Source organism: Bos indicus x Bos taurus, chromosome 15, assembly GCF_003369695.1.
Source record: "Bos indicus x Bos taurus breed Angus x Brahman F1 hybrid chromosome 15, Bos_hybrid_MaternalHap_v2.0, whole genome shotgun sequence".
NCBI lineage: Eukaryota > Metazoa > Chordata > Mammalia > Artiodactyla > Bovidae > Bos > Bos indicus x Bos taurus.
This window is the reverse complement of record NC_040090.1, coordinates 9,852,235-10,381,893: the sequence shown is the minus strand read 5'-3', so window position 1 is coordinate 10,381,893 and position 529,659 is coordinate 9,852,235. Positions and strand designations below refer to the sequence as shown.

The following is a 529,659-nucleotide window of genomic DNA, read 5'->3' as shown; positions in this document are numbered from 1 at the left end:
AAAAAATGGACAGAAGATGTAAACAACCAGCTCCCTGAAGAAGATACAGAGATGGCCAGTAGGCAGATGAGAAGAGGCTCACAATCACTATTCGAGAAACGCAAGTTAAAACTACAATGAGGTGTCACTTCACACTGGTCAGAACGGTCAGCATTACAAAGTTCACCAATAATAAATGAGAGGGTGTTGAGAAAAGGGACCCTCCTACAGTGTTGGTGGGAATGTAAATGGGTGCAGGCACTATGGAAGATAACATGGAGGTTCCTTAAAAAACTAAAAATCGAGTTACCCTATGATCCAGCAGTTCCACTCCTGGGCACGTATCCAGAGAAAACCATATTGGAAAGATATGTGTGCCCCAGTGTTCATGACAGCATTATTTACAATAGCCAAGACGTGGAAGCAATCTAACTGCCCATCAACAGATGAATGAATAAAGAAGATGCGGTACATATATAGAGTGGAATATTACTCAGCACCCCCCCAAAGACCAAAATAATGCCATTTTCAGCCACATGAATGGACGTAGAGATTATCATACTAAGTAAAGTTAGAGAAAGACAACATGTATCACTAATATATGGAATCTAAAAAAAAGGTACAAATGAACTTATTTTCAAAACAAACAGATTCAGAGACACAGGAAGCAAACTTATGGTTACCAAAGGGGAAAGACGGGGAAGGGATAAGTCAGGAGTTGGGATTAGTAGATAAATTAGGAGTTGGGATTAGTAGATATGAACTACTATATATAAAATAGATTAAAAAGTCCTACTATATAGAACAGGGAACTATATTCAATATCTTGTAGTAATGCATAATGGTAAAGAATCTGAAATAGTGTGTGTATATATATTCAGATATATATAAAATACATATATAGCTTATATATATATATGTCTCTCACGTGAATATGTATAAACCTGAATCACTTTGCTGTGCACCAGAAACAAATACAACATTGTAAATCAACTCTACTTCAATTTTTTTTTTAAAGACACATGGTCAGCTCATTTCCATACAAGTGATGAGTGACACCCAAGGGGTAATTGCTGTGCTTGCTATAGGTACGTGGCACCCCAGACACATGGACACCGCCTCTGAAAACAGTGGAATTAAGTGGGGAAAAGGGGAGATGGTGGCAGTGGCGTGACCCCGGGTGAGGCAGGCGGAAGCTCAGTGCACGGGGGGGAGACAAGTGTAGCTTCGAGTGCAAGCTGGAAGCGGGGGGGTGGGGGTGGGGGCGGTGGTCTTCATTTCTCCAGGGACAAAGCCCAAAGTTCCAGCCTCATCTCTCACACCGTCCCCTCCCACACTCTGTTCTCCCACCATTTAGGGTCACCTGTAGTGACCAGCACAGTCCTGGCATGTGATAAGTGTTCAGTACATGTTCAGGGAATGAAATATGAGTTGAAGAAAAAAAAAGTATGGAAAGGCAGGCAGGAGGTCTCTGCTTGGAGTGTCCAAACCGAGGTTCCTGCACCTGGAAGAGGCTACACCACCCCAGGAGGCTCAGATAGTGAATCCACCAGAGAGCACTACTTCTGGGTCTTCAACATTCAGGAGTAGACTTTGTGTCCACTAATTCTCTCAGTCCTGTCTCTCCAACTAGATCGTCCCTCCTTGAGGGCAGAGGCCATGTCTGACGTCTCACTCACAGTGCTGGACATCAACAGGCACTGAATCAAATGTCTGCTAGCGCGGCTGGACTTGCCTGTTTGCATCTCAGCGGAAAAGGGAAATATGGGATGAGATCCGGACCATTAGGAGAACCACAAAAGCTGAAGTTAGAAGCCCATCTCCCCTGTTGCTGGCTCATCCACTGCTCCAGAGACAAGCAGGCATGGACTTCAGGGTAGAGTCCCTGGATCCAGGAAAGGGGGATTATGTGCACAAAGCTGGCCCCACCAGACGCCCCTTTCTTCTTAACCAGGGCCCTTGGACAGTGAAACAGACTGGATTTCCTCTATCAGCCTATTAGCCAGATCAACAGTAGAGAGCCTGAGGCGTGTGTGTGTGTGTGTGAGTGTGTGTTGCAAGTACCATTGCAGAGAAGCAAGATATTTCCCTTAGATTGTTTTCCTAAAAAACCGTGGGATGCGACTGGAAAGCCCTCAGATCTCCGACAGCAGTAAGGAGAGGATCACGTCAATTGCACTGTCATTCATTCAGCATTTACAAGTATTTACTACATGCTGGGCGCCCCATCCAGGCCTGGAGACACAGACCTGTGACAGGAAAGAGAAGACACGTGGGACAGACAAGGTCAGCACGCCTGGAAGCAACCAGGGAACAGCTAAGAATGAAGTACTTGGGCGGCCAGTAAACACATGAAAGAAAAAAGGCTCAACTTGGCTCGTTTTTAGAGATTCAAGTCAAAACTACAATGAGGTCTTTTCTCACACCAGTCAGAATGGCCATCATCAAAAAATCTACAAACAATAAATGCTGGAGAGGATGTGGAGAAAACCCTCTTGCACTGTTGGAGGGAATGTAAATTAATACAGACGCTATGGAGAACAGTATGGAGATTCTTTAAAAAACGAGGAATAAACTACCATATTGACCAGCAATCCCACTACGCTTAGCACACGCCAAGAGTCTGGCTGGGCCTTCGTCTCAGTACGGGTCTGGGCTTGTACTCAGGTCATAGAAGCAGCCAGGCATGTTCAGAGAGGCTGAGCTCCCTGTGACAGGCCTCTGCAGAGATTTGGGGTTGGAGAGAATGGCCTAACAATGGAGGAGGTGAACCCTAGAAAAAAAACAGGAGTCTGCTCTGATCCCAAGTGTGTCTGGACACCCGACGCCCGTTTCTATTTCATACTATATGAAGGGACATCCCTGGTGGTAGAGTGGTTAAGACTAAGCTTCCAGTGCAGGGAGAACTGAGGTCCCACATGCTGCTCAGCATGGCTGAAATAAAGATTTAAAAAATCATACTGTATGAAGGATATAATTCATGTATTGCAGTAGCAATGCTTCTCACACAGGAGTTCATCTCCCCAGGGAAAATGTCCAGATTTTTTTTGAGGAAAGGTCATATATAGCGTAGAACTGGCCTCTCCAAACATCCAGTCAAGGCCGAGCACTGAGGAATTGATGCTTTTAAACTGTGGTGCTGGAGAAGACTCTTGAGAGTCCCTTGGACTGCAAGGAGAACAAACTAGTTGGTCCTCAAGGAAATCAACCCTGAATATTCATTGGAAGGACTGATGCTGAAACTCCAATACTTTGGCCACCTAATGCGAAGAGCCAACTCATTAGAAAAGACACCGATGCTGGGAAAGATTGAGGGCAGGAGGAAAAGGCGGCGACAGAGGATGAGATGGTTGGATGGCATCACCAACTCGATGGACATGAATCTGAGCAAACTCCGGGAGATGGTGAAGGACAAGGAAGCCTAGCGAGATGCTGACCATGGGGTCACAAAGAGTAGGACATGACTTAGAGACTGCTGCTGCTGCTAAGTCACTTCAGTCGTGTCTGACTCTGTGCGACCCCATAGACGGCAGCCCACCAGGGTCCTGTGTCCCTGGGATTCTCCAGGCAAGAACACTGGAGTGGGTTGCCATTTCCTTCTCCAATGCAGGCAAGTGAAAAGTGAAAGTGAAGTCTCTCAGTTGTGTCTGACCCTCAGCGACCCCATGGACTGCAGCCTTCCAGGCTCCTCTGTCCATGGGATTTTCCAGGTAAGAGTACTGGAGTGGGGTGCCATTGCCTTCTCCGGACTTAGAGACTGAACAATGACCAAATGCCCAGTCATGTTGGCCCATGGAACACACACACTGGAATCCCGCACCTCCAACACACAAGAAGGCAGGATATGATACTTCAAAACATGAACGTACTCAAAATCAAGACATTATTACACCAGGTGCCAGTGACGGGAGCGGCGCTGAGAACCCCTACAGGCCTGAGGAGCTGTGGTCTTGGGCCCCCTGCCAGGACAGGGCTTAGGCCTCAGGGACAGGGTTAATGGGGCTGGACTCTGTCTAAGGCCAGGAGCGGGGACCTGAGCCAGAGCCCCCCTCCACCAGGTAAAACTATTAGGATCTTGAGCCCCTAAGAAAACCATAGTTCAAAAGACACACGTACCCCAGAAATGGTATGAATGAACTTATTTACGAAATAGGGACAGACTCACGGACATAGAAAACAAATTCACAGTTACTGAAAGGAAAAGATGGGGGTGGGGGGGCATGCTAACTTCATACAATTGGCAGATGGGAACCCAGAGCTTCTCCACGAAGGCCTCTCCCAGAGTTCTGAGAACAGGTCCAGAGTCGTTCTCACCAGGCCTTCTCTCCACAGCCACGGGCCTTGGGGTGAGGCTAGTGAAAACCAGGGGACCCAGGGATAAGGGTCCAGGCCAACTTCTGCCCACTGCTCTCCAAATCCTGCAGGTGGCAGCTGGACACAAGGCTGAGCATCTGAGGACCAGATGAAGCGGGGACCACATGGCGTTCCAGACCCGGGGATGCTCACCATCAGCGCAGCTCCGAGTCCTGCCTGCGGAGGACGGTGGAACAACAGGGAGGTGGAGGCGCCCACAGACCCCGCTGTCCACAGCGGCAGCCGCGAGCCAGTCTGCCTACTGACATTAACATTTAAACTCATCAAAATGGGATAAAACTAAAGATTCAGTTCCCTCGGTTGCAGCAGTCACGTTTCAAGTGCTCAGCAGCCACATGGGGCTGCCGTACTGGACAGCGCAGATACGCGACGTCTCCGTCAGCAGAGTGTCCCATGTGGGGACCACCGCCCGGGACAGTGAGCTCCGACCTGCCCCAGGGGTATGAACACCCAGGCATCAGCCGAGTCTGCATCAACCCCAGAGAACGTCCATTCAGAAGGCTCCGAGAGTGGGTCCCTGGATCCAGACCCTTCCTCACCTCCTTCTCTTGTTCCTTTCCAGTTTTATGGAGATACAGTTGACATGCAGTCCTGTAAGAGTCTAAAGCGTTCCGCTTAATGACTTGACTTATATAGTTTGTGAAATGATGACCACAGTAAGCTTCATGAACATCCATCATCTCTTATATTGGGACGGCCAAGAAGTTCATTTGGGTTTATCATAACATCTGATGGAAAAACCTCAAACGAACTTTTTGCCAGCCTGATAGATACAAAAAGGAAAAAACGTTTTTGTTCTTTTTTTTTTCCTGTGATGAGACCTCTTAAAATTACTCTCTTAACAAGTTTCAAATACACCATGGAGCAGTGTTAACTGTAGCCATTAAGTTGTATATTCCATCCTCCGTACTTTTTAATCTTAAGACTGGAAGTTGGCACCTTTCAACTGCATTCATCCACTTCCTCCTCCCCTTCTTCTTCTTAGGAAATAATCATTACTTCTCATAGGCCCTGAGGCCTCAAGGAGCCTGGATGGTTTAGGCTCCTTCAGGCCTCAGGGCCTTTGAACCCACTGTCACCTCTCCCAAGGATGCCAGGATGCTCTGTCACATCTACATACCAAACGGTAAGCACCGTGCCGGGGCTGTTGGTACCTGCCCGTCCCCTGAGCACCGCATCAACATGCCCACAGCTGCCGCCCGGGGACTGTGCCAGCTGTGGTGGCCGTCTGGCCCTTCCACGCAGGCAGTGCTGGGGAGTTAACGCCCCAACAAATGGGGTGTTGGTGGACAGACACCTCTTGAATAAGATCCCTCTGAGAGCTATTCTACTCATGCTGCAGAGGCCCGAGTTTCGGCAGTCCCCAGGGGCAACTGGCCTGAAGAGACAGACGCCCCTTACCGGCTTTTCCCACCCCATTCGACTTCTCACTCCCCACTGGTGTTTCCTCGGATCACTTCCCGAATGACTGGAGTGACTGGGCAGGAGATGTAGTCATTCACAGAAAAAAGAAAGTCAAAGGTAAATTCAGGTTTGGGATTAAAGGTGAGGAGTTCTGTGTTGGCGAGTGACGGATTTAGAAATCTATCACCATCTGTCATTATCAATTTCTAAATCCAAGGGTGTATATAAATATATACACTCTTTTATATTCTTAAGAATATGTTACTTGCTGTAGCACTTTGAACATGATGGGTGGCAACCACATCCAAGGGGTGGTTGAAGCCTTGGCTGAGGCCGGGCGATGCTGGGATGACGTGAACAAAGCGAGGAGGAACAATGGCCACGGACAGCACCCTCAGGAACACCGGTAACTGCTCACCCCAGGCCCTCATCTGGAACGTGCTAGAACATCTCTCTCAGACTTACCCGGTGATCCAGTGGTTAAGAATCCACCTGCCAATGCGGGGGGCATGGGTTCGATCCCTAGTCTGGGAAGATTCCACATCCCACAGGCAACTAAGCCCATGCACCACAACTCCTGCGCCCACACACTCTAGAGAAGCCCACAGTCGGTGACAAGAGAAGCCACTGCAGTGAGAAGCCCTGGGCCGCAGCTAGAGAGAGCCCACACACAGTGATGAGTCAGAGCAGCCACAAATCAATCAATCAATCAATAAGCAGGCTTTAAGAAAATGCCTCTCTGTCCATGAAGACACACAGCCTCTGCTTCTGTGTCCCCTTCTCTGGGAAGCCTCTCGCCAAGCACAGCGATCTGGTGCAGCGGCCATCACGCTGCAGCCATAAGCTGCTCACTGTATGTCTCCCCTCCCCGCTAGGCCCCAGGTCCCAAGGTCAGGGCTGGTTCAATCATGTTTGAGTCCCTGGTGCTTGGTACAGTGTTCAGCAAAGGTTTGCAGGTGAATGAATGACTGAAGGAACCTGTTCTCCGAGGTTTGTGACATACTCTGCACTTCTTGTCTTTCTGGAAGGAGACTTTCCTGCCTGGGAGGATACTGCCTCTGGAAGGAGCCCTTTGGCCAGTGAAGTACCAGTGACCTATCTGAGGAATGTGGCCCCAACCTTACAGCCTAGCTTTCAAAGTCCTCAATGGGGAAGATCCATCCTTTTCTCCACTGCCTGTCAAAATCCTAGACTTTCTTCGAGATTCATATTTTTCCTGATCACCTCCTCCCAGTTATTCAGAAGTAACTGCTCTAATTCTGTTAATGTCTTATCTGATCTCTTTTGTGGTACTTTGATCATGTTCTACCTTTTCTGTATTTATTCAGTTCAGTTCAGTTCAGTCGCTCAGTCGTGTCCAACTCTTTGCAACCCCATGGTCTGTAGCACACCAGGCTTCCCTGTCCATCACCAACTCCTGAAGCTTACTCAAACTCATGTCCATTGAGTCAGTGACGCCATCCAACCATCTTATCCTCTGTCATCCCCTTCTCCTCCTGCCTTCCATCTTCCCCAGCTTTAGAGTCTTTTCTAAGGAGTCAGTTCTTCACATCAGGTGGCCAAAGGATTGGAGCTTCAACTTCAGCATCAGTCCTTCCAATGAATATTCAGGACTGATTTCCTTTAGGATTGGCTGGTTGGATCTCCTTGTAGTCCAAGGGACTCTCAAGAGTCTTCTCCAATTCCACAGTTCAAAAACATCAATTCTTCAGCACTCAGCTTTCTTTCTAGTCCAACTCTCACATCTATATATGACTACTGGAAAAACCATAGCTTTGACTATATGGACCTTTGTTGGCAAAATAATATCTCTGCTTTTTAATATGCTGTCTAGGTTGGTTATAGCTTTTCTTCCAAGGAGCAAGCATCTTTTAATGTCATGGCTGCAGTCACCATCTGCAGTGATTTTGGAGCCAAAAAAATAAAGTTTCTCACCGTTTACCCCATCTATTTGCCATGAAGTGACGGGACCAGATGCCATGATCTTAGTTTCTGAATGTTGAGTTTTAAGCCAAGTTTTTCACTCTCCTTTTTTACTTTCATCAAGAGGGTCTTTAGTTCTTCTTCAGTTCAGTTCAGTCACTCAGTCATGTCTGACACTCTGCGACCCCATGAATCGCAGCATGCCAGGCCTCCCTGTCCATCACCAACTCCCAGAGTTTACCCAAACTCATGTGCATCGAGTTGATGATGCCATCCAGCCATCTCATCCTCTGTCGACCCCTTCTCCTCCTGCCCCCAATCCCTCCCAGCATCAGGGTCTTGCTGAGTTCTTCTTCACTTTCTGCCATAAGGGTGGTGTAATCTGCATATCTGAGGCTATTGATATTTCTCCCAGCAATCTTGATTCCAGATTGTGCTTCATCCAGCCTGGCATTTTACATGATGTACTCTGCATATAAATTAAATAAGCAGGGTGATAATATACAGCCTTGATGTACTCCTTTCCAGATTTGGAACCAGTCTGTTGTTCCATGTCCAGTATTTATTATATATACTATTGTTATATTCTTAAGAATATTTTACTTGCTGTACCACTTTGAACATGATAGGTGGCAGATATTCAGGATTATTTACTGAATTCCAAATGAATTTCCTTTAAGATATCTAGCCAAGAGGAAATCTACAGAAATCTCTGATAAAAGGGCCTTTGTATCAGTCAGCTATCACTGCATAACAAGCTATCCCAAATTCAGTGGCCTGAAATAACACTTATTATTATACCTTACCTGTCTTTAGGTTGACTATGAGTAGGCTAATCAAGGCTGGGCTCAAATGGGGCTCAGGGGTCTTCTGACTTTACTGGGGTCACTTCTGTATCTAGAGGTTGGTTTGGGGATAGTCCTTTAGGCTGGGCTTGACTGGACAGCTTCACTGGGACACACGTCTCTCCATCCTCTTCCTAGGATCAGCTAGCCCCGAATATTCTCCTGGCAATGGCAGACGCACCAGGGAACAGGCCCAGTCATGGGAGCATGTTTGAATACCCTGCTTGTGCCACATCTGCCAAAATCCACTGTGCAGGGTGGGGGAATTAGAACTCACCCTCAGAATCACAGGGCAATGGGCACGGATATAAGGACTGAAAAACTGGGAGCATTAACACAATCTGCCAGGGTCTTCTTCCAAGTTTTGCTGCCAGGAAGCCGGGTAAACAGAACATGTGCTTTGCACTCTGTCCAACCCACAGCCTCAGAGGAAGTGTCACTTTGGGGTGAACTCAGTGCTACTTTGGGTGAGCTTTTAGGGTGTCACTTCCCCAGTAGCCCCTCTGTTATAACACACCCCACATGGTTCTATGGTTGGTTCTGAAACGGTTAAAGCTTAGAGCCCTTTTAAGGAGGTGGTGAATAAGGTCTCTCATACTTTCCTTGAGCCTTGTGCAACAATGTATCTTGCCCAAGAACTGGTCTTTCTTTAGGAGCTAATAATCACACAGCACAATGTCTTACTCATGCAAATACTTGACTTGTACCCCTAATTACACAGCAACAGTATCTCTCACTCAGAGATGGTTGCCCAAACCCATTCTCCCTGACTAATCTTAGGCCAAAGTTATCTCGGGATGTATGCCTTGGGAAAGAATCTGGTGGAACTCGAACAACCTTGAGGTATTCTTTTTATCTATTCTCAGCAGCCACTTGAGAAGTATATAAGGCCCTGCTTAGTGAGGGTGGGTACTCTTTCGACCCCCTCCTGATGTCTATGTCAGAAGTTTCCTCTGTCCTGTCAGTTGAAATAAGAATCTTTGCTGCCCGAAGCTCTGAGTGACTGAGACTGTGTCTTTGGTCCCAGAGTTAAATCTTCTCCTTCGGAGACCACAAACGCGACACCAAACACCATTCACTATAAGCTATCGGTTTTTGGGTGGGTCTCTCTCCTCCGTTACACTGGACGCCCCTGTCTTATTCAGCTAGAGTCCGGAGTGGATGCCCATAAACACCAATTTTTTTGTGTGGCTGTGCTGGGTCTTCACTGCCGCGTGTGAGCTTTCTCTAGTTGTGGTGAGTGGGGCCTACTCTCTAGTGGCGCGCAGGCGTCCCGTCGAGGCGGCGTCCCGTCGAGGCGGCGTCTCTTGGCACAGAGCTCAGGCTTTAGGCCCTGCAGGCCCAGTATTTACGCTGAGCAGGCTTAGTTGCCCTGAGGCAATGTCAAATCTTCCTGGATCGGGATAGAACCTGTGTCCCTGGACCTGGTAGGTGGATTCTTATCCACTGGGCCACCAGGAAAGTCCCCCCAAACTCCTCCTGAATGCTGAGTGAAGGACAGTACATTTCTGACCACCATGACCTCTCCCTCCCCTTTCTGCCTCTTTTTTGACCTTTTATCTTGTTTTCCAGGTATCGCTGGTTCATCTGTTGTGCTTAGAATTCACCATTAGAGTCACATGGTTGACTCTTTACTCGCAGAATATTCAAGGCAGTCACCTCAAAAGACTGCAGTTTTCTACACTCTTTCCCCACTCTGAATTCTGAAGGAAGTTTCCAGAACTCCCACAGTAAGCCTGTCATGTTCACCGGAATACTCCTCAGGGTGACAAATCTTTGCCTTGTTAAGGTGGATGGAATTTTTGGAAACAGCTGACAGTCATTTGGATCCAAAGCTGGTGACTAAGGTGGGTGATCAAGCTGGGTCACTCTGGGGACAGAAACGAGCTGTGGTCAGAGAGAGACGAGGCCCCGCGCTGTGCCCGTAGTTTTAAAGCTATTCCTGAGGACAGGTCCAAGGAGCCACAGCTGAAGAGAAAACAATCATCTGAGCACACCAGCCCCTCCCAAAGTGACTGTTGGGCAGGGGCCCCTATGCTACGGAGGAGAGGTTTTCATCCCACTTACTTTAGCTCTGGTTCTGGTTCTTTTAACTCCTTTGAGAATCTGATGAAAGCTCTAGACCTCCTTTCCAGACAAACGCCCATCTCATGAATAATTTCAGGAGGCCCATGGACCCCCGCCGAGGTGGAGCCAAGGACCCCAGTTAGAGCTTCTGTTTGGAATGCACAGGCTAACCAGTGCGAAGGCAGCAGAGAGCAACAGGGCTGCTTTCCTTCCTTCCTTCGTTTCTGCCCACACACCTCACCCTGAGCCCAGCCCCGGTCCTTGACGTAACAGATTCTCCAGAAAGGCCATGTGAGCTCCCGGTCCGCTCTCCTTCACTCCGAGATCGTCTCTGTGGACGAGGGCCCCTGTGGCCAGCTTGTCCCCTCAGCAGCTGTCAGGCGGACAGTGCCATCTGAGCGTGGTGAGCCTTCTCAGGGTGGCTGGGCTTCAGCCTCCGCGAGGTTCGTGCTTGGGAAGAAGCGGGAAGGAGCCTCGCTGCTCCAGTTAGACTCGGGGCGCCTTAGGGGTCAGGGCCAGGAATGTCCTTTACTTTGGGTGCTCGAGGGCCTCGACAGACCAGCTCCTGTGTCCTTGGCGCCCCTCCCTTCAGGCACCTGTCAGGATGCTCTGAACCGCCGCCAAGGGCGCAGGGGTGGGAAACGCCTGCCATGATGGCTGACGGCCACGAGAGGGAGCCATTTGTCCTGAAAGCCCAGGCGTCTGGCTGGAATCGTGACTCCCACCTTCACCCCCCGTCACCCCCCAACACCCACGCAGGCTCGCAGTCATGTTAGGTGCTGACGGCGGGCGGGGACAGAGCCTGGGGTGCAGGTGGCCGCCAGCTGAGACAGATTGTCCCCCAGCGACCTGCTTCTTACCCAGGCGGGTGCAATGGCCACAGCCACCCCCAAAGCCTCTGAGCTCTCAGACCTTTTATAAAGGTGCTCCCTCATCTAACTTTTTCTTTTCTTTATGGCAAAAGCAACCCACGTTCAAAGGGGAAAATGAGAAAATTCAGACATGCAAAGGACACCTTGTAACCAGTCTGGTCACAACAGGAGGGCGTTCTGCCTGGGACCCTCAGGAAGGTAACAAGAGTAGGGGAGACTCCCAGGGAGAAGGGGGGTGCCTTTGTGTCGAGGTGTATCTCAGCAGTGTGCTGAGAGACGGTGACACCTCCAGGGTTCCGAGCCACAGGTGCCCGGAGGAAGAAGTGTGTGGCCAGGGAGAGGAGGGAAGGAAGCTGGTCCCCACCGAGCAAGCCGTGCCCGCCCCATGCATGTATCACAGGCTCACAGGCGCTGGTTTACAGCGAGAGCAACTGAGAGCCGGATGGGCTCACTCCCTCTGGGTCATGCAACCAGTGAAGTACCCCCGATCTGAAGTCAGGATGTCTCGCTCCAGAAGCTGCCGCCGTCACTAACACTGATGCTGGGCCTTTCGGGGCAAGGGTCTGTCCTCAGGCTTGGAGAATGGGGCCCAGCTCCGCACGCCCCACACGCCCCACCTGCACCCACAGCATCGCCCACATCCCCAGAGTTGGCAGGACAGCCGCAAGCCGGGAGGGCCCCTCAGGCCATCGACGTCTGGTCCTGACTTCACTGCCCCTGCCCTAAACCTAGCTGTCAGGAGGCCTCAGAGTGGGGAGAGCTGGGTGTTCGGGCAAGGTCCTCTGGATGCCCACAGCTTGCTCAGCCAAGGGTCTCCCACGTGGCCTGGCAGAAACCGTTCTCTCTCGTCTCCGCGCTGAGGCTCTGCAGAATGGGTCCACAGAGACTCGACTCGTCTTCTCCGGAAATAAGCCCCTGCAGCCCTTCCTGGGGTGGGGGTGCGGGGGACAGGCTGCTCTGAGAACAGCCCCCACCGTGCCCTGCTCCCAACCTCCCTTTCTTAGGACACCTCCTCCCAGACTCAGCCTGGAGGCCCAGGGAGGCCTCCCCTGGTTGCCAGGGCAACCGCTCCATTGTTTTCTGCCGCAGGAGTGGAGCCTGCAGCCCCCCCCCCCCGCCCCCCCCCCAATCCAGTTCCTAGACCCCCACTCTCCCTACGGTTCTTGAGCTGGGGGAGCCCACAGGGCCCCATTCTACTCCTCCGGGCCTCTTTGTCACAGTAGGATGCTGAGGAGGGGGAGACAGGCGGACTGGTCACCATGCCAACATCACTTTGCCCACATCCCCGGAGGGCAGGGAGGGGCTGGGGCGGCCGCTCAGGCAGCCGTCTGGGGAGCAGTTTGTCTCTCCCTTGGGTCACCTGCCAAGCCCCGCCCCCCTCCCCGGCTGCCGGCCCAGCCACAGGCCTAAGCGTCCATGGCTGGAGGGGATTCCGCTGGCTCTCTGGTTTTCACCCAGTTTGCACCGTTTTCGCTCAGTGAAGCGCAGCTCGGAGCTCAGGCTTCACACCATCCTGAAGTTTCACCAGCAGAGGGGGCCTGGGCTATGGGAGAGGAGCCAGGCTGTGCCCCGGAGCTGGGGGCCATGGTTCCTCCTCCATTCACTCGTTCACCCACTCTCATTCATTCAACAACATAACCCCCGGGCTGACTCAGGACCACTTCAGGATTATTAAAACCACTTTACAGAAGGAGAACTCTTACTCCAAGAGGTAAATGGCCCAAAGTGCCCCAAATATTAAGTGTCGGAGGCAGGATTTAATCTCAGGTCTGGCTGCCTCTAGCATTGCCGTCTGTAAGTCAAGATAAGACTACATTCTCCCCACCAGTGACAGTATCTTGACCACCTCGGGCACCGTATGTAGATTGATTATTGACTAGAAAATAAAGTCACTACAAGGAGGTTAAGGGTGGGGTGTTTTGCACATCGTAGCTGCTTGATCAGTATGGAGTGCATGCGGGATGGACGGATGAACAGATGCATGTAGAGTATTAAAGGCAACTGTTCACGCACTCCTTCATTCATTCAGTGAATAAGCACTGAGGCCTTTGGTGTGCCAGGCATTGTGCTGGGCATGGTGGGCATGCGGAAACAATCCATCTCTGGTCCCAAGTCTGGGGAGAGCGGTGGACAGGTAACCCGCCCATGACAGTGCAGTGGCGTGAGAGCCACGGTGGGGGAGCCAGGCTGACCTCATGACATCGCTCATCTGAATCCCTGAGTCACAGACCCTCTGGGCTGCAACAGATCGTAAAATTCCTCTAGTTCCACTTTTCCGTTGTAGTCATTTCATGTACCTCCATCGCCATTTCTGCCATATCTACCCGGCACTCACTGTTAATATAATAATAGTGTTATTATATTATATAAATATCAGTCATATTTTTCTTTAAACTGACTCACTTATTAAGCTCTAAAATGATTACGTAAGGTGGAAACTTTATGTCACTGCCGAACGTGGAAGACCACGGAAAATCCACTCACGGTGAACAAAACAATGTGATTAAATTCAAGGGACATACAGTTGCTGCCAGTGGAGCCTGATTCTAAGACCCGCTCTCTTAAAAGGGAAATTCATAAGGGTCAGTGAGGGTGTTAGAAACATGGGCACCAAGTTGATTCTTCTCTTTGATTTCAAAAGGCTTAGAAGAGAATTATAACGGGAGGAACCTTCTTAGCAGGTGATTTAATGTTATTTAGGGGCTGGCAGGTGGGGAACCACCAAACTTCATATAAAGTGCTATGGGTTTGTGGCCACACTTGACAAGCATTGGTGGGTCCCGCCCATCCCTGCACCGGTTACTATGTCCCCATGGAGGGGCCACATGGATGAAAGGACAGGCTGGGGCTTCTGGATGACCTCCCTGTGAAGCCGCCTGGGGGCTCCACGATAGTATCCCCCTCTCTCCACCCCACCTGCCACCTCCAGATCAGCACCAACTGGTCTCCCCCTCAAGAGGGGTGCTCCAAAGGCAGAGAGCCACCCCTCCCCAGCCCTTCCTTTGTACAATGCTCAGCAGGGTTCCATCCACTGAAGTGATTCATGGGCCTCCTTCTGGATTCTGTAGGTGGTTGACTTTTGATTTTTCCTTCCAAGCATAAGAGGAAAAACAAACAGGCTAGATTTGTGCACAGAGGAAGGAGGATCTAAGTCTCCAAATCCTATCCCCTCCCTAAAACACACACACGACCCTGTTGCTAGTACCTGAGAGCCCACTGTTACTGCTTCATTTCTTCACATTTATAATACAAAGGTATTCGAGAAGCGAATTTGCTTATTGTGCACTCTGATCAATGTACATGAAATGTCCCGAACAGGCAGATCATAGAGACAGAAAGTAGATGAGGGGTTTCCCAGGGCCAGAAGTGATGGGGGCTTGGGGGGTGCTAAAGGATATGGGTGTTGAGGTGATTAAAATGTTCTATAATTGACTGTAGTGATGGTTGTACAACTTATATGTGAATATAGGAAAAATTAAAGTGTGAAATTTAGATTAGTGAATTGTATAGTACATGGCTGGTATCTTGATGAAGCTGTTATGGGGGTGGGGGGCGCAGGGAGAGAGAGAAAGAATGAGGAGGAGGAAGAGTGGAGGGGGTTCTTCAGGACCTGGTGATGGAAGGTAGCGCTCTCAGCGCTGTTCCCTCCTGTCCCCTTTTACTATCAGATCTAACCCGTCTCTCTACTGGCCCCATCAGTCCATCTTCTATTTCTTCTACTTGTCCCTGACTTAGTAATGATTAGAGCCAATATTAGCCAAGGGCTGACTATGTGCCTGGTGTTATCATCCTAAGCGATCTTCATTTAATCCCTCGCTGAGGTCACGTGCTCGCAGAGCACACTAGGCCCCCTTTTGCGCAGATTAGACGGACTGGGGTGTTTCTTGGTTTCCTAGAGCTACTTCCAGACCCCTCTCCCAGCATGTCCTCTTCACAAACCAGGGTCATCTGCTCATAGCGTCACCAGCACCTCACTTCCGCTGTGTTATCTACAGGATCTCCTCCCACCCCAACCTTCCCCCAGGATGTGCACGCCTGGCTCAGTCATGGGGTTCATCCCCACCCTGTTCTCACCTTCACTGATTTCCACAACCAGGCTGAGGACTTCTCAGCTTGCACCACCTCAGCTCAAGTTGATGCTTCATTCACGCTGCACTTGAGTCAGCAAGGCTGGGTGTGGACCTCACTCATAACCCTTCACAACTGCTCTGCCCCGAGTCTCACGCTCTGCACGCCCCTCTCTTATATGACGTCCTGGCCTTTCACGGCCTTCATCTCCCATCCACTCCATCTGAACTTGCGCTTCGGTTTCATGAGGTCTTCCATCCCCAGACTGTCCACCAGGGTCACTCCTTCACGTGAGCTCTTCTTCCAATTCAAAGTCCGTCCACAGCTGAGAACGTGCTCCTCCCATCACTTGCCATATTCTTTGCACCTTCCATCTCTCCCGTTCCATCACGCTGCTTTCTTAGCCTGCAAATATCTCTATTCTGAAGTCCTCCATGAATCCTGGTACCTCCTAACTCTTATTTCCTTCATCACCAAATGTCCTGCTGGAGTTCTGTCCTCACTCTCTCTTCACAGAGCAGCTCTGTTCTTATTTATCATGGAGGATCAGAAAATGAATTTTTAAAGATGTGGCTTTGACAGAACAAAGGGCAAAGACCAAGCGCAGTTTGATAGTCAGGAGGACCAGAAGGACTGCGAGGCGGGCTGATTGCTCTCTCCATCCAAGAGAGAACAAACAGAACAAGCAGCCCAGGGCCTTAAATCCATGGCTCAACAGTCAGAGAATCAAGGGCTCCCTATAACTGTCCTAAGAGAATATCTTATGAATGCCCTAAAATCATATCTTATCTGTCACAGCTAGTGAGTAGCCAAAAGCCAAATATAGGTTCTTATCCTGTAAGCTGCTGATTTACAAAATAGACAGGATTCACAGCTCACCGCATTTCTAAGGGGGAATTTTAGGGCAATGATTAGGGGCTTCCTGAGTAGCTCAAATGGTAAAGAGCCTGACCACAGTGTGGGAGACCTGGGTTCAATCCCTGAGTTGGGAAGATCCCCTGGAGAAGGGCATGGCTACCCACTCCAATATTCTGGCCTGGAGAATTCCATGGACAGAGGAGCCTGGTGGGCTACAGTACATGGACTTGCAAAGAGTCAGACACATCTAAGCAACTAACACACACATTAGGAAAGACCAGAGTCCCAAAATATTAGAATGGTGGTACTTAGGAGAGGCCAGTTAAATCTGAAGACCCTAGACCACGAAACTGCACCAGGCTTCTCTCACCAGCAGAAACAACCCCTCCAACCCTGCCTGGAGGAAACTGGTCTTACCTTATTTGATGATTTCATGAGTGTCCTCCACCCCAGAGCTTCACATGTCCCCAGATCCATGGCCAAAGGCAATCTCCATGTGACCAGGGAGCCAATTATAAAAGTGTGTCCAATAGCCACTTTGATGCTAAAATGCGCAAATTTATATATCAGTGAAGACCTGGAGAATATTCAGGTTCAAACCTGAATAGGAATAGGTTCAAACCATGCTATAGTTTAAAGGAGAGAATGTAGTTTTAAATCTGGCTGAATTTGTCAGTATGTATGTGTGGCTTACCAGAGATTCTGAAGCTGATGCACCAGCTCAAGGATCTGATCAAAGTTTTATTGTTACTTCAGTTGGCAAACTGAAGCCTGGACTCCGTGCTAGTCAAATGAAACTGACATGCCAAAAAGCTCCTGGGTGTAATGTAGGAGAAATCCAAAGAATTGGGGAACTGGGTCTGATGAAGTGGATTTCTCACTTCTGACTGGTCTATCCAAGCTTTAACTATAGATCTTCCTCAACTGACAAGGTGGTTGTGTAAACTCATGGTAATTTGACAGTATCATACATTGAAAATGCTTTTAAGACATCTGATCTACCACATGTCACAGCTGACCCTAGCCTATCTTACACACATGCAGAACACTTACGTTAGCCTACAACTGGGCAAAATCTTCTAATATAAAGTCTGTAATAAAGTGTTTAATATCTCATGTAATTTACTGAATGCGAAAGACAGAATGGTTCTAAGTGCTCCAATGGTTTACCTTCGTGATTATGTGGCTGACTGGGGGCTGTGGCTTGCTACCCATGCCCAGCATCACAAGAGAGTACCATATACATGTTGCTTGCCCAGAAATACAAAAAAAGCCAAACTCAGAATCAGAGATGCAATTTCTACTGAACACATACTGCCTTTTGCACCATCATAAAGAGGAAAAAACTGTTAACCATCAGAAGTCAGGGACTGCTTGTACATCCCCTGAGACAGACCAGAGGACTCCCCTTCCCCAAGGCATGAAGAAATTCCTTGAGGAGAACACTAGCTTCCTCTAAAAGTGCGGGAGCTGCAGTTCTCTACATGTTGGGGATGATGACGGGAGACACGGGCATTGAAATATGTTCCTGGGTATTAATGGGGATAATGAGATCCAGTACTGGCTCTGTAGTGACACTAAGTGACCACAGCAAGCTGGACAAAGAAGGGAGCAGGGCCAGAGTGACAGTGAGAATAGGGTTACTCATAGGGTTCTTCAGTGGTGGCTCAGTGAATACCAGGCCTCAGTGAATATCACGCATACCAGGGCTAGACCACATGGAGCACTGCATTAACATCCTGCTGGATCTACAGAATTAAAAAGCAAGCCAGAGCTCTGGAGATCAGAGACAAAGTCTCAGGACATCAGAGGGTCACAGGTTTTCACTAAATCCCCGCGCTTAAGTCAGGTGAATAGAGAAACTGTGTACTCTGTGCCGTATGACATTACCAATTCATTCCGTACATCTTCCCCCCAGCGTTTCCCCAAGGGAACTGTGGTTATTCAGTAGAGTGAGTGTAACACTGGGAAAAGAGGAAAAGATTTTTCAGGGGTTATTGCTGGCCCTGAGTTAATACTAATCCCAGGTCATTCGTTGAGTGGACATTAATGAAGGCCAGGAGATAAATGATTTTGGGGTCCAAATCTTTACATAGTGGCTCCATCCTGTGGTTGTTTCTCCAGGTCCTGGATGTATAGTTGGAATATATATACTCAGTGACAGGCAAAATCTCCTATGGGTTCTGCCTGACCTAAGGATTAAGGGCCATCATGAAAGGAAGGACCAAGTGATAATGCCCAGTGAGCCCCTCCTTAACTAAACAGAAAACAAAAACCAATGCCACGTTTCTAGGAGCATCACAGAGGTTAGTATCACTAAGAAGACCCGAAGAACACAGGACTGGTGACCCAGCGGTGTGCAGGAATCAGCTCATACAGCCCCATGAGAACTGTTATTATTTATTCATAGAAATTGTTATGAGATTGTCAACCTTACTTTGAAACTTCACTTTGGTAGCTTTAAAGTGGCCATGATGAGACTATTTAAACCATAAAATTGGCAAACACTAAAATCAGGACTTTTTTTTAATCCTTTCAGAGACAGTCTGCCAGCAAACTAGAGGTGATCCCCATCATATCCTTATTTAACCTACCTGTTTGGCTTTGACCGGATAGATCTTGGAATTGGAGAATTGTGGCAGATTATACAAGATCAGACTGTGATTTCAACTGCTGTTGCTGTTCTACACCTGGTCAGCTCACTGCACCACATCCACACAGCAGCTTCTGATGCCTACTGTGGTTGGATGGGTGATGAATGCACGGATGGATGATGGAAAGTGAATGCGTGTTACTCACAGCAGCTAAGATACACCCTAAACCTGATGATGACTGAATGACTAAACGCAATAAATATCATCATTCGGCCATAAAAAAGGAGGGAATCCTGGCATTTGGTGATATGGATAAACCTGCAGAGCATTACAGTGAAATAAGCCAGACACAGAAGGACAAATACTGGATAATCTCACTTATACGTGAAATTTGAAGTAGCCAAACTCATATATCAGAGAGTAGAAGGGCAGTTGCTCACATAGGTTTAGGGTGGAAAGAGTGAGGTGTTACTCAAGGTGTACAAAGCTTCAGCTGTGCACGATGAGTAAGTTCTAGAGATCTAATGTACAACGTGCAACATGGTAGCTACTGTTAACAATACATTATTTACTTGAGATATGGAAAGGAGAGAAAGGAAGGGAGGAAACAGCAACTCTGTAAAGTGATGGCTGTGATAATGAGCTTGATAGTGGTGACCATTTCACAATGCATCAGTTCAGTTCAGTTGCTCAGTCATGTCCGACTCTTTGCAATCCCATGAACCGCAGCACGCCAGGCCTCCCCGTCCATCACCAACTCCCAGAGTCCACCCAAACCCATGTCCATTGAGTCAGTGATGCCATCCAACCATCTCATCCTCTGTCTTCCCCTTCTCCTCCCGCCTTAAGTCTTTCCCAGCATCAGGGTCTTTTCAAATGAGTCAGTTCTTTGCATCAGGTGGCCAAAGTATTGGAATTTCAGCTTCAACATCAGTTCTTCCAATGAACACCCAGAACTGATCTCCTTTAGGATAGACTGGTTGGATCTCCTTGCAGTCCAAGGGACTCTCAAGAGTCTTCTCCAACACCATAGTTCAAAAGCATCAATTCTTCTGTGCTCAGCTTATATCAAAACATCAAGTTACAGGGACTTCCCTGGCAGTCCAGTGGTGAAGATGCCATGCTTCAACTCAGGGGGCAGAGTTCCATCCCTGGTTAGGGAGTTACCCTGCATGCCACAGGGCTCAGTCAAAAAAACATTGAATTATATGTCTTAAATATATATCATTCCTATTTGTCAATAATAGCTCAATAAAGCTGAAAAAAGAGAAAATTATGAATAAGACTAAGGAAATTGCTTCCAGTATCATATAGACAGATTAGCACACTGTCCAATGAGACTGAATTGACCTATAACCTGAATGGTTCATCATGTACTATTATTGAATGTACTGCACAATCTGTTCTCTTTGATGGACTGTAAACATGTTTGGTAAAGAATCTACCTGCCAAGGAGAAGACGCAGGTTCAATCCCTAGGTTGGGAAGATCCTCTGAAGAAGGAAATGGCAACCCACTCGAGTTTTCTTGCCTGGGAAATCCCATGGACAGAGGAGCCTTATGGGCTACAGTCCACGGGGTCACAAAAAAGTTGAACAGGACTTGGCGACTGAGCAACAACAGCAAAATACATTTGGATGATAAAGTCCTTTGCAATACTATACCAATGAAGATGCTTATGTCAGCTGTAAAATGAAAAAACAGTAACCCCTATGAATGTCCAGTCCACAAAATATAATAATCAAATGAAATCATATATGTGAAAGAACACTGTGAACTCAGTGCCTTACCTTAAAAGATAGAAGAGGCTCAACACTAGGTGGTTTTTATACCCAAGACTGAAGAGGAGAATCTTTCAGTCCAGTTCAATCTCTCAGTCGTGTCCAACTCTTTGCAACCCCATGCACTGCAGTATGCCAGGCTTCCCTGTCCATCACCAACTCCCTGGCAATTATTTATATTATTGAAGGATGAAATTCTACTGCTATTAATCAGCTTTATCAAATCTTTTAATTGTATATTAGGCTTACATCTGATTTTAGCTGAAATTAAAGATGGATGGATGGATGGCAGTTTGTATGAAGGGATAGTTAAATCAAGCAGGAGCATGCTACTGTTGTTGATTAGAATTTTAGTGTGGGGATGAAGTTATGTATCCCTGTATGGCAGAGAATGAAAAACCAAAAATTTCCCAAACTCCTTTATAGCTAGAGTTTAGATTTCAACTTAGGTTCTGCCAATAAGAAACACCTGATGAGACTTGAACTTGGACCCTTGGCCCTGTACCCAATGTTCATGATCTCTGCACGACAGCTAAGTGTTCCAAGGCTCAACAGCATGGGCTTTCAGACTCCCTAATTTCTCTTTTTTTTTTTTGGCTATGGTGCAGCATGCGGGATCTTAGTTCCCTGACCAGGGATCAAACCCATGCTCCCTGCAGTGAAAGCAGGAGTCTTAACCACTACACCACCAGGGAAGTCCCTCCCCAGCTTCTTGACTGTGATAGAAGGGGTAGGTCCCCTGGGAGATGAGTGATCAGAAGCCCTGGGTTCGTTCCTGGAATCTCAGTTTAGAGTTTCCAGTGATTTTTGTAAGCAGCCAATTGACTGCATTAAGTCCTTTTCCTCTTAAAATAGCTACAAAGGGTTGTTAACTGCAACTGAACTCTGACTAATACAGCCTTTTCAAGTTTTTCTTCCCCTCATCATTTCTACTATCTAGCCACCTTCCATCACACTCCCCAGAGATGAATCATCTCTCACATTTTAGGGGAAAAAATAGACAACATCATTGAGGAATTTCTCTAATTCCTGCTGATCCATCTAAGGTTTCTGGACCCACTACTACCTCCACTGCATCGTTCCTACACGGACAACCCAACCATCTTTGCTCTGGATCCCACCCTATTCATCTCTGGAAGTCTTCTCTTTCCTCGCTGCACATTTGACCTCTTCCTCCTGCTGTTCTGCTCATTCACTATCGAAACACCGTCAAATCTTTCTCGTAGAGAAAAAAAAAACCCAACTCCAAATTGTTTGTCCCCCTCTAGCTACAGTCTCTTTTTCTTCTTCCCTCCACTACCAAGCTTTCTAAGAGAATCACCCACACTTCCTCCCCTTTCAGTTCATTCCTCCGTCTACGCAACTTAACTTTTGCTGCATTCACTCCACTAAAATTGACCCACAGAAGGAGCCAGTGACCACCAAAGAGCCAATCCAAAGATTCCCTTTACTCCTTTTTCATTCTCAGTCTCCGAGGGGCATCTGATGGTGTTAACTCCCTCCTCCTGATGTTCACCAGACTTTCTCCAGGATCACCTAGCTGACCTTTCTCCATCTCATTTGGAGGCTTCTCATCTCACTTCTCTCATTGCCGGGAGAAATATCAATAACCTCAGATATGCAGATGACACCACCCTTATGGCAGAAAGTGAAGAACAAAACAGCCTCTTGATGAAAGTGAAAGAGGAGAGTGAAAAAGTTGGCTTAAAGCTCAACATTCAGAAAACGAAGATCATGGCATCCAGTCCCATCACTTCATGGCAAATAGATGGGGAAACAGTGGAAACAGTGTCAGACTTTATTTTTCTGGGCTCCAAAATCACTGCAGATGGTGACTACAGCCATGAAATTAAAAGACGCTTACTCCTTGGAAGGAAAGTTATGACCAACCTAGACAGCATATTAAAAAGCAGAGACATTACTTTGTCAGCAAAGGTCCATCTAGTCAAGGCTATGGTTTTTCCAGTAGTCATGTATGGATGTGAAAGTTGGACTATAAAGAAAGCTGAGTGCCAAAGAATTGATGCTTTTGAACTGCGGAGTTGGAGAAGACTCTTGAGAGTCCCTTGGACTGCAAGGAGATCCAACCAGTCTATCCTAAAGGAGATCAGTCCTGGGTGTTCATTAATAGGACTGATGTTGAAGCTGAAACTCCAATACTTGGCCACCTGATGCAAAGAGCTGACTCATTTGAAAAGACCCTGATGCTGGGCAAGATTGAGGGCAGGAGGAGAAGGGGATGACAGAGGATGAGATGGTTGGATGGCATCACCCACTCAATAGACATGGGTTTGGGTAAACTCTGGGAGCTGGTGATGGACAGGGAGGCCCAGCGTGCTGCGGTTCATGGGATCACAAAGAATCGGACACGACTGAGTGACTGAACTGAACATCTCACACGTGGAATGACCTTCTCCTCAAGGTTTAGTCCCTGAGCCCTACATTTTTTTTTCACTCTAAAGTTTCACTCTAGGGACTCCCCTGGTGGTCCAGTGCTCATGACTCCATGCTTTCACTGCAGCAGGGGGAGGGGTGGGGGGGTGCAAGTTCTATCCCTGGTTGGGGAACTAAGATCGCACATGCCAAGATATGCGAGCCAAAAAAATAGGTTCATCCTAGGTATCTTTGGGCTTCCCTGGTGGCTCAGATGGTAAAGAATCTTCCTGCAATGCGGGAGACCCAGGTTTGATCCCTGGGTCAGGAAGATCTGGAGAAGGGAATGGCAACCCACTCCAGTATTCTTGCCTGGAGAATCCCATGGACAGGGGAACCACAAAGAGTTGGACACGACTGAGCGACTCACACTTTAGGTACCTTCATCTAAGTCTATGACTTCAACAACTGAGAGCTCCCAGATACATATCTCAAACCTGGACCTCTTCCCTCACTTCCAGACTGTATTTACAGTAACTTTCTACTCTATATTTCCACCTGACTGCCCCCACAAGCATCTCAACACGTCCAAAGGAGATCTAAGGTTCCCCCAACATCCACTCTGCCTGCTGAAGTCCCTGTCTTGTAAATGCCCCTTTGTCTGCTCGGACACTCACACCAGATATCTAGCCCCAGATAAGCCCCACTCACTTATCTACATGACTAAGTTGTCACTAACAGACATCAACTCTCCCCCCAGGACTCTGCATAATGGTTTCTCCCCTCTGCATCCCTACTACTTTGGTCCAGCCCTCTGTTCTCTTTCTCTCTCATTCCTGGCTCCCCTCACAACCCCCTCAATCCATCCTTCCCACAAAAGCCAAATCTAATCATATCACTCTGTCCTTCAGTCTCCCAGATGATGTCCCACGCACACCCTGAAAACTGTCAAGTATACGTGTAAGTTCACTTTCCTTATCCTGGACCCAAGGCCCTTCATGATCTGGCATCTCTAATCTCATCTTCCTCCACTGACACTAAAGCCATACTCTTACACAAACCTGCTGCCCTCACTCACTCTATGGATTTCCCTCCACATGGAGCTCCCTTCCACTTCTTCTCCCCCTGGGCCACTCCTTTGTTATCCTTGGAGACTCAGGTCATGTCACCTCCTCCATGAAGCCTTCCCTGACCTCCTTGAGTAGCACTGACCATCCTGCTCTTTTTTCTTTTTCATTAATTCTTTGGCTGCACTGGCTCTTGCTGCATGCAGGCTTTCTCTACTTGCCGTGAGCAGAACTGTTCCTGGTGGTGGTGGGCTTCTCACTGTGGTGCCTTCTCTTGTTGCAGAGCACAGGCTCTAAGCATGTGGGCTTCAGCAGCTGTGGCGCACAGGCCCAGTTGCCCTCAGCATGTAGGATCTTCCCAGACCAGGGGTTGAACCCGTGTCCCCCACATTGGCAGGCAGATTCTTATCCACTGGACCACCAGGAAGTCCCCACCCTGCTCTTTGTGCTACCACCATGCTCTGTATTTGGAGAAGGAAATGGCAATACATTCCAGTATTCTTGCCTGGAAAATCCCATGGATGGAGGACCCTGGTAGGCTACAGTCCATGGGGTCGCAAAGAGTCGGACACGACTGAGCTACTTCACTTTCTTTATTTCTGTCTTTCTTTCACACTCTTTATTATTCTCTGCTTCCCTGTAATGTTACATTAAACTATATCATACAACAAGTGTGTTCTAGAGGTAAATATCAATATACTTGTCATAGCACTTATTAACCTGTGAAAGTGAAAGTCACGCGATCATGCCAATTCTTTGCAACCTCATGGACTGTAGCCCACCAGGCTCCTCTGTCCATGGGATTTCCCAGGCAAGATACTGTAATGGGTTGCCATTTCCTTCTCCAGGGGATCTTCTGACCTAGCGATCGAATCCAGGTCTCCTGCATAGCAGGCAGATTTTTCACCATCTGAGCCACCAGGGAAGCCCTGTGGTACATATTTTTACATATTTGAATTGTAACACAGACCAAGTGTACCTTTGGGGCCAAGACCCCTGTTAGCAGTGTACCTGGTACAGAGTAAGCATCTGGTGCCTGTTCAATAGATGAACTAGTAAGTTCTGCTTGAATTTCATTTGGTAGTTGTGATGGGTCCATTGTGTTTCCATAAACAGATATGTTGGAGTCCTAACCCCTAGTACTTGAGAATGTGACCTTATTTGGATGTTGAGTCTTTACAGACGTTATCAAGGAAAAGTGAGGTCATGGGGGTGGATCCTAATCGAGTAGGACTAATGTCCTTATAAAAAGGGGAAATGTGGACACGCAGACAGACAAGAATCGAGAAAAGACAACATGAAGACAGACAGGCAGATGATGGCTGTCTACATGCCGAGGAGAGAGGCCGAGGAAAGCTCCAGCCTCACAATCTCAGAGGGAACCAACTTTGCTGACACTCTGAGTTCAGACTTCTGGCCTCAAGAACTGTGAGATGATACACTTCTGTTGTTTAAGCTACCCAGTCTGTGGCACTTTGCTATGACAGCCCAAAGCAAGTACATACAGTAGGATTTCCTGTGCCTGTTAATCCACTTTCTTTCTCTGACTCTCTAGCCATAAGCTAGTAACGCTTGTCTTCTACGTGGAGTCTGAGAGATTTGTTTTTCTGCCATCTCTCCTATCTCTGTTACCCTGTCTCTCTCTCTCACACACTCACAAGCACACCTCAGATGATCACATGTCCTTCACTCCACAGAACTTCCCATTTTCCTCCAGACACTTCCATTTTACCAGCAAGTTCTTCCTTGCTGGTCAAGATTAGATCGCAGGTCACAGCTCCCCTTATTGCTTTCTTGTCTTTCTGAGAGTATCAGGTCAAGAATCTAATTCACCGCAATGTTCACGACAGAACAGGGCACCCGATGGTTGTGCCCATGAACCCAGTTCACTGCCTCCAACTCAGGCCTTCCTGGGCAAGAAAAGCATCACTACACCGTTAGCCAGACCAGCAGTCAGGAGCTCCCATAGCAACATCACTTGTTTCTCCTTGCATCCCCACCCGAGTCCCCCATGGTACCATCACCAGCTTTTATGACATCAAATCATGCCATTATCCCACTCAAAACTCTGTAATGTCTCCCCACTGCGTGTAAAGCTAAATCTCAACTTGCTCCAGAGGCCCCTCCCACATTCACTGAACACCTGTCAGACCCATCCAGCCTCAGATCTTTGAGCATGCCCTTCCCTCTGCTTACCATGCTCCTCACCCCCTCCCTTGCCCTTTGCTTGGCTAAGCTTAGTGTCATTTCCTCCAAGAAATTTTCTTTGAAGCTCCACCCAGTATCACCCTCCTATTAGCTGCTCTCAGAGAAAGGTATAGTTATCTTGCTCTAAGGATTTATCACAGTTCCTACCTATATATATTTATATCTGTGGCTACGTGATTAATCTCCTTCTTTCCCACTAGACTGAAAACACCATGAGAGCTGGATGTTTATTTTCTCCTAACTCCCCAGCCCCCACCGTAGGGCATGCCATACAGTAGATACTCAATAAATATTCACTTAAATAATTAAGCGAACCAAGTCTTCTCCTTAGCCCATTGCCATGGAGACTAAGTTATGTGGGTGAACAGAATCCCTACTGACATAGAATTCACATAAGCCTCATCCAACCAAGTGTTGGTGATGACACTGAGCTTACACTACTAACCTCATGTTACAGTTTCCACTGGTGTTATTATCAGATTATTGTATTAGGTGGGGTCCCAGCAGGAAGTGGCTGGCAATATCAGATGGGGTAAATGGGAGTTTAATAAAGGGGTTGGTTAAATCCCGTGGGTGCAGTAAGAGGAAAGCAGCAATGAATGGAGTTGGCAACAGTGGGGATTTGTTACCATTCCAAACTCTGGAGGCCCAAGGGGAAAGGCAGGTACTTGAATCTGGAGAGAGTTGCTGTTGCATGTTGCCACCTGACAGGAGCTGAGGTCTTTAGAGGAGGGATACAGCCAACACGCAGAGACCCTGCTGGGAGGGAGCCGGAAAATAAACAGCCCAACTTCACTTTCCTCCCATCTCCCAGTCTCCCGCTAAATAAGTAAGTAAGTGAAGTTGCTCAGTCGTGTTCGACTCTTTGTGACTCCATGGACTGTCGCCTACCAGCTCCTCCATCCATGGAATTTCCCAGGTAAGAGTACTGGAGTGGGTTGCCATTTCCTTCTCCAGGGGATCTCCCTGACCCAGGGATCAAACCCAGGTCTCCTGCACTTCAGGCAGAAGCTTTACATCTGAGCTACCAGGGTGGTTAGGTCTCCCGCTGGTTGATTTTTATTGAGAAGCCAGAGGGCCTGAGAACCCACTGACGCATCCATTAAGATAGGCTTTCAGGTCTCAGGCAGGGTGTTGAAGAGAGGAGAGGAGAAAGTCAAAATCTCCAGCCCAAATCAGAGACCACACAAACGTTGTTACTTAACTGAGAACATCTTTGTTTCTATTTTTCCACTGATTCCACTCTCATTTCCCACAATATCCAGTTTTTACTGCAGATGGATACTTTCCCCTCCCTCTTTCTCACAAAAATTCAGTTTAAGTGGCTTGGATTGGGTGGGAGATTTTTCCCGCCAACCACCATTGTCATGACCCTGTGTAGAGGGACTCTTGTCCTTGGTAGAAAGTCCACTTTTATAATGTTAAGTCTCCGTTCTGAAAACCCCGTTCTGATCTTTAACACTGGGTGACCATTTCCCACAGCTTGTTTTCTCTGTCAAGTGAACATAAGAAAGGGTGAGAGACAAATGTTATCCAGTCTTGCCCGTTGAGGTCCCACTTCACCTGCAATTCCTGCAGCTTCCCAGGGCTACCAAGTGACCAAGTTCCATTGAGAAGCAGCTATTCCCATTCCCCGGGCGTCTCCCTAGGGCCCAGAGTATGCAAGCCCACTCGATGCTTCCAGCTCAGGGATGTGGGCCAACACCATTCTTGCACTGGGGAGCAGGGCCCCCAGATATGTTCAGGCATCCTTTTCATTCCTGGGATCCCGGGACTCAATGGTGTGTCTCCACATCTCTGTCCCAGTATCTGGCTTCATGGTGCCACGCCCAGGCCACCTTACCCTCCTCTCTCCAGAGCTCTGTGCTCACTACCTTGTGCCTCAGACCAACAACTCTGTCGTGAAGCCTGCAGGCTATGAAAAATTCTGACTCCTATGGGTATCCGCTGAATATGACCTCCCTGAGTTTTAATATTTCCTTTTAGAAGTATCTTATAGACATCTAAGGGCTTCCCTGGTGGCTCAGATGGCAAAGAATCTGCCTGCGGTGCAGGAGACCCAGGTTTGATCCCTGGGTCGGGAAGATCCCCTGGAGAAGGAAATGGCGACCCACTCCAGTATTCTTGCCTGGAGAATTCCATGGACAGAGGTACCTGGCGGGCTACAGTCCACGGGGTCACAAAGATTCTGACACAACTGAGAGATGAACACAGACAGCTCTTAGCTGTCTTAAGTAATGCTCCCCACTCCCTTCCTTGTTTCTCGAACCCGATCGCCTCTTTCTTCTCCCCTCACTTTCAGAGAGATTGTGTCCTTCTCCATGCCCTTCCCCACAGGGTCAGCAGAGGGAAAGTCTACTGCAGAGTCTGTGGCGTCTCCTCACCTCCCAGCCCACACAGGCTCAGGCTGAGGACAACGTGTCCAGGAGGACCTCCCGTGGGGCGGTGGTCCCTGTCAGTAACAGCTGGTCTCACAGCTGACTGGTGGAGAATCGGCTCCAAAGCAGGAAGTCCCTTTGTCCAGGCTGAGGTCTGGGGGGCTTCAAGGGAACGTAGAGATGGGAGGGGGCCACATAATTGTGGTTGCCCTGCTTCTGATCTAAAACCAGGGACTCCCAATGACCCCAGCCTCCAGCCTGCTGTCTTCCTATCCATTTCACTGGGATGAATTCTTTTTTCTCCCCTTCCAAATATTTTCAGCATTAAAAAAATATATATAAAGCCAAATCCTGAAATCCTAACACAATAAAAAGCCAAGACAGGAGGAAAAATAACAAGGGATAAAAGCTCTCAGTCCCAGCCGCAGACAAGAACCCACTCTGACGTCCTTGGGCGCCTGGAGCGGTTAACCCTCTGCTGCCCGTGGGGAAGCCACTGGCTCCGTGCCTCCCTGCCTCCCTGCCTCCCCTCGGCCCCGCCCACTTCCAGCGGAGATCGGGGGTTGTTTGCCTTCCCTCCAGCTATAGATAGACAGAGTTAGTTCTCCGTCTTTTGCCAAATCCTACAGGAGCTCCTCTCCACCCTCCCCTGCTACTCGCACCCCCACCACCAAAGCTTTTGTCTCAGCGCCTCCTTCCTACACCAGACAGTCAAAGAAATTTCCCCGGTGAAACTGAACCATCTGCCTGACTGCTTTGAGGACACTCACTGCTTGTGAGTGCTTCTCACCATCACTTGCCTTCTTCCTCACACACCCTCTCCCCATGAGCAAGAGACAGGTACGCGCCTTCTGCAGCCCATCTTTGAGTCATTAGTGACAGCTTCTGTCGTCCTGTGGGCAGAAAGCAAGTGGACAAAGGACCCCAGAGGATTTAAGCCACACCCCTTGACCGCCTCTGACAGCCCCCCAACCCTACCCCAGCCCACCCCACCCCACGCCAGGCTCCTCCAAGGAGAACAGAGCAGGGAATCCTTTCAGAGCCACTCTTTTCTTAAGCAAATGCCAAGTCGACAGTACAGCTTACCTTTGGGAGAAGCGTTTTCACCACCCCATTAAAATTGCATTTGTCTCAATTTTTAAACAAAAAGGGATTTGGGTTGAGGTTCCCCAAACCCCAGGACAGCTTGGTGAAATAAGAGGGCCTGCCACCATGCAGGAGGCTAGAGAGATTCTCTGACAAAGTATGACTAGAAGGCATTCAGATCCGCCCTCCCCCTGCCCCATGCCAGAGGATCCCCCAGTGGGTCTCACATGCCAGGCTGGAACCAGTTGCTCAGGCATTACAGTGAACTGGGGTGAAGCTCCAATGAAGCTCACACCCGGACTGGACAGAACACTTGGGAAAGCAACCTCTCAGGCCCGAGGCTGCAGTTGTTAGGACTTAGGGCATGGATCAGCACCAGCTGGTTTGTTCAAGTCCCTTGTTGGGAGTGGGGTAGGGGTGTCTAAGAGATGGAGAGGGAGACTTAAGAGAGGAAGAAGTATTACAGACATTGGGAGCTTTTTTGAGAGCTTCTGTCAAAGTGCCAGCACAGAGGCTTCCCTGGTGGCTTGGTGGTAAAGAATCCACCTGCCAGTGCAGGAGACACGGGTTTCATCCCTGGACCAGGAAGATCCTACATGCCTCAGAGCAACTAAACCCATGCACCGCAACTATTATGCCTGTGCTCAAGAACCCGGGAGCAGCAGTTACCGAGCCCACGTGTCACAACTACCGAAACCCCTGCTCCCTAGAGTCTGTGCTCTGCAACAAGAGAAGCCACTTCAGTGAGAAGCCTGCACACCGAATCTTGAGAGTAGCCCCTCCTCGCAGCAACTAGAGAAAAGCCCATGAGGAACGAAGACCCAGCACAGCCAAAAATAAATAAATTATCAGGAAAAAAAATGTCAGCACAAAAAACATTCATTCACTCTTTTCAAACCATGTGGACTGCATCCTGGCCACTTGTCCTGAGGATGCAAATCTGTGATAACTCAGACACAACCCTTGTCTGCAGGAATGCTGTCTGGTGTCAATGACTCCACACCAAGGATCTAGTCTCCGGTTTCCAACATTAATTTCCTGCTCAGTTTCTACATCTGTAAAATGGATGTACCAAGTTCTTTATTACATTATGGAGCAGTGAGAAGAAGAGCTGAAAGTTTATTGTTCAATTTGAATTAAAATATAATGGGACCAGAAAGACCCAAAAGAACTGAAAGCAGAAACTCCAACAGATATTGTACCCCAAAGCTCACAGCAGCATTATTTACAATAACCAAGATGTGGAAGTAACCTGGAAGTAACATGGAAGTAAGTGTCCATGAACAGATGAGTGGATCAACAAAATGCATATGCATACAGTGGAATATTCTCTAGGCCACAGAAAGGAAGGAAATTCTGATACACGGTTTAACATGGATGAACCTTGAAAACATCATGCTAAATCAAATAAATCAGACACACAAGAAACAAATTTTGCATGATTCCTCATAAGACATCTATCTCTAGAATAGCAAATTCTTAGAAGCAGAATGGAGTGACTAGGGTATATGAGGGAGGAGGAAATGGGGAATTATTTTTTAATGGGTACAAGTATGTTTGTGGTGAAAAAGTTCTGGAAATGGACAGTGGTGATGGTTGTACAACATTCAGTTCAGTTTAGTTGCTCAGTCGTGTCCGACTCTTTGCGACCCCACGAATAGCAGCACGCCAGGCCTCCCTGTCCATCATCATCTCCTGGAGTTCACCCAAACTCATGTCCATCGAGTCGGTGATGCCATCCAGCCATCTCATCCTCTGTCGTCCCCTTCTCCTCCTGCCCCCAATCCCTCCCAGCATCAGGGTCTTTTCCAATGAGTCAACTCTTCGCATGAGGTGGCCAAAGTACTGGAGTTTCAGCTTTAGCATCAGTCCTTCCAAAGAACACCCGGGACTGAGCTCCTTTAGAATGGACTGGTTGGATCTCCTTGCAGTCCAAGGGACTCTCAAGAGTCTTCTCCAACACCACAGTTCAAAAGCATCAATTCTTCGGCGCTCAGCTTTCTTCACAGTCCAACTCTCACATCCATACATGACCGTTGGAAAAACCATAGCCTTGACTAGACGGACCTTTGTTGGCAAAGTAACGTCTCTGCTTTTCAATATACTATCTAGTTGGTCATAACTTTCCTTCCAAGGAGTAAGAGTCTTTTAATTTCACGGCTGCAGTCACCATCTGCAGTGATTTTGGAGCCACAAAAAATAAAGTCTGACACTGTTTCCACCGTTTCCCCATCTATTTGCCATGAAGTAATGGGACCAGATGCCATCAATGTTCTTAATGCTGATAAATTGTTAAAATATTAAACATAGTTAAAATAATCAATTTATGTATCTTTTACTACAAAATGTCAAATATGTACTTGTGATTATTGTGATTTATAGTAAGAAATAAATATTTGGTCTTCTAACACATAGCTCCTAAAACATTTGGAATTCCCTAAAAGAGAAGGCACTGGCACCCCACTCCAGTACTCTTGCCTGGAAAATCCCATGGACAGAGGAGTCTAGTAGGCTGCAGTCCATGGGGTCGCTAAGAGTCCGTATCACTTTCCCTTTTCCCTTTCATGCAATGGAGAAGGAAATGGCAACCCACTCCAGTGTTCTTGCCTGGAGCATCCCAGGGACGGAGGAGCCTGGTGGGCTGCCGTGTGTGGGGTCGCACAGAGTCGGACACGACTGAAGCAACTTAGCAGTAGCAGCAAAAGAGAATTAAAGGGGAAAGGACCATCTTTTGTTATTCATCACTAATCCCTATAAACCACACCTGAGTTTGTTAATGAGGTGGCTACTGGAAAACCCCTTAGGATGGCAGCTGGTTGCCAGGGGAACCAACGTTTTAGAGGGCTGGAACTTTCAGCCCCTGACCTGACCTCCAAGGAAAGGAGAAGGGCTGGAGGTTGAGTTAATCATCAATGGCCAATGATTTGATCAACCATGCCTAAGTAATGAAGGCTCCATACATAAGCGATAGTTTGGGGTCCTGGGTGCCTCCAGGTGGCAGAATATGTAGAAGTGCTGGGAGGGTGGTGGGCCAGGGGAACGGTGCGGCTATACCCCATAGGCCTTCAGGGCCTGCACTTGCCCAACCTCAAGTCCAAACAAAAAGCCTGGAGTCAGTGACAGAGACATCAATGATTTAATGGATGAGAGATCTTACGCATCTGAAGCAAGGTCCTGGAGCAACACCTCACTGTGCAGAGAGGCAGTTTTCACTCCTGGCCGGGAAGGAGGGTACGTAGGTTACCAGTTACAGGGGCAATAACATCACGTTGGCACATTCACTTGCCTCACCTTCAGAAAAACACGAATCAGCATTCAAACAACTAGGACCCTTTGATAAAGGTCAAAACCAGAAAAAGAGAACAGGACTTGCATTCGTGGACAAGGCACTCGCACACACCCAAGATAAAAGCCAACCTGATAACAAGACTCACTGTGATACCACACCAGGGACTTCGCTCTCTTGGTGGCCCCCATCCCTCAAGGACAGCCACCACAGGGCCCCACATACGAGGGGATGGCTACCCCGGGACCTTTCGGCCCCTGCAGCTTTCCATTCCCCATCCTTGTTTCCCAGCATCTCGGCGCTCTCGGGGGTTTCCTCGGTCTCCTGGCTGCTCCGCCAGTTGTTGGGCTGCACCCCACAGGTCTACAAGGCCTGGACTGCCCAGCTTCAAGACCAAAGAGCCCAGAGTCAGCAACAGAGATGTCAATGGGGGATCCTACCTGTCTGAAGAGATGTCCTGGAACAACACCCCACCGTGCGTGGAAAACATCTCTGGACAGGCCAGGTGAGCAGCCTTCACTCCCCAGAGGGAGGGGGAGGAAACCAGTTATAGGGCAAAGTGATGTCAGGTGGGCTCAATCTATGATGTCAGGTTAGAACAATCACTAGCTGGGGTGGGGGTGGGGCAAATATGTAGGAAGGTCAGTCATGTAAATAGGGTATAGGCGAAGCAGGCACTGGTTGGCAAGGGATGTACAGAGGGCAAGAGAACAGCCATCTTGGATGGCATGATCATACGGAAAGGCTTGGAAGCTCCACATCACCCCCCAACACACACACACACTTTGCCCTTTGCATCTCTTTGATCTGGCTGTTCCAAGCTATATCCTTTTATAATAAACCAATTATCTAGTAAGTAAGGGCTTCCCTGGTAGCTCACACAGTAAAGAATCTGCCTGTAATGCAGGAGACCAGGGAAGATCCCCTGGAGAAGGAAATGACAACCCACTCCACTATTCTTGCCTGGAGAATCCCACGGACAGAGGAGCCCGGCAGGCTACAGTTCATGGGGTCGCAGAGTCGGATACGACTGAGAGACTAACACACACACTCGTAAGGAAGCTGTTTTCCTGAACTCTGTGAGATGTTCTAACAAATGATCAGACACAAGGAAGGGTCATGGGAGCCTCTGATTTATAGCCAGAAGGTGAGAAGCACAGGTGACGACCTGGACTTGGTGACTGGCACCGAAGCGGGGAGCGGTCTTGCAGGACTGAGCCCTTAACCTGTGGGGCCTATGTTAACTACAGGCGGTTACTGTTTGTTATTGTTTGAATTGTAGGGCACCCAGCTGATGTCTGAAGAGTTGAAGAACTGCTTGGTGGGGAAAAACCCACACACTTCTGGTGTAAGAAGTATTCAGTGAACACTGAATAAAGAAAACAAGTGTTCTCCTTTCCATATTTAAAATAGGACCCATTGAAGGCCAGTTTAGCATGCTAGTATGAATCATAGGGCTGAGCAAGGAGAAGGTGTGCAGGGCACGCTTAATGGATGGTGCTGTGCCAGGGGGTCAGATTTGCATCCAGAACAAAGGCTTTCAGAATTCAGAGGGAGTTCACCTTGGATCAGGTCAGCTTAAAGGTGATCTCCTCCGATCTAGCCCACCCACGCACTGGGCAGACCTCCTCCAACACGTGTTGTAAATTCAAAAACACACAGGAGTCAGGTGCATCCCGTAAATGAGAGAGGAGGCCCTAGAAGAGGGCGTAAGGCATACCTACATATCTTAAGGGAGTAGCCACAGCTCTACTCCATTACTGATATCCAAGACTGTCGACTAAATGTTGCCAGATCTTCCAACTCTGCAAAAATCAAGCAAGCAAATAAGCTGAAAATCTAGATTTTTAAACAAAAAAATCTCCCAATCCATTGTGGACTCAGTGAAATTTAAAAAAAACCCAAAACATCATAGCCCAAACAATACACCTTGGTAGTTAAGATCCATCCAGCCCAACGTACTACCCATTTGAAAAGTCTGTTCTTTCAATTCTAGGAGAATTTCACGTACCATCTACCTGGATGGCTAGTCAGGATTTTCCTGAATACCTCTGATGACAGGGGAGCTCATTACTTAATTTAGTGGCCATCTCTAATTGTTAGGAAAATCTTTTTTTTTTTTTTGGCCCTGAAGCATGTGGGATCTTATCTCCCCGACCAGGGATTAAACCTGCAACCCCTGCATCGGAAGGTGGAGTCTTAACCACTGGACTGCCAGGGCAGTCCCAGGAAGATCTTAAATAGAAATTTACCTCCTTGCAACTTCCTCTCACTGTGTTCCTACAACCACCCATGTTCCCTCCCCACCTTAACCAAGAGCACAGCTACCCACCAGGGTCATCAGTACCAGTTCCCTCCAGAAACTAAATCTTACATCTCAAAATGAGGATAATAATAGCCAACATTTATTGAGCACATATACGCCGGACACTATTCTAAGCACTCTACGTGTATTAATTCTCTTATCCCTCAGGAGAACCCTGTGAGAGACACTATTACAAACACATTTTACAGACAGGGAAACTGGACAAATGATGCTAAATAACGTCCAAGTCACACAGCTAGTAAGTGGCAGAGCCACGATTGGAACACAGACAGCCTGACTCCAAAGGGGATGCTCTTAACACTGCAGCACTTGTACAGGGATGATCAAGCTCATTCAATAATTGTTGATGTGAAATTAAACAATACCAACTCTTTCTTCTGGAACATGAACATCATGAACAGGTCTCTATAACACCAGCATTAGAGATGGGTTACACGATATGCAAAGATGTGAAAGATGAGAAGGGAGAAATAATGGGCTTCAATCATGGAGAATCAAGTTAGACACAGTGCAGAACTTCCCGATGTGAGGGCTTTGCACCACTGGAATACAGAATGAAACGTTGTGCTTGCTTGCTTTCTTGGAGATCCATTTAAAAAGGAAAGGAAGGAAGAAAGGAGGGGACTAATGTTTCTGGATGGCTCTTCTGTCTGAAGCTATCCAGAAGCAAAGACAAGTTTTATCAAGAAATATGGCTTCTGAGAAACTTGCCGCCTTCCAGTTTCTCTTCCTCATGGGTTTCCCTATGGGAGGCAGAACAATGATCATCTGGGTATTTGAGCTTACTGTGGTCTCAGGCCCTGATGGATCCCGGACTGAGGACACTGGAAGCAAAGAGATCAAAGATTCACAGATCAAACCCCATATCCTAAAATATAACTACATGAGCCAAAAATTGACACAGTGTATGGTTATGCCAATCAAGATGGCTATTCTCTTGCTCTCTGAACATCCCCTGCTCAACCAGCCCCTGCTTCTCTCACCTGAGGATGCAATCCTCTTAATCATAGGTCTTAATTGGTCCATGGTAATTCACAAGCCCACCTGATGTCAATCCCCCTGTAAATGGTAGCCTCCTTCTCCCCAGGTAGGGAAGGCTGCTGCTGTGCCCTGCCCACTGTCCTGCACACATGCTGCAGTGTCGCTCCAGGAGCTTTCGTGAACGATCCCCCTGTCTAATAAACCACTGATGTCTTGGTCACTGTCTCTGGGCTCTTTCTTCCGTCTTGAGGTTGAGCAACCACAAGCTTGCAGGCCTGTGGGGTGCAGCCCACACACAGAACACCCAGAAGCAGAGTATCTTAGTGTGGGAAATGGCTGAAGAAACAACCTCTTCTCATCCAATCTCCCACTCACAGCAAGAATTCTTTCCACTATGGTCCAGGCAGATGGGCACTCACCTGTTGTGGAAGACACACACCCATCATAGCTCCTGGATCAGCCCTCACACCCTCGAAAACAGGTGAAGTGAATCACAGGTAGTTGGTGCAGGAAAATCTAGAGTCAGACTGAAGGCGAAGGCCTTGGGAAAGGGAAGTTAGGGAGACAAAAGAATATGATGTGGGAATTTCTCAGCAGGGACTTTTCATGCATGTCCATGTGAACATGAGACAATTTTGAATAATGCTAGATGGATGTAGTTTGGGAAATTTGGAGCAGCCCATTCTAATCCTATTGCTGAGCTCATTTTTTCCAACGCTGTGATAAACTGGATTATAGTTCTCTGCTCCACTGACGTTGGACTTGGCCTTCCCATTTGTTCTGGTGAAACGAACACGGGTAGAGTTAATAGCACACCAGTTCGGAGTCAAGGTTCTTAAAAGGCATGGGGTGGGGTGCTTCTGCCCCTCCCATGAGCTCCCGGCATTCACCATGAGAACACACCCTGAGTGACTCCTGTTTCCAGGTGGTGGCTTAGTCATTAAGTTGTGTCCAACTCTTGTGACCCCATGGACTATAGCCTGCCAGATTCCTCTGTCCATGGAATTCTCCAGGCAAGAATACTGGAGTAGGTTGCCATTCCTTTCTCCAGGGGATCTTTCCGACCCAGGGATCAAAGCCAGATCTCCTGCACTGCAGGCGAATACTTTACCACCTAAGCCACCAGGGAAGGCCTTGTTCCCAAGAAGATGAGAAAATAGACCAGACCTGAACGCAGGACACATCCTGGGGCCAAACTTGGTCAACCTGCAGCCTGAAGCAGAGATGACCCGTGTGTGTATGTGTTAGTTGCTCAGTCACGTCCGACTCTTGCAACCCCATGGTCTGTAGCCTGCCAGGCTCTGTCCATGGGATTTCCCAGGCAAGAATACTGGAGTGGGTTGTCATTTCCTTCTCCAGGGCATCTTCCCGACCCAGGGATTGAACACAGGTCTCCTGGATCCCAAACACTTCACAAGCCCGTGAGAGAGAAAAAAACTTAATGCTAAAGAGTGTAAGCCCCTGAGTTTAGGGATGGTTTGTCATACAGCATTATTGTAACAAGAGCTGACAGACACAGATGACTATTAGTGACCTGAGTATCTGCTGTTTTTGTCACCCACTATTATCCTCGTCACCATCTTTTCATGCCTCCTGTAAGCCATCTCCTCTCCATCTCTCAGTCCTGTGCTTTGAGTGGGGAAACTCACCCACAATACACACGCCTTTGGCCTTTTATCAGTGGAGCATCACAGTCCCCAAACCACAATTTGTTCAGGAAATACCGGTGCCACGATTGCTGGGAGAGGTACAGATGTTCTTTCCCACTGGACTTGTATCCAGGCAGGTGCAAGGTTGGAAAGTCTGGAGCCATCTTACAACTCGACTGAAGGAGCCTATATGAGAAAGGAGCCAGCCAAGGAGAAAGCAGAACCTATACATGGAGAAGGGCTTCCCAGGTGGCACTAGTAGTAAAGAACCCGCCTGCCAATGCAGGAGACATAAGAGACACGTTCTGTTCCTGGCTGGGGAAGATCCCCTGGAAGGCATGGCATCCCACTCTACTATTCTTGCTTGGAGAATCCCATGGACAGAGGAGCCTGGTGGGCTACAGTTCATATGGTTGTAGAGAGTCAGACACGACTGAAGTGATTTAGCACACACAGGGAGATAGAGTGAAACCAGATGTCTGCTTTAAGCCCATACATGAAGCCACAGCTGAGGGTGACTCTGCCCTATGGAGTTTCCAGTTAAAGGAACTAAAAAAAAAATCCTTTTTAGATTAAGCCAGCTAGGCTGAATTTTCAGTTACTTGCAACTGAAATATTCCTGACTGTTTAGAAGAGTTGCCTTCCAAGTAACCAACCCAGATACAAATCTCCCTTGGGTGACTCCGGTCCTCAGGAAAATACTGCTCTAGGGGATACAGGGGGCTGGGAAGCATCAGGCCATGAGCACTGCCCTTCAGGTATTTACGGCACCGGGAAGGAAGAGCAGAACCACTGCAAAAGGTTTAACTAACTGTTCTACACATCAATAACATGCATTTGCCACCTAGACATCTTGGTTTACCATTGTCCCTCTTTTAACACCTAAATCAGGATAGAAAATGAAAGAAATGAGTGGGAATGAGGCTTTTATTGACCAGGCTTACCAAGAGACACAGCAAGGGTGGCAGAGACTCGGGTGACTCTCAGAACCACCTAGAGACATCCCCTGAAACTCCTCCATGAACTAAGGCTGAACTCTTACAAGGCTTGACATCGCCACAGCCGCCCAGATCCATCACTATTCAGCCTTCAAGGCATCAGGGATCTCATGGCAATTTGCTGATTTGTTGTTGCTGTTGTTTTCTTTTACAGTACTTATAAAAGACTTCCCAAAGTACTTTTCCCAGTACTTAAAACAGAGTCTTTTAGGGTAAGCTGGGTCCATTTCCTCCGGGAAGACACATAACAACCAATCAGCACCCTTCCCCTTTGAAACAGGGCTGGAGGCGAGCCCCTAAAAAGAGATCCATACATGTGAAGGGACAGTGGAAGAAAGATTCCTCACCACACTACGCAGACTTAGGGGGCAAACTTGTTGGACCAGGCAGTTTCATGTCTCCATGACTGTGGCCAATGAGGTTCTCGCTACAGGAATACCCTCCCCTGCTTTGTCTGCTTACCTGCCCAATTTCTAATCTACTTTTGCAATCAGTCCAAGCATCACCACCTCCGGAAAGCCATGGTAGGTTGTATTTTTGGTCCATATATTTCCCACCCCTCCCAACTGGCCTGACCCTGTAGAAAGATTATACTTCCTGCTCTATTTATGGCCAACTTACCCATATGACTTGCTTTGGTCAGTGCGGCATGAGTGAGAGTGTTATATACTACTCCAGAGCAGAAGCCATTGCATGGCTCTGCCATCTCTCTTTTCTCTCTGCCAAAATCACTGCAGATGGGGACTGTAGCCATGAAGTTAAAAGGTGCTGGCTCCTTGTAAGCAGAGAAGGCAATGGCACCCCACTCCATTTGCCTGGAAAAATCCCATGGATGGAGGAGCCTGGTGGGCTGCAGTCCACAGGGTTGCTAAGAGTCAGGCACAACTGAGCGACTTCACTTTCACGCATTGGAGAAGGAAATGGCAACCCACTCCAGTGCTCTTGCCTGGAGAACCCCAGGGACGGGGGAGCCTGGTGGGCTACTGTCTGTGGGGTTGCACAGAGTCAGACACGACTGAAGCGACTTAGCAGCAGCAGCTCCTTGGAAGAAAAGCTATGACAAACCTAGACAGCATATTAAAAAGCAGAGACATTACTGACAAAGGTCCACCTAGTTAGAGCTATGGTTTTTCCAGTAGTTATGTATGGATGTGAGAGTTAAACTATAAAGAAAGCTGAGCACTGAAGAATTGATGCTTTTGAACTGTGGTGGTGGAGAAGACTCTTCAGAGTCCCTTGGACTGCAAAGAGATCCATCCAGTCCATCCTAAAGGAAATCAGTCCTGAATATTCATTGGAAGGACTGATGATGAAGTTGAAGCTCCAATACTTTGGCCACTTGATGGGAAGAACTGACTCATTGGAAAAGACCCTGATCCTGGGCAAGATTGAAGGGGGTAGGAGAAGGGGACGACAGAGGATGAGATGGTTGGATGGCATCATGGACTCAATGGAATGAGTTTGAGCAAGCTCTGGGAGTTGGTGATGGACAGGGAAGCCTGGCATGCTGCAGTCCATGGGGCTGCAAAGAGTCAGACACGACTGAGCGACTGAACTGAGAGCAGAAGCCATTGCATGGTTCTGCCATCTCTCTTTTCTCTCTGCCATTAAGACCAGCCAGACCCACGCAGGGACAGCACTTTTACCTTTGGTTCCAGAATGAAGGGAACATGAAGCAGAACCACAGGCGACCTCTGATGGACAGCCATGCAAATAAATAATACCTTGTTTGTTTTAAGCTACTTGAGTCACTGGAGTCATTTGTTACTGCAGCTCAATGTAGCCCAAGCTGACAGATACACTTCCCAGGGCAGATTTCAGCAACCGCATCCCCTATGTTATCATTGCATCTCATAAGCAATCCAGTTATATCAATTATTTCACTGTAATAAAATCATTTACTGTCTTCTTAATGGACACAAAACTCCTGACAGAGGCGGTGTCATTTTAACTAGGTTTCCCCAGTGCCTTGCACAAGGCGTGGAACACAGTAAGCCACCAAGAAACATGAGTAAATAAATGGTCAAAGGATCCTAAAGCTCCGTACTGCCCTTTCCTCTTCCAGGAATGAAGCCCTCTCCTGAGGCCTTTTGCATGTTTGCACATAAATCCCCGTTTTCAAGGTGATAGCAGGTAACAAAATTAAATCAAAGAACAAGCTGCAGCTGAACTGTACGAAACTACCATCCCGAGTAACAGGAATTCGGAGGAGCATGACCGGGAGGACAGAGGGCCTTCTGAAGGGCGTTCTCAAGTTTTTGATGTCCAAGGCAACCAGATTCAACAACCCCATCAGGCTGGAGCAGAGGAGGGCGCAGTGGATACTGAGCCTTCCACTCAGACTTCTCTTTGGGGGCTGATAGAGCTTGTCGGCAAGACAGTTTTCAAAAAACTATCCATGTCAAGTTCTTAGCAGCTATGGCTGGGACCTGGAATCTCAACCCCAGGCTTGCTGCCTCTCCTAGGAAACTTCAGCCTCAGGCAACTGCGACCTGGAAGAGAGAGCCCCGCGAAAGTCTTTTAGGGCAGCATCCAGAACAACCTCTGGCGAGGGGAGGGGCAAAAACACCTCCCACACAGTCCCGCCCTCTGAGTAAGCCCACGCCTTCCAGTACAGGGCATTCCCAACTGGGAGAGCACAGGGTCTGATTTCTGAGTATCTCTTGCTTTTCATAATATTTATTTCTCACCCTACTTGTGTATCCAACACACACCATCTTATCTCAGCTCCTGCGTCAGACGCACAGTAACCCAGAGGAGACAGACCTGGGCCAGGCCTTGCTGCCCAGTTACCAGGGGCAGAGAATGCGTCTTCTTGGGGGCTGAATGGAAGCAAACCACAATATCTACCCCGGGGGCGGACACGTGCTTGGGTGAAACGAGCTGGTGTTTAGGCTCCATCTCCTCCTGCGAAGCTCCTGTTTGTTTTTCCACTGCCCTGTTCGAAGCGGGGTGTACACCGAAGGCGCCCTGTGTACAGCCTGTCACCCTGCTCGCGTCCGTTGCCCGCACCCATACAGACTCTATAGGTGGGGGTCGGGAGAGGGGGCTCCCACAGGAAGAGATGGGAGATTTCAATGCTATTGAGGGCAAGCAGGTGCAGGGCGGAGTGTCCTGTAGGATGGCTGGGGACACGGCGGGTGCTGGGCGTGGGAATGACCTAGGGTAGGAGGGGGCAGGTAAGTGGGGTGCCTGGCAGTCGGGGAGGCCCGAGGGTGGCCAGCTCAAGGGGTTAAAGCTGGGAGCCAACCTTCCCGCCCCCGCCCCCAAGTGCACGCTGCGGAATTTTGCCAGCACGAAGCAGAGTCACGAGCTGAGCCAGAGCAGCGGAGCGGGCAGGACATCATCAGCGCCGGGAGAGCACGCGCGCGTGGGTGGATGGGGGGAAAGGGCTGGGAAGTGGGGGGGGGGGGGGTCCTCGCATCCGACTGCCTCCCTCGCCGCCACCAGCCCGCCCGCCGCTGTAATTCCGCATCCCAGCTTCTCCTCGCCCCAACCCTAGGGGGGGGCGGGAACCCTAGAGTGTCCGACAGACTCTGGGGGTACTGGAGGACGGGCTTGCCCAGAGGGAGGCCGTCGTTCAGCCCCGGGCGCCAGCCCTCCCCCCGCACCTCCTTCCTGGCCCATCCCCCTGCCTCCGCCGCCCCCGGCTCCTCGTCGCCTGGCGCCCGCTCCCCCGGCTCCGCCGCCCGCCCCCGCGCGGGAGCTCTCGGGGCGGAGGCGGCGCGCGCAGCGGCGCGGGGGTGGCGGCGCCGGGAGGGGCGGGCGCCGCGCTCCTACGCAAGCAGCCGCGAGAGGGGATCCTGGGCGCAGGCCCCGCCCCCTCACGTGCCCGCGGCGCAGCGCCGCATGCGGCCCGCGTGACCGGCTGGCTCCGCCCGGCCGCCCCCGCCGCAGCTCGGCGCCCACGCGTGGGAGGGAGGCCGCGGCGGCGGCGGCGGGGGCGGTCGGGCGGCGAGAAAGTCGCCTCCTGCAGCCGCACCCCTGCCCCCGGCCCCCGCACCCGCGCGCCCCTCTCCGTCCTGAAGCTGGAGGCCAGGGTTGCTGACCTGCCAGCTAGCCTGGATCTGGGGGAGGAGGGTGGAACTCTGTGAAAGGAGATCTCCCATCCCTACTCTCCAAACCCCTCAGTTTCAGGAGTAAGAGAGGGCAGAGTAGGGTGGTTCTTAGTGAAGAGATGGTTCCCCGATTTAAACCTAAGCTTGCCTTGGGAGGGGCAGGGAGATGAGGTTTTGAAATGAGCGGGCGTGCACTGCCCTGTTAGACCTCCATCACTGCGCCGACGCCGAGGCATCAGCGCATGGGTTGGTCTCGACCACCAGACTCCCGGCTCGGTTGCGTCAGGTGCCTTGGCATGCTGGATACAGTGCCTAGCATCGAGCTCAGTCCACAGGACAAGAGTCTGGTATCTTCTTCCTTCCTGGGCCGGTGACCTTGCTGACTCCCCGGGGCCCCATGCCCCTCCCAGAAGTGGCAGGGGAAGCATCTAGAGAGAACCAGGGAGCAGTGGAGGCCAAGGACAGGCTAAGCACCGACTCGAGTGTCCACAGCAACGGAGAAGGAGGCCCATCATCCGTGCCTTTCCTGTGTCCTTAAGTGACCCATGTTCCTGCCGGGTGTCAGGTGTTGAGAGAGTCCGCGCAGCCTTGTTGCCGTCTTGAAACTTTTGTCTTGCTGCTTGCTGGTTCCAAGGGCCGGTGAAACGGGGTGGGAGAGTGGCTCCGAGTGGAAGCCCCTCAAATAAGTACACAATCTCAGGGAAAAGCAGTGGATGATGTGGTCCAGAGCTTGGGAGCAAGATGCAGGAAGCCCTCAAGCGCCAGAGTGGGAGAGGGCCCTACATCTGACTCGGGTCTACTTCCGTTTCCCCGTAGAAAACCGTGGTTTGGTTTGTTCTCTTGAATGTGGATATTGTCTAGAGCAAGGGTAATTCCCCAGGATGGTTCTTTTATAGAAGGCAAAACCTAGGTGTGTCCAGTTCGTAGTGGTTTCGTTTCTGAATGCCCAGGGAATGGAAGACATTTGGAGACAAGAAGAGGGGTCCCCTTGGGCTATGTCTTTAGGTGTCAGTGTATCTGGACTACTGCCTTTCTACTCATGGCTCTTGAGAAGGCCCGTTGGCTCTCAGCACTCACTGTATTAGGTATGAGGGTGGTCTATAGAATTGAATGGCTACTGAGTGCCACGCAGTGTGGACAAAACAAAGGGGATGCCAGCTAATGTCCTTGATCGAAAGAAGTTTACATCTCATAGGGAAAGTCCTTCTTGAGATACATACGTAAGGAATGTGCCTATATGGAGTTAAGAACCAACATGAGTGCTGTAGACAAGTGCTTTGATAGAAGGGAGGGAACAATAGAGGCCAAGGAACCAGAGAAGAATGGGGGAGGTTTTGAATAAATGTTCAGGAGCTAGGCAAGGTGTCCTTGGTGCTGAGAACTACCTAAATAAAGGCAGGGAGGAAGGCATGATTGTGGGCAGCCCACTGGTCAGGTAGAAGGCTGGTCTGGCTGGAACAAAAGATTTAGGATTAAAGAAAGTTGAAGATGGCCTCAATGAATGAATCTACAGAGGCCCAAAGCAGAAACTTCCAGGTTCCCCTGCAGCCGCTAATTACCCAATAGACTCTAAAGCTCAGCTCTGATCCCATAAAACCCTCCTTAGGAACATGCTGTGACTCTCCATTGCTCAAACTCTCTCTTGGCACTGCAGGCTCTCTGTGATTTATCCCAAACATACCTGTTCAATCTTAACATCCTATTCCCCTATTTGCGGAGCATTGTAATCCACAGCTTGGAGAAGGAAATGACAACCTACTCCAGTATTCTTGCCTGGGGAATTCCATGGACGGAGGATCCTGGCGGGCTACAATTCACAGGCTCACATAGTCAGACACGACTGAGCAACGATCACTCACACTCACGCACATAATCCACAGAACTGCTGCTGGGCCCCAAGCATGCCTTCTGCTTTCTCTCTTTTGTGCCTTTACTCATCTGCTTTTCCCCTTCTTTGGAATGTCCTCTCCTCCCTCGCCATTTCTACCCACTCATCCTTGAAGACACAGCTCAAGTGCCAGCTCATCCCACAGCCAGATGTAATTTTCATCTGAGTTCCCACAACACAGTGTACTCTATCTTGGCACCTCCCGTTCTGCGGCGTATTATGCATATGGAGAGGCAGCAACTTTCAAATGAGGTACTGCTGGTCCAATCGCTTCTTGCCACTCTGTGAATGTCAAGTCTCATCCAAGCCACGGTCATCTCTTGTTTCAGTACCATGATAGCCTCCTGACCAGTCCCATGGCTTTCCCCTTGCCTTCTTCAGTCAGCTTTCTACACAGCAGCGAGTGTGATTTTTTAAAATGTAAACTGGTTCGTGTTACTCTTCTGCCTCAAACCCTGCAATGGCCTCCCATCACATTCAGATGTAACTCAAAATTAACATGGCCTTCAGGACCCTATGTCATCTGGACCCATCTGTCTTTCACAGGCTCATGATCTCTAGCTACCTTGGTCTTCCTATTTCTGGAATATTCCATTTCTGCTTCAGAACCTTTCTGAAGGTTCTGGTTGACCCCTCTTTTTTTTTTTCTTATTTATTTTTATTGAAGTATAGTTGTGTTACACTGTTGTTAATTCCTGTTTTCTAGCAAAGTGCTTCAGTGATACACTTCCTTCTTTAATATTCTGTTTCATTATGGTTTATCATAGAATTTTTTTTTAATTGGTAGATAATTGCTTTACAATGTTGTGTTAGTTTCTGGTATACAACAATGTGAATCAGCTATAAATATCCACTCCCTCTTGAGCGTCCCTCCCGAACTGCACCTTTCCTCTTTGGTCCCTCTTAATGAAGTGCATTTCTTTCGGAATGTACAGGGTTTGTGCTCAAATTTCATGTCTGTGGTCAAATACCTTCTTCTTAGAGGTTTTCCCTGACTACCCTATCTGAAACAGGCCTTCCTATCAGTCACTCTCCGTTTCCTTACTTTTTCTTTCTTTCTCTCTCTGTTTGTTTACTTACTTCTGGCTGTGCTGGGTCTTCATTGCTGTGCACAGGCTCTCTCTAGTTGCGGCAAGTGGGGGCTACTCTCCAGGTGCAGTGCACAGACGTCTCGTGGTGGTGGCTTCTCCTGTCGTGGAGCACCGGCTCTAGGACACGCCGGCTTCAGTAGGTGGGGGTCCTAGGCTTAGTTGCCCTGCAGGCATGTGGAATCTTCCCAGACTAAGGATCGAACCCATGTCCCCTGCATCGGCAGGCAGATTCTTAACCACTGGGCCTCCAGGGAAGCCCCCTCACCTTTTCTTAAGAGCCATTAGCACTGTCAGCACTATATTCTGCTGCTTTGGTTATTTATTCATTTATTGTGTGCTGCTGTCATGAGAAGATAAGCTTGGTGAGGTCAGGAACTTGTTCACTGATGCAGAATAGTGCTACCTAGCACATGGTAGGCGCTCGATTTGTTACATGAATAAATGAGTGGGTGAATCTTGTTACTCCGCTATCAGCTCCTTAAAGGGAAGCGCCATGTTTTATACACTTGGCTCCCTTTCCCCAACACCTGGTTTCTGTACATGTAGGTCCATTCAGATACCTGTTGTGGGAATTTCAGATTCTATAGAATATCTTTAACTGACTTTTTCTCTATTAATGTGACTTCACCTATTTAGAAAACATGAAGATATGGTCTCTACCTAGTCCGTCACCTTCAAGGAACATTCATCCCTGGAAGATAAACCCAATCAATGTCTCTCCATTGATGAGTTGGGACCTACATTGTGTGTGTGTGTGTGTGTGTGTGTGTGTGTGATGAAATAGAACAAAAGAAGGAATATCAGAGTGCGTCAAAAGTTGTAACGCTAGGCATTATCTTTTACCTTAGTGTGTGTTATCTTCAGGTCATGATATAAAATGGAAATCTTACTGTTGTCCAGGGACCCAAAACTTTGAAAGTACTAGATGCTCCATAGATGGTCATCTGTAGAATGCATGCTTATAGTCTGAATAGTTAATACCTAGGCCATGACTGTTGGCATAAGTCCTCTTGGTGGTCACCATTAGCCCTACCATTGAGCCTTTAGACTCCAGGACTGGGTCACCTCAGGCCAAACAACTAACAGGGAAGGAGTAAAGCCCACCCATCAGCAGCTGATTGGATTAAAGATTTACTGAGCGTGGTCCTGCCAGGGGAGCAAGACCCAGTTTTCCGCACAGCCAGTCCCTCCCATCAGGAAGCTTGCACAAGCCTCTTATCCTCATCCATCAGAGAGCAGACAGAAGAAGCAAGAGCTACAATCCCACAGCCTCCAGAATGAAAACCACAATCCCTGAAAGCTCACAAAAATGATCACATGGATCACAGCCTTGTGTAACTCAGTGAAGCTATGAGACACACCATGCAGGGCCACCCAAGACATATGGGTCATGGTAGAAAGTTCTGACAAAATGTGGTCCACTGGAGAAGGTAATGGCAAACTACTCCAGTATGCTTGCCTTGAGAACCCCAGGACAGTATGAGAAGGAAAAAAGGTATGACAATGGAAGATGAGTCCCCCGGATCAGTTCAGTCACAGTCATGTCCAACTCTTTGCAACCCCATGGACTGCAGCACACCAGGCTTCCCTGTCCATCTCCAACTCCAAGAGCTTGCTCAAACTTATGTCCATTGAGTTAGTGATGCCATCCCACATCTCATCCTCTGTTGTCCCCTTCTCCTCCTGCCTTCAATCTTTCCCAGCATCAGGGTCTTTTCCAGTGAGTCAGCTCTTTTCATCAGGTGGCCAAAGTATTGGAGTTTCTGCTTCAGCATCAGTCCTTCCAATGAATATTCAGGACTGATTTCCTTTAGGACGGACTGGTTTGATGTAGATGTCAAATGTGCTACTGGGGAAGAGTGGGGAAATAGCTCCAGAAAGAATGAAGGGACTGGGCCAAAGCAGAAATTACACTCAGTTGTGGATGTGTCTGGTGGTGAAAGTAAAGTCTGATGTTGTAAAGAGAAGTATTGCAAAAGAAGCTGGAATGTTAGGTCCATGAATCAAGGTAAATTGGATGTGGTCAAACAGGAGATGGCCAGAGTGAATATCAACATTTTAGGAATCAGTGAACTAAAATGACAGGAATGGGTGAATTTAATTCAGATGACCATTATATCTACTACTGTGGGCAAGAATCCCTTAGAAGAAATGGAGTAGGCCTCACAGTCAACAAAAGAGTTCAAAATGCAATACTTGGGTGCAGTCTCAAAAACAACAGAATGATCTCGGTTCATTTCCCAGGCAAACCATTCAACAACACAGTAATCCAAGTCTGTGCCCCAACCACAGCTGCTGAAGAAGATGAAGTTGAATGATTCTATGAAGACCTACAAGACTTTCTAGAACTAACACCAAAAGAAAAAAAAACAACTCCTTTCCATAATAGGGATTGGAACACAAAAGTAGGAAGACAGGAGATACCTGGAGTAATTGGCAAGCTTGGCCTTGGAGTACAAAACGAAGCAGGGCAAAGGCTAACAGTTTCCAAGAGAATGCACTGGTCATAGCAAACACCCTCTTCCAACAACACAAGAGATGACTCTACACATTGGACACCACCAGATGGTCAATACCAAAATCAGATTGATTATATTCTTTGCAGCCAAAGATGGAAAAGCTCTGTACAGTCAGCAAAAACAAGACCTGAAGCTGACTGTGGCTCAGATCATCAGCTCTTTATTGAAAAATTCAGGCTTAACTGGAAGAAAGTATGGAAAACCACTAGACTATTCAGTTCAGTTCAGTTCAGTCGCTCAGTCGTGTCCGACTCTTTGCGACCCCATGAATCGCAGCACGCCAGGCCTCCCTGTCCAACACCAACTCCCGGAGTTCACTCAGACTCACATCCATCAAGTCAGTGATGCCATCCAGCCATCTCGTCCTCTGTCGTCAAGCAATTAGATCTGATAGAGTGTTTGAAGAGCTATGGATGGAGGTTCGTACCACTGTACAGGAGATGGTGGCCAAACCACCCCCAAGAAAAAGAAATGTAAGAAGCCAAACTGGGTTGTCTGAGGAGGCCTTGCAAATGTCTGAGAAAATAAGAGGATTCTTTACCGCTGAGCCACTGGGGAAGCCCTGTAGAGATATCTAGTCTTTGCCATTCTATTGTTTTCCTTTATTTCTTTACATTGTTCATTTAAGAAGGCCTTCTTATCCTACCTTCCTGTTCTCTGGAACTCTCCATTCAGTTTGGTATATCTAAGTTATGACAAACCTAGACAGTGTTTTACTGACAAAAGTCCATATAGTCAAAGCTATGGTTTTTTCAGTAGTCATGTACAGATGTGAGAGTTGGGCCATAAAGAAGGCTGAGCGCCAAAGAATTGATACTTTTGAATTGTGGTGCTGGAGAAGACTCTTGGGAGTCCCTTGGACTGCAAGAAGATCAGACCAGCCAATCCTAAAGGAAATCAGCCCTGAGTATTCATTGAAAGGACTGATGCTGAAGCTGAAGCTCCACTACTTTGGCCACCTAATGCAAAGGGCCGACTCACTGGAAAAGATCCTGATGCTGGGGAAAATTGAGGGCAGGAAGAGAAGGGAGTGACAGAGGATGGGATGGTTGGATGATATCACTAACTCAATGGACACGAGTTTGAGCAAACTCTGGTGCTCAAATAGTATCAAATAGATAGTGAAGGGCAAGGAAGCCTGGAGTGCTGCAGCCCATGGGGTTGCAAATAGTTGGACACAAGTTAGTGACTGAAGGACAGCAACAACCAAAGACTTATTATGGGTTAACTCTGTGCCAGGCAGTGGGTTATACATTTTCACATATATTACCTTTAACAGTCCTTAAACAATTCTAAGAGCAGGGTACTGTTATCATTACTATTCCCATTTTACAGGGGAGGAAACTGAGGCTTAGAGGAATTAAGTAACTTGCCCATGATCACAAGGCAGCTAAACAGCTAAGCTAATGGTCCACTTCCAGAACCCTCCTTAACTGCTGTGCTGCAATATCTCCTGCAACATCTGTCCTTTAATGAACTTAACTGGAAAAGCTCACCTTGTTCTGTGTGCATAAAACAAACACTATTTACCCAGCATTCTGATGGGAGATGTTTTACAGTAGCCAACAGGAACCAATGAGGAACGTGGATCCAGGGACTTTTGTGCTGCAGAAGAGGAACACAGCCACAGACAACCCATAGCTTGGCCCAGAGGAAGATGGTGCTACCCTCCTGTCTTCAGACTTCCCTGGCAGGGTCCCCTCATTGGTTGAACCAGACATCCAGAGTTCATGGAGGTCAGCCTCCAGAAGCACAGAAGAGAATGAAGGAATTCCCAGGTGGCTCTGGAGGGGCAAATGGAGAATCCCCAGCTTCCCAACCTCGGTGTCCAGACCCACATGGATTCCCAGGGCCTGGGAATGCCAAGTCTTGGCTCCTGCAGGACTTGACAGCTCTCCACAACTCTCACCTCTTCCCAAAGGACAAGATCTGAATGGGCCAAGTGGGGCACTGTGAAAGCTTGGGCCACACTGCAAGCCCCTCCCTTGGCCCTCTCTTTGTCCACCAGGCTGCCAAGGGAGGAAAACCAGGCCAGGAAAAGAATTGGCCCCCCCTCATCCACCAAGACATCTGCACCTCTGCCAGCACTCTGGCATCTCGTCCATGATCTAATCATGGGCGAGGTCAGTAGGTCTTTATTTAGGCTGGGGATTCAACTGTTTGTATGGCAGATGGCTCAGAGGGTAAAGCATCTGCCTGCAACGCGGGAGACCTGGGTTCGATCCCTGGTTCAGGAAGACCCCCTGGAGAAGGAAATGGCAACCCACTCCAGTATTCAGGATTCTGAAGAATCCTATGGATGGAGGAGCCTGGTGGGCTACAGTCCACGGGGTCACAAAGACTTAGACACAACTGAGTGGCTTCACTTTCAATTTCTATGGCAGAAATCTGTTCTCTTCAAGGGGAAGGAAGCAGGGCCAACAGTGAGGATGTGTGTCTGCGCAAGAAGGGAGGGGTGGAATGCAGCCTTCTAAAAACATGTTTCTGCTGTGCACACTTGCTCAGCCTTTGCAGGCAAATGTGTGGCTGCAGCTGTGGCTAAAATATGAATGAATGTCGCTGTGTGCAGGCTCATGAATGGCTGTAGATTTCTGTGAATGAATGCATTTGTGATGAAGGGTGTCTGGGAGCCTTGCAAGCTGGGGTAGTGGTTTGCAGGTGCCTGGTTGGCTGGAAGCATCCACTGATCAGTGTCTTTACCACAGTCTACAGACTGCGCTGGGTTAGGGGCAGAGAGGAACACTGGATTTTCTCGTAGCATCTCCCTGTTGCTGCTGCTACTGTGGCAGCACATGCCATAGGCACTTGCCTTGCCCTCCATGAACTGTCAGAGAGGAAAGAGGGGGAAAGACAAGGAAAACCACGTGGTCAGTCTGTCATCAGTTGAAGGTTCCTCCAAACCCCAGAAACTGTCCTTAGATAAACTCTGGCCCTACTAGCCCTCAGGGCTTCTCCTGGGTCTGACAAGGGCCAGATGCACTCCACTCCCCTGACCTACTAGCCTGGCATAATAGAATTATGCATTTTCTGTCCTGGTCTGAAAATTTTGAGGGTGACAATATCTTACCTCTGTCTCTCTCTCCCTCTCTCAACTAGATTTCAGGGAGTGAAGGCAAGGGCCTCATTCTTTTAGGAAATAGTGATAAGCACAAATGATGAGGTGATGAGGCATGGGAAGCCTGACTTTGTGGGTGTATCCAAAAAATTAAAGGTCCTCTTAATTTTAAGTCTTAATTTCAATACATTATGGATGCTTGTCCTCCACCCAAGACCCCCCACAACCCTTGTCATCCAAATGCTTTCCAAGAGGGCCCCTGTACACAATGGGCCTAATTAGTCCCCTCATTAACAGTCTCAGCAGAGGCTAAAGACTGAATGGGTCAGAGGCACAAGTGCGAGGACAGAGGGTCAGAGGGAGAGAGTTGGGAAGCAAGAAATGTGGGCAATGGCCTCTATAAATTGCTTTCTCTGAAAATAGAGAAATCCAATATCCCCCCTCCCCAAAGTTTTGAGAGTGACACCTGTCACCCAACTTGCTTCTATGTGGGAGGCACTCTCTATGTTCCTGTATATAATTCATAGGTATGTAGAAAAATGTACGGTTGTAAAATAGTCCAGTTAAAAATGTACTGTGAACTATGTGAAGAGGGTGGTGGCTCCCCACCGACACACACACACAAAAGCAGATTTTTAATACATGCAGACTTTAATAACATAATCTAATTATCAGGTTGAATATTTAAGTCCCCCCAATTAAACTGAAACCTGTTTTGGTGGGCTGCTATGCCTTTTCTGCCAAGCAACCAGGAGAGGAAGGAAGATCCCAGAGCCTTTACTGTGTCTGCTAAGTGTGAATGTCCTGGTGCTTTGTGTTTGTATGAATGGGATGAATAGGGGTTGCATGTGCTGGTCACAGGCCACGTGAGACACGTGGGGTGGGAATTATATCTTTAAAAGATGAATTGGGAAAAAAAAAAAACGATAAAGTGTGAATGGCATACATCTTCCCAGGGCGCCCCCTCTTCTCTATTACCCACCACCACGATGAGTCGCAACCGTTTTTATTAAAATTAATTCCTGGCTTTGCAAATATCAATAGATCGATATCTGCACTGTGTTCCACCCTTCACCAGGACCACACTGCTAAAAGCAGAGAGCTGCAACACAAAAGATACCGCAGTCAGCTCAAGCAAGGGGTTATTTTTAGATCAGAAAAAAAGAGAGGAAAGAAAAAAAAGCAGTTCTGGGTTTTTGCAATCTAATTTGGTCCCTTTTCTTAAGGGGAAAAAAAATCCCATCAATGGCATTTTCCATACAATCTGATTTCTATTTGGCTCCTAGAAAAAGAAGAAGAGATCTGGGGCTGAAAATTCTGGAGTTTTATGGCTGATTCCAGCTAGTAGCCTTTCTTCACCAGGCTCCAACTGAATTAATTTGATACTATTTTTGAAAGTCAGTGTTTCTAAGGGAGACCTAATGACGCACTGACGTCAATGCAGGTCAATAGCACACACTGCTGGAACTGGGCGTGCTACACCGAGCCAGAGCTGGAGCCTTTTCAAACAGCCCCAACTCTGCAAATATCCCAGCTTTGCAGGGGAAACAAGCCAGGGTTTGGTAGGCGTTGAGACCCCCCACCACTCTTTCTGAACACCCTCAAAATCGATGCATCTTTTCCTGATGCAAAAAAAAAGGGGGGGGGGGGAAGAAAATCCAAACATATAATCAGACGCACTGCAGTGCAAAAAAAAAAAAATAGAGAAAAAAAGAAAAAAAATTAAAAATCATACCTGTCAAAGGAACCATATGTAATCCGCACACACACATTTACGCTCAAAATGCAATGCATATCATTAGGGTCTGTCTATATATAGCCCCCGAGTGTGTGTGCATCGGGACTTAGTCCCCAGACGAGGTTTTCAAACGTGGGTGATGAGTTCTTGCTCTGATCAGTTACTCAGGAGGTGCCTGAATGTGTGGGGGTGGGAGCGTGGGAGGGGGGCTGCCTCCTCTCTCTCCTCCCGCTCCCCCTCCTTTCTTCTCTCTCTCTCTCCCCCTCCCTCCTCGCTTACCTCGCCTCTCTCCCTCTATCTCTCCCTCATTTCCTTTCTTTCTCTTCTCCCTCTCTCCTCCAGTCCCCCCCCACCCTCTTTCTTACTCTCCCCTCCCTCTCTCCTCTCCTTCTCTCGCCCTCCCTCTCTCTTCTCCCTCTCCCTTCAAGTCTGGCACTGAACTCGAACTGTTTTGCTTTGCTCCGGGAAGAGTGCAGACACAGAACGTGAAATTCCGAGCTTTTTTTTTTTTTTTTTTTTTTTTGCGTGGTGCATTTAAAACGCTTCCTTATTTATATTACCCTCATTCCCTCACCTCTCCCACCCCCTCACCAGCCTTTCCAAATTTCCCTAGAAATCTCTATAAAGCGTGCGGAGGGGAAAACATTTGCACAAAAAGTGAAGGAGCTCGCCAAGGTAGGTTATACCATGCACTGTCTGTGTTTGGCTTTTGCAAAGTTTATGATGTCAGTTGGTGGATGTTTGGAGGAGTAGAGCTGTATGACTGGACATGATTACTGTCTGTTTCATTGAACAATTATGTTCCTACAAATCGACTAGACTTCTTGAGCAGGTTTTCCTGGGGTTGGGTGTGTGTGTGTGTGTGTGTGGTTTTTGCAGAGGCATGCCAGTTGGAAGACAGTTCTGTGGTGTCAAAGTGGGGAAGGGATGCTGTCTCCTCTCCCCCTTACCCTGATGTTTTGTGTGTGGGTGTGGGGGGGACGGCATGGAGAGGGATTCTGTAGTGGGAGTTTGTTCACTTTGTCATATTTGGGGTTGATTCTCATTCACTAAGTGTCTTCATTCTTGTCATTATTTTGCACATGCAATCTTAGTTCAGAAAAGGCTTCATGAAGTCAGAGCAAAGTGGGGGAGGGTGGGGAGATGGAGAGAGGGCACGGTGGTGGTGATAGTAGTAGTTACATTTCTTGCATAAAGAATTTAATCTATCATCCCATAATTTGGAGAAAAGCTACGTCTTTAGTGGGGGCCGGCAAAATAATTTTTTTAAAAAAATCCTGAATAGCAGGTAAAATGAAATTAAAGACAGAAAAACACCCCAAACCACCACGTTTCTATTGCAAGAGCAAAAACTGCTACAGCTCACAACCACCTGTAGAGGGAAATCTCTGTGCAGGATTTCTTAGGGCCGGTTGTGTGGAGGAAAACCGCCGGAAAAAAGCGCCTGGCAAACTTTGCAGCCTGAAGCCCGGAGAGGCTGAACTCCGCAGGGCGGAGGGTTAAACCGCGGGGGCGGCGGCGGCGGCGGCGGCGGCGGCGGAGGCTGGCGCGCGGCCAGGGCCTCTCATCGCCTGGGAAGCCGCGGCGCTGGCCTCCGGGCTCTGGGGGGGCTGGTGCTGGGATGGGCCCAGCTTGGAGTGGAGAAGGTAAATTAACGGGGCGCGGGCTTGCAGGGTGTGGGCAGTGGTGCCGCGGGGGGTGTGTTTTGGGGGGCGTCCCGTGAAGTGAGGAGCCGCGCCCTGCCCGGTGCCCTGCGGAGATGGGGGGTCAGAGGCCGGTGTGCCCCGCGGAGCCCTGGTTTCCCCGCGGCCGCACAAAGCAAGGTGGTGACCAACAAGTGTTATTCTTGAGAAGATTGATTCTGACAGAGACTTCAAGGGGTTCTCTAATCTGGGTAAATCCACCGGGGCTTCATTGTGTTGTGGCAATGAGAGTCCTTCTTTGTGAGGAGGGAGAGCTTGGGCAGGGGAAGTGGAGGGACAGACAGAGGGGACTTTTTGCACATCAGTCGTTTGACCTTGGGGGGCGGTGAGCAGAGTTCAGGTCCTCCAGAGGGCTGAAAAGGCCAAATGGGACCCCTTCTCCCACCCCCACGTCTTTCATCCTGAGCTTTAAGTTTAATGGGGAAAATTCAGCGCCTGGTGTTGGTCAGACCTCGTCAATGGGAATTCCATGTGTCTGAGAGCAGGGTTTTTTTGGTGGTGTGTTTTTTTTTTTTTTAATCTCTGGAAGCAGGCAGCACTCTGAGCACTAGTACTGTATTTTCCCCTGCAAATGATCTTCTAGGAAAGCTGAATCACCTCCTCTCTGATGAGCAGCCACTTCTGGGAGGTGGAACACAGGTCTCTTCTGAGGGGGGTGGGGGCGGGGAGTCCCCCCACTACAATCTTTAAATATAGACGTCGGGGTGCCATTTGAATGTCTGGTTAAAATGCACTGGGAAATATGGAAACAATAAAATGCAATGATTCTTTGGTAGGCTGGTGGTGGTCAAGACCACCCAGTGGGGGGTGGGGAAGGTGCTTCTAAAGAAGTGAGTTAGTGACTTTTTCCTCCTGGGGGTGCTGGCAGGCTTACCAGATTCTCATGAGAAGTGAATCTCTTTCAGCAGATGGGGTGGGGGACTGGGGAAGGTGCGCTTGGAAGTTAGAATCAGCAGTCCCCTTGCCACCTGTTGGCTAGCATAACCCAAAGGCGTAGAGATGAGGTGGGAGGTGAGATGGGGACACAGACTGGGCACTAAGCCTGCTGTGGGGAAGAAGCGCCAGGCAGCTAAAGGGAGCGAGTAGATGGCGACCCCGTCCTTCCGGACTCGCTGGTGCCGAGTAAAAAGAGGTCAGCGGGCCTGACATCCGCTCTCCACGTCACTCAAGGGCCTCGTTCATGAGACTGTCTCCTCGTTTTTTGGTCCAGGGGTGGAAGGGAAGAGTCTTTCACAGCCCCGGTTGCTCGTGTCACTCCTTTCAGAAGAAGTCGAAAACCCTCTGTTCTCGAAGTCAACAGGTGTTTGTCTTCCTGTGATATAAAGGGAGAGCAGAGTGGTTACAGGAGAAACTGGTCCTGGAAATAGAGCCATGTGTCCCCCCACCAGCCCCCACACCCACCCGGATAGCTCTCCACTCTCAGCGGTGGTCTCTTGAGGACCAAGGCCCAGAAGGACCACATTCACCCAAGCCTTAAAGGTGTTGTCAGTCAGGAGTCCTCCCCACCCCAACCCCGCCGCCAAGACCCATGTAAACCCACCTCTCTCAGGTTCTAAGAGGTGCCCGAGCCCACATCACACGCAAACACTTACGTGTGGTGTACGTGTACAACGTGTGTCAAGACCAACCACAACGCACCCAAGTGTGCATGCGTGTGTTTGTGCACGTGCAGAGTTGTCTCCACCCGTGAGCTCACGGACAGCATGGACTCTCTTCACCTCTGTCGCTGTGTGAAGACGCCAACGGAGAAATACCACTTCTGGTTTAGGGGTGGATCTGACGTCCCTGAGTATATGTGGTGAACCGGAATTTGCCTGGGGTTTCCTCATATTCATTCAGGAGTGTCAGTTCTCCCTGCGCACGACGTTGGAGACCACTGTTACTGCAAATGGATGCCCACCTGCTTAGGAGAAGAATCAAGTCCAAGTTTTCCGTTCATTGCCTTGAATTAGCCCTGGTGCTTTGCCTCTGTTTCTCATAAGAAAAATAAGGGTAGGAGCAGGGCCAGCGACATAACTCAAGGGGCCCAGTAAAAAAATGTAGGGCCCCTCGTTCAAATACGCAGGAAAAAAGTGTTATTAAAGGTACTAAAATATAAAGCTTTTTTCCTTAAGTCTCTCTCTTGTCATGTTTTTTATTTGCTAGTTTCATGTCATGCTAAATAAAAATAAAATTTTCATTAGCATGAATTTTACCATCCATCTTTATACTGTGCAATGCTAGTTTTAAATGAAAATATAGGAGCATTTAATTCATTTGCAGAATCACTGAAATCACACAACTTGTATCCCATAGGTCATACCTGCATATGTGCTTACTTATTACCAGCTCACTGGACACGTTGAACAAAACGAACTCAGCTGCTTTCATCTGACTTCTAATATGTGAATGTTCTACCAGCATCTCTGACTTCAGCTTCATGATGAGGAAGGAAGGAGTGGAAGGAGAAGCAACTGTGGACTGCTGTAGTGTCCGCTTTCTTTCCATGCCATCCTTTTCAGCATAGGTGGTTGGCAAATAGAGGAAAGGAACACGAGTAAGAAATGATAAAGTAGGGGTCCTTGGTCATTAGTATTTCATAGAACCCCAATGCCTTATTTCTACATTCAAGCAAGTTCTAGTTCCAACAGCAGGACCTCTTGATGTTGTCCATGCCCCCCCCTTCCTCATACACTCACCTTTGACTTACTTTGCATCTCACTGGGCTCCCACTGGAATTTTGTGCTCTTGGGGGAACTGCCAACCTCATGGGGGCAGCGAGGAATGGTGAACACATATATGGTGCGTGTCTTCCTACTCATGCATTCTCCTGCTGAGCACAGGGCCATGTGTGTCTACACAAGTTGCACACCCGTGAAGCCAGCCTAGGCAAGAAGTCACCCAGATCCTAGACTGGGAGCACTGTTGCTCATTTTCCCTCCTCAAGCAAATAATCCATCTGCAGCAAAAACAGCAACAACAAAAACAAAACTTCACTAGCCTCCATCTTTCCTCCATTGGGGTTTCCTCCTTCTCTAACCAAGTCTCACTCTGTGAAAAGCCCACCACTTGCTGGTGAGGGTGTCACAGCTTTGAAGACAGAATTCATCTGTTGATATCTCCCTAATTTTGCTGAAGCCTTGGGTTAGAGCCCAGGCCTTAGAAATGAAGCATCTATCCAAGTCCCACCCACCACTTTTGAGGTTGGCTCCATCAAGCAGATCTTCTGCCTGATATGTACTTAGTTTTCACCATCCACAATCAAATGAAAAAATACTTAGCTTTGCTTCATGAGACATTTTGCTATTATTTACTACTTGATCAATCATTATTTACCTCACCACTGCTCCAAAGTCTTCTCAGGGATCTCTTGGGCTAGTGTGACAGGTTCTCAGCAAAGACTTTGGTAATACATTCAATTGATGTTGACGTGGGAGAATTAGAGTTCAAGGCTCAAGGGGTCAAGAGGAAGAAAGACTAAATTCCTGATGGACTCTAGAAGCAAGGCAATTTTTCCTTCCTTCCATCATCAACTGCCTCCCTGCTTCTTTACCTTGAAGGAGCAAAGCTAGAGGGCACCTCAGAAATGTAGGGTGGACTAGAATGGAAATAGGATGGCATTAGAAATTCATCCAGCAAAGAGAACGAAGACACTACTGACCCTCCATCATTGGATCGGGGACTTTGAGACTTGAGTTTTTCAACCTTAATCTAGTTTTTCTTTTTTTTCCCTGGTCCTTCAGGTGACAACAGCACCCTTTTGTGAAATATTTAGCTTGGACTTAGCTACTGAGAATACCTAGAAAGAAGAAGAAAAGGAATTACTCTGATTTATTCTTTTATATAACCTTGACTAGGAGGCTGCTGCAGCTGCAGCCCAACTTAGTGAACTGGAAGACCAATCAATGAATAACAATTTGGTGTTTGTGAAAGAGCCTGGCACAGTGCTTAACCTGTGGTGGGTGCGTAATAAATGCGAACTGACTCTGAGTGCATCTGATTATTGTGACAGTATGTTATAGTGAAAGAGCCATGGATTTGGCATCAAACCACACAGATTCAAGAAATCGAGTGGATGTATGATCTTGAACAAATTATTTAGCTTCTTTGTGACCTGCTTACTTCACCTAAAAAGTGGGACTGTGTGCGTGCTCAGTCGCGTCCAGATGTCTGCATAGCTGTGGAGCCCACCAGGCTCCTCTGTCCGTGGAATTTCCAGGCAAGAATACTGGAGTGGGTTGCCATTTCCTTTTCCAGGGGATCTTCCTGACCCAGGGATAGAATCTGCTTCTCCTCCATTTGGCAGGTGGATTCTTTACCATTTCACCACCTGGGAAGCCCCCCAAAGTGGGAGTGTTCACATTATAGTGTCTAATGTATGGAGAATGAAAGGAGAAGTAGCTTATCTAAACACACTCTCTTCTACATACATGATACATGAATCTACACATATTGTGCACAGAAGATGTTAACATCTTTTTTTAAACCGTGCCTTCCCCTCTGTCTCACCTCACTCAACTGTAGAGGTAGACATAGAGCTCTGGTAGGCTAGACTCTCATAGTGTCCTGAGTATAACAGCAAACAGTTCAGGGTTTGCAGCCAAACAGACCTGGGTTCAAACATATCTTGGCACTTGTATTTCATTGATTATATGACTTTTCATAGGTTATTTAAACTTTCCAAGTTTTGGTTTCTTGACACTTTAGTTCAGTCGTTCATTTGTATCTGACTCTTTGTGACCCCATGGACTGCACAGCACACCAGGCCTCCCTGTCCATCACCAACTCCTGGAGCTCACTCAAACTCATGTCTGTTGATTCAGTGATGCCATCCAACCATCTCATCCTCTGTCATCCCCTTCTCCTCCTGCCTTCAGTCTTTCCCAGCATCAGGGTCTTTTCCTATGAGTCAGTTCTTTGCATCAGGTGGTCAAAGTATTGGAGTTTCAGCTTCAGCATCAGTCCTTCCAATGAATATTCAGGACCAGTTTCCTTTAGGATGGACTGATTGGATCTCCTTGCAGTCCAAGGGACTCCCAAGAGTCTTCTCCAACTCCACAGTTCAAAAGCATCAATTCTTCGGTGCTCAGCTTTCTTTATAGTCCAACTCTCACATCCATACATGACTACTGGAAAAACCATAGCCTTGACTAGACGGACCTTTGTTGGCAAAGTAATGTCTCTGCTTTTTAATACGCTGTCTAGGTTGGTCACGGCTTTTCTTCCAAGGAGCAAGCATCTTTTAATTTCATGGCTGCAGTCACCATCTGCAGTGATTTTGGAGCCCAAGAAAATAAAGTCTCTGTTTCCATTGTTTCCCCATCTATTTGCCATGAAGTGATGGGACCGAATGCGAGTAATAATAGTATTCACCACAAAGAGTTATTATAATTTATTGAGTTATTTGCAAAGGTTTTGGCACATGGCAAAGGATCTATTACTGTTATTTTTATTGTTATCTTTATTATTATACCTATGGCCACTGACGGGCCCACGGAAGCATCAGAAAAGTGACTTGGGTAGCATCTTCTCGTGGCCCAGTGTGGGATGGCATCTCCACCATGACTTCCTTTCCTGGGTAGATTCTTCCTGTTCTGAAGCCAGTGTAGTTGTTCTTAGACCTTTTCACATACATACTCAGGTATGCTTCTTGAGAGATGCTGGGTGAAATCTACCTTCCCTCTTCTTCCCCTACTGAAAGTCAAAGGAACTATTCTCATTGACCCTGCCAAGCAAGGGACAGGCCTGGGATCTTCCCTGGACCTTTTCCTTCAGTTCAAAGCCCATAAACCCTTTTCTCCCAGCTCCCAGTCCTAAAAGTGGAGGTGTCCAGGTAAGGAGAAAGGGTCTCCATCAATACTTAGCACAAGTCTGGACCTCAAGAGTCTGTGTGTAAGAAGATCATCTGCATTTGACTCACTGGAGCTGAGGGGCAAGACTCAAGTCTCCTCCTTTCCACTGGGCCAGATGTTCAGAGTTCTTGGACATCGTGAGAGTCCCTCAGTGATTCCTTGGGGGCAAGGATGACCATCTACTCCTCATCCAGGTCTTGATTTTCAATGACCTCATTCTCTAATAGAGAACAGAAGAAAGTTATAACTTACCCAGTCCCCATGGCCTCATCAACATCGTGGAGGGTCTGGTAGGCCATATATTTTGTTGTTTAGTTGCTCAGTTACGTCTGATTCTTTGGGATCCCATGGAATGCAGCACTCCAGGCTTCCCCATCCTTCACTATCACCTGGAGTTTGCTCAAATTCATGTCCATTGAGTTGGTGATGCCATCCCAACATCTCATCCTCTGCTGTCCCCTTCTCCTCCTGCCTTCAATCTTTCCCAGCATCAGGGTCTTTTCCAATGAGTTGGCTCTTCACATCAGATGGCCAAAGAATTGAAGCTTCAGCATCAGTCCTTCCAATGAATACTCAGGGTTGATTTCCTTTAAGATTGACTGGTTGTATCTCCTTGCTGTCCAAGGGACTCTCAAGAGTCTTCTCCAACACCACAGCTCAAAAGCATCAATTCTTCGGCACTCAGCCTTCTTTATGGTCCAACTCTCACATCCATACATGACTACTGGAAAAACCATATTCTAGGCTCAGCAGATTCAGAGATCTGGATCCTGCTTGCCACCATGGCACTCACAGTTCAAAAGGTGAAAGAGGCCTTTAGCAGCCCACATTCTCCTCTCAGTAAGACTTATGCCCACCCTGAGTTCTTATGAACTTATATAGCCCTTGCCTGACCAACAAGCCACCATAGGCTTCCTTTCCCTGTTGCAGACTTCTATGTCGTGTGTCCCACTATATCAGGAACCCTTTCATCAATGAGTTTATATGAGCATTTCAGTGGGTGTGGATGTATCAGCTGAAAAGAAAAAAGTGCATCTGTTAAGATCCAGGTTTTAGTTCCAAGGACTTGGTTATGCTTGGGGACAAGGCCAGGTTTTTATGGGCAGTTCATACTCTTAGAAGCCCACAGGCTGATTATGTTTGAGTTGTCAGGTTTGAGAATTATAGGCCTTATCCAGACCACCATACCTTCGGTATTAGGAACAACCAAGTCTGAGAAGGGAGTGGCTTTGCAGGGAGTGGCTTCACCTACCCTCACTCTGGGGCAGCAGTTAGGATCCCAATTCACTATGAGGGTGATTTGCTTCTACTTAGTTTTCTGTTTTGAATTCACTTAGATTTAGGAAACAAAAATGGTTCAGGGAGGTGAGGTAAGAGAAAAGGAAAGAGCAAATTAGCCACTATCCCTCCCTGAAAACATTTCTTTGACCACTTCCACCAATGCAAGAGAAGTTCTCTTGCTCTATGTTAGCCTACGGATGTCTGAGCTCTCAGACTCTTATAAGCTAACCACCCCCACCACCTGTGTATCTGGTGATCTGGATATTTGGGGACAGAAATCAATGAGTTCATTCCCTAACTTGGCCTGTGAAGTGAAGTCGCTCAGTCGTGTCCGACTCTTTGCAACCCCGTGAACTGTAGCCTACCAGGCTCCTCCGTCCATGGGATTTACCAGGCAAGAATACTGGAGTGGGTTGCCATTTCCTTCTCCAGGGGATCTTCCAGACCCAGGGATCGAACCTGGGTCTCCCTCATTGTAGACAGAGGCTAATACCATCTGAGCCACCAGGGAAGTCAACCTGGCCTGTGAGCTGGCGTAAACTGACTCTCCCTCCAGGCTCTAGTTCCTGACACAAGTTAGAAAAACATCTCCATTTCTTTTCTAGAATGCGGGGTCTTGAGTACTAGTAGCCTCCCTCAGCAGTAAGCACTGTATTCTCTTATCTGACCCCCCAGCCTTCAGACACCCCATGATCAGACAGCCTGACTAAACCAGGAGGCAGTTGGGTTCCCATCCAGTCTCTGCTGCCCTAACCTCGTGGACTTCATGATTCACGTAGCCTCTTTTGACCTCATCTCTAAAATGAAGGGTCAGGGTCCGCACACCCTATAATTTATGCAATCTTATGACTGTTGCTCAGAGAAAGTTAAATAATTCTTGCCCTTTTGGAGTCACTCCAGTATTCTTGCCTGGAGAATCCCATGGACAGAGGAGCTTGGCAGGCTACGGTTCATGGGGTTGCAAAGAATTGGCCACGACTGAAGCAACTTAGCATAGCGCAGGAGTTCCTAAGGTGTGTTAAAGCTACTGTTATCACAGTCTTCTTCTATGGTGCTGGATCGAGTGGTCAGGGGGTCCCCAGGCCTCAGACAACAGGTTTCTATGGGCCCATTAGTCCCTGTGCTATCTGGTCTTCCGCACACTGTCCACAGCAAATGCAACACCAGACTGAATATGGATCCCTTTTCATTTGAGACCTATGCATGCTCAGACCCTCCCCCACTGACCCTACTGGAGATCCTTCCATGAGAAGGAGAAAATCTAGCACGGGGCTCAGAGCATAAGCCAGACAGCCTGGATGAGAACCCCACCTACTTAAATAGCCCTGAGACCTTGGACAAGTTCAGTCACCTCCCTCTTTTCTCATCTGTAAGATAGGAATAATACTGGTAGCTGCCTCCCAGGGTTACTGTGAGTAAATGGAGCTATGTGAAGTGCTTAGGACACTGCCTGGTGTATATAGTGGTTTCCCTGGTGGCTCAGAGGGTAAAGCGTCTGCCTGCAATGCAGGAGACCTGGGTTCGATCCCTGAGTCAGGAAGATCCCCTGGAGAAGGCAATGGCAACCCACTCCAGTACTCTTGCCTGGATAATCCCATGGAGAGAGGAGCCTGGTAGGTTACAGTCCCAGGGGTCACAAAGGATCGGACATGACTGAGTGACGTCACTGGTGTATAACAGGTGCTTGGTTAATTCTTACTGGTATTATTAGTGTTTCCCCCATTCTTAAGGCATCTGTGTCCCTAATACCCCATCCCTTTAGGTCCCTTGGAAGACTTCCAGGCATTTGAAGGCAATTTCAGGGGAAACAAATATTCTGTAACCAATTTGGCCCTGGAAGGCTCCAAGCAGGATGCAGATGAAGCAAGTTGCAGCCCAATGAAGGCTGGCTCCTGCTGAGGAGTTGGTGCCTCTTGTTTAAGTGAACTGGGCCCCAAATCCCTAATCAGAATGAACTTGTCCTGTGCATGAGCTCCAGATATAATCAAAACATTAGTAATTCTCCTGTTATTTATAATCCAGACCAAAGTTTTCTTTTGATTTGTAACTGAACATATTTCAAACCAGTTGGAACAAATTTGCTTATACTGGTGGCCCAGAACAGCAAGTTATTCCATGAGTCAAAACGTTAGAGACGAGAACATGAGAAGACAAGGTAGGAGGGACTTGAGACAGACCTGAGCCTCCTGCCTGCCAGTGGTTCTCGGGCTCTTCAAGACAGTATCATTTTTTTTTTCTCTTATCATCAGAAACCCACCTTCTCACTGGACAGCTTCCCTCTGTTGACTTCAGGAGAGGAGGGTAGTAGTAACAGTCAAGCTCATGGGGTAATTGAAAGCAGGGCCTTTGTCATCTCGGATTGAAGAGAAGTGCCTCCTTTGATGTTAGCTATACAGCCTCTGTTTTCCCTACCTGGTCCAAACCTCTGTGTCAAAAGAGCCAACACTGAACCCTTAACCCTTTGCTGGGCAAACAGAGCCCAGCAAAGTTACAACTCAGGGTAGATGGAGTCATGGCTTGAGAGCTGCTGATATAAACCATTACCTACTTCTACCCCCGCTACAGATTATTCTTAATGGCAGGTCCCAAACAGTCTTTTCTTTTCTGGCATAAGGCTTAAATAATTCTACTCTTGAACTAGGTCTCCAGCTGTCAGTCTTCCAGCTCATCCCCAATTCTAAAAATCGAATGAAATTTCCAAAGATGTAATGAGTCCCATTTGTTCTCTGCAGTTTGGTCAGGTGTCAGATGGATTATCTTAGAGAGAGAAGAGGAAGGCAAGAGCTTCATTTTGGTGTAATTGTTTCCTCCCAAGACAGGGCACACTTACCCCATGGAAATGAGGCAATGCAACGAAAAGGAACATCAGATACTTCCATGGGGCCTGAGGGGAACTTGACAAGGTGTGTACCACGGCCCAGGCTGCCCTTACCCTTGGGAAAGTCCCTGATGCTGAAGGGAACTGTTGTCTGTTCTGGAGAATCCAGCTAGGGCTCAAAGAGGGGGTCACTCTGTATTTCAGAATATAGCTAACACACTAAAACAGCTCTTTGGCTCAGGGCAGGTGATTTCCCCTCTCCAAGCCCCAGCTTTACAACTGCAAAATGGACACTGTAAAGGTACTGTTTCACTAAGAATGGGATAATGTAGGCATACCTCTTAGCACAGCACCTGAGGCTTGTCAATATTCAGTAAATACCAGCTGTTGTTATTCTTGATAGTGAACCAGCAGGAGGAGGGAGAGGAGCACTCAGATGTTCTTAAGCTTCCTGAATGGCAAGTCTTCATCTTATTCTGGGTTCCTCCTGAGCTCTGCATCATTCTGTAAGTAGGTGAGGCACAGAGCCCCCTTGGGTACCCTTTAACAAAGGAGACCACTGCTGATCAAAACCACACTGAGCAAATGTTAATTGAAAGAAAGACTGGCAAGATCTCCCGCCATCTCTTGGGGCTCCTACTATTACATTGATTAACTATGAGCCAGAAAGTAAGTGTGGGGAATAAAGAAGTTTTTTCCCTTGATAGTGGGCCTCCTGGTTGACCTGAGGGGTCTGAGCAGAGAAGGAACTGTGGAAAATCTTGTCTCAGAGGCTCAGCAGAGTTCATCTTGCACCTCTTGGCAGCATTTTAGGTCTTTTATCTGAGAAGGTGTTCATGCCCATCACTGAGTTCTCAGGTGCCTGCATTTAAAGGCTCTTCAGCATAGGCAAGGACTGTTTCCTTCAGCCTGCTGCTTCAGAGCATCCAGGTTCCATGATTGCCTTATAACAGGCTTGTAATGAGGACTTCTGGGGCTTCCCAGGTGGCCCAGTGGTAGAGAATTGGCCTGCAGATGCTGGAGACACAGATTCTGTCCCTGAGTTGGGAAGATCCCATGGAGGAGGTAATGGCACCCTGCTCCAGTATCTTTGCCTAAGGAATCCCATAGACAGAGAAGCATGGTGGGCTACACAGCCCATGAGGTTGCAGAGTCGGACATGACTTAGGGCATGAGCAATAAGGTCTTTTAGGGACTGTGATCTTTTAGATTTGATAGACAAAGTGCCTGAAGAACTATGGATGGAGGGTCATAACACTGTACAGGAGGCAATGATCAAAACCATCCCCAAGAAAAAGAAATGAAAAAAGGCAAAATGGTTGCCTGATGAGGCCTTACAAATAGCTGAGAAAAGAAGACAAACAAAAGGTAAAGGAGAAAGGGAAAGATACATCCATCTGAATACACAGTTGCAAAGAATAGCAAGGACAGTTTAAGAAAGGCTTCCTAAGTGAACAATGAAAAGAAATACAGGAAAACAATAGAATGAGAAAGACTAGAGATCTCTTCAAGAAAATTAGAGATACCAAGGGAACATTTCATGCAAAGGTGGGCACATTAAAGAACAGAAACAGTATGGACCTAACAGAAGCAGAAGATATTAAGAAGACGTGGCAAGAATAAGCAGAAGAACTGTACAAAAAAGATCTTCATGACCCAGATAATGACGATGCTGTGATCACTCACCTAGAGCCAGACATCCTAGAGTGCGAAGTCAAGTGGGCCTTAGGAAGCATCACTATGAACAAAACTAGTGGAGGTGAAGGAATTCCAGTTGAGCTATTCCAAATCCTAAAAGATGATTTAGCACTTAGCTGTGAAAGTGCTGCACTCAATATGCCAGCAAATTTGGAAAACTCAGTAGCAGCCACAGGACTGGAAAAGATCAGTTTTCACTCCAATCCCAAAGAAGGGCAATGGCATAGAATGTTCAAACTATCGCACAATTGCACTCATCTCACATGCTAGCAAAGTAATGCTCAAAATTCTCCAAGGTAGGCTTCAACAGTACATAAACCGAGAACTTCCAGATGTTCAAGCTTGATTTAGAAAAGGCAGAGGAACCAGAGATCAAATTGCCAACATCCACTGGATTATAGAAAAACCAAAAGAATTCCAGAGAAACATCTACTCCTGCTTCATTAACTATGATGAAACCTTTGACGGTGTGGATCACAACAAACTGTGGAAAATTCTTTAAGAGATGAGAATACCAGACCACCTGACTTGCCTCCTGAGAAATCTGTATGCAGGTCAAGAAGCAACAGAACCAGACATGGAACAACGGACTGGTTCCAAATTGGGAAAGGAGTATGCTAAGGACGTATATTATCACCCTGCTTATTTAACTTATATTACATCATGCAAAATGCTGGGCTGGATGAAGCACAAGCTGGAATCAAGATTGCCGGGAAAAATATTAATAACCTCAGATATGCAAATAATACCACCCTTATGGCAGAAAGCAAAGAGGAACTGAAGAGCCTCTTGATGAAAGTGAAAGAGGAGAGTGAAAAAGCTGGTTTAAAATTCAACATTCAAAAAAGGCATCAGGTCCCATCACTTCATGGCAAATAGATGGGGAAACAATGAAATCAGTGAAAGACTTTATTTTCTTGGGCTCCAAAATCACTACAGATGGTGACTGCAGCCATGAAATTAAGACACTTGCTCCTTGGAAGAAAAGCTATGACAAACCTAGACAGCATATTAAAAACCAGAGACATTACTTTGCTGACAAACGCCTGCATAGTCAAAGCTGTGGTTTTTCCAGTAGTTATGAATGGATATGAGAGTTGAACCATAAAGAAGGCTGAGCACTGAAGAACTGATGCTTTTAAACTGTGGTTTTGGAGAAAACTCTTGAGAGTCCCTTGGATTGCAAGGAGATCAATCCAGTCAATCCTAAAGGAAATCAGTCCTAAATACTCATTGGAAGGACTGATGATAAAGCCGAAGCTCCAGTACTTTGGCCACCTGATGGAAAGAGCCGACTCATTGGAAAAGACCCTGATGCTGGGAAAGATTGAAGCCAGAAGGAGATGATGAAATGGTTGGATGGCATCACCAACTCAATGGACATGAATTTGAGCAAGCTCTGGGAGATGGTGAAGGACAGGGAAGCCTGGTGTGCTGCAGTCCATGGGGTCGCAAAAAGTTGGACATGAGTGAGTGACGGAACAATAACAAGGCACTGTGAATCTCGATCTTTGTAGGGAGAGGATGATTAGAAAACTAGAGAACATTCAAAATTCCACGGGCTGGAAAAGTGTTAGCTTCAAAAGTCTCACCCCACATCTTCTGGGATCAGCCCTAATAGGAACTTTCTATTCTGGGTAGCCCAGAGCCCAAACTTGGCATGGGACTCAAGCTGTCTCTGAAGTACAATAACCCCTCCCTGCCTACTCTGAAAACAGGACTGGGTCCAGGTCTTTTGATGAGGGCTCCAATTTTCTCTAAATAAAAGATTTCTGGTAGAGAAAAAGTTCCCGGCCTCTGAGCAGAGATTTGTTTTATAGAGAAATGAGGTAGACCGGGGAAGTTTTACTTGGGAGCTCCCTCTACTGGCTCTTTGGTAGAAATTCCATAGCAGTCATTTTGCCCTGCCCTGTGGGTAGCAATTTGAGGCATCAGAGCTTCTTGGTGCCTTGAACCAAGGAGAAAATAAGATATCCTGAGCCACCAAGGGGGATGAAATTCCAGAGGCTGGTTTCTTCTGCCTCCTTCATAATTTCATTTAACATTTACTGGGTGCCAACTCAATGCTAAGCATCTTACTTGCATGCTCTCATTAAATACCACAATTGCTTGAGGCAGCCAAGACCTGGGGAGATGTAAATAACTTGCTGGCATCACCAGAGACTAGCAGACCCCGCCCCTCCGTGACATTCATGGTTCTTAGAATTTCCCTGAGACAGAGCGAGAGAACTCAAGAGAAGCGAGGAGCAAGGGACAATGTGAAACTGGAAGTGAAGCTTGTTCTTATTACCTGATATGAATAGGTCATACCTGGTTCCAAGATTGTTCCATAAACTTCCTGGAGCTAGAGCATTCTGAGCCTGTTTTTCTGAAAAAAAGATTCAGTCCATAAGGCAATTACTTACATAGCAATGCTTGTCCAATCTGTGCTCTCTGAAGCTCAGATAGAAAAAAGAAGAACTGCCACAATGACTAAGAAGAATTTCCATGACAGAGGTGAGGCCTTTTAAAATTGTGGCGCATGTTCACACCTGTGTTTTTAAAAATAAAATCCTGTGAGGTAGGGCAGGTAGCAGTACGCACATTTTCTAATTTGGGAATTTCAGGTACCGAGTGCCGTGTTCTAGATTTCAACTGGGAGCAAATGGCACAGTCAAGACCAGAATCTTCACTCGCAGCTCAAGTTCTGACTTTCTGGTTGATATTAGTTGAAATCAAGGTTCTTGATCTGGCTTTTTAACTGCAGGTAATAAAGATCGTGAAACCACCTCCTTGATTTACACACAGATCCTGTCCTGAGTCACTTCTTTCCCTGTTTCAGGTTGGTTCATGATTGAGCTCCCTTGATACAGAGTCATTTGGGAATTTGGAATTACACAAGCCACTTACCTTTTTAAAGTTGGTCACTCACCAGCCCACATTTTCAAAGTATCTAGGTCCCTGGGAGAATCCCACATATTATTTCAACTTTCCTGTACCATGCAAAGGTGTAATCCTTTTCACTTCACGCAGAACCTTAAAGCATTTTTCCACATTGATTCTTCCTGGACATTTGAGATACGGGTAAGTCATAGGATGGGACTTCCCCAGTGGCTCAACAGGTAAAGAATCCACCTGCAGTGCAGGAGATGCAGGAGATGTGGGTTCAGTCCCTGGGTTGGGAAGATCCCCTGGAGGAGGAAACAACCTACTTCAGAATTCTTGCCTGAAAAATCCCATGGACAGACTATATGCAGGCTATAGTCCAAAGGATTGCAAAGAGTTGGACATTACGGGGCATGCACACAAGTCATAGGATCCCCATTCCTCTTTGGATTGAGTGATGCTTTCCAGTTTCACTTCTGTGTCTCTAAATCTACACAGTGGGACAGCAGTCACACCAGATATTACCTACTTGCCCTACCCCTGTCTCAAGACCTCCTTCTAGCTGCCCCTTTCCCAGTAGGCAGAGTGATGTCATAATGGGGTCAGAATGGTACCTGCTGATAATAACACAGCAGATGCAAGAGTAGGCTTACTGCAGCACCTCCTGAACAATTGGGCTGTCATTGTCTTAAACAGAGTGGTTGGGTTAAACATATTTGTCTATGATGTAACCTCCTGGCCCTCAGCTACCAGTGGAAGCAACTCTTTCTGGTTTGACCTGGTTGATATCACAAGCTCTGCTTTGCCAGAAATGTGACTTCTTGATGAACAGTTGGTCTAGATCTACCAGTTTGGAGTGAACTCATATTTGGCCACCTGCTGGTAAGGCTGAGCATCCCTTTACCTAACTGTAGCCGTGAACATCTGGCCCTCGTGCCTCTGCTATGTCCAGAGAAACCAAAATGATACCACTGAAGGAGAGGATGGGAGAACTTGGAACTGAGCGCTCACGAGGAGCTCTGAGTGATGGAATGTAGATTGCTGACACCCTTTCCCTTTCATTCTTGCTATTATAGGAGCGCCAGCGACCAAGAGGAGACCAGATGAGTTTTCAAAGCAGTCCTCAGACACCCAGGACACACCTCATCCTTTGCCTCGTGCTTTCCGCAATGTTGCTGCTCACATTCATCTTCCTCTTAACCCTCGCCATCATCACCCCTTCTTGATCACCATCCTTCCTCCATTCACTGTCTACCCAGCTCTTTCTCTGAGGTGCCCCTCCTGGGGCAGTGGCTTTGCTCTTTCTTTGGCAAGTTCCCCTCTGAGTTATATCCAGATGGCTGATAATAGTTTCCCTGTCTCCTCCTCCTGCCTCGTGCCAGAATCAGCCCAGTACTCAGCCCCCCAGGTCAGGGAAACCACAGCAAATCCTACCTCTTCCAAAATGAAGTTTCAAGACTCTCTGGCAGAGCAGTCTCACTCAATGAAGGTACCCCAGGTATCTGAGAGTGATGTAATTGAAACCAGATGGAGGCACCATCAATCCGTTAACCCTGGTCATATAGAGTGAAAGAGCTTACTTAGGACTGATTGAGAATATGGGGGGTAAGAAAGAAAGAGCCCCAGAATTGGACTGCCCCTAAATACAGGATGAAATCATCTCAATTTTTTTTCTTCAATTAAATTTACATTTCATTCTACCATATTGTGATGGCTTCACTCTAGACATTTTCATTTAAGATCCAAGGCTTTTCTTCATGGGTTTTGAGCCACAGGTTCCTGGATGGTGAGGTAAGTGACATTTGCCAGCACTGTCTAGGATGATTGGTAATGATCTCGGAAACCCAGGGCTCATGAGACAGGTCTGCCTGGTTAGGCTGTAAGATTTTGTCATTTATTGGTTTCTTTTGACCTGAATACCCCTTGGGGACTCCCCAGCCCTGACACAGACATTGGTCCAGCCTCACAATGTTAATCTAGACTCCACATAAAACAGACCCCCTCCACCCTGCCACCACGACCACCAGGATTAACCAAATCAGAATTTGTTGAGGTCAGAGTGCTCTCTCCCAATCACTACAAAAACTGTGGTTCTCAGTAAACCCGCTGTACTTAGAAAATATATTTTCTCTCCCCCAGTTTTATTTCCACTTCTAGGGGTAAGTTAAAAACCATTGGCAGATGCCAGATTTTCACATGTGAGCTGAACTATCTCCTCTCATGAAAAGATTCAGACTCAGCTCATTAACTCATAGCCTTGCCAATAAGTAAAAAAAAAAAAAAAAAAAAAAAACAGCCAATCCAGCGGATATGTTAGGCCTTTCTTCCACTGCTCCATGGCCTGTATTTATTAGACTAGGACTTAAAGAGATGCAAAGCCCATTTTTTACTGTTGGACTATCAGATATAGCAATCCAAGTCTCACAGAGCAGCAGCTAATTTCAAGACTGCTTTAATAATGATAAAAAGTTCAGCTAATTTGAATTCCATTAGATCATCCCCTCCCAATGAATTTGTGATTGAGGTCTCTCTGCCCTCAGAGGCAGACAACTGTCCATCAACGACAAGATCAAGGCCAAACTCACACAGCTATCTTGAAGCACTCCTCTTATTATTATTTATTTTCTCCCCATGATGATCCAAAGTTCCGATTCTTTTCTATGTAGCTTCTGCTAAACTAAAGCACGCTGGTGTCCTGAGTCCCACCCCACCCTACTGCTTCAGCCTCAGCCCCTAACATGTGCTTGCTCTGGCTTCCTTGTCTTTGCTTAGATCCTTACCATGAAGCCCACTCGAGACACTCCCGGGTGACCCTCTAGGTCCCAATTCTCCCAAATGTGCCTTTCATCTGGCAATGCATCGGAAAGCCTATCATCTGGTTCTCCATGCAGTTCAAGTGGCATAGGGTGGGGAAGAAGGCATTTGAAAGAGCTTGCTTCTCGATGATGGAGGTGTGCAAAGAGCAGATATTGTCTTAACTGTTCTGATATTGAACACTGTCATCGCTTTCAGGTGGATAGAGAGTTGAGACTTTTTTGAGTGCTGATGCCGACAAAAGGAAAGGGAGGGGGTGGAATTCTAGTTACTTTTCTTCAGCATGCAAGTGGTCCTTCAAAACATCTCCCTTAAACCTCCAAATATGCTGGCTTCTAAGAAGTGTTTTCCAAGACTGAATGTACCTCTTGATCAGGGTAAGTGATGAAACTTGTACTTAACAGAGGAAGGGGATGGTGGAATAGCTTGTATTATGCATGCTGTGGCTCATCTCCCCCACTGTGCTAATGGCTTGGCCTCTGAAGTTTTGATAATCAGGAAAAGGATCAGGGATGCCAGTTTCTAAAAGTGTAAAGGAGGACTAGTCAACCCAAATGCAGATTTGCTACTGTTCTCACCTTCAAAGAGCCTTCTAGGTAAACTGGACTGGGGAGTTCCTAACTCCTCCCTGGTACCACCCACAGGACTTCCTTAATGGAGGGGGCAACATGGTTGGCTGTAGCAGCCTGAATGGACAGAAAGTTCCCTGCATCTTCACTTCACACTGGCTGGCTTCAGACAGATCCCTTGAGTTTTGGATGAAGCTGAACCAGCTGGAACTTTCCGGTAGAGAGATTTGGAGAGGGAGGTCTCTTCTCATAGGCAGATAGCCTTGTGGCGAGGTAGGGAGAGGGAGGGAGTGGTGGTGTGCTATATTGGCTCAAGGGACTCTTAGGAGAAATAAATCAATTTCATTGTTCAGGTTACTGCTGAAAAAGTCCCAGATATCTCTAATTCCTAATGATGGAGCTAGAACTAGAACACAGAAAACTGGATATTGGAATCGAAGCAATATGATAGATGTGAGCATGAGTATGGGAACCGCACAAATATAAATATGATCAGATCCTTAGTTTTACAACTTCAAGCTCCAAGACTTTTGCACAAGTCACTTAAACTGCCTTCTCTCCATTTTCTTAGCTTTAAACTCTAGTCCACAGAATTTAGTCCAACTCTTTAGTCCATGGACTTCTCCAGGCCAGAATACTGGAGTGAGTAGCCGTTCCCTTCTCCAGGGGATCTTCCCTGAAGAACCAGGGTCTCCTACATTGCAGACGGTTGCTTTACCAGCTGAGCTACCAGGGAAACCCTTGAAAATAGAAAAAATAAGTAATATTTTGGGATTGATTTAGGTACAACCTAATGGGGTGGGCAACATCATTATAGTGATACCCATAAAACAGCCATAAGCATAAGATCATTTATGTAATAGCACCCAGCACAGTGTCTGGCACATAATAGGTTCTCAAAAACTGTTGGTTTATTCTCCCCCTACCCTGGCCCTTATTTAGGCCAAAATAGTTCTGCTCCCTGATGGAGATGTCTTTAGGCCAAGAGGAATCTCTTTCCTGGATTTCTTCCCTGATAGACTCCCCTTGGTTGATTTCCTAAGAGCTGGATTTTTTTTTTTTTTTTTTTTCCCTTCTTCCAAACCCAGTACTTTACCTACTGGCATTTTTCTTGGTGCTTGGAGAGCAGACAAGAGACACGGGTGGGACATTTCTGGGCTTCAGCGACCCTGAAAGAGAGAAGACTCAGTTCTTTCAAGGGCTTTGTGACAGCAGCCTACCCCACAGGCCCTCTGGAGCAGCATTAGGGGAAATGAGTCCTCTTCATGCTTGGGATGCCCAGGGATGGGTTGGCAGTGCAGAAGGCGGTTTTCATCTTGGACAGATTCCATGTCGGTCTATTAATTCTCTGGGTCCTTAGCTTGACTGCTCAGACAGGAATTGGGCACCACAGCCCTTAGCAAAGGATGGCAGGACAGCCTGGAAAGCCAAGGTCACCAGTTCCAGTCCAGGCGTGCACCAAAGGATCTGACTGTTGACGCATAGGGCAACCAGAGATGCTATCTGTGAAGGACTAACCTTCTGCAAATGTTTCTGCTGAGTTTCCTAGGTACCCCCAGCCCCTGGTGTAACCACTCAGCTTGATTAGAATAGCAAGACAGAGAAGAGAGGCATTCTCTTGTGGGGGGTGGGGGTTGTGAGGAGAAGCAAAGATACTGAGTCCATCAGACTGCCACAGGTCGTGTAATTTTGGTTGCTACTCTCAAAAGTTCTGAGCACACTTCTTCTATTTCCAACTCTGCCTTATTTGTTAGGGTTACATACGGGGTTTGCTGAAAGCTGTTAGGGGTGCCCAAAGTGATCTTGAATGAAGCTGCTTTGGCTTCAACATCAGATACAATAGCAGCCAACTACCACAGAAAGCCTAGAAACAGAAAGCAGCTCACGCAGTTCCAAAGTGTCTCTTCTCTATGTAGTTCGTGTAGTCTTAGAAATAGTGTGGTCACATGAGTTTATGCTTACACATAGCTCATCTCATAGCTCTAAAAACATAGACCTACTCTGTGCCTTTAAAAATATAATCAGCCTAACACTCCCATTAATCCAGTAAGACTTCCTTGAAACACACGATGGGGACGCTTTCTCTGTCCAATGGGCCACATCCAATGATCCCATGTGATAAGCCATTTTCAGTGCAAGAACCCAGGCGGACTCTGTCTCATTGATACTTCTTCTGGCTGCCTGCCTCCCCCACTGCAGCGGCATCCTCACATGCATACATACATGCATTCATGGAGCTAAAAATAAACAGCTGTTGATGGGCTGCCAGAGGGTGTCCTCCGTGCTGAGCAGGCGCCCTCTGCCTTCCTATAGTAGGCAAGGCTTAAGCCACAGACAGGAGTTGAGGGTCCAGGACAGGCTTAAGCTTAAACCAAAATCTCTGAGGCAAGTTACAAAGGCTCAGAGGGCCTGAAGAGGGAGAAGAGAGGGTATTAAAGATCACACTGATTAAAGGTCAGTCCCATGACCGCTCGCTGTCTCTCGGGCCTTGTGCCCCCAATCCTAGTGGTAACCTCTGGAAAATTGTTTATTGGCATAGGGGAAATCACTGACAGGGGATGTTGATAATTAAAGTTGATAAAGGAGACGGACCAGGCATCAGCATGATGTAAATAGCTTTCTGGTCCCCCGCCTCCTCTCCTCCCCTCCTCGGGGCATAAGTTATATGAGCTGGATCTGGGATCCTGTGTAGATTTGGGGAGGGTGATTTGTGTATGTAATTGTATTCCGATCTTCCAATCTGCAAGAATTCTTGCCACCTCCATCACATCCCCAATCAATAAACCCTCTGTCACGCTGAGGTGTGGCATGTCTTCTGCCAAAAACCTCAGATTCAGACACAACACACACTGAGACACACGCTCGCATGTGCGCACACGCATTCTTTATCACCCTCATGAAACAAGCTCCTTTCAAACTGGTTTAAAAATAGCACTAATCCATTCAGCTCATTTTTCAGGAGCATTATTTTAAGATGAAAAATAGAAGATCCCCTGGTCTTTGAGAGGGAGAAAGGCTAAAGCCTCGCCTAGTCTTAAAAAGTCCTGATAATGTTGCTAGAGACTAAGCCTTTGCAGTCTTTGTTCCATTTTCTCCTCCTCCCATTCAACAAAAGTTGTTTATCGGCTAATACCCTGCCATCTGGGTATTTATAGAGGTGGGTTTCCTTTTCAGGTGGTGGTGCCAGGGCAAAGCTACAGCAGCAAGCCCTTCCCTGTCCCTGGCCTCTCCGTCGGCTCTCCGCTCCCCCCGCCCCCCTGCAGTGACTGGAGGCCGGTGGATTTGTGAATCAGCTTTCTCCTCCCCTACACAGGGGAGCCCCTAAACGCTGCTGGCCATTTGCAAAAGGCTGTGTGTATGTGTGTTTAATTGCAGGTTTATTTGTTCCTGCTCTGGGAAGTCTGTCTGTCTGTAACTTGGATGACTGCTCTCTGGGAAGCTGTAGCTGGCTGATTCCGTGGGCGACCGAGCAGGATGCGTGGGCGCAGGAAACAGAAGAGGGAAAAGAAAGCGGGAGGGAGAGAAAGAGAACGCGAGAGAGAGCGGGAGCCTTAGAATCTGTTATTTGCGTCACTCGAGGAGCCGAGGCTATCTGCCCGACAAACACACAGAATTAATCCGAGTTATAGCCAGAGCTGTCTCCGCTACAGCGGTCAGCTGCGAAAGGGAGGGGAAAGGACGCTCGCTCCGCGTCTGTGCAGAACCGAGCTTGCCCTCGGCGGCGCAGGGCGTTTGGGGCGGGGGGCTGTCCTGCTGGGCAAGCCCTCGGGGCCCCGCACGCCCGGTGCACACCAGGTTGCAGCCTTCTCTGCAGCTGCCCAGCCCAAGCCTGGGGTGGCGCCCGCCTCGGTCGCCTTGCTTGTTCAGTGGCTGCACCGAACACAAAGCGTTGTCTCTGAGCAGAAGCCTCTTCTCGGCTGAACCAGACCCACCAAAGAGGAGAATCTGCACGTGACGTCAGTAGCTGATGACTGACGCAGGCTGGCAAAGAAGACTCAAGGCGGCTGCTCCGCGCTGCCTTCATGAGTCTATTTTCTCCAACCCCTTCGTAGTGAATTACTAGAACGCAAAACACACACACACACACACACACACAGCGCCTTCAAAGTATACATTTCCAAAGGCGGTGTGTTGCAAACACAGCGAGATTTTGCAAAGCATGGGTGGGAAACGTGGGAAGGGTATGGAGGGTGTTTTTTTTTTTTTTTTTTTTCCTTTCCTCATTTGGGAATCTCCAGCGTGGACCGCATTAGACTCTAGAGCTTTTTTTGGAAGCTCCTCTGGGGATGGGGTCTAAGCACCCCACCCCACCCCCATTTCCCAAGCAGTTCTGGTCAATGGAGACCTGCAGCTCTAAAAGAATACAACCACTCCAAAGCCTTCTGGTCGGGGAGACAGTGAGGAGCTTGCAACAGGCGGAGGCAGACGGGAGTTAACGGGAGGGAGGGAGAACACAAGCAATATTTGGGTGTTTTTCTGTTTTGAAAAAATCATCTGCAGTAATGTAAGGGAGTGTGGTGGTGCAGGGAAAAGTGGGGAGGGGGCGCTTAATTCACATCTAATGTTTTGGACGTAACGTTCCAGCGAAATGCCTTTGTGTGTGGAGGTTTTTTCAGTACTTGCTAAAAATAGCATCAGGGTTTGATCGTGTTCCAGAAATAGACCGAGGGCTGCACTGGGATAAAAAGCCAGCGCGGGTGGAAGAAAACCTGGACATCACCGCATTCCTCCCCCCGCCCCCAACTATGTCTGGAAATTAATTGTTGGATTTTTCCTCTCCTCTCTTCTGTCTCCCTCTCTCTCTCCACTTTCTCTTCCCACCCCTGTGTTTCTCTTTCTCTCTCTTAAGGAGTTCCCGTTTGGGTAAGTAATATTATGTCATGTGCATGCCGCAGACTGTGAGTATGAACTGAGGCTTACTTTGTGCATGCCCTGGGGTTCTTTTTTGGCTGCCTTTTCACCCCTTTTCTAAAGAGAAGGGTGGGACTGAGTAGGGGGTGAGGGGTATAGCTGTGTGTGTGCATAATGAATTTGGGGCTGCATGAAAAGGAACCGAAAGGGGGAATTCTTGCAGAGCCGGGAATCACCCTGACCAATCTCTGAATCAATAGCTGCAACTCTCTCTCTCTCTATGGGTCGGCGCTGTTGAGCCCGGTTCTCTCGACTGCCCCCCTCCCTTCCCCATTTTCTCTGTCTTAAAGGGTGTCCAGATACGACTTAATGGGCCATCTCTCCGCGAGATTAATGGAGACGATGCGATATAGATTAAAATTGCATGGTGGGGCTGGGAGGTAAATGAAGGAAAAATCCGCGTTCCTTTGACAAACTTCCCTGCTCGCTCCGGTCCGGGAGCTGGAGGACCGCGACCCTGGCGGATCCCGGCTGGCCCAGGGCGCGGTAGCTGTCCATGGAAGGCAGGTGCTGAAAATTCCTTGGTCCTTGGCGAGTTCAGCTCCGAGCGCCAGGGGGCGGGGTTGGCGCCAGTTGCCGATAGCCCCGCCCTGAATGCAGAAGAGGGATACGGAGAGGAGAGGGTTAAGGATGTTCAAAGAGGATAGTCGTGACTTCGGTGAGAGCTTTGGGGAAAAGGAGGGGTGAGTGGGAAGGCAAGGGAAAAAAATGTAAAGGAGGGGGTGCAAAGTGTTAGATTCGAGGATGAGCCAAGGCCCAGCGCTCCAGGAACCGCAAGCCGGTGGTTTACCGGCTTTCTCTGCAGAGGCCAGGCACTATCTGGGTCTCCATTCCCAGGCGCCCGCACCTTCCCGCCAGTGGGTTTGAAAGATTTCTCTCCAGTGATGGTCCCTTTCAAATAAGAGGCTATAGGGTTACTCTATTCGGACTCTCGTCGCTCCCACTTCATATCCCCCACGTTCCCACATTCTGCAGTTCTTGGGAGATGTGTAAAGATGTGTCTGTGCGTTATGGCATTTTTCTTACTATTCCCTTTCCTTCGCGTCCTAGTCATGGGAGCCCCAAATGAGTTGGTGGAATGAATGAATTAGAAGCCAAACCAAAGCACAGGAGTTGCTGGTGCGATGCGCAGAAAATCCAGGCTTGGGAACATCGCCCAGCGCCTTCAAGCCAAAAATGCCAAAGGGTTTCTGAAAAACCGGGTCTGAAGGAAACTAGGGAGGGAGGGGGTTCTTCTCCAAGTTCCCAAATGTTATTGGGGAGACCATCAACTCCCTGGGGTTATGGGGTTGACACAACGTGATATGCACTGCAGTCAACTCCAGTGACTTTAGTTAAACCTGGAGCCAGACAGGTGAAGAGGGAGGAAGGTTATCAGAGGCCAGAGTTGGGGGGGGGGGGGGCGGGTAGGAATAAACATCACTGGGGCACACAAAGACATCCTTGCTGATTAACTCCTCGGGGAGAAATAATAAAAATGCATCCTCAAATTGGCCCACAAGGGTGGGCTGTAGACAGTGGCTGGGGTGGGGGGGTGGTGGTGGTGAAGCTATCTTGTAAATCTGCAGTAAGCTTGTGTGCATGCAGGGATATTTTCTATACCTGTAATAATAATAAAGGGGAAAAAAAAAAAAAGGACAGTGAGGTAAGTATCTGTGAGGTCTGGCCTTCAACTGAAAGAGGAGAGCCCAGGTACTCCATCCTAACGCACTAACAGCCTATGGCTTCAGTGACCTCCCCCCCGCCACCCCCCAACTCAGGGCACCAGAGGCGCAGCCCTGGGGTGCGGGCTGGGGGTCGAGTTATTTTTACTTTAGAAGTAGTCTCTCTGGGAAGATTCCCTTGCTGAGACAGTGTTCGTCAACTCATAATAGTAACAAGGGCTGTTACTGATGTTGTGGAGAATAACGCAAATAACTTCAACCCACATTTCGTCTTGACAATTCAGCTCAAACCAAAGCCGCTCGCAGCCTCCCGGCCCACCCCTCGGCCTCCTCGTCACTCACCCGGACCCACTCGTTCCCTTTCCCAAGCCTCGCTCCTCTCAGCCCCACAAGTTGCGTGGTTATGTTTACAAATTCTACCACATTTGCAAAGGCAAGAGCTTGGGTGGGGGGGCGGCGCTAGGAGGGATGGCAGCGCAAAAAAACATATGCAACACGTGGAGCGGTGGCAAGGGGGGTCATTAAGGGGAAAGAGAGGACGCCCCATATCCTCATTTCCCCCCCCCCCGGACCCCTCTCCTCATCGCTTGGCACAATGCACAAGTTAACCCCCGAACTAGATCCTATTAAATAATTCAATGGTAGCTGTGTAATTTTGGTTGGAACCAGCACGGATTCCCAAGTCGTGACTGCAAAAAGTGAGTAATGCGCGCTGGCTGCGTCATGGCTCTAGTCACAGTTCATTCCGAACTGAGAAGGAATCGTGACTTCGCCTGGAGACGTCCCCTACAAGGGAGACGGGGAGCGGGGGGTGGGGGGGGACAAGCCGGTGTGGGGGGGTAAGGGAATGGAGGTGGGGGGGAAGACCTATCCAATGAAAACCGCTGCCAGGGGGACTTTTGAACTCCGCCGCTCGCTGTCTGGCTCTCCCCTCTCGGCCCGGTGCACCTCTCTCCACCCTCCCCCTCGCACCCTCCTGGCCGGCGCGCTTGCCAGCGCGCTCGCTCGCTCGCTCTCCCGCGACCCGACGAGTCCTCAACAAGTTGGAGGAAGGCAGGAACGCAGGGGTTAAGCTCGGAGAGCCGCAATTACCAAGATCGTGACCCTCCCACACAGTACAGTAACTTATATACTTACCTGGAAGAGCCCGCTCTACCGCCGGGCCAACACCCGTGGGGGGCGGGGAAGGGCGGGAGGGGAGCGGGCCGGTTGGAGAGGGGCTCCTCCAACGCTGGCTGCAGTGCGGACCGGACCGGCGCGCTCCAGGGACCTGGGGACCCAGGTAAGGAGAAGGGGTGACGGTGCACAGGTCGGCCGGCGGTCGGTCGGCTCAATGGTCGTCTGAGTAGAACTTTTTTCTTTTATTTCCCACCCCCCAGGGGGCCGTGCCGCCGCTGCAGCGGCTGTGGACTGTGGAGCCCCCTCTGGCGCGGCGGACGCGCCGACGCTCGGAGGGTGTGTGCGTGCGTCTGCCGGTCGCCGAGCCGAGGGGACGCCGTGGGAGGGTGGGAGGGTCGCGGAGCTGCCGGAGGGTGATGGATGGGCGGAGGGGGTGGGCCAACACAGACTTCGAGAAGGTCTAGCTGGATTTTCTCTGGGCAAGCTTAAGCCAGAGCTTGCGTGTGCGCCCGCGCCCGCCGGCACGTCGATTCCAGGGTGGCAAAGAACAAATATGGCAACTTTTCGCCCCAAGTTCTGGCGATGTTTTGCAACACCCCACTTAAGCTGAATCTTTCCTCCCCCAGGGGGACTACCCTCGGGGAGGGAGGTGGTCCAAACGTTCCTTTGCCCAAATCCTTCTTGGACTGTGATGGGGCGGGGTGGGTGGGGGGAGGGGAGGAAGACCAGACTGGGGAAGAGTGGCGCTGCCCTGGGGAGAAGGAGGGCCACCCCTCAAAGTTTGACTACGTTGGATGGTGGAGGGGGCCTAAAGGGAGAGAGGGAAGAGGGAAGGAGGGATAACGTAGGAAAGAGATCTCCCTCCTCCTTCCACCCTGGTCTCCCTTCCCCTCCCCTCTCCTTCCTCCAGCAGAGGGTGGAATCTCCCGACGTTGTGGGAGCCGGCGGTCGGAGAGGGGCTCGCCTCTTGTTGTTCCCCTCAACATTCTGCAGAATGGGTAGGGAGTGCGGGGCGGGGGCTGGAGGGTGGGCTGCAGCAATGAAAGGGCACCCGAGGCAAGTGGGACATTAGACACGGAACATCTAGACGGGTTTGGGGGGGGGGGGCGGCTAGGGTACGGAAGGAGGGACTTCACCCTGCCTATCGAGCCTCCAGAACTTTACGGGGAGTGGGGTTCAAGCCATCCTCCTTTTTTTTTTTTTTAAAGAAATAGGCTGACTACTGTGCAGTTTGGGTATATTTTCTGTTTATCTTGGCCTGTCATTTTACGTCTGAATCTCCTGGCTTAGGTCCTGTTGGGAGAGGTCGCTCTCTTGAACCCTGGCCCAATATCTCACGCCCTCGCCTGGGCTGGAATGGGGCAGGGGGGCTTGGCCAGATTTTTTGCAACAACAATATTTTAACGTGTTCCAGTCTGGGTTTTGTTAAATAATTAGAAATGGAAATATTTTTTTCCTCCCTCCCCCTTCTGGGAAAAAAAAAAAAGGAAATGTGAGCTCTCTCCTGATTGGTGGGTGACGATTTTAGTCCGCACCAATGAGCTGGCGGCCTCGTCTGTATTTATTTAGTGCTCTGGGGGAGTTTTTCTCTTTACGCAGCGCCTGTAGTCACGGCTGGAACCTCTGCTGGGGGACTAGGAGGGACAAGAGGGGGTTCAGGGGGAATCCGAACTGTACCTGTTCAGAGATCCGCGACCTTGCAGCCAGGGCTGGCGGAACCCTGAAAGGGAAAGAGGGTGACAGGACAGATAGGCGGAGAGGCTCAGGGTGCTGGGGTACCGGAGAGGGGGTGGAGGCTGGGCTCCGGGATCCCTGGTCCCCTCTGTGCTCCTCCTCTCGCCCTACACACACCTCGCTCGAGGCTGTTGCGGGCTGTGTTGGGGGATCGCGGACGGTGTGGAGAAATGGAGGGGTTGGGCGAGGGGTTCGAGGAGGGACGAGAGTCGGGCGGGCGGCGCGCGGGGTGGGAAGGCTGAGCCGCGTTGGAGCGCGCTGGGGAGACCCAGCCTGCTCGGCTCCGGGGTTCGGAGACATCCTGGGCTGAAGGCGGCGGCGGCGGACTGAAGAAGCCGGCAGACTCTGCCCTTCGCGAATCTTTTTGCGGTCTGGGCTTGCTGTACATAACTCAATAGCCGGAAGCCCTTACCCCAAAAAGCATTCGCGGAGGGCGCACTCGTCGAGAAGACGGCAGCCACCAGCGATCGCCGAAGTCCGCACCTTCCCGAAACGGCTTAGTCCGAGCCTTTCCCAGCCCTCTCCCCGTTTTCCACGGAAGAATCAGTCCTTTACCTCGCGTCCTTCCCGCGCTCCCTGAGGCTTTGGTCACCCGCCTGTCCTCCGCGCAGGTCCCCCACCCCCAACTTTTTAATCCACTTTGTATCACAGGGGGAATCGGAGCAGGCAGTGTGCGTAATGTTTTCTGAGAAGTGGGAAGAAGCTGAAATACAATAAAAGTTTACACAAGTTGTGTCTCCCCCCCCCCCACCAACAACCTCCGCCCACACCCCGAATAAGCCCATTCACCCACTGCAAAAAAAAAAAAAAAAAGGAATCTGGTCTTAGGGCCAAATCGGTACCTGGAATATGAATCAGTTGAGGACATTTTCTGGTTGTTTTTGACCCATATGATCCAACTCTGCAATATAGGGGTGGGGAAGCCCTTGAGGGAGAGGCGGGAAGCCCTCAGCATCCCCTTTCCTAGTGGGGGACCCCGAGGTGAGGTGAGCCGCGGTGAACTGGGCAGCTCCGAAAAAGAGGGAAAATACCCAGGCACCGCCCGCTCCCCGGAGTCCTTTCTTCCCCCCACACCTGCTTCCAACCTAATTTGAAGCGTTTTGCAGCCTCAGGTCCCCCCCTATCTCGCCTTGCTCAAAACTAAGTAACACAGAAAGGGATAAAACATGTGAAAACTGGGAAAAACCCCGCAGAGAAGGAGCATTTGAGAGATGTGGTTGCACCCGAGTCAGCAGCTCAGCAGTGGCAACAGCAGCGCAGTCCTGGCCTCTAAAGAGGTGCCCCGTCCTGGGAAACGAAGCAGAGCTGCAGGGTTGGGGATCAGCTCTGGGTACCCCCCTCCTCACCTCCCCTTCCACTGCTTGCAGTCGTGACCGCTTCGGTTACAAGTGGCAAAGATCAGGCCTTCACCATGCTCTGCGCCCCCCACGTTCTTCGTCAGCTAGAAACACTGCTAGACGCCCTTAGGGACTGAACCAGAAGGACACACAGACACACGGAGGCCCAGAGGGATGGACACGGCTAGAGGATGAGTCTAGGGATATAAGAGTCCGAGACCCGAGGGCTGCGAAGCTTCGCATTTTCGGGGAGGGCCTGAATTTCCCCCCTGCACCCCAATCACCATTCTCCCAGCAAACTAAACGCCCACCATCATTCCCTTCTCCCTGAGCCAAGCATCCAGAGTTTACCCTCTCCCGCAGGAGGAAAAAGGGCTCCAAAGTCCGAGAGTGCTGGACAGAGTCAATCTTTTCTAGCTCAGCCTGCGAGGAGGCACGGAAGGCGAGGACTCCAAACTCCAGGGATAAATCAGAGCCCCTCTCCACAGATAAAAGAGATTTTCTCTCTCCGGTTGCGTTTTCTGAAAGAGTAAAAGGGTCCCTAAGATCTGCAAAGGAGATGGAGCCAAAGCAAAAGCTCTGGGGGATTTCCTCCCTGCCTCTCACCTGGGGCCGTCTGTGGAGCGATAGCTTCGCGGAGGGAAGAGGCGCAAAAGCCAGGCTAGATTAAAAATAGCCTCACCCCGTGTCCCTTCAGCATCTCTTTTGTTTTTCTTTTTTTTTTGCTTCTTACCTTCCCCTTCTCTCCCCAGCCAGAAAGCCCTCCTCTCTCCAAAAACCGGAACCTCCACCAGGTTTTGGAGAGAGGTGACCTGAGCGAAGTGAACTCGCACAAAACCAGTAAGAGCCGCCTGAGGGAGGGCGGCTCGAGGCTCCCGCGCCCCTGGCCCCCTCACTCCTCCCACGAGGCGAGGTGTGGGGCCGGGGCGCGGGAGCCCACGAGCACCCGGCCGAAGCCGGCGTCGTGCGCGCCCGAGCGAGTCCTCGCCTCGCCTCGCCTCAGCCAGACAACTGTTGCTGCTTTGAAGAGCTACTGCGGCTGCAGCACAGCTGCTGGGGCGCCCGGCCGCACACCGGGGCTGGGGGTGCTCACTCCTGATCTGGGGCGGGGGGCTTGCGGAGTGTGGGGGGTCTCATTCCAGGTGGGATCAGCGGAAAGCACCCCCCTCCCTTCTCCCTTCACCAGGAGGAAAAATTGGTGGCTTCTTGTACATCTTTCCTTCCCTCCTAAGGGCGGCTGCTTCAACCTGAGGCCAGTGAGAGCTGTCTCTCCGCTTTCTCCCCACTTTGCCTTTGCTGAGAAAGGAGGGCAAAGTGGGGGGAGGACCTCTTTGAACCCTCAAACTGCTAACGCACACACCTTTTGGGGAAGAAAAAAAAAAGCCACGTCACCCAGTAAGCCAGGGGCCTGATGGAAACTTCCAGGCACTTGCATCTGACGCAAACTCTCGAGCCTTTATATTAGGGAGAAGGGGTAGTGGTTAGAGACCCTTCCTCACCCCAGTGTGCTTCTCCATGGGGGTGGGAAGTGTCCAGGGAGTCCCTGGGGACACTTGGTGCCCGGAGCCCATCAGCTAGCTTAGTTTTTGCCTATGTCAGAAAATCCAGACCAGACTGGTCTCTCGAGCTGAGGAAGGGGTGAAGACATCACGGAGCCCCCTCTCTATGACCTGCCCCCTGGTGGTTGGGTCAGGCTGGGGGTTCCACGTGCTCTCACCCTCAGGCCCAGTTTTGGTTGCTCTGTTCCTGTGGCTCCCCCCTGCCTCTCCTGCTCTATCCGTGGCTGGAGCCAAGTTTCCTCCCCTTGCCGGGCTCTTTTGCCCCTTCTGGCCTCTTTCCCAAGACCGGTGGTTGCTTTGAATCGCTTCCTTACCTGCCTTAGGCTGGAGGCAGAGGGAGGGACTGAGTCAAAGGCGCTGAGCACACTTGCTGCAGCCTCAGACCAGGACCCTCTCCTCTGCGTCAGGACTCTCAGCCTAGGGGCTGTGTGGGCATCTCTGGAAAGCTCTCCCCTTGCTTCAGCTCCCCTGCCTTGTAACTCTTGGCCCAGATGCACCCTTCTGCCCTTTTCCTTCCTTGTAGTCTTCCTACCCGATGATTTCCTATAAAATGTCCCAGCCCCCAAACTTTCCCATTCTCCTCCAGAGCCAGCAAAGTAACCTTGCCCATCTTTGGCCCTTTCAGGTAGTCAAACCTGCCCTGACACCTGGACGTCTGCATGAGGGGTGGTCACTGAAGGAGGAGTTGTCAGAGGCCATAGGAGCTAAAGAGTCTGTGCAGATGAGCTCTGGAGTCCCAGGTAAGTGCAAAGATACCCCAGCCCGCGGCCCCTTGGCCTGGGCAGTGTGTGTACACTCCCCACTTGGTGATGAGACACAAGGCAGCCAGGGATCCAGTGCTTGGGGATGGTCCTCAATGGCTTAGCATTTGGCAAAGAGAAGCATCCATCATACAGGTGAGGGGGGAGGCACAGTACCCCATGAAGCAGGCCCCTTTCCTGTCTCATCCCCTAGCAGGACCTGGACCTGGGTGTTTGGAAGCTCCCAAGCCTTAAGGATTCAGAGGTGCAGGGCTTCTTTAGTGGGGCCCAGAGTTGCCCCTCTGCCCCCATGTCCTGGGCTATGTCAGGCCTCTTAGGGGCCCAGGAGAGGTGTGGAGTTGAAGGGTAATTTGCTGCTGAGCTTAGTTTTTCTGAGGAAGCCAGTACATTGAGTTATGTCTACTTAACTGGCGTTCATCACAGGAAAGATAAGACGATTTTTAGGTTATTGATTTTTTTTGAGGGGTAAGGCATCAAACTCTAAACACATTTACTTTTACTATTAACCAGCAAAATCCTTTGCTACAGAGCTTTTGTTTAGCTGCTTTGCTGAGCTTCAGAGTCATACTGTGATTTGCATTGGGGAATTCAGTTCAAAGCTAGGCAGAAAATTTTGAAACTCCAGGGCTGTTAGATTTGTGAGGTAGGGAGAAACCGAGCTCCCTATCTTATCCTTGGCTGTTTTGTGAGCAAAATGTAGGAAGCTGCTAGAAATTCTATAGGAAACTTGAGGCTCATGGTAGAACAGAAGCACAGTTCATAGAAGACCTTCAGATCATTATACAACAGACCTATTTACTGAATTAATTAAATGACTGCTACATATATTTTGTGAAATGTTTACTTTTGAGAATGGAACTTTAACGATAAGCTGATTGACTAGAAACCCCTGTAATCCCACCCTGTAAAGTGAGAGCAAGATCTTCAAATCACTGGCTGAACCTAACTTCTCTTAAATTCCCCTTTTGAATATAAGTTTTCAGCATCTGTCTTAGAGCAATAGGGCTGTAGTTCATTCCAAGGGCTTAGCATATCCCCCTTTTCCCCCTTTAACTGATATTTCGGTTGCCTTGTAAGAAAACATCTAAGAAAATAATATAGGGGGTAAGATTTTCTTGCCTGAAGGGTAACCTCTTCTAAAAGCATCTGTTGATGGGTTAAATCTCAAGCTTAAATATATACGTAGCATGTGAAAGCTAGAAAGAGCTACAGATATACAGACCAATACCTTTATTTTATAAATCATGCAACAGGGGTTCAGAGAGATTAAGTGATTTTACCAAGGTCCCACAGCTGGGGCTCCAACCCAGGTTGTTTATTGTCTACTCTACTCTGGATTCTTCTGTCTTCACTCAGTAATTCTTAGCACTACTAAATAATATAGACAGTCCATAAACACAAATTGTAACAGATTCCCTTCCAAATGGCTTGCATTTAGGATGCCAGGGTTCAAAGAAAAGTTTACCTAAAGGTTCTTCTGCTAGCAGTTAGCATTCTGGGGGCATCACTGGGTTAGGCAAGGCTCTCCTCTCTTGCTTCTGACATAGCCTAGACCTCAGTGCCTCCATGTGGGCCTTGATCCGCTAAGGAAGTCATCAGCACAAGAAATTTGCTGTGTCACAGAATCCGAATACTGGTCTCTTCCAGAGTCTCTCTTAGCCTGAAGCAGTTCCACGAGGCCTAGGCCTCTCTCCCTTATTTCTTTCCTCTGGGTGGCAGCTTGAATCTTATCCTTCTTGCCTACTGGGCTTGACTGGGAGTTGTTAGGAGGGTAGTAAGGTCCAGATGAATTCTCCCAGGATTTCTTAATTACTCGACAAGCAAGGAAGGTCCACACAAGCAGCTTTCAGACCAAGCAGGGATTCATTTGATCCTTGTCCCTCGGATATCTTTTAGAGTGCTGCAGGTCACCTGTTCTAGGACACTGGCTTAGTCTGGTCAGTTTTAAGATTTACTGCCAATGCCTGGATCTAACTCAGCTTTGCATATTTCCATCAGTGACAGCCATTTTGATGCCATTATTAATCATGCCTTCAGCACGTAGGAAGAGTAGCCATGCTGTGTGTGCTGTGACCAATAAATTATCGTGGCGGCCTTTTTTTTCATAGACTCTCTGTGCTGACTGTTTCCTCACTTCTCTTTCCGGGTGTGCTCTTACTGGCAACTTCTAACTAGGAAATAAGATGCATTTCTCAGCTTAAAAGAAACAGATTGGAAGGAAGAAAAATGAAATGGAGTGAAAGATACAGTTAGGTTAAAAAACAAATCAAAGAGACTGGCAAACAGTGGAATGCATTAAAAGAGCTAGTTCTATCTGGTCCTGACTACTTGGGTTCATGACCCTGAAAAAGCTATTATATCCTTCCCAGGCTTCTACTCCTCCATCTCCAAAGTTGGGTCCTAGAGCTCAGATCCCTCTTTTCATTCATTCATTCAACACATGTTGAATGTTTATTGAGTCCTTACTATATATCAGGCCTTATTCTAGGCATTGGAGATATAAATAAATTATTCTCCCTTTGATAACCTAATGAAGGTATGGAGCATCTTCCTGGAAAAACAAAACAACAAAAGGAAAGAGAAAAAAGAAAAACACAGATATTTTACATAAAATTTCAAGGCGCTCATGACTTCCCTAGGCTTCACTAGGCCCTAATTAAACATTTTTCATCTAGTTAGTCTCAAAGTCCTATATTTTACAAAATTAAGGTTTGCAGCTTAGGTTGAATCATCAAATCTTGATTTGTAGCTGTTCTTTTTTTTTTTCTTACCTAGCAGCTCTGTGTTGTGTTTTTGGCCTCTCTTTTTTTGTAGAATAAATATTTGGAATTTAGTTAATACTGCAAAAGGCTAGAGTAAATGCTGAACAGAAAATCAGTAACTGAAAGGCAAAGCAGGCATGGAGGTGAGGGACAGAAGCAGATGAGAAGTTTTAATGGCCAAATCTAGCCCAGTCCTGCAGAATTTTGAAGTGACAATCCATCTTTCAGGCTAAATGTTCTTGGCAAAGTCTGGTGATTTGGCGGAGGGAACAGAGGTTGGTGTTGAAGCTGGACAGTGTAATGTCTCAACATAAGGGCTCATAGCAAAGATGGATTTTCTCTGGTGCTTTTGACCACCAGGGAAATTCAGAGATAGACAGGAGAGGGATTCCCTGAGAAGGAAAGGAACAGTCCATTGGTTGGATTATTATGTTGGTAAGACTGGCCCTGTTGGGATGATCCTGTTGGGTTGGTAGGTTGCCTTTTATGGCATAGCTGGGGGCTTTATGGCAGGCAGTGCTGCTGAGGTCTTCAGTAAAGGAGAAATTGGAAGTCTTTAAGACTCAAAGTGGACACGGAGAGGTCAGCATGCAAAGGTTTTGCCCCACTCCAAGTCTTCCAAAGTCTCTTTCTCGCCTGCTGGTAGCTCCCCAAAATTCTTTCCTGCAATGAGGAAGGCCTGGCTTTTTTCATTTAGGGTGAAGGATGTTTATAGACTTTAGTGTGATCAGCTACTGATGCAAGCTTTACGTTCAGGGTGAGCTGGATGCTCTTACTCAGCGCTCCCAGGGTAAATAGCCAGTGGAAAGCACTGCAGGGAGATGACCTTGGAAGTGGAAGGTCTGGATTAGGATCTGAATTTGTAAAGACTTCTGGTAGACTGTGGGAGGATCCGGTGAAGTGTGTGAGTTTCTACTTAAGCAAGAAAGTAACAGATTGCTTCTGCTGAGGCTCAAGAATAGAAAGATCCACCTAAAGGCAAATCAGTCCTTCTCATTTTCCCAATTACCTTATCTGTAAAATGGGAATAACAATAACAACCCTAAGATTCTGGTGAGAATTCAATCAGATTATGCATATAAAGAACTTCACTCAGTTCTCAATAAATGTTAATTGTTGTTATTATTATGTTTTTCCCCCTGCCTGACACATATAGCAATGGCATACAAGGCTTATATCATGGAATCTGCAGTCATAGGACCAGAGCTATTCCCTGAGTAACAGATAAAAGATAATCTTTTCTGAAAGCATCTGTCCATTTGCTCCATAGCCTGCCAGTGCCCAGGATTACCCGACTGGGAGTAAATCAGGAGGGCTGATAGAAAAATCTTTTTCTCTACTTGATGTATCCCTACCCAAAGATTATCTCTTTGTTGTTTCATTCCCCTTTAATTCCTTGCTTTCAAGTTCTTTTTAAAAATCTATTGAATTTAATCACAATTGTTTTTGCAAATCATTCCCTTTTTTACTTAAAAAAATTTTTTTTGATCAGAGGGGGAAAAATGACTCACTGAGAATACTTACCATTCACCTTTTATGTTTGGCTTATATCCAGTCCTAAATTTTCCGTTTAGGTGATTCCCACCGAGGAAAGAGTAAAGGAACAATAAAAGGGCAAGAACAGATAACACTATTTGCTATCATCAAGGATGCTTTCTCTTTCCTTTTCACATATATTTTCTCTTCGTTCCTTCCTTCCTCCAGCTTCACTTTTCACTGTCTTATAAATCTTTTTGTCTTCTCTTATCACCCCTCCCCACCTCAAAAAAATCTTTGCTCTCTTCTCTTTGATTCACTTAACTTGTTCTATCCGGCATTTCTTTCAAGTCTTAGCGGAAAGTTGCAGGGTGACGATAGGAAGCATCTGATGAGGTCTTCATGTTTTCTGGGGAATACTAGAAGAAAAGGGCTACTCTTTGTACTCCGGAACCTATAAAGCACATCTGAGGCCATTCCAAAAGATGTTTTTTGCCTTTGTTTGCTTTTTATGTATTTTATTTAATTTTCTTAGAAACAGGTGCCTTCTCCACAGGCCTTTCTGCATTTCCCCCACAGCCTACCATCAACTCTACTCGAAGACTTTTCTTCTCTTTTTAAAAAACCATACTAAAAACTCCAGGGACGTGTCAAACGCAAACTGCACAGTAGTCCTCGCCATCCCTTCTTTGCAGCCTTTCAAGGGGCGGCTAAAAGCAGCATAATTTGAGGAAGCAGTACAACTGCTTGGTCTAAGGCCACGGGCTTTGAGGCCAGTGAGATCTCGGTTTACTTGTCAGTTCTGTTCTTTTCAGCTGCGTGCACTAGACCAAGTTATCTCTCTGAGTCAGTTTCTTCATCTGTAAAATGGGGATATTCAAGTGCCTATTTCATAAAGTTGTTGGGAAGATGAAATGAGATATCAGTTAACACACAATCTGATACTTCAGGTGTGTAGTATGTATTCAACCAATACGCACTGCTAGCCTGGAGAATCCCAGGGACAGAGGAGCCTGGTGGGCTCCTGTCTATGGGGTTGCACAGAGTCGGACACGACTGACATGACTTAGCAGCAGCAGTGTTAAGACAGGTGCCTGCAGACCCAGGGTCTAAATAGAGTCCTGTACTGGTTGAAAGAGTTGAAATAGGAATAGGAAGCAGGTAACACCACCAGGAGTCATGAGGTGGGCGATGAGTCTAAAGTCAAGGAGTGCTGGGATCATCTTGAGATTTTCCAGATGTTGTGAATTGGGCGAGGAACTGGTCTGGAGCTGAACAAACAGTAATAGCCTCTCAGGACAGCTGTCATTCAAACTGCAATGATTTATACCACACTGACCTTTTAATATCTCCACAGGCAAATCAGACTGCCTTTGTAAAAAATTTTGACCCCCAGGGTTGACCCCTCTTTAAAGCCCAGATCTTAGATTGGTAGAAAAAAAAATCAACTAAAAAAATAGTTTCACTGTTTCAAAGTGGAGTTAAGTGATTTTTTTTTTTAAATTAAGGGGTCTCTTTTACCCTTTGAGTCTGTGACAAGAATACTTAATCAGAGATAAGAAAAAGAGCAGAAAACCCTCTTGCCAGAGGTGGGTGTGGTATGAACCAAAATCAAATTGTCTGAGAAGTTCTGTAATTCTTAGCGGATAAAGGGGCAGTAAGTAAATTGGCAGCCTATACATTGAGTTTGAAAAGGAAGGGTGAATTAGAGATAGCCCTCCAAACTTTATCCTCTCGACTTCTACCACTCTGAACCTCAACATCACATCTAATGAAATGATATTTAAGTAAAAGAGGAAAATTGTTTCCCCTCAGCAGTTTTCCTTTATGCCTCTCTTTTTAAATTTTAAATTATATGTAGGTAATGGAGCACAGAAGCAGTCATTTATAATAAAAATTTTTAAAGAAAGAAAAAAAATTTATTGATAGCTTCCTGAACTAAAATTTGCTCATTAAAATCTTAAAGAATTAAAATTAAAATACTAAGAAAATATTTTAGGCTGTAACACTAATTTAGTATTTTCATTTATTTACAGACTTATGAAATCCTCCAGTTCATAGCTATTTCCCCCTCAAGCTTGCCCTTCAGGAGCTTGTCCAGAAAAAAACCTGTTTCAGGTAGTTTTACATAAGAATTATTTGCATTTAAATATGAAACAGTCATGAAAACAGTTGCTGTCTCTTCAAATAATAAACAAATGGTATTTTAAAAATACAAGCTTATTACCTTTTTGAGGATTAGCTATTAGCTTTAGAATTTTTTTCAAAGTCATACTTTAGAATTCTGAGAGAAAGAAAAATATTTTTTTTCAAAGAAGGGAAAACTTTAAAGATAAACTGTAAAATTTTTTTAATCTTATGATTAAAAATCTTGCTTCTCAGTGAGCTACCTCTCAGCTTCTCTGAGATTTTAACATGAAATTTTGTTTATTTTATTTGTATAACATTAAAGATAGTTTATCCCAGTAAAGATCAGTATTTAACCAAAGCTCAAATATGTAAGAAGATATTTTATTTATGATTATAAAACATTAATTTTTCATGTGGCACAAAACAAATATAATTTCCACAGAGAGATGTGTGATATTCATTAATATGCTTATTTTAGGGAGGAGTGGCACTTTCTTCTACTATTCATAAATTTATTCCTTAATATAAAAATAAGATGTCTTTTTAGTTAATCTCTTTTTTAGTTAGAAATAGAATTTTTAGTCAAAATATTTTCCCAGATATAATTTTAAACTGACCACACTTTTTTTTTTTTTACTAACATATTTAGGAGTTTATGTTTTAGCACTAGGTCGATTTCATCTTTAATTTTTTTCTGATATGCTCACAGATTATAAAGTGTATAGATTTTAATATAACACATCAAAATAGGTTGTCTTATTTCTAATATTTATGCTTCTAGAAGGATTATATATGGCACTAAATAGGGGCTATGTATTTATTGCTGTTTTTGGCAAAAATATTTTTAATTTTTTTTAAAAAAATGTAATAAGGCTTTGTAATAAAGTAGTAGATTCTAGAAGTTGCTTGAGGAATCATATTATAGAATTAAATGAAATTTATGGAAATTTCCCAAAAGGATTGCAATTTAAAAAGCCAAATATCCTCCCCCAAAGTATAAAAACCTAGGTCATAGAATTGCTCCAAATTAAAAAAATTTTTTTTCAAAAATCTCACAGATCTTTCATTGTCTCTCATACCTTGCACCACAATCATCAACCTGTTGCAAATGTACTAAATCTGCCATAGAGAAGAGGAGACATGAGGTGATTAGAATGACAAAAAATGCCTCAAGTAGTCACTGACCTCTTCTCTCTGCCATTTTCTTGGGCTGACAGGCCCAACCTCAGAAACAGTTTTTCCATATACACAAATCTTTTTCCATTCTTCCTGTTGTCTGTTAATATGCAGTCCTACAGGGGAAAATACAGCTTATAGAGCTATCTTTTTTTTTTTAATGGAGGTTTTTTGATAGTCAGGAAGGTGATGCCTGTTAATTCTTTCTTTTCAAGGGGGTCAGAATTATGTTTTTGATGTCATGCACTCTTGGAGGTTAATTAACATTTACTGAAAGTAGGGGAAGGAGTCTGTGATCTTAAAAAGATCCCCAAAGAATGAGGTGAAAATCTGTCACTAGATTAGGAGCTGATTCGGAGAGGACAGGGTAAAGAGAGATACAGGGACCTTATCCCAGTGTCTTAGTTCAGGGGCACCATCAAAACCCTGAAACTGTATGCTCGACATCGGTCTACATGTTGTTAGTTTCATTATGGAGTTTTTTGTCTGTTGTGTACGCGCATGCGCACACATACACCTATATATCGTCTCACCAGCAGAGACGGTAGCTCATCTTCCTTACCCAGAAGGTAGAACTTAACCGCTTGTATCTTAAGGTAACCTAATGTTAGAACATAGTCTCATGCTGGCTTAGACTGACTGATATACTAGAAGATATGAATTCCTCTAAATTTCATTTAAAATTAAAGTAGATCCTGCACATGAATAAGCTAAATATTGACATTATTTTTGCCATAAGGTCGTCTTTTCATCAAATGTAAGTGGCCCTCAACTCTGAATTAAACCTTAGAGGTCTTTTGTCTCCTTAAAAAGACTGATGGAACTGTGTCTGACAATGCTAAATAAAAACATCTTTAAAGAAATAAAATTTTAGTCTCCAATCCGGAATATAGGGAAGTTCCAGCAATGATGTAGGAAAGGCACTCTTTAGAATGATTTAGCATTGGTATCATGTAACCCTCAAAATTACAGCTGTCAAATTTTTAAATCCTGTGACAGGAGAAGGAATGCTGGTTTTATTTTCTCTTTGTAAACTACCTTGAGATCCTTCGAAGGAAAACAATAGATAATAGAATTATAACCTTCAGTGTTGCTGTAACCATCATTATTTACTGATAATTTTGTTATTAAAAAATATTGTTCACGGACAAAAAAGGAAATAGTATGAATAGCAAAATAAAAGAAAAAGTAAAACATGAAGAAGGAAAGAGAAAACCTGAGCATAGGAAATTAAATGTGCTTAAACCTGCCTCTAGTTGAGGCAGGTTTAAGCACAGAATAAATACCAAATAAAACTCTTCTCTGTTCCCCTTTCTTTCTTCAGGAATGCACATACGTAAACCCAAAATTGATACGCAAGAAGCAGTTTTTAAATTGATATGTACAAGCTTATTTAAAAACTTCACTGCTATTAAATTTGCCATCGTATTTGGTAAATTTAGAAATCAGTGTTTTCTGAAAGAGATTTTTTTTTTTTCCAAACTAGAAACAGGATTGAAAGGAGAAAAGGTCAATTCATCCTTCACCCTGATAATTGGATTAAGGGCTTTCTGAGTCATAAAGATCGTTAACTTTTTAAAATCTTAATTACTCCATAATGACATAATTCTTCAAAAAGTAGCAATTACTTTTAAATATCCTGAATAAAAAAATAAAAATTTGGAGGAGGATTTTCTTTCAGGAAGAAAAAAAAAGGGGGGGCTAGCAAATTCTACAAAAACAAACAAAAAGTTTGAATCTATTTTATTAATATATTGAAAGTATAGATTTGGAGGGAAATGTTCTTTTGGGGGAATCTTCAGCAAAGGAAAAAAATACATATTTGATTTTAGGAAAGCCATTGCAGTGAGAAAAATATTTTTAAAAGGATATATATTAAAATATATGAAGAAACTGAGTCTTAAAAATAGTCTCTTGAAGTTTTGGCTCAAAATTTTAACTGATTTTCTTTTCTTCCTTTGTAAAAAATTTTTAAAAATTGTGTTGATTGAGCAATACTGATCTGAAAACTGTCCCCCTCCTTGTAGACTGGCTAAGTTTGGCCTCTAAGAGCTAATGGCTGTACTTAACTGAAGATCCCTGTTTTAAAAGAGCCCTTCTGCTTCTCCTATGTTTGCATTAAAAATATGTTTACCCTGTGAAGTACATTAGTCACTTTTCTTTTCCCTTTTTTTTTTGATGTTTTCTTTTCTCCAGAATTTTACATGCTGTTGCTCCACAGTCCCTCCAAAAAGTACCTAATCAAAACCCTCTTTTGTCTTCTTTTTTTTTTTTCTTTTTCTTATTTTATAAGTTTATTTTCCCCTGCAGTTCTAATACCTTTTACTTATAGCAAACTCATAGTCCTGATATACTAGAGCATTTTTATTGGTGCCACGGTGGCATTTCTATTTGAGGCCCAGTATTATGTGCCTTTGGTTAAAACAGTCTGGTGAAATATTGGCACAGCACACAGTAAACATTTGATAGAAACAAAGATGTGAGTCTGACCTTGACCCTAACAGCACCAAAGCCCCTGTTTATTCTTGGTTTTTTCTGACAGCAGAGGGAACAAAGGACGCCTTATATCCTTGGGGAGGCATATAGAGAACTGTAGTGGGCCCCTCCTAAACCAAACTGAGGGTTCTCAGGTTCATCTGTATATGCACACCCTTGGTATACAAGCTGCGTCTTTTCATCCAAACCTGTCTAAGGAGAGATTTAGTCCAGTCTAATTGATGGTTTTGAAAATAGCTGAATCCAGATCAACTGGTTATTAAACAGTGAATGGATATGCCTTCATTGACACTCTGACTAAAATTGATTGTTACATGTTCTCTCACTCCCTGCAGAAGTTGATGTAACCCTGTTGATTTACTGATTCATTTGGTCAGAAGAGATCCTTCTGCATGATCAGTTAGATGCTAAATGTAAATGAAGAGAACTTATTTGTTAATGGTAATCTTTGAGTTCTATAGGTCTGTGTATTTTTTAAAAGCCATTCTCAACTGTAAGATTAGTGGATTTAAAAATAATCTTCACTAGTTTCTTATGAACAACAACAAAAATGGTAACCCTTAGTAAAGAGTAACCAAGCAGTGTTTTTACGGTTTAGGTATTCACATAAATTGTAAATTTCTTGAAAGTAGACTTCCATGGATTAACAGCTTTTTACCTCCCCACTCAATGCATAGACACAAAACATTCTCAGAACACACACACACACACACTCACAGAGAAATCTATTGCCCTGTTTCCATAGTCTTCCATATTTTGTTGTACACAGGTGGCCTGAAGAGTTGGCCAATTCCCAAGTCATCTTGTGTATGTTCTTTCAACATAGAATCTTAGGAACTGATCAGTACCTCTGAGGTCATCCAGCCCAAATGCCCCATTTTACATAAGGCTTCGTTGGTGGCTCAGATGGTAGAGAATCCACCTGCATTGTGGGAGACCTAGGTTCAGTCCCTGGGTTGGGAAGATCCCCTGGAGAAGAGAATGGCAACCCACTCCAGTATTCTTGCCTGGAGAATCCCCATGAACATGGGGGCCTGGTGGGCTACAGTCCATGGGTCTTAGAGTCATGGAGAGTCGGACGCGACCGAGCAGCACAGCACAGCACACAGTGCAGGGCTCTGTCTTGTCTAAAGTTCACAGAAAATTAGTAGCTGGTCCAGAGTTAGAACCGTCTAGCTTGTTGAGGTCCGACTCTGGGCAGGATAGAGATATGATGCTGAGTTTCCTGGGTGGGGCCAAGAAAAAGAAGCAGAAAAAAGGACAGTGTTGTTTTCTGGCTAGGGCATTTTTCTAAGACAGAATTACCAAAGACTGAATATTTGGCACCCCTTCTCTATGCCGTCCAACTGAGTTGAACAGTCTAATTTTTTCGTTAAGTCTTCTAAAGGAGATGTATTTAAGTGACCTCCTGGTGAAGGTCAGAAATCAAACTATTACCCTTCTCTTTAATAGAATAATACAACACACATTTATGAACACCCGAAATGTATAAGCACTACCTGTTAGCAACAGAAGGATAAATTAGATGATGTCTGTGAAAGCACCTGGCAACCTTAGTAGATGTTCAATAAACGTTCATTCACTTATGACCCATAAGGACAGATGTAAATCAAGACAGATTCAAACAGCAACTAATAGAGGGCAAAATGAATTAAGTCTAACTAGAGGTCAGAACAAAGTGCCATGGCCCTGAAAGGAAGGAAGCCTAATTTTGATGGGGGTTCTGGGGGGTGAGGGACATGTGAGCTAAGCCTTGTATACTGAGTAGAATTTTGATACAAAGATGATGAATATAGGCATTCCTGGAGGTGGAACTTGATGATAAAGGTCTGGAATAGTGAATGCGAGGTGGATTCTGGGCTAATATACTGTGATTGGAGTACTGGATGATTGGTATGGTGAGGAGGAAAAGGAAACTATGAAGACAGGGGCCACGTTATAGAGGAAGCTGAATGTTGAGCCAATGACTTTGTACTGAGTTTTGAAGGCATTGCAGGATCACTGAAGGCTTTAGATGGGAGAGTTGATCTCTGATGATAATATTAGAGAGTGGTTCAAAGAGCAAGGAAAATGCAAATAAGTGACTCAATGTCATTCTGGTCATTAGGAAAGACCCGTGTTTTTTGTGTCCCTTTAAGGGAGGTCAAGATATTGTGACAGTACTCGATATAAACTTGAGTATTGCCTGGAGAATCCCAGGGACGGCGGGGCCTGGTGGGCTGCGTCTATGGGGTCGTACAGAGTTGGACACGACTGAAGCGACTTAGCAGTAGCAGCAGCAGCAGGGTGATACCACTTAGGTGATCACAGAGCCTGATGACCTGAGGAGCTATGTGGGTCTTAGTTGTCTTCCCTGTAGAACTCAGGGTACCTGGGGCCAGTGAGTGCCCTCCAACGAGCAGTCAAGTGATTGGATATCATGCTGCTGTGTATGCTGTGAATGAAGTATCCTTCCCGGGGTGGAAAAAGCCCATGACGTGGGTGAAAGGAAGGCCTCTGAATATGCAGTGCCTTCACCCAGAGTTCCATTATGGTGTCTTATATAGCTGGTCTCCTGGGTCACTTATGTTCCTTTTGAACTGTGTCTACAGATAAGGTAGTACCTCCTCTGGCAGGTGGGAAAGCCGAACCTACAGGTGTCCATGCATATGTCTTGCTCCAAGGATACTAGATGTAGGCCTTTCTGATAACAGCTGTTTTCTACTCCTGATGCTGAGCCTTTGTTTACTCGTGAATCCGTTTTTAAATTTAATTTAATTTATTTATTTTTGGCTGCACTGGGTGTTCAGTGCTTTCCGGGCTTTCTCTAGTTGCGGCGAGTGGGCACTCTTCTTCAAGGCGGTGCATGGACTTCTTGTGGCGGCCCCTCCTGTTTCGGAGCTCAGGGCTGTGGGTGCATGAGCTTCAGTAGTTACAGCATGTGGGCTCCGTAGTTGTGGTTCCCAGGCTCTAGAGCTTGGGCTCTGCAGTTGTGGTGCACAGGCTTAGTTGCTCCACTGGCCTGTGGGATCTTCCCAGACAAGGGATTGAACCTGTGTCCCCTGCATTGGCAGGAGGAATCTTACCCACTGCTCTACCAGGGAAGTACATGGATCCAATTCTTGACTTGGGGTCTTTCCCCCTCCAAACTTTATCTCGGTGAAACTTGATCTCCAAACTTGATTTTGCCTCCCTTGCATCCCCATTTCTGTCTGTGCCAGTCCATTGCCAGTAGGAAAGTGTCTATCCGTGGGATGCAGAGTGGGAAACAGATCCTCCTTTTATGTCACTCCACCCTGCAGCTCTTGTCCCTTCTTACTTTCCTGCCCTCTGTGCCTGCCTGGTTGCCCTTTCTGCTCCTAAGGGCCCACCTCACCGTTCGTCTTCCTCTCTTAGTCCTTTTGGCTTGAGTTGCTTTTCCTTCAGAATCGTTTCTCATGCATGCATCTCACATCTTTGCTCGAATGTCCCTGTCCTGTGCCTTCTGTGTCCGAGTGAGGTGTGATAAGTCAGACGAGGGAAATCCCTTCTGTGGGTGCAGAAAAGACTCGGTCAGACCTCAGGGTGCTGTAGATCAACAGGAGAGTAGGCCTGGTGTGTGTGTGTGTTTGTGGGTGTGTGTGTGTGTGTCTGTGTGTATGTGTCTGCATAAGTGGGACTGTCCTGCGGTGCGTGTACCCAACAGAGAAGTTATACTCGAGGGAATACCATACACTGGATGTTTAAACATCTGGGCCGGATTTCTTACATCATTTGCACGATATCATGGTTTAAGAATTAAGTGGAATCTTTTTTGTTAGTAAATACTGCATCTAATCTCATTTTATTTTTTATAATATTTATCATGCTATTTATCTAATCAACCATCTATCCACTGATTCTTTTATCTGGATAAAAATTATCTGGACTGATGTTCACCTGATGGCATTGTTGGTTATTTCTAGATGGTAGGCCTTGGTGTGGGGTTTCTTCACTTTTTTTTTTTTCACTTTCTTTTTGATGCTCTTTTGCACTGCTTAAATTCCTAATAGGAAATCAGAATACTGGAATGGAATGAACATTGGCTTATATTACAACAGCCTACGTGTCCCTTAGTACTTCATCTCATTCTGGTTTGGTTTTGTTTTTTGCATTTCATACCAGTGACTCATTTAATTTGTAACTGAAAATTTGCACCTTTTAATCTCCCTCACCTACTTCTCTTAACACCCTCTCCCACTCTGGCAACCACCTATTTGTTTTCTGTATCTATGACTCTGTTTCTGTTTTGTTATGTTTGTTCATTTGTTTTGATTTTTAGATTCCACAAATAAGAGAAATCGTACATTTTTTGTCCTTCTCTGTCTGACTTATTTCACTAAGAATAATACCCTCTAGGTCCGTCCATGTTGTCACAAAAGGCAAGATTTCATTTTTTAAAGGCTGAGTAATATTCCATTGTGTATATATATATATATATCTCACATCTTTATTCATTCATCTATTTATGGGCACTGAGGTTGGTTCCATATCTTGGGTTATTTTGAATATTGCTGCCATGAACATAGGGGTGCATATCTTTTCAAATTAGTGTTTTTGTTTTCTTTGGAAAAATACCCCGAAGTCGAATTGCTGAATCGTATGGTAGTTCTATTTTTAATTTTTGAGGACGTGCCATACTGTTTTTCACAGTGGCTGTACCATTTCACGTTTGTTCTCTTACCCTATAAAGAGGAGGAGATTTTAAAAAGCCCCAGCCAGCTCCCCAGATGCATTATTATAACTTTGTTTTTCTTTTTAAATAAAAATCACTATTGTTTTACTTTTCAAGGTACTTTATTCTTTTCAAAAAATTTGTGATTTTTAAATACTTTTTAGGCACATAAAATAGAACATAAAATAGAACTAATGGAAGGATAAATGAATGGATGGTGAGAGATAGTCAATATATTATTGATGAGATACAAAATGAGGTCATACTGCTATTTTGAAATAGAATGATTGTGTTTAACTTAAATTGAAAGAAGAAAAAAGAAATTGAAGGAATTACTAAACTTCAAATACACATTTATTTATCACAGGAAATATCATTTCTCAAAATATCCCTTCTAATTTTAAGAAGAGATTATGAAGTACCTTAAGAAGTTATAGCCTTTATTTTTCACCCTGAATGATTTGGTTTTAGGCAGTGTTGATTTATTCCCCTCATGCAAGCACACTCTTTTTTTCCCACCTCTTTCTCTCTCACTTTGATTTTTATTGTTGTATCACATTATTTTGCTATTGTTTTGGTTATGTTTTTATTATTTGTGCATTATCAGGATTCGTATCATTTCTATAGCCATAATTCATATCATAGCTACTGTCTAGTATGTGTACTTTTTATTAGACTTTTTACAACAGCTTCTCCACCCTCAAGTTCTTTATTTGGATTTATTTTATAATTGGCTGGGTTTTAGTGTAAACACTTTTTTTTTCCTTCTAAAACAACTTACTGGTACTCTTTCATTGAGTTCTTTTGTATATGTTGCCTATATGTTTGAATAAGCATACTATTCTTGGGTCACCCTTTATTTCTAAAAAGCTATGTAGTTATTCCTCTATTATCTTTTTGGCGTTGAATATTATTTCGGAGAAGGACGTTGGGTGATTATTTCTCATTGTCGGTAATTTACCTCGTCTGACTGAGTGTGTGGAAAGTGTTTTCTTTACCCTTGATGTTGTTTTGGCCTTGTGAATGTTACATTCCACATTTCTAGAACCCAGTGTGTGCTTTTCCATAGACAGTTTCAGTTCTACCTGACTTAATATTATTAACTGTAAGATCTTAGCAAGTTATTAATCTCTTTATGCCTCAGCTTATCGGTTGTTCAGTCGTTGTTCAGTCGCCCAGTCGTGTCCGACTCTTTGCGACCCCATGGACTGCAGCTCGCCAGGCCTCCCTGTCCATCACCAACTCCCAGAGTTCACTCAGACTCACGTCCATCGAGTCAGTGATGCCATCCAGCCATCTCATCCTCTGTCATCCCCTTCTCCTCTTGCCTTCAATCTTTCCCAGAATCACAGTCTTTTCTAATGAGTCCGTTCTTTGCATCAAATGGCCAAAGTATTCAGTTTCATCATCAGTCCTTCCAATGAATATTCAAGATTGATTTCCTTTAAGATTGACTGGTTTGGTCTCCCTGCAGTCCATTTACAACTTATCTGTAAATGTAAATAATTACATCTGCCTCTAAAATTGGTTGGGATGATTTTAGTTAATTTGTGTCAAGTGCATAGAATAGTGTCTGGCATATAATAAACTCTATTTTAAAGGCTACTATTTTTTTTAGGGAAATTTTCTTTTGTTGGGTCTTTCAGTACTTTTTCCCACTTTATGTTTTGAGTTTGATACTTTAAAGATACCTATTATTATTATGTTTATCTTCCATGTTTATTGGCTTCTCCCTAATCTGCTTTCTCTCTTTCACATACACTTAATTATTTCAACCTTTATTCTACAACTGTGATTTTTTTTCAGCTCTGTCTATTCTGTCCCTTTGGTATTTTTATTTATAATTTTTAAATGATATTGTTCTGGCGTCCATTTGTTTCCTCCAACCTGTTGTTTCTTTTTTCATCTCATTCTGTTTTTTTTTTAAATCATCTCTTGACCTCATGTTCTTATTCGGTTATTCTTTAGTTAAACACACTTGTAAAGAATTTCTCTCCTCTTTCTTGAGTTATATTTTCTAGGCTGGTTATTTATGTGTCTTTTGCATGCTGTGTATGGGGTCCCACAGTCGGACACGACTGAAGCGACTTAGCAGCAGCAGCAGCATGTGTGTGTGATATACAGACTTGTTTTAGTGCCATTTCATTTTTTAAAAATACTTGTTTATTATTTGGCTGCGTCGGGTCTTGGTTGGGGCATGCAGGGTCTTCTGTTGCGTCAGGATCCACCAGGGAAGTCCCCGTATTGATTTTTTATCTTGATCGTGCTTTAGCAGTTCTCTCTCTATTGGGTCTTCTCTCTTTACTCTTACAGTGTTAGTAGTGTCTTAACTATCATCTCACAGTATCATTTGTTTTTTTTTCTTAAGGTCTACACTTTAAGAGCTCTCCAGTTTTTCCTAAAGAGCAAGGGAACAGAGAGGATTCACCTGGGGCAGGCTTTGTTAGACAGCTTGGGCTCTGCTCTCCCTTTGAAGGTTCATTAGTTGTCCTGGACCAGCGTTCTCAGCACCTGGCTCCAGGTGGGAGGTGGATCTCCTTTTGCTGGATAGATAACTTCTGGCTTCAGATCCCTGCCCCACTCAGGACATGCCTGGAGCCTCCACTTCTGCAAGAGGCAGCCTCCTTGTCCACTTCCCCTGTTTCTCTCATTGCAATTGTTTCCCCTACTTCCCAGTGAAGAAGGAAGACGCTACCCTACTCCCAGTTTTCTTCTTACCAGGTTTGGAGTTTTAGTGAGAATTCTCATGATTGGTGTGACTTATTGTGAGAGCTTTTGAGAAGTCAGTATGCAGTTAGTGGCCATTCCATTCTGCTGCCCAGCTCCATCCCAAATCAGAACTGATTTCCTTAAAAATTTTTTTAATGTATTATGTATTTATTTGTTTTTGGCTTCGCTGGGTCTTTGTTGCTTCTTGAGGGCTTTCTCTAGCTGCGGCGAGTGGAGGTTACTCCCCAGTTGCCGTGCGGGAGCTTCTCCTTGCCGTGGCTTCTCTCGTGCAGCATGGGCTCTAGAGGGCATGGGCTTCAGAAGTTGTGGCGCTCAGGCTCAGCTGCCCCACAGCATGTGGAATCTTCCTGGACCGGGGATTGAACCTGTGTCCCCTGCATTGGCAGGCAGATTCTTAACCACTGGACCACCAGGGAAGTCCTGATTTCCTTTTCAGCTGCCACTTTTTGAGTCTTACTTCCAGCACCGGCTATGCCCCTTTCCTTGTTGCTACTGGAGAACTTTGTGGTCACTTGACTGGGTTCTAGGGAAGGGATATCTGTGAGGCAATTCTGTCCTCGTAACCAGGGTCATTCTCTACCTCATTCACTTCCATCTGTCTTGCTCTCGTCTCTCAGGAGTATTGAGGGGCTGATTGTAAAGTTAAAAAGAAGTTTTATGGAATTATATATACAAAGGTAATACATGCTCATTTCAACTAGTTCAATAATACAAAAATGTATAAATACTAAGTTCGTGTTTTCCTCCCAGCAAGTGCCCCGTTTCCATTTCTGTGAGATAACAGCTTGGATGTGGGAGGTCATGTCTTTAAAGACAAAAGAACCCTTTAGAGGTAAGGTGTAGTGCAAATTCATTGTACCAATAATATGCACACACAAATTTGGTCCTTTTGTAAAATTAGCTAATCTGGTGGGATATTCCCAATGTGGTCTTGGAAGGCAACTTGTGAAATGTAACCTCCATGAGAGCAGGGATTTGGGCTTCCCTGGTGGCTCAGCAGTAAGGAATCGCCTGCCAGTGCAGGAGACTTGGTTCGATCCCTGGGTCAGGAAGATCCCCGGGAGAAGGAAATGGCAACCAGCTCCAGTATCCTCGCCTGGGAAATCCCATGGACAGAGGAGCTTGGTGGGCTGTAGTCTATGGGGTCACAAAGATAAAAACACCACCAGCTGACACACACTGCTGACCCTCCATACTTACAGCAGCGTCTGGCACAAAGTAGCACTCATTTCATTTTTATCCAATAAATAAGCAAATGACTGAATAACGGTCCTCAGGTGTGTTTGTTTAGAAAGACACGTATGCCATTTGTCTTAGGCAGCTCAAGCTACTGTAACAAAATACCGCAGACTGAGTGGCTTAAATAGCATACATTTATTTCTCAGGATCCTGGAGACCAGAAGTCCAAAATCAAGGTCCTGGTAGCTTGGGTTCCGAGTGAGAGCGTTTCCTGGCTTGTAGACCGCCTGCTGCTTGCTGTGTATTCCCGTTGCCTTTCCTTAGCACGTCAGCACGTGTGTGTGGGGAGAGCAAATTCTGGTCTCTCTTTCTCTTCTTATAAGGGCATTAATCCCATTATGGGACTCCACTCTCATGACCTCCTTTAGATCGAATTACCTCCCCAAGGCTCCGCCTCCTAATTTCATCACACTAAGTGTTAGGGCTTCAACATATGAATTTTGGGAGAACACAGACATTCAGCCCATGATACTACACTCAAATGTAGTAGGTAAGGAGTGGAAAATATGACTGGCTGTAAGCTGTTTGAATTAAGGTCTGTCATCCGGCTGTATCATCCTGATTATTTTAACTGTGGTTCTGCACTAAAAGATGGATGGGAAGGAACATCGGAACGTGGGTTTTGAAAGTGAGTTGAGTCTGGGTCTGGGTTTTTCCCTGTTAAGTAAAAGGAATTATTTCCTCTCTGAGCTAACCTTAGGGTTCATTGTGTTCAGATACTCTTTTTAAAAAAAAAAAAAAATTCATTTGGAGGAGGAAATGGCAACCCACTCCAGTGTTCTTGCCGGGAGAATCCCAGGGACGGCGGGGCCTGGTGGGCTGCCATCTCTGGGGTTGCACAGAGTCGGACACGACTGAAGCGACTTAACAGCAGCAGCAGCACTGGGTCTTCGCTGCTGTGCACAGGCTTTCTATAGTTGCGTCGAGCAGGAGTTTCTCTCTAATTCTGGAGCTTCTTATTATGGCGGCTTCTCTTGCTGTGAAGCACAGGCTCTAGGGCACAAAGGCTTCAGTAGCTGTGGCACACAGCTTAGTTGCTCTGTGGCATGCGGGATCTTCCCGGACCAGGGATCAAACCCATGTCCCCTGCATTGTTAGGTGGATTCTTTACGACTGGATCACCAAGGAGGTTCTCCAATACTCTTGTAAATGGTCAGGATAAAAAGGAACCCTAGACAGATTGTTTTATTTCAAAGACAATATCTTCATCATCCAAGTCTCTAGAAAGTTGTTTGGCAGACACGCTGAGGCTGGGGCTGAGATTGTGGGAGGTTTGCTGTCCACCTGACACAGCAAAGCTCCAGGCATCAAGACTGGCGGAAGACTAGTTTGGTCCATTTAAGGAGGTTCCACTGCAACTGACTCCACACACACACACAAAAAGAATCCTCGATTTTCTTCTGAGGACTCTTTTTAAAGAATCTTTTCTGGATTCTTGGTCCAGAAGGACAGTAATATTGGAAGTATACTTTTGCTGTTAATCAGATTCCATACATCCTCTGCAAGGATGAACACACATCAGTAATGAGTGAAACGAATCTCGGTTTGGTGAACTTTGAAATCTTTTTGAGTGAAAAAAAAGTGTTATAAAATCTGTTTTTATTTTTATTAACTTTACTAAGGAAAAAACTTTAATGTAATTTTACTTTGTGTGTGTATGGTTTCCAAGTTTCTTGTCCTGTTAGGGTACTATATCTTTTTATCTCTTTTTAAAAATGTAAAAAAATTATGTTAACTTGGGGAAAAACATCATTCAGAGTAGAAGATTGGATACAGAAAGAGACATAATCTGTTGGGATTCATAAAGCACATTTTCGTTGGCCAGTTTGAAAAAAGATACTTGTAAGTGATAGGTTATAGAAATGAATTTGGAATAATTATTATTTAGAATTTGAAGTTCCATGGCTTAAGCCTTTTTTAAAAAGCTTGCTTTATATTTGTTTGTTTTGGTTTTTGGTGATTGAGTTTTTGTTTTGGGGATCACATAAATCTATGCCCTGATTATGCCATATTGTTTACACACACTGTATTTTAATGTGTTATTTCTAATTAAAAAAATCCTTCAAAGAATCAGACCAATATTTTTCCATATTTATTTTTAGCTCAGTGGTAAAGTTATATAAGAATTTAATCCAAATTTGTCTCTGAAAATGTAGACATAATCTGTTAATACAGAGTAAGACATATAACTGATGTACTAACCTGATAATTTTTGTAGCCAACATTTAAAAACTGTGATTCTGTTTGAATAATATTTGAAATAAATGAAATACCATGGAGCTTTTGTGTTTAAAAATCATTATTATATAACACAGGCTTAGTTTGAATTGTAATATCTCAACTATATGTTTCATTCTCATTAGTTCCCCCATATATCTTACCTTATAATATGACTATACATGAAAAAAATGTGTGATTTTTAAATAAACCAAAATTCTGAATATTGAATAACTTATGTCTATTCTTCCAAATTATTTAAAAATTTTTATATGGAAATAGATATTTATTTTGACCTAGACTGATACAATTTGGTGATGTGAGAAAGTTCCTGGGCAAAAAATCTTCAATTAAACTAGAGATCCTTTAGTCTGTAAGGAAGGGCAATGTTAAAAGAGCATTAATGGGTTTACGTGGGTGTGTGTGTGTGTTTAGTCGTTCAGTCGTGTCCAGCTCTTTGCAGCCCTTTGGACAGTAGCCCACAAGGCTCCTCCATCCATGGGATTTTCCCAGCAAGAATACTGGAGTGGGTTGCCATTTCCTTCTCCAGGGGATCTTCCAGACCCAGGGATGGAACCAACGTCTCTTGCATCTCTGCATTGTAGGCGGATTCTTTACCTCTGAGCCACTAGGAAGGCCCTTATAGGGATAAAGGCCCATTTTATTTAGATTTACTATTGTTGGAAGTTTTCCATCTTGTAAATGTAGAACTATCTGAAAATTGTGTACTGTCGCTTGGTTTTGTGATTTTTTTTTTAATGTGCTTTAATGTTTTATTGTTTATTGTTCAGTCGCTAAGTCATGTCTGACCCTTTGTGGTCCCAAGAGCTTTAATGTTAAAGTGCCACAAAAGTCATCTGAAGGCAGCTACTATTTAAAAAGATTAACAAATAGATATTTGTTGTTATTAAAATGTTGAAAAAAAAGAAAACTCAAAATAGGAAAAATAGTTAAAGCTAAGATTTCCATCACCACCTATTATCCACACCAAATACAGGATTCTCCTAATGGGTTAGTTCTCCTGTCATGGTTCCACAGACCCCGAGGTCTGGGATGGGTATCATCTCACACCACAAGGTGAATCTCAGCTTCCTATGTGGAATGTGGTTATGTGATCTTCCATCTACCTCTTAAATGTGATTTGAAAATTGCTTAAAGTTGGGAACTTTTAAATAACATCTTAGAAGCTATGATGTACTCTACAATGATAAATTGCAACTGCCCTTCCTCCATGTCAGCTGGCTGTTAGTTCTGTGTTAAGGCAAGATGGAAACTTGGGCTTCCTAGACTTAGATCCTCCATTTAGGGGTGATCTTTGCAAGAAGCTTCCAAGATTTGCTGTTGGGAGCTGCTGGGTATGGGAGATTCCCACAAAGGGCAAGAGTAATACTTGGCCAGGTTTTCTGTGGTCAGAATGAGCAGAATGTCTTATTCCAGAAAAGTAAATCTAGCTTTTGGACTGGATGGGTAAATAGCTATGTGAACACTGGCCTGGAATTCCTCACCCCATTTGCTGCTTCTGTCTTTGGTAGTCCATGGAATGAAAGTGGATTTGTTTTCTACACGTGCTGGAGCATGGTATGTCTCCTAAAGTCAACTCAGTTATTAAGTGTGTTGTCTTAGGCAGCTCACCAAACCTCTGTATTCATTTTGTCCTTTGTAAAATATGGAGCATAGTAATCGCTTATTTGTAGTACAAGAGTGGCTCTGAAACCTAATAAAATTAGAATATACTCAAGGGTATAAAGTACTATATGAGGGCTTCCCAGGTGGCTCAGTGGTGAAGAATGTGCCTGCCAAGCAGGAGATGTGAGTCCGATCCCTGGGTTGGGTAGATCCCCTAGAGAAGGAAATGGCAACCCACTCTAGTATTCTTGTCTGGAAAATTCCGTGGACAGACGAGCATGGCAGGCTACAGTCCATGGGGTCACAAAAGAGTGGGACATGACTTAGAGACTAAAAAATAACAACAACAATAATAAAACACTATATAGATATAGGATATTATTATCATAAGTAATAATTACAGACTTGCTGAAGAAATTGAGTGCCATAGTCCTTTGTGGTCTAAGTTATATGAAAGTTAACATATGTTCTTTGTAGACCACTTCAAAGTACACCAAAGAAATTATTCAGTCGTAAAGGGTTTTCTGTGGCATTGTGGATGCAGCCGATCTAATGGACAAGGAGCCCAGGACATCTAATCGAACTTGACTGGGAACATCTAGCAAAAGGGCCTAATGCTAGAACATTAGAGCCGGACAGAAGTAGAAAAGACCCGAGGAGGTCATTTCATCCCAGCCTCTAGCTCTGGTCAGGTCAATTCTTGAAACGTTCAAGGTAGAAAGACCTATTTTATTTTTCAGTTCAGTTCAGTTCAGTTGCTCAGTCGTGTCCGACTCTTTGCAACCCCATGAATCGCAGCACGCCAGGCCTCCCTGTCCATCACCAACTCCTGGAGTTCACTCAGACTCACGTCCATCGAGTCAGTGATGCCATCCAGCCATCTCATCCTCTGTCGTCCCCTTTTCCTCCTGCCTCCAATCCCTCCCAGCATCAGAGTCTTTTCCAATGAGTCAACTCTTCACAAGAGGTGGCCAAAGTACTGGAGTTTCAGCTTTAACATCATTCCTTCCAAAGAAATCCCGGGGCTGATCTCCTTTAGAATGGACTGGTTGGATCTCCTTGCAATCCAAGGGACTCTCAAGAGTCTTATCCAACACCATAGTTCAAAAGCATCAATTCTTCGGTGCTCAGTTTTCTTCACAGTCCAACTCTCACATCCATACATGACCACAGGAAAAAAACCATAGCCTTGACTAGACGGACCTTTGTTGGCAAAGTAACGTCTCTGCTTTTCAATATGCTATCTAGGTTGGTCATAACTTTCCTTCCAAGGAGTAAGCGTCTTTTAATTTCATGGCTGCAGTCACCATCTGCAGTGATTTTGGAGCCCAAAAAAATAAAGTCTGACACTGTTTCCACTGTTTCCCCATCATTTCCCATGAAGTGATGGGACCAGATGCCGTGATCTTCGTTTTCTGAATGTTGAGCTTTAAGCCAACCTTTTCACTCTCCTCTTTCACTTTAATATTCCCAAAAGGGAGTTCTCAGAGTCTCTAACTTAATCTTAGTGAAGTTCTTCCTGATGTCTGACTACACCCATTATTGTTACAACTCAAGCACATTTCTGTAGACTAGGTACTTTGAAGGTATAGAGGACAATATATCTGCATCCTGATGGAATCTAACTCTGGGCACATCACTTCCAAAGCCACCCATCTCAGATGTTCTCTGAGTGGCATGGCTGGCTGAGGCTGCCATGTATGGACATGGAGTCAGTTATCACCATGCAGTTATGGCTGGGTTTCACCAGGAGGACATGTGTTTCAACAAACAATAATCTTACCTCCTATCATAGGTCATTAGGGTTTATAAAACTCTCTCTCAAATATTAGTGCCTTTGGCTCTCCCAACAAACTCAGCTGTCACTGTGTCTGCTTTGAATATAAAGAAACTGATGCTTGAAGAGTTTGAATCAGATCTGTGTGTTTGCGGACTTCCCTGGTGGTAGAGTAGTTAAGAATCCACCTTGCAATTTAGGGATGTGGGTTCCATCCCTGGTCAAGGAACTAAGATCCCACGTGCCATGGAACAACTGAGCCCTCAATGAGCCCCAGCACTCTGGAGCCTGTGAGACAAAACTAAGACTTGATGCAGCCAAATCAATCAATAAAATCTTAAAAAAAAGAAAAAAATTTCTGTGTTCATCCAGTAACAAGGATGAGAAGGCAGGACTCAAACACGGGACTTTTGCCTCCAAGTGCAGAACAGTAATTTCTGGAGAATTTCCTCATGTCCCCAGTAATTCCGTAAACAAATTGGGATAACCAGTGCTCTAGGCAAGAGAGGGAGTAAAACTGGGATCACCTATGACTTCTAAATTGAGGCCAGGCAATTAGTGCTCATTCTTATAGGGATAACTCCCTTCAGGGAATTACATGCACCTACATAACAATAGAATGTCTTGGAAACAATGCTTTCCAGCCACTGCCTTGGGAGTCAATGCAGATAGTGCTGCATGAGCTTGGGCAAATTATTTAATGTCTCCAGAAGGTGTCCTGTATCCATAGACAGGGAATTGCAATAGTCCCTACATCAGATGATTGTGTGGACATTAAATAAATTACTGTATGGAAAGCATTTGGCTCAGATGGGAATATGTTCAGTGTGTAGTGTGTATTATCTTAGTTATTATTGTGTTGAGACATTTTGTTTCACTCTCAAAATGTCCTGGAAGTCATATTGCTTGCTTGTGTGAATCCTTGGCCAGGAGAGTTCAGGGAATCATAGAGAGAAGAGTGATGGGAGTACTGCCACCTATATACTTTGTGTGTGTGTACATGTGTGAGTCCTGTGTAGCATATCCTGGTACAATAGGTCTGAGAGCCACCAATTAAACTAGAAAAATTTCCGAGAAGGTAGATGTCACGGATCGTTTTCTAATAGTCAAGCATTTTATTCATGTCAAAGCCCTTTACGCTCTGATTCAGAGCCCATGTGATTTTATTTAACTCTAATATATATATATTTTAACAAGCACTTACTCATTATGGGCTTTCCTTGTGACCCAGCTGTAAAGAATCCACCTGCAATGCAGGAGACCTGGGTTCGATCCATGGGTTGGGAAGATCTCCTGGAGAAGGGAAAGGCTACCCACTCCAGTATTCTGGCCTAGAGAATCGCACAGACTGTATGGGGTCGCAAAGAGTCGGACATGACTGAGTGTTTCACTTCACTACTCATTATTTAACATGTGCCAGACCCTGGTTTAAGTGCCTTGCAAATAATAACATCTTTGATTGTCATGAGAAATATAGAAGGTAGTTCTATTAATATACCCACTTCCCAGCTGAGATAATTGAGGTGCAATCATATAAATGTAAATCCATCTATAAAATAATATAAAAAGCATAAAATAATTGAAGTTTATTTATTTGCATAGTACTACATACTTTCTTCGGAGAAGGCAATGGCACCCCACACCAGTACTCTTGCCTGGAAAATCCCATGGACGGAGGAGCCTGGTGGGCTGCAATCTATGGGGTTGCTAAGAGTCAGACACGACTTCACTTTCACTTTTCACTTTCCTGCATTGGAGAAGGAAATGGCAACCCACTCCAGTGTTCTTGCTTGGAGAATCCCAGGGATGGGGGAGCCTGGTGGGCTGCCGTCTATGGGGTCGCACAGAGTCGGACACGACTGAAGTGACTTAGCAGCAGTAGCAGCACATACTTTCTTGATGGCTTTCACGTGCATTTCTTTTACAAATGATTCTTAAGTTTTTTAAAGCCTTTTAAACATTTTATTTATTTCCTTATTTTTGGCTGGGCCAGGTATTCATTGCTGGGCATGGACCTTCTCTAGCCGTGGCAGGTGGGGGCTACTCTCGTTGCAGTGTGCAGGCTTCTCGCTGCAGTGGTTTCTCTTGCACAGGCTCTAAGTGTGTGGGCTCATTTGTGGTGCTTGGGTTTCATTGGCCTGCAGCGTGTGGAGTCTTCCCAGAGCAGGGATTGAACCTGTGAACCTTGCACTGGCAGGCAGATTCTTAACCACTGGACCTTCAGCGAAGTCCCTAGTGATTCTTAATTTTTGGTGATCCAATTTCCCAGCCCACTTCAGATTAGAAGCTGTGGGCTAGAAGTTGGAGGAAGGGTGGCATCGGTGGCAATAAGATGGAAAAGCTGATTTTGAGATAATAATTGATAGTGACAGGATGAAAAAAGCTGATTTTGAGATAACCAATAGAAAGACTATAAAATGCAGTCATGAGAACTCAAAGAGCACACTGGTTCAAGACTGTTTAATGTAGTGGAAACAAGCCCTACACATTTCAGTACGTCTTGAGTGCATAGCTCCTCTCTGGCCAGCAACAGGTTCACGCTGATGACTAGGCCATCAGGAAGATGTTCTTCTGAAAATGAAGGAACTATATATATATATTTTTAGCTTGTCAACATGTCTTTTTCAAATTGAGCTATAATTATCTTATAACATTATATTAGTTTCAGGTATACAGCATGACTCGATATATGTGTACTGTGAAATGATCACCTCAAGAAGTCTAGTTACTGTCCATCATCAATACTGAAGAATACTTTTTCTTATGATGAGAACTTTTAAGATCTGTTCTCTCAACAACTTTCTTTTTTTTTTTCTCTCAATAACTTTCAAACCTACAATACAATATTATTAACTATAATCATCAAACTGTACATTATATCCCCAGGACTTATTTACAGTTGACCCTTGAACGATGCAGGAGTTAGGGATGCCAACCTTCTGTGTAGTTAAAAATTCATGTAATTTTACAGTCTGGCCTCTGTATCCGTAGGTCGACATCCATGGTTTCAAGCAACTGTGGATCGTCTGTGTGCTCAGTCGTGTCCAACCCTTGAAATCTCATGGACTGTAGCCTGCCAGGGTCCTCTGTCCATGGAATGTTCCACGTAAGAATACTGGAGTGGATTTCCATTTCCTACTCCAGGGGAGTCTTCCTGACCCGGGGATCAAACCTGCATCTCTTACATCTCCCACGTTGGCACGTGAATTCTTTATCACTGAGCAACCTGGGCCCCTTGTGGATTGTCTAGTGATGTAGTGTTCAGTATTGGATCCAAGGAAACTGCAAGGAGCTCCAACCAGTCCATCCTAAAGGAAATAAGTCCTGAATATTCATTGGAAGGGCTCATGCTGAAGCTGAAACTCCAATACTTCGGCCATCTGATGTGAAGAACTGACTCATTGGAAAAGACCCTGATGCTGGGAAAGATAGAAGGCAGGAGAGGGGGACGACAGAGGATGAGATGTTTGGATGGCATCACCGATTCTATGGACATGAGTTTGAGTAAGCTCCAGGAGTTGGTGATGGACAGGGAGGCCTGGCTTGCTGCAGTCCATGGAGTCGCAAAGAGTCGGACACAACTGAGTGACTGAACTGACCTAAAGTATTGGGAAAAAAAATCCATGTATAAGTGGATAAGCAGTTCAAACCCCTGTTGTTGAGGGTCAGTTGTATGTTATAACTGGCAGTTTCGGTCTTTTAACCACATTTACCCATTTTACTCCCCTCCTCATCTCTGTATCTATGAGTTAGATGTTGTTTGGATCCCGCGTGTAAGTGAGACCAAACATGATTTGTCTTTCTTTGTCTGGCTTATTTTGCCAGCACAACACCCTTTAGGTTCATCTGTGTTGTCCCAGATAGCAAGCTTTCCTTCTTTTTATGACTGGATTATCTCTGTCTGTCTCTCATTCTATTTCTGCTTTGCAAATAAGTTCATCTGTCTCATTTTTGTAGATTCCACATGTAAGGAATATTATACTGTATTTATTTTTCTCTTTCTGATTTACTTCACTCTGTATGGAAATCTCTAGGTCCATCCACGTCTCTGAAAACACACCATTTCATTTCTTTTTTATGACTGAGTAATATTCCATTGTATAGGAATCCATGTTCTTTATCCATTCCTCTGCCAATGGACATTTAGGTTTCTTCCCAGTCCTGACCACTATTTTCTTTGTAAAAATATTAGAAAGTACACCTAATCAAAAAGAACTTATTAATAAAATCTAACACTCAGAGATAGCATCTTAGTGTATACAACTGTATATAGGTTTATTTTACAAAAACAAGCCTGTATATGGATTTTTCACTTAAACTATTGAGAACAGATTTTCATGTAACATCTACTCACATGTGTACTAAATCGTTTCAGTTGTCAATGCTTTGCGACGCTATGGACTGTAGCCTGCCAGGCTCCTCTGTCCACAGGATTCTCCAGGCAAGAATCCTGGAGTGGGTTGCTGTGCCTTTCTCCAGGGGATCTTCCTGACCCAGGGAATATGTACTCACTACAACATAATTTTAAATGGCTGAGTAGAACTCCAATACATGCATGTATCATGATGTATTAACAATCCCTTATTGTTGACAATTTCTCAGCCTAAAAATTTCAGGGCGGGGCTATTGTAGGTAATGTAGCAATGAATATATTTGCAGGTAAATTTTTGTGAACGTTCCTGACTAGTTCTTAGCCTAAATTATTGCCAAATTACCTTTCAGAAAAGTTGTTCCAGATAGTAAAGCACTTTGGAAGGCCTTGTATGAAGAGCAGTTGAAAAGAGAGTTAAAGAGGGGACGAGAGGGAGCTGCATAGATGGGTCTGCTCCAGTTAACCGGGAATGTCCTTTTATTGAGGAGTATCTCATTTCCAAATGAAATCATATACCCGAGGTCTTGTTTCCTAAGGCTTCAAAGAACATTTTTTTTTTTTTTTTGGTGTATTCTTTTTTTCTGCCTTCTCCAGACTCGACGTGTAGGAATTATTAGTGGACCAGAATTAAAAGCCTGGCTCAATGGTCTGTCTCTGCTGCATGCTGTGTGATACTGGGAAAATATTAAGAGTCCTCTGAGCTTCACTTTCCTCCTCAGTAAAATGGGGATGATAGTATTCCACCTGTGGACTTCCTTGATGGTCCAGTGGCTAGGGCTCTGTGTTCCCAGGGTACAGGGCCTGGGCGAAATCCTTGGCCAGGAAACTAGGTCCCACATGCCACAGCTAAGAGTTCACATGCCACATCTAAAGATCCCATGTTTTGCAACCAAGACCTGGCACAGCCAAATAAATAAATATAAAAAAAGAGTATCTCCCGTTACTGCCTCATGGGGCCTTCTGAGGTTTAAAAACCTCAAAATAGGGATGATGTACATTCATTCTCTTTTCAAAACAGTGAAAACCTTTATGCATGCAAGCTATGATGGATGCGATTTAGGATATATTTAATGTCCTACACACCCTGCACCTCTGATCAAGGAAGGAGACCCCCCACCAACCTGACAAGGAGGCACGGGTTCTAATCCTAGATCTGACACCAAATAGCCCTGATGGTTTAAGCAAGTCACTTTCTCTTTCTGGAACTATTTCCCTATTTGTGAAATGAAGGGGTTATATTATATGACCAGCAAGATTTTGATCTGATCTTTATTAGTGACTCTGATTCAGAACAGGAATTATTAGTCCTGTAAAGGAAACAAGATCCAGACAGATTAAACCTGTTACCGATGGTTGCATAGTTTATATTTTCATCTGCTCCTTTCTGCAAGGCTTGTAGCAAGGAATAAAATGGGTGATTTTCCCCAGTTGTTACTAAGAAAAATTTGGAATATAGTTTTTCTAGCCCCTTTCCCTAAAGAATTCCTTTCTCATTGTCTTTTTCTCTTTTAGCCTCTTGGATTGCTCCATTATTGTTTGGCAAGGTTGATTCAGGTATAAAGGATTTAAAAAACGTAGTTGATGTCACAGGGACCCAGGATAAAACTGAGTTCCTTACTACATAATGAGATCTTTGAAACCAGGATTATCTTACAAATTTTCATATCCCCAGCATCTGACATAATGTTTGGTACATAATTGGTGATTAATGATAATTGTTATGAAAGGTAGGACAGTGAGCAGACAGGGGTCCAGGCAGTGTATAAGGTATCTGTCTTATAGTCAATTCTTGGTCTTAGACAACTAGCTCAGTAGGAGTCTTCTTTTTTTAACATTAAATTTTTTTTTAATTTCTTTTACTCTTTTGGCTGTGCTGAGTCTCTGTGGCTTCGTGTGGACTCCTCACTGCAGCGGCTTCTCCTGTTCTGGAGTACGGGCTCTAGAGCTTGTGAGCTCATTAGTTGTGGTACACGGGCTTAGCTATCCCGTGATATGTGGGATCTTCCCTGGCCAGGGGTCGAACCTGTGTCCCCTGCATTGACAGGCAGATTCTTAACCACTGGGCCACCAGGGAAGACTCACAGTAGGAGTCCCAGGAAGTACTTAGAAGGTTCAAGGAACTTAGGAAGAAGCTAGTGGAGACAGAGGTTGGGTTTGAAATCCTGGCTCTGACACTAGCTGAGTGCACTGAACCTCAGTTTCCTCGTATGTAAAAATAAAATAGAGGTAGTGTTGGCTCACTATCATGGTTATACATAGCACTGGGATATAGTGAGGGCTCATTACAGGAAAGGTCCTCTTCAAGAAAGAAGTGTTACAAGATACTTTGGGGCAAGCCATGAGCAGCAAGGGAGATCTTTGGGAAACTTTGTTCTTGGTCATCTTTTAACTGATGCCACCAAAAAAATGGTATTTTCTCCTCATTGCTACATCCACCAGTGGAATGTGTGCATGAACACACTGGTGAGTGCACCCACTCTTGGTCTCTCATGGATAAAATGATACCTGGAGAATATATAAGGTCTTCTAGAGGAACATGATGTTTTTCTTCCTGTGGGCATAGTTTTAGCACTTAGGAGATAGCCACTTGACAGACAATTGAGCACATTTTCTTGGAAATTCATTAGGAAACTCCAGTGTTCCAAGAGTTTTAAATTTGTTCCTTCCTCAAACCCAGTATATTTGATTTTCTATTATCTGCATGCTGACTGCCTATTTGATCTGTAGTCTATCCGACCATGATTCCAGCCTATCTTCTTCCTGACATGCAAAATAACTCTAACAAAGACCTTGGATGCTGTACCTTTAATTGAATCTCTCCAGGAACATAGTTGTTTTACTATCATTTTTTAAAAGAGCAACAACAAAGAAAACAGTGCCACAAAGGTAATCTAGTTTAAAAATATATGTAGATGGGATTCCAAATAGTTTGTGTTATTCTGTGCTTCTGAATTACTCATCCCATAGGGGAAATCTCAATGTTTCTGTTTAGTCTCTAAGTTGTGTCTGACTCTTTTGCGACCGCATGGACTGTACCCCGCCAGGCTCCTCTGTCCATGGGATTTCCCAGGCAAGATTACTGGAGTTGCCATGCCTTCCTCCAGGGGATCTTCCCAATCCAGAAATAGAACCCGAGTCTCCTGCACTGCAGGCGGATTCTTCACTGCTGAGCCACCGGCAAATCTCATTACCCCCGTGGCAAATATTACCTATCCTGCCAGAGTCAGCTCAAATGACACTTCTTTAATAAAGACTTTTCTTCCCCCAACTCTAGAATGGTCAATAAGTTCTTGTTTGGAGCCAGTTTTATGGCAACTCCGAGACATTGATTTGTTTAGTAAGGGAATAAAATGTTATAATTAAGAATTTATTATATAGAATTTATGTTTGAGATGTGTGCATGCTCAGTCATGTCTGACTCTTTGCGACCCCATGGACTGTAACCCGCCAGGCTCCTCTGTCCATGGGATTTCCCAGGCAAGAATACTGGAGTGGGTTGCCATTTCCTCCTCCAAGTGATCTTCCTGACCCAGGGATCAAATACTTGTCTCTTGCATCTCCTGCGTTGGCAGGCTGCTTCTTTACCACTGCGCCACTTGGGAAGCCCTTACGTTTGAGTTATCAGTGGTTTATTTTGTTTTGTTTTAATCCTTCAGAACTGCAGACTCCCACATTGGCTATGGAGCCTCACTGCTTCTGGCCTGGGAAGGATATAAATTCCTCAGTGATCAAAATAGCTCTGGTCAGGAGTAGGTGACAGCTGGGCTGCAGTCATCACTGGTCTTTGTTACCAACAGATCCTTCTAAATATTTGATAAATATAACTATCAAAAAATACTTTATTTGAGGTGACTGTTAAAAATAAGTTAATATTTGAAATTCCTCTCATATACCAACTTTTCCTTGTACACTTTCAAATTCTGACAACAATCATGAAGTGAAGTTTCAACATTTTAGGGATGAGAAACTGAGATTTAAAGAGGCTGAGTTACTTCCTCAAAGTCACCTATATATACTATAAAAAAGTCATATATATATATATATATATGTATATATATATATACTATAGTATATACTGATTCTTAGTTAATTGTATGGCATCACTGAGTCCGGCTTGGGCTCATAGTAGGTTCGTACTAAATAGTGGTTATTATTATCATCAGTACATTTTAAAGGAATAAGCATAGGTCTTCTAGAGAATTCCAAATCTCATGTTCTTTCCACTGTGCTGGGGTACTTCTATTGTCTTGTCTTTGTCTGACTTCTTTCTGGTTGAAAATAATGACAGAAAAAGATGGCTATTTTCTTGGTATTGGGTGATATAATTCATAGGAAATGTACTTTGAAAACTGGAAATTTTAGGTGTTAAAATTATAATTCTATCAATTAGTAAAATAGTATAATATTCAAATTTTAATTATTATTATTCATCTACTTCCATCATTATTAGATTGTAAGTCCTGCTGCATAGAAATCTTGTCTTACTCTTTGTGTCCACAGAACAATTAGTTATGTGAGGCTTAATAAATATATCGTGCATAATGTGTTTGCATTTACTTGCCTGAAGAGGTAGATTGGGATCTGTGGACAAGTCTGGGTTTGGTCCAGGCTGATGGAGGGGTAAGCTGATCTAGTGTCAACTCAAGCAAGATATACAATATGACAGAGTAGAGCTCATTCATTCATTCTAAAAGGTATGTTGAGCATCTAATCCATGCCAGACACCACTCCAGACAAAGGGACAGCTGTGAACGAGGGTGAGAAAGTCAGGCAAAGGAAGCAGATAACATATAAGTAGTAAAATTACCCATTGCACTAAGGAGTGAAGAAAATAAAAATGACTAAAGTGAAAGAGAGTTTTTTAAAAGTAAGGCAGAAGATATATCTGCTTTAGATAGGGTGGTAGAAAGAGGCCTTGCTGAGACCTGGATGAAGAGAATAGATGAGCACGTCCAGATCTTAGAGGAGAGGGTCCCAGGAAAGGCCAAGGCTGTAAGGTGGAGACCTCATTGGCATACTTGCAGGAGAGTAAGCCCAGTGTAGCTGGAGTGTGGTGAACAAGATGAGACAAGGGCTGAAATGTGAGGTCCCAAAAGTAGTCAGGAGCCACATTGGTTAGGTCGTATTGTGTGTGTGCTCAGCCGCTCAGCCGTGTCTGACTCTTTTCAACCCCGTGGATTGTAGCCTGCTAGGCTTCTCTTGAGAGTTTCTTGGACTGCAAGGAGATCCAATCAGTCCATCCTAAAGGAGATCAGTCCTGGGTGTTCATTGGAAGGACTGATCCTGAAGCTGAAACTCCAATACTTTGGCCACCTGATGCGAAGAGCTGACTCATTTGAAAAGACCCTGATGCTGGGAAAGATTGAGGGCAGGAGGAGAAGGGGACGACAGAGGATGAGACAGCTGGACGGCATCACCGACTCAATGGATGTGAGTTTGAGTGAACCCTGGGAGTTGGTGATGGACAGGGAGGCCTGGCGTGCTGCGATTCATGGGGTCGCTAAGAGTCGGACATGACTGAGCGACTGAACTGAACAGAGGCTTCTCTGTCCATGGAATTTTCCAGACAAGAATATTGGAATGGGTTGCCATTTCCTACTCTAGGGGATCTTTCTGACCCAGGGATCAAACCCACCTCTCTTGCATCTCCTGCATTGGCAGGTGGATTCTTTCCCACTGTACCACCTGGGAAGCCCTTAGGCCTCATGAGCCCCAGTTCAGGAATTGGGGTTTAATTCCAAGATCAGTGAGAGAGCCATTGGAGGGACTGAAGCAGAAGAATGACATGCTCTGACTTATTCTTAAAAATATCTCTTTGGTAACATATTCACAGGCTTAAAGAATGAACTTATGGTTGCCGGGTGGAAGGATGAGGGGAAGTACAGTTAGGGAGTTTGGGATCTACATGTACATACTGTTGTATTTAAAATGAATAATCAGCAAGGACCAATTGTATAGCACAGGAAACTCTGCCCAATGTTATGTGGTAGCTTGGATGGGAGGGGAGTCTGAAGGAGAATGGGTACCTGTATATGTGTGGCTGAGTCCCTTTGCTGTCCACCTAAAACTATTACAACACTGTTAATCAGCTATACGCCAATAAAAAATAAAATGTTTAAAAAGAATAATTTGGCTACTGGTAAATGGATTGAAGAAAGGCAAAAAGTAAACAGAAGACCAGTTAAAAGGCTGTGCTGTGCTTAGTTGCTCAGACATGTCCTACTCTTTGTGACCCCATGGACTGTAGCCCACCAGGCTCCTCTGTCCATGGGGATTCTCCAGGCAAGAATACCGGAGTGGGTAGCCAATCCTGTCTCCAGGGGATCTTCCCAACCCAGGAATCGAACTGGAGTCTCCTGCATTGCAGGTAGATTGTTTACCAGCTGAGCTATCCAGGAAGCCCAATTAAAAGGCTATTGCAGGGGAATTCCTGACAGTTCATTGCTTAGGACTCTGAGCTCTCACTGTGAAGGGCCTAGGGTTCAATCCCTGGTCAGGGAACTAAGAAACCACAAGCCACACAGCCAAAAGAGAAAATAAAAAAGCTACTGCAGGTGAGAGAGAACAATGGGAGATGCTGAGAAGTGGATGCATCGTGGGGTTTAGGCTCTCGGTGCTCCCAGGAACCTGGAATGTAACACACCCCTGTACCTTCATTTCCTCTGGGGCTGGAAGCTTAATGAACACATTTTGCCTATTCAGGACGAAAATTGGAATCTTAGAGTTGGAAATGATTACCTTTCCCATTTTACAGATGAAGATATAGAGGCAAAGATGAGGTGTAGTGACTGGTCAAAGTCACAGTTTCTCACTGGCAAATCCATCAACAGGCCACTTCTCTCCCAGAGTTCTTTCCTTGGCAGAAAGCCACTCCTCCATAGCAGCGTTCGCTGCCTTTGTTTTGACAGAAAGCCTCAAAGGTCGGGCCCAGAATATTAGGGGGATTTCCTGTGAGTTGTCTAGATGGTTATGTGGTTTGCTGACTGGTGACACTGTCAAAAATATGACTGGGCCTGATCCTTGTTTCTAGTACAGATGTCACCCACGAATAAAAACAGTTTTGCTTCTTCTTTTTTTTTTCCCCCTAAACGCTATTTTGTCTCTTTTTCATTTTTCTTTGTTGCCCTGACTAGGACATTCAGTACAATGTTGAGAAACGGTGAAAGCAGGCAGTCTTGCCTTGTTCCAGACTTAATGCTCTGGGGGAGGTTAGTTGTAGGTTATTCATAGTTGCCTTGTATCGGGTTAAAGAAGTTCTCTTCACTCCTGGTTCACTAAAATTGATGTTTTTTTAAATTTTCTTTTTCCTGAATGGTCATTTGAAGTCCTTCTTCTACATATGTGAACATGATTGTGTCCCTGTTCTTTATTTTGTAGATGTGATAAATTACATTGAACTTTAATATTAAACCAATATTGCACTCCTGGAGTAAACTCTCCCTGATCATGATACATTACCATTTTTATGTATTATCGGATTTGGTTTGCTAATATTCTTTTTTTTAATTAATTAATTTATTTGGCTGTACGGGTCTTAGTTGCAGCATGTGGAATCTTTAGTTGTGCGTATGGGATCCAGTTCCCCGATCAAGGATTGAACCCAGGCCCCCACGTGGGAGTGTGGAGTCTTAGCCACCGGACCACCAGGGAAGTCACTGATTTGCTAATATTCTGTTAAATACTTTGCCTATGGTCTCGAGAGATATTAATTATAACTTTCTTTTTGTATAATGTCCTTGGCTATTATTATAGGGGCATTATAATGCCCCATAAAGTAAATTTGGATATATTTTCTCAAAAAATTTATACAAAATTGATATTATATTTCTTACTCATATTTGGATAATATTTACCAGTGAAACTATCACAGACTGGAATTTCCTTTACAGAAGATTCTTAATTCCTTCCCCATAGGTAAAGATATAGGATTATTTGGGTTTTCTATTTCTTCTTATATCAGTATGTAGGACACAAATTCTGTTTCAACTAAATTCTCAAATTTATTGACATAAAGGTGTTCATAATAACCTTTTATTATCCTTTTAAAGTTTGAAAGGTTGGTGGTGACACCCCTTTCTATTCTTTATATTGTTAATTTGTATTTTCTCTCTTTTTCTTTATCAATCTACCTAGAAATATGTTACCGTTATTGATCTTTCTCAAAGAATCAGTGTTTGATATTGAGATTGTTTTTCTATTTTATTGATTTATGTTCTTTATTATTATTTTTTATTACTACATATTTTGGCTTTGTTTCCTCTTTTTCTAGATTCTTGCATTGTTTATGTAAAATCTGTCCTCTTCTAATTGAAGTATGTAATACCCTGAGTACTATGTTGGCTGCATCCTACAATTTTTCTGATGTGATTTTTAAAAGTATTTATTTCAAATTCAACTTGGGGATAGTTTACATCTCTTTTTAAAAATTTTTATGTATTTATTTACTTTTGGTTCTCTTGGGTGTTCTTTGCTGTGAGGGCTTTTTTCTAATTGCGGCAAGTGGGGGCTACTCTAGTTGCAGTGAGACCTCTTCTCACTGCAGTGCTTTCTTTTGTTACGGAGCATGGACTCTAGGGCGCTCAGGCTTCAGAAGTTGTGGTGCACAGGCTCGATAGCTGTGGCTTCAGAAGTTGTGGTGCACAGGTTCTGTCGTTGTGGCCGAGGGCTTAGATGCTCTGCAACGTGTGGGATCTTCCTGGCCCAGGGATCAAATCCATGTCTCCTGCATTGGCAGATAGATTCCCTACTGCTGAGTCTCCAGGGAAGCCCTACATCTCTTTCTGTTAATGACTTATAATTCAATTCTTTTGTGATCAAATAACATGCCATATAGCTTCAATCCTTTGAAAGTCACTGAAAATGGTTTTATGACCCTGCCATTGCTCTGGGCTTAGTTGCTCAGTCGTGTCCAACTCTTGCGACCCCATGGACTATAGCCAGCCAGGCTTCTCTGTCCATGGGATTCTCTAGGCAAGAATACTGGAGTGGGTTGCCATGCCCTTCTGCAGGGGATCTTTCCAACCCAGGGATCAAACCCAGGTCCTCCACATTGCAGGAGAATTCTTCACTGTCTGAACCACCAGGGAAGTCCTTTATGACCCTATATATGTTTTATCTTGGTGAGCATTTCCTGTGTACTTGAAAAAAAAAGTGTATTCTGCAATTGTTGGGTATAATTTTCAATGTGTTAATTAAATTAAGTTGTTGATAGTACTGTTCCAAATCTTATATTCTCACTAATATTTTTGTCTGCTTGTTTTATCAGTTACTGAGACAGAAGAGTTAACATCCAGCAATAATTGTGAATTTGTTTATTTCTCCCCTTAGTTCTGCTTTGCTTTCTTATGATTAGTGTTTATGCATTGTATCTTTTGCCATTTTAAATTTTTAATTCATCTGTTTATGTTTAAAGTACATCTCTTTAGCATAAAATTAGATCTTGTTTTCTTATGCAATTTGATAAGTGCCTTTAATTAGAGTATTTAATAAATTTACATTCAACACAATTGTTAATATAGTTGGATTTATGGCTCAGCGGGTAAAGGGTCTGCCAGCAATGTAGGAGACACAGGAGACTTGGGTTTGATCCCTGGGTTGGGAGGAGGAAATGGCAACCCACTCCAGCATTCTTGCTTGGAAAATTCCATAGACTAAGGAGCCTGGCAGGCTACAGTCCATGGGGTCAAAAAGAGTCGGACACAGCTGAGCACATGGCACATAAGTCTACAATCTTATTTTCTATTTGTCCCACCTGTCTTTGTTCCTTTTTTTCCTCCTTCTTTTGTAATAATTTAGTATTATGTAGCACTGTTTTATCTCCTCTATTAGCCTTTCACTATATTTGTTTTTTTTCTGGTTGATCTAGGAAGTATTATTTACATTCTTAACTTATCATAACCTTCCATGAATTAATATGCTGCCACTTTGTATATAAGAATCTTGCAATGTGGTATTTTCATATATTTTACTTCTACATATATTATAAACTGTACTTTTACACAATTACTTTTTAGGCAATTATACAGTTAGGAAAATAAAAATAATTATATTTACCCACATATATAATGATGCTCTTCACTCCTTTGTCTATGCAATTCTTCAGCACAAAGAACTTCCTTTAATATTTTTTATAGTGCATGTCTATCAGCAGTGACTTATCTCAATTTTTATCTTAAAAAAAGGCTTTATTTTTGCCTTCACATTTTAAAGGAGATAGGATTCCTAATTGGCAAATTTTTCTTTCAGCATTTTAAACATATTCTTCCATTGTCTTCCGGCTTTCATTGTTTCTGATGAGAAGTCAGTACTTAAAAATTTTATTTTTCTGTATATGATTGCCTGGCTATTTAACTTTTTTTCTATTTATTTTTGTCTCAGCAATATAACTATAATATGTCTAGGTATAGATTTGATCTTGTTTTTTCTTCTTGAGATTAATTACATTTCTAGGATCTATGGGTTAATGTTTTTCATCAAATAAGGGGGAGAAGTTGGTCATTGGGTCTTCAGATAATTTCTATGACTCAATCTCAATTTTCTTTCCTTCTAGGACTCCAGTTACACCTGTACTAGACCATTTTATATTGTCCCTCATATCCCTAGGATCTGTTCATTTTTTTCAATCTTTTCACTTTCTGTGCTTCAAGTTCTTTGATCTCTTCTTCGGCAACATCCAATCTGCTGTTTAGGTCATTTGGTAAAATTTTAATTTCAGATATAATAATTTTTACACATAGAATTTCCATTTGGTCCTTTTTATAGTTTGTATTTCTATATGGAGATTTCTTCTGTTCACCTGTTATGTCTAGTTTTCACCTAAGGTTCTTACTATGTTTTAAAATTCTTGTCTACTAATTCCATTATCTGTGTTATCTCTGGGTCTGTTTCTTTTGACTATTTTTTCACCTTAGTTCTAGATCACAGTTTTCTGTTTCTTTACTTAGCTAGTGATTTTTTTTTCATAGTATATTGGAAATTGTGGATTTTACAATGTTGCAAGTGGTTTGCTTTTCTTTTTTTGAAGAGTGTTGACTTTTGTTCTGTCAGGTAGCTAATTTAGTCACAGATTAGCTTGATCCTTTTGAGATTTGCTTTAATGTTGGGTATAGAGTAACTCTTATTCTGTAGCTAGAATAGACCTACTCCTACCTCTTTGCCCTTCTAAGATCTCAAAGGAATGCCCAGTATGTATAGCGAAGTCATCCTATTCTGATTTGTCAGACCTCCAAGGTCTCCAAGCCCTGTGCAATATCTGGAATCTTTGCATTGGGGCTCACAGTTTCTTAATCATTATTCTCTGCCATGGCTTGCAGAGTCTTTTCTATGCATACATAATTTAGTCTCCAGTAAAAGATTCAAGGAGACTTTTATGCAGAGTTATCAGAGTTACTGCTCTATATACAGCCCCTTTTTCTCTGGTATGCAACACACAAATTTCAGCCACCTAAGCAAACCTGAACTTCAGTTATCCCATCAGATCAGTGAGATCATTGTGCTTTGATTAAGTTAACCCTTCCTGCACCACATCCAGAAGGTTCTTTCTCGGAAGGAAGCTGAAGGTGATTATGCAACTGACATCATGTGTTTTCCTTTTCTCAGTGATCACACTTGTCCTCTGATTGTTGTCTAGAGTGTGAACACTTCTATTTCAGTTTTATATTTTTTTTATAGCAGAACTAGTTTAGTACAAATTCACCCATAATGACTGAAAATGAAAGTCTCTAGTACCATGGAGTGGTTCACATTCAATTGTTCATACCCCTCCATCTTACATGACTCTAATTTTGTTCATTTGTTTGTTTAGTGGAGGTATAATGGATTTACAATATTTTGTTGGTTTCAGGTATGTAGCAGTGATTTGGTTACTTTTTTTCCAGATTCCTTTATATTATAGGTTATTACAAAATATTAAATATAGTTCCCTGCTAAATAGTAAATCCTTGCTGTTTATATATTTTATATATAGTGGTGTGTATCTGTTAATCCCATACTCTTAACTTATCCCTCCCCCACCTTTGCCCTTTGGTAATTATAAGTTTGTCTTCTATGTTTGGAGTCTATTTCTGTTTTGTAAGTAAACTCATTTGTATTATTTTTTAGATTCCATACATAAGTGATATCATATACTATTTGTTATTCTCTCTCTGACTTACTTCACTCAGTATGATAATCTCTAGGTCCATTCATATTGCTGCAAATGGCAATATTCCATTCTTTTTTTATGACTGAGTAGTATTGCATTGAATAAATATACTACATGTTCTTTATCCATTCATCTGTTGATGGATACTCAGGTTGCTTCCATGTCTTGGCAACTGTCAATAGTGCTGTTATGACTACTGGTGTGCATGTAGTCTTGTCAAATTAGAATTTTTGTCTGTTCCAGATATATGCCCAGGAGTAGGATTACTGGATTGTATGGTAGCTCTATTTTTAGTTGTTTTTTTTTTTAGTTTTTTTTTTTTTTTTAAGGAACCTCCATACTGTTCTCCATAGTAGCTGCACCAATTTACATTCCACCAACAGAGTAGGAGAGTCTCTTTTCTCCACACCCACTCTAGCATTTATTATTTCCAGACTTTGGGGGAATGGCCATTCTGACCTGTGTGAAGTGGCACTTCATTATAGTTTTGATTTACATTTGTCTAATAATTAGTGATTATTGTAGATGGCTCTAGTACTTTTGAGAAATGGGATATCTCTGAAAAGGCATGTGAAACTACATATATTTTACAGACAGAGAGCATGGCCAAGGTGATGTGTGAAATTCAAGATGGTGTTTACAAACTCTGGTATAATGTTTTTCCTGTAAGTGTGGTTGTGTGATTTTGTATATTCATGTGTGAGAAAGGAAGAGTGAGAGAAGATGAGTATTAGAAGGGGTAAAGAGAGATCAAGTAAATATAAAAGTAGGGAGGACACACTGGGAGGGTCCACACCTTTATATTTAAAAAATGATACTCAACATTGGGATTTCCCTCGTGGTCCAGTGGTTACAGTCCTGAGCTTTCACTGCAGGGGACATGGGTTCAATCCCTGCTTGGGGAGCTAAGATCCTAGAGGCCGTGCAGTCGAAAAACAATACTTAGCATGAAAGTGATTTAAAACGTAAACCAAATTTAACTCTTGTCATATTAGCTAAAATTTTGACTGCCTTGTTCTAAGTGCTTCTCATATTTTAACTTAATTAATCTGCACGACAACCCTTTGTGGTAGGTGCTTGTATTAGCCTCATTTTACAGACTGGAAAACTGAGAAGCAGAGACATGGCATAACTTTCCCAGGGTTTGTTGTTGTTCAGTCGCTCAGTCATGTCCAACTCTTTGCAACCCCATGAACTGCAACACACCAGGCTTCCCTGTCTTTCACCATTTCCCGGAGCTTGCTCAAACTCATGCCCATTGAGTCGATGACGCCATCCAACCATTTCATCCTCTGTCACTCCCTTCTTCTGCCCTCAATCTTTCCCAGCATCAGGGTCTTTTCCAGTGAGTCAACTCTTCGCATCAGGTGGGCAAAGTGTTGGAGCTTCAGCTTCAGCATCAGTCCTTCCGATAAATATTCAGAGTAATTTCCTTTAGAATTGACTGGTTTGATCTCCATGCTGTCCAAGAGATTCTCAGGAGTCTTATCCAGCACCATAGTTCAAAAGCATCAATTCCTTGGCATTCAGTCTTCTTTATGGTCCAACTCTCATCCGTATATGACTACTGGAAAAACCATACCTTTGACTATGTGGCCCTTTATCAGCATGGTGAAGTTTCTGCTTTTTAATACTCTGACTAGGTTTGTCATAGCTTTTCTTCCAAGGAGCAAGTGTCTTTAATTTCATGGCTGCAGTCACCATCCTCAGTGATTTTGGATCCCAAGAAAATAAAGTCTGTCACTGTTTCCATTTTTTCCCTATCTATTTGCTCAAGGTTACAAAGTTAATAGATAGGAATTAGGGCTTGATCTCAGGTGGTCTACATCCAAAACTCTACCTTTTTAACCTGTGCATGCCTTCAGAACAGAGAAAGATCTTATTACTCTTTCTTTCCCTTTCCTAATTTTTCTGTCCCCATATTTTAAAAGGGTTTCCCTTTCGGCTCAGCTGGAAAAGAATCTGCCTGCAATGCGGGAGACCTGGGTTCGATCCCTGGGTTGGGAAGATCCCCTGGGGAAGGGAAAGACTACCCACTCCAGTATTCTGGCCTGGAAAACTCCATGGACTGTATAGTCCATGGGCTTGCAAAGAGTTGGATACAACTGAGCAACTCTCACTTTTATACTTAAAAAAAATTCCACGTTACGTTTTGGTGAGGTTTAAAAACTTCACTGGGATTTGGTGCTGGTGAGAGGTGCTTGACAATTGAAGAGCCCAGCATTCTGTTGGTCCAGATTTTTCACTTCTTAACTTCTTCTATTTCATCAGTTTCAGTAACCAATATTTGTTTTGGTATTTAAGTGACCTTCAAGTGCAGACAAAAGTTGATGAGTGACTCAAGGAGATTTTCGGTGCCTATCTTCTTAATCTGGACTGCTCGAGAGACCAGCTGACAGTTGTGATGACCCATTTTTCTTGATGTCATAGGAAGTTGTTGGGAAAAAAAAAATCATGTCCCTAAATCATCCGTAATTCATATCGGGAGACTGACTGTTTCTGCTTCTGACAAGGAAGGGTACGCCGGGATCCTGATCGAGACTAGCAGCTGAATTGCGCTAGGATTTTTGTTTCCACTTCTCTACCTGCCAGTTGCTATCTCCCTGGGATGAGTTCTTCCTGTGATCTTTGAGATTTCAAGAAGGAAATGGATAGCAGATTGCAGGCTATTATTACGGCAAGATCATTTCTCTTTGGCCACCAAACAGTTGTTCCCTGAGTCACTGAACCACTCTGTTCAGTGTCTGTCAAACTCAACTGCCTTTGAAATTTAGAGGAGAAAGTCTGTGTGTGCCAAAACCAAGGCCCTGAGTCACCCAGCACCCCGCAGGAAGACAGCAATGAATCGGGTTGGAAGTAGTGCCAGGAACCACACCTTGCAGTTAGTGTGGACCTACATGGGCCTATTCCACAGACATCTTTCCAGACATAAAATCTCATGTCCTCGCAGATAGGAGGTACCACTGTCTATTCTCTCTGCTGTCTGCAAGGTTCCTCATTAGTGAATCATCTCCCTAAGTATCTTTTAACGTGGATTGAGCCAGGTACCAGGGAGATCATATTTTGAAATGTCTAAGGAAACAGCATTAGACATTATAGTTTATGAAACAAAACAGAGGGAGTTTGTATTGGGAAACATAACCTCTTATTTACTAGGAAGACCTGAATTTGGACAGATCTACCTGGGCCCATTTGAAAACCAGAAAACTACTGTCCTTTTTCTCTTGTCAACTAGAATTCTGCAATTATTCTATATAATTGTTATTTTTCTTTTCTTTTTGGAAGGAGTCTCCTGCTGAAGAAAGAATCTAAAGAGATGCCTAAGTTCCAGGGGATTTTCCTCTAAGACTAATAACATCAAGATAGCTTTGATTTTATTTATTTATATTCATTTTTTTTTCCACAAGAGAAATATATATCATCTTCAGAGATCTTGGGTTAGAATTTTTTATTTCACTTTTGCTGGTTGAAGATGAATCTCAAACCCTGATGCTGTATTTTTGTTTATTTCATGAAGAATTTCAGATGGTGCTTGACAACTGATACCTCCTATAAAATCAACAAATACTGTCTTACACTATGTCTATTAAAGATATCTTCCAAGTGTCATTTCACCAAGTAAAGAATTTGAACCACCTCACACTATACATTTTTGGTTAAATATTTGAGAGCTATTATTTTGAAAGTCACCCATAGTAATTAATAGCCAAGTCAAAAGAATTAAAATTTTGGGTCTGTTTCTACATTTATACTCCATCTTCTCCCTCTTTAAGTTCTCCTGGAAACAAAACAGAGTATCCCTCTTCCAGCAAACCACTTTTAAAATTCCATGTAAGAAAATACCAAACTTGAAATTATGAAACCTCACCATCAGTTTCTGAGGATTCTGGGACTAGAACTCAACCAGAAACTTTATAATTTAGGACTTGAGAGCCTAGAACATTAACGTCTGAGTTGGAATGGTATTGGCTTCAAGGTTAAAAATAGAGGAACACGTTTTTATTGCCTGTGATTATGACATACTCCCTATGAATACCAGTAGGGCTCAAACGTGTACCGAAGACAGCCAAAGGGTAAATAAATTAACTGAAATGACTCAGAAAGCACTGAGGGAGCCCAAGTGTGTATTTGTAATAAGGGACTTTGTTCTTGAGAACAACCCTACTCAGAACTCAAGGAACAGAGCCTCAAAGAATTATAGCACTTAAATGAGTTTCATTTATAAGCTTTCTCCACTCCTATATACACATATGATGACTTAAAGGGACTATTATTATGTTTGGAAGTTCTGGGCACTTACCAGACATTCAAGCCAATGCACTTTTCCTTTTAACCCAACAGAATACCTGAGTCATGTGTTCTAAGAATGTTTCAAAAAATAGGGACTTTCCTGGCTGCCCAGTGGTTAAGACCTCAGTCTTCCACTGCAGGGGGCGCTGGTCCCATCCCCGGTGAAGGTACTGAGATCCCACATGCAGTGCGTGGCAAAAAAATAAAAAATAAAATTTTGAAAATAGATAAAATAAAAAGACTAAAATACATTGATGTAAAGACCTTGAGATTGTCTTCAATCCCTCTTGCCAGCTGACTGCTTGTAACAGCTTCCTGCTAAGGCAATGCACTACTACTGAAGCCCATCTTTGTAGAATATTTTTTTCTCAGTGATTTGTCTGCACTTAACCTGGCTGCATTTTTCTGTGCCAGGACAAGACCTGGTTGTCCATTGTCTTTCATGAAGGCATCTACGGAAGGTTTTGAAATCCACTGGTTTAGAGGAAAAAGTGCTTTCGTGTTTGATCAGCGTGTAGGCAAAGGACGATTGGAAACAATGCTGAGTCACACTCCAAACAACTGCATTTGCAAACAAAGTGAGAGGGTCCACCGTAGGCTTTGAAGTCCCAAACCCGGGTTCTCGCGTTGGCTGCAATCAAGGGCACACCTCCCAGTGACTCTCAGCTTCACTTACCTTTTGGTTAAATACCAATATTTATCGAGCACTTACTATATACTAAGCACTTTTAGTCCTTTAAACCTCACAACAATCCTGTGGAGTAAGCATTATTTTCACCCCCATTTTACAGATAAGTAAACTGAGGCTCAGAACGTCTATGAAGCTTGTTCAGTGTTACACAGCTAGAAAACTAAGAAGACCAACATTCAAATTCTCCTCAGTCTCATTTCAGAGTCTGAGCTTTTAGTCACCCTGAAATAGGTCTAATAACAACACTGTTATTGACGGTATGAGGATCAAAAGAGATAATGTTTGTAAAAGCACCAAATTCATATACACATGGGAGGTATTAAAATTGTTAAAATGAGGTCATTTAAGAAAAGGGAAAACTAAGAAACAGTTATATGACATGGTTGTGGAAAAATACTTTCAAATGCCTATAAACCAGAGCTTACTTGTTCCTTGTAAACCAGCTTAGAATTTCCTGACAGTACCCCATCAAAATATGAAATACGATATGTTACATAAATCAGGTATAATGAATGACCATTCCACTTAATTTTTTGTTTTGTTTTTTATTTGAAATTTGTTTTTTAATTGAAGGATAATTGCTTTACAGTATTGTTGGTTTCTGCCAACAGACCATTCCACTTTAGATTTTATCTGTTTTTGAAAGCTGGGCAAGCTGAAAGACAACGAGAAGCAACTTTGATCCATTGCTAACTCCGAGTCAAGCTGCACTGGTTTGCTATTTTATTTAAGTTATGAACACATTTGCACAGAAATTCAGCTCAGACACCCAGGAATAATAACATAGGTTACCAGTATTCTAAAAAGTATTATTTGTTGCTTATAGGACAAAAGAGGATCAGAGTCTATGAGACGAAGACATAATGTTCCTTAAATCACCACCACAATCCCAAGTTCTTTTACTTTCAAATAGAAATTTAAAAGGACCTCAACAAGCAGTAAATTTAGAAACACAGTGATCAAGATGTTTTGTAGACATCTTGTAGTTAAAAACAACCCAAACAACAACACAAACCCCCAAGGATATTGAAAAGATTTATTCACGTTCCATATGCTCTTTCTCAGAAATATATAAAAGCCAAGTGTTTGGACTCCAAAGCCAAAATATACTTTCCCCTCCATGGGATCTGTAGGTTCCTCAGATCTACAAAGAACTCGGCTTTTGCTGCATCAGCCTGTCTTCTGTGGTTAGAACTCTGTTGACAGGTGTTGTATGAGATGTAAGAAAAGGCTCAGACCCTTGTCCGTTCCTTCTCTGGGTCAGGAACTCGTCAAGAACCCTTCAGCCATCGGTAGGACAGTGATCATCATTACGACACGGCCCAACTAGATGGAGTCTCTTGTGTGAACCACTTCTTAGAGTCCAACAACTGGCTTGCCTTTTCCTAGTTCCCATAGTACTGATGGGATTGATTAAAGTGATTGGTTATTTCAGGGTTATGCAGACAGATATGAATGTAGAATAATAGGTAGATCAAGAGTAAAGGAACTGTGGTCACACATATGTCACAAAATGAAAATGAAAACCCCTGTTACCGGATACTGCACCCTTTGGGGAGCCAAGGACTGAAAATTTAGAATTCATCTTTATATCCCTTACATAGAATTTTTTCCAACTTCTTAAGCTTGATGGTAACAGTAATTCCCTACCTTTTTAATTGGGGATATTTTACCTGATGTCTTTTTTTTCTAAATTATGAGTCCATAGATAGAAAATACCTTTCAGAGCTATAAATTTACATCATATTTAGTGCATGTCTAATAATTCATTTTTATTGAAAAGAATAGCAACTTATGAAATTGGGGCTATACCAGAAAATCCACACTGAATGCTTTCCATCCTTATGGGTTATCCTAGCTGATCTGCTGGGTTATAAAGGTTTCTCTTCTGAAAATCAAAGGTTTAGTTGAGTCACAGCACCAGTGATGTAGCTGGTGCTGCAATCGTACTCCTTTTGTCCAAAAATAGGAAAGGGTATGCACCCTAAACAATTTGGAGTGGTTTTGTAAAGTTGTACGTGCTCTGTCCTTGGAGAAGGTAAACCAGAGATGGGTTATCCTAGGAAGGAAGAAACAGGATGAAGTAACTGAATGCCCTGTACAGTGTTCGAGGGACAGGGAATTTTACACTCTTACTGTTTTAATCCCTAGTGAACTCTGTTAACTTCTCAGAGCCCTTGGCCACCAACTAAACTTTTATTATCTGAAGTTGGAACTTCACTTTCATCCTATCAGTGAGAATACTGAAAATCCATTGTAGGATAAATAGAAGAGGATATGTGATGAAGGAGGTGACCAGATTTTATAAATGAAGATTTGCAACTCACTGATGGAATCTGCAATGTTTTGAAAAGGTGCTATTGCAGACTTACTAGCCTAGTGTCCTTTCACCTGAATTTTACTAGTTCATGCACTTTGAAAAGAAAAGAGGGCATGAATAAGGAACCATCATATGAGAAATGAAGACATGAATCCCCTTGAGAAAAATTTTTTGGAGGAGAAAGGCTTATAAAAATTTATCTAGGTACACCCAAACCAAAATGGTTTAATAAAGGACCATTTTGGAAAAGGCAGTCTCATGAATTTTAACATCAAGAGGAAATCAAACAGTTCTACAGGGTATGTGATTAAATCCTTTTCTGTTTTGAGTATTTTTTTTTTCCTTTAGGTTAGCTCAGTTTGTTTAATAGTGAATAGATGCTATTTGTGATGTCAAAAAGGTACTTTGTGGGTTTCAACAATAACAGTAAGGAAAATAATATTGCTAGAGTCATGTTTTAAGATCAACTGATTAACAAAATTCAAGGCCTTGTATGGTTTTTGGATCTTGTGGCTACATCTTTACCTTCCAAGTTTTATTCTGAAGTGAGAGTATAATTTATATTAAATGGCTGAAAATAAAGAATTCCATGCAAGGTCTTGTTTTATCAACATAGCAATAGCAATTGTTTGAGCTGTAAGCTGACATTCATTAGAACTTCTGAATCCATCATATTTTTAAAATTTTTATTTCTTTTTACTAGTTTTCTTTTTCAGTTTTATTGAGATATAACTGACATACAGCACTCTATAAATTTAAGGTGCACAGCATAATAACTTGACCTACATACACTGAAAAATTATTAACAGTAAGTTCAATGACTATAGTTATAAAATTTTTTTTCCTTGTGATGAGAAATTTTAGGATTTATTCCTTTAGCAACTTTCAAATATATTATACAGCAGTGTTAACTGTAGTCATTATGTTGTTCCTTACATCTCCAGTAATTATTTATCTTATAACTGAAAGGTTGTATCTATTGACCACCTTCATTCACTCACATTTTAAACTCTTTTCCAGTCTATTAGCCATCTGAAAAAATGATGATTAAAGATTCAGATTTTTTTTGCACATTCTTCAAACATGATTTTTTTAAAGTCGCTTATTTTTTATCTTATTAAATGATCCATAATGTTTTCTAATACAGGGTTTCAGCAACATATAATCGAACAAATCTGTGTCTAACAAATTAAACCATTGCTACATTGTTTCCTTTCTCAAAAAAACAAGAGTCCTTCAGCAATATGTTGTAAAAAACCACAAATACAGACTTTTTCCTTTTATATAAAAGAGTAAAAACACTTTCATTTGTTCATGAAAACTGGGTGGGGGAGGAGAGATGATTTATATTTTCCTTCATTATACGTGCCTCATGAAGAAGATCTGAGTCGAATTTTTAGAAGAGAAAAAGCAGAAGAGACCCTGGTAAGTTTTAAAACCATATATATAGGATGAACACTTAAAACTTCACAAGCTTTCTGGAAGGCCTCAAATGCAAGCATTCAGGGGGGTTACACATGGAAGATAGTAAGAATTACAACTCAAAATACAGTCTCAAAAATTCACGATCCTTCCAAGCCTTATTCAATCTAGTTTCCTGTCTAGACTTGCAAATTGAACTGGAGAGTTGAAGCAATTATTCAGATAATTCAAAGGAAAAAAATCCCCTCACTGAAAAAAAATTTTGAGGAGCCTAAACTATCTGAATTATTTGTCCTCACTGATCAATTCACCAGATAATTGTACTTCAGTCTGAGAATTTGAAAAGCGCCTTAAGATTTAAGTCAGTAAGAAATTTCATGAGCATTTTTTTTCCTGTGCGTTCAAACTCAATAAAATGTGTATAATTTATAGGAAAAGAAAGGGAGCTCTCGGAGAATCCTCTTTCAAGAAAATTGGAAGCTATTTTAATGAGGGATAGAAAATCTTGTATTTGTAATGACCCCCCTCTCCCTACTAAAAAGTTTTCTTAAGTCTAACCTTCTAAGTACCTTTCTTTTTCAGATGAGATGACAAGATTTAACCAGAAGACAAAAGACATTCATTAAGCTATCTTCAGCTGGATTTGATACCCTATAGTTATGTTTACATGGTATTTGTATATTCTTGTAAATTACACTTTAAATAAAGGAAGGAATTATAACCAGTGTTTAGTACACATTAATATTTTTTATTGATAGATGCTAAAGTAACAGCCAAGCTATGAAATTGTAAAGGTTCAGAAGTTCAAAAGCAATTGCATTGATCCAGTCAGATAAAGGTAGATAATATTAAAAAAAAATTTTTTTAAACACATTATAAGTATACTTTAAAAATTTAAATAAAATGTTCACATAAAACTGAACTGGGCTGTAAATTTCAAAGTAAAAATTGAGTAGATTAATAGTCCATGAAATATATCAGATATTTAAATTATTTGAAATTTGAAACCCATTCATGCCAGAAATTACTACTGCAAAGGCCTTTCATACACCCTATTAGAAAATTAGAAGCATAATCTTTAAACCAGGAATAGTTAAATAAGTGTTAAAAGGAAGCTTATTATTTATCCTACTTTTTTCAAATATAGACTAATGGAATACATTCAACAGAATCACATTAATTCCGATACTGCTTTAAGGAAGGTTCAGGCACACACAAAATTTAAAAGACAGTTCTACAAACAAAAACATTATCAAAACAATGATTCCAAATCATACATGAAATGGCTGTTATCTATTCACAAAAAGCCTAAAGTTTATGAAGCTAGACTGATAACATATAAAAAGAAAGCAAAACCAAAAATTAAAACTTCCTCAAATTTAACTTTTAGGATCTTCCATTACGGTTTTGTCATATTTGAAGTTTTTTTTTCAAGATGGCATGATTAAATATTTTAAACTTTTTTTTATAAAGCTTTTATAAAGCCTGTGGCAAATGCTGGCCTTAATCCCTAAATGTTAAACTAATAGCAACTGTTAAAATGATGTACATATTTTTTTTTAATTTCATGTATTTTCAGAATTAAAGTAAAAATAGATAATTCTAAAATAATCTGAAAGATTAAATTTTGTTTATTAAGAATCATTTTGGCAATTGTTTTATAATTTAGAAAAAAAGAAGATAGGACTAAAATATGTTTTGTTGGGAATCATAGCTTAGAAATATGTTGAAAGCATGTAAGACATTTTATCATATGTTTACGTGAACCTTATTTTAAAGGAAAGAACCAAATTATAGAAAGAAGATGTTATCCTTGTAAAGTACATTGCTATAATTATTGCTAAGTTGGAACATTTTTATGAAATCATAATTGATAACTATAGAAATTCACTGTCAACATAGTCCTGAAATCTGTCTTTAATAATTCAAAAAATATTTTAAAAGACCAAAATTAACAAGTTTGGACTGATAGTTAACATATAATACTGTTAAAAAGCAATATGATTTTGTATTTTCTTCCATAAGAAATCATTGGTAATTTCTAAATGTTAATACAAATTATTTTTAATTCATAAACCTTTTAGTTTAGGAATAACATTATTGTAAATATTGAAAACTCTTCCTCTGCTTTTTAAAATTTTAAATTCTTGATATTTGAAATACTAATATTTGAAAGGAAGATGAGATAACTTCATTAAAGTTTTATTTCTATGAAAAGCAAGGAGTTGCCAAGAAAGTATTAACTGCTTAAGATTTTTTAATTTCAAGTTTTGAAAAACTGAAATTAAAAAAACTCTGCATTGTATCTATTTATAAAACAAAGGGAAAGTATACATTCTGAATAGAAATTCTATTTAAAACACTTACTAAATACCAAAAGCAGTTTTAACAAGATATATAAAATTTTTAATTGTTTTAGTCAAGCTCTTTTTAGATTTATAAAGCAGAATAACAAAGTTTTATTCTGAGTGCCAAATATTTAATTTAAGTAAGTTGATATTTTATTGCTCAGATTTTTGTAAACTTTAGTTGGAATATAAACCTTCAACTTACTTCAGTTTATTTATAAATTCTAAATATAAAGTATAAATTCTAGAATTCATCACATATTTATTTATTGGTTTTTTAAAATGCAAGTAAAAATAATGCATTTCTGTTTTTACAGATAAATGAACTAGTAGCAAGAAACAGAAACCATATGGCATATTGAAGATTTCTTGCATTTTTTTTTTTTAATTTGCTAAAACAATAATTTCAGAAGAAAAGGTTATTTTCATTTTATCTGAAAGTAAAATAAGTAACATTTTCAAAGGAAAATAATACCATTATTTTTCAACTTTCTATTTTTCCAGTTCTTAGGCTTAAATGAAACAGATACAGCAGATTACAATTTTGATGCAAAGGGTAACTCAAAACATGGTTCATAATCTTATCTTACTAAACTAAGTATTTGCATTGCTATAAAAATAAATATTACATGTTCTATGGGGTGAAGATAATAGTAAAATGGGTATTACACAGAATGTAGGAACTGCCACAGAAAGAATCCATAAGGAGGGAAATTTTAATACAGTTTTAGAACCTTCAAATCTATGGCTAACCAGTTGCATTTACTTTGCTTTACTTTCTTAATGAATTAATCTCACGATTTTGAAAGTTACGGAGGGATAGCTTGGTTTTAGAAGATGCACAAAGGTTAAACAACTCGGTTCTCAGCTACCTGACGCTTACAAACATCCGGTTGTGAGGCTTCATGCAGGCAACAGAGTCCTGTGCAGATTTTTGGTTTTCATACAGAAATACTGACATTATAAAAACACAATAACTGGTTTTATAGTAATTGTATGAAGTTATACCAACATTAAGAAAAATTTTAGGGATAATCCCTATTATCTCCTGAATTTCTGTTTAAGTATTAGTCCTTAATTTGAAAACAAAATTGACTCAATTACAATGAACTGTATTTAAGAAAAAATAATTTAGGTATGTTTTTGAGTTAAAATAACATGATTTAACAAAGTATTTATAATGATATAGAATAAGGACCATAGAGAAAACTAAAATGGCAATTAAAAAATAACCCTAAAATGTCATTTTACTATTTTATTATTTACTATTATGCCTTTATGAAATACCAAAAACGTTTTAAAAATAGTAATGCTATATGTGTTAGCATATAATTTTTAATTAGCTTAAAAATTTCATAGTATTAAAAAAATCTGTATTCTGGTCTCAGAGTAATTGCCAATATCAATGAAAGCTTAATAAGTAAATTGCATCTCTTTCTGAAACATAATTTCAGATATTCTAAATGACTTTCCTCTCTAGATTTTGATCAAACAATTCTGACATAATTCTAACCTTTAGACTCTTGATCATGATAAATAAATCTTTAAGAAGTTTTTTTTAATCAATTTATTTTTTAATTGAAGGATAATTGCTTTACAGAATTTTGTTTTCTGTCAATAAATCTTTAAGAAGCTTTAATTTTGCCTAATGTTAAAAAAATCTTATCTGTATTTTCAAAGTATTATTAGAAAGAATTGAAAAACAGTGGCCAAAAAAAAACAGTGGCAAATTTTTCTTTTTGCCAGTTACAATATAGGTAATAATAATATTTTAAAACTCTCAATGTTAGTCCAGAAGTTTTTGTCTTTATGACTTTTTTTACAAATACCACATAAGAAGAAATACCACATCAAAGATTTACTGTATAACACAGTGAACAATATTTAATACTTTATAATAACCTATAATGGAAATAATCTGAAAAAATAATATACGTATATATAACAGAAGCACTTTGCTGCACACTTAAATCAAAACAATATTATAAATCTACTTTTAAAAAAGAAGAAATATAAAATTATGGTTTAAAATGTCTGCAACATACCACATAAATATTACAAAGCAATGATTTTTTTTAATAACTAGAGAAATTAGATCCCATTCAATACAATTTTCTTTCCTTTTTTAAATAAAACATTTTAATTTTCTTTTTTTATTAGGTTCTCATGTTTTGTTTTTATAGTGATATCCCATTTTACTGAAGAACTTTCTGTTCGAAACTTACCCCGAATAAAATAGATTTGAGCATTCTCAGTGACATTACTGGTTCAAGCTTAGCAAACTATTGACTACATTTCTTTTGCTATCCACATGTTAATAAAACCAGCAACAAGCAAACCCTCTGGTCTTGATCACTCTTCATTATCACGATTGACTAGAATTTTAGAAGCATTTTTAATTCTCAAGATGTGTTAGGCATTCAGATGAGCACTGGCTCATAACTCACAGATAAAAAAGAAATTGGCTACACAAAAAGAATACATTGTGCAAATATAAATGTTAATAAAAATGGACAAGAAGACCACTTCACCGTCTTGCAGTTTTTCAGACTTCGACTTAAAAACATCGTGTCCTAATACACATTTGGCTAGGTTAGAACTAGTCTCCAGAGCAATGTTAACTTGCTAATCCCCCCTCCTTTTTTAAAAAAAACCTGTATTATAACCATAACCAAAGAAATAACAAATGAATAAATACATGGATGCATACATGTATATTCTTTTGGTTTTGTATATTTTATTGTATTCATGGTTGTAACTAAACTGTGATACCACGTTATGCCGTCTGTAGACTATCCCAAAGCTCTTCTAAAAAGCTCCAAGATTCATCTAAGTAATTTTCAAACAAGTATTGTTGACTTTTGCAACATCGTTTAACTGGCTTAATCAAAAGTATTACGAGCTATCTAAATGAGCATCTAAGAATGTCACTTATCTTTACTGATAATCCATACCATTAATCTCATAATATTTCACCTGATGTCTGGGTTTACTGTTGCAAATGTTATAAAGTAGTTACTGGGCCAAACATGATCCCAGCCCTACTGTTTTTTTTTTTTAAATGTTGATAGAATTGGAAGTTGATTTACCCAGGACTATTTTTCTGGAGAAACATGGATAATGGGTGGAGGATGGGAGGGAGGGGAAAGGAAGAAATGTCTTTATTCCTCTCTATCTACAAACCTGGAAAGATCTAATAACTGCCAATTCTGACAAAGCCTATTTGCAATCTCTTTGCATCGAACAAATGACCTAGATTTCTCAACAAAATATAGTAATTTTTATAATATTATAGTTTTGCGAATGAGCAGTGTCAAGTGATTCTATTGGGGTCCTGTAACATCTTGGTATTCAAATTGTGATCTTATGTGGTCTTTTTTGTTTATTTGTAACAGGAGTAAGTCTAGTTCATTATCTCTAAATGTACCTTGAAAAAGCTACTATTATATTTTTATTTGTCCTTCGTATTTGTACAGTTTTCTCTCTACGTTTTTAAATCTATTAGGTCACCCTAACCGATATAAAATTATATTGTCCTCAGAAGAGTTGACCGGCAGATGATCCAAACCCTTTGGGAATCCCATTCTTGGAGTTTGTGGAGCGTGCCTGGTGCAGTTTCCTCCTCTCTCTTCCTCTTCTCTCTTCCTTATCACTTTTCTCTACATCTTCTGAGAAAAGAATCTGTAAAAGAATCTGTCTGCAATGCAGGAGACCTGGGTTTGATCCCTGGGTTAGGAAGATCCTCTGCAAAAGGAAATGGCAGCCCACTCCAGTATTCTTGCTTGGAGAATCCCATAGACAGAGGAGCCAGGGTTGGGGGGTAGAGGGGCTACAATCTGTGGGGTCGCAAAGAGTTGGACACGACTGAGCGGCTAACACTTTCATTTTTTCAGCATGGAAGGACATACTCTCTCGCCCACAGGCTTGATAGGCTTTATACCAGTTTACTTGGTGAATTTCTTGTGACTGCATGTTCTTTTCTGTATTAAAGGATCACTATAAAATAGGAAAGCCCATAGGGTTGGGCTTCCCAGCCATGGCAAAACCTGCTGTGAGACCCAGAGGAAACTTACAAATCAATACATTCTCCATAACTGTTTAGTAGGGATGTTGTGTGTTAGTCACTCAGTCGTGTCCAACTCTTTGCGACCCCATGGACTGTAACCCACCAGGCTCCTCTGTCCATGGGATTATCCAGGCAACAATACTGGAGTGGGTTGCCATTTCCTTCTCCAAGTAGGGATGTTGGAGTGTTGAAATTCTTTTTTTTTTTTTTTTTTTTTGAGGGAATATTTGTATTTGTCTGCTCTCCAATTCAAACAGGATGTTTTTAATTGTTAGCTTTTTTAAAAAAAAATTGGAATACCAAAGAAAAATCATAATATGTGAAGTTCAAATGTAGACAACAAGCAGAAACTATTGCTTTCAGTTGTCAGTTAGGAGAGCATCTGATTCTGTGTCCAGGAGTGTTAGTCCATCAGTCGCGTCCGACTCTTTGAGACCCCATGGGCTGTAGCCCAGTGATGGGCTTCTCTGTCCATGGGATTCTCCAGGCAGGAATACAGGAGTGGGTTGCCATTTCCTTCTCCAGTGTGTCCGGGAGATCTGACTTGAATTCTGAGTCTGGCAGTGACTCTTGGTGTAAACTTTTACAGTAATTTCTTTGTCTGGAAAATGGGGATAACTCTATCAGCCACAGAGGTTTCCTTACAGGATTAATTGAGGTAATGGATAGTTAAACGTTTTGGAAAGGTGAAATCCAGGGCATAGAAAAGAGAACCGGAGAGGAGGAGGAAGTTCTGGATTTTTCAACCTGCTGGTCATGTCACTGTGGGTGCTGTCCTCTCCGATCCCAGTCTATTTATAAGATGTGCAAAGTGAGCTGGTTGAGTTTAAGTCCTCTAGTTACTTTGACAACTTGTCTTTGGGGGTGATGAATGAACCTTAGGGCAAGTGTCTATTGACAAGATAGCAAGGGTCCGAATTACTCCCAAAGTGGGGGTTTCCAGAGTGCTTTTAATTTTTTTCAGCTCTCAGCTTAATGTACTACATTTCTATTTGCTTCTCATGCTTCCATTTTTTTTAGGGGATACTGTCCTGAAGGGTATTAAAAATCACGGGAAGCCCCTGAGCACAAAGGTATCTGTGACAGCCAGAAGCATTTTTGTCTAAATGTCGTGTATTGAAGAATCTTGCAGCAGAGTGGACTGTGGGGGAAGGTTGGCTATTTGGCTGCCTCAACTTCTGTGTTTCTGTGAATTTCATCTCCTTGTAAGAACCTAACTGGATAGCTAACTGAAGGGGTAAAAGGCATGAAGGTTTAAGATGGTTGAGGTTTTACTGCCTTAATTAATATATCACCTCTACTGAAGTTTCCCCAGCATTGGACTTAATGCCCTGTAAATGAAATATTAATCATCTAATAGCTTTCTTTTCTTAAAAAAAAAAAATGTACCTTTGCCTTTCTAAAGTTGATTGCTTGGACACATGACTGAGACTACAAAGGAGTTTTGAGTTTTGGTGCGGGCAGCAAGTAGATGGTGGGTGGTTAGGCCAGGGGTAAAAAAATAATAATAATAATAATAAAGTTTTTTTGAACAGATTGGGTGGGAAGTAAGGGAACTCAAGTGTCTCTTTATAACTATTTAATAAGAGAGCTCCAAGTCCTCTTGTATCAAGAGGACGTTCTAAAATATATTTTAGAAATAAACACAACTTACTTGTTAAGCTTTCATTGTTATTGGCAACTACTTTAAGAGACCAGAATATAGATTTTTAATACTACAAAAAATTTCTAAGTTAATTAAAAATTACATGTTAACAGATACAGCATCACTATTTTTTTTTTTAAAAGAAGATCTTCCAAACATTTTCCCTCAAAATTCCTAAAGGCAGTTTCTACTTTGTCCAGAGACTGGTTAGTCCTAATAGGTACCAACCGAGCTCCTTTCGACCCATTCAGTAAAAGGAGACTATTAATACTGCGAAACAATAAGGTTCCATATCAGGAGACTGAATGAAAAACAAAAAAATGAGTTTTTTTCCCTCTCTTCTTCCCCATTCCTTTCTTTCATCGTAAGAATTGTTCTCTGTTAAACCCTGAGCTGCTCTGCCCTATGGTACCCTGCAATGAGCTATGGGTTCTCAGAGAAATGACCTACCTTATCAACGTGTGATGGAGAGCTCAATCTGCAGGGATCCTGCCATTTTCCTGAGGCATGGTTTGGACTGCGTCTTGGGTAGCCTCTCTGTCTACAGCCAGCGTCCTGTGCTCCCCTCTCATCTCTCCCTCTCACCATCCCGGGGGCTGGAGAGCGATCGGGAGGCAGTGGTTGGTCACTGCACAGCATGGCGCTGGGGCTGGCTGGGTGTGTGTGTGTGAGGGGCTGGGAAGTGAGAAAGAAGGGATGAAGAAAACGACCAGAGCTTTTCCTTCTTCTGAAAGGTTGTCCGAAGGTACAATTCTTCTTCATCTTTTAGTTTTGCTAGCTGTTCTCTATTATGTCCCTGGCAGTTCCTTGTTTTGAGCTTTTTGCATCCTGCTGAAGAAGATAAGCAGTTCAGAAAGCTGTATGACCTCGGTAAGTCATTTTACCTCTCTCGTCTTTCTCTGTAGAGAGAAAAAATTGAATTAGATGATCTTTAAGGACCCTTTCAACTTCAAAGACCAATGTTTTATTACCGGGGATGCAGTGAGAATTAGTAACACTTATTAGATGAGTAAACGATGCTAACATCCTGTTTCTTGGACATGCTGTAGAGGATGGCATAATATAAGACCACTTATACTGTAAACTTCACTTAGTTACTCTGTGCAGGAGAAAAAACTACCTTTTTTGTGAGGCCATTAATGTTTTTTGATGTGTGTTTTAAGGTTGTTTCTTGTAACATCCCATTGAATGAGGGTAGGAAGGTGTCGAATGTGCCGACCACAGGGGTAAGGGTAGATGCACAGCCTGTCTGTCCATCCGCATGTACACTGACCGGCTCTGCAGACAATGTCACAGGTCAGGCATGGATGTCTGCGTTTTTAGATCTCCTTAGGTCCTTTACAGCATTTTTTTTTAACTTCTTGCACAGTTTCCATGTTTCTTGCCTTTAAATTCAGAAGAGTGGTAAGGGGAGGTAGCCAACTATTAAGTGGTTTATTTTTCTGGAAAGATTTTTATGACTAAAGGAAAAAATAAAAGATTGTCTTTGGATTCTGGTTTCCCATACTGTCTGTTGGTCCCTTCTTGGTAGTAGTTCACTTTGATTTCCTCCACCTAAATTATCATATCAAATGTAAACATTTCCACACATATATTTTTGTAAATGTACACATGGGCATATTGGTGTGTTTTTTTTTTCCTTGTTGGTTATCTACTTTATTTTTGGCGTGTCTTTTCGAATGAGGTTCTTGGGGGGAAGGCACGTGGCTGAGTGTTGCTGAGCATGCCTTACTCAATTCTGATACTGTCAGTAAATCTTTTCTACTTCATATTTTTGCTGTAGTTCCCTTATTATAAAAGAAAAAAGAGAAAGTATAATATGGTACCCTTTGGTTACAGGGAAGGGGAAGGTATTTTTATCTTTTCACCTAGTTTTACCTCTGAGAACAAACTAAAATTTGTATTTCCTTAACTAGTTCGGTCATAGGTAAACCAAAAGAAAAAAAAAAACTAATTTAAAAAGAATAAGAGAACAACATTTTTAAGGTGGCTTTGAGGCTTCAGGGAGAAGGGGAAGATGCCAAAAGTAAAGGTTGAGAAAAGATGCAATTTAGCTGTTACAAGAAATGCTCTCACCGAGAATAGCATGGAAGAATAGCCTTGAAGTGTCGGAACTTGCAAAACCCTCACTGACCATCTTCCTTTGTTTGTGTGAGTTCTTGAGAAACAAAGATATATAGATATGGATAAAAGATGTGATCATTTCTAGAAAAACAAATAGTTTGCTGATGGTAGAGAAAAGATAAACTTAGGTAGGTTACTTATTTTCTTTATTCTTCTATGTCCTTCAAAAGTAAAAGAGAGGTCTTTTGCCCTAGTCTTTATGACAAAGCACAACTCAAAATTTATGTCAGGTTAATTTCCAGCCTCCTCCCTGAATCCTTCGAAAAGCCTATTTATTCCTCACTCCAAGAAATCCAGATAATCCAGTTGTTCCATCCCTCTCATGGATTATTATAATTTTACTTTTACCAAATTAACCAAATAATTGAAGGAAAAGTGAATTTTTTCCTCTGAATTTCAATGAATTTGACTGTATAGAAAATTACCGCCTTAGCATCTTGTGTGGATGGGGCTATACAGACCTATAGTGAATGATCAGGCAAAATAACCCTATTTTAAGCTATGTCACTATATTCAGGGTTTATGGTCCCTTGTCCCACTCTCTTTGCTCACCAGTGTCCACTGATTAGTGAGGGGAGATATCTATTTGAAATTTCACAGAATCTTTTATCCAGTTCTCATCAGTGTTTGATGTAACGTGATATCGCCATCAGACATAGGGAGATTAGATGGTGCGTGATGGTCAGTCAGATAACGGGTGTGGAGCAGTCAGGGTGGGCATTGCTTTCCCAGCACAACTGGTTGGAATTAGCTTCTTTAGAGAGGGCTTTTAATTAAGAACGTATACACTTTCACTGATGACAGAATAAAGACTTAAAAGATATTATCAAGAAAATTATATTCCAAGTAGAGAAATGAGAATATGGCCTGGGTAATAGGGAGTTATTGTTATTTTGGTGGGAGTGATAATGGCATTCTGATTATGTGGGAAAATATCCTTACTTTTTAGATGGACACGGTGAAGTATTTGGGAGTTAAATGCCATGATGTCTGTAATTTCCTTTAGAGTACCTCAGTAAAGAAAAAAGGGAGATGAAGCAAATAATGATTAAATGTTAATAGCTATTTAAATAGAAATGATGTATGCATGCATATTTATTATACTATTTCTATTTTTCTTTGAAATTTTCCATAATAAATAATTAGACCCCCCCCCAAAAAAAACCTTTAGGGATTCACTATTTTGATGCCAAAAATACCACACATTTGATAAAATAAAATTTCATTGAGATAATATTTTTGTGCACATATAAGAGGGAATCATACACTTAGAATTTCTCTGGTCTAAGGGAAAATTTAAAGTTCTTGGTGATGTTTTAATTCTTAAGAATATGATTGCTGCTAAGTCGCTTCCGTCGTGTCCGACTCTGTGCGACCCCATAGACGGCAGCCCACCAGGCTCCCCCATCCCTGGGATTCTCCAGGCAAGAACACTGGAGTGGGTTGCCATTTCCTTTTCCGATGCAGGAAAGTGAAAAGTGGAAGTGAAATCGCTCAGTCGTGTCTGACTCTTAGCGGGTGACCCCATGGACTGGCTCCTCCATCCATGGGATTTTCCAGGCAAGAGTACTGGAGTGGGGTGCCATTGCCTTCTCCGTAAGAATATGATTAGTAAGACATAAATTGGCATAAAAAGAAAATCCTGTACAAAAATATTATTTAATGTTTTTTAAATGCATTTAAAATCCTATAATTGAAACTACAAGAAAAGCACAATAGACACTAAAAAATGAAGATGTGTTTCATTTTATTTACTTGAGCTAACTGATGAAAAGTTAGGTTTCTGACCTTGGGGCAAGGTGGAATGTTGCTTGAAGAAGGTCACAGAAATAAAACTTGGATTCTCAGAAAAGAACTTGAGAGGAAATCAAGGTAGTCAATATCACCGTATAAGCTAACTGCAAATCTGATGTTGATGATATAAATTATGAAATTACAAATTATACCAAGCTATTTTATTTTAATTGTCTTTAAAATTGCCAGCTTTATGTAATTCTTTAAAATGTTTCTTTTACCTTTTGAATAGTAATGACCACAATAGCTATGTTGTAACCAAGTAATGTAGTACTTTTATGGTATATCAGTATAGCATTTGTTTCTCACAAAATGTGTGTGTTTATTTATTGCCATGAGGACACAAACAGAAAATATACCTCCAGTAGTGCAGGGACTGTTTCTACATAAAATTCTAGAGTGCGCAGCTCAGCTTCACCTGTGTTGATGTCAAGCTCTTTGATTCTTTGCTGTACACAAATGCATGACAGAAACTACTATTACCATATTTAATATGTCACATTGATTTAAAGATGTAAATGGCCCCAGTTTTGTTTATACAGGTAGGGAGATCTTTCCTTTTGAACACCTTTTATCTTTTTTTTTCAGTTAATACATATAAAATGGGCTCATTTTCAAGTATAGGGTTCTGTGAGAAATACATTTCATCAAATCAGTATCACCATTTGAAAACACTTTAAACCTGTATTCAACATGGAGGCCAGTTTTAATAGATGTGAAGGGTCTGGTAATCTTGCTCTTCCCAAAACAATCACTGCCGACTTGCAGGTTAACAAAGCTCAGCTGAGCATCAGGAGATGAAGACAGGCAAATCTAGACTTGATTCCCTGGAATTCGCTCCTTAGCAAGAGCAGTGTGGTTCAATAGATAAAGTCCTGGACTAAGAAACACGAGACATGGGATATTTTAAAGTCTTAAAATTTGTGTCTTTTAAGTTAGTCTTGCATTAGTAAATAGTATTTAAAAAAAGAAGAAGGAGAAAAAGCGGGTGTGTTACCCCTGGTTTCCAGTCCTAGACTTTTCCTCTGACTTCTGAACTTAGTGTGTTTGTTAGCAAATTGAGAGCTCGCCCATTAATAACTGCTGACGTCTTCTCAAACTGTTTACTCTGTGCCGGGCACTGTTTAGAGTGCTTTACATTAAATTTCTTTAATTCTCACAATCTTAAAAGAGATATTCTGATTATGCTTAATTCATCAATTAAGAGATTACATATTCTGAGGTAATCAAGTGCTGGGTAATCAGAGGATTTTAGAGGTGAGACGGCCCATGGAAATCATTTAAGCAGAGAGGCAGTGCATCATGGTGGTTAAGGGTACAAGCTCTGTCCCCATAACGCATGGTTTTCAAACTTGGATCCTTCACTCATTAGGAATACATCTTGGCTTAATGACTTCACCTTTGTTTGCCTCAATTTCCTCATGTGTAATATGGGGATGATAATAGGTCTGCATTAGAAGATTGATAGGTTAAGTGAGCAGTGTTTAGTCATCTGTCATCTAGGAAACTCATAAATGGTATAGATGAGGAGGATATGAGGAGGATGACGCTGTCAACAGTAGGGTAAGTAAACACTTGTTTTACTTAGAAGAATGTGTTACAGAGTTATTAAGAGATCCTCAGTTAGGTCAGAAAAAGGCAGCTGGTGGCAGTGATGGTCTTGATGGGAAGGATGGAGTTAAGAATATCAGTGATATAGAAGGTTTCTTAGAGAAAGAAAATAAATAGTTTGAAGAAGCAAATTGAAGAGGGGACTGTTAGCCTAGAAAGGCATGAAAAAATGTGTGTTATATTGTAATTGAGCAAAAAGTCTACAGAAACACAGTGACAGCAGTAACATAGAAATGAGGCCCCAGTTTGGGTGCTCATGTGGAGTGAGTCCAGTTTCTCTGGATCATCACAGACACATATAGAAATGTTAGAGCTAAATGGGACCTTGGAGATTGTCCTGTACAACCCCCTCATTTTACATTTCTATGAGAACAGAGTTTGGAGAAATTTGGCCGGGATTACATTACAGCGATGCCAGGGAAATTTGTGGTATGTTTAAGAGAGATTTCAAGTAAGGATGAAGGAAAAGACAGAGGAAGTTTCTTGAGTTTTAAAGTGATACACAGGTAACAGAGCAGAGAAGACAGTGAATTTTCCCAAATTAATTTTAAAAAAGAGGGAGAGAAGGAGGAAGAGAGAGAACTCTAATTTTATGCTAAACGGTGTTCCATTGGATTTGTGATTAATGTATAAAAGTCCATGATAAAGAAAATTCTTTTTTTTTAAAATTATTTTTAGGAACTTGGCTTCTAAAATGAAAAGGAGGTTTTGGGGAGAGTCTGGCAGTGTCGATGCTTCCAGCAGATGAAGAATCAACCCCACCTGCAGCTGGTGTTGAAACTGGTAAGCAGTTAATCTGTTACTGTTTAGGATGAATATATCTTGGCTTTTTTTTTTTTTTTTAATCACTTTTAACTAAGTTTAAGCTTAGTGCTTTCTTTTAAATAATGAAGAATCTCAACAGGATTGAATGAGTCAGATTAATTTGGCGTGGAGTTCTGAACAGGGGAGGGGACAGAAATCCTCCTAAACACTAACAATGCTTTGCTGCGTTTCCTTTGCAAGGCACTGAGCCAGTGTTGGGTGGAGGGAGTTTCTCTGAGGGTTTTAAAGGCTCCTCACTGTGCTCATTCCCAGTTACAAAAGCATAGGGTTAGTGAGTGAGGACTAGTTTGTCTGTTTACATGGAGAAAAAGCCAACAGCACTGTGTTTCAGTCGCTCAGTCATGTCTGACTCCTTGCAACCCCTTGACTGTGGCCCACCAGGCTCCTCTGTCCATGGGATTCTCCAAGCAAGAAGACTGGAGTGGGTTGCCATGCCCTCCTTCAGGGGATCTTCCAGACCCAGGAATCATTCTTTACCATCTGAGCCACCAGGGAAGCCCAACAGCACTGAGGCTGGAGCAAAGATTTTTATGGCTCTGAACCCACTTGTGTTTTCTTTTTTATAAAAAGCATTTACCGATCATGTCAATATTTTAGTAAGAGGCTTTTAGTCCGGCTTTTATTGTTATTATTATTAAAGAAAGAAAACCTTTGCTGTTATTTCTGGCCATATCACTGCCTGCACTGGTGTAGGGTTTGGAGATTTTGGAGGCTGTCCATTTCATTCCCTCAAGCTCACCCAATGCCACAGCCCACCTCCATTGCTGGGATGCTTCAGAAAAATGGGTGGAGTTGAGGAACAGACGCCGGGTTAGTTTAAGTCCCTCTGCTTTTGGCCTGTTGATTCTGCCTTCACTGGCTACTCCCACATCAGCATCGGTTTGGTATACTGAGTCAGAGAATGAAGCTGGAGATGAAGAAACTGAGGCACGGTGTAGTTGTATGCTTATTTTCAATCCCTCAGAGCATATGACAGGCAAACTGAGAGGCAGAACTCAAGTGTCTAGTCTGGGTTGGAAACCTTGGAGGTCAATGTGGCTTCCGTCCTAGAAACTGGTTGAGTCTATGGGTGGCCAACTATCCTACCCTCAAAAGAAACCTTTGCTTTGTGTATGCAAATTATACCACAAAGTTCACATCCTTTGAAAATAATGGCTTAAGAAATCAAAAATAGCCTAGGGTCACCTAAGGAAAGGAATTTTTTAGTGCTTGTGCACGTGAATTTTTAAACCTGTACAGTATCGAGGTAGTTTGAGCAAGATTCTTTCGGTGATGTGAATAGTGATATCTGTGGCTGGCATTCTTTCTTGTGGATCTAACTCACCTGAGCTCTCCAACTTGATTCATCCATATGTGAATCCCACGTGGGACATCCTGGTGAAGAACAAGAAATTTCTGCCTGTCTAATGAAAGCCCACATGTCTCTAATGGGAAGTGCACTTATTTGTATTTAGCGTATGAAGAGGTACCATCAGCCAGACTATGAAACGTGCATCAAAATGCAACAGAGAAAATTAGAATATGCCCTCAAATGTTGGGGAAATAAATATTAGACAAATTGTGTTGGTGTTTGAAAAAAAAAGAGCTAAGTTAGAGTATGGTAGAATCTTACAGAAGGAAGACTTAGAAAACAGGTCTAGGAAAAGAATTTCAAGGGAGAAACAGCATAATTAATACTTAATTTGAAGTATTAATAGTAGATCCTTCTGTGAAATTAAAGGGAAATGTAAGGAATCTGAAAATTTTCCAAGAAGAAGGTAATTTTTCTTTGGAGAAAAGGCATGATGTGAGTTAATGAATGTAATACTGAATTAAAGTGGAGAAAAAATTATCAGCACAAAGAGGAAGAGGGAGGAGCAGGATAATTGTTTTTAAAAATTCAGCCTAGATCTTACTCTGTCTTAAAGTATTAGTATTTTTACCGTAGAGTATGTAGTGTTTCACATATCTCTTTTTGCGGAAATTGATTTGTAGTTAGAAAAAGCCTTTTGAAAGTTAGAAAGTTTAGAGTTTGGATTTTTTTCTTTCACATATTGATTTGATATTTAGACTATAGAAAATACATATAAAGGAGGCATTATTATGTATTAGAAAAATCTTAAAATACATAAAGATAGTTAATGGCTTCAATATATTGAAAGGGTATTAAAACTACTGAGCCATATGCATAAGAACAAGATATATCAGTGGCAGAATAACAGAACAAGTAAGGATAGGAAACTACTACCCTGTGATGGTTCTGTGATAAAACTTAAACAGTAAAACAGGATGACTTTTTAATTGACAGCATCTATTTAATCAAATTATATTTAGGCCTTGCTGTCTAAAATTATGACTAAAAAGATTCAAATAGCCATCATCCTATTATGATTTTTTACAGAGTAGAAAGTGATCATATTCATTAACCTGTATCTTTTTCATTTCCATAGGAAAACCTAAAAAGTTTTATCTCCTCATGAACCATGAAGATTCTTTTCAAGTGTGAAACATATCATCTTTAGGTAAGGAAACGTTTTTCCATTGTTTATCCATCTGTTGGAGAGATAGCATTTCAATTAGAGAAAAGAAGTAACACATACGTAAGCTTTGCTTATCCTAACTGATGCCAAACATTATGAAGAGGAGAGAAAGCAAGCTTTTTAAAATTAAATAAAACAAAGTAGTTGGAAAACTTTGATTTAGAAAGATCAATTTCCCGGAAAAAAAGGAGACCCTTTTTTTGCACTTTCTCACAGACTAACATGATAATAGAATTGCCATCATTCCAGCTTTCCTAAGTATTTAGACATAAAGTTAAAATTCTATTTAGAACAATCAGAAACTAGAGATTTTTCAGACAGGTAGAATATTCCTAAACATAAATGTAAACGTATATGGAAATAAAAAGTAGACTATTTTGATAAATTTGAAAGACTGGTCGCTGTTTTAAAAGCAGGCCAATGAATTAAAGGTAATTAAGGTTTGAGAGAGAAGGTTAAATTCTGGGAAAGACTCAAAATACTGCTTTGTAGGGTCATAACATAAATATAAACAATTACTTTAAATCAGGCAAGAACTCATCATTTGTGTGTGACCTCTTTTCAGTTTTTGCTTGTGTAATACTGATAGTGTCAGAGAAGAAAAGACAGACTAACTTTTTGAGCATAATAGAATATTAGCAGCTCATTCTATTTTGGGGAGAAATTCTATTAGTGCAGTTTACTTGTATGAACAGTATAAATTACATATATGAAAATCAGATGTTTTAAGGTAGATAAACTAAAAATGCAATTAAAACGTCTAAACATTTAGAGATGCTTCGAAGTATTTTACGGGTTAAAAGAATTAAAGAAGTAGTTACTGAAATTATATATAGAATTTGTTGTAAGATCTGCAATCTGTACATTCTAGCTTTGTCACCAATACCACATTTGGAAAAAGAAATAGATTGCAATGTTTGACGTCTATTAACATATATTCTCAAGAATAAACAAGATTTCCCCTAATTTTAAATAGGTTAATATAGTTACATGTGAATATTTTAAAAATCACAGTATAGAGATTTAGAATTTTAAGAAATACACGTAAAAATTCATGTGAAAAAACAGAACCTAAAAACTTCGGGAGAAAAATAGTAAATTTTTGGTATGAATTTGAAGAATTTATTTCTAGAATATATTTGTTTCCTCCTTAGGAAGAAACTCATGTTAATATTAAGTCTATAGGTTAAGACTTACTTAAATTACTTAATTAGGATATACTAAACTGCTAAGTTATTTTTAAAAGAAGAATTATGGTAACCTGAAAAAAACCAAAATTACTTCTATTGTAATCTTTAAATACATCTTTCTAATGTACCAATTTTCAAATCTCATATTTTAAAGGATAAAAGAAAAGAAAAAATGACTAATCTCCTAATGGAAAATATGACCTCATAGAACTGAGAAGAGAGTTGTAAGCATGTAATACATATAAGAAGAGATAAGTTTCATTTCTGACTTGATTTTGAGTCTTTCTTATGAATTATATATTTTAACATCAGGAGAGTAATATATAAAATATGCATTAAATTCTTATGGTCTGGCAGCTATTAAAAATAGGAGAAAAAAATGCAACTTCTTCTAGCTAAATTCTAACTAAAGTGTTAAGTGAAAATTAGAAAAATACAGAAGGTAAAATAGTATAATGAACTAAACTTCAAAATATCTATGTATGTATAATTTTTTATGTCTTGGTATGTAGCATTTATCTCAGTTGTTAATGAAATGACATAGTGTAACATGAGTGAAAAAAATAAATGGAGAAGTATTTTCTCATTGCAGTTTACTAGACCAAAACCTTTACTAATAAGCTAAATGTAACATGAAGAGACACGTTTAAAATAGAATATGGTAGAATAGTTTTGCTGAGGACCTATCTTAACAGCAAGGCTTTGTGTTTTTGTTTATGTATTAGGATTTCTGAGTTTTGGGATTCGAAATTCATGATAGATTTTGAATGCCCTTTCAAATGGCAAAATGTTTCAATGAAAAAATCAGATATTGTGTACATTTTATTTTATATTTGAGTACGAGAAAAATGGCAGATACTTTAGGGGAATTCTAGGTGTTGTTTTGCTGCACGCATCAAATTCCAAGCAATTATTTTGTCTGTCAGTCAGTTAGAGGTCTGAGTAAGCTCCTTTGTGTTAACTACAGCTTAGGCATTTAACTAATATTGATAATACAGTGATCTCTAGATGTGATTGTCATTTTTTTCTGAAATTATGGGCAATATACTTAAAAGAAATGTATTTTAAACCTCATTTTTAATTAAAATGGAAAGACTTTAAAGGAGTTTTTTCGTGAGTAAAAGATTTGCTGTAGTTTTCTGAAAGAATGAAATCTTCGTTCATTTTTCAAATTATATTAAAATGTTTCTTTCCCTGTTGTTTGCTGATATTTTAAATTCAGAAAGAAATAAAGCAACGGTTTATGCTGTATCTGATTATCCATATAGAAAAGGGAAAGCAAAGTATGTTGGCATATAAGGTTTTCCCTTAAAAAAATTACCTTGAAATGTAAAAGATATATTGCCCATAACTAATTTGCCTTATTAGGACTTATTTAGACTCGCATGAATTTTCTTAGTCAAATATTTGAGGAAATTCGTCTTTATAAAATAGAGAGATGTAGAATATCATGGTCAGTTATAGGCTAGTCTTTCTTGTTGCTTCCCAGAACTTAGGAAGCAGGTTTTAAACTAATAAAGTTGAGTACCAAAACCTCTAGGCTATTTTAATTTAGAAAAATGCCAGAAAGTTAGAGCGAAGGGGAAGATTAATTGAAGTTAAGTGTCCCCTTGATTGACAAAACATTTGGCACTGTGAGGAGAGCTCTGGAGATAACAAAAAGTTCTCTGTCAGGGATAATTTTCTGGGCAGTTGGCGTTGTTTGTGTGATAAAAGAAGGCGCTGAGATAGTATAACTGTAGCAGCTTGACAAAACTTCCAAAGTTAGTTTCAGATTGTGAGGGTAAAAGTAAGTGCAACAACTAGCAGTTGGGATGGGCAGAAGAGCAGGGTTCGTCAGTCCCGGCGCCACGACAGGGTTAACCATGGCGCCGCCCGGTGCACTCTGGGAGTTGTAGGCCGCAGGCATTGTGGGAGTTGTCGTAAAAGTTCGCTTTTTCGCTGTGATGGCCGCCGCTGAGGCAAGAGTTTGGAGTTTCTGCTGTTCCGGACGGCTTGGGGGGCTCTCTGTATCGTTAGAGGGCCCCCAGCAGCCCCCAGGTTGCCAAAGGCCTGTTAGTTGTGTGTTTGGGAGGTGGGAGAGCGGTCTGACGGTTAATTTGGTGGCCTGCTGTCGTTAGATTGGCCAGGGGGGGCCTCTGGCGGCTACCGGCTCTGTGAGGGGGGGGTCTCAATCTGTAGGACCCTGGCCGTTTGGCCTTCTGACTTTGAAATTTCGCTGTGGCTAGTGCCTGAGAGTTTTTAGAGTCTGCTTTATTTTGTTGTGGTTTGTGCCCTGCGCCCCTCCCCACTCTCTTACAGCGTTCCACTCTGTCCTTGTACTCGTTGATGCTTACGACCCTGTTTGGGGTTAGATTGGGCTCGTTTTCGTGGGTCTGGTGGGATTTATGCACGAGCTGGAATTTTGGAAAGGGTGGACAGCAGTAGCTTAGGTGTTGTCTCTTTTGTTTTAGGTGTAAGAAGTTGCATGAGTTGTGAGTCTGTCGTTGGTGAGTGTGTGATTCACTTTCTCTTGCTTTTGGTGAACTTTGCCCTTGTTTGCTAACGCTGCGAGGCAGTGGCCGGCCGTTCCTGCTTGTGAAATGCTTTTCTGTTAGCTTGAATGTGTTGATAAATCTTTGAAACCTTCAGAGGAGTGTTTGCAGTTGTTTGTAGTAAGGAATTGTGTGCAAAAATGGATATAAAGCAAATGTCAGTATCACAAGTTCCTTTAGTTCTAGGAAGCAAGCCCCTGTGGCTTCTCTGGTGCCCTGAAGTTGTTTGGAAAGTTTTGTGGGAATCCAATATACTTTTCCTTTTGTTAATATTACTCTTGGCTCATAAGATTCCTCTGCATGTTGGGACAGTTTGACTTCTCAGTACCGGGCAAAAGGAGACACTATGCACTGCCGTTTAACCGCACCTATCCGGGGTAACACCAGATTGCTAAGCAGGTCTTCATCTACCTTACCTACTGTGCAAACTTGAACCTCACTATTTCTGGTGTCTAGGAAGTTCTTTCAAGTTTGGTGAAGTAGGGTATTTCCAATAATGTACAGTAGATGCTTTGGAAGTCAGGTATCAGTTTTTAGACTGGAAGAGCAGGCCACATTACAGAAATTATTTATAGAGAAAGTCAAAAAAGTATGTTCCATTTTTTTCTTGGTATAAGTGAAAGCATCTGAAACCTGTTTCTGTGTCATTGCATTAACCACTTCCTATATAATTGAAAAGCCCTTTGATGTTTTGTGATGAAGTGGATTTTCATAATTTTGCTCTTGTCTGAGTTTGCTTAGTGCTTGACTGGTTGAGAGATACTAATGGTAGAAAAAGGAGGAGCAAAGCTAGATGGGTTTGTATGTGTGTTTCTTTTGAAGCATGATTTCAGGTTTAAATTGGGAGACTGATATTGTTGGCTTGCTAATCAGGTAACTTCAGTTCTGCTGCTGATGTAATGTGTGTTTTGTAATCCATAAAGCCCTATCCTTTCCTCTGACCTTACCCCAGTGTGTCTCAGAATATTCGCTAACTTTCCATTTGCAAAAAGATTGAGACACTTATTTTTAAATGATCTGTATTGTCCATATTGGTTATGTTTTGGTGATTTAATAGAATAATGAGTGAGTGAGTTTTGTATCTTAGGAAAACTGGATAGCTGGAAGTTATAGATTTGTAGAATCATTCAGAAGTAGTCAAAACCAAGCACAATTTTCTTTGAAAAAAGATACATAAGTTTTAAACTGCCAAGTTACCTCTGACTTGAGTTAAGCAGAACAAACAGTTCATAAGAAGGTGCTCTGAGAGTGGATGGATGTGTGTAAGTTTAGAGATAAACTTAATGCATTTGCAAAGAACCCTCGTTCTTGGGACATTTAACTAGTAGACACATTTCTTCACTAAATGGGGAGAGTTTATACCCAAGAATTCTAACATTTGGCCTCTGAGTTCTTTATTTTGTACCCTGATTTCCATCTCTACTACTCTAGTTCTGCTGCTGGTGTAAAATGTGTTTGTAATACATAAAGTCAACAGTAGTTTCAGAAAAAAATGTATCAAAATCCACTGCCTAGTGGGGAAGATAATCCCTAAGGTTTTGTATTAGGTAGATGTGTCAAAAGCTGTCTTTTTGAAATTTAGGTTTGCATGGGTTTGATGAAACTTTTAATGAGACATAAGCCAAAGGGTAACTTTGAGACATAAGCCAAAGGGTAACTTTCTTGACTTAGGCGTTATCAGTGAAAGCCTTTGTTTCTGGTGTTCATTCAAAAAAGAGACACAAACTTAGTTTCAGGTGCAGGCATACTTTGTTTTATTGTGCTTTACTTTGTTGCACTTTGCAGCTTTTGCACGGTATTTGTTGGTTTTTGCAAAATGAAGGTTTGTGGCATCAGTACCGTTTTTCCAATACCATTTGCTTACTTTGTGTCTTTGTGTCTCATATTTGTAATTCTCACACTATTTCAAACTTTTTCATTATTATATTTGTTATGATCAGTGATCAGTGATCTTTGATGTTACTGCTGTGACTTGCTGAAGTTTCACATGAGGGGTAGCATTTTTTAGCAATTGAAAAAAATTTTTTTTTCTTTTTTGGCCACACCTTGTGGCATGCAGCATCTTAATTCCCAGGCCAGGGATTGAACCGGCACCCGCTACAGTGGAAGCATGAAGTCTTAACCACTGGCCCACCAGGGAAGTCCCAATTAAGCATTTTTTAGTTAGCAATGGCACCCCACTCCAGTACTCTTGTCTGGAAAATCCCATGGATGGAAGAACCTGGTATGCTGCAGTCCGTGGGGTCACGAAGAGTTGGACACGACTGAGCGACTTCACTTTCACTTTTCACTTTCATGCATTGGAGAAGGAAATGGCAACCCACTCCAGTGTTCTTGCCTGGAGAATCCCAGGGATGGGGGAGCCTGGTGGGATGCCGTCTATGGGGTCGCACAGAGTCGGACACGACTGAAGTGACGCAGCAGCAGTTATAGGTCTGTACATTGTTTTTTTAAGGCATAATGCTATTGCACACTTAACAGACTACACCATAGTGTAAATATTACTTATATATGCCCTGAGAAACCCCAAAATTTGCATCACTTGCTTTATTGAGATATTTGTTTTATCATGGTGTCCTGGAGCTGAAACTACAATATCTCTGACCTATGCAGCAATATAGAATTTGGGAGATAACAAAAAATTGTTTTCATTTTAGATGGTAGCCAGAATTTGGAAACACTTTTGTGGGGAGGAGTAGAATATCTATTTGAGGCTTTATTTAATTGTTCACTTTGCTGAAAGTAAGCATCTCTTATTAATGTGTTTCTGTATCTGTGAACATTGGTGAGTGGTAAAACTGCATGTACAAGACAACAAATGATGCGTTCAGAATTTGGCCCTTGTTTTTTGTTTACATTGTTTGAGGAGGAGGAATTATTGATTGTTCTTTGTGCACTTGTGCATGTATTTTGTCTTCTCCAGTTTCATACATTTGTTTTTAGATTGCAATACTCCTAACCATGGGCGTCCCAGGTGGCTCAGTGGTACAGAATCTGCCTGCTAGTGTAGGAGATTCAGGGGATGCAAGTTTGAGCCCTGGGTGGAGAAGATCCCCTGGAGGAAGAAATGGCAACCCACTCCAATATTCTTGCCTGAAATGTCCCATGGACAGAGGAGCCTGGTGGGCTACAGTCCATGGGGTCACAAAGAGTCAGACATGACTGAGTGACAGCACAGCACAGTACTCCAGTGCACAGAGTGTACTGCCACCCCTCACCTCCGCCTTTCTGGGAGCATGAGGAAAAGTATTTAAATTTTTTCCATGCTTGTCAATTTTATTTTCTGATTTTTTTTCTACATACATTTGTTGGATGACACGTTATTTTTGCTTGCTGGGCCTCATTTTTTGAAGCTGGAGTATTAGTCATATGATTTTTATGGGCAAGACACAGCAAACCAACAGTTATTTCAAAATACTATGTCTAAAGTAAAAGACATTAATTCATTTCCATCTGAAAGAAAGCAAAATCATTAGCATATATCCTGACACTCAAAGGATTCTAGCTGTATCTTAAAGGTTCAGAAGACCCTTAAGAGATCATTTTGCTGTGTCCTCTCCCTTCCTTATTTTTGTTTAACTTTCTTAGTGTGCCCTTGTGGTTCTAGAGCTTAAATGACATTTGTGTTTAGTTTGGAATTTGTTTTTCCAAGTTAATGTGCTTCAACTTTTAAAACCATTTTTTTAATCTGAAATATTTGTGATAAGGACATTTTCTTAATAAAGGATTCTTGTCATGTTATAGTTTTATAGTTAAAATGCTATGCATATTATATTTCTGTGTGCTAGGGAATATTATATTTCTATGTAGTAGGGAAAAATGAGTTGATAATTACCTTAAACCTTAGCACAAAGTGCCAGAATTTGTCATCTAAAAAAATCCAGGGTATATAGCTTTTTGCTTTTCTGTTATTAGCAGTCTTTAGTTAATGAAGAGATGAATGACTTGTCATTTTCAGACAGGTTTCACTTGAAGACAGTATTACTTCTTGCCCGACACTCTCATGAAATACATATTTTTGAAAAGTTTTATTAGGAAAATATTAGAAGTCCTTAAATTCACATGATAGAAAAAAACAGTTCTGTGTGTGTTTACTAACCAAAAAAAAAATTATTTGTAAACTGCTGTTGTAGTTTGTTCTTTTAAAGTCTCTAATAAATTTATGTTTCTGGGTTTTAAATTGTTTTTAAAGAAGTCTTTTTGAGGGAGTGAGGACCCTATTGTCATTGAAGTTGTTTTAAAAGAGTGGCCAACTTTTTCCTTTTTATTTTAGTATTAACCAAAGGTGTAAAGTATGTGCAGTTCATGGTGAGAAATAAAAGGCCCAGTGTATTAGAAAGTAAAAATGTAGACATCAGTAATTTTAAACTTTTTGTGCCACTCATTATAATTGTATCATATAATTTGAATTTTTAATATTATGGGGTTAATTGAAAGATGTCTATGAAATGGCTTATTCTTTGATAAGATCCTGTAATATATATCATTAGTTGTTTGAGATACATAGTGTTAAGTAATTTTTTCATCCTAATAAAAGATTTTTAGAAGGAAACTTAACAGTGAAGTAAATGAAACTGTCTTATATTCTATCTGAGGAGAAAAACTTGTAAAAAACATAATTTTTGTAAATGAAACATTTTGAGATATGTAATATAAAAAGTTTTTATAAATCAATTGGAAAAGATGGAAGGACTAAGCCATGGTTTGATAATTCACAAAAGGAAAAAATCAGTTAGTAATGTGGCAGACTCTCTTTTCCAAAGTCGGCCACAACAGTATCTCCCAGCTCATGTGTTCTGCAGCATATTATTAGAGTGTCATCAGAAGGTGGCATCTCTCCACTTCCTTAAATTTGGGCAAGGCTTTTGAGTTCTTAGACCAAGAGACTATGGTAGAGGTGCTGTGCTTAGACGCTCAGTCGTGTCCGACTCTGTGTGACCCCTTGGACTATAGCCCACCAGGATCCTCTGTCCATGGGGATTCTCCAGGCAAGAATACTGGAGTGGGTTGCCATGCCCTTCTCCAATGGAACTTCCCAACCTGGGGATCAAACCCAGGTCTCCCTCATTGCAGGTGGGTTCTTTACTGTCTGAGGCACCAGGGAAACCCATGGTAGCGGTGATGATGTACATTTCCAGATGTTGCTGTTAACTTGCCTGACAGCTTCTGCTTCCTGCCTCTTGGAAGCCAGCCACTAAATAAAAAATGCAATTCCCTGAAATCTCTATGTTGTAAGAAGCCCAAGATCATGAAAAGAGGCCCTGGAAGATGAGACAGCAAGTAGAGAGGTCAAGGAGCACCAAGGAACCAGAAGAAGTGAAGTGTAAGTGAAGAAGCCATTTTGGAAATGGATTCTCTAGCCCCAGCTGCCTTGGCTATGTAAATCAGGGGAACCACCCAGTGGTGCCTCTCCCAGTTTTTGATCCCCCAAATATTGAGCAAAATAAAATGATTTGTTTTCAGCTTGTGAGGTTTTGAGTGCTTCATTATTCAACAACAGATCACTGGAAAAAAGTCCTGAGAAAAAAGATTCATTAATTTATAATAGATGGCAGTATTGGAGAATATATTTTCAAGTCTAAATCCAACAAGGAACTAGTACCTACAGTACGATAAATACTTAGATCATTAAAAAAAAACAAGTTACCAATAGAAAAATGCACGAAGGTTATAATCATGCTCACAAAACAGAAAGATATGCTCAAACTCATTAGTAATCAGAGGGGTTCATGTGAAAGCAGCAGTATAATCTCTCTCTACTTAGTAGACTAATAAGCAGAAGGATGAGTAATGTCAGGTATTAATGGAGATGAGGGGATACATACACTGGTGCTGAGAGTATAAAGTGGTAGAACCATTCTGGAGAGCAGTCTGGCAGAATTTAGTTAAATGAATATAAATATTATTAATAAATTGTTTCTGGGTATGTGTCCTCAAGAAGTCTTAAACAGGTCTCCAAAGAAACAAAAACAAGGATATTGATCTCATTTTTTTGTTTGTTTGTTTGTTTTTTGGCAGTAGTTTAGAGTGAATCTGGGATTCTTTTTTTTTTTTTTAATTTATTTATTGGCTGTGCAGAGTCTTAGTTGCAACATACGGGATCTATAGTTGCGGCATGTGAACTCTTCGTGTGGCATTTGGGATCTACTTCCCTGACCACGGATTGAACCCGGCCCTGCTGCATTGGCAGCAGAGTCTTAGCCACTGCACTACCAGGAAAGTCAGAACCTAGGATTCTTAATCCCTTTGGGGAGGTGGGGGAATAGGTAAAATATAGTGGAAACACATGTATAGTACTGTGCCTTACACAGAAGCAAAGGACCACATATACCGACCACATATGCACATATTTTAAAAAATGCAGTGTTTAGTAAAAGTAATAATGAAATCTATAATACCATTTGTATACATTTAAGATACATGGACACAAAAATGTTTTAAAGAAAATACTCAAAAACATGTCAAATACAGGATGATTTCCTAAGGACAAGAAGAAGGTTGCCCATAGAGCAAAAAGAGAGAACAGGAGCAGGAAATGAGGTAAAAAGATACTAAATTAAAAGAACAGTGATGATGATGTGCTATAAACCAAGGCATATGATCAAACTTTCTGTGGCTGAGATCCAACGATAAATCTTCCCAAGAAGAGAAAATCGTATCTGAGAGAAAAAAAGTTTAAATGAGATAACTACTTAGAAAAGTGTGGTCAGACAAGCATTCTTATATTTTGTTAGATATACAAACTGGTATGACCTTTGTAAAGGACAGTGTTTACCAAGAACCTTAAAAATGCTCATCATAGCAACAATAATTGTAAATTGAAGTTAAGAAACAAAAACCATGTCAGTAGCACCAGTAAACATGAAATATTGAAGGATACATGTAGCAAAGTATGTTCAAGACCTGTATTCTGAAATTGCTGAGAGAAACTAAAGGATACCTAAATAATGAGAAAACACATATGGAGTAGAGAAAGGCTTATTTCAAGGGGCATACAAGGAAGATGGGTGCTTTTGCTCAAAAAACCTGAACTCCCTAATGTTTTCTGGAGAGAAGTCTTACAGGCAAAATTGGAGTTGGTGGCTGCAGGGTGTGTGTAACTTTCCTCTGATTTTCTGGTGGTAAGATAACAGAGTGGTGCTCCAGCATTGTGCTCAGCCTGAACTTACCATCATCCTCGTGTTTCAGCAGGAACTTCAGTTTTATAACCAGTCAGTCAGAAGTACGCTTACAACCCGGATTTGCATTTGGTGCCTGAAGTGGGGACAGTCTTGTGGGACTAAGCTTGTGGTATCTGATGCTATTTCCAGTAGTGTCAAGACTGAGTTAATTGCTCATTGGTGTTGGAAAACACATTTGGAAATGAACTAAATAAACTTGCTTTCATTTTACTATGACCCATTCTTGATATCTTTTCTGCACGAAGCCACAGATCCTCTTTTGGTGGCCCACCCCAGAACTCCTCTGAGACCTGGGACGTGAACATCCTCTTGTGCCCAGTTTTCCTACAACAGAACCATAAGACTTCTAGAAGAAAACATAGACATGTGTACTCTTTCACATTGCTCTTACTAGTATTTGGGGGGGGATATGTCACCTCAGGCAAAGAAAACCAAAGCAAAAATAAACAAATGGGACTACATCAAACAAAAATGCTTCAGCACAGCAAAGGAAATTATCAGAAACACAGATTGTGTGATGAGTTTAAGGATTAAGGATTTTGAGAGGAGGAAGATTAGAAGGCCTAATATAATCACACAGTTCCTTACAATTACAGAACCTTTCAAAGTGGTCCACTGGAGAAGGGACGACTTCAGTATTCTTGTCTTGAGGACCCCATGAACAGTATGAGACGGCCAAAAGATAGAACACTGAAAGATGAACTCTGCAGGATGGTAGCTGCCCAATATGTTACTGGAGGTAAGTGGAGAAATAACTCCAGAAAGAATGAAGAGACAGAGCCAAAGCAAAAACACCACCCAGTTGTGGATGTGACTGGTGATGGAAGTAAAGTCTGATGGTGTAAAGAGCAACATTGCATAGGAACCTAGAATGTTAGGTCCATGAGTCAAGGCAAATTGGAGGTGATCAAACAGGAGATGGCAAGAGTGAACATTGACATTTTAGGAATCAATGAACTAAAATGGACTGGAATGGGTGAATTCAACTCAGATTACCATTATATCTACTACTGTGGGCAAGAATCCCTTAGAAGAAATGGAGTAGCCATCATAGTCAACAAAAGAGTTTGAAATGCAGTACTTGGATGCAATCTGAAAAACGACAGAATGATCTCTGTTCATTTCCAAGGCAAACCATTCAGTATCACAGTAATCCAAGTCTATGCCCCGACCAGTAATGCTGAAGAAGATGAAGTTTGACAGTTCAGTGAAAACCTACAAGACTTTCTAGAACTAACACCCAAAAAAGATGTCCATTATTGGGGACAGGAATGCAAAAGTAGGAAGTCAAGAAATAACTGGAGTAATAGGCAGATTTGGTCTTGGAGTACAGAATGAAGCAGGGCAAACTCTTAACAGAATTTTGCCAAGTGAACGCACTAGTCATAGCAAACACTGTCTTCCAACAACACAAGAGAACACTCTAAACAGGGACATCACCAGATGGTCAATACCAAAATCAGATTGATTATTTTCTTTGCAGCCAAAGATGGAGAAGCTCTAGACAGTCAGCAAAAACAAGACCAGGAGCTGACTGTGGCTCAGATGATGAACTCTTTACAGCCAAATTCAGACTTAAATTGAAGAAAGTATGGAAAACCACTAGACCATTCAGGTATTACCTAAATCAAATCCCTTACAGCTATACAGTGAAAATGACAAATAGATGCATGGGATTGAATCTACTAGACAGAGTGCCTGAAGAACTACAGATGGAGGTTCGTGACATAAGGGTTAGGGTTAAACAGGAGTCAGTGATCAAGACCATCCCCAAGAAAAAGAAATGCAGAAAGGCAAAATGGTTGTCTGAGGAAAAGACAAAAAGCTATGAAAAGAAGAGAAGCAAAAGGCAAAGGAGAAAAGGAAAGATATACCCATTTGAAAGCAAACATCCAAAGAATAGCAAGGAGAGATAAGAAAGCCTTCCTCAGTGATCATTGCAAAGAAATAGAGGAAAACAACAGAATGGGAAAGACTAGAGATCTCTTCAAGAAAATTAGAGATACCAAGGGAACATTTCAAGCAAAGGTGGGCTCAATAAAGGATAGAAATGGTATGGGCCTAACAGTAGCAGAAGATATTAAGAAGAGGTGGCAAGAATACACAGAAGAACTATACAAAAAAGATCTTCATGACCCAGGTAATCACTATGGTGTGATCACTCACCTAGAGCCAGATATCCTGGAATGCGAAGTCAAGTGGTCCTTAGGAAGCATCACTGCGAACAAAGCTAGTGGAGGTGATAGAATTCCAGTTGAGCTATTTCAAATCCTGGAAGATGATGCTGTGAAAGTGCTACACTGATATGCCAGCAAATTTGGAAAACTCAGCAGTGGCCACAGGACTGGAAGAGGTCAGTTTTCATTCCAATCCCAAAGAAAGGCAATGCCAAAGAATGCTCAAACTGCCACACAGTTGCACTCATCTCACATGCTAGTAAAGTAATGCTCAAAATTCTACAAGCCAGGCTTCAGCAATATGTGAACCATGAACTTCCAGATGTTCAAGCTGGTTTTAGAAAAGGCAGAGGAACCAGAGATCAAATTGCCAACATCCGTTGGAACATCGAAAAAGCAAGAGAGTTTCAGAAAAACATCTGCTTTATTGGCTATGCGAAAGCCTTTGACTGTGTGGACGACAACAAACTGGAAAATTCTTTAAGAGATGGGAATACCAGACCACCTGACCTGCCTCTTGAGAAATGTGTATGCAAGTCAAGAAGCAACAGTTAGAACTGGACATGGAACAACAGACTGGTTCCAAATTGGGAAAGGAGTATGTCAAGGCTATATATTGTCACCCTGTTTATTTAACTTCTATGCAGAGTACATCATGAGAAATGCTGGGCTGGAAGAAGCACAAGCTGGAATCAAGATTGCTGGGGAAATATCAATAACCTCAGATAGGCAGATGACACCACCCTTCGGAGAAAGCGAAGAAGGATTAAAGAGCCTCCTGATGAAAGTGAAAGAGGAGAGTGGAAAAGTTGGCTTAAAGCTCAACATTCAGAAAATGAAGGTCATGGTATCTGGTCTCATCACTTCTTGGCAAATAGATGGGGAAACGGTGGAAACAGTGGCAGACTTTATTTTTTGGGGCTCCGAAATCACTGCAGATGGTGACTGCAGCCATGAAATTAAAAGATGCTTGATCCTTGGAAGAAAAGCCATGACCAACCTAGATAGCATATTAAGAAGCAGAGACATTACTTTGCCAACTAAGGTTCATCTAGTCAAAAGCTATGGTTTTTCCAGTAGTCATGTATGGATGTGAGAGTTGGACTGTAAAGAAAGCTGAGGACCAAAGAATTGATGCTTTTGAACTGTGGGGAAGACTCTTGAGAGTCCCTTGGACTATAAGGATATCCAACCAGTCCATCCTAAAGGTAATCAGTCCTGAATAATCATTGGAAGGACTGATGCAGGGCTGAGACTCCAATACTTTGGCCACCTGATGGAAGAACTGACTCGTTGGAAAAGACCCTGATCCTGGGAAAGATTGAAGGTGGGATGAGAAGGGGATGACAGAGGCTGAGATGGTTGGATGGCATCACCAACTCAATGCACATGAGTTTGAGTAAACTCGGGGTTGGTGATGGACAGGGAGGCCTGGCATGCTGCGGTTCTTAGGGTTGCAAAGAGTCAGACACAACTAAGTGACTGAACTGAACTGAACTTCTCAGCTTTGGTCAGAAAGAGAGATGTGACTGTGGAAGAACAGTCAGAGAGATGCAGGGATGCTGGCTTTGAAGATGTAGGAAGAGGAAGGATTCCATGAGCCAAAGAATTCCTGTAGCCTCTGGAACCTGAAAAAGGCAAGGAATCAAACTCTTCCCTAGAGCCTCCAAAATGAACAGTTTGATTTTAGTCCAGTAAGTCCCAGGTTGTGATTCTAACCTATAAAACTGTCAGAAAATAAGTGTGTGTTCCTTGAAGTAATTATAATATCAACAATAGAACTCCTACTATTTCTGCGTGTGTGCATGTGTCCTAAGGAAGCATACCTGGTTGCAGCCTCTCTTCTTCACTACACTCAAGCGATAAGGGTCTTCTCTAAAGTCTGCAAAAGCACAAAGATCCATTTGATACCAACAATACTTTAAGCACCGTAAAGGTTTGTCTATTCACTGGAAAAGACCCCAATGCTGGGAAAGATTGAAGGCAAAAGGAGAAGAGGGAGGCAGAGGATGAGATGGTGAGATAGCATCACCGACTTAATGGACATGAACTTGGGCAAATTCAGGGAGTTAGTGGAGGACAAGAAAGCCTGGTGTACTGCAGTCCATGGAATCTCAAAGGATTGGACATGAACACAACGAAACAACAGCATAGTTCTGGTAAACGTATAATAGCCTCTAAATTAGTAGTCATTAAATGAATGAATGGATCATTATTATAGGAGGAAAAATGTAAAAGTTAATGGCAGGGAGCAATAACTTCCAGTTGGAAAGTAAAATCAGTCACATATTTTTAGCTATATAGCTCATCTGTTGGTTCTACTTTTCTCTTAAGTTATAACTCACAGGATTTTCCTTTATTAAACCAAGAATTGGAAAGAAGCTACACTTTTTTGTCTCACCTGGCCCAAATAATTTTTTTTAACTGTCTGCCGGAGGAGAAGCAAGCTGTTAAAGTTCAGTTCAGTCACTCAGTCGTGTCCCATGAATCGCAGCACACCAGGCCTCCCTGTCCATCACCATCTCTCAGAGTCCACTCAAACTCAAGTCCATCGAGTCAGTGATGCCATCCAGCCGTCTCATCCTCTATCGTCCCCTTTTCCTCCTGCCCCCAATCCCTCCCAGCATCAGAGTCTTTTCCAATGAGTCAACTCTTCGCATGGGGTGGCCAAAGTACTGGAGTTTCAGCTTTAGCATCATTCCTTCCAAAGAACACCCAGGGCTGACCTCCTTTAGAATGGACTGGTTGGGTCTCCTTGCAGTCCAAGGGACTCTCAAGAGTCTTCTCCAACACCACAGTTCAAAAGCATCAATTCTTCAGCGCTCAGCTTTCTTCACAGTCCAACTCTCACGTCCATACATGACCACTGGAAAAAACCATAGCCTTGAGTAGACAAGTCTTTGTTGGCAAAGTAATGTCTCTGCTTTTGAATATGCTATCTAGGTTGGTCATAACTTTCCTTCCAAGGAGTAAGCGTCTTTTAATTTCATGGCTGCAGTCACCATCTGCAGTGATTTTGGAGCCCCAAAAATAAAGTCTGACACTGTTTCTACTGTTTCCCCATCTATTTACCATGAATGTTACCAGATGCCATCCATGATCTTCGTTTTCTGAACGTTGAGCTTTAAGCCAACTTTTTCACTCTCCTCTTTCATTTTCATCAAGAGGCTTTTGAGTTCCTCTTCACTTTCTTCCATAAGGGTGGTGTCATCTGCACATCTGAGGTTCTTGATATTTCTCCTGGCAATCTTGATTCCAGCTTGTGCTTCTTCCAGCCCAGCATTTCTCATGATGTACTCTGCATATAAGTTAAATAAGCAGGGTGACAACATACAGCCTTGATGTACTGCTTTTCCTATTTGGAACCAATCTGTTGTTCCATGTCCAGTTCTAACTGTTGCTTCCTGCCCTGCATATAGATTTCTCAAGAGGCAGGTCAGGTGGTCTGGTATTCCCTGCTGGGGTCCTGCCCCAGTTGGATCCAGGGATTCCCTCGGGAGGATGGCGTCGGCAATTAAAAGGATAGATAAAGAGATAAGGAAAGAATTTTGCGGTTAAGAAAAAAGAGGAGAGAAAAGAGGCTGATATTCCTTGGTTTATGCAGAAAGCCAATAAAGCCCCAGCACGGGACTTGCTCTGTTCATGTGGGCTGCAGACGCTCTTTTGAATTGTGGAAGGTGCCCCACCTTAGGCACCTTCTCGAGTGGGTCTTAGAATCCCAGGCAGGAAAGTGAACGCAGAGAGCCCCTGCGCTCCAAGGGATCAGCCTGAAAAGGAAAAGGAAAGAGAAAGAATGACATGGGGAGACCAAGCCTGATGAGCAAGGCCCACACTTTATTTTCCAAAGTAGTTTTTATACCTTAAGTTGTGCATAGAGGATAATGGGGGAAGGGGTAGAGTCATGCAAGGTCAGCAGTCCTTGATCCTTATTGAAGCCAGGCTTTCTTTCTGCAAACTTATCATATGCAAAATTTTAGGTGATTTACATCATCTTCTGGCCAGGAGGCCTGCTAATGTTTTATGACCCTTTCTTCAGAAAACCTATTTTTCTCTAAAGGGGATTATTCTAAAGTCAGGCGCCACCCTCCAAAAGTATTAGATAAAGTTGCATTCCTATAGGGCAAAAGTGTAGTGGGCTATAGCAAGAAAAGAATTAACGCAAGGGTCCAAGGTTACAAACATTAAAGCTACTACTTACATTTCTATACACCAACTATATTAATCAATACACTCCCAGGGACACAGTAGGTAAGGGACATGGAAATTTGGCAGCAAGCATTAGCTCAACAAAGAAATCCTCTACTAGTTCTATTTTTAACAATTTTAACTCTCTGAGAAGCTCTGAATTGTTAGAATATCTTAAGCTTCCCGTGCCTCTCATGGTTGGGAGGCTGTGAATCTGAACAAACCTGTCAGGCAAGCTAGAAAGTCATCAGAGGGGGTTGAATTGAAACACTCCTATTATGCCCAGGAGATTTATTAACTAGAGTTTTAAGTTGATTTTCTTACAGAGAAAGGTGGTCGGGGATAGCCCCCCATTAATGTCAGAAGAGTTGGTGAAAGTCGTAAAATAGTAAAACAGATTTTGGTTTTGGGGTAGACACTCAGGCAGGTCCGGGGGAGCCCCCTTCGAGCTCTGACTTGCCTTGCCCATCAGAGTTCTCCCGCCTGACCTTGTCATGGGTGGGGACTCCTGTGCTGGCTCCCGGCAATTCCCATCTCTTGAAGAATTTTCCACAGTTTATTGTGATCCACACAGTCAAAGGCTTTGGCATAGTCAATAAAGCAGAAATAGATGTTTTTCTGGAACTCTCTTGCTTTTTCAGTGATCCAGCGGATGTTGGCAATTTGATCTCTGGTTCCTCTGCCTTTTCTAAACCCAGCTTGAACATCTGGAAGTTCCCGGTTCATGTATTGCTGAAGCCTGCCTTGGAGAATTTTGAGCATTACTTTACTAGCATGTGAGATGAGTGCAATTGTGCGGTAGTTGGAGCATTCTTTGGCATTGCCTTTCTTTGGGATTCAATGAAAACTGACCTTTTGCAGTCCTGTGGCCACTGCTGAGTTTTCCAAATTTGCTGGCATATTGAGTTCAGCACTTTCACAGCATCATCTTTTAGGATTTGAAGTTGCTCAACTGGAATTCCATCACCTCCACTAGCTTTGTTCATAGTGATGCTTTCTAAGGCCCACTTGACTTCACATTCCAGGATGTCTGGCTCTAGGTCAGTGATCACACCATCGTGATTATCTGGGTCGTGAAGATCTTTTTTGTACAGTTCTGTGTATTCTTGCCACCTCTTCTTAATATCTTCTGCTTCTGTTAGGTCCGTACTATTTCTGTCCTTTATCGAGCCCATCTTTGCATGAAATGTTCCCTTGGTATCTCTAATTTTCTTGAAGAGATCCCTAGTCTTTCCCATTCTGTTGTTTTCCTCTATTTCTTTGCATTGATCGCTGAGGAAGGCTTTCTTATCTCTTCTTGCTATTCTTTGGAACGCTGCATTCAGATGCTTACATCTTTCCATTTCTCCTTTGCTTTTCGCTTCTCCTCTTTTCACAGCTATTTGTAAGGCCTCCCCAGACAGCCATTTTGCTTTTTTGCATTTCTTTTTCATGGGGGTGGTCTTGATCCCTGTCTCCTGTACAATGTCACAAACCTCAGTCCATAGTTCATCAGGCACTCTATCTGTCACATCTAGGCCCTTAAATCTATTTCTCACTTCCACTGTATAATCATAAGGGATTTGACTTAGGTCATACCTGAATGGTCTAGTGGTTTACCCTACTTCAATTTAAGCCTGAATTTGGCAATAAGGAGCTCATGATCTGAGCCACAGTCAGCTCCCGGTCTTGTTTTTGCTGACTGTATAGAGCTTCTCCATCTTTGGCTGCAAAGAATATAATCGGTCTAATTTCGGTGTTGACCATGTGGTGATATCCATATGTAGAGTCTTCTCTTGTGTTGTTGGAAGAGGGTGTTTGCTATGACCAGTGCATTCTCTTGGCAAAACTCTATTAGCCTTTGCCTTGCTTCATTCCGTATTCCAGGGCCAAATTTGCCTGCTACTCCAGGTGTTTCTTGACTTCCTACTTTTGCATTCCAGTCCCCTATAATGAAAAGAACGTCTGTTTTGGGTGTTAGTTCTAAAAGGTCTTGTAGGTCTTCACTAGAACCGTTCAACTTCAGCTTCTTCAGCATTACTGGTTGGGGCATAGACTTGGATTACTGTGTTATTGAATGGTTTGCCTTGGAAACGAACAGAGATCATTCTGTTCGTTTTCAAGCTGCTAAAGATAGTGTACAATTAGTTGGCTACTATTTGTTGTGCTTTGGGGGGCTCATCTGGTAAGTCTAACAACATCATTGTCATCTCTTACTCAAGAATGATTGGGTCTTAGGAATACCACCCCCTGTTACTCAGTTTACAGGGGGTGTTGAAAAATTGAAATGCTGGTTATGTCTCTGTGAAATAGATATTGCTAGTGAACTATGTTCACATTATCGATATAGGGGATCTAAACATATTTTCCTATCTCTAGCTCCCTTCTGTTTTTTTTTTTTTTTTTTTTAGTTTTGCAATAAGAGAATTTTAATAAGCCTCCTCAAAATCTTCTAAATAAGATAGGGAATGGAGAAATAAATAGCCCCTTCCCTGCTGTCCAAGCACCCAGGTATGAAGGCAACTGAGGAAGGAGCATGCCTAAAGGCTGCAGGCTGAACTGTTGAGGAAGGAAGAGAGAGCAGCATGCTGGAGTGCAAGGGGAGTCAGGCAGAAAAGGAAATGGTAGAAGGTGAGGTTAGGCGCCTGTTGGCTGCATTAAACTGTAAAACTTTGTTATACGATAAACTGCATTTATTCCTCACTCCCACATCCGTGAACCTGCTGGTGGCTCAGCAGTAAAGAATCAACCTGCAGTGGAGAAGACCTGGGTTCAGTCCCTAGGTCTGGAGGATCTCCTGGAGGAGGAAATGGCAACTCACTCCAGTATTCTGGCCTGGGAAATCCCATGGACAGAGGGACCTGGAGGGCTACAGTACATGGGGGTCACAAAAGAGTTGGACATGACTCAGCGACTAAACACCAACAACAACATGTATTACATCGAGTATATTAGGAGGTTCAAGGTCTACTGGAAGTTAAATTTCTTGCTGTGTCAGGTTCAGTAGGTTTTAACCAGTTTCTGTTGTTTCCTTAATGGCTAATGGTTGTGCACTGCCCCCTTCCCTCCTTTCTCACTTACAGGCCTTAACATTTAAGTCTTTAATCCATTTTGAGTTATCAGAAAGTATTCCAGTATAATTCTTTCACCGGTAGCTCCATGGGGCTCAGCAGTGTGTTCCTCTGGTCATTAGAACTGTATGCCTTAGTTAAAGTGTAAGTCACTCGGTTGTGTCTGGCTCTTTGTGACTCCACAGACTGTAGCCCAGCAAGCTCCTCTGCCCATGGAATTCTCCAGGCAAGAATACTGGAGTGGGTTGCTATTTCCTTCTCCAGGGGAACTTCCCAAGGATTGAACTTGAGTCTCCTGTATTGCAGGTGGATTCTTTACCATCTGAGCCACCAGGGACACCCTAGGGGTGCCCCCATGTGAGCTGGGCACACCCTCCTGTTGTGGTGGGCTTGACTCCTGTGGGTTCTCTGGTAGGTAGGGCTGACCCCCAACCTGACTGGCTGCAAGGTTGTGCTTCCTGCAATGAATATGGGCTTTCTGGAGCCTGGGGTAGTCGATTCTTGAGGCTGTCTGTTTGGCTCAGAGTTACTGGGCAGCTTCTGCTGCTGAGGGTGGGGCCAGGTGCCTGGTGCTAATGGTCTGCCTGGAAGATTACAAAATGGCACTTGCCACACCCGTGTTATTGTGGAAGAATGAGCTCCCCAAAATGACTGGCACCAATGTCTCTTTTCCCAGGGCGTGTTCCAGTTGCCTCCTGCCTTTCCCAGAGCCCCAGTGGGTCTGACCCAGGCTCTTTTCAAACTACTGTTCTGTGCTGGGGTTTGTGAGATTTTTGTGCATAATTCTGTTTTTGTTTTTTTTTTTAAGGAGTAATTAATCACCTTGCTGTTTGTTTTTTAATTGTACATGCTCATTACAAACAAACAAACAAACATAAAAAAGCAGAAAATGATTCCAGATCTTACCACTCAGAAGTAACAAGTATTAATATTCAAGGAACATTATTTTAGACATGTGCATGTATATAGATATACAGGTTGGAGCAAAGTGTCCACAGTGAAGATCCTTCCACAGTTAGTACACACTTTAAAAAAATTACTTATTTATTTAGCTGAACTGGGTCTTAGTTGAGGCACATGGGAACTTTAATTTTCGTTACAGCCTGTGGGATCTTTAGCTGTGGCATGCAAACTCCTGCTGAGGCATGTGGGGTCTAGTTCTCTGACCAGGGATTGAACCTGGCCCCCTGCGTTGGGAGCCACTGGACCACAAGGGAAGTCCCTGTGCACCCTCTGAAGAGCAGGGTCTGTTTCCTGTAGCTCTCGACCTCCTCCCAAACATAAGCCCTGCTGTTTTCTAAAGCCAGATGTTCTGGAGGCTCATTTTCCTGGAGCAGGAGGTGCGCAGCCTTTGGGCTACGGAGCCCAAAGCGGGGCTAGGGCCCTCGTGCTTCTGGGAGAGGCCTTCTATGATTATGGTATTTCTGGTGAGTTGCCCACCCAGGTGTGTGGGTCCTGACTATATTGCATCTCCATTCCTCCTACCTGTCTCATTCTGGGTCCTTCTTGATGTCTTCAGTTGTAAAAAAAAAAAAAAAATCTTTTCTACTAGTATTCAGGTCATTCAAATAGATAGTTGCTGTGTCAGATCAGATCAGTCGCTCAGTCATGTCCGACTCTTTGCGACCCCATGAATCGCAGCACGCCAGGCCTCCCTGTCCATCACCAACTCCCGGAGTTCACTCAGACTCACGTCCATCGAGTCAGTGATGCCATCCAGCCATCTCATCCTCTGTCGTCCCCTTCTCCTCTTGCCCCCAATCCCTCCCAGCATCAGAGTCTTTTCCAATGAGTCAACTCTTCGCATGGCGTGGCCAAAGTACTGGAGTTCCAGCTTTAGCATCATTCCTTCCAAAGAAATCCCAGGGCTGATCTTCTGAATGGACTGGTTGGAACTCCTTGCAGTCCAAGGGACTCTCAAGAGTCTTTTCCAACACCACAGTTCAAAAGCATCAATTCTTCGGTGCTCAGCCTTCTTCACAGTCCAACTCTCACATCCATACATGACCACAGGAAAACCCGTAGCCTTGACTAGACGAACCTTTGTTGGCAAAGTAATGTCTCAGCTTTTGCATATACTATCTAGGTTGGTCATAACTTTCCTTCCAAGGAGTAAGCATCTTTTAATTTCATGGCTACAGTCACCAACTGCAGTGATTTTGGAGCCCAGAAAAATAAAGTCTGACACTGTTTCCCCATCTATTTGCCATGAAGTGGTGGGATCGGATGCCATGATCTTCGTTTTCTGAATGTTGAGCTTTAAGCCAACTTTTTCACTCTCCACTTTCACTTTCATCAAGAAGCTTTTTAGTTCCTCTTCACTTTCTGCCATAAGGGTGGTGTCATCTGCATATCTGAGGTTATTGCTATTTCTCCTGGCAATCTTGATTCCAGCTTGTGTTTCTTCCAGTCCAGCGTTTCTCATGATGTACTCTGCATAGAAGTTAAATAAACAGGGTGACAATATACAGCCTTGACATACTCCTTTTCCTATTTGGAACCAGTCTGTTATTCCATGTCCAGTTCTAACTGTTGCTTCCTGACCTGCATACAAATTTCTCAAGAGGCAGATCAAGTGGTCTGTTATTCCCATCTCTTGAAGAATTTTCCACAGTTTATTGTGATCCACACAGTCAAAGGCTTTGGCATAGTCAATAAAGCAGAAATAGATGTTTTTCTGGAACTCTCTTGCTTTTTCCATGATCCAGCAGATGTTGGCAATTTGATCTCTGGTTCCTCTGCCTTTTCTAAAACCAGCTTGAACATCAGGAAGTTCACGGTTCACGTATTGCTGAAGCCTGGCTTGGAGAATTTTGAGCATTACTTTACTAGTGTGTGAGATGAGTGCAATTGTATGGTAGTTTGAGCATTCTTCGGCATTGCCTTTCTTTGGGATTGGAATGAAAACTGCCCTTTTCCAGTCCTGTGGCCACTGCTGAGTTTTCCAAATGTGCTGGCATATTGAGTGCAGCACTTTCACAGCATCATCTTTCAGGATTTGGAATAGCTCAACTGGAATTCCATCACCTCCACTAGCTTTGTTCCTGGTGATGCTTTCTAAGGCCCACTTGACTTCACATTCCAGGATGTCTGGCTCTAGGTCAGTGATCACACCATCGTGATTATCTGGGTCGTGAAGATCTTTTTTGTACAGTTCTTCTGTGTATTCTTGCCACCTCTTCTTAATATATTCTGCTTCTGTTAGGTCCGTACTATTTCTGTCCTTTATCAAGCCCATCTTTGCATGAAATGTTCCTTTGGTATCTCTGATTTTTTTGAAGAGATCTCTAGTCTTTCCCATTCTGTTGTTATCCTCTATTTCTTTGCATTGATTGCTGAAGAAGGCTTTCTTATCTCTTCTTGCTATTCTTTGGAACTCTGCATTCAGATGCTTATATCTTTCCTTTTCTCCTTTGCTTTTCACTTCTCTTCTTTTCACAGCTATTTGTAAGGCCTCCCCAGACAGCCATTTTGCTTTTTTGCATTTCTTTTTCATGGGGATGGTCTTGATCCCTGTCTCCTGTACAATGTCACAAACCTCAGTCCATAGTTCATCAGGCACTCTATCAGATCTAGTCCCTTAAATCTATTTCTCACTTCCACTGTATAATCATAAGGGTCATACCTGAATGGTCTAGTGGTTTTCCCTACTTTCTTCCATTTCAGTCTGAATTTGGCAATAAGGAGTTCATGATCTGAGCCACAGTCAGCTCCTGGTCTTGTTTTTGCTGACTGTATAGAGCTTCTCCATCTTTGGCTGCAAAGAATATAATCAATCTGATTTTGGAGTTGACCATCTGGTGATGTCCATGTGTAGAGTCTTCTCTTGTATTGTTGGAAGAGGGTAGTTGCAATTCTTGTGGGTCCTTGGTAAGAGGTGAGTTCAGGGTCTTCCTACTCCACAATCTTGGCTACCTCCTCACAATTTTTTTTTTTAACTTAAAGTATGTATGTTGTATATGTCATATAGCTTAATACTTACAGAGAAAAATAAAGAGAAGATGTACTCCCAATTGCCAGCTGCAGTTAGTGGGAATAGGAAATGAGGTGGGATACTTTCTTATATACTTCTGTGAGCTTTTGAAACTAAAAAAACAAATATCAAAACTATATTTTTATATCATTTGTTTCAAAATGACTGGTTTAGTTTTTTTTGTTTGTTTACAGAAGGTCTCATGAAATGTCTGTTCTCTTATAAAGTAGATGATAGAGTAGAAAAGAGCCCTGGGTGTCTAGAGGAGCCCCCTTGGTTCTAAAAACAGGCCTGCTGCACCAGAATAGCTCTTAGGCCAGAAGTTCACCTCAAAGGGTTGAACTTCTTGAGAGCTGAGTAAGTAGCGGAGACTCGTGCTGAAACATGAGAGTGTTAGTGTGACGTTTGCATGGATACTGTGAAGTCACTTTGAATGTGATAATGCAGTATTGAAGCATGCACATGTTAACACTCAGATCTTATGGTAATATTGTTTGTTACAGTAAAGTTTTACTCTTTTGGAAACCTCCTAGTTTCTAACGTCAAAGGCTTTTTAATCATGGCACTATTTCTTTTTTAACCTAGAACTGAACACCTTCTCAACTGAACTTAAAGGAGAAAATAAGTGCAATATTGGGAACTACATTTAAATGAAGATAAGGTAGAAGACAGAACTGTTACAAGTATGTAAGTTTTATTGTACAGACAAATGAAGGCTTCAGCTCTGTTGTATTCTGAAAAATTCCTAGCTTCTATGTAATTCTCTAATTATAGAACTTTATTTCATTATGTTGAACTAGTCCTGATTTCACCATGAAAATCTGACCTGAAACTCTGTTTACAGTAATATTGAAAATGAATTTAAAATTAAATGTGAATATTGGTATATTAAGAGATACAATTTGGTTGATTCATATTTTTTCCATGTTAAAAATTATTCTCAGCTCTAAATATTTTAAATAAATGAGACTGAAATCCAATGTGGTTGTGTCTGACTATGTTATCTGTGTAACAACCAAATATTTCTAGAGACTATTCTTCATTAAGCATATTTTAAATGCTTTAATTTAATTGGAGTATAATTGATTTACAATGTTGTGTTTCAGGTGTACAGCAAAGTGATTCAGTTGCACATATATTAATAGAGATATTAATTCTTTTGTAGATTCTTTTCTCCTACCAGTTATTACAGAATATTGAGTAGAGTTTCCTGTGCAGTATAATAGGTCCTTGTTGGTTATCATACATAGTAGTGTGTGTTCATCCCAAGTTCCTGATTTATTCCCTCCACTGCGCCCTACGTTTCTCTTTTGGTAACCACAAATTTGTTCTCCATATCTGTAATTCTGTTTCTGCTTTGTAAATAAGTTCATTTGTAACTTTATTTTTAAAATTAGATTCCACATATGAAGGGAGAAGGAAATGGCAACCCACTCCAGTATTCTTGCCTGGAGAATCCCATGGACAGAAGAGCCTGGTCAGCTAGAGTCCATGGGGTCACAAAGAGTTGGACACGACTGAGTGACTAACACATGTCCACATGTGAGTGATATGATATTTGTCTTTCTCTGACTTCACTTAGTACGATAATGTCTGAGGTGAAGTGAAGTCGCTCAGTCATGTCTGACTCTTTGCAACCCCATGGACTCTAGCCTACCAGGCTCCTCCATCCCTGGGATTCTCCAGGCAGGAATACTGGAGTGGGTCGCCATTTCCTTCTCCAGGAGATCTTCCCAACCCAGGGATTGAACGTGGGTCTCCTGTATTACAGGCAGACACTTTACCCTCTGAGCCACCAGGGAAGCTTGATAATGATAATGTCTAGGTCCATCCATATCACTGCAAATGGCGTTATTTCATTCTTTTTATGGCTGAGTAATATTCCATTGTATGTTTGTACCACAACATTTAGGTCGCTTTCATGTCTTTGCTACTGTAAATAATGCTACAATGAATATTGGGTGTGTGCATGCTCAGTTGTGTGTAACTCTTTGTGACTCCATGGACTCTAGCCTGCCAGGCTCCTCTTGTCCATGGGATTTTTCAGGCAAGAATACTGGAGTGGGTTGGTATTTCCTCCTCCAGCAATGAACATTGAGGTGCATGTATCCTTTTGAATTATGGTTCTCTTAACTACAGGTTTTTAATTGAAATTTCAGTTCTATACTTAGTTTCTATATGCCCATGAGAAAAGTTACTTAAATGTTTTAAGCCTCCTTTTCCTCATCTTTAAGTATAAGAGTAGTGCCAACCTCACTGAACACTTAGTATCTGTGTACCAATCACTGCTTAAGCAGTATTTCCGTATTTTACAGACATAGAATTTGAATGCTTAGTAGTTAAATCCACCCAAGACCATTCAGCTAGTAAGAGGTAGAAGTGGGATCTTGTCCCGGATATCCCAGACACTGAAGCCCAAAGTTTTATAATATTGCTCCCTCTTTGGAGAATTTTTAATTATTTCATATGCTTGGAGTTATGGCTCTACCAGTCTCAGGAACTATGGTCTACATTAAATTTGAGCACAGAATACTGCTGAAAAGGAGTAGACCACCACAGTTCAGTTCAGTTCAGTCGCTCAGTCGTGTCCGACTCTTTGCGACCCCATGAATCGCAGCACGCCAGGCCTCCCTGTCCATCACCAACTCCTGGAGTTCACTCAGACTCACGTCCATCGAGTCAGTGATGCCATCCAGCCATCTCATCCTCTGTCATCCCCTTCTCCTCCTGCCCCCAATCCCTCCCAGCATCAGAGTCTTTTCCAATGAGTCAACTCTTTGCATGAGGTGGCCAAAGTACTGGAGTTTCAGCTTTAGCATCATTCCTTCCAAAGAAATCCCAGGGCTGATCTCCTTCAGAATGGACTGGTTGGATCTCCTTGCAGTCTAAGAGACTCTCAAGAGTCTTCTCCAATACCACAATTCAAAAGCATCAATTCTTCGGTGCTCAGCCTTCTTCACAGTCCAACTCTCACATCCATACATGACCACTGGAAAAACCATAGCCTTGACTAGACAGACCTTTGTTGGCAAGGTAATGTCTCTGCTTTTGAATATGCTATCTAGATTGGTCATAACTTTCCTTCCAAGGAGTAAGCATCTTTTAATTTCATGGCTGCAGTCACCATCTGCAGTGATTTTGGAGCCCAAAAAAATAAAGTCTGACACTGTTTCCACTGTTTCCCCATCTATTTCCCATGAAGTGATGGGACCGGATGCCATATCTTCGTTTTCTGAATGTTGAGCTTTAAGCCAGCTATTTCACTCTCCTCTTTCACTTTCATCAAGAGGCTTTTGAGTTCCTCTTCACTTTCTGCCATAAGGATGGTGTCATCTGCATATCTGAGGTTCTTGGTATTTCTCCTGGCAATCTTGATTCCAGCTTGTGCTTCTTCCAGCCTAGCGTTTCTCATGATGTACTCTGCATATAAGTTAAATAAGCAGGGTGACAATATACAGCCTTGATGTATGGTTTTTCCTATTTGGAACCAGTCTGTTGTTCCATGTCCAGTTCTAACTGTTGCTTCCTGACCTGCATATAGGTGTCTCAAGAGGCAGGTCAGGTGGTCTGGTATTCCCATCTCTTGAAGAGTTTTCCACAGTTTATTGTGATCTACACAGTCAAAGGCTTTGGCATAGTCAATAAAGCAGAAATAGATGTTTTTCTGGAACTCTCTTGCTTTTTTGATGATCCAGCGGATGTTGGCAATTTGATCTCTGGTTCTTCTGCCTTTTCTAAACCCAGCTTGAACATCCAAAAGTTCCTGGTTCATGTATTGCTGAAGCCTGGCTTGGAGAATTTTGAGCATTACTTTACTAGCATGTGAGATGAGTGCAACTGTGTGGTAGTTTGAGCATTCTTTGGCATTGCCTTTCTTTGGGATTGGAATGAAAACTGACCTTTTGCAGTCCTGTGGCCACTGCCGAGTTTTCCAAATTTGCTGGCATATTGAGTTCAGCACTTTCACAGCATCATCTTCCAGGATTTGAAATAGCTCAACTGGAATTCCATCACCTCCACTAGCTTTGTTCGTAGCGATGCTTTCTAAGGCCCACTTGACTTCACATTCCAGGATGTCTGGCTCTAGGTGAGTGGTCACACCATCGTGATTATCTGGGTCGTGAAGATCTTTTTTGTATAGTTCTTCTGTGTATTCTTACCACCTCTTCTTAATATCGTCTGCTTTTGTTAGGTCCATATCATTTCTGTCCTTTATCGAGCCCATCTTTGCATGAAATGTTCCCTTGGTATCTCGAATTTTCTTGAAGAGATCTCTAGTCTTTCCCATTCTGTTGTTATCCTCTATTTCTTTGCATTGATAACTGAGGAAGGCTTTCTTATCTCTCCCTGCTATTCTTTGGAACTCTGCATTCAGATGCTTATATCTTTCCTTTTCTCCTTTGCTTTTTGCTTCTCTTCTTTTCACAGCTATTTTAAGGCCTCCCCAGACAGCCATTTTGCTTTTTTGCATTTCTTTTCCATGGGAATGGTCTTGATCCCTGTCTCCTGTATAATGTCACGAACCTCAGTCCATAGTTCATCAGGCACTCTTTCTATCAGATCTAGTCCCTTAAATCTATTTCTCACTTTTACTGTATAATCATAAGGGATTTGATTTAGGTCATACCTGAATGGTCTAGTGGTTTTCCCTACTTTCTTCAATTTCAGTCTGAATTTGGCAATAAGGAGCTCATGATCTGAGCCACAGTCAGCTCCCAGTCTTGTTTTTGCTGACTGTATAGAGCTTCTCCATCTTTGGCTGCAAAGAATATAATCAATCTGATTTTGGTGTTGACCATCTGGTGATGTCCATATGTAGAGTCTTCTTTTGTGTTGTCGGAAGAGGGTGTTTGCTATGACCAGTGCATTCTCTTGGCAAAACTCTATTAGCCTTTGCCCTGCTTCATTCCATATTTCAGGCCAAATTTGCCTGTTACTTCAGGTGTTTCTTGACTTCCTACTTTATCCAGGGGCAAATAATTGTTGTTCAATCCCAAAAAGGTATTGTCGTCTGAACTAGAAAGGGCTTAAGTCTGGCGTGTACCACTTCACTCTGCAAAGTCTCTATTTTTTACTTTTAGTCAATAATTAATATTCCTTGAAGTTGAGGTGATCAGAATAAATGTGTGCATTGTTAATAGAAATTGTTCCTGTTAACTGTGTGGGTCATGCCCAGATTTTACAGAGAAAACAATGGATACCAAAATGAGGTGGTTTCAATTTTCAATATTCTTTGAGTTAAAATAACATAATGTGATTTCTAACAGCAATGGAAAGTATGTTTTTATAGTACCCATCCTTATTTATTAAAAAAATCCAAGATTCCAAAATCAAAATTATTTTAACTGCGTTTAATTTTATGTCAGGTGCTATGGGAGGTGCTGGAGAGATATATGTGTGTTCTTCAAAATCACAGCAAAACCATTAACAGGTATTTGTTGCTCTTTCCTCTTCTCTACTCCACTCCACTCTTCGCCAAATTAATTTGTACTTATTACAATTTTTACCGTATAATCAGTTGGACGTTTGCTTAGTGTCTGTTGCTCCTGCTAGACTATTTTCCTTCCTTCGTCATTCATTCATTCAGCAGGTATTTATTGAATACCTACTAAGTGTCAGGTACTCTTAGATGCACATCTGAGGTGAAGATATGATGTTGAACAAGAAAAGGTCACTGCCTCATGAACTTACACTGTACTGGGAAGATAGACAAAAATCAAATAATCAAAGAATCTGAAAACATTAAGTGTTATAAGGTAAACAAATTAGGGTTATGGGATAAATAGTGACAGGGCAAAGGACACAAGGCTATGTGGTTTATTTATGTAGGACAATCAGTGAAAACCAACCCTATATGGTTAACAGAAGTCTAGATAATGTAATGGACTGAGTTTTGGGAAACAGAAGGTAAAAGGTTCCAGGGGGAGGGAATAGGAAGTAGAACTGCTTTGAGACTGGAATGAACTTGACTTATTTGAGAAACTGCAGAAGGTATGGCTGAAATCAAGTGAACATAGGAGAGCCTGGTTGATACTGCTGGGGAGGTTGGGGAGGACAAACTAATATTGGAGGGTTTTGCTCTGAATGTGATATAAAGTTCGTGAAGGGATGTAAGCAAAAGAATGATATCTAATTTACTTAAAAGAAGTTCTAGTTGCTTCATGGAGAACAAACCCCAAGACAGGCTTCAGGGAGACAAGTTAGGAGGGTACTGCCATATTCCAGCTAAGGATGTTTGTCATTTGGATTAGGTCAGTAGTAGCAGAAGTGGGGGAAGTAATCTGTCAAGTTATACTTTGGAGGTGGAATGAAAAAGACTTGCTGAAGAATTGGATATGGGAATGCAATAGAAAGGAAAAAAAAATTAAGATTGAGTCCTATATTTGGGGCTTTTGAAAGAGGGTGTATAGTGGTGCCTTTAACAGGGGCAGGTTTGGGTAGAATTCTTAAACATGGTAAGTTTGTCTATTTTTATTGTATATCTGAGTGGAGATGTTGAGTAGGGTGGTGGAGATTAAATGTGTGTGTGTATTTATATATATGCAGGTGAAAGTGTTGGTGGCTCATTTGTGTCTGACTCTGTGACCCCATGGACTGTAGCCCTCCATGGAGTTCTCCAGGCAATTCTCCAGGGAATCTTCCTGACACAGGCATCGAACCCAGGTTTCCTGTATTATAGGCAGATTCTTTACCATCTGAGCCATGAGGGCAGCCAAGATGTATATATGTATCCGGAGTCCAAGAAAAAAATATATATATGCACTTATATTAATAAATGTCCAGAGACATTTGGAAGTTATCTGCTACAGTTGATATTTATAAACAAGGGACCATGGAAGTTCCCTGGTGGCTTAGTGGTTAGTATTCAGTGCTTTCTCCACTGTGGCCCAGGTTGAGGTTGTGCCTCAAGCTGTGAGGCTTATTTAAGATCAAACAAAAACAAATAACCCTCTCCCTCCCTAAAAAAGCAAGGGACTACATTAAATGTAGAGAAGTAAAGAGAGCTGGGAGCTGAGCCCAAGGGCACTGCATCATTTAGAGGGCAGCAAGAGCAAGGGAACAAGCGTCTTTTAAATTCATGGCTGCAGTCACTGTCTGCAGCGATTTTGGAGCCCAAGAAAATAAAATCTGTCACTGCTTCCACTCTTTCCCCTTCAAGTTTCCATGAAATCATGGGACCAAATGGCCATGATGTTAGTTTTTAAATGTTGAGTTTTAAGCCAGCTCTGTTACTCTCCTCTTTGACCCTCATCAGGAGTCTCTTTAGTTCCTCTTCGCTTTCTGCCATAAGAGTGGTGTTACCTGCATATCTGAGGTTATGGATATTTCTCCCGGCAGTCTTCCAGCTTGTGATTTATACAGCCCAGCATTTTGAATGATGTACTCTGAATATATATATATATATATATATATATATATATATATATATATACTTTGCATAAGTTAAATTAGCTGCGTGACAGTATACAGCCTTGACATACTCCTTTCCCAATTTTGAACCAGTGTATTGTTCCATGTCCGGTTCTAATTGTTGATTCTTGTCCTGCGTACAAGTTTCTCAGGAGACAGGTGAGGTGGTCTGGTATTCCCACCTGTTTAAGAATTTTCCACTGATTGTTGTGATCCACACAGTCAAAGGCTTTAGTGTGGTCAATGAAGCAGATGTTTTTTTCTGGAATTCCCTTGCTTTCTCTATGATCTAAAGAATGTTGGCAATTTGATCTCTGATTCCTCTGCCTTTTCTAAACCCATCTGTTCATCTGGAATTTCTCAATTCAAGTACTGCTAAAGCCAAGATTGAAGGATTTAGAGGATAACCTTGCTAGCATGCGAAATGAGTGCAATTGTATGGGAGTTTGAACTTTCTTTGACATTGCACTTCTTTGGGATTGGAATGAAGACTGACTTTTTCCAGTCCTGTGGCCACTGCTGAGCTTTCCAAATTTGCTGACATATTAAGTGCAGCACTTTAATAGCATCATTTTTTTAGGATTTTATACAGCACTACTGGAATTCTATCACCTCCACCTGCTTTGTTCTTAGTAATGCTTCCTAAGGCCCACTTGAGTTTAACACTACAGGATGTCTGGCTCTAGGTGAGTGACCACACAATCATGGTTTTTTGGGTCATGAAGACCTTTTTGTACAGTTCTTTTGTGTATTCCTGCCACCTCATCTTAATTTCTTCTGCTTCTGCTAGGTCCTTGTTGTTTCTGTCCTTCACTGTGCCCATCCTTGCATGAAATCTCCTTGATATCTCCAATTTTCTTGAAGAGATCTCTGCGTGCATGTGTGCTAAGTCAATTCAGCTGTGTCCAACTCTTTGCAACCCCATGGACTATAGCCTGCCAGGTTTCTCTGTCCATGGGATTCTCCAGGAGAGAATACTGGAGTGGGTTGCCATTTCTTCCTCCAGGATCTTCCCAACCCAGGGATCAAACCCGAGTCTCCTATGGCTCCTGCATTGCAGGCAGATTCTTCACTGCTGAGTCACTGGGGAAGCTCCAACAGGTCTCTAGTCTTTCCCATTTTATTGTTTTCCTTTATTTCTTTGCATTGTTCATTTAAGAAGACCTACTTATCTCTTCTTGCAATTCTCTAGAATTCTGCATTCAGTTGGGTATATCTATGTAAGTTATGACAAACCTAGTCATCATATTAAAAAGCAAAGATATCACTTTGCCTATAAAGGTCGATATAGTCAAAACTATGGTTTTTCCAGGAGTCATGTATGGATGTGAAAGTTGTACCACAAAGAATGCTGAGCGCTGAAGAATTGATGCTTTTGAACTGTGGTGCTGGAAAAGACTCGAGAGTCCCTTGAACTGCAAGGAGATCAAACCGGTCGATCCTATATACTGGACTACCAGGGAATTCCCAGAATAGTGTTTGTTGAATGAATGAATCTTTACCTCTACTTATCTATTAGATAATTGAGTATCTCTAAGTTCCAGGTACTGTTCTATGTCCTATAGATTCATAGTATAGTATTCCCAATAATCATAAATTGTACTGTGAGTATATATGCATAAAATATATACATACATAAATGCAGCAAGATATGTATTTTTAGCTTATATAACCCTCTTCCCCTCCTTCTACCCTATTCTAAGAAGGATGGAATTGAATATGTGGAGGGCCCTTTGTTGGTGAGCAATGATGATTGGGATATATAAATCTGGGGCTATTCTATAGGTAAAGGTTTTGACAAGAGAGAAAGAGGAGGAAGGTGAGGTAGGAGAGAGTAGTGAGATTTCAGTTGAATTGGACAGGCATCTCCAACCAAAGTTACCAGATTCAATTAAAATAAAATATGATGCCAGCTTAACTCACACTCTGTTGGGCAACTGACAGTTTATGAAGAACAGTAATTAATCCTCTAAGAGGGAGTGGAGAAATAATATATAATCCAATACAAGATTATATCTAATTCATCAAAGATGGAGAAGCTCTATATTGTCAGCAAAACCAAGACCGGGAGCTGACTGTGGCTCAGATCATGAACTCCTTATTGCCAAATTCAGACTTAAATTGAAGAAAGTAGGGAAAACCACCAGACCATTCAGGTATGACCTAAATTAAATCCCTTATGATTATACAGTAGAAGTGAGAAATAGATTTAAGGGACTAGATCTGATAGAAAGAGTGCCTGATGAACTATGGACTGAGGTTCATGACACCGTAAAGGAGACAGGGATCAAGACCATTCCCATGGAAAAGAAATGCAAAAAAGCAAAATGGCTGTCTGGGGAGGCCTTAAAATAGCTGTGAAAAGAAGAGAAGCAAAAAGCAAAGGAGAAAAGGAAAGATATACCCATTTGAAAGCAAACTTCCAAAGAATAGCAGGGAGAGATAAGAAAGCCTCCTCAGTGATCAATGCAGAGAAATAGAGGAAAACAACAGAATGGGAAAGACCAGAGATCTCTTCAAGAAAATTCGAGATACCAAGGGAACATTTCATGCAAAGATGGGCTCAATAAAGGACAGAAATGATATGGACCTAACAAAAGCAGAAGATATTAAGAAGAGGTGGCAAGAATACACAGAAGAACTATACAAAAAAGATCTTCATGACCCAGATAATCACGATGGTGTGATCACTCACCTAGAGCCAGATATCCTGGGACATGAAGTCAAGTGGGCCGTAGAAAGCATCACTACGAACAAAGCTAGTGGAGGTGATGGAATTCCAGTTGAGCTATTTCAAATCCTGGAAGATGATGCTGTGAAAGTGTTGCTCTCAATATGCCAGCATATTTGGAAAACTCAGCAGTGGCCACAGGACTGCAAAAGGTCAGTTTTCATTCCAGTCCCAAAGAAAGGCAATGCCAAAGAATGCTCAAACTACCACACAATTGCACTCATCTCACATGCTAGTAAAGTAATGCTCAAAATTCTCCAAGCCAGTCTTCAGCAATATGTGAACTGGGAACTTCCAGATGTTCAAGCTGGTTATAGGAAAGGCAGAGGAACCAGAGACCAAATTGCCATCAGCAAGAGAGCTCCAGAAAAACATCTATTTCTGCTTTATTGACTATGCCAAAGCCTTTGACTGTGTGGATCACAATAAACTGTGGGAAACTCTTCAAGAGATGGGAATACCAGACCACCTGACCTGCCTCTTGAGACACCTATATGCAGGTCAGGAAGCAACAGTTAGAACTAGACATGGAACAACAGACTGGTTCCAAATAGGAAAAACAGTATGTCAAGGCTGTATATTGTCACCCTGCTTATTTAACTTCTATTCAGAGTACATCATGAGAAATGCTGGGCTGGAAGAAGCACAAGCTGGAATCAAGATTGCCAGAAGAAATATCAAGAACCTCAGATATGCAGATGACACCATCCTTATGGCAGAAAGTGAAGAGGAACTCAAAAGCCTCTTGATGAAAGTGAAAGAGGAGAGTGAAACAGTTGGCTTAAAGGTCAACATTCAGAAAATGAAGATCATGGCATCTGGTCCCATCACTTCATGCCAAATAGATGGGGAAACAGTGGAAACAGTGTCAGACTTTATTTTTTTGGGCTCCAAAATCACTGCAGATGGTGACTGCAGCCATGAAATTAAAAGACGCTTACTCCTTGGAAGGAAAGTTATGACCAATCTAGATAGCATATTGAAAAGCAGAGACATTACCTTGCCAACAAAGGTCTGTCTAGTCAAGGCTATGGTTTTTCCAGTGGTCAAGTATGGATGTGAGAGTTGGACTGTGAAGAAAGCTGAGTGCCGAAGAATTGATGCTTTTGAAAGGTGGTGTTGGAGAAGACTCTTGAGAGTCCCTTAGACTGCAAGGAGATCCAACCAGTCCATTCTAAAGGAGATCAGCCCTGGGATTTCTTTGGAAGGAATGATGCTAAAGCTGAAACTCCAGTACTTTGGCCACCCCATGCGAAGAGTTGACTCATTGGAAAAGACTCTGATGCTGGGAGGGATTGGGGGCAGAAGGAGAAGGGGACTGCAGAGGATGAGATGGCTGGATGGCATCACTGACTCGATGGACGTGAGTTTGGGTGAACTCCGGGAGTTGGTGATGGACAGGGAGGCCTGGTGTGCTGCTATTCATGGGTTTGCAAAGAGTCGGACACGACTGAGTGACTGAACTGAACTGAATCATACAAGAGGAGGAGGTTTTGTAGGGAGCAATAAGTTTCTTAAATATTACAAAATTATGACTTTAGCTTCAGTATATATTGAACTGTTGACCTTTAGAATTATTACGCTTAAGTCCCTGCCTTTTAGGAAACTCTCAAGTCTTCCTTCAGCAGCCCCTACTGGTTAAGAGATATAACAGACCTGGATCAATCCCTTGGTCAGGAAGATCTGAAGGAGGGCAAGGCAACCCATTCTAGTATTCTTGCCTGGAAAATCCCATGGACAGAGGAGTCTGGAGGGCTACAATACATAGGGTCTAAAAGAGTGAGACGCCACTGAAGGGACTTAGCACGCACTGGATCAGAGAAAACTTCAGGTATCTTATATGATTTACAAATCCCTGCCAGAAAAGGAAACAAAAATGCATGTGAATCACTGGACAGCATCATACAATTTCTTAAACTTTGTGGTTCTACTCTGTAACTTCATCGAGGTGGTTTTCGTACTCCTCCTTGGACTGCACACTTTTTTTACACCCTGCCCCCCCCCGCCCCCACCTCCCCGCAACACACACACCAAAAAAACCCCGGAAATACAAAAAGAAAGTAAAGGAAAAATCTCAACAGTCCTTTAAATCCTGTTAAAACATGGAGCCTTTCCCTCATCTCATTGTTCATCAATCCATGTTCCCATAATATTTTCATTTATTTTATAGTTCTCATGCCATTGTGTATTGTAATCATTCGACTCCATTAAGTTTATTTGCCTTGAACTTCATCCAGGACTCTGGGAACTTTGTGGTTTAATGCTGGGCGCGGGACGGAGGTCTGGCATTTAGAAGGCCCTTTACCCACTCCAGTATTCTTGCCTGGAGAATCTCATGGACATAGCAGCCTGGAAGGCTACAGTCCACGGGGTCGCAAAGAGTCGGACACGACTGAGCGACTTCACTTCACACACGGATGTGTAACCGCAGTGAAGCTGTGTCGTGCAGTCGCACGCAAACAGGAGAGGCAAGCGTTTATTCGGAAAAGCTTCAGGGAACAACGACAGCACATTTGACAATGATACCAAGTTGTTTAATGAAGATGTGAAAACAAAACCACGGCTCCGCCTCAACTTACTACTACCATCTTGCTATTCACGAGCGCCGTCTCTCCTTCCATTGGGTCCTCAAACCCGAGCTCAAACCAGACTGGGTCTGATTGGCCAATCGGAGCACAACCTCCCGTAGTCTCGAGGACTCCTCCGGCCAATGAGAGACTTGGGCGATTGGTGGGGTGAGAAGTCCTCCCGACCCGCGGAGGAATCCTGGGGGCGTGGTGACGCGTTGGGCGAGGCTGAAGTTTGATTGGCAAGTGAGCGATCAGCAGCTTAGAAAGGATACGCGGTCGGGTGGGAGAAGGGGAGGTCGTGGGCGGGGCAGTGGAGCTAGAGTCAGCCAATGACTGGCGCGCTGCTCGCAGAGCGAACGATAGGTCACCAATGGCGGCACGGATATGGTGCTGTGGGCGGGGCTTAGGCTCGAAGCGGCGACGGAGGCGGGGGCGCAGCGCCTATTACTGTCGTGCTCACCGTCACTGCCGGCACCTCTTCCTGGATTCATTCATTCGTGTTTTTTTTTTCATTCACGAAGGTAGTGAGGCCTGGTTGAAAGGCATGGAGAGCTTTTTGCCTGCCACCGGTTTCCTGTACTGGGTGGGCGTGGGCACCGTGGCCTACCTGGCACTGCGTATCTCATGCTTTCTCTTCACGGCCGTTCGGGTCTGGGGTTTGGGTAACGAGTCGGGGGTCGGACCGAGGCTCGGTGAATGGGCAGGTGAGTCGAATTCCGCGCCGCCCTCCCTCGACTCCTGCTGCGGCTCGCGCGGCTCTGGGCCTGGCCTGGCTCGCGCTGACTAGTTACGGGCCCGGCGCTTGGCCTTCGCGTCCCCAGCTCCCCTCTCCTTCTTTCTGAGGCTCCTGCGTCTTGCGTACCCGCTTGTCCCTCATGCCGTCGCCTGCCTTGCTTAGACTTGTAGTAGAGTTTTTAAACGGAGAAGGCAATGGCACCCCACTCCAGTACTCTCGCCTGGAAAATCCCATGGATGGAGGAGCCTGGTAGGCTGCAGTCCATGGGGTCGCTAAGAGTCGGACACGACTGAGCGACTTCACTTTCACTTTTCACTTTACTGCATTGGAGAAGGAAATGGCAACCCACTCCAGTGTTCTTGCCTGGAGAATCCCAGGGACGGGGGAGCCTGGTGGGATGCCGTCTATGGGGTTGCACAGAGTCGGACACGACTGAAACGACTTAGCAGTAGCAGCAGAGTTTTTAAGTACTAAACACACTGCTGGCTTAATTCAGCGAATCTAAAGTGCCACTTGGGTGCGGGAGAAATCTGGCCTCAACTCGCTGGGGCTTATGCCTTTTAAGCCATTCCGGGTCCAGGGAGTTAGTTGTCTTGCTGGTTGCTTCCTCAGTCACAGGCTACCTCTTAGGAGAGTTTTTGAAACAAAAAGTCTCTGGCTTGAATACAGGTCCTGTGCCCAGGATGAAAAGCATTCTGTTGCCTTTTGGGGGGCGAGGGTGGAGAAAGAACAGAATTTCAGAAGTCTTTCTGCTTTTTGGAACCTTGGATTCGGCCTATTTCATATAATTTAAAAATCTTTTTTTTTTTTTTTAATTCTTGGCTAAACTATCCTGGAGTCCTAATGACTAGCAAGAATTATTGTTTCTTCAAGACGGTAACTCTTCATGTAGAAGTCAGAAATGCCTTCTGCAGAAGGAGATTTGCAGGAAAGAGTATTCCCACAGAGTGAGTTAAACAAACCTAATCATAGTTTCGCGTGTTAGGGTGTCTGGTTTACCATTCCCTCTACGCAAGAATTCTGAAGATGTAAGGGAAAGGGCAGATTAGAGAAGTTGGGAAAATTCCACAAGAAAGTTTTGGTTTTTTCCATTTCTGCCTTTTTTGTTGATTTTCTTTCCCTTTGTTTTGTTTTTATTAGCTTTTTTTTTTAAACCAAGTGATATTGCCATTCTCCGGTTATTCATTCTGCTGTTTTATAATTGATTTTTTAAGTTATGATTGGTTTTATATATAATTCACAGAGCATTTTGTTGAATTTTGGGCTGGTTAGGGGTTGCTTTCAGGCTAGGCTCAAATAAGGTATATAAATAATATTACTCCGTATTCTTAACTTTATTCACTCAAACATTTCAACAACTTAGTAGGAAAAACATAAATTAACCTTTTGGAACTGCAACAAAAAACATCTCAAGTAGGAAAGAATAAGCATCTATTAACATAATACATATTTTTAAAACTTACTGTTTTTTCATCATTGAAAAAGCAAGTGAAGTGCTTAACGTTGTTATAATCAAGATTATAATTTCACTGTTGATAAGCCTGAGTTCTTGGTTGTCTGGTTTGGAAAACTTGTTGACTTTTGAAATAGTGGAATAAGACTCCAGTGTCTTAGAAAATCATATATGAGGATGAATAAGTTTTATAGTTTGTAATTAAAGACTTATGGTAATTTTTTTTAACTATCTAAAATTGACGACAGTGGCTGGTAACTTAAAGGATCTAAGTTATCTATATAATAATCCATAGGAAAAGCCAAGTGTTGTGACCTTGTCATTTCATGAGTAATATTTATATTGAAAAGATTTGACCTCAGAGGAAGGTTTTTGATAAATTAAGGGCAGTGTTTAAAAGATTAGAAATGAGATTTGAACTCGAATACTGGTAATCTAGCAGAGAGGATCATAAAGTGAAATATTATCCAGTTTACTTGTTGGGGAATTTCTCTTTTTTAAATACTTACGTAGAAGAAATGAACAAGTTGTTACTTGTAACATTACTTACATGTGGTGGCCTGAATCTTAAAATACTTTGTCCTTTATCTCTCCAAATTCAGGGAGTGTTTGGAAAACAAAAACTGAAATGATTTGGAAAACAAAGCAGCAGACATGATACTTGAGTAATTAGGGTTAAGTTGTAATTAAAAACAGGTAATTTGTTCAACCGAGTATTAGGGTAACCATGTCAGGGCTCCTGTGCCTGTGGCCCTGAAAGCCAAACTGACAGCTGGTGTTTGCAGCACGATGAGGGTCTATCTGGGGCTTCCCAGGCAGCGCTGGGGGTAAGGAACCTGCCTGCCAATGCTTGAGATGTAAAAGATGTGGGTTAGATCCCTGGGTCGGGAAGATCCCCTGGAGGAGGGCATAGCAACCCACTCTGGTATTCTTGCCTGGAGAATCCCATGGACAGAGGAGTCCAGCAGGCTACATAGAGTCACGAAGAATCGGAGGTGACTGAAGCAGCTCAGCAAGGAAGCAGCAGACCCGTGTGGGAGACAAGTCTCAGATCCACTCTGACTTTGTGTTTAGAGTTTTTCTGTTTTTTTTTTTTTTTTTTAAAGAGGCTGGGATTAATCATCATCTAGTGACGTTTCCATAACATTTCTTAATCATAGTTTTGGGAGTCAGGGTGACTTGCAGCGACCCCATGGACTGCAGCCTACCAGGCTCCTCCATCCATTGGATTTTCTAGGCAAGAGTACTGGAGTGGCTTGCGATTGCCTTCTCCGAGGAGCAGCAGCAGCAGGGTCTGGTTTACAATTCTCAGGCCAGGTGGCCCATGGCACAGGAGTCTGTGAGCTCTCCTTGCCCTGGAGGAACAACTTGAGTTTGTACATTAATGATATTGACAACAGCAGTTTCAGTATGTTAATGATGTTAACAATAGTGATCGTAGTCTTCTGATTCTGGTTGATTGGTGTTCTGTTAGCACAGGATTGAGGTAGAAGGGACCAAAAAAGAAATAAAGTTTTGGATAAAGAGATTAATCATAAACTCAGTAAGGGAGTTTGGTTTTAGGGGGTCTTGCTGTCATTAGAGAGGCATTGTCTGCTTTCTAATACTGATGTTTAACATCTTCCTCTCCTTAACCAATTATTTTTGCCTTCTAATACTGATGTTTAACATCTTCCTCTCCTTAACCAATTATTTTAAGTATTATATAATAATGTGTGTTGAGTTGGTGGTATATTTTTATACTTGTCATGCTTAAGTCTCTGCATGTGAGTATGTTTAATTCCTCTCCTCCCCCTCACCTTAGATTTTAGAATCTGAGAGGCAGGGACTGTGGGTCCTCCTTTTTTATTTTTTCCCACAGTAATTGGCACATTGATCAGATACCAGGTCTTCTAAACTTAAAAGCCTGGAAAATCCTTGAAATACAGTTGGACTTTGCAGTCCATAAAAATACTCCAGACCATAGATTCCTTAGTCTAGTGGGTTTTTAAGACCGCCCATTACCTGGCCCATCCTCTAGCTTATCAAGAGCTGGGTCATCCCTTCCTTCATTCTCTCCGGTTACAGTCCCATGCAAGTAAATTACTCTGATTTCGCTAGGTCTCTAGTGGGTGAGTTTAGCCGGTTTAGTAGGTAAGTCTCTCTTGCCTGCCATTGTCATGTGACACTTTCTGTATTCCTTCCAAGAACAAAGTCCTGTGAAAGTAGAGTTTCAAGTTGTTTGAAAATCTCTGTAGCAAGTTATGAAAAGAAGATGGCAAACAAAGGTGACCCGGTCTATCAGTTTCCTGAATGTCAACAGGGAGTTTATTACACTTCCCAAGCTGAACCTCCAGAGAGTCACTAAACCCATTTGAGAATGCCAGAGTGATAAACCTGGCACTTTGACCAGAGTGAAAATGAAAGTAATGCTGGGTATTTTTGTTTGTTTTGTCTTTTTTTTTTTTTTAGAGCAGGGCAGGTGGTAGAAGGCAGAGAAACAGATGAACTTAGTCATAAAAGTTCTTAAAAATATTTATTCATTTTGCATTTCAGCTCTGAAAAGGAAGTCTGTAGGCCTAAATGAACACAGTCTCCAGATGGGAGTTGGCAGGGTGCTGTGTGCTCAGTCGTGTCCACCTCTGTGCGACCCCATGGACTGTAGCCTGCCAGACTCCTCTGTCCATGGGGTTTTTCGGGCAAGCATACTAGAGTGAGTTGCCATTTCCTTCTCCAGGGAATCTTCCCTACCCAGGGATTGAAAATGCATCTCCTGTGTCTCTTACATTGCAGGCAGATTCTTTACCTGCTGAGCCATCCAGCAAGCTCGGGGGCAGCCTTAAAGCCCTTGGGCTCCAGCTATGTAAGAGATGGCAGGTGCAGCTGGAGGATGGGACCTAAAAGCATGCCCTAGTCTTATTTGGAGGAAAAACCAGAGAGGATGGTTTCCTGGAATGAGAAATTCAGCCTCTGTACTCTGAGCTATTTCCTCCAACCTTACACCGGTCTCCATTGTCTCCTGCTTTGTGTTTTTTTTTTTCTTTTTCCCTCTTGTTCTTCCTTTCTGTGCAATATTAAGTTTCTTCTAAAGGGTCGAACGTGAGACCTCAGAGACTCAAACCTGAACTTGGAGTCTAGCTCCTCCTCTGTACTTACTAGAGTGTAGCATTGAGTAAAGTAGTAGATATCTGAATCTCACTTTCCTCATCTGCAAAATGGGGATAATACTGGTGCTGTTTCATAGTATTGTTGTAAAGGGTAAATGAGAATACTTGCTCTATGTAAAGCAGATGGTGCAGTGCCCTTGTATATAAATGCTTGATAACTTATTGTTACTAGTCCAAAAGTCATGTATGGATCTGAGAGTTGGACTATAAAGAAAGCTGAGTGCAGAAGAATCGATGCTTTTGAACTGTGGTATTAAAGAAGACTCTTGAGAGTCCCTTGGACTTCAAGGAGATCCAACCAGTCCATTCTAAAGGAGGTCAATCCTGGGTGTTCATTGGAGGGACTGATGTTGAAGCTGAAACTCCAATACTTTGGCCACTTTATGCGAAGAGCTGACTCATTTGAAAAGACTCTGGTGCTGGAAAGATTGAGGGCAGGAAGAGAAGGGGATGACAAAGGATGAGATGGTTGGATGGCATCACCGACTCAATGATGAGTTTGGGTAAACTCCGGGAGGTGGACAGGGAGCCTGGCGTGCTGCGGTTCATGGGGTCGAAAAGAGTCAGACACGACTGAGCAACTGAACTGAACTGAACTAGTAATACTGTTAACCTTAGCAGCATTATGTACCTATCACTTAAGCTAATTGACAATATAAGGCTTAGTAAGAAAAAATTAATAGCTGGTTGACTCCATCTTCAGAAAACTGAGATTACCTTTGCTACTGCAGTTGAGAGTGTTGAGCTTCAAAACTAATTTTCTGTTTATTTTTGTTGGTTGAAGAAATTTATTTCTTTCGGTTTCAGAAAAAAATTATTGAAAAATTTAGTGAATAGAATATATGGGTAAGTGGATTTGAATCAGTCAATTCCATTGTCTTTAAACTTTGTAGATAAAGGATGAGTTCAAAGAAATTTAATAGTGTGTCTTTAGGCTGCTATACCAAAATACTGTAGACTCAGTGGCTTAAACAACGAACATTTCACTCACTTCTGAAGGCTGGGAAGTCAGATCAAGGTGCTGGCAGATTCTGTGTCTGGTGAGGAACTGCTTCCTGGTTTATAGATAGCTGTCTTCTTGCTCTATCTTTCCATGACAGAAGGGGCCAGGGAACTCTCTGGGGTGTCTTGTAAGGGCACAGATAGCATTTGTTAGGGCTCCACCCTCATGATCTAATCACCTCCCAAAGACCCCCACCTCCAATACCATCACATTCAGGGGTTAGGATTTCAACATATATATTTTGTCCCTAACATAGGAATTCAGTCTGTAGCATAGATCCTTCATTCCATTTCTCTCCTGCTCTTTGATCTTGAAAATAAAAATACTGAAATATTATAGCAATTTGTATCTCTGCCTTCTGGCATAGATGGTGATTATGGCAGGGAGGGCGGGTGGAGAGTGTGATCCAACACTATTCATTTGTCCATCCACTGCCCAAATCCTCTTGAGTTCTGGCCAGGGACCAGGAGGATGGCCAGCAGGAACGAAGAGCAAACTGCCCTGTGAAGTGGTGAAGAGCAACGCTCTTGGTTCTATGGCACCTTTCGCAGGAAGGTCAGAGTGGTGTCTGACCTGAGAGCTGAAGGGAAGTGAAGAGTAGCAGACAGAGCAGGGGGATCAGGAGGTGCTAGGCTCCTGAGTGGAGAAGGAGCAGGGTCCCCTTAAAATAAGACCTGAGTTCCTGGAGCCAAAAAAGCGTAGGCCTGATTTAAGATGGGAGTGGAGCTGGGTGAAGGGGCCAGTGACCAGGGCAGTTTAAGAACATGGAAAACAATTGTGGGGATTTTAAGCAGAAGGGTAATGTTGAATTGCAACTTTATTTTTTATTTATTTGGCTGTACCAGGTCTTAGTTGTGGCATGCAGGATCTTTTTTTTTTTTTAATTTTAACTTTACAACATTGTATTGGTTTTGCCATATATCAACATGAATCCGCCACAGGTATACATGTGTTCCCCATCCTGAACCCTCCTCCCTCCTCCCTCCCCCGTACCATCCCTCTGGGTCGTCCCAGTGAACCCGTCCAAGGATCTTTAGTTGCAGCATGCACACTCTCAGTTGCCACACGTGGGATCTAGTTCCCTAACCAGGGATCGAACCTGGGTCCCCTGCATTGGGAGCGTGGAGTCTTAGCCACTGAACCACCAGGGACATCCCTGAGTTGCAACATTTAAACATAAATTTTTGCGTCTGTGATCTTTCCAAAGCTGTTGTATTGCCACAGAATTAGATCAGTACAAATTATTCAGATAATTTCCGTTAAAATTGCCTTTAAAAAGGCAAAATCATACTTTATAGTCAGGGAGGCCATTTCTGTGCACTTTCTGGTTATCATCTTTCAAAGACTATGTCTCCCTGGGGGATATCTAATCACCATGGTGTGGAAAGTGCTACTCTTAATCAGGGACCAGATGATAAGGTTGTTGAATGAACCTGGAAACCAGGTCATTGCTTTCTCTAGGTCACTCCATAGAACTGAGGTGTGATAGTTGAGAAGCCTGCCTCACTTTGTTTTGTTATTGATTTTGTCTGGTGAAACAATGCGTTTGCCCAGTCTCTTAACTGGCAATTCCAGGGAGACTATCCAGTTTCTGAAAAGTTATCCTTACTGGTGTTAAGTGAAGTTATTTCTAGTTAAATGATGCCGTCATTGCAGGAAGAGAGGAAAGGCAAGAAAAGAGGAAGGTCTTAAAAAAAAAAGAAAGATTTGAACCATTACTGCCTCTCAAGAGTGTGGCGGTGGGTAACCGTAGTGCTAAGGGGAAGTTTGGCTTTGGGGTCAGTGCAATGTGAGCTTTGCTACGTGCTAAGCTGTTTGACCTTGGGCAAAGATTGCTAACCTCTGAGCATAGCTTCCTTCATCTATTAAATAGGGCCAATAACTTTTCGGGATTATTATGACAATAAGATGATAATGAGGGTCTCATGTAACCTTTTGTGTGTTTTTATGGGTATCAAGGAACACATATTTAGGGTATCTTTATTTGTACACATTGTTCTTATTTGATAAAAGGGGATTGTTGAAACCACGAAATAATGTAGTTCACTCAGCAGGTAAACTATTGGACATCTGAAGCTGTGAATAGATCAGTTACAAGGTGATTCATGCTACTGCAGGAGAATTCCTTGTTTTATGGAAAGATTTACCAAAATCTTGGTTTACCAAAATATGGTTCCCATTAGTGAACCTAAGCTATGATGGGCTTAGAAAAATCTGGTCCTATGCAACTTTTCAATGACATTTGTAAAAACCTTAGGTCATCTTCAACTCTTCTTCTGGGACCCATGTACAGTCTGTAAGGAGACCTTGTTGACTTTAACTTCAAAATACCCAGAATCCAGTTTCTTCTATCACTTTGCTGTAAGCTACCAAAATCTCTTGCCGTGATATAATATCAACCTCTTGTCACTGATTCCATCTCGCTTCCCCTATAATCGTATCTTAAAGAGCAGCCAGGGAACCTGAAAAGCTCTAGTCAGATCATGTGATCCTTTGCCCAGATCCCTCCAATATCTTCAGATGAAAATGCAAAATCCTTCCTGTGGTTGACAAGGCTTTTGACCACCTGCCTCCTGCCTTCTTTTACCTCTCCTCTCTGCCCATGTTTTGTCTCTTTTTCCCTCCCTCCCTTCTAGCTGCACTTTCTCCTTGAACTCGATTCCTTAAACATGCTTGGCCTTGCTGCCTTGACCTTTGGTTATCTCCTCTCCTTGAACGCTCCTCCCCAGATGTCCATTTGGCTAAGCCTTCTTCCTTCCTTCTAGTCTTTACTCAGATATCACCTTCTCAATGAAACCTTCCCTTCTATCTTTAAACCAACAATCCAATCTCCTTCATGCCTCTTCTGACCCTGTTAGCCTGCTCTACTTGGGCTTTATGTCGTTTGTCACCATCTCCCATTCTGCAGGTGTTGTTCATTTCTGATGTTTCATGTTTGTCTACTCCTATTAGAGTGGTGGCAGCACCATGAAGACAAAGATCTTTTTTGTTCGCTTTTGTATCTCCAGCACCTAGAACAGAGCCTGCACATAAACACTAATACTTAGTTATTGAATGAATGAAAATATTCAGGTACTCCAGTATCTTTGAGGGATAATGTATTTTTTTGTGTGTGGGGGATTCTCTTCTCTTTCTACATTCTCTTTTTAGTTATAAATCTAAGAGCTATTTGTGGTCTTCCCACCTCTAAAAGTGAGATTATTTAGTCTAAAAACAAAATATAGACTATAACCTCAGGGAGGTGTTCTCATAGTAGAGACCCTGGAATCACACTGCCCAGTGTGGCTTTCTGTGTCCCAGACACGCCTGTACTCACTTGCTTCTTTCTGCTTCTGTGTCCTTTTGTTCTTGCAAAGACGTTCAGCGGCTTCAGCGGTTGTTGAACGTTGTTCTCTGCCTAGAGTGACCCTCCTTCTGTTGTTCACTCTTCCTTATGCCTCCTGTTGATGAACTTCTACCTACTTTTCAGAGTCCACATTCTGAATGTTTCTGTGCAGCTGCCCAGATGGAAGCCATCATGTACTTTTGGAATTCTAGTAGCTCTAGTTTTATCCTTTTTTGTGGGCTTTTCCAGACTTTACCTTCTTAGTTGTTTGTGTGTTTGTGTGCACCTGTGCATGCACACATGACTTTGTTCTTAACTATAAACCTGTCAAGAGTGTACAATAAATTATATATAGTGAATGAATATATTTTCTTTGAGATGTATTTTGACGGGGGTGGGATGTTTTCCATTTTGTGGGTTATATTTTGCAAAACTAATTTGTACACCTTTTTTTCTCTTTGTTTTAAAACCTGAAGTGATGCCTTAAAAGCTGGTTGAAATTAAACCAAGGCTGACTAGACAAAGATGGGTTATTGAATTACTGCAGCAGAGCTGGAACAACAGTTTTGAAAGTATGAAATGCAGTGAGAGCAAAAAGATGTCTTTGTGCGTGTGTGTGTGTGGTGCCCAGTTGATAAATCATGTCGGACTGTTGTGACCCCATGGTCTGTAGCTTGCCAGGCTCCTCTGTCCGTGAAATTTTTCAGGCAAGAGTAATGGAATAGGTTGCCATTTCCTTCTGCAGGAGATCTTTTCAGTTCAGGGATCGAACTTGCATCTTCTGCATTGGCAGGCAGATTCTTTACCACTGAGCCACCAAGGAAACCCATCCTGTGTAGCATAGGTAATAAGCTAATCTTTTTTCATACATGTGTTATAAAGCCAACCACTATGCCAGTTTAATAAACATTTCAGTATTAATAAAAATTTGGTAATATATTTAGTATTTAAACCCAAGATTTTTTTTTTTTTTTTCACTCCTTTTTAACTTTGGAAGGGTCTTTTAGGAATTAATTTTTCCTGTGCTAGAGAAACAATCATTTGAAATTCAGCAATTCCTTCAGCTTCCTTTCAGTTTCCTTTTCTTCTGTGAAATCTAGCTAAAATTAGGCTTGATATTTTATTTTTATTTATTTATTTATTTTTTTATGCCCTCATTCTTTTTTTTTTTTTTTTAATTTTTATTCCTTTATTTCTCATGTGTTCCCCATCCTGAACCCTCCTCCCTCCTCCCTCCCCATACCATCCCTCTGGGTCGTCCCAGTGCACCAGCCCCAAGCATCCAGCATCGTGCATTGAACCTGGACTGGCATCTCGTTTCATACATAACATTTCACATGTTTCAATGCCATTCTCCCAAATCTTCCCACCCTCTCCCTCTCCCACAGAGTCCATAACCTCCTTTTGTCTGCACCATGTGGCTTGTGGGATCTTAGTTCCCTGACCAGGGATTGAACCTAGGCCTTCAAGTCCCAATCACTGGATCACCAGGAAAGACCCCTCAAGTCTTTAAAAATTGTTACAAGTAGACTTTGCTTTCATAAGAGAGTCTTTCCCAATGAAGGTTTTAGTAAAGTTTGCTAATTTGTAAAGCTGAGATTAATTAGTGAAAAAATTGAATTCCAGGATGTATTGACCAAAATGTAGTTTTGTTATTTCAAAGGCCTGATAAAACGAACCCATACCTTCTAGAGCCTTCAGACCTTTTGGGGGACATTGGGCTAAATTTCCTGGAATATCTCTTTGGTAGTAAAAGCATTGAGTGGTCAGTGTATATAGTTAATAACTGCTAGAAAGTTAACCACAGAGCATTGAGTATATGCATTTTTTTCCCATTATGGAAAGAAGTGAATACTGCAGTTGGTTGATCATCTACAGAAGTTGAGAAACTTGAGAAAACTGAAAAGTCATAAGAGACTGATGAGAGAATGCCAAAACTGGAAGGACCTCTTCAGTTGAACTATTAGGGAAAGAAGGTGGAAGAGGTGAGATGATAATGCAACCTTTTGTGTGTGTTTATGGGTATCAGGGAACATGACAGAGAATATCTAGGCAAGAAGATCAGTGGCAAAGAGCCGAAAATGGGGGACGCGTCAGTGGTGGGTTGATTAAAAGCAGTGGTAGGAGAGGGGCTTCCTAGTGTCCGGTGGTATAGACTCCACTGCAGGGGGCGCGGGTTTGATTCTTGGTCGGGAAACTAAGATCTGACATGCCCAGCCTCCAAAAAACAAAAAAAAAGTATCTTGAAAAAACTAATGGTAGGAATGATGAGCAGCAGACTCTGACAGCAGAACAGATTTGTGAGGGATGAATTAAGAGAGGAAAACTAGTAAGGAGGACCAGCAGAGGCGATGCTGGTAACAGCAAGGAAGTCGGCAAAACCGAACTCCATCACACGTGCCCACCGCTGGCGTGGCGCATAAAGCCTTCTCCCTACAAGAGCCTGAACTCGGAAGAAATGCCGCGTCTCCGTAGCCCCAAGGATACCATCATTTCCTGTTCTTGGTACATGCCTACATGGACATTAAGATCGGGGGACTTCCTCATTATATATGGTGCTTTAGGCCAAGTGAATCGATCCAGTATGTCTTATCTATAGCCGTGGCTGCGCCTCTAGCCTTAACTACAGATGACCATGATGACACTAAATTGCCAAGGAAATATTATATAGGTTTTAGGATATGCGTCTCAAGATGGCCAGGAAAGGGTATACAGTCTCCTTTAGAAATTTAAATTCTAGTTTTTAAAGTTCCCTTAACCCTCCTGGTATGTTAAAAAAAAAAAACCCTAATTCTCCAGATTGATTTTACTGTAATGCCTGGTGGTAATTGCTCACTACCAAGCTCACTTCCAGTGGAAATGTTGCCAAGCTTGCTTTAATGATCACTGAAACTCCCATCTTGTCACATCAACGGAGCTAATAAAGTAAACAAGCTCCCCTAATCTTGCACATTCAGTCTAATAATTTTGCTGTGGAACAGGGAGCAGCTGCTTATCTATGTGTTTCAATACCTGTCATTGCCTGTCTTGAGAAAGGAGGGGATGATCTCCTTATAGATAAGGGGGAAAAAAAAAACCCACAGCAGGTTAGACAACGGTGTTCACACATTCTAAATTAGAGGAGGCTGGATTAATGAAATTTTACCATAATGATGACATCTCAATTTACAAATTGCTTTTGTAAGTTTTCTCAGATGATTTCCATAACCAAGTCATATACCAAGACCAGAGGGAGCGGCAGTGACTCTAAGGAGTGGTACACAGCTAGTAAATGACAGAAGAAACTGAATCCATGTGTTCTAACTCCAGGCTCCTGCGAAAGCTCCTGATGAGGAAGTTTGCAGTACCTGTCCAAGAGTCTATATGTCCGAGACTTCCTCAAATGTTACCTGAAAGTGAAAGGTCTATTTCTACCGTATTTTTGTCATGACAATATCCATGGGACATAAGAATCAATTGGAGGTGCTTGTTAAAAGTAGAGCCTAGGGCTTCACTCTAAACCCACTCAATGAAAATCTCTAAGAAAAGAACTTGGGGAAATGTATTTTTTTTAACAAATTAAGTTGATTCTTAAGCTCATGCGTTTTGGGAAGCACTGGGCTGGGATCGGGCTAGTCTTGGAAGAAGGCAGTGGGTTATACATGCAGGCTTTTTAGCCAGATAAGCTATTCTTAGTACCAGGGCTTGGTTTATAATAGTGTTAAAACTTCCCAGTGATTTCTGTACCAAATATTTACATGTAATTTTGACAGTTAAATGGAGATTCTATTTTAGGCTACTTCTGTGTTTGTGCATTCAAAATAGATTATGAGAAAAGCAAACAAAACTTGAAACTTCTGTATGTTGCTATGCAATGAGAACTACAAGCAGCATACCCAGCCTTTACTAATTGGAGATCAGGTGAGGGTAGGGGGCCAATAAGAATGGGTTTTGGTAGATGCAAATAATGGAAAGTTTACTTTGCTTTTGGGTAAGACCATAGGAAGAACAGCTGAAGACTCTGAAAGCTTCTTCACTATAAAGAATTGAGAGAACAGTATGTTCTTATTTTTTGTTTGCAGTTTTTTTTGGTGGTCCCATTTTTTAGTTTATATTTATTGCATTTATAGACAAGAACATTTAAAATCTTTCTTTAAAGGTGGATTTTTACAAAATTGTCTTTATTTATTTTACAAAATTAATGTAAGTGATACTGATTGGGCCAATAGACAGGAGAGGATATTCATTTTCTTAAAAAAAAAAAAAAAAAATTTAAAGTCCTCCAAATGATGAAGAAGCAAAATGGGCTTGGGTTTAACCAGAAGAAATTCCGATTTTAGTGGGCCATCTCGTTGACATTTGTAGTGATTAAACAGTGGAATCAGTTTGTTCATTCATTCAGCAGATAATATGCATTATGTGCTGACTATATCCTGGGCATACAGCACTGGAGCTGGGGATTAGTAGAGAGTAAGAAAGTGTTGGCCTGTACCTTGTTTGTTCTAGGAGAGGACACTGATCATTACAAAAGCAGCTCCAAAAAGTTTATTGGGAGCCAGCTATGGGGGTACCTCTTCAGAGGTTTAAAGGTTTTCTGGAAGAAGTAACATTTAATCCAACATGTGGAAGGAAAGATGATGATGATAGTAATGGTTAATAATGGGAATAAGACAAAATGAAAAAACTTACCACGTACCAGATGCTCTTCTAAGTGCCTCAGTTAATTCAGTTGCTCCAATCAGGTAGGTCTCATTAATACCCCCATTTTACTGAAAGAAAGCTAAGATAAGAGAGTTGTTGTTGTTCAGTTGCTAAATCATGTCTGATTCTTTGCAGTCCCATGGACTGTAGTATGCCAGGCTTCCCTGTTCTTCACTCTATCCCGGACTTTGCTCCAACTCATGTCCATTGAGTCAGTGATGTCATCCAACCATCTCATCGTCTTTTGCTCTATTCTCCTCCTGCTTCAATCTTTCCCAGCATCAGGGTCTTTTGTTGGGCCCTTCTCATCAGATAGCCAAAGTATTGGAGCTTCAGCATCAATCCTTCCAATGAGTATTCAGGGTTGATTTCCTTTAGGATTGACTGGTTTGATCTTCTTGCTGTCAGAGGGACTCTCAAGAATCTTCTCCAGCACCACAGTTCAAAAGCATCAGTTCTTTGGTGCTCAGCCTTCTTTATGGTCCAGCTCTTACATCGGTACTGGAAAAACCATAGCTTTGACTATATGGACCTTTGTCAGCAAAGTGATGTCTCTGATTTTTAATATGCTGTCTAAGTTTGTCAGAGCTTTCCTTCCAAGGAGCAACCGTCTTTTATTTTTTGTGGCTGCAGTCACTGTCTGCAGTGATTTTATAGCCCAAGAAAATAAAATCTGTCACTGCTTCCACTTTTCCCCCATCTATTTGCCATGAAGTGATGGGACTGGATGCCATGATCTTAGTTTTTTGAATACTGAGTTTTAAGCCAGCTTTTTCACTCTCCGCTTTCACCCTCTTCAGTTTCTTTTCTGCCGTGAGAGTGGCATTATCTGCATATCTGAGGTTATTGTTATTTCTCCTGGCAATCTTGATTTCAGCTTGGGATTTATCCAGCCTGGCATTTCACATAATGTACTCTGCATATAAGTTAAATTAGCTGGGTGATGATATACAGTTTCAAAATACTCCTTTCCCAATTTTTTTTAAATTTTATTTTATTTTTAAACTTTACATAATTGTATTAGTTTTGCCAAATATCAAAATGAATCCGCCACAGGTATACATGTGTTCCCCATCCCGAACCCTCCTCCCTCCTCCCTCCCCATACCATCCTTCTGGGTCGTCCCAGTGCACTAGCCCCAAGCATCCAGTATGGTGCATCGAACCTGGACTGGCATCTCGTTTCATACATGATATTTTACATGCTTCAATGCCATTCTCCCAAATCTTCCCACCCTCTCCCTCTCCCATAGAGTCCATAAGACTGTTCTATACATCAGTATCTCTTTTGCTGTCTCGTACACAGGGTTATTGTTACCATCTTTCTAAATTCTATATAAATGCGTTATTATACTGTATTGGTGTTTTTCCTTCTGGCTTACTTCACTCTGTATAATAGGCTTCAGTTTCATCCATCTCATTAGAACTGATTCAAATGTTTTCTTTTTAATGGCTGAGTAATACTCTATTGTGTATATGTACCACAGCTTTCTTATCCATTCATCTGCTGATGGACATCTAGGTTGCTTCCATGTCCTGGCTATTATAAACAGTGCTGTGATGAACATTGGGGTACACGTGTCTCTTTCCCTTCTGGTTTCCTCAGTGTGTATGCCCAGCAGTGGGATTGCTGGATCATAAGGCAGTTCTATTTCCAGTTTTTTAAGGAATCTCCACACTGTTCTCCATAGTGGCTGTACTAATTTGCATTCCCACCAACAGTGTAAGAGGGTTCCCTTTTCTCCACACCCTCTCCGGCATTTATTATTTGTAGACTTTTGGATCGCAGCCATTCTGACTGGCGTGAAATGGTACCTCATAGTGGTTTTGATTTGCATTTCTCTGATAATGAGTGATGTTGAGCATCTTTTCATGTGTTTGTTAGCCCTCTGTATGTCTTCTTTGGAGAAATGTCTGTTTAGTTCTTTGGCCCATTTTTTGATTGGGTCATTTATTTTTCTGGAGTTGAGCTGTAGGAGTTGCTTGTATATTTTTGAGATTAGTTGTTTGTCAGTTGCTTCATTTGCTATTATTTTCTCCCATTCTGAAGGCTGTCTTTTCACCTTGCTAATAGTTTCCTTTGATGTGCAGAAGCTTTTAAGGTTAATTAGGTCCCATTTGTTTATTTTTGCTTTTATTTCCAATATTCTGGGAGGTTGGTCATAGAGGATCCTGCTATGATGTATGTCAGAGAGTATTTTGCCTATGTTCTCCTCTAGGAGTTTTATAGTTTCTGGTCTTACGTTTAGATCTTTAACCCATTTTGAGTTTATTTTTGTGTATGGTGTTAGAAAGTGTTCTAGTTTCATTCTTTTACAAGTGGTTGACCAGATTTCCCAGCACCACTTGTTAAAGAGATTGTCTTTAATCCACTGTATATTCTTGCCTCCTTTGTCAAAAATAAGGTGTCCATATGTGCGTGGATTTATCTCTGGGCTTTCTATTTTGTTCCATTGATCTATATTTCTGTCTTTGTGCCAGTACCATACTGTCTTGATAACTGTGGCTTTGTAGTAGAGCCTGAAGTCAGGTAGGTTGATTCCTCCAGTTCCATTCTTCTTTCTCAAGATCGCTTTGGCTATTCGAGGTTTTTTGTATTTCCATACAATTTGTGAAATTATTTGTTCTAGCTCTGTGAAGAATACTGTTGGTAGCTTGATAGGGATTGCATTGAATCTATAGATTGCTTTGGGTAGTATACTCATTTTCACTATATTGATTCTTCCAATCCATGAACATGGTATATTTCTCCATCTATTAGTGTCCTCTTTGATTTCTTTCACCAGTGTTTTATAGTTTTCTATATATAGGTCTTTAGTTTCTTTAGGTAGATATATTCCCAAGTATTTTATTCTTTCTGTTGCAATGGTGAATGGAATTGTTTCCTTAATTTCTCTTTCTGTTTTCTCATTATTAGTGTATAGGAATGCAAGGGATTTCTGTGTGTTGATTTTATATCCTGCAACTTTACTATAGTCATTGATTAGTTCTAGTAATTTTCTAGTGGATTCTTTAGGGTTTTCTATGTAGAGGATCATGTCATCTGCAAATAGTGAGAGTTTTACTTCTTCTTTTCCAATTTGGATTCCTTTTATTTCTTTTTCTGCTCTGATTGCTGTGGCCAAAACTTCCAAAACTATGTTGAATAGTAATGGTGAAAGTGGGCACCCTTGTCTTGTTCCTGACTTTAGAGGAAATGCTTTCTATTTTTCACCATTGAGGATAATGTTTGCTGTGGGTTTGTCATATATAGCTTTTATTATGTTGAGGTATGTTCCTTCTATTCCTGCTTTCTGGAGAGTTTTTATCATAAATGGGTGTTGAATTTTGTCAAAGGCTTTCTCTGCATCTATTGAAATAATCATATGGTTTTTATTTTTCAATTTGTTAATGTGATGTATTACATTGATTGATTTGTGGATATTGAAGAATCCTTGCATCCCTGGGATAAAGCCCACTTGGTCATGGTATATGATCTTTTTAATGTGTTGTTGGATTCTGATTGCTAGGATTTTGTTAAGGATTTTTGCATCTATGTTCACCAGTGATATTGGCCTGTAGTTTTCTTTTTTTGTGGGATCTTTGTCAGGTTTTGGTATTAGGGTGATGGTGGCCTCATAGAATGAGTTTGGAAGTTGACCTTCCTCTGCAATTTTCTGGAAGAGTTTGAGCAGGATAGGTGTTAGCTCTTCTCTAAATTTTTGGTAGAATTCAGCTGTGAAGCCGTCTGGACCAGGGCTTTTGTTTGCTGGAAGATTTTTGATTACAGTTTCAATTTCCGTGCTTGTGATGGGTCTGTTAAGATTTTCTATTTCTTCCTGGTCCAGTTTTGGAAAGTTGTACTCTTCTAAGAATTTGTCCATTTCTTCCATGTTGTCCATTTTATTGGCATATAATTGTTGATAGTAGTCTCTTATGATCCTTTGTATTTCTGTGTTGTCTGTTGTGATCTCTCCATTTTCGTTTCTAATTTTATTGATTTGATTTTTCTCCCTTTGTTTCTTGATGAGTCTGGCTAATGGTTTGTCAATTTTATTTATCCTTTCAAAGAACCAGCTTTTGGCTTTGTTGATTTTTGCTATGGTCTCTTTTGTTTCTTTTGCATTTATTTCTGCTCTAATTTTTAAGATTTCTTTCCTTCTACTAACCCTGGGGTTCTTCATTTCTTCCTTTTCTAGTTGCTTTAGGTGTAGAGTTAGGTTATTTATTTGACTTTTTTCTTGTTTCTTGAGGTGTGCCTGTATTGCTATGAACTTTCCCCTTAGGACTGCTTTTACCGTGTCCCACAGGTTTTGGGTTGTTGTGTTTTCATTTTCATTCATTCCTATGCAAATTTTGATTTCTTTCTTGATTTCTTCTGTGATTTGTTGGTTATTCAGCAGTGTGTTGTTCAGCCTCCATATGTTGGAATTTTTAATAGTTTTTCTCCTGTAGTTGAGATCTAATCTTACTGCATTGTGGTCAGAAAAGATGCTTGGAATGATTTCTATTTTTTTGAATTTACCAAGGCTAGCTTTATGGCCCAGGATGTGATCTATCCTGGAGAAGGTTCCATGTGCGCTTGAGAAAAAGGTGAAATTCATTGTTTTGGGATGAAATGTCCTATAGATATCAATTAGGTCTAACTGGTCTATTGTATCGTTTAAAGTTTGTGTTTCCTTGTTAATTTTCTGTTTAGTTGATCTATCCGTAGGTGTGAGTGGGGTATTAAAGTCTCCCACTATTATTGTGTTATTGTTAATTTCTCCTTTCATACTTGTTAGCATTTGTCTTACATGTTGCGGTGCTCCCGTGTTGGGTGCATATATATTTATAATTGTTATATCTTCTTCTTGGATTGATCCTTTGATCATTATGTAGTGACCATCTTTGTCTCTTTTCACAGCCTTTGTTTTAAAGTCCATTTTATCTGATATGAGTATTGCTACTCCTGCTTTCTTTTGGTCTCTATTTGCATGGAAAATCTTTTTCCAGCCCTTCACTTTCAGTCTGTATGTGTCCCCTGTTTTGAGGTGGGTCTCCTGTAAACAACATATGTAGGGGTCTTGTTTTTGTATCCATTCAGCCAGTCTTTGTTTTTTGGTTGGGGCATTCAACCCACTTATGTTTAAGGTAATTACTGATAAGTATGATCCCGTTGCCATTTACTTTATTGTTTTGGGTTCGAATTTATACACCGTTTTTGTGTTTCCTGTCTAGAGAATATCCTTTAGTATTTGTTGGAGAGCTGGTTTGGTGGTGCAGAATTCTCTCAGCTTTTGCTTGTCTGAAAAGCTTTTGATTTCTCCTTCATACTTGAATGAAATCCTTGCTGGGTACAATAATCTAGGCTGTAAGTTATTTTCTTTCATCATTTTAAGTATGTCTTGCCATTCCCTCCTGGCTTGAAGAGTTTCTATTGAAAGATCAGCTGTTATCCTTATGGGAATTCCCTTGTGTGTTATTTGTTGTTTTTCCCTTGCTGCTTTTAATATTTGTTCTTTGTTAATTTGATTAATGTGTGTCTTGGGGTGTTTCGCCTTGGGTTTATCGTGTTTGGAACTCTCTGGGTTTCTTGGACTTGGGTGATTATTTCCTTCCCCATTTTAGGGAAGTTTTCAACTATTATCTCCTCAAGTATTTTCTCATGGTCTTTCTTTTTGTCTTCTTCTTCTGGAACCCCTATGATTCAAATGTTGTAGCATTTAATATTGTCCTGGAGGTCTCTGAGATTGTCCTCATTTCTTTTAATTCGTTTTTCTTTTATCCTCTCTGATTCATTTATTTCTACCATTCTATCTTCTAATTCACTATAATCCTATCTTCTGCCTCTGTTATTCTACTGTTTGTTGCCTCCAGCGTGTTTTTAATTTCATTTATTGCATTATTCATTATGTATTGACTCTTTTTTATTTCTTCTAGGTCCTTGTTAAACCTTTCTTGCATCTTCTCAATCCTTGTCTCCAGGCTATTTATCTGTGATTCCATTTTAATTTAAAGATTTTGGATCAATTTCACTATCATTATTTGGAATTCTTTATCAGGTAGATTCCCTATCTCTTCCTCTTTTGTTTGGTTTGGTGGGCATTTATCCTGTTCCTTTATCTGCTGGGTATTCCTCTGACTCTTCATCTTGTTTAAATTGCTGAGTTTAGGGTGTCCTTTCTGTATTCTGGCAGTTTGTGGAGTTCTCTTTATTGTGGCGTTTCCTCGCTGTGTGTGGGTTTGTACAGGTGGCTTGTCAAGGTTTCCTGGTTAGGGAAGCTTGTGTCGGTGTTCTGGTGGGTGGAGCTGTATTTCTTCTCTCTCCTTTCGAAGAGTTGGGTTGCTTTTCTGGGTGCCTGATGTCCTCTGCCGGCATTCAGAAGTTGTTTTGTGGAATTTACTCGACGTTTAAATGCTCTTTTGATGAATTTGTGGGGGAGAAAGTGTTCTACCCGTCCTACTCCTCCGCCATCTTGGCTCCTCCCTCCTTTCCCAATTTTGAACCAGTCCATTGTTCCATGTCTGGTTCTGCCTGTTGCTTCTTGACCTATATACAGGTTTCTCAGGAGACAGGTAAATGGTCTGGTATTCCCATCTCTTTAAGAATTCTCCACAGTTTGTTGTGATTCACACAGTCGAGGCTTTAGCATAGTCAATGAAGAAGAATTAGATTTTTTTTTTTGGAATTCCCTTACTTTTTCTATGATCCAGTGGAAACAATAGAGAGGTCAAGTCATTTGTCTGAAGTCACATAGGTGGTTACGTGGAGGAGCCTCTGGGGTTGGAACTCTTGTGACCTGTCTGCAGACTGCATTGATGAATGAGGAATCGGTGGGTAAGGGGAGTGGGAGAATGGGACAGTTTTCCAGCTGAGAGAACACTTTGGGTGATGACCCTGAGGAAAGTAACACCTTTCAGAAACTTTGGGCAGACGGTCCTTGGGAGAGGAGAGGCAAGAGATAAGACTTAGAGAAAGGGGCAGCGGGCCAGTCCTAAAGGACCTTGAGAGCCTGTGAGGGTTTTGTTTATCCGAGGGCAGTGGGGAGTCACTGAAAGATTTCCAGCAGTAGATCTCATGATCAAGTGTGTATTTTGAACAGTTTACTGCGGCAGGTTGGAGACTGCATGCAGAGAGAGCCACCCAGGAGATAGGGAGCCCAGCAGGAGACCAGTGGTTGTGTTGGTGGTCAGCCAGGCGCTGAATCATGGTGGTTTGGATCAAGGTCATGGGGGCAGAGACTGAGGGAGTCAGACAAGAGAGACACGGATACAAGTCCTGGGCCCTCACCGTAGATGTGTCCTGGGCCCCCACCATAGATGTGTCCGGGCAGATGGTGATGCTGACCTTGGAAACACAAAGGAAAGGACCAGGGTTGGGAGGAAAATAGTGATTGCTCTGTGGCTCTGTGTGGATGTCCGGCAGTCTTCCTATAGATTAGCACTGGACTGAGCCTGGGTAACTTACCACAGTCCTTTGGCTCAGCAGTCATTTATAGTTGTAAGAAATTATATGCCATTAATACATCTTGTATTTTACAGAAAATTTAGACGGACTTCTGTGGTGGTGCAATGGCTAAGACTCCATGTTCCCAGTGCAGCGGGCCCAGATTCAGCCCCTGGTTAGGAAACTACATTCCACATGCTGCAGCTAAGACCTGGCACAGCCAAATAAATAAATTTTAGAAACCATTATTAAACTTCAACTTTTATTTTTAACTTATGTAAAAGCTGTGATTAGGTATCAAGGGTTAAGGATATATTTAAATTATTGGTATTGAAGTGTCATTTCAACTCTATTGTAACTGGAAGACTCTCAAGTCTGACATAACTGCTTAAAGTTCCATTACTATATTATAAGTGTTACTGTAAGAGGTAATTATAAGTTCCTGTCATTTCTAATCCAATAGCCCATTGTTTTTGTCTCCAGGTTTAAAGATTTTCAGAGAGTACTTTTTCTTTAGTTAAAAGTTTTCTATTGCAACCTTCATTTAAGCTAGATTCTCATCACTTACGACATTGATGACATAACAGTACTTTCTAGATCTCTGTAGTGAAAGTATTATCTTTGATATGAGGAAATAGTTTTCAGGTGTACTTTGAATCTAATTTTAAAAACTATAGCAAAGATTAGGACTAAATATGAACATCCAAATCTTCTAAAAATATTTGCTTCAAAATATATTACTTTTTAAAGAAATTGTGAATTCTTTTTTGTGGGGGAAGCTTCTTAATATTTCTTCAAATGGAAACACTAACTTTTCTCTCCTTTTGCATTCCTGTCCTTGGGTTCTCCCAGAGGTAGATACTGAGAGACAGGGAATCAAGTGCAATCAGTTTTTTGGAAGGTGATCCTAAGAAACACCAATAGGGAGGGAGGCAGGAAAAGGAGCACAGCCAGTACAGGGGGTGTTGTCGAGGCTCTGTGATCACCCGGAGCTAAGGCAGAGCTCAAGCTTCAGAGTTTCTTCACCTGCACGGTCTAGAAGCTCAGATGTTTATACCCCCATGGCCATTAGTCACTGGTTGAGGGCTGTTGGGAGGAGCATTAATCTAAGAGCACTTAGGTCCACTGTGCACTTGCTGGCTTCAGCTACCAGATAACGCGGTTGGACAAAGAGATACACTTGGAACGTGCTCTGCAATGGTGTGGCCAGAGTGGATGTGGACAGGGCATCACCAGCTTAGCTCTAATTCCCATCATAATATTTCCCCTTGGTTTCTTTCTTTTTTTTTTTTAATTTTTTTAAAAGTTTTTTATTTTAAGGTCTTTGTTTTTTATGTGGACTTTTTTTTGGGTCTTTATTGAATTTGTCACAGTATTGTTTCTGTTTTCTGTTTTATTGTTTTGACCCTGAGACATGTGGGATCTCAGCTCCCCGATCAGGGATCAAACCCGCACCCCTTGCATTGGAAGTCAGAGTCTTAACCACTGGACTGCCAGGGAAGCCCCTCATTTTCTATAAACAAAACAACGAATAAAGCCCAAGAAGGAGGAGTTATTTCCTGGAAATAATAAATACAGTAGATGGGAGGCAGAAGTTGATTTATGTTAGACTCTTTCATTGTGGTTGAGGGTTTTGCTACCTCTCCGGGTGATTGATGGATTGGCCTATGTTAAGTGTTTTTACACTTTTTATAAATACAGATGACTGACTAAATATTGAATAAACCTCATAGGCTTATGGTTGCATTAAGGTATGACTTAATCTCTTCCTCTCCGTAATTGAATTCTGACCTACTAAACCGGACATGATTTCCCCAAGGTCAGTACAGGGGAGGGCAGCATTTGAGGAAGTTGTGGCAGATATGGTTGGTTGCATGTTGACAGAATGCCAAATTTATGTAGGTATCGGACAGCCATACACTTCAGAGGAGGTTGGGCCTCTCCTCAGCCCCAGGGGCCCAGTCTTGAGTAGTTTACACTCATCTTGATGATTCCTCTTTCCTTGCCACAAGTTGGGTTACGAATGGGCATGAGCACAGTTCTGGCCACTGAGATGTGGGGGATGTCCTGGGGGGAGGGCTTCTGAGAAGGCTTTCTTCCCCTTTCAGAAGAGGTAGAAAGAAGGGTATTTTTCTCTGAGGGTGTGATGCCCGTAGCCGTCCTTGGGACCAGAGGGGACAAACCAAGGAAAGAACCAGCACACTGAGGTCTTCGAGCAGAAAGAAGGAAAGCATCTGGGTCTTCGATTCTGTCCCTGAGCTGCTGAATTCATCCATTCTGGAGTGGCTGACACTTCCTGTTATTTTGAGTTGACACATCCCATTTCTCTTAAAACTATTTCTGTTACTTGCAGCTGAAAGCATCCTAACCTACAGATTTGGTAGAAAAGGAGGGAGATTTTCTTCTGTGGAGTAAAAATTTTATGATTGATTTAAGGTCCTGTAGACTTGGACAGGGCTTCCCTGGTGGCTTAGATGGTAAGGAATCTGCCAGTATGCAGGAGACCTGGATTTGATCCCTGAGTCAGGAAGATCCCCCGGAGAAGGGAGTAAGATACTCATGGAATTCTCCAGGCAAGAATACTGGAATGGGTTGCCGTTCCCTGCTCTAGGGGAATCTTCCTGACTCAGGGATCGAACCTGCCTCTCCTGCATTGCAGGCAGGTTCTTCATCATCTGAGCCACCATTTGGTCTAAGTAACTGTTTAATTTTAGGGAGTACCTAGTAATCTGAGGGCTTTGACCCAGTGTGGTTCAACTAAATTGGAAACAGATCAAGACAGAGGGTGAAGAAGTGAAGGTGAGGTGGGTATATGTCTGTGTGGATCTTCTCCTGTCCTTAGTGCTTGTGCTGCGCTGTGCTTAGGCACTCAGTCGTGTCCAGCTCTTTGTGACCCCATGGACTGTAGCTCCTCTGTCCATGGGGATCCTTCAGGCAAGAACACTGGGGTGGGTTGCCATGCCCTCTTGCAGGGGATCTTCCCAACCCAGGGATCGAACCCAGGTCTCCTGCACTGCAGGTGGATTCTTTACTGACTGAGCCACCAGGGAAGCACATCTTTAGTGCTTACTTCTCTCTAATTGCATTATAAGAAGCCAATAAGAAGTCAATAGTATTCATCACCCTGGCAGTGTATTCTTAGCTTTGCCATTTTCCCATATTGAGCTTCCCCTGTAGCTCGGTTGGTAAAGAATCTGCCTGTAATACAGGAGGTCTGGGTTTGATTCCTATTTTGGGACGATCCCCTAGAGAAGGAAATGGCAACCCACTCCAGTATTCTTGTCTGGAGAATCCCATGGACAAAGGAGCCTGGCAGGCAATGTACAGTCCATGGGGTTGCAAGAGTCAGACATGACTTAACGACTAAACCACCACCATGACATCCATTTCAGATATTCCTGATTCGGGACAGCAATCAAGTATAAGGTTAGAGAGTCAATGTTATTTAAATTCTCTTATTTTTAAAGTCTAGGGAACATTCCTGGCAGTCTAGTGGTTAAGACTTAGCCCTTCTACTGTGGGGGATGTAGGTTTGATCCCTGGTCCAGAAACTAAGATCTTGCATGCCACTTGTGGCCAAATAAAATTACAATAAAAAAATATAGATCAAATGGGGAAATACACCATTCGAGTCACTGAAAAGCTGGAGCAAAGATACAAGGAGCTTAGGAATATGGATTCTGCTTTATATCCCAGGTGGGGATATGGCCTTACTGATGCTGAGTTTAAGAACCAGGAGAACCTGCTGTGTGAATCTAAATACTATTTTAAAAAGAAGGTATTGTTTGAGTTCATCTTGAATAGCAGTAGTGCAGAAACCAAGTCTAAAAGGACTGTAGTACAATAAGTAATTCAACCTCACAGGCCCACCAAGACTCAGGTTGGCCCTGCACCACCTCTGGGGCTCAAGGGAAGCTGCACTTCTTTGTGTGGGTATGTATGTCCCTTCTGATAAGAGAGATTCAATAAGGTACTCAGATCTTGCCCTGTGAATGAAGATATGTGTGTGTTCTTTCCCTGCCTTCCTCTTTAAGAGGTGAAACATTCATTGGTTTTTTCGAAAGATGACTATTTTTTTTTTATTTTTTAAGGTAAGATTTTATGGCTGATTAGTAAAAGAATCTGACTCTTTGATAATGGATCAAAGGCAAGTATTAGAAGACTAGGACAGCTAGTATTACTGGTTTTAATTTCGTAGTCTTTATGCTTCTTTTTCTTTCTTCTTACATTTTTATATTACCACTGTATCTGCTCCTTACTTGGTACTGGCACGCCATATCAGGCATAACAGTTATCATGGATAGTGTATCATCTGTTGTCCAGCTGTTTCCATACTCCCTTAATTATTCTTTCATTTAATTGATTCAACAAATATTTTATCATCTTTGGCATGCCAGATACCTCGCAATGTGCTGAGGGGGTTGCTGCTGCTGCTGCTAGGTCGCTTCAGTCATGTCCAACTCTGAGGGGGTTAGCAGTGAACAAGTCTTGCCTTTCATGGAACTTGCATTTTAATAGGGAAGAATGGACAGTAAACAAAAAAATAGATATTTGGTAAGTCTTGTGGTGAGATAGACTAAGAAGAAAAGTAAAGCAAGGTAGATGATGGAGAATATCAGAGGAGGAAGGAGAGGAAGTGTGTTGTGCCTGCTAGTTTATATAGGGTGGTTCAGTCAGGTCAGTCCAGTCGCTCAGTCGTGTCTGACTCATTGCGATCCCATGGACTGCAGCACGCCAGGCCTCCCTGTCCATCACCATCTCCCAGAGTTTACCCAAACTCGTGTCCATCAAGTCGGTGATGCCATCCAACCATCTCATCCTCTGTTGTCCCCTTCTCCTCCTGCCAGCATCAGGGTCTTTTCCAGTGAGTCAATTCTTCACATCAGGTGGCCAAAGTATTGGAGTTTCAGCTTCAGCATCAGTTCTTCCAATGAATATTCAGGACTGATTTCCTTTAAGATTAACTGGTTTGATCTCCTTGCAGTCCAAGTTACTCTCAGGAGTCTTCTCCAACACCATAGCTCAAAAGCATCAATTCTTTGGCGCTCAGCTTTCTTTCTAGTCCAACTCTTGCATCCGTACATGACTACTGGAAAAACCATAGCTTGGACTAGATGTACCTTTGTCGGCAAAGTAATGTCTCTGCTTTTTTAATATGCTGTCTAGGTTTGTCATAGCTTTTCTTCCAAGGAGCAAGCTTCTTTTAATTTCATGGCTGCAGTCGCCACCTGCAGTGATTTTGGAGTCCCCGAAATAAAGTCTGTCACTGTTTCCATTGTTTCCCCACCTGTTTGCCATGAAGTGATGGGACTGGATGCCATGATCTTAGTTTTCTGAATGTTGAGTTTTAAGCAACTTTTTCACTCTTCCCTTTCACTTTCATCAAGAGGCTCTTTAGTTCTTCTTCGCTTTCTGCCGTAAGGGTGGTGTCATCTGCGTATCTGAGGTTATTGATGTTTCTCCTGGCAATCTTGATTCCAGCTTGTGCTTCATCCAGCCCGGCACTTCACATGATGTGCTCTGCATTTAAGTTGAATAAGCAGGGTGACAATATACAGCCTTGATGTACTCCTTTCCTGATTTGGAACCAGTCTGTTGTTCCATGTCCACTTCTAACTGTTGCTTCTTGAGCTGCATACAGATTTCTTAGGAGGCAGGTTAGGTGGTCTGGTATTCCCATCTCTTGAAGAATTTTCCACAGTTTGTTGTGATCCACACTGTCAAAGGCTTTGGTGTACGTAGTCAAGAAAGCAGAAGTAGAGGTTTTTCTGGAACTCTCTTGCTTTTATGATGATCCAACAGATGTTCACAATTTGATATAGAGTGGTTAGGCAAGGTTTTCTCATGAGGTGACATTTGAACTCAGACCTGAATGGAATTGCCTGTCTCCACTCCAGCCTTGCTGGACTCCTGGCTGTTCCTTGTGCATCTACAGTACAAACTTAGAACTAACTTTCCCTCTGCCTAGAATATTCTTCATACAGATAACCACGATTTAAATAAATGGGGGAAAGGATTTGGAGTGACCAACTGTGTTGTCAGGCAAATGGAATTCCTTCTTCTCTTAGAACTGAGGAGGATTGGTCTGGCTGCCACTGAATGGTGTAGAAGACCCTAACTGGAACTTTAAGATTTCTTTGGTGAAACACTTAAAATAACATGAATAATTTGTTTAAATATACATGGTATTTAGATGATCTTTTGAAGACTTAATCCCACCCACGTTATTTTGCCCAATTTGCTACTTTAAAAAATTGAGTCTATCTATAATAAAAAACTTGGTGATAATGCTTTGTCATTTGACCTAATAAAATGTGATTCCCTAGGTAATACCCATGGTCTTCCAACACTTTACTTTCGACACAATAAAAACTTAGAAAACTTACTGATAAGTTGAAGCCTAGCAACAGTTTTATTCAAAAGCCATTTTTAAAACAACAAAGGACTGTTGTTTTATTAGCTCCTCTGAAAGCTGTACATTTATTAAGTTTATCTAGAAGTGCAGTATTTATGTGTTTCTTTACTGATCTTTTTCTTAAGCGTATTGAAACTACACCCTTATGATTGATTGGGTCTGTAAAGAAAAGGCAGCTATAAGTGAGTTGCTGAATAGCATCCCTTGTGGGTTTATCTCTAAAATGATAATGCAAAAAATAGAAAAATTTAAAAAAACCCTGTTTTTGCTGAGCATATGATTTATGTTATTGCAAAAGAACTGAGCAATTCATTACTACAACCTCATGGTGATGCCTTGTTGGGACTGTTGTTTAGTCACTGAGTCGTGCCCAACTCTTTTGCAATGCCGTGGAATGTAGCCCACCCGGCTCCTCTGTCTATGGGATTTCCCAGGCAAGAATACTGGAGTGGGTTGCCATTTCCTTCTCCAGGGGATCTTCCTAACCCGGGGATCAAACTGACGTCTTCTGCATTAGCAGGTGGATTTTTTTTTTTTTTTAACCACTGAACCTGGGGAGCCCAAGGGACTGTAGTAGTCATATATATGCTTATTGAAGAGGAGAATTTCTGTTTACACTTACTCCTTGGATTACTCTGTACCTGAAGTGGGTCATTTTCACCATTTCTAAAAATCATTCTTTTCTTGCCACCTCATCTTTTATTTATACATTATAGATAGTGGTGTTTTGGAATATATTTTTTTCTTTTAGCTGTTAGCCAATCAGTGATTATCTTTTATAATGGTTTTCAAGGAGAAGAGAGATAAGTAAAATTCAGATATATTACTGAAACATCCTTTCTGAGAGCAGCTTTAACCTCATTTCTCACCCATACTTTTTTTTTTTTTTCCTGAAACTGTAGAACAGACTAAATTAGGTTTCACCAAATTTTCTTTTAGCTAACTGTGCCCTCCAGTGGAGAAAACACAGGGCAGTCAAATAGCCCAGGTAACAAGCAGCAGAGAGTTGATGTAACACATCCAGGTCAGAGCAAAGCTGCATAACTCTTTCCTGCATAAAAGAAAGAGCTTGTTGTCACCCCCATAAGCAAGAATATGACACATAAGTCCTCCTCTTCATGAGTTTGTTGAACATTCAAAGAGGAATTTATTCTTTGTGCTTTGACTTCATTGCTTTAAAAAAAAAAGTAGTTGATGCCAGGCTTTGCTGCCTTTTGTCTGTGTTGTGATGCCATATTCAGTTTATGAACCGTCAGGCAAGTTTAGCAAAAATTGAGAGGAGGTAATAACTGGAGATTTCTTCCTAGAATGAACTCAAACAATGACTTTTTTTTTTTTTTTTCTTAATTTTTGAAGAAGACAAAAGAAAACCCAGAATTAATTTAGTGGATGTAAATAATCATTGGAAGGACTGATGCTAAAACTGAAACTCCAATACTTTGGCCACCTCATGCGAAGAGTTGACTCACTGGAAAAGACTCTGATGCTGGGAGGGATTGGGGCAGGAGGAGAAGGGGACGACAGAGGATGAGATGGCTGGATGGCATCGCCGACTGGATGGACATGAGTCTGAGTGAACTCCAGGAGTTGGTGATGGACAGGGAGGCCTGGCGTGCTGCGATTCATGGGGTCTCAAAGAGTCAGACACGACTGAGCGACTGAACGGAACTGAAACAATAAACATCTTGTTGCTGTACGTACATATGTTTAAGGCATTCAGAGAGTTGGGAATGGACCACTGCTCCCTTTTTTTCTGAATAAAAGGGGCTGCTGCCTTGCGCTCTGACTGCTGGCCTGAACGTGGTCTTCAGGTGTACAGGCTTCAGCAGCGGGCGTGGTAACCGCACGTGCCTGAGCCCCTGAGCGCATTGCAGAGGCGCATGCTCAGAATGTGGGCTGGTACATGTGCCGCTCTGGGCTAGCAGATCTTCAGCCTTCAGTTCAGCTCAGTTCAGTCGCTCAGTCGTGTCCGACTCTTTGCGACCCAATGAATCGCAGCACGCCAGGCCTCCCTGTCCATCACCAACTCCCGGAGTTCACTCAAACTCACGTCCATCTAGTCGGTGATGCCATCCAGCCATCTCATCCTCTGTCATCCCCTTCTCCTGCCCTCAATCCCTCCCAGCATCAGAGTCTTTTCCAGTGAGTCAACTCTTCGCATGATATGACCAAAGTACTGGAGTTTCAGCTTTAGCATCATTCCTTCCAAAGAACACCCAGGACTGATCTCCTTCATAATGGACTGGTTGGATCTCCTTGCAGTCCAAGGGACTCTCAAGAGTCTTCTCCAACACCACAGTCCAAAAGCATCAATTCTTTGGCGCTCAGCTTTCTTCACAGTTCAACTCTCACATCCATACATGACCACTGGAAAAACCATAACCTTGACTAGACGGACCTTTGTTGGCAAAGTAATGTCTCTGCTTTTGAATATGCTATCTAGGTTGGTCATAACTTTCCTTCAGCCTTAGGGGGTGCTGAATTCTCCCGCCTGATGGACAGATGGTGGCCACAGGCTTCCTCCATGTCTCTGCAGTTCTAGGGTCAGAGAACTGGATCACTCACTTGATGGGGAAACATAAAAAGAGATTTGATGGTAGTTTCTGTGTTAGTGGAAATTTTAAAGATGTATTTCGAGAAAGTAAGTTAGTGGGTGATATCTGAGAAATCGTAAACATGGGTTTTCTTTTTCTTAAAAAACCCAGGCCAATTGTCTTTATAGTGAAGTTTCATTGAGTATTTTCAACATATTCAAGAAATAATGCTTCCTTTATCTTATTTTAATGCAGTATATATTATGTAAACTTTTTTTTGCACAAGAGTGATTCTTAAAATTTAGGCATACGGAGGACAACTAGAAATAAAGATACCTGACTTAAAAATCTTAAAAATGCAGCTCTTTGAGCAAGGATCTTTTCATAGTAAACTTCAAAAGGCATGGTGTCTTTCACTTGAACTATCCTTGTGTGAAACAATATAAATACCTTAAAGCAACACTGCCAAACTGAACCATTTTTTAAAAAAAGTATATGTGGATTTTTAGAGGGAAATTTGCAAATTTGGAGGGAAAATTTTGATATGACTGTGATTTGACATGACATGACTGTGATTTAAGTTCTTTATTAAAAATTATGTTTATTTTATCCCTTTAAAATAATGAATTACCATTTTAAGATCTGGTTCACTTTGAACTTGGAGAAGGCAATGGCACCCCACTCCAGTACTTTTGCCTGGAAAATCCCATGGACGGAGGAGCCTGGTAGGCTGTAGTCCATGGGGTCACTAGAGTCGGACACGACTGAGCGACTTCACTTTCACTTTTCACTTTCATGCATTGGAGAAGGAAATGGCAATCCACTCCAGTGTTCTTGCTTGGAGAATCCCAGGGATGGGGAAGGCTGGTGGGCTGCCATCTATGGGGTTGCACAGAGTCGGACACGACTGACACGACTGTAATAACTGATTCTAGAGGGTGCTGATGAGCACCAAACACTTGCTAAAAATTTGTATTGATTTTTATTAAAATGAAGTTTCCTTTGACTTTTAATCCAGTTCAGTTCAATTAATTCGCTCAGTCGTGTCTGACTCTTTGCGACCCCATGAACCGCAGCACGCCAGGCCTCCCTCTCTATCACCAACTCCTGGAGCCCACCCAAACCCATGTCCATTGAGTCGGTGATGCCATCCAACCATCTCATCATCTGTCATCCCCTTCTCCTCCTGCCTTCAGTCTTTCCCAGCATCAGAGTCTTTTCTAATGAGTCAGTTCTTCACATTAAATGGCCAAAGTATTGGAGCTTAAGCTTCAGCATCAGTCCTTCCAATGAATATTCAGGACTGATTTCCTTTGGGATTGACTGGTTTGATCTCCTTGCAGTCCAAGGGACTCTCGAGAGTCTTCTCCAACACCACAGTTCAAAAGCATCAGTTCTTTGGCACTCAGCCTTCTTGATGGTCCAACTCTTGCATCCATACATGACTACTGGAAAAACCATAGCTTTGACCTTTGTCAGCAAAATAATGTCTCTGCTTTTTAATATGCTGTCTAGGTTTGTCATAGCTTTTCTTCCAAGGAACAAGCTTCTTCTAATTTCATGGCTGCAGTCACCATCTGCAGTGATTTTGAGGCCTCCCAAAAATAAAGTCTATCGCTATTTACATTGTTTCCCCATTTACTTGCTATGAACTGATGGGACTGGATGCCATGATCTTAGTTTTTTGAATGCTGAATTTCAGTGTTGGATTATTAGCCCCATTTTTCAGGTGAGGGAGCCATGATTTAATCAAAGATTTAAGACTCCTTCAATAGACATTTATTGTTCATTTATGATGACCCCACTCCAGTACTCTTGCCTGGAAAATCCCATGGACGGAGGAGGCTGGTAAGCTCCAGTCCATGGGGTCGATAGGAGTCGGGCACGACTGAGCGACTTCACTTTCACTTTTCACTTTCATGCATTGGAGAAGGAAATGGCAACCCATTCCAGTGTTCTTGCCTGGAGAATCCCAGGGACAGAGGAGCCTAGTGGGCTGCCGTCTATGGGGTCGCACAGAGTCGGACATGACTGAATCGACTTAGCAGTAGCAGCATGATGATATGTAGATTTCTAGGTTGAAAATAGAACAATCGCCCTTCCCTGGAGGAATGAGCAACCTAATGGGAAAAATTAAATAAATAGGAAATTATAATATGACATGTTTGATACTATGCTGTATGTATGCAAAGGATGCAATGGAAGAGCCAGAGAAGCAGTGACTGATAAGGGCGATGGGATCCTCCAGGTGAAGTATGTGGGGAAGGGCAGGAGCAGAGGTGGGAGAATGTTTGTTATAATCAGGGAATATATTTAGTACATTGAAGATACCTGAAAACTGAGGCGTACAAAATTTACTAGTGGTATTACATCTTGTCCTTGTTTTTCTTCTCGCTCAGCCTGAAGAAGGGCTGGGCTAAAAATAGCTCCTGGTACAGTGATAAAGCATCCTAGTAACAATTCCAGGGAGAAAGGTAAAACTAGACTTAGTTATTTAGCAAACACTAAGTTACTTTACTGATGTGCTAACTAGCTGTGATTTTATTTATTAAAACAGGTCCATAAAGATCTGTCCTTGTTTCCCCTCACTTGTCCCCACTTTTACATCTTTGCTTCTGCTGTTTCCCCGGGGCTTTAATTCACTGCTGTCTTCCCAGGGCCTAGAACAGTGCCTGGCACATATTAGGTGCTCAGTAAATATTTGATGAAGGAAGAAATGAATCCTAGGTTATTATCCTACAATAATGTTTAATGTTTGTATGTTTAATGTGAATGTGAATGTAAATGTGAATGTTTAAAAGTATTAAAAGGTGTTTTTTCAAAATTGAAAAAATTAAGAGATTTTTAATATTCAGACTGGCCTTTTTTTTTTCTCCCCAGTGCTTCAGTTACCTATTGTATATAACCAGGGCTTACTGCATTGCAGGCAGATTCTTTTAACCACTGAGCTACCAGGGAATCCACATTGCATATAGCACACTGTCCTTAAACTCAGTGGTTTAAGAAAACAGCCAAGTGTGTTATTGCTAATGATTCGTGGATCAGGAATTTGGGCAGGGCCCAGTGGATGAAACTTTATTCCACATGATAATGGCTGGGGCGACTCCACTGGGGCTAGAATGTTCAAGATGGACTCACCTCTGTGTCTGGGGCCTTGATACTCATTGAGGGGCCAGTTCTCCTCTGTGTGGCCTCTCTAGATGGTCACTCCTCATTCTCTAGACTGGATAGAGCTTTCTTCCATGGCAGTGAGATTACTGTTCCAAGAAGGTGAAAACAGAAGTTGCAAGATGTCTTAAAGCTTTGAGCTGCAATCCTACAGTGTCACTTTTGCTACATTGTGTTGGTCAGAGCAAGTCATAGGACCCAGCCAGAATCAAGTAGAAAGGAAGAGATTCCACCTTTTGATGGACTAATGGCAGATTCTCCTAGCAAAGTGGCCCAAGATGGGAGGTATTGTTGGAACCATCTTGGAAATGATCTACTGTGGTCAGCCCTCTGAGCATAAGATCAGTTTACATTTCTTCTACATGCAAAATATATTTACCCCTCTCTCAGAGGTTTTGGAGAAGTTTTATCCCATTTCTTCAAGTTCAGGATCTTATTATTTAAATAAACTTCAATGGTGGCTCAGATGGTAAAGCGTCTGTCTACAGTGCGGGAGACATGGGTTCGATCCCTGGGTCAGGAAGATCCTCTGGAGAAGGAAATGGCAACCCACTCCAGTACTCTTGCGTGGAAAATCCCATGGACAGAGGACTGTAGTAGGCTACAGTCCATGGGGTCGCAAAGAGTCAGACACGACTGAGTGACTTCACTTCACTTCACAGATGCGTGTAAAGTTTCTCAGGCATCTCTGCTCTGGCACAGCTTCTTCTTAGAGGTCTGTAAACTCCATACCCACCCATGCCCAACATACACTGGTGGGCCAGGAACAGGAAAACTGTGATAGCTACTGCCATTTAGAAAAAGGAAGAATGCCCAGGGATGCCCAGGGAACTCTACTCAATATTCTGTGATAGCCTATAGGGGAAAAGAATCTGAAAAAGAATGAACATTTGTATAGGTACAGCTGTACACTCTGCTGTACACCTGAGACTTACCCAATGTTGTTAATCAACTATACTCCAATCTAAAATTAAAATTAAAAAACAAAAAGAAGAACGAGAAGAACATAGCCATCACAGCAGTTCTGAAATCCAGCTGGGGATTCCGTTGCCAGTTTTCTTACTCCACGTTTTGGAAACATTCCATGATCTGTGCCCATTTCTGCTGCCTGGGAGTTGTCCCCTAATACACTGTTTTCTGAGGCTGTTAGCTCTACCTTTGGGGTTTTGATTTTCTCTTCTTGCTGCTTTTCTTATTCAGAAGAAATGAGTTATATTCGCAGCTGAGTAGCTTTGTCAACTTGTTTCCCATCTGTATGAAGTTGGGACCCCCAGACACTTTTTTTCATTTTGAACTGTTTTTTTTTTTCTCTTTTAGTTCAAGATGGTAGTACTTTTAGCATTACAGTTTTCTGAAAAGCATTGAGGGTTTTCTGTGCATTTTATTGGGGGTTGATTCTAAATCCCCAAAACTACATCCATAATTTTTTTTTCTACGACCGTCTTGTCTTTGGTTTCCATCTGTAAGACAAGGGGGGTCCTATGATTCTTACATGTCCTTTGTGTAGGTGAGAAGAATCTATTAGATAATACCTTAAATATTTCCAAGATCTCAAACACCTTTAGGGGCAAACCCTTGGCCTGATATTTACCCTAAGACCATTTCTTAGTTCGAGAATCTTTGGCCAATCCTGTGCCCTCTATGTCTTCTCTAAATTCTGCTTGGAAATTAAATTGGTCCTTATTTAGTTTATTTCTCTCTGAAAAATTTCATCTAGGAGGTTTTATATTTGACTTCTCTTGAATAAGAGTAAGTGATTGTACTCGGTCGGCATCTCCACATTTTCCCTTCTCTAAGGATCGTCCCAACCCGGGGATTGAACCTGAGTTTCTTGATTGTACAGATTTTTTACCATCTGAGTCACCTGGGAAACCCTGCTAACGCTGCATTTCTAACATTAGCTGGTAATTACCAGCTTTACTCCCTTATTGTACCTGTCTGGTTCCTTTGGAATTTGAGTTTGTATTCTTTGCTGCCACAGATGATTCATTTATACTGTAGTTTTTTTAGAATAAAGAGGATAGAAAATTACTGGTATGCACATGGTGTAGTGGTGGGGATATTTTAGGTAGGGTGGTCAAGAAGGCCTCTCTGAAGGCATGATATTGAGTGGTATTAATGATGACAAGAAGCCAATCTGGTGACGAGTAAGAGTGTTCCAGACAGAGGGAAAAGCAAGTAAGACGACCCACAGGTGGGACTGGGCTTCGTGAGCTAGAGAAAAGGGAAGGCCTTTGGCTGAGCTGTGTGACTAGGTGTGGAGTGTATGGGGGATATGGTAGTAGAAGAGTTCGGCATGGATGAGGCCATGAAAGATCCCACAGGCCCTGGGAAGGACTTTGGCTTTTATGCACTGAGTATTGGGACATCATGGAGGAATTCAAGAGTGGGGTTGATGTCCTGTGAAGCCATTAGGTGTGATCACATGCCATGTGATTTCATAAAGGTGACTCTGGCTGCTGTGTGGTTAGTAGACTGTAGTGGCCAAGGATGGAAGCTGGATGGGCTCTGAGAAGCTTTGCAGTCATCTAAGGGAGATGTGAATGGTGGTGCCTTGAACTGGGGGGTGGTACTTTAGGGCAGGAGTCCCCGACCTGTGGAATCTAAGACCCGATGATCTGCGGTGGAGCTGATGTCATAATAAGAGAAATAAGAAGTAGTGCTCAGTCGCTCAGTGGTGTCTGACTCTTTGTAGCCCCATGGACTGCTGCCTGCCCGGGTCCTCTGTCCATGGAATTCTCCAGGCAAGAATAACTGGAGCGAGTTGCCATTTCCTTCTACAGGGCATCTTGCTGATCCAGGGATCAAACCTGCATCTCTTGCGTTGGCAGTTGGGTTTTTATCACTAGCACTACCTGGGAAGCCCAATAGAAATCAAGTGTACAATAAATGTAAGTGCTCGAGTCACCCCCAAATTGTCGTCCTGCCTGCCATCTGCCGAACAGTTGTCTTCCACATGAACGGTCCCTGGTGTCAAAAAGATTGGAGATCCCTGCTTTAGGGGGTGAGAAGTACTCGTGCATGGTATGTATGTGAGAGATAGAATAGACAGGTCTTGTAGGTGGATTGGATACAGGATGTGGGAAGGAGAATAAAAGTGGACTTCTGGGCTTTTGGCTCGAGCAGCTGAATGGGTGGTCCCATGAGGAATCTGAAAAGAGGAGCAAGCCTGAAGTGGGAATCAAGAGTTATTAAGTTTGTGATACCTACTATGAAAAAGAGATCACTGATAAACACTAGCAATGAAATTGCTTTTATCTCATGGCTGTTTGTGCTTTTTTCCTTCCTTAATTAAGAAACTGCCATTATCAGATCGAGATGCGAGTTTATAATGAAGCATGTGGATGTGTATTGGAGGATATAGGTATTTTAGTTGTTTACTGTGAAGTGAGTAGCACAATCAAATACTTTCAAGAGTCAGGCATTGTTTGTTATTATTATGTTGTGAAAACTTCATTGGCCCCTGAGAAAGATATCCATTTTTCCCCCCTATTTATCCCAACTGGATGTGGTTATAAGGATCATGTGTCATTTGTCATTTGTGTGTGATTACGGAGAGTTAATTAATTTTTACTGTTAAAAATAGTGGCATGATAGTAGTATTCTGGGATAACCTTCTAGAGGTGTGTACCTTTTCGTATTGAAAGCAGCCTTTAGCTGAGACCAGAATCCTGACGTCATAAGGCAGGAACCAGGAAGTTGGATGGCTTTGGTGAATTAAAGTGCTGCTTGTGAAGGACAGTAACTTCACTTTTCTATTGAGCTCACAGCTTTTTATTGTAGAATTCCGATACAAAATGAGATAATGGGTTTTTCACCCCATCTCCAGAGTCATTTGAAGATAGCATTTTGACTAGATCTGCCATTTAAGTCAGTGGCCTTAGAAATAATTCATGATTTTATTTTCAAATTGCGATTTTAGGCTATTATCACGAGATGGTCATGATGCCACTGTGTTTCACTATCGTTGAGCTGGGAGGAAATAATCTTTTGTATAAGATGAGTTAATAGTTTATGGCTATTACCATTGATTTTACCTTTTTTTAGTAAATGAGAATCATTTAATCTTAAATTCAAATGGATATGTGTTAGAGAGCATAACTGATTGAAAACTGCATAAAATATGTTCTCTTGCTAACAAAACGTTCAGTTTTTCCTTCTTTGTGAAACCCTGAGTAGAAATGTGCTAGTGAGTGAGGGTGTTTGTATTCCAGTGGTGTAGCTGAACCAGACAGGTCTGCAGCACAAGAGGTTATTTTTAGACACTGGGTTGCCATTTTTATCCTGCAGAAATATTCATTAGTGTCTTGCTGACAGGCCCTCAGTTTTATAAATGTGTCACACAGACCAGATTTTGTTCTTTGTCTCATTTTTCCCTCCAGCTCTTTCCTTTTCCCTTTGCTTTGTTCATATAACCATTTGGAAGACGAGAATTTTTTTTTTAATTTTAATTCATGTATTAGATACTTCAATTCACAGATTTTCAGCATCACTCAGTTCATTCACCTCTCTGCAGCTGCTTACGCATTTCTGCTTATTATCTATGGGCAAACTATTGTAGATCACTGAGCTTGTAGGCAAGAAAAAGAGGTGCGCGTGCATTGGAGGTTCTCTTCCTGGGCCCATTCAGCTTTTGGCTGCATTCTCCAGAAGTGTTATTTTATGTGTGTATTTGTATGCAGTGTGTGTATGTTTATTTATTTGTCTTGACCCAACTAGGGACTGGCATTATTGTGCATGAGCAATAGCTGCCTAAGGGCCTAGGGGTTACTCTGTGTGGCAGAAAGCCTATTGGATTCTGTTGAAAACAAGTCCCTCATTATCTCTAAATATGTACATTATCATTTAATTTGTTAGGAGACCCTTTTTTTTTTTTAATTCTAGATGGTTGAGTAGCAGATACAACCACAGCAGAAGGAGAATCCCTGCAATCAAGAGAAAGCAAGGGGCAACTCATAAATATAGTAAATTCGTTGTTTAAAAAACAAAGCATGCTCGTATCTCTCCTATTTGAAAAGACGTATCTCTTTATCTGGCTGCACTGGCTCTTCGCTGCGGCCCACGCAGCATTTGGTCGTGGCCTGCAGGATCCACTTCCCTGACCAGGGACGGAGCCTGGGCCCCCTGCACTGGGCACGTGGGGTCTTAGCCACCAGACCACCAGGGTAGGTCTCATGTCTCAGTTTTATAAAAGTTTAGATTTATATCAAACATTGTTCTCAATAGTAATAATAATAAAATAGAATGGCTGACACATATAATGAGCACGTATAATGTTGATTATGTGCAAGGAGCTGTTGTAATGATTTGATACCCATACTCATATCCTAATCTCTTGGTTACATACGATGACTATTGCCATTTTGTAGTTGAGGTTGTTGTGTGGCATCGACCAGGGTTATTTGTTTTTAAGAACAAGAGGCAACCAGGGAGACAGCATCGCATTCTCTGGTCCAGAGGACTGAGTAGCTGAGTGTAGTGCTAATGGGGCAGAAATGCTTAGTGGAACCCCTAAAGCCTCAGCAAAGGAAGGAGGGGGAAATCCGGGACATGAGGTGGGCCTGAGGTGGCATGTACGAACACTGGCACCCCTGATCTCTGCAGCTTGGTTTCACCGTTAGGTGTGATTTGGTCCAGAATTCTCTCATGCTGCACAGACAGTCGTCCGATGACTAAGCCTCGAGCATATACCCTCCTCGTCAGGTACCATTAGGATCCTTTGCTCCTAGAGCATGTGTGTGCTGCTTGCTCAGTCATGCTGGATTCTGTGACCCCGTGGACTGTAGCCCGCCAGGCTCCTCTGTCCAAGGCAGGGATACTGGTGTGGGTTGCCATTTCCTCTGCCAGGGGCTCTTCCTGACTGACCCAGGGATCGAACCTTCATCTCCAACATCTCCTGCAGTGGCAAGCATTTTTTGTTTTGTTTTGTTTTGTTTTCACTTGGTTATCTCTTAAATTAAATGAAAAATGATTTTCCTAGCTTCAGCATTGGCCATCTAACAGACTGAGTTTCCAAGATGAGGCTCATTTAGATAGTGTCTGAATAGCTCTTTTCGAACAAATGTTATGACATTTCCATCTGGTTTCTTGTACACATGCTGTCCCAAATTAGAAGCTTGCCAATCTGTCAGAATACAGGTGTGGTCCATTCTTAAGGAAACCTGGGGTAAGAGAATATAAATTTACAAAAATTAGCTAAAGTAGGAGGGAGGATGTTTGCATTCCAAAAAGATTCTTAAGGCTTCTATTAAGTTAATTGGAGAGTTTGCTTTACATAATGATTCAAAGAACAGATTGTATTTGTACAGTATATAAGTGTGAGACCACAGTTATTACCTAAAGGTAAGCTTACACATACGCTATATGGAGGACTAGGTTATGATACAATGTCTTGCTTCTTCTCAGCGAAGGTGATGGTTGTGTAATCAGGTGGAATATGAAGAGAAGACTGTAGCCCGTTAAAGGCCAAGAGGCAACAAATTCAGTGTAAAATATTGCAGCAATTCCTCGATTATTTTCAGTAGAGGTGTTGCCTTCATTATTCTTATGTTATATGGTATCAGCTGACTCACCAGAAGTGGCTCTCTCTGTATTTAGTTTTTATTTTGGCTCTATTGTCTTTGAAATCTGAGTAGAAGGTTCCAGGGAAGATCCTGTTTAGAGGCAACTCTGTGGGAACTTTGAGTCTATTCGAATCTTGAGCACAGCTAGGAAAGTGACTCCTGATTATAAAGTATTTTGTTGATATAAATTGTTGTTGTTGTCCAGTTGTCAAGTCATGTCCGACTCTTTGCAGCCCCATGGAGTGCAGCACGCCAGGCTTCCCTGTCCTCCACTGTCTCCTGGAGTTTGCTCAAATTCATGTCCATTGAATCGGTGATGCCATCTAACCACCTCATCTTCTGTCACCCCTGTCTCCTTTTGCCTTCAGTCTTTCCCCGTATCAGGATCTTTTCCAATGAGTCAGCTCTTCACATCAGGTAGTGGAAGAACTTCCCTCATAGAATAAACCATCATCTCTTGATGCTGAATTTTACAACTCTCTTTCTCCAAGTTTTTGGTATTACAATACACAGTAGAAAACCCGCAAAATTCTCCTCTCAGTATGCTCTTATCCTTTTTGGCCTTTGATCAGTCCTGTTTCTCTTTGTTTTCCCTGCTGTACTTCTGGGTCTCAAGTTGGAAGAGAGAAACTGAAGCAGGGAGTGTACAGTGGGCATGGCCGTCCTCTTCTCCAGAAGTGGTAGGATAGGTTCAGTTCTTTATTTTGTTTCATTTCTAGAAAGCTTGAGCTTGTTACGTGTTTTTCTAGTCTCGGTTTTAAATGCTAACTGAATTAAACAGACCATCTCACTGTGGCAGTAAGCACATAATAGAGTATAGTGACTTGCATAGTGTAATTCTGTGTAAGTTAGCACCTACAGCATGTAATTTTATTTGAATTTTAAACTATAAAAGCATTACATAAGAAATACATTTAATTATTATAGAAAAATTAGAAAATGCAGCTAGGTAAAAAGAAGAAAATAAAACTTACTTACAGCCCTCTACGTAGAGACAGCTACTGTCAACTTCTCGGCCTATGTATGACCTTTTAGACTTTCAAGACTTTTTCCAACATACGTACGAACATACACATGTGTGTGTGAAACTTTTTTTTTATACAAAAGATAGTGATTGTACTTGTCATTCCTACTATTGGGAATTGACTTGTTTTTAAGTTAGGATTTTGAGAAGCTTCTTCTGGCTCATCAATAGATAGTGGTCATTAGAAATTCCATCTAAGGGTCTTCAGGAGAAATAAACGTTAAAACAAATATAGTCAATTTTGCTCCTCATGTTTTTCTCTCCATTTCACTTAGAAACATATTGTAGACACCTTTCACTGCCAAAAGCTGTTCTTTGGTGCTGTAATTTTTGATAGCTGCATTGTATTTCCATTATATGGGTATATTATCATATATCATAGATATTATATACAGTAGGCATATATATAGATATACTGTTATTATACATGCCATAATTATATACTGTATATAGTAAATATGCTATATACCCTATATATATTCTTCAATTATATATTCTGTGTAATTTATTTGTTGTTGTTTTTGTTAAGTCAGTAGGTCATATCCTACTCTTTTGCCACCCTACAGACTGTAGCCCACTAGGCTCCTCTGTCTGGGATTTCCCAGGCTAGAATACTGCAGTGGGTTGCCATTTCCTTCTCCAGGAGATCTTCCCAACCCAGGAATCAAACCTGCATCTCCTGCTTGGCAGAAGGATTGTTTACTGCTGAGCCCCTTGGGAAGTGATTTATTTAGTGGTCCTTTATTGTTGAATGGTTTTGATTTTGCTATTGCAAACAGTGCTACAGTATACCAGCATCTTAAAGGTCATGTTCATTCTGAAAAACTAAAAAGGGAAGGCAATTGAGCATTAAGTTAGTTAGAGGCCAGCAGATGGCATGGAAAGGCGTGACATTTAAAGAATTGCCTCAGATGCCCTTGGTTCTTAAGGATCAATGACTAATTAAGAAAACCAAGGGCTACTGTACATCTATTAGAATCTAGTAGAATACCGAAATCTTCGAGTTGAGCAGTGAGGAATCCTAATCCTGTGAGGAACTGAAAGGATTTTCAAATCATTAAGTAGCAGGTGATACTCATCCTTCCAGCTTACATGTAAGGTAGATAAGTCAGTAAACAACACAACTTTTAACATTAGGCACCAGAGACCTTATTCTTTCTCTTTTCCAGCTCAGTTCAAACAATGAGGCTTTGTTAAATAATTTATATTTGAACAAGTTGTGGAAACTTTAACTAGAGATCAGTGAGTTTCCATGGGTCCTCTGCAGAATAAAAAGGGATATAAGTAAATAAATGGGACTGCTGGAAAATACATGAGATTGCATGTTAGATCAGGCTTTTGTTAGAAGCTCTGTTTGTAGGAGGTAGCTTCTGGAAGGGAGGAGAGTATGTTTCCTCTGATTCCATAATGCTCCCGGACGGCTATACTTGCTACCTAATTGCATCTGAGACTAGGGCTTATCTATGAACTTGAATAAAGCAGACTTCAAAGGACAAGCAGAAAATCATTTCACTGGTCTTTACCATTTCTGGAACCCCAGTGGTTCACAGGTGAAATAAAGTTATAAAACAAGCCTCAAGTTTTCTACCTTTCTTGTTAACTGTTTTTGCAAGAAAAATGAAAAGTTAGAAAGAGTTTTTGATTCAGTTACTCATGTTCTTTCTTTCTTGACTTCCTAAAGATGAGCTAGCTACAGGTTCTGCTTTATTATTGTAAGTCATAACTCTGACTTGATGTCTCCTGTTTCTAAAACTTGTGGATGTGTGTTTGTTTCAGTAGTTAAAGGTGAGAAAGAAGTCATGACCATAACTTCATATTTATCATAGTCGTGGAACCATGGAGTCCTGGCTATTCATATAATATGTGACTGCAGTTAAAAAGGACGCTTGCTCCTTGGAAGAAAAACTATGACAAACCTAAACAGCATATTAAAAAACAGACATTACTTTGCTAACAAAGGTCGATATAGTCAAAGCTGTGCTTTTTCCAGTAGTCATGTATGGATGTGAGAGTTGGACTATAAAGAAAGCTGAGTGCCAAAGAATTGATGCTCTTGAGCTGTGGTGTTAGAGAAGACTCTTGAGAGTTCCTTGGACTTGAAGGAGATCAAACCAGTCAATCCTAAAGAAAATCAGTCCTGAATATTCATTGGAAGGACTGATGCTGAAGCTCCAATATTTTGGCCATCTGATGTGAAGAGCCGACTCATTAGAAAAGACCCTGATGCTGGGAAAGATTGAAGGCAGGAGGAGAAGGGGACAACAGAGGACAAGATGTTTGGATGGCATCGCTGACTCAATAGACGTGAGTTTGGGCAGGCTCCAGGAAATGGTGAGGGACAGGGAGGCCTGGCATGCTGCAGTCCATGGGGTTACAAAGAGTTGGACACGACTCAGTGACTCAACAACAACAACAACAACACTTAAAAAAAAGCTGAAACTAGGCTCAGAAATCTTAACTAGTGGTCTAGATTCACTAAACTAACAGAACTAGGACTAGAACCAAGGTTTCCTTACTGCTAGTCAACACACCCCTGTTTTATGTAGACTAACATCTCTGTGGGATAGCTCCTCTAGGCCCTCCTGTGCCTGCGCAGCCACGGCTCCTTGGATGTGGGGTTGGTCCTCTGGGCCACCGCCCCTGGCCTCGGTCTTGCGGTTGCTCCTCCTGGCCGCCACCCCTGGCCTCTGGCGTGGGGGTGTGGGGTAGCTCCTCCCTCCCGGCCACCGCCCCTGACCTCCGACACGGGGTAACTCCTCTCATTGCCGCCCCTGACCTCGGACGTGGGGTAACTCCTCTCATTGCTGCCCCTGGCCTCCGACGCTGGGTATCTCCTCTCGACTGCCCCGCCTGACCTCGGACGCGGGGTAGCTCCTCTCAGCCGTTCCTGTGCCATCGCAGTCTGGTACTCTCGGCCGCTGCCCCTGACCTCGGTTGTGGGGTAACTCCTCTTGGCTGCCGCCCTTCGGGCATGGGGTTCCCCCCGCTTCTGCCCCTGACCTCGGACATGGGGTGGCTCCTCTCGGCTGTGCTATGGTGGCTATGGTGGCTATGGTGCGCCCGTCGCAGCCGCCTGTGCTATGGCAAGGAGCAATGGCTGCACTTGGCTGGAGCAGCTGTGAAGATATACCCCACGCCCAAGGTAAGAGAAACCCAAGTAAGATGGTAGGTGTTGCAAGAGGGCATCAGAGGGCAAACACACTGAAACCATACTCACAGAAAACTAGTCAATCTAATCACACTAGGACCACAGCCTTGTCTAACTCAATGAAACTAAGCTAAGCCCATGGGGCAACCCAAGACGGGAGGGTCATGGTGGAGAGATTTGACAGAATGTGGTCCCCTGGAGAAGGGAATGGCAAACCTCTTCAGTATTCTTGCCTTGAGAACCCCATGAACAGTATGAAAAGGCAAAATGATAGGATACTGAAAGAGAAACTCCCCAGGTCAGTAGGTGCCTAATATGCTACTGGAGATCAATGGAGAAATAACTCCAGAAAGAATGAAGGGATGGAGCCAAAGCGAAAAGAATACCCAGCTGTGGATGTGACTGGTGATAGAAGCAAGGTCCAATGCTGTAAAGCGCAATATTGCATAGGAACCTGGAATGGCAGGTCCATGAATCAAGGCAAATTGGAAGTTGTCAAACAAGAGATGGCAAGAGTGAATGTCAACATTCTAGGAATCAGAGAACTGGAATGGGTGAATTTAACTCATGACCATTATGTCTACTACTGCAGGCAGGAATCCCTCAGAAGAAATGGAGTGGCCATCATGGTCAACAAAAGAATCTGAAATGCAGTACTTGGATGCAATCTCAAAAACGACAGAATGATCTCTGTTCGTTTGCAAGGCAAACCATTCAATATCACAGTAATCCAAATCTATGCCCCAACCAGTAATGCTGAAGAAGCTGAAGTTGAACGGTTCTATGAAGACCTACAAGACCTTTTAGAACTAACACCCAAAAAAGATGTCCTTTTCATTATAGGGGACTGGAATGCAAAAGTAGGAAGTCCAGAAACACCTGGAGTAACAGGCAAATTTGGCCTTGGAATATGGAATGAAGTAGGGCAAAGACTAATAGAGTTTTGCCAAGAAAATGCACTGGTCATAACAAACACCCTCTTCCAACAACACAAGAGAAGACTCTACACATGGACATCACCAGATGGTCAACACTGAAATCAGATTGATTATATTCTTTGCAGCCAAAGATGGAGAAGCTGTATACAGTCAGCAAAAACAAGACCAGGAGCTGACTGTGGCTCAGACCATGAACTCCTTATTGCCAAATTCAGACTTAAATTGAAGAAAGTAGGGAAAACCACTAGACCATTCAGGTATGACCTAAATCAAATCCCTTATGATTATAAGTGAGAAATAGATTTAAGGGCCTAGATCTGATAGATAGAGTACCTGATGAACTATGGAATGAGGTTCGTGACATTGTACAGGAGACAGGGATCAAGACCATTCCCATAGAAAAGAAATGCAAAAAAGCAAAATGGCTGTCTGGGGAGGCCTTACAAATAGCTGTGAAAAGAAGAGAAGCGAAAAGCAAAGGAGAAAAGGAAAGATATAAACATCTGAATGCAGAGTTCCAAAGAATAGCAAGAAGAGATAAGAAAGCCTTCTTCAGCAATCAATGCAAAGAAATAGAGGAAAACAACAGAATGGGAAAGACTAGGGATCTCTTCAAGAAAATCAGAGATACCAAAGGAAGATTTCATGCAAAGATGAGCTCGATAAAGGACAGAAATGGTATGGGCCTAACAGAAGCAGAAGATATTAAGAAGAGATGGCAAGAATACACAGAAGAACTGTACAAAAAAGATCTTCACGACCCAGATAATCACGATGGTGTGATCACTGACCTAGAACCAGACATCCTGGAATGTGAAGTCAAGTGGGCCTTAGAAAGCATCACTACGAACAAAGCTAGTGGAGGTGATGGAATTCCAGTTGAGCTATTCCAAATCCTGAAAGATGCTGTGAAAGTGCTGCACTCAATATGCCAGCACATTTGGAAAACTCACCAGTGGCCACAGAACTGGAAAAGGGCAGTTTTCATTCCAATCCCAAAGAAAGGCAATGCCAAAGAATGCTCAAACTACTGCACAGTTCCACTCATCTCACACGCTAGTAAAGTAATGTTCAAAATTCTCCAAGCCAGGCTTCAGCAATATGTGAACTGTGAACTTCCTGATGTTCAAGCTGGATTTAGAAAAGGCAGAGGAACCAGAGATCAAATTGCCAACATCCGCTGGATCATGGAAAAAGCAAGAGAGTTCCAGAAAAACATCTATTTCTGCTTTATTGACTATGCCAAAGCCTTTGACTGTGTGGATCACAATAAACTGTGGAAAATTCTTCAAGAGATGGGAATACCAGACCACCTGATCTGCCTCTTGAGAAATTTGTATGCAGGTCAGGAAGCAACAGTTAGAACTGGACATGGAATAACAGACTGGTTCCAAATAGGAAAAGGAGTTCGTCAAGGCTGTATATTGTCACCCTGTTTATTTAACTTCTATGCAGAGTACATCATGAGAAACGCTGGACTGGAAGAAACACAAACTGGAATCAAGATTGCCAGGAGAAATATCAATAACCTCAGATATGCAGATGACACTACCCTTATGGCAGAAAGTGAAGAGGAACTAAAAAGCTTCTTGATGAAAGTGAAAGTGGAGAGTGAAAAAGTTGGCTTAAAGCTCAACATTCAGAAAACGAAGATCATGGCATCCAGTCCCACCACTTCGTGGCAAATAGAGGGGGAAACAGTGGAAACAGTGTCAGACTTTATTTTTGGGGGCTCTAAAATCACTGCAGATGGTGACTGCAGCCATGAAATTAAAAGACGCTTACTCCTTGGAAGGAAAGTTGTGACCAACCTAGATAGCATATTCAAAAGCAGAGACATTACTTTGCCAACAAAGGTTCGTCTAGTCAAGGCTATGGTTTTTCCAGTGGTCAAGTATGGATGTGAGAGTTGGACTGTGAAGAAAGCTGAGCACCGAAGAATTGATGCTTTTGAACTGTGGTATTGGAGAAGACTCTTGAGAGTCCCTTGGACTACAAGGAGTTCCAACCAGTCCATTCTGAAGGAGATCAGCCCTGGGATTTCTTTGGAAGGAATGATGCTAAAGCTGAAACTCCAGTACTTTGGCCACCTCACGCAAAGAGTTGACTCATTGGAAAAGACTCTGATGCTGGGAGGGATTTGGGGCAGGAGGAGAAGGGGACGACAGAGGATGAGATGGCTGGATGGCATCACTGACTCGATGATCGTGAGTCTGAGTGAACTCTGGGAGTTGGTGATGGACAGGGAGGCCTGGCGTGCTGCGATTCATGGGGTCACAAAGAGTCGGACACGACTGAGTGACTAATCTGATCTGAACATCTCTGTAACTGAGAAAAATGGAGTTGGGTTACATGAAGCTCTTTTGAAAACATGAGATTGAAAATGTATCTCATTGAGTGTTCATTTTGAGAAGTGTGATAGTTGTTAAGTTGCTTAGCATAATTTCCTTGGCAGTTTTGGTTTTTCCTAGACATTAGAAGGAGAATTCAGTTAGATCTCTGATGGGAGGAAAGTGTGCTTCCATGGTTTTGTCTCTACAGAGATAAGGGAAAAAAAAAAAAAAAAAACATTGGAGAGAATAAATTCGCATTCTTCACTTCCTTCCTCAAATTTGATGTTGATGCTTGCCAATCTTCAAGGTATATCATAAATTGTTTACCAAACTATCTTTTGGGGAAGTGGTTTTTAAGTTCTTTTTTATTTTTATTTTTTATTGAAGTGTAGTTGCTGGTAGTGTTTTGAAGTTCTTGACCAGGCCTGAGTCAGTATGAACTTGGTTTCTCCTAGGTGTAAAGTCCCTAGGGATGTGGTGAGGCCTCTTTGGCTGAAACATGAACACTTAGACCTAGGGAATTATTTAATCCTCGAAGAAGCAGAAATTATTCACTAGGAGACTCTGGCTCAAAATATGAGTTTACTGCAGTTACTGTGATAAACCCAGTTTGAAAGCAGGATAGCTTCTTAGTTGGGAGGGACTTAATTTATCAAGGTGACTAAAATTTGCAGTTGCTTTGTTTTGGAGGAATTTACCCATTTCTCGTACGAAGAATATGGTTAAAAGCTTAAATTGGGGATTTTCCTGGCAATCCAGTGGTTAAGAGTCCATGCCTTCAGTGCAAGGGGCACAGATTTGATCCCTGGCTGGTTACCGACAAAGGTCCTTCTAGTCAAAGCTATGGTGTTTCCAGTACTCATGTATGGATGTGAAAGTTCGACTGTAAAGAAAGCTGAGCGCCGAAGAACTGATGCTTTTGAACTGTGGTATTGGAGAAGACTCTTGAGAGTCCCTTGGACTGCAAGGAGAGCAAACCATTCAATCCTAAAGGAAATCAGTCCTGAATATTTATTGGAAGGACTGATGGTGAAGCTGAAACTCCAGTACTTTGGCCACCTGATGCAAAGAACTGACTCATTTGAAAAGACCCTGATGCTGGGAAAGATTGAAGGCAGGAGGAGAAGGGGACGACAGAGGATGAGATGGTTGGATGCCATCACTGACTTGACGGATATGAGTTTGAGCAAGCTCTGGCAGTTGGTGATCGACAGGGAAGCTTGGCGTGCTGCAGTCCATGGGGTCACAAAGGGTCGGACACAACTGAGCAACTGAACTGAACTTGGGAACTAAGATCCAGAGTGCCAAGGGGTCACCCCTCCTCCAAAAAAACAGTTAACCTGGATGAGTTAGGTTGAAATAATCAAATAATCTACACTAGACTGTACACACACACGCGCACACACACACACATGTACCTGGGTTGTAAGAATGCAGACCATTCAAAGAAGTTAATTATTGGAATTCCCCAGTAGATTTCAGTATAACTCACTTTTATCAGGCCTGAGTTACATATTTAAAAAACACTCATGTAGTAGACACTATTGTCGTACAAGTGTACTGCTTTGTTACTAAGTGTGTTTAATCATAAGATGTATCAAGACTAATATGTCTTATTTTGAGGTAAAGGACTGTTCCGGTTTTGACTTGTTGAAGTAACTTCCAGCATTGTCGGCATTTACAAGATGTGCATTTCTTACATAGGCGTAGAGGGGATGTTATGCATTATGTTGAAGGTAAAATGCTTACGTAGATTGGACAGTTGTTGTCATTTGAATGTTACCTACTCCACATGAAGAAGAAAATGGAGCCAGGATTACATAATGTAATAGAGATAAGAATCTTGTAACTTTGCCGTCAACTCATTCTTTTTCTTGCCTTATTTTTGTGCAGAATGTGAGGTCTTAGTTCCTTGACTAGGGATTGAACCCTGACCCTCAGCAGTGAAAGTGTGGAGTCCTAACTGCTGGACTGTCAAGGAATTGCCTTCTTTGGCTTATTTTATGATCTAATTAATCATTAGTATTAGAAGCGGATTAAAAAGTCAGAGAACTTCAGTTCTGTTTCTTTGCTTTCAGTTATTTTGAACTTGTGAACAGTATTTAGGCTCAAATAATAGATTATCAGGGCTTTGACATCCCAGAGGCTACATAGTCAACCAGACTTAATGATTGTTGTGGTCTGTAAAGCTTAGAAGTTCAGATTATTGGGTGGTGGCTGATGGGGGTGGGGAGTAAAGAGAAATGTCCGTCTCAACATGAGAAGTGACTGGGGCATGACACGCAGTCCATCCCCTGGCATGTTATGTTTGGGTAACACCAGACACACTGCCTAGGGTTAAGGGGCTGGTTAGGAATAATGAAAAGTAAAGTTGGATTCTGCATCACCGGAAGCCCTTTGGACTCTGTGTGTGTACATGCATTGTTGCTAAATGTGACTGTTTTAATTAGTTCCAAGTGTGTAAGTCAGTGTTCTGTTGTGTAATGGGTTCATGTTCTGGGGACAGATAATGTTGTCTTCACTTTATAGAGAAACTGAGACAATAGAGGTTAACTGTTGATAGCTTGGGGAAGGCAATGGCACCCCACTCCAGTACTCTTGCCTGGAAAATCCCATGGATGGAGGAGCCTGGTAGGCTGTAGTCCGTGGGGTCACAAAGAGTCGGACACTTACTGAGCGACTTCACTTTCACTTTCATGCATTGGAGAAGGAAATGGCAACCCACTCCAGTGTTCTTGCCTGGAGAATCCCAGGGACGGTGGAGCCTGGTGGGCTGCCGTCTGTGGGGTCGCACAGAATCGGACACGACTGAAGCGACTTAGCAGCAGCAGTTAATGGCTTTGGACTTCCCTGGTGGCTCAGCAGTAAAGAATCTGCCTGCAGTGCAGGAGACATGGGAGATGTGGTTCAATCCCTGGGTCTGGAAGACCCCCTGGAGAAGGAAATGGCAACCTACTCCATTTTTCCTGCAGGGAAAATCCCATGGGCAAAGGAGCCCGGTAAGCTATAGTCCATAGGATTGAAAAGAGTCCCGACACGACTGAGCAACTGAACACACTCACACATTGATAGTTTCTGACAGATGGCAGACTTGAACCCTGCTGCTCTGATTTTAGCACCCATGTTCTTAACCCGTTCACTTATGCCCTTTGTACTTACATGGCAAAAGCCTACAGCCTTTCCTCGCTGGTGTCTTACTAGGCCTGTAATTCCCAAGTCGTTACCACTTCGTCTCCAGTCACAATTCCTACTCTCAAGTCGGGAAGCCCCTTCCCTGTCACGTTTTGGGAACTCCCAAAGGAAGCCATGAAGCAGTTTGAATCTACAAAATCATGCTGAAGCACACGGATTGATGGCCTTTTAATTCTTCTACGAGAGTTTGCAGTTTTGAAGATGTGGTAGTAACTGAAATAAATCATTATCTGTGAAGGTTTTCAGTTAACCAAGTAAAGTGAAAGAATCAGGCAGAAGATATTTTGGGGTTTTGGTGCTACCAGAATGTATCACACGGCCTTGCCTGGAAGTCAGCCCAGGGGATTAACTGACTTAAGCGGATTCTGCTTTTTGCAGTTTCTTCATTTTCTCTATTCTGAACCTCTGGGTGCTTGGAGTCTTTTGTTCTGTTTTTGTTTTGTTTGTTGGTTTTTTGAGTGGCAAATTATAACTGTCTGCAGTATTTGGTTGGGTCAAGAGAAGAGAAGGGACAGGTAGGAGAGAGGCCTGTTCAGTAGGGAATCCAACAGGGCTTAGTGGGAGAGGGGCCTGTATAGACCTGGGATAGCATGTTTGTAAACTGGGCCTTTTCCTTTCATAGTAATAGACTGTGCTTGAGAAGATGTCCGTTTCCCCAAACCATGAGGTTAGGGGAAATGCCCACAGTATCATGGTTGATGTATAATCTGATATTTTTTTCCTATAAGATTCTTTTTTGTTAAAATATGATGAGGAGAACAAGTTATAATTGTCCTTTTTTATTTTGCATCACTTTCACTGTTTCTCTTTAATGAAAAATGCAGAAAGTTGCTGCTGCTTTCTTAACTTGCAGGCTGCATGCCTCTCGTCTTTGTTCTTTGTTAAATATGAGCTGGCATGTGTTAGACTACGTTTGCATTTGCTCTTCGGGACTTCAGTGGTTTCTAAATTCAGCCCTGGCTAAGCCAGTTCTCTGTTTGCCTGAATCAATTGAGACTGCTATTTTTAGCAACAAAAGGGACTTGAAATAGCAATTTTCTTCCCATGTAATAGATCCCCAAGAGGAATACTGATGTAAGCTCTCTGTCATTTTCTATTCTCCCCACCCCCCAAAAGCACTCAGTGGAACCGCAGCTGTCATGGTTTGCGGCAGTATTAATCTTTAATCAATCCAGTGTTCTCTGCATTCAGGTGTTAGTAGGGGAGGGTGGGTAAGGGTCAGGAGAAGGAATCTGCCTAAAATAACTAAGCTCTTAAGCATGCGCCCTGCAGTCAGAGTTGGGTGGGTGGTGGCAGGGAACAGAAGAAGCTAAAAATAGCACCTTTGCTTCCAGTGTTCCTCTGGTCTATTTTTGATGTTTGATATTGGTAAGGTTGATTGGATTCTTACTAAAAATAACTGTTCCTGGCAAGTTGAGGACAGAAAGAGTAGAGTATTTTTAACCTACACAAACTGAAGCATTTTTGTTGACTCTCTAAAATCTGGAGGCTGAGCCCTGGCCAGTTGCCAGTTTTTATATAATCTGTAACAAGCAAGACACTTCTGGGTGCCAAGTTGGGATATTCTTTATAGTTGTCAGTTTCCATCTTCTCAAAGGCTTGCGAATTTGGTTTTGGGTGTTATATTTATATATGAAAACATAAGCCTTTTAAAATCTCCTTCCCCCAGACTGCCCCCACCTTCTTCCTCTGACTTCACTTCTGCCCCTGGCCATCATAAAGACTCTCACAACCCATAGGGCTGTGGGTGATACCTGAGGCCGTTGGATTATGGGGTGGGTGACACCTGTAGCCTTATTCTGTGTATTGTTGAAAACTCCCTACTTATTCATAGCAATATGGAATCTGAGAACACCAAGTGTTAATTGAAGAAGCCAATCTTAATGACAAGAACAGAGATCTGTCACAACTTTGGTAATTTGGCATGCTTTACTAAGCCCAAGTGATTCATCCTCCCGCCCCCTCTTCCCCTAATCTTGCTTTGGATCTGTTCAGTTCACATCCACCCTGGCACATTTTGAGTGAAGTAGTTCTCTCTAGCATTGAAAAACATCTCTTTTCAAGGACCCCCTCAGAATCCTTTGAAAATGTATGTCTATAGATTTATCATAAATGAAGTTAAACTTCTGAATGTGACATTTCTTAAATTTTATTTTAGACCACTGATCCTTGATAATGAGAGGGGCTGAAGAGTGCTGGGGATTCTGTGCAGTGGATGGTTGGGCATTATTTATGAAAAAAAAGAAAAAAAAATAGGTGAAGCAGTGGAGAGTGTCACAAGAAGATAGTCCTTCCTTCATAATCTCCTTTTTATCATTCACTCATCTTGTGAAACATCATCTACTTTTTCTAGACCCTATGCTAGCCTTTAGACTGTGGTGACCCAGACCTTTATGGAAGTCTGTATGATGCATGTCAAATAGGGGAAGTACAGAGTACCAGGGGGCCAGGGAGCTATGAGATCCTGCTGGCCTAGAGGTCAAGGAAGGTCTAAGGGAGAGGAAACGTTTAAGTGAAACCCTTAAGGATGGGAGAGAGAAACTGGTGGAAGTAATTTTGGGAGTAGTGGAAACCGCATTTGTGAAAAGAGAGCGTGTTAACTTTGTAGGAATTAGACAATTTTCAGCATGACCAGGGCAGTAGGTGGTAGGGGGACAATGATGGGAGGTAAGGTCAACTCATGGAAAACCTTGTAAAGAATTAAGGGCAGTGGGAGACCATTGACAGGTTTTTGGCAGGGAAGTGATGTCACGTTTGCCCAGTGGACCAATAACTTTGGTTGTAGTGTGGAGACTAATTTGGAGAGGAATAAGAAAGGGAGCAGGTGAGTGAGTTAGAAGTCTGTTGCAGTGGTTTTTGTGGGAAGTGAATTCTCGTAGCCCGGGTGGTGGCAATGGGGAGACATGAATAGATTTATGTTCCAGGTTTTATATAATTGGCTATAGACAAACATTGTCATTTCTTGATGAAGAATGAGATCATAAAAATGGTGTTTGAGTCCACGGGACTCTCAAGAGTCTTCTCCAGCACCACAGTTCAGAAGCATCAACTCTTTAGTGCTCGGCCTTCTTTATGGTCCAATTCTCACATCTGTACCTGACCACTGGAAAAGCCATAGGTTTGATTATATGGACTTTTGTTGGCAAAATGATGTCTCTGCTTTTTAATATGCTGTCTAGGTTTGTCATAGCTTTTCTTCCAAGGAGCAAGTGTCTTTTAATTTCATGGCTGCAGTCACCATCCGCAGTGATTTTGGAGCTCAAGAAAATAAAATCTGTCATTGCTTCCACTTCTTCCCCATCTTTTTGCCATGAAGTGATGGGACCAGATGCCATGATCTTAGTTTTTTGAATGTTGAGTTTTAATCCAGCTGACCGCACTCCAGTACTTTTGCCTGGAAAATCCCATGGACGGAGGAGCCTGGTAGGCTGCAGTCCATGGGGTCGCTAGAGTCGGACACGACTGAGCGACTTCACTTGCACTTTTCACTTTCATGCATTGGAGAAGGAAATGGCAACCCACTCCAGTGTTCTTGCCTGGAGAATCCCAGGGATGGGGAAGCCTGGTTGGCTGCCGTCTATGGGGTCGCACAGAGTCGGACACGACTGAAGTGACTTAGCAGTAGCAGCCACCACTTTTGAATTGGCTGGGGTTAATAGTGCTTAGATGGTGTTTCCCAGAAGACCAAACAAGAGATGATCTTAGGTACTGCATTGATGAATACTTTAAATTTTTAATAGTTTTCTGTATACATATTTTCTACTAATATTCTATTTATGTTAATTGAAACTGGTGGTCTTTAACCAAATCAAGTAATTAAGTAAATATTAATTCCATTTTCTATTTAATTTTTAAAAAATCAGTTTTAAGAAAGTATTAAGTGACCTTAGGAAACATTGATGTAAGCAGTGCTACGCTGATACTTCGGAAACTAGAATAGACGGAGAATTTGTTGGATCAGTTTACACCATCTTTCTATTCCTGGTAGGAAAAGACTTCTTTTTTTGGAAAGGCAATACACACACATGGTTAAAAAATACTGACAGTAAGAAGAGTAAAAAATAGTAACCTCTTTCCTGTATTTCCCCAATGTCCTAGAACAACTGCCAAAAGACTTTTGATTTCAGATGTGCTTTATTTAGCTTCCTAAAGTGAATGATGAAGAGTTGACTACCCAGACAATATGGAGCATCTAGTGAGACTCACACTATTATTTTATAAAATTAAAAAAAAATATTCAACTTGGGTTAAGGATTTTTTTCTATCCAACCATGAGCTGCTATCTCTGCTACTACTGTTGCAATATTGCTTTAGCTTTAAAGCAAAGAATATATCTTTAAAAGCAAAGACATCCTTATCCCCATCCTCCCTGCCTTAAGTAGATAAATTTAATCTTCTTTTTGGCATAAAGTAAAACTTTTGCAATTGACTTAAGTTTGACAGATGACTTGGTCATGTTTGTACATTATTTCAAGCATGTTACCTGTCATGACTTAGAGAACTAAAGAATTTGTCATTTCCTTTGATGGGGAAATTATACTTGATCCCCCATTGCCTGGCCATTGTACATGACTCGGATTATTATAGATCTGCAGTGGTGCTTATAGAGATGACGAAGAGAGGCTCTCAGTTTCCAGTTTTATGTTTTGTTTCTTTGTGTCTATAAAAATAATTTTTATACTTTTCTATTTTTGCAGGAAAAAAAATACACTTGTGAGGCAGTGTCTGACTTTTGTGTAACTATATAGTGCTGTATTTGGTTCTGAGAATTCTCTGAATAGAGGAAAGTGATATTTTTTAATCTATCTAAAAAGATCAGAGGCTGAATTTTTAATACTTATGCAATTTAAAGTCATATTCATTTCTACTTAATAGTTAAAGCAGTAAGCATGAAATGGGTGCTTTATAGAATACCTAATATCCACAGTGGGTCTTATGCATCATTGTAGTCTCTGTAGTCATACACATAATAGTTTCTAAAAACTGTTAATTTGATTTAAATTTGATAGTTAATAGGAGATGATAGGAAAAAAATGTTTTTGTTGGGAGCATAAAGCCAAATCTTTTTGAGAAGTGTGTTTAGTATCTTATTCTCAACTTAGTCTACTTTAATATGTTTAAGAGGGACCTTGGGGAACTTCCAGTTTCAAAATAGGCAAGTAACAGTATTTTCTAGCCTTTTATCTCTTGGAATGTGTAGGAGAATAAGAAATAATAAGAATAATTCTCCTAATAATTCTCCTAATTATTAGGAGAATAAGAAACAGAAAGCACCATTAGGATGAAATGAGGGAACTCCTGAAATCCTTGATTCCTAGTCACAGAGAGTAAAGTTGGAAGAACGACAACTTACTTCACAGAGCAGCTGTCTAAGAGCTCACAGATGGTCCACCACTGAGAAGCAAGCAAGTTTGCTATGGACCCCAGAAAAGCACAGGAATTCAAAAGACAAGGATGAGGAAGGGCACTGAACCAGATGTGCTTGTGAGTCCAAAAAACTGGGCACAGAAGAGAGCAGAGGTGAGACCAGACTGAGAACAGAGGTTAAGAGATGAGGCTACATACAGACTGACAGCTGCCCAACTACTCAGCAGCCAGAAAACTGGAATTTGGGGAATGAAGAGATTTTATCAAAGAGTCCTGGAGAAATACAGATACTGTTATCTGTATTTGGAAGAGTCCTTTTCAACTCCATGTTGGATCAGTTTTTTTGACTTTAACCTTTGCTTTTTGTTGCTATTGTTATTATAATCATACATAATGGCCTGCCTCAGGTAACCCTGTCCCTCTGCTTGACTTAAACAGAAGTGTCTTTGTTCAGCTCACAGAGAGACAATCTGACCCAGCCCATCTGTGAGGTGAAAGTGAGTGAAGTCGCTCAGTCGTGTCCAACTCTTTGTGACCCCATGGACTGTAGCCCACCAGGCTTCTCCATCCTTGGGATTCTCCAGGCAAGAATACTGGAGTGGGTTGCCATTTCCTTCTCCAGGGGATCTTCCCGACCCAGGGATCAAACCCAGGTCTCCTGCATTGCAGGCAGACGCGTTAACCTCTGAACCACCAGGGAAGCCCCTTCTGTGAATGGCTGCAAAAACAAGAAATTGACACCCTCCCACTGCCCCGCCCCCCACCTCCCACCACTGGCCATTCCAGGAGGTATTTGCAAGATTAATAGTCTTTTTACTTTACTTCCTTACCTCCTCCCACTCTGTTCAGATTCTGTAAAAGAATCTGGCATCTAGATCCCACAAGATGGTTATTTTGAGACATTAGTCTGTCATCTTCTTGGTCTGCTGACTGTCTGAATAAAGTCGTATTCCTTCCCTCAACACCTCGTCTGCAGACTTTTTGGCCTATCATGTGGCAAGCAGAGCAAGCTTGGACTCAATAACAATACTGACTTGTGGATCCCCTAAACAAAGAGCTGGTTTGCCCAATGATTACCCTGTAGTGGGGGCCCCAATATAGTCACCCCACCCATACACCCTCATTGCCGTGTTATTGTCTCCAAGATGAGACAAACCAAAACAATCAAAAATAACTTAGAGGAAATAGAATAAAAAAGTAGAAGAAAGTATAAATGTATAAACAAAGTCTAATTAATGTCCTTAGAGATAAGATAATGAATGTATAGTAGGAACAAGCTGCTGCTTTAAAAGGAGAGCAATCAGAATAGAGAAGAGCTCTTCAGTATTAAAAAATTGACAACCTAATTTTAAAAGTCAATACAAAATTTGGAGGATAAAAGTTGAAGAGATTTCCAGGAAAATAAATAAGAAGAAAAGTAAAATTAATAAAGAAACTGTTATGTCCAAACTCTGGTTAAAGGAAATTCTAGAAGACAATGTGAGGAAGAAATTATCAAATAATTAATATTTAATACCTAAGAAAATTGCCAGAATTGAAGACCATGAATTTGGAGTCCCATCAGTGCCTAGCACCAATGAATGGAGAAGCACCCACTCCAAGTTCTATTACCATCACAGAGTCCTAAAGATGAACTAAAAATCCTAAAAGCCCCAGTGACAAAAAAGCAGGTCATTTGCAAATTGGAAATGGCAATCCACTCCAGTATTCTTGCCTGAAGAATCCCATGGACGGAGGAGCCTGGTAGGCTACAGTCCACTGGGTTGAAAAGAGTTGGACACGACTGAAGGACTTCACTTCACTTGACTTCTTGCAAATTGTAACTAGAATGGTGAAGCATTCTTTTTAAGCAGTACTGGTGCAGTGGAGGGTTGTTTTTAATTTTTTGTTGAAAATGATCTCCTGTTTCAAATCCAAGTGTAGACTTTAAAAAAATGCACAACCAAAAATTTGAGAATTATGTTTTATTTGGCAGACATACTGAGGGCTTAAGCCCAGGAGACAGCCTCTTAGCTCTGAGTGACTGTTCCAAAGAGGTAAGGGAGGAGCCAGGATATATGAGTTTTTGCAATAAAAAAACAAGTAATCAAAAGATTGCTGTTAATTAAAGAAAAGCAGACTTCTCAAGTTAATGAATTTAGTGCTTTTTCATGTATGGGAAGATGCCAGAGTCTGGGTTTATTGAAGTCATTCCTTTGATATGCACCCTAACAGGCCAGTATCCTGATTTTCTCCATCCTGAATCCCCTGAGGGTGCACAGTTGGGAGCAGCTGCAGTGGCTGATGGCCTGATGACCTCATGACCTCAGCATCCTTTGTTTACTGATGACAGGCAGCATCTTTGTTCATACTAGTTAAACTACTACACTTGAAGTTAGAATATAGACTATATTTTTAAAGATACAAAAGATTAAAAAAATTGCCTCTTAAACTGTCACATGAAGAGATGTGATAACTAAATTTAAAATTCTGGATGGCATCCTAGAACAGAAGGACACTCAGTAACAAGATTGCCTGAAAAAAAATATGAACTTTAGTTAATAATAATATATCATTATTGGTTCATTAATTGTGACAAATTTTCCATACTAATGTAAAGATGTTAGTAATAAGAAGAACTAGCTTGGAGTTTGAGGAACACTCTGTATTATCTTCAGATTTTTTTTTTTTTTGGATAAGTCATACTTTAGCCACCTGATGCAAAGAGCTGACTCATTGGAAAAGACCCTGATGCTGGGAAAAATAGAAGGCAGGAGGAGAGGGGATGACAGAGGACGAGATGGTTGCATGGCATCACCAACTCAGTGGACATGACTTGAGCAAGCTCCGGGAGATGGTGAAGGACAGGGAAGCCTGATGTGCTGCAGTCGATGGGGTCACAAAGAGTTGGACAAGAGTGACTGAACAACAAAAGCGACTTTAAAATTTAATAATTACTTTTCAAAATGTTTACAAAATGTATCTAAATGCCTCCTTGTTTGTCAACTTAGATGTGCTCCATAATGAGGGACTAGAACAAGATCTAAAAAAACAAGAGCTTCAACCCAGGAGAGAGAGTCCGAGAGAATTCCCAAGACTAGGTTCTAGAACCACAGCTGTGCCCACAAAGTATCTATTCCAGGTTGGAATAGGATGAAAGTTGGAGTGCTCTGTGAAGGTGATCTTGAAGGGAAAGAAAACCAAAAAAAAAAAGAAGCGTGGAACAAACCGATGGGGTTGATTGTGTGGAAAATTATACTGAGAGGCCTTTAGAGATAGGGGGAACATTTAAAAGGAAAACCATGTAAATGCAAGAAAAAGGCCATTTTAACTCCAGATCAGATCAGATCAGATCAGTTGCTCAGTCGTGTCCGACTCTTTTCGACCCCATGAATAGCAGCACACCAGGCCTCCCTGTCCATCACCAACTCCTGGAGTTCACTCAGACTCACGTCCATCGAGTCAGTGATGCCATCCAGCCATCTCATCCTCTGTCGTCCCCTTCTCCTCCTGCCCCCAATCCCTCCCAGCATCAGAGTCTTTTCCAATGAGTCAACTCTTCGCATGAGGTGGCCAAAGTACTGGAGTTTCAGCTTTAGCATCATTCCTTCCAAAGAAATCCCAGGGCTGATCTCCTTCAGAATGGACTGGTTGGATCTCCTTGCAGTCCAAGGGACTCTCAAGAGTCTTCTCCAACACCACAGTTCAAAAGCATCAATTCTTCGGTGCTCAGCCTTCTTCACAGTCCAATTCTCACATCCATACATGACCACAGGAAAAACCATAGCCTTGACTAGACGAACCTTTGTTGGCAAAGTAATGTCTTTGCTTTTGAATATGCTATCTAGGTTGGTCATAACTTTCCTTCCAAGGAGTAAGCGTCTTTTAATTTCATGGCTGCAGTCACCATCTGCAGTGATTTTGCAGCCCAGAAAAATAAAGTCTGACACTGTTTCCACTGTTTCCCCATCTATTTGCCATGAAGTGATGGGACCGGATGCCATGATCTTCGTTTTCTGAATGCTGAGCTTTAAGCCAACTTTTTCACTCCACTTTCACTTTCATCAAGAGGCTTTTGAGTTCCTCTTCACTTTCTGCCATAAGGGTGGTGTCATCTGCATATCTGAGGTTATTGATATTTCTCCCGGCAATCTTGATTGCAGCTTGTGCTTCTTCCAGTCCAGCGTTTCTCATGATGTACTCTGCATAGAAGTTAAATAACAGGGTGACAATATACAGCCTTGACATACTCCTTTTCCTATTTGGAACCAGTCTGTTGTTCCATGTCCAGTTCTAACTGTTGCTTCCTGACCTGCATACAAATTTCTCAAGAGGCAGATCAGGTGTTCTGGTATTCCCATCTCTTGAAGAATTTTCCACAGTTTATTGTGATCCACACAGTCAAAGGCTTTGGCATAGTCAATAAAGCAGAGATAGATGCTTTTCTGGAACTCTCTTGCTTTTTCGATGATCCAGCAGATGTTGGCAATTTGATCTCTGGTTCCTCTGCCTTTTCTAAAACCAGCTTGAACATCAGGAAGTTCACGGTTCACATATTGCTGAAGCCTGGCTTGGAGAATTTTGAGCATTACTTTGCTAGCATGTGAGATGAGTGCAATTGTGTGGTAGTTTGAGCATTCTTTGGCATTGCCTTTCTTTGGGATTGGAATGAAAACTGCCCTTTTCCAGTCCTGTGGCCACTGCTGAGTTTTCCAAATGTGCTGGCATATTGAGTGCAGCACTTAAAACACTGATTAGGAAAGAAAATGTAATTCTGCTATGCAGTTTAGTTCACTAGTGGATGATATATTTTTCTAGCCACAGTAATTGTTGAATAATACAGGATTTGACAGACTTTGTTCCTGCTCTCTGGGAGGGAGTATCTAAATCCTTGGAGTTTCCTAAGTGATAGGGGTGTCTTTGTTATTCATGGTGGGCTCTGATAACGTATGCTAGTGAGATCCCTCATGGTGGGACCCTATGGAGAGCTTTGAGATGGGGGCTGGTCCTGCTGGAAACACCAACCTTGAATGGGATACCAGCTGAACCTTCCAACCTCTATGGAGGGATGAGGAGGTTCGAGTCTGAGTTCAGCCCCGTGGCCAATGATTCAATCAACCACACCTTTGTAATGAAACCCAGTGAGAACTCTGTATTCCCATGATGCTCTGCTCTCCTCAAGAAAAAGTAACCACTCCTATGGATTTATTCTCCATTTATACTGGATCACACTTGGAGAAGGAAATGTGACCCAGAAGGAAACAGTGGCTCACACTCCAGTGTTATTGCCTGGATACTCCCATGGACAGAGGGACTGGCGGACTATAGTCCATAGGGTCACAAAGAGCTGGACATGACTGAAGTGACTTCTGGATCACAAGCTAGTACATCGGCTATTTTACTCGCTTTTGAAAATATATCAATATTTCTAAAAGTCTGTGCAGTAGGGCTTGATTTCCTTCATCTACCAAAAGCAGCTGCCTTGTGTAAAAGTCCCAGAGGCAATGCTGCTGTGTAAAATGTTGATTTAAGTAACATTAAGCCCTTCTTGCAAAAATCATCTTGCTGTTCCTAGTGAGTGAACACACTGATATTCTGGGGCGGGGCTGGAGGAGTGACCTCCCCTTATTCAGAGAGGTTCTGGAACCTCTACATTGGGGAACCCCCCCTACAGTTTGCCCTCTGTGGCTGTTCACTTGGTTGGTCCTGATTTGTATCCTTCATTATAAAGCTGTAATCATGAATTGTCTAAGTTATCCTGAGTTCTGTGAGTCATTCTAGTGAATTCTTCAACCTGAGAAATTGTGAGAACCTGAACCTTGTAACCAACTAGTCACAAGTGTGGGTGGCCTAAGGCCGCCTGAACTTGTGGCTGGTGCCTGCCGCGTGGGCAGTTTCGCTGTCTTTAACCTGTAGGATCTGTACGCACTCTGGGTTAATATCAGAATTGAGTTACAGTATTATAATAACATAATGACTAACCGTTGGCAGAATCTTGTGACATAACTTCATTGGAAGGATGGGGAAATTTAAGGGGGTGGAGATTCTCTTCAACCCTAATGAGTTAAGTAATATAAAAATAAATGAATCAGGGAATTAGAGTATAACAGGCTTTAGAACATATAAAGACAAGGAGATGCAATTAAAAGCAGTGAAAATTGTTGTTTCTGGGGATAGAGTAGGAAGGTGCAGAAGGATACAGATAATATCCCATTTTTTTGTTTGTTTGTTTGTTTGTTTTTTGGTCTAAAACCTCTTGAAGCTAAGTTCAAAAGCTAAGGTCTAAAACCTTTTTCAAGCTAAGTTATGTATTTCTTAGATTTAAGTAAAATCACTTTTAAAAAAAGGGAGCGTGACTTGTAGGCTCTCAGTAGTCCATCAGGAAATAGACTTGGACATTTGTGATGTGTGTATAGGGGAGGTATGTAGGGGGATGTTTTTAGAAATGGTACCTAAAAGTGAGTAAGCAAAGGAAGCAGGGTAGGGCAGAGGGAGAAGTCAAACTGATGCTGGAGTTACACTAGATCCCATGGGATGGCCCCATGAGCCCATGGCCCATCAGAGATCCCTAAGTGAGGTCAGGGAGCTGGACCTTTGTGTGGACGGGTTAAAATTAGGCACGTATTACCCAGGGGAGGGCTGTAAGCTTGGGCAAGGCAGCTGCCTTTGACTGAGGATCATGCCTGGGAGTGCTCTCTTGTGCGCTGAGAGCAGATAACACTACTGGTGAGAGAATTGGCTGAAGACCTCTGTCCTGGATGTGGTTGGTACTCTTAATGGTGCCCAATGCCCACTACAAACTCCAGAAACTGGAGAGTCTGATGAAGTGTTGATACCCATCAGACAAATTTTATAATCTCTATCCTGGCATATTCTAGGCTTGGCAGGACTGTGTTTAAAGTGTGGTATGCTGGTTGAGGGCTTCCCAGGTTGTGCTAGTGGTAAAGAACCTGCCTGCCGGTGCAGGAGACTTAAGAGACATGGGTTTGATCCCTGGGTTGGGAAGATCCCATGGAGAAGGGAATGTCAACCCGTTCCACTATTCTTGCCTGCAGAATTCCATGGACAGAGGAGTCTGGTGGGCTGCAGTCCATGGGGTCACAAAGAGTTGGGCACGACTGAAGTGATTTACCTGAATGTATGCTGGTTGAGGTCAGCCTGGAGTTCACAGTTCACACACACAGACACACCAGAGTCACCTGTATTCTTTTGAAATTTGTATATTACAGCCAGAAATTCTAGATGCATTAGTTGTGGTGAATTTATTGTCTTTTATGAGTTTTTCATATTAAGGGACTTAAAAACACCTAATCTGAGAAAGTCTGATGTTGCCAATGATTCAGTGCTGTAATCACATCTAGGATTTGCTTGCTCCACAATTGTTGAGTATAAATAGAATAATCTAGGTACCGAAGGCTCTGTGAGTAGACAGGTTGAGTGGCAGACAGATTAGGAGAGTATAAGGTATTGTACTTGTATCATGAAGAACTTTGAGAAAGCAGGTTCTCAGGGAAATCGTCTAAGCCTTGTTTTGTAGTTTGTAAGAGCAGCTACCTGTGAGCATCACTTGCGCATTCAGCACATGTCTACTGAGCACCCACCTTGTGCACCTCACACAGCAAGGAGCCTAGAATCCAGCAGGAGAATTAAGACGTGTGAGGAAACACATTTCCAAGTCGAGAGTGGTAAGTGCTGCAAGAGAAGTGCATGCAAAGATGTGGAAGAGAGAAAGGGTTTGTTTGAACTGATCTGAACAGTGGAGTTGGTTGGTGGAGTCTGAACAAGCTATGAAGAAAGAGGCATGGAGATGAGGTTCTGGACATCTGGGAGAGAGCAGGAAAGTTTATCACAGAGAACAGGAAAAGGAGGGAATTGGAAACAATTAGAAAATGTTTATCCTTCTTGTGTGAAACATTAGTGCATCAGTGACAGGAATACAGTGTAAAATTTGGGTCCCCATACTTCCAAAATACTCAGAAGATGAAAAGTTACAGAAATGTGCAACAGAGTTGCTAATGAGGTTGGAGGAACTTTCATATGATACTTAATTTCCTATAGGTGGATTCCACTACAGATGTTTAAAAGCATGAGTTAATAATGTTTCTTGTAAGCAAAATCACAATCATAAAAACACATGAGTTACCTTTGAAGAGGTATCAGAGAACCAATTTATTTTGAAAACTGGTAAGTAAAGGAAAAAAATCCAACATTTATCTCGTGCTTCTGTGCAAACTCTGTATCATTTGTAATCAAATAACTGATAAGGAGTTGTTTCTCTATGAAAATATTCCAGCTAATAAGTTAAAATGGGATGACAGAATTCAAGTATCAGTTGAGTTCAGTTCAGTTGCTAAGTCGTGACTGACTCTTTGCAGCCCCACAGACTGCAGCACACCAGGCTTCCCTGTCCAACTCCTGAACCTTACTCAAACTCACATCCATCAAGTCGGTGTTGCCATCCAACCATTTCATCCTCTTTGTCCCCTTCTCCTCCTGTCTTCAATCTTTCCCAGCATCAGGGTCTTTTCAAGTCAGTTCTTAATATTAGGTGGCCAAAGTATTAGAGTTTCAGCTTCAGCATCAGTCCTTCCAGTTAATATTCATGGACTGATTTCCTTTAGGTTTGACTGGTTTGATCTCCTTGCAGTCCAAGGGACTCTCAAGTCTTCTCTAACAGTATAGCTCAAAAGCATTAATTCTTCAGCACTCAGCTTTCTTTACGGTTCAACTCTCACATCCATACACGATTACTGGAAAAACCATAGCTTTGACTAGACGGACCTTTGTTGGCAAAGTAATGTCTCTGTTTTTTAATATGCTGTCTAAGTTGGTCATGGCTTTTCTTCCAAGGAGTAAGCATCTTTTAATTTCATGGCTGCAGTCACCATCTGCAGTGATTTTGGAGCCCCCCAAAATAAAGTCTGTCACTGTTTCCATTGTTTGCCCATCTATTTGCCATGAAGTGATGGGACTGGATGACATGATCTTAGTTTGCTGAATGTTGAGTTTTAAGCCAACTTTTTCACTCTCCTTTTTCACTTTGATCTAGAGGCTCTTTAATTCTTCTTCGCTTTCTGCCATAAGGGTGGTGTCATCTGCATATCTGAGGTTTATTGATATTTCTTCTGGCAGTCTTGATTCCAGCTTGTGCTTCATCCAGCCCAGCATCTCTCATGATGTACTCTGCATGTAAGTTAAATAAGCAGGGTGACAATATACAGCCTTGATGTACTCCTTTTCCTATTTGGAACCAGTCTGTTGTTCCATGTCCAGTTCTAACTGTTGGTTCTTGACCTGCATAGACTTCTCAGGAGACAGGTCAGGTGGTCTGGTATTCCCACCTCTTGAAGAATTTTCCACAGTTTGTTATGATCCACACAGTCAAAGGCTTTGGCGTAGTCAATAAGCAGAAGTAAATGTTTTTCTGGAACTCTCTTGCTTTTTCCATGATCCAGCGGATGTTGGCAATTTGATCTCTGGTTCCTCTGCCTTTTCTAAATCCAGCTTGAACATCTGGAATTTCCCGATTCATGTATTGCTGAAGCCTGGCTTGGAGAATTTTGAGCATTACTTTACTGGTGTGTGAGATGAGTGCAATTGTGCAGTAGTTTGAGCATTCTTTGGCATTGCCTTTCTTTGTGATTGGAATGAAAACTGACTTTTTCCAGTCCTGTGGCCACTGCTGAGTTTTCCAAATTTGCTGGCATATTGAGTGCAGCACTTTCACAGCATCATCTTTCAGGATTTGAAATTGCTCAACTGGAATTCCATCACCTCCACTAGCTTTGTTCGTAGTGATGCTTTCTAAGGCCCAGGATGTCATTCCAGGATTGTCTGGCTCTAGGTGCGTGATCACACCGTCGTGGTTATCTGGGTCTTGATCTTTTTTCTAGAGTTCTTCTGTGTATTCTTGCCACCTCTTCTTAATATCTTCTGCTTCTGTTAGGTCCATACCATTTCTGTCCTTTATTGAGCCCATCTTTGCATGAAATATTCCCTTGGTATCTCTACTTTTCTTGAAGAGATCTCTATCTAGTCTTTCCCATTCTGTTGTTTTCCTCTATTTCTTTGCACTGATCACTGAGGAAGGCTTTCTTATCTCTCCTTGCTATTCTTTGGAGGTCTGCATTCAAATGGGTATATCTTTCTTTTCTCCTTTGCCTTTAGCTTCTCTTCTTTTCTCAGCTCTTTGTAAGGCCTCCTCAGACAACCATTTTGCCTTTCTGCATTTCTTTTTCTGGAGGATGGTCTTGATCACTGCCTCCTTTACAATGTCACAAACCTCTGTCCATAGTTCTTCCAGCACTCTATCAGATCTAATTCCTTGAATCTATTTCTCACATCCACTGTATAGTCATAAGGGATTTGATTTAGGTCATACCTGGTGGTTTTCCCTACTTTCTTCAATTTAAGTCTGAATTTGGCAATAAGGAGTTCATGATCTGAGCCATAGTCAGCTCCTGGTCTTGTTTTTGCTGGCTGTATAGAGCTTCTCCATTTTTGGCTGCAAAGAATATAATCAATCTGGTTTCAGTATTGACCATCTGGTCATGTCCATGTATAGAGTCTTCTCTTATGTTGGAAAAGGGTATTTGCTATTACCAGCACACTCTCTGACAAAACTCTGTTAGCCTTTGCCCTGCTTCGTTTCATACTCCAAGGCCAAAGTTGCCTGTTACTCTAGGTACCTCCTGACTTGCTACTTTTTCATTCCAGTCCCTTGTAATGAAAAGGACATCTTTTTTGGGTGTTATTTCTAGAAAGTTTTATAGGTCTTCATACAACCGTTCAACTTCAGCTTCTTTAGCATTATTGGTCAGGGCATAGACTTGGATTACTGTGATATTGAATGGTTTGCCTTGGAAATGAATAGAGATCATTCTGTCATTTTTGAGATCATATCCAAGTACTGCATTATGGACTCTTTTGTTGATTATGATAGTTACTCCATTTCTTCTAGGGAATTCTTGCCCACAGTAATAGATATAATGATCATCAGAGTTAAATTCACCCATTCCGGTCCATTTTAGTTCACTGATTCCTAAAATGTCAGTATTCACTCTTGCCATATCCTGTTTGACCACTTTCAATTTGCCTTGATTCATGGACCTAGCAATCTAGGTTCCTATGCAGTATTGCTCTTTACAGCATCAGACTTTACTTCCATCACCAGTCACATCCACAACTGGGTGTTGTTTTTGCTTTGGCTCCATCTCTTCATTCTTTCTGGAGTTATTTCTCTTCTCATCTCCAATAGCATATTGGGCACCTACCAACCTGGGGAGCTCATCTTTCACTGTCCTATCTTTTTGCCTTTTCATACTGTTCATAGCATTCTCAAGGCAAGGCTACTGAAATGGTTTGCCATTCCCTTTTTCAGTGGACCACATATTGTCAGAGCTGTCCACCATGACCCATCCGTCTTGGGTGGCCCTACATGGCCTGGCTTGTAGTTTCATTGAGTTAGAAAAGACTGTGGTCCATGTGATCAGTTCGTTTAGTTTTCTGTGATTGTGGTTTTCATTCTGTCTGCCCTCTGATGGAGAAGGATAAGAGGCTTATGGAAGTATCACCATTTTGCAGTCTAATTAAATAATGTATCTCAGTGGTGAACATCATTGGCTGCTTATGTAACAAAAAGCAAAATTAGCAAACATGTGCCTCCTGATAGAAGTATGTACTATTGCTTATAAAGTATTCTTACCCAAAAAATTAAACCTGCATTTGATCACCTAACTATTAGTGGACAGATGAACATGTTAAATGACATCAGGAGGATGCAATCAGCCAGTGACAGGCTGGTTAAGTTAAAAGTGAAGTGAAGTCGCTCAGTCGTGTCCGACTCTTTGTGACCCCACGGACTGTAGCCTACCAGGCTCCTCTGTCCATGGGATTTTCCAGGCAGTAGTACTGGAGTGGATTGCCATTTCCTTCTCCAGGGGAATCTTCCCGACCCAGGGATCGAACCCAGGTCTCCCTTTTGTAGACAGACGCTTTACTGCTTGAGCCACCAGGGAAGTCCTTAAGTTAAATGTATGATCTAATGTATTCAACAGATGCCAGGGAGGGGAGAAGGAGGGAGGCAGAGGGAGAAAAACAGAAGCTGATAGAGTAGATAGAAAATGGCAACCCACTCCAGTACTCTTGCCTGGAGAATTCCATGGATGGAGGAGCCTGGTGGGCTACAGTCCATGGAGTCACAAAGGGTTGGACATGACTGAGCGGTTAAGCAGAGAGCTGATAGAGGGGGAGAGACAGAGATGGAGACAGACATAGATATGATTTCATAACCTGTTTTATTATTTCATATATGATTATGAAAGATATGACTAGGAAGAATTTAGATATGTTTGCCATATTTCTGAATAGTAAAAGTAGGGAAAGTGTTAGTTGCTGAGTCATGTCCAACTCTTTGTGACCCTGTGGACTGTAGACCACCAGGCTCCTCTGTCCATGGAATTCTTCAGGCAAAAATACTGGAGTGGATAACCATTCCCTTCTCCAGGGGATCTTCCTGACCCAGGGATTAAGACCCAGGTCTCCTGCACTGCAGGCAGGTTCTTTACCGTCTGAGCCATAGGGAAGCCCATTTCGGGATGCTACTCACAACCATGCTATGAATTTGTTAATAAACGTGATTCCAGTATTTTAGAGGTAAGATACCATGGTGTGGTCTGAACCGTTATCATTTTCAAATGTTTATGCTACATAAGGTTTTAGAGCTTTAAAGAGTACTGGAGTAGGGTGCCATTGCCTTCTCCGATAATAGGCAGAATGTGTACTTAATTGTACAGCTCCATGCATTTTTACATACACACATACACATCAAGATATAGAATATTTCCTACATCCTGAAGATTCCCTTAATGCCTTTTCCCTGTCATCTACCCCATTACCCAGGAGTAGCCAGTATTCTAACTTCTATCATTATAGATTAGTTTTTCCCTTTTTGGAATTGGATAAATGGAATCAAAACAGCTTGTACACTTTTATTTCAGGATTTTTTGGCTCAATATAATGTCTGAGATGGAGAAGGCAATGGCACCCTACTCCAGTACTCTTGCCTGGAAAATCCCATGGGCAGAGGAGCCTGGTAGGCTGCAGAGCATGGGGTCGAGAAGAGTCGGACACGACTGAGCGACTTCACTTTCACTTTTCCCTTTCATGCATTGGAGAAGGAAATGGCAACCCCCTCCAGTGTTCTTGCCCGGAGAATCCCAGGGATGGGGGAACCTGGTGGGCCGCCGTCTATGGGGTCACACAGAGTCAGACATGACTGAAGCGACTTAGCAGCAGCACCAGCAGCAATGTCTGAGAGATCTGTTCATCTTTTGCATGTATTAATAGTTCTTTTATTAAAAAATTGCTATTTAGTATTCTGTTGTGTAATTATACCTTAATTTACTTACTCATTCTCTCGTAGTTTAATATTTGCACAACTGTGCATCAATAAAGCTACCATGGACATTGTTTTGATAGACATGATGTTTTTATTACCTCTTGGAAATTGTTAGGTCATAGGTAGGCACATTTATTTCTGGACGTAATGCAAAGTCATTTTTCCAAAATGATTGTGTCAATTTATAGTGCCACCAGCATTGTATGAGAGTTGTAGTTGCTTTACATCCTCGTCAGCCCTTAGAAATGCAGTTTTTTTATTTTTAGCTTTGTGCTGGGTATTCATTCCTAATATTGAACCACTGGTAACTGCTCCATCTTTTACATCAAAAGTATAGTTGACCCGTCAGCAGCACGGTCGGTTAGGGTCACGGACCCTCCATGCAGTTCAAAATCAAAGTATAACCTGACAGTTGGCTCTCAGTATCTTGAAATTTTGCTTCTGAGGTTTCATATCTGTGGATTCAACCAACCTTGGATCGTGTAGTACTGTACTATGTATTTACTGGAAAAAATTCGCATATACATGGACCCTTGGTGTTCAAAGCCATGTGGTTCAAGGGTCAGCTATATCACACAGGCCCTTTTGTGTCTAATTGGTGGGTCTTAACTATGATCAGTTTTACATCGTGATTCTGAAACTAAACTGTTACTTTTTTCTTCTCTCAGTTGTCACAGGTAGTACTGATGGAATTGGAAAATCATATGCAGAAAAGGTAAGTAATTTTCAAGACTTCTTTTGGTATAAAAATATAAGAACAAATATAGAATGCTCTCTTACAGTAATTTTGATTTTGAAGTTAAAAGCACCAATAGAGCATTATACAATATAATAGAGGTACTTTGTTTCCACCTTGTTAGCAACACTATGCTTAAACACAACTTTAAAACAACTTTTGGGGCATAATGTGTGTAAAACGTTTTGTCCTGGTTAGTTGGAATTGTGAACATTTTAGTGTAATTTTATTTTATATTGTGTAACTATGGACCATTCTCAGTCTTTAAAGTTAATTGCTTTGGATTATTTTCCAAAAGGTAGATAAAATATTAGAGAGTGATTAAATCTGCAGACTAGCCCATGGTATCGTTTTCACAAGAAGGACTGTGACTGACAGATATTGACAGACACCCTCAGAGGATTCCAGTTGTCTGTAATGTAACCCAAGGGGAGGACATCATAATAGTTCGAACAAAACTGTACAGGCCAGAAGCATTGGCCATGCTGTTAAGGCATGCAGTCCTGGTTCCACAGAGGCACCGATATCCTGAGATATTGTCTGATTGTGGTGGAGATCCTGGTCAATCCATTGACTCTCTCATTTATCCTTTCAAAAGCGTTTTTTTAAAAAAATCCTTTGGTTTCTCAGCCTTCTGTTTTTAATGCAAAATCTACAGAAAAGTTTCAAGAAGAATATAGCAAGCACTCATACACCTTTCATCAGGATTCACCAGTTGTTAACATTTTGCCGTTTCACTTTATCATTGTAATTTGGTGGGATCATTTGGGACTTACAGACATTGTAACAACTCACCCTTAAAGATTTCAGCATGAAGCTTCTGAAAACTAGAATGTTCACTCTTGTAACTACAGTCCAGTGATCACACATGGGATAGGAAATTTAACTTGACACCATACTACTGTACAATATACACTCCATATGCAAGTTTCCCCGTTATCCCAATAGTGCCTTTTATAGAGCTTTTTGTATTCCAGAATCCATTTAAAGATTATGCGTTGCATCTAGATGTCATATTTCTTGACAAGGAGAGCTCCCTAGCGCCCTTCCTCGCAGCCCCCTCCCCGCCCCAGCCAGCTTTTTTGCCTTTTTTCTTTTATAACAGTGGCATTTTGGAAAAAATCCAGGCCCGTTGTTTTGTAGATTACTCAGTTGGATTTGTCTGATTGTTTCCTCGTGATTGTGTACGTGTGTGCTCAGTTGCTCAGTTCCTCATGATGCGGTTCAAGTTAAATTTTTTTAGCAGAAACGCTGCACAGGTGATAAACATTTTTTAGCAGGAATGTTACACAGGTGGTACTGTATTCTTTTGAGTTTATCTTATCAGGAGCCACAAGAAGTCCATTCGTTCCTTTATTGATTATGTTGAGATAAATCATGTATTAAGATGCTCTCTACCATAATTTTCTATTATAAAAGTACCTTTTCCCCCTTTGTAGTTAATGAGGAATCTGTAGGATGATTCTTTGTATGCATACCTCATTTCTCAACAATCTTCCACCGCAGCATCTGTTGCTGATTTTTGCCTAGTTATCACTAGGGTAGTTTTAAAATGGTGATTTTTAAATGGTATCTTTCCTTTTACAATTATATTAGATGCCGTTTTTCTATAGATAGGATCTTTTCCTTGTTCTTCCTCTCTCCATTAATTAAAAAAAAAAAGAACTCTCGGTATATATTCATGGGGTTTTTTTTATAGTGTTTTTATAAGAGATTAATTCAGCAAGTTATTACCAATCTTAATTATTTTTTATAAAAAAATGTTCCATATCTTCTCATTTGCTATACCACTTTTTTACTTAATAAAAGCTGACTTTAGGATTTAGGACTGGAAAATTAGTTTACTAAATCATTTATAGTTCAAAGCACATAATTTATTCTCATTTATATACTGTCTGTAGTAGTTCACTAAAAATTCTGTGTATATCAGTGTTTTTTCTTCTGCCCCTATATTTATGGGTGTCTGGGGGTAGAAACCACGTTCCTGAAAATCTTATTCATTTTGTGCAGTACTTATACAGCGCTGGGGAAGTACACGGAAGGTACTCCTCAGGAAATGCTTTATTAAGTCATCCAATTAACTGTCTTAGTTTGCCTTTGTAGTCCATAAAGTATAGTATTTAAATAAAAACTTTAAAATTGATTCTATTTTTATGCATCCCCAACATTTTAACTGTGGTTTCCTTTGCCAGTTCTACAGTCTTCATCTACCCAGTCTAAGACAAAAACTTTTAAAGCTAATTTTTAAATTAAAGAAGTAATAGATACTTATGATTAAAAAAATTAAGTATGGACAGGTACAAAATAAAAGTCTTCCTTTTTCTAAAACCCATTGACTTTTATACACTGCTTGACTGAGAAAGATAGTTCTTTGGGGAATCTTTTTGTAAAGTCTTCATTTTGGTTTGCCCATTCATTACACTCGGGGTTGTATTTGTTTCTTAACTTGAATTATCTGTGGGTCAGATTTTCTTAAAATGAGACTATATCTAATTTACATTTTAAAGTGAAACACACAGATGTGATTCAGCTGTTCAGTGTCTTCTTTTATTGTTTCAGTTAGCAGAGCGTGGAATGAAAATTGTCCTTATCAGCAGATCACAGGACAAACTGAACCAGGTTTCCAGTGAGATAAGTAAGTCTTCACATCACCCTTCCCCTTATATACCCTTCACAAAAGGAGTACAGGTAGCCTAAATTTAATGTTTTCAAGCAGATATCTAGCATTAACATATTTATTTATGGTTCATAAAGCTTCTTTTTTTGTTTTGTTTTTTTTTGTTTTATTTTTTTGCTGTTAATGGGGTGTTTCAAAGGTGGATCGATTTTTTCAAATTAATGTAGTACCATTATAAGTTGCTTAAAATGTATTTTACTGACTCATTTAAGTTCTTTTGTGAAGAATCAGATTCTCTGATTATGTTCTCCTTAAACATCTGCATTCTTTTTCTGTTGCTCCTTTTAATTATTCTAACATTTTTGTTTTTTTGCTCTTTGACTTCAATGTCTTTATTTACTGGCCATGCGATGTGGCATGTGGGGTCTTAGTTCCCCAACCAGGGGTGGAACCTGCACCCCCTGCAGTGGAAGTACAGAGTCTTAACCACTGGACCACCAAGGAAGTCCCTGACTTCACTGTCTTTAAATGTATATCATATACGACTGAGGAAAAATGCAAAAGGCTAGCATATATACACGTGAGAGAGAAACTATTTTGGACTTTTTTCTTAGACAACTGTGCTTGAGACCTAAATTATAATATGGCAAAAACTCTTTTCATCTGACATCTCGTTAACCAACCAGATGGTTAAACCAATGCTGTGCATTTCCTTGGTACAATGTGTTAACTCATCTTCCTAATATGCTGTTTGTGGCTGGTAGGCTTCTCAGTATAATGCTTGTGTACTTTTATTCCTATGGGTCTAATGGTTTACCTGTTAACAGTCAGTTTTATTTGTTTTTAGACTGATGCCGGGTGCATTTGTTATTAAGCATTCTGTACACTGATGAGTTACTAGTGTAAAAGGGTGAGCACGATAACCAAGTTGAATGCTCTGAAAAAAAGTGAGAAAAGCAAGTTCTTTTAGAAATTGCCTGTTAACTTAGGGGAAAACAAGAAAAATGCAAACTATTGGGGGAAAAACGGTTTGGACTGTTTCATATGTGTTGAAGTTTTTGCTGCATTAAGAACTGAAACTGCAATTATAGATAATGCGTTCTGGGTGTGGGGGTGTTGTATATGTAAGAAAGACTGGAATTCCAGACTGCAGATCTAAATTCAGATAAGGACTTGGTCCCCTACACAGAGAATTGGTGAATGAATTGTACTTACTCATGGTGTAAGTAATTTATAACTTACATTTAGAACCCATCAAAATGGTTATGTGTGCTTATCATTTTCTAGAATTCCTTGCTTTAACTGACTTCTCTGAGTATCCAGCTAAAAAACTGCCCTAATTCTTTCAGAAGAGAAAAGATTTCTACTGTATTTTTCTGTTTTCCCAGCTTTATTGAGATATAATTGACATATAACATTATGTAAGTTTGTATATACCATATTATTATTAACATTGCTGTCTACTACTAACATTTATGTAGTATGTTATTATTTATTTATTCTCTCACATGTATTATCCTCTTTGATCCTTCAAGCAACCTTGTGAGGTGTATATTTTGTTATTATTTCTACTCAGACCATAGCTGGTCCTTTTGGACAAATTACACGTTGAGACACTTTTGGTGAAAAACAGATCTTTGTAATATAAAGTATATTAAAAAAATTTTAAAGCCCTGTTGAGGGCACAGATCTTTGCAAAAGTGAGATATCCAATACGTCTTTGGTATTTAAGGATTTTAACTTTCAAAGTTTCAACCGTGTAAATGCAACCTTGAAGGTCCAAGACATACAGAATCTTGCAGTTTTGCTGAGGTGTGAATTGGAATTGAGGCGTGCTCCTGTGACACTAAGGAGCTGGAGGTAGTTACTTCATGCAGTAGGTGATGTCAACATACTGCCTGGATCTTAGTGCTGCTTCTTACTTAGTCACTTGTAGTTAACTGTGTGTAATAACTCTTACAGTGATAAAACATTGTGTGTATGTTTGTGGGGAGTGTATGTAAACCTGTTAGTGAAAGCACTTAGTAGTTGCTAGAAATAAACGTTCACAGGCTGAAAATAGAAGCTTTTGATTAAACGGAACATTGAATTTTGAAATGCTATACTATGAATGACTCCACCCTCTATTTGACACAGAAGCAAGAAAAGCTTTCTCATGACACTCACAGCAAGTGCTCCAGGCTGTACAAAAGTTGCCCCATGAGTCAGAAGATATACTTTAATGGCATTTGAGAATTTTGTTAACTTGTGATATGAGGTGACACCTGACTGTGGGCAGAAATGTGATTCTGGAAAAAGGCAGGATCCTGTTCAAACATTTTTCATGCAGAAACAGATTGTGAAGGCACTGAAATGACCTTTATTGTGAGCAAAAAATTTTTTTTAGTTCTTGAAAATTTTGAAAAATATTTTTCTGGGCATAATATAAATTTACTGGGAGAGGTGATATCAACAAACCAGGTCATCTGTTCTAGGCTGAAAAAATAAATACACAGAGGAGATTTATAAGTTTGTACAAGTTTTCAACTCAGATGTAAATCATCTGTGAGGGGATCATATTTTCCCGAACGTATGTATTCCAGAAGAAGGAAGGCCCAGAATTTAATGTTGGCAAAGACAGACTGACTCTGTTTATGCCTTCAGCAGATCTGTATTGAATGCCTGTGTACCAGGTATATGTTAGGCAGTCAGGATACAGTAGTGAACAAGGTATATGCAGTCGTTGTGCTCGTGGAATGATACGTAAGTGGAGGATACAGAAAAAAATAGGAAAAAATAATAAAACCCAAAAAAGACAAATAATTGCAGTTTGTGGTAAGCACCATAAAGGAAATAAATAAGGGGCTGGAGAAAGAAAATAGGGAGTTCTTACATTGTAGCAACACAGTGAATTTTATGACTGGCAGACTAATAAAGGGCTACACTACTGACCTCTTGCCCATATAATAAGCAGGTTGGTGCTTCACTGAAGAAATATCTGCTGGGCCCTCTTGGGGGTGTGGTGGTGGAGGGATTGTGTGTGGAAATTGCCATTATAGATCACTCCAACATTTCTACTTCCTTAAACCTTTGGATTCTTGACTCTACATTATGCCATGAGAAGTTGTGGCCTCTGTAGTTCAGATGGTAAAGAATCTGCCTGCCATGCAGGAGACCAGGGTTTGATCCCTGGGTCGGGAAGATCCTCTGGAGAAGGGAATGGCAATCCACTCCAGTATTCTTGCCTGGAGAATCCCATGGACAGAGGAGCTTGGCAGGCTACAGTTCATGGGATCACAAAGAGTTGGACACAACTGAGCAACTAACACTACTACTACTACTATTTTATTAGCTGAGCTATTTAAAATCTTAAAAGATGATGCTGTTAAAGTGCTGCCCTCAGTATATCAGCAAATTTGGAAAACTCAGCAGTGGCCACAGGACTGGAAAAGGTCAGTTTTCATTCCAGTCCCAAAGAAGGGCAATGGCAAAGAATGTTGAGACTCCATGTAATTGTGCTCATTTCACATGCTAGCAAGGTAATGCTCAAATCCATTAAGCTAGGCTTCAGCAGTACATGAACTGAGAATTTCCAGATGTACAAGCTGGGTTTCTAAGAGACAGAAAAACCAGAGATCAAATTGCTAACTTTCCTTGGATCATGGAGAAAGCAAGGGAGTTCCAGAAAAACATCTCCTTCTGCTTCATTGACGACAAGAAAGCCTTTGACTGTGTGCATCATAACAAACTGTAGAATCTTCTTAATGAAATGGGACTATCAGACCACTTTACCTGTCTCTTTAAAAACCTGTATGCAGGACAAGAAGCAACAATTAGAACCTTACATGGTACAACTGACTGGTTCAAAACTGGGAGAGGAGTATGACAAGGCTGTATATTGTCACCCTGCTTATTTAACTTCTATGCAGAGCACATCATGCGAAATGCCAGGCTGGATGAATCACAAGCTGGAATCAAGATTGCTGGGAGAAATGTCAGTAACCTCAGATATGTAGATGATATCACTCTAAAGGCAGAAAGTAAAGAGGAACTAAAGAGCCTCTTGATGAGGGTGAAAGAGGAAAGTGAAAAAGCTGTCTTAAAACTCAACATTCAAAAAACTAAGATCATGGCATCAGTTTCCTTCACTTCATGGCAAATAGAAGGGGGAAAATTGGAAACAGTGACAGATTTTATTTTCTTGGGCTCTAAAATCACTGCAGACAGTGACTGCAGCCTTAAAATTAAAAGATGCTTGCTCTTTGGGAGGAAAGCCATGACAAACCAAGACAGCATATTAAAAAGCAGAGACATCACTTTGCCGACAAAAGTCCATATAGTCAAAGCTATGGTTTTTCAACTGGTCATGTATGGATGTGAGAGCCAACCACAAAGAAGGCTGAGTGCTGAAGAACTGATGCTTTTGAATTGTGGTGTTGGGAGAAGACTCTGAGGATCCTTTGGACAGCAAGATCAAACCCGTCAATCCTAAAGAAAATCATCCCTGAATATTCATTGGAAGGACTGATGCTGAAGCTGAAGTTCCAGTACTTTGGCTACCTGATGCCAAGAGCTGGCTAACTGGAAAAGAAGATTGAGGGCAGAAGGAGAAGGGGCGACAGAGGATGAGATGGTTGGATGACGTCACCGACTCGATGGACGTGAGTTTGAGCAAACTCCCAGAGAGAGTGGAGGACAGAGGAGCCTGGTGTGTTGCAGTTCATGTGAGAGCAAAGAGTTGGATACAACTTAGCAGCTGAACAACAACAGCAATGTTATTAAATGTGGACCATCATGGAGTCAAAGTTAACTCTTACAGCTCTTTTCAGCTGTAGAAACTAACCTTTATATCCTGAGTCTTTCACAAGTGATTCATATAACCGATCCCTGGGTTGGGACAATCCCCTGGAGAAAGGAATGGCTACCCACTCCAGTGTTTTTGCCTGGGAAATCCCATGGACAGAGGAGCCTAATGGACTATAGTCCTTGGGGTTCCAAGAGTCGGACATGACTTAGCAACTAAACTACCACCAGTCTGGTGCTGCATTTTGTTTTCCTTAGTCTAATACCCATAGAATCTGTTCACACCCAGATTTTTCCAGATCTCTACCAATACATTTTTCCATATTTCTACCAATACATACCAGATCTATACCAATTGTATATTAAAAAAAAAAAAACTTGACAGTTATTTTTGTGTATAAGTTTTGCTTTGTGGATTAGACTTTGTACTTGTGCTCCCAGAGAATTTCAGTATCTAACCCTGTTATGGAGAAGGCAATGGCACCCGACTCCAGTACTCTTGCCTGGAAAATCCCATGGACAGAGGAGCCTGGTAGGCTGCAGTCCATGGGGTCACTGGGAGTCGGACATGACTGAGCGACTTCACTTTCACTTTTCACTTTCACACATTGGAGAAGGAAATGGCAACCCACTCCAGTGTTCTTGCCTGGAGAATCCCAGGGACGGGGCAGCCTGGTGGGCTGCCATCTATGGGGTCTCACAGAGTCGGACACGACTGAAGGAATTGCTGGGTCATAACACAGTTCTGTTTTCAGTGTTTTGAGAATCCCCCATTCTGTTTTCCACAGTGACTGTGCCGGTTTACATTCCCACCTATAGTTTAGGAGTGCTCCCTCTTCTCCACATCCCCACCAACATTTGTTACTTGTGTTCTTTTTGATGATCACCATTCTGACAGGTATGAGATGATGTCTCCATGTGATTTTGATTTGCTTTTCCAGTCTTTGTAGTCACTGTTTCTTCCAAACTGAAAGGTCTGTGCCAAGGAGCTGCTTGGTCTCTTAAGGCACTTCTTCAGTAGATACTTGAACGATGGGCAACCACCATTAATAGTGATGCTGCTGCATGAAATCAAGCCAACATAAAAGTGTCTTGAGGTCTGTATTTTGGGCTTCCACTCCTGATTCCAATTTCTGTACAAGCCAGAGTTCAGTCAGGAAACAGAAGTCAAGCAGGTTTGTTTAACTAGGCTAGCTTGTCTCTCTTCATGCTCACGCTCAGTCGTGTCCGACTCTGTGACCCCATGGACTACAGCCCACCAGGCTCCTCTGTCCGTGGGATTTCCCAGGCAAGAATACTGGTTGTTTAGTCGCTCAGTCGTGTCCGACTCCTGCAATTCCATGGACTGTGATCCACCAGGTTCCTCTGTCCATGGGATTTCCCAGGCAAGAATACTGGAGTGGGTTGCCATTTCCTCCTCCAGGGGATCTTCTCGACCTAGGGATCGAACCCTTGTCTCCTGCGTTGCAGGTGGATTCTTTACCACTGAGCCATTGGGGAAGCCCTCTCTCTCCAGCTTTTAAACTCAATCCAGTGGGTAAACTCATCCTTCTTTCTTCCTTGTCTCACTGGAGAAGTCTTTCCTGAAGACAGGAAAGGAGGAGACTGAAAAAGAAACCAAGTGGAGAGAAATAGGGCCCCTCTTACCATCTAACTCTCTACTGTTATTATGTAAATTTGGGGATTCTGTGCCTTGAGATGTAATTGCTTGTGTACGTGGAGGACAGCCTACTCATCAAAGCTCTTCAGAAAAAAATTTTAAAGGATTATATATAATATTGTAGGGAACTAAATATTTCACCAGCAGTGGTTAAATGCTTTCCCAGGATTGACTGCTTTGATGAAATTGTAGTTCTTTGTAAGGATACCTGTCACTTGTTGAATTAAGTCAAGCTGAAAGTCATCACACATATAATAAGCTTATTTTATTATCATTATTAGCCAGGATTATGAATATATTAAGTATTTTTATTGATTTTGATTTGTCAAAGAAAAAAGACTCCTGAATAAATGTCAAACTCTGAGTTGAGTTGTGCTTTACTTGCAATAAAGCACAGTGCAAGAGAGACTGGCTTTCAGAGCAACCTAATGGTTCATAGAATATAGAGAAGGAAATGTTAATAGTTCATGTTATTATGCAGCAGTCGATAATTCTCATTGCATATAGTTTAATCAACTTTGATTTCAAAAGACATTTCTGTCTTTTGATTAAAGAAAGTAAAGAAAGTGAAGTCGCTCAGTTGTGTCCAACTCGTGGCGACCCCATGGACTGTAGCTTGCCAGGCTCCTTCTGTTCATGGGACTTTCCAGGCAAAAATACTGGAGTGGGTTGCCATTCCCTTCTCCAGGGGATCTTCCCAACCCAGGGATTGAACCCGGGTCACCTGCATTGCAGGCAGACTCCTTACCGTCTGAGTCACCACAAATACGATGTCTCTTGTGTGTGACTTATGTCAGGGTGAAAACCTTTAGGATGGTCCCAAAATTTCATGACTTTATTTCTTCAAATGTAAAGCTTTTAGAAAACTTACTGGCAAATCTTCCTGGTAAATAGTCGACAGAGGAATAGGTTAAGGTGAACAATATCAGTTTCACTTTTTTAATCTTTAACTATGATCGTATCTGTGCAGTTAAAGTGCAGACTTGACCCAACATGTTGGACCCATGTTTTTTTGATGTGCCATCAGTATTGTTCAGAGAAGGCAATGGCACCCCACTCCAGTGCTCTTGCCTGGAAAATCCCATGGGCAGAGGAGCCTGGTAGGCTGCAGTCCATGGGGTCACTAAGAGTCAGACACGACTGACTGACTTCACTTTGACTTTTCACTTTCATGCATTGGAGAAGGAAATGGCAACCCACTCCAGTGTTCTTGCCTGGAGAATCCCAGGGATGGGGGAGCCTGGTGGGCTGCCGTCTATGGGGTCACACAGAGTCGGACACGACTGAAGCGACTTAGCAGTAGCAGCAAGGAATATAAAACATTCTTGAACACATAAAGATCTTTTTGTTTTATCTTTAATAAAGCTAGAACTGTATGATTGTAGGAATAGAGTTAATCTCATGTATTCCCTAGAGTCACATATCTCTTTTATCACTTCTCTAGTACCAAAAATATCTTTATTGCCCTTTGAGTTCACCTATTTCAAGGTCATAAGCCATCCGGAACCAAGAAGACCGTCCAGTATGCCTCTACCAATTTTGCCTATTGGTAAGATCATATTACCTATGGTCTTACTCCAAGTTCCCCAAGTAACTCAGTGCTGTTGGTCTTCAGAAAGCGACATTCTGTGCTCCCTGTAAGACTCCCTTCAAGTCATAGAGGAGGTACCAGGATGGTTTACTGGGAGGTCTTTGAAACTTTGTTTCCCCATACGGAACTGTAATCCTTGTTCCTTCCTTGTGGGTTTGTCATGCCTAATTAAGTGAGATGTACTGTTAAATGAAACATTTCTGGCATGGATAGTTATAAATTTGTTTTAATCTAATTTATATCCTGGTAGGAGAAAGGTAGATTCCTCCTGAGCCTATGCAAATAATTACATCACCATGTAAACTAAAAGGACTCAGGACCTCACTAGTGGTCCAGTGACTGGGACTCCATCATGCTCCCAAGGCAGGGGACCTGGGATTGATCCTTGGTCAGGGAACTGGGTCCCACATGCAGCAACTCGGGACCCATGTTCCACAATGAAGGTAGAATATCCCGCTTGTTGCAACCAAATAAATATTAAAAAAAAAAAAACTCAGTAAAGACATGTGTAATACTTGACCTTTGTTCTGATTATTTTGCAGGCAAGGCCAATGAGTATGTGTTGTATTTTCTATATGATTCCCATCTTTAAATTGACCTAACAAATCACTAGTTTATATTCAAGTTACTATTGCCACATAACAAACTACCCAAACTTACAAGTGTAAAATAGCCATTTGAGATGCTCACAAATTGTGCTAGTCAGGAATTTTGCCAAGACTCAGGGAACAGTTCTTTTATGCATCAGGGCATCATTGAGGTCACCCAGTGATAACTCAGTTGTCTGGTCTGGAAGATTTGAGACGGCTTCTCACAGTTTGCTGCCATGGCAGGATGTGACCGAAGACTAGACATGGCTGGGACTGTTGACTTCAGTGCCTCCATGTAGCTTCTCCAGCATGTTCATCTCACGGGAGTTGGATTTCTTACATGGTAGCCATTTTTCTCCAGAGTGCATGTCCTAAGAGAACTAGGCAGAAGCTGATGTCTTTTTGGAGACCTACTCTCATAATTCATACGGTGTTACTTTTGCTGCACTGTGTTGCTCAAAGCGATAGTGGGCCGTCTCAGATTCAACCCAGGAGGAAAAGATGCTGCGTCTTAGTGGGGGAGTGACGTGGTAACTTTGGAGAACATGTGGGAAGGGAGATATTTTTTGAAAATAAAATCTTGATTTGGAAAATACAGTCTGCCACATTTTATAAGCTATATGAAGATTTCTCAGAGAATTATTTTTTTTTTCCCCTGAATCCAGAGGGCTTGGTTGGAGCAATATATCAAAGAGTGTTTCATTTCAGTATGCCCAAGTATAGCCAGACACCATGAGAATTAGTGAGAAGGGGAGAAAGAGGTTTTGTCAAAACCAATTAAATTTCCCTCATGGGTTCCATTCAGTCTTGCAAAATTAATTCTTTTTCTGCTGGATCTTGGGTTAGCAGCCTGGTTTTACAAGGTGTCTGATTTTTGAGTAAAATAGAGTCTTACAAATACTGACTTAGGTCCCTGGTACATTCTGTCTAAGAGTCTGCTCTTGGTGGTGCTGTGGGGTTACACTGGACAGGAAGCCTGATCCACGAGTCCACAATAGTCAAGGCTTTATTGTTTGAACGTTTCATCCTAGAGACCCAGTTTTTTCACCTCCAGCTTATGGCTTGGCCTTTCAGCATTCTTGAAGGAAAAGTAGAAACCACCTGTTAATAAGACTGATGGTCTCTGGTTAATTTATTACAGCAGTTAACAGTGTCAGAATGGAATCCCCTATTGGAGTATAATATACAGCCACTTAATGATTCAGTCAGTGATTATCCTGAGGGCATGAGCCTTATGATGGACACTAAAGGCATTGGTAAATAAATCTCCAGGGACCTTTATAAAGTGTGTTTTAAACCTGTCACCAATTAATAAGAGTATTTAATATTTAGAAATCATATTGTTTGCATTGTTGTGCCAGTCCTTTTCACAAGATCTTGAATATGTTCTGTCTACCCTGGAAAATGTACAAGTGTTGAGCCATACTCATTATTAGTTACTTCATGGATCTGCCCATATTATGGGTTTAGTAAACAGGGCAACTCTTATTTAGAGTTAAGCTAAATCAAAGATACAGAGTATAATATATCTAGTTCTTCCTAATAGCCCCCTTGCTCAATAGTGCTGCCCAGTGGCTCTCTGGGAAACACCAGAGATAGTTTGGATATAAAATATATCTTAAATAATTTTATTATTTTTAATTTGAGGCTTATGTTTACACAGGCAGTATCATGAAGAGTTGCCAGGAGACTAGTGATTACAGCAAAATATAAGCATAAGCCATAGGTGCCCAAGACAAGAAATGATTACTGTCCTGGTTTGGAGTGACAGTAATTCAAATAAAGCATAGCTGCAAGAAATAGTAATTATGAAATCTGGCCTTCTCAGAAGCAAGAAACTTTTGTTAAAAAAATGTTTCAAGGGCACAACAAAAGTCAACACAAAAACTCAAAAAGTTAACTGGTTGTTCGGAATTAAGAGTGTTCTGGGTAGATAAGGAACCTGGCCAGGTTAGGAACTGAAGGCACGGAATAGCTTGTTTTTAGAGTCTTCTTCAGTGGCACCCCACTCCAGTACTCTTGCCTGGAAAGTCCCATGGACGGAGAAGCCTGGTAGGCTGCAGTCCATGGGGTCACTAAGAGTCAGACACAACTGAGCAACTTCACTTTCACTTTTCACTTTCACGCATTGGAGAAGGAAATGGCAACCCACTTCAGTGTTCTTGCCTGGAGAATCCCAGGGACGGGGGAGCCTGGTGGGCTGCCGTCTATGGGGTCGAACAAAGTCGGACACGACTGAAGCAACTTAGCAGCAGCAGCAGCAGCAGCAGCAGAGTCTTCTTATAAAGAGAAGATTATATTATCAAAGATCAAGTTTCTTTGCAAGAAGTGGTTTCTAATGGCTTAATTCATAAGCTTTCCTTGTAGATTTTAATATGTTTTATAAGCCCATTTATATATAGGTATGTGTGTATATGCATATATATTTAGATGAGAAATTAACAGTTTCACTTATAACTTAGAATGTATTAACTGTATTCTCTTAGTAGAAGATGATGCACATAACCACACTGAACTTGATATCCTAATTAGAGTTTTTTTTAGGGATTTTAGTATTCAGAAATTGGCCAGTTAACCAAACATTCCTCATTATTTAACTCACCATGATACTAGTATAGTATCTTAAGGCCAATTAAGAGTTTTAGAGGTTTATTTCCAATGACATTACAGAGCAATACAATCATTTTTTGACACCAGGTTCGTCAGAGATGGCGTTTGAAAGTTTTACACAGGAGACAGGAAGAGTGATTAAGATAAGATGATTTGCAGCATTGTCTGTAATGTAGAAGAGCTAATAACCCTTTAATAAAGACATCAGTTTTCATGACTTTAAATTGTGTATGGAAACAGTGATAATGCATCTAACTGGTAAAAGCTGGGTAGAAAATTTAAAAGCTAAAAGAATGAAATGTTACAGTGCATTATTTTTTGTACTGTGATATGATCAGCAAGAAGACGTATTTTAAAAAACCAGTTCTAATTTGGCCAAGTATTTACCTTAATTAGAGGTTTACGGAGAAGTTGGGTTCTTACCAATTATTACAAATATTTCATATTTTAAGTTTATATTAGTACAGTTTTAAATAACTATTAGTTGCCAGTCAAATGTCTGCTGTTTATCCCTCACTCTTTTCCTAGGACTTCAGTTATAGTATATTAAACTGACTGAAGTGGTCCCGCAACTCACTCATAGCGTGCTCTTTCGTCTTTTTTCAATCTCTTTTCTCTCTGTATTTCATTTTGGATGGTGTCTCTTGCTTTATCTTACATTTACTAACCTTTTTTCTGCAGCGTCTGATCTGCTGTTAATCCTATTAGTGTATATTTTTTTATCCAGAAATTGTGTTTTTCTCTCTATATAAAAATTTAGATCTTTTTTAATATCTTCCTTATCTCTTTTTAAAATAGTCACCCTCTAATTTCTAGAATGTGAAGATTACAGCATGTTCTCCCTCTCTTGAGAGAGAACAACACGGGTTTGAACTGCTCAGTGTGTACTACATGATCTGTAGATGCGCACATGCAGATGTGGAGTGCTCCTGTAAAGTCATATGTTGATTGTCAACTGCGCAGGCGGGTCAGTGCCCTGACTTCCGAGTTGTTGAAGGATCCACTACATATATATATATATATATATAAAATCTTTCTTACTGTTGCTCTCACTCACTTTTTCTCTTCACTCTGCTAACTCTACAGACTCTGTGTTTCCCAAGTGCTCAAGTCTGTTTCCTTAGTTCAGGAGACACTGCTGGTATCTATGTGAGTTCTCTCTCATTCATTCCAGTCCAGGAAACCTAACTGGGCAGTAAGCTAGGGCAACCGTAAGGGTCACCTTATTTATTTCCCTTTTATTAGGTATTCCTCTCCTGAACTGCCTATTGTCCAGTGTCTAAAAACCATTGTTTCATATATTTTATCATTTTTTTTTAAGTGGTGGAGTAAATCTGGTTTTTGTTACACCATCATGGCTATAAGCAGAAGATCCCCTCCCCATTTCCCCCCCTACCATTATAGATGTCCTGGTAAGCATAATTACTATCTTTGCAGATGTCTATAAATGTTTGGTCTATATTAAACTTTGAAGAGAAAAAAAGACTCAGTTCTTTTGCAAATGTTTGCATGGGGCCTGGCATAACTTAAGGCGGGTATTGCGTCCACTTAGCAAGTATTGTTTTGTTGGCTGAAGAGTCATTATGAAACCTCATCATATTCTTAATATTGCACAGAAAGATGCTTTTGACATTTAGCTGACGTTCCAATTATGGCACAAGTGTTTTTCTAAGCTAATGCAGGATCATGTTCTAAAGCTGTCCAACTAACAATTTCACCAAATGTAGCTGATTTCAACTTCATTACTGTTTGTTACCAATCGTTTACTCCAGCAGAGAACAACATCTGTAATATGGGTGGATATTTTGTTAGAAATGTAGCATACCTACCAATTAGTTGGCTCTGCCAAATTAGCATGTGTTGGTCTGCATCTCCAATTAAGGCAGCTGCTTGAATGTTGCTATTCTACAGCTGGCACTAGGCATGTGGGAGAGTACTGCACCATGGCCAGACACTAGCTATACCTCTTAATTAAAATATTTGCTTGTGTTTGTGTGATTTCTTTAAAACAGTAAGTGGTCTTTCCAATTGTGTTATCGATGGTTCCATGACTTTTGTATGAAACAGTTTTCTTGGTTAGGGAAATGTGGGTCCAAGGTGTTCTGAAATGGCTCCCATTTAAATAGATAATTGGTGTTTCTCCTCCCACTTCTAAATTGTTAGTTGTTGTTTTAAGTGGATAATTGTAATTTGGGGTACAGCCTTCAGCTTTAATAAAAGAATTTGTAGAAAGGCATATTCTTTAAAACATAAAGTTCAGCGGACTTATATAGGGATTGCTTTCTTTTTCATCACAGAAAGAAAGTATTTTTGAAAGCTTTATGGAAAAGGTTCATTTTATCTTGATTTTTCTGGCAAATGAAGTTCTGTGTTTTCTTGTCAATTATCTATTGTTTTAATAATCTTTTTATACCATCAGTTATTAAATGTATAATTTATGTTATATGCTGATCTTTAAAATAACTACAAATCAAATTTAGAGAATCTACTGCTGTATCTAATACTGGAATCAAAAGAGGAGATGAGTCCATTAAAACTGACAGGAAATTTCATAAATTTTGAATTACTTTATTCCTTTGTTATTATAAAACAATAGAATTAATGTTTTATGACATCAGTCTACTCGTAATAGAATATTGATATAGAGTCAGCTTTTATTATACATTCGTTCTGTTTAATGCTGTAGAGACGTATAAGATCTAAAATGCAATCACTTTTCAGTAGCTGATTAAAATATTAAGCCACAAATATAAATATATTCACTTTTGTGGAATACATAGAATCATGTTTAGGGATCAGATCAGATCAGATCAGTCTCAGTCATGTCCGACTCTTTGCGACCCCATGAATCGCAGCACGCCAGGCCTCCCTGTCCATCACCAACTCCTGGAGTTCACTCAGACTCACGTCCATCGAGTCAGTGATGCCATCCAGCCATCTCATCCTCTGTCGTCCCCTTCTCCTCCTGCCCCCAATCCCTCCCAGCATCAGAGTCTTTTCCAATGAGTCAACTCTTCGCATGAGGTGGCCAAAGTCCTGGAGTCTCAGCTTCAGCATCATTCCTTCCAAAGAAATCCCAGGGCTGATGTCCTTCAGAATGGACTGGTTGGATCTCCTTAGGTATATGTAGTTTGAAAAGCACACTCCACACTGTTTTAAAAGGGCATCTCTGTTGATGAACAACTGATGGATTAAAATCCTCATTTTATTAATATGGAAACCAGCTCTGAGAAGCCCAGTCACAGCTAATTAATGGCAGAGGCGGACAGGGCTCAGATCTTTGGCCTCTTGCACTGTGTTTTCCATTACCCCCATGTTCTTAAATATACTTTGAATGGTGTGGCTGAGAACTGAATGATAACCTTTGGGGAGGTACGCTTCAAAAACTTAATGTCAGAATAACCTAGCATCAAGAGAAAAAACAACAGGCTAAGCTAAATTTGCATTATGACTATTTTTGAATGCAGTTGCCTATTACATTTACTATCATTGGATCATTTAAAGGATGTGTGAGCATTTTGATTGAATGGATGTATTCTTTTTCTTTAAGATAAAGCCATGTTTAACTGTGTATTTAAGGAGGACTTTGAATTAGGAAAACCCTAATGTAACTATAAAACCGTTGATATTAAAACAAGCTTTGACTAAAAGCAAATAGTCTTCTAGTAATGTTTGAGATATTTCCTGAATAAGTAGTGAAATAAACATTCATAGTTGATTGTTAGAACCATATGAGGACACCCTACTAGCTTACCCAAGGTCACATAGTAGGCAGTGTGAATATTAATTACAGACCAACTAACTGCAGGTCTGGAGAAGGCAATGGCAACCCACTTCAGTACTCTTGCCTGGGAAATCCCAGGGACAGAGGGGCCTGGTAGGCTACAGTCCATGGGGTCGCTAAGAGTCGGACACGACTGAGCGACTTCACTTTCACTTTTCACTTTCATGCATTGGAGAAGGAAATGGCAACCCACTCCAGTGTTCTTGCCTGGAGAATCCCAGGGACAGAGGAGCCTGGCAGGCTGCCGTCTATGGGGTCGCACAGAGTCGAACACAACTGACGCAACTTAGCAGCAACTGCAGGTCTCGTTCTCTTTCCACTCCTAGGTAACACTTCTCATTATTCACCCCTTTCCTCCAAGTTATCCTTTATGGTATTAATATAGATTCTCAAGGTGTCTTAAGTATAGAGAGAATCCATGTTATGGGCTTCCATTTCTGAGTGGCATGGAAGGTTCTAGAAGGCTGTTATTCATCCTTTGTGTGTCTTTAGTCGTGGTCTGTGGAGTTGGATATTGGACTTGCAGTAAGATAGGGGGTGCCCTCATGGGTGGGACTCCAGCTTTCCTTCTGCTTCAGTGTTGGCCACCCTGCTTTGATGGATTTTGTACGTGGAGTTCTGTGGGCTTTTGATAAAAGGGCCTGTTGAAAGTGAAGTTTGGAAACCATTGCTGGAAACCCACACCTTCTCTGCTGTTCCTTATTGTTTCCTTCTACCAAAGGACCCAATTACTCAGCATATGTCTCTATATACTTAGACTTTTTCCTTTTCAGAGGAAGAAATGTTTTCTTCCCTAAAAGTCAACCTTTTGCTGGTATCTTGAACCCCAATCTGACATTGCTTGCTAGTACCATAAGGACTTGTTCCCATAATAAACTTCTCTGCTATCTCCAACAGGTACCTTTTAGATGAGTTTTCTTGGGCTGGTTTTTCTTTTTAAAAAATCAGTGTTTGTCACTTAGTTACATAAATCTTAATTTATGTTTTTGAAAATCCAAATGATCTGTTAACCCTAGGCCCAGCATTTCTGTAGAGCAGCTGTCAACTGAGTTGTGACCTGCTTGCCTTTAGGCGGGGACGGTCCTGTCCAGTGAGTTCCATCCTCTCTACACGCACACAGTGCCTGCACAATGCCTCTCACACAGCTGGGAAATGTCTTGGTCCCTGAGGATGTTTTGAGTTTGCAGCCTCTATTAACCTTGACAGTCTTTCTAAGCAGCACATCTGGAGAGAAATTCTGTTTCATTTGCAGGGTGTGGTAGAACATTTGTATCACTTGGATATGCCTCATCTTCAGAAAAATATACTTCTGGTATGGTATAGGTACACTTTTCTAAGTATTCTTAGGGCTTCCCCTGTGACTCAGTGGTAAAGAATCAGCCTGCAATGCAGGAGACCCAGGTTCGATCCCTGGGTAGGGAAGATCCCCTGGAGAAGGAAATGGCAACCCACTACAGTGTTCTTGCCTGGAGAATCCCATGGACGGAGGACCCTGATAGGCTACAGTCCATGGGGTCGCAAAGAGCCAGACACGACCAAGAGACTAACACTAAAACTTTCACAGAGGTACACTTTATAAATATTCATTAATTTTGCTTTTGTCTTATAAGAGAAAAGTGAAAGTGGAAGTCGCTCAGTCGTGTCTGACTCTGTGACCACATGGACTATACAGTCAATGGAATTCTCCAGGCCAGAGTACTGGAGTACTCTGGAAAGGGTAGCCTTTCCTTTCTCCAGGGGATCTTCCCGACCCAGGAATCTAACCCAAGTCTCCCGCATTGCAGGTGGATTCTTTACCAGCTGAGCCACAAGGGAAGCCTTGTAACAGAAACATACCTATAAATATTAATACTGAAAAAAAAATATAAACTTAGGATACAGAAAAAACAGTAAAATACTCATGTACAGGTTAGTGAGTGAATACGAAGTTGAGGGAGTCACATGCTCCCACCCGATTATTACTCTTTCTTTCCTCCCCCAAAGTAACCACTGTCTTAATTTCTAATATTATCATTTAGCTTTGACTTCTTTGGACTTTCTGTACATATTTTTTTTGAGTTTCGGCTTCTTCAACTCAGCATTATGCTTGTGAGTTTTGTCTATATTTTTAAATGGAGCTATAGTTCATTTGGAGAAGGAAATGGCAACCCACTCCAGTACTCTTGCCTGGAGAATCCCATGGACGGAGGAGCCTGGTGGGCTATAGTCCATGGGGTCGAAGAGTCGGACACGACTGAGTGAATCCTTAGTATAGTTCATTTATTTTCATTCCTTTGTGAATATACCGCAGTTTAGTTGTCTGTTCCAATGGTGATGGACATCTGGGTTGTTCCTGTCGGTGATGTTACCGGGAACAATCCTGTATGTGTCTTTTTGGAGCACGTGTGCGTGTGTGTGCATTTCTGTCGCATCTCTGTTATGAATGGACTCATATTCTTGATAGCTTCTTTGGCATACACATAGCAGGGCTCTTTCTTACAGGGTCTTTGATAAAGAGATATCAAGTACATTTTTTTAAGATCATGTTGCAAATGTTATACATTAGCAGATTCAGAATTGGCACCTAAGACCTTAATTCCTTCTGTGCCATTTTCAAAACAAAACACAACAAAGTAAAAAAAATAACATTTAATGAGGCTGCAAGCTACCTCTTTATTTTTATGTCTTAACTTTTAGTACTTTTATGAATTTATATATATAATTTATATGTATTATATATATATATATATATATTGCTGAACATCTAATCTTTTTACTGAACTGCTTTAACATTTTTCAGACTTAACAAAGATTTTATAAGTTGTTTCACCTGGCAGTTTTCTTTTGCTTGGCATGGCTCCACGTTGCCAGAAGTTGTAGTGAGGAGACTTAAAGTACACTTTAAAGATCATGTTAATGGTAGTGGAGCCTGAATATGGTAGATTACTGCGTTAAATGGGAAATCGATAGTGTAAACTCCCCCATCGCACCCCACCCCTGTTTTCTCTTAAAAGTTCATTCTTAAAAATGTTACAGAACAGATATGTGTACTCATGTAAGTTCACATGGCCCTTCGTAAGCAAATCATTTATTAAAGTACATTTTGGCTTTCCCTCCTTTTCATCACCCTTTCACACAGTTAAAATATTATTAATTGAATTTTCTCTTGGCGTAACTACAAGATGATTTTTGCAAAAGGGCTTAATGTTACTTAAATCATCATTTTACACAACAGCATTGCCTCTGGGACTTTTACACAATGCAGCTGCTTTTGGTAGATGAAGAAAATCAAGTCCTACTGCACAGACTTTTAGAAATATTGATATATTTTTAAAAGCAAGTAAAATAGCCAATGTACTAGCTTGTGATCCAGTGCTAAGTCACTTCAGTCGTGTCCAACCAGTCCCTTTGTCCATGGGAGTCTCCAGGCAACAATACTGGAGTGTGATCCAGGGTTTCCTTCTGGGTCACATTCATTTCCTTCTCCAAGTGTGATCCAGTATGAATGGAGAATAAATCCATAGGAGTGGCTATTTTTTCTTGAGGAGAACAGTGCATCGTGGGAACATGGGCTGTTTCTAAATCTTTTTGTGAATGGGTTTTACGTTGTCAGATGCTTGTTTGGAGGGAAAGAAAATACTTTCAAGCCTTTTTGAAGATGTTTAAAAAAATTAAAGACTATTTTATGGAGAAGATTTTATCTTACTAGATTTAAAAATATTTTGTAGTTTTAAAAAATAAGCTTTATTCTTTAGAGGTGATTTTAGGTTCACAGCAAAACTGAGGGGAAGGTGCACAGATTTCCTGTGTACACAGAGCGTCCCATGCTGTCAAAATCCTGCACCAGAGCATTAGCATTCCTTACAGCTGATGAATCTGGGTGTTAACCCAGCATTATAACCCAAAATCTGTAGTGCAGGATAGATTTTTCATACTCTTGGAAGGAATATATTTAAATCTCAAGTTTGTTTTTGTTGTATACTGCTACAAAATGTGTCTTAGATGGCTCTGTTTGGATTCCTTGGCTTATACTCTTTTGGCTTAAAAAAAAATGGCATGGAAAGTAAAATTTTTGCTTTCCACCAGTTAAGTTTTTTAAGTTTATCTTTGTTTTCAAAAAAAATATTTTACTACATGCCTATCTTTTCTGTGTCTATATTGTTCACTGGACATAAGCTGAAAGGGATGAGTTTAGGTCTCAGGTTAGAAATGCATATGCTTCTAGAGACCAGGAAGGTAATGAAAATGAGTCAGCTGGGCTAGAATGAGGCAAGAAGGAGTGGTCAGGTCTGGAGAGCCAGAGAGTTCTGGCCCTGTGTAAAGACGTTAGCTCTTGCCGAGAGTTACTATGTGGCAGTTCAAGCCTGAGGGTCCCACTATTTCTAGTTATTTTAAAAGGATTATAAAAAGAAACCAAGATATCTTAAGTAAAACTTAGCAATTTTACATCAACTTAACTCTAACTGGGGCCAGATAAAAGTGAGGAGGCCCCAACAATCTATGGGCAAGTATTTTATTTCCTTTTATCAAAGTGTTATTGGCCATTCAGGTATGGCCTAATCAAATCCCCTATGATTACACAGCGAGTGTGACCAATAGATTCAAGGGATTAGATCTAGTAGACAGAATGCCTGAAGAACTATGGACAGAGGTTCATAACATTGTTACAGGAGGCAGTGACCAAAACCATCCCAAATAAAAATGCAAGAAGACAATGTGGTTGTCTGAGGAGACTTTATAAATAGCTGAGGAAGAAGAGAATCGAAAAGCAAGGGAGAGAGGGAAAGATATACCAACAGAATGCACAGTTCCAGAGAACAGCAAGGAGAGATTAAAAAGGCCTTCTTCAATGAACAGTGTAAAGAAATAGAGGAAAACCATAGAATGGGAAAGACTAGGGATCTCTTCAAGAAGATTGGGGATAGCAAGGGAACATTTCATGCAAGGATGGGCATGATAAAGGACAGAAATGGTAAGGACCTAACAGAAGCAGAAGAGATTAAGAAAAGGTGGTAAGAATATGCAGAAGAACTATACAAAAAAGGTCTTAATGACCTGGATAACCACAACGGTGTGGTCACTCCCTGGAGCCAGACATCCAGGATTTTGAAGTTGAGTGGGCCTTAGGAAGCATTACTACAAACAAAGCTAGTGGAGGTGATGGAATTTTAGCTGAATTATTTAAAATCTTAAAAGGTGATGCTGCTAAAGTTTTGCACTCAGTATGTCAGCAAATTTGGAAAACTCAGCAGTGGGCACAGGACTGGAAAAGATCAGTTTACATTCCAATCCCAAATAAGGGCCATGCCAAAGAATGTTCAAACTGTCATATAATTGTGCTCATTTCACATGCTAGGCAATGGCACCCCACTCCAGTACTCTTGCCTGGAGAATCCCATGGACGGAGGAGCCTGGTGGGCTGCAGTCCATGGGGCCGCTAAGAGTCAGACACAACTGAGTGACTTCACTTTCACTTTTCACTTTCATGCACAGGAGAAGGAAATGGCAACCCACTCCAGTGTTCTTGCCTGGAGAATCCCAGGGATGGGGGAGCCTGGTGGGCTGCCGTCTATGGGGTCACACAGAGTCAGACACGACTGAGGTGACTTAGCAGCTTAGCAGCACATGCTAGGAAGGTTGTGCTCAAAATTCTGCAAGCTAAACTTCAATGGTACATGAACCAAGAACTTTCAGACTTACAAGCTGGATTTAGAAAAGGCAGAGGAACAAGAGATCAAATTGCCAACATAGTTGGATCACAGAGAAAGCAAGGGAACTTGAGAAAAACATCTACTTCTGCTTCATTGACTATGAGAAAGCCTTTGACTTTGTGGATCACAACAAATTGGAAAATTCTTAAAGATATGGGAATACCAGACCACCTTACCTGTCTCCTGAGAAACCTGTATGGGGGTCAGGAAGCAACAGTTAGATCCTTACATGGAACAACTGACTGGTTAAAAATTGAGAAAGGATTATGACAAAGCTGTATATTGTCACTCTTTTTATTTAACTTATATGCAGAGTACATCATGTGAAATCCTGGGGTGGATGAGTCACAAGCTGGAATCAAAACTGCTGGGAGAAATAACAATCTCAGATATGCAGATGATACTACTCTAATGGTGAAAGCAAAGAGGAACTAGAGAGCCTCTTGAGGGTGAAAGAGGAGAGTGAAAAAGTTGGCTTAAACTCAACATTAAAAAAAACTAAGATCATGGCATCTGGTCCCATCACTTCATGGCAAATAGTTGGGGAAACAGTGGAAGCACTAATAGATTTTCTTTTCTTGGGTTCCAAAATCACTGTGATTGCTGACTGCAGCCAGGAAATTAGATGCTTGCTTCTTGTAAGGAAAGCTGTGACAAACCTAGACAGCATATTAAAAAGCAAAGATATCAGTTTGCTGACAAAGGTCTGTATAATCAAAGTTATGGTTTTTCCAGTAGTCTTGTATGGACGTGAGAACTGGACCATACAAATTCAGCTGAGCACTGAAGAATTGATCCTTTTGAATTGTAGTGCTGGAGAAGACTTTGAGAGCCCCTTGAACTGCAAGGAGATCAAACCAGTTAATCCTAAAGGAAATCAACCCTGGATATTTGTTGGAAGGACTGATGCTTGAAGCTGAAGCTCCTATACTTTGGCTACCTGATGCCAAGAGCCAGCTCATTGGAAAAGACTCTGGTGCTGAAAAAGACTAAAGGCAAAAGGAGAAGGGGATAACAGAGAATGAGATGGTTGGATGGCATCACCGACTCAGTGGACATGAATTTGAGCAAAGTCTGGGAGACAGTGAAGGACAGAGAAGCCTGGAATGCTGCTTGTCCATGGGGCTGCAAAAGTGGGACACAACTTAGCAACTGAACAACAGCAATTATTTCTCTGATCATTAAATGTGCTGGGGACTGTTCTCAGAGCTTTATAGAAATCAACTCATTGAATCAAGGAACACTGAAGTTGGTACTGTTGTTATCCCCATTTGAAAGGTGATATAAGTCAGATACAGAGGGTTGCCTGTCTGAGGTAAGCAGAATTTAAGATGCTCCTAAAGATTCATGTACTGTAGTGCACAGACACCATAGAATCCCCTCCCCTTGAGTGTAGGCAGGACATCTTGTAACTAGGTTATATTTTATGGCAAAGGTGAAGGGAATTAGCAGATGCAAATAAGGTCTCTCATCAGTTGACTTTGAGTTCTTCTAAAGGGAGATTGAGAAATCTGTATGCAGGTCAGGAAGCAACAGTTAGAACTGGACATGGAACAACAGACTGGTTCCAAATAGGAAAAGGAGTACATCAAGGCTGTATATTGTCACCCTGCTTATTTAACTTATATGCAGACAGACTGGTTCCAAATAGGAAAAGGAGTACGTCAAGGCTGTATATTGTTACCCTGCTTATTTAACTTCAATGCAGAATACATCATGAGAAACGCTGGACTGGAAGAAACCCAAGCTGGAATCAAGATTGCCGGGAGAAATACCAATAACCTCAGATATGCAGATGACACCACCCTTATGGCAGAAAGTGAAAGGAACTCGAAAGCCTCTTGATGAAAGTGAAAGAGGAGAGTGAAAAAGTTGGCTTAAAGCTCAACATTCAGAAAACAAAGATCATGGCATCCGGTCCCATCACTTCATGGGAAATAGATGGGGAAACAGTGGAAACAGTGTCAGACTTTATTTTTGGGGGCTCCAAAATCACTGCAGATGATGACTGCAGCCATGAAATTAAAAGACGCTTACTCCTTGGAAGGAAAGTTATGACTAAAATAGACAGCATATTCAAAAGCAGAGACATTACCTTGCCAACAAAGGTCTGTCTAGTCAAGGCTATGGTTTTTCCAGTGGTCATGTATGGATGTGAGAGTTGGACTGTGAAGAAGGCTGAGCACCGAAGAATTGATGCTTCTGAACTGTGGTGTTGGAGAAGACTCTTGAGAGTCCCTTGGACTGCAAGGAGATCCAACCAGTCCATTCTGAAGGACATCAGCCCTGGGATTTCTTTGGAAGGAATGATGCTAAAGCTGAAACTCCAGTTCTTTGGCCACCTCATGTGAAGAGTTGACTCATTGGAAAAGACTCTGATGCTGGGAGGGATTTGGGGCAGGAGGAGAAGGGGACGACAGAGGATGAGATGGCATCACTGACTCGATGGACGTGAGTCTGAGTGAACTCCGGGAGTTGGTGATGCACAGGGAGGCCTGGCGTGCTGCGATTCATGAGGTTGCAAGGAGTTGGACACAACTGAGCGACTGAACTGAACTGAAAAGGAGATTATCTTTGATGGGCCTGACCTCATTAGGTGAGCTCTTTCCAAGCTGGCTCAAGCCTTCCCTGAGGTGAAGAGATTTGAAGCAGCAGAATTATTCTTTTGGCCTCGAAGAAGCAAACTGCCTTGTTATGGGGAGGACCATGTGACAGGGAATGGCAAGTGGCCTCTAGGACCAGAGAGGCCAAGTTTTACAACTGCAAGGAGCAGTGTTCTGTCCAACAGCCAGTGAGCTTGAAAGCAAAGCCTGAACCTCAGGTGAGATCACAGACTTCTGAGACTCTGAGTGGAGGACTCAGCTATACCATGCCTAGATTCTTGACCTACAGAATCTGGAGGCTGATGAATGCCTGTTGTCATTTAATGTGCACCAATAGGGAACTTGTATCTGTTCTCTGTTTCACATTGCTGAGGTCACACTGCAGATCTGGGGGGTGGATCCTGGCAGCGCAGGTACAGAGTACACCGCCCCATGTCACTAATGATCCTAAGAATGTATTTTTTAAAGCCTCCACTCTGCCCTTCATGGCCACAGGTGTATATTCTATTATGATGTTTTCACCAATCGACTTTTGTGGGCAACTCTGCAATTTATTACTCTAAGTTCTCTGTTTATCTTCCCCCGCTAAATTAAGAAGCTGTATAAATATATACATATAAAATTTATTTATGCTTGGAAATATTCTTTACATAATATATGCAAATCAGTTTTTATTAAAAAGCAGTATTTTTTCTGTATTGTTAACTAGTGCTAACCCTAATCTCTTTGGTATGAAATTATAAAAAATGTGCATTTCAGGGTATGCAGATAAAGTATTTGCTGAAATCCCTTTGAGGTGTAGAAAGTTTATTTTCATTGATTCAAAGTTTTAAAAGATGATGGAATATTTTACAACTTGTAATTGAGTTAATGACGTTCATCCTGAACTTTCTGACCTTCAGAACTTACAGTTTATCTCGTATTTTAAAATCGTGACATGGAACTGATCATTTTTTACTTCACCCTCATGTACTTTTAAACATGTGGAACTTGCCCAAAGTAGTGCAAAGTACATGGCATGGAGTATAATACACTGTGTGGATGATAAAAACTCACTAGTTCTTATTGTAGGTATCAATGATTAATGGGTCTTAATTATTAAGGATTATCAAGGTTCTTAAACGAGCTGGAATCCATACCTTTTTAAAAAATGTTCCATTTTGGAGTGTGCAATCAATTGACAACATTGTTTTTAATCCAGAATGCTCTATTAAATACCGAGTACTGTTAACAGAACATGGTTCTGTGACCATGGATTGACTGTTGGGCGACCTGGCTCCATCTCTGGTCTCCCCTGAGGACCTTTGCCGCCTGAGACACCTGGTTGTCTGTTGCGCTTTGTGTCGGACAGATGTATTCACATCTGTGATGTTGATAATATCTGCTTTCTGTAACTTAGAGGATTATTGTAAGGATCAAACAAGATAATATACTTGAGAAGTTTCTGAATGTAAGGGGAAAGCTTAAATTTCAGTATTTGTCTTTCCCAGTATAATATGTTAATTGCTTTCTTGGGAGCTAAGTGAGAAGTATAATTACTGTTGTCTTCCCTGGTGACTCAGCAGTAAAGAATCTGCCTGCCAATGCAGGAGACACAGGTTGAATCCCTGGGTTGGGAAGATCCCCTGGAGGAGGAAATGGCAACCCACTCCAGTATTCTTGCCTGGAGAATTCCATGGACAGAGGAGCCTGGCAGGCTACAATCCATGGGGTCCCAAAGAGTCAGACACGACTGAGCGACTTTCAGTCACTAAGTCTTATTTGTTGGTGGCATTTGATAATGCGGAACAGGAGAGGATAAAAGGGAGATAAAAGATCTCTTGCTCTTCAAGGTAACTCTTCATGGCAGTGACCCTGTGGTCATTACTGAAGCTTATAAAGCAAAAAGGAAATGTTGCTACAGAAGGGTATTGGCTGAGGTCCCAGTTCTGTGACTGCCAGGGGTCTGCCTGAGTTTATTACCTTTAGGATACATGAATTGATTTCCTCAAAATGGCCAGTGAGACTTCCTAAAAATTTGGTTGAAATACATATAGAGAGACATGGACTTTATTAATGATAGACACATTATGTTTTTATATTTTACATTAAATTGTATGACATTCGTCAGTTGGAAAAATTTCAAGTACTCATTTTTTGCTTAGAAATAATTGAAAAGTATAGTAAATACAAGTAAATAAAGTTTACTTCTTGAGCATTCAACATTCAGTCAGTTGTCTAATTCAGTCCATTAATTACCTGTGATACTATGATTTTATCATAGACTAGGATTGGCATGGAATTTAAACAGTGTTCTATCAGTTTAACACATTAGGAATAGAATTTCTTAGCTTCAAAAAATAGTCTCATTTTAAAAGAATTGTTGTTCAGTCATTCCCTGTCCCTCTCACCTTGCTTTTATTTTTTTCCCCCATGGCATTTATTATCAAATATGATGAATTATATTTTTGCTTGTTTCTTTCCTAGTTCCCCCTACCCTGCAATAAACTCAAAGCTCCAAGCTTTGAGGCAAGCAGATTAGTTGGGTCATGGCTAATATTCCCACATATAAAAGGCACTCAAGAAATATCTGTTGAATGAGTGAATGAATGTCTGTAGTATTAACTGCCTTATAAAGAGACTTTGGAGGATATGCTTTATTTATTTATATATTTTTTTGCTGCTGCTAAGTCGCTGTAGTCATGTCAGACTCTGTGCGACCCCATGGACAGCAGCCCACCAGGCTGCCCTGTCCCTGGGATTCTCCAGGCAAGAACACTGGAGTGGGTTGCCATTTCCTTCTCCAGTGCATGAAAGTGAAAAGTGAAAGTGAAGTCGCTCAGTCATGTCTGACTCTTAGTGACCCCATGGACCCTAGCCTACCAGGCTCCTCTGTCCTTGGGATTTTCTAGGCAAGAGTACTGGAGTGGGGTGCCGTTGCCTTCTCCGATATTTTTTTGAGGATATGCTTTATTTTTTAATTGGAGTTTATAGTTGGTTTACAATGTTGGATTAGTTTCTGCTGTACAACCAAGTGAATCAGCTATGCTGCTGCTGCTGCTAAGTCGCTTCAGTCATGTCCGACTCTGTGCAACCCCATAGACGGCAGCTCACTAGGCTCCCCCTTCCCTGGGATTCTCCAGGCAGGAACACTGGAGTGGGTTGCCATTTCCTTCTCCAATGCATGAAAGTGAAAAGTGAAAGTGAAGTCACTCAGTCGTGTCCGACTCTTAGCAACACCATGGACTGCAGCACACACGTCCATGGTATTTTCCAGGCAAGAGCACTGGAGTGGGGTGCCATTGCCTTCTCCGAATCAGCTATAAGTATACATATATCCCCTCCTTGCACCTCCCTCCCACCCCAGCACCCCCATCCCATCCATCTAGGTCAACCACAGAGCACCAAGCTGAGCTCCCTGCACTATCCGGTAGGTTCCCATTAGCTATCTGCTTCACGCAGTGCAGATACCTCAGTCCCGATCTCCTAATTCTGGAGGTTATGCTTTTTAGATGATTTAACCTACCCAGTTTTGAATGACATCATCAACAGGAGACTAGCTAAACTCAAGGTGTGGCGGGCCATATTTCCAGATATTCGTACACTGAGAGTTTCAAAAGTACACTTATGGGTTAAGTGTAGCAATAAACCTCAGCATGGCAAAAGTCATCCTAAAACTGAAAAAAAATGTTGTTATTTTGTTCCTCACAAAAAATGTGGATCTAAATGGAAGGCTTAGCAGCCTCAGTTAATCCGGAAGCAGCGTCTGATGCCATCAAGAGAGAGTGGGACTGTGAGTAAGACGCCTTCTCCAGCGCTGCGTCCCACCCGGTCTCTGACAGAACTCTCTGGTCTTGGACGAGCTATTTCACTTCAGTTTAAAATGGAGGCAGTCCTAGCACAGTGTTCTAGGATTGTGGTGGGAATTCAATCAGATGATTCATGGAAAACCCTTGGCGCAGTGCCTGGCACGTGGCAAGCACTCAGAGGTCGCCGCTGTGGTTTTGTTAGAGGAGCACTGTGAGATGAGAGAAATAGAACACGAGAGTTCCAAATTGTCAGAGGAACGTATTCAGCTCTGCTACTGAATGTGGAATCGGTTGTAGCCAGACCTCAGTGGCCAAGGGGCAAGGTACCTGGAGTGGCTCGCAGCAGTGCGTTCATGATTGCTGCCAAAGGGTGCTGGCCAGGGTAGGGGGCGGAGAGAATCCGTGTGCACGTGTGTCTAAGACAGAAAGCTTAAACGCAGTTCCAAAAGAAACTCTTGGAGAATTGACCCAAGATTTAGAAGCCGAAACCTGATTTTGTCTGAATATTCAGAGTAAATACACCTTTCAAGGGTAAACTTGCATGAAATCAAGTTTAAGAGGCTGGTAAACAAAAACAACAGAGGATGAGATAGTTAGATGGCGTCACTGACTCAACGGACATGAATTTGAGCCAACTCTGGGAGATGGAAGGACAGGGAAGCCTGGCATGCTGTGGTTGCAAGGAGTTGAACACAACAGAGAGACTGAATGACAGCAAACAAAACTGAATGTCCAGTTTTGATTATTTGTTATAGGAAGTATAACTATGGTGAAGGTAGCATACTTATCAGTGTCACTGCTTCCTGTTGGCAGATGTAGAGAGGAAGGCAAAATAAAGCCAGAAGTTCCCTTCGTGAGTGTGCCGTCTATTGCCCAGAGAGTCTGTGTGTTTAGGGGCATCAAGTGAAAAGTCTGGCATTTCCATTTCCATGAAGGGAGCAGCCTTGCCAGGATACCTCGCGTTTGCTGCCTCTGGCCAAGCTCCCTCAGCCTGTGCTGGATGAACCTTTCCAAAACTCATCTTCAGTTCAGTTCAGTTCAGTCGCTCAGTCATGTCTGACTCTTTGCAACCCCATGAATCGCAGCACGCCAGGCCTCCCTGTCCATCACCAACTCCTGGACTTCACTCAGACTCACGTCCATCGAGTCAGTGATGCCAACCACCCATCTCATCCTCTGTCGTCCCCTTCTCCTCCTGCCCCCAATCCCTCCCAGCATCAGAGTCTTTTCCAATGAGTCAGCTCTTTACATGAGGTGGCCAAAGTACTGGAGTTTCAGCTTTAGCATCATTCCTTCCAAAGAAATCCCAGGGCTGATGTCCTTCAGAATGGACTGGTTGGATCTCCTTGCAGTCCAAGGGACTCTCAAGAGTCTTCTCCAACACCACAGTTCAAAAGCATCAATTCTTCGGTGCTCAGCCTTCTTCACAGTCCAACTCTCACATCCTTACATGACCACAGGAAAACCATAGCCTTGACTAGACGGACCTTTGTTGGCAAAGTAATGTCTCTGCTTTTGAATATGCTGTCTATTTTGGTCATAACTTTCCTTCCAAGGAGTAAGCGTCTTTTAATTTCATGGCTGCAGTCACCATCTGCAGTGATTTTGGAGCCCCCACAAATAAAGTCTGACACTGTTTCCACTGTTTCCCCATCTATTACCCATGAAGTGATGGGACCGGATGCCATGATCTTCGTTAGTGACTCTCATTTTCCTACATGCAAGTCTCTCGAGCATTCCAATGCTCTCTTCTGCCCAATGCTTTATTTCTTTATATGGTATACTGCTTGCAACTTGGCTTTCTTTATAATTCTTGTAGACCTGGGAGCCAGTCTTGACCAGAGGAGTTATTTTTTTCTTTTAAAATGACAGAAATGCTTCTGGCTTTCTGAAATTCATGAACTAATTAATTCAGACTAAAAAAGCCAAAGTTGTGGAGAAGGAAATGGCAACCCACTCCAGTACTCTTGCCTGGAAAATCCCATGGACAGAGAAGCCTGGTGGGCTATAGTCCATGGGGTTGCAAAGAGTCAGACATGACTGAGAGAGCAGCCAGTCATTTTGAGGGGAGGAAACAGCCCCAGAAAATTTGAGGTGCTCGCCAGAGGCCCCAGAGCTTTTGATGGTAGAGCCAGAACTATGGCAGAGGACTCCCAGCTGCCAGGCCTCTTGATCCTGGCCTCTCTCACCAGATACCCAGGTGGAAAACTAGAATCTAAAGTATGCCCGAGGGCTTCCCTGGTGGCTCAGTGGTAAAGAATTCGCCTGCCAGTGCAGGAGATGCAAGTTCCATCCCTGGTCCGGGAAGATCCCACATGGCTTGGAGCAGCTAAAGCTACTGTGCCACAGCTGCTGAGCCCATGTACCACAACTGCGGAAGCCCGAGCACCCTCTGCAATGAGATGCCTCCAGTGAGAAGCCCACACCGCAACCAGAGAGTAGCTCCTGCTTGGCACAACTAGAGAAAAGCCCACACAGCAGTGAAGACCCTGCACAGCCGTCAACAAATAAAATCATGGAAAAAGAAAAAAGAGCCGAAGTTGATTCCTTTTTCTCCTGTACCCAATTTAAAAACACAAATACCCTGACCATTCTACATCTAGGAATTTATCTTACAGAAAAACTCAGGTAGCTAACTGCACGAAGATTTAGGTGCAGGATATTCAGCACACGTTGTAGTAGTGAGATATGAGAAATGGTCCACATGTCTGTCAGTGACTCCCTAATCCACTCTTCTGTTTGATTAGAGACAGGGCCCCGCCTCTCAGCGGAGATGGTAGGCTCTAGATGGTTCTGTGTTAACAGACCAGCTTAAACGCAGGGCAGTGGGAACATAAGCCACCTCCTCTTGGTCAGTGACTGCTTCCAGACCTTGATACGGACGGCCAGAGCAGCAGTCATGTGATTCATTGCCTGTCTTGACTGCAGTTCCAGAAGTAGAAGAGGTGACCAGCGCCCATAAATAGTCTTGAATGCTTTGACTCAGTAGGGCTCTTTGATGTCTTACTCAGGTTTTTCTTTAATGACTTCATGCCTTTGTCTGTTGCCTGTGTTACAGTCTTTCCCGAATCTCACCCAGACCGTTCCCAAGGTGGCCTTAACTAGACTACAGATAACCTTGCCTTGGATTTTGATTTATTCTGCATACTTCAGTAGTGCATGTATGTTTTTTCCTCCTTTATTATCACGGCTTTGGCCTGGGGAAGGGTCTTGGAAGCGGGGACGGGCGTATGTGAGGGAGCAGCCTTAGTTGCAACCGTCACTTCTTGTGGTCAAACTGCTTTTGGCTTTGGTGCTAACAAACATGAACATTCTGTAGTTTCCTAGGTCCTTATTTTGTCTCTTTCTCTTTTTTTTAAACAAAGCCTTGGTGACCTATAAAATTCCTCCACATTCGTTGGCTTCTCACATTCTGTTTCTTATAACTTGCCAGGTTACACTCCCTCTCTCTAAGACAATGAATTCTTCTTTAGATCTGTGCCCGCTCATACTGTGTTTTGAATGGCTTCTTAAATTGCGGCCCAGAAATTCTATGTAATTAAAAACATCTCTCAGTAGGTACTGACCTGAAAGGCCATCTTTATTTAAAAAGCATTTAGAGAGTAACATATTTAGATAAGGCCTGGTCTTACTGTTGTTTAAAACAAAAAACAAAAACCAGAAAACCCAGCCTGCCAATGCCACATATGTACAAATAAAAAAATAACAAAACTCAAGAACCAACTCTGTGTGTGTATATGTCCATATGCATCAAAAAAAGATCTATAGGATAACAGACCATTCACAGCGGTTATTTCTGGGGAGCTGTTAAACCAAAAACATTTATTCTTTTGAGGGTAATGACTGCTTTGTGATTCCAAATAAAAATCTTATTTCTATAAAAAATATGTATATATACAGAGTATTTTGCCTACAAATTTATGGAGTTCAGGGACTCTTCTAATAATTTTTTTGACTCAACCCGTGTGTTTTGATATTACAGTCTAATATCCATCTCAGTTGGTCTGTTTTTGCTGCTGCTGCTGCTAAGTCACTTCAGTCGTGTCCGACTCTGTGCGACCCCATAGACGGCAGCCCACCAGGCTCCCCCATCCCTGGGATTCTCCAGGCAAGAACACTGGAGTGGGTTGCCATTTCCTTCTCCAGTGCGTGAAAGTGAAAAGTGAAAGTGAAGCCACTCAGTCGTGTCCAACTCTTAGCGACCCCATGGACTACAGCCTACCAGGCTCCTCCCATGGGATTTTCCAGGCAAGAGTACTGGAGTGGGTTGCCATTGCCTTCTCCATGGTCTGTTTTTAAGTACTGAGAAAACACTTCGTCTTTGCCTTTATGATATATACATTGTAATAATATGTATTGAACTTCTACTATATTGCTTTGAAGCAACCATAAGGGTAATAGAAATGATATTGTCTCTGTCTGCTGCAGAGAAACTTGTTAATTAAAAGGTTTAACTCATACCTCCTTGAACTTTTTTTTAAAGGTCCATTCTACACAAATCATTCTAAAGTCTAGGGAGCCAGTTTTATTGTATATTAAGTGGGACCAACATGTTTTAAGACCAAATTTATGATATGATAGTTACATATTTTACATGTTAAATACATACTTTAAAGTAAATTGGGTCCTTAAGGCAATCAATATTTAGGGGCATAATTTTACTGTTTTAAATTATTATAGAGGCTAATGGTATTATATGTTTGTGTATTTATGTTACATTATTGGGCTTAGCTATGATTGATTTTGGTACCAGAAATTCCAATTATAAAATTGTTTCTGTGGGCAAATGGGATCTATTTTTCAATGTCTGTTTAGTGTACTTTCTGGAAATACTTTGAGCAAAGTATGTGGAGTTGCTTATATGTTTTTAGCATGAAACTCCATAGGTAACCAAGAGTCTGTTTTGCCCTTCACAGCTCAAATATTACTTCATACTTTAATCTACCAAGCAAAGGCCCCAAATAAAGCTACCCCTTCTTAAACTAAGACTTAAACTACAGTGTTTCATCGGCCTTTATTTCACATTATGTATCAAAGACATTTGTGTATCTAAGATGTTGTTGAGTTGTTAAGTTGTGTCTGACTCTTTTGGGATCCCATGAACCATATAGCCAGCCAGGCTCCTCTGTCCATGGGATTTCCTGGGCAAGGACACTGGAGTGGGTTGCCATTTCCTTCTACAGGGGATCTTCCTGACCCAGGAATTGAAGCTGCATCTCCTGCATTGGCAGGTGAATTATTTTCCACTGAACCACCTGGGAAACCTGTATCTAAGATACTTGGATCCGTTTACAGTGTTCCAGGCTTTGGAGAAGAACCCAAGGCCTGCCTGCAGCACCTTTGGCTACTCTATCAAAGTAGAGTAGTGTCTCTCATCTCAGCAAGTGTCTCTCAGTGGCAACTAAGTCCCCTGGGGGCCACTGCCCAGTATGTATTCATATCATGCCTGTGACACTGTAAAGTGGGTTGCCAAAGCTTATGTTCTTTGCTGGGAGCAGCTACACTCCAGTCATAATGAGTAAACTCACCACTCATATCTTGGTTTCCAGATACTGTTTTCTAATAAAGGGTGCAGTGCTCCTTGGAGACATTGCTAGTTCCAGGGCTGGGGCAGGGAAAATAGAAGGTGAGCCTGGAATATTTTATTGTGCCAGAACGCAGGAAAGTATTCAAAGAATAATGAGGATGCTTCAAAAAGACACAGAAACTAGTTTGAAGAGACTCCCTCTCATTAGTCAAATCTGGATAAATTGAACATTAAAATTAAAATGATAGACATGGTAATTATTGAATAAAATAGGAAGTTATGAACCCAGACTCATAATAATAAAGGCATAAATTGAAATTTTAATGAGAAAGGAAATTTTATGTAGTCTCAAAATCTCTCCCCACAAAAAACCCAAAATATTTGTAATTACAAAGGGGAAAATAGTGACTTTACAGTGGAAGAGCCAAGCAGTTACCATTTTAAAAAGAGATCAAACGTATCTTCATGGGTAATAGGACAGTTGATAGGGTACAATGAGAAATACAGTTTCATGTCTATGATATTCCTGCCAAGGATGTATAACCCGAATCTAATAATGAGGAAACATACAAACCTAAATTGAGGGATGCTCTACAAAGTAATTGGCCTGTGATCTTCAAAGTGTCAAAGTCATAAAGGTCAAGAAAAGACCGGAAAACTATTCCCAGGTTGAAAGGCTAAACAGACACGGCAGCTAAATGCAATGGGTGATTCTGGTTTGGATCCTTTTGCTGTAAGGACATCGTTGAGACAATTGATGAAATTTGAATAGATTCCAAGAATTACAAGGCAGTACTGTATCGAGGTTAATTTCTTAATTTTGATGCTTATATAATATTTAGGAGACTGTAGGAATTAAATATGAAAGGAACATTCTTAAACTTTTTAGTCTCAGGACCTCTTTATACACTTAAAAAGTGTGGAGAGTCCCATAGAGCTTTCATTTATGTAGGATACAGCTGTCAATGTTTATTGTATTAGAAAGTCAAGCTGGCTAATTTTTTAAAATAAATTTTTAATTCATGTAAAAGTAATAGCAGTAAACCCATTCTATGTTAGTGTAATGTATTTTTAGTAAGGACAATAGCTGTCTTCTGAAACAACAAGATTCAGTGAGAAGAGTGGCGTTATTTTACATTTTTAAAACTCTCTTTGATATCTGACATAGAAGACAGTTGTGTTTGCAGATCTGTTTCTGCATTCACTATGTGAAGATATGTTCTTTTGGTTGAAGTTCAAAAAAAAAAGGGTTTCCATGGTAGCTCAGCTGGTAAAGAATCCACCTGTTTGATTCCTGGGTCAGGAAGATCCCCTGGAGAAGGGATAGGCTACCCACTCCAGTATTCTTGGGCTTCCCAGGGGGCTCAGATGGTAAAGAATCTGCCTGCACTGTGGGAGACCTGGGTTCAATCCCTGTGTCGGAAAGATCCCCTGGAGGAGGGCATGGCAACCCACTCCAGTATTCTTGTCTGGAGAATCCCCGTGGACAGCGGAGCCTGGTGGTCCATGGGGTCACAAAGAGTCAGACATGACTGAGCAACTAAGCACAGCACAGCAGATAAGAAGAAAATCTGGTTTACATGAATATGTAGTAGGAGAAGAGAAAGTGATTTGGGTAGCCTCTTCAGATAATGGTGGATATTTTTTTTTGGTTACTACATCAACATTCCTTAAGTGAAAATTTCTTCAAGGTTAGTTGTGATATGGAATCTGAAAATATATCAATGAACTTTTCATACTCCATTACCTTAAAATCCATATGTCTATCTCCCACATTGAATAGGTCTTTTGTCCATCATGATTTTTTAACTTTATGATTGGTCTTTGGAAAATATTGGTTCCTGAGTTTTGCAAATCTTATAAATGTTGACACTGTTCCCCTCCCTGTGCCCCACCCCCCGCCAAATTACAATTACTAATATCAGTCCTAATCTCATCAAAAAAATATTTTCTTTCAGTCTCAGGATGGTGGATACAAGTTTTACAGGATTCTAATTTTCATTTAAAATCTACGATTTTACCATGGACAGTAAATCGTGTTGCTTTTCTTGAAGTGCCAGGCTAGCTTCACCCATTCTTCGGATATGTCTGCCAAACCTGAATAAGCATAGTTTTTCTGTCAGTTGTTCTTTAAAGTGAAATGACGCTGCCTGAAAAAGGGCAGCTAATTCAGCCCACAGCTCAACGGTGCTTGCTTTTTCTCAGGACGGCCACTGTCCTGGGTACACAGAAAAAGTGTCTTATGTAGACTTCCCGTTTTGTCACATGGAACATTACAAAGATGTATCCACAAGGGTAGAGATTTAATAAAAAGTATTTTACTGCTTCTTACAGGAGCCATTCTTTACCAAAACTGACCTTTTTCTTTTTTACTGCTGGTATGTGAAGAACACAGTGACTTTTAACATAGTTAGGTTTCTTGGGAAGCCTCGAGCAGTTTTACCCACCGTTACTTTTGTGCTATTGGCAGTTATCACCAACTAAAACAGGCAAATAATGTCTTGGTAATTTTGACTCTAAAGAGCCATCAGGGTCATGGGTCACTGTTTGAGAACGGCTACACTGAAGTCCTTATGGATGATGGAATCTGAAGCAACTGAATGAAGCATGGTTCAGGAGAAAAATTCCTTGTACAGTATTTGAAACTTTGAGATTATTTCAAAATTAAAAAAAAAATAAATAAATGATAGCCTTTCAAATGATGAAAACTGAAATTTACGATGATAGTCACTTGTGAGTTTCAGCAAGATGCCAGTAAATTCTTCTGCAGATTAAGTGGCATATGTCGTTTAGTAAACTTTTTGGCGTCCAGTTGATTCTTAGTAAATGATAACTTAAGAATTATTACTGTAGTAGCTGTTATCAGGTATTACTCCTGTTCAGTTGGTAGACTATTAATTGCAGCCCTAAGCACTTTACATGGTACCTCTGAGTTCTTTAGGACATCCTAGAGTCTAGATGAGTGGCGTCAGGTCTGTATTCTTAGTTCCAATAATACAGGAGGAGACTGTAAATCAGCACTTTTGCTTTTACTTTGGTTTAATATGTAAAAACTGTGCTTTAAAATATGTAAAATATTTAAAATATGTAAAAACTGTACTTTAAGTGAAAAGTGTTGTTTTGTGTTGAATAGAAAAATGGTTCTACTTTTGGCAAAATGTTGAACTATATTGATCTTCAGATTATTAATTGCCAAAAGTAGTTATTTCAATAGCTAATATTTTAAATTTTATGGTAATTTTTTCAAAAGTTCCTGGATTGGTTTTGTTTTGACTTTAAAGAAATAAAAGCAACTGTTAAGCTTCCTTTTTCTAAATACCTAAGTGAGAGACCTAGATCTTGAAAAGAATACTTTTTCCTGTGGTGAGATTTCACAAAACCAGAATGGAATCTTGTAAGAACAAAGTAACATGTTGAAATAAAAAGAGGTCACTTAAAAACAAAAGCAGCACAGTCAGCATTTTTAGAAGAAAGGTACTGTGTGATGTTTGACTTCTAATTAATTCTAACTATCTTTTTATTTGAAAGAAGAAAGAAATGTTATGGAGGGTTACAAAAATATCCCTTTTGCTTTCAAACTTGATTTTTAGTTCATGTATCCTGCATGGGAAATTGGTCAACTCTGGCCCAGATCTTACTGGCAGTACTCACTACCTTCTGTGTCCATGAGTTCCACGTGGTGGGTTCAGCCAACCCCAGGATCACGTGTTATGTTTACAATCCTGGGTTGGCAGAATTAGTGGATATGGTGGGCCGAATACAGAACTCGAGCCTCCGTGGATTTTTATATTCACAGGGCATCCTAGAAACAAATGGATACCAAGAAATACATGGATACCAAGAGACGAGTTTAATTTCATTTCTCAAGCCAACAAAGAGAGGTGCCTCAAGGAAAAAAGTTGCTTTTCAAAAGGAAAAAAAAAAAAGTATTTTATGTGATTTAAAAAAAATGCTGAGACATAATTGGAGGAATTGTTATATATCTTTATCCCACAGCCCTTAGGGTATTGATTTTAACGTATCAGAGCTTCTACCTTGGAAGAAAGACAATAGAGGCAGTCATGTCGTGGACCGTTGTGGTGGACAAGGATCAGGGTACTCAGAAGTATGTCTCCAAAGCTTCGGTGAAGTTCTTACTCTTCTCCAGTGGTGGGCTGTTGCTGAGCTGTAGACTGGTAGTTGTATGAAGAGCCTCGGGCAGGAGACGTGAACGTGGAAATGAAGATTATATTGGGGTGGCCCAAAGGTTCGTTCAAACCTGAAGATGATGGTCCCCACTCACAGTCCAGGTGCTTGTTGCAGCCTTGTGCTCGTGTTTAAAACGGAGGTTTCCTGTTCATCTGCGTTGGCTTCTATTGGCAGGGCCAGATGATAGCTGATAGGCTATGGGAAGCAGGGAGATGCCTAGATTTATTTCCACAGTTCCTAAGGAAGCCAGCTGTCTCCCACCCCAGCCTTTTAGAACATCTGTCATTATTCTCTTCTAAGGGCCTTGGCCCAGAGAGTGGCATCTCCTGTCCTGTTTTTATGTACATGCTTCTATTTTTGACTCACACAGCTTGGTGGTGGTGGTTTGAGGGGTAGTTCATGGAGCCCTCAAAGCTGGTCCACAGACCTGGTCAAGAGCATGCATAGCCGATAACCTCGGGAAAGGAAATGTGAGGGAAGGCTCCTGGATTCTTCTGGGGGAGTTTTCCTCACTATAAAAGGGACCTAAACAGGATGTCCCGTTGTTGATTCTGAACGTTGCCTGCGTGGCTGTTTGGAATGGCAGTGGCCTTCTTGAAACCAAGAGAAGAGCCAGTCTAGAGGAATAAGAGAAAGGGTGGAAGGACCCTGGAGCCTTGTGACATTGTTGAGCAACTGAACAAAACAGACCCAAGTCCTTGTCCTCACAAGCTTAATTCTGGAGGGAGCGGAGGACAATAAACATGTACATTAACAAGGTACATAGATTAGAGAGGGGTAAGCACAATGGGATGGAAAAAAGCAGAGAAGGGGGAGACGGAGTGCAGGAGAGGAGTAGCTGCATTTTTCAAAGGCTGGTCAAGGAAGACTTCTCTGACCCAACAGAGACGCGGGATCTGGAACAACATTCCAGACAGGGCATAGAAAGTGCAAAAGCCTTGAGTGTATTTGGAGAAGATTCTGTGTCTACAGAACTGCCAGGACCCCTGTGAACAAGGCTGAGGAGTGACCGGAGAGTAGGTGGGTAAAGATGAGTTTGGTATCAGGCTGTTGCTGAAGACTTTGTTTCTTCCTGGATGTGAGATGGCACCCTTTGGAGGTTTGCAAGGAGGGAAGTGACAGGATCTGACCTATGTTTTAAAAAGAAGAAAAGCCCACAATAGGGACAGTGAAGAAAAGTTAAGAGAAAGAAAACAGTGTTAACTGGACTAGAGCAGGATTCAGAGGAATTCAGGTATAAGTTCAAATTTTTATGTATCTGGAAAAACTTGCATCAAAAGCCATGACGACATAAGAAAACTTACTTATGCCATATGCATATAAGGCTGTGCCATGTAAGTACACTCACCAAATCTTCTGAGATCTAAAAGTAAATTTGATTCAGTGGCTGTTAGGTGGCTTTTATTAGTAGAGAGAAATTTTCCTAAATGTCAGCGTATAGTGCTGGTGTGGAAACAGACTTTGCTTTTCTTAAATAAATAGATAAATTTTATCTTATTTTACCTCTGGAATAAAGTTTTACTTTCCATAAAACGTTTCTTTCAGCCTTTTGATTTTAGTCTTTTTTCTTGTGAATCGGTGGCTCTAATAAAGGCAAGAGTTCTTTACTTACTTGTGGTAAATTCTGTGAACCATCTGTGATAAGACATGTTGGACCAGCTATGGGGAAAAACCCTGTATCTGGCTGTCCATTACATGAACACATATCATAACTCATTTATATTCGAATCGTAGGTATACCTTTAACACTAGATAAGGTGTTTTCCAGGTCAATTATTATCCTCTCTAGTTTATTCATAGATTCCTATCTAGGGTCGATAACTTTTCATTGAGTCTAACTAATAATAAATCTGTCGTGAACCAGCTGTTTTAGTTTCAGACATAAATCCTTTTAGGTCAAGAACAGAAATCTCTGTGGATTAATGCTGTATATTCTGTGATGAGCCGGCATTGACTTCAAAGGAAGAACATTTTATTTTTGGAAGTAGGGTTTTTAAGTTAATTCTTTTGAATTCTCATCCAGTTCCAAAGAATAAACATTCTTAGAGACTTTATGGACTGCCTCCTGTATGCCAGTACATAGTCGTATTGATAGTAATAAGGTCATATTTTTGTACCTTTGTGTTGACAGCACTAATGAGTATTAGTGCCTTCATTTTCAAAAGAGGATGCAGAGGCCCATAGACTTGCTCAAAGTCAAAGCAAATAAGTGTGGAAGAGAAATTGGTAGCCGTGTCTCGGTAACCTCACCGTTGATGCCATGCTCTCAGAGCAGCTCACTGGTGAAGGCAGAAATCAACATGACACGTTCCTTCTCATGAGGATGCTTTCTCCAGTGTGTCTCACTTCTCAGTTTGTTATTTCCCTTAGCTCTGTTTAGACCTGAATAGTCCTGTGCAAAGTGGAACACAGGTCTTTCTTGTGTCACTCTCTGGCTCCATTACTGTGCATTTTATGTGGGCTTTTTAAATGTAGCCACTATTTATCATTAACCAAGTTTCCAAATTCTAATATCATATTCTTTTTATTTCCAGATTAATAATATGGGTTTTTTGTTTTAATAGATCCCACTTTACAATATTTTGTGACATAGAGACTGAAGAAAGAATGAAGTTACCAATTTGCAATTAAAATCATAAAGCCAGAGATACTTAAAGAGTATATAGCATGATGATATGAACCATGTTTTATAGTTTGTACCTAAGGGTCTAAAAAGCCATCATTTTGATTTATAGGAGAACTGATTAAGGAACATTCACTGGAATTTTTATTTCAGAACTATTGTGCTGACTCTATAGCATCTCTTAGATGGTCTCACGATTGCTTAAAATTATCCTGATCTAAATTTCATCTCAAGTTGGGGTGGGGAAAGTGTTTGAAAGAGTAATGTCATCAAATGCTTGAATCTTATTTGCCATATATTAATTTTCCTCTCTCCATTTGTGTTTTTTTCCCTAGGAGAAAAATTCAAAGTGGAAACAAAGACCATTGCTGTTGACTTTACGTTAGAAGATATTTATGACAAAATTAAAACAAGCTTGGCAGGTCTCGAGATTGGTGTTTTAGGTTTGTATCTTTGTCACATTTATAGATTCTTCTTATATCTATTGATTAGTACTGTTTTCATTTTGAATGTTAGGTGTTCAACTGGTGGCCTAACTAGTGAAAAGAAAATTGTCTTGTTAATACAAATGATCATTAGATGATATTAATTTATATATGCGTGAATCTTTATGTTTTGTGTTGTATTTTAATGATGACTACAATTTAGGTTGTTTTCTTGGCCTGCTTTATTTCCACTCTTTCATTCTCTCGGTATGTATTTAATATAGCTATGTTGTTATAATCGTTTTAGCAGGTGATGCTGACCCATTTTTATAGTTGAGGAAATACAGGCTTAGAGGGGTATTTCTTAGCCTTTGTTCAGTATTACCCTCTCCCCAACAAGGAGTCTTTTTAGACATTGTTTTCCACTAGTCTTCCCTCCCATGAAATTTTAGTACCACAGGTACACTGTGGATCTTGTTTACGTGCTGTACCTATACAGAAAGGTTAAGAGCTCACACCACGCCCCCAAAACAATTTTTGCCCACTGAGGGGAGCTATCACCCCAGATGAGAAGATGTGACTCAGATGAATGACTTGCCTGAGGTCACACAGAGGCTGAGAACTGCACCTGGGTTTTAGCCACTACAGTAAATCCCCTACCCAAAAACGAGTTCCATTCTGAGAGCGTGTTCCTAAGTCCAGTTAGTAAGTCCCCCAAAGTTAGCCTAGGTCCCAGCTAACACAGCTGGCTATGTGATACTGTACTGTAATAGGTTTATAATATTTTTCACACAAATAACACACAAAAAACAAAGAACATGTTTTTAATCTTATACAGTCCATACAGTACCTGAAAAGCTCTACTGAGCACTGTTGTACTTTGGTACTTTGCAGCAGTGTACTAAAAGTACCGTCGTCCTTCTCAGCAGTGATGTACCAGCCCCGTCACTGCTGCTTTAAGCTCGCTGCCAGACGTCCTGGGCTTAAAATAAAGATACTGCACGACCACACTCTGTGCAGTTGTTGTTGTTCAGTCGCCCAGTCGTATCTGACTCTTTGCAACCCCGTGAACTGCAGCATGCCAAGCTTCTCTGTCCTTCACTGTCTCCTGGAGTTTGCTCAGACTCAGGTCCATTGAGTCGATGATGCCATCCAACCATCTCATCCTCTATCAGCCCCTTCTCCTCCCTCCTTCAATCTTTCCCATCATCAGGGTCTTTTCCAGTGAGTCAGCTGTTCGCATCAGGTGGGCAAAGTATTGGAGCTTCAGCATCAGTCCTTCCAATGAATATTCAGGGTTGATTTCCTTTAGGGCTGGAGTGTTATAGAAGGCTTTCTTCAGCTGTCTTTCCCGACCCAGATATAGAAAGTCTACAGCGTGAGTTTAGGCACAATAGGTAGATCTATGAAGGATGAGGTACAGGGTACCCACTTCCAGAATCCTAGGACTTGTGTCAGTACGTAAGCATTAATATTTAGACATAAGAATTGATATTTTCCTGGGCCATGTATGCTAATGGAACCACTGCTTTTGTAGTCCAGCCCCTTAGTAAATTGCAGCCTGCGAGTCAGCAGTTTCCACCCTTCTTTATTCATTCACCAGTCAGTGAACTGGAGATACAACAATAAACAAGAAAGCACCCAGCTTTATGTAGTGTAATCTTCTGAATGGAAAGACAACCCTGATCAAAAATAGTTATCTATGGGATAAGTGTTGAGACAGGGAGGGCAGGGTGTAATAAAGAGGATAAAAGGAATGGCAGAGTTGATATGGGAAAAAATAATGGTGACTTGGCCTAGCCGGTAGGGTAAGAAAAAGGATGATTCCAGAAATACGAAGGGAGTGGAGGAAGCAGGACTCTACATGTGGGCGATGCAAGAGAACCCTTGATGACCTTCAGGTTTCTGGCTTGAACATCTGTGTCAGTAATACCATCTAATAAAATGGGGAATCCTAGAAAAGGAAGCTTTTTGGGAACAAGGATCGTTTAAGTTTGGGGTTCTTCTAGGATGCCCAAATGGGTTCTTTTTTAATTAATTTTTATTTGAGTATAGTTGCTTTACAATACTGGGTTAGTTTCTACTGTACAGCGAAGTGAATCAGCCATATGTACACAGGTATCTCCTCTTTTTTGGATTTCCTTCCCATTTAGGTCACCACAGAGCACTGAGTAGAGTTCCCCATGGTATACAATAGGTTCTCATTAGTTATCTCTTTTATATATAGTACTGTATATATGGGCTTCCCTGATGGCTCAGTGGTAAAAAATACGCCTGCCAATGCAGGAGATTACCTGCCAATGCCAACCCAGGTTTCGATCCCTGGGTCCAGAAGATCCCCTGGAGAAGGAAATGGCAACCCACTCTACTGTTCTTGCCTGGGAAATCCCATGGACAGAGGAGCCTTGTGGGCTACAGTCCATTGGGTGGCAAAAGAGTCAAATACAATTTAGCAACAAAACCACAACAGAAGTGTACTTATGTCAATCCCAATCTCCCAGTTCATCCCCTCCCCACCAGTTGGGGTTGTCAAGTTGATAGTTGGACATATGGGTCTAGCTGTTAGTAGAGCTCTGAACTAGAGATAGAGCTTAGAGGTCAGTCATCTCTGAGTAGTCGTCTCATTGGAGAAAGGAGACTGGAGCTAATCCAAGGAGAATGGAGAGAAAGTAAAGAGGAAAACTGGGACAGAGCTCTGTGTCATCACGGGCTGCCTGGAACTAGTGTGGAGGAGGGGTAGTTTTTTGCACAAGTTCAGCACTGTCCACTGGAAATATAATGCAAGCCAGGTATGTGATTTTAACCTGTCTTGTAGCCGCATTTTTAATAAATGAAAAGGAACAAACGAAACTAATTTTAGTAATGTATAACCACTGTATCCAAAGTATTATCACTTTACCAAGTAATCCACATAACACTTTTGGAAACATTTTATATTCTTTTTCTCATACCAAGTCTTCAGGTCATAGGGTGTGTTTTACATTTATAACATTATCTCGGTTCGGACTAGCTACATTTTAGATGTTCGGGAGCCACCCATACCTAGTGAAAGTGTCAGTTGCTCAGTAGTGTCTGACTGTTTGCGACCGGGTGGACTCTAGCCTGCCAGGCTTCTCTATCCATGGAGTTCTCCAGGCAAGAACACTGGAGTGGGTAGCCATTCCCTCCTCTCCAGGGGATCTTCCTGATCCAGGGATCGAACCCTGGTCTCTTGCATTGCACACAGATTCTTCACCATCTGAGCCACACACATGCCTAGTGATAGACATCTATCTCCAGTTCATCTTGGCTGTCTCTCATCCTCAGTTTGTGTGGGAGAGCCATAAATATAACTGTGAGGTTTTCCTTACGCTTTGACATGGCTTTTAACCTGGGCAGTTTGCAGTGTCTGGCAATATCCAGACACACTTCTGGTTGTCACTAATTGAGGAGAGAGGAGGAAGCTCTGTTGGCCCCTGTGCAGAGCGGGAGGGAATGGTGGTAAACATGCTCAAATGCTCAGATAGACTCCCTCTGCAAAGGATGATCAGGCTGAAATCTCAGCAGTGCTGAGGTTGAGGTTAAAATCTTAACAGTGTGGCTTTGAAGTTATACTGTAATTAAACGATTTGATTGAATCCTTAGGCCCCCACACACATACATAGACAACTTAAGTTTTGATTTCTTAGGTTGGTTACAGCTCAATAATAAAAATAATTAGAGCTAATGCTCCTTTAAAGTTTATAGCAGCACTTTCACATTCATTATACTATTAATTGGCTATACACTTTGTTTTCTTCCTACTCTGTCAGAACTATCTCCTTAATCATGAGCTTTGTATAATTATTATTGACATTTATTAGCAGATATATTGCATTGTAATTTTAATTTGCCAAGAGTTTTGAGGAAAATATTAAAATGTCCTTATGAGCTAAATTTTATCTTACTACTAGGTCATATTTCAACCTAAATCTTATAGTTCTTTCTCTAGTGTGGGTGTAACCATCTAGAACTTGTGGGAGGGGTCTGGTGTTGATTTTTTATATTATTATTATTACCTGAACATATAGCCCCTTCACTTTTTTCCCTCTTCCCCCACCCCAGTCCAGATCCCATTATACCCCCACCTCTGTCTAAGAAGGATAAAATAATTTATTCTCCTTCCTCCTCTGCTTAACGTCAGTCTCACCTTATAATATTACCTAAAATAACAAACATATACATTGATTTCTAGTAAGATTTAGCAATCAATCCATATTAAGTCATAAGAAAGATTTTTTTTTCTACTGAAAAAATTTTAATGAAACCAGTAATGATAAAAAGAAATAAAAATCACCAAGGTATATTCCATTTGTTTGAATAGCATTGACCACTAAAAGCATAGTCAGTGCTTAATAGAGAATTTCTATTTTCAGAATTGCAATAGAAAATAAACACTATGTGTTAGGAAAGAAATATTAATTTTTCAATAAGATAAGTGGGGAAAAAAAGGGCCATGAATTCTGTGAATTCATACTGAAAGCTTACCATAACTTGATCAGACTGCAAATGTGTAAGGTTGAGACGATGAACTCTTTACTCTGCTGTGTAAAATAAGCAAACATCTCCTGTCTTCTGTCAGGCAAATGCCAAGAAACACAGATTTAAGAAAACTTAAAAACAAACTCCAGCTATTTAGAGAAAATGACATCAGTCCTGCTTTCAGCAAGCAAACAATTGGTTAACAGAATGTGACTGTTATAATGCTCAGTTGATTCCTCAAGAGAGACGCTCACGTGTGTTCCAGGTCGGTTTGGAGGACTTCATGCACTACATCTCAGTCGGCATACTTTACCAAGGCCAAGGGAGTAGACTTGGTTTTGAAGTATGCCACAGACAATACTTGTTTCAAATTCCACTCTGACTTTTTTTTTTTACTTTTAAACAGTGGCATTCTTTATTTTAGAGGCAAAAATAGAAAGGTCCTTCTGGAAAAAGATGCTTAGTTTGTGATTCATTTAAAAAAAATCAACCATAGCTTTTTTCAAGCTTTTAATGCATCCTGGACCAAGAGTTTCCCTATGCTAAGTGCTATTAAGGTCCTCTCCACCCATGTCATTATTTATGTAACTTGTAGAGTCCAGAAAATCTGTTGGTACCGGGTGTCGATCTGTAATGGCTTAGTACCTGTTGATTACCCATGAACTTTTTTCTGTCTCTACACAGTGCCCATAATTATATTAAGAGGCAGCATTTAAATAACAACAGCATATATAGACAATAAGAGTCAGTTGATTGCAAAATCTGAGATAGATGTTTTTCTCTTTTCTTCCTACTACTAAGTCACTTCAGTCGTGTCCGACTCTGTGCGACCCCATAGACGGCAGCCCACCAGGCTCCCCCATCCCTGGGATTCTCCAGGCAAGAACGCTGGAGTGGGTTGCCATTTCCTTCTCCAATGCATGAAAGTGAAAAGTGAAAGTGAAGTCGCTCAGTCGTGTCCAACCCTCAGGGACCCCATGGATTGCAGCCTTCCAGGCTCCTCCGTCCATGGGATTTTCCAGGCAAGAGTACTGAAGTGGGGTGCCATTGCCTTCTCCACTTTTCTTCCTGTGCCCTTCATAAATAAATAATTGTTCTATTAATGTATTTGGTGGGTTATTTTTTAATTGGTATCTTCCCTTCTCAGCTGAATGCAAAAATATCTCTTGATTATCCTTACCTATGCAGCCTTATGGATTATGGGAAAAACATCAGAAGCATTTGTGTTCTGTTTTCCCCCCTACAACTTAGTATTTGTTCTGGGATGGAAAATAGTTGAGTGTTGGGAATTAAGTATCTTAAAAGATAGTTTGAGCAGAGATTAATAGTTAAGATCAGTCCTGTAGCTCTATAACTGTTTATATTTAATTTTCAAAGCTTCTTAACAAAAGACCAAAAATATTATTAGCTACTTGGGGGAAAGGACCAGTTAGCTTCAAAATGGCAAACTCCCAGGGAATTAGTTTGGTTGAGATCTCTAGAAGGCTTTGTTGTACTTCAGTCCCCAAAGTGTCAGAGGAAAAGGAAACAGATGGCTGAGACTGGGGACCACAGGGGGGTAGGAACTGGGCTGAGGAAAACTTTTCTAGGAACCTTGGGAGGGGAGAAATCTTAAGCACTTTGGGAAGTTATTATGTGGCCTCTCGGTTCCCAGTTAATGAAGGAAATTACAAGTAGAAGAGTCTTGCTGCTTTTTCAGAGGGTTTTAAAATATGTAAAGCTACAGATGATCTTCTTGCCATTCTCAGGAACTTTACTATTTAGAAATTAGTTTTAAAGTGCCTTCTTTTGAAATGTAAATGTCTCTGAAAGAGCAGTGACATCTTCATTTTCATCTGATTGGTATTAGTGTGTTCAGTTTACTGTCTACTTGCTGGATGAGTCACCTTGAGGAATGACTATTTTAGTTAATGAAAGATGTGGAGAAATCATTTTGAAATGGAGCAGCGAGGCTTAAAGAGGAAACTGTAGTGGTAGGCTGATGAACAGTGGGGGTGCTTAGGTGCTGCTGGTGGTTTAGTTGCCAAGTCGTGTCCAAGTCTTGTGACCCAATGGACCGTAGCCCACCAGGCTTCTCTGTCCATGGGATTTCCCAGACAAGAATACTGGAGTGGCTTGCCGTTTTGTTCTCCAGGGGATCTTTCCAGTCTCCTGACTTGCATGTGGATTCCTACTGACTGAGCTACCAGGGAAGCCCAAGGGTGCCTAGAGAGAGGATGAAAAATAGAACGGCAAGATAAGGTTAGTTGAGAGAGCACCAGTGATAAACTTTGGATGTCTGGAAACACCCTTCTTCCTTTTCCTTTTTTTCCCCTTGCCCTGTAGCCCAGGTATAAAATGACTCTGGCTCAAGAAAGGACAGAGGCTATTGTTTTAGTATGCAAGAAAGGATTAGAGGAGCATTGTAGGATGGTAGGATGATAGTTTGTAGAGAGGGTGAATTTACTCTATTATTCCAGGATATAATTTTCATGCCTTCTTGGGGTTTAAGACATTTCCAAAACTTCTCTTTTCTAATACAATCAAGTTCTGTCCCAAACCACCAGAGTTAGTGTAGATCCCACAGGTACGATGACACAGTCCCCAAATAGACTGCATTCATTTCAGACACGAGCTGTAAGTTTGAAGGTCCCCAGGCCACCTGCACTTCTGACCCGGTGGCCACGAATTTGTGGTTTCCCGTGACCCTTTCAGGTTCAGCAACTTAAAATCAGGACCAGCCAAACGAAGAGACACAAAGGGCAAGTCCAAGAGGGGTCCAGACACAGAGTTTCTGTGCCCTTGCCTTGTGGGGTCAGGACTCGTCACCTTTTCCACACATTGGTGTGTTCACCCACCGGGAGGCTCCATTGACCTCAGGGCCCGGAGTTTTTATTGGGGTTTCATTATTTAGGCATGATTAATCAAACCTTTGGCCAAGTGATTCAACTCAATTTCCAGCCCCCATCCCTTTTCCACAGGCAGGGCTGGCTCAAAGCCCCAGCTCTAGTCACCACTGACTGACCTCAGGTTTCTTGTCTGGTTAGCTTAAACTCAGATGTGATCCAAAGGCCCCGCCATGAATAACAAAGACATTCCAAGGGTTTAGTCATTTCCCTTCAGGAATCTGGGACAAGGACCAGGCAAACTATATTATACAGCATTCTTTTTAATACAGCATTTTTTCATTTCTTAATTGTTTGTCTTCCTCTCCCACCCCACCCTCCCCATCCCCCTGCTACAGGCAGATCCTATTTTTAAAAAATAATTTTATTTACTTATTTATTTATTTTTGGCTGCACTGGGGGTTTTGTTGCTGTGTGCACACTTTCTCCAGTTGTGGTGAGCAGGGGCTTCTCCTCTTTACTGCGATGCTGTTCACTGCAGTGGCTTCTCCTTATGCAGAGCACAGGCTCTAGGTGCACAGGCTTCCGTAGCTGTAGCACGTGGGCTCGGTAGTCGTGGCTCACAGACCTGGTTACTCCATGGCATGTGGAGGCCTCTGGACCAGGGCTTGAACCCTTGTCTCCTGCATTGGCAGGCAGAGTCCCATCCACTGTGTCATCAGGGAAGTCCCTTCCTGTTTGTTGATAGTCATGCCCCAACTCATTCAACAAGTAAAATTGCGGAGAGATAGCAGTAAGCAAAACTGATACTGTTTTTGCTTTCATGGAAGACAGCCACTGAACAAGTAATTAGGAATAGGTTTCATGTAATGAAAGGGTAAATTGCTGAGAAGGCTAAGAGTGTCAGAGAGGATCTCTCCGAGAAAGTGATATTTAAGTTGAGACCTAAAAGTTGATTAATCCTGCAAGAAAAGATGTTTCCAGGTAGAAGAAACAGGATGTATAAAAACCCTGAGGTGAATGTGCTTGGCAGGTTTGAGGAGTTGACAGAAGGTCTGTAAATCCAGAGCACAGATTGTACTGCTAGAGTCTGGAGATTAAGTGATGCCACAAAAGGCTTAGAAATCCGGGTTGATACGTTTGGACTTTCTTGGCAGGACAGTGTAGAGATTGTAGAGTAAGCAGTAAATTGATATCATTCTAGCACTTTAGATCATTCTGACTCCCGAGTAGAAGAGGCAAGAATTGATGCAAGGAGACCGATAAGGCTATTTCAGCAATGAAATATAAGATAAGGGTGGCTTATATTAGAATGATGGTGGTGGGAATGGATAGAAGTGAATTGACTGGAGAGATGTTTAAATAGAAATAGGACTAATTTCTGATGAGGTCCTCATCAGAGGTCTTGCCTGACTGAGGAGTCAAGAATAGTAGCAGTTTGCTTTTAATTATTATTGCCAAGATTCATTAAGTGTTTTTATATGCCATGCACCATGCTAATGAATCTCATTCAATCCCCAACAATCCTATAAGATAGATATTAATATTTCTATCCCACTTAACAGACAAGAAACAGACTTACAGTGATTAAATGCGTTGTCCAGGATTATTTTGTTGTTTAGTCGCTAAGTCGTGTCAGACTCTTTGTGACCCTGTGGACTGCAGCTCACCTGGCTACTCTGTCCTCCACTGTCTCCTGGAGTTTGCTCAAATTCATGTCCATTGAGTCAGTGATGCTACCTGACCATCTCATCCTCTCTTGTCCCCTTCTCCTTTTGCCTTCAGTCTTTCCCAGCATCAGTCTTGTCTAATGAGTCAGCTCTTTGCATCAGGTAGCCAAAGTCATTCAAAAGCAGTCCAAGATTATACAGTTACTAATTAGCAACTTTCAGGTCGACTTGAGTAGCTGGGAGCTATTTCTCTAAGACAAGAGACCATGGACCAGGAGCAATTCTGTAGAAAACAATGACGATTTCATTTTGAGTTATGTTAAACTTGAGAAGGCTGTGAGAAAGCAAAGTGGAGATTCAAGTAGACAGTGGGATCTTGTGTAAATGCCCTCCTTTGGGCTGAATGAAGCAGAAGCCTGATGCAGCCAATCATGGCAAACAGAACAGGTACATGGAATTTTTAGGAGACTAGTATAGTGCCTTATGGGCTTCCCTCATAGCTCAGTTGGTAAAGAATCTGGCTGCAATGCAGGAGGCCCCAGTTCGATTCCTGGGTCGGGAAGATCCCCTGGAGAAGGAAATGGCAAGCTACTTCAGTATTCGTGCCTGGAGAATCCCATAGATAGAGGAGCCTGGTGGGTAGAGTCCATACGGTCCCAAAGAGTAGGACACGACTGAGTGACTTTCACTTTCATAGTGCCTTACAGTTCCATCAGATGTATTGAACGAGATTGGATTTCTAAAGTGAGAAGAAGGTTGAATTCAAATGTATTTCCTTTTACTCAAAACCCACTAGTGGTATTAATTAAAGCAAAACCTTTAGCTTAAAACTGGGCAATTATCTGTGATTTCAGAAATGTAAGCAGAACCATCATTCATGAAACTGACACACATTCCTCTTGTTCACTGAGCTTTAACTACCAACCCTCTCCCATCCTTCTGTCCTCATTCTCTCTTCCAACTTGATGGATGGCAAATCTTACATGGTTTTGTAATGAGCATCACGTAGCAGTTTGTAATTAAACAGTGGAGCTGAAATGTTCTGTTGTGTTGCTTCTGACTCAATCTTAATTTTTCAATTTCTGAGTAAAAGCACTGTAGATTTAAAGCCCTGTAAACTCTCTTTTATTTAGAAATTGCTACTCACAAGTGTAGGAAAACTGTAAAGTTTGCAAAATGTTTTACTTGCTGTTCCAAATATCATCTGTCAGAGTCTGAACATGTGCTAGCTACAGCAATATGTTAAATAAGGCAAAGAAGGAATTTTCTTTGCATCACTTTCCAAACTCCGCAGACTGTAAGATTAGATTACTTGAATGAAGTAAAGAGGGAACAGGAGCAGTTAGGATAAATTCAATCCGTGTAAAGTTATCCTGGTTAACTCTTGCCTAGAGCTCTCTTTTAGATGGATCTTCCACTTCAGTGCTGGTTACGTACAATAAAAACAGGGACCTTGGCTATTGTGCTGCAGCCCCGGCACCTACCCTAGTGTTGGGTGCAAAATAGGAGTTCAATAAACACTTGTTGAATAAGTGACCACACAGCAATTAACAACTCTTTCTCCCCACTTATTAACAGACTAGTATATTCCAAGTGTTAGTTGCTCACCCAGAGTTGTGTCCAACTCTTTGTGACCCCATGGACTGTAGGCTGCCAGGCTTCTCTGTCCATGGAATTCTCCAGTCAAGAATACTAGAGTGGGTTGCCACGCCCTCCTCCAGGGTATCTTCCGGACTCAGGGATCCAACCCAGGTCTCCTGCATCGCGGGCAAATTCTTTACTGACTGAGCCATGAGGGAAGCTACCAGGGAAGCCCACCACTGCCACACTTTTGAGGGGCTTCACTTAGGATTCTCTGGTGGCTCAGATAGTAAAGAATCTGCTTGCAGTGCAGAAGAGCTGGGTTTGATCCCTGGGTCGGGAAGATCTCCTAGAGAAGGGAATGGCTACCCACTCTAGTATGGGTGGGTAACCTGGAGAATTCCATGGACAGAGTATGTTCCAGGCATTGGGTTAAACCTTTTATGTGTATTATCCCATTTAATGCTTAAATTGTTATGCCTGTTTTATATATAAAGGTGATGAGGAAACAGGCTTACTGGAGTGAAATCACCTGCACCTTGTTAGGACCTGGTAGCTGCAGACTGAAATCAGGGTCTGTTGGACTCTGAGATCCATCCCCTCCTGGTTCGAGAGCTTAAAATAAGAGAAGTTTTTCTCCACTCATGGTGTTACTTGGGTCTGCATTTTTAAAAATTCAGTATCTTTTGCAATAAAGAGAGGTGGCAGGATTTTTTAAAATTCAGTTTTTTATGAATGAACTGCATTAGTGTATCCAACTACAAATGTGACCAAAATGTAAACTTAGTATCATGTTTTCCACTTTGATGTGATGAGAGAGAAATAGAGAAGACTGCATTACTTGTTACGTATTAGGAAACCGCATCATTAGGCAGTGTGTTTTTAAACTGCCTTAATGTCTTATGTGTGATTAATCTGGAAGAGGCAGCAGGTTGAAGGTGGTCTGTGTGTGGTTACCCATATCTGTTATTATTGTGTTCGTTCAGATGGACTTTTATTCTCTAGCAATTTATTGTCATTTGCTCCTCCCTCATGCCCAACCCAGATGCCAGAAATCGAATTTCCTAATGACATCATTATCTGTACAGCAGCTGGTTTTGATAAAGGATGCTAAGCCCAGTAAGGGTAGAAGGAGCAGAAAATGAATTCAGAAGAAACAAATCTTGTGTATGTTCTCATCATTTTTTAAAAGTATGATAGGTGGAAATGATTTTTAAGCAGCAGTATGGTGTAATTTAGAATATTTATATAACATTCAGAAATACTCTGTGGATTTTCCGAGTCTTTAAAATATAATGGTTTGTGGTTTCGGTGTTTTTGAAAGTTCTGGATAGCAGATGTGGAGAGAGCACTGTTGAGCCTAGCACACGAACAGCTCCTCTGCAGGGATCTGCCACCTCCTTCTCTTTCCACTTGCCTTGTCCTTGTTCTTGGCCTGTCTTCACCTCTCTTCTCCATCTGCCTCATCTCTTCCATTGAGCTCTTCCCAATCTCAGAACTCCACTGAGAAATGGATGGGAAAGAGTTTCTGTTCATGGTCCTGTGATGATTGCTGGGGTAGTGCTCGGCATTCTGAGATTACATGTACATACAATACCTTGTTTTCTGAAAGACATGGTGTGTTACATGAGTTAAAAGGATTTTTCAGGTCATTGAACAAAAATGTTCAATCTGCCTCTGGTGCCTGACTTGAAGAATTCAAGGAAACTTACTAATGAACAGATATTTAATGCTAATTTAAAACACTACCGTTTAAAAGGGATTTTCAATTATCTGAATGATGTTGGAACAACTTGTGACATTGTTTGGTTTGGCGAATCCTGTAATGAATCCTGTAATATAAGAAGATGGTATTGCATGTACCCATTCTTAATGAGATTAAATTATAATGTAAATATTTCCACCCTTCCCTCCTACCCAAAGCCTGTTTTCTTCCTTTTCCAAGTCCCTGCTTGTTTGGTTGCCTTTTCTGCCTGCTGTTTGGTTGTTGCTGCCACCTGACGTCTCAAAATAAAATTGCAATGAGTTTACTTTTTCCAAAAGATTCTCACCGTTGTGCAAGTTTATGGAAATAACATTTGAGAGCAACAGTTGTTTTTCTTGAACTCTTAAATAATAGCACTCTGAAGTGATTACTTACTGTGGAGAGAATACAGGTAGCATATCTTCCACCAGCGAAAGGTCCGACTAATAAGATAGCAAGAGATTTAAGAGTAAAGGACCACTTGGCCAGTGTGACCTTGGCAGGTATTTCGGCTCATAAAGTCAGGCTCAGTGCTCTGAAAGATCTAGTCCAGTTTTAAGACTTTTTTTCCCTGTGTTTATTTTTGATTATAAAGGCATAGCCCTTATACATAATACCATTTATTTCTTTGGATTAAAGGTCTCAGTGTTGACTGTGTTTTCTTTTAGAATTGTATTAAATAGATGATCACATTTTCACCATGTGAGTGGATAGCTGTGATGTCTTTCCTTTGCTCAATTAGCGAGACAGATCTGAAGTCTTTGTGTTGTAGATACAACCTTACCCAGAGTATCACTTCCTTGCTTAATTAGTTACGTATGGGCATCTTCAGCTTGACTTTGGCCCTTGTAACACAAGTTGGCAAGATGGCAAAAGTTAATGGTGCTGCTTACAAAGTTCCTGGTTTTTTTTTTTCCTTCTAAATCCAAATCGGGACTGTAAAAGATTTATAGTAACACTGTTCAGTTTTCTTCAGCATTTTGAAAAGTAACGTTAGTATTGCCATGGACTAGAAAGAGACCTAGAATCTAGGTCTAGATTCTAGATCCAGAGACCTACAGCTAGAAAGTTTTCTAGATACAAGAGAGTGAAGAAAGATGGAGTTCGCAGTGTGTGATGGAATCTTCTTTCCCAAAGAACATTACAATTCGGCAAAACCCTTTCCTTGAGGACTCCTGTAATCTAACACTGACTTCCTAAAGAATAGTTTAACATTTTAACAGATATTTTGGTTGTTGCTGTTTCTCTGTAAATAAGTCATTCATCCTTTATAACCTTGTGGATGGTCAAGGCAAAGTCGAATGAACACAGACCCGCGCCTTCAACTAGTTCTGCTGGTCTTTAAAGAATTGATTCCTAGAACCCCTGGTGGGCGGAGAACATTTTGAATAAAATAAAAATGGATTTGAACCTGCTATTATTTTTCTGTTTAGATACCATCCCTATTCAGATGGTCATGAATCTTAATTAAATACAGTTTGCTTTGCTACTGTCCTTTGCTTACAAATTTTTCAGACAGGTTTCTGTGATCTTGTTCAAGCCATCCTGACCGAATTGTACCAGTAAAATCTTGAGAGTCACAGCCTCAAGTGACTGGCTTGCTGCTAAATATAGAACCTTTACTGAGTTCCTTTGAGCCACTAATTTTGTTAGTCTGTTGAAAAAGTTACTGTTACTACTCTCAGGTTTATCTGGCATAATTCCTTATACGCTTGAGCAGAATGATCAGAATTTCGTTATCTTTTTGCTACTGAAACCTTTCTTTTCTGATACCTTACAGTTTTATTAAACATTGCTATCAGATTTCTGTTTATTATCTAATTATTACTGACATTTTTTTCCCCTGAGCTGAATAAGGAATGAAGTCATAGGATGGCTTTAAGAAGTGGTTAAGACACCTCTGAAGTCAAATATTCTCAGTTTGAATCCTAGCCTTACTTTGCTCTATGGTCTTGTGCAAGTTATTTAACCTCTGTGAATGTCAAACCTTCCCTCACCTCCCAGATGAGGTCTGGGACAGACCCCATGGCACTCTGTGCTTTGTAATGAAATAGTTGTTTAATTCTTTTTGTTTAGTGTCTTTCTCTTTCTACTGGATAGTTTGCTCCATGATGCAAACTATTGTTTATGGTTTTTCTGGTTCTTCACACGTGTCTTGCACACAATTGAATGGCAAATGTTTGTTGAATGATTAAAATGTGCTCTCATTTAAGAGGTGAAGACACTGAGATGCATATCATGCGTGACTTATCCCAAGTCACATATTTTCTGAAACAGTTGTAAGTAGAACTCAAGTTTTTAGTCTCCTATATAACTGTATCCTCCGCTCTTTCTACTGTACTCTGGGCTTCCCAGGTGGCTCAGAGGTGAAAAATCCGCTTGCCAACGTAGAAGCTGTGGGAAATGCAGGTTCGATCCCCAGGTCAGGAAGATCCCCTGGAGGAGGAAATGGCAACCCACTCCAGTATTCCTGCCAGGATGATCCCACAGACAAAGGAGCCTGGTGGGCTACAGTCCATGAGGTCACAAAGAGTCAGACACGACTGAACACACACACACAGAGAGAGAGGTTAAGCAGCATCTACAGGTGTATTACAGAGGCGGAATGCACACATGCTCCAATGGGCTATGCAAATTGGGAGGCCAATAAAAAGTCCTTTTGCCAGGGGTTGGATCCGGAAAGGCTTAGTGAAAGAGGAGACATTTGAACTGTCCATACAGGTAGATTATGGATAGAGAGATCACTCAAGACATAAACATTTTATGTAATTATATGTATCATTTTAGTCTCATTATGTTTAATCTCTTTATGTCAAATCTACAAAATGTATAGTAGCTAGCTAATGATCTTGTTTTATTTCAGTGAACAATGTGGGAATGTCATATGAGTATCCGGAATACTTTTTGGATATTCCTGACTTGGACAATGTAAGTTGTTTTTTGTAGATTGTGGTCATAGAAAGAATGCGTGCAGGCATAGGTGAGGCAATATGGTATAATGTTGAGACTGAGCGCTGGAGTCCATCTAACAGCTGAGATTCACACCCTGGTCCTTCTACTCACTACCTGAGATCCCCAGGGAATGACCCAACCATCCTTAGTCTCCGTTCCCTTGCCTATAATATAGGCAGCTTTACAGAGATGTTAGAAGGATTGAATGAGAAAATATTTATCATCTCATCTGCACAACGCTACATTCAATAATAGCTCCAGTTTTATTATTATTATTATTATTATTATTTTTATTACATCAAAGCAGCTCTGTTTAAGTATCAGGATTGTAAACACCAATTTAAAAGCCATAATTGTGTTAATAGTATACAGCAATATAGTGGATTCAGGTAAACTAGCTCTACCAAAATGAAAGCTATATACTTGATGCATGTCTAATTCTTTAATAAAAACTAGAAAACGTATTATTGAAAGAATATGTAAATTTTTAAAAATTGTTGAAAATATTAGATTCAATAGTTTCGTCTTTCCATGTTAGCGGAGAGGAAATTGCATATTTATTTTAGGTTTAGTGTGGTTTTTTCACTTGCAGATTTCACTTGTACGTATACTTTGGATTTTGTATACTAGCATGAATCACTGCATTGTTGAAAAATACTGTAATACTGAGAGTAAAGTATAAGCTGCCTCTTTACCCCCAATCCTGTCAGTTTCCAAGGTCTATACTATATCTGGGGAAACTTTCAGTGCATCTCTGGATTATTTATATATCTCTATCTATCTTATGTATAATATGGTCACTTCCATGATCAAATCTATATAAAATGATCAATATTTCTTTTGCAGACCATCAAGAAACTGATAAGTGTTAATGTCCTTTCTGTTAGCAAGGTAAGGAAACTTATAATAAATATGTCATCCTTATAAATAGCTTCTTTATAAGTATGTCACCTTTTTCTGGATCTTTCTATTTAAAAGCACTGAATCAGTTTGTTCACTTCAGTCAGCTCTTATTTTGATTCAAGTATGTATTCCAGATGAAAACAATTTATTTCCTTACGTTTTCAGAAAGTAGAAAGAACTAAATACCAAACAGATATCTATATAGTTCTCCTTTTTAGCAACTGAACATTTATTAAATGCCTCTTATATATAAACACTTCTACAAAAACATAGTGAGTCCTTGGAATATGCAGACTAACTTAGACTAAAGATTGATTCTTTTACAAAGCTTTCACCTATGAATAATTCATTGCTAATCTACTGTTTCCAGTCCATATCTCCTGTGGTCCACGTAAGCTGATGAGCTAAATGTTGTGGAAAAGCATTGTATGTGGGACCCCAGAGTAATGAGAATGATTTTTATTAGCCACACATGAAAATTACTCTCATTTCTAGTTGCTAGACATCCATTATAGCCATGTTACTTGTATATGCCAACAAAAGACACCACAGCTAATATATGCTAAAAGGAAGAATAGCTAGCAAGTATGAGCATCTCAGAACCATCCCTCCCTACCTCTCTTAGGATGAGGAATCTTATTTTCCCAATCTGGGATCGAACCTGTGCCCCCTGTAGTGGAAGCTTGGAGTCCTAACCACTGGACCACCAGAAAATTTCCATTTCCCCTTTTATTTTAACAGTAACTACAATGAGATAGTATACCTTGATTATACGTACCAGACCAGCAGAAAATACTGCTTAAGGCAGAATTTCCATACGTAATATCAGGTAGTTTAAATTTAAACATACTGATGGAACAGCAAAATTATTAATATTTTCATTAACTCATATACTAATTTAAGAAACCCCCCCCAAAAAAAAAGCTCAAAACTATTTGGACTGACCAGATAAATATAAATAAGAATGTAATTATATATATGGCATAGTCCTTTTTTTTTTAATTGTGAATATTTAAAGAAAAGTTCTCCTTGGGTCTTCATGTCCTGAGAAGTCATAACCCCTTACACAGTTGATTTCAAATTCAAGGACCCTAAAATCTTATTCCAAGTTCAGAGGAATAAAATCTTATTATGCCTTGTTCAACTTTTCATATATGGATAGCTGTGCTTCTCCCTGTGTAATGTATATGTCGCTGTTAAAGCGTGTAGTTAATTCAGTCTTTATGTGATTTTAGCAATATAGTTGGTTCAGGTCAAGCAGGTCCACCAGAAGGAAAGCGACAGCGTTGATGCGTGCACACCATGTGACATCTGGCAGCGTGCTGCCTAAGGCACCTCAGATGAATCACATTGTAAGATGACAAATAACTTTATAAAATAAATAGTTGCTCTATGTTTTTTGTTGTGGTTAACCAAGATTTTTTCTCAAGTAAGATTCAATGTGAGGCAAACTACAAACAAGTGAATCTGTGAGTAGCTTTGGCTCAAGACACACGTGCACAAAATTAATGCTTGTAAAACATGGTTAATGTGCGTATATCTGTATAGTCTTAAAGGTATTTCCCTTGGCATGCTATGTAAATGTAATCATTCTTCAATAATCTGTGTAAGGTTTCAAGTTAATTAAATAACTCCATCATTTACTAGTAATACAGCCTTGAGTGAATTACTTACCCTCTGTGCTTCAGTTTTTCATCTATAAATTGAGGATAATTCTCTTTACCTTACAGAGTTGTTTTGGGAATTAAACAAGGTAATATGTGTAAATCTCTTAGAATAGTGCCCAGAGCATACTAAAGGCTCTAAAAAATGTTTCTGTTACTTTGTTAAACTCAGAGATGGTGAAGATGTTGAGTAAATGTATGCAGCTATTACTTTTTTAGCAAGCAAATTTTTTTATCAAAATTAAGATCACTGTGGTCTATAATTTGTTTTATGGTTTTTGCCTTTTGAAATGACTGTGTAATATGGTTTTGATAATCCTTTCTAATATATTTGGCCAAATGCTTAAAAATAATGAGTGTTGGAGAGGTGGTCTGAAGATGGCAGAGGAATAGGACAGGGAGACCACTTTCTCCCCCACAAATTCAAAAGATCAAAAGATCATTTGAATGCTGAGCAGCTTCCACAAAACAACTTCTGAACACTGGCGAAGGACACCAGGCCCCCAGAAAGGTAGCCCATTCTCTTCAAAAGGAGGTAGGACAAAATATAAAAGACAAAAAGAGAGACAAAAGAGTTAGGGATGGAGACTATCCTGGGAAGGGAGTCTTGAAGGAGGAGATGTTTCCAAACACCAGGAAACACTCTCACCGGCGGGTCTGTGGGGAGTTTTGGAATCTCAGAGGACAACATAACTGGGAGAAAAAAAAAAAAAAAAAACCCACAGAATATGTGCCTAATTGCAACTCCCAGCAGAGAAGTAGCCCAGAAGTAGCCCAGATGTGAATCTGCCACCAGCGAGCGGGGGCTGAACAGGGAGGTGTGGGTGGCATTGAGAACTGGGCCTGAATGCCCTGAGGACAATCTGAGGGAGCTAATGTGAGACAGTAACCCGAACTGTGGGATAACCAGAGAGAAAAAAGAGAGAGAGAGGACTTTACTGTGAAAAGCTCTAACCTAAGGCACAGCCTGGCCTGCTCACAGAACAAAGGACTAAGCTAATACCAGAGGAGAGCTAGCCATCTGCAGACCGGCACCTCCCCACGACCTAGAGGCAGAGAGGCAGGTGGGCGACAGCCAGAGCTGGAAGGTGAGGGACAATCTCGGCCCCAGAGACGGCATCCTCCACCAAACTGCGAGCAGGCTCCCAGTTGCTAAGCAAGTCTTCCTGGGATCCTGGACGGTTGACATCCACCAGGAGGGTCGCAGAGGACACACACAGCACACCTGAGATGGTGCTCTTGCGACACGCCCGGGAAACTGAGCGGCTGGGACTGGGGAGGTGATAAGACGCACAGACCACCTGGGACAGTGTGCTCGCCAAGCACCTGGTCGCCTGAGCTGCTCAGACCTGGGAAGGGCACAAACCGCATGCGCAGCCGAATCTGTGTCTTTGTGGAGTACCTGAGAACCTGAACCTGAGCAGCTTAGACCTGGGAAGCACACGAAACCCAGGGCCTGCTTTGGACAGTTCCCCTGCAGAGCAACCTGGAGGCTGAGCAATGTAGACTGGGAAGGCACACATGCTGTGAGCTGGGGCAAAACCAGTGTGGTCCATACACTTCGAGCACTCGCCACACATGCCAGTGATATTTGTTTGCAGTGTCCCTCCCTCCCCACAGCACAACTGAACAAGTGAGCCTAAGTAAGTGACCACCTTTGCCTCCTTGTGTCAGGGCAGAAATTAGACACTGAAGAGACTTGCAAACAGAGGAAGCCAAAATAAACAAAGAAGAGGGAACAGGTGCAACAGATTAAAACCCTGTAGTTAGCATTGATTAAGCATTGGAAGGGGCCTATAGACCTTGAGAAGTATAAGCTGGAACAAGGAACTATCTGAAACTGAACTTACCCTACACTGCCTTCAACAGCTCCAGAGAAATTCCTAGATATATTTTACTATTATCATTTTTAAATTCTTTTAATTTTTTTAAGTTCTTTATTACTCCTTTAATTTTCATTTTTATAACCTACTATTACCTTGCAAAAAAGACCCTATTTTTAAAACAAATTATATATATATACATATATTTTTATATAATTTTTGTGATTTTGTTTTGTATTTTTAATATTGTATTTTTGAGAGTCTAACCTCTACTCTAGATTTTTAATCTTTGCTTTTTGGTATTTGTTATCAATTCTGTACTTTTAAGAATCTAATCTGCAGTACCTATTTTTACTTAGGGGTGTGATTACTGGCTTGATTGCTCTCTCCCCTTTTGACTCTCCTTTTTCTCCCCCAGGTCACCTCTATCTCCTCCCTCCCCCTTATCTTCTCTACTTAACTCTGTGAATCTCTCTGGGTGTTCTGGGCTGTGGATAACACTTAGGGAACTGATTACTGGCTAGATTTGTCTCTCTCCTTTTGACTCCCCCTCCTCTCCTCCTGGTCACTTCTATTGCCTTCCTCCCTCTTCTCTTCTGTATGTAATTCTCTGAACCTCTCTGAGTGTTCCTGACTGTGGAGAGCACATAGGGAATTGATTACTGGCTAAATTGCTTTCTCCCCTTTTGATTCCCCCTCTTCTCCTGGTCACCTCTATCTCCCTCCTTCCTCTTCTCTTCTCCATGCAACTCTGTGAACCTCTCTGGGTGTCCCTCACTGTGGAGAATCTTTTCACCATTAACCTAGATGTTTTTTCATCAGTACTGTATGGATGGAGAAGTCTTGAGGCTACTTTAAGAAAAAGACTGAAAGTCAGAGGCAGGAGGCTTAAATCCAAAACTTGAGAACACCAGAAAACTCCTGACTCCAGGGAACATTAATTGACAAGAGCTCATCCAAAAGCCTCCATACCTACACTGAAACCAAGCTCCACCCAAGAGCCAACAAGTTTCAGAGCAAGGCATACCAAGCTAATTCTCCAGCAACAAAGGGACATAACCCTGAGCATTAAAATTCAGGCAGCCAAAAGTCACACCAAACCCACAGACACCTCAAAACTCACTACTTGACACTACATAGAGAAGAGATTCAGCTCCACCCACCAGAACACTGACACAAGCTTCCCTAACCAGGAAACCTTGACAAACCACTCGTCCAACCCCACCCACAGGGAGGAACCTCCACAGTAAAGAGGAACCACAAACTTCCAGCCTACATAAGAGCCACCCCAAACACAGCAATCTAAACAAGATGAAAAGGCAGAGAAATGTTCTGTAGGTAAAGGAACATGATAAATGCCCACCAAACCAAACAAAATAGGAGGATATAGGGAGTCTACCTGAAAAAGAATTCAGAACAGTGATAGTAAAGATGATCCAAAATCTTGAAAACAAAAGGGAGTAACAGATGAATAGACTGAAGACAAGGATTGAGAAGATGCAAGAAATGTTTAACAAAGACCTAGAAGAAATTCGGAGAAGGCAATGGCACCCCACTCCTGTACTTTTGCCTGGAAAATCCCATGGATGGAGAAGTCTAGGGGGCTGCAGTCCATGGGGTCGCTAAGCGTCAGACACGACTGAGCGTCTTCCCTTTCACTTTTCACTTTCATGCGTTGGAGAAGGAAATGGCAACCCACTCCAGTGTTCTTGCCTGGAGAATCCCAGGGACAGGGGAGCCTGGTGGGCTGCCGTCTATGGGGTCGCACAGAGTTGGACACGACTGAGCAACTTAGCAGCAGCAGCAGCAGAAGAAGAAATTTTAAAAGGGTCAGTCAATAATGCATAATGCTATAACTGAGATCAAAAGCACTCTGGAGGGAACCAACAGTAACTGAGGCAGAAGAGAGGATAAGTGAGACGGAAGATAGAATGGTGGAAATAAATGAAGCAGAGAGGAAAAAAGAAAAACCTAACCTAAATTTACACCTAGAAAAAGAAGAAATGAAGAACCCCAGGGTTAGTAGAAGGAAAGAAATCATAAAAATGAGGGCAGAAATAAATGAAAAAGAAAGGAGACTATAGCAAAAATCAACAAAACTAAAAAGCTGGTTCTTTGAGAAGATAAAATAGATAAACCGTTAGCCAGACTCATCAAGAAAAAAGGGAGAAGAATCAAATCAACAAAATTAGAAATGAAAATGGAGAAATCACAACAGACAGCACAGAAATATAAAGGATCATAAGAGACTACTATCAGCAACTATATGCCAATAAAATGGACAACGTAGAAGAAATGGATGAATTCTTAGAAAAGTATAACCTTCCAAAACTGAACCAGGAAGAAATAGAAAATCTTATCAGACCCATCACAAGCACGGAAATTGAAACTGTAATAAAAAATCCGTAATAAAAAATCTTCTAACGAACAAAAGCCCAGGACCAGATGGCTTCACGGGTGAATTCTACCAAAAATTTAGAGAAGCGCTAACACCTATCCTACTCAAACTCTTTCAGAAAATTGTAGAAGGTAAACTTCCAAACTCATTCTATGAGGCCACCATCACCCTAATACCAAAACCAGACAAAGATGCCACAAAAAAAGAAAACTACAGGCCAGTATCACTGATGAACATAGGTGCAAAAATCCTTAACAAAATTCTAGCAAATGGAACCCAACAATATATTAAAAGATCATACATCATGACCAAGTGGGCTTTATCCCAGAGATGCAAGGATTCTTCAATATTTGCAAATCAATCAATGTGATACACCACATTAACAAATTGAAAGATAAAAACCATATGATTTTCTCAGTAGATGCAAAGAAAGCCTTTGACAAAATTCAACATCCATTTATGATAAAAAGTTTCCAGAAAGCAGGCACAGAAAGAACATACCTCAACATAATAAAAGCCATATATGATAATTCCACAGCAAACATTATCCTCAATGGTGAAAAATTGAAAGCATTTCCTCTGAAGTCAGGAACCAGACAAGGGTGCCCACCGTCACTGCTACTATTCAATGTAGTTTTGGAAGTTTTAGCCACAGCAATGAGAGAAGAAAAAGAAATAAAAAGAATTCAGATTGGAAAATAAGAAGTAAAACTCTCACTGTTTGTAGATGACATGATCCTCTACATAGAAAACCCTAAAGACTCTACCAGAAAATTACTAGAGCTAACCAATGAATATAATAAAGTTGCAGGATATAAAATTAACACACAGAAATCCCTTGCATTCCTATACACTAGCAATGATAAAACAGAGAAATTAAGGAAACAATTCCATTCACCATTGCAATGAAAATAATAAAATACTTAGGAATAAACCTATCTAAAGAAACAAAAGACCTATATATAGAAAACTATAAAACACTGATGAAAGAAATCAAAGATGACACAAATAGATGGAGAAATATACCATGTTCATGGATCAGAAGAATCAATATAGTGAAAATGAGTATACTGCCCAAAGCAATCTATAGATTCAGTGCAATCCCTATCAAGCTACCAATGGTATTTTTCAGAGAACTAGAACAAGTAATTTCACAATTTGTATGGAAATACAAAAAACCTCAAATAGCCAAAGCAATCTTGAGAAAGAAGAATGGAACTGGAGGAATCACCTGCCTGACTTCAAGCTATGCTACAAAGCCACAGTCATCAAGACAGTATGATACTGGCACAAAGATGGAATTATAGATCAATGGAACAAAAAGAAAGCCCAGAGATAAATCCACACATCTATGAACACCTTATCTTTGACAAAGGAGGCAAGAATATACAATGGAGAAAAGACAATCTCTTTAACAAGTGGTGCTGGGAAAACTGGTCAACCACTTGTAAAAGAATGAAACTAGAACACTTTCTAACACCATACACAAAAATAAACTCAAAATGGATTAAATATCTAAATGTAAGACCAGAAACTATAAAACTCCTAGAGGAAAACATAGGTAAAACACTCTAACATAAGGCACAGCAGGATCCTCTATGACTCACCTCCCAGAATACTGGAAATAAAAGCAAAAATAAACAAATGGGACCTAATTAAACTTAAAAGCTTTTGCACAATGAAGGAAACTATAAGCAAGGTGAAAAGACAGCCTTCAGAATGGGAGAAAATCATAGCAAAAGAAGCAACTGACAATTAATCTCAAAAACATACAAGCAATGCCTGCAGCTCAATTCCAGAAAAATAAATGACCCAATCAAAAAATGGGCCAAAGAACTAAATAGACATTTCTCCAAAGAAGACATAGAGATGGCTAACAAACACATGAAAAGATGCTCAACATCACTCATTATCAGAGAAATGCAAATCAAAACCACAATGAGGTACCATCTCATGCCAGCCAAAATGGCTGCTATCAAAAAATCTACAAACAAATACTGGAGAGGGTGTGGAGAAAAGGGAACCCTCTTACACTGTTGATGGGAATGCAAACTAGTACACTCACTATGGAGAACAGTGTGGAGATTCCTTAAAAAACTGGAAATAGAACTGCCATACGACCCAGCAATCCCACTGCTGGGCATACACACTGAGGAAACCAGAAGTGAAAGAGACATGTGTACCCCAATGTTCATCGCAACACTGTTTACAATAGTTAGGACATGGAAGCAACCTAGATGTCCATTGACAGACGAATGGATAAGAAAGCTGTGGTACATATACACAATGGAATATTACTCAGCTATTAGAAAGAATGCATTTGAATCAGTTCTAATGAGGTGGGTGAAACTGCAGCCTATTATACAGAGTGAAGTAAGTCAGAAAGAAAAACACCAATACAGTATATTAACACATATATATGGAATTTAGAAAGATGGTAATGATGACCCTATATGCGAGACAGCAAGAGACACAGATGTAAAGAACAGACTTTTGGACTCTGTGGGAGAAGGCGAGGGTGGGATGATTTGAGAGAATAGCATTGAAACATGTATATTACCATATGTGGAATGGATTGCCAGTCCAGGTTAGATGCATGAGACAGGGTGCTCAGGGCCAGTGCACTGGGATGACCCTGAGGGATGGGATGGGGAGGAAGGTGGGAGGGAGGGTCAGGATGGGGAACACATGTATACCCATTGCTGATTCATGTCAATATATGGCAAAAACCACTACAATATTGGAAAGTAATTAGTCTCCAATTAAAATAAATCAATTAATTTTAAAAAATAATGAGTTGTATTATGTACATATGTTTCATAATGTATCATAATGAAGTAATGATGAAAAATATGTTCAAGTGTTTTTAAATTGTATTTTATAGAATTGTTAGTGCTAGCTCCACATTAGTCTCCTGATCATTTTAATTCCTCTGTCAGAGAAACAGTGTAAAGTTTTTGCTCTATATCTATTAATTAGTATCTTCTCCTGCAATCTCCATACAGACTGAAGTCAGAAAGAGAAAAACAAGTATCACATATTAACCACATGTGTGTGCAATCTAGAAAAATGGTACAGATGAACCTAGTTCCCCATCAGGGATCAAGACACAGTTGAAGAGCACGGACGTGTGGGCATGGTGGGGGATGGGGAGGGTCAGCTGAACTGGGAGACTCGGTTTGACAAAAACACACTACCAGCTGTAAAACAGGTAGTGGGAAGCTGCCATATAGCACAGCGAGCTGTACAATGACCTACCTGTGATGCTCTGTGATGACCTAGATGGGTGGGATGACAGGGCCGGGGGAAAGGAGGGAGGTCCAAAAGAGAGGGGATATACATGTAGCTGATTCACTCGGAGAAGGCAATGGCACCCCACTCCAGTACTCTTGCCTGGAAAATCCCATGGACTGAGGAGCCTGGTGGGCTGCAGTCCGTGGGATCGCTAAGAGTCAGGCACGACTGAGCAACTTCACTTTCACTTTTCACTTTCATGCATTGGAGAAGGAAATGGCAACCCACTCCAGTGTTCTTGCCTGGAGAATCCCAGGGACGGCGGAGCCTGGTAGGCTGCCGTCTATGGGGTCGCACAGAGTCGGACACGACTGAAGCGACTTAGCAGCAGCAGCAGCAGCTGATTCACTTCATTGCACTGCAGAAACTAACACAGCATTGTAAAACAATTACACTCCAATGTAAAAGAAAAAAAAAATTGTACAAAAAAGAAAAAGAAACCCTGGCTGCCTCTGTCTCCCAAAGCATACACTTTGGGCTGGCAATCTACAGAGTAGTAGTGATAAAAAGGCCAAGGTCCTGATCTTGATCTCTGAGAACCGGTCAGCTTGCTGTGCTCTGTGGTCACACACCTCATCCTTTGAGCAGCATCTGAGCACCGATCAACATGTACTGGTGGTCGTCACCTCATGGCCCTACTTACAGATGAGTAGTGTAGGGGCGGGAAGTGTGGATGAAGCACCACCAGTCCACCGCACTGGAGAGGATCCTCAGTTTTCTTTACCATGGTGATGAAATAATAACAAGACATCAGTCCTGGTATCTTGACAGATGATAAAATACTCCTCCCACCTCTCCATTCGTCTTCTTCCACTTTCTTTTTCCCACGGGCATAGATGCTTTTTCCCACGAAAGGAGTCAATGGAGACAAACGCCAAACTTACTAAACATCATACCCCATCATATTGTGAGCCATACTGATGAGAAGTATCACCAGCAGAAGAGATGGATATATGCTTTAAAAATTTGTCTGTTAACCTCTTTTTGCACGTCAAATCCCATTTGCAAAGCACTAAGGGAGTTTGCTCTTCAGAAACGCTTCTTTGTTCAGCCAAAGAATGAAGAATCTTTTAATTTATCTTTCATGTAAATATGTATTTTCCTGTCTGTTTGTGATGGGTGCTTTTAGTGGAAAAACAGTTCAAAATGCTTGATTTATTTATCATGGAATCAGTACCATCTACAGGACAGCCAGTCGGTTTTCACTGTACCGTAGGCAGTATCCGGGTCGTTTGTAGCACATTTGACTGACTGTTCAAGTATGGCCATAGTTTGACTCAAACAGCAGGAGGTGAGTGGTGTGCAGTGGCTTACCAGAGGCCAGGAAAGTAAGTTAGGACATGATTGTTCAGGTTCTTGAGTGCTGTGCTCAAGAGGGCAGAGAGCCTTAAAGTGGAAATAAGGTGTGATCTGGTGTACATTTTAGAAAGACAATTCTAGTGGCAGAGTGGCATGGCAGTGTGTATTTAAAGGCATGTGTTTTGATCTTGTTTATACTGAGAAGGGGCATTCACCTTGATGGAGTCATGTGTCTGAAGCTCCCAGGTTTAGTGTTCTTTCGTGCTGCTGTGATTTGCCCTATAGTGTATTTTGATGAATTGTTTCTGTTGTCCTTCAGTTGACTGTGTTATGTTGCAGGTCCAGGACTACGTTTTCAGTAGCAGTGGCTGTTTGGATCTCCAAGTTAACTTAGAGATGAAAGTTGGTCTAGAATCTTATAAGGTTTTCTGGTGGTTGGACATCAGGGGACCCAGGGCATGGATGTCTATGGCCTAAAGCCTTAATAAGTGTGTTGAAAAGGTTTATATATGAAAGAGAATGACATCTTCTGTCCATCAGGGATGGTTCAAGTTATATCTCCTAGCAAACCACATGCTAGGGGCTGACTGGCTGAGAAACATGCCAGGAAAGGTCAGAGAGATGAGCTTGCCCTGTGACCTTGGGTTTGTGCCCCTAATTTAGAGATATTTGCTGGGTAGGGCCCAGCATCTGGTTGGAAGTCTTGTGCTGTACCATGAGCATTGAATGACCTGGCTTGACATTGCAGGATTAGTGCCTGGTCCATGTGTTCCTGTCCCTGTATCAATAGGTCAGATGATGATAAAAATCATCGAAGTCCCCCATTCCAACAGAGGAATAATAAAACTGCAATATCCTGGCCAAAAGATTTACAGGTCATCGCCGGATGAAGTGGCGATTAGTGGTCCACAGAATATGGAGGAAGAAATGTTAATAAAAATAGTGGTGACTCTAGACCCCTCCAGTCCCATCTGATCGTTTCACTTTTCATCTTATTCAATAATTTAGAATCATTGCTTTTTTTCTCTCTCAGTGACTTGCTTAACTGGGCTTTCCCTTTACCAGGTTAGTTGAGGTAATCCAAGAGGAATTCAGAAGCCTTTCAGCCTTCAACTGGAAGAAAGGTCCTCCTGGCCAGGGCTTTCTTTGGTTTCACATATTCTGTGACTAAAATCTAAGGTTAAGGCTCATTTCTCCTCAAGATCAATGACCTTCAGACCAGAAATGGTAAGAGTTTAGAGATAATTAAACCTCCAGATATTAAACCACACACTTCTACGGTAGTTTGGGTTTTATGCCTGGAGGGGCTTCCCTGGTGGCTCAGACAGTAAAGAATCTGCCTGCAATGCAGGAGACCTGGTTTCGATCCCTGGGTTGGCAAGGTTCCCTGGAGAAGGGAGACGGCTACCCGCTCTATTATTCTTGCCTGGAGAATCCTTTGGATAAGAGGAGCCGGGCAGCCTACAGTCCATGGGGTGGCAAAGAGTCGGACATAACTGAGTGACTTTCACTTCACTATCCCTGGAAGAAGTTTCCATTTTGGAATACTGAAAGAGTTTGCAGATGAAATTGTGGTATTGCTATTGGTTATTATTAGAGAAATCATAGAAAAGGGGGAACACGCCACAACTCCAGAGGCAGGTATATATCAATCCAAGTCCACTTTCAATCAGGTAGCACACTCAGCACCAAATCCAAAGACTAGATCCAAAATGGATCTTCTCCGTGCTGTTTGTCACTGATTTGAGATCACTTGTTGTAACATCTGCCAAACTGAGAATTGTCTTCCTCCTCGAGGCCTGATGGTTCTTTGATTCCTTTAATGACAGTATATAAGAACCTCAAGGACACCATAGACTCGTCACTCCTTTTCAAATGAACACAGCCCAAGCCCTTTCCATAGCTTATCTAAGAATGTGAAAGCCATCCCTTCTGAAGGTGCTGGGCCCTGAAGCTGCTGCTGGGCTTGGTGAATATGCTGGACAATAGGGAGTGGCCCTACCTATCACTCAGATCCCTTAGGAAATTTCCAGACTATCATTCTGACAAATACAGGGGCTGTCCTACTTTCTTTATTACCTTTCTCCAAGCAGAGAAATAGGTGGGTGGGGATCCAAGGTAAAATTTATTAACGATTTCCACTTACAGTGAAGTACCACTCAGTTTTGTTTTATTTGGGAATGGGGAGGAAGAGTCTTAAGCAGGGGATCAAAATTTAATTCTTCCTTCATCAGATTATCAGCCAAAGTGGAGTAGTTGAAAGAAGTAGAGATGTTTAGCGTGGAGAAGGGAAGCATGACATCACACACACACACGCACACACAATCAAGACCAGTTAACTCAACCTCCTAACTGTTTTGTAAATCAGCTCCCCCAATGATTCCTTCCAGACATCTCACACACACACACACACACACACACAAAATCAAGGCCAGTTAGCTCAACCTCCTGTTTTGCAAATCAGCTCACCCAATGATTCCTTCCAGACATCTCTCTCTCACACACACACACACACACACACACCCCAATAAAGGCCAGTTAGCTCAGCTTCCTAACTGTTTTGCAAATCAAGTCACCCAGTTATTCGTTCTAGATTCCAAGCGCCTTTCATTTCTCAGTGAGAACCACTCAAGTACCCTAACCAGCCAGGTTATCTTTCTCCAGTCCAGTCTCTGTGCTCCAGCCAGTGTTATTATTGTACTCTGGGTCGTATCACACCACTGTTAAATCCCTCCGTGACTTCTCTCCCTCAAGTCCAGAACCTTTAACGTGACCTGTTGGGAAGGGCCTGCGTTGATTTGGCTCCTCCCCACGTCTCCCTTTCAACTCAGGTCTCTCCTGCAAGTGCTGTGCTCCGTCTCCTGAACTAGTCTCAGTCTAGCGCCCCCTCAGGCTGGCCCCCCTGCATAGAAGACTCGCTCATCTCCCACTTTACTAGTTCTCCTCACTCTTCAGTTCTCAGCTAAAGCGTTGCACACTTAGTGTTGGGGAAGGGGCAGAGAGCCTCCCAGGCTCGATGAAGTCTCTCAGCTGTGCTATTTCATTGCGCGCTGTATGTTTCCCTTTCCCTTAGCATTTCTTTCTTCGTCGAGTGTCTCTAGACGTTGTAAGGTCTGGGACCAGTTCCTTTTTGTTCTCTGCCATTTCCCAGCCCTAGCTCTCACATGTGGCAGGTGTACAGCAAATGCTTTTTGAATAAATCAGTGAATACATTTAAAAACAGAAAATTCTACTCCTTTGGAAATAAGCCTCACACTTACTTTGTGGGGCTCTGCAAGGTTGGCCTTAGATCGGTTGCTGATATTTACCCTGAAATGAGCTGTGAGAACTTCCTAAGCGTTGGATCTGCCAGAAGGGTAGTGGGTAAAAGGTGAGTTCCTTCTGATTCTGGGTCAGAGGTTACAAATCCATAGTCTGTGGGCTGGACGTGGGCTACTAATACATTTTGGTTGGCTCCAGCAGTGTGTTCAAAATTAGGACATTTCCCAGCTCTCTAGCTTCTCTTGGGAAAATTTTGAAACGAGGGTGACACAGACCTGAACTGCTGCTTGGCAGCAAGTGATCAGAACTGAATAGCAGCGGAGCGTGCTCCATAGCCGGGCCTGCACTCTTGCACTCTGCAGATCACCGCAGTCCCCACGAGCCCCTATTGTCTGATCCACCGAACTGTTCTGTGTCACCCACTTGGCCCTTTTAGGCATTTGAGTTCACGGTTCCCCCCGTTCAGTAACTCCAAGTATTCAGCCTGCTCAAATGGAATCATTGCTTGCTTGGAGGACTTGAAGAATTAGAATGGCTTTGACTTAAATCCATCTCTTCCATCCCTGTGATTGTCTGAAATCAAATCACTTGGAACATGAGACCCTTTGCCTGCTTTTGAAAAGCCAATTTTTTTTTTCTCATGATACAACTATGTATTCACTGAATATCACTTTAGCCATAATGCTATGTCCTGCCCATGGAGTAGATAATAGTAATAAATGTTTGGATGGACAGACAGATGAAAACATGCAAGAAAAATAGTTGTTTACTTTTTTAAAAAACATGTATTTGCCTCTGGTATGTCACATAGTACCAGTAGGGGGAGCCCTCTGTTAATTTGGAAATCCATCAGGAGAATCTGTTCAGCAGTCTGAAGTGAAGTGAAGTCGCTCAGTTGTGTCTGACTCTTTGCGACCCCATGGACTGTAGCCCACCATGCTCCTCCATCCATGGGGTTTTCCAGGCAAGAGTACTGGAGTGGGTTGCCATTTCCTTCTCCAGGGGATCTTCCTGACCCAGGGATTGAACCCAGCTCTCCCACATTGTAGGCAGACGCTTTACCGTCTGAGCCACTAGGGAAGTCTGTTTAGCAGTCTAGTTATATTTAATTTAGGGATTATGCTAAGAAGTTATCCTCCGACTCTGCCCCAAGAATTCAAGTTAACAGAATAGGAAATTAATCAATTGTAGGAAGGAGAGTATGCTTCTTACCACTGCCCCTGCCCAGGGCTTTTCAGAAGAAACACATTCCAGGTTAATATCTAGAGCCTTTAAATCCATCTGAAAGTAGTTATCATTAACCTGTTAACAATTTCCAAATTGGGGAGCATATTTAGCCCTAAGAGTCTCAGAGTAATGGGCTGCTTCAGGCACAAATACAAAATAATGGGTTTGCCAAAATACAGGACCACCACTCTTTGCACGATTTTCATCTTTACAAAATGAGGCAATAGTTGGAGACGCCAAGGTTCTTTGTAGCTCCAGGTAAAGTTTGTTTAAAGAAGAAATGCATTATAAATGAGTGAATGTGTAAAAATCTCTGTGAGAAACTTAGGGCTTCTTTTCTCCTCCAAATCTATCACTTTTGGAGAAGTCAGCTTATTTGGAGAAAAGGTCAGTAATAGAAACTCTCAGTATATTGGTTGAATAGTATCACCAACTCAATGGACATGAGTTTGAGCAAATTCCGGGAGATAGTGAAGGATAGGGAAGCCTGGTGACCTGCAGTCCATGGGGTCACAAAGAGTCAGACACAACTTAATGACTGAACAACAAACTTGGAAAAACAGTGTGTGATGGTATATATGTTCTTTTTATTTTCATTTTTGTTTAGAGTTTAAAAATTATGGCTTTAGATTCTTCATTATTAGTTGGCATCCAGTTCTCTGTTCTGGAAAGTTCTTTTCTTTTTCTTTTGTTAAGTCATTAAAAAAAAAATTAAACCAGAATTTATTATCAAAGAAAAAGTATTGTTTTTTATAGTATGGGGTTGAATTTCAAGTTCAGTAATATGGGATGGGGGAAATGGCAAAAGAGGGTTGATAACTTTGGCAAGAAGAGCTGATAACTTTACAAAGACCTAAACATTGGTAGAGGAGAGGCAAATAATACTCAGATCTCAAAGCCGTCTAAAAACTTAGTCTCATTAAGCTTCTCACCCCCTGCACAGTAAGTATTCTGTTGGCCATACATATGAGATTCTAAGAATTTATAATTAAGCGGTATTCTTGGTACCAGAGCTCAAATTATACATTTCACCAAAGGAAATGTGTGCTGTGTCATTCTAGTATGACTTCCAGTAGAGTTACCACCCAGTTTCTCCAAAGCAGGCATTGTGTAACATCGCTGTTACTTTATGTAATTCTTTGCGCTATTATGTTGTGGTTTTAAAAAGTTACTGTTAATGATTCCAACTAAAAATGTGCTTCAGGCATTTGTATCTATTTCCTTTTCGTTTGTGCGGGTTCATTTTTCAGTTGCGTGAATTCAGATCCTGTTTACTCTCTGCAGGTTTCTCTAGGCTAGAGGGCAGGGCAACAGTGGACAAAGCGGCTGTTTGTGGTGTCCTAACTATTTGTACAAGAAGCCTGGATTCCTGGGGCTTTGCCCAGATTCTAGAGCGAGTTGTTACTTTACCTCCTATTTATATATAATGGTGATACAGGTGTCAATATTGTTTTCTTATTTTAACTCAAGTATCTTGAATTTTAATCTTTTCATTTGGGTTTTTAGTTATCTCTATGAGCATTATGTGATAATGTTTTCTTTATACTGTTCTCTCCAAACAAATGACGAAACACAAGAGGTTACATGATATAAAAGTAATTTGCTTGTGGAATAATATGCATGATTCACTTGTGTAGGCATCGGTTTTCATACCAAACTAAAAAAGTGGGAAACTTGGATTGGCTTTTGAGTATAAAATGAGATTCTTCCTACAAATTCTTGATTACTGATGCCAGAGAAATGAAAAAGAAAAAAATTTATTCGTGTTAATTTCTTTTAGAAATAACATTAGTTGTGGGGGCTCTTCTGATTGCAAAAGCAATGCAAGCGATTGCCAAAAATAGAAGAAATATTTCAGAATACTAAGATGGATACACTTTAATGTAACATTTTAAAGGACTTTCTAGGTCAGCCAGTGCATTTCTGAGTCAGGTTACCTCAACTGAATGATCTAATAATACTGATTTTGATTTTTGTATGAGCTACATCAGCCTCTTACTTATTTCCCAGCCAGAACATACATAGCTGTGGCAGTAAATATATAACTCTTGAAATAGAATATGTGGTGTCCCCAAGAGGAATTCTCAATTGAGCTATCATTGGTGAAGACTATGCCAGACTTGCATGCAGAATGATATAATATCTTGGTGTGAAATAGCATGTATCGGCCTTTCTCCCTTTGAGTTAGGCTTCTAGGACTTTTTTGTGATAAGGATTGATGAAACTGTCCCTAAAAAATACGTCTCTATAAATAGGAAACATTTGTTTTTTTCTGCAAGAATTTGAAGCTGCCATTGTTGTAGAGGTGCTATTATAGGACTTGTATTTACTTTTGAGGAAAGAATTAAATTTATATCGTCTGCTGTATACTTTTGGAAATAACGTAGAAGAAAACAAGTATAGAAGTCATGTTTACTACTATTTTTGATATTTTTAACCACTGAACTTACAAGTTATGGTAATCTTATTTTAGCAGTATCTTAAGAGGAACAAAATTTTTCCTGGTACAGCAATTATCACCTGCAGATGGCCTAAAATTAGCATATTGAGTTAACTCCAGAAACAGCTTGTAAGCTGTGAGATGGAGTTCAGATAGTGAGATTTCACAGAAACACTTGGTATATGGCATAAATAACCAGCCATCAAGATACCAATTGATGCATATAAAGTAAAATGAGACTACTAATAGCTTAATTTAAATATCCTATGTAAGACTTGACGTTAAAGAGAATTTAATTTGATGTTAACGTAGTGAAGCCTCTCTAGTTACACACAGAATATTAAGAATTATTTGTATGCACATACCCCAACAAAGAACACTTGAAATTGAATTTATTATGACATGTATTCTGAGCAGAAAGAAAGATAATTTAAGTATAGACGAAGGCATTAATCCGCCTTATAAAAGCCTGCGGATTTCAGGTTAACTCTTCCTAGGCTTTTCAGTGTTGTTATATCTGACAGATCCAAGGAGATACTCTATTTTATGGCAAGGAGAAATAATTTAGAAACAGAATTTAAGAGGAGAAACCAATGACCAATACAAAAGAATTTAACCTTTTCATGCATGAATTTCCATCTTTGATGATGAATCATTTGTTCAAATGAGGATTGCAATAAGTATTTCTGGCCCTTTAATAGTCAGGCATTGAAAACACTGCTTCTTCCTTTGTGTTATTAAAACTTCTTGAGTTTTAATTCACTTGTATAAAGACTATGGAGAAGGAAGTAGCTTCCCATTCCAGTATTCTTGCCTGAGAAATCCCAGGGACAGAGGAGCCTGATGGGCTACAGTCCACAGTATCAGATACAACTTAGTGACTGAGTAACAAGAACAGAAAGACTTATTTCAGCAGCAGAGATACTTGAATTGAAATGATACAGGGAAGATTAGCATGGCCCCTGCGCAAGGATGACACACAGATAGTAAAGCATTCTGTATTTTTGCTGTTAACTAAACTTCATTGTGGTAATCATCTTACAATATATACATATATCCTTATGATGTATACTTTCAGTTCAGTTCATTTCAGTCGCTCAGTTGTGTCCGACTGTTTGCGACCCCATGGACTGCAGCACACCAGGCTTCTCAGAGCTTGCTCAAACTCATGTCCATCGAGTCGGTGATGCTATCCAACCATCTCATCCTCTGTTGTCCCCTTGTCCTCCTGCCTTCAATCTTTCCCAGCATCAGGGTCTTTTTCAAGGAGTCAGTTCTTCACATCAGGCGGCCAAAGTATTGGAGTTTCAGCTTTAGCATCAGTCTATCCAGTGAATATTCAGGACTGATTTCCTTTAGGATTGACTGGTTTGATCTCCATGCTGTCCAGGGGACTTGCAAGAGTCTTCTCCAACACCACAGTTTAAAAGCATCAATTCTTTGGCACTCAGCTTTCTTTATGGTCCAACTCTTACATCCATACATGACTACTGGAAAAGCCATAGCTTTGACTAGACGGACTTTTGTTGGCAAAGTAATGTCTCTGCTTTTTAATGTGCTATCTGGGTTTGTCATAGCTTTTCTTCCAAGGAGCAAGTGTCTTTTAATTTCATGGCTGCAGTCACCATCTGCAGTGATTTTGGAGCCCACAAAAATAAAGCATGTCACTGTTTCCACTGTTTCCCCATCTATTTGCCATGAAGTAGTGGGACCGGATGCCATGATCTTCGTTTTTTGAATGTTGAGTTTTAAGCCACTTTTTTCCCTCTCCTCCTTCACTTTCACGATATGTACCTTAAACTAGTAAAAAAGTTATGTAGATTATATCTCAAATGAAACTGGGAGAAAAAGTGAATATATTTTGAAGCTATCTACACATTAACAACCATCAGGACTGACTGAATGTTTAGCATGCTGTTGGTATAATTTTGTAAATAAGATAATATCTTACAAGGTTTTATTTTGTCTCTGATTGTTTCCTGGGTAATTTTTACCATTCAGAAAGGAGACATTTCATAGATGACATGCACACAGTGTAAGGAAAAAAATAGCTCCCAAAGTGTGCATTTGTATTTCCTTAATAGCCCAGCTTAAAGTGCTATTTCTTATTGGACTGTATTTAAGTGTGTACATTTATGTCTTGGGGGGGGGGGGGAAAACTCTGAATTGAACTTTAAAACTCTGCACAACCAGCTATTAAATATTCAAGTGGTACTTAGATCCTTGGTCAGAATAAAGGACTCCATCAGCAGGTCTTGTAGACTTTCCTGGTAGTTCTCCAGATTGATCACTGCCTGCAAATCCCATCCCTCCTCCTCTCCTTTTGTTCGGTAAAGGTAGGTGGTCAGTGGCGCCCCCTGTCAACTCCACTTCGCTACTTCACACATAACAAGTTTCACTCCTCACCCCAAATGCACGTGTGCATGCGCACACCCCGACCCCTGGGTGAGAACATGTTTTATTATCAGTCTTCTTCTTTCTCATCTGGTTTCTGGGGATCTCAGGACATTGGGGGAACTGTTTAACAACTTCTCACAAAATGCTGGGAACCTCCTTATAATACATGAGCCTAAGCATTAAGGTCCCCTGATGAAATGTATTAAGTAAAGTATGTGTTCAGATACTGCTAAAAATGCATATAGTCTATCCCTACAAAGAAAAATCCCCCACAACTGTCACCATGCCTGATGTCTGTCTGTACTAGCATGGGAGGCTATCTGTGATGTAGGATGATATGCAGATTGCAGGACAATATTGCTGAAACTGTCCAGAAACTGGAGAAGGCAATGGCACCCCACTCCAGTACTCTTGCCTGGAAAATCCCATGGACGGAGGAGCTGGTGGGCTGCAGTCCATGCGGTCGCTAGGAGTCGGACACGACTGAGCCACTTTACTTTCACTTTTTCACTTTCATGCATTGGAGAAGGAAATGGCAACCCACTCCAGTGTTCTTGTCTGGAGAATCCCAGGGATGAGGGAGCCTGGTGGGCTGCAGTCTATGGGGTCACAAAGAGTTGGACACGACTGAAGTGACTTAGCAGCAGCAGCAGCAGTCCAGAAACTTCTGTGTGGTGAGTTGAACTGGATGACCTCAAAATGTGTTACCGTTTTTTGCTCTCAACTGTCAAGCACAGCAAGCTTAAGGGGGTCCTGGGTACTTAGTGGTGCTGTGTCCTGAAAGAAGAGTACACACCGGCAACAAGGGCTGCAGTTTCCTTTCAGGGCCTACTCTGTGCTGGCTGTCTGTGCTAGGTTCGTTATCTGTATCACCTTATATGAGATTACAGTCCCTTGGACCACACAGAGATCCAACCAGTCCACCCTAAAGGAAATCAGTCCTGACTATTCATTGGAAGAACTGATGCTGAAGCTGAAACTCTAATACTTTGGCCACCTGAGGCAAAGAACTGACTCATTGGAAAAGACTGTGATGCTGGGAAAGATTTAAGGCAGGAAGAGAAGGGGATGACAGAGGATGAAATGATTGGATGGCATCACTGAATCGATGGACATGAGTTTGAGCAAGCTCCAGGAGTTGGTGATGGACAGGGAAGCCTGGTGTGCTGCAGTCCGTGGGCTCTCAAAGAGTCAGACACGACTGAGTGGCTGAACTGAACTATATGCGATTACAGCATTACAGAAGGAGGAAGATTGGAGAAGCTTCAGGACAAACTCTTTTCTTACAGTGTCTACTTTTTTTCACCTGGAAGATTTGGCCACATCAGATATTCTGGTGAAACGATCCTCCTAGGTTTTGAAGACACCACTTTGTCTGTTTAGAAGTTGGCAGTGTGTTCTCCTATTATGATGTGGTGTCGGTTCAAATTCACATCTTTCCTGGAAAAGTGTATGCAGCAGCTCCAAAGTTGACCTCTGAGTTGAGAGCTCTGCAGAGCAGGTTCTATGTTGGTGAAGGCTGGATGCTTTTTCTTTCTTTGAAGTGTTTCTAGGAAAAGAATGCTCTCTTTGTCAGAATGGTATTTTAATTAAGGCATAATGTTATTCAAGATAGAAAGTTTGAGATTCCTGTGCCTGGCATGCATGCAAAATTCTCTGTAACAAAACAGCATTTGTTTTTTCCTGAACTGATGGTGTGCAGGAATCCAGAGTTCATGTTCCAACTTAGGTGCTTAACTGTGATGTGGCCTTGACTAAACCAGTGGATATCTTAACTTTTCTGAGTTAATAATATCTTAAAATAGAGTTTAGAAGTATTAATAGTTTCTCTCGTCGTAGTATATATATTTAGGCAACAGTCATGAAGTCCTTTAAAAATGAGGTGTCCACGGAATTCCTTGGTAGTCCAGCAGTTAGGACTCTGTGCTTCCACGGCAGAGGGCCAAGGTTCAAGCCGTGGTCAGGGAACTAAGATCCTGCATATTGCTTGGTTCGGCCAATAAAAAATAAAAATGCTAGCGCCCCTTTTTTCATTGTTGGTTACTTAAGATGACAGATAATATCAACTTTCTTTAAGGGTGCATTTTACTCACAATTAGCTTGAGCAGGAGAAGAAATGCATGTGAAAATAGACTTAATATTTGCCTACATGTCACTTTATGGCATTCTCCTAAAGGTTTTTTGATAGGAAAAAAAATTATTTGATCTGTTAAGATTAGAAAGCTTAAGTAAGTTTGGTAGGCAGGATATTTCTTGTAATGTATGTCGTTTTACTGAGAATGTATTTTGGGAGACATGGATTTCACCGTAAGTCCTTACTTATTTGAAGATCTCCATGCCAGTATTACATTTCAGGCAAGACTAACTTTAGCCAGGTTCACTGAAAGTGTTTACAGTGTTGTCTCCAGTAATTTCCTCAGATTCCTTTTTACGCACTCTTAACGTTCAGTCGGGGCCGCTGTTGCTTTCTACAACGGCCTGTACTTCTGTGGAGTGTGTTTCCCCCGAGATCGCTCTTGCCTTCTGCACGGCCCATACTCTGTCTGTGGAGTGTGTCTCTCTGTAAATAAATCCATCTCTTATCTATCAAAAAAAAAAAAAAGAAAAGTTCATTCAGGTTTTTCCATAAGAAGGTATGGCAAAACCCAATTGAAATTTTTGGCCAACCCAATGTATAAAGTCTATAAAATAAACTGCTGTCTGTAGAAGTGGCAAGCAGCTCGGCGATTCCCCCCTTGTTTGTGTGGGCAAGTTCTCTCCACTCTCAGTGGCCTGCATCCTCAGTCACCATGGATGTTTTGTTTTTCTCTTTCACAGATGACACAGCTGGTCCTGCCTGGCATGGTAGAAAGGTGAGTCATAAGCTCACACACAAACACTCAAGCTCATGATTATTTATAGGGAGAATCCTTTCTTTGAAAATTTCATTAAAGTGACTAATGAACCTCCCTTCCATGTCTTGGTGACAGAGTAATGTGCCAGGCGAGTCACACGGTAGGGCATGAGTCATCCGGTGGTGGAGGCCTTTTCCCCTCGATTCCCTTTTTATTTCCCTCACCAGGGTGGTGGTGGTTCCTTTACATCAGGATTAAAAAGCCTGCCTGAGTCACCATCACTAACTCAATTGCCTGCTCTTCTGAGGGGGTGGATAGAGTTCCTGGGATATTCCCGGGAATGCCTTCTTAAAGCGATATGCTGTCAGAGCCCAGCTCAGTGGAGTTTTGTGAAGCAAGACCCCCCATCCTCTGGTTTTTCTGTTATGGGAGAAAGGATGTATGAGGAACTTAGGCATGTTATAAAGTGATCTTAAGGGGTCAGCCTCCCCTCCCCTGCCCTTGGAGAAAAAAGGCTATGTCCTCTAGCTTCAGCTGTATTTGTATTGGGTTCCACTAGGATTTGCTAGATGTCTTCATTTCTCTTGAGAAATGTGTTGCTAAGTCCTTACATTAGGAATAGCAGGAAGTATAAGATGGGAATTAAATTCTGTTCCTCCCTTGGAGAAGTCTGAGTGATGGCTAAGCTTTCAAAGCAAACCTGTTGCAAAGAGATGGGCTTGCTTGGTCATTTGCTAAATTTAGGGTTTCACAGTCATCCTTGCTGTGCAAAATGGCTTTGAGTTTGGGAGAGAGCCACAGGAATCACAGCTTTGCAAAGAGCCAGGGACCCTACTTCCGTGAAGGAGTCTCCATGACCAGCTTCAGGCAAAGATTTACAGCTTATGTTTGTCGATTACGTATTCTTTGCCAGGTGTCAGGCTGAGAACCCGATAGGTGTTTGCTTATATAACTTTGATAGCCTCCCACCATTGTACAGATGAGGAAACTGAAGTTCGGAATCCATTTGGTTGGTAGCTACTTTTTAGTAAGGCTCTTTGTTTGTAATTGCATTTTATGTGTGATTTTTTAATGTCTCAATTGCTTTGTTTTAGTAAAATTTCCCTTTAAAACCTTTTAACTACTTACTGATGGTCGAGCATGCCCCTGATGGTGATGATATGAAAGTGAAGATGGTCAAACCAGACCAGATTCCTGAAAGATTATAGAGAATTAGGGCAGACATAGTAGAACTCAAGATGCATGAAATTTGGGTCCAAAGCTTAATTCTAGTTGGATATCTACAAGTGACACAGAATAAATTCAGGGTAGTATTCTACCCATTAAAAAAGAAAATACATTCCACAGAGGAATTTTTAAGTGTGTTGTTAAAAACCATATCTAGAGAGATACTGGTTAGGACGAATCAGACTTGAAGAATCATGGAATTTCAGTACTTTAATTGAAACCAATCCCCCCTCATTTGACATAAAAAGTGAGATTCAAAGAACCTGAGTGCCATGAGGCTACATAATGAGTTAATACATGATACAAAGTGCTCACACGTCTCTGTAGACCTAGGAGCCACCATCAGAGTTGTAGCTGAAGCCTTAGATAAAGAATGCAAAAGAAAGGATCCATCCATTTCACTGAGTAAAGTTCATCATATGGAAGATGAATTGGATCCTTGTCTTTAAGAAATCAAATTGATTTTACACCAAGGTTGTGCAGTGATCTGGTGGAAAGCTATCACGGCTAAAGAACTAGTCAGCAATGTAAGGGGGTTTTATGAATTGGTACTTTTGGGATAGGAGAAGGAACAGGTCTGTCTGTTTGAATTGAAGGAGTTACTTGTTGTATTAGTCAAGGCAGGCTAACTGCTGTAACAGACCACCCCAGAATCTCAATGACTTAAAATTCTAAAGGTTGATCCTCCCCTCACATCACAGCCTGGTGTGGATCAGTGGTCAGGACTCTGCTCTACACAGTCAATGCAGGGATCTCAAGCTCCTTCATCTGGAGTTGAGGGGGGCCTACTCTTCCCTTGGGTTTCCCTGGCGGCTCATACGGTAAAGAATCGGCCTGCAATGCGGAAGACCAAGGTTTGATCCCTAGGTGGGGAAGATCCCCTGGAGGAGAGCATGGCAGTCCACTCCAGTATTCTTGCCCAGAAAATCCCATGGACAGAGGAGCCTGGTGGGCTACAGTCCATGGAGTCGCATAGAGTTGGACACAACTGAGCGACTAAGCACAGCATGGTACTCTTTCCATAGGCCTTGCAGTTCTCTGCAGAAATATCTGCACCAGCCAGCAAATAAGGGAAGAGACAGGAAGGATGATTTTACAGAGAGTGTCATGGGTCAGGCCTGCAAGTGGTGTCCCCGTCTTCTGCGCTCGTTCCATGGTCTAGAACTCAGTCACAGGCTACAGCTAACTGCAGGGGAGACCAGAAGCGTTGTCATCTGTGTGCCCAAGAGGGAAGAAAGACTCCAAGTTCACAGATCATCTCAAAGCCTTCTTACTTACACATTATAAGTGATTTGATCATAGCCTGCCCTGTGAGCCATCCCCAAATGATCTATTTCCTATGGCTGGTTGCTGTAGGTTTCGTATCTCCATTGAGGAATAGCAGAGTTCTTTGTTGTGGTGGGTTTGTTTTGTTTTTTTTTTTTCCTTTCACTGATGCTGCTTCTGATGTATGTGGCTTCCCACACTCTCTAGAACTATAGCCTAGGGCCAACTGACTATCACTAAACAAGTCTCTATAATCAAACTAAGGTATTATTATTACCATAGAAGTAGAAACTACAAAATTATGTTATGGAGGAACCTTGCTCTTTCCACTTCCCTGGAATTATAAACATTGTGTACAGCTGGAGCCAGGAGGTGGTTGCCATAACAACCATGGAAAAGCTAAAAATAGCCCCTTTCATACTGTATTACTTAAGGTGGAATTATGACATGTTATGGTGTTTTAGGGCAGGCAGTTCTCTTTCATGTGGGAAATGTTTGCAAACTTTCTTCAACAAAGCAATATTTGTATAATGTATTTGGATCACTGGTTCTAATTATATACCTGACCCCCGTGATCCAGGATTCTTTTCTGACATGGAACTCTGTTTTGATATGTTTCTCTGTCTTTTTGAGAACCTGTTAGAGAACTATCTGTACCAATATTCAGTGTTATGTTTCAGCTTTAAAAAAAAAAAAGTAATGACCCTCCAAGAGCAGACTTAAGTTCTCCCTGATAAGAAGTGAAAATATGAAGAACTGGGATGTAGTCTTTTTTGCCCAACCCTCCTTTTTCTGCCATCACCCTGTGTATCCTGTAAGCTGTCCACAGGACCAACTCTGTGTTCCAGTGCTTCACAGCAACATTTAAGCCTCCCTCCTCACATGCAGCATGGAGCAATGATGAGAGTCCTAAGGAAGGTGGAAATCAGAGATTTATTTCATGGGAGACCTGTCACTTCCTCCATGACAATACTGTTTAAGAGCTGTGCACAAGGATGCTACAGCTATCTGATAGAATAGTGGGGCATGTGTAGAAGAAAAGAGGCTTGGTAACTCTTTCATCCAAGTGATCATTAAGGAGAGTTTTCTAATTGGGAATTTCACCGAACTTAGGAAATTCTAGAAAGCATAACGATAGAAGGCTATAAATGCAAGGAACTGAATTTCATAGGGTTATATGTGTTTAATGTCTGGCTGGTGGGAGGGCTAGTCATTGAAGAGAATATTTTTAGATGAAAAAGTGCTTCCTTATCAGCAGTGGTGGTTTCTGCTTTGTCTTTGCAGTATTTTAATTCTAGCAGATCCTCAATAACATGCCACTGAGACACCATCGTGTGGCTGTTAGCAAGTAAGCAGCATGATGAATTAAGAAGGTTGTATCACAGAAAATATTACTGGACTTGTTTATTTGGATATTTGTCATAACAGACTGGAAATGTTGAGAAATATGAGCATTGGGAGTCTTCATTATGGAACTTCAGCAAATATTCTTAATGTACCTTCCAATCTTAGAATTGTTCCCCAATTCCCCAGAAAATGAGAGATTAGCCAGGGTTTGGTTTTATGTTTGTTTCTGTGTGCAATTAAGCTCAGCCCATTTTGTTCTTCTGCTTGATATAACAGAGTTGTCCTGAGTCTGGCTGTGCCATGGAAACTAGTTTGACGTCACTAATTCTGCTTAGATGGGGGATTAGCACTAGACAGAGTAGCTGATTTCAGAGGCTGGTCCTTTTCGTCTCTCGGTCCCAAATGTTCATCCCCATCTCTACGTAAAGAATAGATACTGTATACAGTACAGAGAGTAAGACCACTCTGCAAAGGTGCTGTTTGTGACCCAGACAAAACTAAGTTGAATATGATCGTCCTTGGAGAGAGAGAGAGACCTGTGTGCAGGAGGGCTTTTGCAAGACAAACGAATGACGTGTGCTGCTTTGCAGCGCAGCGCTTTTGTGGAAAGGGTGTTTTCTTCTCCGCGTCATTTTGGTCCAGTGATACATGCTCTCCGCTTCATGTTTACTTAGGTCTAGTGCATTCTCTCTTTATACTTTTTGATGCATTTTAGAGTGCAAATATTGTGTTTTGAATGAAGTATCTTTCAATTCCGACTTTTCACTTAAGTCAAACTAACTCTACCTCCTGGAAATTTTTAAATTAAGGTAGAATATTTGAGAAACAAAAATCTCACTTGCCTCAAGGAGTAAACAATTCAAAGCACATGCTTGCAGAATTGTGGCAGACCATATTTGACTATTGGTCTGTATTAATTTTGCAAGCAGAAACAAGGTTTTTATTATCTTGCAATGAACTTTCCTGTATTGAAATCATTGCTTTGGTGAGTGGCATTTTAGGAATCTATTTTGGTGAGGTCAAGATTTCCTTTTTAAAAATGGGTTGTTTTTTTTTAATATTTATTTATTTGCTTGCATTGGGTCTTCGTTGCAGCACACAGGATCTTCAGTCTTCATGGCAGCATGTGGGATCTGGTTCCCTGGGCAGGAATTGAACCCTAGGCTCCCTGCATTAGGAGCTCAGAGTCTTAGCCACTGGATCACGGGCAACTCCCCAAAAATGTTTTTAATAACTTTTAAACTTTAACTTTTACAAGACTTTAAATTGTATTTCACTTGTGAGAAAGGAAAGAAACAGAATGTAAGATTTTTGTTTGAGGGCACATGCCGCTCTTTTAGCCAAATTGAGTATTATCTAGCCCAGAGTCCCACTGATTGAACCAGCAGTGACCAGCCACAGTGAAAAACATCATCTTCTACAACCACTTCAGAATGGGTTTTCTTCACTTGCTGTGATGAGTGAGGATATAGCAGTTCCTGGTTATTTGAGAAAATGTTAAAATAAACACCACCTAAACTCGCATGGGTGCTTGGGGCTCAGGACGAGGTGCAAAGATTCGGGCTTATTCTCAGAAAGCAGATTGTACTGCAGGAGATAGCTTCTACTTGATTGGGATCTGCTTTTAACTCAAAGGCAACACATTCCAATAAATTATAAATATATTTCACTCTCTTTATATATAGATTTATTGAGCTATATTTCACATGTCCTAAAATCCACTCATTTAAAGTGTACAATTTGGTGGTTTCTAGTATATTTACAGAGTGTATCATCACCACAGTCTAATTTCAGAATATTTTTAACACCCTAATATATATATATATATTATATATTATAATATATAATATAAAGATATTTTAAACATCATAAATTAATACTGTATTAAAAGTCTCAGTAACAAAGGTGGTTTTTAACCCCTTTTAATCAAAGGAATTTCTCACAAATATAGATAAAATGAAATTACTAGATAACTAATTGCTAATTCACCTGTTTTTATCTTAGAATAATTGGGTTCTAAGTCCTGATAGACATTCTTACTCTTAAAATTTAAAAAGAAAAGCCTTTTCTGTCTGTGTGAGAGACACAGGCATAAACTACAAGAATGGTATAATTAATACGTTGACCAAATATTTCGAACTTTCTTCAGAAAATTTGAAATTTGATTTCTATGTCCAACCTGTTAATTGAGTCACCACTTAGGAAAGTGTATATTACTAATAAAGACTTCAGTTCAAAAAAACAGAAGCAAAAAAACAACTCATTTTCAGTGACTCATTAAGTGGAGGGTCCAGACTTCCATTTGATGGTTGAAGTGGCATCTTGCCTAGAGGCTGGCAGATGGACTGAATGACCTTTCGGGATTATTTCTTCTCAGATTTATGTCTAAAATAACTTAGAAGCCATTTGATCTTGTTTCTTTTATTATTTTGCATAAGAAGGGCCTATATAGTCCTTTTAAAAAATACGAAAAAAAAAAAAAAAGGCCTTGGGAAGTAAATTTCAGGCCAAGAATAATGAGAAAGTAAGCCTCCCTGATTGGAGAAGGCAGTGGCACCCCACTCCAGTACTCTTGCCTGGAAAATCCCATGGACGGAGGAGCCTGGTAGGCTGCAGTCCATGGGGTCGAGAAGAGTCAGACACGACTGAGCGACTTCACTTTTACTTTTCACTTTCATGCATTGGAGGAGGAAATGGCAACCCACTCCAGTGTTCCTGCCTGGAGAATCCCAGGGACAGGGGAGCCTGGTGGGCTGCTGTCTATGGGGTCGAACAGAGTCGGCCACTACTGAAGTGACTTAGCAGCAGCAGCAAGCCTCCCTGATAGCTCAGTTGGTAAAGAATCCTTCTGCAATGCAGGAGACCCCGGTTCTATTCCTGGGTAGGGAAGATCCCCTGGAGAAGGGATAGGCTACCCACTCCAGTATTCTGGAGCTTCTCTTGTGGCTCAGCTGGTAAAGAATCCACCCGCAGTGAGGGAGACCTGGGTTCGATCCCTGGGCTGGGGAGATCCCCTGGAAAAGGGAAAGGCTACCCACTCCAGTATTCCGGCCTGGAGAATTCCATGGATGGTATAGTCCACGGGGTCACAAAGAGTTGGACACGACTGAGCAACTTTCACTTTCAAGTTGAAAGAAAGGCTTCCCAGGTAGCACAGTGGTAAAGAATCCATCTGCCAACTCAAGAGATGCAAGAGACCCGGGTTTGATCCCTGGGTAGGGAAGATTCCCTGTGAAGGGAATGGCAACCCACTCCAGCATTCTTGCCTGGAGAATCCCATGGACAGAGGAGCCTGGCGGATTGCAGTCTGTGGGGTCACACAGAGTTGGACACAGCTGAGCGACTGAGCATGAAAGATGAAGGACAGGAACCTGGTCTAGAGGGCAGGGGACAGGCAGGGTCAGGTTGACGTAGCTGAATAAGGGGACCAATTCCCCGGGGAGAATGGATTTGAGGACCAAAAGTTGGTTGTTAATTCTGTCTAAAATTCCTAAAACCCTAATTTCACACTTTACTCAAGCCATATACAACTGCTAACAACATGTGTATTTGCAGCATTGCTTTTCTCAAACTAATTTTTACTTATTTGTAGAACGAGTCGTTCCTGGTAACTTTCTGACTCTGAAATCTCACTAGTTTCTAAAAGTTACAGTAGTAATTGAGCTTTGCCTTTTGGCAAAAGAATATGATTTGGTGAACTATGGAGTAGCATGACTTTAGAGTCAGCTCTTCATTTAGCACCTGAATGCCTACCACCTGGGGAAGATAAGAAGGCGGGGCATAGCCATTCATTCATGTAAGTACCTGTTACATGCTCACCACAGGCAGAGTATTTTGAGGAAAAGCATAAGTTAAGAGCTCTGATGTCCAGAAGCTGATGGGTTTTATGAGGGATACAAATGTTGATAATCATAGAGTGATTAAGTGCTGCAGCATGATAGTATGTGATAAGGTGCCAAATTAAAGCATACCAGGAGTATGAGGGTGTTTTTAAGGGTGATAATTCTTGGTGCTATGGCCAGAGAAGACCTCAGAGGATAGAAATCAACTCGAGAAGACCGAAGATCTAATCCGGTCATGCTCCAGATTACTAAGACTGAGAAGTGAGCTAATTGCAAAGAAGAGCTGTTTCTAGTTGATTGAGTTATGCCTCTTTGCTGACCAAGCATAGCACTTGCTGATGAAAGGCAAGGAGAGAGGTGGGTTAGAAAAACAGCCAGGTTATTCTATTTCAAATAGTTTTATATATCTCAATCTGTAACTTACAATTGTATATTTGATTTCACTCTGTTCACTTGCATCTTCTTTTTTTAGATCTAAAGGCGTAATTCTGAACATCTCCTCTGCCACTGGCAGGTACCCAGTCCCGCTGTTGACCATCTACTCTGCAACCAAGGTGAACAATTTTTTAGTAAATGGTGTCAGAAGAAGAATAAAGAATAGTTTTCAGTTTGAAAAATAAGAGATGGACTTTCTTGAAGTTCTCTCTTTAGCCATTTTCAAATGGACTGAGAAAAGGAAAATAGCCAAGCCTAGTTTCGGAAGAGCTGGAGCTGGAGATAGACGGATTGGTATCAACTTTACAGCCGAACTGAAGCGCCAAGATCTCAGATCCGCAGATGATATTTTTTTTTTCCCTCACAGTTCACTGGTTTTAAAATTGGTGTTTGTACTTTCCAATAGAGAGCTGGTCTGAGCCAGTTAGCTCAGCTGATCAGAACATGGTGTTAGTGAGTCTAAGACTGGGGATTTGGTTCATGAATGACTCAGCATACAGCTTGAGTGCCAAGTCCGCAGAACTGAATAGCAGGATTGCAGCTAGTCAGCACATAGGTAAGCATAGCAGACACAACATAGACGCGAAACTGTGAATGTTTGGCAACATTATTCAAAATTCAGAGATATTTACTGCCACTTCTGAAGTGAGATAAGAATTTCCAGAGCTCTCTGTAAGATTCCATAATTCTATACCACACCACCATTCACCTCTTCACACTGCTACCAGGACAGTAGTGATTTAGAATGCATTTTATACTGCCTGCAGGTCAATAGCATGATTCTCAAATACATTGTTGAAGCATAGGATACATCTCTGAAGTAAAGGTGACCACTGAGATGCTGCTTTTAGGGGAAAATGAGCAAAATAAAATGCACAGTAAGAACTTGCACTGTGCAGGGGGTAAAAAAGAGCAAAATACCTGCCCTCTTTTCCCTTGCCTTTCAGCCCCTGGAAAAACTGAAAAGTTTGGCCCCACCCCCCACCCTGGAATCTACCTGCTTTCTATATCTCTGAAACACACAGTAGGCATGTTTAAAATGAACACCATGTTTCTTGAAGTGATTGGTAAACTTCTTCTTGCCTGTTCTGCTCCACAGGCACAAGACTATTAATATTATTAACAGGGACTCTAGTAGAGTCATCATTGATACATTTCAAGCCTGAGATTGAGTCCACATTTGAAAAAATGGTATATTTTACAAATAGATTTAGAGTTGTTCTGTTGGAAGAAGATGGGCTGTCACGTTCATCTCTGCACTTCTTGGATCTTGCCATCCCAAAGGACAAAGAGAATGCTTGCTCTTTTCTTCTCTTTACTGACAACAAAATCCCCATAGAACAGACTTGAACAGAATTCATCCTGTGTTTCTGTTCGAATGGCAGGTGGGGAAGAGGAACGTATCCTTTGTTATATAATAAGAGGGTTTTTTTTCTTGGAAAGTAATTTTCTGAAAACAGAAAAGATAAGAAGAGCCTTTTCCAGTTCAATCAGAATTAGATATTATATTTGGTGAAAGAATACTTAATTAAGTGGCAAATAAAGAAAACGTGAGGTTTTGAGGGTTTTTTTTTTTTTTAAGGTCTCTTCATTTGAAGTGAAAAGAATGATTAGAAATTATAGTGTTAAATGGTTAGTTGATTATTTTTGTTTCCATGGCTACAGATCAGGCCGATTGATGTAATGTGTGTGTTCTTACTCCCACCCCCTCCCAGGCTTTTGTAGATTTCTTCTCTCAATGCCTCCATGAGGAATATAAGAGCAAGGGCATCTTTGTGCAGGTGAGTAGAGTTCGTTTCAGTTAAGTATCCCTGTTTTTGTGTGGTTTCCACAGCAACTGTTGCTGTCTTGGCAACGAAAGAAAATCACATTCCTAGGTAAGTGAATGTGACGTTAGCACACCATTAAAGAGATGGTTTCTTTTCCTTTATGCCCTTAAGTCTAGATTTAAAACAGTTATTGTCTAGAATTTTAAATCAATGAACCCTAAAGTAGAACTATGCAGCATAAACAGTTGGTGCATAGTAATTGTAAGTGCTTATGATTTTATTTTGAAAGAATTAGACCATCAGTATCTCTTAGCTGCCAAGTATGCAAGGAGTGCCACTGTTTATTAATGATAGGAGAGGAAAGTGCTGAATAAAGCTAACTTTTTACTAAAGTGAGGATGACTGCATTTACCAGGTTGATATAGGTATGGTAGTGATTTTTTTACTTTTTTAAAATTGTGGTAACATATACACCAAAAACACCATTTCTGTAGCTTTTAAGTATTCAGTTCAGTGTCGTGAAGTACATTCACATTGTCTACAACCATCACTACCTTCCATCTCCAGGATTTTTTGCAGTTGTCCAAAACTGAAACTTTGTATCCTTTAAACAGTCACTTTCCATTTACCCTCCCCCAGCCTCTGACAACCACCATTCTCCTTGTCTCTGAATTTGACTACACCAGGCACTTGATAGGAGTGGAATCCTACAGTATTTGTCTTTTTGTGACTGGCTTATTTCACTTAACATGTCTTTAGGGTTCATCCATGTTATAGCATGTGTCAGAATTTCCTTTTTAAGGCTTAATGTAATTCTGTTACTGCTATATGTCACGTGTGTTTATCCATTCATCTGTTGATGGACATTGGGGTGCTTCCACCTCTTGGCTGCTGTGAATAATGCTGCTTTGAACGTGGGTTTACACCCATCTCTTTGAGACCCTGCTTTCAGTTCTTTTGGATATGTACACAGATGCAATTGCTGGATCATATGATAATTCTTTTTTGGAAGAATCACCTTCCTGTTTTCCACAGTATAATAGCTGCCCTATTTTATATTCCTACCAGCAATGTATAAGGGTTCCAATTTCTCCACATCCTCACCAATATTTGGTATTTTCTTTTTGTTTGTTTTTAATAATAGCCATTCTTATGAGTGCTTCCCAGATGGCACCGTGGTAAGGAATCTGCCTGCCAATGCAGGAGACGCAAGAGACATGGGTTCGATCCCTGGGTCCAGAAGATCCTCTGGTGGAGGAAATGGCAACTCACTCCAGTACTCTTGCCTAGAGAATTCCATGGACAGAGGAGCCTGGCAGGCTATAGTCCATGGGGTCACAGATTCAGACAAGACTGAGCGACTGATCTGAGCTGATGCTTATGTGTATGGAGTGGTATCACATTGTGGTTTTGATTTTGATTTGCATTTCCTTAAGGATTAATGATGTTGAGCATCTTTTCAAGTGTGTACTGGCCATTTGTCTATCTTCTTTGGAGAAGTATCCAAGTTCTCCACCCATTATTTCATTAGGTTGTTTGCTTTTTTATTTTTGAATTGTAGGATTTCTAGATATATTCTGGACATTAACCCTTTATTAGATATATGGTTTACAAACATTTTCTCCCAGTCTGTGGGTTACCTGTTCACTCTATGGGTAGTCTCCTTTGATGCTCAAAAGTGTTAAAGTTTGATGCAGTCCAACTTATTTTTCATTCCTGTTACCTGTGCTCTTGGTGTCCTAGCCAAGAAACCATTGCCAAATCAATGAGGCTTTTCAGCTGGGTTTTTTAAAAAAAATTTTATTGAAGTATAGTTGATTTTCCCCTTTATGTTTTCCTCTAAGAGTTTTACAGTTTTAGCTCTAATATTTAGGCCTTTGATCTATTTTGACTTAATTTTTAGAGAGACCTTTGATTTTATTATGTAGCTAACAGATACAATGCTGTGAAAATACAAAACGAATCCAGTGAAGGGGCTTTTATGGGTATCAGTCTCAAATCAGCTATCACTCAACACAAAGAAATGAAGGCTCACAGTATTTCCGTGGTTAGCCACATTTTTATCAATGTCTTGGGAGATTGCAATCCTTATCTCATTCCTGCTCCTGCCCACGGCCTGCGCCCACCTCCTCACACACCCAGTCTTCATTATGGCTTTCCATTCTGTGAGCCTAGTATTTTCCTTTTTGTACCCTGAAGCCCCAGATGATCAATCACAATACAAATAGCTAATGTTAGAGGGAATACTTTTCAGGCACTGTGCTAGGCACTTCATGTCTCTGTGTGTTTCACAGCATCTCCTAATGATCTCAGTGTTAGTCACTCATTCGTGTCCGACTCTTTGTGACCCTACGGGCTGGAGCCTGCGCGGCTCCTCTGTCCATGGACTTCTCCAGGCAGGAGTCCTAGAGTGTGCTGCCATGACCTCCTCCAGGGGGTCTTCCTCACCCAGGGATTGAACCCACATCTCCTATGTCTCCTGCTTTGCAGGAAGGTTCTTTGGATCCATCTGGTCAGGCAGAAGGTGCTGGACTGCTTAGTTCCATTTCCTCCCGGATATCTTTAGGGTAAATATTTCCTCATCTTCCAGGGTCAGTTTAGAGCCTGTTCCTCTAAATGTCTCCCTCGAGGGATCCTTTGAAGGGATCCTTCCATATATAGTTCTTTGGTGTTATTCCAGTCTGCAGCTCCCCATGAATACAGGGTACCCTGGGAGGTCAGGGTTTTTAAGATTCCTGAATTTTATATGGCGCTACTATATGCTCCCCACTTCCCCGTCTCTTGACACCAGTTATTTTAATGCTAATAGTCTGAACCTGCTACACAGAATGTGTTGTATTTTGGTAACAGGAGATCAGTAAAACACTCGGGGAGGTCAGGCCTCATGTGCCACACTGTGTCATGCCATCTTCTCATTCTGATGAATCAATTATATTCAAGCTATTAACTAATAATTTTTAAACACTATGGAGACGCAGTAGGAATCTTAAAGGTCCATTGGTGAGTGACCTGGAGGCAGTGTGACCAGAAGCTGCCAAGTGTTTCACTGACAAAAGGCAGTCTTAGGCCTTGTCAGCGCAGACGAGCAATTTCCAAAATTCCGTCAACAGACAAGGCTGTTTCTTCTCTTATTTCCAGGTCTGATTTCCCTCAAAGATCTTTTCTGCATATTCACTGCCTGTTGATCTGTTGTGACCAGCAGCTACTATAGAAACACATTAGCATTTGTTTCGGAAATATTTTACTTTGATACACGTTTCTTTTTCCTAAAGATGAATTATCAATGATGTGATTTCATTGATCCCTGTGTTCCTTCATGAGAATTCACTCAAAGTTTAGACTTAGGGTGAACTTGGTGAAAAACCAAAAACCGCAATGTTTGTGAGGAAAAGTAGTCATTTCTGCATGAACACATCAGAATGCTGAAGTAGAAGAGACTCTCATGTTAACTCTGACCGAAGGGATAAGAAAAAAAAATCCGGTCTAAATGCAGCTCCGTTACAGAGTATTGGTTTTTCTCTGGTGGTGTGTGGTCTGGGCAGTCTTTCAGGTGAGGAGTATTCATCAGCTGGTTGCCCTTCCACTCCTTCCCACGTCCCGTTTCCTGGGTGATCTGATTCAAAACAACCGGGATGTGTAGCCTTCCTTCAGAGTCCTCCGGTGGCTGCCCATCAAGTTCAGGGTTGGATTCAGACCCCATGAGGCCATCGCCTCTGACCGCTCCATCATCCCACCCTGAATTCCAGCCAGAGCGGACCCTGTCACGTCTGTCATGTGCTGTGCGCTCAGCGGTGCCCGTGACTGGCTCCTCCGCTGCCGGCACGCCCTCACCCCCACTCCTCTGCCAGTCTCCTCTTCACACCTTCTCCCTGCCCATCTTTCAGGGCTTCGGCCTCACTTCACCTGGGAAACCTTTTGCTGTCTTCTTTCTTTCTTTTTTGAAAAATGGATTTATTTGGCTGTCCTGGGTCTCTGCTGATGTGCGGGCTTCTCTCTCGCTGTGGTGAGCAGGGGCTGCTCTCTCGCTGCGGAACATGGGCTCTAGAGCATTCGCACTCCAGTAATTGCAGCCCATGGGCTCAGTCGGTGCAGCTCCTGGGCGCTGGAGCACAGGCTGTATCGTTGCGGTGCATGGGCTTAGTTGCTCGGCGGCATGCAGGACCTTCCCGGTCCGCGGGTGGAACCTGTGTCTCCTGCATTGGCAGGTGGAGTCTTTACCCCTGAGCCACCAGGGAAGCCCCTCTCTCATTTCTTATTACATATCTGTGTCTGATACTCTCTGGCCCCAAACTCCCCCTATCCCCTCCCAACCAGTGTTTTCTTGGATACACTGTATCCAGTGTACTGGGGCTTTTTATCCTGTCTGTCTCTGTTATGGCACCTGTAGTGTGGTGCACACCAGAGAGCTGCCTTCTGCTGGCCTCATGCAGGACCCTGGCTGTGCATGGCTATGTGTGGTGATACACGGTCCTCTGTTTTTAAGGCCTTTTGAGCTTCTTCTGTTGCTCACATAGGCCTCTGGTCTTGAATTTTCAAATTCTCTATCTAGAGGGTTTCCAGGCTAATGCTATGATGTCACATTTCCATTTCTTCTAATCTTTAGAAGACAAGTTCGCTTTCTAGGTCTGTGTCCACGTGGAAATATGACAGATTGCTCTTTGGAGAGAGGGAGAGAGAATGTTTTTCAGATTCTGAATTGTTTTCTATTCATTCCTTTGTTATATTTTTTTTTCTTTGCTTTGCTCTCCTCATCTTTCCTTCAACTTCTTTCCTATAATTTTGTAAGAGCATTTAACATTTCCTTCATGAATTCAGATTTGCCAATAGATTTGGCAAAGCATTTCCTGGAAACACAAACAATAGCAACAACAAGTGATAAGAAACATCTTAGAGGTGCATTTTGACTCTGTTGACGTTAGAATAGAGGCTAAGAAATACATTCTTGTAAATCTCATTGAAAGTTGCTCTGTCAGTAAGAATGATCTGTTCTCATTATTACCCTATAACTAAATCCCAGTCAAAATTATACTTAACTCTTTCAGAGGACAAAGTCATAAGTGATCTAACTGGCCAGTTGGTGGGCCCCAGTACCAGGCTCCATCTCTTAACGCCAAGCAAGTAAGAAAGAGCTGAAACTAAGATGACATCCTTAAACTGTACTTCTTGAACACTTATTCTGTAAAACTTTCACAGGCTTTCTTGTGTGTGTGTTTTTCACCTTGGAAGTAATTTCAAATCTGTAGAAAGCTTGTAAGAATAGTACAAAGAACACCCCAGTATTCTTTATGCAGATTCACTTGTGGTTAATATTTTGTTCCATTTGTTTTATCATTGAGAGGTGAGCTGCATGTATCATGTTTCTTTACCTCCAGATCCTTCAATGTATTTTCAAAGAATAAGGATACCCTTAATAACTAATCACAATACAGTTACCAACTTTACCATTAACATTGATGTAGTATTCTTATCTAACCTACCACCTGCGTTCTAATTTTTGATCTCATAGTATCTCTCATCTTGGCTGAGCTGCGTGGCTTATGGGATCTGAATTCCCCGACCAGAAACTGAACCCGGGCCATGGCAGTGAAAGCCCCAAATCCTAACCATTAGGCCATCAGGGAACTCTTTCTCATAATATTACTCTCAAAATACTGAGAGGGAACTGCTGGGGAGGTGGGGCTGCCATGGCAAAAAGACAGATGGAGTCCCTGCTGTGGCAGAGTTTATATTTAGTGGGAAGGAGACAGACAATAAGCAAGCAAACACACACATGAATGAGATGGTTTCACATAGTTGTCCATTCTATGAAGACTCTAAAGGAGGATGCTGTGTTGGGGGCATGGGGGAGGTATAGGGAATTTAGGAATTTCCCCCTCCGGATTGGTCGCATGGGTTTGAGTAACGCCTAGGTCTGTGCTCTTTCTGCCAGGCCCCCGTGCTTCTCCCTGGGGTGTTATCCTGCACCATAGTCTTCTTGCTTGGAGCTGGAAAGCCAGGTCTCTGGAAATGTTCTCAACACGGGGATCATTTGCTAACTGAAGCCACCCATTAGGTTTAGTTTGAAAGGGAAAGTCAGTTGCTCAGTCACGTCCGACTCTTTGCGATCCTATAGTTTCCTCTGTCCATGGGATTTCCCAGCCAAGAATACTGGAGTGGGTTGCCATTCCCTTCTCCAGGGGAATCTTCCCGACCCAAGGATCGAACCAGGGTCTCCCTCACTGCAGGCGGATTCTTTACCATCTGAGCCACCAGGGAAGCCCAGGTTTAGTTTACCTGACTCTTTACCAGAGGAAAGGTGAGGATGCAGGTGGAGACCATCCAGACCCGAAGAAGGTAGGTGTAGGTTTCAGCCGGTCTGGCCTAAAAACGAAGGGGGGGCTTGTCGCACTTAGCACGAAATTACAAAAGAATGCTCCATTTAAATGTGAACTTATAATAATGGAGAAAATCTCAGGGCTCCATTCTCTTAGAATCCTGCCTTCCAGTTCTTTGTTTCTCCTCGGTGATGAGAGTTGGCAATTTTGCTAATTCTTTAAAAAACATAGTTTTTAGAATAAATTTAGAAAACAAGTCAGACAAATTGAAGTGAGGGAGCAAACAAGGTTCCAGTTTATTTTGTTAATGAAAGAAGATATTCTTTGTGTATATTTTGTTAAAGCATTTTATTGCTTAGCGTAATCAGACAGATCTACGAGGCTTCAACGAGCTAGAAAGCTCAACGTGGAGAAATAGGTGTTGGGAATGAAAATGTAAGTCCTCATACATTCTTCTTGTTAATTGCCAATGACAATAAAAGAAGGCAATGGTGTATGTCTTTAGTGCAAATGGAGTCTAAATACAGAGAACAATGAAGCAGCAGAAAGATTCTCACAGGAGATAGGTATATCTGGTCAACTGTACCAACTTTGAGAAATATCTTTAAGAATAATAAAATTAGTCCCGTTGGGATCTTTGGACGCAGACCCCTTCCAACTAGGTGAATCCTTATTTTTGTCAGTGATCATGGCTGTTTTTCCTTGGCCTTTTTAGTAACGTTGCACCACAAGAACTAAAAACCCAAAGTGTCCTTTAGTGATAGTGTTAGTCGCTCAGTTGTGTCCAACTCTTTGCGACACCATGAACTGTAGCCTGCCAGGTTCCTCTGTCCATGGAATTCTCCAGGCAAGAATACTGGAGTGGGATGCCATTCCCTTCTCCAGAGGATCTTCCTGACCCAGGAATTGAACCCAGGTCTCCCACATTGTAGACAGAGTCTTTACTGCCTGAGTCACCAGGGAAGCCCTTCTTTAAACACATTAAATCTGTATCCATAAAGGACTCAGATATCCAGGTGGTTATCAGAGTCATTTTTCTATAGCAAATGGTGTTCTTATACCTCTTACAGGATATTAAATGTTAGCTAAGTTTTTCTTTCTAAATCCATTATGAAAAATATAAATATTAGAAAACTTGGAAAATAATTGCTAATACATACGAGAGTTCAAGTCCCACACTTTCTAACTGACAATGTTTTATTTAATCCTTGTAATAATGCAATAAGGAAGATGCTGTATACCCCAAGAAAGAAACCTCAAAAAAAAAGCTCAATATTTTGCTCAAAATCTCACGACTAGTAAGTGATCAAGTGGAATTTGAATCCAGGTCTATTGATTTCAGAGCTGATGTTCTGCCCCTTGTATCTAGCTTATTCTCTCTTTTACACCCGAAATTCCATCCATCAGGAAATCCTCCTGACTTGAGTTGATCCTGTAAACACGTCCACTACCTGACCACTTCTCATGACCCACCCCTGCTGCTAGCCGGAGCCGCCATGACCTCTTGGCTGGGCCTTTTGCAGTCTCTTCCTGTGTGGCCTCCCCACTCCCTCCCCTGCCAGCCCCACAGTCCGCTCCTGCAGAGTGATCTGTTCAAAGCATAATCCAGGTCGTTGTACTCCTCTGCTCAAAATTGTCCTGTGGTTTTTCATCTCTTTCAGAGTAAAATCATGAGTTCTTATGACCTACCTTGTTCTGATTGCAAGCATTTCACATTAGCTTGCCCCCACCCCTGCTATTTCTGTATAACCTCCTTGCAGTTCCTCAGACACTCCAAGCACACTCAGGACCTTTGCACTTGCTGTTCTTCCAGTCTAGGGCTCTTTATCCAGGTATCCTTTTGGCTCGCTCTCTCCCTTCATTGTAATCTTTGTTTATATGTGATATGATCACATATATGTTACCATATCACAGAGGGCCCTTCTTGATCACCTGCAGTAACAGCCCCATCACCTCCATCCTTCACTCAGGTTTATTTCCCTTCTTCCTTTTTTATCCTCACTTGCCAGTCTTAGACATTCTTTTACCGTCTGTTTGTGGATTCTACGCACCAGGCCTTCCCCCAACTAAGATGTAAGCTCAGTAAGGTCAGGGATTCTGTCTTTGTTCATAACTGAATTCCGAGGGCCTAAATCAGTGTTCTAGTAGGTGCTTAGGAAGCGCTTGTTGTTGAATACATGCTTTTTTTGGGTGAGATTACACTGTTTGTCCTTTGGTTCTCTGCATTTTAATGTACAAATTCCACATATATGGAAGTAGGTCATTTGTAAGATTATCAGCCAGCCAGTGTTGATCAAGGATCATCTTTGTGCAGAGCACAACACTTCAACTCCTTTCTTTTGTGCTTAGGTCCTTTGTAGCTAATGTTACTGTGGGGCCTTTGCTCATTGGCGTGGAATCAGGGATCTCTGCACCATCAGAATGATTCCTTTTTCCTAACATTTTCTAGAAAGTCCAAGGATTTGTTTCTGCCAATGAGATAATCAAGGGCCCTTTGGTGAAAATGCTTATCTCATGGTCTGCAAGTGAAATAGCCCAATCTCAGACAGCAAAGAGTCTGCCTGCAATGCGGGAGACCTGGGTTCGATCCCTCGGTCAGGAAGATCCCCTGGAGAAGGAAATTGCAACCCACTCCAGTATACTTGCCTGGAGAATCCCATGGACAGAGGAGCCTGGCAGGCTGCAGTCCATGGAATTGCAAAGAGTCAGACACGACCGAGCGACTTCACTTTCCTTTCCAAAACTAGGATCTAGGTATGTGATCATTCAGATTTTCTGGAGGATATCAGACCTGCGATGGAGGATGAGTATACAGACTTAAGGGAAGAGATTCCCTGAAACGCCTCCTAGGAGCTGCAGCCTCTGCCTTGAGAATGTGTGCCGACTTCCCTGGTAAACGTAATGCTCATAAAAGACAGATCAGACCCCATATTGAGAATTCCATATTGTACAAACAGACTGGAGCCTGGTGTTCTCTGGATCCTTGTTTCCCAAAGCATAGTTGGGGGTTGTTGTAATCATCTTTAAATTTGAGAAGGCATGTTCGGGACATAGATGACGACATGAAAGATCACTACCTTGTGAAGTTAGAAGGTTTGGTGTTTGATTCTTGAACACTTGCCGTGCAGAGCTGGTCATCCATCTTTCTCCTATTCTATGACATTAAGTTGTATTTAAACTTCCAGTTCTGAATCGAGGGCCCCCCCTAAGCTGTTCCCTAAAGACCAGATACCTCAGCAGGCTACTCAATGGGTGAGGTAAAAGGATATAAAATTTATCTCCAGGGATTTTTTTTTTTTTAAATAGGCTGATGCAAGGGTGAAACATCAACAGTTTTGCTTTATGGCCTAGTTAATGATTTTTGGTGTAAAGACCAGGGCATGTGCCTGCATCTATAGCTGTCAAGGGTCAAGCTGTTTCCAGGCTGACTGTATTTATCACAGCAAATTGTTGAGCTTAAGCAACTTTTAAAATTTGTTGTGTTCTGCCCAAAATACTTCCTATGAAAGTATGGGTATCTTCTTGACCTGTTCACTATAATGTTTCCTTGCATAGACAGGAAAGACAGGAAAGGTGGATTAATGATCATTTATTGGGTTTTAGTTTAACTGTTTAGATGACATTTTGACCTATAAGATATTTCCTTGTAGTTGTTCAGTCACTAAGTCATGTCCAACTCTTTGCGACCCTGTGGACTGCAGCACGCCAGGCTTCCCTGTCCTTCATCCTTCACTATCTCCTGGAGTTTACTCAAACTCATGCCCATTGAGCCAGTGATGCCATCCATCCAGCTCATCCTCTGTCATCCCCTTCTCCTCCTACCTTCAATCTTTCCCAGCATCAGGGTTTTTTTCCAGTGAGTCAGCTTTTCTCATCAGGTGGCCAAAGTATTGGAGCTTCAGCTTCAGCATCAGTCCTTCCAGTGAATAGTCAGGGTTGACTTCCTTTAGGTATTTCCTTATACTGTCCTATGCTTAGTCACTCTGTTGTGTCCGATTCTTTGGGACCCCGTGGACTAAAGCCCGCCAGGCTCCTCTGTCCATGGAATTCCCCAGGCAAGAATACTGGAGTGGACTCCCATGATCTCCTCCAGGGGATCTTCCTAAACCAGGGATCAAACCCAGGTCTCCCGCATTGCAGGCAGATTCTTTACCATCTGAGCCACCAGGGAAACTGTTATGTGATTTGAAATACTGCTTTAGAAACTCTAGGTGAGCTATAGCAAAAGCTATACGTTTGCTTTTGTTTAGATAGATAGATAGATAATCTTAAGTGTCAGAATATCTAAAGTTGTGGTTTAAAATCTCATATCATGTTGTCAGCTTTCTGGTGTCATTAATTTTCTGGACTGCAGCAGTAGAAAGGGACCCCAGTAGTATATTCAGGGCTGTCCCGAGAGCTCTGCTGCTGATTCATTCAGTAGATATTCTTGGCACTCTTAACACATGTGCGGCACTGGCAGTGGCTAAGCATATAATGGTGAATAAGACCGTGCCATCACAGAACTTCCGCTCTGGAAATCCATACCATCGGTGACTGGACTTCGTTTGCTGTACTCTTTAGCCTTCCTCCTGCCACCACTTCGTGCCTTTCCCTGTGTGGACGTAGTGAATTGTTGCAGGTCCCTGAGAACGTCCTGCGCCCTGTGTCTCCTTTTCTTTGCTCCTGCTGTTTCCATTACCCAAAATGTTCTTCACTTATTCGTTTACCTGACAAACTCCCATCTCCGAATCCTTTCCATCCTCTGCTAGGCCATGTGAACTGCTTCCATTTTAAACCTTTGTAGAAATAAATACCCTTCCCAGAGTAGAATGTGTGTCTCTTGTCCCCACCTCCAGAGCCAGGACCTCCTCCAGACAAGCTGGAGCTGTAACTGGACGATGAGTTAACATTTGGCACCATCAAGTGGTTCACCCAGGCAGTGCGACTTAATTTAAGATCAGAACAGTCTTATTTACGCTGCCCCAAGAGGAGGGAGGCCAGGAGGATTAGAATAGGATAATGTAATTGGAACGTATCATTAGTGGACCACCTTTATACTGAGAGGCTCGAAACTTCACTCTTGATAGGTTTGTGATCTGTATATGAGAAAGGTTTTTTGTTTTTGTTTTTTAATCTTTCCTTTTTTGTAACCAAGAAACCCAAGGCACAGAGGTGTGACGGCATTTGCTTGAGGTTCTTCATTATTGAGTCAGAGTACATGCATACATTCTCGCTGCTGTTTGCTGCTCAGCTTGATGAACAAGCTTTCTTTCCCTACCCATTGTCAGAGCCTCCTGAGCTCTGCATTTCATACGGTGTGTTAGCCTGAGATCTCTCTTTGGTTTGTACTGTCATATACTGGATCCTTCTAGCAACATGGTGTTAAAAATAAGGATCTGTTTGACCCCCCAAAAAATGCTTTTTAAGTGAAGAATAAGTGTAAAGTAATAATTTCAGTAAGTGTGTGTGTTAATCACTCAGTTGTGTCCGACTCTTTGTGACCCCATGGACTATGGTGCACCAGGCTCCTCTGTCCATGGAATTCTCCAGGCAAGAATACTGCAGTGGGTAGCCATTCCCTTCTCCAGGGGGTCTTCCCGATCCAGGGATCGAACCTAGGCCTCCTGCACTGCAAGCGGATTCTTTACCATCTGAGCCACCAAGGAAACCGAATTCCAGTAAACAAACTGTCAAACACCAAAAAGTCACCTGGTCAGAGTTGGCCCAGGTACTGAAGCACTTTGGGAAGTTAGTTTGCTCAGTGTCAGGTTTGTGATGGCAGGGAGTAAGAAAAAGCTGGAGAAGGACAGTGGTTAGGCCCTTGGCTTCACGGTTCTGTTAGGTGGGTTGCAGTTTCGGGTCACCTGTTAAGGAGGGTGACTCATACTTGGGAGTGACGAAAAAATAACAAAAGACAGATATGGGGACTCCCCGCTCTTAGCAGGAAGAAGATCTCGAGACGGGAGCACATTTCAGTTTTGTCTCTGCCTTTAGTAATGACGTTTTTGATTTTGACCACCATGTGCTGAAATAGATCCCCTTCCTTAATAGAAGTTTCATTGCAATTCATACCCTTTCCTTTCACACATTTCAGATAAAGAGAGTACATTCACTCCTTGGTATACAAGCATGCCCAAGTAATTTCAAAGTATAGAAGGGACCTCTTGTGTCATGACTCAAGAGTCATTGTAGTAGGGTTTCCTTGCGTTCTGTGTTGAAGCATATCTAAAATATAGCAAGCATCAGAAAGAACGAATTCCCCTAAATAATGAATAGTAATAAAAAATTAATTCTCCTGAAAGGTAACGTCCAGGTTTGTCATCCCACACTAGTGCTGTCAAGTGTCTATTAGTTGCCCGAGCTGTTTCCATAATGTTATCCTGTCTCCCCCACAACAAAGCAAAAAGGAAAAACACAAAGACAGATGGTGGTCCTAGCTCATCAACAGCAAAGTTCATAAAACTCAGAAGCAGAATGGTAAGAAACTAGGGGAGAAAAGTGGGTAGCCCAAAGCTGAGAGTGTGAAATGTCTTTTTATTTTAGATGGGCCAAAGCTGATAGAACAAGCTTAAAGTAGGGAGAAAGTTAATATTATCTCTATAGGGGCATAAAATGTCAAAAACCTCCTGTGTGGTGGTTCTGTAACCATGCTGTTTAATCAGAGTAGAAAGCATCCTATTCCAAATCTCTGCTCTAGATTTGTATAATGATTCTTTTTAAAGACCCAAAAAAGTGTGTTTCTGCTTATTTTTTAACTTTCTCTAGTCTCGAACTCTGTTGTATTGATCGGTCAGTTCAGTTCAGTCGCTCGGTCGCATCCGCCTCTTTGTGACCCCGTGGATGTGGATGCGCACGGCAATGAAGAAATTTTTCTTTTTTTTAGGGAAGGCTTTTTGTTTTTTTTGATATTTGTTTTATTTATTTATTTGTGCTAGGTCTTCATTGCCACGCTCGGGCTTTCTCTACTTGCGGTGAGCAGGGGCTCCTCTTCATTGCAGCATCCAGGCTTCTCACTGCTGTGGCTCCTCTCGTGGAGCACAGGCTCTAGGCGCTTGGACTTCAGCGGTCACAGCGTGTGGGCTGGTAGTTGCAGCTCCCAGGCTCTACCGTGCAGACTCAGTAGTTATGGTTCACGGGCTTCGTTGCTCTGTAGCTTTCTGTGTCCGCTGCATTGGCAGGTGGATCCTTATCCACTGCGCCACCAGGGAAGTGATAGATTTTGTTTTGTTTTGTTTTTTAAACTTGTTTTATGCAGTCATTTCTTCTATCAAGGTAGCTTTAGATAGCTGCTTCTTTTTTTCTTCTGTCTCTCTCTAAAGATACAAATGTTATACTTTTTCAGAATGTTTCTGCTGTTAAGAGCAATCAAGCATCACAGTGAATTCTGAGTTTATGGCCTTGCTAACCAATGGCATGTTTTTTGTGGGGTATATTGCCTTTCTAGAGTGTCCTGCCCTTCTTTGTTGCAACCAAACTGGCTAAAATCGGAAAGCCAACTTTGGATAAGCCCTCTTCGGAGAAGTTTGTGAAGTGTGCCATTAAAACCATTGGCGTGCAATCCCGGACCAGTGGATACTTCATCCATTATCTTATGGTATGTCGATTTTTAAGTCCCAAATTAGTACTTTGGTTTGGGGTTTTCTTTCCCTTCGAGTCACAAAATTAGTATGTGATACATTAGCATATATACATTGTTTAGACTTACTAGCAAGGCCTCCATGTTCTCCACTGTACATCCAAGAACTCTTAAATCTATCTATAAATAAAATAGTAATATAGTAAGACATAAGATCCTATATGTCGAATGAATTCAGATTGCAGGCCTTAATTGCATATCTCTTCGTTTCTTTCCCTAGGCCTCAGTAACCTCACTCCTGCCTTCCTGGTTGTATTTTAAAATAGTCATGAATGTGAACAAATCCCTCCGGGCTCGCTATTTTAAAAAAATGAAGAAGAACTGAGCATGGTAACACCTTCAAGGAACTCGGCAGATGCGCCAGCCTAAGCGTGTCTGCTGCAAGGCACCCACCAGTTCCAAATCTTCAGTTGTCATGCTTATTCACAGTTACTGATAAAGCTAAATGTTGTCATAATTAGGAGGAAAACAGAGGTTGCTTTCAGAAGTTCCTGACATATGTTCTGGATGCCACCGGGAGTTATTTTGAAGTTTAACATAAATGCTCATATCAAATGGATATAGAACTAACATTAGCAAGAACTGCTTACTATTAATAGAAGGAACATGATTATAGCAAATCAGTGAATGATAAAGAGTCAGACATAAGGCTAAACAGTTTCATCTGGTCGAAAATGCCGGTGATGATGATTCTTGTATTTGCGCTGAAATGTACTTTTTTTAAAATGCCCAGCTACTTTTTTTTTTGGTTTTGTTTTTAACTTTTTAAGGGAGTGGGGATTCATTGATATGGGAAGACACATGCAATCTGCAGAGCACACTGTAAGGTTTTCTAAAAGTATATTTGTACATTTATGTAGAACTTTCCTTTCACAAGGGTAGCTAATGACGTAAAAATAATGGAGTTATTTTTGACACATGATGCCCACTAAAATATGCTTTCCTCTAATACAGACGTCTTCTCAGTTTAAATGTATGTAAACACTGAGTGCTCTGTGGTATGATTTCTAAAGGTAAACAGGTCAAAATGTACACCAATGGGCAGGCCTTCCAGTGCTGCTAAAACCCTGACCCAGGAAGGTGGCCTTCTTGGACCCCAGGATCTTTGTTTCTGCACCGCACCAATACCGCTCACGTGAATGACACCAGGCCACTCCTAGGGCAGTGATGATATTAGGGAAGTGGTATTACACTTTTAAATAGCTACCCTATAGGTACTGATACAATTAGTTGTAATGAAAGATGATATAACTGTGATGTTGATTGAAAATGTATTTCTTTGGTGCTTGAAATTAAGGCCATTTTTGCACTGGTTTAATATATATTAAGACTTTTATCCTGTTACATACCTAACTTGTTTGGAGAACTTGCTAAGAAATTAATTCAGTGTTGTGGAATATGCAAGAAGGCGGATCTTTACCTAGGCTGTGGTTCCCAGATTCTGAGTTTTAAGCACCAGGAAATTTGCAAAACAAAACAAAACAAACAGCCATTTTAATTGGCATATTTAAAAGTGTTTCTAGCTTTTAAACTTGCCAGCCAAGGACATTGGAAAGAAAAAAAAACCCAGAAAAACCCAAATCACCATCTGCCACTGGCATCATCATATAGAAGTAAAGAAACTTTAGTACCCTTAAAATAGGAAGAGCATAATCTCAGAATAAAAAATAGTCATTTAAATTGAATAAATTTAGCTTTACAAAAAACACTTTGCCTTTCTTATACTTTGCCACCTTATACTTGTCAAAACTTTCAGATTAAAGAAGACAAAAGAAACATGCAAAAGACATGATCTTGGGTTGGATTCTGGTTGAAAAAAAAATTTTTTTTTCTTCTACAAAGGATAATTTTGAGACAATTTGTGAGATTTGAGTAGTCTGAAGATTAGATAATAGCATTATATCAATGTTAATTTCCTGAGTTTGATCATTGTACTATGGTTACTTAAGAAAAAGTTCTTGCTTTTTAGAAAATACACACTAGAGCATCTATGGATAATGGGACATTATATATGCAACTTAATCGAAAAAGATTCAGAAAAAATATGTATACAGAAAATGATAAAGCAAATGCATTAGTATGTTAACATTTAGAGAATCTAAGCAAAAGGCAAATGGAAATTCTTTGTGCTATTTTGCAAATTTTCTGTAAATCTCAAGTTATTTCAAAATAAAAAGTTAAATCTTTTGTTGTTGATTTCTAAATAATTGCACTGTAATCAAAGAACATGTGAATATGACATAGTTTTAACCTTTCTCCACTTCAGTTTTGTGTTCTGAAAAATGGGAATAATAGTGCCTAGCTCATAGATTGTTTTGAGCACAAATTAATATTTTAAACTGCTCAGAATCCAGCCTAGCATAAGAATCCAGCCTGTATAGCTTCAACATATATATATATGTTAAGGCATGTCCAGTTCATTGTGACCCCATGGACTGCAGCACGCCAGGCTCCTGTGTCTTCCACTACTCCCGGAGTTTGCTCAAATCATGTCCATTGAGCTGGTGATGCTGTCTAACCATCCCATCCTCTGCTGCCTCCTTCTCCTTTTGCCTTCAATCTTTCCCAGCATCAGGGTCTTTTTCTAGTGAGTCAGCTCTTCCCACCAGGTGGCTAAAGTATTGGAGCTTCAGCTTTAGCGTCAGTCCTTCCAATGAATATTCAGGGTTGATTTCCTTTAGGATTGACTGGTTTGATCTCATTGCTGTCCAAGGGAATCTTAAGAGTCGTCTGCAGCACAATTCAAAAGCATCAATTCTTCGGCACTCAGCCTTCTTTGTGGTCCAACTCTCACATCTGGAGTCAGGCGGGACTGAGCAAGTAACACTTTTTGATTACACAGACATTTGTTGGCAAAGTGGTGTCTCTGCTTTTTAATACGCTGTCTAGGTTTGTCTTCCAAGGAGTGAGTGTATGATAAAGAATGGTACCCAAAGATATCAGGTCTTAATCCCTGTATCTGTAAGTGTTACCTTATATGGAAAAGGGGCAGGTATGGTTAAGTTAGGGATCTTGAGATGAGATTTTCTTAGGATATCCAGATGGACCCTAAATGGAATCACAATATTCGTAATAAGAGAGTAGCAGAGAAAGATTACTGAAGTAGGAGATGGCAGCCCACTCTAGTATTCTTGCCTGGAAAATTCCATGGACAGACGAGCCTGGCAGGCTGTAATCCATGGGGTCACAGAGTTGGACACGACTGAGCACACACACAACCAGAAGAGGAGAAAGTAGTGTGACCCCGAGCATGTGACCCCGAGATTAGAATAATGCAGCCACGAGCCAAGGAGTGCCATCGGCCACCCAGTGTTCTTAGGAGCTGGGAATAGATTCTCCCCTAGTTCTGGAAGATACAGGGCCCAGTCTTTGGATTAGTAACTGAATTTGGACCTCTGGCCTCCTGAACTGTGAGAAGATAGTCTTAATGTAAGCCACTGAGTGTGTTACACACTGTAGGAAACTAATCCCTAACAAATGTAAACTTATTACCTAGTCTCAGAAGTTTTTGAGACTTGTGTCTAGGTATAGCCAATACTTTAAATGTGCCAAGTATGCTTAAGAAGAATGTCTATTTTCTAATAGTTATTTTTCAATATATGTCCTTTAAGTTGTTTGTTAATTGTATTCAAATCTTCCATCTCTTTACTAACTTTTATCTGCCTGATCTGTCAGTAATTGAGAGAAGTGTTTTGAATTCTCTCACTGTAATGAATTTGTCAAATTCCCCTGTTTTATCCATTTTTATTTTATACATTTTGAGGCTATCTTTTTCGATGAATAAATTTTAGAATTTTGACTTTCTGGTGGGTTGAACTTTTTGGTCGTGTACTAACATCCTTATTGCTAATGCTTTTGCCTTAAAATCTCTTTTCTGTGATATCAAATTAGGTACCTCTGTCTACATATTTATGTTTTGTAAGCAAAATAAACCTGGGTTGGGGGGGGGTAGTTTTCTTTTAATTTGGTAGTCTCTTTTTACAGGCAAGTTTATTTCCTGTGTAACTTATGATTCTTAAAACATGAAGACTTCTATAATGTTATTTTCTTCTCTTGGTTTCTTTCATGCTTCTTTTTTTCTCACTTTTTGATTGGCTAAATTTTTTTTTCTTTTACTTCATTTTTCCTCCTGTACTAGTTTGGAAGTTTTACATTCTTTATCTTCATTGTCTTTACTCTTGAACATTTTCAGTGCATGCACAATGCAATTTAAAGTTATCTGGAGAGATTTCCCTGGTGGCCCAGTGGCTAAGACTCAACACTTTCACTGCAGGGAGTGTGGGTTCCATCCCTGGTCTGGGAATTAAGATCCACATGCCACCCAGTACAGCCAAAATTATATGTATTATTGTACATATATGTATATATATATCCCCTCTTATTAACATCCTGCATCAGTGTGGTTTGTTTTTTTGCAACTGATGAACCAATATTGTTACATGTGATTATCAACTAAAGTCCACAATTCACATTAGGGTTTCCCGGACCTTTTAACAATGTGTGTGATGTGACCGTCACTACAGTATCATAAAGAACAGTTTCACTGCCCTAAAAACCCCATGTTCCGCTTATTTATCCCTCCCTTTTCCTCCACCTCCAGACCCCTGCATCCATGATCTTTGTCTCGATAGTTTTGCCTTTTCCAAAATTCTATAGTTGGAATCACTATAGTACACAGACTTTTCAGACTGTTTTTTTTTTTCACTTCACATGCATTTAAGTTTCCTCTATGACTTTTCAAGGCTTCATAGCTCTATTCTTTTTATTGCTGAATAATATCCCATTGTACAGATGCACCACAGTTTGTTTATCCATTCACCTATTGAAGGGCATACTGGTTGCTTCTGGTTTGGACAATTATGAATAAAACTGTTATAACCATCTGTGTGCAGGGTTTTATGTGAACAAAAGTTTTCAACTCATTTGGGGTAAATACCATGGAGCATGATTACTGGATTATATAGTAAGAGTGTTCAGGTTACTTCTGCTTAGCTTCTTTTCTATCAACTATCTTTTAAGTTCACTAATCCTACCATATTGAAGGTACTTTCTGCTGTTAAATCCATGTAATATCAGGTATTAATACATTTCACCTCTGGAATGTTCATTTGATTCTTTAATTTCTAGTCATCTATTTAAATACTCCCTTTTTCATGTTTTGCCCACTTCCTCTATTTTTATAAATATTATAATTGTTTTAAAGTCCTTGTCTGCTTAGTCCTATATTTGGATCATCTGTGGATCTACTTATTTTTTTCTTTTGAGAAGAGGTCACATTTTTCTGCCTCCTCACATGTCCCACAATTTTTAAATACTGCATGCCAGAGATTCTATATAAAAGAACCAAGGCTGAAGTCAACACTGTCTTTCTTTAGGCAGCCTTGCCTCCTACCTAGTAGATAGGATGGAGACCGATCACTTCAGCCCAGATGAGTCCTGAGCTGAGCTGGGGTTAGGTTACCACTTTCCTTATACTCATTGCCACTGGCATTTGACATGTCAGCAGAAGGAAACCTGGCATGTGTTTCTTGTGGGCTCATCTTTCTGAAAATTTAGCTTCTCAAGCAAAGTAAGACCATGAGAGGTTTCACCTTGTCTTTTCACCCCAGACTTCTACCCTTCTGTGCAGCCAGTGTACTCAGCAGATGCCCTGTCAGGGGAACTGGTCATGCATCCGAGAGTGCTTCTCCATCCAGGCCATCACGCCACCCCAGTGGCTGTCAAAAGATCTGCTGGAGCCTCTCCCCTTGTAGAAATACCACTGTCTTTGGCAATGCCAGTCATCAGTTGTCATGCTTGGAAAATGTCCCAGGGGAAGAACATAGCCAGCTCACCTAGGGAGGGCTCTTTCTTTAAAATTTTAGGTAAGCTAGTCATTGCATCCAAATATCTCCGGGGTCTTCAAAGAAAATTTATTTATAATTTTTTTTTTCCTGCTCTAATAGTGCCTGCTGGCTACTACCATGTCCCACTGAAAAATAGGGACTTCACTGAGTTTTTAAATTTAATTGTTGCATTTGGTTCTTTAAAAAAAAAAAAAAGCTTTGAATTTTTTATGGTTTCAACTATACTTATGTCTTTAATTGTTTTATTTATTTCAACATATTAAACACCATTATGTTGTGTTTCTTATAGTTCCAATAATCCAGTACTTTCTGTAGATGTTGTTTCTGCTGACTTTTCCCATATTTTTCATCATTCTTGTGAGTTTTTCATTAGACCTTTATTGAAATTATTCAGAATCTTATTGATTGTAAATTTTCCTGGAGATTTGTGTTTGTTTTCATCAGGTATGGGGGCATTACTGATTTTCACCTGCTTTATATTAAAATTCTCAGCTTTGCAGCTGTTGGGTTTCTGTTCCTGGGTGTGGGGGAGGGGACAGGGAATTTGTACAAATGGTATTAATTCATCCTTACAGAAAGAAAAAAGTGAAGTCACTCAGTCGTGTCCAACTCTCTGTTACCCCATGGACTGTAGCCTACCAGGCTCCTCTGTCCATCCATGGGATTTTCCAGACAAGAGTCCTGCAGTGGGTTGCCAATTAAACCCATGGAAAATTAGGCTAGTGGCCATGAGTTCTCAGGGAAGAGTTCTTCCTACCCTTAGTTAATGCCAAGACAAAAAGGTTTTCTTGCTGTTGGCCTCTGTGAGATTTCTGCACCCCTTTCTGGTATTGACTCCTTCCTGGGTCCCAGCTTTACGCGGGTGTCTGCTATAACTCTCCTTCCTGAGCTTGGTCTCCATCCTGTCCCAACCCATCTGCCCCCTTCCCCAGGAATATACAAGCAGTTGGCCACCCAGGAGTGTGTATGTCCCAGCTTACTCATCTCTCTGGACTCAGATTCCCACATTATTCCTGGTCTCAGCTGCTGCTGCTGCTAAGTCACTTCAGTTGTGTCTGACTCTGTGCGACCCCATAGACGGCAGCCCACCAGGCTCCGCCGTCCCTGGGATTCTCTAGGCAAGAACACTGGAGTAGGTTGCCATTTCCTTCTCCAATGCATGAAAGGAAGAGTGAAAGTGAAGTTGCTCAGTTATGTCTGAGTCTTAGCGACTCCATGGACTGCAGCCCACCAGGCTCCTCTGCCCATGGGATTTTCCAGGTGAGAGTACTGGAGTGGGTTGCCATTGCCTTCTCCACCTGGTCTCAGAAGAAATCTTTTTTTGCACAGGCTAATTTATTTATTGAAAAGCATTTCATCTTTTATTAGTGTTTTATAGCAGATATCCCTCAGGATCTCCAACCTAATTTCTAAAAACAATCTCTACGTACTTTCACCACATGGAGCCAGATTCTCCTACCTAACGTTCTACCGACTAGCTCATCTCCCCGGGCCACTGCTCTGCTCTGGAAGAATCCTTGCAGACTCATACCTTATAAATGTAGTTTCTGCCCAGCAAGTGGTACTAGAAGGATGAAAAATATAAGACCACTTTTAACACACCCCATGCTGATAGCTTACTATGTTTTTTTCATTCATGCATCCACCCTTGTGCAGATGTTGGCTGCATTTGACAATTGGACAAGCCTACTGTGACTGGCAAGCACTACACAACCTATGGGGAAGTTATAAGTGAAACCTTGGATGAATACTCTATTTAAAGCTCTGTCATCTCTGGTTCTTTCCAGGAAAAAGACCTAGGCAGATCAATTTAACTTCTGTGCTTCTCTACATAATGGATTTGCTTCTACAAAGTGGATAATTTATTTCTAAAGCATTAAGGGACTTAGTCCACTAATCATTAACTTAATAATTTCAGGTACTTTTAATTTATTCAGTAATAAGCTTTTATTGACTATTTTCTGACCAGAATCCTAGTCACTTGAAAGAAAACAGTCCCTGCTTTGGGACACATCTAGAAACAAAAGGGCCAATATTCTGGTTTCTCTTTAGATTGTATAAATCTTTCACCTTCTTAAAACATGTGGACTTTACAATCATTTCAAAGTTTTCTATGAGATGGAAAGTAAGGGAGGAAGGGCCCTTGAACATTTAATGTTAATCATATACTTCATACCATATATAAATTAATGTTCAGAGTTTGTTGTGCCTCTCAAGGCCTGCACAATCTGACTCCTTTCTGTGCTGTGCTTAGTTCCTCAGTCGTGTCCAACTCTTTGCAACCCCAAGGACTGTAGCCCGCCAGGCTCTTCTGTCCATGGGGATTCTCCAGGCAAGAATACTGAAGTGGGTTGCTATGCCCTCTTCCAGGGTATCTTCCCAACCCAGGGATCAAACCCAGGTCTGCATTGCAGGTGGATTCTTTACCACTGGAGCCACTACCTCATCTCAAAAAACTGCTTCCCTCACCCTCTATTCCTGCAGCAACTTTCTGTTTCTCCAATATTCCCCATCATGGAGTGTGGTAGAATGGTTGCAAAAATGCTTCAGCACTCTTTTCCCCCCATTTTCCATACGCTTTGGGATGTGACTTTACAACTCCAATCAAGAGGTAAAGTCTATTTCCCCACTCTTTGAACCTGGGCTAACTTGCTTTAGCCAATAAATGAAGAAGTGGTTCGAAACCTGGGACTGGAGAGGTCTTGTGTGTGTTTCATACTGTTCGTGGGGTTCTCAAGGCAAGAATACTGAAGTGGTTTGCCATTCCCTTCTCCAGTGGACCACATTCTGTCAGATCTCTCCACCATGAACCGCCCATCTTGGGTTGCCCCACACAGCATGGCTTAGTTTCATTGAGTTAGACAAGGCTGTGGTCCGTGTAATTAGATTGACTAGTTTTCTGTGATTATGGTTTCAGTGTGTCTGCCCTCTGATGCCCTCTCGCAACACCTACCATCTTACTTGGGTTTCTCACATTGGACGAGGGGTATCTCCTCACTGCCACCTCTCCTGACCTGCTATATGCTACTGGAGATCAGTGAAGAAATAACTCCAGAAAAAATGAAGGGACGGAGCCAAAGCAAAAACAATACCCAGTTGTGGATGTGACTGGTGATAGAAGCAAGGTCCGATGCTTAGGAATATTGCATAGGAACCTGGAATGTTAGGTCCATGAATCAAAGCAAATTGGAAGTGGTCAAACAGGAGATGACAAGCGTGAACACTGACATTCTAGGAATCAGCGAACTAAAATGGACTGGAATGGGTGAATTTAACTCATATGACCGTTATATCTACTACTGTGGGCAGGAATCCCTTAGAAGAACTGGAGTAGCCATCATGGTCAACAAAAGAGTCAGAAATGCAGTACTTGGATGCAATCTCAAAAACGACAGAATGATCTCTGTTTGTTTCCAAGGCAAACCATTCAATATCACAGTAACCCAAGTCTATGCCCCAACCAGTAACGCTGAAAAAGCTGAAGTTGAACAGTTCTATGAAGACCTACAAGACCTTTTAGAACTAACACCCAAAAAAGATGTCCTTTTCATTATAGGGGACTGGAATGCAAAAGTTGGAAGTCAAGAAACACCTGGAGTAACAGGCAAATTTGGCCTTGGAATATGGAATGAAGCAGGGCAAAGACTAATAGAGTTTTGTGAAGAGAACGCAGTGGTCATAGCAAGCACCCTCTTCCAACAACACAGGAGAAGACTCTACACATGGACATAACCAGATGGTCAACACTGAAATTAGATTGATTATATTTTTGCAGCCAAAGATGGAGAAGCTCTATACAGTCAGCAAAACCAAGACCGGGAGCTGACTGTGGCTCAGATCATGAACTCCTTATTGTGAAATTCAGACTTAAATTGAAGAAAGTAGGAAAAACCACTAGACCATTCAGATCATATCAGATCAGATCAGTCACTTAGTTGTGTCTGACTCTTTGCGACCCCATGAATCGCAGCACATGAGGCCTCCCTGTCCATCACCAACTCCCGGAGTTCACTCAGACTCACGTCCATCGAGTCAGTGATGCCATCCAGCCATCTCATCCTCTGTCATCCCCTTCTCCTCTTGCCCCCAATCCCTCCCAGGATCAGTCTTTTCCAATGAGTCAACTCTTCGCATGAGGTGGCCAAAGTACTGGAGTTTCAGCTTTAGCATCATTCCTTCCAAAGAAATCCCAGGGCTGATCTCCTTCAGAATGGACTGGTTGGATCTCCTTGCAGTCCAAGGGACTCCCAAGAGTCTTCTCCAACACCACAGTTCAAAAGCATCAATTCTTTGGCACTCAGCCTTCTTCACAGTCCAACTCTCACATCCATACATGACCACAGGAAAAACCATAGCCTTGACTAGACAGACCTTTGTTGGCAAAGTAATGTCTTTGCTTTTGAATATGCTATCTAGGTTTGTCATAATTTTCCTTCCAAGGAGTAAGCATCTTTTAATTTCATGGCTGCAGTCACCATCTGCAGTGATTTTGGAGCCCAGAAAAATAAAGTCTAACACTGTTTCCACTGTTTCCCCATCTATTTCCCATGAAGTGATGGGACCAGATGCCATGATCTTCGTTTTCTGAATGTTGAGCTTTAAGCCAACTTTTTCACGCTCCTCTTTCACTTTCATCAAGAGGCTTTTGAGTTCCTCTTCACTTTCTGCCATAAGGGTGGTGTCATCTGCATATCTGAGGTTATTGATATTTCTGACCTAAATCAAATCCCTTATGATTATACAGTGGAAGTGAGAAATAGATTTAAGGGACTAGATCTGATAGATAGAGTGCCTGATGAACTATGGACGGAGGTTCGTGACATTGTACAGGAGACAGGGATCAAGACCATCCCCATGGAAAAGAAATGCAAAAAAGCTGTCTGGGGAGGCCTTACAAATAGCTGTGAAAAGAGGAGAAGTGAAAAGCAAAGGAGAAAAGGAAAGATATAAGCATCTGACTGCAGAGTTCCAAAGAATAGCAAGGAGAGATAAGAAAGCCTTCCTCAGCGATCAATGCAAAGAAATAAAGGAAAACAACAGAATGGGAAAGACTAGAGATCTCTTCAAGAAAATTAGAGATACCAAGGGAATATTTCATGCAAAGATGGGCTCGATAAAGCCAGAAATGGTATGGATCTAACAGAAGCAGAAGATAGTAAGAAGAGATGGCAAGAATACACAGAAGAACTGTACAAAAAAAGATCTTCACAACCCAGATAATCACGATGGTGTGATCACTGACCTAGAGCCAGACATCCTGGAATGTGAAGTCAAGTCGGCCTTAGAAAGCATCACTACGAACAAAGCTAGTGGGAGGTGATGGAATTCCAGTTGAGCTATTTCAAATCCTGAAAGATGATGCTGTGAAAGTGCTGCACTCAATATGCCAGCACATTTGGAAAACTCAGCAGTGGCCACAGGACTGGAAAAGGTCAGTTTTCATTCCAATCCCAAAGAAAGGCAATGCCAAAGAATGCTCAAACTACCGCACAATTGCACTCATCTCACATGCTAGTAAAGTAATGCTCAAAATTCTCCAAGCCAGGCTTCAGCAGTATGTGAACCATGAACTTCCTGATGTTCAAGCTGGCTTTAGAAAAGGTAGAGGAACCAGAGATCAAATTGCCAACATCTGCTGGATCATGGAAAAAGCAAGAGAGTTCCAGAAAAACATCTATTTCTGCTTTATTGACTATGCCAAAGCCTTTGACTGTGTGGATCACAATAAACTGTGGAAAATTCTTCAAGAGATGGGAATACCAGACCACCTGACCTGCCTCTTGAGAAACCTATATGCAGGTCAGGAAGCAACAGTTAGAACTGGACATGGAACAACAGGCTGGTTCCAAATAGGAAAAGGAGTTCATCAAGGCTGTATATTGTCACCCTGCTTATTTAACTTCTATGCAGAGTACATCATGAGAAACGCTGGGCTGGAAGAAGCACAAGCTGGAATCAAGATTGCTGGGAGAAATATCAATAACCTCAGATAAGCAGATAACACCACCCTTGTGGCAGAAAGTGAAGAGGAACTCAAAAGCCTCTTGATGAAAGTGAAAGAGGAGCGTGAAAAAGTTGGCTTAAAGCTCAACATTCAGAAAACGAAGATCATGGCATCTGGTCCCATCACTTCATGGGAAATAGATGGGGAAACAGTGGAAACAGTGTTAGACTTTATTTTTTTGGGCTCCAAAATCACTGCAGATGGTGACTGCAGCCATGAAATTAAAAGATGCTTACTCTTTGGAAGGAAAGTTATAACCAACCTGGATAGCATATTGAAAAGCAGAGACATTACTTTGCCAACAAAGGTCTGTCTAGTCAAGGCTATGGTTTTTCCTGTGGTCATGTATGGATGCGAGAGTTGGACTGTGAAGGAAGCTGAGTGCCGAAGAATTGATGCTTTTGAACTGTGGTGTTGGAGAAGACTCTTGAGAGTCCCTTGGACTGCAAGGAGATCCAACCAGTGCATTCTAAAGGAGATCAGTCCTGGGTGTTCATTGGAAGGAATGATGCTAAAGCTGAAACTCCAGTACCTTGGCCACCTCATGCGAAGAGTTGACTCATTGGAAGACTCTGATGCTGGGAGGGATTAGGAGCAGGAGGAAAAGGGGATGGCAGAGGATGAGATGGCTGGATGGCATCACCTACTCGATGGATGTAAGTTTGAGTGAACTCCAGGAGTTGGTGATGGACAGGGAGGCCTGGCGTGCTGCGATTCATGGGGTCGCAAATAATCGGACATGACTGAGTGACTGAACTGAACTGAACTGAACTGTATGTGTTTACATACACCTCCCCTGACACCACTCATGCCTAGTGAGCTTGTTCAAGGATGAGAGACCACGTGGAGCCGGAACGAATCTGGACCAGCCAAGCACCAACTGCTGACCTACCTGCTGAATAAGATCCAAATCAGAACTCCCTGTCAACCCAGGACTCAGCATACAATGCAGACACTACTGACTAGGTTAGGTCCCCCATGTCTCATATAAAATACCACAACTGTAATATCTGTTTTTTAAGTGTCTACCTCCCCTGCTAGACTATTACCTCCATGAGGGGAGGAATCAGGTCTATCTTGACCACAACTTTGTCCATCGCATCTAGCATGGTGCTGGCTCTAGTCAGTACTCATTATTAGTTGATTAAACGAGTGTATTAGTGAACGTATGAGCAAATCTTCACACAGTCTAACAGATGAGGAAACTAAGGTCAGAAGGGCTTAAATAACCTTTCTGAAGTTACTCACCAAGGAAATAGTGAGGCTGAGACACAGTTCATACACTTGAAATAATAGAGTTCACACAGTTCTGGAGACTGCTGCTGCTGCTAAGTCGCTTCAGTCGTGTCCGACTCTGTGTGACCCAATGGACGGTAGCCCACCAGGCTTCCCCGTCCCTGGGATTCTCCAGGCAAGAACACTGGAGTGGGTTGCCATTTCCTTCTCCAACGCACGAAAGTGAAAAAATAAAGTGAAGTCGCTCAGTCGTGTCTGACTCTTCGAGACCCCATGGAGCCAACCAGGCTCCTCTGTCCATGGGATTTTCCAGGCAAGAATACTGGAGTGGGGTGCCATTGCCTTCTCCAGTTCTGAAGAGTAGGTAACTCTAAAGAGGAATCTGCTAAGCCATCTAGATTAAGCCATCTAGATAAAGCCATTAAGAATGACCCATAACCCAGGGTCTGTTGGGAAATATTGCTACCAACCCTTCAGTTTTGTAATCACTGAACGAAACCAGCTACAAGGTCCTGGGAAACGGCTCCATGTATCGTTTGGGAACAGTCACGCCTTTGCTATTTGGCTTTCATTCTACTGTACATCTGTACAGAAGCAGCATGGTGCCATCAGGAAGCATGATGGTTCGGTTTTCTCCTTTGAAAATGGGACTATTTGGTAGTATTTTGTATTATATTATATACAAGAAATATGATAATATATATATTACCTACATTATAAGATTGTTCTGAAAAGTATACTGGTGTAAGCATGAAAAAATTGGTGCAGTGCTTGACGTGGAAGATGCTCGTAAGATGTTTGGGTGGGTTAAGTGGGCACTTTGATGACATGGCTTCTCCTTTGGCATATTTAATTGTGATGGATAATGGACATCTTTGCAGCTTAAGATGACACTGTTAAAATAGAATTCTCTTCTAATGATGCCTGGAGCCTTGCCACTCAATGGGAGAATCAGCAGAACCTATAGTATCTTATTTGCAATTGACATTCTCTACAACAAAATCGTAATTTTGTTCCTGTTTTAAATTTTTTCTTGTTTCACTGGAAAGATGTTTCTCAGTTTTCAGCTTTAAAACTGTACAAGTAACTTTGTTACAATAAAAATAAATGTGTTTTTTAAAAAAGAACCTCTCAAGAAATGTCAACAAATAATATTATTTGCTACTATTTAATTACAAAGAGGGGCTTCCCTGGTAGCTCAGCTGGTAAAGAATCCACCTGCAATGCAGACCCTGGTTTGATTCCTGGGTCAGAAGATCACCTGGAGATAGAATAGACTACCCACTCCAGCATTCTTGCTCTTCCCTGCTGGCTCAGCTGGTAAAGAATCCTCCTGCAATGCGGGAGGCCTGGCGTTGATCCCTGGGTTGGGAAGATCCCCTGCAGAAGGGAATGGCAACCCATTCTGGCTTGGGAAAGTGCCATGGACAGAGGAGCCTGGCAGGCCACAATCCATGGGGTCGCAAGAGCCAGACACAATGTAGCGACTAAACAACAGCAACAAATCATTTACACTGTGGTTCATATCTCCGGCGGTATCCACAATCATGCTGGGCACTGAACAGGAGGCATTCCTGTCCAGAGTTTGAGGAAACATCCTCTCTCCCTCATCATGGTGTAAAGTTGGCAGAGACCCGAAAAACTCCATGCACACACCCTCCAGCCTCCAGCCAGGAAATGCTGAGCCTCTGGCAGCGGAGACAGGAGCTGGGAATATCTTTATGACATCTTCACTGAGAGCTATTAGTGTGTTGGCCATCATTTGCCTTGGACTGGATTTTCACAGAATTCAGCAGCAGGTACTCTACAGGCAGCACAGGACTAAATGTTTGGCAAGAGTCTGGGGTAACAATCAGCAACTGAAAATAAGCTGTGGTGTGCAGCTTACCCAGAATGATTTCTTCAGAGCTGCTGCTGCTAAGTCACTTTAGTCATGTCCAACTCTGTGCGACCCCATAGATGGCAGCCCACCAGGCTCCGCCATCCCTGGGATTCTCCAGGCAAGAATACTGACCAGTGTTTAAACTACCTATCAGTTTTTCCATCCCGAGGCAAAGATAAATGTTGGGCAGAAAACGAATCACTTAAAGAGAGCACACAGCAGCAAAGGGTAAAGAGAATTTTTGAAAATTCTTACAAAATGAGACAAGGCACTGTTGAAAGTGCAAATTGTTGGGCCCTGCCCCAGATCCACGAACTCTGGATCTTATTGCAGGGGGCCTGGGATCTTCATATTTATAAGCATATTTATAATCTTCATATTTATAAGCATCCCCTACTGACTCCAGAGCAGATGGTCGTCTAACCACATGCTGAGAAATGCTGGTTTTGGAGTTCAGGCAAGCCAGTGGATTCTGCAAAAACCTACTGGGGCTTCAGGAGGGTTGTCTCCGGTGAAGAGACCCAAGAAGGGTAGTGCAAGAGTAAAGGGTCGGGGATGACAAGGATCCAAATCAGCGGCAGTTTTAAGGCCTGCCCTTACAGTGGAAGGCCCACCATGGAGCCAGCCACTTACTAGCTATTGCTCCCACCCCTGCTATCACAAGCACACCACAACAGTCAGGACTCAAAGAGGAGACAGAAATCATATAGTGATTCGGAGAGGGAAATTGGGTATTACCTACAAGGGGTAAGACTTCCCTGGTGGCTCAGATGGTAAAGCGTCTGCTTACAATGCAGGAGACCCGGGTTCGATCTCTGGGTTGGGAAGATCCTCTGAAGAGGAAATGGCAATCCACTCCAGTATTCTTGCCTGGAAAATCCCATGGATGGAGGAGCGTGGTAGGCTACAGTCCATGGGGTCCCAAAGAGTTGGACATGACTGAGCGACTTCACTTTCACTTTCTTCACTTACAAGGGGTAAAGGAAAACTCTAATATATAGCCACTACCTACCTTGATGTTGAGGAGAACACGAAGCCAGGCACAAATACGGAAGCACTCCCAACCCATCAGGAAGCACAGACCGGCGCTGTATTTTTCATGTTGTCTGCTCCAGCTGAGGGTTTTAGGGGGCTTTTAAGCAGAGGATGACCAGGCTCCTCACACACAGGAGGTCAAACTGCTGCATTGCCAAGGGAGGCTCAGGGTGGCTTGGGAGTTCCATATGGTCAATTTTACCTGGGTCCAAGCAGATGTTCCCTATTTCAAGTTTTGGGATCCCATTTCTTCCAGTTGAAGATGATGTCAACTTCACAAGAGTTAACAAGGCTGTAAATTCAACTAATTCAGTGCAGAGAGATGCCAATCACATCAGGCTACCATGTACTGAAGAGCTAGCTAAGAGAAGCACCCTGGAATCGGGGGAAAGAGCTCCTTCTCATTCTAATGTTCCTCCAGCATCCTCTACTGATGAAGCTTAACACTGGGCCAAATGGCAAGAAAGAAACGTTCCAGTATTGCAAGCAAGGCAGAAAGGATTGGGGCTGAGATCAACACTGGTGACTGGCAATGCACCCCTACCTTTATTGTCTCTCCCATGGTCTCCACTACCACCCACAAAAACAAAAACACAAATACTGCAAATAGAAATGAGGAAACCCAGGATGCCAACAGCCATCAAGAACATCTTTTGAAAGCTATATGCTCACATGTATCTAGGGTGACCTACCATCTGTTTGCCCAGGGCTCTTTGCCCAGCTTTAGCACTTAAAGTCCTGCATCCTAGGGGCACCCCTCAGTCCCAGAAAACCTGGAACATATTTGTCACCCTACATGCATCCCAAAGGTTTTCAAACATTCTGTGCATCACAATTGCCTTGCACACTTGGTAAAAATACAGGTGATTCTATTAAATCTGTTAAAGGTTATTTTGGGTGCAAGCAGACCATGGAGTGATTTTTAAGAACTTTTACTTAGAGGACAGTCCAGGACTTCTTTCCATTCTAAAACCACAATCATTGAAAAGAAAGAAATGACACCCTTTGGGATTAGAGGCAAGGTTCCTGAGCCAGAAGAAGACACTGACAAGTTGTTTATTGACAGGGCTGTCACTTCAATTGCATCTGGTTCTTTTTGACCCTGTGGACTATAGACCACCAGGCTCCTCTGTCCATGCAATTCTCCAGGCAAGAATACTGGAGCAGTTTGCCATTTCCTTCTCCAGGGGATCTTCCTGACCCAGGGATCAGACCCACATGTCTCATGTCCCCTGCATTGGCAGGCAGGTTCTTTACCACTAAGAACCTTAGTTTATGGGTAAACTAATGGCATCTGGTCCCATCATTTCATGGGAAATAGATGGGGAAACAGCAGAAACAGTGTCAGACTTTATTTTTTTGGGCTCCAAAATCACTACAGATGGTGACTGCAGCCATGAAATTAAAAGACGCTTACTCCTTGGAAGAAAAGTTATGACCATCCTAGATAGCATATTCAAAAGCAGAGACATTACTTTGCCAACAAAGGTCTGTCTAGTCAAGGCTATGGTTTTTCCTGTGGTCATGTATGCATGTGAGAGTTGGACTGTGAAGAAGGCTGAGCGCCAAAGAATTAATGCTTTTGAACTGTGGTGTTGGAGAAGACTCTTGGGAGTCCCTTGGACTGCAAGGAGATCCAACCAGTCCTTTCTGAAGGAGATCAGCCCTGGGATTTCTTTGGAAGGAATGATGCTAAAGCTGAAACTCCAGTACTTTGACCACCTCATGCGAAGAGTTGACTCACTGGAAAAGACTTTGATGCTGGGAGAGATTGGGGGCAAGAGGAGAAGGGGATGACAGAGGATGAGATGGCTGGATGGCATCACTGACCTGATGGACATGAGTCTGGGTGAACTCCCTGGGTGAACTCCGGGAGTTGGTGATGGACAGGGAGGCCTGGCATGCTGCAATTCATGGGGTCGCAAAGAGTCGGACACGACTGAGCGACTGATCTGACTGATCTGATCTGAAGCCTTAGTTTATGGGATGGGGGGAAAGATAAAAATTATAGTCTGCCCCTACCACTTTTCTCTCCTCTCAGTTCAAGGATAAATCCTTTCTCCTTCAATGTCACAAAGTATAATAAACAGTAACGGATGCTGTGAAATTAGATTTGATAGTAGCAGCAATGTAGGGTTGTTGATGGGGTATACTGAGCTTCCAGCAGGTTAAGCACTATATAACACAAAGTTCATTTTAAATACTTCCACAATATAACTTGCACCGGGTGTAGTTAATTTAGCACTACTTCTGCTATTTTCACACTGTAAGATACATGATTTAACACGGCCACTTAAAGATGTGTCTCAAGAACTCAGATTGAAGACACTTAACATTTATTTTCTATTGTGTTCCAGGCATCGTGCTAAATTCTGTAAATACATTATCTCATGTAATCCTCCCGACAGAAAAGCTATGCCCATTTCATAAAAAAAAGCAGGGTACCCGACCGAGATTATACACCAAGTAAAAATGTGCATAGCGTGAAACTCAAATCTCTTCTCTCAAGCAAACTTTGTTTGCAAATAGGGCGCGGTCCTATTCTCAGTGCTATGACAGAAGTCTGCACCGGCTGCAGGGAAAACAAACGAGGTGCATCTCAGACTCTCAGTGGAGTTCAGGATAAAAGTCAAACCCTGTTGCTCCGCGCATCATGACTAGGTTCCCCAACGCCTTCGCCCTTCCGCTGGGGCTCGGTCGCTCTTCCGGCACGGACCAAAGAAGCGGGCGCTTGGATGTCTCTTGTCTTTGCTTAGGGGTGTGGGACTTCGGCCGAGGAAACGTCTTCATCCCCACCATCGCCACAGCCGACCCTTAACAGGGCTCCACCGCACCCTCAATCTCTGTGCTACCCTAGAACCCCGGCGCTGCCGTCTTCACCGTCAGAGACACGGCCCTTTCGGCTCGAGGGATACCGAGCCGCCCGGACATCCGGGCTGTGGCTCCGGAAGAGGCGGTGGCGGCGGCGGCGCGTGACGTCAGGGGACGTGCCTGCCGCCGTGGGCCTGCGGTTGGGAAGTGCTGGTGTCAGGCCGGGGTTCGGAGACCCCCACATACCGCCGGCGGCAGAACAGGCCCGAGGCAGCCCGGGGTTTGCTTTAGGAAGAGCGGCTTTAAAACCTGCGCGCCCGGCTCCTCTGGCAGGTGCGGCCTCCCGGCCTGTCGCTGCGACTTGTGGGGACCTTCCTGAGGTCCCTTCTTCAGGGGACTTCAGTCAGGGCCTCCCGGGGGTGGGGCGGAACGGGTCTAAAATGAAGTTGCTTAAGCCTTATTGAGAGGACCAGGCTCTCTCACCTTCGAGCATCGCTTAATTCTCACTCGGACCATGAGAGAGGTATTGGCTCCTCTGTTGACAGAGGAGGAAACTGACTCGGAAAGGGGAAGGCGTTTGCCTCAGGCCACGCCGCTGGGAAGGGTCAGATTCGGATTCAAAGCTAGTCCTTTGGCTGCCGCAGGAGCGCTCGCTCTTGGCCTTGGAAGCGCGGTTCTCGTGCTTAATTCGGGTAAAGAATCTCGGCGTGGAAGGTAGGAGTTAGTTAATAGTTTCCGAGACTCCGCAGATTTCTGGAATCTGTATTTTCAGCAGCCGTGCGGTGCACATAACACATCGCTGCCCTGTGAACACAGCAAGAATGATAGCTGGTTTTAAGGCCTCAACTGAGAGAAAATATCATACGAGAGCTTCGTCTACAAATCATGTGGAACTGGAGAGTAGATACTTGTTGTGCCGTTAACTCTGTGGGCAGATGGCAGCCTCTGTCCTCTGCCCACTTATTAAATAAGAAAACTTAACATGCTTACCACTTGGGAGAATTTGTTAAACATACAGGTTCCCAGGACCAGCTTAGTTCTCCTGAATCAGAAAGTCTGGGAGTGGGGCTGGGAATTTGTAGGCTAAACAAGCTATTAAAAAGAGCCTGTTAACCTTTGAGAACTTTGGAGTGAAGTTGTCTTGGACCTATGAGAAAATGGACTGTAAGTCCGTACGTGCCCCCAACGTTCCCGTTTCGTTTGTTTGGTTTTGTTTTGCGGATGTGTATGCTCTGTATTTGATGTGGGCTAGACTTTTATTGGCAAAAATGTCAAATTAATATTACTGGTCATTATGGTGTGGATGTTTTACTTAAGACCGGAATGTGGTAAAATTTGAACGTTAATTACCTGTTGATTTCCTGAGTGACACTGGGTGAACCACTTAACCTCGTGGCCCTTACATATCTGTTTATCATCACCTTCTACAATGCTTGTTTCAATGACAGACACGTGTATCCATCCAACATCAAATCTTCTGAGACGGGCCATAGGTGTTTTTAACAAGCTTCAAGGGAAGTTTGATGGAGCCTGTGATGATGGAGTATGGAAATGCCCGGGGAAACTGCGTTTTAGCCTATTTCTGAATCTTCATGGAGGTGGCATATCACAGTTCCGTTATGTTGTCATCTTGGGGGACCAATAAGAGTAATGTGGTTCATGGGAGATCCTGGTTATAGAATTTCTTAGTATCTACTTTCTTGTGAATGAAGTGAAAGCACCGCGGTAAGCTAAATCATTAAAAGATAAGCATTAAAAGCAGCATCCCCAAGTAACTTAGTAGGCTCCTGATTGAGATGTTGTGATCTCAGAGTTGATTTTATGTAGACGCACTGATTGCTATTGAGTCATCTCATCTACTTGAAAGGATTATAGTCAAAGCTTGGTAGTCAAAGCTTTCACAACCCCAACTTAAAGCATCTTTTTTTTTTTCTTTCTTTCTCTTTAAACAGATACCATTGTGTAGTTTGAATCAGGAATGAAATTTTCTGAAAGCTAAGAGTAGCAGTCTTGGTCAGCATGGAGGACAAAAGACGGCGAGCCCGAGTGCAGGGAGCCTGGGCTGGTCCTGCTAAGAGCCAGGCCACTGCTCAGCCAGGCAAGGACCTGTGGGGATCTCCTGTTTTTGTGTGTATATGTGTGTGGACCAGTATCCTTCTCTTTTAATTGATGTTAAGGTTTGAATCTTGTCTCTTTTCAGCTCCCACTGCTGAGAACAATCTCCAACAGAGACCTGGTAAAGCCTGGATGAACAAGGAGCAGCATCTGTCTGACAGACAGTTTGTGTTCAAAGAACCCCAGGAGGTAAATTCTTGTTTCTTCTTCAACAGTGACAAAGATTTATTTATAAAAGCAACAGTCACATGGTAGACACTCAAATAAATAGTGATTGAATAAGCTCACTAATAGAGAACTGAAAGGCCTGTAATAATAATGAAATGTGGAGTATTAGTTTCTTAGTATGTCTGAGAATTCTTAGTAGTCTTCCCCCAATTTATAGGCATTTTTAATTCCCTTTTTTTTTTGGCCAAGGAGATGTACTGTGACGAGAGGTTATACCATGACTGGAGTTTGCATTAGTTATCTAAGTTCTAACAGTCGTAAAAATGCTAGTGTATCAAGTATCTGTGGAATTGGATTGAAATTTTAGCTATTGCATTGCTTAATCTTGCTGGGAAAAATGTAAGAAACGGGGAAGAGTTGCTGTTTTTAATAACATGGGAAAAAGGCGCTAAAAATCAGGTATCTTGCTATAGTAACGATTGCATAAATAATGATTAAAACCTCCTATTTCCTAGTATGTCTTCTGTTTTTAAAAATCCCTTGGAAAGAATGTTTTTGTTTTTGTTTTTGTTTTTCAGAATGCTTACTGCTAGGAAAACATATTAATTCTAGTTTTGTCATCCTTTACTGCCTACTAGTCACTCTGGAGTAGTTCTAAGAAGAGTAGAACCAGAAGTTTCTGGTGGGATACTAAGAGCTTAGAATAAAACAGGGATAGTTTTAAACCTGCTTTATTTTAACTAGGAATGAGAGGATACCATAATTCTGCAAGGAAACCTCCCTGAGGATTAGGAATCATTCAGAAATAATATCTGACTGTTTCTCTGCAGGGGGTACGCAGAGCCCCAGAGCCACGAGTGATTGAGTAAGTACACTGCTGCCCTCCTGGGACCGTTGCCTACAGTGAATGGAGAGCCCCAGATCTTTCCCTTGGCCTGGTGTTTCCATCTGGAAAAGATAATGGTCAATTAGTGTCTTAAATTTTAAGCTGGGATATCCCTGTCTCAGATATCTTTAAACCTGGTCTTTTGAGAAGCCTTTCCGAATTTGCTGATGGTGTGGAAAATGCAACCAGATATCTGTTCCCTAAACTCTGACTGGTGTAGATTTCCTGGCTCTGTTTGACTAACATATATACAGATAGCAGCTAAAATATCTCTTAGGTAAAGACACAGAGGAATTTTTTTCCTGAGTCATTGAAACATGATTCTTCAAAAAACCTTTTAGTATCAATTTACTAGCAGTGCTATGAAAACTGCTAGAAATCTAGAAGCTTTTACAGTTCATTTATTAAAACCACAGAATTGTTCCAGAGCAATTAAATGATAATAAACATTTCTCTTATATTGATCTGTGTCTAAAAATATTCTTTTTCAAAATGATGAAAGATGCTTTGATTTCTCTTGTCCTGCTTCTCAATTTCCATCTAATGCAGATAAATTATCTGTAGAAAGCATGCTTTTATTTTAGCAAATTAACATTAAATGTGTACTGTTGCTCATGAGCAAGTATTCAGCTGTTTGGCTATTTGCAGGTCAACTTGTATATCTTAGAAAAGTTTGAAACTAACACAAGTATCATCATATTTTCAGAGAGGGTGTATAGTTATGGCCTGGCCACTAGTCAGCTATGTAACTAGTCCTTAGGTAAGTTATTATTGTCTCTCTGGACTTGTGTTTCCTTGCCTGTAATATTAAGGGATTGGACTATATAATCACTTAAGACCCAGTCTGGTAGCTTTAACAGTCTTTGTTTTGCAAATACAAATGTGATACTGCCTCCATCGATGGTAAGGAAAAGAAACAAAGCCAAGAAACCTGTTAAGCTACAAATGGGACATTCAGGTTGAAAAAAAGGGACAATTGTGAATTTCCCAGACAGAGACAAAAAATGATGGTACGCATTCCTACTTGACCATAGGGTTTGTTAATTCTGTTTATCTAAAATTAGCTATGCTAGATTTTTTTAATAGCCAGAAATATCCTTCATATTTGGAATGAACCATTTTCTAAATATGGCCCAAAATATAGCACTGAGAATATGAGCACTCTAGGAAATTTTATAGCCGACTAATATTTTGAAACATGCTATATGTTTATGATAATAACTGCCTACATTTTGACTCAGAGTGGCTTATACATCCACCTAAGGGCCCAGGTCAGAGATTATGAACTGCTAAGTCACCTGGAAAAGGATGACGTAAATACTATCCCTTTATATTATTCTCCATAACTTATCTCCGTGAGAAGCGTCTGACACAGCTATCTGGATGGAAACACCTGTCCAGTCTGGATCACATTTCTTACCATGACGTGCCCTTCTGTGACAGTTTTGTACTTTCATATATTGGGTTAAGTTCAATAAACTTTTTACTGTTCATTTGTTGTGTGCTAGGCACTAGGAGACAGAAAAGTCGCCCATTCCAGCCCTTCAGCAGCTCATAGTCTAGTAAATGAAATAGACATGTAGTCTGACAAATTGTGATCCTGACTATCTTGGAACAGTATACTTCTAGGTGAGGTGCAGTGGTCACAGAGGATGAGATATGTAACATTATTTGACTGGATCACAGGTTAGGAAAGGCTTAGACAAAGTGATACTGAGCTGAGATTTTGAAGGATGAATTAGAATTTTCCACTGGACCAAAGCTGGGGGCAAGTTGGATTGGGGGTGCTAGATAGTGGGGACACATGCCAGCATGTAGAAAAGCGTGGGATCAGACACATGGTGGTGTATTCAGGAGATTCCAAGCAGTAATTACCCTGGAGGATGCTGAGTCTGTGGCAACTTCTAGGAGGTGGAGCTCTATCATGAGGACCTTCTACTTTTGTTCCGTGTATCTCTATTCCAGGCTCCAAGGGGATGCTCAATTTGGCACCCCTTTGTGTGATAGATTCCTATGCCACATCAACCTGAATTATGGGTGAAATATGAAGGTACAGAATAAGAATTTACTTTATTGTGGCCTTTGCCTTCATGGCCTGATTTTGTTAGGATTCTATACCCAAGGCCAGTAATGGTTACCACCATCTTACCCTTTATCTCAGCGGTAGAAGAAGGTGGGGCTATATTTCCCTCATCGTGCACCCTCATCGGGAAGTGGTTTTGGTGAGCTGGAACTTTGTGCACTCCGAAGGACAACTCTTCCTTCCACTACATGCAGTATGTTGTTTACCTTGGTACTAATAAGTCTTTGTTTTCTTGGTTTCTTTAGAAAAGAGGGTGTGTATGAAATCAGCATGTCACCCACAGGCATATCTAGGTAAGTGAATTCTCACTAGAAAGGGACTATAATTAATCACTTACTTCAAGTCTTTTGAAATATTTAGAATGTTTTCCTTGTAGAATGTTAACCTTGATTAAAGTAGGTAACATCTGCCCCTTAAATTCCTGGAGAGCAAATATGTAGTAATACCTCCTTTTATACTAGCTTCAAAACATTTTCATAACCTCTCTGTCAGGTATAGTGTAACTATTACTTCTCCAGTTTTTCATGTGAGGAAATGAGGTCCAGGGAGATTCAATACTTTGTCCTGGGGCTACGTAGTAGTTTAACATTAAAGTTGAGTCTGGTCTCAACTTCTGTGCTGTGAGTGCTATATTATTGTTAGATTGTCGTAGTTGTTCAGTCACTAAGTCAGGTCCGACTCTTTAGAACCCATGGACTGTAGCATGCCGGGCTCCTTTGTCTTCCACTGTTTCCCGGAGTTTGCTCAGACTCATGTCTGTTGAGCTAGCGATGCTGTCTAACCATCTCATCCTCTGCCACCTGCTTTTCCTTTTGCCTTCAGTCTTTCCCAGTATCAGGGTCTCTTCCAACAAGTCAGCTCTTCACATCACATGGCCAAAGTATTGGAGCTTCAACTTCCGCGTCAGTCCTCCCAATGAATATTCAGGAATGATTTCCTTTAGAATTGACTGGTTTGATCTCCTTTCATTCCAAGGGACTCTCAAGAGTCTTCTCCAGCCTCACAATTTGAAAGGATCAGTTCTTTGGTGCTCAGCTTTGTCTGTGGTCCAGCTCTCACATCTGTAATGAGTACTGGAAAAACCATAGCTTTGACTGTATGGACCTTTGTCAGCAAAGTCGTAGTCCTGCTTTCTAATATGCTGTTTAGGTTTGTCATAGCTTTCCTTCCAAGGAGCCAGCGTCTTATAATTTCATGGCTACAGTCACCATCTGCAGTGATTTTTGGAGTCCAAGAAAAAAAATGTGTTACTGCTTCTGCTTTTTCCCCTTCTATTTGCCATGAAGTGATGAGACCAGATGCCATGATCTTAGTCTTTTGAATGTTGAGTTTCAATCCAGCTTTTTCACTCTTCCTCTTTCGCCTTCACCAAGAGGCCCTTTAGTTCCTCTTCACTTTCTGCCAGTAGAGTGGTATCATCTGCATATCCGAAGTTGTTGATATTTCTTGTGGCAATCTTAATTCCAGCTTGAGCTTCATCCAGCCCGACATTTCACCTGTTGTACTCTTAATAAGCAGGGTGACAATATACAGCCTTGATGTACTCCTTTCCCAATTTCGAACCAGTCCATTGTTCCATGTCTGGTTCTAACTGTTGCTTCTTGATCCCCATACAGGTTTCTCAGGAGACAGGTAAGGTGGTCTGGTACTCCCATCTCTTAAAGAATTTTCCGCAGTTCGTTGTAATCCACAGAGTCACAGGCTTTAGCAAGCATAATCAGTGAATCAGAGGTAGATATTTTTCTGGAATTCCCTTGCTTTCTCCATGATCCAGCGAATGTTGGCAATTTGATCTCTGGTTCCTCTGCCTCTTCGAGACCCAGCTTGTACATCTGGACGTTCTTAGTTCATGTACTGCTGAAGCCTACTTGAAAGATTTTGAGTATAATGTTGTTGTTATCATGTGAAATGAGTGCAATTGTATGATAGTTTGAACATTCTTTGACATTGCCCTTCTTTGGGATTGGAATGAAAACTGACCTTTTCCAGTCCTGTGGTCACTGCTGAGTTTTCCAAATTTGCTGACATACTGAGTGAAGCACTTTAACAGCATCATCTTTTAGGATTTTAAACGGCTCAGCTGAAATTCCATCACCTGCACTAGCTTTGTTTGCAGTAATGCTTCCTAAGGCCCACTTGACTTCATACTCCAGCATGTCTGGCTCTAGGTGAATGACCACACCATCATGGTTATCCTGGTCATTAAGACCTTTTTTGTATAGTTCTTCTGGGTATTCTTGCCACCTCTTCTTAATCTCTGCTGCTTCTGTTAGATCCTTACTGTTTCTGTCCTTTCTTGTACCCATCTTTGTATGAAATGTTCCCTTGGTATCTCAATTTTCTTGAAGAGATCTGTAGTCTTTCCCCTTCTATTGTTTTCCTCTCTTTCTTTGCACTGTTCGTTGAAGAAGGCCTTCTTATCTCTCCTTGCTGTTCTCTGGAACTCTGCATTCAGTTAGGTGTGTCTTCGCCTTTCTCCCTTGCCTTTTGCTTCTCTTCTTTCCTCAGCTGTTTGTAAAGCCTCCTCAGACAACCACTGCCTTCTTGCATTTCTTTTTCTTTGGATGGTTTTGGTCACCACCTACTATATAAAGTCCGTAGCTCTGCAGGCACTGTGTCTACTAGATCTAACGCCTTGAATCTATTCGTCACTCCACTGTACAATCATAAGGGGTTTGACATAGGTCATACCTGAATGGTATAGTGGTTTTCACTACTATCTTCAATTTAAGCCTGAATTTTGCAATAAGGAGCTCATGATCTGAGCCACAGTCAGCTCCAGGTCTTGTTTTTGCTAACTGTATAGAGTTTCTCCATCTTCAGCTGTAAAGAACATAATCTGATTTCAGTTTTGACCATCTGGTGAGGTCCATGTGTAAAGTCCTCTTTGGGGTTGTTAGAAAAGGGTGTTTGCTATGACCAGCGTGTTCTCTTGACAAAACTAATAGCCTTTGCCCTGCTTCGTTTTGTACTCTAAGGCCAAACTTGCCTGTTATTTTAGGTATTTTTTGTGGACTTCCCTGGTAGCTCAGCTGGTAAAGAATCTGCCTGCAATGCAGGAGACCCCAGTTTGATTCCTGGGTTGGGAAGATCTGCTGGAGAAGGGATAGGCTCTCCACTCCAGTATTCTTGGGCTTCCCTGGTGGCTCAGCTGATAAGCATCTGCCTGCAATGAGGGAGACCTGAGTTTGATCCCTGGGTTGGGAAGATCTCCTGGAGAAGGGAAAGACTGCCCACTTCAGTATTCTGGCCTGGAGGATTCCATGGACTATATAGTCCATAGGGTCACAAAAAGTTGGACACGGCTGACTGACTTTCACTTTCACTTTTGGGTATTTCTTGACTTCCTACATTTGCATTTCAATCCCCTATGATGAAAAGAACATCTTTTTTGTGTGTTAGTTCTAGAAGGTGTTATAGATCTTCATAGAACCAGTCAACTTCAGCTTCTTCGGCATCAATTGTTGGGGCATAGACTTGGATGACTGTATTGTTGAATGGTTTGCCTTGGAAATGAACCAAGATCATTCTGTCATTTTTGAGGTTGGATTCAAGTACTGCATTTGGGACTCTTCTGTTGACTGTGAGGGCTACTTCACTTCTTCTAAACGATTCTTGTCCACAGTAGTAGATATAATGATCATCTGAACTAAATTCACCTGTTCATGAATTTAATTCATTTTAGTTCACTGATCCATTTTGGTTCACTGATCTGTAAGATGTCAGTGTTCAGTCTTACTATCTCCAGCTTGACCATGTCCAGTATACCTTGATTCATGGATCTAACATTCCAGGTTCCTATGAAATACCATTCTTTATATCATTGGACTTTACTTTCCCCACCAGACACATCCGCAACTGAGTGACATTTCTGCTTTTGCCCAACCAGTTCATTCTCTCTGGAGCTATTAGTAATTGCCCTCTGCTCTTCTCCAGGAGCATATTGGATACCTTCAGACCTGGGCAGGGGGAGGGGGCTCATCTTCTGGTGTCCTATCTTTTTGTCTTTTCATACTGCTCATTGGGTTCCTGCAGCAAGAATGCTAGGGTGGGTTGCCGTTTCCTCCTCCAGTGTACCATGTTTTGTCACAACTCTTCACTATGTCCTATCTGCTTGGGTGGCCCTGCACAGCATGGCTTATGGCTTCATTGAGTTACACAAACCCCTTCACCATGACAAGACTGTGATCCACGAAGGGGATTGCTTATTACTGTATGCATTATTATGTTAATCCTGCATTATTATATATAATATATGTTAAGTTATATTGTATTGCTATATAAAGGTAGATTTCAATAACATTAAAGCATATGCGGTTTAGGGTATGTTAGGCGGTAGTAATTATTTCATTTTGAAAGCATCACCTTAGTGCATGTTCAGTTCAGATCAGTCACTCAGTCATGTCCGACTCTTTGAGACCCCATGAATCGCAGCACGCCAGACCTCCCTGTCCATCACCAACTCCCAGAGTTCACCCAGACTCACGTCCATCAAGTCAGTGATGCCATCCAGCCATCTCATCCTCTGTCGTCCCCTTCTCCTCCTGCCCCCAATCCCTCCCAGAGTCTTTTCCAATGAGTCAGCTCTTCGCATGAGATGGTCAAAGTACTGGAGTTTCAGCTTTAGCATCATTCCTTCCAAAGAAATCCCAGGGCTGATCTCCTTCAGAATGGACTGGTTGGATCTCCTTGCAGTCCAAGGGACTCTCAAGGGTCTTCTCCAACACCACAGTTCAAAAGCATCAATTCTTCAGTGCTCGGCCTTCCTCACAGTCCAACTCTCACATCCATACATGACCACAGGAAAAACCATAGCCTTGACTAGATGAACCTTTGTTGGCAAAGTAATGTCTCTGCTTTTGAATATGCTGTCTAGGTTGGTCATAACTTTCCTTCCAAGGAGTAAGCATCTTTTAATTTCATGGCTGCAATCACCATCTGCAGTGATTTTGGAGCCCAGAAAAATAAAGTCTGACACTGTTTCCACTGTTTCCCCATCTATTTCCCATGAAGTGATGGGACCGGATGCTATGATCTTCGTTTTCTGAATGTTGAGCTTTAAGCCAACTTTTTCACTCTCCACTTTCACTTTCATCAAGAGGCTTTTGAGTTCCTCTTCACTTTCTGCCATAAGGGTGGTGTCATCTGCATATCTGAGGTTATTGGTATTTCTCCCGGCAATCTTGATTCCAGCTTGTGCTTCTTCCAGCCCAGCGTTTCTCATGATGTACTCTGCATAGAAGTTAAATAAGCAGGGTGACAATATACAGCCTTGACATACTCCTTTTCCTATTTGGAACCAGTCTGTTGTTCCATGTCCAGTTCTAACTGTTGCTTCCTGACCTGCATACAGGTTTCTCAAGAGGCAGGTCAGGTGGTCTGGTATTCCCATCTCTTGAAGAATTTTCCACAGTTTATTGTGATCCACACAGTCAAAGGCTTTGGCATAGTCAATAAAGCAGAAATAGATGTTTTTCTGGAACTCTCTTGCTTTTTCCATGATCCAGCAGATGTTGGCAATTTGATCTCTGGTTCCTCTGCCTTTTCTAAAACCAGCTTGAACATCTGGAAGTTCACAGTTGACGTATTGCTGAAGCCTGGCTTGGAGAATTTTGAGCATTACTTTACTAGCATGTGAGATGAGTGCAATTGTGCGGTAGTTTGAGCATTCTTTGGCATTGCCTTTCTTTGGGATTGGAATGAAAACTGACCTTTTCCATGTTACTGTAAATTAATGAGATGTTTAAATAAATCAGAATTTATGTATCTAAGTGAATTGCTTAGAAAGAGTTGCTTTTGGATTTGCAAGTCTCTATAGTTAGTCCAGTGGCACTGCCATTGTTACAACCCTTTTCAGAACTTCCGTTTTCAGAACTTCCCTTTTAGAGCAAGTTTAATAGTCACACAAGAAAACCAGTTGCATTCTTTTTGTTACATGTCATTGTTAACCTGGTATGGCTTCAGGTGAGCTTTGGCTCTTTAAAATATCAACTCACCGTATGTGTAAGCCAAATTATTATGCTTTACACTGAAAATGGATATAGTGCTGTATGTCCATTATATCTCAGTAAAACTGGAAAAAATAATAATTCAGATCAAACATTGTAAATTGTACAGCTGGTTAAAATTAATAAATTCCTTGTTAAACTGTTAAAAAAAAAATCAAACGTACCTTCAAAGAGTGAAAATTTATTACCAGCAAGGCTGTTGAAGAGCATGTTCCTATCTTTCAGAACATTTCTTAAGAAAGTTATCCAGAAATCCAAATGCATTGTTAAAATGAAATAGTATATTAGGGACATTGAAATCAAAACCACAATGATATACCACTTTATATTCACTAGAATTTCCACAGTCAAAAAGACAGTAATAAGTGTTATTATAAGAGAGAATGTGGAAAAACTAGAGCCTTCCTGTATTCCTGGTGGAATGTAAAATAGTACAATCCACTTAAAAAAAGTTTGGTGGTTTCTTAAAAAGTTAAGCATGCCTTTATCATATGACCCAGCAGTTTCAGGCTTAGGTATCTTATTCAAGAGAAATGAAAACATACATCCATACAAAGACTTGTGTGTGAAGGTTCATAGCAGCATTCAAAACAGACAGAAGCAGAAACAATTCAAATCTCCATCAGCTGGTGAATGGACAGACAAAAGGTGTTATGTCTGTATAATGGGATATTTTATTCCACCATAAAAAGAAATGTTGCTTTGATAATGTGGTACACATGGGTAAACCTTGAAGACATTACACTACGTTGAATTTTACAGTATATTATATTATACCTCAGTAAAGGAGAGGAAAAAAAAGATATCCAAAACAATTCTGAGCTGACTTGGCATTGTTGAAATAAGTGTATATTCAGTGAAATAAAAATCCTCTTTTGGATATCTTTAGTTTGTTATAGTTATGAATGATTGCTTTCCCTACGATTGGCATAGTCCCGGAAGACTCTCAATTGTTACAGTAACACAGGGCTAAGCATTTTATTATTCTGCTTTTCACAGTGATGCTGTCAGGTGAGATCATCTTTGTGTTACAGATGAGAAAAGCCAAGGTTCCGAGAGGTTAAGTAACCTGTCCAAGGTTTCACAGCTCAGCAGTGCTGGGGTAGTATTTGAACCATGTCTGTGAAAGCCATCATGTACCTCCTCATCCTTCATTGCCTGTTTTATTGCCTGTCTTAACTTGGCAGAGATTGGTTTTTCATCTGGAGCATCATGATCTGGGTGATATCACCCTCTGGGGGTGTGGTAAGATGATTTCATCTACCCATGAAAGGAAGCTTCGTCCAGATTCATTTACTCTGCTGATGGTTGGAGTCCACCCCATCTTCTGTGTTCTTTAGTTAGTAACTGTTCTTTCTGCATCCAGGGTGTGTTTGTGTCCTGGCTTTGTTGACTTGAAAGAGGCCGACTCAGTGTTTGAACAGCTTTGTCGGGATGTTCCCTGGAAGCAGAGGACTGGCATCAGAGACGGTAAGTGGATATCTTGGGATCACAGTTGTTGGTGTTTGGCCCTCCTTTCCAGATTGTTTTCCAGTACCCTTGCTTCTTGGCATCGCAGCCAGACTTACACAGATTTTCAAAACCTAACTGGAACCCAAGCATGGGCAGGAACTCGCCAAAGGGGACAGGGAAGCGTGTTCCTTGCAGAAGACACAGCACGTGGTTCTCAGTGTGTGGCGGAAGGTGGGCCTTCAAGGAGAGGAAGGAAGTTTGGTTTGGCTGAGCTGTGGTTGACATGCTTATCTCCTTTGGTGTTTGATCACTGTTCATTACTTCAGACAGTGCCAGCTTCCCTCTTTCTTCATAGAAGCTTCCAGAACTTATTTTTTTCTGATTCTGTTCAGCATACATTCTTTTTATCATCTTTTTATTGTCACTCTAGTTTCACTAGAAGTCTCCTTTAGCTCCAGCATTTGTAGTCTTCTCCTGAGCTTGTCAAGATGACCTGGCTTGGAGTGGGTACCACACAAGCAACAGTACCTGCTATACCAAAGGTGGTCACTAGGGGGTGTCGGTGCTCTAGCATAGAATCTTTCTTTTTTTTTCCTGGCACATTGAGTGATTTTAAATTTTCTGTGGAGAAAGAGGCAAAGTATACTGGCATCACTTTTGTAACAGGCATCATAAGGAGAGTCGGCTCTTTGAGGGCAGGCTTCTAATTCCCAGCAATTTCTATAGCAGGGCTTTCGGTGACAGACTTGGCTTCAATTGCTGGCTCTTTCAAAGTGATTGTTTATTTTAGACAAATGATAGTTAAATAATTTTCTGATTCTTAATTTTTCTGATCAAGAAAATAGAGCTAATAATAATACCTATCTTGCAAGGTTGTTGTGATAATTAAATGAGACAGTGCCTAATAACATACTTAACAGAATGCTTGGCACATAGTAAGCCTTCTGTGAATAGTATAAAGCCTTCCATGAATGTTAACTGCTTTTATTATTATTGTTATTGTTGTGGTGGTTGAAGTCAATTGTAGGGAAAAATAGCAAATCTGCGGGTAGCTGCTTCTCTAATTATAAAGTGGACATCAAAAACTTCTGACTAAAATTAACTATGTGCTGTGGTGGGTCAGAGCACCTTTTTCTTTATTTGGAATTAAAAGGGCTTAGATAGTGGTGGCACGTGGGTGAACAGTTGGTTTTGTTTCCTGTATGGACGTTCATGCCACAGTTTCCTGCCTACCAGGGTTCAGACTCCATGTCCTGCATCTTAGACCCTCCCTAACGTGAATCCTTCTGTCCTGCGGTGTGACTCCTTCACTCTGGTTTGTGTCACCACTAACACAAATGGGTCACACCCATTCTCACCCCAGAGCTGCACCCGTACTGGTTCTGCCATATACCCTCTCTTGCCATCCTTTTAGCTGTCCCCATGCCACTCCTGAAGTCCCGTGCCCTTTATGAAGGTGGAACCTTGGGTCAGAGCCCATCCTGCCTCTTCCTTTGTATTTCTCATAGCTCCTTATCCATTACTAGGCAGGGTGTTGGCACTCGGTAGGTACACCTAAAATAGCATTGAACCCTTTCAAAGGCCCTGTATTTTCTTTCTTAGATGTAACTTACCAGCAACCAAGACTTACAGCATGGTATGGAGAACTTCCTTACACTTATTCAAGAATCACTATGCAACCAAATCCTCACGTATGTTGGAATGTTGTTATTGGTATGGTTTTATAGACGATATACTGTGACTGTAGAGTACTGTGAAATAACAATAAATGACCTTGCAGAGCTGTGCGGTGGATCCTAGTTCAAAAAATCCTCCGAGTTCAAACACTGAGTCTTTGTGCTTATCACCATTGGTGTGCTTTTGATCCACAGATGAAGTCAGAGGATGAGGAAAAAACTGGAACTAGAGTAAACTAGAGCCAGACGCAAGGATTTCAGAGAAATGAATGGTCTCTTTTCCTGATCTCCCCCTTCCCCAAGCTTTTCCGCCATAGCCCTTGTGTGTCTCCTGGTACGTATTTGCTCTGGTCCCAAATCCTTACGACTGACCAGTGAAGTCAGAATGTTTGCTTCCATGTCTCAGGCTCTTTTCCCATTTGTGAGAAAAATCTGTTGCTTTTCTTGTTGACTTTGTATTCATTCTGTGGCTGCAGTTCTCATATTTATCATTGCTTTGGCTTGTCTCTGCTGCTTCTTGTGTTTTTAAAAATGTCCATGAAAGACGAAGTATAATGTATAAATTAAGCTTATCCGGATAATGGAATTAAGATCCAAGAAATAGCTCTCTGTTTAGTCCTTGGAATTTTGCCTTTGGCAAATAATAATATGGTTTTTGTGGGTTTTGTTTTTGTTTTTTTGAAGGAGACTTTGAAGAAAATGGAGTTTTTGCTTATGGCATTGGAATAAAGAGAAATGTGACACATTTAGAACTCCTAGTAATTTCTTATCATAAACTAGCATTTTACTAAAATGTTCAGGGATAAAATATTGACTGAAGGGAACATGACTTTTTCACATGAAGAGATGGATGGGTGCTCTGGTTTCTAAGGCTGCATTTAGAATGTAACCCAGGGAAGTACTGAGAGACCCTTTAAATCTGAAATTGACTTGAAAACATGAGGAGAATTGAGCTAGGCCAGTCCAGCATAAACTGCTGGCTATGTTTCTGTCAGAATTAGTGTATCTTCTTGTCAACAGTTATAGCAGAGAAGTTGAGGATTAAATAGCCTGTGGGAAAGAAGTTCTTTCATTCTAGCTAATCTTTCGGAACAGGATTTCTCAACCTTGGTATCACCGATGTTTCAAGCACAATAACTCTTTGTTGTTCGCTTGTCCTGTGCATTGTAGGATGGTTAGCAGTATCTGTGACTTCTGCCCCCTAGATGCCAGAGGCACCCCCTACCCAGTCAAGGCAACCAAAAATGATTCTGGACGTTGCTAAACATCTGTGGGGCTTCCAAATTGACCTTGCTTGAGAACCACTGCTTTAGATTAAACGTAAGACATGTAAGGTCTGCTGAGATACAGTGACCACTTATGCTTGGGGACATTTTGTCACCTCTTCAAAAGAATTGTTTAAATGACAACGCTTTTCTTATATCGTAAGTAATATGTGTTTATTACTGAAAATTTAGAAACTGCAGATAAATATGAAGAATATTAAAATTTTGGATAGTGCTTCCATCTGATGATTTGGTTCTAGTCTTTTTTTTCTTTTTAAGCAAATATATGTAGAGAATTTTTCTATAAAAATAAAATCAGTTATTCATATACTACATTTAATTTTGCTGTATTATTAACATATTCTAGTATAATGTCATATTAGAATTCTTTAATTTGAATTTGACTGGCTCATAACTTTGTATTTATTGCTAATAGATTTAGTTTGTATACCATCTGGAACAAAATCAAAACAGACGTCCCTTTCTCAGATTTTTTAAGGGATGATTCCCTAATGTGTATATATGTGTTGGGGATATTAGTTTAATTTTAAAGTTATTTTTACCTCAAGCTTAGTATTCCATAGCACAGGAGGAGGTTCAATCATAGGTACTTAAACATCTTTTAGTCTTTTTTTTGGCAGCACTGGGTTTTCATTGCGGCATGCAGGCTCTCTCTAGTTGCAGCATAGTGGGGGCTTCTCTGGTTGCGACTTGCAGGCTTCCGTCATTGTGGAGCATGGGTGGGTGGCTTCTAGAACGCATGGGGTCAGTAGTTGCTGCTTGTGGGCTCGCTAGTTGCCCCGCGGCATGTGGGATCTTATCCCCCAACCAGGGATCAAATCCATGTTCCCTACACTGGAAGGTGGATTCTTAACCAGTGGACCACTAGGGAAGTCCCTCTTAGTCTTTTTTCCAAGCTAAATCTTATATGAATCCACTGTGTGGAAATAAAAGAGGACCCACACTGTCTGGTATTCCCACCAGCTTGACCTCTCCTCCTTTCTTCTCCTGTGGTCCCAGAGGCGTCTCTGTGGTACCTGGGTCTCTGCAATACACTGTTTGAAGTCCACCAAATAGGTCCTTGTATTTTCTCATACTCTTTTCCTCAAATGTCTTTTAAGGATAGAATGTCTTCACTGAACAGTGAGATGACGCTGGATTTTAATTTAGACTTTCAGTTCTGCGGGATCTGTATATAGCGTATTGGTTGGAGAGTCTAAATTAATCCCCTAGTTCATTATTCCTTGTTTTCTCCTTTTCTACTTACTTCACCACCAAAAATAACCAAGAAAAAAAAATATATTCACTTAGAAACATAATGCAGACTTGGTGTTAGCTCAGTCCCTAAGCAAGTCAAGGAAGTGCTAATTAGTTTCTCAGTTACATTGCCGAAAAGCTATCATCCTCCTTTATGTTCTTGTGTTTCTTGTTAAGTGTATGATTCTAGCATCTGATCTTTATCCCCATGAAGATAAGCTGCTTCTTGTTGTCATTCAGTCATGGCCAATTCTTTGCGACCGCATGGACTGGAGCATTCTAGGCCTCCCTGTCCCTCACCACCTCCCAGAGTTCACCCAAGTTCATGTCATTGAATCAGTGATTCTGTCCAACCATCTCATCTTCTGCTGCCCTCTTCTCCTTTTGCCTTCAGTCTTTCCCAGTATCGAGGTTCCCAGGTGGTCCTAGTGGTAAAGAATGGCCTGCCAATGCAGGAGACTTAAGATACACAGGTTCAATCCCTGGGTTGGGAAGATCCCCTAGAGAAGGAAATGGCAACCCACTGTAGTATTCTTGCCTGGAGAATCCCATGGACAGAGGAGCTTGGTGGGCTATAGTTCATGGGGTCACAAAAAGAGTCAGATATGACTTAGGGATTAAACTGTTATCTATAGCCCTTGAGAAAGAACTAAATATCCTTGACTATGCTTAATGACTACTAATGACTTTCCCCGCATCAGGGTCTTTTCCAGTGAGTCAGCTGTTCACATCAGGTGGCCAAAGTATTGTAGCTTCTGCTTCAGCATTCGTCCATCCAATGAGTATTCAGGTTTGATTTCCCTTAGGATTGACTGGTTTGATCTCCTTGCAGTCCAAGGGACTCTCAAGAATTTTCTCCAGCACCACAATTTGAAAACATCAATTCTTCCGCATTCAGCCTTCCTTATGGTCCAACTTTCACATCCATATATGACTACTGGAGAAATCATAGCTTTAAATATACAGACCTTTGTCAGCAAAGTTAATATGCTGTCTAGGTTTGTCATAGCCTTCCTTCCAAGAAGCAAGTGTCTTCTAATTTCATGGCTGCAGTTACCATCTAGTGATTTTGGAGTCCAAGAAGAGAAAATCTGTCACTGCTTCCACTTTTTCTTCTTCTGTTTGCCATGAAGTGATGGGACCAGATGCCATGATCTTAGTTTTCTGAATGTTGAGTTTAAAGCCAGCTTTTTCACTCTCCTCTTTCACTTTCATCAAGAGGCTCTTTAGTGCCTCTACATTTTCTGCCATTAGACAGTTATCATCTACATATCTGAGGTTGTTGATATTTCTCCCAGCAATCTTGATTCCAGCTTGAGCTTCATCCAGCCTGGCATTTCACATAATGTACTCTGCATATAAATTAAATAAAGAGTGACAATATACAGCCTTGTCGTACTCCTTTCCCAATTTCAAACCAGTCAGTTGTTCCATGAAAGTGTTACTCCTTGACCCACATACAGGTTAAAGATGGCTTAAAGCCATAAAATAAATAGGAAATACAGCTTGATAACATTATTATGGAATTTCACTCTTGAACGTCGGTTAGTTTAATAACATTTATTTAATGATCTAAGTTTTGTTTGTTGTTATTGTAGTTCTTAAAATCCTCTGCCTTAGAGGAGCTGAATAGATATTTTTCCAAAGAAGACATACAAATGGATAATGGTGGTGGTGTTGGTGGTTTAGTTGCTAAGTCGTGTCTGACTCTTGTGATCCCGTAGGCTGTGGCCTGCCAGACTTCTCTGTCCATGGGATTCTCCAGGCAAGAATACTGAATTGGGTTGCCATGTCCTTCTCCAGGACAAATGGACAATAGTCACGTGATAAGATGCTCAGCATCACTAATTAGGGAAATGCAAATCAAAACCATAGTAAGGTATCATCACCTCATACCTGCTAGAAAGGCAATTATCAAAAAGGCAAGAAATAACGAGTGCTGGTGAGGATATGGAGAAAAGAGAGCTTTCATACCCTGTTGATGGGAATTTAATTGGTGCAGCCATTATGGAAATTTCTCAAAAAATTAAAAATAGAGATACCGTATGATCCAGCTATCCCACTTCTGGTTATTTATCCAAAGAATATGCAAACACTAATTTGAAATATATGTGCACCCCTGTGTTCATCACAGCATTTTTCCTAATAAACAAGATACGGAAACAACCTAAGTGCCCATCAACAGGTGAATGGATAAAGAAGATGTGGGGGCGTGTGTGTGTCTATATATATGTTGTTGTTCAGTCGCTAGATCGTGTCCAACTCTATGCAGCCCCATGGACTGCAGCACACCAGGCTTCCCTATCCTCCACTGTCTCCCAGAGTTTGTTCAAGTTCATATCCATTGAGTTGGTGATGCTATCTAACCACCTTATCCCCTACTGCCCTCTTCTCCTTTTGCCTTCATTCTTTACCAGCATCAGGGTCTTTTCCAGTGAGTTGGCTCTTCGAATCAGGTGGCCAAATTATTGGAGCTTCAGCTTTAGCATCAGTCCTTTCAATGAATATTCAGGGCTGATTTCCTTCAGGATGGACTGGTTTGATCTCCTCACAGTCCAACGGACTTTCCAGAGTCTTCTCCAGCACCACAGTTTGAAAGCATCAGTTCTTTGGTGCTCAACCTTCTTCATGGTCCAACTCTCTTATATTTATAAATGGACTACTACTCAGCCGTTTAAAAAAAGATGAAATCTTACCTTTTGTGAGACCACGGATGGACCTTGAAGATATTATGTTAAATAAGTCAGGTGGAGAGGGACAGATTCTGTATGATTTTATTTATGTGTGGAATATAAAAAATCAATAATATAAATGAACAAACCAAACATGTAGGTACAAGGAGCAGAGTAGTGGTTACCGAAGGGGAGGGGAAAGAATGGAGGGCACAACAGGTGGAGGTCACCTGTGTGGTGACGGATGGAAACTGAGTGTTTGGTGGAGCTGGACGTGCTGTATGGTTGGAGAAGGACATGGCAACCCACTCCAGTATTCTTGCCTGGAGAATCCCATGGACAGAGGGGCCTGGCGGGCTACAGTCCTTAGTGTCACAAAGAGTTGGACACGACTGAGCGACTGAGCACGCACGCATATGCATGGTAGAAATATGATGTTATAAACCAGTGTTACTTCAGTAAAATAAAGAAAATCCTCTGCTAAGAATGTAATGCCTCTATCCGTAACACGGAATGCCAGCTTTTAACATGATTTCCACAAGACAGTGAAGCTGATTCCCACATATGCTTCCTGGAAGTTTTACCTGATAATAGTCATGGTATATACCTAAGAATGATATTGTGCTTTCCTTTGCTGAACATACATTTCTTCACTTCAAAACACAGAACATGAACGCTGAAGGGGTTCTCTGAAGTGGCAGTTCTTTTTTTTTAATAATTTAAAATATTTATTTATTTTTGGCTGTGCTGGGTCTTTGTTGCTGCGCAGGCTCTCCTCTAGTTTCGGAGAGTGGGGGCTTCTCTCTGGTTGCGGCACACAGGCTTCTCACTGTGGCGGCATCTCTTGCTGCAGAGCTCGGCTCTCGGGTGCATGGGCTGCAGGAGTTGCGGCTCCTGGGCTTAGAGCACAGGCTCAGTGGCTTGTGGTACATGGGCCTAGTTGTTCTGCAGCCTGTGGGATCGTCCCGGACCAGGGGTCGAACCCACATCCCCTACATTGGCAGGCAGATTCTTTGCCACTGAGCCACCAGGGAAACCCTAGAGTGGCAGTCCTTAAAGTAGAATCTGTGGATCCCTGGAGGGAGTCCACGAAATTCTTTTTGGGAATCCACAGGGTCAAAATTATTTTTATGAGATTACTAAGACTAGGTGACATTTTTCACTGTGTTGAGTTTTCACTATACAAAAACAACGGTGACTAAAATTGTGGTGCCTTGGGGTCGCTAAGAGTCGGACACAACTGAGCGACTTCACTTTCACTTTTCACTTTCATCATTGGAGAAAGAAATGGCAACCCACTCCAGTGTTCTTGGCTGGAGAATCCCAGGGATGGGGGAGCCTCGTGTGCTGCCTTCTATGGGGTCGCACAGAGTCGGACACGACTGAAGCGACTTAGCAGCAGCAGCAGCAGCAGTATGAATCAAGGCATTGCCACCAGACTGTACTAGTAATCATTGTTTTCTTTACCACGTGCACTTCCAGTAAAAAAAAAAAAAAAAGATGGTTTCATTCAAGGGTGTCCTTTGAAGAAGTGATAAGCGTTGTTTTATTAAATCTTGATCTTTTAAAATTGTTTCATGAAATGGAAAGTATGCATAAGGCATTTCTGCTACAAGTGATTTATGATGGTTATGTGTGATTGTTTACGGTAGAAGCTGAACTGGCTACTTTTATCCTGGACCATTTTACTTGGAAGAGCAGCTGGTGCACACACACTATTCAGACTTGAGTATTCAGCAGACGTTTTCTCATAAGTGAGTGAAGTGTCACTTCTAGGAAAACAATGGACAGGATTTAATAAAAGTTTGATACTAATAAAAGTTGAGGTTTCAAGGAAATGTGAGGAATTCTGGGAAAACTCGTATCCTTCCCATTACTTAGCTTTTTCTGAAGAGATCAGTGGTAATGTTAATGGAGATGACTTTTTTATGGTGTATAATGAAACACGTCAGTAGTAAGAGGATCTACATGACTCAGTGAGCCAGTATTTTCCAAATGACCAGTGCTTGATGTTACAGAATCATGCAAGATTAAAAGATCCATTCAAAGTGCAAGTTGGACCAATGGATTTAGATGTAATAATATAAAAAGTGTGTTGATGTTGTTTCAGATTCCACATTGCCTCTAACCTTTAAGAAATCAGTACAGTTGAGCTTTGGTTTAATAGCAAAGAATATCTACGGTTATTTGAAAAGATTTTTTTCTTCCTTTTTCAAACTACATGTCTGTGTGAAGGCAGTTTTCTTTGTATGTGTCAACAAAAACATTTTAACAGGTTGAATGCAGAAGCAGATATTAGAACCAACTCTCTTCTGTTAAATCAGACATTGAAGAGATTTGCAAAAGAGTGCCACTCTTCTCACTAATTTTTTTGTATTGGAAAAAAGCTAATTTTCATAAAATACTACTTGGGTTAGCATGTAATGGGGTTGTTATTTTTTAAACGAATTAACCAAAAATTAAAAATTTTTTAGTTTTAATTTTTAATATGGTAGCTGTCACAGCTATAACTCAAACAAGTAGAAGTTCTTTGGGGTCCTCAGTAATGTTTTTTGGCTGTGCTACGTAGCTTGCAGCATCTTAGTTCCCCAACCAAGGGTTGAACCCGGGCCCTCAGGAGTGAACATGCTGAGTCCTAACCTCTGGACTGCCAGGGAGTTCCCTCCTCAGTCATCTTTGGTAGTGGAGCGAGAAGCCCTGTCCTACAGGAAGCTTCCGTAAAGCACTTGAGGTTCCTTGGAAGGCAAGACACACAGAATTCTAACCAGAACCATAAGAGCTGCACTGATTATAGCTCCCTAGTGCAACCTAAGGTCAAGGGTCACAGTTTCCTAAAGCATGTATGGCAAGATGGTGAGTTCTGAATATAAACTACAGATGTGAACTCGGTGCTCAGGAGGCAGGGCTGTGGACTGTTTAAATCTTTTGTGGTTCACAGCCATTTCATGACTCCCATTCTGTAGATGTTTTTCCCCTCTGGGTTCTGGTCTTAGGAAGTTTGCCACTCTAGAAATATTAAATATCCTTTCAAAGAGCAATTTTGCCACTTGTGATAAAATGGGAATGGAATCCTGGTGGCTCAGACGGTAAAGAATGTGCCTGCAATGCAGGAGACCTGGGTTTGAGCCCTGGGTCAGGAAGATCCCCTGGAAAAGGGCATGGCAACCCACTCCAGTATTTTTGCCTGGAGAAATCCCCATCGACAGAGGAGCCTGGCGGGCTACAGTCCATGGGGTCACAGAGTCAGACACAACTGAGTGACTATACACAGCACAGGAATGGAACAGAGGGCCACCCCGAAGGAGAGCTCTTTCACCCTCAGACTTCAGTCTTTATCTGCCGACTCCTGATGGCTCATCAGCTGTGGTGACAAAGCAGGCTTCCTGCTCCACATGCCACCTCCATGCCTTACTGAGGCGACCGCCCAGAGTGTACTGACAGTTACTTCTCTGGAGGGTCATACATTTAACATGGAAAGGATGAGATGGGAGGATAGGCCTGGTCTTCATGACATTGCAACACCAAATTTAGCACCTTAATAAAATCGCAGAGGTCAGCTTGCTTCAGAATAGACATAATGGGAGAGAATGCGACTTCTCTTCTGGCCTTATTACGTTTCAGATGGTTTGCTTATTCCAAGCCCCTGTTTATAGCGTGACTGATTTTACACTTTCTGTTTTTCCCTGTGACTGCCACCTTGTATCTCATGTGAACTGTCTCTGCCCCTTCTCTTGACCTGTTGATTGCAGTGGCATCCTGTGCTGCTCATGCTGAAGAACCAAATTGAAGAGAACACTGGCCACAGCTTCAACTCCTTGCTTTGCAATCTTTACCGAAATGAGAAGGACAGCGTGGACTGGCACAGCGATGATGAACCTTCACTGGGGAGGTGCCCCATCATTGCTTCACTCAGTTTTGGTGCCACACGCATGTTTGAGATGAGAAAGAAGCCCCCACCAGTGAGTAGTCCCTTTATTTATTTTCTGTTCCTTCCGCTCTCTAATAATCTGTGGGAAAAAAAGCTGGGCTCCTAAAAGGCTCCTATTTTCAGATTTAGGGGATTGGAGTATGTGTCTGGTTGATGAAATGTTTTCAACTGATGGCTTATATCCTGTGGATAGCTTTTGACTTCCAAAGAAGCCATTCATTCATTTCTGCAACAGAAATTGCCTGCCATGTGCCAGGTGTCAGAGGCTTATTTTCATTGGTGGAAAGGACAGACACAGTCACCATCCTCATGGAAATGGGGGTAGACAGACATTATTCATTACTCAAGTAATTGGAAGGCAGAGCTCGAGTGAGTAGGGGCAAGAAGGGAAAGGAAGGAGGCTCAGGGAAGATAACCTTCTTCAGGAGCCTTTATTTTAACTAAGTGTTCTTCATGGCAGTGTTGCTTGTCCTCTTTGAAAGGAAGTACTGCAGTCCATCCTAAAGGAGATCAGTCCTGGGTGTTCATTGGAAGCACTGATGTTGAAGCTGAAACTCCAATACTTTGGCCATCTGATGCGAAGAGCTGACTCATTGGAAAAGACCCTGATGCTGGGAAAGATTGAGGGCAGGAGGAGAAGGGGACAGCAGAGGATGAGATGGTTGGATGGCATCACCGACTCAATGGACATGGGTTTGGGTGGACTCCGGGAGTTGGTGATGGACAGGGAGGCCTGGGGTGCTGCGATTCATGGGGTCACAAAGAGTCGGACACAGCTGAGCGACTGAACTGAACCACACTCATCCCAATTCCTTCTTAGCCAGTTCCTAAAATCCAGATGAACGGTACCTCTTTCAGAGAGGAAGTTCCAGCCAGGTGACTAGACAAGCAGTGACTAAACTGTAGAATAACTTCAGTTGTCCAGCCCAGCTCTTACTATATTTTAATACATTGGAGGGGTATGAGGGCTCTTTGTGTTTTTTTTTGTTTGTTTTAATCAAGAAGTGTAGAACTTTAGGACTGAAATAGATAGAAAAATACTAGGAACTCTAAGAAAAGAGCAAAGCTCTACCAAATTATCTTATTTCCAGGATTTGCGTGTGGGTGTTTTTTTTAAACCAAGGCTCCCAGTCATTTAGCTTATAACATTAAACCAGACACAGTCAGTGTGGACGGCCTACAGGGCTGTGTTTTGAGTATGACCTAATCCAGACCACGTAATTATCAGGCAGTCAGTGCTTGTGTCTGTTCTTCATCAGATATACTTCTTGGGCTGTTTTCCTGACATGTTTTTGGGTTTCCAAACATGGTATTTTGAAGCATATTGTGTTGTTTTGCACTTAACTCCATTAAGCACCTTTCCTTGGCATATCTTCCATCGATGGGGTTGTATTTGCTTTTGTTTACACAGAAGCTTTGGTCTGTGTTGGCGGGGATCGAGGGTAGTTGTCAGTTGCCAGTGACTTCCTGAGTGAACTTGCTCCCTGGGCACTCTGACTAGCTTCACAGTCTCAGTGTACCAGGGAGAACTGCCTAAGAAGCAGGCTCCCCAGCCTTTGCCATGTTCCTTTCAGGCACAGTTAGCTTTTATATGCAGGCTTCCACCTGATTAAATCCTACGTTCGCACATGTGAGGAGTTCATCCCGCCCTTCCTAAGTCCTCTGTTGTGTGAATGGCAGAGAAACACCAGGTGTCTTATTTTAAAGTTCAGACCCTCAAGCCAGACGTACGGAACACCACCTTTTTGCCAGGCCTGGTCTTGGGAGCTGGGATTATAGCCATGAGTAAGTGAGATGAAGTCATCCTTCCCCTCCTGGAGCTGATGATCTGGCCCCTGTTAGTGCTCTGTCTCCCTTCCACGGTTATCCTTCCAGCTTTCTGAGTGGACAGCAAACTCTGGTGGATCCAGGATAATCTTTGGTGTAAGCCGAGTCTCTGGTTCTTTGCAGTGACTTTCTTTGTTGCCAGGTATTTAAGTTTTCAGTTACCGTTTTTCTCTACACGTACATTTACCACCACCACCACCATTACCCTTTTTAAAAAACATTTTTTGGCCTATTTCCAGATTTTAAGGTTAAGAATTCCCGAAGCATGCTTTGTAGGATAATTAGTTTTACTGTACAAGCAATTTCCAACTGTTAAGCGTTACTCATTGGAAGGACTGATGTTGAAGCTGAAACTCCAATATTTGATGCAAAGTACCTGATTCGAAGGGCTGACTCATTTGAAAAGACCCTGATGCTGGGAAAGATTGAAGGCGGGAGCAGAAGGGGATGGCAGAGGATGGGATGGTTGGATGGCATCACCGACTCAATGGACATGAGTTTGAGCAAGCTCCAGGAGTTGGTGATAGACAGGGAAGCCTGGTGTGCTGCAGTCCACGGGGTTGCAAAGAGTCAGACATGACTGAGTGACTGAACTGAACTGAAGCATTAACAGTGTTCTGGTGCCCAGAATACCTCTATTCCTTTTCCCCTCTAGGCAGCTGAAGGTCATTTTCTCATATGAGAACATATTCATGGTGATCAAGAATTATTTCTTGGAAATATAATTCAGTTATATTATAGGTTAATGGGTGGATAGAAAATGTAACTACCACTTAGCATTGTGTCTGAGGGCAACCATTTGGAACAAAATCTCTAAGAGGGACACTGACCATACTTACTGAAACTTTGTCTTCTCAAGGCTTCTTAGAGTCTATTTTGATGAACAAGAGTGAAAACACAGGCTGTGAAACACTGAAAATGTGATTAAATCCCTTTAATTGTCTGTCAATAGCAGGGGAATTTGCACTATAACTGTAGTAGCTGATTTGATGAACATACCTATCTGATAAGTAAGAAAATTTGTCTGAGATCTTGAAACAAAGTTAACTGAGGTAACAGATATGGGAAGAAATACAAATATGTCAGTATGTTGCTGCTGCTGCTAAGTGGCTTAGTCCTGTCAGACTCTGTGCTACCCCATAGATAGCAGCCCACCAGGCTCCCCCGTCCCTGGGATTCTCCAGGCAAGAACACTGGAGTGGGTTGCCATTTCCTTCTCCAATGCATGAAAGTGAAAAGTGAAAGTGAAGTCACACAGTCGTGTCCGACTCTTTGCGACCCCATGGACTGCAGCCTACCAGGCTCCTCCGCCCATGGGATTTTCCAGGCAAGAGTACTAGAGTGGGTGCCATTGCCTTCTCCGTCAGTATGTTACGTTACTGATTAATAAGTTGTTGCTTCTGGCATGGTCTTAACTGTGATTGAATTTGATGCAGTTGTATATTCCTTCAATTCTGACTTTTGTTTAAGATGGGGAAATTGAAGGCTAATATATTTGAAATTATAATCATGCATTAGTGAATACAGTTTTAAAATTACTTCCCCTCCCCCGCCACCTCCCCGCCTTGCCCCTCTCCAAAAACCTATAAACTCCATTCTTGGATAAACAAAACCCAGGTTTAAACTTTTGGAAAAATTTCTTCAAGTTTCTTTAACAGATTTAAAACATCTTGGGCTTCACAAATCTAGCTAAACTTGAACTACAGAAGCCTTTCTCTGGGTTGACATCTTTGGGATTGTATCTTAGGGCACATCATCTTTACCTTATCCCTTTTCTGAAGGATTGAAAGGAAAATGGTTATTGCAAATCTGTCTACTTTTCTTCCTTAACTATGGTGATAGCTTTGAGAACATGACTCATGATTCATATAACTCAAGCTAAAAGCATAAAATAAAAAGTGTAATTCAAGTTAGTCTTCTGTGTGGAATTTGTAGGAGTCTGACTTTCTGTAGCTCCTAGGAACCTGTCGCGCTATGCCACTAAAGATTGTAATTTTCATGTCTGTCAACAAGACATTTGGAATGTGCTAGAGATCGTGGGAGGGCATCTTTTTCAAGAGCCAGTTAGTTTTAACCTATCAAAGGAGAAGTTAATACCTGTTTGACTTGAGTCAAAGTTTCTCACCTAAAGCTGACATAGAGGAATCATGAGATTTCCTGTATTTGATTCAAGTATGCAGATTTGAGACAGAAAAGCATCTGTTCGGGGCCACTTTCAAAGGGAATTAGCCTTTTTTTTTTTTTTTTAACATTCAAACTCCCCCACCCCTGCGGCAGCTGTCTGTTTTGCAGTCTGGCACCTTGAGTAGTTCTCTGTAGCCGCTGATCTTCTGAAAGCTGCCCCAGTTCCACACATTGCATTCCTAACAATTTCTCGCTGTGCTGAGATGGTAAGGAGATCTTTGTTTCCCTAAGCATCAGTGTCCCTCTGATTCATGCAGTTGGCTCAGGCGGCTTCACGCATGCATCATCCCTAGGATTAAACATTCACTCCTCTAAGATGCCAATCCTTGATCCTCATCTCCCTGTCCAAGTCTGTCAACTCTGCTCATTTGTTTTGATTTTATAGTCAATTACCACTTCCTTTAATGATAATAAGCTACTTGGAGACATGGTAGCCTTTCCTTCATTCACCCATCCCTTGTTTTGTTAATTCAGTTAAACCTGAGTGAACAGCATTGTATCTATCTTCTGTCCAATATCAGAATATACTATCTTAAGACAAAAGTAAAGCTTACCAACTATACCTCTGTAGACATTTTTTTTTAAGAAACCAAAAACCTCTTTTATTCTCCCAAGGTGGGCTCATTAAAGCTTTTCTACGTTTGTGTCCCAAACCCAGTTGTACTTTTCAGGCTGCGTCGTGTCCCTGTTATAAAGATTAGTCTGGTTCTTTTCCCAGTATAGCTTTAATTCTATACTGAAAAACAGGCTGGAAAAGGAACTACAAAAGCCATTTGGCAGGCTGCTATTTCTCTGTCGGTTACCATAGAAACAGTGATGGCTGAGTTGGGGGGGGTGAGTATTAGATAATAGGAAGTTTGTGATGCACTGGAGGTTTAGATGCCAAAAGCCTTGTTTTCTAGCAAATTACCCATGCATAAGCACTATCCTTTATCAGCTGAATCCTGAAAATGTGAGGGGCTTCTATCTACCTCAAGATGATTGAGTTGAGGCAAGTTGGGAAATTTCTCCAACCATTCCTTTCTCTAGCACCTTCTGAAGAATGAGAGCTCTGTTCATAATACCAAAAGAGATGTTTGTAAAACCACTTGTGATGGGAGAGGTTGAGAGTTGCCAGTGCATTCGAGTTCCTAGTACCTCCCTGTTTACACACTACTGGGAAGAGTGGGATATAAAAAGGTCATTTTAATCATAAATATCAGTATTTTTTCCAGGGCTTTAGAAGTATTGAGGATATTGGAATCCAAAATAATATAAGCTGACTAGCTTAAATTTGAAAATCGGGTAAACTAGACTGTGCAGTGTTTCGTGGGGTGGCGACCGAGCCGCGGCCTCAGCCACCACGTCCACTGCTGCGCTTCCAGGCGTCCATACTTCTTCTTAGTCCATCTTCTGATTACTGCATCTGTTCTGAGAAATTACAAGAAGTACTCGAAAGGAACTGTTGATAACCATCATCTTTTTAATACAGTCCCTAATGAAATTTAAAATATCAGGTTTCGTTTCCTGTTTCTGTTACTGATGCCTGTAAAAAGCACTTATCTGCTTCATTTATACTCATTCCATTTTTGTAAATGGGGACGATAATTGGGAGCAACTTTATGGGAGTAATAGGAAAGTTTTCCCATGAAAGGCACTACGAAGGTTGTGAATTTTTAAGCTGTTATAAATGGTGGATGCTACAGTGACTTTTCAGATGTGGAAATTGAAAAAGAAAAGGAACGGCAGTGAGGCTAACCTCCAGGGTTGCCTCACCCTGTGAATGGCATTCATTGAGGGGGTGCAGGGGAGACTTGGGGAGGGTCAAGTGGCCTGTGGATCAGGAATGGAGGTTGAGTTTTTGAGCTCCTGTCTTTAGGGTCATGCAGTGTTTTGGAGAGAGTGAGTGAGTGAGTGGGGGATAAATTGGTGCATGTGTAAGTGGATAAAGATAAGTAGTCCTGGTAGGACCTCAGTTCTCTACAGACGAGCTCTTTGGGGAGTTGGGATCGTCATTTGCTTCTTTGGGGGCTGTCTCAGGCTAGAGTCCGTGTCCTGACTGCCACTGGGAATAACTAATCTTTGCAAAGAACCTCCCGGTTTTGCCACTGAGAGCACTTTTAATCTTGGGAGAACAGCATTTTCCAAAGTGATTTGTCAAATTCGTGTGTGTCCTAACTAGGTATGAGGTCTGCTTGCAAACTTTTTTAAAACCTTGCCTTACTGGTAGTTTTCCCCCCCCTCCACTTTGCCATGCTCTGAAAAACTATTCCTGAGCCTTCTGGTAATTTTCTTTCACAAGCCACATTTTCCTGGTGGATGACTGCTTAGCTGAGGCAGAAAAGAGCTTACTGAGTTTGAGGAAGGAGAAAGAGGCCCAACAGAGGAGCAGAGTGAGCAAGTGCAGAGAGGGGCATGTGATGAGATGGAAGGGGTGGGCGGGGCCAGATCACACAAGGACTCAGGATCCTCAGGAAGGAGTGGGTTTTAAGTACATCAGGAAGCCATTGAAATGTGTTAGGCGGAAGAGTGACATGATCTGATTGAAATTTTACAAGGTCAGTTGCTACTGCGTGGAGCTCAGACTAGACAAGAGCAAGAGTGGGAGCCAGGAGACCAATTAAGAGATTGTTATACCTCCTGGGACCAAGGCAGAGAAGGAGAGAGGTGGACAGCTTCAATGACATGAGCTCAAAGGAGCAAGCATTTTTAAGACATGCCTGGGAATTATGGTCTGAAGGTGTTAATGAGGAGTATCCGCTCACTCTGTCGATGTGAGACATGATCACCTTCCACAGGAGAGAGAGTTTTTGAGAGTTTGGAGTCTTCTGGAGAGAGCTAGGTTTTGATTAGGACAAGGAGGTAGAGGGAACCTTCAGAGCACGAGGTTGAGGATCTGGGGGCGTTTACTCATCCCTGAATGAGAATTCCAGCAGACCCAGTGGCAGGGCCAGAGATGGGTGTGGGGGATTGTGTTTAATCAGGTTATGTCCAGGGATGGTTTGGGAATAAGTGTTCTGATGTAATGGATGACTGGAGAACCCTGCACTTTTCCTGGTAACTAGGGTCAGCTGGATGTCAGGCTTCATGGAATTTGTCCTGTATGCTCTTCGAGGAAGGAGAGCATTTATTTCTGGTGCTGCAGTCTTGAGTAGAAGCTCTTTCAAAATAGCAATTCCTTTAAGTTGCATTTCTTGGAAATATTATATCACCAAGAACAGCATCTTCATTACATTAAATCTTCTGGTTTTAAATGCACATTTAGTATAGCTAGAGTGACTATAACAGTAAGAGTAAAGCCAACCTTGTTTTTGCTTAATTCAGTAACTTTTCAACCCTCCTACCTCCAACACTCTATCAGCAACAGACACTGGTGACAGGTGTTGCAGTGTAAACTGCATTTGCCTCTTACGATCACTGGATGTGCCTGTCTGGGCTGGCCGACTGCACGTGCCAGGCCCTCGTGCCTAGTGTTCTCACTCACCTCACTGGAACCTTCCCTGCCAAATCCACGTCAAAAATCAGGAAAAGAGTTTGATAAAAGCCCAAATATTTCTGTGTGGCAAGTGAGTTCAAAACTGTTTCGAACGGATAACCTCAAGTCACTTTAAATCTATGGTTTCCTGAGGGTTTCCCTGGTGTCCAGTGGTTAAGACTCTGGTGTTCCCACTGCAGTGGGCACAGGCTCAGTCCCTGGTCCGGGAACTAAGGTCCTGCATGCTGCATGGCGAAGCCTAAAAAAAAAGTCTATGCTATCCCATCTAGTTTCCTACTTTATCAGATCTTATTTCAAAACCAGCTGCTGCTTTTTTTAAAGTAATGTTTTTCAGATCATGTTGAAGATGCCATCTCTGAAAGTGTTTGGTCTGAGTCAGCAGACTAGCTGTGGAGATGACTTTGTGGGGTCCTAGCTTTATTTTGTTTCCATAATTTCCATAACTAATATGTTTTGTTTATGTCAAATTTAAAAAATATATTACCACTATGAACAACGGGGTCCAGCTGTGTTCTTATATTGGCATTGTAGAAACAACTTTACAGTCCAAATATAGCTGCAGACTTTGATAATCCATCAGTCTGTCTAGAAGCCAGCCAGGTTCTCAAGGGCAAGGCCACACCGTAGTTTGATTGGGAACACAAGCTGGAAAGAAAAGACTGAAAGAGAGAAGAGGAGACATTTTGGCATGGTCCTAACTCAGGAAGCAGGGCCAGCGAAGGGACACTTGGCTCCAGCAGTCTAAGCAGCTGTAGCACATGCTGGCATTTAGTTTTCAATTATCATTTTAATCTGCAGTAAAGCCTTAACCATACTTGTCAAGCAGCTCGACTATGTATCTGATTCTTGGACCAGAGAGCAAGGGAAATTCCTATTCTGTCTGTTACCATCTTGTGAAAACCCTTTGCTTGATTCTGCAGACGCTCCAACATCTTGGTTTTTTCTTGATTTTTGAAGCACAGATTCTGGGATCAGTTGTCTGCATCTGCAGGTTCCCTTTCCTACAGCTTAACTCACTTTTGGAAGCTGCTCTCTAGCTCCATCTCACCGTGATACGGCGATACGGTGATACCATCGTCCTGAAGAGCAAGTAGTCTGACCTTTCCTCAGTTGTCACTGTCTTCCTCTTTGTGATGCTGCTCACCAGCATCCAGCATCTCTCTCCCTGAAACTCAGCCGTCGGTTAGCTGCCCTTTCTTGCTCCTCCTGGCTTCTGAAATACTGTATTATCTTAGCTGTTCTCACACTTTTCTCACTGCTACATTTCTGCCTCCTTCGGTGTTTTTTTCCCTTTACATTCAACCCCTTTAAATATGGATATTCAGGATTGTCTTTGATTCTGTCATCTTTGTCTACATAACTTTTAAGGAAATTATAAAATAGGAGTAGATTGTAAATGCCATGTAGGCAAGGTCCATTTCTGTCTCCTTTATCGTTACATCCCCAGCGTTTAGCACTGTGTGTATATGTGTATTTTGATTGAATACATAAATGGATTTCATTTATTGTTATGGCTTCAACCATTTCTTCTTTGGTGGAGCAACTTGTGAATCTCAATTCCAGCTTTGACTTTTATCTCACAGTCTAGTCATCACTTTGTCATGAGACATTTCTACTTACAACAGCACATGACTTGTAACCTGAAATTGTAGATTTACTGTTATTCTCTCAGAAAACTCCACAATTCTACCTGCTCATAAGTAGCATTATGTTCATGATGTCACTACTCTCTTGGACAGGTTTAATCGTAAATTATTTTCAGTTCTTCCCCATTCTCTCATTTCAATTGTTTTAGTTCCAAATCTTCTTAATTCTTTCTTGAAAGGTCTGAAAAACTCATCCTTCTAACAGTGGCTTCATTTCAGGCTCTCTTTACCACATGCCTAAAATACTAAAATGCCTTTTTCCACTCTGATATCCGTAATTCTAAACTCTTCTCCTTCAGTTCTGATAACCAGATGCCAGATATTTTCAGGAACAGTTTATTTTCTCTATTTGTTCTTTCTTCTCTTTCCTCCTGCTCACGAATATTAATTGAGCACCCACTATGTGTCGGGCACAATGCTCAACTCTGGAGAAATAGCAGTAAACGTGGCAGACACGGACTGTGCCCTCCTGGATGTCACGGGAGCTGGAGAACTGTTGATTCAATGGAGAGGCGTAATTACGACTTGCAGTTATGGCTCTGAATTTAGATTTTACTCCAAGCGCAATGGGAATAAATGAGGTTGTGACATGCTCTGGTTTATATTTTAAAAAGAACACTCTGGCTGCTGTGTGAAGAATAATTCAGGGAGAGGCAAGAATAGGAGACTAAAAGGTTGTTCAGTGTTTTTACTGGGAGACTGCTGATTTGCACTCAGATGGTGGCAGTGAGGAGGAACACAGTAGATGAATTTGAGGTGTATTTTTGAGGGTGAACCAGGTTTCTGGCTCAAGCAGTTGGTAGATGGAGGTGCTATTTACTCAGATGGAAGAGGAGCAGGGGTTTGCATTTTGTTTTGCTCTTGTTTAGGGAGGATTGTGAAGGAATCAAGAGATCCTTCTTCTACATGCTAGATTCAAGATTCTTGAGGCTCCCAAATTGGCTATGGCGTCAGGGCTTCAGATGACAGGCCTGTGCTAGAGGTGTCGTTTGGGAATTGTCAGGATAACAACAGTAACGACGGTGAAGGGACAGTGATGAACAGCGGGTGCCTAGTATGGAGTCTGTGCCCGGCTCCGCTCTCAGTGCTTCCCTGGCAGCCTCCGGGAATCTTAAGAAGTCAATGCTGCTGGCATCTGCATCGCACAGGTGAGGTGGCTGAGGCCCTGTGTTAAGGCACTTGCTCCACATGGCATGGACAATCGGTTGTTGAACTGAGTTGAAACTAATAATCTAGATAGTATGTAAAGCTATGGAATTGCCCATTATCAATTCAGAGCAGAAGAATAGAGAAAGAGGAGCAGAAAGCCAAGACTGAGCTCGCTGCTTTCATCAGTTTGTTTTCCAGCTTAGAAGTCTTTACTTGCTCCTGCTGGAGCACAGGGTATAAACTGTAAACTCTCCCAGCCAGATTTCAGATCTTCGCCACATCTATGCCCAGCTGACTTTGATTCCCTGTGTGATTGCACCATACTGCTGACTTAGCTCTTTGCTCCTTAGACGTGCTGTCCGCCTTCTCACTGGGCTTCCTGGGTGGCGCTAGTGGTAAAGAACCCGCCTGCCAATGCAGGAGACGTAAAAGACACAGGTTCGACTCCTGGGTCAGGAAGATCCCCTGGAGGAGCGCCTAGCAACCCACCCCAGTATTCTTGCCTGAAAAATTCCATGGACAGAGGAACCTGGTGGGCCCCAGTCCATAGGGTTGCGAAGAGCTGGACATGACTGAACCGACTTAGCACACATACACACCATGAACTTAAGTCCTCTCCAGCCTTCAAGGGCTCCTGTAGCCTTGAAGCCTTTCAGTGAACAAAGTAATAATAGTTACTGCATGTCAGGTGCTTCCTGAGCTTTGGAAATGAGAAACAGATAGCAGGCTTCTACTTTGTTTTGACCTTTCTGTTCATTTGTTTTCTTATTATAAGCATCTTATTAATAAAAAGATGGAAGAATTTCTAGGTAAGTAGCTTATCCAGGAGATCAGAGATGACTTGGAAAACCAGATGTCTCACTGTTGACTAAGATCATTAATTTGGAAGCATATTTTGCATCCATGGCCTTTTCTGATTGTGTTGGGATCACTGAGATTAAGAATACGATACTTGAAGCAGCGTATGTGTACTGAGCTTTGTTTCAGACACTGTCACGTGGAATGGCAAAGGGTCGTCAAAGAAGCTGGGCAGGTGACATCTGGGCTTGCTTGGGAGCTTACGTGGGATGGCCAGAGGTGAGCATAAGAGAAGGAGTTGTGATGGGTCCACCAGCAGCTCAGTTGGGCAGCTCTTAAGCAGAAACTGGTCCTCAGACTTGTGTATATACTTCCCAGTATTTTTAAAGAAACCAAGTTAGTTGGCAAAATTTATAACTCAGGAGAGATCACATAAAAATCGCATTTATCAGCTTCCCTAGAAAATCCAGAAGATCAGGCAACACCCGGGGAATAACGAGGAAGCGGCAGAGGGTACACAAGTCCCGGGCTGCCTGGTGTCCATGGTCCCCACTCCCCGCTGTGTTGCACCTGCCCCACGCCGCTTGCTTATGTCACCTGCTGGTAATTGTGACCCTTACAGAAGAGACAGGGGCCGTGTCGTTCAGACAGGAAGTATTACAGGATTTCAGAAGAAAGAAAGCACTTTGGAGAGCACAGTAAGGTGGAAAAAAAAAAATACAGACTTTAAAACCAGGCAGGTCTTAGTTCAAATATTTGCCTCCATGTCTCCTGCCAGCCTTTTGCCTTAGAAATGTACTTTCCCTCCAGCTTCCTTTGCTTATAATAAAATGAAGAATATCACGTCCCCTGCAGGGTTGTGGTAAGAATTAGCAGTTCTGGGTACATACGGTCCCTAACATGCCTGGCATTTTAGCAGCTTACACCATGGTTGATGGTGTCCAGAAAGTCTAGCGGGATGACTTGGTTTAAGTACCTGGAAATTGTTAGGAAAAAACACTTGGACCCAGGGGAGTGGGGAGCCAACTCTAGGTGGATTAAAGAGTTAAATCTAAAAAGTACAGAATTTTTTTTTAACTGAAAGGAAATGCAGTTGTATATTTAGGTTTCCTGAGAATGGGAAAAAGGCTTTCTAAGCATAAAAACCATGAAGGGGAATCAAAGAAAGATCAGCAGAGTTGATTGTAAAAGTTTTTGACTGTTCTGTGTTAAACATCATAAATACAGTCAAAAGTCAAATAGCAAGTAAGAAAAATATTTACAGAAAATATAACAAAGGGGAAATATCTTACTATATATGGTTGCAGATCAATAAAAACGTGAACATCCTGTAGAAAAATGGACAAAAGACAGGAACAGAGTTTGCAGTAGAAGAAATGCAAACAGCAGATAAGCATATGAGAAAATGGTGAACTTGGTTAGTAATTAAAGAACTTTATGTCTGAAGAATGAGCTGCCATTTCTCCCTAAACTTTTTTCATCATTGTCAGTTGATAATGTTCCATACTGGTGATGTGCTCAGAAGGTAGGTACTATCATACTTTCCAGATGGAGTTATAAATTGCCACAATCTGCTTAAAGCGGTTTGATACTATAAATCAAAGTGCCTTTAAGTTCATGCCCTTAGACCCAGTTTTTCCATTTTAAAGGATTTATTCTAGGGACTTCCAGTGGTTAAGACTCTGCGGTCCCAATGTAGGGGCATGAGTTTGATCCCTGGTCTGGGAACTAAGAACCCACATGCCGCACAGCATGGCCAAAAAAGAGAAAAGAATATAGCCTAGAAATACACTCAGAGATGTTTTGCCCAAAATCTACTTGCAGTAGCTTTTTCTTTCTTTTTCCTTTTTTTTTTTTTAAAGTATTAGTGGTATATTAAAATCTATTTCCAACCACGCGTACCTCACTGCTGTATCCTCAGCACAGTGCCTGACATATCCAGGTGGTCAAAAAATAGTTTATGAGTTTAAAGGAGGAAGGATATGTTCATGCAAAGGAATATTATATAACCATTTTAAAGAAATACTGTACATCTAAGATGTAGGAAATGCTCACAGGACAGTGTTAAAAATGAGTGCACGATTGTATGTATAGAATATTCCCTGTGTTTGTGTTGTACGAATTCTGGATGATGGGATTAAAGGTGATTTTTATTTCTTCTTGGTGCTTTTCTTCAGTCATTCAGGACATATTTATTGATATATGTGATAGGCGTTGAGCATATTTCAAAAGGGAAAGACAGCATCGTCTTCCCCTCATGGAGTTTATCAGAGATCAAAAAGGCAGACATTGAACAGGTAATTACAAGCGTATCATTTACTCTAGTGAACTTTTACAGTAGGGAAAAAAACTATGCCAATGATGGTTTTTAAGCACTGATGTTTGTAATTTCTAAGACACCTTTTTAGGACAAGAAAGCCATAATTACAGGAAAGATCTACATCGATCTCATACAGTGTGAAGATTTCCTTTCCAAGGGAATGAAGAATGTTTAGATTTCTTATCTGTTGGGTGGTGTGTAATGATATGACAATAAATACATCCAGGCTTTTTTTTTTCCCCCTAAATAGCATTTTTCTAAAGGAAACTGCATAGACTCAGATCTTGGTAAGAGTTGTGAAACTTTGGAAAATCCTAGCATTCATTGAAAAGTATAATTAAGCATTCAAATGAATTGGCTATGGTTGAGGAGAAAGTGAGAATGTTGATTAGCATTAATGTGAAAAAAAATTTTTTTTTCTTTTTCTTTTTCCATCTACTTGTGAGTTTTCAAGTGTGTGGGAAACCAAGAATATCAGTAGCAAAACCCACCCTGTAGACTGACTCTGGCCCTACAAGTTTCTTTGAATGGGGATCAGGAATGGAAAATTTTATCCTAAGCCAGGGCTTTTTAGAGGATGTGTTTTGTTTTGTTTTGCAGAAAGACCTGAGTAAATCAAAAGGGTTTCAGAGCCATGTTTGGGTAACAACCGTGCTTAATAGCCGTGAGCTTGCTCCTCTAAACAGTCAGACCCAGGCTTCCACTGTCACTTATCCATTTATCAACTGAGCTCTTATGCTCAGCCACGTGAGCTCCTCTGGCCCTTTATCTGATTCCTTGGTGGAAAAAGTCTCTGTGGATCTTGGTTGCGTTGAAGGGTGGCTGTGTGGTCTTTTGCTGCCCCAGTCTCAGGAGAGGGAAGCGTCTGTGAGCCCAGTGCTGCCTTGGTAGAATCCCCTGTCCTCTATCCCATCTGTGTCCTTCTGCGAATTATGGGGGGCTTCCCTGGTGGCTTAGTCAAGAATCCTCCTGCAGTGCAGGAGACCTGGGTTCAATCCCTGGGTCGGGAAGTTCCCCTGTGAAGGAAACGAGGAATGCATTTGCTGAGCCAAGGTTGTTTGAAGGAACAAATGACGAGCAGCAGAGTAATGACATCACCTCTCCCTATGGATGTGCTGGTGTTACCATCTCCTTCCGGGACAGATCAAGGTAGCTCCCTGCCAAGAAAAGGCTCACCCTCTTTTGCTATTTGGTACAACTAAGGGTTATACTGGATGTGATGTGTTTCAAACCACCCTGAGGCTTTCTCTCATTTGAAGAACTCAGATCTTAGAATTGGAGAGGGACACGTGGCTCTGCTGAGCATCACATTCAGTCCGTGCTGATATACCCCTCCTGGGTTTGGAATCCTGTCTCCCTGCTTCGTGTTTCCAGATAGGGTTACAGTGCTCACCTCTTCTCTTCCGCTGGCCTTAGCACCTCCTCCTCCCCAATAATGACTTTTTTTTCCCCACATTTGGAAAAGTGTTAAGGAGTTCCATTTATTTGGAGCACAGGGTGCTCGTGAAAGGGATGTAGGAGATGAAGCTAAAGAGAAGGAAGCAGGCAGGTCATCAAGGGCCTTGGGTGCCAGGCTAATGGATTTGAACTCCATCCTGAAACCTTTGGGATGTCATTAATGTATTTTAAGCAAGGGAGGGGAATTCTGAGATCAGATTTGCATTTTATTACAGTGGCTCTGACAGAGCAACCCTGGATTAGAAAGTGCTGACTCTTGACTCTCCTAACTTCTTCTCCAAATCACTCCTTAGACCTGCCCTCTGGTCTCACAGACCTGTGTGTGCATGATGGGCCTTGGCTTCTTGGCCTCTGGCTGTCGCATATACAACTCCTCCTTCCTAGGACATGCTTTTCTTTCTTAGTGTTTTGTTTTTTTAAATTAAGTGTAGTTGATGTACAGTATTATCTCAGTAATGCTTTAATGTTCTAGGAGATCATCTCAGACTTGTCTTCCTGTTGTGTTAAGTGTCTTTCCTGTCTGCTGTACTCTCCTGTCCCAGTGCTCGATTTATAGATTAAAGCCCCGATGTACTTCTGGGTTACACAGAGGGCAGCAGCAGTTCTGTCTGTAGCTGTGTCGAACCTTGATCTGGTGACTGACTTACAGCCTAAATCAAGGAGCCTTGGACCCTCTGATCATGAGCAGCGCACTGCCTTCTGATATCTTTTCTTCAGTAGGACGTACATCTATCTGCAGTCCTTTTTTCAGAGAGCACCCTTTTGCTTTTCTGAGCTGGAACTGCAGACAAGGTCACCTTCCCAGTCCTCTGTGGTTGGCTGGGGCTCAGAGGTAAATGTTTTGGTGCTTGCTACTGGAAAGCAGAAGGTGGCAGACACAAAATCAGTCACTGAGACTGAAAGTTATTTCAAACATTGCTTGTGTCTTCTGCTTATGAAAGTTATGACAGTGCTTGACAAAGTCACTGCCAAGGGTTGGGGCCTGGAATCTAGACTGTTTATAAAAGTTCATTATTGTTTTGGTTTTGATTTTCCTGGGGGAAATCATTGTAAACAGTTACATTCTCAGAAGCACCCCTGCAATGATAAACATAAACACAGCATTGCAGCGAAATCAGTCCTGCAGTAATTTAAATGTAATCTCTTGCATTGGAAGTGAAGCGGATGAATGGATGGGCCTGCTCAGAATGGAGTGAAGTCAGGACACTCGGGTCTGTCCCAGTCTCAGCTCTCCACGTGCTCTCTCTTGCGTGAGTAAGGAAGTTGTTTAATGTGCCCCTAGCGATGCCGGAGGAGTGACACCGCCTGTGGGCCGTATCGCAGCCCGTGCTGGGAAGCTACATTACGATGTTGTCCGTGAATTGACTTTGAGCTCTGGAAGAAAGGGCAGTGTAAATATGGGCATCTGTATTCTAGGTGCTCACAAGTTGCCATCCTTTCTCAAAGGCTTACACAGCCAGGCTCAGTTTAGCAACACTGTTCTGGTCATGGCAGAGTCCCCTTCTTTGAGAAAATCTGGCTGTTGACTGTTCTGGAAAGAAATGAGAATGTATCTCCAAAATACCAAAGTAGCTACAGGGAGAGTTATGATCAGTTTTAACATAGATATTAATTAGTGAATTAGCATAAACTGTGAAAGGTGGTCAAAGCTCATCACACCACATCTTGTTTGAAAGCCTGTTCTCCTAACACATGTCAAAACACAGGGCGCAGAATAAGGCAGATGTAAAGAATTATTGTATAAATGACTTTGAATTCCTTCATAGGCCAGAATGTACTTTTCTGCAGTTTGGATGCTGATAATATGAATACTAATAGCTATTACACTGTACCTAGTACCCGCTGGGCTCCAGGTGATTCACACATGCATCAGCTGAGGCTCACAGCAGCACTGTGAGGCAGGTAATACCACATCTTCCTTTTACAGATGAGTAAATTCAGGCACAGAGAGGTGAAATAACCTGCCCACGGCCAGCCAGCTGCCAAGTGACAGAGCTGGTAAATGAAGCCCTGACGCCTGGCTGAGGTGGAGTTGCCATTTCTCTTGACCAGTGTCGTGTTCTGTTGCATCTTGATCACACAAGCGAAAAAAAAAAAATTCAGTGCCATGAATGCTGTTTTCTAGGAAGACAATGGAGACTACACGTATGTGGAGAGAGTGAAGATACCCTTGGATCATGGGACCCTGTTAATCATGGAAGGGGCCACGCAGGCAGACTGGCAGGTGAGGACGTGCGGGTAACACGGACTCGCTGTCCTGGGGAGGCAGTTTGCTGACGGGCTCACGATGATTAATTTCTGTATTAAATGTGGTGATAGCAAGTTGCTTTTATAAGGAGCACGAGGCAGTAAACTGACCTCATTTCCAAGAAGTTTTGATACTGCTGACAGAACGGCCCTCTCGAGCAGCGTTGTCCAGTGGAACTTCCTGTGATGAAGGAAGTGTTCTGTATCTGTGCAGCCCTGTGCACTCGCCACCAGACATGTGACTCTTGATCCCTTGAGATATGCCTGGAGTGCTGAAGAACTGCATTTTCAATTAAGCTAGAGCTTCAGGCAGCCAGTGGCTCTCATATGGGGCTGCATAGCTCCGCAGCTTCGGCCAAGCCATTTTTAAGGTGTGCAAATTAATGTAAGAATACCTAGCATGGGAGAGCACCTTGTGCCTCTCTGTGGTCTCAGTCATTTGTGTGTTGTCTTTTGAGCTTTGGAGAAATGGCAGGAGGCCGCGAGGAAGAATAGCACTTAGAAGAAAATGAAAAGATCTCCCTGTGAGGGTGGGGGTGGGGAGTTGTTTCCGAGAAGACGACCTTTCTCCACAAGACTTTGAAGAGCTATTGCTGCTCATTGAAGGGAGATAAAATTGAAATATGTTTGTGTCCTCATAAGTTTTAAATGGCTTTGGAATAAAAGTGTAAGTGTGTTTATGTCAGAGTTATTCATATTTCCATTTAGCATCGAGTGCCCAAAGAGTACCACTCCAGAGAACCAAGAATAAACTTGACCTTTCGGACAGTTTATCCTGACCCTCGAGGGGCGCACTGGTGATGTGAGATCCTGGAGAGAGAAGCCGCGCTGAGACTGAGCAAACCTTCCTCCATGAAGACACTTCCGGAGGCTGGTCCAGCTGCTCTCGTGGCTGTCTGGAGGATGAGGATGGGATTTGCTTTCCAGCTCGGAGTCCTATTAAATGACAGCCTGCAGTTCGTGTTCAAAATACATTTACTGTGAGAACACTAATCCCTAATCACATTGTGAAATCACATATTTTCTTTAGGCAGATTAAAAACCGCTGTGGCTGTGTTTACCAATGATTTTGCCCATAAGCCGTTTTCCCCCCTCCTCGCTGCCATCTCCGGTTTTGGTTGAAGAAATATGAATGGACTTTGCCTCCGGGGGAGGGTAAATCCACATCTTTGCTCCTTGTGCCTGCAGCAGAGTGGAGATAGTAATACACACCAGTGACTCGGGAGCCTTCCGCAGGCAGACAGCTGCTGCAACCCAAACAGAGTTTTGTTGAAGTCTGCCTCGACTCCTGAACATGTTGGCTTGTGTGCTATGGTAATGGAAAGCTGCGTACTCTGGGAGCACTTTATTTAACCGAGTCTCCTTGCCTGTCCATTTCCTGGGAGACATGCAGACAGGTTTCAGGCCTCTGAGTGAAAAGCAGAGGTGGTATTCTCCAGTGTATCTCCAAGCTGCCCCTGGACTCCTCGTAATACAAGAGGAAACTGTCCTCTCAAAGGGAGGAGGAATTGAGTGATGTCATGAGAAATTTCAGCTGAAGAGCGGCAAATGCCCTGCTAGTGGCAGCTGTTCCACGTAGATTAGTTTCCCCCTGGAGAGTTACTTGAGTCACTTAAACCCAAGCCAGATAGAAGCGGGAGCCGTCCTGCAGGGAACAGACTCAGTTACCTTAATAGTGCTTTTCCCTGTAGAGTTCAGGAGCCCCGTGACTAAGGCTTTCTTCTGACTCAGTGTTGTCTTCTGTACACACTCCCGAGATTCAAGGGTTAGTCTCTGATGTCACCAAGGTTCCCAAAACAGACAAAGCGGCTGCCCCTTGTTGCATCATAAAAGCACGTGTCTTCCAGATCCCTAGACTTAGGAGCAGCATGCTGGATCAGTCCAAACCAAGACAGAGAAAACCAGAGAGAAGGAGGATGGATTTAAACGGCTGAAAGTAGGGCGAGGGAGTTAGAGTTTCCCTCGTGCCCCATGGGGAAAATTTACCCAGCCTTCGTGCTTTTTGGTCTTGTTTCCATTCCATGCTGTAAGATTGATGAGCCCCAGGATCACGATAAGAGGCCAGAGGCAGATGAATGCCTTGCCTTGCCAGGCGCTTTTCTGTCGAGCTCTATGACTTCTTGAACCAGAGTCTCTTCTTTTAAATGTTGTTTCCTGTGTGTAGCTCCTTTGTCTAAAAAATACCAAATGTTTTATAAAATCTGAGTGTCACAGTAAGCCTTCCTGTGAGAGAGATACAAATTACCACAACAAAAAAACAAAGCCTATTTAATTCCTAGCTTTCCTGCAGTTCACACACACACAACCTGGCCAGGGAGGTGCCGCCAGCTTTGGCTGTGATTTGGATGCGTGACCCCGGGGAAATTCCTCTTCCATTCCCACAAGTGAAAGAGCCAGGAGATGACTCCAAGTCTTGTTACCACATCCCTCCCAATTCGGGCCGTGCATTGCGTCAGCTGCAGATTTGATCTCTTCCCTCATCACGGCCATGTCTGTCAGGGAAACATGTTCCTGACCGCCTGGCCCACTACCTGGGTTTCTTCATCTGAGAGCAGCGGTCTGAGGTTTTGTTTCTGGCTCTCCGATGGCAGAACAGCCACTCTTCCTACTACTAAGGTAATGTCCTTTCTGAAATGTCGAGGAGGTGGTCGCTGTAGAGTAAAAGGGCCCTGGCAAAGGATACCCGTGCTCGGAGACTGCACCAACCTGTTGCTGTGTCTCGCTGATTGTAGATCTTAACTAACAATTCAGGCCAAAGCTCTTTTTGCCAGCATTACTTGTTAAAGTTGAGGGGACAAATAAAGCAGCTGTAGCATGAAGGGAAAAACAAGTGTGGTTTTTTAGCTGCCCTGTTTTTGAGCTTTAATAACCTGCCAGGACAATTTAGTAACCATGCTAGGAACTTCCCTGGTGGCTCAGACAGTAAAGAATCTGCCTGCAATGCAGGAGACCTCGGTTCAATCCCTGGGTCAGGAAGATCCCTGAAGGAGGAAATGCCTGGGAAATCCCACGGACAGAGGAGCCAGTGGGCTGCAGTCCATGGGGTCGCAAAGAGTCAGACACGACTGAGCAACTAACATGGGAGCTTCTTATACATAATCCCTAACCCTCCCTGAAGCCATGCCAGAACCAGCTGCTGTTCCCATTGTAGAGATGAGGCAACCGAGTCTCCAAGAGGTGAAGTCATTTCATGGGACTTGTGAATGGCAGAACCAGAACATAAAGGACAGGCTAATCCCCTAACTGCTTCTCCTGCCATGCAGAATTTAGGCAGAATCGTCTAGTGGGCACCTCTGGGCCCAAGCCTCAGGGCTTGCCCCTGCAGGGCTGGCAGCCCAAGCTCACCTCAGTGCCCTGCTGGCTGGGCTGACTGCCATGCCAGCCTGTTGGTCCCCTGGCTCTCCTGTGCACCAGGGCAGATGTCTGCACCTCCTTAACACTGGCATCTCCTAGTCAGAAACTCTGCTGCCAACTGGGCTAGAACTGTCCATTTTAACAGAGGAGGCTCATTGTGGGGGGATACAATCCATTTTATGATGAATTAGACAAATTCTCCTCCAGCCTTCCTGGCAGGTGAATGAGAACATGTTTCCTGACCAATCCAAGCAACCTTTCTGTCATAGGCGGGTGGTCCCTTCTTCCCTCCATTCTTACCTGTGAGTCCATTTTGGGACCCTAATGCCTAGATTCAGCATCAGGCTCCCTCATGATGCTGGCCAGCACCACGACTCCGATCAGTCAGCAGAAAGCCCAAGAAGCAGGGCAGACTGCACACTGAAAACATGGACCACAGGCAGCTTGCCCCAAAGCAGGCCTCGGAGCAGTCTGACACTTACCTCAGGGTCCTTCATATTGAAATCAGGTTCCAAGTGGTTGTCAGCTAAACCACCAACTCATGTGGCATTGATGATTCCTATAAGTTGGGGTCACAGCTCATTAATTAACCTGCTATTTTCTTGTGACACACTCCCTGCTGCCTCCATGGCTGGCATGACCTGCCCTCCGCGAGTGGCAGACCTGTCTAGGCCTGGCCAGTAAGTGGCACCATCTCCTGGACCGTGTCATGGCAACCCCAGAAGAGTTAAGTGGGCCCTGCAGTGAGCAGAAGACTAGTTGGAGGGCTTCGGAGAAAGCCCTGACACGTGATGGGTCCCTGCCCCACTGGGAATATTTCTTCCTTGAGTTCTGGCAGCTTTTACTTGGCTGCAGAATATCTGAGACCCATTTGCCTTTTCTGGTCATAAACACTTGTAGTGTTGAATCTGGAGTCTTGATTGCTTTATTTTCTTAACTATTTCTTTGAAAAAGCTGAATGTTTCCATAGTGATGCATTCTTTTGGTTGAAATCTTTACATGTGTGTGATTCCACCCACATGCTCTCCTCAGAGGGACCTAGTCTATAACTGTCCCCTGATCCCACCCTCCCATTTTCTCCTTTTCAAGGAACCCCTGTACGAGAGCCCTGTTAGTTTTGTGCTGTTGAAATCTGCTCTTAGATACAGTGATTCCTGTGTCAGGGGGTCAGAAAGGAAATTATCTTGATGTTTATTCATGAGAGTGGAACACAGGCTAATGGTGCCTTTTCCAGCTGGCTTGGTGCTCCTGTGCCAAATTAGAAAAGCCTTTCTCAGCCTGTGGCCAGAGCCCCATGCTGGGCTGGGCCTTCAGCATAACTTAGGTAGTGTTTCTGTAGCCAGCATTACCCAAAAGAGCGTTTTCTCAGATGAGCAAGCTTGGAGCTGACCAGGGCCTGTGTGACACTGTCATCATCGCAGTTCTTTAGATGACACTCTCATGATCGCTCTCACTGCCCTCTGTGTAATGGTGATATCATTACACCAATGATAGAAAGGAGAACGGTCCCTGTTCTCATGTGGGCTCCACAAGTGTGGACGTGCTCAGGCAGGATCCTGGCCTCTGACCCCACTCATTTTTAACTCTGGACACAAATGCTAGGTTTCTAAAAGGGAAGGAAAGGTGAAAGCCAGAAGGAAGCATTGAGTATTTACTGGACCTATTACACACCTGCTCAGTCGTGTCCCACTCTTCATGACCCCATGGACTGTAGTCCACAGGCTCCTGTGTCCATGGGATTCTCCAGGCGAGAATGCTGGAGTGGGTTGCCGTTTTCTCCTCCAGGGGGTCTCCTGACCCAGAGATAGATCCTGCATCTGCATTGCAAGCTGATTTTTTTTTTTTTTTTACTGCTGAGTTACCACAAAATTTGATTGCTTGCTGCTGCTGCTAAGTCGCTTCAGTTGTGTCCGACTCTGTGTGACCCCATAGACGGCAGCCCAACAGGCTCCTCTGTCCCTGGGATTCTCCAGGCAAGAATTCTGAAGTGGGTTGCCATTTCTTTCTCCAATGCATGAAAGTGAAAAGTGAAAGTGAAGTCGCTCAGTCGTGTCCAACTCTTAGCGACCCCATGGACTATAGCCTACCAGGCTCCTCCGTCCATGGGATTCTCCAGGCAAGAGTACTGGAGTGGGGTGCCATTGCCTTCTCTGAATTTGATTGCTTAGTTTTTTTTAAACAGATGAGGAAACAGGTACTAGAGGGTAGCTCAGATCCTGAGATTGGGTATCCCTGGTGTTTGGGGTGGTCTCTGCACCCCCACCGCCACGCACCCCCCATCCCCGTGCCCCCTCTCCCCATGCTGGGCTGGGGCTGGAGGAACTACGCATTCTCAGCCTCTTCACCAGCCGGCAAAACCTTGGGTCTGTGCCTGGAACCACGAAGCTTCTTCCCCTGGAGAGGGGGGGTGAGCAGGAGGAAGTGGTGGGCCAGGCGCAGGGCTCTCGAGGGCCGCGTGATCGGGTTGCAATTAGCCGCCCACTGCAGGAAGGGTGTGGGCGAGCGCTGTGACAAGCGCCTGCCGCCTGCCGAGCCGCACCTCTGATGCTCCAGGCGCCCCTGGGAAGGAAGGCGAGCGGCAGCCTGCAGGAGCAGCCTTGCCTTTCTCAGAAGCTGTGGCAGGAAGGCCCTCCCCGGGAGGCTCTGCCTGCGAGGTCCCTCCCTGCTCCCCCTGCCCCCATCTGCACGTGGCTGGGACCATCTGGGAAGGGAATCCACACCCTCCAAAAAGCCATTCTGGGTGGAGGGCTGTATCCTCTCTTCCTGGAGAACGTTTGTGGGGCGGGTGGGCGGATGAAGGATGCCCTGGGGGCCTTCCTAACTCTGGCCCAGACCATTCAGGCCAGCTGAGCATCCAGCCAGATCTCAGGAGAGTCCTGGAGAGGAGGAGGGCCCCCTGGAAGGGTCTCCCCAGGCCCTTGTTGCTTAGATAACGCTTTGCTGGAATGTTTTCTCTGAAAATGTATCAAGGGATTAGGCAATAATTTTTTCCCTGCACTCTGTCTCTGATGGTAGCTGTTAGCCCCTCTTCACCTGGTGTGAAGATGGAAAGGAGGACAGTTAGCCTAGAGGCAAAAATTGGGGGTAGAGGAGTGGGGGAGTGGATGAAGAGGAGTCTGAATGTGTGGCTTCCCTTTGCGACCCTACCGGGCCCCCAGTCTGCCTCCTGGAGGCCTCCTCTGCCTGCGGGGAGAGGGGGCAGAGAGAAGGGCTGGCGCAGTCTTCCACACCTTGCCCCTTGTCTTTGGCAGTCCTGCGAGGGTGGTTAGGAACCACTGTCCCTATTGGACAGATGCTCCTCTGACGGCCACCCAGGGCCATGTTGGCAGAACCAGCGTAAACACCCACAGGTGCCTAGGCCAGTGTCCTTTGCATCTCTCTGGGGTTCTCTGACCTCTTCTGAGATTCCCAGCTAAAAGCAGAACCTGGTGACAAGAGGGAACCTGGGCACAGACAGCCCCAGAAGGTCGCAGTGCCTGCCCCTCCGAAGGGGCAGCCCTCGGAGGACTGATATGGATGGTCTCCCATGTCACACCAGCCAGGTGTCTGGGTACGTGGCAATGATCCCTGCTGCAGCTCCAGGTAGCATCCTGCTGCCGAAAACAGAGCAAGCCGAGCTCTGCACCAGTGGCTCCAGGGAGTTGGCTGGACAACTTCAGGCAAGACTGCCTCAGAGTCACCTTTGCATCGGGCCCATGCCCCGCTGAGTGTCATTGTGTTGCCTGGGAGGGTGGAATTAGGAAAGAGCTTTGACACACCGGGGGCTTCCCTTGTAGCTCAGCTAGTAAAGAATCTGCCTGCAATGCAGGAGACCTGGGTTCGATCCCTGGGTTGGGAAGATCCCCTGGAGGAGGAAATGGCAACCCACTCCAGTACTCTGGCCTGGAGAATTTTGTGGACTGTATAGTCCACGGGGTGGCAGAGTCGGACACGACTGAGCTACTTTCACTTTCACTTTGACACACCCTCTGTCCCAGCCTCCACTTCTGTCAGACACACTGCAGAGCCGTTGCTGGTTGAACTTGAGCCAGGCTGATGTGGCCTTGAATCCCATCTCTCCTTCCCAGTGAGCCAGCTTGGACCCCGTCCATCAGCCCCCGAGCCTCAGTCTCCTCACCTGTGAAATGGACATCGTAGCAGCCACCTCTCCGAGGTCTTGTGAGGGGTGAGATCCTGAATGTGATGTGCCCGATAGTCATGTGCCTAGCCTAACCCTAATTGCTTTAAGTAGAACGTTCCACATGCCCTGCTAGCCCCGACCCTAACCCCTGTGCTGGGCGGGCAGTCCCACTGTAACTGACAGATGACCCTGCGACCCTGCCTTTCCCCTTGCCAGGCTGCCTAGGTGCCTGCATCTCTGCTGCAGTCAGCGAGGGGAGGCCCAGAGCCTTCGGGGAGGAAGGGCAAAAGGGAAATTGTGCACAAAGAGGCTGATCCTGTTAGGGTCCAGCTGCACCTACTGGTGTCTCCTGGGACGGTCTTTAGCCCAAGCCGAAGAGCCCTCCCAGACGCTGAAGTGGCCTTGCATCGAGGCTCTTGGCAGCCTCACCACATGCTCCCCAGGTAATGGGTCTCCTGATGCCCCCGGCGCTGGCCTGGTTCCCCCGCCTCCCCCCGCACCCCCGCCCCACCCCCGGGTCAGTTCCTGATGTTTCCCAGCCTGGTGAGCAAGTCACAGGTCAGTGTGACGCACCCCACCAGTCACATTGTCTGCTTATCCTTGCAGGCCATTTCTGGGTTCTGTACAGAACGCCTTGGCCTGGAAGCGTAAACAAGATTACCAGGCAGTCTCGAATCAGGAATTCTGCTCAAGACAGGGCTTTTATGCCCAGAAATTGTGTGTTAGCTGCAGTGGGGAGCATATAAAAGGGAGACACGATTCTTCCTATTACAGACAGAAGTAAACCAGAGTGGCTTTTATTTTCTCCTTCAAAATTAGTTTTTATTCCTAACTACAAAAGGAGTATGTGTTCTTGGTAAGAAATGTCAAAGAAAGATACAAGGAAAAAAAAGAAAATCTTTTCTGACTTTACGCTGGAGTTGACAGCTCTTCACATTTTGTAGTGGATTTTTTTCTCTACATATTTGTATCCTTGGAAAAAAAGAAAAGCAACTTCATACTGACCCCTCGTGTGTTTTTCTACTTATTTTGTAAATTGCTGTGTGACATTAACTGTTGTTCCCTAAGGAGTGACAGCATAAAATTGTAGAGATAGATCTATCATTATATAACAAGTCTGTTGTCTTAGATAATTCAGTCATTGTTGACGTTGGAGTTGTTTTCGCTATTCGTAACCATTCTATTGCTTTTGGAAGTCATGAGAATGGATGGTGGAGTGGTGCTCTTCTGGCTAAGAGCCTAGAATTTGGCCTCAATCAGACCTCAATTCAAATAATAAAAGAAGGGGACTTCCCTGGTGGTCCAGTGGCTAAGACTCTGCACTCCCAATGGAGGGGGCCTGGGTTTGATCCCTGGTCAGGGAACTAGATCGCCCATGCTGCAGCTAAGGTACAGGAAAGGAAAGAAAGGAAATGTTTGTTCAAACAGGAAAAAATAGCCCCAAATAATAAGAGAAGATAGAAGTAACATTTTTATATTGTGCCTGAATATTGTGCCAGGCACTGTTAAGTGCTTTACATATATTAACACATGACTTGTAAATCCACAAAACAGGCCATAGACTAGGCATTATTTTTACCTCCATTTTACAATTGATGAAACTAAAGCATTAATCCTCCACTTATGCAGCCATCCTGTGGTGAAACCTTTGTGCACATGTATGTTTCTTAGCATACATTCCTGAAAGTGGGGTCCTGGCCCAGATTCAGAAGGCTATACATATTTTTAAGGCCTTGAATACATAATGTATTCCAAGTGGCTCAGTGGTAAAGAATATATCTACCAGTGCAGGAGACACATGAGATTTGGGTTCGATCCCTGGGTCGGGAAGATCCCCTGGAGTAGGTAAATGGCAACCTACTCCAGTATTCTTGCCTGAAAAATTCCATGGACAGAGGACCCCGTACAGCCTATGGGGTTACAAAGAATCGGACACGACTGAGCAACTGAGCACGCATACATAATGTAAATGGCTTTCCAGAAAGGTTGCCCCAACTTCTCCTACCAACAGTGTGTTTGTGTGTATTTGAGAAACTCATGCCATGCTTTGAGCAACAATAATGTGCCAGGCCAGTGTTCTAGCAAGTTTCTGTCTGTGAAAGAGAGACTGTCCTGTGCCCGGCAGAGAGCAAGCAAGCACTCAGTACGTTTTAGCATTGTTGTCACATGATGTGTCATTTATTGAGTAAACAAGCCACATACTTGAAGAACCTCAATAACAAGGTGAATGTGGAATGAGGGGTCCTGACAGGGAGTACGCCAGGCGTTGGACGACTATGGGATGTAATTTGGGATAGTAGTCTTGGAAGGCTTCTCGGTAGAGGGGGCACCTGGAGAATGAGCGATAACCTGAAGGCTCATGAACGGTGGAGCCCTAGGTGGCTTGTGTCCAGGGCTCAGGTAGGGAGTGTTGAGCTGGAAGAGAGACAGTGAGAGAGGAAGATGGGCCCAAATCAGGTCTGGGAGCTGCCCCAGGCAGAAGGCTTTGGTGGTGTGGAGCCTCTGAGCACTGAGACTTTTAGGAAGTATGTTTATCAGGAGGGAGCAAGGGGATGGGGCTGGAGTTGGGGAGACCTGTGGGAGACCAGGGCGGCGGCCCAGGCAGAGGGGCCTGGGTGTGCTGCCCGGTAGATACTCTGGGAGCAGTGAGGAAAAAATATGTCTGGTTTCCTGGTGCCTCGAGTGCTGCAGCGTAAGAAAAACAGACATAAGAAAAAAATGACCTCATGGCGGGACTCAGCCATGAGGTCAACATGTCTGCCAGAGCTGGACGGGAGACCTTGGCTTCTATCCACGGCCACAGTCAGACTCCTGATGCCCCCTCACCAAGTCCAGGCCTCAGGGCGCTCTGTTCAAGGAGACAGCACAGCAGGCTCTGACCCACCAGCTGCCCCGAGAGTCACTGCCAAGCCCGCTGCTCTGGCGCAGGGGGAGCCGGGGAGGTGGGCCTCGGGCCAGCTTCCAGCAGGGGGCGCTGGACCTTCCGGGCGTCCCTCCCTCCCAGGCAGGGACCCAGGAGCCAAGCGGTACACGCACTCTTCTGTTCCATTGCCCCAAGGATCCTGGATGGGGCGGGATGACAGTGTGGAGGACAGCGAGCATCTCCTACCTTAGCACCAGTGAGGAAAGGAGCGCTCCAACCCCAGGAGGGAAAAACATCGGACATGTTCTCTGAGGCCCCCTTATTACTCCTCCTGCAGAGGACACGCGTCTCTAACGGGGGGAACGGGGAGCCCCTTTCCTGCCCGCTTGCAGATCTATGACCCCTGCTTGGATCCTTGGGGGAAAGGCTGCTAGGAATGGGCCAGGCAGGGGGGTGTCCAGGTGTCAGCTCCAGCGCCATCTCTGCCTGGGTCTAGAGCTAGCCCCTCCGTTTCTTGCTGTGCGGCCTTTGGCAAACTTCCTGACCTGTCAACAGGGTTGTTAATGAATATTGGGTTCCTGTGAATATCGAGTGTGACAGTGTAACTGTCTCCGTCTGGGTGGCTGTCATCATCAAATAATGGAGATGGGATGAAGGTCCTCCACCCTGCCGGCTGGGGCCGACCTCACTGTGATGGAGACGGAGGGACTTCTGTGTAGATGGGTCTAGGAGCAGGCCTTGGGGGAGAGAGGGCCCAGCATGGCCAAGAGAGGCAGGGGAGAGTCTGTACAGAGGCCACTGTTGGGGCAGGTGGGAGGAAGCATGGAAAGGGACCCGATTCTGGGGTGTTCCCAGGGCTTCTCTTGTGGCTCAGCTGGTAAAAGAATCTGCCTGCAATGCGGGAGACCTGGATTCGATCCCTGGGTTGGAAACACCCGCAGGAGAAGGGAAAGGCTACCCACTCCAGTATTCTGGCCTGGAGAATTCCTTGAACTATACAGTCCATGGGGTCTCAAAGAGTCAGACACAAATGAGCGACTTTCACTTCACTTCACTTCCACGGAGCAGGGTGGGGAGGGAAAGGAGACAGGGAAAGAGACTGAGAAAGGACAGTGAGAGGAAGGAGAATGTTCTGTTACAGCCCCTCCCCATCACCTCACTCCCAACCCCCACCCCAGTGCCTCAGTGCAAAGCACTGGGTTCTTCCCACTCTAGCCTGGGAGCAACCTGGGGCAAGAGTTGGAGAGGCTGATTGTGTTTAAGGCCAAAAGGTGAGTAAGGAGGGAGGCTCTGAAAGGTGGCCCCTGGGGGCTGGGGCATCACAGCATCAGGACTTTCTGAGTCTTGTCTGTCTCTGGCCCCCAGGCCAAAGCCCTTTCCCCACACTTAGCTCCAGTTTTTCCATCTGAAGAATACAGGGTTGAACCAATTCAATTTTTTGTAGCTGTTTTGACCACAATTCATGGTTAAAAAAAGAAAAAGGTTTACACACACATTTAACTAAAGCTTCATGGAACAATCCTTTATTACACTTCTGTCCTCTGATGTTTTCTGTTATGCATCATTAAAAAATGCTGGTCATGGCCCTCCTTGCTCCGAACACTGACCCAGCTCATCTGGAAGGTTCCTTCCTGCTCTGGCAGCCAACAGTTCTGTTCCATTTCCTCTGGCCTCATGACCCCCATCAGCCAAGCCTTTGTGGTTTCCTTCCTCATATCTTCAAACAGTAACCTCAGATGCAGGAGAGGGCCCCTGGACGGACAGCGCTGATGTGAGTCCCCCCCACCCCACCTCCGTGGGAGGTCCTGGCGCGCCCACTGTCTGGCTGGGCACTGCCTGCTCTGTGTCTGTGGGTGGGGAGAGTTGCTGGTGCCATCACCACGGGGAAGAGGAGTGGGTGTGAATGGCATCTGCGTTTCTCTCCCCACCCCACCCGACTGCTGCCCGGGGCCAGAGGACACCGTCTTCTCTCTGGAAAAGATGTTGGGAAGTGGAACCTGGCTCCTAGATGGAATTCCAGGCTCTTTCCCTCTTCACCCTGCACCCGGCTCACCCTGAACTGCTCTCTGAAGGTCCAGGAGTCCCCATCGTGGGAGCTGCTGATGGATGAGATGAGCTTTGGGCTGACAGACCTGGGTGCAAACCTTAGCTCCATCTCTGCCTGGCTGTGTGACCTTGGGAAAGTTCCCTAACGTCTCTGAGCTTGTTTCCTCAGCTAACTCTTGGAGATGGCAACCCCTGTCTTTGAGGATAAGCTTAAGCTTAAGGATAAGCTTAAGGATAAGCTTAAGATGATAGGTAGAGTGCTTTGTGTTGGTGCCCGGCATGAGGAAAACTCAGTCCTTTTAAATCCCATCCTCTTGGTGTCTCTGTGAGGGACTGGCTGGAGAAACGGCAGCTATTGCTGCCCTAAGGAAAGAAAGGGGAGATGCCTTCCAGGGTCAGCTACAGGAGGGGCGACATTGGAGAGAGGCTGCCTTAAGGTGGCGGTCCTGGGAGTGACTCCCCAGCCCCCAAGAGTGCAGAGTCAAGGGTGCAGCAGGCATCTCGTGTCCACTGGGTGGCCTGAGACAGTATCTGAGGAGGAACACAGGCAGGGGCTGGGGAGAACGGACTTTCTGGGCCCCCAGAGTGGGTCAGGAGCTTCTCACAAGGCTGACGCTGTGTGTCAGCTCAAGGCCAGGCTCACCGCACACCACACCATGGGACTTCGTTCCAATCCTCGTTCTTTGGAATCCATTTTAAAATTCACCCTCCTGCAGGGCAAGAAGGGATTCTCATAGTATGTTCTCTTGGAATAGTCTGCTTTGATCCTCATAACTGCCATCTGGGGTAAAGGAGTGCCACCTGCCCTCAATATGCCAGCAAATTTGGAAAACTCAGCAGTGGCCACAGGACCAGAAAAGGTCAGTTTTCATTCCAATCCCAAAGAAAGGCAATGCCAAAGAATGCTCAAACTACCGCACAATTGCACTCATCTCACATGCTAGTAAAGTAATGCTCAAAATTCTCCAAGCCAGGCTTCAGCAATATGTGAACTGTGAACTTCCATATGTTCAAGCTGGTTTTAGAAAAGGCAGAGGAACCAGAGATCAAATATCCAACATCCACTGGATCATGGAAAAAGCAAGAGAGTTCCAGAAAAACATCTATTTCTGCTTTATTAACTATGCCAAAGCCTTTGACTGTGTGGATCACAATAAACTGTGGAAAATTCTTCAAGAGATGGGAATACCAGACCACCTGATCTGCCTCTTGAGAAACCTGTATGCAGGTCAGGAAGCAACAGTTAGAACTGGACATGGAACAACAGACTGGTTCCAAATAGGAAAAGGAGTACGTCAAGGCTGTATATTGTCACCCTGCTTATTTAACTTCTATGCAGAGTACATCATGAGAAACGCTGGGCTGGAAGAAGCACAAGCTGGAATCAAGATTGCCAGGAGAAATATCAATAACCTCAGATATGCAGATGACACCACCCTTATGGCAGAAAGTGAAGAGGAACTAAAAAGCCTCTTGATGAAGGTGAAAGAGGAGAGTGAAAAAGTTGGCTTAAAGCTCAACATTCAGAAAACGAAGATCATGGCATCCGGTCTCATCACTTCATGGGAAATAGATGGGGAAACATTGGAAACAGTGTCAGACTTTATTTTTCTGGGCTCCAAAGTCACTGCAGATGGTGACTGCAGCCATGAAATTAAAAGACGCTTACTCCTTGGAAGGAAAGTTATGACCAACCTAGATAGCATATTCAAAAGCAGAGACGTTACTTTGCCAACAAAGGTCCGTCTAGTCAAGGCTATGGTTTTTCCTGTGGTCATGTATGGATGTGAGAGTTGGACTGTGAAGAAAGCTGAGTGCCGAAGAATTGATGCTTTTTGAACTGTGGTGTTGGAGAAGACTCTTGAGAGTCCCTTGGACTTCGAGGAGATCCAACCAGTCCATTCTGAAGGAGATCAGCCCTGGGATTTCTTTGGAAGGAATGACGCTAAAGCTGAAACTCCAGTACTTTGGCCACCTCATGCAAAGAGTTGACTCATTGGAAAAGACTCTGATGCTGGGAGGGATTGGGGGCAGGAGGAGAAGGGGACGACAGAGGATGAGATGGCTGGATGGCATCACTGACTCGATGGACGTGAGTCTGAGTGAACTCCGGGAGTTGGTGATGGACAGGGAGGCCTGGCGTGCTACGATTCATGGGGTCGCAAAGAGTCAGACACGACTGAGCGACTGAACTGAACTGAACTGGGGTAAAGGATGTGCTGTGCTGTGCTTAGTCACTCAGTCGTGTCCAACTCTTTGCGACCCCATGGACTGTAGCCTGCCAGGCTTCTCTGTCAATGGAATTGTCTGGACAAGAATACTGGAGTGGGTTGCCATGCCCTTCTCCAGAGAATCTTCCCAACCCAGGGCTCGAACTCAGGTCTCTCGTATTGCAGGTGGATTCTTTACCATCTGTTCCACCAAGGAAGCCCAAGAATACTGGAGTCAGTAGCCTATCCCTTCTCCAGGGGATCTTCCCAACCCAGGAGTCGAATCAGGGTTTTCTGCATTGCAGGCAGATTCTTTACCAGCTGAGCCACCAGGGAAGCCCAGGTAGAGATGGGGCAGGCCTAAGTCTTCCATATTCACAGGGTAGGAAGAAGTTTCTAGCAGACCCTGGAAACAGTGTCTAAGCAGGCTGTCTTGACGGGTTGTTCGCCTGTCCCCCCTGACGTCACCCGTTGCTCAGGCAGTATGCACGTCTTCCTTGCAGGTTGTCTCCAAAGTCCATCTCACTTTGTTTTCGGTGCCATCCCACGGTGATAACTGTTGAAAGGTCCACATCTTGGCTCAGATCCGACTTATCATGGCTCTGAGCCTCACTGGAGATAGGCACGAGGGTACCTCTGTTTTCCGGGACTGCTGTTCCCAGGCAGCTGCTTCTCAGAACATGGAAATCCGTTCCTCTCAGGGCTCCTGGGTGCACTGGCTCTTGATTGCTGTAGACCCTGGGGCTCTGCCACCCGAGGTGACTTGCCCAGGGGCACACAGCTCCAACAGCAGAGGTTAGGGGCCCTTCACAAGGCTGCCATATGCAGCTGGGACTTGACACTGCCTGGGGAAACCTCTGACCCCCTTACCTCTGTGCTCCTGGCCAGCTTCTGCTGCCCTCTGCTCTGTTTTGCCAATAACCAGAGAATCTCCTTCCAAGGCAGCGGCTGGCTCTTTAACCTTGGAACATAAATAAGTTGCTGGGGCTTGTTTGAGGGGGCACATGGGGCTGGCTCGTGGTTCAATAGAGGCTGTGAAATTTCTCAGGATCCGAGGCTGCCAGCGCAGTTTTATGCTTACTAGCTGGAGGGATGTCTCGGGGCCTCAGTGTCCCTGCCTTCACTGCCTTCAAGGGCAGTGCCCACTGGACCCATTGTGGAGAACCTGTCCTCACAGAGGGCAGCGATGCTGGGCTAAAGTTCAGGACTGGGTTCTGTCCTTATGCTGCCACTGCCTTGCTGCTTGCTGTGTGACCTTGGTCTAGTTTCCTCCCCTCTCTGAGCCTCTGTTCTCATCTCAAAAGATGGCAAAGATAGCAGCGCTTTGCTGAGGTCACAGAGGGGAGACTACTTGGCCAAGCTCTGAGGCCACAGATTGTGCATTATTTCATCATTAGCCACGGAGCGATTCCCAGCCCTACGGGCCCAGGGGAGGCTACGCTTAGGCCTGCAAGAAAGCATGTGTGTGTGGCGGGAGACACTGCTCTGGTGCTCCAGTGGCTAAGAATCCAAGCTCCCAAGGCAGGGGCCTGAGTGTGATCCCTGGTCAGGGAACTAGATCCCCAATGCTGCAGCTAAGCGTTCACACGCCACAACTCAAGATCCCACCTGCTGCCACGAAGATTAAAGATTCTGTGTGCCAGAACCAAGACCCAGTGCAACCAAATAAACGTTAAAAAAAAGAAAAGCGCGTGGGAAGGACTGAGCCACACACCCTGGGCTGCCAAAGCTGTGTCAGGTAGCAAGCCCCCAGCAGGGAAGTGCGTTCCCATTATTCACATCAGCATAGCCGGGCCCCACAACCTGGGCAAAATCCTTGGGAGGTTTCCCTGGGCTCCGGCTCTCCGAGTGCCCAAGACTCTCCCCGTCCCCAACTCCAGGCTGGTGTTCCCTGGGGCTCATCCTGGGAGTCGGGGTTGTCAGGGTGCCTCCCCCGGCTGGGCCAGGCCTGCTGTGCCAGCTCGGGCAGCCGGCCTGCCAGCAGCTGGTATGCCATTGCCCTATGTACAGTGAGGCCCAGATTAGACAGTGAGCTCATCGAGACGTGAACAGGGCCGCTGGGGCGGGGACACTGGCGGCTGAAGATCTGACTTGGGGATATCACTGGGGATCTCCCTGGACCCTCTCCCTTCCTCTCTCTGTCTCGTGGACTCTCTGCCTCTGTCTCTCCCCATCTCCTATGCACACACCCAACACCCTCTCCCGTAGAGCTTGCTGGGGATTGTCATGGCAACCCTCCAGCGAAATTATCAAGTCACTTTTATGCTCACAATCGTACCAGACCAAGTGCTAATTCTGAGTGAGGCAGAAGCAGCTGGTAGGATGCTGAAGCCACGGGCTTTGTGCAGAGGGCCCTCTGCGGGGTAAAAAGGGCCGCAGTGGTCCAGGAGGCAGGACCACCTGGGGAAGGCCCTGTCACTAGCCTGCCACAGCTGACTCCTCCCCGCCCCAGTGCCACATTCATCCGCCTCCATCACTCATCTCCACCTGGATTCATGTACACACACACACACAAGTGAACAAGTATTAGTTGAGCCAAAATACTCCCAGAGTACAGACTGACCCAAACAGCAACATCTGGAATAACCATGATCTCAGTCAGCACTTAGAGGCACAAGATCCCCCCTGGAGAGACTTCTGGCTGAGTCTGAGGGCACAACCAGCTGACCCAGGCTTCTAGCCGGCGATGGGTCTCTGCCAGTGCCACAGGAAGGGGCCAGGCCCTCTTGTCAGGAAGCAGAGAAGGGACCTGTGACCAGCACTGCCCTGACCTGGTCCTTCCCACCTTTCTGTGTAGACCCCGTGGCTCCCTGCCTCTCTGCATCCCAGGACAGACACAGCATCCCTGGGCCCTTTTGATCTGGATCAGGTACCGCGGGCTCCATTGGATACGAAGCCCTGCTAATAGCTGAAGAACTGGTGGTTGCTATTTTTAAACCCTGGCTCTGCCCAAAAGCCAGAGTGTGGGTGGGGATGGTGGAGGAGGTGATGGCACAAGCCCCTCCCCAGGCTGCTGCCATCTTCCTCCCCATCTGCTTCCCCAGCAGCTCCCTCCCTGGGGGGCAGCTTTCCCCCTGCAGCCTTAGCCCTGGCTGCTTGCCACGCTCTGGCCCCAGAGCAAGCATCTCCCTCCTGCAGCTGGGTCCCCTCATCGGCACTTCCTTCTGAGGATTCTAGACTATCAGAGCTGGAGGGGTCCCCAGCAAAGCAGAGTCTGGCCTCTTCACTTCAGATGGGGAAACAGGCTCAGAGATGGGAAGCGGTGGTTTCCAGGCCACAGGATACGTGGAGGATGGAGCTGAGGCTGCAACCTGGGCTTCTGACTTCTCCTCCAGTGCTGTTCCCATGGCATCAAAGGGATGGTGTTTGGAATGGATAGCTAGTGGGGACCCACTGTATAGTGCAGGGAACTTGGGTCAACATTCTCTAGCAACCCAACTGGGGAAAGAATTTGAAAAAGAATAGATACATGTATATGTAAGCAAAGAAACAAAATTTCAAATAGAAAAAAACCCCTAAAACTGAAAAAGGGTAGGGGGGGATGATGAGATGGGGGAATGGCGAGATGGGGTGTTGCAAACCATGAGCACTGATTTCTGAGTCCGGCAGACCTGGCTTGAGTGCCGGCTTCAGCACTTTAACACCAAAGGTGACCCCAGTCAGCTGCCAAGTGCCTTCAGCCCTCATCTGTAAGATGGAGTGAGAGCAAGGTCCCCCTCGAGGCGTGCTGTGCGGATGACTTGATAAGGCACGCACAGAGCTCTGCTTGCACATTGTAAGTGTTGCCCCGGGTGAGTCTCTCTCCCCCCGTGCAGTCCCGGGGTGCAGGCCTGCTGAGGAGAGGGACCACCTGTGTTCCAGGGTGGCTGGGGAGGCAACCTAGCCTGTCCTGGGAAGGCAGGCTACACCGACAAGCGCAAATACTTGAGAAGGCCTTGCAGAGAGTGGTACAGAGCGACTGAGCAGGGCCCTTGAAGCAGGTAGGCAGGAAGGCCACTGTGAGGAAGCTGCCTCAGAGCTGAGATCTCCACAGGGCAGGGACACAGACGGCGTGGCCCCAGCCTCTCAGTAAGTTCAGGTGGAGCCTGGCTAGGCCCCGTCTCTACTCCCCTTCCCATCATCTCCCTCCTTCTAGAAGCATCCTTCTCCCGGATTCTGACCCATTCTCCTGCTGTCCACACTATTACCCTGATGGACGTTGGTTCTCTGAATCCTTGACTGATTCACACTCCTCTCCATGTTGGCTCGTCTGAGCCCCTCTCTGTCTGGAAGGCGGGTTTCTACCCATTTCCCTATCTACACCCCGATGACTCCTAAACTGCCCCCATCTGCCCCCCGCCCTCCTCTAAGTTCCAGAGTCCCACTTGACTTCTCTGCCTGATGTCTAATGGCTCTCCTGGTTGGGATAATTCAAGTCAGTGTAAGAGAGACTCCAACATAGAGTAGTTTAAAAGTGTCCAGTTGATGGCTCTCTCACAAAATAGCTCCACAAGAAGTGTTTCGGGTCAGTAGAGAGCTCCAATCCACAGGGTCATTTGGGGACCCGGGCTGATTTGGCACTGCGGTCTTTAACACGAAACCTCTAGGGCTTACAGCCAATATGAGGGGAGGAACACGGAAGTCCCGGGCGGGATTTTCCTCTTAAGCAAGTGAGACTGGAGTCTGACTTCTGCTCACAATTCCCCAAATGAAAGCTCAGACCTGTGACTCGGACGAGCAGCAAGGGGGATTCCTGCCCTGGTGGTGGAGGAGGTGCTCTGAAGGGCGGCCCCTCTGTGTCTCCCTGGCCCCTAGCTTTGCCCTTGGCTGTTCTCTGTGGCTCTCGATTGCCACCCCACAGGATGTTGAAAGTCTTTCCTCCTTGGGTGCTTTTTTTTTTTAAGGCTGGGACCATCATGGGCTCTTCAAGTCTGGTCTTGCAATTTTGTTGATGATAACAGTCCCTTCAAAAATGTAGCAGGCTTCATTCAGGTCCTTCTGCTTAGTCATTCCATGTGCAGTAACCATACCCCAGGTTCTGTTCTTTTTTTAAAACTTTTTATTTTGTTTTGGAGTATAGCCAATTAACAATGTTGTGATAGCTTCAAGGGAACAGCGAAAGGATTCAGCCATACATACACATGTATCCCTTCTCCCAAGTTCTGTTCTTCATGGAGTTTTTGTCTGTGTTGCCCAACCTGTCTCTTTCTCTCCCATTTTAAATGAAAGTTACCCTAAGGACATCTGAAATAACAGACCTGGAGGGATGACAAGGCAACCCCCCTAATATAATACTTTGCCGCAAGTGTGATTCTGTTATTCGGCTTCCTGTTTGTTGTAATAGACAGGCTTTGAGAAAGGCTCTGAGCCCTGAGGTCTAATCACCTGTCATTTGGACAAAACCCAATTGGTTTTTCCAACCCTGAGGATAGGATGATTTTCCACATTATCTCCTTTTCTGTCCATCTCTCATTGTAAACGAAACTAGCCAATCTCTTGTAATATCTTGCTAAAGGCAACATTGAGAAGCCAACACATGCAAATGTTTTCGGCTCTTTCTAACCTTAGCTCAGTTGGTAAAGAATCTGCCTGCAATGCAGGAGACCCCAGTTTGATTCCTGGGTTGGGAAGATCTGCTGGAAAAGGGGTAGGCCACCCATTCCAACATTCCTGGGCTTCTCTTGTGGCTCAGTTGGTAAAGAATCTGCCCACAATTCAGGAGACCTGGGTTCAATCCCGGGTTGGGAAGATCCCCTGGAGAAGGGAAAGGCTACCCACTCCAGTATTCTGGCCTGGAGAATTCCATGGACTGTATAGTCCATGGGGTCACAAAGAGCCAGACACAACTGAGTGACGTTCACTTCACTTCAACCATTTTTTCTAGAATTAGATGCTCAAGTAGGCATGTGGTCTGCCTTCCAAATTACCACAGGTAATGTTTTTTATTAAATGTTTTGTCACAGCATAAGAAGGGTCGGAGAAGGCAATGACAACCGACTCCAGTACTCTTGCCTGGAAAATCCCATGGGAGGAACCTGGTAGGCTGCAGTCCACGGGGTCTCTAAGAGTCGGACACAATTGAGTAGCTGCAGTTTCAATTTTCACTGTCATGCATTGCAGAAGGAAATGGCAACCCACTCCAGCGTTCTTGCCTGGAGAATTCCAGAGACAGGGTAGCCTGATGGGCTGCTGTCTATGGGGTCACACAGAGTCAGACACGACTGAAGCCACTTGGCAGCAGCAGCAGCTGCAAGAAGGGTCACCGGTTTTCCATTCTCCAATATTTGTTTCCATGTTACTCACCACCTGTTGGCCACGCCAGTGCCACATGTTTTAAGATTTTTATACATGGCACCTTTCCATATCTGGTGCCAATTTATGTATCAGAGGATTGCTAAGCTGCTGTTAAAAGGACTCCAAAATACAGTGGCTTTAGGACTAGAGAAATGAATTTTTCTCTCACATGCTGCTGCTAAGTCGCTTCAGTCATGTCCGACTCTGTGCGACCCCATAGATGGCAGCCCACCAGGCTCCCCTGTCCCTGGGATTCTCCAGGCAAGAACACTGGAGTGGGTTGCCATTTCCTTCTCCAATGCATGAAAGTGAAAAGTGAAAGTGAAGTCACTCAGTCGTGTCCAACCCTCAGTGACGCCATGGACTGCAGCCTACCAGGCTCTTCCATCCATGGGATTTTTCCAGGCAAGAGTACTGGAGTGGGGCACCATTGACTCCAAAATACAGTGGCTTTAGGATTAGAGAAATGAATTTTTCTCTCGCATAGTACAGTTCTTTAAAAAAAAATTTTTTTTTTTTAAATTTTTACTGGAGAAAGGCACGGCAACCCACTCCAGTATTCTTGCTGGGGATCTCCCCATGGGCAGAGGAACCTGGTGGGCTACAGTCCATGGGGTCAAAAAGAGTCGGACACAACTGAGTGACTAAGCACACAGCACATTTATTTTTAATTGAAGGATAATTGCTTTATAATATTGTCTTGGTTTCTGTCATACATGACATATATCAGCCACAGGTATACATTTGTCCCCTCCCTCTTGAAACTTCCTCCCACCCCTCTGGGTTGTCACAGAGCGCCAGGTTGGGCTCCCTGAGTCACACAGCCAATTCTCCCTGGCTGTCTGTTTTCCGTATGGTACGGTATGTGTTTCCACGCTACGCTCTCCATTCGTCCCACCCTCTTCTTCCTGCTCTGTGTCCACAAGCCTGTTCTCTATGTCTGAATATCCATTGCTGCCCTGAAAATAGGTTCATCAGTACTATCTTCCTAGATTCCGTGCACGCGTGCTCAGTCGCTTCAGTCCTGTCCGACTCTTTGCGACACTGTGGACTGTGGCCCACCAGGCTCCTCTGTCCATACAAGAACACTGGAGTGGGTTGCCACGCCCTCCTCCAGGGGAATCTTCCCGACCCGGGGATGGAATTTGAGTCTGCCTGCATCTACTGCATTGCAGGTGGATTCTTTACCCATCGAGCCACCTGGGAAGCCCTTCTAGATTCCATATATATGCATTGCTGCTGCTAAGTCACTTCAGTCGTGTCCGATTCTGTGCGACCCCATAGACGGCAGCTCACTAGGCTCCCCCATCCCTGGGATTCTCCAGGCAAGAATACTGGAGTGGGTTGCCATTGCCTTCTCCATATATATGCGTTAATACACGATATTTGTTTTTCTCTGAATTATTTCACTTTGTATAACAACATTTGTTTCTCTCTTTCTGACTACACTTTGTATATCAGGCTCTAGGTTCATCCACCTCATTAGAACTGACTCAAATGCATTCCTTTTAATAGCTGAGTAATATTCCACTGTGTACATGTACCACAACTTCTTTATCCATTCATCTGTTGATGGACATCTAGGTTGCTTCCATGTCCTCACTATTGTAAATAGTGCTGCAAGGAATCTTGGGGTGCATGTGTCTTTTTCAGTATAGTTTCCTCAGGGTACATGCCCAGTAGCGGGATTTCTGGGTCACATGGTGGTTTTAGTCCTAGTTTTTTAAGGGATCTCCACACTGTTCCCCGTGATGGCTGTATCAGTTTACATCCCCACCAGTGCAAGAGGGTTCCCTTTTCTCCACACCCTCTCCCACATTTATTGTTTGTAGACTTTCTGATAATGGCCATTTGGACTGGTGTGAGATGATGCCTCATCGTAGTTTTGATTTGCAGCTGTCTGAGGAGGCCTTACAAATAGCTGTGAAAAAGAAGAGAAGCGAAAAGCAAAGGAGAAAAGGAAAGATATAAGCATCTGAATGCAGAGTTCCAAAGAATAGCAAGAAGAGATAAGAAAGCCTTCTTCAGCGATCAATGCAAAGAAATAGACAAAAACAACAGAATGGGAAAGACTAGAGATCTCTTCAAGAAAATTAGAGATACCAAGGGAATATTTCATGCAAAGATGAGCTCGATAAAGGACAGAAATGGTATGGACCTAACAGAAGCAGAAGATATTAAGAAGAGATGGCAAGAATACACAGAAGAACTGTACAAAAAAGATCTTCACAACCCAGATAATCACCATGGTGTGATCACTGACCTAGAGCCAGACATCCTGGAATGTGAAGTCAAGTGGGCCTTAGAAAGCATCACTATGAACAAAGCTAGTGGAGGTGATGGAATTCCAGTTGAGCTATTCCAAATCCTGAAAGATGATGCTGTTAAAGTGCTGCACTCAATATGCCAGCACATTTGGAAAACTCAGCAGTGGCCACAGGACTGGAAAAGGTCAGTTTTCATTCCAATCCCAAAGAAAGGCAATGCCAAAGAATGCTCAAACTACCGCACAATTGCACTCATCTCACACGCTAGTAAAGTAATGCTCAAAATTCTCCAAGCCAGGCTTTAGCAATATGTGAACCGTGAACTTCCTGATGTTCAAGCTGGTTTTAGAAAAGGCAGAGATCAAATATCCAACATCCGCTGGATCATGGAAAAAGCAAGAGAATTCCAAAAAAACATCTATTTCTGCTTTATTGACTATGCCAAAGCCTTTGACTGTGTGGATCACAATAAACTGTGGAAAATTCTTCAAGAGATGGGAATACCAGACCACCTGATCTGCTTCTTGAGAAATTTGTATGCAGGTCAGGAAGCAACAGTTAGAACTGGACATGGAACAACAGACTGGTTCCAAATGGGAAAAGGAGTTCATCAAGGCTGTATATTGTCACCCTGCTTATTTAACTTCTATGCAGAGTACATCATGAGAAATGCTGGACTGGAAGAAACCCAAGCTGGAATCAAGATTGCAGGGGGAAATACCAATAACCTCAGATATGCAGATGACACCACCCTTATGGCAGAAAGTGAAAAGGAACTAAAAAGCCTCTTGATGAAGGTGAAAGAGGAGAGTGAAAAAGTTGGCTTAAAGATCAACATTCAGAAAACGAAGATCATGGCATCCAGTCCCATCACTTTATGGGAAATAGATGAGGAAACATTGGAAACAGTGTCAGACTTTATTTTTTTGGGCTCCAAAATCACTGCAGATGGTGATTACAGCCATGAAATTAAAAGATGCTTACTCCTTGGAAGGAAAGTTATGACCAACCTAGATAGCATATTCAAAAGCAGAGACATTACTTTGCCAACAAAGGTTCATCTAGTCAAGGCTATGGTTTTTCCTGTGGTCGTGTATGGATGTGAGAGTTGGACTGTGAAGAAGGCTGAGCGCCGAAGAATTGATGCTTTTGAACTGTGGTGTTGGAGAAGACTCTTGAGAGTCCCTTGGACTGCAAGGAGATCCATCCAGTCCATTCTGAAGGAGATCAGCCCTGGGCTCTCTTCGGAAGGAATGATGCTAAAGCTGAAACTCCAGTACTTTGGCCACCTCATGCGAAGAGTTGACTCGTTGGAAAAGACTCTGATGCTGGGAGGGATTGGGGGCAGGAGGAGAAGGGGACGACAGAGGATGAGATGGCTGGATGGCATCACTGACTCGATGGACATGAGTCTGAGTGAACTCCGGGAGTTGGTGATGGACAGGGAGGCCTGGCATGCTTCGATTCATGGGGTCGCAAAGAGTTAGACATGACTGAGCGACTGAACTGAACTGAACTGAATAATGAGCGATGATGAACATCTTTTCATGTGTTTATTGGCCATCTGTATGTCTTCTTCAGAGAAAGGTCTAAGTCTTCTGCCCACTTCTTGATTGGGTTGTTTGTTTTTCTGGTGTTGAGTTTCATGAGTTGCTTGTATATTTTGGAGAGTAATCCTTTGTCAGTTGTTTCCTTTGCTGTTATTTTGTCCCGTTCTGAGGGTTGCCTTTTCACCTTGTTTATAGTTTCCTTTGCTGTGCAAAAGCTTTTAAGCTTAATTAGGTCCCATGTGTTTGTTTTTGTTTTCATTTCCATTTCTCTGGGAGGTGGGTCACGGAGGATCCTGCTGTGATTTGTCATAGAGTGTCCTGCCTGTGTTTTCCTCTAAGAGTTTTATAGTTTCTGGTCTGACATTTAGGTCTTTAATCCATTTTGAGTTTATCTTTGTGTCATAATACAATTCTGATATGATCATTTCAGGCCTCACCCCAGTGGGTAATGGATTCTGATGCATAACCTGCAGACCGCACAAGGGCCCGCCCCTCCGCGAGCTTTTCTTCCCTACAACCTGCGTTTGTCCGTCAGCGGCACCACCATCTAACATTTGTTCAGGCCAAATGCAAAGATGTCAATCTTGATTTCCAGCCCCCTTCCCCAACCCCTCCCTCTCCCTCCAATCCATCAGCAAGTCCTCTCACCTCTGTCTTCAGACAAATCCCAGATCTAACCATTTCCCTCCATCTCCATTTTCCTCACTCTCATCCAAGTCTTCCGTGTCTTATATTTGGGGGTCATGTGATGATCTTCTATGTAGGATCCTTGCTTCTTACCCCACACCCTCTCCGGTAACTCTCCACTCCACAGCCAGAGTAAGCTTTTAACAATACAGATGGGAGCATGTAGCTCCCCTGCACAGAACCCTCCAGCGCCTCACCACTGGCCTTAGGATAAAATGCAACCTCCTGACAGACACACACTGCTGCATATAAAATAGGTGACCCACAGGGACCTACCGTATAGCCAGAGAACTCTGCTCTGCTCCGTGATGACCTATATGGGAACAGAATCTAAGAAAGAGCGGGTGTATGTATAACTGGTTCACTTTGCTGTGCATCAGACACTAATACAACATTGTTCAATCAGCTGTACTCCAATAAGAATGTTTTTTTGAAGATTTAAGTCCTGCTTTTATTTTTTCCCCATCTTAAAATGTATTTTTAATTGGAGGATACTTGCTTTACAATAGTGTGTTGGTTTCTGCCATACATCAGCACGAATCAGCCATAGGTATGCTGATGTCCCTTCTCTCTCAGACCTCCCTCCCACCTCCCACCCCATCCCTCTAGGTTGTTTTTATTTAAAAAAAAAAAAAAAAAAAAAATGGCGATCTCCACGGCATGATCATCAAGGCCTTCTGTGACTGCCGTTACTTCTCGAGCTCCCTGCCCGCTCTGCTTCAGCCACAAGAGTCTTCTTGCTCTTCCTGGAATACGCCACGCTCTTCACCGCCTCAGTGCCTTGGCGCTGTTCTGTGGGAAACACTTGCCTCCCGTTTGTCACACCCTGGTTCCTTCTGTCCTCCACAGGGCAAAGAGCCTCAGCGGAATGCATAAATGAGGGGTCTTGGGGGCTGAGTCTTCTGGGTTTGAATCTCAGCTCTGCTGCTTACTAGCTGTGTGACCTTGGGGAAAGGTGCTTAGCTCCTCTGTGCCTTGATTTTCCTATCTGTTAATAGAGATAGTAAAAGTACTTGTTATCCAAGGTTGCTGAGAGGGTTAAATAGAAGTGATCCCATTAAATGAGTTAATGTACAAAAAAAGACTCAAAAGCTGTGGCATCTATAAAACACTTGGTAGTGCTATTATTGAGGAGGGCGTGGCAACCCACTCCAGTGTTCTTGCCTGGAGAATCCCCATGGGCAGAGGAGCCTGCTGGGTTATAGTCCATGGGGCTGTAGTCGGACATGACTGAGCGACTAAGCACAGCACAGCACAGTGCTCTTACTGTCCTGCAGGGAGCATCTTAAATACTCTGAGGGGCCTTTCCTGGCCACCGCAGACCCCGCCCCCACCCCTCCACACCCCCATCTCTCTGTCTGCATCCCTGTCACTCCACCCCCAGTACGTTTCTTGTTTAGGTGTTTATTGTCTACTCTGCCCGCTTCCCTAGACTGTAACTTTCATGAGGGCAAGGACTTTCCTGAGCTGGTATTCTGCAGGTTCTCAATAAATCTTTGTTGAATGGCTGTGGAAGGAATGGAGGCCGAAGTCCATTGATTCCCTCCGTTCCCAGCAGCCCTGAGAGCTGGGTGCTGGCACTCCAGGGCCACGTGTCAAAAACAATGCTCAGGGTTTTTTTCTTGGGAGCCTGGGAACCCCAGGCAGGGGGCCTACTTTTAGAAGCCCTGGGGGCATTGGTGGGCACCAACCCTTAGCAGGGGACAATCAGAGCCTGGAGTCTGGACTGGAGACGGCTCGGTCCATCAGTCTCTAGTGGACTACTGATCCTCTCTGTGCCTCCACTTTCTCACATGTAAAACTGCGAGAATACCAGCTACCTCACAGGGCTGTTAGGGAGATTAAGTGGGATAATATATGTAAAACACAGCTCCCTGCCCGGCTTGGAGTAAAGCTCTCCAGATGGTTAGTTATCATTATTGTTGTTGTCAGTGCCATATCTAAGTGTCATTCTTCTGAGCATGAATGGGGGTGCGCGAGGGACTTGGAGGGTGCAGGTAGTTGAAGACACAGACATAAAGACAATTAGGGGAGAGAAGTGGACTGGAGTCATCAGCTGTGTTTGTATTCATGAGTGCCTCTGTGCGTGTGTTTGTGTGCGCGCGTGGGGAGGAGAGGCGGCATGGATCCAAAGGAGAAATCCGGTCTTTCCTCGGAACTCGGTTTTGGGGAGCCCGAGGGGCCTGGCTTTCCCTGCGGCAAGGAAGACTGGGAAGCTGCCTCCGCCCCGCGCACGCTCAGCCCAGAACCCGAGGCCAAACAACCGAGCGTCTCGATTGTGTGCTTCTGGGATTAGGCGGCTGGATGGGGCAGGGGTGGGGGGGCTGACTTGCGCCCCCGCGGCCAGCACGCTTGGTCCAGACTTGGGGAATCCCAGGGCGGGCAGGACCGCCTCGCTCCCCGACCGCCCCGCGCCCGGGCCCCGCCGCCCGCTCCGCAGCCTCGGATGCTCCCGAACGCCCGCGGGCGGGGCCTGCCTTCCGGAGCTGGGTTGACGGGCGGCGCGGGGCGGGGAAAGGGCCGCTACTTTCCCAGAGTGGCGGGGCGACGTCAGGCGGAAGGGCGCGGGGCGCGCACGCTTTAAATGGCATTCGCTGTCATCCGAGCTCGCAGCCGTGTGGGCAGGAGCCGGCTATATAAGCGGCGGGCCGGGCCGACGCCGGGCAGACGGCGACAGCGGCGGCGGCGAGCGCCTCGGAGCAGCGCACCCCCCACCCCACCCAGCCCCGGAGGCCCGCGCCCCCCGACGGGCCCGCCCGCCCTCCAGAGGAGCGCCGACCCGGGCCCGTGAGGGCCGCCACCACCCCGCAGCAGATTTGGATCCTCCGCGCGGCGAGCCCCAGGCTGCTGCCTCCCGGGGGGCCCCGGCGCAGCGGCCGCCCCCGGAGAGCCCCGCCGCCCCGCCGGCCGACCCCGAAAACGCCGGCCGCGCCATGGCGGCCGCCAAGCCCGGCGAGCTGATGGGCATCTGCTCCAGCTACCAGGCGGTGATGCCGCACTTCGTGTGCCTGGCCGACGAGTTCCCGCAGCCCATGCGGCCCGCCAAGCTGTCCAAGGGCAAGGGCCGGCTGCGGCGGCCGCGCCAGTCCCGTTTCAAGACGCAGCCGGTGACCTTCGACGAGATCCAGGAGGTGGAGGAGGAGGGGGCGTCCCCTATGGAGGAGGAGAAGGCCAAGAAGTCGTTCCTGCAGAGCCTGGAGTGCCTGCGCCGCAGCACGCAGAGTCTGTCGCTGCAGAGGGAGCCGCTCAGCGGCTGCAAACTGAGGAACAGCCTGGACTCCAGCGACTCCGACTCGGCCCTGTGACCGGCGCCGCCCGCAGCCGGGACTCGCGCGCCCGGGCGGCGCGTCGCGACGGACCAGCGTGCGAACCCCGAGGGGGCCCCGCGCCCTGCACTCGGGGTCCCCTATCCGCTGAGCACCCTGGTTGGGGGACCGCCTGGACCCTCACCCGACAGCAAACTGGTCCGGGCGCCCCGAGCTGAGCTGGCCCCGGGCGGGAGCGCGCGCCGGGAAGCCGGGGCGCCGGGGAAGGGGGTGCCGCCTTTCTTTGCCCTTGTAAATGTTTATTTTTTAACTCTTCCCAGTACGAACTCTGCTGTGAGTGTGTGCGGGGAGGCGCACCCGCACTGAGTCGCCGCGGGTCCCTGGGGCTTCGCGGAGAGTCGCTCCACGCCCTTGTCCGATGGTCTGAAACTCCGATTTTTGCACACCGCTCCACCGTGCCCACCCCTCCCGGCCACCCCCCGCGCGCACACCCGTTCACACTCACGCCGACCCACTCTCGCTGAACACTTTTATAATTGTTAGGCGCGGCCGATGGGACTTGGGGCGCAGCGCAGCTGGCGCTGTGGCCGGAGGATTGATATTTATTTTTGCATTGCGATGGCTGACGGCGTTTATTTAACGATCTTTTTACCTAGATATGTCTGTGAGGCTCCCGAACGGAGACAAATAAAGTCAATATATTTGCACAGTGCATTTCTCAAGGCTCTTGACTTCTTGGACTCCTTTAGTGCCCAGGTTCCCAAAACTAGGGGAGACGTGGGGAGGATTAATTCGCTGGAATGGGGGGGCGGACAGGAATCCCCGGCTGGAAGTAACTCCATCAGCTTCGGTCACCGGTACGAAGTCGCAGCCCCAGTGCGCGGGTCCATGACCTACCTCCCCAGGGGACCCGCCGGCCCGAGCTCTCCTGCCTCCCAGGACTGTTCTCCGTCACCAGTGTCCAGGACGGGGTGGAGCCGCTAGGGAGCTGAAGGTTGGCGCTGTGAGGACGCAGAGCCCCTGCCTGGGGCGGACTGACCTCTCAGGGAGACTGGGGTCAGGGTCACCGCCCCGTACCCACCACGGAAGACCCCACTCACCCCGCGCCCTTTCCAGGCAGTGGGTGGAGAGATGCCCCAGCCAGCAATGAGAGACCCTGGCGGGGGTCTCTGGGTGGTGGGATCCGAGGGCCGGCTGGGAGCCGGCCAGAGTGTGTGTGTGCGCGCGCGCACTCCAAGTCGCCTACGTCCGAGGGCCCCCGGCGCCCCTGCGCTGGGGCAGCAAACAGCGGCTGCTTTTGGTTTGGTCCTTTTCCCCAGCTTTTCCCTTTGCCCTCGTCAAGGTTCAGCAAGGAATCTGTCTTTTGTCAGAGCCTTGAAGGGCGCTTGGGTACCACGGAGTCTCTCCCCGCACCCCAACCCCGCCTTTGTTTACAGATGAGAAAACAAACCCGGCAGACAGGGAAAAGTCACATGAAGAGCAGGCGCTGCGCAGCCAGCTCTGACTCGGCGTCCAGTGCTCCTTCCGTCCCACGACTCTGTCTTTCCAGTGCTTTCCAGCAGCGGCCGGCGTCCCTGGCAGTAGGTGGTAAGGAAAGCACTTCTCCACACTTGGGACTCCCACCCAGCCCATCCCTCTGGGGTCACGCCAGCCTTGAGCCACCAGGACCAGGCTTTCCTCTGCGTAGTTATTAGGAACACGGAGAGGGTGGATGCCCTGACGACTCGGGTCTCTCCAGGTCGCCGTGTGTCTGTGCTCGGGTGTCCCCTGGTGGTAGGGGACACTGGTGCTTAGCTCAGCCCAGCCCTGCAGGGCACCTGCACTGCCTTTTACTCCTCACACCTCACCTGTCGTGGCCCTGGGCTCTGCAGAAAACCAGAAGGCAGAGCAAACAAAACAAAGAAACAAAAAGGGATCACACAGGGTCTGAAAGGGAAGCCTGGCGTGCTGCAGTCCATGGAGTGGCAGAGTCCGACATGACTGAGCATACAACAGGGGTCTAATAGAATGTCCTCTCCTCTGGCTCACAGGCGGGGCCAGGCTCAGGGCCTTGGGGATAGGAGTCTTCGGTGCTATCCTCGCCCTTACCCCCGGAATTCACTGGCCTCTGTGGGCCCCATCAACAGCCAGTTCCATTGCTGGGATGCATCAACAGGGCACTTGGCGTGGTGAGGCAGCCATGGGTCCATGTTTTGATTCCAGTCTCTGCAGCCGCCCTGGTTAGGCTGGTTTGAGCTCCTTGGGTGGGAGGAGGGTGGCTGAAGCTCAGAAACCCCTCCTAGAACCTCCTCCCATTCTGTTCCCTCATCCTGTTCCACCCCCACCCCCATCTTATCTTACATTTTTAGCAGTAGTTCCTGTTTCTGCTCTTCAAGAGCCAGGCGCCCCCAACCTTCCTATGGGTTCATCCTTAATGCCTGAGATCCCGATTAGGTGTCTCCCTCTGGGCACCATGCTCCTGCCAGTACCCTTTTCCCTGCTGAAGAACCTCCTTCTCCACCACCTTCAGCCCATACCCCAGCTGAAGGCCTACTTATAGGGTCTCCTTGAGTCACCCTAGCCAGGACCTGGGAATGTTGGGGGGACCACATGTCATTATTCCAGTTCTTGCTCAGCCTCTGGCAGGACCCAACACCCAGTAGTCACTTCTGAAAAGTTTGTTGGGTTAAAATGAGTAAGGGGACAGGGAGGAAGATTGATGTTCATCTTGCCTACTTCCTGGTTCACTTTAAAATTATTCTAATGTTTCATTACCCAAGAACTATTTGTTCCTTATAATAAAAACAAGTAACTCATATTCCTACCACCCCGAGATAAATATGTCAACATTTTGGAGGTTATGCCTATGTTATTGTGTGTTTGTGTGTATATATATATATGTATACATATATACATGTTTCACAAAATGGGCTTATGCTGTAAATACTATTTTTTTTTTTTAATGTTTGTTTACTTTTTGGCTGTGTTGGGTCTTTGTTGCTGCTCGTGGTCTTTCTCTAGTTGTGGCAAGCAGAGGCGACTCTGTAGTTACCGTGCTCAGGCTTCTCACTGCCGTGGCTTCTCTTGGGGACCACAGGCTCTAGGCGTGAGGCTCCAGGAGTTGCAGCTCACAGGCTCCAGAGCGCAGGCTCAGTAGTCGTCGTGCATGGGTTCAGCTGCCCCGCAGCATGTGGGATCTTCCCATACCAGGGATCGAACCAAGGTCCCTTGCATTGCAAGGCAGATTCTTAACCACTGGACTGCCAGGGAAGCACCCCAATACTATTTTTTTTAAGCTGCTTGTTTTCTTACTTGGATTTGTATTTAATATCAGTATTGATGTATATCATGATTTGTAATAAAATCCTACTGAATAGATGTGTTTCCCAGGCGGTGCTAGTGGTAAAGAACCTGCTTGCCAGTGCAGGAGACGTGCGAGATGAGGGCTTGATCCCTGGGTCGAGAAGTTTCCCCTGGAAGAGGGCGTGACAACTCTCCATGCCTAGGAGTATTCCTGCCTCGAGAATCCTATGGACAGAGGAGCCTGGTGGGCTACAGTTCATGGGGTCGCAGAGTCGGACATGACTGAGGCAACTTATCACAGCACAGTACGTTGAATCGATGCCCCACAGTTAACTAAACGAATTTCCCACTCTTTGGCATAAAAGTGACGTTTGTTCTGGTTTCTTAGTTTTGCCTATAACTGACATTAGTTCTAAGGATTGAGTATGCACGCACGTGTGCTAACACGCTTCAGTTGTGTCCGACTCTTTGCAACCCCATGGACTGTAGCCCGCCAGACTCCTCTGTCCATGGGAATTTTCTAGGCAAGAATACTGGAGTGGGTTGCCATGGCCTCCTCCAGGGAATCTTCCAGACCCAGGGATTGAAACCATGTCTCTTTGCTCTCCTGCCCGGGCAGGCGGGTTCTTTACCACTAGCCCCACCTGGACTGAGTGTAGAAAGAAGTTGGAAGCAGTAGTGAGAGGGAGAAGGGGAGGAGATGGGGATGCTGTTGTATTGGAGGCAGCAGGCTGGGTCTGGGGAGCTGGGGGCCCCCACGTTACACTGGGGATGCGCTCTGATTCCGAACATCTTTGCTCTGCTCGGGGGAAGAAGGAAGAGAGTCAGGAGGGGCTTCTCTGAGGTGCCTGTGCAACTTCTAGGGCTCAGTTCCCCCCGTGTGCTCCAAAGCACCACACGGCTCCAAGGAGCTGGGCTAGGAAGCCAGATAGTTGGAGGGGAGAGAAGAGAGGGAGACATGGGCTGAGGGAGCAGGAGAGCATGAGAACCAGAAAGACGGGAAGGAATGAGGCCCTCGGGGAAATGCAGAGACAGAGAGAGATGGGGAAATCCAGAGTTAGGAGCCAGAAAATGTCACGAGACTGAGCAGAAGCGGGGCCAGCCTTGGAGAGAGCGAGAGAACGGGATCCGTGGAGAGTAGAGGGGAGGAGAGGCGACGTACAAAGTGACATACAAAGTCCTCTGGGTACGGGCCTTGCAGGAGAGAGAAAACCAGGGCCAGAGCGCCTCGCTGGGAGCTGGGAGCCTGCGTGCGCCAGGGCCGGGTGGAAGCCTGCCCAGCCGTCTGGCTTTACAGCCGTCTGGCTTTACAAGCTTGTACAAGGAGACGCCTCCTTCCTTCCCTTCCCCACCTGGGCTTTAGCCTGCAGCCCTAGCCTGGGTGATGAGTTTTCAAACAAGCCAGAGCCCAGAGGAGGTAGCACATTGCCATCCCAGCCCTGGCTGGCAGCCTCTTCTAAACGTTTCTCTTGGCCCTGGGGGCAGTATTTCTCAGGGTGTTTTTCTTGCACTTGTTTAAAAGCCAGATTGGCCTCTGTGGTCCGCCATGTGCCACTTCAGGTCTGCTTGGTGGGCGGTGAGGGGGGGCGGTGTTGGTGAGAGGGAAAGTTGTCTGCTCCCAGGGAATCAAGGCCAGCTATAGGCTTGGGAGGCTTCCCAGATGGCTCAGTGGTGAAGAATCTGCCTGCCAATGCAGGAGACACAGGTTTGATCCCTGAGTCAGGAAGATCCCCCGGGGTAGGAAATGGCAGCCCACTCCAGTGTTCTTGCCTGGGAAATCCCATGGACGGAGGAACCTGGTGGGCTGTGGTCCATGGGGTCACAGAGTTGGACCCGGCTACTGACTAGCAGCAGCATGGACTTGGGAGTCCTCCCTTAGGGAGCACATTTGGAGTAGCCCCTAGGCCCACACCTTCTCTAAGACAGTAGGGGAGAGGACAAAGACCACCACTTAGTGAGCACCTCCAGCACTCTAAATCCATCCTTTCCCAGGCATTTTACAGAGGAGAGAGCTGAGGATCGGAGGGGTTCAGTTTCCTGCCCAGCGCCACACAGCTAGTCAGTAGCGAGCTGGATCATGACGTGTTTTGTCTTTTCTATTCCGAAGCCTGTTCTCTTCCTAGGTCCCCAACTTCCCACCGTGCTGTCCTGTGGCAGCCTCTGGGGACGGGGGGACAGAACAGAGCAGCTCTGGCTTTGCAGTCCGTCTCCTTCATTGGCTGAGGCCAGGCCCCTCCCCCTAGACGTGCTCCCCACCAACAACTTCGCGGGTGGCTGGGGTTCTAAGACAGAACTCTCCCAGTTCCTGGGAGACTTGAGATTTCTTTGTAGGTGGATTTCAGTTGGTGGACTTTACCAACAAAGGTCCGTCTAGTCAAAGCTATGGTTTTTCCAGTAGTCATGTATGGATGTGAGAGTTGGACTATAAAGAAAGGTGAGTGCTGAAGAATTGATGCTTTTGAACTGTGGCATTGGAGAAGACTCTGGAGAGTCCCTTGGACTAGAAGGAGATCCAACCAGTCCATCCTAAAGGAGATCAGTCCTGAACATTCATGGGAAGGACTGATGCTGACGCTGAAACTCGAATACTTTGGCCACCTGATGTGAAGAACTGACCCCTTGATGCTGGGAAAGATTGAGGGCGGGAGGAGAAGGGGACGACAGAGGCTGAGATGGTTGGATGGCATCACCGACTCAATGGACATGGGTTTGAGTAAACTCCAGGAGATGGTGACGGACAGGGAGGCCTGGCGTGCTGCGGTCCTTGGGGTCGCAAAGACTTGGACACGACTAAGCGACTGAACTGAACTGGACTTCAGCTCAAGGATCTCCCAATGGCTCTGCTGAAGCCTTCTCAGACTGCAGGGCCGTCCATGGACACCCTGTCTCTCTCTCCTTCTCTCAGGTTCATTCTTGCCTCACAGCCTGCCGGCTGGCGTCCCCAGCCCACTCTACCTCCCTCTGTGTTTCATGTCACACCAGCCCGCCTCCTAATGGAAGCCTTGCACACTTAATCCCAGCTTGGCGTCTGCTTCCCAGAGAACCCGGGCAGGCACTCGCTTCCATCTCCCAGCAGGTTCGGGGCCTGCCCTGAGTCTCCCTCAGGCCCCTCAGGCACGAGGGAGGGTGGCAGGCATCACCGGAAAGAGAACTGTAGGGGCGTGGCAAGGCTTACCGAGCAGAGGTGTGCGGGGAGGTCTGCTCGCCCTGTGGTTCTGGGTGGAGAACAGTTGTGGCCTGTGTGTGTATATGCGCTGAGGGGGCAAGGGGAGCCCAGGAGGACAGTCCTCTCAGCCTAGGCTCAAGGCCACGTGGCTCACACAGCAGCCACCTACTCATTCAGCTCCCAGTCTCCGGTTAGCAGTGGAGACTGCTGATGTCCACCAGCACTGATTTTCTGCTTCCTCCAGGGCATGCAGTCTCTGTGTCCCAGATGCTTTTGTCCTTAGGTATGTCGATGAGGTAGGTTTTTGCCGATGGCATAGATTGGGAAGAGAAATGTGTTCCCTCCCAGGCCTCAGCCTTAATACGTACCCTCCTCCAATGGATGTGCCTGCAACCCCGTGTTCAAGCCAAGGCCTGTGGCCTAGGGGATGGCAGAGAAACAAGAGGGAAGGACCCCAGGCCCCAGTATGACCTCGTGGAACTCAAGAGTCTGCCCATCTGGAATGATCACCACGGACTATGACACAGGAGAGAAACACACTCCCGTCTTCTTTGTGCCAGTAAATCATTATTGGGTCCCTTTATTATGGCAACCTTACCTTACCCTGAATAAACAAAATCTGGTGATGGCAGTGGGGTGCTGTCCTAAAAAAAGCTCCTGCGGTGCCAGGCGTTGACTTAGGGATTTTGACTTAGCTGCCTGTGGGGAGGGTATAAATATTGCAGGCTGGAGAGTTAGAGTCCCTCATTATGCTTTGGAAGAGCATTTGGAAAAATCACGTTTATGACATTTTGGAAGGCTGATCGTGTACTGACCGAGCGCATAGCTCTAGGAGAAGCGGTTGGAAAGAGCCGGAATGTTAGCATGGGTCTGCTATCCTCTGTGGCTTTGTGGCTTTTAGCAAATTATTACAGGAAAGACATGAGTGATGGGAAAGAATAGGGAGTATCTAGAAACATGGGACCTCACAGGGGCGAGAGCCACCCCTTTTTGTAACCCACGCAGAAGGAGATCAGCTGATGAGGCTCAGAGCCTTTCTCCAAGGCCACCCAGGAAGCCTCGCCCTGGAGCAAGGTTAGACTAAGGATATCATCTGCCCACTCAAACTTACTGTGGGAGAATCCACATTCCCCTCCCTGCCCCTCCCCTCCGCCACCCCACACAGCCCAAATTAGAGTGAGAGTATCACTGAGGAGGGTTCTTGGCCTCTGTGAATCAATAGAAATTGACCAGAGCCCAGACCAGAAATTCAGGCAAGGTTTTACTGGGGCTCCTTCTGCAGCAAGAGGCAGATTCTCTTCCTTCTTGTTCGCTGATGGGGTGGGGTGAGCTGGTTCCTAATACAGGGTGAGGGTAGGGATGTGGCCAGAGGTCGGGATGGGGGTGGCTGAGGTGTTTTGCCTGTCTCTTTGGTTCACATGACCTCTTTGGGTATGTGAAGCGGGCATGCGCAGTAGTACCCTGCTTTTGCTTCTGGCTCCTCCGAAGTGGCAGTGTGGGGGTGTTTTTGGTCTTTTTGAATCTTGTTGTCCATAATTTGCCCCCACTGCACATCATGCAATTATTTTTAGCCCCTTACAGTTTCTTTGTATTTTGTTACCTGGGTAAACATTTGTCCAGGTGCAAGTACTGCAGCAAAGTGTCACAGGTCCCAGGTTCCAACCTGTTTCAAGAGGGCCGGGCCAGAGCAGGCCACAGTGAAATAAAACTGCTTTCAGAATCATGTTGAGAAAACATCTTTGGGTATGATTCTTGGCCCCTGGAATCAGTTATAAGCACCTTGACCAGAAGCTTGTTGAGAGAATTGCCAAGGCAAGTAGCAGTTGGCCAGTGATTACGATTGTTTGAGCCCCAAAGAAACCTTCAAGGAGGCCAAACTATTTAATACCTGCTTCAGATGTAGCCACAGAAGATTGGGGAAGAGAGAATTTTCCAGAACTGGACTGGCCAGATTAGCTTCCTCTGCCAGAGCAAGTCCTGACTGTTCAGGCCAGTAGGATTTACCTACCTCGAAGGCAGTGGCCCCCCATTCCAGTACTCTCACTTGGAAAATCCCATGGATGGGGGAGCCTGGTAGGCTGCAGTCCATGGGGTCGTTAAGAGTCGGACACGACTGAGCGACTTCATTTTCACTTTTCACTTTCATGCATTGGAGAAGGAAATGGCAACCCACTCCAGTGTTCTTGCCTGGAGAATCCCAGGGACAGGGGAGCCTGTTGGGCTGCCATCTATGGGGTCGCACAGAGTCGGACACGACTGAAGTGACTTAGCACAAGCATGCACGCCCCAGCCACTTCTGAATGTTTCCCTCTTCCCTTTTCCACATGGGAGTTTGTGTTGCGGTTTTCCTATTTCCTGTTTCCCACTACTCTGTTTCAGCTGGGGAGAGGTGAGGCTGGGGTGGTGGGAAAGGGGCAGACGAATTATCTCACAGTTTCTGTCGTGCACCGTGAGGAGTCATGTGGGGCTCTGGAGAGGATTTCCTTTTTCCCCAGGTCTCCTGCACTTTGATCTGAAAGTGTAACCAGATGGGGGTTTGGGATCCATATCTTCAGAAAGGGTGTGCCTGTGTTCTGTTGTGGGAAGGACGGGTACCTAGTGGCCAGGTGAGCAGTGGATACTGGCTGCCCGTAGACCAATGAAATCTGTTTCTGCATCTTCCCGGGCACAGGGCCAGGCTGCAGTCTCCCCTCTTCGTGTTGAGCAGGGCCCCAGTGCTCCAGAAGGAGCGAGCCCATGACACGTGCCACAGAGGGCCTCGGCCTTAAGATGGGGGGCACGTGGCTTTCGTCCATCCCCTGAAGATAAATGTGGGCATTCTTGTGGCCTGCCAGTGACCAAGCATGAGGGAGGTGCTGGACACCTCAGGACAGGACCGGGAGCTGCCTGAGGAGGTGGAATGTGGACTCAAAATGAACCGTTCTCAGAGAGAAATGGACTCCAGTCTTCTCTAAACCACTGCCTTCCTCTTGAGTCTCTTTGGATTCATCTAACTAATACAGAGGACTTTTCCTCAGTCCACAGCAGAGCCGGGGTGGGAGTGCAGGGTGCCCTCCACCAAACTGATCAGAGCAGGTGTTCCCACAGTAGGAAAATCCCCATCCTCCCACCCCCGATGTGGTCCAGCCGTGGGGGCGGGGAAATGGAAGTGGCTCAGGAGTCACCATACACTCACCCAGCTCTGCTCCTTGACCTGTGGCCTCGGGCAGATCACTTCCCCTCTGTCCCTGGAGCCCTCCCAGCTTCGATTGCTGAAGTTTATCAAAGACCCTCATGGATCGCCTTAGAGCACCTACAGCCTGAGAACCCTGACCCTGGGGGACGTGTGGGCAGGCAGCAGGGACCGAGACTAGACCTGTAACCCTGTCCCGTAAAGATTGGGAGACAGAGGCACAGCACTTCCCTCCAGCTCCTCTCTCCCAGCCTTGGGTAGAGTCCCAGAAACCCTGGGCTGGGCTGTTTGGTGCAGAATAATTCATGCCAAACCCAAAACGAGAGCCTGAGAGCCAACCTGATGTGGGCTGGAACCCCAGCCAATGTGCACTGCCCCATGGGCCTGCTCTGCCCCCACCAGAACTTGTTCTGGTAGATTTGGTTGGCCCTTAGGAAACCTCTGACCTTCCCTCTGATCTCATGCAGAGGAGTCTGACAGAGCCACCCTTGTCCCCGTGGCTCTGAACCTGTGATATTCCAGGAAAGGCCAGACCCTGTCAGCCTGTTACTCCCAGATCCATGCCCCATAAAACCCATTTTATTGGCTGTTTTATGTGTTCTGAGGTTTATTGGTTAGCTGTTCTCTGGTCTGCTATGGAATGTAATCCCACAGAAAGCTGCTGGCCATGCCCAATCTTCTTTGAACCATCAGTGAGTAGCCCATGTGTGGGACCAGGACTTGCAGAGCCCTCTGCAGGGCTTGGTCCCTGGCCCTAAAGAAGTCTGATAGGGACATACACACACACACACACACACACACACACAGACATTTATAAAACAGTTCAGGATGGGGAAGAAGCTCTCAACTTGAGTTGGGGTGGAAGTGGGGGTTTAAAGAGGCTTCTCTGGTGGCTCAGATGGTAAAGAATCTGCGTGCAATGCAGGAGACCCAGGTCTGATCCCTGGGTTGGAGCAAACCACTGGAGAAGGAAATGGCAACCCACTCCAGTATTCTTGTCTGGAAAATTCCCTGGACAAAGGAGCCTTGGCAGGCTATAGTCCATGGGGGTTTAAATACTGACTCTGAGTCCCCTAGGTTGTATTTGGCTTCAAAAAATGTAGCACAGAGTGGTGATGGCTCAAACTACAAAGACAATAGTTACTGTTTGTAGAAAAGACATCTGAAGGAGGGTTGAATGGCTCAGTGATGCCATCAAAGACCCAGATTCAAAGAGTATCTCAAGGATAGGAAATACAACCAGACATGGCTTAATGAAAGGCAGATCTGAGCATCAGAAAGCCACCTGGAGCTAAGCCACTTTCTCCATTTCCAGAGGGGGAAAAAGCCAGGTGTTAAGGACTGGGCAGTAAAGATGAATAAGGCTTAGGGGGAAAATAAGAGATCCAGATTCTGACAATGTTCTTTGCCATTTTTGACAACGTTCCCCGCCCCCCCCCCGCCCCCCATGGTTACAAGATGGCTGCCACAGTACCAGCATCACATCAGCCTTCCAGCAGGAAGGATGGTCCTAGCAAACAAAGAACCTTCACCTAGAACTCTCTTTTATCCCATTGTAGCATCATCTCAAAGTTCAGGAATCTCATCTAAATTATATCCAAGTTCAATGAGGCTTATTAGGTACAGTCCCTGAGGTACAGCTCCCCAACCTATAGTTCCTCTTGATCTGAAGACATGTCGACCATGGGGACAAATTATTTGTCCATCACACATCCAACATACAATGGTAGAATAAGCATAGGATAATTGATATAGACCTTTTTGTTCAAATATAAGAAAAATGGAAGGCACACCAAGGCATCAGTCTGTAGCTCTTCTGAAATATGGCTTCTCCTAACAGAGTCTTTAAGTTTTTACTAAGACTGTCCTTAAGATCCTTTCAACTTCTGTCTACTACCTAGCCCTGAAACTACTCCAAAATGTTTAGGTCTTTGTTATGGTAGTACCTACTTCCAGTTCCAATCTTTATTGCTGTTGCAATAGCTATTCCCAAGGTTGGTGGTTGGTGTAAAACAACATAATTATTTAGTATCTCTCATGAGGTCTCTGGTCAGTGTTCGCGAGCACCTTGGCTGGGTGGTATTGACTTGGAGTCAATTATGAGGCTGAAGTCTGACGTTAGTTGGGGGCTGTAATCACATGAGGTCTTAACTAGGGCTGGAGGGTCCAAGCTGACACACTCACACAGCTGGTAAATTGGTACTGCCATTGGCTGGAAGCCTCAGCTCCTCTCCCTGTGGTCTCTTCTAGAGGGCAGCTTGAGTGTCCTCATGACATGGTGGCTGGCTTTCCCCAGGGCAAGTGACCAGCCTGTATGTGAGAAGATTACACAAGGGTGTGAATCCCAGCAGAAAAGGATTATAAGGAGCCATCTTGGAGCCTGGCTACCACACAATACCTGCTTTAAAAAAAAAAAAATTCTTGCTGTATTTACAGAGTAACTCACTGAAGCATGTTTCGCTTCAATAAAGGACTGGGAACTGTTAGCAGTAGAGTTAAATAAATTGTGGTGCATTCATAAGAATGGAGTAATATGCAACAGCAAAAAAATAACAAGGTTATGAACTGATATGGAAAAGTCCTTAAGATATATTTTTATGTAAAAGAAGCAAGGTGAAGAACAGCACATCTGTTAGGGAATCTAGAAGTCTGCGTATGCATGGAGTGCCTTTGGAATGCTATTCTCTGAGGCTGTATAAGGCTGCTCAGTTAGCCCTCTTGCAAAGATGGGAAGTGGAGGCACCAGTTGGTGAACTGGCTGTCTAAGCACAGTTCAGATAACTGAAAACCAGCACAAACTTGGCTCAGTAGCCTGGAGAAAATGTTTCCACATTCTTGGTGAAGCAAGAGGACAAAGGCCAAGTTGCAGGTACTATAGGGGAGCCCTGGTTTCTCTGGGTGGGCTCTGCCGTATGTTTCTCCTCAGTTGGGAAGAGAGGACAAGGGACTCGGACGTAGGGGTATGGGGTCTTTCTGTGTATTTCATATTATGCAGATGATATGCAAATTACACAGAGGGTGCTGCCTGCGCTTCTCTTTCTTCTTTGCAGAACCCGAAGCTTTGGTGCTATCGGCCAGGATGGAGCAACAGGAACTGGATTTAACTTCCTGCCTGAAACAGCCAAAAAAAGTCAGACAAAATATTTATGAAAAAGCAGTTTTCAAGTCGCTAGATATCAGGCAGTGAAGGACAGTGATTCTTGACATAGGAAGTAAGTCATGTGAGCCTTGCATCGCTCTGGATCATTGTTTTGAAAGACTTCCAAGACTGCGGGTCAGGAAGCGTCAGGAACTTAGATGGATCCTGGCACACTCCCTGAATTGAGAAGCAGGAGCTGACAGCCTGGGCAGACCAAAGCGTCTCGAGTTGGCAGGGCAGTGTGTGCGAGAGGAGAGAGCTACAAAAGAATGAATTCCAGATGTCTGCAGAGGGTCTTGCTCCAGGATCCAACAGAGCCCTGATCAGTGAATGTGTGTGAGGCTGGGGAGAGAAACACCCAGAAAGGATTAGCGGAAACCCTACCTGGTGCTCACACAGAGGTGAGAATAACACCCGTTCTATCAGCCAGACTGGAAAACCTCCTAATTCTCAGGGCATTGGAAAGAGTACTCCAAAGGGCTTGCCTCAGTAGCGGGGACAATTAACCTGACCCTAAACATGGGGCTTCCCGGGTGGCCTGGGGTGAAGCACTCACCTGCCCGTGCGGGAGCCCCGGGCTCAATCCTGGGGTCGGGAAGATCCCCTGGAGAAGCAAAGGGCAACCCACTCCAGTATTCTTGCCTGGGAAACCCCGTGGACAGAGGAGCCTGGTGGGCCCCAGACCACGGGGTAGCAAAAGAGTTGGACTCGACTCAGCGACTAAACAACAACAGCTCTGGTCTTGTGCAACAAATCCTAAAGCAAGACTCAAAAGGATCCTTTAGAGCAAATATCAATAATCTCTATTTTATTGAATGCTTTTATAAATAATGGAGGTGAGTATTAAATGCCTTTTTGGCATCAATGGAGATGACCATGATTTTTTTTCCCCGTCCTAGATCAATTAATAAAATAAATTACATGAATAGATTTGCTTTAAGGATACTCAACCATCCTTAAAGTCCAAGGGAATATTTTTATGTCAGCATGATGTATTGCTCTTTAACATGCAGCTGGATTCTGTTAGGTATTTTCTTTAGGTATTTTAGGTTGTTTTTTACAAATGACATCAGGCTGTGAATTTTCCTTTTTTGGTGCTACCTGAAATTGATAACTCTTGACATAGCTCTCCATTTCCTTATTAGAAATGATCTGTTTAAGTGTTTTTATTTCTTTTGGACAGCTTTTGCCTATTGTTTTTACTGAGGAAATTATCCATTTCATCTGTTATCAAGTTCACGCACATAAGGTAAACAAATCAATTTCATGTGAACCTCTTAATCTCTTCCATTTCTGCGGGATCCCCCAGTCATTTCTTATTGTGCGTATTTGCATTCACCTGCCTTTTGCTATTGAATTTTTTTTCAAAGAACTAGCTTTTGTGTTTGTATATTGGTTATGTAATGTTTTCTATTTTATAACTTTTATTAATGCCTGCTTTTATCTCTAATAGTTCTTCCTTTCCTTGGTTCAATTTATTGTCTTTTTTTTCAACTTATTGCCTAATTTTTTGAATTGGAAGCTAACTTTACTTCTCTTCTTCTCTCCACCCTTTAAAAAAATTTATGTAGATCTTTAAGCCATAAATTTTCCTCCAACTACTCCTGTAACTGTATTTCATTTTTACTCTTTTATGGGAATACTGTAGTTTTAGTTTGTATTTCCTTTTTTGATCTAAGTCGTTTAACTATCAGTTTAATATTAGGCTTCCCTGGTGGCTCAGATGGTAAAGAATCTACCTGCAATGCAGGAGATGGGGATTCAATCCCTGGGTTGGGAAGATCCCTTGGAGAAGGGAATGGCTACCCACTCCAGTGTTCTTGCCTGGAGAATTCCATGGACAGAGGAGCCTGGAGGGCTACTGTCCATGAGGTTACAAAGAATTGGACACGACCAAGTGACTAACACTTTAAAATTTTTCCATGCAGAAGAATATTTATTTTTTCAGATATAGTTATTAATTTCTTCTTCTTTAATTTCATTGTGGCCAGGCAATGCTTTCCATAGTACTCCTCTTTCTGGAAAGTTTGAGATTATTTGTGAAAAAAGACCTTGTGAAAGTTCCGTGGTCACATGAAAATACAATGTGTTTACAATTTTCATGTCAGATTTGCCCAATAAATTATAATGTTAGTATGTTACTATGTGTCTGTGATATGGACAAATAGGATATTCACTGTAATCTCTTCTACTATTCTACCTGGGCATAGGATTAGACTACATTTACCAGATTTTATAGATAGGTGTGCCCATGAGACTAAGTTCCATCCAATAGAATGTAGGTAGAAACTTTTGTGCCATTTCTACATTTAGGTCTAATGACTGTATATATTAAAAGACGCTTGCTCCTTGGAAGAAAAGCTATGACAAAGATAGACAGCATATTAAAAAGTAGAGACATTACTTTGCCAACAAATTCCATCTAGTCAAAGCTATGGTTTTTCCAGTGGTCATATATGGATGTGAAAGTTGGGGTCTAAAGAAAGCTGAGCACTGAAGAATTGATGCTTTTGAACTGTGGTGTTGGAGAAGACTCTTGAGAGCCCCTTGGACTGCAAGGAGATCCAACCAGTCCATCCTAAAGATCAGTCCTGGGTGTTCTGTGGAAGGACTGATGCTGAAGCTGAAACTCCAATACTTTGGCCATCTGATGAGAAGAACTGACTCATTTGAAAAGACCCTGATGCTGGGAAAGATTGAGGGCAGGAGAAGAAGGGGACAACAGAGGATGAGATGGTTGGATGGCATCACCGACTCAATGGACATGAGTTTGAGTAAGCTCCAGAAGTTGGTGATGGACAGAGAAGCCTGGTGTGCTGCAGTCCATGGGGTTGCAGAGTCGAACACGACTGAGCGGCTGAACTGACTGGCTGACACCTCTCCCACATTTTCTGTTTTCTACTTGTCAGCTGAAATCTGTATATGGTGGTGGCTCAGCTTCCACCATGCTGATGAAGACACAGCTCCAGAGGTGGCGGACTAGACGTTTGGAAGGAACCTCAGCCTGGAATGCTTACCTTTTTCTACTACACGAGAAAGAAACTTGGTTCTTTAAGTCGTCATTTCTTTTCTCTATGTCTCTGTGTCTCTCTATCTCTCTCTCTCACACACACACATACCCACAGAGGCAGCAATCCTTACCCTGTGCATGCCGGCATGCTAAGTCACTTCAGTCATGTCCGACTCTGTGCAACCCTATGGACTGTAGCCCGCCAGGCTCCTCTGTCCATGGGACTCTCCAAGCAAGAATACTGGAGTGGGTTGCCATGCTGTCCTCCAGGGGATCTTCCTGACCCAGGGGTTGAACCACGTTCCTTACATCTCCTGCATTGGCGGGCAGGTTCTTTACCAGGAGCACCGCCTGGGAAGCCCCAGTCCTCACCCTAACGAATAATCAAAACTGGCACCATGGGTAGGACACTGCCGTAACCGAAACCCCAGTGGGCAGGTGGCAGGAACACAGATGTTGTGGGTTTGTATGCTGGAAAGCTGGGGGCTCCTGGCCAAATCATTGGTGAATTTGTTTCCTGCAGGTCTGAGAGGCAGGTTCTGTGCCTGCCACGGCTGTAACTTAAGGAGAAGTTGGAGAGAGCTGGACTGTTAGCGAATATTGGTCATTCCCTGTTACTTTTAGCAAGATATTCGAAGAAAAGAGATGACATCCACACATATTGGGCAGATTTCAAGCCAAGATGAAAGGGAGAAACATGTAAAAGTGTAGGGGCTTCACAGGGTTGAAAAAGCCATCTGTTTCTGTCACCCAAACCACAGGAGATCTGACAGTCATGGCTCAGAGCCTTTCTCAGACTGTCTGTCAAGCAAAACATTCATTCAAGGCGTCCAGCCCCAAGGCAGGGATCAGACCAAGGCTTCTCAGCAAACCTCTTATTTCGGAAGGACTCCAAATAGCTGCCTTTATGTGAGGAAAGAGGTGTGGCTGGAGCCCAGAAGCAAAAAGATGAAGCCGACTTGAGAATTCTGTGAGAAAATAGCTTCAAGTGTGGTTACTGGCTTAGGAGATGACTGGAAACAAACAGATTTTTTTTTTTAACCCTTGCCTGAGATCGACATGCACACACTGCTATATTTATTTATTTACTTCTTTTGGACTGTTTTGGGTCTCGGTTGCCGTGAGCAAGCTTTCTCTAGTTGCAGTGAGCAGGGGCTGCTCTGCATTGCGGGGCACAGGCTTCTCATTGCGGTGGCATCTCATTGCGGTGGCTTCTCTTGTTGCAGAGCACAGGCTCTAGGCACATGGGCTCCGGGAGCTGCAGCACAGGGACTCACTGGTTGTGGCTCACCGGCTCTAGATCGTGAGCTCAGTAGCTGTGGCCCACAGGCTTAGCTGCTCTGTGGCATGTGGCATCTTCCCGAACCACAGATCGATCCTGGGTCCCCTGCATTGGCTGGTGGATTCTTACCCTCTACACCACCAGGGAAGTCCTGGAAACAGACTTTGACTTCTCATACATCTTCCAGGAAACTGTTTTTTTTTTTTTTTTTCCCTCATAGTTGTTTAGGCCCTAAGCCAGCTCTCAAGGAAGACATGTTTTCTGACACCCACTTCCGATGGGGGCAGAAGAGAAAGAAGACTGTCTCAGAGCAGACAGAGCACCCACTGCTGGGTCGGGGCCCTGATAGTCCCTGCCCTGGGACTACTGTGTACTGTCCATGCTCTGTCCTCTGGATGGAGGTCTTTATTGTGGTCTTCCTTTCTCTGTTTTATTCCTGCCTATTGGTCAGGAGGGTGGGACAAACAAATTGTCTTTGGCTTCCAGGCCATCGGACTACAAGGAACCATATCTGGGCCAGGTGGAGAGGTCTGTGTATCACTGAGGGATCGCCAGTATTGTAACTGGACAGACTTTGGCGTATGGCCCGTGGAGGATGGTTGAGGGTGTCCTCCTCATGGGGTAGTGGGCACCCAGAGGGATGGGCTTTGGCACAGATTGCTAGTGATCCCCTGAGATCTGTCCACTTTCCTAGGCATGAAGCCGGGCCACTACCAGCTCACCCCACTCTCTTTAGGTTTATCCAGTGACAAGTTTCCTCCAATAAAATATGAATGTAAGTAGTATTTCCCACTTACAGACCCAGGTCTGAGATTATGAGCATGTCAGCTCCACAATTTCTCCTTGCTCCCTCCAGAAGCAACCTAGATACGGTGGTAACTTGAGTTCTACAAAGCTGATGTTGCTTTGTGGTCTTAGGGAAACGTGGAAGGAATGTGGGTCCATGAACTATTGAGTGAGTGGAGCTGTCTAGCATCCTGGACTGTTACAGGTGAGAAAAATAAAATTATTTCTTCTGTAAGTCTTTTGTGTTGAGCAGAGCTGCCTTACTGAATACATGATCTTTGCTTTTCTGCCCCTGAGACCACCATGAGAGAGATGAATTTCCATGTCTGACTTCTCACGTGCTCTGATTTTCCTTGTATGACTGTAACTAGTCCTGGTGAATGGAGCTGCTGGATTATCTGCTGCACAGATATTTATAATAGTTATATCTGCATTTGAGTGGCACCCTGATACATAGCTTAACTCCTTTTCATTGTTTTTAATGCTTTGGCCTGAATTGTCCTTTGTTTGATAATGAGATAATGACTTCTGTTAGCCATCATTATTATTACATATTTGACTAGAATGCCTTTGTTTGTCTTTTAGCTTCAACCTCTTTCTATCGGTATATCTCTTGCATCTGCTGAAGAAAGTGTTAGTCTCTCAGTCTGACTAACAGTCAAAAGTCTGACTCAGACTCAGTCAGAAGTCTGACTCTTCATGACCCCATGGACTGTAGTCCGCCAGACTCCTCTGTCTATGGAATTCTCCAGGCAAGAATACTGGGGTAGGTTGCCATTCCTTTCTCCAGGGGATCTTCCCGACCCCGGGATCGAACCTGGATCTCCTGCACTGCAGGCCGATCCTTCACCATCTGAGCCCCCAGGGAAGCCCCATACGCCCTTGCGTACAGTGAAGGGTTGATTTTAATTTTACTTTGAGATTTAATCTGAATACATATATATTTTTTAATTAGTTTAAATACAGACGTATAACTAGAGATTGAATCAGTAATCAAAAATCTTCCAACAAAGAACATTTTTAGGCCAGATGACTTCACGGTTGAATTCTTTCAAATATTTAAAAAGGAATTAATACCAATACTTCTCCAAACCTTCAAAAATTAGAAAAGGAGGGAACACTATCTAACTCATTCAATAAGGCCAGTATTATCCTGATACCAAAGCCAGACAAAACGCCACAAGTAAAGGAAACTACATACCAATATCTCTTAAGAATATCGATGCAAAAATTCTCAACAAAATGCTAGCAAACTGAATCCAACAGCCCATTAAAAGGATTATACACCATGATTGAAGGCAGGAGAAGAAGGGGACGACAGAGGATGAGATGGTTGGATGGTATCACTGACTCAATGGGCATGAGTTTGAACAAGCTCTGGGAGATGCCGAAGGACAGGGAATCCTGACGTGCTGCAGTCCATGGGGTTGCAAAGAGTTGGACACGACTGAGCAACTGAGCAACAACACCACCGTGACCAAATGGGATTTATCCCAGGAATGCAAAGCTAGTTCCACAAATCCAATAGCTTTTTATAATAAAAACGCTCAGTAACTAAAATAAAAGGGAATTTCTTCAGCATGGGAAAGGACATTTATGAAAAGCCCATGGCTCACATCATTCCCAACAGTGAAAGACCAAAAGTTTCCCTAACTAGGTTCAGAAACAAAACAAGGATGCCTACTTTTATCCTTGCTGTTCGGTATTGCACTGGGAGTTCCAGTCAGAGCAGTTAAGATTCTTATTTAGGAAGCCTTCTTTTTTTTTTCTAGTGTTTACCTTCATAATCATAGTGTTATATATAGAACACTTAGTTCTATATAGACAGTATCTATCACTATCCCAGAATGAACAATGAAAAATTGGTACATTTCCCACCTCCCCATTTCTCTCTCAACACAATGCAAAATGATCTCTATATATGTTTATATTTGTGTTATTGAAGCTGAAGCTCCAATACTTTGGCCACCTGATATGAAGAACTGATTCATTGGAAAATACCCTGATGCTGGCAAAGACTGAAGGCAGGATAGGAGAAGGTGATGACAGAGGATGAGATGGTTGGATGCCATCACTGAGTTGATGGACATGAGTTTAAGCAAGCTCTGGGAGTTGGTGATGGACAGGGAAGCTTGACATGCTACAGTCCATGGGGTTGCAAAAAGTTGGACATGACTGAGCAACTGAACTGAATTTGTATTATTAAATGTTATAATAAATGTGTTAAATATATTATTCGATTTCTCAGTGTGTGATGATCTTTAAGTCCCAGCTCCTACAGATAGACAGGACCATCAGAGAACATAGCTTCTCTTTCTCCTCCACCCCATTTTTTATTAGATGTGTCATTTCTATGTTGTCATGGCATACGTGAATTTACACTCAGATGTCCGCATTTCTTGTCGCTGCTCTACATTTAAATATATTCAGTGCTTGCTCCTGGTCCTTTTGCTGTGGTTTCCCTAGTCGCCACTTGGTGGTCTACAGTTTGTTCTCTGGTGTTTTTCTCAAGAAGGGATCATGGGAACAGTATTCCCTGGGTTCCTGCATGCCTAAAAAATGTTTGGAGCTTTTATACTTGAGGAACAGCTTGACAGCATATAAAATCCTTGGCGTACACGTTTTCCCTTAAATATCCCATGAGTATTGTGCCACTGTTTTGGCATTGAAAATTGCTGGGGCTAGCCTGATTTTATCCTTTAATGAGTGTTGTTCTGGGGGGCCTGTCTGCTCACGGGATATTTTCTTTATCTTTAAAGTCCAATAATCTTATTAAGGGAGTCTTGGAATTTTCAGTTCTAGGTGAACTTTCTCTGGTACACATAGTATCATTTACGTAAATTTATATCTTTTATTTCAAGAAAGTTTCCTTTAGTTCTATTTTTTTTTGTATTTTATTGTTTTGTTTTTCTTGTCTAGAGACTCCAATTATGTGTATGTTGGCTCTCTCATGTCCTTTTCCTATATTTATCATTTTCTCTCATTAAAAAAAAACACTTTCTACATTTTGTCTTATTCTATTCACTTTCCCTGTTTATACCGTCTGTTTCTACTTTCTGTGTCTAGGTCCTCCTCCTGACTGCTTCCTCATCTCTGAAGTTATTTTCTTTTTCCTTATGCTTCTGCCCTCAGTTCCTCCAGCTCTTGTCTCGCCTCTCCTCGTTGTCTTGCCATCTCTTCACTGCCTGATTAGATGTCTGCTTTGTGCTCTTCCCTCACAGAGGCAATGGTTTTATTAAGATTTGTTAATTCATAAAACAGACGACTCCTTTGGGGTTGGCCTGCTCCCATGTATTTGAAGTGTCTGTCTAATAAAAGATCTGTCTCCTTGGGCTGAACTGAGCTATAACTTGGCTTTTGTTTTAAACCCTTTAGTTCGTCATTCTTAATTTTTGTTGCAACAAGACAAGAACAAAGGAAGAGAAATAAACTGACCTGACACTTCAATGAAAAATAAACTTAAAAAACTAATCTAGGGAAAAAAATTAAAACAAATGAACACCCCAATTCATAAAAGCTTTGTCCAAAAGACAGACTCTTGACCGTCACAGTTGTTCTCAATGTACTAAAATTGCTAAGTGTACCTACACTGCAGATGCAGAGCTCAAGCCTGCTTCTACAACCACTGTTAGAGCCTCGGAAGGCCCTTCACCTCCCTGCTCCGCACCCACCATCCCACGCGCATCTCCAGCTCTAGGTCTCTGTAGCTTCCCTCAGTGTAAAGGTTCCTTCTGCGCTGTGAGCAGGCAGGACCCATGCAGAGGGAGGGTCCCCAGGAAGAAATGGGGGCATCAGGTTCTTCCTTCTGTAGGCTCAAGGGGGCCCTAGCTTAGAGAAACCGACCTGGTGGAGTGACAAGGCCTGATTTGCATTTTTAAAAGATGATTCTGGTTTCTGTGAGGAGAATGGACTGGTTGGAATGGTTGTTATATAGGATCTGTTAATTCATAAAGCAATGTTTGGTCAAATTTTTCATCTGTCCTGTGGTAACATTTTTTTTCTGGCCAATTTTTTTTTTTTTTAAGAGTTAACACGGCTTTTAAAAGGTAATTAATTTTTGGTTGCTCTGGGTGTGCTGCTGTGCGTGGGCTTTCTCTCGTTTTGGCAAGTAGGCACTGCTCTCTAGCTGTGGCACACAGGGCTAGTTGCCCTGCAGCTGTGGAATCTTCCCGGACCAGGGATCGAGCCCACGTCCCCTGCATTGGCAGGCAGACTCCTAACCACTGGAACACCAGGGAAGTCCTGGCCAGTGTTCTTTACTGATAGGTTTAATGGCATTTCCCATCCTTTTGTGAAGGGTCTTTGTATTGTTCCTGTGCTCACTCAATTAAAAAAAAATGTCATCCCTTGAGTGAGCTGGATTCTCATGCCCCCAGCTGCGTGTAGAAGGCTCTTCCGGCAGCGTAGTTTGGCTCGCTTTTGCTGAGGGCTGCTGTCGCTGCGATGTTATGCCATTTTCTCTGTGTGTTAGTTGTCTCCCTCCACCTCCCACCAGACCACAATGAGTCTTCGACGTCTCTCCTCTGTGCTTCTCACATCTGTATGCAGCTTGTGTTGAATTCAAGGGATCTAGGTTTATTATTTTAGGCCGGTGGTTCTCAACCAGCGGTGGTTTTCCCCCTCAGGGGATATTTCGCAATGTCTGGAAACATTTCGGGTTGCCACAATTTGGCGTGGGCCTTGATGCTTCTGTCGTCTAGTGGGTAGAGCCCAGGGACGCTGCTAAACATCTTATAATGTATCAGCCCGTATGACAAAGAATTGTGTACCCAGAATGTCAGTAGCGCTGAGGTTGAGAAACTCTTCTTTAAAATGAGCTCTCAACTAAAGGTAAAGTATTTTTGCTGGAGTTTTTGGAGATTGGCCACACCTGGGCTGGCTCGCTATTCAACTTTCTGCCAGCCCCCACCAAGCAATTTCTGCTGTACTTCATCTTCACACCTTCTGCAAATCTTTGCATTTGCTAGTCTACATTTTCGAGTGCTTGGTTAATATCCTAGAGTCCACATTATTATTTTTTTTTTCTGTTTACCTTTTCACTTTTGAATATCCAGGAAAAGAAGAGAAATTTTGCTTCTTCCTGCTTCTCCATTCATTCCCAAATCTCTGGGTGGATACGTTAAAACTTCAGCTTGAAATATTTCAGTTTCACCAGGGAATGTGAATTCAAGCTTCAAAACCACCTAACGTCAGTTTGGGCTTATGGTATCTTCTAGAAAATGCTTTTTCCTCTCCACTCAGTGCTAAGATTTCTTTCCAGGCTTTAGTGGGATGGTGAGTGGTGAGTTCTGCCTTTAGTTTCTCCCTAACCTGGTGGAGATGCCACTGGAGCTCAAGCTTTGTGTGAGGCTGGGGTCTTCTAGCGGTGCCCCGTCTTGCGTGGGCTCTGGGCGTTCACTCTTGTTTCTCATCTCTATCAGCCCATGAGAACCAAAGCTAGGCTTCGTATGACTTGACAAATGAATGCCCTCAAGGAGAAAGGCAGCCTCCTGCCCTGTCCACCACTCTGGATTCCTGATTTCACTTATTTTTTTGGCTCCTGAGTTTTCCATACTTTCTTGTGAGATCATTGATTAATTTTAAAAAAATTATTATTTTGACCAGCTGTTTAAAATTGCTTTGAGCATAAAAGTCAGTCAGTAGATCTATTCCCCTAGACTGCCCCAAACAGAATCTCTCTCCTTACGCCTCTAAACCTCTATTTCCACATCTCCATGGGATGAGGGATAATAGCAGAGGTTATCTCAAAACTTACTATGAGCATTAGCGAGGTAGCCTAGGTAAACCACCCAGAGCCACGCGTGGCAGAGAGGAGGTGCCGGGCAAGTGTTAGTTCTCCCCTTCCCTTCTTCCCAGCCCCTTCCAGCGCCCCCTCCCCCTCCCTGTGGTGGGGGAGAGCCTTGGGCAGTGGCCCCCGCTGTGCCCCCTCCCTGTGGTGGGGCAGAGCCTTGGGCAGAGGCCCCCGCTGTGCCCAGCAAGCACTGCTGGTCCACAGAGGCCGCCAGGACCCCACCTCCTGCCCACGCCTCATTTGCCGTTCCCCGGCGCCAGTCCTCAGGGACGAGCTCCTCGGCCTCACAGAGCTTTCACTGTTTCCTCTCGTTTCCACCCGCGCTGGAAAAGGGCCAGAAATAATGTTTCTCACTGTCAGCACCCTTCCCTGCCAGCCGGAAACGACTCTGTCTGCATGGAGGCACAGCCCCGGGGTCGGTGTGCCAATTCTAAGATCTGACCTCAGATCGCTCTCCTTCCTCTTCCCTCTGAGCACCCTCTACCCCAGAACAGGCATGAGGGCAGCGTTGAAGTTTTTCTTGATTTTTTTTGGAAAGCTTTTAATTTTTGAATAATTTCAGATTTAGGGGAAAAAAGTTGCAAAAATAGTACAAAGAACTTATGTACATCCTTAACCCCGATTCCCCAAATGTTCACGTTTTACATCATTTGCTCTATCATGTTATTCATTGATTTATCTATCCATATATATATATACACACACATACATCAGTATGATTATTATTTTCTGGACCATCTGGGACATGGTTGCACATATAGCAACTCTGTGTCATAGCCCTCATCAGTGCTCCTTGACCGTTAGCTCCCTGCCCAAGGGTCCATGACTTTGACCATTGACTGTCTACTTGCTGACATTGATCACTGTTTATTTATTTGATTAGTTAGTTCACGTCTGTCTACCCTGGTAGACTCTGAGACTCATGAAAACAGACAGCATGCCTGGTTTTGTTACCATGGTATCTCCTGGGCCGCCTGACAGATAGTAGGCACTCAGTAAGTCCTTGGGGCATGTATAAATGGCTGCAGCTCTTTGCTTTCTTATCAACGCTTTCATTGACTTTCCCCTAGAGTTTTGCAATAGAGCATCCTCAGCTGTGAAGAGTGAAGGTATGCTTGATTGTTCCGAGAAGAAACGGGCCTATTTCCAAAATCACACAAGCTCATTCTACCTTTGTGATTTGTGTCCCCCACACCCCTTCACCTCAGTGTTCATGTTCCCAGCCCCATGGAAATAGCTCTAGACGTCTAAAAACCCATGCAGAAGGCCTCTGGTAAGTAGTTCTCAGTAAAATGAAGTTATTTATATTCTTAATACTTGGTTTTGAAATTTACATGATTGGAGAAGGAAATGGCAACCCACTCCAGTATTCTTGCCTAGAGAATCCCATCAACAGAGGAGCCTGGCAGGCTACAGTACATAGAGTCTCAGAGTTGGACACGACAGAAGCGACTTAGCTAATTTAGCCCAGGGTGTTTCTGGTGATTTATGTCGATACCAGGAGTGACCTTAGAACCCATCCCAAACTGACAGCTGTGCTTGGCTTTGCAGTTCTGCAGGTGACCAGAGAGACCTTTCTGGAAAGACAATCTCACGCCTCCCAGGAGGTCTGGACTCTCCTGGTAATAGTAGGTGCTAGGGCTAAACTCAGCAGACTAGGAGTATACCCCGGGATATAGGAGAGCTGCTGTCACTGACAGGAGCAAGTAAAGAGCTTCTGGATTAGGTTTACCAAAAAGGCCAAGTACAGACCAGATGTAAATTAAAAGGAAAAGGCCACATGTGACCAAGCAACGAGCCAGGACTGAGGAGAACACCCAGGAGCAGGGCTTCCTTGCATCAGAATCGCTTTCCTGCTGCTGGTGCTAAGTCGCTTCAGTCGTGTCCGACTCTATGCGACCCCATAGATGGCAGCCCACCAGGCTCCCCCGTCCCTGGGATTCTCCAGGCAAGAACACTGGAGTGGGTTGCCATTTCCTTCTCCAATGCGTGAAAGTGAAAAGTGAAAGGGAAGTCGCTCAGTCGTGTTCAAGTCTTAGCGACCCCATGGACTGCAGCCCACCAGGCTCCTCCATCCATGGCATTTTCCAGGCACGAGTACTGGATCGGGGTGCCATTGCCTTCTCTGCAGAATCGCTTTGAGAGCTGGTTAAACGCAGAACCTCAATTATGCTAAATCACAACTTCTAAGGAGAATTTGTATCTTTTAAAAGCACCCACCTAAACTGATCTAGATGACACTGGACTTTGAGATCCAACAGCTTAGAGAAAAGACTCTACAAGGTGACCTGGAACGAGATACAACCAGTGCCAAATACATGGGTGTGGACACAGATTCTGCGAGATAATCTGAGACTATTTATCCCGGGCACTAAGTAATTGCTGTACATGTTCTATGCACAAAATGATTCTGAGTGGTAGGTTTAATGTGTGAGTGTTCCATTTATGGATTCCATATGCATACATCATGGAGGTTTTTAAAAATAAATGTAGATGTCTTGTTCTTTGGTTGGTTTTGATATATATGCTGGAAAAGAAACCTTGGTATATGCAATAATAGTTTGCAAAGCAATAATGCTTTAATCCAATACCATCTCCATATTATTAATCGTCTAAAATATTACTTTGGTCTGCCTTCAATCCCTGCAGTGGACTGGAGTAGAGCTGTTTGATTGTAGTTGATATAAAAGGGAGCTCCCAGGTCAGGAAAGAAAAGAGAAACATGTAAAGAAGGGGAAAAGGTGAAGGAGCTTAAAGTGGTTTCAGTGAGTGTTGAGGCAGCTGTCCTTAAATCCTTGCTTAAAGAATGAGGTCCTAAAGGATAATTCACTCCCCTTGTTTCCTTTGGAACTGGCTGTATCACAGCATTCAGCATTTCTTCATTTATTAAATTATCACCCCAGAACTCTCTTAATTTTCCTCCAGGGAATGTCTAGGGTCATTATAACAGGGGGGGATTTGAAGGAGCCAAAGTGCCAAGATACTGAACTGAAATTCACTAGAATGAAAGCTTCAGGAAGGCAGAGATTTTTGTCTTCATTTTTCACTGTGGTGTGTCCCCAGCACTGGGAACAGCACAGGGCAAATGGTAGGTGTTCATTATATATTTGTTCAATGGCCATTATGAGATTCCAAAAGGTAAAAAGAAGAGGAGGCATGACTCAAGACACACACCTCTGAATCTAGAGCGAGGAGCACATGGGTGGCCTGACTTCTCGTGGCCGCCGGTGGTGGTGGAGTCCTCCAGCTCCGGAGTTTATGTGTTGACAGGGTTGGTTTTTTCTGAAGGCTCTGAGGAAAGAGTCCATTCCATGCCTCTCTCCTAGTTTCTGGTGACTTTCAGAAATCCCTGGAATTCCTTGGCTTGTAGACATCTATCTCTAAAACTTACGAGAATACACATAAACTTCCATTGTTGTTAATGGCAAGCTAAATAATTTGGATACGCCCTCCTACTGGTGACAACTTAAAAAAAGCTGAGTGAAATTTAAATTCATTTTGTTAAAAGCATTAAAAAGTTGACAAGACAATGATGAAGTACTGAGCCAAAATCTAGAAGGTGAAAACTCAGAGAAGTGAGGTCATTTGTTAATCTAGCAGAATCAGTTACAAAACTGATAACTCTTTTCTTCCAAGTTGGAACCTCAAATATCTATAACTTCATTATACGGGTAAGCAAGAAGTAAAGTAGTCTGAGCAGCCTTGCAACTCAGATTTGCTTTAGCAGGTAGCCCAGGGAAATCTCCACCCTTGAATTCAATTAGGGTAATCTCAGATTATCTGTGCCTCCAGGTTCTCTGTAGAAGTAAACAAAAATATTTTCTGGAAAAAAAATCTCTTATGAGGAAGAGCACTGCCCTACTGTTCTCAAGTTATTTGTATGATTAATTTTTCATATGCACAGGATAACCAAATGCATAAGGAAATGTGAAAGGAGTGAGAACCAATAGAAAGAGATTTCCCAAAGACTTGAGATATTGATATCATTAGACCCAGAGAATAAAATACTGATGCTTGCTGTGCTTAAAGAAATGAAATGTGGGCTTGAAAATATCTGTGAAAAAAAAAACACAAAAAACTATATATGTGTTCAGTCGTGTCCGACTCTTTGTGACCCCATGGACTGTAGCCCACCAGGCTCCTCTCTCCATGGAATTTTCCAGGCAAGAATACTGGAGTGTGTTGCCACTTCCTACTCCAGGTAAGAACTCTAAAAGTATTATAGAATATTTGGAAAAGAACCAAATAGAATTTTAGGGAGGAAAAAAATACAGTAACTAAAATTGAATAGCTCAATGAGTGGTTTAATTGTAGATTAACCACATCAGAATAGGGAACTTGTGAACTCAAAACAAGTCATAAAAAAATATGAAACCTTTAGCAAGGAAAAATGAAAATTATAGAAGTAATGATAAATATTAAAGGATGCAGCTGGAAGATTCAACCTATATTTCATCATAGATAAAATATAAGAAAAAGAGAGTAAGAGGCAATATTAGAAGAGATAATGATTGAGGATTTTTCAGAATTGAAGGAAGATACCCATCTACCAATCTCAAAAGTCAAAATAATCTCAAGTAAGACAAATGTAAAGAAATCTCTATTCGGAAATATTATAGTGAAGCTGCAAAAAGCCACTGAAAAAGAGAAAAGTTTATTAAAAGCAGCCAAAGGCAAAAAGAATTACCTTCAAAGGAGCCATTTAGACTGAGTGTTGGCTTGTTAGCAATAATTGTACCAGAAGATATTTTAGTTACTTCTTCACTGTGATGAAGGAAATTAAATGTCAAGCTACAATTATACCCTTAGTGAAAACATCCCTCGAGCATATTGAAGAATATTCTTCAAGCAAAGTTAAAAATACAAAAAGACAAAAGCACTAGATTATTTATTGCAATACTATATGTATTAGAAAAGACCAGAAATAACCCAAATTCATCCATTGGAAACTGGTTGAATAAATCATGACACATCCACAAATGAAGCCTGAGCAATGATTCCTAAGGTGTGTTAAGTACAACAAGTATGTATGGCACGCTACCTCTTATCTGAAATTGTGAGACACACACATATGCATGTATGTGTTTATATTACAAAAAAGGGACGACCATGTATTTTCTTAGAAAGATTACATGTGGGCAGAAGGAACAGAGATGTGGATGGAAGTTAGATGTCTTTGAATACCTTTATCTTGTAAATATGACTTATCTTGTAAATCTCTTAATAGTTATAGAACACAATGAAATTTAAGAACTAATCCCTCCAATTAAAAGTAAAATAAAACAGAGGAGCCCAACTGTGTGTCAGAGTGGACCAGTGGTATAGAAAGGAATTATTCTAAGCATTTTAAGCATAGTAATCTGCTACACATCCTGAATAGAGTGCAGACGAGGAATAAAGAACTGCCCGAACAACAACAGCACCTTAGGCTGTTCCTACTAGTCATATTGTCGGTGCTAATGTTGGTATTATTACTCTGAGACTGTTGTGTGTATAGAATGGAATCAGGGCCAGAACCATGGGTGAGGTTAGTGAGACCCTTAGGGCTCACAATAGAAGGAGGCACCCATCACCTACACAACCCTGAGAGTGAGGCCGCCTTAAATTTTACACCATCTGTGTCTCACCTGCCTCACCCTTGTCCTGGCCACGTGTAGGATAAAGCAAGTGAATAAATATGCTGATGTCAGGGAGGACCATGATCTTTGATGTGAGAACATGCTTGATGAGATTAAGTGAAAACCTGTACTCTCAAATTTGAATTGGAAATATGAACATCAACTCATAATATTTTTCTTGTGATATTTTTTAATCTTAAAAATAAGAACAGATTTCCTAATTCTGTCCACAGAAAAGTCCAGAAACAATGACTAGCCCAGTTGTAAGAAGCACCCCTGCTGCCCAGATTGTGGCCTTTAAATACCACTGGCCACTGAAAGTTACCAGGGAACTTTTGAGAAATGTACTGGGGGGTGGGGGTGGGGGCTGGAATATCTTTTCTCACCAGAAAGCAAAGAAGCTATTAAGGACTACTAGGGTAACTCCCTGGTAGCTCAGATGGCAAAGAGTCTGCAATGCAGGAGACCTGGGTTCTATCTCTGGGTCAGGAAGATCCCCTGGAGAAGGAAATGGCCACCCACTCCAGTATTCTTGTCTGGAAAATCCCATGGACAGAGGAGGAGCCTGGTGGGCTACAATCTGTGGGGTTGCAAAGAGTGGGATACAACTGAGGGAAGAAGGAGGAGATGGGGGATGGGAGGGGGGAAAGAGGGAGAGAAGGAGAAGGAGAAAAAGAAGAAGAACTCAAAAGGACCCTGATGCCCATTTATTTAAGCTCATACTGACCATAGATGGAACAGTTGGTGCATCAGTATGTATTATAACTGCAGTGGTTTGAAGCACATCAAATGTGTTTAATCGCATAAATCTATGTGAGTGAGTGAAAGTCGCTCAGTTGTGTTCGACTCTTTGCAACCCCATGGACTCTTTGCAAACCCACGGGCTATGCTGCTGCTGCTGCTATTATAACTGCAGTGGTTTGAAGCACGTCAAATGTGTTTAATTGCATAAATCTACGTGAGTGAGTGAAAGTCGCTCAGTCATGTTCGACTCTTTGCAACCTTATGGACTCTTTGCGAACCCATGGACTATACATAAATCTATAATGCTATTAAAAAATCTCATGAATCACCTTTGGGAGATAGCAAGGGACTAACTTATTTTGGAAATGCTAAATAAAGGGGGGAATGTCGGGAGCCGTGTTGGGCATTACTGACAAAATGGAGGCACGGCCCCCAACCGCCTCTCCTTGTCCCACAGGCATGGACCTGGGATGAAGGAGTTAGGCCTTATGATTCTGACTTGTTCTTTCCTTTCTTTGGTTGAGTTGGCTGGAAAGAATGTTAGGGTGCTTATTGTTCTTGAGAGGAGCATGAGAAGGCACAAAGCCTTTTGCAGTTGTGCCCAGAAAATAATCTATAAAGTAACCATTGACATTTGTTCAAGGATCTTTACAAAGAATGTTCCAGGATGAGCACGCAGGCCACAGCTTGAGGCCATGGGAAGGATTGTTATCTGAGGCCTGTTTGTGAGGGGAATGTTTATGGAAAAAGAAGTTTGCTGAGCTTAGGGTTTAAGAATAATTAAGAATAGCTAGAAACCTTTTTAGGAGATAGTGATCTTAAGATGCTAGGGGCAAACAGGATTTAGGAAGATAAGAAATAAACTAAGGAATGTAGCATGAGTTACAATGTAATCACAAGTTAAGTATAGGACACATAAGAGAAAGTAGATAATAGATAGTAAAGCTGATTGTGAGAGAATCGCTGAAGCAGGAACTCTGTTTGTAGGACAACAATGATTTCTGGAGACAGTAAATCTGGGTGGGGAAAACTGAAAATGTCAAACCTCTGACCTAATGCTTTTGTCAAAGTATAAAAGAGAACCTGAAGCTTGAAATAAACATGTAGTTCCGTACTATGAGTCAGAAACTACATCATTGTCCACCGACACCGCTCACCCCTTCAGGCTGATTCCCTGGCTGCTGGAGCTGGACTCCGGCAGGGGAAATCAATTATTTTGCCTTCAGGATTACCAAATGATGTGAAAGTGAAAGTTGCTCCATGGACTCTTGGCAACCCTGTGGACTACACAGTCCATGAAAGTCTCCAGGCCAGAATACTAGAGTGGGTAGCCTTTCCCTTCTACACGGGGTCTTCCCAACCCAGGGATTGAACCCAGGTTTCCTGCATTGCAGGTGGATTCTTTACCAGCTGAGCCACCAGGGAAGCCCAAGAATACTGGAGTGAGTAGCCCATCCCTTCTCCAGGGGATCTTCCCGACCCAGGAATTGAACCGGGGTCTCCTGCATTGCAGACAGTTTCTTTACCAACTGAGCTATCAGGGAAGCCCAGTGATTGATGAGGAAATGTTTTTCTTCACAAAAGTATTCCAGCTAATTAGTGAAGTAGGACTAGCATTAGAATGTCACCATTCTTCAACCTCTAAGGAATTCATGGATGTAGGTGGTGACCCTCAGACCCTAGTTATGTGTCCAAGAGAAACCACGGACATTATGTGCTTCCTGATGGAAGAACACAAGCTCACCTGTGAAGCAGTCTTGCCAAATAATTGAACCTGAGTTTGATTAAGTCTCCAGATCCAGTGACAGGAAACACAGAGAATAAGAGAAATGTGTTAAATGACAGAATAGAGGTTCAATTAGCAAAATCCAGACTGTTTCTTCAATAACAACAGCCACAAAATGCAAGAAAGAGGAAGATGGAGGAGGAAATGGATAGAAGACCCTGAAGTGACAAATTGGCCAATAATAATACACAGAACTTGTTTACTTGCCAGTTCAAACAGATAAACTGTAAAAACAAAAATGAACAGGACAACTGGGGACACGTGCACACTGGCAAGATGTATGATGATGTAAGGAGTTTTTACTGAATTTTCCCCCTGTTTTCTTTTTCTGGTGTTGAGATATAATTGACATGTAGCATTGTATTAGTTTAAGGTGTACAACACACTGATTTGATATGTGTGTATACTGGAAAATGACTACCACAAGTTTCATCGATATCCATCAGTGATATTTTGGGAGTAGATAAGATGACTGTGTTTAGAAAGAGAGTCTTGGGAACTTCCCTGTTGGTTCAGTGGTTAAGATTCCATCTGTGCTTCCAATGCAAGGGGTGCAGGTTCTATCTCTTATCTGGGAACTAAGATCCCACGTGCTTCATGATGTACCCAATAAATAAATAAATACCAATTTTAAAAAATAGGAAGTCTCCTTCTGGTAAGATATACGTATAAAGCGGCTTCCCTCATGGTCCAGCGGCTAAGACTCTGCACTCCCAATGCAGGGGGCCTGGGTGTGATCCCCGGTCAGGGAATTAGATCCCGCATGCCGCAGCTAAGACCAAGCACAGCCAGATAAATAAATAAATATTTTAAAAGATATGATTGTGAAATAGTCACAGGCGAAATAGTATGATGTCTGGTGTTTGCCTCTAAGTAATTTAGGAGGATGTGGCAGGGGGTGGAGACGAAGAAAATAGGATTGTTCTTGAGGTGGTAATTGATGAAACTTGTGATGGGTAGACAGCTTCATAATACTAGTTTTTTTCCATTGTTTATGCCAAAAATTTTTCTTACTGTTCAAAAAGAATAAAGTCAAAATAAAGATTGTTCAGACAAAACCCTCTGCCATTAAGGAAATTCTAAAGGAATTTCAGGCCAAAGAAAGTTGATTATAACTGGAAGGTTAGAAATGCAAGAAGGAATGAAAAAGAAAATGGTAAAGAAGAGATAAAACAAACAGTGATTATGTATAAAGAGAATATAACAATGCCTAATAAATACACAGAAGAACTGTACAAAAAAGATCTTGAAGACCCAGATAATCATGATGGTGTGATCACTCACTTAGAGCCAGACATCCTGGAATGTGAAGTCAAGTGGGCCTTAGAAAGCATTACTACAAACAAAGCTAGTGGAGGTGATGAAATTCCAGTTGATCTATTTCAAATCCTGAAAGATGATGCTGTGAAAGTGCTACACTCAATACGCCAGCAAATTTGGAAAACTCAGCAGTGGCCACAGGACTGGAAAAGGGCAGTTTTCATTCCAGTCCCAAAGAAAGGCAATGCCAAAGAATGCTCAAACTACCACACAATTGCACTCATCTCACACACTAGTAAAGTAATGCTCAAAATTCTCCAAGCCAGGCTTCCGCAATACATGAACCGTGAACTTCAGATGTTCAAGCTGGTTTTAGAAAAGGCAGAGGAACCAGAGATCAAATTGCTAACATCTGCTGGATCATGGAAAAAGCAAGAGAGTTCCAGAGAAACATCTATTTCTGCTTTATTGACTATGCCAAAGCCTTCGACTGTGTGGATCACAATAAGCTATGGAAAATTCTTCAAGAGATGGGAATACCAGACCACCTGACCTGCCTCTTGAGAAACCTGTATTCAGGTCAGGAAGCAACAGTTAGAACTGGACATGGAACAGCAGACTGGTTCCAAATAGGAAAAGGAGTACATCAAGGCTGTATATTGTCACCCTGCTTATTTAACCTCTATGCAGAGTATATCATGAGAAACACTGGGCTGGAAGAAGCACAAGCTGGAATCAAGATTGCCAGGAGAAATATCAATAACCTCAGATATGCAGATGACACCACCCTTATGGCAGAAAGTGAAGAGGAACTCAAAAGCCTCTTGATGAAAGTGAAAGAGGAGAGTGAAAAAGTTGGCTTAAAGCTCAACATTCAGAAAACTAAGATCATGGATGGCATCTGGGCCTATCACTTCATGGGAAATAGATGGGGAAACAGTGGAAACAGCATCAGATTTTATTTTGTTGGGCTCCAAAATCACTGCAGATGGTGACTGCAGCCATGAAATTAAAAGACGCTTACTCCTTGGAAGGAAAGTTATGACCAACCTGGATAGCATGTTCAAAAGCAGAGACATTACTTTGCCAACAAAGGTCCATCTAGTCAAGGCTATGGTTTTTCCTGTGGTCATGTATGGATGTGAGAGTTGGACTGTGAAGAAAGCTGAGCACCGAAGAATTGATGCTTTTGAACTGTGGTGTTGGAGTAGACTCTTGAGAGTCCCTTGGACTGCAACCAGATCCAACCAGTCTATTCTAAAGGAGATCAGTCCTGGGTGTTCATTGGAAGGAGTGATGCTGAAGCTGAAACTCCAGTACTTTGGCCACCTCATGCGAAGAGTTGACTCATTGGAAAAGACCCTGATGCTGGGAGGGATTGGGGGCAGGAGAAGAAGGGGACGACAGAGGATGAGATGGCTGGATGGCTTCACCGACTGGATGGACATGAGTTTGGGTAAACTCTGGGAGTTGGCGATGGACAGGGAGGCCTGGCGTGCTGCGATTCATGGGGTCGCAAAGAGTCGGACACGACTGAGCGACTGAACTGAACTGAATGTATTCTTAAAATACATTTTATTGTAATAAAATGAATAAAATAAAAAGAATAAAAACATACACCACAACAATAGCATGTATTTGAAACATTGAATAAATTGAGTTAAAGAGGTGTAAGCTTCTTTCATGGTCTAGAAAGAGGCTCTGATATGCATTTACAGTGGGTCCTGGCAAGTTTTGGATGCGTGTAACAATTTCTAGGATAGTAACTCAGAGAGTCTGAGGAGTGCATAAGGAAGGCCTGATACTAATTGTGGAGAAGAGAAATGGAACCATAAAAATGTTCAATCCATCCAAGGGGAAAAAAGAAGAAAAATAAAAAGAAACATAACAAGTAGGCTAAATAAGAAGAATTAAAAAAGGATGGTAGACTTAAACTCAAATATATTAGTAAATGCATTAAAATTAATAGGCCAATTACTTTAGGTAAAAAATAAAGATTTTAGATTAGATTTTAAAATGAAGATATGGGCTGTTTACAAAAGACGTCTAAAATGTAAAGTCATACTAAAAAACAAGAATAAAAAACTTGTCCTATGTAAATATTAAACCCTCAAAGGTAATGAGTGGACAAGACTGTATTATAGATATTAAAGTTTGCTAAGAGACTAGTGAAAGTGAAAGTCACTCAGTTGTGTCCGACTCTTTGTGACCCCATGTGTTCAGTCCATGGAATTCACAAGGCCAGAATACTGGTGTGGGTAGCCTTTCCCTTCTGCAGGGGATCTTCCCAACCCAGGAATTGAAGCCAGGTCTCCCACATTGCAGGTGGATTCTTTACCAGCTGAGCCACAAGGGAAGCAAGAGACTAGATCTTAATTGTTCCAAACACAAAGAGAAATGATAATTATGTGTCATGATAGATGTATTAGCTCCCATGGCAATCGTATTGCAGCATGCATGTATCAGAGCTTTATGTGTTACACCTTAAACTTACACAACATGTCCAATATAATCTCAATAAAAACAGTAGTGGTGTGGTTGCATATATAGTGGACAAAGTAGGTTTTAATGCAAAAAAATTAATAGGGATAAGAGAGTAATTAGAGCAACTGGCATTTTGGTTATACTGAGAGTCTTCACGGTACTCACCTGGGTGGTGGTGAGGAGGGTGGTTAGGGAACAGGGGGGACTCCTGGTTGTTGACAATGGTCAGTTTCTTTGCTGGATGGTGATTATATGGGTGTTTGCTTTGTAGTTGTTGAGCGCTCAGTTGTTCAGTTGTGTCCAGCTCTTTGTGACCCCGTGGACTGTAGCCCACCAGACTCCCCTGTCCATGGGATTCCCCAGGCAAGAATACAGGAGTGGGTTGCCATTTCCTTCTCCAGAGGATCTTTCCAACCCAGGGATCAAACTGTGTCTCCTGCATTGGCAGGCAGATTCTTTACCACTGCACCCCCTGGGAAGCCCTTTATAATTCTTGGATAGAGGATCTACCGTACCTTAACTTCATAGCCTCTTCTGTGACATATTTCACAAAAGAATTCGTTTGTTTTTTTTGTTGTTGTTGTTGTTTTAATAAATGAGTGAAGAGGGCTGTTCTATTCCAGGCAGGCTGACATCAGAGCATAAGCCCTTAGTCAATTAATTCTGTGTTTACAAATTACCTAAGAGTAGGTAAAAAGTTCTTTGTACATGTTAACTAGTTTAACCCTTATGATGGCTCTGTGCAGTGGATTCTATTTTTCATCCCCATTTTAAGATATGGAAACGGGGGCATACACACATTAAGTTCAAGGTCAGAGGACTAGAAAGGAACAGAGCCAGGAACTGAAATCTGTAACCTGGTTTCAAAGCCTCTGTGCCTGACGGCTATGTTGCGAGACCGCTTTTTGACACTCTGATACAAAAGAAAAGGGCTTTTTTTGGTATGGGCTGATAATAGTTTTTCCTCTGGAACTAAATCTCTGCTGTCACATTGGGGAAACTTTTCATATTGAAGAACATTTAGCCTAGAAGAGCAAACAGTTGGGGATAAAAGTGGAGTGATTTCTATTTGCTAAATCAGTAGTAGTAAAGCAGTGTGTTTTGGAGGGGCAGAGGCAGACAGACCAGCAGGATTGAGAGCCTAGGATTAGACCTAAGTAAGCATGGAAATACAGAAAAAACAGAGGAGCCCTACAAATCAGTGACGAAAAGATGGACAGTTATTCTAACTGTCTAACATATTCTGTAGGGGAAGATGGCTATCTGTATGGAAAAATGTGAAAGTTGCTGCCTCACACCACATATAGTTATAAATTCCAGACAGATTTAAGGCTCTTTTAAAAGAAGATAACATGGTAGAAATGCCTTCACATCTGTATGACTACACTGAAATTATATTTATATAAAAAACCCAACCCTTTATGTGACCAAAGACACAACATATCCAGTAAAAGATGTGCCACAGATGGGGACAAAATATTTAGAACTCATAAAATGGACCTCTTGGGTCCAGAATATATGAACTCCATCCCCCAATGAATTTTCTAAAAAGTCAACAGAAAAATAAGCAAAGTAGTTGAGTTGGCAGTTCACAGAATTTAACAGATAAAAATGTAAGACATAAAAACACAAGTTTTTAGGGTAAGTATGTCCTGTGTTCGGAGAAGGCAATGGCACCCCACTCCAGTATTCTTGCCTGTAGAATCCCGTGGGTGGGGGAGCCTGGTGGGCTGCAGTCAGTGGGGTCGCACAGAGTCATTCACGACTGAAGTGACTTAGCAGCATGTCCTGTGTTTCCTCCACTCCCTGTATATCCACATCCTGGCTTCCTATGGTTTATTTGGCAACTTTACAGAAAAAATGCCCAACCTTACTAGGAATGAAAGCATGCAAATTACAACAACAATAAAAACTCACATCCATCAATTTAGCAAAAATGATGCTAAAAAATTCAGCAAAAATGTTAATAATATTTGCTAGTGGGTATGTAAGAAGGGTACAGTCTCCTTAGAGAAGATTTTGCAATACCTACTAAAGTAGGTGGCTCAGACGGTAAAGCGTCTGTCTACAATGCGGGAGACCCGGGTTCGATCCCTGGGTTGGGAAGATCCCTTGGAGAAGGAAATGGCAACCCACTCCAGGACTATTGCCTGGAAAACCCCATGGACAGAGGAGCTTGTAGGCTACAGCCCATGGGGTTGCAAAGAGTTGGACACGACTGAGCGACTTCACTTTCTTTCACTTTCACTAAAGTAAAAAGATGTTCATTAAAATGTGACCTACCAATTCTACTTTGAGGTGTCCATCAAGACGCTTTCTCATCAGTGTATAAGGAAACTTGTGCAAGGATATCGTTTGCTTACTACGGAAGCAACAAAACAAAGCAAACAAAATGAGATGAAGATGATCCTATTGTTCCTCAAGGGATCAAACGTTGATTTGATTGTATAGTATAATTGTCTCATAATCGTTTAACAAAAGCCAAGTTCCCTGCCTATACAGGAGACCCTGTTGTTGATCTGTTCCACAGAAAGCAGTTCGTATCTGTTAATCCCAAACTCCTTGTTTGTCCCCCGCCCACTTTCCCCTTGGTAACCGTAAGTCTGTCTTCTATGCCTATAAGTCTTTCTGCTTTGTCAACAAGTTCATTTGTATAAATATCGTATTCTAGATTCCACATCTAAACGGTATCATGTGATACTTGTCTTTCTGTCTGACTGACTTAGTATGATAATCTCTGGATCCACCCATGTTACTGCAAATGCCATCATTTCGTTCTTTTTTATGGTGAAATATTCACAGCATGAAAATCACCATTTTAACCCTCTAAGTGTACTGTTCACTGGCGTTAGGTCCATTCACAGTGCGCGTCCATCACCATCAACTATCTCCAGAATGTTTTCATTTTCCCAAACTGAAACTGTACCTATTAAACACTAACTTCCCATTCTTCCTTCACCCCCGGGTCCACTGGCAACCACTATTGCACGTTGCGTATCTGTAAGTTTGACCACCCTGGGAACCTGTATCAGGGGAATCACGCAGTATTTATCCTTTTGCGACTGATCTGTTTTGCTCAGCATAATATCTCCAAGGTTTTACCATGTTGGATGAGGTGTCAAAATCCCCTCCTTTTTTTCTTTTTTAAAGGCTGAATGATGTCCCTTTCTATGTATACACCCCACTTTCTTTCTTTATCTTTCAGTGGACACTTAGGTTCTGTCTATTGGTCTTCGGTGTCTGGAGGACCAGGGTTGGGTCTCCTGGCAGAGCCTGGCACACAGAAGGTAATATTCAACTTTCAGAGTTCTTGAGTTATTTTCCTGGAACTTGAGCACGGAAGGTGAGAGAGGCCACCACCACCCTGAGGAGGAAGCCACGGAAATTCAAGGCAAAAAGTGCATGAGAGTAGCTTTCCAATGGTCCCGCGGCCTCTCCTCTTCACCCTCCAGTCTCTCCTTCCCATGGCAGCCAATCCAAAGACCATTTCAATCCATTTTCAGACCTTCGGTGGCTCACTGATATCATCAGGATGCAGGTCAAGATTTTGATGATGGTCCACAAAACCCTTCATGCCAGCCCCATCTTGTCTCCATTTTCATCTCTTAGCGCTCCTCACACCAACTGAATACAGCTTCTTCTCAGGCATAAAGCGTATCACCTGTAGGTACGTGCAACTCTGTCTGCCTGGAACACTCCTGTTGGGGCTGCTAAGTCGCTTCAGTCGTGTGCGACTCTGTGTGACCCCATAGACGGCAGCCTACCAGGCTCTGCTGTCCCTGGGATTCTCCAGGCAAGAACACTGGAGTGGGTTGCCATTTCCTTCTCCAGTGCATGAAAGTGAAGTCTTTCGTGTCTGACTCTTAGCGACCCCATGGACTGCAGCCCACCAAGCTCCTCCGTCCATGGGATTTTCCAGGCAAGAGTACTGGAGTGGTGCAAACTCCTGTTTATTCTCAGAGTCTGTGTCTGTTGTGTGAACCGTTGCCTCGCTGGTTGAGGGTTCAGTGATAAAAAGCCTGTTTTCAGCTGCAAGTAACAGGAGACTTGATATACAGAGGTCAATCAGGAAGGATTGTTTTTGTTGCCATCACAATAAACAGAAGAACTCTACTGTGGGCTAATCCAGTGGCTCAGAAAGAACATCCAGGGTCCAGAGAGCCCCCATCTCTCCTCTCTACCAGCCTCCAGTGATCAAGTTGTCCTCTGGGCCTGGCTGACCTCCTGGTGCCAAAATACTGGCAGCAGCTCCTGACTGCAAGGGTCCAGACTTGTGTCCCTCTTTAGACACAAAGAAAACTTTCTCCAAAGCCCCCGGTCCGGCATCCCTGAACATCTCATTGGCCAGAATGATGTCACATGTTCTTATTCCAGCTAGTCACGTGGCCCAGGGAATGAGATCAGGTTGAATATTCAGGCAGTCAAGGACCTGCACCCTGCATAGCATGGGGAAGGATCCACCACAGTGCTGTCTGAAGCTTGAACAAAATCACTGTCTTTTAGCAAGGATGGAGTGCAGCAGTGGCCCTATCTTAGTCTCTCTCTCCTCTGTATCCCCGATACCTAACCAGTGCTTGGTACACAGTAGGCATTTAATAATTATTTGTTAAAAGAAGTCACAAGCCCACAGGGAGGATGTGGCCATCCTTTATCCCGCTCCAGGCAGCATGAACATGTAGCCATCAGGCGCGGGCTCCATGGCGGGTCAGACGCAGTCTTTTGAGTGTTTCTGTCACATAGACGTCCCCCGGGATCACCCATTCCCTAAACAGTTGTTCTACACTCACCAAAATACTTCATCATGAAAGCAGAAATACAAACCACTGTTATACCTCACTAATACTCATGAGGGGCACCAAGGCATGCCAAAAGAAACAGGCTACCATTTCTTACCTAACATGTTGGCAGAAATGAAACACCTGGATGGGACCTAGTACCGGCGAGGGTTTGGGGAAACAGGCACTTGCATTCACTATTCACTGGAGTTGACATTGGTACAAACTTAGGGGAAAGCGGTTTGATGCTAGTCCTTCAAAATGGGCGTATGAGCGAGGCTTTGGCCCCAGCAGTTTCTCCAGGTAGGAACACAGCCTTTAGAAATCTACACGAGGCTGTGCAAAGATAGATTTGCAGGAACACCCATGGCGAGTGTCATTCATAATATCAAAAAACTAGAGTCATTTGAAATATCTAGGGCTTCCCTGACGGCTCAAATGGTAAAGAATCTGCCTGCAGTGCAGTACATCTGGGTTCAATCCCTGGGTTGGGAAGATCCCCTGGAATAGGAGATGGCAACCCACTCCAATATTCTTGCCTGACAGTTACACTGAGAGTGTAATGAAGCTCAAGGTCCAATATCTATGTGGGTACTGGCCAGGTAAATACAGGACAACCTTACCCCCAAGAAATTCAATCCCATTAAAAAGACAAAGTAGATACTACACTTAGTCTTAGCCCAAAGTCTGAGAAACAATAGTGTCTGTAGTTAACAATATGGTGTTGTGGACTTCAAAATGTGTTACGAAGGTAGCTCTCATGTCAATTATACACACACACACACACACACACACACACACACATACAGGAAACCCTGTGAAGTGTTGGATATGTCCTTTTTAAAAACAGTTTAGAATAAATATTTATTTGGGGACTTCCCTGGTGGTCCAGTGATTAAGAATCTGCCTGACAATGTAGGGGACATGGGTTCCATTCCCGGTCCAGGAAGATTCCACATGCTTCAGGGCAACTGCGCTCATGAGCCCTGGACCCCATGCTCAGCAATAAGAGAAGTCACCGCCATGAGAAACCTGTACCCCAAAACTAGAGAGTAGCCCCCACTTGCCGCAGCTAGAGAAAGCCCGATCACAGCAATGCAGAACCAGTGCAGCCGAAAATAAATAAATAAAATTTTTAAAAAACCACATCTATTTGTATTTACTTATTTATTTGGCTGCACCTGGTCTTAGCTGCTGCACATGTGGGCTCTTCAGTCGTGGCATATGAACACTTAGTTTCAGATCGTGGGATCTAGTTCCTCGACCTGGGGTCCCACACATGCCCCTTTCCTTGGACGTGCAGGGTCTAAACCACTGAACCACCAAGGAAGCCCCTGGATATGTTTATTATCTTTAGAGTTTGCATATGTCCAAACTCATCAAATTGTACACGTTAAATATGTGCATTTATTTGCAAATCAATTTTACCTCAATAAAGAATTTTTTTTTTTTTAAAGAAAAACCAGCTAAGTAGATCTACATGTACTGAAAGATGCCTTTGGCTGACTGCTAAGTGAGAAAAACAAGTTGCAAAAACAGCATTTGTATCAAGATACAATTTCTATATTTGTCTTATAAGTATATGCTTTATATTTACTTGGTAGAAATAATTCTGAAAAATTGAACGAAACTGAAGTGTCTCAGTACTTGTTAAGGTGATGATAGCTGATGTAACTGAATGCCAAAGCTGCCTGGCACACACAGTAGAACTTTATTTCTAGCTCATCATGTCAAACTCAAGTCCCAGCCCATGTACCTCTCTCTTCCAAGCAGTGATCCATTTGCATCCCGAGCCTGCCCTTTTCCGTACTTGGTGTCCCAGGAGGATGACTAAGGAGGATTCCTGGGGCCAGGCTTGGAGGTGGCGCACTTCCCTTCTGCTCATTCCCATTGGCCAGAACCTGTCACGTGGCAACACTGGGCCGCAGGGGAGGCTGGGAAAAGAAGGCCAGCCTGTGTCCAGCGAGAGCCGGAGACAGGTTCTGATGAGCACACTATGGGGCCCCACAGTTACCCACTTCTCTGATGTTTGGTTGTTTTCTTTGAGCAGGTATTCCTTTGATAACAGTAAATGTAAGTAAGAATGGGTGAATAGTCTCAGTTGGGTCTTTCTAACCCCACCAAGACCAGGACAGGGGCCCTTCCCACTGTGATAAATCACTGATGCTCCTAGCTGAGGAATCAGTTTCTTGGCATTTTTGGTCAGGGTGAATCAGTTTTTTCAAACTCCACGAGAAGGTGAGAATGAAACTCTGGGTTTGGTGACTCCAAGCAGTCACAATGTCTCTGAGTGTGGTGGCAGAAGAGTGTCCCCCCCACCCACCAGCACACACACCTAGGGTGTCCACATGCTAATCTCCTGAACTTGCGAATAATGTGTTACGTTACATTGCAACGGGGAATTCAGGTTGCAGATGGAACAAAGGTTGCTACTCAGCAGACTTCAAGGAGATTGCTCTGGATTACCTAGGTGTGCCCTGGGTATCAGAGAAGGCAATGGCACCCCATTCCAGTACTCTTGCCTGGAAAATCCTATGGACGGAGGAGCCTGGTAGGCTGTAGTCCATGGGGTCATGAAGAGTCGGACACTTACTGAGCGACTTCACTTTCACTTTTCACTTTCATGCATTGGAGAAGGAAATAGCAACCCACTCCAGTGTTCTTGCCTGGAGAATCCCAGGGATGGCGGAGCCTGGTGGGCTGCCATCCGTGGGGTCACACAGAGTCAGACACGACTGAAGTGACTTAGCAGCAGCAGCAGCAGCCCTGGGTATTCACCAGGGTCCTGACATCAGAAGAAGGGGGCAGAAGAAGGAGAAACAAAGACATGTCATTGTGAGAAAGACTGGATTGGTCACTGCTGGCTTTGAAGGTGGTGGAAGGGGCCAGGAGCCAAGGAGTGTGGGCCCCTCTAGAAGCTGCAGAGGACAAAGAAATGGATTCTCCCCGGAGTCCCCAGAAGGAAATGCAGTTCTGACAACACCTTGACTATGGCTGAGTGGGATCTCGTTCAGACTTCTGAACTCTATTTCTGTGTTAAGCCACTGAATTTGTGGTGACTTGTGACCACAGGAAATGAATATGCTGAGCATCCTGCCTAAAGAACCCGCCAGGACTGTTTGGTGACGTCTCTCCCTGAATGCAACCATCGTCTCTGGTGGTGAAGTCAGAATGACCTGGATTGGAGTCTAGGCCTCACTCGTTCCTCTGTGCCTCATTTCCCTCATCTGTAAGGTGGGGATGATAATGCCTGTAGGGTTGATGTGGGTTACTAAGGACATCATTTTTGTGTAACATGTAGAACACACTCCATGAATAATAAGCAGTAGCAATGGACACAGATTTCCGTGGTGGCTCAGTGGTAGAGAATTCACCTGTCAATGCAAGAGAAGAAGGTTCGATCCCTGGATCAGAAAGATCCTCTGGAGAAGAAAAAGGCAACCCACTCCAGTATTCTTGCCTGGGAAATCCCATAGACAGTGGAGCCTGGTGGGCTACAGTCCTCAGGATGATCTACATATTGACATAAAGTGATCATTTCTCAGGATGTTCTCACTTACCCTCTAATGTTAGTTGAGCTTACTCCAACTTGATGGCATCTCTTTTCAAATCCATATGCTTTGGGAGGCCCCGAATCTCCCATCACCCCATCTTTCTGAAGTGGGGAGACTTGTTTATCTCTTCCTGCTTGAGACAATGGTCCTCAGGGTGGCCGAAACACCTCATGTACTTAATGTCTGAATAACCCACATGAAACGGATGAAACTTCCTGGTGAAGATGGGGTCTTAGGCATCAAAGGGGGCTGCCCTTCTCCAGGCTCGTGGCCCCTCCTGTGCTTCTGCCGGTAAGGAGGGTTCATTCCTTTCATTTCTAGGCAGAACTCAGCCCTGAGTGGGAGAGGCTGGGATTTGGGGTTTCACTGGGAAAGCCTTTTGGTACTAATGTTATTATTGATCATTTCTGGGTAAGGGATGTCTATGATTGTTGTCCCTTAAATCTGGGCAAAGGGCCGGGGGTAGCCCTCATGTGCGGGCTCTGGGTGGTTTACATCTGGCTGGAGTAAAGCCACTCACCCTTTCTATTTCACTGAAACCTAATCCAGACTGAAGTTTGATGAGACACAGACCTTTTCACGAGGGCCGGAGGATGAGCTCTTGTTGTTTACGGCCGTTTTGCCCTTTTTATTACTAGAAAAAAAGCTGCAGGCGCTCAGTGAGGCTTTACATCCACCTAACGCTTACTCCTTGGAAGGAAAGTTATGACCAACCTAGACAGCATATTGAAAAGCAGAGATATTACCTTGCCAATAAAGGTCCGTCTAGTCGAGGCTATGGTTTTTCCTGTGGTCACGTATGGATGTGAGAGTTGGACTGTGAAGAAAGCTGAGTGCCAAAGAATTGATGCTTTTGAACTGTGGTGTTGGAGAAGACTGTTGAGAGTCCCTTAGACTGCAACCAGATCCAACCCGTCCATCCTAAAGGAGATCAGTCCTGGGTGTTTTTTGGAAGGAATGATGCTGAAGCTGAAACTCCAATACTTTGGCCACCTCTTGCGAAGAGTTGACTCATTGGAAAAGACCCTGCTGCTGGGAGGGATTGGGGGCAGGAGGAGAAGGGGACGACTGAACTGAACGTGTCCTCTGTTTGATCTACATATCTACATAAAGTGATCATTTTTTCAGAATGTCCTCACTTACCCCCTAATGTTAGTTGAGATCACTCCAACTTGATGACATCTCTTTCAAATCCATATGCTTTGTTTCTAGTCATAGGGTTAAAAAAGTCAGACATGACTGAGCGACTGAACTGTCCTGATCTTCTCACTCTAGGAAATATGACAAATATAAAAATACAAAACAAGTAGCAAGAAAAACAAATCACCAGTGTGCCACTTCTGTTAATATTTTGCTCTTTTCTTCTTCCAGTGTTTTTCTTGATATTAATAGTAGCCTTATTCATTGCTGCAATTCATGGGGTCGCAAAGAGTCGGACACGACTGAGTGACTGAACTGAACTGAACTGAAGGTTAATTAACTAATAATATATAAAAATATAAATTAATATTAATTTTATGGTGCATGTACTATTTTATGAGCTTTCTTCACTTGAAATGACCTGTTGTAAGGTGCCTCCTTGGTGTTCAGAATTACCTGTGGTCTTGGGAGCTGGGTGGCGATGCTTGTATGGTGTCCTGCTAGCTCAAGAGAAGAGAGAGAACAGATTGGCCTGGATTTTTCTGATCATATGCTTGTTTCAAAATTTTAAACATTACAGAGATGTGTGTGCATGTGTGCTAAGTTACTTCAGTCGTGTCCGACTCCTTGGGACCCAGTGGACTACCGTAGCCCGCCAGGCTCCTCTGTCCATGGGGATTCTCCAGGCAAGAATACTGGAGTGGGTTGCCATTTCCTCCTCCAGGGGGTCTTCCTGACCCAGGGATCAAACCCAGTCTCTTATGTCTCCTGCATTGGCAGGAGGGGTCTTTACCACTAGTGCCAGCTGGGAAGCCCCTTATGGAAATGTATATCTTGGATATACAAAATCCTTGTAATCCTGAACCTCAGAAATAATCGCCACTGCTTGGTATATGTTATTTTCAGATTTATCTATCCAATAACAAAAATTTACAAGGATGTACTAAAGTATTACTTAATGAAAAGTATGGTCTTGCTGTCTACAGAATTGTGTGACATCTACCTCATAATAAACGTCATCTCGACAACACACATAAATCTCTCTCTCTCCTTTTTAAAAAATAATTTATTTACATGGCTGCACCAGGGCTTAGTTGGAGCATGTAGGATTGTTTTTTCAGTTGTGGCTTGCAGCATCTTCCCTTATGGCTCAGATGGTAAAGAATCTGCCTGAGATGCAGCAGACCTGGGTTTGATCCCTGGGTTGGGAAGATCTCCTGGTGAAGGAAATGGCAACCCACTTCAGTATTCTTGCCTGTAGAACTCCATGAACAGAGAAGCCTGGCGGGCTACAAACCGTGGGGGGCAAAGAATTGGGCATGACTGAGGGACTAACACTTTCATGCAGCAACTTTAGTTGGGGCATTCCAACTCTTAGTTCCTGCATGTGGGATCTAGTTCCTTGACCAGGGATCGAGTTTGGGCCCCCTGAATTTGGAGCGGGGAGTCTTAGCCATTGGGCCACCAGGGAAGTCCCCTTTCTTTCTTTTCCATGGATTCCTAGAATTTGGTTGTTTGGGTATGATGTAATGCAGTCATTTAACCCCCTATCAACCACGTTTGGGTTTTACAACTGTTTTCTGTGCATAATGTTGTATTGACCATTCTTTTCCCAGAGCCTTTTTTGCAGAAGGGTGGAATTTCTGTTTGAGAAATTTCCACAAATGGTTTGTGAATTTGAGATTTGAACAGGAACTTGCCAAACTATCCCTACGGAAAGATTGGAACAGTTTGTGTTTTCATCAGCTGTCTGTTTTAGCCCCACCCTTATCATCATAGGATATTACAATCTTTAAGAAATGTTGCCAATTGGATAATTTTTATGTCCTTGAATTACTATGGTTTTCTTAGCATTTTTTGTCTAATTAGTGAAGTTAGGTTGCACGTCTTTTAATGCAGACATTGGGTCCTTTCATTTACTCTTCTGTGATCATGTATTCACGTCCTTTGAATAAGAACTTTGAGTCCTTGTTTATCAGGAATAATAATCCTTTGCTTGTCACCTGTTGTAAATGTTGTTGTCTGTTACTTGGTTGTTTTACGACCATCTGTTAATTACAGCTAGTAGTTTTTGAGTGTTTACAAGTATTATTTACTAAGAAAACTGCTTTACATGAATTATCTCATTCAATTCTTTCAACAAATTGTTGATCTTGGTACTGTTATTATCACTCCCACTGAATAGGTGAGGAATTCGAGGCTCAGGAGTTTTCACCTGGAGAGAAGTAGATGAAGCCAGGGTTTGAACCCAGACCCTGCTACATGGCCTGCTTTCCAGAACATCATCTATATGGTTATTTTAGCTTCTTCCAGGGGTGAACCCTGAGAGGGGATTTGAGTGCCATTTATTTGGGATGTGACCCCAGGAAAGGGCAAGGGGGCGGGGAGACGGGATAAGGTCAGAAGGACACTGACACAGATTGCATTACCAAGCAGGTGGCCGCTGTACACAGCTGGCCTCCATCTAGTGGGAAACTCCTGGGGGACTGGGTAATACATGACACAGACCCATGAGAGGGGCCTCAAGCCGGGTATTTATCCATCAGTTCCCTGTAGCACTGACTGAAGTCAGCCCCCCGAGGACATTAACTCGCTGCCACTTCAGACCTCCCCCAAGCACTGTTTTCCCTGCAAATGGTGGGAGGCCCCAGGCAGAGAAGCACAGAGGCTCGCTGTCCAAAGCCGCGAGTCAGGGTGTACGGGGTACGAGCAGGAGAAGAAGGATCTGCCACAGTAGGCAAGTTTATCTTTTTTTTTTTTAAATAGGGTCACTTTTGATGAATGCTTATACAATAAAGGGCAGTTCTTTTCTTCCCATGCAACATTGTATAAGTCCTCCCAGTTTTAGCCAATCCTTCTATCATATCACCCCTCGTCCACTGTGTCACATGGGAAGGAATTTCATCTTTCTTACTCTGGGAATGTCGCCTTCTGAGGTCCAGGAGGCCAGCCCAGCAGCTAAGCCCTGGGGACCCTTTGCTCAAGAGCCTGATGTCTTGGCCGAATGCCCGGGTAGGGGACGGTGCAGCCTTGGTGCCTGTGGCCATCGTCAGTTTGGATCAAAATGTTGAGGGAGGGAGGCTGGCTTTCCTTAGCCTCAGCCCCTCTCCCTGCGGGGACACCTCACCATCTCCTTTTCTCTCTTCACCTCCAATCAAAATATTCTCCCTGCCGGGATGCTGGAAGAAGAGGGCGGGTCGCTGGGTCTTGGTCTGTTTGTGGCTTTGAAGGTGTGGAGTAGCCACAGTGCCTTTGAGAAAGCTTTGCTTAACGCTGGTGATGTAGACAGCTCACTGGAGCAGAAACGGGGACGGTGGGTGGGCCTGGGGGGCTCCAACAACGCCCGTTCCTAATTCACAGGGTGACAGAGCCTGCACGACGGTGCCCAGGGGGCTGTGGGTGGCGGGTGGTGCCCTCAGCGGCCCTACCTTTCCCCTTCATCTCCCTCAGAGAGGCCTTCCCAGGACCACCCATCTCACTGGCCTCTCCCATCCCAAGACCCTCTTGACCGCTTCCTAAACTGTTTTTTTTTTTCAAACAGCTTATCACCACTGTAAACTATTGGCTTTCTTTATCCTTATTGCTCTTGTGTGTGTGTGTCTGTGTGTGGGTGCCCATGTGTGCACGCAGCTCTGGGACGGGGGAGGGAGTAAAGATGCATCTTCCAAGAACACCTGTCCCCAGGGCTCGGGCCTGGACCAGGCGCACAGTAGCCTGAACTCTGTTGTAGGGGTCTGGGAGCCAGGGGTCCGGGTCTCTGGTCTAGACTCAGCCTTGGGTTTACTGGCGGGCCTGTAAGTCCCACCTGGCATGGTCAGGGACCCCTGGAGCCAGCTCTGAGAAGGAGATAAGTGTGCATGGCACAGTCAGGCAGTGATTCGGGATCTGGGCTGTGGGATGGGAGGGAGAAAGCAGGGGTGGGCAGCAGAGCAGTGGGTACCACCCCCCAGGTCACCCTGAAGGTGGGCGGCCTTCCCCACGATATCAAGAGGGGGACTGAGGAGCAGAATTTCATCGCTTTCACTTAATTCACTCATCTAGAAATATCTGTCACGCACTTTCTATGTGCCTGGAGCAGGGGATGTGGTCCTTGCCTACGTGAGTGTCCATCTTAGCCGGGGAGACGGACGACCGCTAAGTTGGTGTATAGGGTCGGTTTGGGTGTCGGTCACCGCTATGAAGGGGAGAGAAGACAGTGGGAATTCTGGGGAATTCCCAAAGGCTGGGGAATTCTTTCAGATGCTGAGCAGAGGGAGGGAGGCGGTACAGAAACAGGACGTGCTCTGGGCCGCCCGGGAGACGGAGGGCACAGGAAGGCGGCGGCCTGAGGTCACAAGGGGATGCGAAGGAACAGGAGTAACTTTTTGAGGAACATGCCGAGCAGATGGAGGTGTTATGACTGCTGCTGCTGCTAAGTCGCTTCAGTCGTGTCTGACTCTGTGCAACCCCTGAGGCGGCAGCCCACCAGGCTCCCCCATCCCTGGGATTCTCCAGGCAAGAACACTGGAGTGAGTTGCCATTTCCTTCTCCAGTGCGTGAAAGTGAAAAGTGAAAGTGAAAAGTGAAAGTGAAGTTGCTCAGTCGTGTCCAACTCTTCGCAACCCCATGGACTGCAGCCTACCAGGCTCTTCTGTCCATGGAATTTTCCAGGCGAGAGTACTGGAGTGGGGTGCCATTGCCTTCTCCGTGGGCCACTTGTAAATCACCCATTAAATGTTGTGCTTAAAGATAATCATAAAGGGCCTGGTGGGGGCAGGGAGAATCAGATGTGGTTTGGATTCCAGTTTCTTAACCCACTAACTATCGCTCAGGTGACCCTGTTATCTCCTGGAACCTCAGTTTCCTCATCTGTGAAACTAATAAGAAGAAAGAGCACAAACGATCCGTATCTGGAACGAGCGTAGGCGTAACTAGAGGCCCTGCAGACACCAAACGAGGAAGGGGGTGTTATAAACAACTTTGTGCCAGTGCAGTGAACGTTTGCGTACGAAAAGCTCTCTGAAAGGCAAAAACAGCAAGAATGGATTCAAGGGGGAAAAGAATAGTTTAATGCCTTTAATCACTGAAAGAAGTTTAAAAAACAAATCTGATTCTGAGCCCTGTTTCTGGCACATGGTAGGTAGGTGTCTAATACACACAGCCATTATCATGCACTTATTCCAAACAATGATGTCAATATTTCATCATCTTCAGAAACACCTTACATTATAAGGGGAAAAAAAAATCTGTTTCACCATTAAACTCTCTTCTGTACTTACTTCCACCCCCCCAGCATCCAAAAACATCATCTACTTTATCTATTAGGCTTGATACAAAAGACTTTCACTTGTTACTAAAAATATGCTGCTCGCTTGCCTTGGGAGAGGATGCCCGGAGGAATGTACTGCAGGTTTAGACTGCCTGTAAGTACAAACAAGAGGTCTGGGTGTGCAGAAGCCGGAAGGGTAGCTTATATTATATGTTCCTGCAGCTCCCCATGGGTCACCATGTCCCATGTGATGGTGACCCAGCAAGGCTCCGTGTTCGGGGATGCGGCCGGGACACGGCGCCACGGCCAGGCTCTGAATGCATTAGCAGTGACCCAGAGTCAGTGGCGTCCAAAAGGACCTTTTCTCCGTCAGTCTTGCCAAGATATTCATTTCAAAGAAGGCCCTGGCTCCTTCCGGCGGCTGTTCCCGTTGGTCACGTGCCTCCCCTCACAGGGCTGTGTTGCACAACTGGCTTTCCAAGCAGGGGTCAGGTCTTGTCCCTTTCCTGTCACAGCCTTGCCCAACCGAGGGAAGTTGTTCCAAGCCTGGGCCACGGGCCTTCGATGTGGAGAACAGGTGGCGCTTGTCTGCTGGACCAAGCGGAGGCTGCTCGGAGATGGGAGGGACTCCTGGGGGACCTCCTGGCACCGGGCAAGGGGCACCAGAGGGGTGACCCAGGCGGGGGCATGGGGAGGGGGTTGGGTGAGAGACTTCAGCTCACACTCTGGGGACCACTCAAAGCTGGGGTCCAGGGACCTTCAGATCAGAGACAGAGACTCAAAGAATTGCAGGGGCTCCAGGGACCCGTCCAGGTTCATCCAACTTCCCATTTGTCAGATGGGAAAACTGAGGCCCAGGGAAAAAAAAGGGAGTTGGCCAAGGCAGCACAGCAGGTTTTTTCTAGCCTCCTCTCACGGATGGGGACACAGATACTACATGGGGCCTGGGCCACCTCCGTGGCCTGCAGGGAAACTCGGCTCAGGGGGTGGCAGACTGAGCCTGGGAACATGGGTGACTCTGCAGAGGAGGCTGGAAAGGACCCCTGGTGGGCGTCGTCCTCAGAAGAGGGGGAGCCTGGGCTGTGAACATGGAGCAACATAGAGGGAGGCTGGCTGTCCCACGGCTCCTGTTCAAAATGGGGAGAGGCTCCGTGGAGCGGGTCCCCAAGGGTACTCCCCCCGGCCCTGCACGCTTTTCTGGTCAGCAGTCACAAAGCCTGTAGCGCCACCAGCCACACTCTTTTTAGGGGCTTCTATGCCTTTCTGTTTTCAGGGCAATATCCCAGGAGAACAGAACACCACCCCCCAGACTCTTGGTGAGTTCCGGTCATGCCAGTGAGGCCCTAAACACTTCCCTCGTTTCCTGGGGGGAGCAGCCATCAAGTGGGCCTGCCTCTGCCCACCTCCCACGGTAGTCTGAAGGATCACTCAAGATAATGGCAGGAAAGTGCTTTGGGAACCGAAGCACAGCGCCTGCCTAAGAGGTGGTGCTAGTTAATGATTTATGCTTGGAGGGGCTGTGTTTCCTGGCAGGAAGTTGGCAGGAGGGAAGGAGACCACAGTGAGAGATAGGAAAGCTGGAAGCCAGCAGCCGAGTTTCCCAGGGGGTCAACCTGGTCAGTCTCCTCGGGCAGGGTCTGTCTCGGGGGGCCTCGATTTCCAGCTCCCACCCAGCAGAGAGAGGCTCCACACCCAGCTACCCACCCGAGTTTCCCAGGGGGTCAACGTGGACAGTTTCTTCGGGCAGGGTCTGTCTTGGGGTGCGGGTGGGGGGGGCTCGATTTCCAGCTCCCACCCAGCAGACAGGCTACGCACCCAGCAGCCTCTCTCTGTTCAGTTTATTTTATAAATATTTACTGAGCACTTCCCTACCTCCCCGCCCACCAGGCTCCAGCCCAGCACCGGCCTCAGGGCTGAGAACAGGGTTAGGAGCAAAGCCAGGCTCAGCTCCTGCCCTTGCAGGGCAAAGCCTGGTGGGGAGACACACGGCAAACAGGAAATAGAAACACAAACCATGTATGAGGATCAGGATTCTTGTCGTTGCTGTGAACATCCAGCTGTCTCCTTCACATCTCCCTTGGATGTCTAAAGGCGTCTCTAACTTAGCGTGTCTGAAGCCACGCACTTCATTTCACTCTCCCCGAGGCTTACGAAGCGCCATCTGTCGGGTCACTAAAGCCAGAAAGCAGCCTTGTCTCTCCTCCTCTCAGTCATCAACTCCTTCAGCAGCTCCGGCACTCCTGCTGCCTATAGCTCCCTTCAGGCAGCCCGCTTCTCTCACCATCCGCACTGCCTCCCTCCGGGTGACAGCATCGCTCATGCTGACCGTTGCACAGCCGCCTAGCCAGTCTCCCTGCTGCCCGCCTCTCTCCCGTCTCGTGCCCATCCACCCTTTATTCAGAGTAAAGAGTTGAAAGTGCGAGTGTTAGTCTCTCAGTCACGTCTGACTCTTTGCGACCCCATGGACTGTAGCTGGCCAGGCTCCTCTGTCCATGGGATTCTCCAGGCAAGAATATTGGAATGGGTAGCTATTCCCTTCTCCAGGGGCATCTTCCTGACCCAGGGATCTAACCCGGGTCTCCTGCATTGCAGGTGGAGTCTTTACCGTCTGAGCCACCAGGGAAGCCCATTCAGAGTAAAATATGTTCCTAACACATAAACTGGATCCCATCAACCCTCCTGCTTTATAACCTTTCCCTGGATCCCTGGTGCTTTCAGAATAAGACCCAAGCTTCACACCCTGGTCACAAAACCCTGTGTGACCTGGCCCACATCACAGACCTTCTTGGTACCCCCGACCCTGCTCCCTAATGGAGCTGCAGCCAGCTGTCGTGGCCTTTTATCTTTTTTGGTGACAATGCTGAGATCATGCTGACCTCAGGGCCTTTGCACCTGCTGTTTCCTCTGCCTGGAACAGCCCTTTCTCCAGAGCTCCACCAGGCTGGTTCTTTCTCTTTCCGTGGGCTCAGCCTAAATGCCACCTCCTCAGAGAGGCAAAGCCCTCCAAACCCTCCTTTCTGTCAAGTGCCTCCCAGCCCTGTTTGCTCCCGTCACATGGGTGTTGCCGTTGGTCATCCCACCTTCCTTTGCTGGCTTGTCATTTGATTGTCTCGCCCACAAGTGCAGGGACCTTATCTGACGGGTTTGCTGGGCAAATTTCACGGCAGCAAACGCTGATAGGTGTGTGCTCGGTTGATCAGTCGTGTCTGACTCTTTGGGGCCCCATGGACTGTAGCCCCTCAGACTCCTCTGTCCATGGAATTTTCCAGGCAAGAATACTGGACTGGGTTGCCACTTGCTCCTCCAGGGGATCTTTCCAACCCAGGGATCGAACCCATGTCTTCTGCTTTGGCAGGAGGATTCTTTACCATTAGCGCCACCTGGGAAGCCCCCAGCATTTGATATTCCCCCAATAAACTTCTGTTAACTAAATGAAGGAAAGAGTTCCCTCACCACTCCCATCCCAGAAGAGGTAAATAAGTTCTAGGGATGTCCCCACTCCAAGAACTGGCATGGTGTGGGCACTGCCGGACCCTCTTCCCTCTTTCTGGTGTCCTGGTCCTCTCGAGTCCTCATGACGAGCTGTCTAATGGATTCTTAATTTCCCCTGTTACTGTGGCAGGGGCGTAGGCATCAGGATTTTCATACATTTGTTCATTCACGCCTGCGTTTATCCTGAACTTCCCAGCAACGTGAAGTCAGAAGACCTGGGCCTGGATGCGACCCCTGCCACCAACCCACTGTGTCACTTTCGTCAGGTCTCAGCTGCACCCCGGGCTCAGTTTGTTCCTGTGCCGAAGCGGAGGTGGGGATGGTGGACTGGTGGACACACTCCTCGCCTCCATCAGAAAGGCCTTGGGGACGCCGTCCAGGCGGGGTCCAGGTGGGCTCCAGGACGCCCGACTCCAGGCTGGAGCAAAACTTGAGTCCTGGCTTCACAGCGAGGAGATGACTGTCGGTTCCCTGCTGGCCTGTGGTCTGTGTCCAGCCCCAGCTGGTGTCTGGGAATGGAGGGAAGCGGGACAGGAAATGAAATCTGGGTCACCAGCCCACCCAGCCTCCCCACTCCACCACCCACATTCCCAGGCTTGCTCTGCCTGCCTCTGAACCGAGCCTCTTCGCAGACCATGGGGGTGGCCCAGGGCCCATGCAGTATCTGTCCCCATCTAGGGGAAGAGCGGGGAACACAGGGCAGGAGGTCGAGCCAACTTCCCAGAATTAGCCCCGCAGCTCTTCCCAAGCGAACAGAATGCAGAGAAGCCAGCGTTCCCAAGTTCAAGGCCAAGGCAGGGCGGAGGTCCCTGCGGAGGTGGGTCTGAGGCTGGGGTATGGTGGGAACAATGATGTGCTTTTGGCAGGCCCAGAAGATTTTTCCTTTCTGGAACTTTAGGCGGATGCCTTCCCGCTCCCCCGCCTCCTGCAGGGAACTTCCTCAGGCCAAGCACCAGCAAAATCTGGAAGAATCTGCCTGGAAGCTGATTTCCCTGGTTTCTGTCCCAGAGGTCAGCTCTGCATCCCCACTCTGATCCCAAAACAACAAAACAGGATAGATGAAATCCCCTGATGTTCTAGGCGCAGGCAAGTGTTTTCCACGGTGTGAACCTCTCTCTCCTACGGACTTCATCTCACAACCTTCCCCCTTTCAAAGACAAGTGGTTTATGAAGCTAATTCATACTAACATGTGAACAAGTGCCTGCTGACCTTCGCCTGCCCTGTGTATCTGACTATGAGCTCCTGGAGCACAGGGACTGGTTTATTCCTCTTCATGGTTGCAGTGCCAGGTTCAAGGTTTGGTTCAGAGTTGGTGTTGTGTGGATCATCATAAAGAAGACAGAAATAACAAAAATAAATCATAACAGCTAACAACTACTGGATGTCTTCTAAATGCCACAGAATCAGGTAAGGGCTTTATGTATGTTACCTTATCTCATCTTCACCTTGGTGAAGATGTGGTAGGTACTGTACTTATCCCCATTTTACAGAGGAGGAAACTGAGGCTCGGGGAGGTGAAATAACTTATCCAGGAATCTAAAGCGGTGGCGGTGGTGTTCAAATCATGGCAACCTGACTCCCAAATGCACGTTCTTAACGGAGTAAGCTAGGTAATTTGGACCAAGGTTAATTAGGCTCGATCTGAAGTTCTTCTTTTACAAAACACTCAACACCTCCTCTTCCCAAATATCTCTAATGATGAATTTTAGGCTTCTATGAGTGTGGGTTTCTGTTTTATTTTTTCAGGAAGTCCCCAAATCCCAATCAGAGTGATTCGGGAGAGGACTGGAAGACGTCAACCAAATCCCGATCAGAGTGACTCGGGAGAGGACCGGAAGGCATCCACGGATGCGGTTTTCCTCCCTACCTTCTCTCCCGCTCCCACCTGCCTGGGATCCCATCCCCCTGGGATGCCCAGCTTCAGGGCGGGCCTGGAAAAGGCTCAGGGAAGCCAAGCCTTTGCTGGAGGGCAGGGAGCCTCACTTTGGGTTCGCCTGAAGCCCCTGTTTTTCAGAGGTCCCCTGTCTGCCCTCCTCGTGGCTTACTCTGCACAGGTGTTCATCTCTGCCATCAGATGGTGCGCTCCACAAGACCAGGATCTGTAGTTCACCAGGGGCTCCCCAGGCAGGTACGCAGGGCCTGGTGCTATTTGCTCCAGGAGCTGGCCCTGGAGCCCAGGGACCCCCAGTTCCAGCTCTCTCAGCAGCCTCAAAGCGGGGAGGAAGGCCGTAACCAGGTTGGCCTTCACCTAGACTTCTTGTTGAAAAGGAAGCACGCGGAGAAGGGACACAGCCGCAGGACACAGATACCTGCAGAGGCTGCCGCCAGCCACTAGCCACAGCCTCCACGCTCATCTCCGTCACCTGGGTCCTGGCTCCCCTCCTCCAGGAAGCCCTCCCTGCTGCGCCCCACCCACACGCCCTGTTACACTGCTCGCTTGGGTTCCAGGAAGCTCAGCGAGGCCACAGCTCTGGGGAGAAGATGGGAGAGCAAGACTTAGGCTTCTTTAGGGTTCAGAACTGGGCTTTCAGTTCCAGATCATGGTTTCTGTCCTCTTCTCCCCTCTTCTCACGAAGAGGCTCTCTCAGTCATCCTTGCTTTTCTGTCTTTTTCTCCCTTCTTTTCTCTTCTTGTCTCATTCCCTTCTTCCTTCCATCTCCTCACTTCCTTCCTTCACTCCAGCATTGTTTCATGGAAGATTTGAGGCCACTTTTGCCTTCAGCTCACCTCCAGACCCCTGGGCGTTCAAACCGGCCCTATGTCTGCTCACCGGGTTGCGTAGTGCAGTGTCAGGCTTGGGCGCTGTGGGTCTTCCTCTGGGCTGAGTGTCGGGGCGGCACGGCCTCGTGGTGACACCCAGCAACCCCACCCTTGCCACCCACCCTGCTGGGCCAGCGCTGGAAGCAAGACACTGCCACCCCCTCCACCTTCCTCCCTGCAAGTGCAGGAAGGAGTCCGGGGGCCAAGGAAAGCGCCCTGGAGTAGGCGTCTCAAGACTGCATTCCCTGAGTGCGTGGCCCCAGCGGTATCCCCAGACACAGCTTGCATCCAGCAAATGCTTGTTGAGCGACTGAATGAAAGCCACAGACTTAAGTCCTGGCTGACTGCTTCATTTCAGAGACACCCCTTCACCTCTCTGAGCCTCAGGACCCTCGGTTAAAACGAGGAGGAATTGCCCGACCCTGTCCACCCCCTAGGGGCAGCTGAGAGGAGCAGGTGTGACGGTGCCTCCAGGCGGGCAGGTTGTGACGGTGATGGCGGGAGAGGCCTGTGCGGGGCCCCTTCTTTGGGGCTGGAAGGGGATCAAACGTTCTGGGCTGAGCGATTCTGAGGAAACCACCCAGCATGGGAGAACCTCAAGGCTCTGCGGGGGCCCTGCCTTCCTCCCCCGCAGAACCCTAGCAGGGTCTGCCCACCGTGCCCCTACCATTCTTTGGCACCGAGCCTCACTTTGCCCTGGCCCACCCAGTGCAGGCAGGCCAGTGCCACCAGGCGGGTCCTTATGAACTTGGCTTTCAAGGGGAGCTGGTCTAAGCAGAAATTGAGCCAACAGGCTGGAGACTCCTAGCAGGTTCCGGGGTGAGCAGGCTGCCTCGTGCCTCCACCCGGGACTCAGACCCACTCAGCTCTGCCGTTTGCCAGCTGTGTGGCCTTGGACCAGTCACTTCACCTCTCTGAGCCGCACCTGCCTCATTTCCTGCGTGGCAATATCCTTGCCTTGGCAGCCCTGTCATGAGAGTCCACAGAAGAGGAAGGGCAAACCTGGCAGGGAGAGGTGCTGGGCGTCTGCTTGGCTCAGGGGGAGCCCATCCACACACTGCTCCCCCCACCCCCTGCCCCCCGCCCCCCCACCCCCTTGCCTCTCTTCCGGCCCAGGCTCGGCCAGATGGTGGGAGCAGGGAAATGCCGCTGAGCTGCACGCTCCTGGTCTATTTTGAGAAGCCTCCTGTTTCCTCTGCTGCCTGGGGCCATGTGGTGGCTGCAGGTCTCTCTCACGGGAGGGACTCCAAGCCGGACCGTGTCCTTCCCTGGCTCCTTGCCCCCAGCCCTTTCCTTCCATGTGGCCTGAGCCCCCACATCCTGACTCCCAGCTCAGGCACCACACCCTCAGCCAAGAGGGGCAAAGGTCAGGTGCCCAAAGGGGGCTTTGGGGTGGGGGCTGGTCACTTGTTGGAAATATGGAGAAAGTGGGGAGCTGGGGTTGGCCCCCCGTTGTCAGGGCTCAGCCCTGCCCGCCCAGGCCCCCTCTTCTGCAAGCCTGGCCCCTCGTGGCCATCAGCACCCTCAGGCCCCCGGCAGCAGTCATCACTGCTGAGGTTGCGCACTGGGTGGAGTCATCTGTAGTCCCACACACGGCTTCCTCCAGAGTGACCTCAGGGGCCCTTAGAGAAACAGCCACCCAGAGCGCTGGCCCGGCCAGGAGGCCGGACAGTCCCCTGGCCTGCTGCCTGGCTGGTCTTAATTGCCCCAGTCACCCCTCAAGAAACCTGGGAGCCGCCCTTGCCTCCGCCCCTGCCCCTCCTCCTCCCTGCACAGAGCTCTGACCCTGGTGTGCCACATCCCTCATTTACTAGATCCGTGGCCTTTCATCTCTCTGTGCCTCAATTTATTCATCTGTGAAATGGAGCTAAGGAGATCCCTCTATTCATGGGCCTGCGGGGAAGAGATATTGAGTTAACACTGGTGAAGTGCTTAGGACAGGGCTGGACACTTAGTAATTGTAGCTCCTATTCAGTTCAGTTCAGTTCAGTCGCTCAGTCGTGTCCAACCGACTCTTTGCGACCCCATGGACTGCAGCACGCCAGGCTTCCCTGTCCATCACCAGCTCCGGGAGCTTACTCAAACTCAGTGTCCGTCGAGTCGGTGATGCCATCCAACCGTCTCATCTTATTATCCTCAGTAAATTGTAGCTCCTGTTACCTGATTGCTCTGCAAAGTCCGCCCAGCCCAGCTCTGCTACATCACTCCCGTCTCCTCCACTGCTGTGCGGGGCCAGCCTCTCCTGGGGCGCTGCCAAACCTTCCTGCTGGCTTTCCCGCCTCTGCTCTCCCGCTAGAGCCAAGGGCATCTTTCTAAATAAAAAGTCTGATTAGCGCTGTAGAGTTTTGGAATTAGATTTATTCATTCACCGCCATCCCCCAAATATTTGCGGTCTGACTCTGTGCTGCAGCAGTAACCTAAATGAAGTAGGAAGCTTATGTTCTAGTGAGTGCAAGTCCCAGCCCTACAACTGGGTGGCGTTGGGCAAGTTTTTAAATGCTTGGAACCTCAATTCTGTCATCTGCAAAATGGGATCCTAGAGAACCTGCCCCATGGGCTTGCTGTGAGTGTCAGCAGACTACACAGCTCTTCGATCACAGTATGTGAAATATTTTCCAAGTGGAAACCCTGGGATGAGGATGGTAAGGATGCTGTCATTCCATTCCTCATAACTTTCCAACATTCATGCTGAACTCAGGCTCTCTGTGATCTGGTCCCAGTGATGCCTTCCCCATCCCCCACCAACCCTGTCTTTAACTTGGTCCTGAGGATACTTCGTCTCCATCACTACTTCCCAAACAACTCAGCCCTTTCACAAGTCTTGCTTTTGCACGAGCCTTTCTCCTTTCTTGGAATTTCTCCCTCCCTCCCCTTCTTTTCTTAACCTCTCCCTCCTCTTTTCAGGGCTGTCCCAGTTACCTGCCACTGCTGGGTAGAGTCTTCCCAGCCTCTTGGACAGCACAAATCCCTCCTGGATCTGGGCTCTACCTGCCAGGTGTTCATGCCCCCACTGTGTCCCTCCCCGTGGTGATCATTATCACGTGGCCAAGGTCTATCCCCTCAGCCCCTGGGCAGGAATGCATTGCGTTTACCTGGTGCCCTGAGAGCCTAGTAGTGGCTTGGCGTGTTGACAATCATTAACTTTTGGCATATGACTCAGCACTGACTTTTGATGAGTGCATTCATGTCTGCCAAGACACCTCTGATGATCAACCTCAATTTACCCAAGTGGAAGGCGGGATCAGTGTTAGAGATTCACACCCTACTGTAAGGGAAAGACCTTGACAAATGCCATCCCCACTGCCAACTCTAACAGAGAAGACCTGAGAGTCTCTACGCGCTGGTATAATGGGATATGTTAGCCAGTGTAGACCACACACACTCTGATGGTACCCACATGCTGGAAGTATGCTCCTTTCACATGTAAGGTTGAGAGGCATGCTCTGGTCTGCATATGGCTTCCTCCACACAGTGATCAGGGGACCCAAGCTCCCTCCATTTTGAGGCTCTACCATTATTTAGGTCCTTGTTGTCATCTGCACCCAATGAGCAGAAAGAGAAAGTGAGACTGTGAGGAAGTCCAGCTACACTTAAAAGAATTGATACAGGCCGCCTCTACTCCTATCCTGTTGCCTAAAACCCCATCACATGGCGACTCCTGAGTGAGGAAGTGAGACCTGGGGGCTAGTGTGTGCCCCAGAAGGAGGGGAGGATGTGGATTCGGGTGAACACTAACCATCTCTGCCAAGGCAACCACCAGTGTGATGCTAGCTCCTGCGTGTGTGCATGGAGACCAACAGGCAGACCCCTGACCATGGAGGGAGATGGGCTCCCGGCCACCCCCACGTGCTGGCATAGACACAGTCCAGACCACGCTGGACTGGAATGACTGGAGCCGTTCATGGATCCCCACCCTTCCTGGTCTGTGGGGCTGCCCATCGGTCAGGGCGGGGGCGGGCAGAGCTCATGGAGGGTGGGAGCGTGGCTCTAGGCCCAGCACCCTTCCTGGGACTCTCAGCATTCTAGGACCAAATTTTACAGCTGCAGGAGCCCAGACCCCAGGAGGCTGTCCCTCCCCTTCCTTTGCGGAATGGGCCGGGCTGGGCTGTGGGTAATGTCTCAGACTCTCAGATGGTCTCCTCTGCTTGGAGGACAAATCTCTGCGCCACCCCCTGTACCAGCCAGGGAGCCGAGACCAGGCCTGCCTCCACGGCCAAGCGCGTGCAGCTGCGGTTTGAAAGGCCCTTTGGAAGCTCAGCCTCCCTTTCCCCCAACACTTCCAGCCACCGGAAGCAGAACCAGTCCCCTGGCCAGCCCTGCTGGGGTGAGCAGCATGGCTGGGCCAGGACACCTGGCATCCCAGCTGGCTCCGCGACTCCGTGCCCTGCCGCCTGCTCATTCCAACGCCTCCCCCTCTCAGTGGTCCCACGCCAAGTCAAGGACTTCAGGAAACCTGAGAAGAGAGGATTCCTATTGACCATAGACGGTCCAGTGGTTCTCAGCAGGGATGTTCAGAACTCAGTGGGTGCATTTTGGGTGACTCCAGTGACAGGCGGCCCACCGGCCAAGGATGCTGCGGATTCTGGGCTGGGCAGAAACTCTCCTGCCTCCCACGTTCCTGCAGGGCAGCGCTTCCACACCTGAACACACAGGGCCTGAAAACAGATCCCTGAGCTTCTACAGGGATACAGGCCGCCTCTACTCCTATCCTGTTGCCTAAAACCCCATCACATGGCGACTCCTGAGTGAGTTCAGTGGGTCTGCAGTGAGTCTGTGTTTCTAACAACTCCCAGGTGATGCTGACTCTGATGGTCCGGGGACCACACTTTGAAAACCGCTGTTGTGGGGGAAAATCTGTTTTTAAGTATCTGAACCTGGAATATCATTCTGTTTGACATCTAAATACACAGTATTTTTTGCCTTTTTATATTTGGTTCATTTTTCGAGATTGCAATTACATTAATCTCTTTGTACTGTTTACCAGGCATTTTTCACCAGCTCAGAAAATAGAGACCTCCCTGGCAATGCCTCAGGAGGTGTCTGAGCGGCTGATTTAAGGCTCCAGTGTGGTCTGGATTTGTAGCTGGGTCATTTGCGGTCATCTCTCAAATGTGTGACTTTGGTGTAGTCATACCATTACTGAAATAGTTTTGAAATGTCTGTGATTTTAGTATAAAATATTTTTCTTTTGTTTCTCCTTTGTATTAGCATTAGAGCAGAGTGTGTGTGTGTGAGTATTTGTATTTTAGTTTAGTGAATGGGTTGTTTTTTGTTCCCAAGAATTTCATCTTGGGAGGTAAAGGGGATGTTACTAAATATTTACTATAAAAGGGGGGACACTGCGTCAGAGGTTAGACCACTGCTTTAGTCCCACTCCCACCCTGGACAGAATAAAATACACCCCAGACAGGGACAGTGATGTGGGCACAGTGGCGCTGGGAACCTCTGCTCCTGCTGTGATCCCCAGTTTCATACATTTTCCAGGCAGAGGAGAATGAACCCCCACTTAGAACTTGCAGGGCAGGGTGCCAGGTGTTATGGGGGAGGGTGTCCTTAGTCCCGTTGGTCAATGAAGACTCGCGCTCTGGAAGGTTAGGTGACCTACCATGGCTGTTGTGGCATTGGGGTTCCAACCTGAGACTCTGGTTCCACAGCGACTATGAAGGCTATCGTGCCTCCGTATTGGAGGATGACATCTTCCTGTCGGGCATAGGATTCTCTGCCCACATGGAGGACGTGCATGGGTGATGCTGTCAACAGAACTGATTTAGTGCCTGTCCTCAGGGAGCTTACCTTCTTCCTGGTGGAGAAGACAGCATGAGTAGCTCGTTGCCATGCAGATGTTTTGAGGGTGGAGAGGGCAAAGGAGAGTGTGTCCCGGGGAACATGACCTGACCTGGGAGAGACTGTGAGGGGGTGGAGGGGGCTAGTAGAAGCCAGTAAGTGAGGGGGCAGGAAGGAGAAAGTTCCCCTCCCCAGGAGACGGTGAAAGGTGAGCTGCATTTAAGAGGAAGGAGGCCAGAGCATTTGGAGCCAGAGAGCAAGGGAGAGAATTAAGTGGGAGAGGCAGCTGGGCCAGCCCTCGCAGGAATAGGATGCCCTGGGATGAGGTTGGTCTTCATTCTAAAAACAGTGAGAAGCCATGTGTTCGGGTTGAATCGTGTCTCTCCCTCCCCCGGAAGGATGCTGAAGCCCTAACCCCAGTACCTGTGAAAGTGAGTTTTTACATTTATTTGTTTAGCTGGCTACATTGGGTCTTGGTTGTGGCACACGAGTTTGTTGGGGCACGTGGGCTCCGGAGCACGTGGGCTCAGCAGAGGGGGCACGGGCTTAGTTGCTCCATGGCGTGTGGCATCTTAGTTTCCTGACCGGGGATCAAACCCACGTCCCCTTCCATTGCAAAGCAGATTCTTAACCACTGGACTACCAGGGAAGTCCCCTGTGAGAGTGATTTTATTGGAAATAGGCTCTTTGCAGATAATCAAGAGGAGGTTATGAGGGTGGGCCCTCATCCTATATGACTGATGTCCTTTTAAAAAGGAGAGATTTGAACACAGAGACAGATGCAAGCAGGGGAAAGACCATGGAGAGATACAGGGAGAGCCGTGTGCAAGCCACTAGAAGCCCAAGGAGAGGCGTGAGACAGATTCTCCTTCACGGCTCTTAGAGGGGATCAGCCCTGCCTCACCCAGTCCCAGCCTTATGGCCTCCAGAGTAGTGGGACGATAGAGCTCGGCCGCATAAGCCCCTGGCTTGTGGTTCTTTGTTACAGCAGCCCCTGGCAACTGATCCGGCATGGGTGGCTTGTAGCAGAGGAATGACCGGCATGACTAGCGCTGGTGTTTTGAGATGGTCTTGCTTGGGATGGCATAGAGAATGGACCTGTGGGGAGATCTGTCAGGAGGAGACAGTCACATTACCGTTCTACTGACAGCTGATGGTTGTTCAGTGTGACTGGGGCAGTCGTGGGAGACACTCAGAAGACAGAATTTACAGGGCACGTCAAGGATGAGTCTTAGGATGCTGCCTTCTGTTATGGCAGTGGCTGTCCCTGGGATGAGGGGTGATGAGGGCAAGGTTTGAGGGTAAATATCGTGGTGTGTGTCTGGATCTGAGGTGCTTTTAAGGCATCCAGTGGAGCTGCCGGTTCTGGCCCCCAGGAAAGTTTGGACCGGAGATAAAGACTGGGCTCTCCTTCTAAGATGTTTCCAGAAGCCTCTGCCTCAGGGACTTAGCTAGAGCGGCTTTGATGGACCTCAGTGAGGGAGACACGTGTCTTCAACAGATGTTCTCAGCCTTGGTTTCACATTATACTCGTGTGGGGAGACTAAAATCCCCGTGTCCAGGCCACATCCCAGACCATTAAACTGGAATCTCTCATGTGGGATGCAAGTGTCAGGGGTTTTTGTTTTCTGTTTGTTTTTTTAGCTTAGCAGAGGGTGCCGTGTTGCAGCTTCACTGTGGGTGGGTTGGAGTGAACCCATGTTTCTGGGAACCCCTGGTGTCGGTTTCTTTGGGGTCCTGGGAGTTCCAGACAAGATTCTTTCAGTTTCTCAGCATCTTCTGCCAGGTGGGGGTGAGCGGGAGGGGCAGGGTCCGAGTGGGGTTGCCCAACTGCAAGGAATGGGAAGGGGACCTGTGACTCCACCTGCTTTTCTGTGAACTTTCAACCAAACCCCTTATTTCAGCCCACCATTCCCACTTCCAGTCATGATTGGCTCTTTCGCAACTTCATGAACTGTAGCCCGTCAGGCTCCTCTGCCCATGGGATTTCCCAGGCAAGAATACCAGAATGGGTTGCTATTTCCTTTTCCAGGGGATCTTCCTGACCCAGGGATCGAACCTGCATCTCCTGTACTGGCAGGCAGGTTCTTTACCACTGAGCCACCTGTGAAGCCCTCCAGAGATCCTGGGGGCTGACAATTCCTGATCCCCCAGGGGATTCTGCAGCGCCAATCAGGTTAAATGTCTGCTTTTCCCCAAGTGTTGGTTTAGGATCCAGCTGTCTGGGATCTAAGTCAGCTACAACCTGTCTGGTTGCCGGTTAGCAGCAGGCTTTTTCATGCTGTTTTCCCCTCTCCTATTCTCCTTACCTTTGTAGTTTCATGGCTGCAAAACCATCCCTTGACTATCGTTTCAGTGTGGTTTGGGGCAGATTCAAAAGTAGATGGATGTGTTTAAGCTTCATCCAGCCAAGAAACCTGTGTGAACACCTTGAAATACAGATCACCTGTTGCCATGGATCATCAGGAAGGCTCCTGGCTGTGTGTAATAGGAAACCCAAGGAATAACGGCTAAAACAAATGGGTTGTTAATCCCACACAAGAGGCTAACTTTGGCAGCTGAAGACTTTGGTTCAGAGGCTCAGCAGTGCCTGTGGCTGCTGTTCTTGGCCTTGCCTTGTGGAGAGAATGTTTTCCCTTCTCCAGCACCTACAGAGGGTGGGGATGGGGACACTGGGAAAGGAATGGGATGTGCCGGGTCAGGGATGCCATCCAATGGCATGTCTACTCGCTTACCAGACCACCAGCAGCAGGGATGCCATCCAATGGCATCTCTACTCGCTTACCAGATCACCAGCAGCTTTGCATGCTGGTTAAAAGCATGGCGTTTGGAGTTAGGCAAACCTTGAATTAAATCCCGTTCTGCAGTTTCTTAACCGTTTTGAACCTCAAATTCCCCACATGTGCAAAAGGGGCGACAGTAGACCTCACTGAACAGGGGTTGTGGTGGTGGAGTGACCGGAGTACGTGGACAGCTTAGCCAGGAACCGTCACAAGGCAGAGGCTAAACAAATACGTGTGTGGATGTGAGTGGGACTATAAAGGAAGCTGGGCACCGAAGAATTGATGCTTGTGAACTGTGGTGTTGGAGAAGACTCTCGAGAGTCCCTTGGACTGCAAGGAGACCCAACCAGTCCATCCTAAAGGAGATCAGTCCTGAATACTCATTGGAAGGACTGATGCTGAAGCTGAAACTCCAATACTTTGGCCACGTGATGTGAAGAACTCACTTGGAAAAGACCCTGATGCTGGGAAAGATTGAGGGCAGGAGGGGAAGGGGACGACAGAGGATGAGATGGTTGGATGGCATCACCGACTCAATGGACATGGGTTTGAGTAAGCTCTGGGAGTTGGTGATGGACAGGGAGGCCTGGCGTGCTGCAGTCCATGGGGTCACAAACAGTCATACACGACTGAGCAACTGAATGGAACCGTGTCCTCCTGCTGTGGTGTACGGATGTGAGCCTGGTTCGAGCTGGCTTGCCACAGCCATTCAGTCTTATACTTAGCTCTGTGAAGGAAATGCAGCCGGCTCTCCATATGCTCGGATCCAGAGTCCACAGGTACAGGGCCACTTATATAAGTGACTTGAGCATCCCGGGATTTGATATCTACAGGGATGGAGGTGGGGGTGGGGCAGCCCTGGACCCAGTCTCCTGTGGAAATCAGGGGATGACTGTACTATCAGCCCATTTCACAGATGAAGAGCCTGAGACACGGAGAGTTTGAGAAAATCGAGTCTGGACCCAGATCCAGGCAAACGTGATCCTAGAGCTCGTCCTTATAACTCTTAACTAAGCTGCCTCCTCAAGGAACAGCCGCCATGATTTTTGTTATTCAAACATTAGCTGATCACCTGTTTTTGGCCAAGGCCTGTCCTGGTCACAGGGGTCACAGAGATCCATGTATAAAATACACTCCCTCCCGTCAGGGAGCTCCCAGTCTTGTGGGGGAGACAGAAACAAACACAAAGCTGAGCTGTGTGGAAACCAGGAACCATTTTACCAGAAGAAAGATTGGCAAATGATATTCATTATTTGTATCTGAAAAATGAAATAACAAACAAGGATTGTTCTTGCATCCGGGGACAAAGACACCCAGCCACCCAAGCTGTCCAGCCTTGGCTGGTGATTTGTTTCTGAGCTTCCCCATCAGTTTTTAACTGCTGTTTCTGTTCAGTCTTATGCTACCATCAGCAACAGAGATCCACATTAAAAAAAAAAATGGAACAGAACTATCAAAATTATTAAAATTGGGAAATGTTGTAAGATTCTGGGGTGAAGCTGTATAGAAAAGAATGGAAGTGGGTGCCTCGTCTGCGATGACTTGCTGGTGGCAGAGTCTAGCCTTAGTTTGTCCATCTGTCCAATGGGAATCATTCATAGATTCCTGTATTCATTCAAGAAAATAGGAGATCCTATTCACCTGCTTCCAGAGCCAAATTATACATCTAAACAGTAAGAGGACAGGCAGGAGGAATTATAGAAACGGAGGCTCAATCTCTGCCTTGGAATCATGGCTGGGGTGGGATGGAGCGGGTGGAGGTACAGGGGCGAGCAGGAGTATATGTGTGTGCTTAAGGAGGCCGAGCCCTGCTTCCCCACAGGCTCCCTCCCCTATCCCCTGGGTGAGAGGGCCTAGGAGGGACCCAGTCCCTTTCTCCTCAGCATCTCCTACACCCTGGTAGGTGTAGGACAGTCTTCGCAGGGCCAGAATGGCTGTTCCCAGTATTAATGGATCAGGAAGGGTGCCTTGGTAGCAGCTGATCAGGGTAAAGGAAATGGGTTTGCAATTATCATCTTTGTTTGTTTGTTTGTTTTTTATATGCAGGCATAGGAGGTAGGGAAAGGTTTGTCTCTGCTCCTTGGTCCCTGTTCCTGGGCCAAGGTGACACAGACTCTCCTCCTCCTCTCTCCTGTGTCCTGGACCCCAGACCACCAGGAGCAGGGGTGCATTCCAGTGAGGTAGGAGATTGGGGCAGGCTAGGGGACGGAGCCTCTCCACACTGCTCTGGGCTTTGTTTGAACCTGGCCTTGAAGACTCATCCCTTCAGAGTCCTCCCCAGACCACCCCCCACCCTTCATCCCCCCATCCTCCACCCCGGGCCTGTTTGCACCCAAGTGGAGTACACAGGACCCCCAGGAATGACTCATTTATAGGAAGAAGTTGCACAGATGGTTTTCAAGCAAAGTTTATGACGTGAGGGTCTCTCTGGCTTCAGTTTATAATTAGTCCTGACATAGGAAGACCAATTGCCAAATTCAGACTTAAATTGAAGAAAGTAGGGAAAACCACTAGACCATTCAGGTATGACCTAAATCAAATCCCTTATGATTATACAGTGGAAGTGAGAAATAGATTTAAGGGACTAGATCTGATAGATAGAGTGCCTGATGAGCTATGGAATGAGGTTCGTGACATTGTACAGGAGACAGGGATCAAGACCATTCCCATGGAAAAGAAATGCAAAAAAGCAAAATGGCTGTCTGGGGAGGCCTTACAAATAGCTGTGAAAAGAAGAGAAGCGAAAAGGAAAGGAGAAAAGGAAAGATATAAGCATCTGAATGCAGAGTTCAAAAGAATAGCAAGAAGAGATAAGAAAGCCTTCTTCAGCGATCAATGCAAAGAAATAGAGGAAAACAACAGAATGGGAAAGACTAGAGATCTCTTCAAGAAAATTAGAGATACCAAGGGAACATTTCATGCAAAGATGAGCTCGATAAAGGACAGAAATGGTATGGACCTAACAGAAGCAGAAGATATTAAGAAGAGATGGCAAGAATACACAGAAGAACTGTACAAAAAAGATCTTCATGACCAAGTTAATCATGATGGTGTGATCACTGACCTAGAGCCAGACATCCTGGAATGTGAAGTCAAGTGGGCCTTAGAAAGCATCACTACGAACAAAGCTAGTGGGAGGTGATGGAATTCCAGTTGAGCTATTCCAAATCCTGAAAGATGATGCTGTGAAAGGGCTGTACTCAATATGCCAGCAAATTTGGGAAACTCAGCAGTGGCCACAGGACTGGAAAAGGTCAGTTTTCATTCCAATCCCAAAGAAAGGCAATGCCAAAGAAAGCTCAAACTACTGCACAATTGCACTCGTCTCACACGCTAGTAAAGTAATGCTCAAAATTCTCCAAGCCAGGCTTCAGCAATACGTGAACCATGAACTTCCAGATGTTCAAGCTGGTTTTAGAAAAGGCAGAGGAACCAGAGATCAAATTGCCAACATCCACTGGATCATGGAAAAAGCAAGAGAGTTCCAGAAAAACATCTATTTCTGCTTTATTGACTATGCCAAAGACTTTGACTGTGTGGATCACAATAAACTGTGGAAAATTCTTCAAGAGATGGGAATACCAGACCACCTGACCTGCCTCTTGAGAAACCTGTATGCAGGTCAGGAAGCAACAGTTAGAACTGGACATGGAACAACAGACTGGTTCCAAATAGGAAAAGGAGTACATCAACGCTGTATATTGTCACCCTGTTTATTTAACTTATATGCAGAGTACATCATGAGAAATGCTGGACTGGAAGAAACACAAGCTGGAATCAAGATTGCCGGGAGAAATATCAATAACCTCAGATATGCAGATGACACCACCCTTATGGCAGAAAGTGAAGAGGAACTCAAAAGCCTCTTGATGAAAGTGAAAGAGGAGAGTGAAAAAGTTGGCTTAAAGCTCAACATTCAGAAAACGAAGATCATGGCATCCGGTCCCATCACTTCATGGGAAATAGATGGGGAAACAGTGGAAACAGTGTCAGACTTTATTTTGTTGGGCTCCAAAATCACTACAGATTGTGACTGCAGCCATGAAATTAAAAGACGCTTACTCCTTGGAAGGAAAGTTATGACCAACCTAGATAGCATATTCAAAAGCAGAGACATTACTTTGCCAACAAAGGTTAGTCTAGTCAAGGCTATGGTTTTTCCTGTGGTCATGTATGGATGTGAGAATTGGACTGTGAAGAAGGCTGAGCACCGAAGAATTGATACTTTTGAACTGTGGTGTTGGAGAAGACTCTTGAGAGTCCCTTGGACTGCAAGGAGATCCAACCAGTCCATTCTGAAGGAGATCAGCCCTGGGATTTCTTTGGAAGGAATGATGCTAAAGCTGAAACTCCAGTACTTTGGCCACCTCACTCGAAGAGTTGACTCATTGGAAAAGACTCTGATGCTGGGAGGGATTGGGGGCAGAAGGAGAAGGGGACGGCAGAGGATGAGATGGCTGGATGGCATCACTGACTTGATGGACATGAGTCTGAGTGAACTCCAGGAGTTTGTGATGGACAGGGAGGCCTAGCGTGCTGTGATTCATGGGGTCGCAAAGAGTTGGACATGACTGAGCAACTGATCTGATCTGATCTGATCTGAGGAAGACCAAAAGTCATCCCTGGGGCCAGCCCATGGTTTTACCGCTCACTTCCCAAGAGACTGGACTTTGGGAACTGCCAGTGACTTTAGAGACTGTAGTCAGGTGGTCACTCCCTAAGGGCTACCACCCCCTCCCCCTGCCCTTACTTGTGTGGGAGGGGCTCTCCTAGACCTAACTGGCATCTGGCAAAGGGCTATCTGGGAACCTACCTTCCATGGGCCTGAATGCTGTGTGTCATCAGGCAAACTATTTAACCGCTCTGAGCCTCAGAATCCTCCCTGGTAAAAGGGATAGTCACCTTACCTAGAGTGACTTTTGTCATGGAGACTAAGTGAGATAATATGCAAAAAGCACCATCTAGGCTCCTGGTGGAGAAGTGACTCCATAAAAAGGGCGTGGCTGCTATGGCCTTGCTGGGGGCTGGAAGGATCGGATGGGGGCATTGTGATGGTGGCCCCTCTGGGATCAGGGGAGGAGAAGATGTGACCCCATACAGGCATCAGGAGGCATGCGTCGATGATGTATAAGCTGGGTGGGTGTACACGGATAAGACCTTATAGTTCACGTGAATTATTTCATAACAAATAGTTCAGTTCAGTAGCTCAGTCGTGTCCGACTCTTTGTGACCCCATGGACTGCAAGCATGCCAGGCCTCCCTGTCCATCACCAGCTCCCGGAGCCTGCTCAAACTCATGTCCATCAAGTCAGTGATGCCATCCAACCATCTCATTCTCTCGTCCCCTTCTCTTCCTGCCTTCAATCTTTCCCAGCATCAGGGTCTTTTCAAATGAGTCAGCTCTTTGCATCAGGTGGCCAAAGTATTGGAGTTTCAGCTTCAGCATCAGTCCTTCCAATGAATATTCAGGACTGATTTCCTTTAAGATGGACTGGTTGGATCTCCTTGCAGGCCAAGGGATTCTCCAGAGTCTTCTCCAACACCACAGTTCAAAAACATCAATTCTTCAGCACTCAGCTTTCTTTATAGTCCAACTCTCACATCCATACATGATCACTAGAAAAACCATAGCTTTGACTAGATGGATCTTTGTTGGCAAAGTAATGTCTCTGCTTTTGAATATGCTGTCTAGGTTGGTCATAACTTTTCTTCCAAGGAGCAAGTGAACTAACAAATGTTTGTAAATGGTTAAATGTTATTAACTTTTGCAGAAAAGTAATCCAATGGCTAGGAAACCTGTTTTTAAAAGGAGTGAGAAGAAAAGAGAAAACTTAAAATATAGCACGAACTTCGGGATTTGGCAGAGAAGGGCCCTGGAAGGAACTTCTCAGGGCCTCTTCAGCCATTGCCAGCTTCTCCCTGTTGATTTTCCACCTGCCCTTCAGGTAATCAGCATGGAGAGGCAGCCCGGGAAGTTTCCGGGAGCTCTGACCCTGACTGCTGCCCGTGGGCTGTGGGTCTGGGTTCTGCTGGGGGCACCTGTTACACGCCAGGTGGTGAGTGCCTTGCCCTGGAAGACCCTGGCCCCGGGAGCAGCAGCCTGCAGCAGGGAGCTCCTCCCTGATGGAGGAGGAAGGTAGGGCTCCTGGGAGAGGCTGGGGTCAGGGTCACCAGAACCAGACATCCAGGACCCTGAGCAGAGGCTGCCCAGCTATCTACAACCTCTGGTTCTGACTGGTGCTGAGAACCAGGGATGGGGCTGTCTGCAGGTGGGCGGGGAAAAGAGGCTGAGGGCTCCCAGGAGTGAGTCGGGTGCAGGCGGAAAAGTGTCCCAGGCTGGGAGCCCAGGGACCCCAGAGCAGAAGGGCAGTCAGGGGCGGGGCCCAGATCAGGCCATTCTGGGCCAGTCTCTTCTTCTTGGTGTCTGCCCACCTGCGTGCCTCCCTTGGGTGCCATGTGCTCGGTCATGTCTCTTTGTGACCCCATGGATGGTAGGCCGCCAGGCTCCTCTGTCCATGGGATTTCGAAGGTAAGAATACTGGAGTGGGTTGCCATTTCCTCCTCCAGAGGATTGCCTGACCCAGGGATCAAATGCATGTCTCCCGAGTCTCTTGCATTGTAAGCGGATGCTTTACTTGCTGAACCATTGGGGGACCCCCAAACTACATCCAGACCCCAGGTGGGAGAAGCAGTTTCACCATCTTGTTCTGAAATTTGAGCTCTGGCTGATTCCTATCCTCCTCCCCCTCACCCCTTCACTCCCCATTGCCCGAGGCTTTCTGGGCCAAGCTGAAGTCCAGCCCCCTCCCCATAAATGCGGGGCTTGTCCACAGCCCTCGTTTCCCATTCATTCTCTGCCCTGTGATGCAGGCATGATGTCCCTCTTTTCTACGTTAGGATAATGAGGCTCTGGAAATTGAGGGGCTTGCCCAATGTCACAGAGCAGGAAAATGACCCCAGGGTCTTCCTCTCCCTTCACCCACCCCTCCCCAGAGATGTATAACCTCACTGCTCTAAGTGTGGTCTGACTCAAGGGCACCGGTGTGGGAGCTAGTTAGAAATGCAGAATTTCAGGCCTCTCCCTGGACTCCCAACCAGAATCCACATTTTAGCAAGAACTCTAGTAATTTGCAAGCACTTTAGAGCTGGAGAAGCACTGCCTTAAAGAAGTTCTTTCCCTTAAAATAATGCAACCTCCCAACCCAGAGGGGATACCACAGGGTCGACCCCCAAAGGAGGGTGTTCAGAAGGTCTATTTTATGGGGCCACACTGGGGTGATGAGGGTGGCCTTGTCTTCAAAGACCCTTCCCTCCAGGGGGGGACGTCCCTCCCAGCCCAACACGTCTCCCTCATGCCAGCCTGCCCTGTGCTGTTCAGTCCTCGGCAAGCGCACCCCCACCCTTCATTGTACACAGCAGCTGGAGAAGGGGTGGGGGGAAGCCATTTCAATGGCAGCCTCCCCAAGACTCCCAATCTTTCCCTGCCCCCAGCTGGCGAAGCTGATTGTCCCATTCAGCACCCGCTCCCAGCACTGGCTGACAGGCTTTCAAAGCCCCTTGCTGCCTAATTACCGCTGATCAGGGTTTGCACGTGCCAGCTCCTGTGAATAAGTGATTCTGTAATTACTGCTGGCACCCAGCCTGCCTTGGGTGGGGGAAGGGAGCGTTCTGAGGACAAAGGGTTTTGCAGTGGGGAGGAGGGCCCAGAGGGCAGCACTGGGCTTTGGTGGGGTCTTGGGCTTCTGGGCTCAGAGGCAGACTGTCTGTGATGAGCCAGGCTGGTGGAGGGAGCCACAGCTCAGAAGAGGGCCTGGTAACGCAAAAGAGTTTTCATGCGTTGGGTATGTTCCCAGCCAGGGTCTGTGCTCTGTGCTTTGTATACCAGACTTCATGAGTGATCAGCTCACCCCAATTTCCCTGTGACATTCTCAGCGCCGCACGGCTTCCAGGATCATAGTTCCCCAACCAGGGATTGAACCCCGGCCCGGCAGTGAAAGCACCAAGTCCCAACCGCTGGACCTCCAGGGAATTCCTGACGCTCCCAGTTTTATCGCATTTCCAGAACCCGTCCTCCACCCCCTACCAGTTCCAAGCAAACCTGGACAGATGCTCACACTACATGTAATTCTCTCAACAACTTGAAGAGACTGCAGAGCCACTAACCCCATTTTACAGATGGAGAAACCAAAGCTCAGAGGGGTTGAGCATTTTCCAGGGCGAAACAGCTGCTAAGTGCCAGAAGCTGGACTTGGACCCCGGCCTACCTGCTTCCAAAGATCCACAGGGCGTGGAATCCTCCCCAATGCCAAAGAGCAGGGGAGGGCAGGTCCTCACACTCAAGTTTGTGGAATGCTCCCCTCCACCCTCACCTGCCCTGCCCCATCTTTTCTTTGAACCCTGGCAGAGGCCTGGGGTCCCCACCCACCCGGCTGCCCATAGAGTTTCCACCTTTCTGTGTACAGACCGTCTCTCCTGGGCCCTAGGACTGGGCCAGACTCAGTGGGGGTGGACAGTGCAGAGCCAGGACCTGACTGGACCTTGGGGACAACGAGCTCAGGGAAGGGGCAATGCCCTGGCCTCGGAGCCTGGGTGGTCTCAGCCTGGATGTGCCACCAAAGTGCCACAGTGGAGGCCCAGCCTCCCTTGTGGGGAGGAGGGGTTGGCTTGAAGGCCGGCAGGCAGAAGCCCCTTCCAGCACTGCCTGCCAGCTGGATGTAGCTCATCCAAGCGGCTGAGAGTCCGTGTGCCTGGCTTTGCCGCCTCAGCTGACTCTGTCACCTTGGGCAAGTTACCTAACTCCTGCTAGAAGGTGCTTCCTAAAGGGGGATAACAATGATGCCCCCCGCTTGACGGCCTTAAAGAGACAGTACATGGAAAGCTCTCAGTATGATGCCTGGTGGAAATAACAGCTAGTTGTTGCTATTATTGTTGTTATTATTTTTAGTGCTCTCCTCCTCCCTGGGGCTGGGGACTCAAGCTAACACCCCTCCACCCCCACCCCCAGGCTGCATCAGGGTCCTGGCAGGCCTGGCTGGATGTTTGAGCCAATGAGAGCCCAGGGGAGAGACCGACACCACCCCGGGGACTAAAATAGCGACAAAGCCGACTCCAAAGCCAGGCTTTCCAGGACAGTTTTGCCCATACAAGGCCAGAGTCGGTGCCACCTGGTAGCCCCTGGGGGCAGGAGCTTCGGGACAGACTGCCTCGGGCCTGCTCTGGGATTTTGCAGATCCGCTCTGGGGCTGCCCCCGAGTGTCACATGCTCCTTCTCCCTCAGATTGATGGCTCTCTGGGGGCTGAGTTTTATTGGAAATCAGTTTAAGAGAAGCAGCCCCCGGCTCCAGGCCCCCTTCCTGGCCAGACACACCAGAGCCTGGACAAGAAGGAGGCCCCAAGGCCTGAGACTTCCCAGATGTCCCTCTTGGATGTGGAATTTAGAGTTGTTTCTTCAGGGGAGCGTCTGAGCAAAAGCCAGGACTTCAAGATCCCCCTTAGCAATAGTCTTCCAGGTGGCTAGGCAGTCATCGGCCCCCCAGCTCCTCTTAACCAACTCCTGGTTTCTTCACAGAGACCAGGCCTTGGATTTAGCCCAGGAAAAGGCACTTGAGTGTAGTGGGAAAGATAGCACTTGAAACTTGCCTCAGCCATCAGAAGCTGAGTGACCTTGGGCTAGGCACTCAACTTCTCTGAGCCTCAGGCTGGCCTTCTGGTAAATGGGGATAATAATGCATGCCTTGACAATCTGTGGTCAGGATCACAAGATACAATGGTGGGATGGAATGAACAAGTCCAGGGCTGGCACACAGTAGGCCTTCTGTGCACGCTCATCTTTATTCCTTTGGTTACAAGATGGTGCAGGCGGGAGTTTGGATGGTATAGTGATATCTGTCTCAGCTCCTGGAAGTAGCACGGTAGGGTTCACCTCTCCCTCGAGGGGCATCAGGCGCTTGCATGTAGAAAGGAAGTTCTTGCCCAGACAGCATCCACCCAGCACTGTGTACAAGAGACTCTGGTCCAGCCAGGAGAGGGAGATGGCGGCAGATTCTCCAGGCCAATTGCCAGGCTTCTGTCTCATTGTCCCATCCAGCTGGACCTGCCGATACTTCAGTGTCCAGAGGACATCTGCCAAAGGTTTCTCAGCCCAAGATGAGTCATCCTCTGCGGCTGCCACTTACTCCAGGCCATACACAGATGCTCAGTGATTGCTCTTGGAGGTGCTGCTGGGGACCCTGACTGCTGTGGGAATGAGACCCCTCCTCCCCGCAGAAAGCTGAGGTGGCACAGTCACCATGAACCGCATGGTCCAGGGTCAGGGCCTGGACCACAGCGCCTGATCACGCTCTGGTCAGCGGGCAGCTTACCTCTCAGAGAGCTCCTTTAGCCCTCCTTCAGAGCGGTGCTGAGGGCCCAGATCAGCACTGTGGGGACCATTCTTACTCTGTCATTGGGGTGATCAGGGCTCCTCTGAGCCTTGTTTTTCTCATCTGTAAAAGGGGAGTTTGTCCATTGAGTGCAAGAGTTTAGAAGGTGGGCTTGGGGTCAGCCACAGGAGTTTTTTGTTTTGTTTTTATTGGAATATAATTGCTTCACAATGTTGTGTGAGTTTCTGCCATACAGTGAAATGAATCAGCCATAGGCATACGTATGTCCCCTCCCTCGCGGGGTTCCCTCCCACCCCACCCTCTTCCCACCCATCTAGGTCATCAAGGAGCACCAAGCTGAGCTTCCTGTGCTTTATAGCAGGTTCCCATTAGCTATCTATTTTACACATGGTAGTGTATATATGTCTGGGCATATCCCTTGAGAAAGCCATAATTGAAAAGGACACATGTACCCCAATGTTCATTGCAGTGCTAGTCACCATAGCCAGGATACGGAGACAATCTAAAAATTCAATGATGGATGAACGGGTAAAGAATATGTGGTACATATATACCTTGGAATATTACTTAGCCACCAAAAGGAAGGGCATTTGCAGCTGCGTGAGTTTTAAGTGCAGACCTCCCACATGTGATCTGTGTCCACCTGGGCAAGGTTTTTAGCCTCTTTGGGCCACGGGGTATGGCAGTGGTGATCATACCTGTCTCCTAGTTTTGCTGCTTTGAATGGTCTGAGGGAGCACTCCCGGGTGCCGGGCAGTGCCCGAGCAAGTTACCTGTATCAGCGAATTCCATCTTCCCAACGAACCTGGAAGTAGGTGCTAACATCAGCCCTTGTTTACAGACCAGGACACTGAGGTCCAAGTTCCTATAGCTAAATAGTGTCAGGGCCAGGATTCAGCACC

General features: G+C 43.6%; 3 protein-coding genes, 5 long non-coding RNA genes and 1 other non-coding gene across 13 annotated transcripts; 7 read left to right on the top strand and 2 right to left on the bottom strand.

Annotated features, from left to right (window-relative positions):
- Nucleotides 1–53,830: 53,830 nt before the first annotated feature.
- LOC113905392 lies at nucleotides 53,831–59,137 on the top strand. The gene is made up of 2 exons (XR_003514660.1): nucleotides 53,831–54,140; nucleotides 57,464–59,137. It is a non-coding gene; the product is annotated as an uncharacterized LOC113905392 (long non-coding RNA).
- LOC113905393 lies at nucleotides 55,142–57,557 on the bottom strand. Its single transcript, XR_003514661.1, has 3 exons — nucleotides 57,471–57,557; nucleotides 56,807–57,068; nucleotides 55,142–56,480 (listed from the first exon to the last, which is right to left on the bottom strand). It is a non-coding gene; the product is annotated as an uncharacterized LOC113905393 (long non-coding RNA).
- Nucleotides 59,138–61,670: 2,533 nt separating the features above from the next.
- Nucleotides 61,671–69,947, bottom strand: LOC113905394. Its single transcript, XR_003514662.1, has 3 exons — nucleotides 69,107–69,947; nucleotides 65,437–65,639; nucleotides 61,671–62,014 (listed from the first exon to the last, which is right to left on the bottom strand). It is a non-coding gene; the product is annotated as an uncharacterized LOC113905394 (long non-coding RNA).
- Nucleotides 69,948–80,474: 10,527 nt separating this feature from the next.
- Nucleotides 80,475–182,328, top strand: LOC113905391. 3 transcript variants are annotated; one of them, XR_003514658.1, is made up of 6 exons: nucleotides 80,475–80,901; nucleotides 85,994–86,108; nucleotides 149,934–150,038; nucleotides 152,510–152,581; nucleotides 177,475–177,572; nucleotides 182,256–182,328. It is a non-coding gene; the product is annotated as an uncharacterized LOC113905391 (long non-coding RNA). The 3 variants fall into 3 exon arrangements; XR_003514657.1 differs by lacking the exon at nucleotides 182,256–182,328 and having other exon boundaries at nucleotides 80,478–80,901; nucleotides 177,475–177,862; XR_003514659.1 differs by lacking the exons at nucleotides 149,934–150,038; nucleotides 152,510–152,581; nucleotides 177,475–177,572; nucleotides 182,256–182,328 and adding an exon at nucleotides 130,230–130,553 and having other exon boundaries at nucleotides 80,489–80,901.
- A 7,683-nt stretch (nucleotides 182,329–190,011) lies between these two features.
- HSD17B12 (hydroxysteroid 17-beta dehydrogenase 12) lies at nucleotides 190,012–369,053 on the top strand. Its single transcript, XM_027562615.1, has 11 exons — nucleotides 190,012–190,304; nucleotides 260,079–260,125; nucleotides 262,706–262,781; nucleotides 302,535–302,642; nucleotides 317,808–317,872; nucleotides 318,743–318,787; nucleotides 341,420–341,454; nucleotides 349,591–349,672; nucleotides 351,269–351,334; nucleotides 365,063–365,212; nucleotides 365,475–369,053. The coding sequence occupies exons 1-11, from the start codon at nucleotides 190,145–190,147 to the stop codon at nucleotides 365,577–365,579; spliced, it is 939 nt and encodes a 312-aa protein (XP_027418416.1). The 5' UTR covers nucleotides 190,012–190,144; the 3' UTR covers nucleotides 365,580–369,053.
- Nucleotides 337,109–337,211, top strand: LOC113906101. The gene has a single exon (XR_003514790.1). It is a non-coding gene; the product is annotated as a U6 spliceosomal RNA (small nuclear RNA).
- Nucleotides 369,054–384,226: 15,173 nt separating the features above from the next.
- ALKBH3 (alkB homolog 3, alpha-ketoglutaratedependent dioxygenase) lies at nucleotides 384,227–425,749 on the top strand. 2 transcript variants are annotated; one of them, XM_027562613.1, is made up of 10 exons: nucleotides 384,227–384,401; nucleotides 386,021–386,166; nucleotides 386,269–386,372; nucleotides 387,182–387,216; nucleotides 389,566–389,613; nucleotides 396,695–396,798; nucleotides 398,383–398,471; nucleotides 407,400–407,609; nucleotides 424,561–424,659; nucleotides 425,391–425,749. In XM_027562613.1, the coding sequence occupies exons 2-10, from the start codon at nucleotides 386,088–386,090 to the stop codon at nucleotides 425,481–425,483; spliced, it is 861 nt and encodes a 286-aa protein (XP_027418414.1). In that variant the 5' UTR covers nucleotides 384,227–384,401; nucleotides 386,021–386,087; the 3' UTR covers nucleotides 425,484–425,749. The 2 variants fall into 2 exon arrangements, with proteins under 2 accessions (XP_027418414.1, XP_027418415.1); XM_027562614.1 differs by having other exon boundaries at nucleotides 384,227–384,782.
- Nucleotides 425,750–452,641: 26,892 nt separating this feature from the next.
- On the top strand, nucleotides 452,642–454,032 carry C15H11orf96 (chromosome 15 C11orf96 homolog). The gene has a single exon (XM_027562612.1). It carries the CDS (start codon nucleotides 452,986–452,988, stop codon nucleotides 453,355–453,357), a length of 372 nt encoding a protein of 123 aa, XP_027418413.1. The 5' UTR covers nucleotides 452,642–452,985; the 3' UTR covers nucleotides 453,358–454,032.
- Nucleotides 454,033–464,960: 10,928 nt separating this feature from the next.
- On the top strand, nucleotides 464,961–473,140 carry LOC113905387. 2 transcript variants are annotated; one of them, XR_003514656.1, is made up of 4 exons: nucleotides 464,961–466,478; nucleotides 467,261–467,326; nucleotides 471,288–471,360; nucleotides 473,101–473,140. It is a non-coding gene; the product is annotated as an uncharacterized LOC113905387 (long non-coding RNA). The 2 variants fall into 2 exon arrangements; XR_003514655.1 differs by lacking the exon at nucleotides 473,101–473,140 and adding an exon at nucleotides 471,741–471,915 and having other exon boundaries at nucleotides 464,962–466,478.
- Nucleotides 473,141–529,659: the final 56,519 nt, after the last annotated feature.

Coding starts and splice junctions, on each gene's coding strand:
- C15H11orf96 (XM_027562612.1), top strand. CDS start 452,986: ATGGCGGCCGCCAAGCCCGGCGAGCTGATGGGCATCTGCTCCAGCTAC.
- ALKBH3 (XM_027562613.1), top strand. CDS start 386,088: ATGGAGGACAAAAGACGGCGAGCCCGAGTGCAGGGAGCCTGGGCTGGT. Junction 386,373..387,181: donor TGTTCAAAGAACCCCAGGAG/GTAAATTCTTGT, acceptor GTTTCTCTGCAG/GGGGTACGCAGAGCCCCAGA. Junction 398,472..407,399: donor CTATGCAACCAAATCCTCAC/GTATGTTGGAAT, acceptor TGTTGATTGCAG/TGGCATCCTGTGCTGCTCAT.
- HSD17B12 (XM_027562615.1), top strand. CDS start 190,145: ATGGAGAGCTTTTTGCCTGCCACCGGTTTCCTGTACTGGGTGGGCGTG. Junction 262,782..302,534: donor CCAGGTTTCCAGTGAGATAA/GTAAGTCTTCAC, acceptor TTTTTTCCCTAG/GAGAAAAATTCAAAGTGGAA. Junction 351,335..365,062: donor GCAAGGGCATCTTTGTGCAG/GTGAGTAGAGTT, acceptor TTGCCTTTCTAG/AGTGTCCTGCCCTTCTTTGT.